Genomic DNA, 421,890 nt, shown 5'->3' with positions numbered 1-421,890 from the left:
AATGAATTTTGTTCTCTTTCGGTTATGCTAAAGATTTCCGCCAATTTTCCTTGGTTTCCAGTATCGCAGCTGGCCCAACATGCGTATTCATAACTTTGATCAAAATTAGTTGGTTTGATATCAGGTATCAATGTCTGACCAAAAAATTAAGTACATATACAACTGAAACATATTGGCAATTATCTTAAATTTTTAGAATATTAATCGCATGTGTTTATTCAATGTTCTACATATACATAAATTGAAATATCAAATGCTCTTAGGCATCGAACACCTTAACCGAAGCACCGAAGCTTAATACGCCAATCACTATACAACTTTTCATGAGAGGCAATGAAGGGAATGTGATCCTTCGGTCTTTAACTATCTGAATGCATTGAGATAAAAATTTGTAGACAATTTAAAAATAGGATGAGAAAGTTTTTATTATTTTATAAAACTAATAGTCTTAACGTTTTTTACATTAATAATTATTTTTTTATTATTTAATTTTTTTAATATTCATTCTTTAAATTTAGTTTAAACCGATATTAATATATTATATATTATTATATGGGTAAGTCCACGTCAGAAATATCAGAATCTGCAAGTGGTTCTTCGATTTTAATGATACTTGGTAAAATTATAGCTTTATATAAGACCAATGTGTAAGTAAAAGGAATTTTTAAAATATCTAAAATTGTAGGAGTTATATCACTTTTAATTTTGATACTGCATTTTTTTCTTTCCTTTATATCTCGGTCAATTTTCAACCGATTTTGATGAATCAAAAACGATTTTTTTCAGAAAATTAAGTATTTTCAGAAAATTTTAAAATAAAAATAAAATTTTGTTATTTAAACAGAAAAAAGTAAAAAACAAAATTTCTTTTAGATTTTTTTTCAATTTCGACCTCTTTTTTTAATTTTTAATTATTTAATAATATTCTTTTTTATTTTATCTTTAATTTAAAAAAAAATTCATGCTGGAGACTTTTTTAGATCTCGTGATATCGTCCTTTAAATATTATAAGTCTTCATCAATTTGAAAACCGCAGGACTTGGTTCTATCATTACTTTCATTTGTTTGTTGAAATTTTTTATGGTTATGAATTTATTGTTTAGTTAACCTTTTGTAATATTGTATTATCTTATGTGTAATATTAATATTAAAGTTTTTATAAATTTTGTTTGCATTTAGGTGCACAGGTATATAAATATTACAAAAAATAAAAACTTTGCTTCAAATCTAGTAATAAAATATTGATTTGCTTGAATTTTCACTTGTTTTAGTCAAGTAATTTAAAAATAAAAACATTATTACGCGAAAGTTTCTAGTTTGTAACAATAATATTATAAAACAAATGAAAGTAGAAACACAAATCTGGATCCTAGTTTTCTTGAGATGTGGATATTTAAAGAACGATATCACGAGATCTAAAAAAGTCTCCAGGATGAATTTTTTTAAAATTAAAGATAAAATAAAAAGGAATATTATTAAAAAATTAAAAATTAAAATAAAGAGGTCGAAATTGAAAAAAAATCTAAAAGAAATTTTGTTTTTTACTTTTTTCTATTTAAATAACAAAATTTTATTTTTATTTTAAAATTTTCTGAAAATACGTGATTTTCTGAAAAAAATCTTTTTTGATTCATCAACATCGGTTGAAAATTGACCGAGATATAAAGGAAAGAAAAAAATGCAGTATCAAAATCAAAAGTGATATAACTCCTAAAATTTTAGATATTTTAAAAATTCCTTTTACTTACACATTGCTCTTATATAAAGCTATAATTTTCCAAGTATCATTAAAATCGAAGAACCACTTGCAGATTCTGATATTTCTGACGTGGACTTACCCATATTAGAACCTATTGATTCATCTTAATGTTAGGAATACAATTTTACTATATATTAATTTAAATTGTGTGGATAAAAATTTTTTTTAACGAAATATAGAAAAAAATCAATAACATGTTTTTTGATGTATTTCCAAAAATCGTTGTGTCCATTTTCAGATATCAATATAATTAATATATCACTAAATAATTGGGGCGATTTCACATTCCCAGGATTAGACTGTACACTTGAGAATTCTACCTTTTAAGTTGTACATTTTTTACTGTACAATAACATATATCAATGTTAGACTACACATTTAAAATTGAACACTCCTGTATTTTTCTCCTTTTCATTTGTTTAACTTTGTTAAATTGTCATCCACATAATTTTACACAGACTAAAATACATACAAAAAATTGAATAAATAATTTTCGAATCCTACACCATTAAATTAGTAAAAGTCAAATTGTACACAAGATAATATTAAAATTTAATAATTTTAAACTCTACACGAACAATTCTAAACATTTTTCTTAATATCATATTGTTAAGTTGTACATAAATCAATTCTACAAAAACGAGACTACATAAAAAAAATGAATAAAAAAATTGAACATTCTACACTGTTAAAGTATGTACCATCAAACTCTACATAAAAGAAAAATTAAAGTAATAATTTTAAATTCTACACGAATTAATTATACATTTTTATTTTTTTATTTTTCATTCAATTATACACTGTTTATTTCAATACAATGTAAATAGCGTACCATAATTTTAATACAAAATAATAAAACTTTATACGGTTAAAATGTACACCATTTACTTCCACACAGAGGTAAGGTAAGTGAATAAAAGAAATTACATAAAAAATTAGCAAACTGTACACTATTAAACTATATAATGTTAGATTCTCTTAACAACAATGACCTTAATACTGTCTGTTTTCAAATGTTTTATTGTTATCTATTGTTAATCGACAATGCGTACCTCGGCGTCAAATCTCCTGCTTGACATAACATTGAGCTAAACAGTTAAAAGGAACCTTATGTCCGAAAAAATTGATTGTTTATTGTTTAACCCCTTAAGTACCGATGGCAAAGATTTTGGCCGTTAAATCTTTGCCATGGCAGTTAAGGGATTAATAATTATGTTGGATAAAATTTGTTTCTATCAGATGCACTAAACAAAGAACCAATTTTTTCAGATATAAAGTCCCTTTTAATTGTCCAGTTCATATTACCTTAATTTTCGTGAAATAAGCTGGACTATAGCGATACCCAAAGGGCCACCTACACTACCGTCCGCGAGTATCAGGACGCCCCTTTTTTCATGAGTAAAAAAAAGCTTAAATCGTAGAAAAGAAAGAGGAAAAAAATTTTTATAATTTTTTTCCACATAGCTGATGAAATTATGAAAAGTATGACACCGAATCGAAGAGGTTTAGTTAAGTTTTATGTGAGATATATAAAAAAATGTCGATTTTGCATGCATTTCTAATCTTTTTAATTTATCGGAAAATAATTAACGTTTTTAAACTTTCTTGTACTCATTTTGATCGTTATTTAATGAAAAATTTAAATAACCTACTGGTACCTTGATATTAATTTTTCCAAAAAAAATTTCAAACCGCGAAAATGGCATCTAAAAAATTCGAAAAATTAAAAGGCACTTTTCCAACAAAGAAATAATTTTTAAAATTCAAATAAATGAATAATCAAGAAGTTTTTACTAATTTTAATGTATGTTTTAAATGTACATATTTTATACTGACATTTTGGACACTTTAATACTCACGATAATTTTTTGAAATTTTTTATTATAACTTTCACGGTATCAAAAATTTTTTTGGAAAAATAAATATCAAGGTAATAGTAAGTTATTTAAATTTTGCATTAAATAACGATGAAAATGAATTCAAGAACTTTGAAAAAAATTTCATTAGTTTCAGAGTAATTTAAAAATTAAAAAAAGCATGCAAAATCGACATTTTTTTATATATCTCACATAAAACTTAACGAAACATCTTTGATCAGGTGTCATTCAGTTCATAATTTCATCAGCTTTTACGGAAAAAATATGAAAAATTTTTGTTGTTTCCATTTTCGACGTTTTAAGCTTTCTTTTCCTCATGAAAAAAGAAGCGTCCTGATACTCACGGACGGTACTGTATCTATACGTAGTAACTACGCTCAACGAAGCTTAATTATGGTGATCGCAAGCAACGGTACCTCATAGCCGACGCTTTTTATTATTATTCAAATGTGGAGCGGTTAAAAGGTCATTTTAATGTATAGAATAAGTAAATTAACAAATTCAAATTAATCATAATTAATAATGACAAATCAAATAAATTTTATTGTATTTTACTCAATTTTTTGTATTTTACTTCTCGTAAAATTCTTTTAAATAAAATACTTTAAATAAGTATTTATTTATTATTAAAATAAAATACTTTTACCCCCCCCCACAGCCCCCAACTCTTAGAGCTTACAATTTTTTATCTAGTGAGCTGCAATTTTGCATTCTTATGTATTTTCACAAGCAGATTATTGACAAAATATAGCGAATGAGATTACAGTTGATTTTCAAATTGATTTCTGTGGAAAACTCACAATTTTTATCAATTTTGCCAAAAATATGTGTATCCCCGCCTGGCGCTCACGTTTTTCGCCACAGAGAACTGAAAATTTGCATACTTTTCTGTTTTTAGTTCAGATTTCCGAAAAAATATAGCAAACATGATTGGAGTTGATTTTCATAACACATTCATAGAAATACTCGAAATTTTTGTCAATTTTTCTAAAAATTCGTGTGCCCTACCTCTTGCTTTCGCATTTTTTGACCAAATAAGTTCAATACTTGTACGATACCTTCGGCTTCAGTGTGAATTCATCTCGCACTTGTCCCATTTTTTGTTATAGCCACCTAAATTCAACGGAAATGATTTTCTCTTGATCTTTAAATTAAAAAATGACAAAATTTAAGTACAAAATTTGAGATTTATTTTGGAATAACTTCGAATATTCAGGCCAATTATATAATGTTTGTTCTCTTGTCTAGTGTTTAACGCTATGTTAGGGAATGTAACGTAACCGGCGGTTGCGAAATCTGTTATACTATATAAAGATAAGTTTATGTTCATTTATTTTTTTATAAATTAAAATTTTTCAGTCAGTTTTTATTGGGCATTAAGCAATATGTTGTCAAATACATAACTACATAGCAAAGATTTTAAAAAAATTTAATAAGATTTTTCGGACTAATATTTTTAAAATAATTACCAATTTTTGACCGGATACAAGTTTTTAATTCTAAAATTCTCAAATCAGAATTTTGTTGAAATAAAGTTTCTCTGTTTAATTTTATCAAATAAAATTTTCATAATGTAACACTATACTTACTGTTTTCCATAATATTCTTATTCTTGAAAATTATTCCTAATATTTGTTTTCGTAGTTTTCGTAAGAAAATATATTGGAAAGAAATTTTTATTTACAAAATTGATCATAAATTTACTATTATGCGGCAAAAGTCTTAATTTTTTTACAAACAAGAGCATTTTTGTTACGTAGTTTAATTTTTTAAATATCTTTAATAGCTTCAGTTTTTAATCTTTTTACATCATTCCATTATAGCTGAATTAATTGATCAACAATTTGTTTAACTAAATTATTTTTAATAATCTTTAATTTTTGAATAAACGTATTATTGTCCACTCTAAATTAAAAATTAACAATTTTCGCTATTACAGTGAAACATATTGCTATTCTATAGTGAAACCTATCGCTGTTATAGGTAAAATATCTTTCTTTGTAGATAAATAAAAACTGGAATGCTTGAAATTATTTATTTAAAGAAAATAATTATTTATTTGAAGTTATAAACGAAACATTTTAATTTATAATTAAGACAAGAAGCGTTAAATGAACATTTTTGAAAATTATAAAAAAATCATCTTCAATAGAAAACATGGATAATATCCCGTATATCGGCCCTGCACACGGGGCAAACATCCGAATTAAATAGTGGTCGGCAAGTATTACAGATACACAAATGTGCACATGGTAAAATCAAAAAGGATGGACCCGCATCTATGCAGATGCAACATCTACCTTGCTCCATATTTCTTACTACTTCCAGAGCATCTGAAAATGTTGTCAATTTTAAAAATAATATTAATAAATATATCCCACGTGAAAAAGTTCCACGGAAAGTGCCCCTGGAGATTCCGGTAGAAATTCCTTACAGAAATATTCTATGGAAATTCCTTATAGAATTTCCGTAAAATTTTGTATTAACTTTTCCGTAAAAAACACAATATTTCAAAGTAATTAAATAAAAATTATTGTTTGTAATAAACAAATTCACTTTCATTTTGATGTTATGTCATGTTCGACGACATAAAAAAATCGCGCTAAATTAAAAACTCGTCAAATCAATTAAAATAGTTTTTAATTTGTATTATTTTATAAGAATTTAAATGACACAAATGTAGTGAAAAAATATTTTTTTTAATTTATTCATATCATTTGTAATTTATATTTTATTATAATAATTTAAATGATACAAATAAATTTTAAAATATAATTTTTACACTACATTTGTGGCATTTTAATTATTATAAAATAATGCAAATTTAAAAACTATTTTATTTAATTTGAAGAATTTTAAATTTGACGCCATTTTTTATATGGCTGGCCATCATGCTTGTCAATTCAAATCAGATTTTCAGACGATCCTAACCAAAAAGTTTTGTTGTCTTCCGGGCACTGTGTTTATGTTTATTACAAACAATAATTTTTATTTAATTATACTGAATTAAAAGTAAAGTATTTACTCGGAAATGCCAATTCTGGGGCTTCATAGGGTTGAACCCTATTTCGCCCTGCACGTCTTTGTGGACCTATTTCTCGATTAAGCATACGAGCATCCACTAGGTCCCTTGGTCGTCCTCTACCTCTCGGTCGTCCTCTACCTCTCGGTTGTCCTCTACCTCTCGGTCGTCCACGATTAGGAGGTAATGGATCATCATGTGCTACGGGTTCAACTGGTGCTGCTGGTTCAACTGATGCTGCCTGTTCATCTTCACGAACTGCTTGTCGATTCATTCTTGCCTCAAGTGCATCCAAATCTGTTAAGTTAAAATGGATTTTTTATTTAAATTTTACAAAAAATTTTCATTATATTTTAGTTAATAAATTTAAGTATTTTAAGACTTTGGAGCCGCTGACTATAATAAACGTATTGTATGGTATAAATATAATTTATTTTATTAACTATGTTCTATATGTTTTCTTTTCAGAAATTTAAATAAAAATGTACAATGAAATTACCTGCAACATTTTCGTTCCGTTGTAGGATGTTCGGATCCACCAATTCTGGATCATCATTTATTAACAACTGTTCATGTCGAACTACAGGTGAGAAAAAAAACAACTATTATTGTTTTTATTATTATTTAAAAAATTTTATAAATCACTGAGAAAAGTTAGTTTGATAAAAACTATCAATTAAGTGATCAAATAAATTTTTTCATTAGTAAATAAATATAATTTCTACTTTCTTTGATGTGAGGTCTGACTTATAATAATGTAAAATGGATTATTTGCGTATCTATTTCGATTTAAGTCAATGCAATTGCACTGATTCATCAGTGTTTTTCACTTATTGTAATATTTAATTAAATATACAATCAAATGACTCCATAATTAGTTAGTTTCTTATATCTTTTAAGGACTCTATTTAAAACTTTTATTAAAGTTTTAAAATTAAATTATTTATTAAATTTTAAAAAATGAAAAATATTTTGGTATTTTTCATAAAAACATACTCTGGAAAATTTGTTGTTCATACTCCTGTCTTCGTTTAAAGGTTATGGCCGATCTTAAAAATTCTTCAATTGTTATTCTGTCGACATATTAATAGATTATTTATTCAAACTCAGTAAAACATATTATATAAGTAATTAATATATCTATATTAAAAAATCAAACTTTTGTCTGTACATTGCTTAGAATTTGGAAATTTATGCAAAATTCAATTTATCTTCATATCACATTTTTCAAAGTAAATTAAAAGTACCATCCTAAGGTATTACATATATGTACCTTTCCAGTTGCAGACTGTCTTGCAATTGTTGAATGTGCAAGTCGTCAAGAAGTGCACGAGATCGCCTGCGTCGTCGAACATTCAAATTCCCATGAAGATGTTCATAATCTAAATCTTGTTTGCTTGAAAATTCCTTCAATTTATCTAAAAATATAAAATCATTTATTTTTTACGATATTACAATATTATAAATTGAATAATAAATAATATTCAGATGTTCAGAAACTTTTTAAAAAAATTCAAGGACCATTCAAGATTTTTAAAGTTCAAAATAAATTTTTTAATAGTTTCCCTTTAACTTAGTAATTTCCAACCTATTTATACTAATACTTTATACATTAATTTTTAGCAACATTAAAGATAGTAGTTTTCAATTAATTATGCAATATTTATTTGTTACTTATCAACAGTTTTTGAAAAGTATGGCTCCCAACCCTAAAAAATACTCTGATTCATTATAAAATGATAAACGTTACACAAAAGAAATGCTTGCAATATATATTTTACAAAGAACTATATATTTGCAGGTTTTCAAGAAGTAAATTACTAGATGTGTACAAAAAAATTGAAAAGTCAAGCTGAGACATTTTTTCAAGCCAAGCTGAGTTCAAGCTTAATTAATGTATCTAGTACTCGATATTTTCTAGTACTCAAAATATTCCAGTAATTAAATAAATTTTAGTTTTTGATTGATTTCTAAGATTTAAATTTTTCGATATTAAGGATATCCCTGGGGCGTCTTATGGATATCGACCGACTTCCTGTGGTTGATATCCATCGCTGACAGTCCGTGGATATCCCTAGTATAGGACGTCCCAGAGATATCCTCAATATTCCAGTGATATGAGGGCATAATTTCACAGTAAAATTTTCAACTATTTTTCCACGTCTATATGAATTATTAATATTTTATTTAAAATTTTTTAAAAATTCAATTATTTTGTAAAATTTTTCTGAAATTATTTACGAAATTCAATATTTTAAATATAATATTATAATATTTTAATTATTTATAAACACTGTAATTAAATTTCTTCTAAGATTAAATTATTTTAAAAAATTGAATAAACTTTTCTTAAAAATATATTCTTTTTATAAATTAAGAAATAAATTTTTTTCTAAATTTTTAAAATTTATAATATTAAATGTTTTTTAAATTAACTAACGTTTGAAATTTTTATAAGTCTTCCAAAATTTAATTATATCTAAAACTTAAAAAAGAACTATTTGTATATTTAATTATTTTCGGTTTTTTTAACGTTTTCAATTGTAGCTAGAATACTCTGATTATTCTTGCATTTTTAGAGTAAAAATATGAAAATGTTCTAAATTATTATTATATTTGAAATGAGATCTCTCATTTAATTGTTACCAAGCAGCATGAAACCATTTCGGGTTGATCCTGCAAATCGTTGCTTTAAATTCATATTCAATGCCTCAATGTCATCGTTTTTTCTAATTGAGCAATTATAGGCACAGATAATTCCAGCACGAGGCGACCATTGTTGCCTCACGTGAAGAAGAAATTCCAGCACCCTTGGATGTTCGTTAGCTACAATATCAGCAACTGCTTCAATGAGTGCAAGTCCTTCGGCGAAACTGTTTGCTGGAATCAATGCAAGGCTCATGGACATCCACAAAATGTCCCGTGGAACTTCAATTAATTCCAGGCGTATCCATTTTCTGAGAATTAATTGAATGTACTGGAACCAGCTTCCTCTTTGAACAATACCCGGGATTAATTCATTCAGAGCAGATGGTGCCCCTGCTTCATAACCTCCAAGTACAGTGATTTGATTATTCAACATTTGTGGAGCTAGCTCCAAAATTCTACGCCATACAGCAATGTAAAGAGCTCTGGATTTGGAGTTAGAAAATACATAAACTGCTGGAAGTACCTACAGAAGCAATAAATAAATTAAATGTATGTAGAAATATCAACAAATTAATTCAATATTTTTTTTATTTATAATAATCTATTATTTCGATTTCGATATTATTTTATTTTACTTTTATTATTTTTATTTATTATGAAAATTATGTTTGATCTTACTATATTTCTATATAACACGTGTACACTGTAAAAGTGAGTGATCCTCGGATTTGAAACAGAAATCTACAACAGATGTTATTTTATATTATTTCACTATAATAATTTAATATTATAATGAAGTGCTTAATGGTTTTAATCTCAATCTCTGTTATTCCTAACTTTTTAATATATAAAAATTTTTAATTTAGAAAATCAATTTTTATTTTGCTGAAAATATTAAAATCTATAAAAAAGAAAAAAAATAAGCTCATAAATTCTTCAAGAATTTCATAGTAATTTTTTGAATATTTAATTATAACACAAATAATGTTTGTATAAAAGTAAGCTAAACTATTTTATTTTAATATAATTTAAATTTAATTATATTTAACTTTATTTTGATGACAAATTTTTTGCAAAAGAGCGATAAGTACTATATTCTAAAAAATAATTATTATTTTTACAATACACATGCAAACATTCCTACGAAATTACTCCTAGAAATTTCAAAATTTTCAATAGGAATTCTAATTTAAAATTCTTATTGCAATTATGATTTAAAATTCTAATAAGAATTATGATAACTTTTTTTATGCTTTTATATTTAATATAATAATAATTTTTCAAATTAAAATTTCCAATCTGAATTTTTAATCGAAATTCCTACTATAGAAATTAAGGATCAATTTTCTAAGATTATTTACATGTTAGAAATATGTCAAATTTCAATCTTTCTCTTTGTCAATTTTGAATTAAAATTTATTATGTATTTAGATACTATATTTACTTCAAAAGCACTGTCCATCGAAAATGTAGTTCCATTTTGAATAGCTGTCAGCATTGTATCGGATGCAAAAATTAATGCTGTTGAGCCATCTGTTCCAAAAACAGTTCCTCTAAATAATCCTTCAACAGATTCTAAATTTAAGTTCACGATTCTTTCTCCAAAAGTTTCGATGTCTTCTGGTACTGGTCCACGATGTAATGTCATTTGCTGAAACATCATCACCCGGACTGACTCAAAGCTAATTTGACGTGTGACTTCATCAGGAAAGCTAACCATATTATGAATTAATTTTTTAAATTAATTTATTTTAATTTTATGATATTGATTGAAATTAAAGAAAATATGTATTAATAATAAAATATTATTATTTATTATTAATTTATTTTTCATAACAATATAATAATTATATTATCAAATAAAAAAATTAATTTAAAAAAACTTACAAAAAATATTTGGTTCATATAATTTAAACAGCAATATTAATATCAATTTATTTATTTATTTATTTACCGTGCACATGCTTCATTGAAAACTCGTCTCAGGTCATTTGAACTTCTGGCATTCGCTGCTGTCTGTTTCAAAATAATTCTCAATCGTGCCAAATGAAACGCAAAAAAATTTGCCTCATGTAAATTATGAGCTTGACGAATCTCGAGATTCGCAGTAATTAAATTTTTTCGAATAAATCCTAAGCAATTTCTTCGAATGCAGCGATATTCCTGGTACTGTAGATTATGGGCACGATTGTGCCTATAATAAAAAAAGCCTTGATTGTAAAATTTCCAAGATCCATTTCTTTCTCCTTCAATGCGCATTATACTATTAACATCCTGTAGAGCTAATATTTCTTCAACCTCCATTCTGCAAATAATTTCAATTATGCATTTCTTGAAAAGATTACAAATAATTAAATATATTAATTTATGATAATTTAAAATTAATAATAATACGAAATTTTTTCATTTACTTTGCAATATTTATAAGTCAATGAGGTTTAATAGTCAAATTTACGACTAACTTTTCGAAAGAAAATCCAATTATTTTTTTAACAAATAGCTGAAAATTATTTTAGTGTTTAAACATTACTTTCTCAGTTTCGAAGTCAAATTGACATTTGTCTAATCTCTAGATATTTTGTTTATATAAACAATTGAAAATCACTAATTGATTTTTAAAAATTTGTTATTTCTTCATTTGAAAATTGAAGGTTTGTTTTTTATTCTTCAAATGCTGTATTGAGAAATTGTTTTTATTTTACAAATTATTAATTAAATAAATAATTGATATTTCTTATCACACATGAATTATCGAGAAATAAAAGAAAATCATTGTGTATTATTTGTTTAAATAATTTTTTTTCAAAAGTTGGACCAGAAAATTGACGAATAACCAAACGAATTTTTACATGTATTAAAGTAAACGAACAAAAAATTTCAATATTAAAAAGTTTAAATTATTTTTGAAATAACATATTTTAATTATTTAAACTTATCTAAAAAATGTTGAAATTAAACTTTTTTCCAGAATGGAGGCTGGAATTGCATTGCGAGAAGAAGAAAACAATATAACTCCTATAAGAGGAGTAAAAAATGATTCATTTAAATTCTACAATCAAGGTTTCTTTTATTATAAAGACACTTGCCCCCAAATGTATCCGTTTCAATATTATCGATGTATCCTGAAACGAACACGAAAGTGTACAGGATTAATTAGGCAAAACCTAATTACCGGAAATATAGATATTCGTAATGCTCACAATGCACATGCGGCCGATATTTTTGCATTTTCTTTGGCAGAATTAAAGCTTAGCTTGAAGATTCAAGCTTTGAATGCCAGAGGTACAAAATCTTTAAGACGAATATTTGATGAAACATGCATGAGGTATAAATAAATTATATTAATTATATTAATACTTTGATATATATATGTTATAATAATTTTCTAACTGCTACATAAATTTGAATCTTGATGTGAATAGTTTTCCTGATGCAGTCACATGTTGTATTAATTACGAATCAATGAGATTAATAATGTACAGGCAAATGATACTAAACCGTGGTCCAGTACCAGAAGACCTTCGAAGTTTCGGTGAAAGACTTGTTAATTTAAATTTGGAGTCTACTCAAGGGATATTCAAAGGAACTGTGGTTGGAACTGATGGTTCAGTCGCGTTAGTGTTCGCTACTGATAAGATGGTAAGGGCGTTTCAAGGTGCAACATCATTTTCAGTGGATGGAACCTTTGAAGTAAGTTTTCTCAATGAAAATTTTTATGCAGCTACGAGATGAGCTAAATTGGTAAAATTAAGCTATTTGATTTTCAATTGACATATTCGTTTTTAAATTCTCGAAAGCATAATAATAATAATTAATGTTAAACAAATACAATAAATAAAAATAATAAAAAGGTTAATATTTTACACAATATAAAGACAGATTTTATTCATTTGGATTCAAATTATTATTCACAGCATGCATGAATGTTTATAGCAATTCAATCAGAATAATAAAATTCTTTAAATATTATTATATTGCAGATTTCCCCATTAAGACCCAGAATTTCACAACTTTTTACAGTGCACATGCGTCATGCCGACGTAGTAAGATTTAAAATCAATTTTCTAATAAATAAAAATATTTTTTCCAGATATCATATTAGCTTGCGACAACCTTGCAGCAAACTTTTGCTGTAAGCTGTCAATGAAAGTTTTCTTGAAAGGTTTTCACTTGCTGATGTGTTTGGGTTAAATATCCATATTCTGATATTGAATATTTTCTTGTATTTATAGATATTTCCAGTATTTTGGGTTTTAACTACCTCAAAAACTACGGCTATGTATATTGCAATATGGCGAAAAATTTTGGAATTAGCTCCACAAATTTTAGAACATCAAATATCAGTACTTCTTGATTTTGAAGCAGCCATTCAATCCGCTATACGTGAATTATTTCCGAATGCCATTCTGAGAGGATGCTGGTTCCACTTCATGCAAGCGCTTCTGAGAAGATGGATGAGCCTGCTTTTAGCTCGAGCTCCACGGCACATTTTGTGGATGGCAATGAGCCTCGCATTGCTTCCAGCGGAAAGTTTTGCAGCAGGTCTTGAAGCAATTCAAGCAGCTGCCATTCTCATAGCCATCGAATATCCAAGGATACTTGAATTTGTGGCATACTTGAGACACCAATGGCTACCTAGAGCTTACATCGTCAGTGCGTACAGATGTCCAGTAAGAACGAACAATGAGGTGGAAGCTTTTAATAGACAGCTTGTAGAAAGATTTGGAGGATCGAAACGAAATGCTTTTACGTTCCTTGGTAAGTATGAAAATATAAAAATATGGATTTACACTATATCTAGACTTACATAATATGAAATAATCTCATTTCCTGATTAATATAATTGCATTCATTACTATTTATTCAAATCAAATAAACTGTACTTTAAAACAATAAGAAAAATCTTTATTTTAAAACATAGGCACTACTTGACCGAGTTAAAATATAATTGAGGGGCTTGTTAATAAAGAAATAATTTTAAATACAAAAGAAAATATTTCTTAAATTATGCTCATCCAAAAAATCACCTAACGTGACAAATGAAATAAAAATTTATTTAAAAATTTATAGAATTTCTGTTAATGGGTTACATACTTTTTTTTAGAAAAATATAATGAATTTTCAAAAAGTCTTTTAGATTATTTAATTTTTTAAAAATCAAATTTATTTTTATTATATTTATCAAGTAGTACATGTTTAGATGTAATTGAAAGTAATTTACCCTTAAAAAATATTGGCAATTGTAAAAACTGTGGACCTTACACCAAAAATTTTTTTTTCGATAAATCAGATAAAGTTTAATGAATATTAAAGAACAATAAAAATTTTATTAGTTAGTTACTTCGTCCTTAACCAAAGAAATTTTTTTAAAAAAATTTCGGTAAAAGGAAACTATTATTTCCCAGAAGATTATTTTTTGATACGAAGTAGATTAAATTTTTGTATACTGTGATTCACTTTGGATAAAAAAATGTCATCCCACGAAATACTGTTTCTCAAAAAACAGAATTTTGAGCCTCTAAAAAAACGATTTGTCGGCATTTGTAGTACATATGTTTTAGTTTAATATATATGTTTAACAGTAATATATAATTGAATTTTTAATTCATTTCATTCTGTTTTTGTAAAAAAATCTTAAAAATGTTTTTTTTCGGTTTTTACAGTGGTCTAACTCCTTAATCAGCTTAAAATATTGTTTATCATATAAATTTTGATGACAAAATTAAAATACTTTCTGTAATTATAAATAGATTAAAGGAATACTTAAGTGGGCAAGATTTAGATTACGATCGCATGAACTCTGGTCACGATATTCGACGTGTTAGAAAATCTTATTCCATACTTGACGACTTACAGATTCAGAAATTGCAAGATAGTCTAGACCTCGGAAGGTATATTTGCAAGACAATTTCAAACTTCTTAATGTTATTTTTATATAAACGTGCATATTTAATTCATTAATATATTGATTTATTGAATATAAATGAGCAATCTATATTAATAAAATCAGACTTTTGTCTGTACATTGCTCCAAATTAATTTTTTCTTGCACAGTTTATCATTTTAAGTAGTAAAGATAACAAATATGCCATAAATAAAAATTCTGTCTGTCTGTCTATCTGTCTGTCTGTCGTCAATATTTTGTACCGGCACAACTTTAAAACGGCTCAACCGATTGAGGTGAAACTTGGCAGTGTATTCAGTCTTAACGTAACTTAAAATCTCAGCCATATTTGATTAAAAAATATTAACATGAACGAAAGTTATAACATTTTTTCAAAAAATTTTAAAAAATCAAAAAAATGCAAATTTTTTATTTTTTGTCAGATTGATTTGAAACTATTTGTACCTAATTTTTTCACATAAATACAATCAATTTTTTTATTAAATTAAGTAAATAGTCTGAATTTAAAAGTCTAAATCAAATTTTTGAATTTCCAATTTTTTTAATAACATTGTAATATAAGAATTCGTTATGTTCAACTTTTTATAAGTAAAACAATAATGTTTTTAGTCTGTTGGGTATTAAACGCAATCTTAGCTGCACACCAATGAAAAATATTAATTTAAACAAAAATATGACACTTTCAAAAAATTTTTAAAATTTAACATTTTTTATTTTTTGATAATTCTTTACTAAACGTTCTTTTTTTAAAATTTTGTGACCAATTAAGTATGCTTTTAACAAGAAATTTTAAGAATTTTAATTTAAGAATTTTATCAGAATTTTAAAATTAATAATTGCAAATCTGAATATGAAATCAGATATTGTAAAAATAAAAAATCGAAAATTACTTTTTTACTCTTTGAAATTAACAATTATTATATTTAAATTATTATTATTATTATTGAATATTATTATTATTATTATTATTATAGATACAAATTATTTTTTTAAATATAATAAAACTAAATAAACTAAATAAACTTAAATATAATATAATAAATATAATAAAATTAAATTATTTTCATAATTACATCCAACTATACGTGTTCTCCTGTATTAAAATATCTTTTTATAAATTTTTAATTATTATTTATTCAATTCAATTTAATTTTTTCACTGCTTTTAATAAAATTAAAATAATTTAAAATTGTATTTAATTTTATAGTATTGAAAATAAAAATTATTTTAATCAATACAATTTAAATTAAAATTTTAAAAAACTTTAAAAATTATTTGAAGAATAAATTTTTAAAAGAAATTTTTCTATTAAAAATTTATTCTTCAAATAATTTTTAAAGTTTTTTAAAATTTTAATTTAAATTGTATTGATTAAAATAATTTTTATTTTCAATACTATAAAATTAAATACAATTTTAAATTATTTTAATTTTATTAAAAGCAGTGAAAAAATTAAATTGAATTGAATAAATAATAATTAAAAATTTATAAAAAGATATTTTAATACAGGAGAACACGTATAGTTGGATGTAATTATAAATTTCAAAATTTATTAAATCTAAATATTATAACCGTCGAAGACGGGTGCGACAGCTAGTTATTAATATATTGACAGGATAACGATAGCGGAATTTTTAAGATCAGCCTTAAGTTTCCAGCGAAGGCAACGATATGAGCAACACATGATCCGACGTATGTTTTTATGGAAAATATGAGATTATTTTCCTCCCTTTCAAAATCTGTAAAGTTACATAAAACTCTAAAAAGAGTAATAAAAAGAATGGTTAGAATATTAAACGAAATAACTTCTTTATAAAGTAAATTTACTTAATTTAAAATAAAATAATAAAGAGATGGGTTCATACATAGTCTACTTCACTATAAAAGTTTTTTTTATAGTGAAGTAGACTATATATGAACTCATCCTTATTAATTTCACTTTTTCTGATGAATTCATAACTAGATGCGCAATTTTATCCAATTTAAATTATTATAAAAATCAGACCTCACTTTGAAAATACAAGTTATACAATTATGAGGGAATATTTATTTGCTAATAAACTATTATTTCAAGCAATTACATTTTTATTAGCGTCTTGGATAATTTTACATTAATAAAAATTAATGATAATTACCTTTTGTTACCTATAGTTCAAGAAGACGAGGTTATAATTGATGATCCAGTGTTGGTAAATCCTAATGCTCTAGAACGGAACGAGAACGTACCAGGTAATATATTATGGTACATTTTCACATATTAAATTTCTAAGAAGAAAACCTATAGATAGAAAAGAGTTAAATAAGAAATTAAATTATTATATTTATACTGCACCATTGGTTGAATTTGTCTGAAATCAAAAATTAATGAATAGTAAAAAAAATTTAGTATAATATAATAATAAATAAAAAATTCATTTTACCGTAACAGATTTGAATGCACTTGAGGCAAGAATGAGACAGGTAGCACCAGCAGAACCCATAGCAAATGCGGAACCACGACCTCCCGGTCGTGGACGTCCGAGAGGTAGAGGACGACCGCAAGGTCGAGGGCGACCAAGAGGCCCGGCAGAACACCCAGAAAGAGGTCGAGGAAGGAGACATAGGCGACAAGAACTATATTAAGGCCGAGAACTTTCTTTGTCACTATAGAAGTATACTTTTCTATATATATATATATGCATATATTTGTATTTAACGGTGACTTAAAAAATGACATCCTCTCACCTCAGAAAAATTTTAAACAGTGAATATATAGATATACCTATAATGTCTATACTGTTCACTGTAAACATCTAGATATTAAAGCTGAACATATTTATCATTTAATATATAAATATAAATAAAGAAAATATAAATATAATATGAATATATATAAATATTAATATATATGAAGGCATGTGGATATTAATCCGTATATAAAGCACTAATATCTGGCTTCCAATTTTTAATATCAAGATATTAAAATTAGAGACCTAAATATAGTAAGCGCTAATATATATATATAGGTATATTTTTAAATATTCAGTTTTCTCTGTCTCTCTAGGTTGAAATAGCTATGATTGATGGAAGGGCATGATTACAAGAGGACTGTTATACAAGGCCTGTGTTTAGGGCTGTTCTAGAAAATATAATTTTTTTATTAAAGATGTTTTCTATTTTTCAATCATTTCTGTTTTAAATGCTCCGTTTACAGCTTTAAATAAAATAATTTATTTTAAAAAAATATTCTCAAGCATCTTATTTATATAATAATTTATTTACTATCCCATTTTCTATTAGAATATGTTTTTGTAATGTTTATTTGTCATAGGAAAGAAATGTAGTGTCTCAAACCAAGAAAAATCAGAGATTTTGAAGAATAAAAATTATAGACCCTCTGAATTATGCGTATTAACGGATAAAACCACTATATTATTTTAAAAAATCATTTTTTCTTTTATTTGCTTATACGATGTTTTGCCCTTATTACAATAAAGTAATTTGGTATTTGGTAAAAGTAAAAAAATATTTGGAACAATATCTCTAGCACCATTTTTTTGAAATATAATCAATGATAAATATTTTTACTTAACTTTACAATGTGAGTATAATATATGATTAAAATCTTTCACTTTTTTCTACACAAATATACCACTAAAAAGGTCACTTAAAATATGCTAATAAAAATTTGTACATATTATTCTCAAAAACATTTTTTGAACTAACTGCTAACTTATTTTTCGCACAATTATTGATTGATGCACTTAAAAATTGATGTACAGCTCTAACATTGTAAAAAATCAGACAAGTGCAAGGTGGACGCGCACTAAAACTAAGGGTTCCGCGTATTATACACATAATGATCTCATTTGGTAAAAAATTATGAGGGCTACGAATAGAGTACACGACAAAATTATTTATTATTATATTTTGACAAAGTTATCCAAAATTTTAATTTTTCGAGGAAAACGCTGTAATGATCAACTTCAATCATTTTTGCTATATTTTTCCTGAAATCTAAATAAGAAAATTCATAAATATGTATATTTCCAGCTCTCTAGGGCTAAAATTGTGAGCGCTAGATTGCGTAGTTACACGATTTTTTTGACAAAATTGTCAAAAGCTTTGAGTTTTTCGCAAAAGTCGCTATGAAGATGAACTTTAATCATTTTCACTATATTTTTTCTGTAATCTATACGGAAAAACACACAAGTATGCACATTTTCTTTTGTTTAGATAAAAAATGGTGAGTGTGAGAGTGTTACACAATTTTGACAAAATAGTGAAATATTGTCAAAAATTTATAGTTTCTCGTAAAAAACTCTTTTTTCCAGTAATCTACGTGTGAAAAGACACAAAAATTAAAATTTTCAGCTTTCTAGATACAAAAGTGTAAGTACCAGAAGGCGTTACACGATATTTTGACAAACTTGGCGAAAACTTCAAGTTTTTTGTGAAAAACGCTATGAAGATCAACTCCAATCATGTTCGCTATATTTTTTTTGTAATCTAATTGTGAAAATACATAAGTATGTAAAATTTTAACCTCAAGAAGTAAAAAATTATAAGCGCCAGGGGGGTACATGATTTTGCTGCCCAAACCATTTTAATAGGGTTCCTATCGCGTAAGGAACTTTAAAAAGGTTGTAAAATCGATAAATGTTTCGAAATTTTCAGTGCTTATTTTAAAGCAAGTGTTTTAGCAGTAAAGATAAAATTCTCTGTGGAAGTGCGCAGAGGTTATTTTATTGGTCATATTTTGTTAATTGATTTTTATATCGTACCGAACAGAAAAAATTAATATTTTTTACCGACCGTACCAAATCTGCTTATATATGCATCAACCTTTAACAATGTTCTTATTCTTTAAAGAAAACATTTTTTGCAACAACATGAGAAGTAAAATACAAAAGTTTAAGTAAAGATATCATAGAATTTATTTAGTTTTATATCTTAAATTTTTATTTAATTTAAAATTTATTAACTTATTAATTTTAAGAATTAAATTTGTTATTCAACCACTCCACATTTTAATACTAATAAAGTAAAGATATAGAAACAATAGATAACAATAAAACATTTGAAAACAGACAGTATTAAGGTCATTGTTGTTAAGAGAATCTAACATTATATAGTTTAATAGTGTACAGTTTGCTAATTTTTTATGTAATTTCTATTATTCACGTACCTTACCTCTGTGTGGAAGTAAATGGTGTACATTTTAACCGTATAAAGTTTTAGTATTTTGTATTAAAATTATGGTACGCTATTTACATTGTATTGAAATAAACAGTGTATAATTGAATGAAAAATAAAAAAATAAAAATGTATAATTAATTCGTGTAGAATTTAAAATTATTATTTTAAATTTTATTTCGTTTAGAGTTTGATAGTACCAACTTTAACAGTGTAGAATGTGCAATTTTTTATTTAAATCTTTGTATGTAACTTAGTTCAGAATTGATTGATGTACAACTTAACAATATAATATTAATCAAAATGTTTAGAATTGTTCGTGTAGAGTTTAAAATTATTAAATTTTAATATTATCTTGTGTACAATTTGACTTTTACTAATTTAATGGTGTAGGATTCGAAAATTATTTATTCAATTTTTTGTATGTATTTTAGTCTGTGTAAAATTATGTGGATGACAATTTAACAAAGTTAAACAAATGAAAAGGAGAAAAATACAGGAGTGTTCAATTTTAAATGTGTAGTCTAACATTGATATATGTTATTGTACAGTAAAAAATATACAACTTAAAAGGTAGAATTCTCAAGTGTACAGTCTAATCCTGGGAATGTGAAATCGCCCCAAATAATTATATTAATAAAAAATTTATTTAGAGTTATTAATATTCATTAATTCGTTAAAATGTTTCAATGTTTTCGTGTTCACAAGAAAATGACTGTATGCTGTCTGTCAATCTAACAGACTGTCACAGATCATGCTACAAAAATTCATTTTCTAATATAAAATATTGTTTAGAATAAAAATTGCATAATTATTAGCTGTTACTATTATTATCATTATCTTTATTATTATTATTATTATTATTATTGTTATTATTATTTTAGTTTACTAACATTCTGAATTTTAATGGAATTTCAGAATCACAAGAATTATGGATAACAATTTTGAGGAATTTAATGATAGTGAGGATGAAGATAATCGTGTAGATGATGATGATGAAGATGATAATCAAGATCTTGATGATGATGATGATGATTATGAAGATGATGATGAAGTTTTAGGTGACGATGAAGAAGAAAGAAGTGATGATGACGGTGAAGCTGATGGTGATGCTGGCGAAGTAAATGTCAGAGAAAATGAAGATAATCGAGTCAACAATGGAAATGAAGAAGTTGCTGACGTTGAAGTTGATGACAATGAAAATGAAGATATTAATGAAGAACCGGAAAGAGAAGGCCCACAACAAACACTATTTAGGGGTATAAACACCGAGGGGATGCGTGTTGAATTAGAAGCTAACCCAGAGCTAAGAGCTATTGACCATCTTTTAGTTCTACTAAGCCGAGCAGTACGTCACTCCAACACCTATGAACAGGTAATAGATGAGTTAACGTGGTTAAAAAAGTCTTACAGATTCATCAATTTACCAACAACAAAATCAGCCTTGTGGGAGGTCCTCGGTCGTAGTGATGAAAACCTAGAATACCAGTTATTTTGCTCAAAGTGCAAAGATCGAATAGGAACGGGAAATGTAGTTGAACGAGTGTGTCGTTGTGGAGTCTGCGGCCCAGATCTCGATAAATCAAACATTGCGACATTTGTACATATTCGCCTTGCTCCTCAATTACAAGATGTTCTCAATACCCCTAATATTGCTGAATCACTGAGATATCGGGACACTAGAGTAAAAATAAACAATGATGGCATTGAAGATGTTTATGATGGGCAAAGATATAGGGACTTGAGAAATCCTGGAAATTTTTTGTCAAATGAAAATAATTTTTCTTTAACTTTATGGACCGATGGAATTAAACTGACAAAGTCGTCTCCCGCTACATCATATACTGTTATTTTGCAATTAAACGAATTGTCGCCTCATGCAAGAAAGCAAAACATGTTTTTAGCTGGATTGTGGGTATCGAATACGCATCCATCGATGAACGGTATATTGCGCCCTGTATGCAATGAACTACGGGAATTGTTTCATAATGGACTTCGTTGGAGTCCAGATGGAGAAAACGAGGTAATAAGTAGATTCATAACTACCATTTTCGTTGCAGATTCGTTGGCAAGGTCGGATTGTCTAAGAATGAAAAGATTCAACGGAAGATGTGGGTGCACTTATTGCCTCGCCGAAGGTGAAATGGCTGATAACACTTGGGTGTACAGAGTAGGTAATCATCAATTACGTACAAATGAATCAATACGTCGAGATGGACTGGAAGCAATTCAGGAAGGACATACTGTTAATGGCGTAAAAGGTATTTCAGCTTTAACAAGACTGCCACAATTCGATCTTCGAGAGGGGGTACCAGTAGATGGGGCACACAATTGCTATCTCGGAGTTGCAAAACGGTTAGTGGTACGATGGCTCACTGATGCAAATGAAGGATGGTACATTGGAAATCCAAACTCCATAGCAGCTATAGATGCCAAGCTGTTGACCATCAAGACGCCGACAAGAATTTCTCGAACACCAAGAAGTATAACCATGTACAAATTGTGGAAAGCTACGGAATGGAGAAATTGGCTTTTGTATTACGCCCTTCCATGTCTTGACAGAATTTTGCCACAGAGATATATGATTCACCTCGAAAAGCTCGTCAAGGCGGTTTACATTCTCAATTCCGATTCTATAACCGAAGCTCAATTAGACATCGCGGAGAATTTGCTCACAGTTTTTGTCAGAGACTATCAGACAAATTATTTGTTAAGAAATATGGTATACAATGTACATCTTTTAACTCACCTTGTTGATTGTGTACGAAATTGGGGTCCCTTGTGGGTATTTTCTTCATTACCATTTGAATCAATGAATCGAAGAATTACTGATTGTATAAAAAGTCCATACCGTAGAGCAGACCAAGTTATCGGTAGATTTTTCATGAGAAAATTTGTCATTGTAGCGTCAAGGCAAATACAAGTTGCGGATGTAACAAGAGCAGAAACAAGTCGTCTATTGAAGCTTTCAAATGTTCACGTAGAAGGGATGCCAGAAGGACACTACTTTCTCGGCTTGGGAAAAACAATTGTTCGTCTTCCTGAAGCGGAGGAAATTAATTTGTTAACAGCTGCTGGACACTTTGTAAATCCCGAAAGACATATACAAATCTTTAAGAAAGCCCGCATTCATGGTACCGAGTACAAAATTTTTGAGAATAAACGTCGAAAGTTTTGTGACCATATTGTCGTCAGTAGAGATTCAAGATTCTTTATAATAGAAAAGATATTGTCTTTATACCTATCACGGTGTGGTAATTGCTGGTGTCATTGGACAAACGTTACGCCTGATTGGAAATGCATACAGAGTGCCTTATATGCAGCGTCTTGAGCGAATACAAGAGAAACGTTTCATCCCTTACACTGAAGTAAGAAGTCCTGGTTTTCTAATTCCAATCACAGAAAATCTTGCTGCCGTACCTCTCAGCAATGTCTGGGAGACCGATTAAAAATTGGACCTTGTTATACTATCGCATTCTACAAATAAATCAAAATATATTTTCTTTTCAAAGTTTCTTCGAGGAAAACAATTGTTATTCATTGGAATGAAATTTAATAGTCTAAATTTACAAAATTTTACTGAATCATGAAAAGTCGAGTTAATTTATTTTAATAACTTTCTCTGCTTTATTAAGTACGAATAAGTAAGACTTTATTTAATTGAAAAGGAATTCAGCATCTTCCGAAAATTATCTTCAAGCTTTCTTATTACAAAGTGAAGAATACACCTATAGTAATTATTGTTCAAGAAGAAAAGAAACTGCCTTATTGTCATGGAATTTATTTGTCTCATAAAATTTTACTTCATTATCTTGGTCACGAAACAGCAAGTTCATGTTCTGCAATCACTTGATCCATTTTGTCGTCTAAAGAAAAAGAATATTAACTAATTGAAATGGAACATATCAACTTCAAAAATTTGCTTTCAATAATTTGTATTGCGAAGCGACGAATATATCTACTACAAATATTGGAGGTATTTACAAATTTCTTTAATTTTTGTAATATTAATGTTAAAAACTTATCAGCAGAAAAATATAAAAACATAGATAACAATTTATTTCAATGAATCTCGTATAATGACATAAAATTAAAATATTACTAAAGCACTTTATAGATTAAAAGATAATTATTTTCAGATTGGGCCTATACATAGCGTTCATCGAGTTGATGCGATAAATATATCATTGTTCAATGAATGATAGAATTGTCAAAATGCAGAATTGTGGATAATTAAATGCAAATTTGTAAATGGTGCATTTTCATACAGACATTGTACGTAATGGAGCTCATATGTAAGAAATACTTTGTTTTCATTTAATTTCAATTAGAAACAATTTTAAACGCGCGCACACATAGGTATAACATAGGCAATATTAAAACAACGAATTCGTTGAAGAAAACATTTTTTAACATTTAAAATGAGTTTAAATGATGAAATATATTCAGTTCTATTTTAGAAGTTTATTTCAGGATTTATTACTTAAAAAATTAAATATAATTGAATGAAACACTTTTATAACTTTTTATTTTTTGTAAAAAATTGTGGGAAGGAATTTTATTATTAATTTATTATTTTTCATTTTATTTTTTACTATTTTTCAGAGCTGATAAAAATCATGATTTTTAAAATTTAAATTTTTAAACTTTTTAAATGATTCGTTTTTTTAACATTAGAAATGATAAAATAAGCAATTGAAGCATCAAGCAATATTTCTATTTTTATTAAAAAAAGTATTAAATTGGAGCTCAACCCGCTTTTAATAAAATAGTCATTATAGAATGACAGTAAGAATGAGGAACCATTTTTTTAACAGCTGATAAATCAATATTTTGTCATTTCGAGAAACTTAAACATAAATGAGATTTCTCAAACAACCACTAACGTTAACTATAATGTAAAAATTTGTAATACATTATTAATATTTGAATTCTTTTTGTATTTAAGATTTTTTGTTTGTAATTAAAGCCTATGACAAGAAAGGTATTTAAAGGTTCTGGTAATTTTTTCTAATAAAAAATAAAAGATATAAATTATCTATATTAGGCCCAAATGTTCTTGAAATTAAAAATTCTGTGATAGTAAATTTTTTGTCTTAAATTCAGCAGTGATAAATCAATTCGTAAAGTACCTAATTTTTTTTTTTTTTTTTTTGAAAAATGTATTTATCACTTTTTGAAAAATTGCTTCTCAAATTAATTTTAATTTTTTAATGTTTAATATCGTTTTTACTTTAAAAGAAAATTAATACATAAAATTTTAAGTTACAATAAGAATTTCTGTTTTAAAAAGTAGAGGAAAGTGTTACAGGATACTGATATTTACACAGTAAAAAGAGAATTTTATTTTAAGGCAGGAAATGTGTTTTGTTTTAAGATGTAACATTTTTAAGGCAGTTTTTGTTAAATCTCTGAACTTATCGTTTAATAGCTAATTATCAGCGCTTTACACGTCCTAAATTTAAGACAATTTGTTGGTAAAACCAGCAACACCTGCTGAATCTCAGACTCAGCTTTTATAAATTAAGGCTCAAGAGGGTTTAAATTTCACGTACTCCGTAAATTCAGATATATCAAAATCGTATTTTTACATTTATAATGAGATATTTTGAAACATTTAATCGAAGAAATTTTTTGATTTAAATCATGACTTAAACTGCAAGTTGATTTGAATCATTGCAGTCCTGTTATTTTTTATAAGAAAAATCAAACTGATTACCGTACTAGAATAAAATTACAAAATGGCGACCTTGTAAATAATAAATTCAAAAAATTTGACTTTTTTTATTGATGAAAAGTTAATAATAAAAAAAATGTTACGATTGAAATTAAGGAATTCTAGTTCTGGACAAAGTCATGATTGTGTAGAATAAACTGTACAAAAATTGTAGCAAATCACTTGCGCTACTTAAACAATGTAATTTTCAGAAAAATTAGTTTAAAATTAAGGCCAGGGACCAATGGAATTTCACCCAATCTAAGTGTTTGTTGTTTGTAAGTGTTCAATTTTTTCAGACAAATTTGAATAGCTTAAAATTATAATATACCATACAAAATTTAAGAAAAAAACAATTAATTAATTATGGTCATTTATGGTGATTCAAAACAAGGGCTAAATACAAGCATAAGATGTTGGAGGTCAATTTACAGAATGAAAATTAAGTACGATATAAATATTTCAACCTTATATCACCTACAAGGGATTCAGAGTATTGACATTTTTTTCGCAAAGTAATAATTCATGTTACCTTTCAATGCATGAAATCAAAAGTTTTTAAACATTTCGTCTTGCATTTGAAAAAAGGAACAAAAAAGCGTTCAGTTTCTATTATTTGTTATTGCTCCTGTAACAAAAATTAACTTATATGTTTGCTTTTTGGTAATTTTAATCACAAGTTGTTTTCAATTAACCAAAGAATTTGATAGTTGGGATAATTATAAACGGCATAATTAGGCTATGCATTATATATCAGAACAAAATATAATTTGTCCATATTTGATCTGAGTTGTTGCTTGAAAATTGCTAATTGTTGACCTAACCTAACTTGTGGTAACTTTTTATCAAAGACACCTCCCAGTATGCAAAAAACCTTAATTGTTCTAAAAACGTTCCAAAAACGTTTTATAAACATGGAACATTCTTGGAATGTTATTTGGCAGACATGAAACGTTCTAGAAATGTTTTTGGAACGTTCTTAAAACATTAATGGTTTTTGCCCGCTGGGCTATTTCTTTATACCTCATGAATCTGTTCTGGAAAACTCAAGTAAGAAGTTACTGCAAAAGACAACTAAAAATATTTCCCTAAAATGTAAAAAACAATTTGAATGACCCTAATAATTGTTTAAATAAGACTTACATTTACATTTAAATTTAAATTCCTTTAAAAAGTGTTATTATTTTTTACTGACGATTTTTCATGCTTTTTGATAATTCTGAACAATAAATCGTATATATTTTTAAAAATTTCTTTATTTTTCGAAAAATTAAATATTTTTACAAATGAAACAAAATTGTAAAATACTTGAAATCACTTATTCCAATTTTTTTTAGTGGAATGTTATCTTAGATTCTTAACAAATTTTTTTTAATCCGTTACCTCTAAACAATTTAAATTTGGTAAATTTAAATTTAACTGTGGATTATTTTAAAATTGAACTTTAAAAAATTTTTTAAATCTCCTTTTTAATCCCAAACACAATAAAACCGCTTAAATTACAATGCTGGGATATTGAGGATGACCCTACGATGCTTTAGGCTATCCATTGATATTTTTCACTTTGGATATCTCTAGCACATTACAAGAAAATCTATCGATATCCTAGACATATCTCAGGGATATATATAAACCGTTCTAAATCAATGGATTTACGTTACAAGGATATTCCTTAGTATCCATTATTGTAAGGCATTGAAAAATATTATTTATTAAAAATTATTATAATTTATTTTATTTTTTATTTATTATTAATTATTATTTCATTTTTTAAATTAATCTAATTTTTCATATATATGTATTTTTGTATTTTTAAGGATTGGTAGAAAGATATTAAACATTTTTAAAAATATTCAAAATAAATCTTCATAAGAAACGCATTTCAAGAAATAGAACATTGTTGAAACTCTGTACTCGATTTTTAATCGAAAATATTTCTTCTTACTTTGGACATGGGACACAAAACAAATATATTAAATTGAATAAATATTAAATATAAATAAAATACATATATTTTATAACGAGTTATAACTGTTTCAGTTTTTTTGCACAAAAAAAAAACTAATAATATTGCTTTTAAAAAAATTCTTTTCGCTTAAAAGTGTATATATTATACTTCTAAATGAATTTAGATAAATAAATAATAAACAATTCATCTTTATGCAATCACTTGCATTAACATTTTATTATTATTATTATTTATTATCATATTCAGTTAAAATTTAATATTATTGTTTACGTAAATCACAAAGCATGTGTCGTTGCTCTCACTGGAACTGCTCTAAAAATTAATAAATTTGTAAATATACAAATTTTGAATTTCATAATTTAACTGTAAAATTAATTTAAAAATTGTGAAAAAATTTTTATAAATTTGGATTATATTTTTTGTAGTGTGAACAAGTCAGCGTGATGAATTGTGGACTTTCATAATAAGGTAAACTGAAAAAAGCAGCAATGCAGTTTACACTCGGAGACGCAACGATTATTTTTGAAGAATGATATAAACAGAAGATTGTCTGTGTTTGAAAAACGGACCTTCTTTCATTTTAGCGACAGACAATTTGGAATTGAAGAAACTACGAGCCTCCAGAAGCAATGCAGAGCCATTGAAAAAATTGTAGACAATATAGAAGAAAATCACGTTGCATTATATAACCATAATCTATAAAATTTGTGATGCTTTATCAACGAGAATCTCGTATCAATTGTCTAATGACTGTAGAATTAGCCTACCAAATCCTACATCGATTACATTGTAACATTGTTTTTTACATGAACCATTTCCTCGACGAAGTCCAATCAATTTTTGTACAATTTTTTAAAAAGATTTTTAAGAAAGGTAAAATTAAAGAAAGAAAGAAGAAAGGTGAAAGAAATTAAAGTAATGCAATGTAGTTAAAAATGTAATTATTTTACTTTAAATTACTCATAAAAATAAATTGTCATTGTCGTTGTATCGAGAAACTTCAAACTATTTAGGGAATAGTAAAGTTTTTAAATTGTTTAAGCTTAATTTAAAGGTAATTTACTGATTAACTCATATACGATACAAGTATTCAAGTGTAATTGTCTTATTGATAAATTTAAACTGTAAAAATGTCGAAGAATCAAAAATTATTTTTTAACGAAAAAGAATTTTCAAAATTCAAGACAATTTATTTTTTGTGAAATATTCTTTGAAAAATCTAAATAGCAAGTTTTATATAATTCACGGAACTTCTTTGCAATTAAAAAATAAATTATATTTTTTCAAATTCAGTTGATAATAATTGAACAGTTTACAATTTTTCCGGAAAAATTATGCTTACGAGTCATATTGACTCTAAGAATTAGCATAAGAATAATCGAAACAATATTATAAGGAGCGTTTTTAACAGTATTTCAATTTTTTCTATGTAACATTGAAATTGATATTTTGACAATGTTTTGTAAATAAAATGTTAGCAAAATTTATGCTAAAAAATAATGTACATAATTAAACTCTGATTTCACAAAATCTTCTGTATATATTTACAAATTAGTCATAATATACGTTATTCTATTAGAAAGTATAAACAATATTAAAAAGCTGTACTGTATTCAATATTACGTATCACACGGCAAGTTCTAAAATTTATTTTCATTGATTTCTATTACAGTTTTAGGGTAACGGCACCAGTGAAGGAACTGACACCAGTGAAAGAACAAATTTCATGTTTTGCATTCTAATTAGTGTAATAAGCAATTTGGTATTATAAATTATATATTTTTATGTTCCTTATTTAATTTACGTCTTTAGTATCTAAGATACCTAGAGAGTTAACACGTAAATTTTATAAAAAAAAATTTTTTAAAATGTTGTGTTGCAAATTTATCTTCAACAATAAGAACTCTTCTCTGATACGTTATTTCTTTTTTCACATTTAACTAATTTAAACTGCCTTAAATCGTCGGTCTTCTTTAAACTAAATTTATCTTGTGTATTAGAAATACTTCTTTTCATTTAAAAGCTAATAAAATATTAATTTGCCATAAGAAAAGCAAATTCCGTCATTGGGGTTTTTTTTTATTTACTAGTGAAAGAACAGAAATGTTTTTTCACTGGTTCCAATGCAATCCAATGAAGGAACACCTTCAACGAATAGTCTGAAGTCAAACAAAAAAATGACAAAATCAAATAGGTTAACACTGTTAGGTTACAATAATATTGTCAAAATAAATTGCAAGTAGATGATTGATTGTAGGTTATAAATGCATTTTCAATTAAAAATAAGATTCTGCAAACTTAGTTAAAAAATATTCATAATTATCATTAATTTACCTTTATTTTAGTATATTACAAACATTTTATTACTTTATCTTTGTTTTAATATATTTTTTAAATATATTTTAAATATATATTTCACATCGTTCTTTCACTGGATGCAGAAAATTCTTTCATTAGACAATTTGTTCTTTCACTGGTGAAATAGGTATGTTTTACTTATTAATTAAAATTTTAATTAACATCTTATATTTATGAAAATTAAATTCTACACTTAATTAGCTATCGAAAAAAAATTGGTAAAAAAATTTTTAATAACTGCATTCAAAAATAATAAATGATAAAAGTATGCATTTCCTTAAATGTTCTTTCACTGGTGCCGTTACCCTATAAATATAATTTTTTTAACTCATTCTGTAAATGAAGATATAAAATGAATTCTTCCCTTAATTATCCCTTTTAAAATTTATTTATTTTTTCTTCCAAACAAAAACAATTAACATTATTTAAATTAATTAAAAATAAAATTATATTGTAAAATTAAACTTACAAATTATAAATTAATTTTAACTCTTTAAAAATAAATTTCTTCTTACATTGATTATAGGTAAATCAATTTTTTAAATACAAATTTTTAACATAGATATTTAAATCTATTCACATTAATTGAAATTTTATTTATAAATTAAATAATTGATTATGAAACATTAATTAAATAAGCAGAATTTTTTTTTTATTTAATTATAATTATTACTTATTAAAACACGTCGCTTAAGACTTTAAAGTTCATTAAAAATTAAAGTTTTCAATCGATTATAATTTAATTTTTAAGCAAAAAATGTTAAATTATTTTATTTTATTAAAGTTGTAGTTTAATTTTCTTTCCTACGGTTCTTAATTATTACAAAATAATTACTGCACATTCATTTAATTTTTCCTTATAATTAAAAATATTTCCTAATTTTTCATGCACATAAAATCACACGCGATCTTAATATACTGCTTTCAATCCACACTAGACGCGTTCAGTAACGAAATCGCAAGGTCCAGATGAAATTATGGCTAACTCAAAATTTTAGTCTCTCAAGTTGACTTTACTGCCATCTGTACGCACAGAGGCTCAACGCTAATGTAGTGCGCTGGCAAGACGTCGGTAAAATCGCACACTGTAATCTACACACAATCTGACACTATAAAAATTCATTTAAATTAATAGTTATTAGGCACTAATTACTGTTACGCCAATATTTATTTGGCGACATAAATAAAATTAAAGCATTAAATTTTTATAATAAAATTATTAATTAAATATATCAGAATTATTTTATTTTTAAATTATTTTTCTTTATTCTTAGACTTGCTTCAAGTTAGATTGTAGCAACTCTAATATCGTATTACCGTCAGGAATTTCGGGACGTCAGCGAAACAATATAAAGAAATAACGCGACTTTATTATGCAACTCGCATCTTGGAAAAATAATAATTTTATTTTTTTTAAAAAAATTTTAATTTATATGAAGCAAGCTCTTGGAGCCAACACGAAATTTTAAGAATATATCAATTAATGAAGAGTAATAATTTTATAATCTTCATTGATTGATTGTTCCTTTTATTTTAAATAAAAATCCTTGTAACTTCGTCAATAACGTTGTTGCAAGACTCGCGTCTATTGTAGTACACTAATAACCTTGCAGCAACGTTGCAGACGAAACTCGCAAATAACTAGCGAACCGCAATTTTGCGAAGGTTGTAGAATAAAGATTCATGACTCTGACATCCTTAAGAAGCAAATGGATCTTGTCGCAATGTTACCAACTTGTAACTTCCGTAGTTAGCGAACCGCAATTTTGCGAATGTTGCGGCTTCGATAATCAACATTGTCACAACCTCCTGAAGCTATTAAACCGTGCTAAAATCTTATTGAATGGTAAACAGCCGAGATATCGTCCGAAAACCTTTCAGCAACATTGCGAGTCGCTATTGAATAGATATATACATTTAATAATCAGATGTTACGCAACAAGTGCGAATTTCGTTCAAAATCATTAATTATTTATTCGTGAAAATGTATTATTATATTACCCTAAATATATCGCAAAATGTTTATATTATTACCCTAAAGAATTGTTAAATTTTAAATTATTAAAAATTAAATTTAAAATAGAAATTAAAATAATAAGATTCGAAATTAAAATAATATTTCTGCAGCCATGGGTGGGGACTCCTCACTGAACGCGTTGAGTGAAGGCTCCCCGCGCGTCCCTCGACATTGCGCGAGAGAGAAAGAAGACTGTATGTAACGGCGAAGCGTTCTCTCTCAGACACACTGTTCTCGCGGAGTACTGCGTTCTCTCTCTGTCGCATGGTTTTCTCCCTCGCTCCAATGACTAGTACGCGTCACTCTTACTCTTACGCTGTCGAATGCATAGTGGATGCTTGCTCTCTCGCACTCGTTAGGTATTACGACCATAATACACATTAGTATGGCTGGAGACGTCTATGCTGTACGCTATGGCACCAATACATCTATGTTTCCTTGCTCACAGCCTATCCTACCTTGCCCTTCTGTATCTTTCAAGCCTACAAGCTATGCCTGCCATTGCTCTACTATAATGTGCTTTTAGATCTATATGCAACTGATCAATTTCAGATCAATATTGAGACAATTGATCTCAAAACTGGAATTGCAACAACATTCAAAATACTACAAAATAGAATGGAGTTTCTTTCTGCTTGGAAATGTCCATTATCTTAAAGTATATTAACCTTTTATATGAGAGGGTAAATTCTAAAATTTCAAAGATTAAATAAAATATAAAATTATTTAAAAGAATAATTGGAAATAATTTTGTTTCGAAATAACTTTATTATTTCAACACTATTTCACTAAACCGATTTTATTGCAAATTCAGCAAAACTGGCATGGCAACAGGCCCCACCTTCCCTTTCCACCTACAATTGCGAAATTCAAAATCAGCAAAATTTCCCACCAGGTGCCCTAAGCCGACCTGTAGAGGCATCTCCAGCCCCTAAATTTTGGTTCAGTACGGTTTCCGCGAGCATCGAAGTTCCAACTCTGTTTGGAACTGCCCGGATTAAAAAGCCTAAGCGCTCCCGTCCGGTACCAAGGACCCGTTTTGATTCGTGTGCTTACACGAATAATTTCGGTCGGACGTAAAGTAAAACGCCAACTTACTCCGAAGTCCACGGAGGCCGGTTAAGAGTCAATTCAAGTGAAGAGTTTTTAAATCTAATTAATTTTCTTTTTCTAAATTTTTGTCGAAAGACCAGCCGGGTGCGGAGTGCCCGCGTCTGCTCTTGCAATTGACGGCTTAGCGAATTAGAGTAAGAGAGAGTGGATTTGTCTGTCCCTGTTAAAAAGATTGTTCGCGCAATAAAAGAACATACGGCAAACCGCGAATGCGCCACTCGAGTGATTGTGTATGGACGATTTTTCAAAATTTATGTTTTTGCCCGTCGAGAAGAAATTGTCGACGGTAGAATAAGGAAGCGGAACGGTAAGTACTCAGTATCGTTCCGGGGTAATTTTGTAATTACATCCTTCTTCCCTCCCTCCTTTCTTGTAAGAGAGAGTGGAATATATTTGTCAGCATTATTTTTGAATGATAAAATAAAATTAATAATTCTTTTAATTCTTTCTTCTCTTTATTTTCTGTTCCCTGTATTCTAATAGTAACAAGTTACAAAAGGAAGTCGTGGTATATTTTCCTATTTTATCCTAGAAAATATCAGCAATTAGAACGAAACGAACCCATAAATAAAAACAAGGCCCTTCAGGCTTTGGCAGTTTGGACCTCCGAGAACCTCTGAAATTTGGGCCATCTCAAAAGCCCGATGTATTGTTCTAATTATTTTTAATAATAATTATTTCAAAACAAATAATTTCTTCGGTTCGTAACAATTACATTAACAATTTGCAGAATTAAGCACTTTGATTAATAATTAAACAAGAATACACGAGTTTTTATTGAATTTATAATATTTTCATAAACAAAATTAATGAGAAAACACGCACTTGAACTCACAGGTTAGCATTCACTTTTCACATTAATTATTATTTAATTAAACCATATTTTCACTCAATTATTTCACGAATCAACTAAAATATCAATAAACTTTCATTAGCAATGGTTTATTTCATCATATTTCATTGTCTAGCAGCAAAATTATGCTTCTGATCAAACCTAATCAAATCTTGATCAAATCCGGTCAAAAAGCGATTTTCTTAAACCGCCAGGGAAGATCAACAAGTGAGAACAATTCGGGAAGACTTGGCGTCTCGAATTAAAATCTGGATCAAAGAAACCTCAAAGAAAAAAGATGAAAAAGAGGAACTATTATCTCTCACGCCCGAAATCGATCAATTAAAATTAAAAGCTCCAGCATTAAACGACGAAATCTCTGTAGATCTCCATCCGAAAGCAGGTTCTCGCGACGATTATTTTAAGGAATACCAAAATTTCACTTGAGCGGCCCTTTCAGCTGCAGCGGTATTATTCAGCGACATCTTGAATGACCAAGCGGTTCCACTCGTGAGAGAGGACATTCTCAAAAATTTATCAAGCATCACCAAAATTTTGGCAAACCTATTGGGGAACTTGACTCTAGCGAGAAAAACCTTCATAATTGGGCGCTACGATGAAAAACTGCAGAAAATTCTCAAGAAAACAGAACCGACCGAGTGGCTATTTGGAGACAACATGAAAGGGTTGATCGAAACATCAAAGGCAATGGAAAAGGTCTCAAAAGACCTCAAGTCAAAATCGAAATTCCCTCTAAGACCTAACATCAACGCTTTAAACTGGAGGAGCTCCACGATCAGGAAGGAAGTGGGTCGGGGAGGCTACAACTCCAGCAATCAGCGAACCAACACTTCCAGACAACCGAATCAACAATTCAGACAACGACAACCTGCGAAGAAACATTACAACCAAACGCAGCCGCAAAGGAACAGGAACTAAACGAAATTCTGGTAAGCAATACAGCAGCTAGATTAAAAAATTTTGTACGAAATTGGGAAAAAATTACCCAAGATAAGTTCGTTTTACAAGCCATTCAAGGCTATAAATTAAATTTTGAAGAAATACCGATTCAAATCAGGGAACCCCTAACCTCAAAACCAAGCATAGAATTGGACGGGGCAATCAACAGATTGTTAGAAATTTGAGCAATTGAAATTTGCCGATTTTCAAAAAACCAATTTCTCTCCCCATATTTCTTGCGCGAAAAATCTGACGGATCATTACGATTCATCTTAAATTTAAAAAATTTGAACAAGTTTATTTTTAAAGAACACTTTAAAATCGAAGACATCAGAACGGCAATGAACTTACTAGACACAGACGATTACATGTGCAGACTAGACCTACAAGACGCGTACCTTATGGTCCCAATTGATATAGAAGATAAAAAATATCTCAGATTCGAATACGATAATAAAATTTACCAATTTAATGCATTACCATTCGGATTAACATCGGCCCCCTTCGTATTTACTAAAATCGGCAAACAACTGGTAAATTGGTTAAGAAAAAAGGGAGTCAAGGTGGTAATATACCTTGATGACTTCCTAATATTCGGTGAACTACACACAATCTGACACTATAAAAATTCATTTAAATTAATAGTTATTAGGCACTAATTACATTAACAATTTGCAGAATTAAGCACTTTGATTAATAATTAAACAAGAATACACGAGTTTTTATTGAATTTATAATATTTTCATACACAAAATTAATGAGAAAACACGCACTTGAACTCACAGGTTAGCATTCACTTTTCACATTAATTATTATTTAATTAAACCATATTTTCACTCAATTATTTCACAAATCAACTAAAATATCAATAAACTTTCATTAGCAATGGTTTATTTCATCATATTTCATTGTCTAGCAGCAAAATTATGCTTCTGATCAAACCTAATCAAATCTTGATCAAATCCGGTCAAAAAGCGATTTTCTTAAACCGCCAGGGTTGTAGTGGATTGGAACCCAAGTACAGTGACGCTTCATCCAATAGATTGTCGCCATTTTGTTCCTCTGTTTCAGCGATTTCGCCGTCTTTTTCCAGTTCGGGTTCTATCATTTTTATTTCCTCGTTTTCTTTTTCCCAATCTTCAATATCTATGGGAAAAAAGAAATTTTTATGAGGTTTTGCCTTGATTTTATAATCAGGGCGATTTTTTATAGTTCTTGTCTTCAATTCGAGAGAGAAGATCTGAACTTTGCTTGGCGTTACGTTCCCACTTCTAGATTGGGAATCCGCCTTTTTTGTGTGATTGAGAAAGGCATTTTTTGCTTTTTTTGTTCACTAGACTTACCTTGTATTTCAAGATCATCCTCTAATTTTTCTAATTCCTCCATTTCAGCGAAGTCGAGATTTTGTTCCTCCTCTAGTTGCTGCAGCCTTTCTTTCAAGAATAATTCTTTTTGTGCTTTGCTCATTTTCGTGTGTGATCGTCACCGACGCCAAGAAACGAATGAAGCACGAAAGGAAGGAAGCCTGAGAGCAGGAAGGAAAGAGGGAGCTCTTTCAAATAAAAAAAAAAGAATCTGAAATGTGGCGTCACCATCGACAAGTCGCGGTACTATCTACCTAGTAAAATATATCTTCGAACAAGTTCGATGAAATATAATCTTATTTGGGGTCACATATAACAAAAAAAGGACGCTCATTAATTTTTCCAAAGAAATATTAATAAATTATTAGTAAACAACAATATTTTTAATTGATATGTTATAAATTTTATATTTTTCGTCCAATTTTGATAAACTTAGGCTTTTATATTATCTAAAATCAATCATCTTCAATCAGCAATAATTAAAATATTTAAAAAGGATTTACTATATAACTTAATAGAACGAACATGTGTGAATAGAACATGTGTGAAATTCAAAAAATCTTTAAAAAATTAAATATTTTTCAAATTCTAAAGTAAAATAACGTAAAAAACATTTCTAAAAAATGAAACGAAAACTAATCTTTTTTTATCTCATTTTTTGAAAATGCTTCTTTAAAAAAAATAAAATAAAACTGACCGTGACCACAAAATAGGCTATATAGCAATTTTTTAACAAACTATACATTTTTCGTGTAAATTAGATTTAAAACCTGCTTACCAATAACGTTATTTTAACTTCTTTAATTAAATTTCACAATTTAAAAAATGTTGTCAAAATTTTTTTCATGTAAATGAATATTGTGTATAGTAAATATTCAATTAATTAGATAATTAATATTAAAATTTTAAAAATTCAAGTTTGTTTATCAATTAAAATTTTCTTCAAAACTCATGCATTTTACGACACGCCCAAAGTAAAATAATCATGTTAAACCATGTGACAACCTGGACATGAGATTTAGAAAAAGTAGAGGTAAATATACATTTAATTAGTTGACGTGAGTCCAAATCGTATTGGGAGCACAATATGACGAAGTTTCCACAGATTGGGTTGCGTGTATTGGCGAAAAGGTCCACTAGCCTGCGATGAGCCATGCCTCACAGAGACGATAAAGCGAGCGAATCGAGAGGAAAATCAATGGACTTACCAGTAGTTAAGTACTCTCAGAATGGACCTCTCTGATGAACCTTGGAGCAATAATTATTGTTATCCTGTTAATTATGGACATGGTATACTTTCTGTAAATAAATTGTTAAAACTTTTTTCTATCAGAATAACCAATCAATATAAAATTAATTTTTTTATACGTAAGCCCCCTTTTCACTGTCCAGGTCACATATATTTCAAAAAGTTAACGAAAATATTATAGTTAAATACATAAAATAAATAAAAAATTTGAGGAGTTAATGGCAACCGAAATTTGAGGGTAAAATTTTGCGATTTAAAAATGAACTGCAAAATTGATTTAATAAACACGTTTTTTTCAATTTATCACTTGTATTTGTCACCGGTTAAGAAATAAAGTTTAGAATGACGGACAAAAATGATTTAATTATATAAAATTGTAAAGAAAATTTTTACTCAATTGATTAGGAATTACTTAAACTATATAATAATTAATTGATATTGCTGACAAAAAATATTATAATAATATAAAATTTTTATTAATTTTAAAGAGTTTAAAAAAAGAAAAAATTTATTTCACCAAATCATATTTCTTCTTTTTTAATGAAATAATTCATCATCCATAAACAACATAATCAATAATTGGTCATTTAATTTTTATGATTTAACATTTGTCATCTAGGTTAAGTGTGTAGCGGTAGCGCAATATTTTTATTGAAAAATTATGTTTTATAAATTTGGTTTTATATTTAATTTTCCCATATAACATTACACACTACACACTTATTGTTAGTCATTTGAAAATCATATTTTAATTTTTATTTTACAATCTATTTGCTTAGGGTAGAATTCAATACCTTCGTATTTCACAAATGTAGTCTAGTAGACTAGACTACTTAATAGGTTTTTAATGGTGTCCCTTAGTGTCACATTCAATCTGCTCTAATATTATGAAATGAATGAGATGCTTTAATTCTCATTTATGTTAATGTGATTTTAATAGGTTTTTAGACTATAAGAAGGGTGTACCTTATGTACAGGACACTCAGTTCAAATTTGTCCGTCACGTATTGCCGATCGTCATTTTTGTATAGTTTTACCAGAACACACTTTCAACAAATATTCCAAATTTTATTTCACTAATGTCTGGCATAATAAAATTTTATATCATAGTGTTAAATATATTGTGTAACTTGTTAAATTTCAGTTTTGGATTTCAATTCCTTTACCTATCCCACAAATTGGTGACCCCGACGTGATCGCGAAATATATCGTGGGAAGTTTAAAAAAAAAGTGAACCGCAATATATAGTGACAGTTGTGTTTAAAAAATTTAGTGACGATATACAGTGCCAAAACACACCGGCAGTACACATTACCAATACAGTAAAAATTAGTGACAGTGTTCAGTGTCAATACACATTGACATAAGAGACAATAGTTTTTTTTTTCTTCTTTTTCACCCAAGTGTCATATATATACATATACATATATATATACGTGTGTATGTCATATGTTTAGATATATACATATTGTGCGTGTATATACATGAACGTACGTGTGTGTATATAATTTTTTTTTTCTCTCAAGACAATTCTTCAGTGACAATTCTTATTCGTTAGTGTGATTTTTGTATGTGCATTTAATAAGTGTCACTCACGTTGATAAGATTTTTCATATATATATAAATATAAAATGACGGGAAATTCAGTAAGTAATGAATCTGTAGATAAAATCGCGCTTAAAATACCACCTTTCATGCCCGCGGATCCTGAATTTTGGTTTTTGCTGCTCGATACCAGCTTCGATTCTGCGGGAATTACGCAAGACTCAACGAAGTTCGGTCACGCGCTAAGTGCATTAGACCCACGCTACACGGTGGAAATTCGCGATGTGCTCTTGAAACCAAAGGCTGAGAGGACGTTTGAGCTTCTCAAAACGGAACTCATTAAATGTTTGGGCGCTTCGAAAGAACACAATACACGTCGCCTCCTAGAGAATGAACCGCTCGGCGACAGGAAGCCAACACAATTCCTGCGACATCTCCGCAACCTGGCAGGAGATAACTTCCCAGAAGAGATCCTACAGACGCTTTGGCTAGGCCGCTTGCCTAAGCATATGCAAGCCATGCTTGCAGCACATAAGGATCTTCCCCTGGACAAGCGTGCTGACATCGCAGACTCGGTCGCGGACGCGTATGGAAGTTTGTGCCATGTCGCGGAATCGTATACGCCAAGTGCAACAGCGACAAATTCCACTGCTGGAACGTCAAGTGATGCCCGGATTGCCAGTCTTGAACAAACTCTTGCGTTAGTGCTTCAAAAATTTGCGTCCCTGGAAGTTAGTCAAGTGTCACGTGGACGAGATCGCTCTAAGTCAAAGTCGCGATTTAAATCTCGTTCGCGTTCCAGAGGTCGCCGTCAGCAATCCAGTGAAATATGTTGGTACCACTGGAAGTTCGGCAACGACGCGCGAAAATGTGAAAAGCCGTGCAAGTTCACTAGTGCGGAAAACGATTCGGGAAGTCGTTAATGTCGGCCGACGACATCTCTCCCGGAAAATCGCGCCGACTCTTTGTAACCGACGAATCTTCGAAAACAAGGTTCCTTATTGATACAGGTGCGGATCTGTGTGTGTTTCCGCGAATTGGCGATTCAAACAGCTACACTAGCGCCACAGTTGAACTAAATTAGGCGTGACTCGCTCTGTAGCACTCCATGTGTTTTAAATTATTTTTTTTTATTTAACGCTTAAAAATTATTTTACAAACGCAATAAAAATATCAGAATAATTAAATAATTTGAAATAAACTGTCACAACAGAGACTGCTTTAGAGCGAGTCACGCCTAAGTTAGTTCAACTGTGGCGCTAGTGTAGCTGTTTGAATCGCCAATAGAACTTCCTCAACCACGGGCAAAAACAACATATGAACTTTTCGCGGCCAACGGAACTGTCATACCCACTTACGGAACACAAATTCTAAATCTAAGTTTAGGTTTGCGCCGTCAGTTCACCTGGAGATTTGTCATCGCTGACGCGGAAAAGCCGATCATCGGTGCTGACTTCCTGGCACACTATGGACTCCTAGTGGATTTGCAGAAACAACGACTCCTGGACCAAGCAACTCATCTTACCTCCCAGGGCGAGGTGATTGAGTGCGAGGTTCTCAGCATCAAAACTGTCACAGGGACATCACGCTTCCACGAGCTTCTCCAACGTTATCCGGAGATAACACGTCCAGATGGCGCCACCAGGTCAATCCAGCACTCGACCAAACACCACATCCTGACAACACCAGGACCACCTGTCGCGCAGAAACCACGACGACTCGCTCCCGACAAACTGAAAATTGCCAAGGCTGATTTTTGTACTCTGGTCAAGCTGGGAATTGCTCAACCTTCCAAGGCTTCCTAGTCCTCACCACTGCATATGGTCCCGAAAAAGGGGGACGAATGGAGACCATGTGGTGACTATCGTGCTGTCAACGCGAGGACCTTACCTGATAGGTATCCGATGAGGCACATCCAGGATTTTTCACACTCTCTTCAAGGTAAAGCAATATTCTCAACGATAGATCTGGTTCGTGCCTTTAACCAGATTCCAGTCGCCGAGGAGGACATCCCGAAGACTGCCATCACCACGCCGTTCGGACTCTTCGAGTTCAAGTTCATGACCTTCGGGTTGAGAAATGCGGCGCAGACCTTTCAACGTTTCATGGACGAGGTGCTCCAGGGTTTAGACTTCTGCTATGTATACATTGACGACATCCTCATAGCTTCTGCAACACCGGACGAACATCAGCGCCACCTGGAGGTTGTCTTCAACAGATTGAAGAAGTATGGTGTCGTTGTCAACCCAACGAAATGTGTGTTTGGACAACCCGAGGTCAAATTCCTCGGGTATCTTGTTTCAGCTGCAGGAACCAGGCCATTGCCGGACAAGGTGGAAACTATTCGTGCCTTTCCACGCCCTGAAACAGTCAAGCAGCTGCGCCAGTTCCTGGGGATGCTCAACTTTTACAGGCGTTTCCTACCTAGTGCCGCCAAGGTCCAGGCACCGCTCAACAACATGCTCCAAGGCAACGCCAAAGGAATAGCTCCGGTACATTGGACCTCCGACTCCATCAAGGCCTTTGAAGTAAGCAAGGAAAGCCTCGCTGAGGCTACTCTGCTTGCTCATCCCGATCCTGACGCACCTTTGGCTATCTTCTGCGACGCCTCCGACTTTGCCGTTGGAGCCTCCCTGCAACAACTCGTTAGTGGCAACTGGCAGCCGCTAAATTTCTTCTCTAAGAAGTTGAGTCCTGCTGAATGTAAATATGGGGCTTACGACCGTGAGCTTCTCGTGATTTACTTGGCCATCAAGCAGTTCAGGCACATGGTGGAAGGAAGATCCTTCACGATATACACTGATCACAAACCGATCACCTATGCCTTCCAGAAGAAGAATGATCAGTGTTCTCCACGACAGTTCCGCCATCTGGAATTCATCAGTCAGTTCACAACTGACATCCGCCACATCTCTGGAGAGGACAACGTCGTAGCAGATGCTCTCTCACGCATCTCTGAAGTCGAAGCCGCTCTGAATTATAAGGCGCTGGCAGCCGCTCAGCGCGATGACGAGGAGTTGAAGATCATCCTGGAGAACAGAGAATCTTCCCTGCAACTAAAGCTGATCCGGATTCCAGATGCAGATGTGTCAGTTTTCTGTGACATTTCTACGAGGTCAGCACGACCCTTTGTTACAGAACAGTTCCGGAAAGCAGCCTTCAACGCCATTCACCATCTCTCACATCCTGGAGTTAAATCAACGGTCAAGCTCGTAATCCAGCGTTACGTATGGCCGTCGATTAAGTCTGACTGCAGGAATTGGGCCCGTAGCTGCATCGAGTGCCAGAAATCAAAAGTTTCACGCCATGTCTCTTCACCTGTCGGCAGCTTCGCACCACCGTCAACCAGATTCGAGCATGTCCACCTCAACATTGTTATCATGCCTTCTTCAGAAGGTAAACGTTACTGTCTCACCATGGTTGACCGATTCACTAGGTGGCCAGAAGCTGTTCCGATGGAAAACCAAGAAGCCGATACTGTCGCTCGAGCCTTCTACAACACCTGGGTTGCTCGATTTGGAACTCCACTGAGGATCACGACCGATCAAGGACGTCAGTTCGAGTCGCACCTATTTAAACAACTTAATCGTTTATTAGGTACTACTCATCTTCGGACAACACCTTACCACCCATCTGCCAATGGAATGGTGGAACGTCTTCATCGGCAGCTGAAAGCTGCAATCATGTGCCATCAATCCAACCGATGGACTGAAGTGCTGCCAACTGTCCTGCTTGGAATTCGAGCAGCATGGAAAGATGACATCCATGCAACATCAGCTGACTTAGTGTATGGTCAGACCCTTCGCCTCCCTGGCGAATTTCTTGGTGTCAGCAGCAGCAGCGATGACAATATTCACAATCCAACAGATTTTGTCGTCGTGCTTCGTCAACAGCTGCGAGATGTCAAGCCGTGTGCAGGATCCCGTCATGGAGCAAGGAAAACATTTGTCTTCAAAGATCTTGCCACAACTGAGCAAGTTCTAGTAAGACAAGATTCTCCTAAACAACTGTTACAACAACCATATGATGGCCCCTTCAAGGTCGTCAAAAGGTTTGAAAAGACCTTTCTTATCAACATCAACGGCCGGGACGTCAATATTTCCATAGATCGCCTCAAACCAGCTTTTGTGATGGCTGACAATCATGAAGCTATTGTCGATCCACCTCCACATACGAGCATCCAGGAGGATGCACCTTCGAGGCAGATACCAGCACCAGAACGAGAGGAGAATTCGCTACCACACTCTACAAGATCTGGCAGACGCGTACGGTTCCCTGATCGTCTGCAGGGTGGTTTTTCGTAATCGTTAACCACTAGCAGGGGGGTACTGTAGCGGTAGCGCAATATTTTTATTGAAAAATTATGTTTTATAAATTTGGTTTTATATTTAATTTTCCCATATAACATTACACACTACACACTTATTGTTAGTCATTTGAAAATCATATTTTAATTTTTATTTTACAATCTATTTGCTTAGGGTAGAATTCAATACCTTCGTATTTCACAAATGTAGTCTAGTAGACTAGACTACTTAATAGGTTTTTAATGGTGTCCCTTAGTGTCACATTCAATCTGCTCTAATATTATGAAATGAATGAGATGCTTTAATTCTCATTTATGTTAATGTGATTTTAATAGGTTTTTAGACTATAAGAAGGGTGTACCTTATGTACAGGACACTCAGTTCAAATTTGTCCGTCACGTATTGCCGATCGTCATTTTTGTATAGTTTTACCAGAACACACTTTCAACAAATATTCCAAATTTTATTTCACTAATTTCTGGCATAATAAAATTTTATATCATAGTGTTAAATATATTGTGTAACTTGTTAAATTTCAGTTTTGGATTTCAATTCCTTTACCTATCCCACAAGTGCATCAATTACGGTGCGTGAGTCAATTGTGGCGCGCTTTAAAAAATAACTATTATTTAATATTATAATTAATATAACTGTTTCAAAACGATTGAAAATATTATGTAAACGTGCCGTACGTAATAAAAAATTTAAGTATTAATTTTAATTTCTTATGTTTATTTAAATAATCGGTTTTTTTAAAAAAAACTTTTTTATTATCTAAATAAATAAGCTATTGGTTTAATAAGGCGGAAATTGATTTTTTTAATATAAACGTGGAATTTCCAATTTCAAAAGTGTCTTAACTATAATCGTGTCGTAATCAGTGCATTTGCCTTATACATTGTAAAATTATATATCATATTATATGTAGATAATTAATAAAATTGTTTTCTAACGGTAAATGTTAATCTTACAGGCTATATTTTGGTCCTTACGAATTTAAAGTCATTTGTATTTTTTTTAAATGGGAAAAAAATTTGCATACAAATAATGGACGAAATAAAAAAGTATATATATATACATATACATGCTTTATACAATATATTGTTTAAAGATTAAATAAATATGAAATTTATTTTTTCCGAATATATAAAAATAACAATACAATAATCTGATTTGATTCTAAATAAAAATAAATAGGTATTCTAACTAATTTATTTTATGGAATAATAAATCATGCACCTCAAATTTTGATGTATATGTGTTTTAAAAATACATAACCATATACTGTCTTTATAATTATCATAATAATAACCAAGTAAAATTAAAAATTCTTCATTTCTTTTTTTAGATTACGAAACCAGTATTTTAATTTTGAAGGCTACATATACATTTGTAATAAAAATGTTAACGATTTAAAGTAAGTAATAATTTTATTGCAGTTGTATAATAATAACTTTGTTTTAACAATATAATTTTTTCCTGTAATAATTCAATGTACAGATACCTGAAGTGTAGAAATAAAAAAAATTGAAATGCCCAGGGTCTGGTAAAGTCCTAAGAAATGGTGTATTTCAAATAACAACTGCACATAATCATCTAGTTGACCCAAGAAAAGAGGAAATAATTTCAGTCAAAGAGAAACTATTAATAGCGGTACCAAGCAACCCGATAATGTAAAAGAGTTTTTCAGCATTAAAATTAATCTGTAAGTTTATTGAATTTAAATTTATTCAACTTTTAAATTAATTAAAAAAAATTTTAAGCCTGCACATTTTGTTCTAAAAAATTATGCTTAATATGTAATTCAATTTTAATTCACCAAAATGTCTCCATAGACAAATTTAAAATTAATGAAAACTGTACATATTTTATTGCATGTTTTAAAAAAACACTAAAATTTAAAAATCATTCTCAAATATATATTAAATATGAATTGAACATTGTTAATGTAGCAAAAATATTTTGGACCACGCACAAAATGCATTGAAAGAAGATCCCAGTCGATTTTTTTGAAAATTGGCAAAAATGTAGATTTTTGTATTTTGAACAAAAAAGTTATGTGGTAAAATCCAAAAAAATGTACAGTTTTCGAGCTACATTGGCTCAAACATGGCAAATACTAAACTTACGTATTACATTGATATTAATGTTTAGTTGAAATAAATCGGTCATAATATACATAAACATATAATATATATATATATATTACTTTTTATTAATATACATAAACATATAAATATATAATATACATATACATAAACAGATAAATGGATGGATAGAAGTATAGATGGATAGATTGGTAAATGGCTAAATACATGGAGTACAGACTAAACAGATAGGTGCATACATTTCCAGAAGGATTAAAGATATATAGATGGATGGATGGATTGATACTGAAGTAATTAATCTTTGGTTACTATCTATCCATCCATAATATTAAACCTTATAAATAACTAAAAGTTGATTAGCGCTGGCAAGGACTCTACGATTTCGCCTGTATTTGGAACCGGTGAGGCATGGGTTCTCGCGAAACTCATAAGAGTAAATCAACGGGTTTTGTGCGCAGCATCCCCCCGCCATGGCACACCACGGAGCTCGGATTTCCTGGCGAAAACGTTTTGGCCTCATCACTTCTTATTGAAACGTTAACCGAGACTGACGTTTGATTTACAAGCTTTTGTAAAAGGCTGAATAAAAAAATACTAGTTAGTTTTTCGTTTGTTTTGAACATTTGCCAAACCATAGGCTATTTGATTTTCTTTACTTCTCATTTTACTTTTACGTTTTCGTTGTTTTTGGTTAGGTTAAGCATTATTGTAGGCAGCCAATAAGGTAATAAGGTAAGTAGTTGAGTAATTCGCGTTAATTATTATTTATTTTGAATTATAATACAGAATTTTGCAAAATGATTTCAATTTTTAATAATATTACTCTTATTACATAAGCGTATAACGCCTCTGTATATTTTTTACTAGCAGTTGCACCTCAACATTTCTAAAAAGTTGAATATTATTTTTTGTATATCGGATTCTTCTTTTAGATTTTATTCGTTGGAATATTGTTTTCTTTTCGTTTCAGTTTCTATATTTTTTAAACAGAATCAAAAAAGCTTTCTTTTGACTAAAACTTTTTTTGATTTTATACTTTAAATACATATTATTTTGTTAATAGTCTATCGCAATGGCATTTAGTAACGTTTTACAATGTTACGTTTACGACAGACAATTCATACCTCGTCTTATGACTAGGATCGACGGAGATGATAATGCTGCAAAATGAGAAATTGCCATTTTTAGAAGAGATGGTTTTCAAAGACCGGCATTAGCAGTGACTTAATTAACAAAAATATGCACAAACTGTAATCAATCGATTAATAACGAAATTGTTGCCATGGAGCAAGATCCTAGCTGCCTGAGACTGAACGTCTTAACACAAACACGAAATAGCACTTGCCTTGTATGCAATGCAGTGGACCATTTAATAAGTTTATCAATGGAGTGCAAAGTAAATGTTTTTATTTCACATAATATTTTTATTCTAGAAAATGTCAAGTCCTGTCAGCATCATTTAAGTGATGAAGGTTTGATTCTAGAGCCACTTAAAGAAAGTTTACGTTTCATTAATAGACCCTACGTAATCAGAGGTCAGTACCTTTTAGCTTTTTTACAAGGACTTCGTAACGAGGCTTTAAACTTAACAAGAATCATCGATGAGAATAGTTTTTCGGATCGTGAATTTGAATGTTTATGTCCAATGAACAAAGAACAGTTTCGAGAACTCTTCACGTTTTGTAAAAGAGTACCTTGCACTAATGGTTACAAATACTTGGATAAAAAAGATCTTTTGATGTTTTTATGTAAACTACGGCAAGGTTTATCTGATGAATTCCTAACAGTTATGTTTAAATATTCCAGTAGGCAGGCAACCAGTATAGTTGTCGCTACTGTTCGACAATCTTTAATGCTCCGTTTTGTCCCACAGAATATAGGGTTCGACGCTATAACAAGAGAAGATTATATGAACAATCATGTTACAGAATTGTCTAATGTGTTATATAACCCAGAACCGCAAACTCCTCGTGTGACTGCGTGCATTGATGGTACGTACATTTACATTCAAAAGAGTAGTAACTTTAGGGCCATTCGACAGTCTTACTGCTTGCATAAAGGTCAGTACTTAGTAAAACCAGTAATGATAGTTGCACCTGATGGATATTTACTAGATATCCAAGGACCGTACTTCTCTGATTATTATAATAATGATGCTGCGTTACTACGGAATGAATTCCTTGTAGATTTTGAAAGGATGATAAGGTGGTTCCCGCACGATGATATTCTTATTGTTGATAGGGGTTATAGGGATGTTACAGGACTTTTGACGCAATTGGGTATAGAATGGAAACTGCCAGCACTTGTTCCACCTCGTGAACAGCAACCCAGCACAGAGGATGCTAATGAATCTCGTCTTGTGAACAAGCAAAGGTGGGTAGTTGAAGCTCGTAACGGTCATTTGAAGTTGATCTTCAAATTCTTAGAACACAAGGTGCAAATGCATCACGTTCCCCACCTTAGCGATTTTTGTAATATAGCTGGTGCTATAATAAATCGATACCATCCCCCTATTCACATGGAAGGAGCTACTGTCGAAAGAGCAAACGAAATGATTCAAAAATCAAAAGAGCCAAATCTTTTACAAGCTCTAGTTGAAAATGATAATCTGGACAGGAGAAATGCTCAACGATGGATACTCATCAATGAGGTAGAGTTAATAGATTTCCCAATTTTAGACGTTGATTACCTAAAAAAACTTAACTGTTGGGATTTATCAGATAAAACTAGCTGCCTCATACATTCAGGATACATTCGAACGAGACAACGATGAAGAATTGCATATTGAGATGCTACATGATCAAAACCTGCTGCCACAGCAGCGTCTTATGATACCTAGGTTATGCGAGATATCAGGAGAACATTCAGTATCCCTCAACAAGACTTCTTGAATCTGTGCAAGACGCAGCAAACCGACTACTGCCAAAAAAATGATCTAAGATGAGATGAAAAGCTCATTAATCGCACAGATCGAATTATGAATAAGAGCAAATAGATCTATCACTAAAAAACTGTGCAATCAATTGATCATAATGATCTTGCTATAACTGTCTGGATCATTAAGTGATCTTGCCTTTATTGAATATTACATTACATTACGTGACCTCGCCTTCATTGGCCGAATCATTTTTCGATCCTTTATAATTAACTATCAAATAATCTTGCCCCCCTGCGCGCTTCGCGCGCCAACCCCCCTATCTTTCATTTATTTAATTAATTGTACATTACCTTTATGATTGTTCTTACTTACTTCTATACGTTCCTTTCTTATATTTTTCAAAAGAATTTCTAGAATTTAAAGTGATGAGGCTGAGTGATTTAAAGGCTGAGAAAGAAGGAAAAGTGATTTTCGCTTTATAATTTAAAGGAGATGAGAAAAAAAAAATTTTTTTTGGTTCACTTGGGAAGGTCAAAATCATTGACCTAAGAATGTTATTTTACTCCCTGTTATGTTCGCCTCTGGACTTTATTTTTTATGTTATGTTCGTATCATGAATTATGATATTTGACTTAATTTATGTTATGTTGTTTAATTTATTAAATGACTTAATTTAGGTTGACTTAATTTAAGTTACGTTCGCCTTTTAACCTGACATATTTGACCTCATTTTAACCTCATTTTAAGGTTATGTTTGCCTCTTGACCAGTGACCTAATTTTTTAAGTTATGTTCGACTCTCGAACATCATATTTTGAGGTTATGTTTGCCTCTTGACATGTGACCTAATTTTTGAAGTTATGTTCGCCTCCTCACCTGTGATATTTGGCCTGATTTTGAGGTTATGTTCGACTCTCGACCTCCCGAACATCATATTTTGAGGTTATGTTTGCCTCTTGACCTATGGCCACTGACTTGCGGGAGAGGGGGGTGGGGGAGCATCATAATTTGAGGTTATGTTTGCCTCTTGACCTCTGACCTCTATGGGTCGTAGGTCTTGTAGGGGAGGGGGGAGCTTCATATTTTATCTAATTTTGAGGTTATGTTCTAACCTGATCTAAACTAACCTAACCTTACCTGAAGGTCAAGAATTCTTGAAACAGCGGCGGCGATATCTTTTTGTAATATAGGAAGAAAACATGTTATAACTATTTTATTAAAAAAATTTCATTTAAAAATTTCCTATTTTTATTGCAGACATGATGATAATGAAGATGAAGAAGAATTAATAAGTTATATAAGAATAAGGGGCACTTTGTATAGGTGGCGAAAAAATATAACACTACCGAGTCGGTATCAAAACTACACAAGAATTTTCATAAAAAAGTTATATTGTACAAAATAAAAAAATTGTTATTTTTTACATTATATTTTTTTAATGTTGTTTTTATTTTTTGTAAATTTTAACTTTTTTGTAAATGAAAAAATTTTTTTTTAATTTGTTATTTTGTACATTGAATTTTTTTTTGTTTTTTCTTAACGTTATTTTTTACATAATTTTTTTAGTTATTTTTACATAATTTTTTTTGTTATTTTTTACAAATAGAAAAAAAAATTTTCGTTATTTTTTTGGTGCGGTTTGAGGTGCCCACAAACTGAATGCATACATTGAAACTGTATATAAGCTGCATTTACAAGTACAAATGAATTTTAACATTAATTCGTATGCAGTTTAAAGTTTGGGTCAGTGGGGGTAAATGGGGACAAAATCCCTATTTTTCACAAATTACGTAAGTTTCTTCCTTTAAAAGGTAATATTTGCTGGTTTATATTTTTTTAAGTTGTTATTTACATTCCCAGGATTAATTTTATGCAGCAGAAATAAATTTAGATAAGCTTTAAATGCATGAAACTGACTGTCCTTATTTACAGTAAGATTTAAAAAAAAATTTTTAAATTGGGGTAAATGGGGACAGCATTTTGTTCCCATTTACCCCAACTGACCCAAACTTTAAACTGCATACGAATTAATGTTAAAATTCATTTGTATTTGTAAATGCAGCTTATATACAGTTTTAATGTATGCATTTAGTTTGTGGGCACCACAAACCGCCCCAAAAAATTACTAAAAAAATTATGTAAAAAATAACGTTAAGAAAAAACAAAAAAAAATTCAATGTACAAAATAACAAATGGATGAATTTCAAAATGTAATAAATAATGAAAATTGGAATTTTTTATGTAGCCATAAAAATGGCACATTTCATTATTCATCAGTTACTGCTGAAAACGACTCAGCAATATTAATTATTGGTGAAAATTTCGCAAGCCCACATTTACGAAAGGGACATTTCTTTTTGCGCGTTACTGATAAATTTGTTCCTCCGAATAGATGGTGCGATCAATTATTTTCCCCATTAGCAATTTTCGAGGAACACGTATGTATACAAAATCATTATATTAAATTTGCAAATGTTTTATAACATTAAAGTTTCACTATTATTACATCACGCGGATCCTAAAATACCACTAAACATTCTATTTAACAATTAGTCAAGACATTTAAATTTATTAAATAATTATTTTAACAATTAAAGGAAAAATAAGTGGTGATAATAGTTATAATCTTTTAAAATAACTTATTCAATAATAAATTAATTTTTATTTATTATAATTAAAATTTCAAATTTTTAATAGGTAATTCCTTGCGCATGGGCCCTAATGAAAGGAAGATCAGAATTATGTTATCGAAAAATATTATTAAAAATAAAAGAAGTTGTTCCGGCATTTAGAGTATTTTCAATAATAACTGACAGTAATAGAAATATACATACAGCGGTAACGAATGTGTTTCCAAAAGTTAAGACATCAATAAGTCTGTATTGCTACCAAAAAGTAAAAAAATATAATTATTATAATTTATTATTTATTATTTTCAATGTGTTTAAAATATATACATTCAATTATTAATATTTTAATTAATTTACATTATTAGGACGTTTATGAAATGTTTGTTGATTTTAATTTGGAATTAATTTTGAAAGAACAACCAAACTCGGAGGTAACAAAATTGCCATTTTCTTTAATGGCTTTGCCGCTTTTGCCAGGTGAGACGGGACCATATCTTTATGATAATTGGAAAAATAATCTCTCAAACCATATATGATTAATTATAAATATTTTTAATAAAAACAATTTTTAATTAATTATAAAAAAATAACTATTACAATAAATTTAATATAATTAGGGTAACGGCACCAGTGAAAGAACATTTAAGGAAATGCATACTTTTATCATTTATTATTTTTGAATGCAGTTATTAAAAATTTTTTTACCAATTTTTTTTCGATAGCTAATTAAGTGTAGAATGCGAAGGTCATATTTAATTTTCATAAATATAAGATGTTAATTAAAATTTTAATTAATAAGTAAACTATACCTATTTCACCAGTGAAAGAACAAATTGTCTAATGAAAGAATTTTCTGCATCCAGTGAAAGAACGATGTGAAATATATATTTAAAATATATTTAAAAAATATATTAAAACAAAGATAAAGTAATAAAATGTTTGTAATATACTAAAATAAAGGTAAATTAATGATAATTATGAATATTTTTTAACTAAGTTTGCAGAATCTTATTTTTAATTGAAAATGCATTTATAACCTACAATCAATCATATACTTGCAATTTATTTTGACAATATTATTGTAACCTAACAGTGTTAACCTATTTGATTTTGTCATTTTTTTGTTTGACTTCAGACTATTCGTTGAAGGTGTTCCTTCATTGGATTGCATTGGAACCAGTGAAAAAACATTTCTGTTCTTTCACTAGTAAATAAAAAAAAAAAACCCCAATGACGGAATTTGCTTTTCTTATGGCAAATTAATATTTTATTAGCTTTTAAATGAAAAGAAGTATTTCTAATACACAAGATAAATTTAGTTTAAAGAAGACCGACGATTTAAGGCAGTTTAAATTAGTTAAATGTGAAAAAAGAAATAACGTGTCAGAGAAGAGTTCTTATTGTTGAAGATAAATTTGCAACACAACATTTTAAAAAATTTTTTTTTATAAAATTTACGTGTTAACTCTCTAGGTATCTTAGATACTAAAGACGTAAATTAAATAAGGAACATAAAAATATATAATTTATAATACCAAATTGCTTATTACACTAATTAGAATGCAAAACATGAAATTTGTTCTTTCACTGGTGTCAGTTCCTTCACTGGTGCCGTTACCCTAAATAAATATAATTTTTTTATGTTTTGATAAAATCAAAATTTAGTTCTTCTAAATATAGATGATAATATTGGAGTATTGCAAATGGGAGAAGTTAATGTTATAAACAATAACAATAAGGAGGAAAAAAATATACAAGGTAAAACTATTTCATAAAATACTTGTTTATGTTTAAAATTAATATTTTTTAAAGTTTGTAAAATACATATTTAGATCTTGCTGATCCCCTCGCAATAAATGTTAATGAAGAAGAGGAAGAAGGAGCGTTTGCACCCAACATAAATGTAGAAATTCAAGACAAGAACAATGATACGGACGATGATGACGGTAATATATTTTGTTATATTAACATCAAAATTCAAAATGTCAAAATGTCCATTGTTTAGGGGGCCATACACAAATGTTTAAAAAGCATTAAAAAAAATTTTATTTTTGACTTCTATAGTAAATAAAAAAAACGTGTAAAATTTAATAATATTTTAATTTTAATCTACTAAAATAAATAATTTTTTCCAAAAAGTTAATTGACTTTTTTCTCAAGGTGAATGAAAATTAAAAATTAGTAAATAAAATTATTTATTAATACGAATAACCCGGCTGAAAAACCTTGTAGAAGAAAATGTACAAGTTCTTGTACATGTTCATTAATGAACTTGTACATTTTCTTTTACATGTTCATGTAATGTTCTTGAACAAGTTCAGCATCTGGAATTGAGACATGTTCTTGTACCAGAACTTGTACAAGATCCTGAACAAGAAAATATACTTGTACAAGAAAATGTACATGTTCTTGTAATAATTTTTTGTGCAGGTTTCATGTAAATTTTCTTGTACCAGATGTGGAACATGTTCTTGTACATGTTCATTTATCTCTTTTAAATTAAAAATTAAAAACTTTAAAGGCTGCGCAGTAGTTTTCTTAAGCTTTTACAGCTGCGCAATAATTTTTAGCATGCATAAGTGAAGAGTCTTAATAATTATAACTTATTAAAATTTCAAATTTTTTTCAAAAACATTTTTAAACAAATGTTCTTGTACAAGAACATAAACGTGTTCATGTAAAAGTAGATGTACATGAAACCTGCACAAAAAATATGTACAAGAACATGTACATTTTCTTGTACAAGTATATTTTCATATCCAGGATCTTGTACAAGTTCTGGTACAAGAACATGTCTCAATTCCAGATGCTGAACTTGTTCAAGAACATTACTTGAACATGTACAAGAAAATGTACAAGTTCATTAATGAACATGTACAAGAACTTGTACATTTTCCTCCACAAGGTTTTTCAGCCGGGAATGTAATTATTATGATGCATTACTTTCATAAAACAAAAATATTTTGAACAAATAAAGAATTAATATAACGGCAAATCTCCAGAACCAAACGATTTCATATTGCTTATTATTATAAAAATCATTTTCATAAAAGATAAACTTATATCCCAGATAACAATAATGCGCGCATTTAAGATCGTACTTAGTGATTCACCTATGGTACATGCAAAAGCAGTATGTTGATGCGACGCATTCGCTTACAGTCGCATTCATGCTAGCAAGAAGTTCTCTTTATGCCTACACGTATGCGATCTCCTACAATGCATTTGAAATGCGCCTTCAATGAACTCACACAGTATGCGAATTAGAATAAAAATTATTTAATTTAAATAGCTTAAATCATGCGTAATATTATGTTAAGACGAAAATTCTCTCTTAACAACATAACTAATAAAAGTTAATAAGAAAGTAATTATTACTCTCTAAATCTGAATTAGTGAAATACTACTAACAAATAGTAAAATTTGACTAATATTAGTGGAAGACTTTTCCTCTTTTTATTAGTTAAATATAACTAATTTTTTAGTATTATTTCACTAATTACTAGTCATCTGACTGACTAAATGAATTAGTCAAACTGTTTTATTGACTGTTAATAAGGCGGAATGACTAATTCTTTAGTCAAATTCTACTAACAATTAGTAAAATTTCACTAAATGTTAGTTCAATTGTTACTAAATCATTTAGTCTTTTTATTAGTAAAAAACTACTAATTTAGATTTAGAGAATAAATTAAAGTTAATAATAAAGTTTGTTGATTAGATTTATATGAAATGGACTTTTAAAAATATGAGAATTTTATAACAAACTTATGAATTTATATATTTTTATTTACATTCATGTGACGAAATCCGTCAAAAAATTTTGTATTCTATGAATATATAAAATTCCAGTAGCAATCATTTTGAGTGGTATCAGAAATCAATTTCGGCCTATGTCGATTTCATCAATTAAGTAATTAATGCCTCCTTTCCAATTAGATATTTTTAATTCATCGAATAGATTAAAATTCCCGCGTCTGATTCACGTTACCGAATGTATGCGACTCCTTATGTTTGCACTATTTAAGCATTTTGTTATCTGAGATTTAACAAAACAGAAAACTATAAATTTTTTTTCTTAATTTAGTGCATACAGCAGTATATCAATTTTCATTTATTAATGAAAATATGTGAACAATTTTTTATTAATATTATTATTTTGAAATGCTAAACAGATATTTGTTCTATTTGAAAAATAAAAAAATAATTATTTTTTTAAATTTCATCATTAGAAAAATTTAAATAAACTATCTTATTCAGATAACAAACGTGCTATGCACATTAGTTACACGATGGGCGTCGGACTGCATATCTCACACATTGCTTACCTTCTGGTGTCCGAATTAAGACTATAAGAGCGCGAGCAGTATACCCGATTATTGTATACACGCTAGGCGCTGACAATGCTTGACAATATGCAGCTTGTCAATATACTCGAAATATTAACATTTTTTTATTTTATCATAGAAGAATTATTAAATTTTAAGAGATTTATTAGAAATTTGGCTTATTTGAAAAAAATAAAACAATTTCAGTTTTTTGGAACTGCTGAATATTTTATTTCTTTCACAAAAATGTAGTTAGAAAATAAAAAAAGTTATAGTGTGAGTTTGTTATGTATATGTCTCATATATTGTTAAATTAAATATGTTACCTATTTTTTATATTATTTTTATTATATCGGTCAGAATTACTGAAACAGATCACCTAAAATTTTGAAAAAGTAATTGTTTCTCAATGTATAAATCTTTTTTTACTCCTAATGTGATTTGAGGTGTAATATACAAAAATAAGTTTTTATTTTACATGATTTTCTAAAATGTAAATTTATAAATGCTAGTAAAAAATTTTGTTCTTCGTGAATAATATCAAATTTAAAAATTCTTTTAAATAACACGTATATTTCTGAATACAAAACAGTTGTGATAAAAAATAACACTCAGATAGAAAAACATATTATTTTATATTATATAAAAATTATGAATTTATAAAATTTTTGAATAATATAAATAATAATTACGTGTTTAAAAAGACTATGAAATTGAGCGCTAATCGCACATCGTTTTCCATAAAGGATTTTAATTATTGATGATAATTAAAATTTTTATAAGACATTATAACCGATATTTTTTCAAATTTAATTATTAATTTTATTGTCAATTTTAATTATTATTCAATTATTATGTAATGAAATTTCTTTTTTGTCTATAAATTTTGATCAAGTTAAACAATTCTTACTTTCATATTTAATTTTTAATATGATAAATATTCAAATAATGCTATTTATTAGTATTTCATATTATAATTATTAATTTATAAAATTTATTTTATTAAAAAATTATAAAATAAATATATGTAATTGAAGCATTTTGAAATTTTAATTATCAATAATAGATTAAAAATATTAATTAATAATATTAATAAACTTCAATTGAGGGGCCGGAAACAATAACACCCAGTACGCTCGGCCGGTCGCTTTGAAGCCAGTCAACACGTCGAAAAGGTTAAAAAATTGAAACTCAAAATTCGGATTTTTCAGAAGCACTACTTTATAGAAGATAAAAAAACATATCTTTTTTCTCTTAGAAACTTTTTTTTAAATCCAATATTTTTTATAATAAAAGCAAAAAGCCCAAAAAAAAATTTTCTCAAATTTAATTAAATTTTGAAATATAAACGATCATTTCTTTCACAAATAGTAATAAATTTGTTTACAACTTGGTATACATACTAAATTAGGTCTAATAAAGCCATTAAAACATTAGAAAAGGCAAAAAAAATTATTGTTTTATTATTTTTAATTAAAAATTGAAAGAGGTCGATATTCACATTTTCTAACTTTTGACGATAAAATGTCTGCAGGGAATTTCAAAACTGTAAGAACTTCTCTTATAATATTTATTCACTACTATTTCAGGAAGTTTTCTGCAAAATTCCAAATCAATTCCTGTTATAGTTTTTAAAAAAATTAATTTTCAAGAAAAAGCGGATGGCCCATCGCGTTCACTTAACCCGCTGGAGACTCTTTCTTGAAGTATGACCGGTTGTTATATTTTGATTTTTTAAAATAATTTTATTTGAAATTTTATTTTCAGAATTAATTGTTCTGTGATATATTGAATTATTGCGTATTAAAATAAGTTGTTAGTGAGTAACTGGTTTGTTTGCAAGCATAGTTAGCGATTGTAAACAATATGAAATTATTTCTGATCGAATAATAAGTAATTAGTGAAATAAGATGGAAGTTAGATTTATTATTATTTCAATCAGTATCTTATGTTCATTAGTACAAGGCAAATGTGATCAATTTTTGAAGACAGGTGCTTAATTTATTAAAAAATGAGTGATAATATTTGTGGGCGAAAGAGAACGAGAAATTATGATTCATGGAATAGCAATGTATCAAAAAAGTTTAGAAATGAAGTGAGTAACAATGTTTTTATTAAAATGATACAATTTATCTTAAATATTAAAGTTTTGTTTAAGTAGATAAAATAAAATTAAACTTTTTAATATCGTATTTTATAATATACACTTGAAATGACCCATATATATATAGTCTCGATTAAAAATATTATTTTAGTAAATATTTACAAATTAAATTTTATTACTTTGAAAGAACGTTTATACATTTTTTTCAACTTATCTTTTAAGTTATTTGAAATTAAGTCCATTGTATTGACGAATAATATTTTTTAAAACTTTATAGTATAAATTTTTTAAAAAAGAATAAATTTTTCTTAAGATAGTGTAATCAATTTCAAAGGAAATAAATTATATTTTTAGAAACTAAAACACAATAATATTTATGAAATCCATCAATTAATTTTTATTTTTATTTAATTGTGCAGGGAAAAGAATATGTTTCATTGCATACCGGGGAAACAGTTTGCGGAAAAAGATTTAAAGGTCCTACTTCCTGCTGCAAAAAAAAATGTTTCGCAACTATTGACAGCCGAAATCAGGAAAATTTATTTAACACATTTTGGGAACTCGGGGAGTATACTTCGCAAAATATTTTACTAAGTTCTCTTGTAAAAATAACAAAAACTTATCCTGCTAATATGCGAAAAAGTTGCAAGTGGATTTATCTTTTCCCTTATCAATGTAAAACTAGCAAGGAAACTATTGTTTGCGAAAATTTTTTATTAAACGTAATTGGCATTAAGAGAGGTAGACTGCGATTAATAAAAAACAAATTAAAAAACAATGTAAGTTTAAAAGATGCCCGTGGGAAAGGATGTCATTTAAAGAAATTAACAGAGAAAGTGAAAGATTTAATTATTGAACACTGTAAAAGTCTTCCACATTCGAAATCGCACTATACTAATTCGAACTTAAATTATTTTCAAGATAGTAGATTAACTTTAAAAACTTTATATGAAAAATTCATTGAATATTATAAACTGCAAACCGGAGTTACAAATTCACCGTTCTCGGAATCGACATACTATAAGTACTTTAATCACAGTGTTAATTTTACTTTCGATGTACCACGTACTGATTGTTGCAATGTGTGTTATGAGAGTGACAAGTTGAGGAAAGAAGGCGATTCGGAAATCCAAAATCATAAACGAAATGTCACGGAATATATAGATTTAAAAAAACTTATGTTGTCCAACTATAAACAAAAATTATGTTTGGAATTTGATTTTGGACAAAACCTTGCTTTACCTAAACTTCCGGTATCAGCGCAGTTTTATTTAAGACTAATTTGGCTGCATATATTTAATGTTCATGTACATCGCGGTAAAGAAATTTCACCAAGCTACATGTTCTTCTTCATGGAAGGTTTCCTTAAAAAAGGGGGGAATACTGTATTTAATTTTGTGCTGCATGTAATCTTAGAAGAATTTAAAAAAAACTATTATAATGAAATATTTTTATTTTCGGACTCATGCAGCGGACAAAATAAAAACTATAACATGATGGTTTTTTTATCGATACTTTCTGAAAAATTGCAGGTTCCGATCAAACATTTATACCCAGTTCGCGGACATTCTTTTTGTCAATGCGATCGAAATTTCGGTATTTATGGACGAAAGAAAAAAATGGCAGAAAGTTTCGAAACCGAAAATGATTACATTGATTTAATAAAAAATGCGAGAAACCCTCCTTTTATCACTCTACGACAAAATGATTATATTGTTAAAGATTTCGAGAAAAAAATTCAGAACAAATACAAAATACCAAATGAGATTCTGATCAGTAAAGCCGTAAAGATAGAGTATTTTCCAAATGGTAATGTAAACATTTATGAGAACTATACATGTCAGCCAGTTACTCACTTCATTGAAAAATCGGTAAATTTCGATGATTTGCAACGCAGCAGTCTTGCTAAAAGAATAGGTATAACGAAAGAAAAAAAAGCTGATTTACAATCATTATTAGGCTATGTATCTCTTGAGTCTCAACAGTATTACAAAAAATATTTAAAGCAAGTAAGAGTCAAATCCAGAAAATGTGAGGATTGACTATAAATGAATTCGTTTTCAGCGAAAACTCAAAAGTTTTAAATTAACTTTTAAAAGCTTTAACTCATACATTATTGTATATTTTTATTTTTATAGCTGTGATGTTTTTAAAAGACTGTAAATGTGCGATTTAAAATTTTTTTAAAAATATGAAAAAGGAATCTGGACTGTTATAGATATTAAAAATATTAGTAACAAAACAAATTATTTAAAAGACTGAGAAAATATGCGTATTTTAAATATTTAAAAAATATCAAGTATAAATTATAAATGTTAATAATGTTAATATTGTTAACAATTCTAATACTAATGTACATACATATAAGATACTGATCACAAAAAATAAACATAACTTTCTTCTTATTTCACTAATTTCTTATTATTCGAGCCGAAATAATTTCACATACTTCAAGAAAGAGTCTCCAGCGGGTTAAGTGAACGCGATGGGCCATCCGCTTTTTCTTGAAAATTAATTTTTTTAAAAACTATAACAGGAATTGATTTGGAATTTTGCAGAAAACTTCCTGAAATAGTAGTGAATAAATATTATAAGAGAAGTTCTTACAGTTTTGAAATTCCCTGCAGACATTTTATCGTCAAAAGTTAGAAAATGTGAATATCGACCTCTTTCAATTTTTAATTAAAAATAATAAAACAATAATTTTTTTTGCCTTTTCTAATGTTTTAATGGCTTTATTAGACCTAATTTAGTATGTATACCAAGTTGTAAACAAATTTATTACTATTTGTGAAAGAAATGATCGTTTATATTTCAAAATTTAATTAAATTTGAGAAAATTTTTTTTTGGGCTTTTTGCTTTTATTATAAAAAATATTGGATTTAAAAAAAAGTTTCTAAGAGAAAAAATATACGGTTTTTTATCTTCTATAAAGTAGTGCTTCTGAAAAATCCGAATTTTGAGTTTCAATTTTGAGGTGTTGATTGGCTTCAAAGCGACCGGCCGAGCGTACTGGTTGTTATTGTTTCCAGCCCCTCAATTAATGAAATTAATAATAATAATAGAAGTAAAATTTTATTATTTTATTATAACACACTTAGATTAATTATATTTGACATAGTTTATTTTCCATTTGATTTGAAATTTGACGCGCTATAATCGTTTCTCCTCAATTGTTGCTCTTCCACAATGCGCAAACTCGATTCTGTCTCCCATGTTATATATGTCCATGTCCAGTGATCACGTTTTTTTGTATTGTTTCGTGAATTTAATTTATTTGTATTAATCTTATTTTATCAAAATAAAAGTGCCTTATTGTGAAAATTTAGTGCATTAAATAAATATTTTTTCACAAAGATCATATAACTTTCATGATTGGTAAGTGTACACTCAAACTTAACCTCAAAATCTGCATACTTGAAATATTTGCATGGCATTTTTAAATTTATTCTTTACTTGTAAATATTATGTTTATTACTATTTTTAGTTTTAAAAATTTTTAAATTTATTATTTATTTGCAAATCTTATGTTATGTGCTACGTTTTTATCTAAGCATTTTTATAACTGCAATATAATTTTTTTCACCACATTGAAATCTTTCTACAATTTCTTTCGCTTCTCTAAATTAAAATTAAAAGCCTGTTCGTGTAATAACTGTCGCTTTCGGTTATGAAATTTGTGAACCATGGTTTTTCAAATTTTATATTATATTTTTCTTTTCTATACTTATATATAATAGTAATAGGGCTTATAATTTATGGTTTTTGTTTTTCCTTTTTTTATTTACTGGGACATTTTCATTTATTATTCTTGTAAATAAGTGCGACTTTTGTAATGCTTGTGGTATATAATGGGAATTTGAGTTTTCCGACTTTTTTAAATTTAGTGTGTTTTTCCTCCGACTTATTCTGATAAAATAAGAATTTTTTTTACTTTTGTAGTATAAAATATAAATTATTTTAATTTTTATGGTGTAAATTGTAACTAATCAATTTATTTATTAAATTTGTCCCTACTATTACAAAAAATTTAGTTTTAAATAATTTTGGTAAATTATCAATGATCATCAATCGGAGAATAATCTTTGACATTCTATTAAAAAAATGTTTAATTGAAAATATCATGATGAAGATTTTTTGAAAATCCTATTACGCTTTTTCAATACATGACAGATTTAATCTAATTTAACACTGCTGTAAAAGAAAAATATTTCTTATTTCATTTCAAATATATCTAAGCTATTCTAAATAGAATGGAAATATCTAAATTAACATAAATCTTATAGATTATATTATAATTAAGGATCAGATGCAATTTTTTAAGAACAAAAGTAAAATTTTACAACTAATTTCTAAAGAATTCTTGTTACGTTTATAAAATTGAGAAGTTCATTTAAAATTGCTGATAATAAAAGTAATTCGGGTTTAATAAATAGAGAAATACTTTTAATTAATGTTTCTCATTATAGATTGTTTTCGAGGTTTAAAAAAATAGAAAATCTATTAATCATTTTTGAAGAAAATAAAGAAGTCTCATTTGATTAAGAGAGTTGTATAGAGGTTATTTGAAATAAAATATATTTTGTATAATATAATAGTCATATATAATATATATAATGTAATATAATAATAATAAAATTCTCTTGATTCACAAGAAATTTTAAAAATTAATATAAATAAAAAAATGAAAAGTAAAATCCCAATTTTTACCCAATATTAGACGAAAAAATCACTGTGATCCCCATACTAGTTATTAGTAAATTGTTTTAAAAATATTATATTTAAGATAAAATTCTTGTTAGTGAAAAACGCATGAGTTTGAGGGATTTTTTTATGTAAGATAATTAAAGTACTTTTTGTAACTGGTTTTTTCTCTTAATTATTTTATAAATATATGAAAATTTTGCACATTTTTAATAAAAATTATTTTAAAACAGATTAATGATTTCGTTTGAAAACATTATCATTGGAAACCATAATGGACAAGGAAAAAAATAAAAGATTTCTCGACCTGAGTTTCAGCCAAAAAAATAAACGATTACGTATTGCGCGTTCTCAGAACAATCAAAATGATAATTCTTCAGAAAATTTGAGTGATGACGGTTCTGCAATAGATGAAGAGTTTTTTTGTTGAAAATAATGAACGTGAAACTTTGCAATCGGAGGAAACTGGAAACCACAATGAAAATAACGAATTGAATCTGAACGATGTGCATGATGCACACAATGACGAAGAACGTTTAAGTTCTGATACGGAAATTAGTGATGAAGAAATTGAAAATTCTGATTCTGAAAATAATGACGAAGAAATTCCTGCTGACTTATCTGAGGATAATTTTGACGAAAACAATGATAGAGAGATATTTTCAGACGACAACGATAGTGAAGAAGAAAATATTAATCTTCCTATAAAGGACCCCGCACGTTTTGCATGGAAAATGGCTTTCAGCCAATTTTTCTGAAACTTTGTAGTTTTGTAGTTTAAGGCCTCCTCAACAAAAAATCTTAATGGCAAAACTTAAAATAATGGACAGTTTTTTTGCTACAATGGCTCAAAGTTAAAAAACAATAGCATTATGGGCATAGACTTTTGTGAATTTAAAACTTTTAAAACATAATTAAATCTGCTTAAAACTCGTTACTCGGGGGTTTTTGGGGTCGCTGATTACGAAACCGAGTTTTGTTTTTTAAAATTCAAAATGGCGGATTGGTGTCTATCTTGCGAATAGGGCCTTGGGTTCTAACTTTGACTGTAGAAGGGATGCATCGTCCTTCGAGATCCGCACTTTTAGTTCACCTGAGATTGGGTATCATAAGACATGGAAGCAAGGACATCGGACAATGCAATAACGTCTGAGTATCTAACGAAGGGAATCCTGGGTCCAAGCTGGCGAGGTGGTAATACCCAATTATTTCCTAATTACCCTTGACACGGATTAAGACAATGAGATGAACGGTGTTAAAAATTCTAAGAAATACTTGCAGGGTAATAAAACGAATAAGCGCTTAGCGAGGGGGCGGTAACCGGTGACACTGAAATGTAGGGAAAGTAAAACTGTGAATCTTCCACAGATCATAGTGACAGCAAAAGAGGCAGTACGTCAAGCCTTCTCAATGTAAACAGCGAAAAAAGCGCTTAAAGCCTGATTCCGTCTGATTTGGACAACAAGATCATTAACGAAAACAGCGTTAAATGCGTTATATTTCGGAAAAAGGAAGCTAAGTTTCTTCTGAAAATCAAAAAGGAAGTTGCCAAGATGGTAAAATCTTGTGACATTCAAAACAACATTAATCGCACGATCAAGTACAGATTAAAGGTTCTTCATTTGGCAAAGTACCTAAGTATGGAGTCATTGGCTTTTAAATCAGGCGAATTCAAGCGATTTTCCAAAAAGTCGTCGACCTTTTTTGATCAGTCATTTTGAGCTTTGAAGAACAGCCCCCACGTTCATAATAAGCGACTCCGAAAACCCCCGAATAACCATTTTCAAGAGAATGCAATGATTATTTTTTAAAATCATCGACCTTTTTTGATCCGTCATTTTGAGTTTTGAAAACCAGCCCTCAGATTCGTAATCAGCGACCCCGAAAACCCTCGAGTGATGAGTTTCATGCGAATTCAATCAGATTTTAGGAAAGTCGTCCGCCATATTGGATCCGCCATTTTGAATTTTAAAAAACAAACCTCGGATTCGTAATCAGCGTCCCCGAAAACCCCCGAGTGATGAGTTTCATGCGAATTCAATCAGATTCTAGGAAAGTCGTCCGCCATATTGGATCCGCCATTTTGAATTTTAAAAAACAAACCTCGGATTCGTAATCAGCGTCCCCGAAAACCCCCGAGTGATGAGTTTCATGCGAATTCAATCAGATTCTAGGAAAGTCGTCCGCCATATTGGATCCGCCATTTTGAATTTTAAAAAACAAACCTCGGATTCGTAATCAGCGTCCCCGAAAACCCTCGAGTGATGAGTTTCATGCGAATTCAATCAGATTTTAGGAAAGTCGTCCGCCATATTGGATCCGCCATTTTGAATTTTAAAAAACAAACCTCGGATTCGTAATCAGCGTCCCCGAAAACCCCCAAATGATGAGTTTCATGCGAATTCAATCAGATTCTAGGAAAGTCGTCCGCCATATTGGATCCGCCATTTTGAATTTTAAAAAACAAACCTCGGATTCGTAATCAGCGTCCCCGAAAACCCCCGAGTGATGAGTTTCATGCGAATTCAATCAGATTCTAGGAAAGTCGTCCGCCATATTGGATCCGCCATTTTGAATTTTAAAAAACAAACCTCGGATTCGTAATCAGCGTCCCCGAAAACCCCCGAGTGATGAGTTTCATGCGAATTCAATCAGATTCTAGGAAAGTCGTCCGCCATATTGGATCCGCCATTTTGAATTTTAAAAAACAAACCTCGGATTCGTAATCAGCGTCCCCGAAAACCCCCGAGTGATGAGTTTCATGCGAATTCAATCAGATTCTAGGAAAGTCGTCCGCCATATTGGATCCGCCATTTTGAATTTTAAAAAACAAAACTCGGTTTCGTAATCAGCGACCCCAAAAACCCCCGAGTAACGAGTTTTAAGCAGATTTAATTAAGTTTTAAAAGTTTTAAATTCACAAAAGTCTATGCCCATAATGCTATTGTTTTTTAACTTTGAGCCATTGTAGCAAAAAAACTGTCCATTATTTTAAGTTTTGCCATTAAGATTTTTTGTTGAGGAGGCCTTAAACTACAAAACTACAAAGTTTCAGAAAAATTGGCTGAAAGCCATTTTCCATGCAAAACGTGCGGGGTCCTTTAACTGATGCCCAAAAAGGGCGTTAAAAAATTTATTTTTGACTGCTAATTAAAAGCATACGCAGTGTAATATTCTATTAAATACTTTGAGATCATATCCGTTTAATTTAAATTTTTTGCCCAAGGATGCAAGGACAATTTTGCAAGCCCCTACTAATGTTGCAACTCAATGAATTCGCCAAATAGCAGGTGGCGAATATCTTCACATTGGCTTCCAGTCGACTTTTAAAAGAAAATTAAAATCTGTTCCTCCAAATATATTGCCGGAGACTGTAGTGATTGGTTTTAGTACTGATGGTGCGAGATTAAATAAAGGTTCTAAACAGTTTTGGCCGATTCAATACCGAATTTTAAATATTCAAGATAATAGACCTATAATTGCTGGTGTTTTTATGGGAACTACAAAACCAACAAATCCTTTTGATTTTTTTGAGCAATTTGTTCACGAAGTTCGTCAAATGCAAATCCAAGGAATTAATATTCGCAATAGAAGAATTTTTTTAAGAGTTCACGCCTTTATTGCAGATGCCCTTGGAAGGGCTTTAATTCTAAACCATTATGGTCATAATTCAACGCGACCTTGTTCGAAATGTACAATCGAAGCTGAGTGGTATAGAAGAATGACTTTTGAAGGAGCAAGGGATCGTTTGCGAACAGATGAAGAGTATCGGAATTTAACAGATGAAGAACATCATCAAGGAAGAAGTCCTATAAGCGAATTGTTGGGTTTAGTTACTCAAGTGCCATTTGAAGGTTTGCATGCTCTTTGGCTCGGAAATGTTAAAAAAGTTCTCGTAGCAAATATTGACGGAAAGTACAATGTAGGAAGGATGTTTTTCAAGAGGATTGTTATCAACATTTTTTAATACTACATGCTTCATTGCAAACGCCCCTTGAAATGCGAGAATTTTGTCAAATTGCATTGGAAGAATATGTTACATTGGCCAGAGTAATATATGGATTGCAATTTTTATCATACAACGTTCACTGTCTGCGTCACATAGTACAAGATCTGGAACTTGGAGAGCATGAATCTTACAGTGCCTTTGCTTACGAAAATAATATGCCGGAATTTCGGAAATTTATACGAAAGCCAAGTCTTCCTCTTCAACAATACTATAAAAGGTGTGAAGAATTAAATGCTTTAAGTTTTGAACCACTTGACAATACCGTTCGAATACGCCCATCATTACAACATATGCACGAAAGAATTGTTTTTTCTCTATTTATTTTTTTTCATATATGGGGGGAGATGTTCCTGAAGTGATCCAATAGCTAAAATATGAATATTGAATTTTTTGAAAATTCATAACTATTGTATAAAAAGATAAAAAATGTTGACTCATATAATTTCAAAAAGTTTTATCTACTGCTCTTTCGAATGGTACAAAAAATTCAAAATTAAACCCTTTCCTTGAATATCAAAAATATTTTCCACTTTTTTTTAATAAAGGACCATTTTTATTTATTTTTTTACCTGTTAACATGAATTTTAAAATATATGCTTTTAATAAAAAATTAAACAAAATGTTGTTTTTTTTGTTTTCGAGATATGAATTAATTAATTAATGTTAATAAAAAAAGAAATATTTCACAAACAAATAAAGTTATCGTGATTGTTAATAACTTAACTTTATTTGCTTGAAAGACATTTCATTTTTAATTAACTTTTACTCCCAGATAACAAAACGCTTGAATAGTGCAAACATAAGGAGTCGCATACGTGCCAATTAATTCGCACTCAGTGATCTCATAATTGCATGCTGATGCGTCATCCATGGACGATCCTATGCGTCTCTTACATGAGTTCGCATTCAAGCGAGTTAAATGCGATCCTTGTGCTAGTACATTTGGGGTTAGAAACATCAATTGATCATTTAATACTTGTTATATAATACAATAAATATTATATTTCTGTTATCATTTTTTACTACTCTAGTTATTTATTAAAGTGAAGAGACATATTTATATTTTTCTTCTTCTAAGCCAAACTCAAAAAATAACCTAAAATTATACATGCACATGACCACCACTGATATCGAGGCCACGATTGGATCACTAATCTTATCAATAAATGTTGATTAATCGAACTTACCTCTATAGATCACAACACAAAGATATAAACACATTAAATTATAAATACGCACGATTTAAATAAAAATATGATATTATTCTTACCGCTTCTTATCTTATGAATTAGTTGACATAGACATTTTCCGGCTGTCAGCTGACTCAAGTGCATTACGCGCCACCTACATTCGGTAACGTGAATCAGACGCGGGAATTTTAATCTATTCGATGAATTAAAAATATCTAATTGGAAAGGAGGCATTAATTACTTAATTGATGAAATCGACATAGGCCGAAATTGATTTCTGATACCACTCAAAATGATTGCTACTGGAATTTTATATATTCATAGAATACAAAATTTTTTGACGGATTTCGTCACATGAATTTAAATAAAAATATATAAATTCATAAGTTTGTTATAAAATTCTCATATTTTTAAAAGTCCATTTCATATAAATCTAATCAACAAACTTTATTATTAACTTTAATTTATTCTCTAAATCTAAATTAGTAGCTTTTTACTAATAAAAAGACTAAATGATTTAGTAACAATTGAACTAACATTTAGTGAAATTTTACTAATTGTTAGTAGAATTTGACTAAAGAATTAGTCATTCCGCCTTATTAACAGTCAATAAAACAGTTTGACTAATTCATTTAGTCAGTCAGATGACTAGTAATTAGTGAAATAATACTAAAAAATCAGTTATATTTAACTAATAAAAAGAGGAAAAGTCTTCCACTAATATTAGTCAAATTTTACTACTTGTTAGTAGTATTTCACTAATTCAGATTTAGAGAGTAATAATTACTTTCTTATTAACTTTTATTAGTTATGTTGTTAAGAGAGAATTTTCGTCTTAACATAATATTACGCATGATTTAAGCTATTTAAATTAAATAATTTTTATTCTAATTCGCATACTGTGTGAGTTTATTGAAGGCGCATTTCAAATGCATTGTAGGAGATCGCATACGTGAAGGCATAAAGAGAACTTCTTGCTAGCATGAATGCGACTGTAAGCGCATGCGTCTCATCACCATACTGCTTTTGCATGCACCATAGGAGAATCACTAAGTGCGATCTGAAATGCGCGCATTATTGTTATCTGGGCTCATCCATTCATTCATATTTAAAAAACAAAATAAACGACATTTCGTTTAATTTGTTTATTAAAAGCATACATTTTTAACCTAATTTTAAGGGATATAAAAAAATAAAAATGATGCTTTATTAAAAAAAAGTCAAAAATAGTTTTTATATTAAAACAGGTGTAAACTTTTAATTTTTGAAACAAATTTTTATGAACCATTTAAAAGAACAAAAAAACCTTTTGAAATCATGTAAGTCAAAATTTTTTTATCCTATTATACAATAGTTAGGTGATTTTTCAAAAAATGCAAATACACAGCCACACAAAAAAAAAAAGTACCCGGGCCGGGGAATGAGACCACCATTTCTTGATGTATTTTGATGCGCTGAACACGAATCTGAAGTCCGTTTAGCTCCATCACGTCAGGATTTTGACATAACCTCAAAAAAAAATAACTGATTTTAAATGACAGGAGAAATTTTTTAAATAATGGCAGATTTGCTTGAATCTTGTTAGTCGGGGGTTTTTGGGGTCGCTGATTACAAATTTAACGTCAGATTTATAAAATTCAAAATGGCGGATCCAATATGGCGGACGAATTTTTAAAAAGTAGTTGGATTTTTACGAAAATTGGTATCATGGGGTTTTTTTGGAGTCGCTGATTACGAATTTAACGTCAGATTATTCAAATGTAAAATGGCAGATATAGTACGGTGGTCAAATATCTTTATGTTTCTACATGTTTTTGCATCGAGGGCATCTCCACGTGGTGACGGTGGGCAACGGAGTTTGTCCGCTATCCGGCTAAGTCCCTGGATAATGGCTTTGATGCCGTCATGGCAGACACACGTAGGAAACGTATTACGATGCAGGGACTCGGAACCCCAGTATCGGCGGTTGAGAGTGAGAAAGCAGACTCTCAGGCGTCGTCATCCAGCAACTGCAGCTCTTCATTGATGGGAAACTTGGCTAATGTAGAGTATAATACGACAAGAAAACAACCTGATATAGACTTAAACTCTCATATTTTTAGCAAAAAACGAGACCTTTTTTGTTATATTTGCAGTAAATTCGAGGTAAAGTCTTTGCGGAACAGGATTGACGAAGAAGTACGTAAACTGTATAATGAAATCTTCGGTTTTGACATTGATCTATCTTCTAATTGGGTTCCGAACATCATTTGTAATTGTTGCAGAAAGATGATCTTTGGTTGGAAATCTGTTAAAAATAAGGAGCTTATCAAATACTCTTATCCAACAGTTTGGACAAAACCTACATGTGAAGAAGATTTCTACTTTTGTATGAATGAAATAAAAGGTTTCAGTGTTAAAAATAAAAATATAATTTCGTATGTCACCGTTACATCAGTGACATCTGATCAATCTCAAAACCGAAGATTTCATTATACAGTTTACGTACTTCTTCGTCAATCCTGTTCCGCAAAGACTTTACCTCGAATTTACTGCAAATATAACAAAAAAGGTCTCGATTTTTGCTACAAGTATGAGAGTTTAAGTCTATATCAGGTTGTTTTCTTGTCGTATTATACTCTACATTAGCCAAGTTTCCCATCAATGAAGAGCTGCAGTTGCTGGATGACGACGCCTAAGAGCCTGCTTTCTCACTCTCAACCGCCGATACTGGGGTTCCGAGTCCCTGCATCGTAATACGTTTCCTACGTGTGTCTGCCATGACGGCATCAAAGCCATTATCCAGGGACTTAGCCGGATAGCGGACAAACTCCGTTGCCCACCGTCACCACGTGGAGGTGCCCTCGATGCAGACACATGTAGAAACATAAAGATATTTGACCACCGTACTATATCTGCCATTTTACATTTGAATAATCTGACGATAAATTTGTAATCAGCGACTCCCAAAACCCCTAGATACCAATTTTCGTAAAAATCCAACTACTTTTTAAAAATTCGTCCGCCATATTGGATCCGCCATTTTGAATTTTATAAATCTGACGTTAAATTCGTAATCAGCGACCCCAAAAACCCCCGAGTAACAAGATTCAAGCAAATCTGCCATTATTTAAAAAATTTCTCCTGTCAGTTAAAATCAGCTATGTTTTTTGAGGTTATGTCAAAATCGTGACGTGATGGAGCTAAACGGACTTCAGATTCGTGTTCAGCGCATCAAAATACATCAAGAAATGGTGGTCTCATTCCCCGGCCCGGGTACTTTTTTTTTGTGTGGCTGTGATATTCATATTTGACTAAAATATTAATCTTTTTCTTTCTCTACTGTTTTTGATAAAACTTAATATAATAATTTATGGGCGAAGTACTTACTCGTAGTAATAAATGTTATTGAAATCACATCTTATTATGAAATATAAAATGATTGCTTCAGTTAAACAAAAAAAAAGTTATAAATATATATATATATATATATATATTTAAAATAATAATAATTTTAATAATTTAAAAATTCAATATAAATATTTAATTAAACATAAATTTTCTAAAAAAGTTTAAAGTTTTGTAAAATGTTTGTTTTTTATTATTTCAGTACTTTCAAAACAATTAAAAATATGAATAAACATATAAAATAAATTTACTTTATTCAGTATTGCATTTAGTTATCTTTAATACTCAATATATATATATATATATATTACGGTGTTTATATTTTAATTAAATTTTAAAATCAATTAATTGTCTATTTTATAATAATAATATTATTATAAATCTTATAAAATATTTATACAAGTCTCTTATATTTACTATTATGTAATGTAAATCATTTTACCTCTATAAAGATTAAAGTCATGCTAAAAACTATTCTTTTCTTGTTAATTTCAATATAGTCCTCCTGACTCAACCTATTGGAAAAACTTTGAACCTTATACACAATTAGAACCAATGATAATTCTAAGCTATAGTCAAGTACAACATAGAGTGTAAACTCTTGTGTAAAAAAAGTTTCGATCTTTTGAGAATTCGATAAAATAAACATTCGAACTTTTGATATTTCTAGCTTTTGAGCATTCTAACTTTTGGATATTCGATGAAATGAACATTCGAACTTTTGATCTTTGAGAATTCTTAGTTTTGAAAATTCGATAATATAAACATTCGAACTTTTGATATTTCTATCTTTTGAAAATTCGATAAAATAAATAATCGAACTTTTGACATTTATATCTTTCGATAATTCTAACTTTTAGATATTCGATAAAATAAATATTCGGACTTTTTACAATTCCATCTTTTGATAATTCGATAAAATAAATAACTTTATTATTTAAAATTTTTTATTTCATATGTTTTTAATTATTAGGTAATTAAATTATTAATTTATTAATTGATATTAAGACTTGATTATAATTATTTGTAATTTATTTATTTATCATTTATTTGTCTCAATATACTTTTTGCTTCCTCGTGGAGGAAGCTTTGTAGTCCTTTCGCTTATAAAACTTTTCAAAGTGTCGGAAACAAATTTTTTTCTTTATAGAAACATGCTATATGAGATCCTGATCAATTGTCCGGATGTATGTATGTGTGTGTGGATCCCTTTTTTGTTTAGAAGATAACTTTAACAGGTTTTAATGGATTTAGACAAAATTTGGTATGCTTATTTATCAAATTAATATCCCAAATCTGACCAAAGGATTTTAAAAAATACCCCAAAAAAAATTTTATCGTCTTTTTTCCAAAAATTTTTTTTTAATCGAAAAAATTTTTAAATAGAAAAATTTAAGGTTATATATAATAAAATCGTATTCCTTACGTCAAGACGAATCGATCGATATATATAGTATACATTTGAGATAAATTTAAAGAATTAATGAAAGTTAAATAAAAAATCATAAATTCACATTTTGGCTAAAAAATTTTGTGATTTTTTAAATTGAAGTTTATATATGAAATAATTGTATTCCTTACGTCAAGACGAATCGATCGATATATATAAAGTATACATTTGAGGTAAATTTAAAGAATTAATGAAAGTTAAAAAATCAAAAATTCACATTTTGGCAATAAAATTTTGCTTTCTCCACGAGGAAGCAAATTTTTTTGCTGATCGTAAAGAGGAAGCAAAATGTTCATGTAATGAACATCTGAATTTACAACTTGATTATTTCATTATTCTATTTATTTCACATTATTTTATATTTACAATATATCCATTAAATATTAAACATTTACAGAAAAATGTTATTAATCAATGTTGTGGACAGTACTATAGAAATAGTATTACTTAGATTGGAATTTACCAGTTTTATTGAAAGTTACTTTTTTATTTGTGTTTCTCCTTTTGAATTACGCGCAACGGCGCAAGCGTACTAACCCGCCACTCAACGCACTTCCACCAATGCCTCACCCTTTACCGAAGATCAGTTTTACCCCCCTCGTCTCAAATAAGACTTTGAGCTGGGTCCATTTAATTCTTACGTCCATGATAGTTACTAATAATTTATTATAATGACTTTATAAAATTATTAAATTGATCATTGACTAACATTAGAATTGTATTTAAAATGATAATTAAATTACTTTAAATGAATTTCTCCTTACTGATAAATTTTCTCCAACAATTGTTTTAGAAAGGCGATTTTTGATAATTATTTATTCCAGTCAAAAGAGAACACCAAATTTGACTCTAGTAACAAAAATAAAAAAATGGATTAATAGTTATTTTTGTTTTTCATTATAATAGAATAAAATTTAACATAAAATTTAGCATGAAGCTCCAACACGATTAAGAAACACGGTTAAAATCCACAGAAATTTTTGTTCTTTTGTTTTTAATCGATTTTTTCTAGAAGGGTTCTTTCTTCCTGGTTAAAAAAACTTCTACACGATCTTGTGCATGATCGTGCACTGATCTTGCACATGTTCATTCACCAGATCATAGACAAGAGCAGCAAGTGAACATGTAAAAAGAATTGGAACAACGATCTTGTACAAGAACATGCGTATATGTTTATTCATGGTAACTAAAGAAATCTAACTCACGAGTCCATGATTGTTTACTTGTATAAGATCTTTCATGTACATGATCTTGTGTTAATTTTTTTATTTTTGCAAAATTTGTGAAAGTTTTTAACATTGGTCATAAAGACTCTTTTTTCAGGCATGCGAAAAACAACTGCGCAGTTATATAAGTCATAGAAAATTACTGTGTAGCCATTAAAGATTTTGATTTTAAACTGTAAAAGGAAAATTCAGAATCTTGTACATGATCTTGTTCTAGTACACGAGCACGGACTCGTGAACTTGATTTCTTTAGTTACCATGAATAAACATATGCATGTTTGTGTACATGTTCTTGTACAAGATCTTTTTTCCAATTCTTTTTACATAATTACTTGCTGCTCTTGTACATGACCTGGTGAATAAACATGTGCAATATGGGTGCACGATCATGCACAAGATCGAGAACACGATCCTGTACAAGTTTTTTCAACCGAGTTATGGTAAAATTTGTATTTTCTAAACTTAAAAAGTTGATGTCCAATTTTAATTGACCCCCTCCCTATTTTGACCTAACGTAATTAACAGACATCCTCCTTTGATATAATTAATTAAAACTATTATTTTCTTTTTGCAACAACAAAAAGAAGGTCTTATTTAATTAAAGTCAATAAGTTTATTTATAACATTTTAAATTTATTGAGATTTAGACGCACAGGCGTTTCGTTCAATATCTGTGTTTGAGTTCAAATGTAGATAGTGACTCCACTGCTGAAAATCCCTCTACAAGAAAATGTACAGAGATTATGAGCAGAGTCTATATCTTCCTGATTCAGATTTTGCGATCACAATTATAAAATTTACTTATTCAAGATTATTACTAAAAGCTGTTAAAATGTTGGGAAAATAAATAATTATGAAATATTGCTTTTAAGCATAACATAAAATAATTTTGAAGTGGAGAAATAGATTTTGACATAAGATTATTAAAATACCTAAATAGTATTATTATTGTTAGAATTTAAAAATATTGTGAAGTATTCTACAGACAAAGCAGTCTACTTAGTTAAAAACTAATCAAAGGCGTTATATATAATATTTTATTTTTTTCTTTAACGTTATAGCATAATATTATTTGGATGAAAAACAAGAAAGCTAATTTTATATGATGATACTCGCTTGTGACATTAACTTAAAATGGAACAAACAATCTTTTCAAGATAGTGATAGATTATTTCGCAATCTGTAAAAATACTTTTCACTATACTTTCTTAGGAAAGTTATTCAGAAAATTTTATTATTTGTTTTAAATATTAAAAGCCGTTCACAAGACAATATAGATTATTTGAGCATCTGGTTAAAAAAACTAAAACTCCTTGTCGTTCGAAGTCCTGTGTTTCAGTTAGTCTTCTTTAAAAGATATATTTTTTGTTAAATAAAAGTTGCAACTAGTATTTATGTCTGCCTGTATATACTGCAAATAATTTTTATGTAATGTAAAATTTGAATAAAAAAATTATACAGAACTGCAATTAGCAGTTACTAAATACGATGGACCTGATTTTTGTAAGGATTTTCACGTCTCCTTTTTTAAGGGGAGTCACAACCTTTATAGTTGACCCCATTAAATTTAAATTATCAGAGGAGGTTATATTTTTTTTCTTCCATCATTTTCGACTTAAAAACACATAGGGTGGTCAAAAATTTCAAGTTTTGATGAGTTTAGAATTTTTATTTGTTCACCAGTTCTATATTTTTTTAAATCCATGCGAGAGGTTATTTCAAATTACAAAATATGCTTGGAAAAAAATTAGCGTCGAAAAATATAAAAAATGTAAGAGAAGAAGCATTTTTAATATTCAAATTTCTCAATTTTGATGAAATATCGATAGCTATTAACTTTTATTTTCTTTTAAACCACATATTTTTACGTAGTTTGAGGTGTTTATTACAAATAACATAGTGAAAATTTGAGGTTACCTTATTGTTGTGGTAAAACCCATGAAAAATATGGTTTTTTGCATTTATCTCAATAAATTCATGATATATAAAAAAATCTTGAAATAAAAATTGTAGATCTGATTAAAATACGTATTTTTTGTATTATGCATTTTTTAACAAAAATAATTACTATTTGAGAAAAATTCAAAAAACCCCTAACTGCCATTAAAAAACCAATACCTTTATATTACTAAAATATGACAGTCGCACAATCTAATATTCACATTGTTCATGTAATTTGATGAGGTAATACACGATTGTAACCGCATATCCGATAACAAATGAATATCGTTAAATAAATTTGTCAATTTGACTTTTACCTTTTTGACTGTGATTAGTTTCTCCTTGTAATAAAGCGCATAATCCTTTCTTTAAAAAAACAGTGATGAACTGAACTCGAAAAATATCGAAATAAGGACTCGAAAAATATCGAAATAAGGAATGAGCATTGAGAATGTGAAATCATTATAGAAAGGCGACACGTATATCAAGATTAGAAATGTATGTAGGTGGTGCTGCAGTCGCTTCTTTCATAATTGAAAAATGAGCGCTATTATTTAAATTTATTAGGTTATTTATTTCTGAACACGTAAAAATTATTTAGATTATTTTATAGTTTCAAATTAACATATTGAAATGAAAAATTACTCATTTCAATATAAGTTAATATATTGCGTTTTTGTTTACTTTTTATTAAAAAGAAAATATCAAAATTATTACTACTCTTCCTATTATTACTGACAAATGAGTTACAAAATAACTCTAATATAATTTAAATTTTTAATTTTTCATAATAGTAATTTCATTAATTAAATTTTTAAAAATATAAATAAATTTAAATATAATTTTTTGTTAATTTTGCGTGCAAAGAATTATGAATATTAATCATTAAGTTTGATTTAACAATTGAATAAGTAACTTAAAAATTTTTTAAATGAATTATTTGTAAAAAACAATGAAACCCAGTTCATTTTTCCATTAAAAAAAGAAAAAATTGATTGCACACAAATCGATTGAATCAATATTTTTTGAAAATAAATAATTTTAAAATTTATTTTAATTACGAAATTTTAAATTTAATTATATATATAATTATTAATATCGTTATTTAATTTTTTTTCAATTTTAGTTTAAAAATTTTTTTTGAATGAAAATAAAAGAATAATATTATAAGAATAATAAAACAATACAGAGGGGACTAAAAAAAATTGAAATTTTTCTGTCTGAAAATTTTACTTTTTATTTATAAAATTTTTTATACATATAAATCGGTCGAATCAACAATTACAATATTCATATATTTTTTTCATGAAATATATATACTTTTTTTTATAAAAATAATGTTAAACTGAGTCTTTCTTAAATACTTATCTATCTGATAAAATACTTGAAGAATTTTGTTAACAATTTTTTAAACATAATTTTTAATGACAAAAATTATTTTTAGTAATATATAATATTTATGCATGGAATATTATATTTTATAACAAATAATATTCATTAAAATCATGTTTAATAAAACAAAAAAATTCGGACATGGAGGTCCTAATACTGTTTATACATAAAATACGCAATATAATGATAATGACTATAAGAATAAGTTAAACTATAAGTTGACGTCGACGCTCAGCGTCGCAAATTGATTTTCATGAGTCCAAAAATAGCAAACTTTTTTCAAAAAATATTTTTGTTCCAAATTGTTTTTTAAAAATTAGTTTTTAAGAAATTATTTGCACTAAATATTTTTCAAAAAAATAATTGAACATGGGAAAATCAATTTTCGACGCTGAGCGTTGATGCCAACTTCATCGAGGTAAATTAACTGTATATAAGATTAAATTAAAAGATCATCGAGATTTAAGTCATCTTCTTTTTCATTATTCGTATCACTGTATGTATTCGTTTTCATTTTTTTTACTCAACCGACTCTTGTCCTATTGAAAGGGATTTTCTACGATTTTCAGGCACTTTCTTTTCTTTTGGAATAAGTGCAAAAACCCCTTTTCTCATTTCATTTACAGTTTTAATTTCGTCGTTCGCCTTACTAACATCATTAATGGAATCCACTTGTAGAATAATTGTTTCGAAGTTGTTCATTCTTAATTGTCAACGATGTCTGAAGACATAGCTCAAAAAAAGCTTATATTCATATAAACACATTACTCATTGCTGAAAATTTCTTGCATGTTTCATTTCATGTCTTGCATGTTTTCCATCAATGCTACAAATAACGGAAACAGAAGATGACATTGAAAGGGAAATATTAATTGCACAACATGAAACAATTGGTACTGAACAATACCAAAAGCTTAATGAACATCAAACAGAAATTGTCGATATTGTTTTAGAAACAATAAATGAAGGACAAACAAATAATAGTAATAAACGATGCTTCTTTATTAATGGAATTGGAGGATCTGGAAAAACATTTGTTTACACAACTTTGATTCACTTATTACAAAGTAAAAACAAAAATGTTTGTACTATGGCTTTCACTGGTATTGCAGCTACATTATTGCCTCATGGTAAAACTGTTCATAGGACCTTTAAATTGCCAATTACAATTTACAGTGATTCATCTCCAACCATTAAAGCACAATCTAAAGAAGCAAACTATTTAAAAAGTATTGACGTATTTTTTTGGGATGAAGCACCAATGGCTCCAAGGCATGCATTATAATTAGTAGATCGCACTTTGCGAGACATAATGAACATTGATGAACCATTTGGAGGCAAAATGATGATACTTGGAGGCGATTTTCGACAACTGCTTCCAGTTAAACGAAATGCTATTCGCAGTGAATTAGTAACTCTGTATTATGTATGGCAATGAGAGGTCAGCTTTTTTCCAATTTTCCCTTACAGAAAATATGCGCGCATTACCTCATGAAAAAGAATTTTTATTATTTTTATTACAAGTTGGAAATGGAACAGCTAATCACAATGGAAATGATTTACAATTACCAGAACATTGTATCGCTCCTTTAGGGACAGATATTGCTAAAGATATCTATGAAAATGTTATTAGAAATAAAGAATTTAATCAATTAACTACAATGGCAATATTATCAGCTCGAAATGTTGACGTGGATGATATTAATAGAACAGTTGTTGAATTATTAGAAGTCTCAACGGAAAAAATTTATACAAGTATTAATACTGTAAAAAATTGTGATAACTGTGAGATGGGTGAAGCACTTTTACCAGAATATCTAGAGACGTTGAATCCTCCAAATTTACCACCACATGAATTAAGATTAAGAGTTAATACAGTGGTCATGTTAATAAGAAATCTTTCTATAAATGAAGGGCTGTGCAATGGAACACGACTGCAAGTTTTAGAATTAAAAAATCATTTATTGAAATGTAAGATTTTAACTGGAGACAAATGTGCTCAAATTGTGTTCATCAACAGAATAACTGTATACAGTGATGAGCAATATCCTTTTCAATTCGCACGTAGACAATTTCCAATTAAAATAGCGTTTGCAATGACTATCAACAAATCTCAAGGACAAACATTTGATAAAATAGGAATAGATCTCAGACGAGACGATTTTAATCATGGTCAACTTTATGTTGCATTATCACGTGTTCGTTCTTGGGATTCGCTTAAAATATATATAGGAGATCAAAGGGAATCTAATGTAGTAAAAAATATAGTATTAAAGAAATTTTTGAATGAAAGAATGCAATTTTAAAAATCATCAAGATTTTTCCTTTTCCTTTCTTAAAAAAAATTGCGATAAAAGGTCGAATAGAAACTTAATCGAACCCTAAAAACTGTCGAAATAAGAAATATAATAAGAAAAATAGAAGGGGACAACATATTTCAAGATTATAAGTACAGGTGGAGCTGCAGTTGATTTCGGCAAAAATGAACGCTAATATTTAAATTATATATAAATCTTATTTGTCAAAGTACACAAACATTGAAAAAGTTCAACTGTATTATGCAAAAAAAATTAATCACTACAACACTACTACACAAAGTGGAAATTAATTCCAGATGTGCTTTAAGTTTTTTATCATGGTTTTAGATTAGAACAGGTGTTACATGGAGAGAAAAAAAGAACAACTTATTCAGATAAAGCCACTTGATTGGTCGAAATAATTAGCGCACAATAATTTTAAAATATGTAATTTAACTTCATAACACTTAAATATTATAATATATTATTTTCATATGCTATGAATAAATAATTTATAAAAAAGAAAAATAAACATAATTATAACTACAGGTAGTGAAAAATATTGTTTTTAAAGAAATTTTTTTTGAATTTATGATTTACAGAATGTAATTTTTTAAATTAACCATTTCTGTGACTACTTTATGAGACTGAAAAATTTCTTTTCTCTATATTTACATTATACTTTACAATTTATCAGAAATTTAAATTATTTATCCAAAAAGTTTATAAAATAGAACCCTTAAATAAAATCCATTAATAAAGTATTTAATCAACAGACTATAAACAATTATAAGTAAATTAGTACGGAGTAGCATAAAGATGAGTATAATTTAAAATAAATAAAAAAAGCAGAAAATGATTAGTGCAAGAGAGATTAGAGCGTAAATCAATCTCTCTTATTAAACATTCATAATTTTTTTTACATTTTGAATCGATATGAAATAAAAAACACAAGAAATCATTTTTTAAAATGAAATGAATAAAATGGAAATTGAAAAAGGAACAGAAGCAACGAAGATGGCCGCTTGCGGCGCTAGTTTTTCTATAAAAATTATTAAAATGCCTCGTCGGAAGAGGTATCAATTCTTTCAAGAGCTAGCCCAAAAGCGATGGAAAAATACTGATTTAGATGAGATAAATTACTCTTTGGAAATAAGCGACACCTTGGAAACAAATCATGTTTGCGCTGAAAATGATCCAAATGAGCTTCCTAAACAGAATGCTCGAATTCAGGCAAAATTTGAAGAAGTAAGTAAAGAAGAAAACGACGAGAATAGTGATTTTCAATACGTACTTTTAGATGTTGCACAGTTGAATTCTTTCTTAGAAAAAGTAAAATGTGTAGATTGTAATGAAACATCATTGGGGTTTGAGGTAAATCGAAAACAATCATATGGGATCGCTAGCAAAATTGCTTTATTATGTGAAAACTGTAAGGTCAACGGCTTTGAAGAAATAAAATCAGAAACGTATTCTTCAAAACGTTCAAATAACGAAGATACATCTCGTGTTCCGTTTGACATAAATTTGCGAATGTCTATACAACATTTCTATTTATGGGTAAAGGATATACTGCAATTCAACAGTTTTCTACAATTACACAGGTTTACAATGAAATTGTCACTCGAACAAAACATTTTTTTTTGGTTAATATGTGTTTTTTGAGTAAGAAAATCATATTTAAAATTTTTTTCCCTCGTGCAATTTTTTTGGAACAGCAAATTATGCATTTTCGAGGTGTGACGTCACATAAAGTCACCGGTAGAGAAAGCAGTTAATCCAAATGTATAAAATAAATCACCATTTGAAAGATAATTAAATTACCTCTCAAACCATTGGTCAACCAATAAAATCCATTCAAAATTGTCAGAGTTACAGTCGATCAAAGTTCAAATTTCAAGCAAATTTTAATGATTTTTTGACATTCGTCTAACTTTTGCTAATTTTTTCAAAGTCAATAAACAAAAAAATGCAGGTTTTAAATTTTTTATTAATAGTATATTTAATTACGAAACTTTTAAGCCTTTATAGACCTCGATCGGATAAAAAATGACAATTCTACACTAGATTTATTGAACAAAGTACTTTTTTACTTTTAGTATATTTTCAAGTGATTTCGATCTATATCAGTTTTGTATAAAACTAAGTTAAGCGAAGCTAACCAAAATGAGTTTACTCAGGGGTTTTTGAGGTCGCTGATTACGAATTCGAGGTCAGTTTTTGAAAATTCAAAATGGCGGATCCAATATGGCGGACAAAGTTTTAATAATTAGAGCTAAGTACACCAAAATGAGTACTCGGGGATTTTCGTGGTCGCTGATTACGAATCTGAGGTCAGCTTTTCAAAATTCATAATGGCGGATCCCGTATATTATAATTTTATTTACGTTATCGCGTAGTGACAATATCTATAGTCTGGTTTGATTTTATTTCAAATAGTACTATATTTTATATAATTGGAAAATCCCCCACGAAAACTCTCGAGTACTCATGATGGAGTACTTAGCTCTAATTATTAAAACTTTGTCCGCCATATTGGATCCGCCATTTTGAATTTTCAAAAACTGACCTCGAATTCGTTATCAGCGACCTCGAAAACCCCTGAGTAAACTCATTTTGGTTAGGTTCGCTTAACTTAGTTTTATACAAAACTGATATAGATCGAAATCACTTGAAAATATACTAAAAGTGAAAAAGTACTTTGTTTAATAAATATAGTGTAGAATTGTCATTTTTTATCCGATCGAGGTCTATAAAGGCTTAAAAGTTTCGTAATTAAATATACTATTAATAAAAAATTTAAAACCTGCATTTTTTTGGTTTATTGACTTTGAAAAAATTAGCGAAATTTAGACGAATGTCTAAAAATCATTCAAATTTGCTTGAAATTTGAACTTTGATCGACTGTAACTGTAACAATTTTGAATAGATTTTATTGGTTGACCAATGGTTTGAGAGGTAATTCAATTATCTTTCAAATGGTGATTTATTTTATACATTTGGATTAACTGCATTCTCTACCGGTGACTTTATGTGACGTCACACCTCAAAAATGCATAATTTGCTGTTCTAAAAAAATTGCACGAGGGAAAAATATTTTAAATATGATTATCTTACCCTAAAAACACATATTAATCGAAAAAAAAATGTTTTGTTCAAGTGACAAAAAAAAATTTGAAATTTGTAAACCTGTGTTATGAGCTTACATTCTTTTTCACAGACGACCTTTGATAAATACTTAAAAAGAATAGATTTTTGTATTGATGAGGTCACGCAAAAACTTTTAGATGAATGTCGGTCTCAAGTAAGAAAGATCTATAAAAATAAAGATTTGAAAAAAATAAACGAGGATATAGATCGCATGGAAGAAGAAGCAGAAGTAGAAGGTGGAGAAGAGGGAAAAGAAGAAGAGGAGGAGGAAGAAGAAGCAGAAGAAGAGTCGCAAACAGAAATTGAGGAATCAAATGAAGAAATTGTAGACGCTGAAGTTAGTTACGATGGTTCATCGCATACCCGTGGTTACAAATCTAAACACGGTGTCGGCTGCGTTATTGACATCGAATCAGGATTCGCCATTGATTTTGACAGAATGACAAAATATTGTCATACTTGTGCAATTGCTGCTGCTGAGATAGAAGAAGACTCTCCAGAATTTGATGCTTGGTTTGAAGGCCATGCGGAATCTTGTCAAAGAAATCACAAGGGATCTTCTGGCGCCATGGAAGTTGCCGTTGCTGAGAAGATTTGGAAGCGATCAGTAAAATATGGTTTTCGTTTTATACAAATCCTCTCTGAATGAGACGCAAAGACGTATAATCATTTGACAAATCTGAATATCTATGGAACCGAACATCCAATCACCAAAGAGGAATGCATCAACCATGTCGGAAAGAGGTAAGTAGAATGTTTTTAGATCTAAAGACATTCTACTACATTCCATATGTAAAAATATTCCCGGGAAATTCTTGGGAGTTCCCGAGAATTCCATTAGAAAATTTTCTAGGGATCCACTCCCAGAAATCAACTGCCGAAAGTTTCTCAGGAATATTTTTACGTCTTTTGTCACGTCAATATAAATATCTTCATATTTTTATTGTAAATAATCTCGATGTTATTTATAATAAAAATACAGCAATATAAAAATCAATAAGATCGGAAGTAAATGTTTTTTATTTGCTCTTTCAGATTATACAGTAGTCTATGTAAGCTTGTTCAGGAGGAAAAAGCTCGCAAAGTGACACTTTCTGGAAGAGGTCATGGGCAACTAAAGAAAACAACAATCCAAAAACTGTCAGAGTATTATAAGAAGGTCATTTATAGAAACAAAAATAATATCAATGTAAATATGCATCTTATTGAATATATACATATATATATAAATATAAATATATATATATATATATATATATATATGTGTGTGTGTGTAAGTATATACGTGAACCTGTGGAGTATGCTTTGTAATTTTTAATGTTTGTATGAATGTACGATTCTAACGATTGTGTTAAATTTTCATAATTATTAATAAAAAAAATTTCCAGATGATGTAAATTTTTCTTAGTGTATAAACTATAACCATTATATTTATGGTCATTTTTTAGCCATGATAAATATATCTGGCGGCAATATTTGCTCTTATTTTCGTATTTACTTCAACAAATTACGTGAACAACGTGAATATTAGATTGTGCGACTGTCATATTTTATAATATAGATGGTCTTTTTTATGGTAGTTAGGGGTTTTTTGAATTTTTCTCAAATAGTAATTATTTTTGTTAAAAAATGCATAATACAAAAAATACGTATTTTAATCAGATCTACAATTTTTATTTCAAGATTTTTTTATATATCATGAATTTATTGAGATAAATGCAAAAAACCATATTTTTCATGGGTTTTACCACAACAATAAGGTAACCTCAAATCACTATGTTATTTGTAATAAACACCTCAAACTACGTAAAAATATGTGGTTTAAAAGAAAATAAAAGTTAATAGCTATCGATATTTCATCAAAATTGAGAAATTTGAATATTAAAAATGCTTCTTCTCTTACATTTTTTATATTTTTCGACGCTAATTTTTTTCCAAGCATATTTTGTAATTTGAAATAACCTCTCGCATGGATTTAAAAAAATATAGAACTGGTGAACAAATAAAAATTCTAAACTCATCAAAACTTGAAATTTTTAATTTTTGACCACCCTATGTGTTTTTAAGTCGAAAATGATGGAAGAAAAAAAATATAACCTCCTCTGATAATTTAAATTTAATGGGGTCAACTATAAAGGTTGTGACTCCCCTTAACTGTAAAAAATCAGAAGTTTGTAGGTTTTTTGCTATTTGAACTATTACCTGTTGATAAATAGTAAGTTGTTTTTAAGTTTCCCTTTCTTCTAAAAAAAATTACATTTTTATTTTTATATTTTTTTTTTGGTAGAGAGCGGATTGCCTAGATGTTAGTTTTGTGGAAGATATCGAACACTGTGAAGGAAAAGTACTTATTATCATCGAATTCATACTTATTTTTATATCATTTATTTGACTTAAAAGATTGCAATTAAAATTTAACAAATTTTTAAGTATTTTACAAATCCAGTTAAAACTCAAATTCCTTGAATTTAAATTAAAAACATATACAGTGGATGTAGAAATTAATGACACCATATTTTTTAAACAATCTGTAGTTATTGCAGGTTTTGCATCATTGTCACTATTTTTTTTGGTCGTTATGTTTATTCTATATAATTTAAAATATTTCCTAAATTTTGAAATACGAAAAAGAGTTGGAGAGCCTATTTTTGTTATCATGAGTGATGAATTAGTAGGAATATTAACTAGGAAAGAACTATGGGATAGTAGGGTAAAATATTTTACCTCGCTTTTTCTTGGCCAGCAAGAATTCGGCGAGGTGTCAATGTACCCTCAGCTTGGGAATTTAGAATAAAATGCGCATGTCAGATCATAATTTTTAAATTGACAATATTGTACATCTTTACGCAACCAATCCTTATTATTCTGTATGTAATCTAACTGTTTCAGCTCCTGAGGACAATTAGCAGATACTGATTCCTTATTGGCAAAAATTGTAACCATGAACTTCCCTGGTTTGAACGTATTCAAAACTCGATTAATTATTTCCTTGTAAGAAACTTCAGAAACATCGCTTTCAAAAGATACATACGAAAATTCTGGTTCAGGTGTTATATGTATCGTCATGTAGCTACCCTGAAATAGAAATAAAAATGACATTATGTTTTTAATGATTATTATACTGTTTCTATAGAAGTAATAATTTCCAATTTCTTTAAATATTTAAATCTATTGACTCGGGTAAAATTTATTGACATTTGAAAATTATGTCGCAAAAGAATTGAGCCCCTAATATTATGGGAACCACGCATTACACCGACCTAAAAACATATCCTATATTCTGGTTTTTATGTATACTTTAACATATTTTCATTGACAACAAAATTTTGTCTTAGCCTATAAAGAAAAAGAATTAAAACATTAAAACTTAACCTGAAGAAATAAAATAAAAATGTATAATTTTATCCTAAAGCATCCTGAAGAAAAAGAACAGAAACATTTAAAATCTTATTACACTGAAAAAGGTTTGGCGGAACAGTTAAGACAACAACTTTAGGCAAATAGTCGCATCACGCAAAGTTGATTCGTTCACTCAGAAAGGCAAAATATTCACCCAAAAGTAACAGTGAACGACTTGCTTTTATTTAACGCGACAGTTCTATGCTGTGAGCAACTCTGTCCACCAATGTTTTTTCAGTGTTGTTTTATTCAGAATTTGCCTCACAGTTGCAACTTTGACAAGTGAAATAACATCCTTTGTATGTGTTGATTAAAAATAAATATTTTTCTATAGGCAATTTTTTTACAATGCTCGTCTTAATCTACATACCTCGCTGTTATTTTTTTGATGATATGCAATTGTTTATAGATGATAATGTATGTTATGTTACGATGTCAAAATTACTAGTGACATTTCTTTATTCTATGTGCGACTGAAACCGAAAAGTAAACCTCGTACTTCTTCACTTATTATATTCTTATTTAAGATTCTGTCGTTTGTTAAATTTTATTTTGTTTAAGTTCTTTGGATGCAGCCAAACACTAGCGCAATTTAAGAATACCAATAGAATCTGAGTAAGAAGAATCTGAAATACAACTTAAAATTACTATTAAACCTACTGGAGCAACAAAAACCAACAGCCTCTTATTAATAGTTGTTTGAAAATATTTTATATTATTTTATTATTCAACACTCCAAAGCTCAACTTTGCATGGCCAATACAAAATTAGTTGTATTTTAAAACATAGTTAATTGCATATCGGCAAGTGCGCATGTATTGTAAAATACAGTAGGACCAGAGATGTGAGTTGCAGATTGAATTTTTATTATTTCCGGTATTCCCTCACAAAATGTGCTAATTTCTATAGGTTTTTCCGTTACTAAGATATACTGGTTTTCGGCGTATAAAGGCATGAAGATAAGTTCTTGTACTTGAAAAATTGAGACATGGCAAATTTTATCATCCAAAAGTTTTACACTTGACCTAAGAACTTCGCTTTCGCAGGAATGAATTTCGCTTAAAAAGTAACTTGGTTGAGTCCTTTTACAAAATTTAACATCTCCTGCTTGTTTGCAGTTTTCAATTAGTTGTTTATCGCTAGGAACATAAAAGGTGTTTTCTTGATTAATTAATATAAACTCGTGAGAAGGAATTGCTTCTAAGAAAGCTTATCCGTGAGGTACTGGTATGGGAATGAGATGCAAACAATGAAGGATTTCGGGTTCAGGTACGGGGATTAACAAGGTATATGTCAATTTTCTGTCTATTATTATTACTGAGAGTTCAGATATGTCGATTATGTATTGGTAATTGTAGTCGTTTAGACTGATGGGGTATTTAATGTTTTGTTCCTCTTCCAAGTTTTTTTAATTTAAACATCAATAGCTTTGGTGTCAGAAGTTGTGGGTGGATAATTCCACGTTTACCGTCGTTAATTGCATTTATTAAAAGGTTGATGTCTTCGTTCGTTAATTTCTTCTAAACAAATTGAAAAACCGAGTAACTGGTTAGTAAGGTGGAGATTTTGTTGGTTTCTATTAGTGGTATTTATTAGATCGTTTATACTGACCATTACTTCGTTGTTGATTCTGTTAATGTTATGAGAGCTAGGATTAAGAAAACTGCGTATAATTATGGTTCTGTTCCCTACACTTTGAGAAAGCTTTGCGTTCTCTTCGTATAGATTGTCCATGTTGTCGTTTATTAAAGTCAAGTCACTTTCTGTTAATGTTCCAAAAAGTGTCTTGGCTATTGAACCTATACCATTGATTAAACCTCTTCTTTGTCGTGGACGTACCAAGATGTGATCGAGATGTCCATAAAGTTTCTTCAATCTATGGAATCGACCTGAGAAAAACTCTATTTGTTTCTTCTCATAACATTTACTTTTACATTGTTGTTGTAAAAGCTCTCTATATATATTAGAGTATATATTTGTGTTATTCGATTATATATATCTTGATTATCCACGATATTTATAATTTTCCAATTTTTATGGTATAATTGGGCCTGTCCCAGGTTTTTTAGCGAACATTGTTAGGCCGTTCAGTGGCTTTAGTGATATCTTCGCATCAGAGATGGAAATTAAGAGTAGTACAAAAGTGAGTTGCATCTGTAACAATTAGAATTGTTCTTTAATGCGATTGGCATGGATTACCGTGCGTTGATTATTGAAAAGTATTTCGTAATTATTATGAGGCAAGATTTTAACTATTGTGGCTGGTCCTTTCATTCTGAACTAAGCTTATGTTCTTTAGTATTTAGTACTTTTACTAAATCTCCGCATCCGGGTATAAATAATTTTTGGGGGAGAGCAATACGTCTTGTAACCTTTTGTGTCGTTCCTTGTTTCTTTCTATTATAGCCTTGGCACAATTCATATAACGTTCATGTCTCTATTGCCACATTCGTATTAGTTCCGGATATTTCAGACTAGGCGTAGTGGCTAGAGCCGATGGGATATTATTCCGAATGTAATTTGAAAGGGACTAAACCCTGTTCTTTCGTGAACCATGGTATTATAAGCCATACAAAGAAATTTAAGAGTGTCATCCCATTGTACATTTAGATCGGATATGGCAGTTTTAATAAGATCTTTTACTGTGGCATGGGTTCTTCTAAACTTCCATTGGACTGAGGATGAAAGGCAATAGTTTTGATGTGTTTTATCCTAAAAAAATCGGCATTGAAGGTACGTTCATTTGTTCTAAATTTGGTTCTGATGTTGAAAGGTCTCGTGAAGATGATGGTACTGAAATCGGTGTAAAAGCTGTGTGTGTGTTTGTTCCATGTTGGGTTCTGGTGTTGAGAGATTTCGTTCCTCTTTGTTTTCAACTGTTTCTAACTCCGGTAATTCGGCTTCAAGGTTCATAGCTAATTTATTTAACTCTTCTGATGATAATTCTTGGATGGAGAAAACATGAGATAGTGTATCCGCAGCTTGGTTCTCTGAACCTTTTTTATATTCGATTTCATAATCAAATTCCTCTAATCTCAGTCTCCATCATCACTTGAGTTTGGAAGAAGGATCTTTAACAGTAAACAACCATTTCAATGCTTGGTGGTCGGTTAGAATTTTGAACCTTTTTCACAATAAGTATTGCCTGAGTCTTTTTACAGCCCATACTATAGCAAGAAGCTCTTTTTCTTTAGTGGTGTAATTTAATTCTGGTCTATCGAGAGTTCGCGAAATGTAACAACAAGGGTGGCCATCTTGAGATAATATGGTTCCGACTCCTACATTGGAAACATAAATGGTGAGTTTAAACTCTTTCGAAAAATCTGGGTATTTTAGAACGGGTGAAGTGCATAGTAAATGCTTTAACCTTTCTAATGCTTCATGTCAATTATTATCCCACACAAATTGGATTCCCTTTTTTGTTAATTCGGTTAGAGGTTTAGCGATGGTGCTATAGTTGAGGATAAATTTTCTATAATAGACCTGATAGTCCAAGAAAACTTTTTATATAAGTAACAGTTTTTGGTAACTTAAATTCACGTACTTTTTGAATTTTGTTGGTATTAGGTTTCACTCCCTCAGAGGTTATCACAAATAGTGTTCAATAGTGTTCTGGAACATTATTTGAACATCCACGTTCTTAAAATGTTCTAAAATATTATTGGGCGAATCGACAATAGTGAAATCTCGGGTTAAAACAGCAGATTGGAATCTCAGATTAACTTTTCCAATACTTTATCTACGTTTAATTGTACTCACATCACAAATTTGGATTTGCTTAATGAACTCTTAATTCATTATCAAAATGTTAGAGGATTAAATACAAAGCTAAGTATTTTATCTTCTTCCTTGGACGTTTCAGACTATGATATTTTAATTTTTACTGAAACTTGGCTTAAGGATTCCACCCGTGACTCTGAAATTTTCGACCTTGACATTTTTAATATTTACAGAGATGATAGACTAAACAGAGTTGGGGGTGCCGTTCTTATCGCGATTAAATCTAGATTTATCTCAAGCTACGTTAATATAACAAATGTACTTTTCTCATCGCCGTATATTAATGTTGTCGCGTGTAAATTGTTTTGTGAATCGAATCCAATTATCATAGTTACAATCTATATAACACCAAATATTCCTTTAAATGAATTTGATAACTTTTTTGAATCCTTATCAAATGTATGCGCTTCTTGGTCATGTAATTATATAATTATCGGTGATTTTAATATTCCAAATCTAAAACAATATGTTACTACTGGAATACATGACATTAAATCTACTATATTGCACAGCTTTTTAGATATACATAATCTCTATCAATACAATGATATTCACAACATTAATGATAGATTTTTGGACTTGGTTATAGCGTCATTTCCCTGTGAAGTTTTAAGTAATGAGATTCCACTATTACCTGTCGACGATTATCACCCCCCACTTATTATTCAATTTGAAACAGTGATGTCTCCTCATAGAAGAGATACTCGATTTTTAAGAATGTTAACGATAAGAAGTTCAGATTCAAAAATTGCGATTTTACCACCTTCAAGCTTAGTCTTTCGAATACTGATTGGGGATTTCTTAAAGATATTTATAATGTCAACGAACTAATTGATTTGTTTTATAATAAAATTTACGAATTGCTCGAGAAACATATAGGGATCGTTACATATAACCATAAAGATAACAAATATCCAACTTGGTATAATTTTAAAATTATAAATAGTATAAAAATTAAAGAAAAGCTAAGGAGACTTTATAAAAGTTCAGGAAGTAAACATTACTTGATCGAATACCAGCGCTTGCGTTAGGAAATAAAATCAGAAATTCGTAAAGCTTATTCGTTTTATCTTACTCATGTTGAAGAAGAAATTATCAATAATCCATCTACCATTTGGACTTATTTCAATAAAATTAATAAATCTTCAAGAATTCCTAGGATAATGTCTTATAATGACACTGAATTAAATAATCCACAAGACATTGTCGATGCCTTTGCCGACCTCTTCTCTATAGTTTATAAACCTTGTTCAATACCTTTGAGGTTTTATCCCACAAGGTACAATAAGTTATTTGGAGATGGATTGTTGATCTCTATAGAACATGTCCTTTCCAAGCTGCGTAAATTAAGTAATAAATATACTGCTGGCTGCGATAAGATACCTAGTATCGTTGTCAAAGAATGTTGCTATGAACTCCTTGACCCATTGATAATTATTCTTAACCGCTCTTTAAATACTTCTACATTTCCAGATCTATGGAAATTATCAAAAATATGTCCGATTTTTAAAAAAGGGGATAAATCATGTGTTAAAAACTATCGTCCAATATCGATATTATGTAATTTTTCCAAGGTATTTGAAATGATTATTTGTGATTTTATTTGGCCCTATTTTTCTCCGGAATTATCTTCAGCTCAACACGGATTTGTACCGCAAAGATCAACAATTACAAATTTGACGTCATTTATCCAAATAATCGAATCTTCGTTAGTGACTCATAATCAGGTGGATGTCATTTTCACAGATATTTCTAAGGCCTTTGATTGCATCGACCATGCAAAAATTATTACTGATTTACAAAATCTGGGGATACCAGATACGCTTTTAAATTTACTATTATCTTTTTTAACAAACAGGAGAATGTCGGTACAATATTCAGGTTTCTCGTCTTTTCAATTTACACCAACTTCAGGAGTTCCTCAAGGATCTAATTATATACTCTTATATGCCGACGATGCAAAATTATTTAAACCTATTAACTGCTTTAATGATTGCACTGATTTACAAAATGATCTTAATACTTTTTCCGATTGGTGTAACGATAACTCTCTGGATATTAATCCAGCTAAGTGTGCTGTTATGACATTCTCAAGAAAGACCAATTTAATTTTTTATGAATACAGTGTTAATGACATTCCTCTTGATAGAGTTACTATGATTAAAGATCTTGGTATATATTTAAGTAGTAATTTAAAATTCAACACACATGTTGACACAGTTGTAAGAGAGGCGAACAGATGTTTAGGATTCGTTATGCGAATTTGCCGTAAAATTAACAGTGAATCTGCGATCATCTCTCTCTTCTGTTCGTTAGTCAGAACAAAAATAGAATATGGATCTGTCATTTGGTTTAGAATTAATCAATATCTAACTCAATTGCTGGAAAAATGCCAAAAAAGGCTTTTAAAGTTTCTTTATTATAAAAAACTTAAGAAGTTTCCTTTACCCGGTTCAGACTATAATGAACTATGTACAATGTTTAATGCGCAAACACTTGAAAAGCGTAGAGTGATCGCTTTTTCGACTTATCTTTTTAAGATCATACGCTCAATAGTGAACTGTCCATTTTTATTATCATTAGTACCTATTCTTGTTCCTCAATGTGATTTACGAAACGTTACACCATTCTACACCGGGTGTAAAACACTACAGGGTACGCTGATTAATGAAATGTGTGAAGTTGTAAATGAAATTCACAACAGGTGCGATCTAGATGTATTTGGTGACTCATTGAGCACGTTTCCTAGATTAGTTAAGGAATTTGCGATTTAGTCTAAGACTGGCTATCACATTTATATTTTTTTGCGCGAATTTAAATTTGATTACTGTTAAAATCTTTATTTTTGTTAATTATTATTGTTAAATTTAATAATTTTAGTTATATTTTTTGTTTTACTATATATTATCTTCGCGCGATTCCTCAATTTTATATCATACCATTATTTTTGTTATCTATTATGTATAATTTGTATAATCCTATTATTGGTCTTCGGACTGTTGGATTAATTTCAATAAATAAAATAAAAATAAAATAAAACATGATTTTTTGCCCACTGGGCGAGGTATTCGAGTTCTGGTCTTATGTATTCGCATTTATCTGGTTGTAGTTTAAGACCAGTTTTACGGAGTCTTTCAAAAACTGTCACAAGATTGGTATTATGTTCCTGTAAGATGGATCCAAAGACTATAATATCGTCAAGATACGCTAAGCAAATTTTTCCAATCAATCCGTGTAAGGCCTTATCAATCATGCGTTGAAACGTGGCTGGTGCATTTTTTAATCCGAAAGGTATGCTTTTATACTCAAAATGTCCGTCTGGTGTTGAAAAAGCAGTGTATTTTTTACTTTCCGGATCCATGGGAATTTGGTGGAAACCTGAACTAAGATCAAAAACCGAAAAAAAATTTGCATGGCCTAGATTCGAGATAATTTCGTCAATGACTGGCAATAGATAAGCGTCTTGATCCGTGTATAGGTTAAGATTACGAAAATCTATTACTATTATCCATTTTTTCTTTCCTGAAGCGTCCATTTTTTTGGGTACCACCCATCTAGGCGAATTGAATGGTGAATCCGAGTCAACTATTATATATCTTGTAATATGTTCCTTGATTTCGGGTTCTAAATGGTCTAATCGAGAGGTCTTCCGTCGTTTCTTGATTTTCTCCAATCATATTGTAAATTAGAGTGTTCTTGTCCTCCTGTTCTAGAATCGCGTGTACTCTTTGAGGTGGTCGTTTTCCGAATTGTCCTATCGTAAAGTCCTGAGAAATTTTAGGATTAGGGCATTGGCTTTGTACATGACCAATTTGTTTGCAATTAAAACAAGTCATTTGTGTCCTTTGTTGTAAAGGCATACTATGGTTAGGCACTCTATTATTACCTAATGGCCTTTGAGTATGAGATGCGGGATTAATAGTGGTTTGGCTTGGCCCAAATTTATGTCCTTGAGATGAAAAACCTGTGTTATATCTTGGTATTGCATTAATGGGTTTGGAAGAAAATTTGTTCATAGCTGATGTTCTATTTCTGATTCTTTCTCTATGCCAAGCTTCCACTTCTAAAGCAAGTTGCTGGGCTTCGGGAAAACATGTGGGCCTTAATGTTTGTACTTGTGTACTTATTTCGTCCCGTAATTTCATTATATACCTTTTAATTGCTACACGTTCTTCTAATTTTATAGCTATATTCATTTCTCTCCGTTGAGTATACCCCCTTGAATAGCGTAATTTAATTCATTGAGTAGTTGTCTGTATTTTAAATTATACGATTGAACTATGTCATTACCGGCTTCGACACAACTCGATGGAACACGTGGGGGATAAATTTGGTTTTAACGGTGTATAAAGATAAGTTTCTATGTTAGCGTACCTTATTGACCTTTTTGCGTGATCGGTTATTTTTTCAACAACTATAAATCTCAATAGTAAACAAGGCTCGGAGCAATGTCGACGGACTCTTTTTACACTTCTAATAAAATTTTGCACTCCCATATCGTCGCGTCCATTGAGAACTTCTATAGTTTTAATAAGGTCTTTGGCAGGAGAGAGATACGTCGCGTGACTTTGTCGATGGTTCGAAAGGGCGTGAACGCCACGTTGAAGTGGTGGGGTAGTATTAGAATCCGAGGGGCCTGCTTGTGGAATAGAAGCTAACGCGCCTGGATTTCCAGTTCTATGAGGGATTTATTTGACTTGTGACATTTCTCTACTATCCCGATTGCTTTCGTCTTCTTCCTCTGACTCTGACGTCACTACATATTTGTCTACCCCGGATGTCCCTTCGTCCTCAGTTAAAAGATGACCGCCTTGCCGAGCTAATACTTTTATCTCGTCAGCCCTTTTGGTATTTTCGTTATTTAACATTTTTATATTTTGTTCCACTGCGTCTATCTTCCCAAGATTTGTTGTAAAGCATCACTATATTCCTCGTTTGTTGACGCCATTTCTCTAGTCGGTTCAATAAATTCGTCTGTTAAAGATTCTGTCTTTGTATCGTCAGTATAAGGGGATGAGGATCGACGGAGGTAACGGGTATATGCTTTGAATGCCAGCTTAAATTCGAAATTTTCAATACAATAGATTTGGCATCCAATTTTTTTGTTTTTTTTATATAAATAATAATTAGCAAAATTATATATGGATAGAGAATATACAATATTTCGCTTTTGATTGTTTTTACCCACTTTACAATAATAATTTGTAGAGAAAAGATGTTTTTAGATAATAATTATTGGTAGAATTGAGATAAGTTTGACACTTGAAATGATTAAAATTTCATGAACATTCGTAAATGGAACAAATTTGCTTAAATATATGTTGTGAATGTAGTAATATATACCTTCGTTGTTTGAAATTGACACTTAAGTTTGCTCGATATGTTCCTATCTGCTCGCCGCGAAGAATATAGATACAAGTGTGTCTGCAGCGCAGTTGGTGGTCCTATAGTCGAAGTGTTGGTGTACCACGTTGATTGAATAGACGTGGAATGCTGGGTTCCTCTTACGTGGCGTTCCACTTGAAATTTTCTTTTTCTTATGAAAATTCAATGTTCAAATTTCACTGTTATATATTTCGATTTTCACAGTTCTATATTTTCTTTCTTTTTTTCACAATTAGAATGCGCACATTCCTTTGTAAAACAAAAACATTTAATAATGTTTTTCGTATAAACATAATCATACAAATAAGTTCTTAATTTAAATTTATTTTCAGAACATATTTAATCCAACACAAATCAATCCATGGATATATGTCGTGTGACGCATTCTTTAAGAGACAATAATAGTAAGTCTATTATAAATTTTGTATACAGAAATTTGTATCAACCTTTTTTTAAGCAATGTATAAATGTTTGTTAATACAAATTTAAAAATATAATAAATAAAAAATTTTAATTCAAGTTCAAATTTAGTTCAAATTTATATCTGAAAAAATTTGTAATATAGAAAAATTATACATTTTTTAAATAAAAAAATTGTTTACTTATATTTATGTTAATATTTTAAATTTAATTTCACAAAAATCTAAGCCTTTTAAGAATACTTATTAAAAAATTTAGTTTTACATATTTCTTTATTTACTTATTATTTATATTATAAATATGTACTTTAATCTTTAAAAAAATTAATGATATATAATTTTACATTACAAATACTGATTCCATTCTTAAATAAAAATTTTAATAATTATTAATATTTAACATTTTATTAAATTTTTAGATTAGCAACTAAATAAAAGTTGATCACAACAGCGAGTAAGGAGAAACTTGTTTACTCCAGAAAGAAGACCATTATATTACAATGATAATAATAATTTGGAGCATGAAAGATACGTTCAAAATCAACAAAATCTTAGAAATATTCACAGACCTTACAATAATAACATTCAAGGTACCTTAAATACAAATAATGCAGAAGAAGATGTATGTCGGATTTCTATATATTTATTAATATAATTGTGATAAAACCATTCCAAGCCTATGATTGCTCAACTTTTTCAATTTTTATGGATTTTTTTTAATAAATGCAACTAATTTTGACTTATTTTAATAAAATGTAATTTTTCTGACATATTTTAAAATATTTTTTAGCAATCCGAGATTTTTTAGAAAATTTTATTACGTTCTTAAGTTTGTAAAAAATCTTCATAAACTCAAATTTATTGAAATTGGAATTGCATGTTTTCAAAAATTTCTATTATTTCTGAAATTTATATCTGAAATGGTTAATTTACAGAAACCAGCAAAATTTGTTAATACATTTCAATGTTTAAAAAAATGTTTCCTCATGTTTTGAAAAAAAATATAAAATCCGTGTTATTGAAAAAATTTCATTAAGACATTAATATAATTTATTTAATTTTTAATAATAATTGTTAATAATAATAAAATACCGTAAAATTGGGTAAAGACAGTCAGCACTTAAAATCACTCTTACTTTCATTTTTATCTTACTTCACGGTCATTTCACTTTAATCTTACTTCCCTTTTAAGCTAAGTGTCAGTCTCATTTTCACTTCTCTCTGATTTTATATTCACTCTTATTCTCACTTTTTGTTCACTTCAACTCTGACTTAACTCCAGTCTTGCTTGATGTAAGTAAAGTGAAAGTGATATACAAGTGTAAATATTATTATTTAGTTACTAATTAAGTAAATATAAATTATTAAATTACTAAGTTAAAATTTGTCACATGTAGATTAAATGTCTTCCATTTTACATATAAACGATACTCTTTTGTTTTACAAATCACCTGATCTGCTCAGATTGTTATAATGAAAATATATTTTTATGCTTTAATCATTTGATTCTGAACTAGCGATGTATTCCTCGCTCGCTAACGCTCGCTCGGTTAAAATTGTACTTATTGTTGTTTACTTATTGTAGTTTATGTATATTATATATATAATTTATGTTTTAAATTGACATCTTATTAATATTGTATAAAATTTATCTTAAAATTGAAAAAAGATGTTACATAAAAATAGTTTGTAAGATTTTCTAAAAGCATGTATGCAAAGTATTTTGATTTATTTAAAAATAATTGAAAATAGATTTTTCAAGGACGGTGTCGAGGTCACGGGGTCGGTGTCGTTGTTCGAAATTTGTTAACTTAATATAATAGAAAATGTTTCGTTTTAAATTAAGAAATGTTAAAATTATTAAGTTAAAAACATTTGATTTTAATGACACTTAAAATTCGACCCAATATTATAGATTACTAACTAAAAATTGAAAAAACAACAATAAATAATAAAAAATAATAATAAAAAATTGAAAAAATCAAAAAATTCTTAAAAAATTGCAAAATAACCCTTTTTCGGGATAAAATTGCAAAATAACCCTTTTTCGGGTTAAAATTGAAAAAAGATGTTACATAAAAATATTTTGTAAGATTTTCTAAAAGCATATATGCAAAGTATTTTGATTTATTTGAAAATAATAAAAAATAGATTTTTCAAGGACGGTGTCGAGGTCACGGGGTCGGTGTCGTTGTTCGAAATTTGTTAACTTAATATAATAGAAAATGTTTCGTTTTAAATTAAGAAATGTTAAAATTATTAAGTTAAAAACATTTGATTTTAATGACACTTAAAATTCGACCCAATATTATAGATTACTAACTAAAAATTGAAAAAACAACAATAAATAATAAAAAATAATAATAAAAAATTGAAAAAATCAAAAAATTCTTAAAAAATTGCAAAATAACCCTTTTACGGGATAAAATTGCAAAATTACCCTTTTTCGGGTTAAAATTGAAAAAAGATGTTACATAAAAATAGTTTGTAAGATTTTCTAAAAGCATATATGCAAAGTATTTTGATTGATTTTGAAAATAGATTTTTCAAGGACGGTGTCGAGGTCACGGGGTCGGTGTCGTTTTCCGAAATTTGTTAACTTAATATAATAGAAGATGTTTCGTTTTAAATTAAGAAATGTTAAAATTAGTAAGTTAAAAACATTTGATTTTAATGACACTTAAAATTAGACAAAATATTATAGGTTACTAACTGAAAATTGAAAAAACAACAATAAATAATAAAAATAATAATAAAAAATTGAAAAAATCAAAAAATTCTTAAAAAATTGCAAAATAACCCTTTTTCGGGATAAAATTGCAAAATAACCCTTTTTCGGGTTAAAATTGAAAAATAACCCTTTTTCGGGTTAAAATTGAAAAATAACCCTTTTTCCGGTTAAAATTGAAAAATAACCCTTTTTCGGGTTAAAATTGAAAAAAGATGTTACATAAAAATAGTTTGTAAGATTTTCTAAAAGCATATATGCAAAGTATTTTGATTGATTTTGAAAATAGATTTTTCAAGGACGGTGTCGAGGTCACGGGGTCGGTGTCGTTTTCCGAAATTTGTTAACTTAATATAATAGAAGATGTTTCGTTTTAAATTAAGAAATGTTAAAATTAGTAAGTTAAAAACATTTGATTTTAATGACACTTAAAATTAGACAAAATATTATAGGTTACTAACTGAAAATTGAAAAAACAACAATAAATAATAAAAATAATAATAAAAAATTGAAAAAATCAAAAAATTCTTAAAAAATTGCAAAATAACCCTTTTTCGGGATAAAATTGCAAAATAACCCTTTTTCGGGTTAAAATTGAAAAATAACCCTTTTTCGGGTTAAAATTGAAAAATAACCCTTTTTCCGGTTAAAATTGAAAAATAACCCTTTTTCGGGTTAAAATTGAAAAAAGATGTTACATAAAAATAGTTTGTAAGATTTTCTAAAAGCATATATGCAAAGTATTTTGATTTATTTGAAAATAATAAAAAATAGATTTTTCAAGGACGGTGTCGAGGTCACGGGGTCGGTGTCGTTTTTCGAAATTTGTTAAATTAATATAATGGAAGATGTTTCGTTTTAAATTAAGAAATGTTAAAATTATTAAGTTAAAAACATTTGATTTTAATGACACTTAAAATTAGACAAAATATTATAGGTTACTAACTAAAAATTGAAAAAACAACAATAAATAATAAAAATAATAATAAAAAATTGAAAAAATTAAAAAATTCTTAAAAAATTGCAAAATAACTCTTTTTCGGGATAAAATTGCAAAATAACCCTTTTTCGGGTTAAAATTGAAAAAAGATGTCACATAAAAATATTTTGTAAGATTTTCTAAAAGCATATATGCAAAGTATTTTGATTTATTTGAAAATAATAAAAAATAGATTTTTCAAGGACGGTGTCGAGGTTACGGGGTCGGTGTCGTTTTTCGAAATTTGTTAAATTAATATAATGGAAGATGTTTCGTTTTAAATTAAGAAATGTTAAAATTATTAAGTTAAAAACATTTGATTTTAATGACACTTAAAATTAGACAAAATATTATAGGTTACTAACTAAAAATTGAAAAAACAACAATAAATAATAAAAATAATAATAAAAAATTGAAAAAATTAAAAAATTCTTAAAAAATTGCAAAATAACTCTTTTTCGGGAAAAAATTGCAAAATAACCCTTTTTCGGGTTAAAATTGAAAAAAGATGTCACATAAAAATATTTTGTAAGATTTTCTAAAAGCATATATGCAAAGTATTTTGATTTATTTGAAAATAATAAAAAACAGATTTTTCAAGGACGGTGTCGAGGTCACGGGGTCGGTGTCTTTTTTCGAAATTTGTTAAATTAATATAATGGAAGATGTTTCGTTTTAAATTAAGAAATGTTAAAATTATTAAGTTAAAAACATTTGATTTTAATGACACTTAAAATTAGACAAAATATTATAGGTTACTAACTAAAAATTGAAAAAACAACAATAAATAATAAAAATAATAATAAAAAATTGAAAAAATTAAAAAATTCTTAAAAAATTGCAAAATAACTCTTTTTCGGGAAAAAATTGCAAAATAACCCTTTTTCGGGTTAAAATTGAAAAAAGATGTTACATAAAAATATTTTGTAAGATTTTCTAAAAGCATATATGCAAAGTATTTTGATTTATTTGAAAATAATAAAAAACAGATTTTTCAAGGACGGTGTCGAGGTCACGGGGTCGGTGTCTTTTTTCGAAATTTGTTAACTTATTATAATGGAAGATGTTTCGTTTTAAATTAAAGGTGCTTATATACCTCAAATTTCGATCAGATGAACATTATTTCTGGACCGTGAAAATGCGTGAAAAGTCATTTTCACGGCGGGTATTTTTGAATTGTTTTAAACAAAAAATGTTTTTTTTAAGAAATATAATATTAAATAATTGTTTTAATATGTAAGAACACTTTAAAATAGTGATAAAAAGATGATTTGATTGAAAAATTCAGCAAATTTTGCTTTAAAACGTTTCTGCTACAAGAAAGTGTAAAATGACGATGTTTGTGAAATGGTTTGTACAGTGTACATGTGTACATGTTTCTTTCAGTTATTCGAAACAATTAGTTGAATTTAAATTTATTTGATAAACATTTCAACTTATCGATTTATTTTCAGCACTCATTATTTATTACAAGTTAAAAAGAACCGACATAACATAAACAAAACTCTGAGAGACACTAACAAGGAAGAAGCACTGTACAAACCATTTCACAAACATCGTCATTTTACACTTTCTTGTAGCAGAAATCGTTTTAAAGCAAAATTTGCTAAACTTTTTAATCAAATCATCTCTCCTTCACTATTTTAAAGTGTTCTTACATATTAAAACAATTATTTAATATTATATTTCTTAAAAAAACATTTTTTGTATAAAACAATTCAAAAATACCCGCCGTGAAAATGACTTTTCACGCATTTTCACGGTCCAGAAATAATGTTCATCTGATCGAAATTTGAGGTATATAAGCACCTTAAGAAATGTTAAAATTAGTAAGTGAAAAACATTTGATTATAATGACACTTAAAATTAGACACAATATTATAGGTTACTAACTGAAAATTGAAAAAACAACAATAAATAATAAAAATAATAATAAAAAATTGAAAAAATTAAAAAATTCTTAAAAAATTGCAAAATAACTCTTTTTTGGGATAAAATTGCAAAATAACCCTTTTTCGGGTTAAAATTGAAAAAAGATGTTACATAAAAATATTTTGTAAGATTTTCTAAAAGCATATATGCAAAGTATTTTGATTGATTTGAAAATAATAAAAAATAGATTTTTCAAGGACGGTGTCGAGGTCACGGGGTCGGTGTAGTTTTTCGAAATTTGTTAAATTAATATAATGGAAGATGTTTCGTTTTAAATTAAGAAATGTTAAAATTATTAAGTTAAAAACATTTGATTTTAATGACACTTAAAATTCGACCCAATATTATAGATTACTAACTAAAAATTGAAAAAACAACAATAAATAATAAAAAATAATAATAAAAAATTGAAAAAATAAAAAAATTCTTAAAAAATTGCAAAATAACCCTTTTTCGGGATAAAATTGCAAAATAACCCTTTTTCGGGATAAAATTTCAAAATAACCCTTTTTCGGGTTAAAATTGAAAAATAACCCTTTTTCGGGTTAAAATTGAAAAATAACCCTTTTTCCGGTTAAAATTGAAAAATAACCCTTTTTCGGGTTAAAATTGAAAAAAGATGTTACATAAAAATAGTTTGTAAGATTTTCTAAAAGCATATATGCAAAGTATTTTGATTTATTTGAAAATAATAAAAAATAGATTTTTCAAGGACGGTGTCGAGGTCCGGGGTCGGTGTCGTTTTTCGAAATTTGTTAAATTAATATAATGGAAGATGTTTCGTTTTAAATTAAGAAATGTTAAAATTATTAAGTTAAAAACATTTGATTTTAATGACACTTAAAATTAGACAAAATATTATAGGTTACTAACTAAAAATTGAAAAAACAACAATAAATAATAAAAATAATAATAAAAAATTGAAAAAATTAAAAAATTCTTAAAAAATTGCAAAATAACTCTTTTTCGGGAAAAAATTGAAAAATAACCCTTTTTCGGGTTAAAATTGAAAAAAGATGTTACATAAAAATAGTTTGTAAGATTTTCTAAAAGCATATATGCAAAGTATTTTGATTTATTTGAAAATAATAAAAAATAGATTTTTCAAGGACGGTGTCGAGGTCCGGGGTCGGTGTCGTTTTTCGAAATTTGTTAAATTAATATAATGGAAGATGTTTCGTTTTAAATTAAGAAATGTTAAAATTATTAAGTTAAAAACATTTGATTTTAATGACACTTAAAATTAGACAAAATATTATAGGTTACTAACTAAAAATTGAAAAAACAACAATAAATAATAAAAATAATAATAAAAAATTGAAAAAATTAAAAAATTCTTAAAAAATTGCAAAATAACTCTTTTTCGGGAAAAAATTGAAAAATAACCCTTTTTCGGGTTAAAATTGAAAAAAGATGTTACATAAAAATATTTTGTAAGATTTTCTAAAAGCATATATGCAAAGTATTTTGATTTATTTGAAAATAATAAAAAATAGATTTTTTAAGGACGGTGTCGAGGTCACGGGGTCGGTGTCTTTTTTCGAAATTTGTTAACTTATTATAATGGAAGATGTTTCGTTTTAAATTAAGAAATGTTAAAATTAGTAAGTGAAAAACATTTGATTATACTGACACTTAAAATTAGACACAATATTATAGGTTACTAACTGAAAATTGAAAAAACAACAATAAATAATAAAAATAATAATAAAAAATTTGAAAAAATTAAAAAATTCTTAAAAAATTGCAAAATAACTCTTTTTGGGATAAAATTGCAAAATAACCCTTTTTCGGGTTAAAATTGAAAGAAGATGTTACATAAAAATATTTTGTAAGATTTTCTAAAAGCATATATGCAAAGTATTTTGATTTATTTGAAAATAATAAAAAATAGATTTTTCAAGGACGGTGTCGAGGTCACGGGGTCGGTGTCGTTTTTCGAAATTTGTTAACTTATTATAATGGAAGATGTTTCGTTTTAAATTAAGAAATGTTAAAATTAGTAAGTTAAAAACATTTGATTTTAATGACACTTAAAATTAGACACAATATTATAGGTTACTAACTGAAAATTGAAAAAACAACAATAAACAATAAAAATAATAATAAAAAATTGAAAAAATCAAAAAATTCTTAAAAAATTGCAAAATAACCCTTTTTCGGGATAAAATTGCAAAATAACTCTTTTTTGGGATAAAATTGCAAAATAACCCTTTTTCGGGTTAAAATTGAAAAAAGATGTTACATAAAAATAGTTTGTAAGATTTTCTAAAAGCATATATTATCTAGCAAATATATATTATCTAAAAGCATAATTGCGCGTGCGCGAAACTTTGAAACATCGTGGTATAACGTTCTCTGCTTTGTGTTTTCTATTTGAATGTTTTATTAGCGTTTATTGGCAGTGTTTGGTTTTCTGTGTAATTTACAATTTTTTTTTATTCATTAATATATTAAAATCGTTTCTTTACAACTAATTTTTGTGATTTTGCGGAACAAATAATCTTGACTGTAATTCTAACCTAAAATCATCATGTCTCTAACTGTGAATTTGAATGACAAAATGTGCCGAGGCTGTAATATGGACATTCAAAGAGAAATTTTGCGGTGTGATAAGTGTACTCTCCCATATCACCCCAGTTGCTATAAAAAGCGAAAATGCTGTTCTTCAAGGCCATCTTCGCCAAATCCTGTTGCAATGGCTTTCTCGAAAGATGATTTGACTAAATTAATGGAAGAGCAATTAAAGCAAATTTCGCTACAAATTGAACCACTCAAAATTACTTTGAATGAAGTTTCTGATCGCGTTGGAAAGATTGAATCGGTTATTACTCGTATGGACGCTGTTGAAACAGAAGTTGAAGGTATTAAAGACCATATAACATCTTTAAATAATAAATTTGATAATTATTCAAATCAGATTATGTCTGACTGTTTACGTGAAATGAGTGATCGCAATAGTCGTCGATCAAATTTAATTATTTTCAATATTCCTGAATTGCCAATAACAGAATCTAATACCTCGTCAACATTTTCTGATAGTGAATTAATTTCTAAATTTTTAAACATTTTGTCTCTTAATACTACTCCTAACTTTCATTCATTGATTCGTCTTGGCAAACGTCAACAGATGTCTCCACGGCCCCGACCGCTGAGAATTACGTTCACGGACGAGGCACATGTCAGGATTGTCATTGCGGCATACAGGAATCTCAAACAGACAAACACTGCCTTACCGGAGTTCCTGCCCAAGAATGTATCTCTCTCCTGGGACAAAACACCCATGCAAGTTTCACAATTCAAAAAAACTCAGCAACTGATGTCAGAGAGAGTGAAGGATGGAGGGAGCGGCTTGCGAATTCTGTATCGTCATGGGGAACCCACAATTGTTCCAACGCCAAAACAAATCAAACAGTGAATGTGTGTTTGAACTATGGTTCGTCTGTCAGTGGTTCTAACAGGCACTCGCCTAGTGCTAGTGTTAGTGATGTCTCGATGAGTGTGGCCCCTCCCACTAGTCATTTTGCTCCTTCTACAGACAGTGACCTGCCTGTTGCTAGTGGTAGTAACACACGCTCAACTGTGTCCCCTCCCACTGATCAACTTGGCCCTCCTATTACTCATCCTTCTTACACTGTGCGTTCTTTTGATATTTCTATCTATTATCAAAACGTAAGAGGATTGAGAACAAAACTATTTTCCTTACGTCAGACTTTTAAATTATTCTTTTATAAAACAATTATTTTTACTGAGACTTGGCTTACTCCTGCCATTAATTCCTCTGAATTGGGATTATCAAATTTTGATGTTTTTCGTTTTGACAGGAGTAGTAACACTAGTGATTCATTGCGTGGTGGTGGTGTACTAATCGCGTGTGATCCTTTATTACATGCTGCTCCCATTTCAACTGATGTTCTTACAGTTGAACATGTTATAGTTAAATTATTAAAAAACTCTATTTTATACATATTAGTAGCTTTTTATGTTCCACCAAATTCAAATCTTGCCACTTACTCTACGGTTTGTTCCATTCTTGAGGACACATATAATTCATATCCTAGTGCTACATTTTGTATTTTTGGTGATTTCAATTTACCTAATGTTATATGGAATGCTGAACTCCACGAGGGACCATCCTGTACATCAGCTGCAGACTCTTCTAGACTTCGTAAAGACATTTCTAGTCGCCTGTCTGATTGTCTCGATTATTTGAACTTGGTGCAAGTTAACACTTTTGTAAATTCTCACGGGTCTATTCTTGATTTAATATTATATAATTCATTAAACTATTCGTTGATTGACTCAAGTGACCCAATTTTACCTGTGGATAGTTATCATCCTCCTCTAATATTTACTATTCATAATCTTATTAAACATGTAGACAATCTATTACCAACTTCTTGTTATCTTAAATATAATTTTGACAAGGCTAATATTGGTGGTATCTATACTTATCTTAACAATCTTGATTGGAATTCTTTGCTCGATACGACAAATTTAGATGAAGCAGTTAATATTTTTTACAATCAAGTCAACTTAGCTTTTGATCATTTTGTACCACTTAAAAGAGTCAGACATGATAGCTATCCAACATGGTTCACATATGAGTTAAAACGCTTAATTTGTTTGAAAAAAATTGCACACCGTAATTATAAATGCACAAAAAGCCATATAGATTACCAGGAATTTTCTAGATTGCGTGAAACTTGTAAAGCATTGTCTAAATTAACTTTTGATAATTTTATATCCAGAACTGAAAACTCGTTAATTTCAAACCCTAAACAGTTCTGGAATTATGTTAACTCGTTTCGACGTGAATCACGTATTCCAAGAGAGGTACAATATGATGATGTGTGCGCGAATACTAATTCAGATATTGCTAATTGTTTTCGTCGTCACTTTAGTTCTGTTTACAATCTGCCATCTGATAGACTGCCTACGTCTGATTTCAATCACAATAATAACTTAATTATTAATACTTTTACAATTTCAAAGGAAATGATATTATTAAAATTAAAAAATTTAAATATTAAAAAAGGCGCAGGTCCTGATCACATTCCTCCAACGATTATAAAGTCATGCAGTTCTGTTTTTGTCCATCCGCTATATATCTTATTTAATAAATCTTTAACATCGGGAGTATTTCCACATGAATGGAAAAGGGGTTTTATCGTACCAGTTCACAAGGACGGGGATATGAAGAATGTGAAAAATTATCGTCCTATAACGTTACTTAGTGCAATACCTAAAGTCTTTGAGAGTATTGTTTTTGATATGATTTATCAGCAGGTGGAACACTTGATAATTGATGAACAGCATGGCTTTATGAGAAGAAGATCAGTAATGACAAACTTAACACTGTTTACTAACTTTGTAGCATCTCAAATTGGAAAAAGTCTTCAAGTGGATGTGATTTATACTGATTTTGCGAAAGCTTTTGATAAGGTTGATCATGCGATTCTGGTGTCGAAGCTAGAGGCTTTAGGATTTTCAGTGGATTTAATTACCTGGATTAAGAGTTATCTTGCTGATAGATATTCATCAGTACGTGTTGAACATGAGTTTTCAGATGTTTTTTTAGCGACCTCTGGTGTACCCCAGGGATCGAATCTTGGACCACTTTTTTTCTTGCTGTTTATTAATGAAATCAAAACTATATTTAAACATAGTTTATGCCTTTTGTTTGCCGATGACCTTAAATTATTTAAAACAATAACTTGTGCGCAGGATGCTATTGATCTTCAATCAGATCTTGATCAGCTTTATAATTGGTCATCAAACAACAAATTGTTTCTTAATATAAAAAAATGTAATATAGTCTCATTTAGCAGACTGAGAGAATTTGAACAGTATCAATATGTTATTGATGGTGAAATTCTTTCAAGAGTGTCCATGATCCGAGACCTTGGAGTTACGCTAGACTCAAAGTTGGATTTTAGATCACATATCTTAAATGTTGTTAATAACGCGACTAGAGTCTTGGGCTTTGTCACCAGAAACGCTTCGCGGTTCAAAAATATCTTGGCGTTAAAGGTATTATACTTTTCATTGGTTAGACCAATTATTGAATTTGCTTCGCTAATTTGGTCACCTTATCAGGAATATCTAATGATTGCTCTTGAACGAGTTCAAAATAAATTTATGCGATTTGTTGCTAGAAGAACGGGGATACCATATGATAGATATAGTCATGATTACACTGAATTAAGACGTATATTGGGCATTCCTCTATTGAGGGACAGATTTCTATTTACTGATTTGTTATTCATGTTCAAAATTATCAATGGTATTATAAATTGTCCTCCGCTTTTATCACTACTTAACTTTGCTGTCCCTTATAAACCATCTAGATATTCAATTTTATTCAGGCAGTCAGTGCAAAGATTAAATTATATAGATAACTCTGTTGTGATCAGAATTACAAGAGAAGCCAACGAACATAATAGCGTAGATTTTTATGGTATTTCTTTAAGTAGATTTATAAGCAACTTGCGTACTGAGATATTTGGTACTAATTGAAAATTGATATTTCATTGTTTCGCCGAGTCATGGCACCTTATATTTTTTATAATTAAGTACATTTGTACGAAAGGGCACTGCCCGTGTAAAAATTAAATAAATAAATAAATATATGCAAAGTATTTTGATTTATTTGAAAATAATTGAAAATAGATTTTACAAGGACGGTGTCGAGGTCACGGGGTCGGTGTCGTTTTTCGAAATTTGTTAACTTAATATAATAGAAGATGTTTCGTTTTAAATTAAGAAATGTTAAAATTATTAAGTTAAAAACATTTGATTTTAATGACACTTAAAATTAGACACAATATTATACGTTACTAACTAAAAATTGAAAAAACAACAATAAATAATAAAAAATAATAATAAAAAATTGAAAAATTCAAAAAATTCTTAAAAAATTGCAAAATAACCCTTTTTCGGTTTAAAATTGAAAAATAACCCTTTTTCGGATTAAAATTGAAAAAAGATGTTACATAAAAATAGTTTGTAAGATTTTCTAACAGCATATATGCAAAGTATTTTGATTTATTTGAAATTAATTAAAAATAGATTTTTCAAGGACGGTGTCGAGGTCACGGGGTCGGTGTCGTTTTTCGAAATTTGTTAACTTAATATAATAGAAGATGATTCGTTTTAAATTAAGAAATGTTAAAATTATTAAGTTAAAAACATTTGATTTTAATGACACTTAAAATTAGACACAATATTATAGGTTACTAACTAAAAATTGAAAAAACAACAATAAATAATAAAAAATAATAATAAAAAATTGAAAAAATCAAAAAGTTCTTAAAAAATTGCAAAATAACCCTTTTTCGGGTTTAAATGGAAAAATAACCCTTATTCGGGTTAAAACTGAAAAAAGATGTTACATAAAAATAGTTTGTAAGATTTTCTAACAGCATATATGCAAAGTATTTTGATTTATTTGAAAATAATTGAAAGTAGATTTTTCAAGGACGGTGTCGAGGTCACGGGATCGGTGTCGTTTTTCGAAATTTGTTAACTTAATATAATAGAAGATGTTTCGTTTTAAATTAAGAAATGTTAAAATTATTAAGTTAAAAACATTTGATTTTAATGACACTTAAAATTAGACACAATATTATACGTTACTAACTAAAAATTGAAAAAACAACAATAAATAATAAAAAATCGGACAAGTGCGAGTTACACTCGCACTGAAATCGAGGGTTCCGTACTCGAAGCGAACTTATTTGGTATAAAAACAAATGTTTAAAAAATATGTGTTGTATGACAACTAATATAAGTGATACAAAAAGGAACAATTTTGTAAAATTCAAGAAAATTGTTCCTCTTCGTATCACTTATATTAGTTGTCATACAACACATATTTTTTAAACATTTGTTTTTATACCAAATAAGTTCGCTTCGAGTACGGAACCCTCGATTTCAGTGCGAGTGTAACTCGCACTTGTCCGATTTTATTTTTTAAAAAATATTTTACTAAAAAAATATAAGAAACATAATTTTATTTCAACTCGCAATATTTTTATTGTATTTACATTTTAAAAATATATTGAATATTAAATTTTATCTTTCTAAGTCAAAAAGAGATAAAACTTAAGATATTGATATAAGGCTAGTAGCTGCTTGTCAAGGAAAAATCGAAAGTTATCTAAAAAATAAAATTTGTTTATTAATTCCAGAAAAATCAACTCCAATCATCCTCGCTATATTTTTTTTGTAATCTACACGTAAAAATACGTCAAAATATATAAATTTGAATCACTGTAGAAAAACTTTTTTCGTTTTTTGCGGAAAAATACATTTTTTTCTGAAATTTATCATTTTTCTTCAAAAATTTGATAAAAATTGATCATCAACTCCAATCGCGCTTACATTTTTTCCCTGTATTTTTCACGCAAAAATTGAGTTTTACAGCAAGTATGAACAGTCTGGATTGAATATTGTGTGCGCTGGGAAGAATAAATCATTTTTTTCGAAATTTTTGATTTTTCCTTGACAACGCTATGTAAATTAATCCGAATCAAGTTCGCTATAATTTTCCTGTAATTTTCACGTAAAAATACGTAAGTGTGTCAAATTTGAGCTCTTTATGTCAAAAGATGTGGCCGCTAGGGGGGGGGTACATACTCATTTTTAGGTATTTTTCGTAAAAATTCATGGTTTTTCCTTGACAACGCTATGATAATCAACTCCAATCATGCTCGCTATATTTTTTTTGTAATCTACACGCAAAAATACGTTAAAATATATAAATTTAATTTCCTTTAAATAAAATTTTGTTCGTTTTTGGTGGAAAAATACATTTTTTTCCTAAAATTGTCATTTTTTCTTGAAAAACTTGATAAAAAGTTAATCATCAACTCTAATCGTGACCGCTTTTTTTCCCCTGTATTTTTCCCGTAAAAATACATTTGTATACTAAATATGATCTGTCTGGGTTGAATATTGTGTGCGCTAGGGAGAATAAATTATTTTTTTCGAAATTTTTGATTTTTCCTTGACAACGCTATGTAAATTGATCCGAATCAAGTTCGCTATAATTTTCCTGTAATTTTCACGTAAAAATACGTAAGTGTGTCAAATTTGAGCTCTTTATGTCAAAAGATGTGGCCGCTAGGGGGGGGGTACATACTCATTTTTAGGTATTTTTCGTAAAAATTCATGGTTTTTCCTTGACAACGCTATGATAATCAACTCCAATCATGCTCGCTATATTTTTTTTGTAATCTACACGCGAAAATACATATGTGTACTAATTTTCAGCCCTCCAGATAAATTTATGTGGCCGCTAGGGGGGGGGTACACGATTTCAAAAAAACCGATATTAATAGGGTTCCGAACCGAGTACGGAACCCTAAAAATAATAATAAAAAATTGAAAAATTCAAAAAATGCTTAAAAAATTGCAAAATAACCCTTTTTCGGGTTAAAATTGAAATATAACCCTTTTTCGGATTAAAATTGAAAAAAGATGTTACATAAAAATATTTTGTAAGATTTTCTAAAAGCATATATGCAAAGTATTTTGATTTATTTGAAAATAATAAAAAATAGATTTTTCAAGGACGGTGTCGAGGTCACGGGGTCGGTGTCTTTTTTCCAAATTTGTTAACTTATTATAATGGAAGATGTTTCGTTTTAAATTAAGAAATGTTAAAATTAGTAAGTGAAAAACATTTGATTTTAATGACACTTAAAATTAGACACAATATTATAGGTTACTAACTGAAAATTGAAAAAACAACAATAAATAATAAAAAATAATAATAAAAAATTGAAAAAATCAAAAAATTCTTAAAAAATTGCAAAATAACCCTTTTTCGGGATAAAATTGCAAAAAAACCTTTTTCGGGATAAAATTGCAAAATAACCCTTTTTCGGGTTAAAATTGCAAAATAACCCTTTTTCGGGTTAAAATTGAAAAATAACCCTTTTTCCGGTTAAAATTGAAAAATAACCCTTTTTCGGGTTAAAATTGAAATAAGATGTTACATAAAAATAGTTTGTAAGATTTTCTAAAAGCATATATGCAAAGTATTTTGATTTATTTGAAAATAATAAAAAATAGATTTTTCAAGGACGGTGTCGAGGTCACGGGGTCGGTGTCGTTTTTCAAAATTTGTTAAATTAATATAATGGAAGATGTTTCGTTTTAAATTAAGAAATGTTAAAATTATTAAGTTAAAAACATTTGATTTTAATGACACTTAAAATTAGACACAATATTATAGGTTACTAACTGAAAATTGAAAAAACAACAATAAATAATAAAAAATAATAATAAAAAATTGAAAAAATCAAAAAATTCTTAAAAAATTGCAAAATAACCCTTTTTCGGGATAAAATTGCAAAAAAACCTTTTTCGGGATAAAATTGCAAAATAACCCTTTTTCGGGTTAAAATTGCAAAATAACCCTTTTTCGGGTTAAAATTGAAAAATAACCCTTTTTCCGGTTAAAATTGAAAAATAACCCTTTTTCGGGTTAAAATTGAAATAAGATGTTACATAAAAATAGTTTGTAAGATTTTCTAGAAGCATATATGCAAAGTATTTTGATTTATTTGAAAATAATAAAAAATAGATTTTTCAAGGACGGTGTCGAGGTCACGGGGTCGGTGTCGTTTTTCAAAATTTGTTAAATTAATATAATGGAAGATGTTTCGTTTTAAATTAAGAAATGTTAAAATTATTACGTTAAAAACATTTGATTTTAATGACACTTAAAATTAGACAAAATATTATAGGTTACTAACTAAAAATTGAAAAAACAACAATAAATAATAAAAATAATAATGAAAAATTGAAAAAATTAAAAAATTCTTAAAAAATTGCAAAATAACTCTTTTTCGGGATAAAATTGCAAAATAACCCTTTTTCGGGTTAAAATTGAAAAAAGATGTTACATAAAAATATTTTGTAAGATTTTCTAAAAGCATATATGCAAAGTATTTTGATTTATTTGAAAATAATAAAAAATAGATTTTTCAAGGACGGTGTGGAGGTCACGGGGTCGGTGTCGTTTTTCGAAATTTGTTAACTTATTATAATGGAAGATGTTTCGTTTCAAATTAAGAAATGTTAAAATTAGTAAGTTAAAAACATTTGATTTTAATGACACTTAAAATTAGACACAATATTATAGGTTACTAACTGAAAATTGAAAAAACAACAATAAATAATAAAAATAATAATAAAAAATTGAAAAAATCAAAAAATTCTTAAAAAATTGCAAAATAACCCTTTTACGGGATAAAATTGCAAAATTACCCTTTTTCGGGTTAAAATTGAAAAATAACCCTTTTTCGGGTTAAAATTGAAAAAAGATGTTACATAAAAATAGTTTGTAAGATTTTCTAAAAGCATATATGCAAAGTATTTTGATTTATTTGAAAATAATAAAAAATAGATTTTTCAAGGATGGTGTCAAGGTCACGGGGTCGGTGTCGTTTTTCGAAATTTGTTAAATTAATATAATGGAAGATGTTTCGTTTTAAATTAAGAAATGTTAAAATTATTAAGTTAAAAACATTTGATTTTAATGACACTTAAAATTAGACAAAATATTATAGGTTACTAACTAAAAATTGAAAAAACAACAATAAATAATAAAAATAATAATAAAAAATTGAAAAAATTAAAAAATTCTTAAAAAATTGCAAAATAACTCTTTTTCGGGATAAAATTGCAAAATAACCCTTTTTCGGGTTAAAATTGAAAAAAGATTTTACATAAAAATATTTTGTAAGATTTTCTAAAAGCATATATGCAAAGTATTTTGATTTATTTGAAAATAATAAAAAATAGATTTTTCAAGGACGGTGTCGAGGTCACGGGGTCGGTGTCGTTGTTCGAAATTTTGTTAACTTAATATAATAGAAAATGTTTCGTTTTAAATTAAGAAATGTTAAAATTATTAAGTTAAAAACATTTGATTTTAATGACACTTAAAATTCGACCCAATATTATAGATTACTAACTAAAAATTGAAAAAACAACAATAAATAATAAAAAATAATAATAAAAAATTGCAAAAATAAAAAAATTCTTAAAAAATTGCAAAATAACCCTTTTTTGGAATAAAATTGCAAAATAACCCTTTTTCGGGATAAAATTGCAAAATAACCCTTTTTCGGGTTAAAATTGAAAAATAACCCTTTTTCGGGTTAAAATTGAAAAAAGATGTTACATAAAAATAGTTTGTAAGATTTTCTAAAAGCATATATGCAAAGTATTTTGATTGATTTGAAAATAGATTTTTCAAGGACGGTGTCTAGGTCACGGGGTCGGTGTCGTTTTCTGAAATTTGTTAACTTAATATAATAGAAAATGTTTCGTTTTAAATTAAGAAATGTTAAAATTATTAAGTTAAAAACATTTGATTTTAATGACACTTAAAATTCGATTCAATATTATAGGTTACTAACTGAAAATTGAAAAAACAACAATAGATAATAAAAATAATAATAAAAAATTGAAAAAATCAAAAAATTCTTAAAAAATTGCAAAATAACCCTTTTTCGGGATAAAATTGCAAAATTACCCTTTTTCGGGTTAAAATTGAAAAATAACCCTTTTTCGGGTTAAAATTGAAAAAAGATGTTACATAAAAATAGTTTGTAAGATTTTCTAAAAGCATATATGCAAAGTATTTTGATTGATTTGAAAATAGATTTTTCGAGGACGTTGTCGAGGTCACGGGGTCGGTGTCGTTTTCCGAAATTTGTTAACTTAATATAATAGAAGATGTTTCGTTTTAAATTAAGAAATGTTAAAATTATTAGGTTAAAAACATTTGATTTTAATGACACTTAAAATTAGACACAATATTATAGGTTACTAACTAAAAATTGAAAAAACAACAATAAATAATAAAAAATAATAATAAAAATATCAAAAAATTCTTAAAAAATTGCAAAATAACTCTTTTTCGGGATAAAATTGCAAAATAACCCTTTTTCGGGTTAAAATTGAAAAAAGATGTTACATAAAAATATTTTGTAAGATTTTCTAAAAGCATATATGCAAAGTATTTTGATTTATTTGAAAATAATAAAAAATAGATTTTTCAAGGACGGTGTCGAGGTCACGGGGTCGGTGTCGTTTTCCGAAATTTGTTAACTTAATATAATAGAAAATGTTTCGTTTTAAATTAAGAAATGTTAAAATTATTAAGTTAAAAACATTTGATTTTAATGACACTTAAAATTCGATTCAATATTATAGGTTACTAACTGAAAATTGAAAAAACAACAATAAATAATAAAAATAATAATAAAAAATTGAAAAAATCAAAAAATTCTTAAAAAATTGCAAAATAACCCTTTTTCGGGATAAAATTGTAAAATTACCCTTTTTCGGGTTAAAATTGAAAAAAAACCCTTTTTCGGGTTAAAATTGAAAAAAGATGTTACATAAAAATTGTTTGTAAGATTTTCTAAAAGCATATATGCAAAGTATTTTGATTGATTTGAAAATAGATTTTTCGAGGACGTTGTCGAGGTCACGGGGTCGGTGTCGTTTTCCGAAATTTGTTAACTTAATATAATAGAAGATGTTTCGTTTTAAATTAAGAAATGTTAAAATTATTAGGTTAAAAACATTTGATTTTAATGACACTTAAAATTAGACACAATATTATAGGTTACTAACTAAAAATTGAAAAAACAACAATAAATAATAAAAAATAATAATAAAAATATCAAAAAATTCTTAAAAAATTGCAAAATAACTCTTTTTCGGGATAAAATTGCAAAATAACCCTTTTTCGGGTTAAAATTGAAAAAAGATGTTACATAAAAATATTTTGTAAGATTTTCTAAAAGCATATATGCAAAGTATTTTGATTTATTTGAAAATAATAAAAAATAGATTTTTCAAGGACGGTGTCGAGGTCACGGGGTCGGTGTCGTTTTTCGAAATTTGTTAACTTATTATAATGGAAGATGTTTCGTTTTAAATTAAGAAATGTTAAAATTAGTAAGTTAAAAACATTTGATTTTAATGACACTTAAAATTAGACACAATATTATAGGTTACTAACTGAAAATTGAAAAAACAACAATAAATAATAAAAATAATAATAAAAAATTGAAAAAATCAAAAAATTCTTTAAAAATTGCAAAATAACTCTTTTTCGGGATAAAATTGCAAAATTACCCTTTTTCGGGTTAAAATTGAAAAATAACCCTTTTTCGGGTTAAAATTGAAAAAAGATGTTACATAAAAATAGTTTGTAAGATTTTCTAAAAGCATATATGCAAAGTATTTTGATTTATTTGAAAATAATAAAAAATAGATTTTTCAAGGACGGTGTCGAGGTCACGGGGTCGGTGTCGTTTTTCGAAATTTGTTAAATTAATATAATAGAAAATGTTTCGTTTTAAATTAAGAAATGTTAAAATTATTAAGTTAAAAACATTTGATTTTAATGACACTTAAAATTCGACCCAATATTATAGATTACTAACTAAAAATTGAAAAAACAACAATAAATAATAAAAAATAATAATAAAAAATTGCAAAAATAAAAAAATTCTTAAAAAATTGCAAAATAACCCTTTTTCGGAATAAAATTGCAAAATAACCCTTTTTCGGGATAAAATTGCAAAATAACCCTTTTTCGGGTTAAAATTGAAAAATAACCCTTTTTCGGGTTAAAATTGAAAAAAGATGTTACATAAAAATAGTTTGTAAGATTTTCTAAAAGCATATATGCAAAGTATTTTGATTTATTTGAAAATAATTGAAAATAGGTTTTTCAAGGACGGTATCGAGGTCACGGGGTCGGTGTCGTTTTTCGAAATTTGTTAACTTAATATAATGGAAGATGTTTCGTTTTAAATTAAGAAATGTTAAAATTATTAAGTTAAAAACATTTGATTTTAATGACACTTAAAATTAGACAAAATATTATAGGTTACTAACTAAAAATTGAAAAAACAACAATAAAAAATAAAAATAAAAAATTGAAAAAATCAAAAAATTCTTAAAAAAATTGCAAAATAACCCTTTTTCGGGATAAAATTGCAAACTAAACCTTTTTCGGGTTAAAATTGAAAAATAACCGTTTATCGGGTTAAAATTGAAAAAAGATGTTACCCTCACAACACAAGGATATTCAGGATATCCCTAGGACGTCCTGGGGATATCCATTTGCTTTTGGCGATTCGGATATCCCTAAGATATCCTCTGGATATCCATGGACATCTCTAAGATATCCCAGGGATATCCAAACCGCCGAAAACAAATCGATATCCCCAGGACGTCCCAAGGATATCCTGAATATCCTTTTGTTGTGAGGGTACATAAAAATAGTTTGTAAGATTTTCTAAAAGCATATATGCAAAGTATTTTGATTGATTTGAAAATAGATTTTTCAAGGACGGTGTCTAGGTCACGGGGTCGGTGTCGTTTTCCGAAATTTGTTAACTTAATATAATAGAAAATGTTTCGTTTTAAATTAAGAAATGTTAAAATTATTAAGTTAAAAACATTTGATTTTAATGACACTTAAAATTAGACACAATATTATAGGTTACTAACTGAAAATTGAAAAAACAACAATAGATAATAAAAATAATAATAAAAAATTGAAAAAATCAAAAAATTCTTAAAAAATTGCAAAATAACCCTTTTTCGGGATAAAATTGCAAAATTACCCTTTTTCGGGTTAAAATTGAAAAATAACCCTTTTTCGGGTTAAAATTGAAAAAAGATGTTACATAAAAATAGTTTGTAAGATTTTCTAAAAGCATATATGCAAAGTATTTTGATTGATTTGAAAATAGATTTTTCGAGGACGTTGTCGAGGTCACGGGGTCGGTGTCGTTTTCCGAAATTTGTTAACTTAATATAATAGAAGATGTTTCGTTTTAAATTAAGAAATGTTAAAATTATTAGGTTAAAAACATTTGATTTTAATGACACTTAAAATTAGACACAATATTATAGGTTACTAACTAAAAATTGAAAAAACAACAATAAATAATAAAAAATAATAATAAAAATATCAAAAAATTCTTAAAAAATTGCAAAATAACTCTTTTTCGGGATAAAATTGCAAAATAACCCTTTTTCGGGTTAAAATTGAAAAAAGATGTTACATAAAAATATTTTGTAAGATTTTCTAAAAGCATATATGCAAAGTATTTTGATTTATTTGAAAATAATAAAAAATAGATTTTTCAAGGACGGTGTCGAGGTCACGGGGTCGGTGTCGTTTTCCGAAATTTGTTAACTTAATATAATAGAAAATGTTTCGTTTTAAATTAAGAAATGTTAAAATTATTAAGTTAAAAACATTTGATTTTAATGACACTTAAAATTCGATTCAATATTATAGGTTACTAACTGAAAATTGAAAAAACAACAATAAATAATAAAAATAATAATAAAAAATTGAAAAAATCAAAAAATTCTTAAAAAATTGCAAAATAACCCTTTTTCGGGATAAAATTGCAAAATTACCCTTTTTCGGGTTAAAATTGAAAAATAACCCTTTTTCGTGTTAAAATTGAAAAAAGATGTTACATAAAAATTGTTTGTAAGATTTTCTAAAAGCATATATGCAAAGTATTTTGATTGATTTGAAAATAGATTTTTCGAGGACGTTGTCGAGGTCACGGGGTCGGTGTCGTTTTCCGAAATTTGTTAACTTAATATAATAGAAGATGTTTCGTTTTAAATTAAGAAATGTTAAAATTATTAGGTTAAAAACATTTGATTTTAATGACACTTAAAATTAGACACAATATTATAGGTTACTAACTAAAAATTGAAAAAACAACAATAAATAATAAAAAATAATAATAAAAATATCAAAAAATTCTTAAAAAATTGCAAAATAACTCTTTTTCGGGATAAAATTGCAAAATAACCCTTTTTCGGGTTAAAATTGATAAAAGATGTTACATAAAAATATTTTGTAAGATTTTCTAAAAGCATATATGCAAAGTATTTTGATTTATTTGAAAATAATAAAAAATAGATTTTTCAAGGACGGTGTCGAGGTCACGGGGTCGGTGTCGTTTTTCGAAATTTGTTAACTTATTATAATGGAAGATGTTTCGTTTTAAATTAAGAAATGTTAAAATTAGTAAGTTAAAAACATTTGATTTTAATGACACTTAAAATTAGACACAATATTATAGGTTACTAACTGAAAATTGAAAAAACAACAATAAATAATAAAAATAATAATAAAAAATTGAAAAAATCAAAAAATTCTTTAAAAATTGCAAAATAACCCTTTTTCGGGATAAAATTGCAAAATTACCCTTTTTCGGGTTAAAATTGAAAAATAACCCTTTTTCGGGTTAAAATTGAAAAAAGATGTTACATAAAAATAGTTTGTAAGATTTTCTAAAAGCATATATGCAAAGTATTTTGATTTATTTGAAAATAATAAAAAATAGATTTTTCAAGGACGGTGTCGAGGTCACGGGGTCGGTGTCGTTTTTCGAAATTTGTTAAATTAATATAATGGAAGATGTTTCGTTTTAAATTAAGAAATGTTAAAATTATTAAGTTAAAAACATTTGATTTTAATGACACTTAAAATTAGACAAAATATTATAGGTTACTAACTAAAAATTGAAAAAACAACAATAAATAATAAAAATAATAATAAAAAATTGAAAAAATTAAAAAATTCTTAAAAAATTGCAAAATAACTCTTTTTCGGGTTAAAATTGAAAAATAACCCTTTTTCGGGTTAAAATTGAAAAAAGATGTTACATAAAAATAGTTTGTAAGATTTTCTAAAAGCATATATGCAAAGTATTTTGATTGATTTGAAAATAGATTTTTCAAGGACGGTGTCGAGGTCACGGGGTCGGTGTCGTTTTCCGAAATTTGTTAACTTAATATAATAGAAGATGTTTCGTTTTAAATTAAGAAATGTTAAAATTATTAGGTTAAATACATTTGATTTTAATGACACTTAAAATTAGACACAATATTATAGGTTACTAACTAAAAATTGAAAAAACAACAATAAATAATAAAAAATAATAATAAAAATATCAAAAAATACTTAAAAAATTGCAAAATAACCCTTTTTCGGGATAAAATTGCCAAATAACCCTTTTTCGGGTTAAAATTGAAAAAAGATGTTACATAAAAATAGTTTGTAAGATTTTCTAAAAGCATATATGTAAAGTATTTTGATTTATTTGAAAATAATTGAAATTAGATTTTTCATGGACGGTGTCGAGGTCACGGGGTCGGTGTCGTTTTTTGAAATTTGTTAACTTAATATAATAGAAGATGTAAATAATTATTCATTTATACTCGTGCAAAGAATTTTACCGGGCCCTGGTCGGGCCCTGACTAGGCACGACCAGGGCCATGGTAATTTTCCCGCTTTTACAGTAATTGTAATTTTCAATAAATTATAATTATTTATTTATAATTGATAAATAAAACAATAAAATTTATCAATATTATTTTATTTTATGAATTTAAAAAAACACCTTATAAATTAAAATGAAATAAAAGTTGAAAAAAATTATTTTAATAATTGTTTCGTTTACTCTCTAAATCTGAATTAGTAAAAATGTTAACTAATTTAAATTAGTGACTTACTTTTTACTTATGAATTAGTAAAATTTTACTAATTATAAGTAAATTTTACTAACAATTAGAACATTTAAGAGAGACTGACTTTTTGCTTCAGAATTAGTTAAATTTTACTAATTGTTAGTAAAAGTTACTAATAATTAGTAAGAAAATTCTAATTCATAAGCAAAAAGCGAGTCACTAATTCAAAATAGTAAACATTTTTACTAATTCAGATTTAGAGAGTAGAAAATGTCATAAAATGCTATAAATTTACTTTCACTAGTTTTTTAAAAATTTTAAATATGGCAACCAGGCCTGGCCCTGGTCGGGCCCATAGAAATTTACTAACCTGGATCCAGAACAGACAGTCAGATCGGGGCCAGGTCGGTAATCGGGATGAAAAGTGTCAATTTCTGCACGGGTAGTGGTATGTAACGAATTTTAACTTAATAATTTAATAATTAATATTTACTTAATTAGTAATTAAATAATAATATTAACAATTTAATTTATTTTTTAAATTATTTTATAACAAATTATAAAAATAATTTTCTGTAATAATAAATAATATATTTTTTTAATTAAAAGTAAAAATTTGCATTGTACAATGTGAATTTTAAATTATCCCAACCTTATAAAAATCGTAAAAGCGCGAAATGTGTGCGATCTCACCTATCAGTGTGACGCGCCACAGTTTACAGTGACGCGCGGCACGGAACAAAATCTCTTGCCATTTCCTCGAAATTGTGGATTACTGAAATTTTTTTTCATACTTTTTCTGGATGGTTAGAAGATTGATAATATAAAAAAGAAGATTTATTTTTCGATTTGGAACACTAAAATATCTCTATTTGTTTATAAAAAAGTACCCAATTTTTCATTAAAAAATAAAATTTTTTACATTAACATTACTTCTATAAAAGTCCATATATTTAGTAATAAAATCCCGGTCATAAAATATTTTTTCAATGTAAACTTAAAAAACTGTAAATTTTTTTAAAAATGTCGCCCATAAAACTTAAATTGTTTATAACTTTTATAATTTAAATAATTTTTTTAAACCCTTTTAGGATATCATTTAATACTATTAATACTACAAGAAAATACATTTACTTTTAATTTTTATGAAAGTTGGAAAAACAGGTGGCCACCTCAAATAGCCTGACACTATTAGAATGCACTTGAATCGTCACTTTTACTTTATATTCATTTCATTCTTACTTTCACTTCACTTCAATGTTAAGGCTGTATAGTAGCAAAATTGAAATGAATGTAAAGTCAGAAAGACATGAAGATAGAGATTAGTACTTTTGATGGTAGTGAGTAATGAATTAATTATGAGCAGTCGGATCTACACGTTTTCAAATATTTGTTTTTGTAAAGTAAGAACATTTTTTATTTTTTAGTAAAAGTAAATGTCAAGCAATATTTATAATAAAGATTTAAAATGCTGACTGACTTTATCCCACTATATTTATGAACTAATTACATTTTATTAAAAATCAAAAATATTTTATTATTGTTTTGCTTTATTATTAAATAAATAAATAATATTTTACATAGGAATTATATCTAGGAGAAAATGTATAATTGAATTGTGATATATGGGAATGTCTTTTGATGAAAAACGACTCAAAATTCATTAGGGATACAATGGATGTTATTTGGGTAAGAGAAAAACTAAAAAAAATGTTTACAAACAAATAGGGCAAACCTTCTTCGGTCACCTGGATCAAAACTAGAACCTCTAACCCAAGAAAATATGAATGGTTGAAAGGTATTTTATTTCATTATTTAAAAAAACGAAAATTAAAAAATAATAATTTGGATTAAAAAATATTTTTGGTAAAAATGATAATGATAATAAGTGGAACTTATAAAATATAACTAAGTGTGTTCATGGAAATTTAAAATAAATATGCATTTCCTTGTATTCATAATTATAAATAATTTTTCTTATTTTTTAATGTAGATTGTCTGTATAAAAAAATTACTGACGCAAACATCAAGGGAAAAGTCAGGGCAACAAGGATGCAGCTAATATGGAGATATGTTTCGTATAAATTGTACGACATTAGAAGAAATTAATTTATATATTGTTTAAATCATTTATATTACACGTTTTGCCTGAAATTAATTTTATTCAAACTTTCAGTAACTCTAAATGTTTTTCCTGATTCTGAATTTATATTTTTTTAGCATTATTTTAAGACAAAAAAGAAACAAATCGGCGCAGGGCTTTTTGAGAAAAACAATTCTTTATCAATATACTAAAAACTGAGTTGTAGTTTCGTCCTCGGTAGACGATCATGCACAAGATCGTGCTCACGATCCTGTACAAGTTTTTTCAACCGTGTATATTGCACAATGTATTGTAGTATATGTATTACTTATAAACTTTGAGTACAGTTGTAACATTTCTCAGAGATAAGCACTTCATTTTAGCTTTTTTTTGATAAAAATTCTCATATATTTTAGAAAAACTCGATTTTGTTTGTATAATTGTTTATTTATTAACTGAAGATCAAGAAAAATAAAAATTCTGAAATCACTGTTCCCTGAGAAATTTTGTACTGAGAAATTTAAATTTAATAAAAATTTGTAAATCGGTTAAGAACTGTATAGTCTTTATTTGATTATGAGCAGTAAATTCCTCTTTTATACCACTGTTCGATGATCATTTAGCTGCTGCTAAATACAGTTTAACGAAAATGAGAGTTTCGTTTGCAGTTCAAGTATGATTTTACTTTTTTTTATAATTTATGAATATAATAATTAAAATTAAAAAATTATTTTATATATGATACAGATTTCTTTCAGCCCAACTTCAAATAAGTAAATATAGCAACACTAAAAAGAATTAAAAAATGCAAATTATTTATACAATTAGCACATTACTTATTATTGGAGACCTTTTTGCAAAATTTCGACGTATATTTAAAAAAGTATTAACTAATTGTTTTTAATTTTGAATACTCAATATTGTCAAATAAAATATTGATACCTTTTAAATACGTATTGATTTTAAAATTCTTTTTTCTCGAAACGCGGTCACTTTTTACAAAATCAGCCAAAATCCTTATCTTATAAGTTTCTTAAATCCAAAAGACTGTACGAATCCATAGAAAAACGCGATTGAAAAATGAAAAGTAGAAAAGTAATCTAATAACAGCTGCGACTTTTTGCTCCCGCATGCTTCTTAGATCTGACGGCGGCAAGAGGTAATGAACCTGTCATTATATTACTTTCTTACTTTTCGTTTTTTAATCGCGTTGTTATATGGAATCGCACAATTTTTCAGATTTAGGAAATTCATGAAATAAGGATCATTGGCTGTTTTTGTAAAAAGTATCCGTCTTTCGAGAAAAAAGATTTTAAAATCAATGTTTCTCATTTTCAGGTTCAGTTCAGAGATCATTCGACTCTCTTAAATAAATTTTGTTCCTCTTAAAATCTTAGGTACTTTTAACATTAAAACTTAATCTTTTGAATTCAGACACAAACACTACAGCAATATAATTATTTATATGTAAAACTGAACATAATTAATTATTTTATCATTTATTACAGTATGGATTAAATAAATTCTGATTCCCCATGAAACACTGTTTTTATGTAAAACCATGCTGAAAAAACTTGTACAAGTTCTTGTACATGTTGATTAATGAACTTGTCCATTTTCTAGTACATGTTCACGTAATGTTTCATGTACAAGTACTTTTACATGAACATGTTTATGTTCTTGTACAAGAACATTTGTTTAAAAATGTTTTTTAAAAAAATTTGAAATATTAATAAGTTATAATTATTAAGACTCTTCACTTATGCATGATAAAAATTATTGCGCAGCTGTAAATAAGGCTCAAGGAAACTACTGGGCAGCCTTTAAATTTTTAATTTAAAAAACATAAATGAACACATACAAGAACATGGTTTACATCTGGTACAAGAAAATGTACATGAAACCTGCACAAAAAAATGAACATTTTCATGTACAAGTATATTTTCTTGTCCAGGATCTTGTACAAGTTTTGATACAAGAACATGTATGCAATTCCGGATGGTGAACTTGTTCAAGAAGATTACTTGAACATGTACAAGAAAATGTACAAGTTCATTAATGAACATCTACAAGAACTTGTACATTTTCTTGTACAAGTTTTTTCAGCCGCGAAACGCAATATTTTTTTAAATCGGGCCTATTTTAATATATTGTAGTTGATTGTCAACATTTGTCGATAAAATAAATAGAGCCACGCTTTTTAGCAGGTAGATTATTTTCTTATTCTTATTTTCTTCTTTCTTATTTTCTTTTCTTTAAATTTTTTCTATATTTTTTTTATCAAAAGCAAAATTATTTGTTCAACGGAAATGTTAGTAAAAAAATGTATTATTTTATTTAAAAAAATTAATATTTTAATAAAAAAATATTACCCTGGCGGATTTGATTTACCTAAATTCGACCCAGCTGGGGCGAATCTAAGTCGAATTTAGGTAATTATCAAAAAAAAGCTTTAAATTGATGAAAATTTATAAAAATTAGTATTGTGAGGTTAAATGAACATTTATAGAGTTAATTTTTGTAAGAATTTTAATTATTAACGTGATAAATAATAAATAATCACTTGATATGTGCAAGTCGTAACTGTAGATTTTAACTCGTCAGTTTTCATAATATTTTCAAGAAATTAGTGTAAAATGTGTGAAAAAATAATTTATATTTAATAGAAATTGCAAATTTTATTAAATTATTTTATTATTTATCGAGCACAGTTTAAAATAATTGCAATTTAATTTAAAAAAAAGTTTTCTTAAAAGTGATAAGAACTCTACTATACCGACAGCAAGAAGATATTTTCAGGTAAGTAAAGTTATCAGACAGGAACATAGAATCTCATATGAGATTCGATGCACTGAACTATATATATCTGGAATGCTGTCTGCCATTGAAAGTCGCGAACCGAGAGAGAGGTCTGATTTTTGTATCCCCCTCTTTGTTGGTATAGGTCCGTTAGAAAATATTTAACAGTATACGTGAACATGACATAACACAGTTAACAGTAAACTTTTGGAACGTATTTTACTACACCTATGCAGTTTAGCAAGAGAAGGAGAGGGATACAAGAATCAGACCTCTCTCTCGGTTCGCGACTTTCAATGGCAGACATTCCAGATATATAGAGTTGTCACGTCCTGGGTTTGATGTGAAGGTGGTTTTTCGATATTCGATACATATATCGAATCGACTTAGTTGATTCTTTGTACCTTAATTACCGTTTGAAAACGGACACTGATTTGAATTTTTGTCCAATTCACTTTGAATTAAGGAATTTATTTGTTATTTGTAGGTTTATTAAATAAATAAACGTTCTTTTTAACTTAGTTATTTATAAATAGAAATCATTTTATTTAAGATGTATGGAAAATAATTAATTATTAATTAATTTTTTATTTATAATTATCGTGTGGTTATTTTTTAAAAGTTTAAACATTAAAATTTTTATATTTAAATTTACAAGTTCCAACAGAAATTTCTCTTTCAGTAATATTATGTATAGTTCAGGTTTGTCACGTCGGTGTGTTTTAAACAATTTGAAGTATGCATATAAAATATTTTTAATATTGTTATTTAGTGTTATAAATAAAACAATTCTTCTATTAGAAAGGTATAAAAATATTTATATATTATTATTATTATTATTTTAAACTGGATTTACAATTTGTTTAATAAAATTTATAAAAATAAAATTGCAGTATTATTTTTTTTGTTAAAAAAAAATTAAAATGTACATATCTTTTTTTTATTGTAATCCTGTGTTTCAGACTTAAGAGTTTTTTTTATATATATTATAAACACTAAGACAATTTCTCTTTTATTATTTTTTTTTTTTTTGTTAATAAAATTTATAAAAACATCATATTTGTTCAGTCTTTTGCCTCTACTGAATTATAAGGGAAGTGTTCCGGTTGTGGGCACCCTTTTGTTTTTGGCTCATAACTTTTGACCAAATGCATATTTTGGGTCATGGCTGCATCAGTGGTATTCTAAAGGCCTTAGATAACTGTCAAAACAAGAATTAAATTTATTTCTTTAACTAGAAAGATTTTATTTAAAATTTAGTGAAGTGACCATTTTTGGTCCAAAAAAAAGTTGTACCCGGTTGTGGGCACCCTAGGTAAATTCGCAAAAAATGAATAAAAATTAAGTAAAAATACCACAATTAAAAAGAAAATGAAAATATTCCTGGAACATGAATGGAATATTCCAAAAAAATATTTCGAATGTTGCAATGGAATATTCCACGAATGTGAATGGAATATTCCGTGATATTTAGGTTTCTTTATTTAAAAAACCTTTTTTGTCAGAAAGACCAGCAAAATTAATTATTAAATTATAAAAATTAACAACAATTATAACAAGTTTTTACTTTACTCGTCGATCTTTTTATCTTCAGAATCAAAAACGCAATGCTTACAGACAAAGCAGTTTTTTTTAACGAAAATGACAGTATAAGTGTTTTCAAGGTAAATTTTGACAGCTGTCAATTCAACTGTCAAATCTAAATTTCATGACATTTGTAGGAAATTTATCCCACAATCACATTTTATTGCTATTTGGTAAAAAAAATTAAGTACAAGCTTATACAATAGAAATTAAAATCAAGTTAACCTAAAAAACGAGCAAATTGACACCAAATTTTTTTTGCAGTGAGCATGAAAACAATTGAAAGATTTCATGCAACATAACCATTTCAATTGCTTAATCATATTGGGATCAGAAATCACGCGAAACTGACCCACCCCTGAGCCTTCTTGTGACAACCATCTTGGTTTTTTATCTCTTTCTTTTGTATATGTTAGAGAAACACGGAATGAAAACATGGCCACCACAACGAGGCTCTCACCAGATGGCGTATCGCAGTATTTCAGATCCCAATACAGGGTAGCAAGAAAAATGTTAATCATTTATAAGATATTAATTATTATAAGTACAATAAAATAGAGGATTAAATAATAAATAATTAAATGAAAACGTAAAAGAATCAAAATGAAATAATTATTCAATTAAATATATTAAACCATAATAAAAATAAATTATAAATAATGAAATGTTTCTCGAAAATATTATGATTATTTATTAAATAAAAATAATTATATTAATACTATCATATTAACAATATTTATGAAATGAAATGTTTAAAGTCTTTTTTTTTAATTAATATGAAATCAAATGTTTCTATTCTTATCAATTAATATAGTTTTCAAGTGTGTATTTTTCTGTAAATAATTCATAGGTTAACCTAAATCTGTCAAATGATTAGAATTTTATCGAACACCCGGTAGCAATATTTTTTTCCTGCGTGAATATAACTGACATTGCCAACTAGCAGTTTGCTAACTTAGCAGTATTGCTTGTCGTAATCCCGGCCCAGATTTTATTCTAATATTAACTTAGTTATTTATAAATAGAAATCATTTTATTTAAGATGGATGGAAAATAATTAATTATTAATTAATTTTTTATTTATAATTATCGTGTGGTTATTTTTTAAAAGTTTAAACATTAAAATTTTTATATTTAAATTTACAAGTTCCAACAGAAATTTCTCTTTTAGTAATATTATGTATAGTTCAGGTTTGTCACGTCGGTATGTTACTAGAATCAAGATGCCAGACGTCACAAGAGTTCAGTGATTCGATGTTCCTGTCTGATCACTATAGAAACTAAAGCGACATCTTTTAGTCACAACAAAACTACACGCTACAATAACTTTACTTACCTGAAAATATCCTCTTGCTGTCGGTATAGTAGAGTTCTTATCACTTTTAAGAAAACTTTTTTTTAAATTAAATTGCAATTATTTTAAACTGTGCTCGATAAATAATAAAATAATTTAATAAAATTTGCAATTTCTATTAAATATAAATTATTTTTTCACACATTTTACACTAATTTCTTGAAAATATTATGAAAACTGACGAGTTAAAATCTACAGTTACGACTTGCACATATCAAGTGATTATTTATTATTTATCACGTTAATAATTAAAATTCTTACAAAAATTAACTCTATAAATGTTCATTTAACCTCACAATACTAATTTTTATAAATTTTCATCAATTTAAAGCTTTTTTTGATAATTACCTAAATTCGACTTAAATTCGACTTAGATTCGCCCCAGCTGGGTCGAATTTAGGTAAATCAAATCCGCAAGGGTATTGGTAAAAAAATTTAAAAAAATTAATTTTAAACGTAAATAATGGTGAAAAAATGTATTATTTTATGAAAAAAATTGATTTATCCCGTGTGGAAAAAGCCACGATCTTGCCCTCAAGAGTTCGGGGCCCCCGGCGGGGGCCCATGAGGGCTGATCCATATGGCGAATCCATGAGGGGCAACGTAGGGGCCCCGCATGGATCGCCCTCATGATCGATTAGCAAAATTTTCTAAGTCCAAAATTCAAATATTTTTTCGTCAACAAAAAATGAATGTTTCCAATGATTCAAAACAACGAAAAACGCGTTTTTAATAAAAATATATTTACACTTTTTTTGAAAATTCACCTGAGATGATTCATGATAATAATCATAAAGCATATAATTAATTATATTTTATAAATTGCATTTGATTGGAAAATATAATTTAATATCTTAACTTTAACTAAATAATGTTAAGCACTTTTCTTTGTTAGGTATTTTTTAAGTTTGAATATCATCAAGAAGTTAGCATTCGTTTTGAAGTAGCGATTCCCCCCATGCGTTAGATTTATTTATTTCTCAGGTTTGCGTTTAATCATTAATTCTATGTATGAATTAATTGAAAAATGAAAATATCCGTTAATAGTATGCATAAATTACATATTTTTTAATTTTTTAATTAATTAATTTATTATTACTTTTAATTACATCCGACAGTTAATTAATTAGAACGTTAATTAATAAATTCAATTTGAGTAAGAATTTAATTTAAAATTGAATAATTACACAGGCACACAAAAAATAAAAAGTTGTTTGGCCGAGACACTACACTAGTCTATTTTCATGTATTTTTTCACGCTGAATCCGAATCCGAAGTCAGAATTATCAGATTGGCTCTTATTTTTGAGATAAACTCAAAAAACTGCTCAGAAAGAAAAATAAAATCAAAAAGTTAAAAAATTTTTGAATGTCACTGCGATAGTGTAATTCCATGTATTTTTTGTCGCTGAATCCGAATCCAAATTCAGAATTGTTAGATTCGCTCAAATTTTTGAGATAATTGAAAAAAAACACAAGTAACAAAAAACTCAAAATACTCAAAATCAGTTTTTTGGAATTATCTTCCAAATTTGAGCCAATCTGTCAATTCTGACTTCGAATTCGGATTCAGCGTGAAAAACTACATGAAAATGCACTATCGTAGTGTTTCGGCAAAGAAAATTTCTTTGAGCTAAAATCGCCAAAAACTGATAAAAATTCTGAAATAGGGGCACAGATAATTTTTTTTGCCGAAACACTACGATAGTGCATTTTCATGTAGTTTTTCACGCTGAATCCGAATTCGAAGTCAGAATTGACAGATTGGCTCAAATTTGGAAGATAATTCCAAAAAACTGATTTTGAGTATTTTGAGTTTTTTGTTACTTGTGTTTTTTTTCAATTATCTCAAAAATTTGAGCGAATCTAACAATTCTGACTTTGGATTCGGATTCAGCGACAAAACATACATGGAATTACACTATCGCAGTGACATTCAAAAATTTTTTAACTTTTTGATTTTATTTTTCTTTCTGAGCAGTTTTTTGAGTTTATCTCAAAAATAAGAGCCAATCTGATAATTCTGACTTCGGATTCGGATTCAGCGTGAAAAAATACATGAAAATAGACTAGTGTAGTGTCTCGGCCAAACAACTTTTTATTTTTTGTGTGCCTGTGTTATTAAATAAATATGTTATTTATTCATAACTTAAGCTTATTTATTATTAATTAACTTTTATTATTAATATTATTGATTAAAAAACATTATGGCAAACTTGAGGGCAAACATGAAGGCCCATAAGGGCGCCCGTAGGGGCACCCTCATGGATCTCCCATGCGGGCGCCCTCATCGATGAGCATGTCGTTTCCATGAGGGGCCCCTATGGATCATCCATATGTGCCTCTCATGGCATGAGGGCGATCCATAAGGGCCCCCACTGGGGGCCCACATCACTTTTCCACACGGGATTAATGAAAAAAATTGGTAAAAAATACATTTTTTTATCAAAAAAATTGATGAAAATTTATACTTTTTATGTAAAATATTGATCATAAAAATTAATTTGTTTTATGAAAAATATTGTTGAAAAAATGTATTCTATTTTTGATATCCTCTCATATTTTCTTTAAAAAATAATTTTTTTTCAGGAATATTTTCTTTAAAAAATAATGTTTTTTCAGACAAATTTTGGAAAAAATAATTTATTTTTTCCAACAATATTTCTGATAAAAAAATTATTTTCTCACCAATATGTTTGTTTAAATAATACATTTTTTTACCAATATTTCCGTTTAAAATTGATATCTTATTTCACCATTTTTTTTATAAACAAATTAATTTCTTTCACCAATATTTTTGATTAAATAATACATTTTTCACCAATAATTCCGTTTAAAATTAATTTTTTTCAATTTTTTTTTTGATAAAAAAAATTAATTTTTTCAACAATATTTTTGATAAAATAATTCATTTTTTAAACAATATTTTTGATAAAAAAAATTAAATTTTTTACCAATATTTCCTTTAAAAAAGATTTTTCTTCACCAATATTATTAATAAAAAAATTGGTTTTTCATCAATATTTTTGATAAAAAAATGTATTTTTTATCAATATTTTTGATTAATACATCAATTTTTTTGATGAAATGAAACATTTTTTCACTATTATTTACGTTTAAAATTAATTTTCTTTAAATTTTTTTTACCAATAATAGGGTAACTGCACCAGTGGTGGATCATGCACCAGTGGTGGATCAACTGCGAGAAAAATGGTCATTTGTGTTTACACGTTTGTAAGTAAATGAACCGCAAGTGTCGGTAATTGTTAAGAAAGTTATATAGATCAATATTACAATTTAAAAATTTTTTTAAATTTATCGCGAAGAAAGCAGGACAACAATATTACTAAAGTGGTGACAGAAAACAAGAGTTTTCCTTAGCATGTAAGTTAAGAGTATATTTTGGAATAGAAAGCTTTGGAGCCATTTTAGGACAATTTTTAATTCTTTTCACAATAGGAGGCATTTCGTTTCATTCCCATAGAGCCCTGAGAACAATATTTACGTCTGTAAGTAGCGCGTGTCCATTGTTTTGGGGTGATCCACGACTGGAATCAAAAAAGTAACAAAATCTAGTGGTGGATCAGTCCTACTATTCGCCTGTTGACGCATTGTTTTATTGAAAATTTTATGAGTTAAATTTTAGTTAACACTAATTCAAATGTTTATTAATTGTTAACACCTGATTTCAAATTGTTAAATTTTTGTTGAATTAAAATACCCAGAATTAATAAATGTTATTTATTATTGAAACTGAAGCTTTAAGAGTTTCTATTTATTTATTACCAAAAATTCTAATAAAAAGATGATTAATTAACATTTAGTCACATTATACCTATAGAAATGAAAGAGGAGGGGATATGGTTAGGAAAGTGAATTTGAAAATCTGTCCGTAAAGCCTTATAAAAGTTGCAAAACGTCTCAGTCTCGTAATTTTGAAATACAATGTTTTTTAGTATGATTTTTTAAGTGATCCACCACTGGAGCAATCTATAACCATGACTGGTGCAAACAGTGATCCAGAATAGGATCATTGACAAATTATCTTTGATGGAGCATTAAAGTAAACGTAGGTGTCAAAATCAAGTCTAACCTTGAAGGAAATGTCTATTGGAACTATCTGGTCCATAATACTATAAAGAATAACCTCGAATTTGTCTAAAAGCAACCTATACAGAACTTCAAAGTCAAAATAACAAAGTTAAGGGGCTTAACTGATCCACCACTGGTGCAGTTACCCTACTTTTTTATGAAAATAGTTTTTTTAAATAAAATATTTTTTTTGATAAACAATAAATGTTTGTCACCAATATTTTAGATAAAAAAAAATAAATTTTCACCAATTTTTTTTATTACTAAATCCATTTTTTGATGAAATAATACATTTTTTCACCATTATTTACGTTTAAAATTAATTTTTTTCAAATTTTTTTACCAATAATATTTTTTTATTAAAATATTAATTTCTTTACTAATATTTCCGTTGAACAAATAATTTTGCTTTTGATAAAAAAAATATAGAAAAAATTTAAAGAAAAGATGTGGGGGATTCGTTACCGTTTCCTCTCCCCTCAGATATGTAAAAATGTACGCATGTGCGAATGACTATTAGCGCGGTTTTGCTTTCTGGTTAGACCAGTCGCAGTTAGCGAGTTAATTAATTGTGATTGATCACATGTCAATCTAGCCAAATATAAATTGTAATAATTATCCTGAACCTTTTTAATATTTAATAAATTGTTATATTTGTTGTTAAATTGGAGTTGTGTTTGTTTGAACATGGGACTTGTGGATACCCTTGGTTTTTATTTAAATTAATTACTTTTATCTAACCAAAAACCCACAATTGGTGACCCCGACGTGATAGCGTGGTTATCACATAAAGATGTTTTGTACATCATTCAGCTCCAAATACTCAACATAAATTATCCAACATCAATCTGGTGAACAGCTGATGTGTCAAGGTTCGTGGAATTAAATTGCAACTCGCAAAATTTTTGCTGCATTCAATACTCACCACGTGGCAAATGGCTGCCGTTCCGAAGCTTATACGGAAACACGATGCCTAATCATCTAGCAATATATTTGAACTTCGATCCTGTTCCATCTTCGATCGAAGCTAAATTGACAAGGGGCTGCTGACTTTGGACCTGGAAAGTTCGTTTCCAATTTGAGAGCATGCAGTTGTCGAGTTCGACCGCTGGAAATTTTCCTGAAATTCCTGAGACTAGTGCAAAGGGTTTTCCTGTCAACGCAGTCACGACCATATTGTCTTCATGGTGACGTAGTCACCGTTCCAAGCTCGGCAACAGGTGTATTGCTATTTCTGCTGCGACTCTTCTTTACGTCAACATCGATGACATCAGAATACAGCGACCATCGAATTCAAGTTCTCTACGGTATTTATGTATATCTTTTCAGCATTCATTTTTGTGGTGAATTAACTTTAAATTCATTCAATAATTTATTAATTGTGTAAAATTTTTTTTCTTTATAAATTCACATTTTTTTCTTTATTGTAAATTCAAATAATAATTTTCATTTTTCTTTTCCAAATGATTTTTTTTAAATTCATTTTATAATGTATTATTTTTAAAAAATGTTCTAAATTGTTTAAAATTTTTTAACTGTCATCGGAATATTTAGCGAAAATTCAGCAACGATATAGATGTATTTTTGTTTGGTGTGTTACTTCGAAATATCTAATCCCCATATTTCGAAGGAAATAGTATTGATCAAGTTCGTCAAACTCAATATAGTCAAAGTTATGTATATATTATGTCACTTTACTGATATTGCACTGCTTAGTCGACAGTTTTCGCGCGATTATTTTTGATACAGTTAATAATTTGCTTCTCATATTTTTCAATCGTGTAATGATCTGAATTTATTAAACCAAAGGATTTGCTCGCCGGATGAGTCCGGGTCTTACATTTTAGAAACTCTTGAGTTCATTGCTCTCTTATAAAAAATTATAAATGGTGTATCGTGATAAACAGGTAGGTGAAGTCAATAATGAGGCGATGATATAAACCTTCGAAAGCAGTTTTTATTTAAACAAATGTAAAAAAGAAATAATAAACAATATAAAAGAAATAACAATAAAATAAATGACTAAAATTAAACTGCTCGATAACTCTCAAAAAATATATATAAAAAATACAAAAATAAAGAAATCCTAAACTAACTAAATTAACAATAGTAAAATAAATGTGAAACTAACTAACTAACTTAAGTGTAAAAGAAAGAAGTGGAAAAGAATAAAGAATTTTCAAAAGAAGTAAGAGGATAGAAGAATTTAGAAGAATAAAAGAATAGAGAATAAAGAAGTGAGAAAGGAAAGAAACAAGACGGTACGCCGCTGTGGTGCTGCACTAGTGCTGCATTGGATCCGCCGCAATACTGTAAGAAGAGAATATTTAGTTCTCGCCATTTGCATTTTTCCCCAGGTGGAATGCTCAATAATAATTTCCGCGAGGGAGATTCTAGAATACGCCCCTAGCTACGAGACGAGCGAAAACTAGGTTTCGTGCACGACTAGTGATTCTATTTTAATCAAATTTTCTAGATGCCGTTTCCATACGAGATTCATGCTCTACGCGAAGCTAGTGCGGAAAGAGAGAGAGAGGAAAGTTACAGGTTACTCTTCCCTCCAGATGTACCTCGAGTCGAAGAATAATACCTGGTGCATCAACTCGGTGAAGAGCGAGATGTACCTCGTCTTCACAGGGTCGGTTCTCCAGGAAATGGCGGGTCAGGATTGCGTCAGCCTTCCACGGATGTACCCCTGGTCAGACCTTGCGCGGCAGGTAAGAAAAGATGGAGTGCGAAGGGAGTTACTACTGCACCAAGGTGCCTGAGTACTACTCCTTCTGTAGGAATGCATCCACCAGGTCGGCCCCAGATGTACCTGAGATACCGTCCTCGAGGATGAGGTAGGCAGGGCTAGCAGCACAGATGTACCTGTGGTCCGCCTGCCCTGGGGAGGATGATCTCATTCCTCGGGAGAGACGTACCTCACCCTCGGTGATAGATTAGAAAAGGAAGAGAATAGGAGGAAAGGAGAGAGCTGCTGTCGTCCAGCCTCGAGATGTGCCTCGAGTCCGGTCGACGGCGAACTGAGGAAATTGTACGTGCAAGCAAGTATATACCGCTTGACGTTTCTACTGGGAGCTATGGCGCGAGTGAGAGAGACCACACACCTGTCTTGAATGGAAAAAAAGTTCGTCCCCGATGCCGAAAAAAAATGATAGTATATTATGAATCTTTGGACCTCAAATAAACAGAAAATCAATGACAGAAAATCGTATCCGATCCTCCTGCCCTATTTTTCATGGGTTGAATGTTTATTTAATGCATTATAATAAAAAAATTATTTTAATGAGTCAAATTTTTTTTTCAAATGTTAAAATGGGCAAAGGAATAATAATTTACAACATATACGTTCATAAACACAATTTAATGTTCAACAACAAATTTAGTCTACAATAATGTACATATGTATCCCAATTCAAATTAAACATGTTTTGACGAAAAATCAACAACAGCTTTCTTCAATCGTTCGATATACGACTTATCTTCAATATTTTTTATTTCATACCTTGACCAGTAAATTTTGAACTCCCTGTGTACTGACTCGCCTGCTTGCTCAGACCACAAGCCTAGTCCATCATTGTTCTCCAAGAAGTTGAGCGCTTGTTCGATGTGGCTTACTGCAACGTGTACTTTCAATGTTTCCGAAACATTGTCCAAGGCTCTTAAGGCTTTCTTTAGATCAATAATTAAATCTTCTAGATTTGAGCCAACTATTTTAGTTGAGAAACAACACTTCACAATCTTATCGATGACCTTGAATGCAGAAATAAAAGGGGCGACGATTACTGGACCTCCAACATGGTTGCAAATTTCTTGTTTTTCCAACAAATCAGCATGTTGCAAGAGTTTTCTGCAAGCATTACCTTCGAAGATCTTACCGTGGTAATTTTTTGCTACACAGTTAATAGACATGGGCCACAACAAAGCTTTTTCCTCGCCCAAAATGGGAACCAAGCCTTGCCAAAATAAATGGTTCACCAAACCTTGCAATATGTGCAATTCCGGTACGACACACTTCTCTGCCACACAGACATCGTCATTTTCTTCGAAAAGAGGTTTATTAACTGTGCTGTTGCATAATTTCGCCTTTTTTTTGTTGGAACCTAATGATTTGAATTTCAAAAAGTCTCTTTTTAAATCCCCATAAGTTTTCAGCGCAAAGTTTTTCTCGGAATTTATCAAATCTTCTTTATCTTTTAGATTGTCCAAGGTAATGAAACAATAAGGACACGGGTAAGTTGCCGTAGCAGTTTGCTGTCCATTCACAATCAATAAAACTTTGAAATCGGAAACGAATTTGAATGAAATGTTATTGATTTGGATTAAATTAAATAAAATTTCAAAATTTTCGTATGTTTCTTTAACGTCTGGAACAATACATAATAATACCAATTTACGGACGCTAGTCATTTTAATTTCTCCACCAAGAGAACCTCCTTCAGCGTAAGTTTTTCGTTTTTTGGTTGAATTTAGAATTTCGTCATCGTTATCAGAATCAATATCCATCGAAGAGCTCTCGAAAATGGACATACAAATTTTTAGAAACTTTTGACCGCCATCAGCCATAAGTTTGATAACGTGATTATTACCGATTAATTTTCTTTCCTCTATTATTTTTGTAACTAATGTCTCGGCATCGGCATAAACAACTGGCCTTCGTATTTTTCCCTTTGATTTTTCATGTGCTTCTCCAACATCAAACAACAGCTCTTCGGTTTGATAGTAGTCACTCAAGGATGAAGTCTTTTTTGCTAGATGATTGGAAAAACCTTTAGGCAAGGATTTTCGGCCAGCTTTTGTCCGTATAAAATTTCCGACATTCTTCATTGCTTTATTAGAAATACCTGTCTGATTTTGAAAATTATCTAAACACTGTGCATCAAAAAAAATGTTTTTTTCATTATTCTCCACAAATAATTTTTTTTTACGTCCAGCGGTGCAAACTTCGAAACTTTTTGATAAAGTAGATGCTGCGGAGTCAAAATCGTCTTTAAGTATTGAAGAAGCAACTCGTTTTTGATTATTAGGAAGACTTTGTATTCTTTGTTCCATATTCTTGCGTTTCAATACATCTAAACGTGCAGTGCGCGAGCTACAAGAATGCTGTATTCCTTTACCAATTTTCGTCTCGCATTTCGAGCAAATTTTTTCCGTCTCCAATGAAGATTTTTTTTGGGTTGTTTTAGGGTCTTTGGGATTGTTGGAAGTGAAAGATAAATTAAGGGTTTCACCTACTTTTAAAGATTTTTTGGTATTCACGGGAGAGTTATTTTTTGATTTCGCAGTTTGACAAATGATGCACTTACACAAAAGATCACCAATTGTATTCCTTTTCGCGCTTCGAAGTTCTTTTTCCAATTGAACATCTCCCTCGAAATTCGGCATATTTTTAAATGGTCGCTTCGAATTACCGTTATTATGTTCGTATAATATTTTTCGACAATTCACACACATACTTGATGGAAATTTTAAATTATTTAAAGAAAAACTTTTATTTACAAAACATTGGATCAGATTTTCTTGATTTTCTGAGATAAAAAAACTCTTTAAATTACCGCCTTTAAAAACAATTTTTCTACCACATAAGGCACAAACTTTTTTTCTATTTTTATCATGACTACACGCGTGATTTAACTTGTGGTAATGAGTCATTTTTTAATAGATTTCAAAATTAGTTAACTAAATTTAAAAACAAACTGATTTTATTAAACTCGTGAACATCTACGTTCCGATCCAACACGTTATGAGCTTTACTGAAATAAGCAGCAATAACGATTAATGAAACGTATATTAGTAAGAATTCCAATTCAAGGAAAATTCGTATAATCTGCATCTGATGTTTACATCTGCGATGTTTTGATCAAAATATATGTCTATCTTATTTTAAAAGGCAGTACGGACAATACAAACCGAAAATTAAATTATAGATAATTCTGTTTCGAACTCTAATAAGTTATACATATATTTATATTGTTAATATTAGTATTGTATATTATATTTCTATTTAATAGTTGTATAGAAAAATGCGCTAATAATTTGAACTGGCTTGCATATCGTAATAAAGCATTTTTTCATTATAATGCATTAAATAAACATTCAACCCATGAAAAATAGGGCAGGAGGATCGGATACGATTTTCTGTCATTGATTTTCTGTTTATTTGAGGTCCAAAGATTCATAATATACTATCATTTTTTTCGGCATCGGGGACGAACTTTTTTTCCATTCAAGACAGGTGTGACCACGTGCTGCGCGGCAAAGTGTGCGCGCTCGGTACTCTCCTCCTGGCTATCGAGCTGAAAGCTCAACCGTATAGATATATATATTCATGCATTGAAATAATTTGAAATAATATGCTGATAAAATACTTTCGTTTCAAATTAATATTTTAAATAAAATACTTTCGTTACAATCGATTATTTTATAATATTTTTTTTCTAAAAAAGAATTTAAATAGATTAATAATTTTTTTTTTGAGTTAATAACTTCTAGAGTTTTGATTTTGATTATTAACAATTTGATGTTATTGTGTATAGTGTTTATTATTGTGATTTTCGTCGAATAATCAATTAAATCTGCTCACTGCTGCCCACGGGGAACTCAACGTTTACCACATTCATTAAAAATTTTTTTTTTCTTTGAGTGATAGCTTTATACATATATAATATATTGTTCCTTTTTCTCTTTTATTTGGCGGTGGTGAGACGGCTTTTCTATTTCTGTCGATTTTTTTAATCATATTGTATAATAATTGACAATAGGATTTTTTTTTTTTTGGTAATGCCAATTTTATGATTTTGATTTCGATTTTTTTATCGGTAATTTTCATTTATTGGTTTTTGAATACAGTCATAAAGATGGCTGATGATGAAGAAAATCCTGGTGAAGCTCAAAATGTGGCACCTGTTAATTACAGAACACCTAAGCTTCCAAAATTTTTCCGCAATGACCCGGAACTTTGGTTTGCTCAGGCCGAGGCCATGTTCCTATACGCGCGTTTGACATCCGAACGAGCCCGGACTGGCGCTTTCATTTCGGTTCTGGATTTCGACGTCATCCAATCAGTACGAGATCTAGTGACCTCCAACCAACCTATCCTTTATACGGAACTTAAAGAACGTTTAATTTCTAATTTTGCTACTTCTCCTGAAAATAACTTGCGACAACTGCTAAAGGGCGAGATTTTAAACGAAGGAAAACCGTCATTGGTATTAAGTAGAATTAGGAATTTAAGTGGGGGCCAATGCAGCGATGAAGTTATCCGTGCAATTTTCATTGAACAATTGCCATCTGATTATCGCGTAGCGCTAGCATTATCAGAGACAACGGATCTTCAAAGACTCGGTAAATTAGCGGATATTATCCATGACACAGCCGGGGCCAGTGGACTCCAAACCGCCGCGGTTCAACGCGAAAAATCTGAATCTGATGATTTGGAAAAAAAGATCGATTCATTGACAAAAAGATTTGACGAATTTCTCACTAAATCAGGTAATAATGCGGGCAATTCTGTCCGTCGTTTCGATAATAACTCGCGATATAGAAATCGTTCAAGGTCTTCCGGTCGCGGTAAGTCGGACTCGGATAAAAACAAAAAAAATGAACTCGGTATTCAGTTATGTTACCTTCATAGAAAATTCGGTTCCAAAGCAAATAAATGCACGAAACCGTGCGAATGGCCTGATCCGGAAAACAAATAACGCCGTACCGTTGCGAGACCGTCGGTTCGGTTTTAAACTCAAAACGTTTGTTTGTTAGAGAACGACGTTCTGGTCTCAGTTTTTTAGTTGACACGGGTTCCGATGTTTCTTTGATTCCTGTTTCTGATACCAATCGTCAAACTAAATCAAATCACTGTCTTTTTGCTGCTAATAATTCTAATATAGAAACCTTTGGTTTAAAAAGCATTGTTTTGGATATGGGCTTTAAAACTAATTTCACGTGGAATTTCTACGTAGCCGCGGTACCGTACCCTATTTTAGGTGCGGATTTTTTATCTCATTTTGGGTTTACCGTAAATGTCCGTCAACGAAAACTAGCGTATAGAGGTAGCGAATCGACAGTTCAAGGCCGGGTAGAAAGCGCTTCTTTGTCTGGTGTCGGTGTAATAGATAAATCAACCCCTTGGTCAAGGATTGTTTCAGAATTTCCTGAAATTACGTCAGACACGAAATCTAACATTCAGGTTAAAAATGTTGCGCATTATATCACTACCACCGGTCCCCCGGTATCAGAACGCTCGCGAAGATTAGCCCCAGATAAATTACAGATTGCAAAAAGAAAATTCGAGGAGATGATTTAAAAAAAGATGGTGATTGGCGTTGTTGCGGAGATTATCGCAGATTAAATTCGGTGACTATTCCTAGTAAATTTCCGGTACCATATTTGCATGATTTTTCTGCAAATCTATACGGTAAAACAATCTTTACCAAACTTGATTTAAAGATGGCCTACCACCAGATACCAGTTGCGCCAGAAGATAGACCAAAAACTGCTGTGATTACACCATTTGGGTTATTCCAATTTAACGTGATGACTTTCGGTCTCCGTAATGCAAGTCAGACCTTCCAACGGTACATTAACCGTGCTCTTGGAAAATTCGATTTTACCTTCACTTATATAGATGACATTCTTATTGCATCTTCCTCAGTCGAAGATCATAAAAAGCATCTACGTGAAGTATTACAACGACTCAAAGAGTTCGGCTTAAAATTGAATTTACCAAAATGCCTATTTGGCCAAAGAGAGCTAGAATTTTTAGGTCATTGGATATCTTCTGAAGGTATTAAACCAACCACTGAGAAGGTGGAAGCCATAGTCAATTTTCCAAAACCCAAGACAATCAACGAATTGCGTCGCTTCTTGGGGCTTGTGAATTTTTATAGGAGAAATATTAGGAATGCCGCGGAAACTCAAGCCCCGCTCACTGAGTTTATGAAAGATTCGCGAAAAAATGATAAGCGCATAGTTCCGTGGAATACTGTGGCTGAAGAGGCATTTGATAAAATGAAAGAAAATTTGGCTAATGCGACGTTATTGTCACATCCGTCACACACAGCTCCTATGAGATTGGTAACGGACGCCTCTGATTTTGCCATGGGCGCAACCGTGGAACAGTGGCAAGATTCGTCGTGGAAGCCACTGGCGTTTTTTTCTAGAAAATTTAAATCGGCACAAAGGCGATATAGTGCTTACGATCGCGAGCTCACGGCTGTTTACGAAGCCATTGTATATTTTAAATACCTACTCGAATTTAGAAAATTTACTATCTTTACCGATCATAAGCCCTTAATATATGCTTTTAAACAGCGCAGTGATAAGGCGTCAATAAGACAACAAGACCAGTTATCTTTCATCTCACAATATTCAACCACCATCGAATATTTACCCGGAAATGAAAATGTGGTTGCTGATTCACTATCGAGGGTAGATGCGCTCAGGTTAGCTTCCGATACTAGTCTAAAGGACATTGCCGATGCTCAAGATACCGATGAAGAGCTCGTAAAAATTCGCGAAGATCCAGCTTGCTCACTTAAATTACGGAAGGTTCTCTGGGGTCCTGATCACACCTCAGTTTTCTGTGACGTTACCGGTGAGTCACTTCGTCCTTATATTCCGGCAAATCTTAGAGAACGAATCTTTAACCTTTTTCAGCTCTCCGCGCATCCGAGTGCAAAGGTGACCGACCGAATCATAAGAAAACGTTACGTTTGGCCTAACCTTCACAAAGATATTGCTCGATTTTGTAAATCATGTCTAGACTGCCAGGCGTCAAAAGTATCGCGTCATACTATTTTGAAACCAGCCCATTTTATCGCTCCGGAAAATCGTTTCCAACATATCCACATAGATATTGTAGGCCCTTTACCCGTTTCGGAGGGTTATCGTTATTGTTTAACGATCATTGATCGATTCTCAAGATGGCCAGAGGCCATACCGCTTTGCGATATTGAGGCAATAACGATTTGTCGAGCTTTTTCGGATAATTGGGTACCGCGATTTGGTTCGCCAGAAACAATAACTACCGACCAAGGTAGTCAGTTTGAGTCGAGACTTTTTGCATCGTTAATGAAGCTAATCGGAGCAAACAAAATACATACTACGGCATATCACCCCGCCGCGAATGGGTTGGTCGAACGATGGCACAGGACGATGAAGGCCGCTATAATGTGTCATGCGACGAGAGATTGGTCCCGAGTTTTACCTACAGTCATGTTAGGCTTGCGAAACAATGTTCTTGACAGCGGTTCATCTCCGGCGGAATACGTTTACGGCACTGCTCTGCGGATCCCGGGCGAGTTTATTCTTCCTGAAGAATTTATCCCTAATCGCCAGGATTTTCTTGAGGAATTCCGCGAGCATATGAGAGCAGTAAAACCTGTTCTAGTGCAACATAGACATAAACGAAAAATTTTTATGCATAAAGATCTAGCCACTTGTACTCATGTTTTTAGAAAGATTGGCATTGCCAAGAAGTCCTTGGAAAGACCTTACTCTGGTCCTCATAAAATTTTATCGCGAATTTCTGATAGAGTCTATGAAGTCGACATTAATGGCATCGCTAGTCGAATTTCCGTCGAGAATTTGAAACCTGCATTTTTTGTCAGGGATGATTTAGACAATATTTCGTGTCCAGATCAACCCCCCGTGGGCAGCAGTTTGCAGAAAGAAAAATCTGACGTTGGCATTCAGCCCGAAATAGCATTTCAAAGTCTACCTCAACGGCGAACTTACTCACGAAAGAAAAAAGTTAGTTTTTGCGAAAAAAGAAATAATTGTACCTTCGCAAAATCAGTATTATTTTTATTCAAATTACATTAATGTTAATATTAAATTGACTATTAGTCATTTGAAAGACTGATTTTTTGTTTAAATAAAGAATTAAATTATATTTTAAAATAAATCTCGAGATTTTGAATTGTTGCAACAATTATGTATAAATGTAAATTTCTAATCATATAACGATTTTTGGATAATTTTTTTTATATAAAATATTAAATGAAAACTCGTTTAGCTTATTTAGTAATCGAATTTTTCGAAACACGATTTATTGTATTTTTGTTAACGTAAAATTCTAATTAAAATCGCTAACACTGGGGGGGAGTGTGTGGGGGATTCGTTACCGTTTCCTCTCCCCTCAGATATGTAAAAATGTACGCATGTGCGAATGACTATTAGCGCGGTTTTGCTTTCTGGTTTGACCAGTCGCAGTTAGCGAGTTAATTAATTGTGATTGATCACATGTCAATCTAGCCAAATATAAATTGTAATAATTATCCTGAACCTTTTTAATATTTAATAAATTGTTATATTTGTTGTTAAATTGGAGTTGTGTTTGTTTGAACATGGGACTTGTGGATACCCTTGGTTTTTATTTAAATTAATTACTTTTATCTAACCAAAAACCCACAAAGAAAATAAGAGTGCTGCCACCTACCTGCTAAAAAGCGCGGCTCTATTGATTTTATCGACAAATGTTGACAATCAACTACAATATATTGAAATTAATAAAAATTTGTTGATTGATTTTAATAATTAAATTAGCAATTTCATCATTTTTTTATACATTTTCGATAAAATTTCAATTTCGATCTCGTGCTCCACGAATGCTCCGTCAATTTCGTGGAGCATTCGCATCATACAATCCGCCAGGGGGCATGTAAACTGTTTTTAAAACCTATTGAGAAATGTTTTTTATTTATCTAAGAACCAAAATCAAAAAGAATTTTTAAGTGCCAACTCATATTTATTTAAACCTCCTTCTGGCGCACCGTGAAATGGCATTTGAATATAACAATATTTTGTCATGAACCGAATTCTCTAAAGAAGGTATTCAAATGATTTCTAGACAAACGGGTTTTTTTGTTCCAATAAGCAATTGTAATTATACTATCATTTTCTGGCCTTTGATTTAGGTTAAGGTGAAAAATATTCAGATATAAATTTCATCCTAAAAAGTGGATTACTTTAATCCTTTTTGCTATTATTTTAATCTGCATCGTTTTTTAATACCTCTTAGTTTACAGTGAGGGGGTGAGTTTTTGTTAAGAAGTACAAATCTTCATAACAGTAAGAATTTGACTTCTACTGCATGAAAAATCTGAAACAATTTCCTGCTCAAAAATAACTTTTAACCCACTTCCCAAAACCATTCTGAAATTCTAAATTCTTCCATTAAATTTATTGTCAACTAAAAAAATGGAATCCTTGTTTTCAAATTCTGAGCAATCATAAATCAATCCAAAACAATTCTCTGCTCAAAAATAACTTTTTACCCACCCCCAAAAACAACCATTAATTTCATAATTTTTCTATACAATTTTATTTTTTACATGATTTAAAAAAGTGCATAAATAGTAACTTATACAAATTATGTTATTTTCAGCAGGGAGTTGTTTTAGATAGTTGCTCAGTATTTGAAAACAAAGTTTCTTATTCGTTTAGTTGACAATAAATTTAATGGAAGAATTGCGAATTCAACGGAGTGGGCACCAAGATATCTTTAGGATGACTTTAGAATGTTCCAAAGTGTCCTAAAACATTGCGTCAATGTTCCAAAGACACAAAAAAGACGACTTAAAGACGCCCAAAAGTATATTCTATGTCTACCCCAGAACAGTCTTAAGAATGTTTTGAATTTGTCCCCAAAATGTCTTAATTACGTCTTCAGAAAGTCCCCAGAATGTCTTTATTTAATTATTTTTGACATCTATAGAATGCCTTTTTAAGGACATTTTTGGGATGTCCCAAGGATATCTTTAGAACGACTTTTTAACAATGTCCCAAGAACGTTCCGAAAAGGATGTCCTTGCACGGAAAAAATTAATTCAGTAGATTTTAGAAAACTATCACGGAGTAGCGTATTGAGTGTTGTAAAATGTCTCGAAATATTCACATGTTTCAAAACTCAGTTTTGTAAAGAGCTGTATCCACTACTCCGTCACAGTTTTGTGGATTTAGTGGATGAATTTTGAATTTAAGGGATGTTTTGCGGGTGGGTTAAAAGTTAATTTTGAGCAGGGAATTATTTCAGATTGTTTTATGGTGGGCCAGTATTTGAGAATAAGGGTTCGATTTTTTTTAGTTGCCAATTTTAATGGAAGAATTTTTTATTTAAGGGTTGTTTTTGGGAGTTGTGAGTGAGGGAATTTTTGTTAGCATTAGGTTAGTGTACAATTTATATTCTATTTTGATAATCATTTTTTTCCACTAGTAGTCAAGTAGTTACTGTTTTGAAGTTGTTGCACTTCTGGAGAAAAACTCACCCTTTGCTTTAAGGGTTGAAGAAAATGAGTCGCCTAAAGGCTAGTTTGAAAAATAACGATTCTATCTTTAGTTTTTGATAAAAGAGAAGTGTTTATTACGTCAGGCTTTTTACCCACGATTTTTCAAAAAGTGCCAAAAACGCTGTTTTCAGGGGGCCGTTTATAAACAACGTTACCTATTTTAGGGGGGAGGGGGTCAAGAAGTCTAAAAAAATGCATTTAACGCAATGGTAACGAGGGGGGAGGGGGTCCAAAAAGAATTAAAAATTGGTATCGTAGTTTATAGACGGAAAGAAAAAAAGGGTTAAAACCCCTCATTAGGGGTTTCAACCCTTTTTTTCTTAAACATTTGACATAATGGAGCATTTTGGACACCGGATTCTTGTTCAGCACAAAAATTCCCTTCGGAAGTAACTAGTCGCATTCATTTTCCCGAACTGATGATATTAATGATATTCTAACATATTCTAAAATACTTCTAACAAATGTAAGAAATAACACTCTGAGTGTACGCTCACTATGAAATGACGAACATAGAGTAATATAAAAATATATGAAAAATAATTATATTATAATATATATTATATTATAAATTTTTTTTATAAAAAATTATATATTTGGTAAAGTACTTCATGAACCCCAATAGGGTTTGTTAAATAAAATTTACTGCGCGGCTGTATGTGCCATAGAAAACTACTGCGCATAAATAGTAATAAAATTTATTTATTAATATCACTCTATGTTTACAGTAACCTTACAGTAACCTTACAGTAACCTCACAGTAACCTCACAGTAACCTTACAGTAACCTTACAGTAACCTTACAGTAACCTTACAGTAACCTCACAGTAACCTCACAGTAACCTTACAGTAACCTTACAGTAACCTTACAGTAACCTTACGGGAAGCTGACAACTGACAATACCTTTGACAAAAAGCTTCCTGGTTCCTTCCTCGGTGATAACTTACGGAGGCACATTACTCAGAAAGTAATTTTTCAATGTCAGGAAAATAATATCATTTTCATCGTCTTTCATTCATCTTTTACAATCTGCAGTTGAACAAGTCATCGACAAAATGATGATGAACATCAAGTCTGGATTTAAAGCCTGCGATAGGATGATATCGCAGGCCTTAAATCCATGATGATTTATGACACTTGCTAGGGAATCTATTTTAAAAAAGTTACTAAATGAAGACAAAAATTTTACCGTTGTACCCAATACATTCATCTCTTATCTGGAAAAAAATTTGAAATTTCATTAGATAAACCTTCATGTCGTAGCAAAACTAAACTCAAAATTAAGCCTGGAAAAGCGTGAGTATCGAGTATGTGGATTCTTTAAACAAAAATGAGCTGGAAAAGGGAAAGAAAAACAAACGTGGGAGACCAAAGAAAGTTCTCGTTGAAAATAAGAATGAGGAATCTTTAAATGGAGTGAAAGAAAAAAGACGACCTGATAGATCTAGATAAGTGAGAAAAATCGACAAATCTGATGACAATGATTGTGAAGAGGGCCTCAATGCTATCGATGTATTAGTAAAATCAACATACGGAGAAGAAGTTAAGAAAAAATTACCTGCGACAAATAGTAACCGATACCGATAAAAATGTTTTTGAGATCGAATTTCTTGAAAGGAAAGAAAAAAGGAATATTCATTTTATTTTCCCACATGTACCTAATGTATAAAATATAGAAAGAAAATAAATCATTTCTAAACTAGAATTAAAATGTAATACCAAAGAAAGATATTATTTTTCTAATTCATAAATCGTTTATGACTAAAGTTGTTTTTAAATAAATTCTAATAAATTTTTGAATTATAAAATACTTATAAAATATCAATAAATATTATTTTTATTGACTTTAAATGTCATTTATGTTTTATTTCTTTTCCAATGATTATATAAAATGATTACATTTCATTAATTACAATATTGTATCTTTTAATTGAAGTTGAGTAAAATAACCCCACAATTGAGGGGTAAATTCGCTCACTGCATAAAGGAAGGGGAGATGTATGCAGGTTGAGACGGGTTTTGTTTTTTGGGAAAATTTTTAAACAAAAAACATTTAACAAAAAATTTTATATGCCGTTCAAAAAGTACTATCCAGAGCTACAATGTTGCCTAAAAAATAGTAATTTTTTCAAAAATAAAAAATTTACGTCTGATTTTTTGAATAAAGTAGTTTTCTCCAAAAACTAATTTGACATGCAGGTTGAGACACACCTAGTAATTGTGAATTGATTAAATGAAAATTAATAACCACGTCATTTTTTGAAAGTTTCTTATTTATTTATTTTCCCAATAAGCATGGACATCCACTGGATGTCCCAAGGACATCCATTTCGGAACGTTCTTGCGACATTGTTTAAAAGTCATTCTAAAGATATCCTTAGGACATCCTAAAAATATCCCTTAAAAGGCATCCTGTAGATGTAAAACAGAATGAAATAAAGACAACCTAGACAAGTTTTATGTCTGGAATAGAGCAGTTTCAAAAATATCCTTAAGAAACCTTATGGATATTTTTGAAAATTATGGAAAAAATTTGGTTTTTTCAGTACAATTTTTAGACATGTTGAGGATATTACAAAGAAGTTTGTTGAACATTTTTAGGTCATCTTAAGTACATTCTCAAAACATAATCCTTTTTCGGCGAATTAGTCTATATGGATCAATATATATGACCAGTAATCGCGAAATACTTTTTTGGTCTATTTGGATCTTCAAGGGCACTTCGATGTTGTTGGTCATTCGGCGTTTAAGAGGGGTTTCTCATGAAAAAATCGATTTTTTTGCAAAAAATTATTCCTTAATATGTCAAAAATGTCCTCTTAAAATTTTAAGTCGATCCAAGTGATAGTTTTCGAAATAGATCAGTTATAGTGGGTGGCGCAACAACTGTAACGTATAGCGCTATCGTGGCTTTAAACGTGTTTTTCTCAAAATCCTGTTTTTTACGGTAGACACGCTTCAGAAAAAACGAAAAAAGATATTGCCTTAAATCTTTTTGCATATTGTTTGGCACACACTTCTGCAGTTACTGAACTAGGATGAACTGAATCGGTAACCCCCTTTTCTCCCCCCGCTTGATTTAAATACAAAAAAACATCGTTTTTCGAATTTTTGATTCAAAAGCCCGCCATTTTTTTATTTTTTGGTTTTTTAATAAAACCCCTAGTTTAGAAAGTCACCACATATGTATAGTTTAAGAATCTTTTTGATTTTTTAATTTCCAGTGATTCAAAATGGCGGAATTGTGTCTACCGCAAAACGCTTCTTTTGGAGTCAACTTCAGCACACTATAACAAATGTTTATTTCAATAATTTGAATGTAAACAAATTTTTTTGGTTTAAAAATACTTTAATTTTAATATGTAAAAAGATTTAGATACATATTTGGGACATTTTTAGGATACTCTGAGAACATTTTAGGAACATTTTTTGACATTTCGGGGATATTTTTAGGACATTCTGGGGACTTTTTGAAGACGTAATTAAGATATTTTGGGGACAATTTCAGAACATTTTTAAGACTGTTCTGGGGCAGACATAGAATATACATTGTGTGTCTTTAAGTCGTCTTTTTTATGTCTTTGGAACATTGACGCAATGCCCTAGGAAACTTTGGAACGTTTTGAACTCATCCTAAAGATATTTTGGTTTTTTTTTGGGGGGGGGGATTTTATCGGGTCTTATATAGTATATTACATAGGGTTTTTAATAGAGAAGCATGAGACGCTCTTACATTACCCTTACGCCCGTACATCACCTCTCCCAAAAACTTTTCTATTTAGACACCTCAAAAAATAAAAAATTCGGTACTTATAAACTTTCCGTTAACATAACTTTTGTTCAACTTATATAAAATAACTTATTATAAGGGTTTAAAATTTTTTCCTTTAAAATGGAATTCTGTTTCAAGAAGAAATATAATAAATTAATAGTCAATTTTACAATTGATATTGGTCTCCTCATGGATCATAATAATGATTCAAATATATACTAAACTTACAGATTTTGTTATTCCATTCATGGAGTATCCACATGGTTCAAACAAAAAGTCATCAAAAATCATATGTGGTATTAACTGGCTAATTCCAGATTTTTCAGTTGCTAAAGATGCAGATGAACATGCAGAACGTTTAAATATTGCCATCACTTCTGCATCGAGATGTGTCATAAGTATTTCCAACGTCTGGTCGGGCTCTTCATCAATTATCGTTGACTTTTCTCTGCTAAGTGTATATAAATACCAACAATCTGCATCATTGGATCCCAAGCAATAAGCTTCTCCATCTTGAATAATTAATTTTATTATTATTGAGGACAAATATGAAAATTTTGATTAATTTTAAATAAAACAAGAGTAATTTTTTTACAGCACAGTATATTACATCGAGTTTACAGAAAGCTGACATGTAAGAATTGTAGGGTAACATCGTAAACTTCTGTAAATAAAATTGCATACCTGGGGTAAAATACCTGTAGCGAACTAAGTGAAAAAAAAGTTGATTGGATCGGGCTGTAACTTGCACATAGTTTAGCCCTAGGAGTGAGTAATTTAACCACGAAGTATTGTTAGGTTTTTGGGTTAGTGGATTGTTAATTTTGTGTGTGATTAATACTGTGTTATATATTGTAAACGTGTATATTATGTCTGTATGAATATACATATGGGCATATCTCTAGAACTTTTAAACATTCAGATATTAAAAAAATAAATTCTTTTCTGAAAGCACATTCTTGAAATAAATTTTATTTTCTTCAGTATTGATCAAATAATAGAAAAAAAATTTCGTAACTCATTTTTACACAGTCTTATAGACACAGTGGTCCAGATTGCAAAAAACCTGGCCAAAACCCCTAGATGTCTTTAAAACTGGCTGATATTTCTCACCCTGAGGTTTTTGGGGCCACTGACTACGAATTTGAACTTATTGTTAATTTTTCAAAATTCAAAATAGCGGATCCAATATGGCGGACGAAGAAGATGCAATGACTTAGGAGCATTTAGAAGAAAAATTGAACATGTACTTCTCAAATATGTGGTTTTTTGATATGACTTACGTTTTAAAATTTAATGTACGCATCTTCAAGATGCATGCACGGCGCGAATTTCGATGCCAAATCATTATAAATATTTAAAATAATACCTTTTTCAATTAACTATACTGTGAGAAGTTTAACGCAACATCTTCATTTTTTGAGGGACAGATACCCAGTGGGCAAAAACCATATTCGTTTTAAAAACGTTTTAAGAACGTTTTTAGAACATTTCATGCCTGCCAAATAATGTTCTGGAACATTATTTGAACATCCATGTTCTTAAAATGTTCCAAAACATTATTTGGCGGACATTGTTTTTTGCCCACTGGGTATTGTACCTCAATTATGTGCAGACCCAATACTAAAATCGAACAGCAGCAGCGCCAATTGAGTACAGATTCTGACCTAACTTGTGGGACAAACGATTTAGTATAGTATCTTTCCACCAAAAAGCGCAGCTGCAATAAAATTTATAACCGATGTTGCTCGGAAGGTTAGGTACACTATCTGAACGTGTGTTTAGTACGAAATCTGTGTTTAACTTTTCTCAGTTTAATAAAATGACAATAGTAATACAACAATAATAAAAATTTGAAAATTAAAAACATGTTTTTAAACATTATAACTGAAATGGTCTAAAGTTTTATAATATATAAATTTCGTAATGAAATAATTTGAGAAAATTAAAAATTTTAATGGAAATTTATAAATTTAAATTTTTATAACAAATATTTTAATTTTCTCATAACTCATTTTCAACAAAATATTTAAGACAACAATTTTATATAAAATAGTCTTTTACGTAAAATATTTGACAAATATTAACTAAGATTATATGTACTGATTATAATACTTTTTGACTTAAGAATTTTCAATCTAATAAAGAATTAAAAGTAAGATATATTTAAACGTTATAAACATAATGTTTTTCTATTACTATTAGTTATTAAAAATTTTTTCCTAAGGGGTTATACCTAGTCATAATTTTCAAGAAATCGAATTTTTTTTTGCAGTTTCTTAAAGTATATATGTATATAGTGAGGATGGTAATTTTTTTTTTGAATTTTGATATTGTAGTTAAGATGGTAAATAGGTGTCTCCTATTAAGTATTTCATTAACCTAATCATATCTGATAAGGTAGTAATTTAATTGACCAACAGTCAAATTTTTATGTACGAAACTCGTACAAATATTTTTCGTACATGGTTTCTGAAAAAAGTGGGTCGTTTCTCGCTGCTAGGGTGTATGATCCCAGAACCTTCTTATTTCCGGTAAGATGCTCTACCAATTGAGCTACAGAAAGACCCGATTCCACTCAATTCAGAAACCATTCACACGACTTTTCAACGTCAGTATTAAGAACTTTAGAAAATATCTAGTGAGTATGGTAATTTGTTTTTGAATTGTGAAAAAATGTTTTATTAAGATTCGAGGAATATTTTCGAAGTTATGCTTAGTTAAGTTACATAATTAGCAAGGAGGCAACATTTCCTCATAAACTAACAGAATCTATTTTACTTTTCTGAGTTCAGATGACTCTTTCAGAAGTTATGCTGGTCGCCGCGAGACACATTTTTTTAAGGATCCTTGGGAGATCGCATGCAAAGAGCAGAAAAATTAATATTTTTATAAAAAAAATGTTTTTTTAAATACACTAAAAGATGTATAATAATATAGAAAAACTTTCATTTTATTAAAAATAAATATTCCTTTTAAAAAAAATTCCAAAAACTGCATTTTTCCGACCGCCTGACTAGGTATAATCCCTTAATCAATAATATAACGTTTCTGATTTGTAGACAACAGAATCAAAAAAATTGATTTGCGAACTTAATTAACCTACAGCAGCTTATAAGATTGAAGATTTAAGTCAATAATTTCCATGCAATCTACTCTCATTGGAAAATTATTGTACAATTAAAAGATATTGTACATTAAGTATTGTACATGGTACAAGAGTCGTAATTATTGTATAAAAACATAATTATTGTACTGTCTGGCCACCCTGCAGTTTAAGCATCTGGTCACCCTGCACTCACTATCAAAAAAATACACGTGTAGGTTTGGCCATATGTAATTACACGTGTAATTCGTCCTTTAAATTTGAAAGTGTAATTCATAATTTCAAACTTTTTTGAAATTTCAACAATTTGTTACACGTGGAACAATATATCAACCCTTAAACTGCAAGGCCTTTGAAAGCTACTAAAACAGAATAAAATGATTTTGCTAGACCAATAATTACTATTGTCTAATACTCAATGTTGTTTGCAACTGTCATTAATTCATCAACCCCAAGTCACAATAAAAAACCACCCCTATATCAACCCCTACAAAAAAGGCTTCTGAAAGCTACGAAACAAAAATATATTGTTAGAGCAATAATTACTATTTATATAATCAACTCTGAATCACAATAAAAAACCGTTCCTATATCAACTTTTCTACAGAAATGCCTCTGACAACTACTAAATCATATTTATTTAGAAAAATTTAAATCGATCTTCAAAAACAGTCAATGTATATTTTTTAGGAAGCTGCTTAAAAATTGATCTGAAAAGTATTTTTATTTATTTTTTAGTGTATAATATTGATTTTATCAGTTTAATCGATATTTATCTGTTATTGCAATGTTAATCGAATTTTTTTTTAATCTGATTGGTTTGCATGTATAATTTGCATTGAAGAACACTATTGTTCATTTCTTCTGTATTTTATAGTGAGTTTTCTAACTTCCATTCATTTATATTTACTATTGAGATTTTCAACGAGTTTCATTTGTTTTCTATCCAATGGTTTTTGTACAAGAGTATACTGAAAAATACGTATTCGCATTTGTTTAGTGCATAGTAGTAATTTTTATCATTTGAAACGATAATTATCTGATATTGCAAGGATCATCGAATTTCATTTGTTTTTAGGCTATTGGTTTGCACTTACAATGTGCATTAAGCAGTACTGATGTTCATTTGTTTTGTGTTTTATGGTGACTTATGACTTATGGTGACTTTTATTCACCTGTCTACTATTAAGGTTTTTTGATTTATGTCACTTCGATTTATCATTATCTGGTATTTCAACGAATTTCATTTCTTTTCTGTCTATTGGCTTTTTCATAAGAGTGTATTAAACATTACTTATGCTTAACTCTTTAGTATATTATTGTGTTTCGTGTCCTTTCATTTCATAATTATCTGCTATTAGCATTTCTAACGAATTTCCTTTTTTGAGTGGTTAATTAACATTTACAGACTATTAAGTCTTGTTGTTTTTTGTGTTTGTTGTATTTCTACACTATATGTCAAAGTAACGTTTTTTGGTCATATTCTTTGAATTCTGTGTTTGTCTTCAGTGTTTGATTTACTGTAAGTATATTTTAATTACTTTTCAATAAAGTATTCTTTGGTTTATTTAGACATGTCAAATCAATGTTCTGAGTGTAATATATCTTTAGATAAAAAACCTCGATCCTCTTATACTAAAGAATCATCAGGCATTATTTACTGTAAACGATGTTATAAGTGGCTTTCAAAAAAGCCTAAAGTAACTGACGTAAGATCTACAGTAAATGATGATGCCGATTCATCGTCAGCATGCAATAACGAGGTTTCCATTTCGGTTCCCATTAGTCGAGCTAGTGATTCTCATGTAACATGTATTTTCGATCTTAAAACTTCGGAATCACTCAGACTATTAAGCTGGGAAGAATGTATGCATATTTACTTTAAAACTAATATTTTTGTCAAGTACGGAGCGCGTGTGTGCAAATCACATGTCGAAAATAATTCCTTGCAAATTGCCATGAGTTTCAAACCTTACAGCGATGATGTCGTGATGACTTCAAGTGAGATTCATGACCTCTTAGGAACTTTTAAAAAAATGTACATTAAAGATACAACTTTTAAACCAGTTATTTATTTTCTTAATATGAAAGACGATCTTTTTTTTGAGACCGGCCTGAATACGACGCAATATAGTGAAGTAATGTCACTTATTGGGACCTCAGAGATTTCAGAAAATAAGAAGGAATTAGCTTTAAGGGTTTATTTGTCTCGATTACGTCGTGGATACACATGTGAAGAAATGTCAATTAAATGAAAAATTGACAGAAATACTGCTAGTAAATATTGCAAGTTTATGAGAACTAATCTTGAGCAAACGCTAGTTGTAAAATATTTAAGTTTACCTCTGTTACGTTCCGAACTAGTCGTGGTTTTTAAATAAAATAAATTTTATTTACTTGAAGGTAATAAAGCTGATTAATTAGGTTGGTAAAGCCTGATATTTATTTTTATGCAAGATCGTGGTCACTTGCAAAACTACGGGTTTCGCGGTACAATAACAAATCAAATATTCCCTTTTACGACATTTATTGATTAAACAATAATTATATAGTAATAATTATACAATAATGATACAAGTTTACAATTCTTTTACTTTCTTTTACCAATGAAGTCGGATAAATCGATGATTATAGCTTAGTCGTTATAAATTGGTTTTGATTTGATTTGAAATAGTTTGTTTTGTTGCACTTGTGTAACTGTAACGACTTTTATTGTTTTATAACTATTTAAAGAATTACAATATTCTTTATTGTTATTTCTCGTCACTCGAACTTTTGACAGGAATGAATTTAATTGCAGGTGTAAGAGAAGCAACATGTACTCAATAGATAAATGTAGAAAAGAGATAATGCAAGATTTCTTTAGTATTTATAGTTATAAATACGACAGTTATTTCTATTAAATTATTGATCCTTGCACCTATTGGTTATCAGAAAATAATACAATAATTATGGCGAAAGTGAACTGAAGAGTCGCTCTACGATGTTAGAGATTGCACAGGAACTTTGACAACTTTTATGGAAAAAGCTCTTGTTTATGTACTAGTTGATTATGCTAATTAGTGGGAGAAGTGTCACATTATTGAGGAGGAGGTAATCTATAAATAGAATCACTTTCCTTATATTGTAATGATCTACATCGCATATGACAATGAATATCCTTCTTTCTGAATTCTCTCTCTTATATGCTGACAATGGGCTTTTAAAGATCGTATTACACTTAGATCTTCACATTCTTCACGCGCATAAACAAACAAGCTTGAACTTGTTTCCCATTTTGCTTACATGTACCTTATTGCTTCCTCGTGGAGGAAGCTATGTAGTCCTTTCGTTTATAAAATTTTTAAAAATGGTGAAAACAAATTTTCCTCTATATAGAAACATGTTATATGAGATCCTGATCAATTGTCCGGATGTATGTATGTGTGTGTGTATGTGTGTGTGTGTGTGTGTATGTGTGTGTGGATAGTTTTTGTGAACACGATATCTTTAACAGGTTTTAATGGATTTGGGTAAAATTTGGTAGGCTTATTTAACACATTAATCTCTCAAAAATGACGAGAGGATAATTAAAAATACCCCAAAAAAAAAATTTTATCGTCTTTTTTCCAAAAATTTTTTTTTAATTGAAAAAATTTTTGAATCGAAAAATTTAAGGTAATATATAATATAATCGTCTTCTTTATGTCAAGATGAATCGATTGATATATATAAAATATAGATTTGATTGAAATTTAAAGAATTAATGAAAGTTAAAAAATCAAAAATTCTCATTTTAGCTAAAAAATGATGTGTTTATTTAGCTTTCTAATCTCTGAACTTTTATGGTGAAAATGAATATCATATCTCTTTTAAGATCGATTTCGTTTCCACGCTCTATCCTATCAATATATACAAATATAAACACATTAAAATAAAACATATAGTTAAAATATAGTAAAATTATCATAGGATTATGTGAAATGTCTTATTTTAATGATAATATTAAAGGAAAATTGTTACCAGGATGTAACAGTCTCCCCCCTTTAGATTTTTCATTGTCCCGATGAAATTATTTCCAGTTGTCGTAGATACATATGATTAAAAAACTGGAATTTTTATATCGAGACTATTTTTTGATAGTCTTTATGCTTACTGACCTACATTCCTTATTATCATGAAATTGATATCCCTTAAATCTATCTCTAATAGCTACTATACTGTTTGTTGTGTGCGTGCATTATAATTGTTTAGGTCAGCATTTTTCATCCCTTTATGATGCAGGAGGCTTGGAGTTCTCGTCAGTTTATTCGCGATTACAATTCGCGTCGTTTTTCTTTAACTTTTTCAATTAGAGAAGTTTTAATTACTTCGTTGGTATTACTGCTCATATTGATCTAAATATAGTTATAACTATATTTATGTTACATTTAGATCAATATGAGCAGTAATACCAACGAAGTAATTAAAACTTCTCTAATTGAAAAAGTTAAAGAAAAACGACGCTTTTTCAAATATTCTCTTGATCAGAAGAAGGCAGCTCTTCAAAGTATTCGTGAAGGGAAAATGAATGTATATCAGGCCAGTAAAAATTTTAGTATTCCACAAACAACTTTGAGAGATGTCATTGCTGGACGAACGTCGGAAAAAAACAAATATGGGACCCGAAACAGTTTTAAATGAGGTAGAAGAAAACGCTATAAAGAACTGGATTATTCAATTATCAAAATGTGGTTTTCTCTTAAAAATGGAGGATCTAAAAAATACTGTTGCCAAAATTGTTCTGAATGATAAAAGAAAAACTCCTTTCACAGACGGTCGACCAGGAAGAAAATGGTGCTTTTTGTTTTTGAAGAGACATCGAAATATTGTTTCCAGAACGGCAGAAGGAATTTCAAAAGGTAGAACTGTGATAACCGAAGAAGGTTTAAGAAAATGGTTTAGTGAGTTGTCCGACTTCATTAACGAATTTAATCTAAATGGAATTTTTCTCGATCCACGAAGAGTATTCAATGAAGACGAAACTGGATTTAGTTTATGTCCAAAAACGGGTGAAGTTCTAGGTCCTAAAGGATGAAAGAATATTTATACCATACAACAAGGTAATGAAAAGGAGACTATAACTGCTTTAATGACTTTTGCGGCTGATGGAGAAATTGCTTCACAGATGGTAATTTTTCCATATGTTCGTCCACCGAAAGAGCTCATAAATAGTATCCCTGAAGATTGGATTCTTGGAAGGTCTGAGTCTGGATGGATGACATCTGAAGCTATTTCGAATATATATGCAATGAATAAGAAAATGCTTATAAGAACAGAAATTCCAAAACCTGTTATTCTTTTTCTGGATGGTCACAAATCGCACTTATCAATGCATTTGAGTGATTTTTGTGACAAAAATAAGATTATTATATATTGCTTGCCTCCAAATGCAACTCATATCATCCAACCAGCCGATGTCAGCGTCTTCAACCCTCTTAAACGTTATTGTAAAGAGACAATTCGTGATTGGCAAATGGAACCCCAGAATATTAATAATTGCTTCACCAAAATAACTTTTACACCGCTACTAAAAAAAAACATTGGATAAAAATTCTTTTATTGAAAGCATTAAAAATGCATTCAGAGTGTGTGGTCTTTTTCCATTGAATCCAGATGCACTGGATTACACGAAATATGTAAAAAAAACAACTTGGAAAAAGCAACAAACTGCTTACACTCTTTTACTGATGGTCCAATAACTCAAGAATCTCTTCAATTTGCCGAAAATTTAATAAAAGATTTGGAACCCCGATTTGAAGAAAAATGAATTAATGTTCAATCAATTATTATTAATATCCTTAGAGATATGAAGGGAGAAAACGCAAGGATGTCAGTATCGGTTGATGATTTGCATGCATCCCTAATGGAAAATAATTTACTTTAGAATGCGGAATGTAAAAGCAAAACTCTTCTCACTTTAATAACAAAATTTAATTAAATTAATTTATCGAATTTAAGAAATTCTCATATTCATTTTATTCAACTTATTCCAAGGTTCCAACTCCAATAGTAATCGAAATTTTAGACAATTTTTTGGTTCAATCAGAGCACAATTTGAATGGAAATATTTTATACGATTCCTCAAACGTTATGGAAAGTGCTAACTTAGAGGTTAATGTATCAATAGAACCCATACTAAATAATATTATTCAGGAGAAGTATGTTTCTGAAATTGGTAAATTTCGTATTACTTTTTTCGATATTTTTGTTTTTAAGTACAACATTTTTCTTTATTTTAATTTAATTAAGATTTATAATTTATTTCATTTTTAATTTACAGTCACTGAATTTTTTGGATCAAAATCCACTCTTCCCTCTTTCCCACTTATATCAAGTTCTGTAATTGAAAAGTCAATGAATGAAAACGCAACGTTAAATCGAGCTTTCTTCGATCACTTATTTTATCCAAAAATACCAGATAAATCTGCCAAATCGAAGGAAAAACCCAGGGAGTCGATTATGTAATTTGATTTGACTTTGACGTCATAGTCAAATTTATTTTTTGATTGCAATACGTCAAATTGCTATCAAAAAATAAATTTCAATGCTACGTTAAATTGAAATAAAAAATTAAATTTTAATTTAACGTCTAAGTTAAATAAAACAATGAATTTGTTGAATTAAATTTGACATTGACGTTAAAATGAATTTGATTTTGACGTCAAATCAAATTACATAATCGACACCCAGTGCTATTTCTAGTCAACGCTGTCGAGAATACATGCAAAAAAAAAGAATCCATTAAAGCTTAATTAAAAAGTGAAAAGGCAATAAGAAAAGAAACCAGATTAAAAAGAAAGTCAGAATTAGAAAATTTGAAACAAAACGCAAAAAGTACAGAGAAGAAAAAAACTGAAGTCTCCAAACAGGTAACAGATCTGCCTTCCAAAGTAAAAAAGTATATAATTAACAATAAAAACATTGTTGTTTACGGATTTTTTACATTGGACGGCAGAGATGATAAACCAAAAAAAAGAGGTCGACCTCGAAAAAATAATTAAAAATGTACAAAATTTTGTACTACGTTTTTTATTAATATTATATGCATGTACTGTTCGTAATAAATGTTTATTTCCTATATTTATAAATTTAATATGACTTAAATTTTTTTTAATTAAGGTCTAATGCAAATATTTGATTTCATTTAGTTAACAATATTTGAAAAGTTTAAAAAAATTATTAAATAATTTTCTATTTACTATTATCTATTATAAAAAATGTATTAGATCAATATTATGAACTATAAATTTATAGATTAAATAAGTATGATTGTTCTATGGCAATGTTCTATAATATTTTGTTCTGAAAAATAAATATTTATTAGATTTTGTAAATACTGGTAAAGGTTAATTCATTAATTGTTAGGTCATATGTTAAAAAAATGTCATACCATTGATAATTGGAACCGAACCTCGAGAAACTGGTACACGACCATCGACAAATGGTGATTTTGCTCAATTGACATTTAAAAATAATTTTTATCTCATACTATGATTTATTTTAGAAAAATAAATAGGAATATTAAACATTATTAAATTCTTCTTCCAACCGCACAAAATTCAAATTTTTAAGTACATTTACTCCCGAGAAAAATAATCAAAGTCACATGTTGTCTAAAATCATCGACAATTGGTACACTTACCCTATAATAACTTAAAATAGTTATTTATTATTATTAATTTTCTTGCTATTAATGTTGAAAGTTTTAATAACAATTCATTATTAATTATCTTAATTTTTACTGTCACTTTCTTTTAAATCATCATATTTATTATTATTTTATTAATTACAATATGATATTTTAATTACGTAATATTAAGTCAACATAATAAACAATAAAATTAACAACTATTATTTGTTTATTTGGTTATATTTTCATGCAAACATGCATATATAAACACATATAATAAATAATATATATGTGTATACATAAATGCCTTGTTTAATTGTTTATTTATTAATTAATACATGGCAATTGTTGATATAATAAAGCATGTTATATATAAAATTTGTTAATGATTAATAATTTAAAATTTATTATTTTATATAGATAATATGTAATGTATTCTTCATCATTTAATAGCAGTGCTTGAATTTTAAATTTAAATTATTTTTCCGCTTTTCAATGATAAGTGTTATATAGTCGTATGTGAATAGAAAGTTGGAGGTATTGGCAGTGGTACGGTGTTAAATGTTTGCATGCATCCAGTAGGCGGCCATCGCTGTGCAACATGCGCACTTGGAGAATGGCTTCACTCTCCGGTCGATGTATGTGATCGATGCATAAGCTTTAAAGCTGTTTTGCGTTGCCGCTGCTGTGTTGTTTTACACTTATAAAGGATGCTTCATATTGTTCTCTGTTTTTATTTATTTTGTCAATTGTTGGCTTAAATTTTTCAAAATTTTTCTGATTTTGATAACTGTCTTCCCTCCTTAGATTTCACGTAGTCCTTAATGTGTGTTCAGGCCAAAATTGTTTGATATTTATTGGTCTTTTTATACGTTTGGTTAGTTATCTCTCCTTCTTCTTCTCATTGCTATAACTTTATAGCAAAAGTATAGGTTTTTCATTACTATTATTAATATAATGAATATTAATAGTTTGTATCCTACTGATATGTATATTGTAGCGTCGTTTATTATTCCTAGGAATGGAATCTCCATCTGTAAAATAATTTTTTTTAGTTATTTTCTTTTATTACAAGTAATTTTTAAAATAAAGAGGAAGGAAGAAGGCGACCGCCAAATCCCCTTCCTTCTTTTTCCTTCGTCTTTCTTTTAATTATTATTTTTATTATTTATTTGATTTTATGTACCGTAAAATGGGGTAAAGTCGGCGTTTGCGGGTAAAGTCGGCCGGCCCTTTAAACACTTAAATATTGTATTTCATTTATTAATTTACATTAATTCTAACTACATTTTTAATAAAACTCGGATTTCTTCTGGAAAAAAGTAATAGTTAAAGTTTAAAATGATTTAAAGCGCCGGCCGACTTTACCCCCAAACGCCGACTTTACCCCATTTTACGGTACAATTAACTATTTATTTTCAAAATATTTTATTAATTCTATGATTATATATATATTTTTTATACTAGATATAGCTTTGTAATTTATTTTATATAAATAATTGATCAATTTTTTATATAATTGAATATATATTAATGTTATTGTGATTATATAGTTATTTAGTGATATAATTATTAAAACATTAATGAGTAATTAATATAATATTAAGATAGCATACATGTTTAATATTGATAGTGTAAATAGATATAAGATTATTATATAATAAGGATAATTAAATAATATGACTATTATTGAGCGATTACATTTACAATAATGGAAGTGATTATTGTCTAATTGTCATATTATTTAATGCTTTTTTGTAAGGGATGGCAATTCCCAAAAACCGTCAATTTCGTCATAGTAGTTTTCGTCTGGTTTTTGTGTATTATTTAGAAAGCGTTTGTTTCGTATTACACTGTGACTTGTTGAACTTCAAATATTTTTGATAATTTAGACATTAATTTTCCTATGAATGAGGTACCTTTGTCAGTTAATCATAATCATCATGGTCATCATTACTTTTGGTGCTCCATATACTGAAAATAATTCTTTTGCAACAGCATGAGCGATAGTTATTGAAGAAATATCAGGTATTGCGACAGCTATGCAGTATTTGGATAAATGATATGGAAAGTAAGGATATGACAATTTCCATCTGGGGTTGTTGGTAATTTACCGACAGTGTCAAGAGAAACTTTATCAAAAACGTCTAAAGAAGTATCAGTAATAAGCATTGGTTCTCGGGTTTTAATTCGTACAAGTTTTTGAAATTGGCATGTTAGACATTTTCTTACAAATTCCGTTATGTCATCTTTCATTCGTAGCTGATAAAACCTTTCTCTTATTCTTCTATAAGTTTTTGTTATGCCTTTATGTCCTGCTATTTTGCTTTTGTGGTATTCGCTGATAATATCGTTTCTAATTTCTTCTTTAGGTACTACAACTTGTTCATGACAAAGAGTGACTTTAATGTTACTATTTTCAAAAATAAAATCGATTATTTGTATTAACTCTCCCCTAGGTAATTCATAGGTAAAGTCTCCATGCCTAGATATTCTTATTTCTTCTGTTTTTTCGTATTAAAGAAGACTTTTTAAATTACGCATTCCTGCGATGATATCTTCTCTTATTAAAGGAGCAAAATGTTTTGCTTTTATTATTAAGGAGTAAATTTTATATTTTTCTCGTGGCGTTATGAATATTTGTCCTTTAATAGGATTTTTGGATTTCATTTCTTCGGGATCTATTATTCCTATATCTATTAAAAGTCTATTTATAGGTGAAATGAATTCGCAATCCGCGGACAAATAATAAGAGTACTTTGAGAAATATTAATAAAGATTAACTATTAGGGTCAGTTGCGGTAAATGGGGACAGGAGGTAAATGAGGACAAGAGGTTTTGGAGCTGAATTTACAGTCCTTCTTATTATATTAAGTTCTAAAACGACCGACACCGACCGACACCAAAAACAAATTTTTCGTTTTCTTTTTGAAGTTACTTACAGTTTTCCTTCAAAATTTGAAATCACATGCCTTACATACATGTCTATTCAAAAAAAAATGCCAAATTTTTTTTTGCGCAATTTTTTGCAAAAAACATTTTTTGCAATTTTTTGCAATTTTTTATTTTTTTACGATAATAACACATAAAATACGTCACTATTTTAAATCTCAGCTAAAAAAAATTTTTTTTCACAAAGTTATGGCGATATTCAATTTCCCTCATATCCTTCTTATTATATTAAGTTCTAAAACGACCGACACCGACCGACACCAAAAACAAATTTTTCGTTTTCTTTTTGAAGTTACTTACAGTTTTCCTTCAAAATTTGAAATCACATGCCTTACATACATGTCTATTCAAAAAAAAATGCCAAATTTTTTTTTGCGCAATTTTTTCAAAAAACATTTTTTGCAATTTTTTGCAATTTTTTATTTTTTTACGATAATAACACATAAAATACGTCACTATTTTAAATCTCAGCTAAAAAAAAATTTTTTTCACAAAGTTATGGCGATATTCAATTTCCCTCATATCCTTCTTATTATATTAAGTTCTAAAACGACCGACACCGACCGACACCAAAAACAAATTTTTCGTTTTCTTTTTGAAGTTACTTACAGTTTTCCTTCAAAATTTGAAATCACATGCCTTACATACATGTCTATTCAAAAAAAAATGCCAAATTTTTTTTTGCGCAATTTTTTGCAAAAAACATTTTTTGCAATTTTTTGCAATTTTTTATTTTTTTACGATAATAACACATAAAATACGTCACTATTTTAAATCTCAGCTAAAAAAAATTTTTTTTCACAAAGTTATGGCGATATTCAATTTCCCTCATATCCTTCTTATTATATTAAGTTCTAAAACGACCGACACCGACCGACACCAAAAACAAATTTTTCGTTTTCTTTTTGAAGTTACTTACAGTTTTCCTTCAAAATTTGAAATCACATGCCTTACATACATGTCTATTCAAAAAAAAATGCCAAATTTTTTTTTGCGCAATTTTTTGCAAAAAACATTTTTTGCAATTTTTTGCAATTTTTTATTTTTTTACGATAATAACACATAAAATACGTCACTATTTTAAATCTCAGCTAAAAAAAATTTTTTTTCACAAAGTTATGGCGATATTCAATTTCCCTCATATCCTTCTTATTATATTAAGTTCTAAAACGACCGACACCGACCGACACCAAAAACAAATTTTTCGTTTTCTTTTTGAAGTTACTTACAGTTTTCCTTCAAAATTTGAAATCACATGCCTTACATACATGTCTATTCAAAAAAAAATGCCAAATTTTTTTTTGCGCAATTTTTTCAAAAAACATTTTTTGCAATTTTTTGCAATTTTTTATTTTTTTACGATAATAACACATAAAATACGTCACTATTTTAAATCTCAGCTAAAAAAAAATTTTTTTCACAAAGTTATGGCGATATTCAATTTCCCTCATATCCTTCTTATTATATTAAGTTCTAAAACGACCGACACCGACCGACACCAAAAACAAATTTTTCGTTTTCTTTTTGAAGTTACTTACAGTTTTCCTTCAAAATTTGAAATCACATGCCTTACATACATGTCTATTCAAAAAAAAATGCCAAATTTTTTTTTGCGCAATTTTTTGCAAAAAACATTTTTTGCAATTTTTTGCAATTTTTTATTTTTTTACGATAATAACACATAAAATACGTCACTATTTTAAATCTCAGCTAAAAAAAAATTTTTTTCACAAAGTTATGGCGATATTCAATTTCCCTCATATCCTTCTTATTATATTAAGTTCTAAAACGACCGACACCGACCGACACCAAAAACAAATTTTTCGTTTTCTTTTTGAAGTTACTTACAGTTTTCCTTCAGAATTTGAAATCACATGCCTTACATACATGTCTATTCAAAAAAAAATGCCAAATTTTTTTTTGCGCAATTTTTTGCAAAAAACATTTTTTGCAATTTTTTGCAATTTTTTATTTTTTTACGATAATAACACATAAAATACGTCACTATTTTAAATCTCAGCTAAAAAAAATTTTTTTTCACAAAGTTATGGCGATATTCAATTTCCCTCATATCCTTCTTATTATATTAAGTTCTAAAACGACCGACACCGACCGACACCAAAAACAAATTTTTCGTTTTCTTTTTGAAGTTACTTACAGTTTTCCTTCAAAATTTGAAATCACATGCCTTACATACATGTCTATTCAAAAAAAAAAATGCCAAATTTTTTTTTGCGCAATTTTTTCAAAAAACATTTTTTGCAATTTTTTGCAATTTTTTATTTTTTTACGATAATAACACATAAAATACGTCACTATTTTAAATCTCAGCTAAAAAAAAATTTTTTTCACAAAGTTATGGCGATATTCAATTTCCCTCATATCCTTCTTATTATATTAAGTTCTAAAACGACCGACACCGACCGACACCAAAAACAAATTTTTCGTTTTCTTTTTGAAGTTACTTACAGTTTTCCTTCAGAATTTGAAATCACATGCCTTACATACATGTCTATTCAAAAAAAAATGCCAAATTTTTTTTTGCGCAATTTTTTGCAAAAAACATTTTTTGCAATTTTTTGCATTTTTTTATTTTTTTACGATAATAACACATAAAATACGTCACTATTTTAAATCTCAGCTAAAAAAAAATTTTTTTCACAAAGTTATGGCGATATTCAATTTCCCTCATATCCTTCTTATTATATTAAGTTCTAAAACGACCGACACCGACCGACACCAAAAACAAATTTTTCGTTTTCTTTTTGAAGTTACTTACAGTTTTCCTTCAAAATTTGAAATCACATGCCTTACATACATGTCTATTCAAAAAAAAAAATGCCAAATTTTTTTTTGCGCAATTTTTTCAAAAAACATTTTTTGCAATTTTTTGCAATTTTTTATTTTTTTACGATAATAACACATAAAATACGTCACTATTTTAAATCTCAGCTAAAAAAAAATTTTTTTCACAAAGTTATGGCGATATTCAATTTCCCTCATATCCTTCTTATTATATTAAGTTCTAAAACGACCGACACCGACCGACACCAAAAACAAATTTTTCGTTTTCTTTTTGAAGTTACTTACAGTTTTCCTTCAAAATTTGAAATCACATGCCTTACATACATGTCTATTCAAAAAAAAATGCCAAATTTTTTTTTGCGCAATTTTTTGCAAAAAACATTTTTTGCAATTTTTTGCAATTTTTTATTTTTTTTTTTTAAGTTATTTGCATGAATTTTGCAAAAATTTCTATTATGAAACTTGTATTTAATATTACATCATTTTCTGTCTTTTTTGTCTTCGGATTGAAAAGGTAGAAAATAAATACTATTTATGAAATTCATTTAAATATTGTGGTTTTATTATTAAAAAAAAACAATAAATGTATGAACAGTAATTAATGAAGTAAAAGTAATAATTATTAATTTCATTTAGAAACTGTCTTTTTATTAGTATAAAAAATTTACATAATGGTATTATGAAAAGTAATTAATTAACTAAAAGTAACATGCCCAGAAAAATTAATATTTAAGTGTTTTTTACGACATTGATTTTAGGCGCAGCTGCGATTTTCGAGCGCAGCCATTTTATATGTATATTTGTTTGTAAAGCGCAGCCGATGTTTCTGAGCGCAACCATTTATTTTTTATTAAAATTTTTAAAAGGTGCAGCCGCTCTTGTTCAGCGTAGCTTTGTATTTTTTTAACTTTTGAAAGGCGCAGCCGATAATTTCTAGCGCAGCCTTTTATTATTGAAATCTGTATTATCATTAAATTGTTTAGAATAATTTTTAGTGCACTTGTTTGTATTTATGTTCAAACAAGGAGAAGTTAAGTTCTGTTTTCCACATGGTCCATGAATCATAAATTGCTTTACTAAATTAAATAAACGTGGATTAGTTATTTCATCAGGTATTTCTGCTGAAATAAATTTGTCGACATCGTATGTTGTTCTTATTTTGTCATCTATATGTAAATATAGTAATAAGTAAATATGCGGTAATCCTCTCTTCTGAAATTCTATTACATATGTGTAAGCAATACAAGTACCAAATATTTCTTTCACAGTAATTTTATGAAGCTATTCTTTTACTTTCTGTTTAAATACTCTTGCAACTATATCTGGCCTATTTATTACATCTTCATTTTTTTTAGTATTATCAGTAATTTCTTTCCATTTAGGATTACATGTCATAGTTATAAACAAATCAGGTTTACCATATTTTTGAACTAAACAAATTGCATCACTAAAAGTTTGTTGTAATGCTCTAGATCTTCCAACAAAACTAGATGGCAATATAAACATTTTACGAATTTGAACAATTTTCTTCTCTTCTTTTCTCTTATGTAAATAATCCATTAATCCAGAGTATAATTTAGTTCTCAAGATATGTTGTTGTTTCTTTATAAAATATAATCTTGCACCTTCAATTTTTACAAAAGCATCGACAATAAATTGTTGGCTTAATTTACCTAAATTAAGAAATGGACTAAACTCATCTCTAACACTAATTTTAAATGAGTAAAACTGTAAAGCTGTTATATTGTTTCTTTGATCTTTTGATAATAATTTCGGCATCCAACCACTACCTCCTGCAGGATATATTAAAGGATATGTCATTGGATCTACATATCTACTTATTGCAGGGATGCTAATTGGTTTATCAAATTTAGAATATACACAAAAATCGCGTTTTATTGGAGGTTCATCATTTTCATCAACAAATACAACAGCAACTTCATTTGTAACAGGAGAGTTATATCGGTTTTTATCTAAATTAATATCTCTTTTCATAATCATTTTAATTTCTCGAGGTAGATTATTATTATTAGTAACAAATTCTTGTTCTTCTTTTTCTACTTCGTACATCATTTTGTACGCTTTAGCATAAGGGTTAATTTTTCTGATCAACTTATCTAAATTAGATAAAATATCATTTCTGCAGATATTATTAATATCTTTACGACTTTGTGTAGCTAATTCATTGTCAATTATATACAGTTGACCATACTTTCTGAATTCATTTTCTTTGGGATGTAATGAATATGTGTTATGGTAAATTTGACCACACATTTTAAAGACTTGAGGACCTTTATTTTGTAGAGAAGCATATGTTGCACCAAATCTTGCAAACGCTATTGTATTGTTGTAGCTTCTTATACATTTTTTATAATGATTACTAATTGCAGTTTGACCACAAACTATTTCCTTTAATTCTACCGGGGGTAATGGATATTCAGTTAACAAAACTTTGCCTTTATGACAACATGTACTAAACTTTTTATCCTCTGGCATTTCTGAAAGAAAATGCTTAGCTGGACAAAATTAACAAATAACATCCAAATTACTATATTATTTGCTAACTTCAAACATTTTAAATTAATATTATTATTGGCTTCTAATTTTCTTTTTCTACAATTTTCTCGATATTCTTTACATTTTTCAATATTTTGTAATTTTATTTCTTCATTCTTAATTTTTTTTTCATTTTTCGATATCTTTTACATTTCTCCTTATTTTTTAATTGAATTTTTTAAATAACTTTTTGTCAGAATATAATTGCTGGCATTATTTTTCACAAAAAATGAAAATTTTTAATTTTTTAAAACTAATAGTATAAGTTCTGTTAATCAAGATGAAGAAGCTAAATATTTTCATTAAATGAACCACTTTATTAATGTGTTGAAATCATGGAATTGTGTTATAAATTGTTATTTAAATAATCAGGAAGATTAAAAAAAATTTAATTTAATATAACCGTGGAATATTTCATCCATATCACTGGAATATTCCCTCAATATTGCTTGGATATATATATATATTTTTTGGTTTTCTTAGAAAATCATTGGAATATTCCACGGTGATATTCAAGGGATGTTGAGGGGATACACCGTGCTGCTTGGGTTCCTTTATTATATAATATTAAAAAATGGAAATGGAAAATGAAAAAATGTTAATAATTTCATGCATGACTGTAATTATGGCGTCGCAAATGACTTTGACACAAATAAGATTTCTTATGATTTAAGAATTTAATTATTATTTAACAATAATAATTTAAAATTTGATATATGTTTATTTTTTTTGATATAATGAATCAATAAATCTTGTTTTTTGAATTGATGTTTCATGTTTATATTCATTACATTGTATTATAATTTTTCATTAACAGCAACACCATAAAATTTTTTTAAAAATATTTATAAAATTTGAATTTTAAATTATAAATTCTTGACAATTTTTCTAAAAAACAAAGAATAAAGCATCTCATGTCACTCCCAATTTTACACAAATGCACTCAATCAATGCACACTTCCGAAGATATAACCCTTTTAGATTTTTAAATAATTGATTACGGAGATAGCTAAAACGATTTAACATGCGTTTTGGCTTTGATAAATACGAAGATCAGTTCGATTATATATTTAATTAAATAATCAATTAATAGTACTAATTAATTATATTGAATTAAAAATATATTTTTAGATTTACAAATTTGAATACTATATAATATTAAAAAGTAGGGTATTCGTTAGGAAAAGTGGTAAGGCCCTTACCAGTTTTCCTTACATAGCATTTAGTAGCAATTGAAAAAAAGAGAAACAATTTACAATCAATATTGTAGAATAAAATCAGAATTTAAGTCAACAGACATATAAAATTTGTTTTATTACATTAAATTAAATTTTTTTTAAAAAGTAATTTGAAAATTAAAAAAATTGAATTATTATAATTTATAATGAAATAATAATTTAAAACAAAAAATAAATATACATATGAATAAACTACAATACGTAAAGAAAAAAAAGTAAAACTTCAACCGAGCGAGCGTTAGCGAGCGAGGAATATATCGCTAGTTAAAAAATTAAGTTCAACGTCAATATTTTAACCTCAGATTACCTGCAAGAGGTTTTGAGTAATACCAAGTTTTTATCTTGACAATTGGCAGCAAGATAAAAAAAGTTATCGCTCAATGCAGAAAAACTTGAAAATCAAAGTCAAACTGTTTCAGTATTTTGTCTCGCATTTCAAAGAAAACAGACTTAAAAATCATAACAAATTTTATGAAATTTTCTAAATTTTGGGGTAAATGGGGACAGTCAGTTTCATGCGTTTAAAGCTTATCTAAATTTTTTTCTGCTGCATAAAATTAGTCCTGGGAACGTAAAGAATAACTTAAAAAAAATAAACTCGCAAATATTACCTTTTAAAGGAAGAAACTTACGTAATTTGTGAAAAATAGCAATTTTTTCCCCATTTACCCCAACTGACCCTATTTATTTTCATAAAAATTTTTAAAAAAGGTTTTTTTGCCTATAACTTTAAAAAAATGTTAGGACACCTATAAATATTTTTCTTTAATTTTGTAGAGTTTTTTAAGACGCATCTTTTGAGATGTTAGCGAACATTCTACCCATTCTACCCAAAGTTATTGGATTTTTATTAATTAAAGAAAAACGTTTTTTGCACATAATTAAAAAAAATGTTTTGACACCAATAGATCTCTAGTTTTGTAGAGTTTTTCAAGACGTATCTTTTGACCTATTAGCGAATATCCTACTGTTTTTTTGTCCAGAATTATTAACATTTTGAAATTGAAAAATTTTGAAAAACCTGTTTTTTTTGCCTTATTTATTAGAAAATATTTATGCATCTTTAAAAATATTATTAACAACTTAGAGAATATTTAAAAACAAATCAATTGACCAATTATTGAACCTTTTATTGTGAAATATTACGAAGTTATTGATGTTAAAATTCTATCTCTGCAAATACCCAAAATACAACTTAACACCTTCTTAAAATTATTATAATACCAAATAAGTTACTATAATTTGATCACAAAAAATCTCCATGGGGAAGCAATGTGTTTATTTTATGAACACAAAAAGTTTATACTTCAACTTAGCAGCGGTTTTTTACTTATCTGAAAGCTTTTGACGAACACAGTTTTGTTCATGATAAAACGATGCAATTGCAGGCTGCAAATAAGTAGCAGCATTATTCTAAAATAAATAGGCTTATCAAATTGACAATATGTAATTAAGTATTTTTCAGGTAAAAATGTAATTAAATTTAATTCACCTCTGATGAGTCCCCACTCGCTATTTGTCATCATTCTCGACAACTACCGCATCTTGCTCTAGTGATAATTTAGTGACTTTATTGTTATAATTAAAAGGTAGATACTATAAAGATACTAAATGTTCACTAGAGCATCTGTCTGTTGTCCATGTGAAAGGTTTATCGTAATCAGGATATTGTAAAATGGGTGCCTTACACAATACTGCTCTTAATTCTGTAAAGCTATTATCTTGATCTTCGTTCCATTCGAATTTTACATCCTTTTTTAATAAATTAGAAAGAGGTTTTGCTTTTCCTGAAAAGTCTTTTATGAATCTCCTGTAGTATCCTGCTAATCCTAAAAATTGTTTCACATTTCTTGGTGTTTTTGGCGTTGGAAAATTTGCTACAACTTCAATTGTTTTTGGATTGGGTTTTACTCCTTCATTACTAATTATGTGTCCTAAATAAGCAACTTCTTTAAATAAAAACTCACATTTTTCTGGTTGTAAAGACAAATTTGCATCCTTTAGTTTTTGTAATAATCTTCGAATCTTTTTACCATGTTCTTCCAAGTCTTTAGCAAAAATCACAACATCATCTAATTGTAAGTAAACAAATAGTTCTACACCTTGTAAACCTAGTAATACTTGGTCCATTAATCTCTGGAATGTTGCTGGTGAGTTCTTTAGTCCAATGGGCATTCTGATATATTCATAATGTCCATGCGTTGTGGAAAATGCCGTTTTTGACATATCTTTTGGATCTAATTTAATTTGATGAAATCCGCTAGCTAAATCAAAAACTAAAAAGTATTGGGTATTGCCCAAATTTTCAACTATTGAAATAAAGCTTGGTAGCGGATAAAAGTCGCCCACAGTCTTCTCATTTAAAGCTCTGAAATCTATTACTATCCGCCATTTTTTATTTCCAGTTCCATCTATATTCTTCGGTATTATTAGCAATGGTGAGTTATATGGAGAGTTCGAAGGTCCTATAGCACCTTCTGTTGTTATTCTATCGATTACTTTATCAATTTCTTCTTTCTGTGATAGTGAAAATCTATATTATTTAATATGTATTGGTATTTCATCAATGGTGTGTATTTTGTGTTGTACTAAATGTGTAAGTGTTAGTTGTTCACCATGTAGATGGAAACTTTCTGGAAACTCATTTATGATTTCTATTACGTATTGTTTTTCTTCGTCATTAAAGTGTTCTAGCCTTAAATTTTCAATTACAGCTGAAGCTCTATCCTCAAGGGCTATAAACTCTTCATCTGTTTCATATTCATCTAAACCTTCGCCTGATAATTTGTAAAATTCAAAGGGTATTAATTCTTGTGGAGGTATTTCGACTTCTATATCTTTAGATGTGGTGTGACATGTTCCATCGTTATTTGTTACTACTGCTTCACCTATTAATAATCCATCTGTAGTTTCTACCAATGGCAAATATCCTTGCTTTAATTTAGTATGTAGAACCTTAACCTATTTAGTTCTGGATTTGATTAATAAAGGGGTTTTTATGATTTTATTATTAATTATCGGTAAACAATATTGGTTTTACAGGATAAGAAACTGTTACGAGTGTTTTGTGCCATAAGGATATTTCTACTTTTTCTTGTCGTAAATATTCCCTACCTAATATACCATCTGATTCTATAGGAAAATCGGAATGTACCACTTGAAAAGTAACCAATTTTGAATCTATTTCTACTTTTACAGTTCCTAAAGTAGATGTTTTTATATGCGTTATTCCGGTTATTTGTATTGCTTCATCTTGTTTCACATTAGAATCTGGTTGTAGTACACAAAATTTATTTAAATTTACATCTGCTCCAGTATGTACTAGTAATAGTGCTGTTGTTTCCAAGAAACTAGGGCAATTTATGGTGATTACTGGGGATTCTCGATTATTTTTGGCGTGCAAAATAAATAATAATAATAATTTTTAAAATTCTCACGCTTGAATGACGCTCCTTTTGTCCCACACTCTTCGTCGCGTCCGTTCATCGAGGGATGTTGGAGTTTAAATGATCCTTTTCCGAAGGTTTAGGAGATTGTGCACCAGGGGGCTATTATCTATTCCCTTCGTATGTTTTATCGTTGTGAATTTGTGGTGAGAAAGAATGAGGAAAATAAGGGTAAGGATTATAAGGAACATATGTGACGCTATTTGAAGAAAGGGACCTTACAAGCAAAAAATTATGGGTTACGTTTTGAAATTTTAAAGTGAAAATATACAAAGACGTTTAATTCGTAATGCAAACTAATGATATTTAGGTCTTCATTACATCCAAAATATTCAATAAAAACTGATTTTAGTTTTACAAAAACAAAAATAAACTTTTAGTTCAAGTTAAACTGTCGTAAACATAACCAATAATTCATTTGCTTCTAAGATCCCTTTCTTCAGATCGCGTCACATATGCATTTAGATGATAATGATTTAGGTGTTGAAAGTATGGTTGTTGATGAGTGGTAGATGGTTGGTATGGTTGATATGGATTTTTCAATCAAGAGTAATATTTTGTCGTAAAATTCACTAACGCTATCATTTCGGCCCATACGAATTGTGGATATTTCTTGTTGATACCAAGTATATGACTTGCGATGAGCAAACCTTTGTTTTAAATGTTGAATTAATTCGTCTATGGTATTAAAATTCTTATCTTGTGTACTATCTCTAGATATCCCCTTTAATCTGGCAAGAATTGCCTTTAAATATTGCTTTTCACAATTTATAGGAATATTAGACATTTATTATATCTTCTATAAAATCTCTTACAGGAATATTTTTACCATCATAAAAAGGAATATTCATTATGCCTTGTTGCAACACAAAACACTCAGCATCATGAACGATGCCATGATTATAAGTTTACTAAAAACGGAAGGAATAATTAAAATATTTCGTTAATTATATCAAATGAAAATGGTAACCCTAAAATTCCAGCAATATTAGAATTACTCTCCCTATTAATAGTTTGGAATTCTAAAACTGTATAATTGCTGCAAACTTTTGCTTCTCCGAAAGTGTTGACTGTACTATCTCTTAGGGAATATTTAATTATGCGATTTATTCCTAAAAAGGTAATTAATTCACTTTCTTTGATTAAATTGATAGGTAAGGATGGATCAAGTATGAATAAACACTCGTGATCCTTAAAGAAATATGATTCCAAAAGGATTTTTGGATATAATTGATTATATTTTTCAATAAAATGAAAGCTTGAGTTCATAGGGGAATACGGATAATGACGGCTTGGAACCGTATAGCCGTATTGCTACTAGGGAGTTTAGTGTTCTCGCACTATTGTCTGTCTGACACAACTCGTCTTGTACTACTTACGGACCAACGCACTTGGCGTTAGAAAGTAGTGCGAGTGCATAAAATCAAACTTTCGCGCCTGTTTGCAACTGCAACCTCTTATGCTAGTATATTCTCCTGATATCTTTTCTCAAGGGGGCTTTATTTAAACTTAAATTTCTCCTAAATTTTGGGGAATCTAAAATTTTAGTTTTTGTTCTATCGGTTAGTTATATTAAAAAGAAGGATTTTATGAAATTTGAATTTTGTTATGATCAATGTCGAAAATTATATTGATTAATTGTATATTGCCAAAATATTCTCGTTAATCTGGTTAATATCTAAATACGGATTAACTATAAAGAGTCCTCTATTTTCTTTTAAATTTTGGGAAGATATGTGGATATTTAGGTAAATTACTAAATTAAATGAAATTTCATTGTTGTATTTATTCATTCTGAATCATATTTAGTACTGGGATTCTTCGGAAAGAGAAGTTTCGGATAAAAGTGATAATACGGCGTCTGATTTGGCCTTGGATAGAAATTTCACGTCTCCAAATTGCTCTTTCATAAAAGATTGCTATTCTATTGAAATAATTTGTTTCATAAATTTAATCGAGAAATGGTGCACCAAAAATTCCTATACTCTCTGTTTCAATTTGATAATCGATAGTTTCAAATCTTAGAGAGAAATCACTAAATTCTATTAATACACTACCACTTGTGCAAATTGCACCTTGCCTTGCTGTTATTATGACGTTTTTATCGACAGATACAAACGATGATATTGCTGATATTTACCAAATTTATTGTTAATGTGTGATCAATAAGAAAATTACCTTTATGTGATTTGAAATAACCTGAGATTAGTTCAACGTACGGATTATTATGTTGATCATATTCAAGAATTGAGAAGTAATTGTTCATTTGTGGTTACTAATCGAATTTTTAATGATAATCTGGCCACCAAACTATAGCGAAAAACATTACATATACAAGGAATGTAATAAAATAAATAAAATACATTAAGATTTTGATCATAAACTCTTTTATTTTAAATATTGTTTAAGGATATTAACTGTTCTGTTTGATGTAATAGTAAATCGAAGAATGTAGAAAAATCTTGTTGATTTTGAAGAATTGTTATGTTAAGATTATCGGTTTTATCAAATCGCCTTTTAGCGTTTCTTCCTCCTCTATTTCTGGGTTTTCTATCAATATTTGGCTTATCTGGCATAATCTAATCTGACTGAAAAGAACATTGTTATTTTAGAAAATTGACATTACAAATAAATCAAAAGATTGATTTTCCTTTTCAATTGTTTGTGTAAATTAATGGCTTAGACAGAATTCGCCGAACGGCGTAAAACGTCGAGTATAAAGTCAAAATTCGCCGGACGCGACGGCGTAAAATTGACCCTGCTAAGACCTCAAAATTCCAAAACAATGATATTATCAAAATTTCTTGATATGAAAACCCCGCCGGACGGCGTAGATCAATTATATTTTGAATGAATGTATGAATTTATTAAACAATTGATTTTAAACACCCTAATTCTCAAGTTCGCCGGACGGCGTAAAATAAAAATATAATATTCTGTAATACGCCGGACGGCGTAAGAACAAAACTGCTAAAGAATTTATGTAACTGTTCACAAATGTTTATAATGAAGTATATGAATAAACATTAAATGAAATATTATGTGCTTATAAGGGTGATTTAGTTAATTTTGAATAAATTTGAACCCTTAAAAATGTTGAAATTTGGTCTAAATAAAGTTGCCGAATTTTTTGAAAATTTTCATAAAATTGTTTTTGCAACAAAAGTGACAATCCCACCGCTGCCACCAAATCAGCTATTACGTTTCAAACTAGGCGTGGTTTTAAATAAAATGATTTTTATTTACTTGAAGGTAATAAGGCTGATTAATCAGGTTGGTAAAGCCTGATATTTATTTTTATGTAGGATCGTGGTAACTTGTCAAAACTACGGGTTTTGCGTTACAATAACAAGTCAAATATTCCCTTTTATAACATTTATTGATTAAATAATAATTATATAGTAATGATTATACAATAATGATACAAGTTTACAATTCTTTTACTTACTTTTAGCAATGAAGTCGGATAAATCGATGATTATAGCTTAGTCGTTATAAATTGGTTTTGATTTGATTTAAAATAGTTTGTTTTGTTGCACTTGTGTAACTGTAACGACTTTTATTGTTTTATAACTATTTAAAGAATTACAATATTCTTTATTGTTATTTCTCGTCACTCGAACTTTTGACAGGAATGAATTTAATTGCAGGTGTAAGAGAAGCAACATGTACTAAATTGATAAACTTAGAAAAGAGATAATGCAAGATTTCTTTAGTATTTATAGTTATATATACGACAGTTATTTCTATTAAATTATTGATCCTAAGTGTTAATTTGCTTCTCTTGCACCTAATGGCTATCAGGAAAGAACTATGTTCTAAGTGAAAAGTCAAATTAACTTGCACCTATTGGCTATCAGGAAAGAATACAATAATTATGGCGAAAGTAAACAGAAGGGTCGCTCTACGATGTTAGAGATTGCACCGGAACTTTGACAAGCTTTTTGACACCAAGTTTAACTAGAGATTTTTTATCATCCTGTCCATCTTACCTTCATTGGTCGGATTCATTATTCAAAATTATAATTTATTAAAGACTTTATACACATCTTACCTTCAATGGTCGGTCACACAATACCTTAATTTAATTGATTAATCATCTTACTTATCTTACATTTTACGGTCGGATTTAATATTTCTAATCTTTATTGATTGGACCTTGATTGATCTTACCTTTAATGGTCGGATTTACTATTCCTGATCTTCACTAATTAGACCATCTTATGGTCGGGTTTAATATATCTGATTTTCATTGATTGGATCATCAACAGATCTTACCTTCAATAGTCGGATTTGCTGTTCCTGATCTTCAATAATTAGACCGTCTTACCTTTTATGGTCCGACTTAATATTTCTGATCTTCATTGATTGGATCAAAAACATATCTTACCTTAAATGGTCGGATTTGCTATTCCAAATCATTCCATTACTGTCTCGTAGCTTTCATAAGCCTTTTTGTTAGGGGTTAATATAGGGGTGGTTATTTATTGTGATTTAGGGTTGATGAATTAATGACAGTTGCAAACAACAATTATTATTAGACAATAGTAATTATTGGTCTAGCAAAATCATTTTATTCTAGTTTTGTAGCTTTCAGAGACCTTTTTTGTAGAGGTTGATATAAGGGTGGTTTTTTATTGTAATTTAGAGGTGATAAATTAATAACAGTCGCAACAAACATTGCTGATTTGTAAATGATAATTATTATTACTTTAGTAAAAATCATTGGATAAATATTTAATGACGTTCTGAATTTTTTTATGCTTAGGTTGATTTATAGGTAGTTTTTTAGCATACTTAGGGGTTGCTGAATTTCTGACAACTTCAGTCAATAATATTTGTTTCTAAAGACTAATTCGTCGCTTGAGGGGAAGAACATACCTTTTCAACGATACAAAAATTTTTCTCCATTTTAGGTTGGCAATACTGTAACCAGAAGTTGGCCACTAAAGATATTTTGAAAAAGATTATTATAAAGAAAGACGAATAAAAGATTTCAAAATAATTAATGTTTAAAATTAATGCGTTGTGTAATCGTTTTAAGAATTTATCATTGAAAAAATTGAATTTGTCTATTACTGTTTAAAAAATGCAAACTTCAATGTGATAAGCAATATCTTATTTCCTACAATAATTTTAACGTGTGGATTTTATTTTTTAGACGAATGTCTAATTTTCCGATTCATAACATATTCTGATACCTAGACAATTTTTCACGCAATTTTATATTTATGTTCCATTTTTTTCTAAAAATTCAATCTTAACAATTTTGTTAATATCTATTTGTAAAGATTCGAAAATAACAAAAAACTGCATTTCTTTTTATGTTTTGTTTTATTGACAAGACGTCAATAAAAAAGTTTTTTCGTTGAACTTTTTGGAGATAAATAAGAAGAAAAAATGGATCGTAAGTTAATATTTTCTTCATTAATACATAAAAGAAATTAAATTTGTGAATTATTTTATCACTAGTTCCTGATTTTTTGTATAATGGAATACAAGTGCAACCAATTTTTAAAAAAGATTTACTGTCACCATCGGGGGAAAATTTAATTTACGTGGATATATCTAGAAACTACTTTAATGTCAGTGATGAGTTCGAAGCAAATGAAGAAAATGAAATTATTTACGATATTAAATCATTTTACACAATACAGTATATTAATTATTAACTTTATCAGTTGAATTTGTAAAAAGTTTAAATTCATCCATTTTGAGAAAAAATAATTGTTTTTAACTCTATTAAAAGGCCCTAATACTTTATCTTCTGGGCCACAAGTGCAACAATGTACTGATAATAATTTTCTTACATCAGCATCATTGTCAGGTAAAAATTAAAAAATAATTTAAATATAATAATTGGTTTTATTTGACATTAAAAATAAAATAAAATGAATGATAAAATAATTCTTTAAAATATTAGCAGTAGATCCTGAAATAGAAATGCAGCATAATATTGAGGAATCTTTAACATTACAAGAAAATTTTCAAACATGCGAAGAAAATGGAAGTTTTAATGGTATAAAATCATAATTATTTATTATAAAATAAAAAATATAAATCTATATACAAAAATAATAATATAATTCAATAAATAATAATGATATATAATAATAATAAACATGAATACAATATAAAATATTAAGAGATGTGAAAAATCACTTAAACATATTAAATTTTATTTAATTATAAAAAAATGAAATTTTAAAAAATTGCTTTCTTTATAGAATCGGAACCTAATACAGTATCAAATGAAAAATCAAATATTATATTACTAAATAACAAAACATACGTCATGAAATTAAACATCGTTTTTGAAATTTTCAAAATTATGTAGCTTAAGGCCGAAATCGGTAAGACTTGAGATTTTATATAAAATAGCGCCCCCGACGGCTTTTGGCCGTCTCCGTTGCTTCTATTCTTTGTCCATTCAATTTAATTTTTAATTTATGTTTCATAATTTATTACAATTATTTTATTGAATATGGGATGTTCCACGTCAAGCGGACCAAAGCTTTGCCCAAAATTATGCGCAATATAAATAAAGTTATAATATATGAAAATGTTCGTACACATGTAAAATTTCAAAAAATGACTGGCAAATTAAAAAATTTATAATAATGCTTTTGTTATAACAATTATTATAAACCATCATAAATGAAAATGCGTAAGTAAAAAAATTTCTCATTTAAAGACAAAAATTTTAAATTCTAAAGTCATAGTTGTTTTTAATGTTTTCGGGGTCGCTGATTACGAATCTGATGTCAGAATTGAAAAATTCAAAATGGCGGATCCAATATGGCGGCCGAATTTGAAAAAATCGTCCATTTCGTTTGAAACTTGTTACTCGGGGGTTTTCGGGGTCGCTGATTACGAATCTGATGTCAGACTTGAAAAATTCAAAATGGCGGATCCAATATGGCGGCCGAATTTGAAAAAAATCGCCCATTTCGTTTGAAACTTGTTACTCGGGGGTTTTCGGGGTCGCTGATTACGAATCTGATGTCAGACTTGAAAAATTCAAAATGGCGGATCCAATATGGCGGCCGAATTTGAAAAAAATCGTCCAATTCGTTTGAAACTTGTTACTCGGGGGGTTTTCGGAGTCGCTGATTACGAATCTGATGTCAGAATTGAAAAATTCAAAATGTCGGATCCAATATAGCGGACAAAATTTAAAAAAATATTCCAATTCGCTTGAAACTTGTTACACGGGGGTTTTCAGGGTCGCTGATTACGAATCTGATGTCAGAAATAAGAAATTTAAAATGGCGGACTAAAAAAAACTATTAGAAATATTTTAAACTTGTTACTCTGAGCTTTTTAAGTTGCCGATCACGAATTTGTCACGAGAGATTAAAGAAAAAAAAATTTATAAAAAAATCATTTGTATGGTTCTTGTAAATTATAGTTTTTCGTATTCAAAATATTTTTTGCAGTTACTCATTACTACTCTAGTATTGGATAACTGCGAGTGGTGTGGTTGCATTTGAGTATCTAAATACTACTAGCTTCTTGTCTGAAGTAACTATGAATGAGTGTGCGGATTGGATTTTTGTAACAGAAGGAGCTTTGGAAAATCTTTTATTATATGAACGCTTAATTTTTTCATGGTCTTGTTTTGTATAATAGATAAATCGTGTTGTTTTAATGTGCTCTCTATCCCAGATTTTAAGTTGCTCTTTCACATGCAAAAGTCAGAAATTGTTTATGTCAATTACTTTTGACACTATAACGTTCTAAAGACGGGATTGTCAAGCGTGTTCCTTGTTTCTGCTTCTACTTCAATCGCTTGCCCTGTGAAATTTACTTTTGGGAGCTAAGCCTTGTTTTGTCGTGGATGGTCACATTTAAAGAATTAATGAATGTTAAAAAATCAAAATTTCACATTTTAGCTAAAAATTTTTGTGTTTTTTTAAATTCCAGTTAATAAATAAAATAATTGAATTCCTTGCATTAAAACGAATCGATTCGTATATACAGGGTGATTTTTATGTTCCGGACCCCCAAAATATCTTGAAAGGAAATAGTTTTTGAGAAAAATGTTGTATACAAAAGTTGTCAGGTTGAAAAAAATCTATTAAATTGTATAATTAAAAAACGGGCCCAGGGCCTTATGTGGGCCCTACAGACAAAAAAGTAAATTTTTTAAATGGAACCAAGTATTTTCAAACTCAGATTCTTGTAGCCAGTGATTTCCTCTTTTCAGACATGTGGTAACTTGTGGGCCCAAAGTTAAATTTGGGCCCAAAATTCGATTTTTTGTGGTTTTAAAGGTGATTTTAGTGTAACTTAGTTCCAAGGGGTTTTCGGGGTCCCTGATTACGAATATGAAGTCAGTTTTTAAAAATTTTCAATAACGGACCCAAAATGACAAATTAAAAATGAAAAAAATTAAGGAAAATTATGAAACTTCTTATTTTAGACTTATTTAGCCTTCTAATTGTTAATTCAATGTTACTTTTATTGCTGTTAATTTAGTATCATAAAACTTGAGGTAAAATAATTAATAGATTTTTTCAAATTTTAATATTTAGGGGCTTATAAGGCCCAAAATTAGATTTTCTTAGGTTTTAAAAGTGATTTTAGTGTGACTTAGTTTCGAAGGGCTTTTCGTGGTCCCTGATTGCGAATCTGAAATCAGTTTTTAAAAATTTTCAATAGCGGACCCAAAATGTCTAATTAAAAATGAAAAAAATTAAGGGAAATTATGAAACTTCTTATTTTAGACTTATTTAGCCTTTCTAATTGTTAATTCAATGTTACTTTTATTGCTTTTAAATTAGTATCATAAACCTTGGGGTAAAAAATTAGATTTTTACAAATTTTAACTTAATGTTACTTTTACACAGCTCTAAATTTACTATCCTTTGGGGGCAAAAAGGAAGATTGGTTTATTTTTCAAATTTAAATTTTGGGGGCTTATGGGTTCCAAAAGTGGATCTTCTGTGGTTTTAAGAGTTATTTTAGTTTCAGGGAACATTCTAATCTAATTTTTGGCCTTATAAGCACCTAAATTTAAAATTTGTAAAAATCTAATTTTTTACCACAAGGTTTATGATACTAAATTAAAAGCAATAAAAGTAACATTGAATTAACAATTAGAAGGCTAAATAAGTTGAAAATAAGAAGTTTCATAATTTCCCTTAATTTTTTAAATTTTTAATCAGTATTTTTGGGTCCGCTTTTTTGAATTTTAAAAAACTGATTTCAGATTCGTAATTATGGACCACGAAAACCCCTTGGAACTAATTCACACTAAAATCCCCTTTAAAACCAAAAAAATCGATTTTTGGGCCTTATAAGCCCCTAAATTTAAAATTTGTAAAAATCTAATTTTTTACCCCAAGGTTTATGATACTAATTTAAAAGCAATAAAAGTAACATTGAATTAACAATTAGAAAGGCTAAATAAGTCTAAAATAAGAAGTTTCATAATTTCCCTTAATTTTTTTCATTTTTAATTAGACATTTTGGGTCCGCTATTGAAAATTTTTAAAAACTGATTTCAGATTCGTAATCAGGGACCACGAAAAGCCCTTCGAAACTAAGTCACACTAAAATCACTTTTAAAACCTAAGAAAATCTAATTTTGGGCCTTATAAGCCCCTAAATATTAAAATTTGAAAAAATCTATTAATTATTTTACCTCAAGTTTTATGATACTAAATTAACAGCAATAAAAGTAACATTGAATTAACAATTAGAAGGCTAAATAAGTCTAAAATAAGAAGTTTCATAATTTTTCTTAATTTTTTTCATTTTTAATTTGTCATTTTGGGTCCGTTATTGAAAATTTTTAAAAACTGACTTCATATTCGTAATCAGGGACCCCGAAAACCCCTTGGAACTAAGTTACACTAAAATCACCTTTAAAACCACAAAAAATCGAATTTTGGGCCCAAATTTAACTTTGGGCCCACAAGTTACCACATGTCTGAAAAGAGGAAATCACTGGCTACAAGAATCTGAGTTTGAAAATACTTGGTTCCATTTAAAAAATTTACTTTTTTGTCTGTAGGGCCCACATAAGGCCCTGGGCCCGTTTTTTAATTATACAATTTAATAGATTTTTTTCAACCTGACAACTTTTGTATACAACATTTTTCTCAAAAACTATTTCCTTTCAAGATATTTTGGGGGTCCGGAACATAAAAATCACCCTGTATAATATAAAGTATATGTTACACCCAAAATATATTGAAATTTTCTTAATTAAGTCGCCGGAAAGTAAAACCAAACATTAAATTCTGACTCCCATTGAATTAACATGGTCATCAGAATTTTATGTGTGGACATCAGATTTGTAATCAGCGACCCCGAAAACCCCCGAGTAACAAGTTTCAAGCGAATTGGACGATTTGTTTTTAATTCGGCCGCCATATTGGATCCGCCATTTTGAATTTTTCAAGTCTGACATCAGATGCGTAATCAGCGACCCCGAAAACCCCCGAGTAACAAGTTTTAAACGAAATGGACGATTTTTTAAATTTCGGCCGCCATATTGGATCCGCCATTTTGAATTTTTCAATTCTGACATCAGATTCGTAATCAGCGACCCCGAAAACCCCCGAGTAACAAGTTTCAAACGAAATAGACGATTTTTTAAAATTCGTGATTTTCATAAAATGAATATTGATTTAGATGCTGTGGAAAGCAAAGTTCATTTTTTCTTACATTCGATTTTTGTGACCATCGAGATATTCCGATACATTTTCATATGCTTTGCATGCACTGTCTTTTTTAAGAAAAGATAAAATCTCAAGTGTTACCGAGATTTTTTATTTATAAGATTCATTTGAAATGCATCAAAACACAGGTCTATATTCAGCCAAAAAGAATGGTGTGACTTGATGAGAAGTGCAAAAGTTCAAGATCCAATTTATGTTGTTAATGAAATGAATACTGAAGATTTTATTGATTTTGCGAGTCTTAGTGATAAAAAATTTTGGAAAAAAATAAAAGTTTATTATATAAAAGAAATTAAAATTTTTTCTAACAAAAAATTGCACATTAAGTACGAATATGAAGCTAATGCAAAAGAAATTGATATTAATTTTGATGAAGAAAAACAATTAAGTAACTGTTACACGGGAAAATTACAAGTGGACACTGCAAAAAAGGCAGATTTATGCAAATTAATGACTGATGAATTAATCCCTGAAAAATACCACGCCTTTTACAAAGAAATATTAGATTTAGATTAAATAGAGTACAGAGGTCTAAGTTGACAAAAGTTATAACTGTTTCTTTGTTTGTGATAAGTAGGCACTCAAGTTGATATTTACTTTTTGAGTTTATTTAAAGGTATGTTTCTCACCGCTTGCACGAAAAGGCATAATTTTCACGAGTTTCGTGAAACGGCATGTTTTTTATTTTTTTCTGAAAGGGCATCTTTTTCAACTTTAAGCTGAATCGGCATGTTCTTCCCCTCAAGCGACGAATTATTATTTCAGCAGGTATCATTTGAAAAATGTTGATAAAAGTGTATTTAGAGGGGTGTTGTTTATATTTTTAGGGGTTATTATTATTCTATTATTAAATTAGATTGTAAACATGTGCTATTTACAGTTGTTTTTTACGTTTAACTATTTTTTCATAATAGGGTTAGAATTCCTGAAGTGTAACAGCAAATTTTTAATTTTACTGTTTTTAATTGGCAATATGAAAAATGTAAACTTCATTATGAGTTTATTAAACGGTTAAAAGGATTTTTTGAAAAATTTAAATTTCTCTTAGTTATAAACAATTGAAGTTTTTTACACTGTTTAGTTAAAAAATTCATATCTTGGAATAGAATAGACGGATTTTAATGAACGACATATTTTTGAAAACCTGAAATACTGGAGTTTTAATTGAAAAAATAAAAAAAAATTTTGTTGCAAATTACTAATTGTTATTGTAAAATTAATTGTTTAACTGCAAAAGTAACCATATTCTCAACGTTTCAGAAAGAAAGAATAATACATTCCTTTAAAAATAAATTTAATGATTTTTACCTGATACTTCTTCCATTCTTTCTTGCAAATTTTCATTTTCGGAAATATTAGGAAAAGATTTTTTAATTTTAAATTTATCAGAGCCAATTCTGCATCTACATGAAGTGCATATGTATTGGCCTATGAGAGAACTGAATTCAGACTTCCACTCCTTCGTAACAAGCTTAATATTTTTGTAAATTGAATTATGGTTTTTTTCAATAACGGATTACAGCACTTATTTACAGGTACCATTTTTAATGTAAAACTGGATTAATAGTCAACATTAAAAAACATTTCACTTATTAAGAAAACAGACTTGTTGACACAATAATAAACACTCGAGAGAAGTTGATAGAAAATATCAATAAAAAATGAACAAAATATATTTAATTAAATGCTAAATTTATAATATTTAAATATTAAATGTTAAAAAAACAGTAAAATTGAAAATTTGCTGTTACACTTTAGGAATTCTTACCCAATATCTGTCATAAGAGTTATTTCTGACATAAGGGTAGTTTTTCAACCCTATCCCCAATATTTGGAACTTTTTAAGCGTGATTTTCGGATTCAGCAGGTCAAAATCAAACTTTGAGGCTGTGTCTACAACGGGAAAAAAATGTGTAGCGATCGTGTAGTGTAGGCCTGTCGCTATAGGCAAATACACAGGCCTACACTACACGATCGCTACACATTTTTTTCCCGTTGTAGACGCAGCCTGAAACTTTTTTGAAATTTCAAGAATTTGTTACACGTGTAACTGATACTTTGATATTTTTCGAATATTTTATAAACTTTAACAAGTGTAATTACACATGTAATTCTTACCTTAAAGATTTTTTTAAATTTCTTGTATTTTGGTACACATGTAATAGATACTTTTATACTTCCCGAATATTTTTTAAACTTTTTACACATGTGATTCATGCTGTGAAACTTTTTTGAAATTTCAAGAATTTGTTTACGTGTATAAGATACTTTGATATTTATTAAAGGGGCGGTACGAATTCAACACAAATAAACTCTACACAAGAAAATACTGCACCGCTAACTGTACACGAGTCAATTCTCAACAAAATTAAATAAAAATATATTCTTAACAATTAAATACTACATCGAAAAACCCTACACAATAAACTATTTACTAGAAAATTATCTTCATAAACTCTACACAAATAAACTCAACACATTAAGATTTAGAATTAGAAAAATGAAAACATTTTTTTATAATTGTACACAAATAAATACTACATCAGTAAATTCTACACAGCTATAAAAAATAAAAAATTGAATTCGACTCAATTAAATTTTACACATGAAAATAATATTATCTTTATTTCCGATAACCTATTTGTAAAATTCTACACAACTAAACTCAACATTTATAAATTCTACTCATCAAATAAAAATATTTTAATCCTACACAAATAAACTGTACACATTCAAAATTCAACACATTAAATGAAAATAATTAAATTCAAAAAGAGAAAACTCTACACAAGAAAATACTCCACCGCTAACTGTACACGAGTAAATTCTCAATAAAATAAAAATATATTCTACACAATTAAATACTACATTGAAAAACCCTATACAATAAACTATTAACTAGAAAATTATCTCCATAAACTCTACACAAATAAACTCAACACATTAAGATTTAGAATTAGAAAAATAAAAATATTTTTTTATAATTCTACACAAATAAATATTACATTCCCGTGTGAAAAAGGAATCTGGGCGCTAGCCGTGCCATGTTCAGGGAGCCCGACTTAAAGTTGAGAGCTAGTCATGCTATGGGAAGGGAGCCCAGACGTAACTTGGGCACTGTTTGGGCTTTTGGCTAGCTCCCGACCAGAAACGACACCCCAACTTATTCGGTGGCTATTTGGGCGAAATATCGAAGCGACCTACTAGGGCCCGACTAATATTATAAGGGCTTTTTGAAAATAATTTTTTAAATCAAATTCGTACTTAAGCTTGAATTTTATACGAGATTTCATATTCAGAAAAAAATGGAATGTCAAATTGACATCATGAAAAAATAATTGTTTGCACTAGGTCGTTAAAGAGCACCCTCTTCGAGGAAGACGTGCTCAAATTTCAATTTGATTTTTAAAAGTAAATTTAAGCTATAAAATACCTAAAAAATGATTTGAAAATTGTTTATGTCTTTGATTTTCTGTAAAAAAGGTTACGATAATAACGTGAAATTGGAAAATGTCATGAAATCGTTCATATATTTTTTTGCGTGAATGTCATTTTTGAGGGTTAAAAAACTTGGTCATCGCTTTCATAATCATGAATGGACAGGAGAAGAATCGACTTAAAAGCAGGAAAAGAAGAGCAATATCATTGGCAAGAAAGTGGATATCGGAAGAATTTTCGAACAAGAAAATATGTCTAGGTAAAAAAATATATTTATACACAAACTTTGTACAAGTTTTTGTAACCTTGAATTCTATTGAACCTTCTACATAATTGAATTTTACTTTGTTAAACTTGACGCGCATTTCTTTTCATTTTTATATAAAATAAATGTTGATAAACACAATAAGTATTAATTTTATATATTTTATTATAAATAGACTGTGTAGTTTGACGGAAAAGAATTTAATTTTGTAAGGTTTAAAAATTTTACTTTTTTATATTTTATACATTTTCTATATTTAAATGTTTTTTTTATATTTTTAATATTTTTTGTGCTCTAACTATGATGTTTGATTGAAACTAATCAAAATTTTTAAGATTAAAAAATTAGTTTTTCTACTATACAAAGAAATCAAATAATTTCTCGAAAAATTTTTAAGTATAAATTTTTTATTACCAAAAAATAATATTGAAGGGTTTATAACAATTTTTAATTATTATATTTTTTAGATATGGACATGTCCAATTCATCATCTGAAGAGGAAAGTAATTCAGACAAAATCGAAAAAAGAACGATTAGCAGCGAACTTGATGAAGGGGACGGAGAAGAAAAAGAAGAATCAGAAGAAGAAAGTGATGAAGGTGGCGGAGAGGAAAACGAAGAATCAGAAGAAGAAAGTGATGATGAAGATGTTGTGGATGAAATAGATGAAATTTTGAAGTTAAAAAATTGGGCCATAGAATGTCAAATTCATCAGAATGATTTAGATAAACTTTTAGAAATTTTGAGATTCAAGCTTTTGCCTAGTTTACCGAAATCGTCGAAAACATTTTTAAGAACAACAGATGCAGAATACAAGATAGAAGAAATGGAAGACTCAGAAGGAGGAATTGGTTCATTCGTTTATATGGGCTTGGAAAATGGGCTTAAAAATTGCGTTAATGAAAAATTGCACAAAGACAATGTCATAGAATTACAAATTCATGCCGATGGCATGCCGGTGTCGAAATCTGGAACTGATAGTTTTTGGGTGTTATCAGCGAAGGTACACTATGAGCCAGATGTATATGAACCTTTTGTAATTGGTATCTTTCAAGGGCAAAATAAACCAAAGACGCCTCAAGTATTTTTGGATCGGTTCGTTTATGAGTTTAACAGCTTGTATAAAAATGGATTGCATATGTCTGGCAAAACTTTTGAGGTTCGCATAAAATGTATAATTGGTGACACTCCAGCTAGAGCTTATTTAAAGAATACAGTTGGGCATAAAGCTAAATTCGCTTGTGAGAGATGTACTGTTGAAGGAAAGTCAATTAAAGGTACAACGGTTTTTCCCGATGCTGATAAATGTGAACGATCTGATGAATCTTTTCGTAAATTCGAGCAACCAGAGCACCATCATGGCCCGTCTCCTTTTTTGAGAATAGTCATGTTAATAAATATCATTTCTGTTTTCGTCCTAGATTTCATGCATTTATGCTGTCAAGGTGTCATGAAAAAATTACTTGAATATTGGATGTCTACTAACCGCAAATATAGACTGACTCTTGACCAAAGGAAACGGTTGTCAAAAAGACTTGAAGACATTAAATCAGAAATTCCTTGTGAATTTCAAAGAAAAACAAGAGGACTCAAGGGATATTTGAAGTTTAAAGCTACCGAGTTTAGATTTCTATTGCTTTATTCGGGTCCTGTAATTTTAAAGGGTTTACTGAAGGACGAACTATATAAACACTTTCTTTTGTTTCACAGTGCTTGCAGAATCTTAAGCTCAGCAAGAGTATGTTTAAAATATGCAAACGATGCAAAGAAATACTTGCGAACATTTTTTATTCAAATGGTACAATTATATGGCGCGAGATCATAGGTTTTGAACGTGCATCATCTATTACATCTTGCAGATGACGTTATATTTATGAAATGCAGTTTGAGTTCCGTGACAGCTTTTGCTTTCGAAAATCTATTAGGAAAATTGCAAAAATACCTTCGAACCCCATATCGACCATTGGCTCAGTTATGTCGTCGACTTTTCGAAGAGAAAGCATTAAAAAGAAATAAACCGGATGTACCTGCCTTGATTGAGATAAAGAAAACTTTAAGAAATGGAACCATAAAAGAAATTAAATACAAAGGAATGACATTAACCACATCTGCTCCGAACAATATTATAGTTTCAAATCATCAAACAATTATTCAAATTGAAAAAATTTTGGGAAATAGCCCTGAATCATTGAAAATACAGGGTAACGTTTGGAAAAAAGACAAATCGATTTATGATTATCCTTGTGATTCAGCCAATCTACAAATGTGGAAATTGCAAAACAATCCAACTAATACAGTCGTTATTCGTCCAATCAATGCCATTAATAATAAAATTGTAAAATTATCCGTCGCTTCGGAAAATAACCCTAAAAAAGTATACGCTATAGGAATGCTTCATTAGAAAATTTCATTAGAAAAAATCAGCTGATGCTTCAGTATTATTTTTTCAATTATTTTATTATTACAATGCACACTTTTGTACTGTCATTTATTTATCATTTATTCATGTAATTAAGAAAGAATCTTGATACATTTTTATGAATTGTTAAATAAATAGTTTTAAAATATTAAATGTGTAAATTTTCAATTTCTGGAATAAATATTTAGTTACACCATACAATTAATTATTATTAAACAAATTATAGATTTTACTGCTTGTCTAATATTATTTTAAAATATTCTAAACAATTTTTTTGTACAAATTTATTTTTAAATTACTTTAAAAATAATTTCATTTTTTTTTATTTTAAGAAAAATAAACAAATAAAAAATAAATTTAATAATTATAAATAATAATATTTACTATAAATAAATTTTAATGATATATTTATTTACATATAAATATATAAATAAATTTTTATTAAATATTTATGCGGACCATTTTTAAAGTTTCAAATGTTTATGTTCATAACTTCATAGATATAAGCATTCAAATGTTTCGTTGAATTCCGTCAGTACGTCAATGTCGTCAAAAGTGCTCAAAATAAATCAATCAAGAAAACGCGATAAATAATTTCTGAAAATGTCTGAATACATTTACGAACTAATACAGTTCGTACTTCGCGGTCCTCAGACAAAAAAGAAAATTGACATAGTTCCAAGAAAATGGCTGGATTCGAAAAAAGACAAGAAGAAAATTGTCACAAAATTCATGCCACCACCTTACACGGATGAAAAATATTCTCTTTTGAAAGATTTGGTGCAAAATTTGTGTGATCCGCCAGAAGATTGGCCAGAATATACCGTCAAAGTGAGAGGAGGAGCTAGTAAGTACAATTATTTATTTTTATAATTTTTTTATTTGTGAAATTTTATTATTTAACTCACTAATTTTTTTTAAAAAATAATTAAATTAATAAACAAATTAAAAATTAATTAAAAATTTTTAAATTAATTTAAAAATATTAAAATTCATTTTTGACATGTCAAAAATTTTAACATGTTATTTCTGTTAACTTTTTATATAAATTTATTATTGTAGGTTATAATTTTTATTTATTAAATTTGTAAAAATTTTCATCTAAGGGTCGTACGATGAAGCTGAACAACGTTTGCTTGAATTGGAAGTAAATGAATCCGCCTTCTCACTAGAAAGTGATAATCACACTCCCAAGGAAAAGGCATTAGAAGAGGAAAGAAAAATCAGGCAAAAAGAGTTGCTACTTAGTGCCGAGGAAGATAGATTGTTACATGCAGATTTTGACAAACATGCAGCCGAGGAAAGAGTATCAAACACCGGAGGAAAAATTAACAAAAATAAGTTGCAACTTAGTAAGAAAAAGAAATTGCTGAAAAAAACTGCTGATTCTTCTGACCGATCTTTGAAAACTGTAAATTCTGGAGACTTTTCAAAGCCTAGCACTTCGAAACTTGGTAAATTAAAACCCAAAGGTAAATATATAAATATATTCAATTAAATTGAATAAAATATATTATATACATATAGATGAAAAATAGTTGAAATAGTTGAATATTTTTCAATTAAAACGTTATATTTAAACAATTAAAAACGACAAATTTTTCTTACAATATAATTATGTAACATTAAATTACTAATTCGCATTATTGTTTTAATCGGTTTTAATTTTTGCTTAGTCAAAAACGGGCAGTCTTTACCTTCTAATAATGATGCACAAATTAAAGCTGATAAACTGAAAACTTTTCAAAAACAACAAGTTGATTTGGAACAAAAAGTAGAACAATTAGTTCAAAAATCAAATTTCAGTGAGCCCCTTTTTTTATATATATATATACACATTATAGTTTATGCGTGCAAATTTGAGTCTTATTGTCAATTTTAATCTTTAATTTAAGTAAAATTACTTTCATAAGTGTATTAATGCAAGTGTGGTGTAAATTTTACACATATTTATTCATATTATTCATATTTTTTAGAGCGGAAAGGCTCGCAGGAAAAATCAACTGATCCACCAAAGAAGGCCAAAAGATCTATTTCTGAAACGGGTAATTCATCTACCCATTTGAAGCAACATTCAATAGATAAAATTCTTAAGAATGGAAAAAAGTCAACTCCACCGACTGGTAATTTATTTATTCATAAAAAATAAATAATTAAATATAAAATTAAAAAATAAAATAAAAAAAGTTACTTTGAATAAATTGTTATATTCTAATATTTCAATAATACAAATATAACAATATGATAAATAAATATATACATTTATATAAAATTTACATATATTTTAGAAATTCGTCGCTCACGGGAAAAACCAGCTCAAAGTCAGAAGGATTTAAAGGGGCACAATTCTGCGTCTGGTAATTTATATGCACGTCAATATGAAAGTAATTTTATTACAATTATTATAATTTCATTTTATCTCTTAAAATCATCTTGCCTAAAATTTAAAAAATTCAAGTAAATTTTTTTTTGTATTATTTTTAAAAAATTTTAACTACTGGAAATTTATTTATTTTTTTTATTCATAAAAAATAATAATTGAATATAAAATTGAAAAATAAAATAAAAAAGTTATTTTAAATAAATTGTTATGTTCTAATATTGCAATAACATAAACATAACAATATGATAAATAAATATATACCTACATATATATAAAATTTACATGTTTTAGAAATTCGTGGCCCTATTGAAAATCCCCACATGGGAAACCACATGGGATCCTATGTCAAAAACTATGTAAAACCCCATTCCCCATATGGGAAACCACATGGGATCCCATATAAAAACTCATGGGAAATTGGGACAGGAATTGGCATAGGAAAATATCAAAACGAGGTTCATCCATGTCATTTCCTATGTCAAATCCCATGTCAAATATCATGTTAAATACCATGTTAAATACTAATTGAGATCCTTTATCACTTTTTTGAAAAATTTTCCCATGTCAAACCCCATGTCATTTCCCAAGTAAAAACCTTTATCATTTTTTTGAAAAATTTTCCAATGTCATTTCCCATGTGAAATCTTTTATCATTTTTTTGAAAAATTTTCCCATGTCAAATCCTCTTTCGCCTTATCGAAAATACCCACATAGGAAAGCATATGGGAATCCACATGGGACACCATATTGGAATCCACATGGGAAATGGAATACGATTTCATATGCATTCTTCCAAATGATAAAACAAATAGATTTAAGCATAGGAAATCATATAAGATTTCATATAGATTCTGAAATTTCAATCTAAGATTTCACATGGATTTACATATAGGAAACGATATAGGATTTTATTCGGGAATTTTTTAGTTGGCTGCTTTATGCAGGCGGCAGTTTACAAAAAAAAATTAATTATTTGATTAAATATCAAATAATAATACTTCAACTCATCTGAAAATAAAAAAAAGTTTACTTTACTTCTGCCTTAGACTCTCAGCTTTTATAGTATTCCAGACTGATCTCAACTGTGAGAGAAAATATTTTCACCATCTGGTCGTGAAACAATGAAACTATAATGACGATCAACATCTATATTGAAATTTTCTATGTCATTTCCCATGTCATTTCCCATGTGAAATCCTCTTTCATTTATTCGAAAAATTTTCCCATGTCATTTCCCATGTGAAATCTTATCATTTTTTCGAAAAATTTTCCCATGTCATTTCCCATGTGAAATCCTTCATCATTTTTTTGACAAATTTTCCAATGACAAATCCTCTTTCGCCCTATCGAAAATACCCACATGGGAAAGCATATAGGAATCCACAGAGGAAATGGAATACGATAAAGGATTTCACATGGCAAATGACATGAGGTTTGACGTGGGAATTGATATGGGAAAATTTTTCCAAAAAATAATAAAAGATTTCACATGGGAAATGACATGGGAAAATTTTTTGAAAAAAATGATAAAGGAATTCACATGGGAAATGACATGGGAAAATTTTTCGAAAAAATGATAAGATTTCACATGGGAAATGACATAGGAAATTTCAATATAGATGTTGATCGTCATTATAGTTTCATTGTTTCACGACCAGATGGTGAAAATATTTTCTCTCACAGTTGAGATCAGTCTGGAATACTATAAAAGCTGAGAGTCTAAGGCAGAAGTAAAGTAAACTTTTTTTTATTTTCAGATGAGTTGAAGTATTATTATTTGATATTTAATCAAATAATTAATTTTTTTTGTAAACTGCCGCCTGCATAAAGCAGCCAACTAAAAAATTCCCGAATAAAATCCTATATCGTTTCCTATATGTAAATCCATGTGAAATCTTAGGTTGAAATTTCAGAATCTATATGAAATCTTATATGATTTCCTATGCTTAAATCTATTTGTTTTATCATTTGGAAGAATGCACATGAAATCGTATTCCATTTCCCATGTGGATTCCCATATGGTGTCCCATGTGGATTCCCATATGCTTTCCTATGTGGGTATTTTCGATAAGGCGAAAGAGGATTTGACATGGGAAAATTTTTCAAAAAAATGATAAAAGATTTCACATGGGAAATGACATGGGAAAATTTTTCAAAAAAATGATAAAGGTTTTTACTTGGGAAATGACATGGGGTTTGACATGGGAAAATTTTTCAAAAAAGTGATAAAGGATCTCAATTAGTATTTAACATGGTATTTAACATGATATTTGACATGGGATTTGACATAGGAAATGACATGGAGGAACCTCGTTTTGATATTTTCCTATGCCAATTCCTGTCCCAATTTCCCATGAGTTTTTATATGGGATCCCATGTGGTTTCCCATATGGGGAATGGGGTTTTACATAGTTTTTGACATAGGATCCCATGTGGTTTCCCATGTGGTTTCCCATGTGGGGATTTTCAATAGGGGGCCCACGGGAAAAATCTGCTCAATCTCAGAAGAATTTAAAGAGGCACTACAATTCTACGACTGGTAATTTATATGCATATTATTATTAATATGAAAGTAATTTTATTAGAATTATTATAAATTCATTTTATAACTTAAAATCATCTTGCCTAAAATTTAAAAAAATTCAAGTAAATTTTACTGTATACTATTTTAAAAAATTTATAGATACTAAATTATTAGAAAAAATGTATCTTGATTTACAAACAATCAAAGTTGATGTGCAAGAATTAAAAGCAAATCAAGTCTTAGAACAACAGAGAAGACAAAAAACTGATATTGAAAGAGGCATCAAAGATGATTTTTTAATAAAATACGGTATCGATTTGCCGTTTAAAGATAAAAATGAATATGATGAATTCGGTCACACTCTGCTTCAAGACGACAATTATCGACTTGAATTCGTAATTATATTGGATATATTCTTTCATTGAATTCAAAAAATTTATCTGTACCATTTATTTACCAATCGGATCATTTATCTCTGGACTTAACCTTTAATTTATTTAAAAATTTAATTATCTGTTTATTTTTCTATAAAAATTTTATCCATTTACTTATATATATATATATATATATATTTAAATATTTACGTTTTTTTGGAAATTAAATTTACTCTAGTAAAGTTAAAGTATTTGTGTGATAAAAATAAAACAAATGCACAGCTACGTAGGCATTGTTGAAAGTATTGTTAGATACTTTATTCTGATATCCTTATAAATAAATAATTAGAAATAATGATTTTATTTTAAAAAATTTTTAATTATTTTTTCAGATGACATCGTTAAGCAAGTTCTTTGACAGATGTAATACTGCCACTCGGACAATCGCCAACATTTTAAAAAAATATTTAGGAGGAGGACTAGCCATTCAGTTTACGGCAATAAAACAAATGCCTAACAAATATATAATGAAGGACACGCCATTTTATGATTGTTTGTTAGGTAAAACACATGTTTTTAAAAATTAATTCTCTATAAGCTTTGAAACCAAAATACTTAGAAGTTTTATTTTTTATATTATATAAATTATATTTATAAATTTTTTTTATTTCTATTGACATCGTAATTTTAGTAACAAAGCTTTTCAGTAAATTTTATTGATTAAAAACTATATAATAGATTAGTTAAAATAAAATTAAAATATAAAATTTTAATTGAAATAAATTTAGAGAATATACAATGTTATTTGGAAAATTGAAAGGGGCTTTATGTCCGAAAGAAATTGATTTTTTTATTATTTAGTGATTCTGATAGAAGAAACTTTTTACATTCTCATCACATGAGAAAGTATTATAGTTTCTATCAGAATCACTAAACAATAAGAAATCATTTTTTAGGAGATAATAGGTAATAAATAATATGTCCAGGTTACAGATTTAATTTGTTGCTGAACTAATCCATTTTCCTAATTTGATAATTTTTTTATATACAAAATCTAAGATAAAATTATTTGAAAAATATGTACTTATTTATATTTAAAAGATGTACTTTTTTATAGGAGCGATTGTTGAAACCCACAAGGACAAAAGTGGGAACAAAATTACCCATGCCATGTTCGGAACATTTGTCGGAAATGTTTTGACAAACGCGAAAGATTGGTCAGGAAATAGAAAGAAAAGAATCACGAAGACTGTTATAGAAATCACAGATGAAGAAGACGAGTTAAATGAGGAAGACGAGAGAAATGAGGAAGATGGGGAAAATGAGGAAAATGGAGAAAGTGAAGAAGATGGGGAAAATGAGGAAAATGGAGAAAGTGAAGAAGATGGGGAAAATGAGGAAAATGGAGAAACTGAAGATGAGAATAATGGGGATATATAGAATTTAGTTCTTGAGTTATCGTTTATTTATGTTAAAATTTTTTTTATAATTTGAAATTAATTTAATAAAATATAATTTAAAATATTTATATACTCATCTTATTTAAAAAATCATTTCTTAGTAAACCTGTTCTTTTTTTTAACAATACAATATTAATAAAGTTTTTGTGCCAAAAATGTGCGGCTTTAAAATAGCGATTCAAATATATAAGTGTAATTGTAAAAAAAATGATGAAAATGTTCAATTTAGATTTTTTGGAGTAAACTGGCTGCTCAAAAACATTGATTAAAAAAAAATTATAATAAAAATTTAGTGACTTTGAAAACACAAAATGGTCATTTTGATCCAAATTTACATTAATTTCAATTTTTTCGATAAATTGAAGCCGCCATTTTGTTGAAATTTTTAAATTATGTTAAAAAAAATGTTCGGGTAAGTATTTGTAAACTGAGTATTTAACTTACAAATTTTGGTCGCCATTTGTAAGCCACTAATTTCAAATTTTCTTAAAAATTCGAATTCAGCATCCTCCATAAATCTATGAGTAAGTAATTTCAACCATTTCAATAATTTTGTACGCTATTTTGAAGCCAAAATAAAAGGAAATGCTAATTTCAATTAAAGATTCAAATTCTTCGATACTCAAAAATTTTATCAATATGAAGAAATAAATTACACAGCCACACAAAAAAAAAAAGTACCCGGGCCGGGGAATGAGACCACCATTTCTTGATGTATTTTGATGCGCTGAACACGAATCTGAAGTCCGTTTAGCTCCATCACGTCAGGATTTTGACATAACCTCAAAAAACATAGCTGATTTTAAATGACAGGAGAAATTTTTTAAATAATGGCAGATTTGCTTGAATCTTGTTACTCGGGGGTTTTTGGGGTCGCTGATTACGAATTTAACGTCAGATTTATAAAATTCAAAATGGCGGATCCAATATGGCGGAAGAATTTTTAAAAAGTAGTTGGATTTTTACGAAAATTGGTATCTAGGGGTTTTGGGAGTCGCTGATTACAAATTTATCGTCAGATTATTCAAATTCAAAATGGCGGATCCAATATGGCGGACAAATTTTTAAAAAGTAGTTGGATTTTTACAAAAATTGGTATCATGGGGTTTTTTTGGAGTCGCTGATTACGAATTTAACGTCAGATTATTCAAATGTAAAATGGCAGATATAGTACGGTGGTCAAATATCTTTATGTTTCTACATGTTTCTGCATCGAGGGCACCTCCACGTGGTGACGGTGGGCAACGGAGTTTGTCCGCTATCCGGCTAAGTCCCTGGATAATGGCTTTGATGCCGTCATGGCAGACACACGTAGGAAACGTATTACGATGCAGGGACTCGGAACCCCAGTATCGGCGGTTGAGAGTGAGAAAGCAGACTCTCAGGCGTCGTCATCCAGCAACTGCAGCTCTTCATTGATGGGAAACTTGGCTAATGTAGAGTATAATACGACAAGAAAACAACCTGATATAGACTTAAACTCTCATATTTTTAGCAAAAAACGAGACCTTTTTTGTTATATTTGCAGTAAATTCGAGGTAAAGTCTTTGCGAAACAGGATTGACGAAGAAGTACGTAAACTGTATAATGAAATCTTCGGTTTTGAGATTGATCAGATGTCACTGCTGTAACGGTGACATACGAAATTTTATTTTTATTTTTAACACTGAAACCTTTTATTTCATTCATACAAAAGTTGAAATCTTCTTCACATGTAGGTTTTGTCCAAATTGTTGGATAAGAGTATTTGATAAACTCCTTATTTTTAACAGATTTCCAACCAAAGATCATCTTTCTGCAACAATTACAAATGATGTTCGGAACCCAATTAGAAGATAGATCAATCTCAAAACCGAAGATTTCATTATACAGTTTACGTACTTCTTCGTCAATCCTGTTCCGCAAAGACTTTACCTCGAATTTACAGCAAATATAACAAAAAAGGTCTCGTTTTTTGCTAAAAATATGAGAGTTTAAGTCTATATCAGGTTGTTTTCTTGTCGTATTATACTCTACATTAGCCAAGTTTCCCATCAATGAAGAGCTGCAGTTGCTGGATGACGACGCCTGAGAGTCTGCTTTCTCACTCTCAACCGCCGATACTGGGGTTCCGAGTCCCTGCATCGTAATACGTTTCCTACGTGTGTCTGCCATGACGGCATCAAAGCCATTATCCAGGCACTTAGCCGGATAGCGGACAAACTCCGTTGCCCACCGTCACCACGTGGAGGTGCCCTCGATGCAGAAACATGTAGAAACATAAAGATATTTGACCACCGTACTATATCTGCCATTTTACATTTGAATAATCTGACGTTAAATTCGTAATCAGCGACTCCAAAAAAACCCCATGATACCAATTTTTGTAAAAATCCAACTACTTTTTAAAAATTTGTCCGCCATATTGGATCCGCCATTTTGAATTTGAATAATCTGACGATAAATTTGTAATCAGCGACTCCCAAAACCCCTAGATACCAATTTTCGTAAAAATCCAACTACTTTTTAAAAATTCTTCCGCCATATTGGATCCGCCATTTTGAATTTTATAAATCTGACGTTAAATTCGTAATCAGCGACCCCAAAAACCCCCGAGTAACAAGATTCAAGCAAATCTGCCATTATTTAAAAAATTTCTCCTGTCATTTAAAATCAGCTATGTTTTTTGAGGTTATGTCAAAATCCTGACGTGATGGAGCTAAACGGACTTCAGATTCGTGTTCAGCGCATCAAAATACATCAAGAAATGGTGGTCTCATTCCCCGGCCCGGGTACTTTTTTTTTTTTGTGTGGCTGTGTTATGGATTAAGAAAGATTACTTTTATGTCAAAATCATAATTTTAACTTTTAATATCAGACATTTAACTGTCCAGAATTGAAGTATTTCCTAGTTGGGCTTTCAAAAACTGAGCCCGACCTGTCCCCTACTAGAACTGATAGTGCTATTAAGTAAAAAATGAGCCCTTCTAGCCCCTGCCCAGGGACCGACTTCTATTCGGGCTCACTCGGGCTTTTTCCACACGGGAGTAAATTCTTCACAGCTATAAAATATAATTAATTAAATTCGACACAAAAGGAAAGATTATTTTCATGTGTTGAATTTAATTGTGTCGAATGTAATTTATTATTTTTATAGCTGTGTAGAATTTACTAATGTAATATTTATTTGTGTAGAATAATGAAAAAAATATTTTTATTTTTCTAATTCTAAATCTTAATGTGTTGAGTTTATTTGTGTAGAGTTTATGGAGATAATTTTCTAGTTAATAGTTTATTGTGTAGGGTTATTCGATGTAGTATTTAATTGTGTAGAATATATTTTTCTTTTATTTTATTGAGAATTTACTCGTGTACAGTTAGCGGTGGAGTATTTTCTTGTGTAGAGTTTTCTCTTTTTGAATTTAATTATTTTCATTTAATGTGTTGAATTTTGAATGTGTACAGTTTATTTGTGTAGGATTAAAATATTTTTATTTGATGAGTAGAATTTATAAATGTTGAGTTTAGTTGTGTAGAATTTTACAAATAGGTTATCGGAAATAAAGAAAATATTATTTTCATGTGTAAAATTTAATTGAGTCGAATTCAATTTTTTATTTTTTATAGCTGTGTAGAATTTACTGATGTAGTATTTATTTGTGTACAATTATAAAAAAATTTTTTCATTTTTCTAATTCTAAATCTTAAAGTGTTGAGTTTATTTGTGTAGAGTTTATGAAGATAATTTTCTAGTAAATAGTTTATTGTGTAGGGTTTTTCGATGTAGTATTTAATTGTTAAGAATATATTTTTATTTAATTTTGTTGAGAATTGACTCGTGTACAGTTAGCGGTGCAGTATTTTCTTGTGTAGAGTTTATTTGTGTTGATTTCGTACCGCCCCTTTTTCAAATATTTTATTACTTTTCACACGTGTAATAGATACTTTGAAACTTTTTTGAAATTTTAAGAATTGTTATGCACGTAATTACAGTGAATAAAGATGTAAAAAGTCTTATTTGACTACCAAGTAAAAAAAATTGGGAGTAAACGAAAAGAATTGTTGGTAACATAAGCTGAATTCGGTTTGGCATGAAAACCGAATTGGAACGTTACGCTGAATTATTTTTTTCTCACCGTGAATTCTTTTCTCTTAAATATTTGAATTGACGTTTGTTTATTCAAATTTGCATTATAAATGAATAAAATAAATGTTTTGAAGTGTAAAAAAGTCGATTTGGAATAAGAATTATATAATTTTTTAAAAAGAAATAAAAGAGATTTACCGACAATTTTACCATGAGAGTGGTACTCATATGGTAAATTTATCATATGAACACTACACACTTGATAAAATTGTCGTTGAATCTGTCACATTTCTCTTTTATTTCTTTTTAAAAAATTATATAATTCTTATTCCAAATCGACTTTTTTACACTTAGAAACTTTTATTCTATTCATTTATAATGCAAACTCGGATAAACAAACGTCAATTCAAATGTTTAAGAGAAAAGAATTCACGATAAGAAAAAAATAATTCAGCGTAACGTTCCAATTCGGTTTTTCTGCCAAACCGAATTCAGCTTATGTTACCAACAATTCTTTTCGCTTACTCCCAATTTTTTTTACTTGGTAGTCAAATAAGACTTTTTACATCTTTATTCACTGTAATTACGTGCATAACAATTCTTAAAATTTCAAAAAAGTTCCAAAGTATCTATTACACGTGTAAAAATTTATAAAATATTCGAGAAACATCAAAGTATAAATTACACGTGTATCAAAATGCACGAAATTTCAAAAAACTTTCAAAGTATAAATAACAGGTGTAATTACAAGTTATTACAGTATAAATAACAGGTGTAATTACACGTGTACCAAAAATCATGAAATTTCAAAAAATAAGTTTTAAAGTATAAATTACACGTGTAATTACACGTGTAAAAGTTTTAAGAATATTTGAGAAATGTCAAAGTATAAATTACAAGTGTAATTACACGTGGAATTTTCTGAAAAATAACTTTAAATTAAAGTACAAATTACACGTGTAATTACATGTGGACAAATCTACACGTGTAATTTTTTTCTAGGGTTAAACGGTCTAACCGTAATCTTGCTCATCGATTTGCTCTGCAGAGAAACGAGACCAACTTTAGTGGCCTCTATAGTCAACAAATTTAAATTTTTTTTAAGTATAAATATATTTTCGTAAACAAATAAAGTACTCAAAATAAAATTTCGTTTACTTTATTCCTGTGACTTAACAAAATTCATGAGAAACAGGTTCAAAAGAGACCACAAAGGTGTCACTCCCCCTTAAAAGTTTTTAATTCTAATACGCACTCTCTATTTTTATTTTGCATTATTTATGAATTATTATAATCTTTAATGCAATTTAAATATTGTTCTTTAGTGAAATGAGACTTTTTACATCTTTATTTGCTGTAATTGCATGCGTAACACGTGTAAATGCACGTTTTTTCAAGAATTAAAAAAAACTGGTAAAGTTTATTGAATTAAAGTAAAGCATATCTTAAAGTACACAATAAAAGCTTTATAAAAAATTTTTATTTATTAAAAAATATTACAAAATGGCGGCGTTACAGGCGTTCGAAGTTGCATCTTTGATTTTGCGCCGTGCAGCCTACACGGAAAAAATAAGTATGTGAATCATTAATATACTAGTATGTCACTTTGAGACGGGACACTTTTTCTGTCAATGATTGCTTAACTTTTGTTAATGATTGAAAAACTCTAATAAAAAATTAAAAAACGAGTCATTCAATTTTTAGAATTCAGTATATGACGAGCTGTCTATGATTGATGCTGAACTATTAGCAATAGTTGTTTGAAAGTTTTTTAATATTTATTAAAAGTCATTTAAAGGTTTAAATATTTTTAATTGAATTCTTAAAAAACATAGAATTTGCGAAAGACTATACGAGTATACGAAACATTAGTTAACGTCTACGAATCATTAGTGAAAGTTTGTGAAACGTTAGTTGACTCGTACTTCAATCGGTACTTTTCTTTAAACTTATTGCGCATAGGTTTAAGCGCATCATTGCTCAGTGCTCCTTCTGCTTGCAGTAGATGAGTGAAAAATGTTTGTTAATGCAAAATAGAACATGATTTATCGCAAGTTTTAAGAAGTCTGCAGTTTTAACAAAACGTGTAAGTACAGACTTTCATGAAGTAATATGTATAAATAAGACATTTTAAATGAGTGTAATTTCAGAAACAGTCTTCCCAGTTATAGTGTATTATAGGTTATGTGGAATATGGCTTTACTGAATTTTATTAATTTATTATTATTATCATTCAGAATTTAAGATTTTAGATTAAATTATTTATTTTTAATAAATTCTAATATACAATTTAATTTTTAAAACTTTCATGCAAATATTTCAATAAATTTACACACTAAAAGTCACGTGTCAAATTTATGTATTGTTAATATTAATTATTTAAATTCACGTTGATTTTCATGTTATAGAAATTTTAGTTAAAACAATTATAAGAATTTGATAAAATTTCATTTTTCTGGAAGGAAATGAAGCATTAAAACATTAATTAGCAAAAAAATTATTTGACAGGGTAACATAACCTATAATAACAATCAAACACACAATTACTTTTTTAAATTTATAATTGTTTTTCAATCGTTTAAATTGAAACAATAAATGAATGGAACATTATAAAACAGAAACATTGTAATTGAAGTATAAATATCAACTATAAGTATTTTACAGGTAAACAATGGAGAGTAGGCAAGATAAGGTGAGATTTTGTGTACAAAAATGGATGAAGTTATTTACAGTTTTATTTAAAGCAAACTCGATAAAATTAAAAAATTTATTTAATTTTAAATCTAGTTAAATCGTGATCTGGATATTTTTTAGAGTCTGGAAGAGAGCACATTCGAAGAGGGTGCCATACTTGTAGAATTCGAAGACGAGATTGTCAGAGCAGAATTTAATAAAACCGTTCCAACGGTCGAAACGCAAGTTTCTCAAACAATTGATCAGTCGGAGGCAAATTCAGATTTTAAAGTTTGTATATTATTTTTTTATACATATTTTCTTATGTTTATAAATGCTAACAAAATATATACTTGGCAATTTTATAGAAATTGAAGCAACTCCTGGGTAATGAAGCAAATGCGAAAATATTGATAAATTCATATCAACATCACGACAAATTTCTAACCAAAAATGCAAGAAAATTGCTTGTCCATACTTTTATAAGTAAGAAGAAATATGAATTATTGAAAAATTATACTCCCGGCAAACCAGTAAATGACTGAATGTATGTATTTAATAATTAATATTATTATTCATATTTATTGCTTTAATATATTGAAATTTATTTCAGTACAGAACATTTTTTAATCGATATTTTAAAAATTAATTTATAGCATTGAAAGAGACGAATTTTTGAACTGTGCAAAGTCAATCGTCAAGATATTTCCAACTGAATTAACTGACACCTACTACACTCCATTTCGAGTCGAGAATGTCGAAAGAATACAAACAGCAGGGAAATTAATCAGTCACTTTTCTTATGTTAAAGGATGTATAAGAGAAGACGGGAGTTCTACAACCAAAGCATACAAAGGCTAAAGAAAAAATTTCCAGCAACTCTCTTGAAAAACAAACTCTCGAACGTAGGCAATTTTCGAAATTTAAAAGTTTTGTTGTTTTTAAATATTTATTTTTATTATTAACGTACCATAAAATTTTCGTTTTTGAATTTTCTATGCTTCATTTAAAACAATATTTATTTTCAGTAACTGACACACTTAAGTTGAAATACCTAGAGAATCATTCCGATGATGCAGAGAATGTTAAAAAGTATTGGTCTGACCCTCACAAATGTCGAAAAAATATTTTGCATGTAGAGAAAAAAACAGTTCACGATTATATAAAACAATTTAAAGCTTTACGGGAGCAATTAGGAAAAGACTTGGTAAGTTCTTTCAATTTCTTTATTAAACTATTGTTGTAACATTTAGTAGTTAGTCAGGGAAGTCAGGGAAATACCAGGAAAACAATTTTTTTGTCAGAGAAATTTTTGAAACTGAATGAAATAAAAAATAAAAAAATATTAAGTTTTTAGAAATGCACAGAAAATTATATTTTTTAAACATTTTTAATTAAAATTTTTAATTTTGAAAATTGTTGTTTTATTTTTTATTATGAAAAGTTTTGATTTAGGCCAGAGAAAAATTCAAAATTCTGTTAACCCTGTTAATATTGCCTCAGTAATTTTTTTATGTTGTGTTGCAGATTCGACTCTATTTTGAATTGGAATATGGTTTAAAGTCGCAGTACCTGTTTCAAAGATGGGATATCGTAAAAGATTATTTTATTAAATTGATAAAAGAAAGTCAACTTTCCAAAGCGGATAAAGCTTATGTTGATGTTTTACCAACTTTATCCTCTGGTATGACAATATTGTTTCATATTAAATATAAAGTTATTCTTTCTGTTTAGAAAAAAGATTTTAAATACTTTGTTTCAGATCATCAAAGTGCAGTTGTTGCATATTTACTGCAAAATATCATTCCTGCCGGTCAAGTTGCTCGAGATAAAAGAAAACGGAGTGGCGAGGAAATCGCCTGTGGGAAAGATGAAAACGCAAAGGAAAATAAAAAGGATTCCTTTATATTAGTAATTCCGGTAAATTATTAAATGTTATATATTATAAATAATTTTTGTGGTCGTGTACTTTTGAAGAATAATTTATTTTTGTGTGATGTTTCAGAATGCGAATGAAGCACAGCCAGGTATTGAACATTTGAAGTCAGTGTTACTAGCCAAAAAGTTAACTCTGCAACCACTCACTGTCATTATTGGAAGCATCGTCAAAATTTCCCAAACTTTTGCCGTCGTCGATGACAATTGGTATGAAACTACAACTACTTTTTTGCTTTGGACTGCCAATTTCCAATAGCCTCGAGTAATATTTACTACTTACTTCAAAGTGCGATTTATGACATTCCTTTGCCGTCAAGAGGTGTTGAGCTGAAAGTAAAATCGACAGCAAAGCAGATTTCCGAAGTATTAAACAGACACGAAGAAAATAGTTAAATATCAAAGTAAAACTCGATGAAAATTTTCTTTATTTTATTGTTGTTTGACGTTATTTTAAATATTAAAAATGTTTAATTGCTTTGCTTCTTCGTCATCGTTTTACGAAAACTGTGATTTAATACGCCATGTTGAATTAACACATTTGATGTCGAACTTTTTTACATGTATGGAAGAAAATTGTCTTAAAAGCTACACTCTATTCAAATCCTACAAAAAACATCGTCTTAACAATCATCTTCCGCCAATTTTTGTAAAGAACGAATCTCCAATTTCATCCAATGAAAATGTAATTTGCATTGTCGAAGAAAATTTCGAAGATGAACCTATTTTGTTTGTCGACGCAATTGATTCTAAAAGCGTGTTAAGGGCAGAAACTGACGATTCAAAAAGTTCGTCTAATGAATACGAAGATGAATTTTACGATGCTTTAGACGAATTTTCCGAAACATCAAGTGTGAATAATACAAAACCGTTTGAAAAAAATGTAATTTTATTTTCCGCAAAAATGTACAAATACACTGATGTTTCTAGAAAAAGGGCCAATGGTATTCTAAACGACGTATCTAATTTGTTTGATAATCATATGCAGTTAATGAAGAAAGAATTTAATAATACTGTTGAACGTTCAAGTAAAAAAACTGTAACTTCTGCCGAAATTAACGAGGTTTTAGAGAAATTTTCATTGCCTTTTAAAAATATGACTAGCGAAGCGAAGCGTTTGAATTATTTCAAAAGATTGGAGACATTTGTCCCTCCAGAAAGCGTTAAGATAGGGGAAGTGAAACAAATTGTTGAGAAGAATGAAAAAAAATTGTTAAAAAATAAGGATATAGTATTGCAGTTTATTTCTCTTCGGTTAATTTTAAAACTATTTTTTGAATTGCCAGGAATTTTCGATACACAGATGTTACACAGATAATTATGAATGTAATAACCCACTCGGTACTCATAAAAAAAAAAGTGCGGAGGTTTTTATGTTAATATTCCTGTTTTACCACCTGATCTTCGAGCAAAAGTTGAAAATATTTTCATGTTCATGCTTTTCAATACTAACCATCGATTAAAATTTTCGAATAAAATCATCTTTACAAAAGCCATAGAGGAATTACTGTTCCTTAAACATACTGGAATAACTATATTAGTAGATAATGTCAAATATCAACTTTACTTCGATTTGATTTTACTTCAAGGTGATAACTTGGGAATAAATTCCATTCTGGGACTAACTGAAAGTTTTTCAGCAAATTTCTTCTGCCGATTTTGTCTAACGAAACATAAACATATGTATAAATACAGTTTTTAATGAACGTGATTGCGTCCTTCGAAATGAAATAAATTATTCTACTCTCCTCGCAAAGCAAAATATTTCGATTTCTGGGATAAAAGAAGATTGTGCATTCAACCAGGTAGATGATTTTCACGTCGTAAAAAATTTTGTTGTGGATATTTAGCACGAAATTCTTGAAGGCATTTTACGCTACGATTTAGCTCTTTTGTTAAATTATTTCATATATATAACGAAATTCTTCTCGCTCGATGAATTAAATCTCAGACTTTCTGGCTATCAGTACGGAGCAGATGATAACGTGAACAAACCTCAACCAATTTCAGAAAAGCATATTAAGAATGGCTGCATTATTATTTCATCTGCTGAAATGCTGAATCTTTTTAGAAGTCTATTTCTCATCTTAGGGCCCTTGGTACCGGAAGAAAACTCTCATTGGAAGTTGCTCCTAAAATTCAAAACTGTATTTGAAATAATTTTCAGTAAAACTGTTTACAAAACGACGCACAATTTACTTGATACTGTAATCTCGGAATACTTGTCAATACTTTCGACAATGTATCCAAATCATATGAAGCCGAAGCATCACTTCCTAATTCACTACTCTCGAATTATGAAAGCGATTGGACCTCTTCCTCAAGTAAGTTCGATCCGCAACGAAAGTAAGCACAAGGAGGGCAAAGAAACTTCACGAGTGTCAATCTGTAGAAAAGATATATGCAAAATTATTGCCACCAAACATCAGCTCATTTTAAATTACAGATTTTTAGTTAAAAACGAAGATTCAAGTATATTTGAATCTGGACCGAAAAAAATAAAAACTATGCCGACTTGCCCAATGAACGCGAATTCAATCATCTGTTACCATATTTTGCTGGAACGAATATACGAACGACGAAATGAATTAAATACCTCGGAAACAAAATTAAATGTAACAACATTTTAACTGTCTTCTCTGAAAATGGTCCACAATTTTATCAAGTGCTTTTGATTCTCATTTCTGATTCCGAGGACCAATTTGAAATCGTTTGTAAATTATTACATGATTGTTTTTTCAGGGAACATTTACAGGCTTACAAAATTTACAACGAGACAAATTATTCCTTCGCCGTTTTAAAATCAGATGAAATCACGTACAATACACCTGTCAGTGTTAAAAATCAATTGAAAGACGGTTTTAATTATATTGCCAAACACTGGATGTAAATGGATTTTTTGTAATAAAAAAAGTATGTTTTCGAAGTGCTAATTCTCATGTTGCGTATTCCTAAAAATATATGTAATATTACAATGTATTTTTATAATGATTCTTTGTAAAAAATCATTCTGTGATTTATGTATTATTAACACAATTCTCCTTAAAATATACGATTATTTGAATAGTATTTTCTGTGCAATTTTATTTATAAAAATTTATTATTTCAATACAAAAAAATGTTGATTTGATCCTAAAAAATATTTCCACATTTTTTCAAATCAATTTTAACTAAAATTCAGAAAAACTTATAACTAAGTAATTAAAAAACCGTTAATTTTTAACTTAATATTAAAAGTAAATGCAACTTCAAATTTTTAATTATTTTAGTAAAAAAATCATAAATTTTATCTTACATTAATGCTGCCTAAAGTAAACATTAAAAACACATTTTTTTTGTTACAAACAATTGTAATTAAAAAATTATTCACATTACGATAAATTATTATATTTAATATTATTTTTTATATATTAATTTAAAAATTATTTTAATTTCAAATATAGCAAAATATTTACAATTTTTAGTACTCAAATTTAAAAATTTAAATACCAAAGAACAGTTCGCTTTATAACTCGCAGTGTTATAAGCGTGCGTTTATATGTGTATAGTTATTAAGTATGTGAATAAATATGTAAGTTAGGTTTAGGTTATATGCGTTAAACTCCGTAAATGTGTAGTTCCTAAGTATAAGAACCATCGAACTGTGCAATGAAAAGTGTGTTCCCTCTCTCCCAATCAGTGTATGAAATTACCAATAGTTATAAAGAAAATTTTTTTTTGGATTTATATCCATCTGACCATCTTTTGAAAGTCATAGAAAATTTAGCAGACTGTTTTCTAAATTTTAGTAAACAGTTTTTATATTTTGGTTCACAGTTTATTAATGTTTGCTTAACTATTTTTGAAACTTTCAAAACAGTGTTTGGGAGAGTTTCAATTCCTTGTACTTAATATTCGGTAAAGATTAGTGAATGTTTTCTAAATTTTAGAAAACAACCCGTGAATGATTGTAAACCAAAGATTTTTATTCGTTAACAGATTTTATGTCCCGTCTCAAAGTGACAGACTAGTATACTAATGATTCACATACTTTTTTTCCATGTACAGGTCACAAATCTCACCTAAAACTAAAAATCAAAATTTTTACCATTAAAATACGTAAATACGCTTTGCAAGACGAAGAAAAAACTAAAAAAAATTTTTTTTTTTAATTTGGAACCATTTTGAAAAAAATCACTTTTTTATAAACAATGTTTAAAAACAGTTGTTAAAATTTTTTTAAAGGAGCTCGTCATGCTATAGCCAGTAAGATAAAGCAGATTTGTGGTAATTTTGATTAAACTCGGTTAAAAATTGGCTGAGTTACATTGCATGGCGCGAAAAAACACGTTTCGACAAAAACGCGTATAAAGTTTACGATACATAAAAGTAGTATATTAATTCTTGCTTTTAAGACGTTATGTATTCAAAAATAACTATTGCACTAAAACAAAGATTTACTATCACATTATTTTTTAAATTATTAAAAATTTTAAGTCCCTGTAAAATATCAACATGATATTACGGTGATATGACTGTGATATCACCTTGATGTCACTGTGTGATATCACCGTAAGGCGGACATTTTGACATTTTCCTGATGTCACGGTGACATTCCCCGGTGATATCACCGTGACCTCTGGTTGATATATCCTGCTACTTGGGTTATGACAGATATTATGAAAAAATAGTTAAACGTAAAAAAAAATTGTAAATAGCACATGATTACACTGTAATATACATAAATACATAATACATAAATACATAAATACATAAATACATAAATACATAAATACATAAATACATAAATACATAAATACATATAAATAAAAAAGTTACATTCTATAAACTAAAAATACCAGTCAATGTCACGCACAAGAAATTTTTACGTAACCCATTATACATTTGAAAAGTCGTATAAAATTTGTCAAATTATGGTATTGCAAAAATTATTTTAAAAAATTAAAGATATCATAATGAGCGATAACATAAAGTTAAAAGTTCTAGATATACCCATATGTACTAAAATGTATCAAAAGGAAAAGTTAATATTTTTTTATATTTCATTGGTCGATTTAATTTAAAGAAAAATATATTTTGGTTATCTATTACATCTGTCACTGACATTTTACGTTATGTTTGAATGTCGAATAAATGTATGAATGAAATTTCATTTACCTATTCTGAAAGTTTTTTTCACTCACGTTCATCAAAATTAATGCATCTATGCATGAATTTTCAGTAACACGTAAATATCTTTTCAATGCATGTGACTTAAAATTAATACATCATAAATTAATTATCAATTACATGTTCTTTAAATTTTATGTATATGAATGGAAAAAACTTCCAGCATATGTGCATTAAAATTCAGTCAGATTTTTCTAACAATGTATACTTACAGTAAAGGGGACATTTTAAGTTAACAGTAAGTCTACTGACAGTTTACCATGTTACCTTGAAATTCTTACATGTAAGCTTTCTGTAAACTCGATGTAATATACTGTGCTGTGTGGAAAACAGTAAAAAATAGACTAAAAGAGGATTGTAAAAGCAGAATAGATTTTCACATATTTTGACAAAAAGAAACGCTTCTCTTAAAATTAAAACTTTCACACTAACGGTGTTCTTGAACGAGTCGAAAGTTCCTACAAATTGTCAACCAAATTCGACCATGGGATCTTGTTCGCCATGGCATTAGAACTGATAACACAGGCCGACAAAATTTTGTCAACTTCATGTTGACTAAAATGTTACAGCCGATTCTTATAGGATTTTTGCCGTAGAATCCGAATCTGACCTTGAAAATATCCAATTGACCCTAGTTTTCGAGCAACAAGAGTTTTAAAGTGCAAAAAAACGCGTTTTTGGCCTTTTTTGTACAGCTGTAAAACAAAAACGTGAGGGAATTAAATGCTCTACATAGGATGAAATGAAAGCTTAAACATTGCTTTTTAATATCAAAAATCAAACAACTTCGTTTTGAACAATTAAAACAACTTAGAACAGGTTTTTGACTTACAGTGTGAGTGAAATATGACAATAAAGTATAAAAAATTTATCATTATGTCGAGCTACCTAAAGTAACCAAAAAGCTTGCGAAGCAAACTTTCAGAAGTTTACCACTGCAAGCTTGTATCTTAAAAAAAATTTTTTTCTTTTGTAAACGCACATTGAGCACAATATCTGTGAGATAAAACTGTAAACTGCGCAGCCTTAAGTGCAATACAATTCTACTGCGCAATGTACAAAGCTTTTCGTGCAAATTTACTATAGTGGTAACATTTTTCTAATTGTATAAAAAGTTTGTAGGTGAATTAGTACGGTTAAAGCCCATAAAAACACTGTACAAAACTCGTGCGCGCGCAGTCACAAAAACTGTTCTCAGTTGTTTAAATCATCTGATATAAAATTTTCTGATATTGGATCTTAAAAAGCAATGTTTGAGCTTTCATTTCATCCTATGTAGAACATTTTATTCTCTCACATTTTTATTTTACAGCTGTGCAAAAAATGCCAAAAACGCGCTTTTTGGCACTTTAAAACTCTTGTTGCTCGAAAACTAGAGCCAATTGGATATTTTCAAGGTCAGATTCGGATTCTACGGCAAAAATCCTATAAGAATCGGCTGTAACATTTTAGTCAACAAAATTTTGTCGGCCTGTGTAATCAATGTGAATTAAAATCGTATCTGCTTAGTTGCTCGAGGAATTTGAAACAACGTAAAAAATTCTTTTCTGATATTTTTATTATTTTTTTTGTACTTTTATCAAAAAATAGTTTTGAAAATTTACGAAGCTGAAGTACGCAACGTTTATGATAAATATTTTTAAAGAAATAATTTTTTAAATAGAAAAATTCTATAATTTTTTGCCTAGAAAATATTTTTTATAATTTGTTGATTAATGAAAACTACAAGAAATATTTTTTAGATAAAAAATTATTTCTTTAAAAATCGTTTATCATAAACGTTACGTAATTCAGCTTCGTGAAAATTTATTATTTGCTTAATTTAAGTGAAAACCCATTTATTTGTATCATACTAAAAAATATCTGTTTGATAATCATTTTCGCACCTTCTCAAGAAGTGGGAAACCTTATCAGCTTCACAAGCCCAAAATACCTCAAATGATCCATGTCAAAGACATTCAACTTATAATTAGTTTGAAGTAAAATAATTCGCTGCAGTTTTATTTTATCTTCCTTTAATTTCGATTTCGTATAAATAAAAGAATGTTACAGTTTACAATTTTCTAAGTCAATAATTTTTTTGCGTGCTTCATTCTTCTGTTCACATGGTTATGTACACGAGGTGCTATTGATTTAACAGAAATCGAACTTAGTTTTTGTTCACCAAAAGTTATTTTGCAACCGCAGACAACACAAATTTTTTTCTATTTTTTTAACGACTTAAATATTTCGATATATTAATCCCTCTACGGTCAGACCTGAGATATCATGGGGTAAATGAACTGTGCCAAAACGGTTAACCCCGAGATAACTCGGGATAACTAAATACTTAATATATTGTAAACAAAACTCGGAGGTTTTCAGGGCCGCTGATCACGAATCTGATGTCAGTATTTAAAAGTTTAAAATGGCAAATCCAATATGGCAGATATTTTTGAAATTTTTAAAAATATTTCTGCCATATTGTGTACGCCATTTTGAATTTTCATAAACGAACTTCAGATTGGTAATCAGCTACCAAAAAAACTATTATCTAATGTTGAAATATAAAATTTTCTATGTAGGATTAAATCGACCGGTTTGATAACGATTTCTGCAATTTAATTAAACCGTAGGAGAGTCAAAGATCTTAATTAAAATTTTACATTAATTATAATCTAAAGGAGTTACATTTTGCACAGAACGAAGCACACAAAATACTTATTAAATTATAAAATTGTAAGCTGTAACGTTCTTTTATTTATACGAAATCGAAATTAAAGGAAGATGAAATAAATTAAAACTTCAGCGAATTATTTTACTTCAAACTAAATCTATGTTTAATGTCTTTGTCATGGATCATTCGAGGGATTTCGGGTTTGTGATAAGGCTTCCCACTTCTCCAGAAGGTGGGAAAATGATTATCAAACAGGTATTATTTAGTTTGATACAAATAAATGGTTTACATAAAAAATAACGCTATTAATAAATTAAAACTATTTTTTATACAGGTACAAAAAAGTTAATAAAAATATCAGAAATTTTTTTTTATTTTAAGCTATATCACGGCAAGGTTCCCAGACATTTCTCCAAAAACAATTTTCCGAATTACAATTTCCGAATACAGTACGGTCGCGTTAATCTGACAGTTGCTTTGCACGTAAATGTCGGATAAGCGAATTTTCCGGATTGCCGAGTACTTACAGGAACTCCTGTAGTTCGGACAAAAGTTTCAACAAGTACTCGGTAATCCGAAATTAAAAAATGTGTTAAATGATTTCCCGCGTGGAAATGAAACTATGGGTAAAATCATAAAAACCATGGGCGAAATCGATTGCCAAGGTAAATACGATTAGACCCATGGTTTAAAGCTTGGCAAAAATCTCAAAAACCATTGCTTATGTCCGTTTCCCATGGTACAATTTCCCATAGAATTTTTTTTTTTAATTTTACGGATTTTTAACCATTGCTAAAATCTTTCAAACCATGGGAAATTTTTTTTTTAAATTTACTAACTTTGGGCCATTGCCAAAATCTTGGAAACCATGGGAAAATTTTTTTTTTAAATTTACTAACTTTGGGCCATTGCCAAAATCTTGGAAACCATGGAAAAATTTTTTTTTTAAATTTACTAACTTTGGGCCATTGCCAAAATCTTGGAAACCATGGGAAATTTTTTTTTTATTTTACGGATTTTGAACCATGGCTAAAAACTTGCAAACCATGGGAAAATTTTTTTTAATTTTACGGATTTTGGACCATGGATAAAAACTAGCGAACCATGGGAAAATTATTTTTCTTAATTAACGGATTTTTGACCATTGCTAAAATCTTTCGAACCATGGGAAATTTTTTTTTTTAAATTTACTAATATTGGTCCATTGCTAAAATCTTGGAAACCATGGGAAATTTTTCTTTTTTACGGATTTTGGACCATGGCTAAAAACTTGCAAACCATGGGAAAAATTTTTTTAATTTTACGGATTTTGGACCATAGCTAAAAACTAGCGAACCATGGGAAAATTATTTTTCTTAATTAACGGATTTTTGACCATTGCTAAAATCTTTCGAACCATGGGAAATTTTTTTTTTTAAATTTACTAATATTGGTCCATTGCTAAAATCTTGGAAACCATGGGAAATTTTTTTTTTTTTACGGATTTTGGACCATGGCTAAAAACTTGCAAACCATTGGAAAAATTTTTTAATTTTACGGATTTTGGACCATTGCTAAAATCTTTCGAACCATGGGAAATTTTTTTTTTTAAATTTACTAATATTGGTCCATTGCTAAAATCTTGGAAACCATGGGAAATTTTTTTTTTTTACGGAGTTTAGACAATGGCTAAAAACTTGCGAACCATGGAAAAATTATTTTGTTTAATTTACGGATTTTTGACAGTTGCAAAAATCGAAAATCATGTTCGCAAGTTTTTAACCATGCTCCAAAATCTGTAAAATAGAAAAAAAAATTTCCCATGGTTTGCAAGATTTTAGCAATGGTTTAAAATAAAAAAAATTAAAAAACTTTTTCCCATGGTTTTCAAGATTTTAGCAATGGTTTAAAACCGTAAATTTAAAAAAAAAATTTTCCACGGATCGTAAGATTTTAGCAATGGTCAAAAATCCGTAAATTAAGAAAAAAAATTTTCCTATGGTTTGAAAGATTTTAGCAATGCTCAAAAATCCGTAAATTAAGAAAAATAATTTTCCCATGGTTCGCAAGATTTTAGCAATGGTTTAAAATCAAAAAAATTAAAAAAATTTTTCCCATGGTTCGCAAGTTTTTAGCCATGGTTTAAAATCAAAAAAATTAAAAAACTTTTTCCATAGTTTTCAAGATTTTATCAATGGTTTAAAAACCGTAAATTTAAAAAAAAAATTTTCCTATGGTTCAAAAGATTTTAGCAATCGTCAAAAATCCGTTAATTAAGAAAAATACTTTTCCCATGGTTCGCAAGATTTTAGCAATGGTTTAAAATAAAAAAAATTAAAAAACTTTTTCCCATGGTTTTCAAGATTTTAGCAATGGTTTAAAACCGTAAATTTAAAAAAAAAATTTTCCATGGATCGAAAGATTTTAGCAATGGTCAAAAATCCGTAAATTAAGAAAAATAATTTTCCCATGGTTCGCAAGATTTTAGCAATGGTTTAAAATCAAAAAAATTTAAAAATTTTTTCCCATGGTTCGCAAGTTTTTAGTCATGGTCCAAAATCCGTAAATTTAAAAAATTTTTTCCTATGGTTTGCTAGTTTTTAGCCATGGTCCAAAATCCTTAAAATAAAAAAAAATTTTCCCATGGTTCCAAGATTTTGGCAATGGCCCAAAGTTAGTAAATTTAAAAAAAAAAATTTCCCATGGTTTGAAAGATTTTAGCAATGGTTAAAAATCCGTAATATTAAAAAAAAATTTCCTATGGGAAATTGTACCATGGGAAACGGACATAAGCAATGGTTTTTGAGATTTTTGCCATGGTTTAAACTATGGGTCTAATCGTATTTACCTTGGCAATCGATTTCGCCCATGGTTTTTATGATTTTACCCATTGTTCTATTTCCACGCGGGTTGAATAAAGAAACTTTATGTTTACACTTGTAATTTAACATTTTAAAAAAAATTCAATTGAATTTCTCAATAATATTTTACATTTGTTTATTCGAAAATTATATATTAAACAATATATACAGAACTACATATTAAATCTTGTTAAATTTTTGCATGATTTTTGTCAAAGTGTTTATTTCTTAAGGATTGGTATATTTGTCGATTTTTGTTTGCTTTAATGTATTATATCGTGCTTTCAGAGCTTTATCTCTGAGTCTCCTTAACAACATGAGCTCATTTGAAGAAACTCCATTTTCCTCTGCCCAATCTAAGCAAGTGTCGAAACTGTCAACAGCCAGTCTATGAGGTATTTTTTCCCGAGGTTTTTAGTGAAAGTGTACGATGCTTTCTTTTACCGTTTAATTGCGACATGTTTTCTGAAAATTAAAGTAATCAGAACAGAAATGTACACGAAAATTTTCTGACTGAATCAAAACAGAACCTTTGATTTAAGTGTCAACAAATACTAACAAGTTTAACGCCTTTAATTAATCAAAGTTTTTCCTTTTACCCCTCTCCTTCTAGCTAGGACGTTGTCGGATTACAAGGAGTGCCGGATTAGTGGTAATCCGGATAAACGCGACCGTGCTGCATGTTTATTATCCAAAAGACTTTTTCCAAAAGTCGTTTTCCGAATGGTTTTTTCCGAAAATGATTTTTTACGAATTCATTATTCCAAAGAGTTATATTTTCCGAATGCATTGTTTTATATAAAAGAAAAACAGTTAAATGTAGTATATCTGACAACCTGAAAATTAAACGTTTAAAAATTTTTCTTGTTCATATCTTTTTCTTCTAAATTTTTAATTTACATTAAATTTCGTTATGAATTCGGTTCCAAAAATTGTGGGCAATCGACTTATTTTAGACGGATATATTTATTATAAAAATAAAGTTAACCATCTCTTTCGATTGGTAGTCGGCAAACATCATCCCGATTTGTATTCAGCTTTGGAAGAGTTTTTGAAAGAGCAAGACGATTCTGAGACAATTTTATATTAATGAAGTAGCTTTGGGATGAACTGTTAAGGCAGGACCAAAAAAGAAGTAGCTTGCAGTTCAACGACGAATAAGGCTCATCGCTCTTGAATTCGACAAATACAATGACGAAAATCGTGTTCTTAAGTATTTAAGAAATCTAGCTCACAATATTGTCATTTAATGTAAGTTTTTTTAATTAAGATTTTTTTAATTCGGAAAGAATAACATTTGGAAAAATATATTCGGAAATTTAAGATCGGAAATCTGTATTTCGGAAGGAAGTTCCTTCGGAAAATTGAATTCGGAGAAATGACAGGGAATCTCACGGCAAACGAAAACTTTTCATAAAAAGTCCAAAGTAAATATCAATAAAGATTATTATTAATCCAGATCAACAATCAAGTGTACATCAAGTGTAAAAAAAAGTACCCAGTAAAAAATAAAAGATACGAGAACGGCGGATTCCGGTTAGAAGCTCAATAGCTGGTAAACGAATCCATGAGAATCTCGGATAAAGCACTTTTCGATATCCGAAATGCTCATATAAGCTTGTAAACTCACTGAAACGGACAACTTTTGTAGGTCTTTTAATCAAGAAAAAGCAATTAAATAGATGCAGAAACGATGGGAAATTAAATTAGAAGCAAAAATAAATGATCCCTAGCGGATGGGTCCAACGCGTTTTGAACGGAATAGCGTTGAAACACCGTTGGGAACACAACGGTCACTAAAAATGTAATTTAAACAATAAAATATGATAAAGTATTTATTGGTATTTGTAGAAAAAGTGTTCATGAGTAATTTAAGACCTTATTTGTATCAATTTAATACGAAATAAGTGAAATAAAAGATAAAATATGGACCACTGTTATATTAGGGTATTCTGTCAAATTTTCATATAATTCAATGAAAAGTGTTTTGATATGATTTTTTAATAATAGAAAAACAGTGAAAAAGTATTAACTTATTATTTTAAAGCATTTGAAAGGGTAATAAATAGTGAAAATTAATGTGTTTATTGTGTACTTTTTGTGGGAATTGGACAACGATTATCGACAGCAAGTTACAGGTTACACCGGTGAACGCAGCACAGTAAACAATTAATAAGACTTTGACAAGAAAAATATTTAACCCACTGAATGTCGATGATGCATCTAGACACAAATTTAAAAAAAAAATGCTAAAGACTTATTGAATATTAATAAAAAATGTTACTATGGGGTTTTCGGGGTCGCTAATTACAAATTTGATACCAGATTTCGAAAAATCAAAATGGCGAATCAAAAAAATTTAACATTAATCGAATTCTCTGGAAGCTCGTTATTAGGGAGTTTTTGAGGTCGTTGATTACGAATATAATAACAGATTTTCAAAATTCAAAATGGTGGATCAAAACAATAAAACATTAATCGAATTCTCTCAAAGCTCGTTACTTGGGGGGTTTTTGGGGTCGCTGATTACGAATCTGATATTTGATTCTCAAAATTCAAAATGGCGGATCTAATATGGCGGATCAAAGAAATTAAATATTAATCGAATTCTCTGGAAGCTCGTTATTAGGGGGTTCTTGACAATTTTACGACATAATCTTTATGCTCTTAGCTTTAATTTGCAATTTTGAAACTTAAGAAATTTTTTGTGGTTCCTGAAATATGTTAAAAAAGGTCCAAGCATATTTTCCTACAACTCAGCAGTCAATCGTCACTTTTCGCCGACTCGCTGCTGGGTTGTAGAAAAGATTCTCGAACATTTTTTAACATATTTCAGGAACTACAAAACATTTTTTACTTTTTTAAATTTTAACACAATCTTTAAGTTTTTAGCATTAAATTGCTTTTTTGATACTTCAAAAATGTTTTATAGTTCCTGAAATATGTTAAAAAATTTTCGGGAATGTTTTTTACAACTCAGCAGCGAGGCAGCGAAAAGTGATGATTAAACGGCTGAGTTGTAGGAAAACATGCTCAAACCTTTTTTAACATATTTCAAAAACCACAAAACATTTTTTAATTTTAAAAAATGCAAATTAAAGCTAAAAGCCTAAAGATTATGTTGTAAAATTGACAAATTTTACCATGCATTATTCTGGATTATGCCGGGAGTCAAAAAACTTTAGTAGGAAAGTAGAAAATTGCATAATTTTTTCTTGAAATCTTTTCGGTGTATAAATACCAAAAAAAAGTAAAAAAATTTCTTGATATACATTGAGAAGCAGAATTTTATCAGCTTTCCAACCATTTAAGTAAAAAGTCTCTATCTTTTTTCTAACTTAAAATATCTTGCTTTAAAGTCAGCACCTTTCTACTTCTTGCACGTTAGCCGTACTGACAATTTCCGACGGTAGTGTAGTTTAAATTAAAGTTTTGTTGTTTATTCAATAACCTTTCGTTCACTGTTTATTAACAAAATGTATTTTAAATGTTTAGTTATCATAACGAAATAAAAATAAACAAAAAACCCTAAATACTCAAAACAACCTTTAAGCTTTTATTTAATTTGCTAAATATAGAAAAATTAATACAATTTTCTTGATCCGCCATTTAGAATTTTGAGAATCTAATATCAGATTCGTAATCAGTGACCAAAAATCTACCCAAGTAACGAGCTTTCAAAGCATTCGATTAGTGTTTAATTTTTTTGATCTGACATTTTGAATTTTGAAAATCTATTATCAGATTCGTAATAAGCGACCTCAAAAACCCCCAAGTAACCAGCTTTGAGAGAATTCGATTAATGATTAATTGTTTTCATCCGCTATATTGGATTCTCCATTTTGAATTTTCAAAATCTTATTATATTCGTAATTAGCGAACCCAAAAATCCCCGAGTAACAAGCTGGTGGAGAATTTGATTATGTTTTAATTTTTTTCTATTCGTTATATTTTATTTCGTATTTTGATTTTTGGAAATCTGGTATCAAATTTGTAATTAGCGACCCCGAAAACCCCATAGTAACATTTTTTATGAATATTCAATAAGTCTTTAGCATCATCGACGTTCAGTGGGTTAAATATTTTTCTTGTCAAAGTCTTATTAATTGTGGGGATCGTAGTATGATAACGTAGAGTTCTATGACGTTTCTCTCTCTGGTGTAAAGTGAGAGGAGACGACAGCGACTTTTGTCTCACACAAAGAGTGAGAGAAGAGATTGCGCAAGAATAACCGCGCCGTTTCAAATGTACAATCGGTCTGGAACCACGCTTTATATCGTACTCATTATATACGCGTCTAATCAAATAAATGAGTAATTAAAATATTAAGTGTAGTTATTTATTTATTTAACAAATATAGTGAACACGTTATTGTGAGGATTCCCTTCTGATTAAACATTTAATTTTGACTATTGTATTTCTCAAATATTTAACAAAATCCCACATAATTGTTTATTGTGTGTTCCCAACGGTGTTTCAACGCTATTCCGTTCAAAACGCGTTTTCACAATGTTTTTAATGCAGAGGTTAGAATTAGTAAGAATAATTGTTTTTTTGTTTAAATGTACGTTTCTTTAATAAATAATTATTTATTTTTGCTTCTAATTTAATTAACCATCGTTTCTGCATCCATTTAATTGCTTTTTCTTGATTAAAAGACCTATAAAAGTCGTCCGTTTCAGTGCGTTTACAAGCTTATGATCATTTCGGATACCGAAAACTATCATGGAATTAAAGTACCAGAAATAATCTGCGCATGCTCGGTGGTATTTATAACATCCTCCACAAAAAAACGCGTTTTTTGTTAGGTTTTCCATGCATTAACAGTGAGAATTTTTATGCAAGTATTATATAAACAACTTTTAAATCGGTGTTTTGACTCAAGGTATTATAGAAAACGAATAGATGATTACTTACCAGGAAAAAATGTATCCAACAATGCCACTTCTTCTTCAAAAGCTTGATGTGGTGAAGTTTGAAGTTCTGGCCTTTTGTAATTTTTATGTGAGTAAAATATGTTCTGAAAATAAAAATTTTTTAAGTTCTTAAAATAATCTTATTGTCTAATAAATGTTATCTAAATTGATATAAATTAAATTTATTGTTTAATAAATAGCAGAAAAAATATATTATGGTACTCTAAAAATGTATTGGAAAAAAATTAAATATTTTGCGGCTTCCGTTTCCGATACTGATTCAATATAGTTGCGTATGGAATTTCTCATAGATTTATTGGCTGAAATAAAGTCTATATTAAAAGGGTGGATATTGTGGAATGTATAAAAGATAAAGTGTATGGTGATTTGTGTGATATTAGTGTTCTGTGTGATTGTTTAAAAGGCGAGAAAGTAAAAGAAATTTTTGTGGTTTAGGTTGAAAGTGTGTTGAGTGAGTGCGATAGACGGAGACGGAGAAAGTGGGAAATGTTAAGAACATCGAGGAAAATCGGGAGAGCGCAGGAGATGGCCGATGATGAACAAGCCAGGAATGAAGTGAGGAGTCATTGACAGATGAAGTCGTTGCTGGGGATTTTTAGCTAAACTCGAAAGTAGGACCGGGAAGGCCGTCTAATTATAAAAGGTTACAAAAATTGAAAAATGAGGGATCAACAGAAATAATGGGATGAGATGATTATGGCATGAGGAGGCGAAAAAATATACCAGAGTGACAAAACAAAAAGAGGTGGGTTGCGAAGGTAAAAAAATGTTGGAGCTGTTAGAAGAGGAAAGATGGTCAATATGTAATGGATATATGAGTAGAGATGAGGGAAGAAATTTTACTTTTAATGGTAAAGGAGATAAAATCATAGATTATGTGTTAAAAGAGGAGAAAGAAAGGAATAATATAAGAAAGATGAAAGTAGGAAGAGAGATAGGATCAGACCATTTTCCACTGGTAGTAGCACGCTTATACGGAGGTTTTGGTTGGTTAACCCTTTCCGTGTTAGCGATCCAACGTTGGGTCGTAAAAAAGTATGTGTCTTCCGTGTCAGCGCCCCAACGTTGGGTCGTGAACATCTTATCACATAATATATGCAATTTGATATATAAATTGCAAAATTATATTTTTTTACATCATCTTTGGCACACTACAGATATCATTGACTCTAGTTTTTACAATAATTAAGTAATTATTTATTAACTAATATTAATCATAACAATTGGAAAACATGTAAAAATCACTAAAAAAATTTATTTTCTGATTTAACCCACATTTAGGGCATAAGGGTTTTCGAGGTCGCTGAATTCGAATATGATGTTAGATTTTTAAAATTCAATATGGCGGATCCAATATGGCAGACGACTTCTTTAAAATTCAATCCAAATGGCTTGAAATTTGTTAGTCGGGGGTTTTTGGGATCGCTAATTACGAATCTGAGCTTATTTTTTTCAAAATTAAATGATTGATCCAATAAGGCGGACGACTTTTTTAAAAATTGAATCCAAATGGCTTGAAACTTGTTACTCGGGGGTTTTTGGATTTTAAATTTTGCTTTCAGATTTGAATTCAGCGACCCTAAAAACCCCCGAGTAACAAATTTAAAGCAAAATCCGGTTGGTTTTTAAAATTTTTTTTGTCCGCCATCTTAGAGCCGCTATTTTGAATTTTTTTTTAATGTCAGATTTGAATTCAGCGACCCATAAACCCTTATATACTAAGTTTCATAAAAATCTGTCGGTCAGAATTCGCTTGAATATTTTTGGACCATATCATGGATTTTTTCTCAAACACGGAAAGGGTTAAAGACTAATGCAAGAGTGTCCTCTGATTCCTACAATATTTAGTCTGCTAATGGCAGACCTAGAGCAAAAATTAAAAAGAAGAGGAAAAGGGGAGTAATATTAGGGAGGGGAAGAATATACTAATTCGCTTATGCAGATGATGAAGTGTTGAAAACGGAAAATGAGGTAGGAATGAGATTGTTGATTATGGAATTGGAAGAGTATGTAAGGGAAAAAGATGTGTGGAGATATGTGGAGAAAATAAAGGTTATGGGATTTGTGAAAAAAAGATGAATGTTTGGAAAGTAAATGGAAGAGTGGTTAAAGAAGTGTATGAGTTTTGTTACTTGGGTTTTTGGTTTAATTATAATGGAGGACATGAGTTGAATGTAAATAGAAGAGTGGAAAGTGCGAGTAAAATTATTAGGCAAGTGTTGGGGGATTAGGAAGAGAAGATTCAAGAATGATTTGAAAAGTAGAGTATGTTTGTATGATATGTTAGTGTGGTCTGTGTTGAGTTACGGAGTGAAAGTATGGGAATGTATGGAAAAAGTTGGGTTCTAGGTGTGAGCAGTAATTGTCCAGGATATATGGGCAAATCCATGAAACCGTGGAATTCCGAATTTTTATGTTGATACGTGTTTCGGAAAATTCCGAAATTGTAACAAAATTTTCGTAACACGTAACAGCATAAAACTTCAGTTGCTATTTACAAAAAATTCCGACAGAAATTTCTAACAGTGCTCATTTAAACAATTTTAAAAAAATTATATCATTTTTTTAGTTTCAATGTCCTTTGGAATACATGCCTAACAGAAAAATCAAATAAAATCATAATTTTTATGGTAGGGGAGGATGGGGCAAGCTTAGTTAGTTGCTGTTATGCTTAGACGGCTTGCACAAAAATCGCGTCATTCATGGTATATTTGCGTCTTAATACCAATAGATGATAGTAAAAATTGGAAGTCAATCTGACACTATTTTCGAAGTCAGGAGTTTATTTTTTGTAAAAAGTCTGTTTTGCTAAAATGTCAACGTAGTCTTTATCATATTGTTTTCTATATTAGTGCTTCCGAATATTTATTTACGTAAGTGTTTTCCGGAGTGGAATTTACTGATGAACACAAATATCGTAACAATTTTCAAATTAATTCACTTCGTTCCTTAAAATTTAGAAAAAAACTGAAATATGGGCTCATGGGGAAAGGATAGTTAGATCTATTACGGTTCGATACAATCCTGCTAATGCGATTGCAAATTATAATTATATACGGAAAACGAAGCTTATTGACCAAGAAATTGGTGATCATCTAAAGAAAATTGGTTAAGCCTCAGATTCTAATTTTAGACGAATTTTAATGCAATAATTGATATTTAGAAAATGTTCAAAACACGTTGTTAATACTTAATATATCAATATTGAATAGTCTAAAGGCGCTTGTATACCTCACCGATCCCGAGTATTCTATCGTCGTGCAGCATTGGAGTAAAAGAGACAAAAGATAATTGTGTCTCTTTTACTCCAATGCTGCACGACGATAGAATACTCGGGATCGGTGAGGTATAGGGTAACGGCACCAGTGAAAGAACATTTAAGGAAATGCATACTTTTATCATTTATTATTTTTGAATGCAGTTATTGAAAATTTTTTTACCAATTTTTTTTCGATAGCTAATTAAGTGTAGAATGCGAAGGTCATATTTAATTTTCATAAATATAAGATGTTAATTAAAATTTTAATTAATAAGTAAAACATACCTATTTCACCAGTGAAAGAACAAATTGTCTAATGAAAGAATTTTCTGCATCCAGTGAAAGAACGATGTGAAATATATATTTAAAATATATTTAAAAAATATATTAAAACAAAGATAAAGTAATAAAATGTTTGTAATATACTAAAATAAAGGTAAATTAATGATAATTATGAATATTTTTTAACTAAGTTTGCAGAATCTTATTTTTAATTGGCGATTCAAACAGCTACACTAGCGCCACAGTTGAACTAATTTAGGCGTGACTCGCTCTAAAGCAGTCTCTGTTTTGACAGTTTATTTCAAATTATTTAATTATTCTGATATTTTTATTGCGTTTGTAAAATTATTTTTAAGCGTTAAATAAAAAAAAATAATTTAAAACACATGGAGTGCTACAGAGCGAGTCACGCCTAAATTAGTTCAACTGTGGCGCTAGTGTAGCTGTTTGAATCGCCAATTGAAAATGCATTTATAACCTACAATCAATCATCTAGTTGCAATTTATTTTGACAATATTATTGTAACCTAACAGTGTTGACCTATTTGATTTTGTCATTTTTTTGTTTGACTTCAGACTATTCGTTGAAGGTGTTCCTTCATTGGATTGCATTGGAACCAGTGAAAAAACATTTCTGTTCTTTCACTAGTAAATAAAAAAAAAACCCCAATGACGGAATTTGCTTTTCTTATGGCAAATTAATATTTTATTAGCTTTTAAATGAAAAGAAGTATTTCTAATACACAAGATAAATTTAGTTTAAAGAAGACCGACGATTTAAGGCAGTTTAAATTAGTTAAATGTGAAAAAAGAAATAACGTGTCAGAGAAGAGTTCTTATTGTTGAAGATAAATTTGCAACACAACATTTTAAAAAATTTTTTTTTATAAAATTTACGTGTTAACTCTCTAGGTATCTTAGATACTAAAGACGTAAATTAAATAAGGAACATAAAAACATATAATTTATAATACCAAATTGCTTATTACACTAATTAGAATGCAAAACATGAAATTTGTTCTTTCACTGGTGTCAGTTCCTTCACTGGTGCCGTTACCCTACAAGCGCCTTAAATTCAATAAAATAAAGAAAACGAAAATTTACTGATTTTCTATGACATTTTTAGCATTTGGATTCTTTTAAATAAGGATAGTTAAAAAAAAAATTTTAATTTTGCTTCCTCGTGGAGCAAGCTGTGTAGTCCTTTCGTTTATAAAACTTTGCAAAGTGGCGGAAACAAATTTTTTTCTTTATAGAAACATGTTATATGAGATCCTGATCAATTGTCCGGATGTATGAATGTATGTGTGTGTGGATCCCTTTTTTTAGAAGATAACTTTAATAGGTTTTAATGGATTTAGATAAAATTTGGTAGGCTTATTTATCATATTAATATCTCAAAACTGACCAAAGGATTTTAAAAAATTAAAAAATAGTAAATAAACATGATTGAAATTCATGAATTAGCATAACTTAAAAAAAAACAATAAAATAATTTATTTAACCTCATTTTTACAATTTCTGCCTCACACATCTCTTTATCTGGCGCATGTGAATGTCCCGCCTCCTTCAGAATAACAACACTTTCCCCCGGCAGACAATATACGGTTATCGCACGAGCTTCGCACTCGCCTTTGTGAAGTCGAATGCAATCCCAGTACGCTTTACCTTAGGTAACTCTTGAGCGTTGATATAAATAACCGTTATTTATTAATTTAGTTCCCAAATTTATTGGAGCTTCTTCCATATTTGTAGTAATTTTTATATAATTATACACGAAATTTAAAATGAAAATAAGCACAACGTCAAATTACAAGAAATTTAAAATCAAAATAAACACAACGACAAAGTATGTTTGACACTTTTGATTGGTTTCCGTGACAACGGTAGACACTTATTGCCAGTCAGCTGAATTATTTAAACCAACAATATATGTCAACATTTTAGGTAAAAAAGTTATTCGGGAAATTGGTATTCAGGAAATTGATATTCGGGAAATTTGCATTCGGGTTTGTAGATATTCGGGATATTGGTTTCGGGAAATTGACCAGGCATCGAGGCTAATAGTTCAAACCAGTATCTCGGATGTGAATGCGAATTACACTCTCTATTTTTATTTCGCATTATTTATGAATAATTAGAATGTTTTATGCAATTTAAATTTTTTTTTTAGTGAAATGAGACTTACATCTGTATTCACTGTAAATGAAATTAATAACCTAGTTTAATTCAATTATTTTTAAAATAATTTAATTTTATGTAAGTTATCTTACTTTTTCACATTTCATAATCTAAATAAAGAATATTCAAAAAAATATGTCTTTTTCTTCAATTTTCAACGGTGGAGCACAACTTTCCACTGTTTTGCTTCCTCGTGGAGGAAGCTATGTAGTCCTTTCGTTTATAAAATTTTTAAAAATGGTGAAAACAAATTTTCCTCTATATAGAAACATGTTATATGAGATCCTGATCAATTGTCCGGATGTATGTATGTGTGTGTGTGTGTGTGTGTGTGTATGTGTGTGTGGATAGTTTTTGTGAACACGATATCTTTAACAGGTTTTAATGGATTTGGGTAAAATTTGGTAGGCTTATTTAACACATTAATCTCTCAAAAATGACGAGAGGATTTTTAAAAATACCCCAAAAAAAAAATTTTATCGTCTTTTTTCCAAAAATTTTTTTTTAATTGAAAAAATTTTTAAATCGAAAAATTTAAGATAATATATAATATAATCGTCTTCTTTATGTCAAGATGAATCGATTGATATATATAAAGTATAGATTTGATTGAAATTTAAAGAATTAATGAAAGTTAAAAAATCAAAAATTCTCATTTTAGCTAAAAAATGATGTGTTTATTTAAATTCATGTTTATATATGAAATAATTTTATTCCCTGCATTAAAACGAATCGATTCGTATATATAAAGTTTATGTTACACTCAAAATTAATTAAAATTTTCTTTATTTTTCAAAAAATTTAATTAATTTAAAACATTTTTAACTCGAAATTTTTTAAATCAATCAATTGAATTGTACAAATTCATTGCTTCCTTCACGAGGAAGCGAATTTTTTGCTTCAAACAATGAGGAAGCATAATGTTTATGAAATAAACATAAAGGACCCCCTCCTTGTTTGAAATATCATAAAAGCAGTATTTTCGGAAAAAAGCAAAATTTCTATTTCCTTTTTGAATTTAAATTAATCAATCATGCAAAAAGTTGTGTTTGATCAAAAAACAAAATCTGGAGCACAACTCCCCATTCTCCTCTATCTAAATCAAAACAGGCGAGAAAATTAAAATTAACAAAAACAGGAAAATGATATGAACAAGACAACATATGAAAACCTTGTAGGTCTTGAATATAAGGGAGGGCTTCCGGCGAACACCAAACATGATCATTCACACTCATTCCAATTGGGGACATAAAAGTACAATTTTCCAGAGAGTCACTGTTAATGAGACCATTGAGCAAATCAAATTCGTTCGCCTCCAAATTACTAATTAAAATTTTACCCTTAGAATTCACAACTTTATCCACAGAGTATCTTTTAGATAATAAAAATTCATTAGCATAAAAAAAATCAACGTTTAATTGATTTCAATCACCTACCCTGTAATTAAAATCCCCGCCTAAAATAATCAGAAGATCTTTATTTAAATTTAAAAGAAATGAGTTTAAATTATCTATAAAAAATATCAAGTTCTGCCGTGGGAGAAACCTATAGTAAACTTTGGAGTTTCCAGAATTAAAAACTTTTTCAATGAAGTATATTACTGTTTGCAGTCGATGAATGTTTTTAGGGCGTCCTCTGGATTTGATTAATTTCTATAGTAGAGGAAAATTATCAGGAGGTTTCGATGGATGGAAAGGTGATATGTCAGAATTTTCCTCTTGAACTGTAGGGTCGAGAACAGGAGAGAATTAAGATGAATGCATGTTAGTAGTAAAAGAATTATTTGTAATAATTTAATTTCATTTTAAAGCAGCTTTGATTCCTGCGTCCTGAAGACTTCTGAATTCCGCCAATTTTGAGAAAAGCATTTTCACCCATCTGATTGCGAAAAATCTGATGATAATCAATCGGTTGCCTTCGACTCTTCCTAATTGGAAGACATTCGCAATCGCCAGCTCAGGTATACGTAAACCAATGGATGTAAACAATTCATTAATTGATTGAAATAAATTAATATTCTTTTCCTGCGAGTCTTCAAATTTGAAAAGAATAAAAAAGAGTTCGCTCTCTGTGAGTCATTTAAATTAATAAAATTTCTTTCAAGTAAATGTATTCTATTGTCTTGCTTTTTGATTTTGCTCTTGAATCCTTCTAAAATTTTATTAGTGGCTATGGCCTTCTTATTTAAGTCTAAGTCAGATGAAGTAAAAGCATTAGTAGATAAGAACAATTTGTCCCACTTTTCATTGCCACTCAAAGGCATTATAACGTATTGACACTGTAACCAAACACACACTAGAACACCAAAAACTGGGAAGTTCCAATATGCACATTTAACTGATCACCAGAAAAATGGAAACAAGTTGTGAACGCTCACTTAAGCACAATATAAACTGTATATGTTTAAATATTTCATATACATTAGTACAAACAAAAGTTTCGGAGGAAGCATTATAATACCGAAATTTTTCGAACTTGATTTTTTTATGTATCTATGTTTTTCGTTCTCAGGAATCCAAAAATCACATTTTTAAAAAATGTCGTTGCGTGTTCGTGGGTTTGTATACACTAAATTTTCATAAATATCTCTGTTAAAGACGGAAGTTAATTAACAAAAATAAAATAAATAATTTAAAGAGAAAATAATAAAGTTTAGAAATAATACTACTTTTTACTATTAACAATTCCGCTCATAGATAAAGCGTAAATTGCTCTTCGCTAACCAAGTTAGAAAAAGGTAGTGGACTGTCCCTTAGTATATTATCAATTTAATAAACCCGGATATACGGTTTTTTAGATAAAATGATCAAAAAGAGAGATATAATAAAGACATCAAAAAGGTGACTAAATAAATGAAAACGTAATTAGCACAACAAAAGAAATCCGTTTATTCATTCAACCCCCAAAAGTATACATTCAGTTCCCCAATTGATCTTTAATAAAATGATTACAATTTAAACAACTTTTACGTTAAGCTACTTGATTGAAAATCAAGTCTCAGAAGAATAATTTATTGCAAGCAAAACAAAGAGATCAAATAAAAGAAATTTTCAATAATAAGAAAACAATTTGTGTGTGATAATGTTTGTATTTCTTTTTAAGATTGATATACTTGATATACGATTCTCAAATATGCGGAATAATTACCTTCCTTTATTCTTTATATTTTCTTTCAATAAACTTGTCTTAAATATTGCATTTAAACAATTATTTCAATATTTCAAAATCTGTCTTTTAAAAATTCAGAATATTGGGTTCACCAAACCTGAATTTTCAAAACAGTTAATTTGAGATATAAATAATTGTGATATTAAACAAAACACTTTTAAATTTCAACGGGATCTTGCACTTTAGCATTTATGACTCTTTATACTTGTATAATTAATTTTCTTCATTTAACGAACTTTTATAACTCAATAGATTTCACTAATCGTGGAATATTCACTTGTATTTACAGGTAAACTCAATAATTTCAACCCTTACTGCGGGGAATAAACAATAAACTCAACCACTCCCAGTGGGAGTAAAACTTAATAATCATCCGCCTTTTTGCAGGAAACACATCCGCTCTGCGGGAAAAACAAATTAAGACTCCTTGAAGAAGATTGTAGGACACTTTTCCCAAAACAAATTTTCCAAAGATTTTTTTTCCCAACGACTTTTTTCCCAAAATCTTTTCGACGTAATTATTGATGTTCGAATATATGAAATTCGAATTTTACTTCTCAACAAATTCGCATTTGTTTTTGCAACTACATTCATTTACGTGTCAGTTGTGCAGTCGAAATTTTGGTTAACTTTTAGTTTTTCGATTACATTTCTAAATTTGTAGTAAATTCTAAATTTCTTGTAAAAATGGGCTCGCATTATAACAGCACCTGTAATAGATACGCAGGAAATTATAATTTATAAAGGCATCAAAAAGTCTCCTCACAGTCATGCACCTAATCGTGAAGAGGTGGAAGCTGTGCGATTAGTGGCTGGAATGAAACGAGTTGCTGAAGAGCACCCCGAAATGCCCCGCGTTCGAATTCTACGCCGAGAACTGCGAAATATTCCGTCAGGTAAATTATAAACATTTGTTTGTTTTGACTTTTAAATAAATAAATGCGCGTTACCGTTTCAGAAATTCTAGCAGAAATGCCAGAGCGCCCAAACCTTAGTAAACAGATCTCTCGCGTTCGTCTCGTGAATTTACCTCCCAACCCCATGCATATGAAAGACTTAGGAGAAATACCGGATCAATATAGATCAACATTGGGCAATTCCAAATTTCTGCTGTACGATTCGTTTGAAGATCAAGACGAAGACGAAGAGAATGAATCCGGAAGAATAATAATATTTAGTACCCCTGACAATTTAGTACAACGTTTCAAATGCGAAACATGGTTCGTGGATGGAACCTTCAAGACAGCGCCTTCCCTATTTTTCCAAATCTTCTCCATACTCGGGGCTGTAAATCAAGTTGGGGTCAATCGCAAGCCACAAACCGTTGGATTACCGCTTGTACACGCTCTCTTAGAAAATAAGCGACAATCCACTTATGCTAAAGTTTTTGATACGGTACTACGGGAAGGACAAAAACTTGGACTACGCGCGAATCCTCGCCTTGTAATGAGCGACTTCGAGATGGGAATTATAAATGCTGTGAACGAAATATATGGTGAAGGAATAGTGAAATGTTGCTTTTTCCATTTATGTCAAGCCGTTTATCGTCACGTCATAAGTGAAGGTCTTCAAACGCTGTACAACAGTAATGATCGCAGTATTAAAAAGGCAGTTCACATGCTGTGCGCCTTAGCCTTTGTTCCTGAAGATAAAGTCGTTCAGCATTTTTTAGAAATTCGTGGTTAATTGCCTGCTGCATTGGAACCTGTTATCGATTACTTCGAGGTTAATTACATCCGTCGATTGAGCGTTAGAAGACGAAGTGGAGGCGTTAGATTGAGAAGCCGTCCAGCATGATATGCTAGACATTTATGGAACCAATATGATTCTGTTTTGGATGGTACTGCGCGGACTAACAATTTGTCAGAAGGCTGGCATAACAGGTTCCAAATAGTTGTCGGAAAACATCATCCGAGCTTGTATGTTTTCTTGAAAGAATTGCAAAAGGAACAAGCGGACACAGAAATTATGATGCGTCAATTGCAGCTGGGTCAATGTGTAAGAAAAGGGATTGATCGAAAACGAAGAGAATATGAGGAACACCTTGCAGCTGTTGTGGAAAATTATACAGAATATATTGAGGACAGGGATGTTGTATCCTACTTATCCACAGTTGGATACCTCATAAAATTCTAAAGTAAATTAAAAATTACAAACATTTTTTGGGAAAATAGTCTTTGGGAAAAAAATCTTTGGGAAAAAAGTCTTTGGGAAAAAAAATCGTTGGGAAATTTGTTTTGGGAAAAGTGTCCCCCTACCTTGAAGAATAATTCGGTGGCAACGATCACACCCTGTTTGTATGTAATTTTAAGTAGTGGGAGGATTGATTTTGCAATCAACACCTCGTTGTTTCCATGCAAGTTTTACGAACTTGCATTTTGGCGTGATCGGTTCAACCACCTGAATTTCCTTTGTAATTTTTATATGTTTCCTAATTTTCCAAACTAATGTGGCAACTTCTGTACATTGTAAGTTCCACAATTAGCAAAATCGATTTGTAATTTAGTTCATGTTATTTTGCAATATGAAGTTCAATAATCTCAATTCATTTGCGAAATAACCATTGATTTCAAAAATTAAAAATAAATAAAAAATAAAATTATAAATAGTTATTAAATTAATTTGAAATATTAATTGAATATTTAACATTAGAAAATTTATGTGTGTGTGTGTTGTGTATGTTGTTGGTGTATAATTGACAACATATTTGTAATATTAATTAACAAATATTATCTTTAACAAATAATATTTAACAAAAAAAATTAAAAATTTACGGAATTCCGTCCGTAACAATCTCAAATGCTATAAAAGCTAAAGGGATAAATTTTTTTTTAAATTGTAGGCCTCACTAGCGGACAAATAATGAGAGTACTTTGAACCATATTAATTGAGATTAACATTCTTAATTATTTTTTTGCATTTAAAAATTTTTGAAAAATCTTTTTTGCACATAACTTTAAAAACATGTTAGGATACCTAGAAATATTTTTCTTTAATTTTGTAAAGTACCGTCAGAGAGGGTAACTTCGGACACGAGGCCAACTTCGGACACTCGTATATTTTTGAAAATAATTTGTATTTATTAGCATTTATTTTATTTTATTGAACATCCAAGAAGTATAATGTGTTTCCTTATGAAAACTCTTAGAAAGAAGGAAAATACAAAATATTTTCAATAATGTACGAGTGTCTGGAGTTAGCCTCCTTATCCAAAGTTACCCGCTTTGACGGTATTTAAAAATGCATCTATTGAGCTATTAACGAACATTCTACTGATATTTTATCCAAAGTTATTGGGATCAGAAATCACGCGAAACTGACCCACCCCTGAGCCTTCTTGTGACAACCATCTTGGTTTTTTATCTCTTTCTTTTGTATATGTTAGAGAAACACGGAATGAAAACATGGCCACCACAACGAGGCTCTCACCAGATGGCGTATCGCAGTATTTCAGATCCCAATTGAATTCTTAAAAACGAGAAAAAAACTTTTTTTGTCCAGAACTTAAAAAATATGTATTGACAATATAGATTAGATCTCTTGTTTTGTAGAGTTTTTTTGCCTCTTAGCAAATATCCTACTGTTATTTTATCCAGCACGATAAGTTTTTATTTTTTTTTCGCCATATTGAATCCGCCATTTTAAATTTTGGAAAACTAACACCCGATTTGTAATCAGCGACCCAAAAAACACTCTGTAATGAGTTTCAAGCCATTCGAGTGTAAAGGAGTATCCCCGGTTGTACAGCAGGTTTTGTTTTTTATCCATAACTTTTAATTGTATTATCCAATTTTGATTGTTAAGGTTTCATTTTAATGCTAGTGTAAATCCTTACTTTTGCTTAAGAAACTAGATTTTTTTATTATAATGCAGAAGAATTACGAAAGAATTTCAGAAGGTAGTGTTTTCGGACCAAATAAAATTTGACCCATGTTTCACTGCAAAAAATGATACCTTATGAATGTCTCAAATCAAGACAATAACACATTTAGAAATGTCTTTTGTCAGTAAACTGTCTTGGTTTAGGTGTCTCATATACCTAATGTCTTAAAGTCTAAGACGTGATTGACGTCTACTGAAAACAAACAAGACGTTTTTGCTGTCTTCTAATTTAAGACAAAAAATGAAGGCGGAATAAGTGTCTCATTTTCAGATATTTAGTTTAATTTTAGAAATTTACGTAAAAGACACAGATAAATTCAAGACATATAGAAATATGAGACACTTGAGTACCTAACCTCTTTGCGGTCGCAGTCGGTGATTTGATATAACAATCAATTTTCAACCACGGTTCAATATTGTCACAATATTATGCAACTTCACGCATCGGCACTCGACATAACCTAAACTTTTATAAACTCTCGCGGCTCACGTGCAACCATGTTGGAAGAAATAAAAACAGTTTATTGCTATATTAAAGAAAGATGTAAAAAAAGTAAAATTTATAAAAAAAGATAATGAGTCAGATTTAGTGTCTTTAGATGAAGCTATAAACAACGTTATAAAAAATGACAGTTTGTGGCAAAAAATTACTTCGAACAAGTTCTTGCTTCTGCAGAAGAAAGATAGAAATAGACTTTGCGAAATCGAAATCGACGAAGAAATTCATGAAAATTCGGATATTCACGTCATTCTCTTGGATATACAAGATTTTTCTGATTAAGGTGAATCTATCCTAAAGTGTCCTTCAGTGAGCGAAGAAGCATGCGAAATGGTAAGTAAAGACGAGGTAAGTACAAATACCTAGATGAATTATGTAGATTTTGTACTTGTTCTTGAAATTGTGATGCCGTATTTGATGTTTGTGACATACGTTTTTTGCATATGTAATAAAAAAGAAAACGACGTGATAGTGACGGTTGGAACAATAAATGTAGTGTTGATCAGGCTACTTACAATTTTGCAATTATGATACGTCCTGACATCATAAATTCAGTTTTCGATGTAGCGATGTGTCAAAAACGTCATTTACCAGTGGGAAAAAAAGATTTACGTTTTAGAAACGTTCCTAAAACGATTTATAACGTCTTATTTCGAGTCTACTGCAATAACGCATTATTAACGTTTTGTGTTCTGAAAACGTTTTGGGGGCTTTCATTAATTTAAATGAGATTTTTTTAAAATTTGTATCCCCTCCGCTTTTGTGAGATTTTCGGGACCCCCCCTCTACCCCTCACTGGAGACGCTTTTAATACTTTATTTTAACATAAATGAACCCACATAGCACAACTTCTTGCTGTAAGGTTACTATAAGGATATCTGTAGGGTTTGTAAGGTTACCGTGTAAGCCTACAGTAAACTTGAGGTTAACTTAAAATTTCCGCCTTACAGTAAGCTTACACAGTAAGGTCGTGGTAAGCTTACATGGTAAGGTCGTGGTAAACTTACACGGTAAGCTTGTTGTAAGTTTCCCGTAAGGTTAATGTAAGCTTGCTGTAAGGTTGCTATAAAGTTACTGTGAACATAGAATGTTATTAATAAATATATTTTAATAATATTTATGCGCAGTAGTTTTTTATGGCACATACGGCTGCGCAGTAAATTTTATTTAACAAACCCTATTGGGGTTCATGATGTACTTTACCAAATATATAATTTTCTATAAAAAAATGTATGATATAATATATATTATAATATAATTATTTGTAATATATTTTCATATTACTTTATGTTTACAGTAACTTTACAGCAAGATTACAGTAACCTTACGGGAAGCTCACAACAACCTTACCGTGTAAGCTTACCACGACCATACCATGTAAGCTTACCACAACCTGACTGTGTAAGCTTACCTTAGCGGGAATTTTGAATTGCTTGACGTAGTACATGCATAAACTTTATTGCGCGAAAAATACTATTTTAACAAATGCTAGTTCCCATAGACGGTGGCGCCCTCCTTTAAAATTTGTTGCAGGCAAATATTATACAGATTTAGGGATAACTTTTACACTTTTGGTCCAATCATTTTCTGTTGTTCACAGAAAATATTCCACTTTAAAAGATCTTTCCAACCGTATGTGAGAAAATCCGAAATTTGGTTTAGTACGGAAGTTATGGCCAGAAGTCAAAACGTGGCCCATCCGTACTGACTCTCCCCTATTACTGTTAAAAAATATCACCCTACTGCTTTCACTAAATTTAATTTATTTTAACGTTATTCCCATTTTAATGTTATGTTTCAATGCAGATTAGTAATACTGACACATTAAAAAGTTGCAACTATGCGAGTACATCGACAATTTCCAGCAGTACGAAAAATGTCAAGGAATCATCAAAAATTAATCAAACAAGGATTAATAAATCTAGTGTTCGTTATACAGCAAAACTCCCCAAACTGACCGAAGAACTTTTGAATTACAAAAGAATTTAATATGCGTTATACTGAACAGCAACAAAACAAAGAAAAAAGCAATTTAGTGGATTCTAGTTTGGAAATTTCGATGGAATTAGAAGTAGATCAACATAAGTATGTTTTACAATCTATAACAAAATATATTTAAATCTTGCTCTATGATGGATGCATGAATATTCTATGTAAATGAATAGTATAATATTTCTTTAGATCGATTGTTATAAGGCTGAACTCTTATAGTCAGATCTTTCTTACTGTAAAAATTTTATTTCGGTAAAGAAATAATACCAGTCAGGCAGCAGTGACAAGCCCTGAGCCGTTCACTGCTACGTTAGCGGTATTATTCCTTCCAAACAGCACGCTCGTCTCCTTATTCTGTGGAGCCCCTCAATTACCCAATTTGTATTTTTAATATCTATTTTGAGTAGAAACATTTAATTCTTATCAACTAAATTGAATATTAAAATAATTATATTATTAATATTCGTGATATGCGAATTTATTATTTTTAAATTCTACTTTATGAATTTTTTTATGGAAGTTTAATTTATTAATTATAAAAAACTGGAACTTTAAAGTTCTTATTTTTTGTTAATTTTTGTCACGGAATATAAACGATTTTAAAGTTGAAAAATGATGTAGTTATAATCTCCAGGATCTAGTTTTTAGTATCACAAAGTTATAAACATGTTTTTAAATAATCTACTTACACTGCATGGTTTAAAAAACCTCAAATTATTTTTTTTGTTAATGCCTCTTATTATGGTTTTAGATCAACAGCTGAAACAATTGAAGCTTGAATCAGAAATTTCAAAGGTTAATATAATCGAGAAGTTTCACAACGAAATAACGTCGAAAAAGCTTCTCAAAGTAAACGAAAAATTATATACTATTAAAGAGGTGAACTATATTATGCAATATTTTTGAAAAATATAATAACAAAACACTTCGATTTCTATTTAACCGAATCTAATAAAATATTTATAAGGTTATATTTAACCTAATTTTCATTTCGAAGAATTTATGTTTCTCTTAATTAACATGAAACATTATTTAATATATGCAATTTTAATCAGAACTCTTATTTAATCGAATTTCATCGAACACATTTTTTATTTAAAGAACTATTATTTTGCTAGATGATCTTATAGAATATTTAAATAACAATTTTTGAAAAACAGAAATTTTTGTAAATATAAATATAAAGTTAAATGAAAATGATGTTTATTGAATATTCGGATAAGTAGAAATACAATTAAAGAATCATTTAATTAAAATAAAATTCGGTTTTTATGTATTTTAATGTAGTTGTCATTATTTTAGGGCGGAAAATCCTCTAAAGAGTTGCCATCCGCAGAAAATGCTGCATCTAGAGCTGTACTATACACATTTGAAGGTATGATTGCTTCTTGTTACGTATGAATTTCGTAACGTATTATTAATAAATTATTAACATTATTAATAATTCATTAAAACAATACTTAAAAAAGAGGACACATTATGCAACACAGAAAACAAATAACACTTTATAAACATTATAAGAAATGCCTTTAGAATTTCTTAGAGCTGTTCAAATAATTATATATTAAATATTAACTTTCAATTAATAACCTAAATTTTAAGGAAGACCTATTTAACTTTCATGAGAAAATTGAGAAACTAAGTGATTTAATTTAATACAAGAAACAAAGGATGATGCAATAAAGATTGCTGCATCCGAGGTATGTCCATTCAAACTGAACTGGAACACTACCCCAATATTGCAAAGGTTGCAATAAAAACATTGACAACAATAAATTTGTTAAATAAAATATACTTTTCCCCATCAAAAGTCAACTTAATAAAATCAGTTGACACACGAAGATCGGAACGTCCAAGTGTGGTCTCCGAGTGAGACAGGTGGAACAGCCCCTTAGACCAGGGTTGTTTAGTGTGAGTTGTTGTTTGGGAGAGAAGAGAGAGCTCAGTGTGGAGCTTGGAGTTTTTGAGAGTTTCGAGTTTGAGTCTCTGAGTTGAGAGACTCTTTGAAACACACCTCTAGTTTTGAGGTTGTTTCCATTTGGATTATTATTCTGAGTTTTATCTGAGTTGTGATTTTTGAGTTGAGATTATTTAAAGTATGTATTTTTTGAGTTGAGATTTTTTGACAAGAAGAGTATTTAGTATTGAATTGTGATTTGATTTAAGAGTATTGAGTTTTACAAAGAATTGATAATTGAAGTTTTTGAATAAAGAGAATCTGATTTTTGAGTTTGATTTAAAGAGTATGTAAATGAGTTTTTTTGAGATCACTTAGTTCTGAATTAAGATTGAAAATACCCACACAGCACATAAAATTTCCTGAATTTGTTCTGAATATTTCATTGAAAGATTCGAAATATTTCAATGAAAGGTCCATGAAATTTTGATGCAACAATGAAATGTCCGCCTATAAGAAATATTGCAGTTCCGATTGTACGAAAAATTTCAGCGAAATGTTGAGGAAATGTGAGGATGAAAAATTACTGACATATTATTTTTTAATATTTGCAAAATAAAAAAATGAAATATGTTACAAATTTTTAAGTGAAATATTTTGAAAAGATTATTCATTAAAATTCTAGAAATATCGAAATGAAATATTTCTAAATTGTTAAAAATACATATTTAGGCAATATCATCCGGATATATTTGTGAAAAATAAAAAAAATGAATTTCAGAAATAAATTGCGGTAGTGATTGTGAAAATATGTGACAAAATTTGTGTATTTAGTGAAATAGTGACAATTTATTTATTATAAAGAAATTATTACACATAAGATGCAACAAGCGAAACATGATTAATATATATGAACAGTAAGTATAATAATAGAATACTTAAAATAAATAAGATCCGCTCAGGTACGCAAGGATATACTATAAAAGTCAATTTGTTACAAATTTTACTTGACTGGACTTTCAATATTCGTAAGTTTTTAATTGAATTCTTAATTTACTGCATAATTATAATTGAACAAAAAAATTTTTTCGCAGAATTGTCATTTGATAACATTTCTATTTTTCAGAGTATTCACATGTTTAAAATTTAATTTGTCTAAAATTACGTCGATTTAAGACATTTTGAGATATGTTAAATTTATGATTCACTTGTAAGTTATAATTTAAGGCATTATTATCGAAAAATTTTTTCTTTTACAAAGGTTTACTATCGGTCAACTAATTTTGTCACATATTTTCACAATCACTACCGCAATTTATTTCTGAAATTCATTTTTTTTATTTTTCACAAATATATCCGGATGATATTGCCTAAATATGTATTTTTAATAATTTAGAAATATTTCATTTCGATATTTCTAGAATTTTAATGAATAATATTTTCAAAATATTTCACTTAAAAATTTGTAACATATTTCATTTTTTTATTTTGCAAATATTAAAAAATAATATATCAGTAATTTTTCATCCTCACATTTCGTCAACATTTCGCTGACATTTTTCGTACAATCGGAACTGCAATATTTCTTATAGGCGGACATTTCATTGTTGCATCAAAATTTCATGGACCTTTCATTGAAATATTTCGAATCTTTCAATGAAATATTCAGGACAAATTCAGGAAATTTTATGTGCTGTGTGGGTAAATAGTAATTGAGTTTATGTTTTCTATTGAGTTTCAGATTTGTTTGTCATAATTGATTGAGATAAAGCGAATATTAAAAAACTATAATAAATTGGAGAATTGAAATAACGTTTGAATTGAGTTACGTCGAGTATATTGGAAGATACAATTCTGAGGAATTCCAAAGGTAAATATACGAAAGAGTCAAGAGACTCTTAACAAATTACACACACAACATCCTTACACTTTCATTACATTCATACGTAAAATTGTATTGAATACAGAATACTGTACTATTGTAATATTTGGGTTTTTACACAATATATATTTATATACAACTATTTAAATATTTGTTTAATCCTTTCTTTCAAATATTCCTAAACCAATTGTTCTATTAGTATGGAATCTCAACCAACTCTCCGAATAATAGTGAGGTAAGGAAGGGATCCACTACCTATACAATATAATTTGTCCGAAGGGCAACGTATGTTAAAGTACCAAGATCTTTTAGAGTTTTTGAAAATATCAATCTTTGATTGATATTGATAAAAACTAATTTTCTAATTTTCAAAATTCATCTTTAACACTTCTGAATACATCGTGGCTGATAGTTCAATCAAAGTTAAAATTGATGAACTCACTGTAACAAAAGTGGTAGCCTGTTTAGTAGCATATAAAAATACACTCGAATATTTTGATTACAAATTATTTGATATGAAAATGGAAAAAATACTTCTGTTGAGAAATTTGATCGTAATTTAAACTTTAAATTACAAAAAATATCTAAAAAATAAAAAAAGTATCATTTGAAAACTAAACTTTTTCTATTCCTAAGAACTGCTGTGAAACGTTTCGAAATTTTTATTAATTTTTGAACTAGTAAATTTAAGTTTATCATTATCTGGGACTCAGTATTTAATACGAAGTATAAAATATAAGCAATTAGAATAAGAATAAGAGTTTAGTAATATTATTCAAGTTTATTAACACTTCAGTATTCAAACACAGTTTTATTGAATTCTGAATAAGATAATGTATCTCACATTTTGTAGACGATGATAATGTTTTCACTTACAATGAATATTTCGATAATCACTCCAAAAACTGGTAGAAGTTTGTCGTTACTTTCGATAAGTATTATATCCTTATTTTTATAATTTGTTTCGAAAACATGAATTTTGGGTGTTCGCATAATTTCTAAATTATGTAATTCATTTTCAGGTATATAGTTATATAGCAAATGTGCATTTGGTATATTGTCCAATAAAAGAATTGAACCAACAGACCCATCGTGACGTTAATAAAGAAAATTTTTTGACTGTTCATCTGACGCTAATGCAGGCCTTGAACACAATCGAGCTTGATTTTTGTACGCTAACGTATAGGGCATGTTTTTAAAGCTGCGGACTACAGAAACTAAGGATTTAAAATAATCATGTGCTCCTTCAAATATTAAGCACCATTGTTGATATTTTCTCGTATTTGACGATTGTTTAATAAATTTTTTAAACTTTGAAGGAAAGGAAATAGCACAGCACAATCATCAACGTCAACTATGTCCATAAAGGGAGCTGTTTTTGTCCGCACCCACCGATGTGATCCCACTCTAATTTTCTGGGGCAATACCATGCCGAATTTTTCTATTATACATTTGTCCAATAAATACTTTGTCTTTATTTCAGAAAAAACTTCAGTTGGTTCCAGTTCGTCAAATATTTGAGATATAAGACGGAAATTTATAAGACCTGTATTGATGTTAACTTGTTCTCTGATTCCATTCTGTAAAACATAAATTACTCGTAAAAGTATTTCTTAATGTTTAAATTTCCCGTATCAATAATTAGATACACTTTACCGTATTTTCAATATCATAAACAAACACTTAAAAGTATTTTAAGTAACGAAAAGAAGTGTATTCTTACCAAAATTGTTTTCTTTTTACAGGCATGATGGGGGGGGGGGTGATTTTTGAGAAATTGATTTCTATGGGAATTTACTCAATTTCTATATCTAAAACTGAATTTTTGCTTCTTCTGAATGTTGATTTGGATTCAGTGACTTTAATAACATAAAAATTGAATATATAAAAAAAATTAAAAATGGCGGATTCAAAATGGCGGATCTAAAATGATGGATTTTTTCAAAAAATTGCTTGGATTTCTTTGAAACTTGCTACTCGGGGGTTTTTGGGGTCGTTGATTACAAATATGATGTTAATTTATAAAAATTCAAAATGGCAGCCAAAATAATTTTGAAATGAATGAAATCGATTGAAACTTGTTACTCGGTAGGGGTTTTTAAGGTCGCTGAAATCGAATCTGATGTTAGATTTAAAAAATTCAAAATGGTGTATCCAATACGGCTTACGATGAAATTGTTTTCAGATTTTTTTGGTTCTTGTTACGTAGGTGTTTCCTGGAGGCGCTAATTTAAGTGATTCAAAATGAACGCCAGGTGAGAATTTCGACACTACGTGGGAACTCGCTGTACTCGCGTACGTAAATTTGGTCGAAGTCATAGATAAATAAACTGACATAACCTCAAAATTAGGGTCATAGGTTAGAAGGACGTCATCCGTGGTGCAGTTTAGAAACAAATTCTTTAAAATGAAATAATAAACTTAATAAATTAGTTTTTCGATTTTTTGGACGACGGAAGGTAAAAGAAAAAACAACCTTTACCTTTTTTTTAAATTGAAGACAACTTTTCGGTGAAGATTAAATTCTTTATATTGACGTTATTTTAATAATTTGATTAATTCAAGTCTGAATCCAGTGAATGCATGTATACATAAGCTAACATGCATTTAAAATTACTTAAATATAAAAATAAAGTCGATATTTGATCATAAAACTACAAAAAAAATATTTTTTGGGTTGCTAAATAACCGGAGAAAAATAGTGCTACATAACCGGGTCTGGGATAATTTTGCAAATGACCTCATAATTTTTTTCGATTCAATTATTTTACAAAAATTTCTTTTACATCATAAAGTAGAGGATTAAAGTTGAGATGATACATGTTGTAAATATTTTTCAAGCTCGTTAGTTTTTCTTGATAAACAAGTAAAAAAATCAGTTTGTTACAAAACGGGAAAAATCATTGCAGCGTTTTTTTACATAGAGCTCCAAAAAATTATCTTATATTTGTATTCATTCCGCACCCGAGCTATAACCATGTGGTTATATTCGAGACTCAAAATCAAGAAGAAAACCTTTAAATATTAACATTTATATTTGGAACAACATATGCTCGTAATCGTGAAATTCTGAAAAATATGTCAAAATAAATTAAAAAATTGAAAGAAAATTACAAGAAAATTATTTTATTTAAACATATATAAATATTTAAATAATCGTGAACGGAACCCTAGGTAAGCGAGTGTAACTCGCACTTGACAAATTTTTTTGGAATTTTTCTTTAGTGATTCGATTGAAAATTGTTAAAACTTAACGTATGGCTTACAGAATTTTTAATAATTTCAATCAATTTTATTATTTTTGAACAGATTACCGTAAAAGCATCATTAGTCCTTTTTAAGAGAATCACTAAAATAAATTTTTTAAAGCGGGAAACTGAAATGGAAGATTTGTTTTGAAAAGTGACTTTACCAGGAGTTTGAAATTTGAAGAAGGTTACCATGTCGAACATAAAAGAGTATTTTATTTTAAGTAATAAAGATTTTAAAATTATTGAATATGTAAATGAATTTTTAAATTATATGCATATGTATAAATTTTAAAAATGATTGAGAAAAGATACAAATTATTTTTTCATTATGCAAAGTACTTTGTATTTACAAAGGCTTCATTTAATTTTTTCAATTAAAGAAGATGTTAAACATATTAAAATAGTTTTTAGTGGTAATACGAGTTTGGTTATTGGATTTGTGTCTATTACGATGGAAAAAACTTTATATTTTTGAAAGTCTTAATGCAGGGTGTTTGAATGTTCTTCCAAGTAGAATATTTAATAAGATTGTTCCCTTTTCAACCAACAGTAGTTTTTGAAGCTCTTGATAAACAACCGATTGGTACAGTTAAGTGTGAAGTATATGAAATAGCATTTGCAACATCTGTATTGGTTAACAGTGTAAATTAAAAGATTAATTTATGAAACTGATAATAATATAATGAGCAAGCATTTGATATCATTTTTTAAAAATAATTAATTAAATCATTTTCCGGCAGTCAGAATGTCTAATATTAGGATTTCGATTTGTAGAGAATGATTGGAATTGTCTTTTCATAAATCGAGCAAAAGAACTTCAAAATGGTGGTCTAAACCTTTCATATTTTTGTAAGACTTTTGTCAATAAAAATGAAAACAGAGTTCTTTCTACTGAAACTGAGAATGAAAAGAAAATACCCAAAGAAAAAAATTTGTCATGTAAGCTAAAAAAATTATTTACAGAAATTAAGGAGAGATTTACATGTTGATGTAAATTCAGTACGCACAACAGAAAATAATGAGAAAATAATTTCGAGTCTTATTGTTAGTGAAAATTTTGATCCCATGACATATCCTACAATGTTTCCTTATGGTGATCCTGTATAGACTGTTAACCTTAAGCATACTCAAGGTACTTGTAATTTTATTCATTTACAATTTTATATGTATCGTCTTTCATAGAGAAGAAAAAAGCGGGGATTGCCACATGTGCGTTTAATTATATTTTTACGTGCACAAATTTGAGATTCAGAAACTTTAAATAAAATGATATGTGCTGAAATCTCAGACGAAATAAAGAATCCAGAACTTTTTAACATTCTCTCTAAATCTGAATTAGTAAAAGAGTTTACTAATTTGAATTAGTGACTCACTTTTTGTTTCTGAATTAGTTAAATTTTACTAATTGTTAGTAAAAATTACTAATAATTAGTAAAATTTTACTAATTCAGAAGCAAAAACTGAGTCACTAATTCAAATTAGTAAACATTTTTACTAATTCAGATTTAGAGAGTTGTAAAGCGATTTTAAGTTCATGGGCCTTGTGGTAAACAAAATAGGAATTCACCCTGCATGGATCCTGAGATGGGTGAATTAAATATATTGCTAACAATTCAAGTTTAAATATAAAATAATTGTGTTTCTTGCATTGATACGAATCGATATAATTGTAAATAATTATAAATTATATATTATTTTTTATTAATTTTTAGAAATTTCAGCTAAAATGTGATTTTTTGAATATGTACAAGAACATGCATATAAGGCAAAATTTCTGAAATGTCCGAACAAAAAATTAAAAGTTATTAAATTTAATCCATACTTTTCTAAAATGTTGTCATTGTTGGTGAATGTCTAAAAATCAATTATTATTGAATTTGATAAAATAGTTTTTGAAGCTTTTTCGAGATATTAATTAATTAATAAAAATTAATAAAAATTGAAATATTTTATCGCAATCAGCATCCTACGAGCCCCATGAACCCCATTTCAGATGAACGGACTGTAAATTAATAATTAATAATAATTATTATTTAAATAATAAATAACATCTAAAGAATTAAAGATAAACAGTTAATTCTTTTTTTATTTGAAAGATCATTTAATTATGTGTCAAACAAGACCTATGCAAGACAAATGCAAATAGCATTTTTAACAATCTAAAGTATTAACAAATGGTTATTGAAAATCTGTCCCAGCACCCATCACGACACAACTTGTCAAAGAGTTCTTACTTACTCTGCATGGTATTTCTCAGTCTTTCTATGAATAATATTTTGTAATTAATTTTCGATTCTTAGTAATACTGAATCCTTTTTTTGACTATTAATTAATAGGGCTCGTTGGATGCGTATTGCGATAAGCTTTGGAATGGTATTTTAAATTATTCTAATTTTATTTCTTCGTAAATATTTCATTTTTTATTAATTAATTAATATCTCGGAAACAAAAAAATTAGTTATTCGACAAATTTGACACATGTCTTTGGCTCATATTAAGGAATGTTCATGAATTTTTTCAGCTTAAACGAAGCCCGATAACAAGTTTAAAAATTAAAAATAAATTTTACTTTTTAAATAAATAATTTAAAAAACTTTTATTTTTCAAAATTAATTTTTTTTCTTAAACTTCAATATTTTCTGAGCAAAAAACGTTTAAGAAATTTTTTTCCAGAACTAAAAGTGAAAAATTTATGAGTAATTGAAAAAAAAGTTGGACTACCCAGGCGCGAAGTGACGATGGGTTGAGTCTTTATAAAGATTGGCTGAGCATTGGCAGCGGCGTAGCTAGGACCAGCGTCACCCGGGGCGATTCAGCATAGTGTCACCCCCCCCCAAAAAAAAAGAAACCAAAATTATATTAAAGTGATCAAAAAACTACTATTTGGAACTATAAACTGAAAGAATTAAATTCTTTTATTTTAAAAAGTACATTAATTAAAGCTTCAATTTTATATAAAACATTATATATTCACAAACAGATACTTTATTTTAAATCATCATAAATATATTTTTTTAATTAAACTGAACTCTTCTAGCTTTAACAGCTGCAAAATCATTAATTATTTCATCAAAGTCTATGTTTTCAGATGCTTCTTTTTCAATAGATAATATGGCTAGATCGTTTAGCCGAGTCTGAGACATCGTAGATCGCAAGTAATCTTTTATTAGTTTTAGTTTAGAAAAACTTCTTTTACAACCTGCATTCGATACGCAAATTGTTAACAATCATTTTAATGACAGAGTTAAATTAGGCAATGATTCAACAAAATCCCATTTTACAATAAAGTTTAAAAAATCTAAAGCGTTCCAATGGTTTGCTTCCAATAAATCCACTTTAGCTGCTTTCAAATGTCTGCGAAACTTATAGGAATTTCCAACAACAGCTCAGCTTCTACTACTTCGTCGTAAAAATCAGTGAGTTTCCTTACTGTGTCTTTAAATTGTTCTTCGCTTGCATACAAAAGATTTTCTGTTTGAATAGCTTCAAACTTCGATACTATATCTTGAATAGATTTTGATCTCGTTGCGATTTCTGAATGAAATCGATCTAAGCATTCAATCATGGATCTTCTAATTTCTGCTTGCAATGTGAGGCCAGCATCATTTGCTTGCTCTCTAGCCATTCTCTTCCTGAAGCGAATTCTTCTTTCTGTTTTAAGGCCATACTCCTCTGTTGTAAGCAGAGCACGATCAATGGATTTGTCAACAAGACTGTTTCGTTCTTCATGGACAAAAAGTCGAAGCGATTCCAATTTTGCTGATACTTTATCGAGACTTGAAGCTTTTGTTTGCAAGTATACATGCGTGCAATCAATTTCTTTTAAAATCTCCTTCCAAAAATATAAAAAGCAAAGAAAAGTGAAATTACAGAAAGCAGATAAAAGGCTTTATGCAGAACCTCTGGTATCTACATTTTCTTGAGGATCACACAGTTCTTTGATTGCTGCAATAACTTTATCAAAATTTTCTTCGACGGCTTTTACAGCAGCATAGTGAGCACTCCAACGGGTTGTTGATAATCTTTTGACGGAACAGTCGCAATGATTTTGTAATACATCCCATCGATGGGTAGATGCAGAGAAAAATGCGAAAATTTGCTCTAAAGTTGCAAAAAATAAAACACATAATGCATTTTCAGCAAAAGAATGTACCCCACATAAGTTGACTAAATGATTCACACAACCGTTAAAAAGAGCTTTTTCATTTTTTGATTTTATGATGGCTTAAACTCCGCCATGTACTCCACTCATAACAGCAGCGTGATCGTAACCATGACAACGATACATCATTATATCTAGACCATCACTTTCAAGATTGCCGAAAATTTCTGAACTTAAATCTGAAGCCTTTTTTCCTTTCAACGGGAATAACCTTAAAAAAACTTCTTTGATTTCCACTCTTCCGATATCAATTTTGACATACCGAATTACTTCTGACATTTGATCAACATATGAAATATCAGGAGTGCTGTCAAACATCATACTATAATAACCAGCGGATTTGATTTCTTGAATAAGTACGTTTCTAACATGGCTATTTAGTTCTTTTTTACTATTAGTCGACGATACATGACTGTCGAAAGTGTTTTCAGCATCAGGCGTCGTAATTTGAACGTCATGATGATTTTCTTCAACTTTTACATACTTCAGAAGGGATCCAGAAATACTTTTTATTTCATTCAGTTTTTCCTTTTTATCTTTTCTTTGCTGACAACCGCTTTTTCTTTTAAATGTATGTATTCCTTGAGGCATGATCAACTTAATGCTGGCACTATACCAATAAAAAATTAAAATTTTACTATGACCCTCATTTGTTAATATGGAACGTATAGATATGTGTAAAAATAATAATATTAAGTAGTATCACTTATCAGGATTTTCACATTTGCAAATAAACTTACTTATAAATAATTGCTTTAAATAATTTATATTGCTGTGGTTATGGAAAGAAAACGAAAACAAATAGGTTATACATATTTTCATGAACATCTGTTTATAAAATGCACAGATGTAAAACGCTGTTTTCTTCTGAACATTCCTGACCATAGAATCTTTGATTTTAAATAGATGCATCCAGCAGTATGAAACCATTTAAAGGCGCATCCTCAGTTTGAACAATATTGCAGGAAATTCTTATTGATAGAATGATACGCAGACGCATAGTGTTATTTCATCAACATGGAAAAAATCTCAATTCGAAAACAAACTCAATTCCTCAAGGTGCAATTTTCATAAGATTGAAAAGGATAGGCTATTTGAAATATAAATAACTCATTAAATAATCTGATTTAATACAATTTCATGCCAAAAGAGTGCAATTGGCCAATGAAAATTTGCAAAATGTTAAAAACTAATCAAAACTTTTTTCACCGATAGATGGTGAGAGGGTGACGCAATTTTCTTTCTAAAAAAATTTATTTTAATTCAAAAAAATTTTTTTTTTAATTCAAAAAAAATTTTTTTATTGACTGAGTGTCACCCGGGGCGGACCGCCCCCTCCGCCCCCTTAGCTACGCCGCTGTGTCAGCATTGGTCAATATTGATTGAACCTTGGTGAGACAGTGGAAGTAAGGCTGCTCCAGTCTAGAATGTAACACCTAACTAAGCTTGACGCTTGAGGCTGGGTCCAAGACTGAATCAATCTTGCCAAAGTCTGATCCAGGCTTGGTCAAGACTGCTCCCACTATACTTACTATTCCCGCGTTCAATAATTTTCAATAATAATAATCTTCTATTATATTATGTTAACAAATTTCGAAAAACGACACCGACCCAGTGACCTCGACACCGTCCTTGAAAAATCTATTTTCAATTATTTTCAAATAAATCAAAATACTTTGCTTATATGCTTTTAGAAAATCTTAAAAACTATTTTTATGTGACATCTTTTTTGAATTTTAACCCGATAAACGGTTATTTTTCAATTTTAACCAGAAAAAGGTTTAGTTTGCAATTTTATCCCAAAAAAGGGTTATTTTGCAATTTTTTAAGAATTTTTTGATTTTTTCAATTTTTTATTATTTATTGTTGTTTTTTCAATTTTTAGTTAGTAACCTATAATATTGTGTCTAATTTAAAGTGTCATTAAAATCAAATGTTTTTAACTTAATAATTTTAACATTTCTTAATTTAAAAGGAAACATCTTCTATTATATTAAGGTAACAAATTTCGAAAAACGACACCGACCCAGTAACCTCGACACCGTCCTTGAAAAATCTATTTTCAATTATTTTCAAATAAATCAAAATACTTTGCTTATATGCTTTTAGAAAATCTTACAAACTATTTTTATGCAACATCTTTTTTCAATTTTAACCCAAAAAAGGGTTATTTTGCAATTTTTTAAGAATTTTTTGATTTTTTCAATTTTTAATTATTAATTATTGTTTTTTCAATTTTTTGTTAGTAACCTATAATATTGTGTCTAATTTTAAGTGTCATTAAAATCAAATGTTTTTAACTTAATAATTTTAACATTTCTTAATTTAAAACGAAACATCTTCTATTATATTAAGTTAACAAATTTCGAAAAACGACACCGACCCAGTGACCTCGACACCGTCCTTGAAAAATCTATTTTCAAATATTTTCAAATAAATCAAAATACTTTGCTTATATGCTTTTAGAAAATCTTACAAACTATTTTTATGTAACATCTTTTTTCAATTTTAACCCGAAAAAGGGTTATTTTTCAATTTTATCCCGAAAAAGGGTTATTTTGCAATTTTTTAAGAAATTTTTAATTATTTTAATTTTTTATTATTATTTTTTATTATTTATTGTTGTTTTTTCAATTTTTAGTTAGTAACCTATAATATTGTGTCTAATTTAAAGTGTCATTAAAATCAAATGTTTTTAACTTAATAATTTTAACATTTCTTAATTTAAAACGAAACATCTTCTATTATATTATGTTAACAAATTTCGAAAAACGACACCGACCCAGTGACCTCGACACCGTCCTTGAAAAATCTATTTTCAATTATTTTCAAATAAATCAAAATACTTTGCTTATATGCTTTTAGAAAATCTTAAAAACTATTTTTATGTGACATCTTTTTTGAATTTTAACCCGATAAACGGTTATTTTTCAATTTTAACCCGAAAAAGGTTTAGTTTGCAATTTTATCCCGAAAAAGGGTTATTTTGCAATTTTTTAAGAATTTTTTGATTTTTTCAATTTTTTATTTTTATTTTTTATTGTTGTTTTTTCAATTTTTAGTTAGTAACCTATAATATTGTGTCTTATTTTAAGTGTCATTAAAATCAAATGTTTTTAACTTAATAATTTTAACATTTCTTAATTTAAAACGAAACATCTTCTATTATATTAAGTTAACAAATTTCGAAAAACGACAGCGACCCCGTGACCTCGACACCGTCCTTGATAAATCTATTTTCAATTATTTTCAAATAAATCAAAATACTTTGCATATATGCTTTTAGAAAATCTTACAAACTATTTTTATGTAACATCTTTTTTCAATTTTAAGATAAATTTTATACAATATTAATAAGATATTAATTTAAAACATAAATTATATATATAATATACATAAACTACAATAAGTAAACAACAATAAGTTTAATTTTAACCGAGCGAGCGAGGAATACATCGCTAGTAATCCTATTAATATTACGTATTATTATAATTATAGATAAAATTATAACAACATTAGTATTCATTAATAATATAAATTTAATTTATTAATAATAAGGAGATAAGTTGTATTGGAATCTTAAGTCAATACAGCTTATCTCCTTTAATTATTATTAGTAATTTCTAAAAAAAATTATTATTATTTCATTAATTTAATCCGAAGTTTTTTTTCTTATTTTTGTTACATCACTTAAGATTAATTAACAACACCTGTTGAAATAACACCTAATCTAATTTAAAAAATCTCACTCGCACTGGGACACCGAACCCACGACCTAACGCACAAGAAATACTGGTGCAAAGTATTTCCGTGCGGGTGCGCAACACCTAAATTTTAGAAGCATGCACGGCAAAATCCCGTGCCTAGCACTTTCTTTCTCGATGATCTACAGTTTGTTTTAACCTGTCACTTCGTACACCGAGATTATAGGTGCAACCTTCTTTCCGTGTACGCTCACCACGGGGCCACGCTGGCTACTTGGCGACAACCTGCTAATACCGGTGATGTTTATGGCGCGCCTTTATGCGAAATTTAAAATGTTTTTATCGTTAAATTACTTATACACTGGAACGCCGGTTATTAGGACAGCTCGGGTGTGTGTCCGAATAATCTGGACAGGTCACCTTGACGAAAAAGCATAAACTTACAGGGCTGTAAGAAGTTTTTTTTGCCTTCGATTAAAATACATAACCAAAGTTTGACAGTTGAACAACAATTTTGAGGTTAGGTGCATGAGATGTGAGAAAAAAAAATATTAATTACGTGAGAAATATTAATTGTTTTTTAGAAATAAAACAAATTTTACTTAGCAAAATTGTTACACAGCTTATTAATTTTTATCATATTCATATAACACCAATAAATAATTGGAAAATAATACATTAAATCAAGGCGGGGAACGGACTCTTTAATAGATGCGCTACTGCGTGCAGAGATACTTCCCTATTCTCCTCACCCCGTTTTAGCGCCTAAGATTTCCAAAATAATCCAGTGTCCTAATAACCTGCGTTCCAGTGTATATATTTTTAATAAAATTATTTTAATTTATATATTGCTTTAATTTAAATAAATTATATTAAATTTTTTTTTTATTAATGGAATAAAAAAACTTTGTTACGAATTTATAAACTTTTATTTTTATTAAATTAATAACTTATATATTTATAAACACAATAAAAATATAAAATAAAAGCATAATATATTCAACATATATTTGAAAATATAATTATAGTAAATATTGTTTTTTACGTGATATTAAAGATTTATCATCTTTATAATGTATTAAATAATAATTCTTAAATTATTACAATATTATAGGTACATATATTATAATATATAATAATACATAATAAAGATAATAAATTATTATAATATAATCTAAAAAAAACAAAATTTATTAAAAGAAATTATTTTCAAAAATGTGTTGAATATAATTATTCTGATTTTTATTGTGTTTACAAATAACAGGGTGTCTACTAAAAATCTGAATTAAAATTCCAGGACTTTCCAGGACAAATTTCTTATTTTTCCAGAACATTAAAGTGGATGATCTTAAGAAATAAAATAATTTTTAGTTTAACTATTGTTGTCAGAAATTTAATTAAAAAAAATTTTTAATAAATATTACAGTAACATTCATAAGAATTACATTACGTAACTTAAGTAAATTTTCATTTTACTTATTTAAATAATTTTTTTAACTTGATTGACAAAATTATAAATTTTTGAAAATTTAAGAGCAAAATATAAAAAAGTTCAAGGACAAAAATTAAAATACCAGGACTTTCCAGGACATTTTTTCAAATTTCAGGACATTTCCAGGACTTCCAGGACTGGTAGACACCCTAAAATATAATATTAAAAATATAATATAAAAATAAATAAATATAATAAGTTGGTAAATTTGTGACAAAGTTTTTTCTTCATTTGAAAAAATAAATTTCAAAAATTTATAAAAAAAACAAAGAATACTTTCATTGAAATAAATAGCAATATATTAATTTAAATAATATTAATTAATAATTATAAAGTATATTAAGTTGTAATAAGCGAAAATTGTAAAAAATATATTATTTAATTTGTATTGAACGTATATAAATAATTACTCAATAATATTGTATTTTATACAACATAATAATTAATATTATTTAACCTGGTAATTTTTTTTATTTTCAGATGAGTTGCATAATATTATGTAATATTTAATCAAATAATTACTATTTTTGTAAACTGCCGCCTGCATAGAGCAGCCAACTAAAAATTCCCGAATGAAATACTATATCATTTCCTATATGTAAATTCATGTGAAATCTTAGGTTACAATTTCAGAATCTACATGGAATCTTATATGATTTCCTATGCTTAAATCCATTTGTTTTTTCATGTGTAAGAATGCACATGAAATCATGTTCTATTTCACATGTGGATTCCCATATACTTTCACATGTGGATTCCCATGTGGTTTTCCATATAGTTTCTCATGTGGTTCCCCATATAGTTTCTCATGTGGTTCCCCATATAGTTTCCCATGTGGTTTCCCATATAGTTTCCCATGTGGGGACTTTCAATAGGGCGAAAGAGGATTTGACATGGGAAAATTTTTCAAAAAAATGATAAAGGATTTTACATGGGAAATGACATGGGAAAACGTTTTGAATTTTTTCCTATGTCAAATCCTCCCTGTGGGCCAAAAACCATGTTTCATGTCCACCAAATAATGTTCTAGAACATTATTTGAACATCCATGTTCTTAAAATGTTCCAGAACATTATTTGGCGGACATGAAACGTTCTAAGAACGTCCTTAAAACGTTTTTAGAACGAACATGGTTTTTTGCCCACAGGGCTGTTTCAATTTTCCATGGGGATTTATATGGGAAACCATATGGGAGTAGGGTTTTACATAGTTTTTGACATAGGAATCCTATGTCAAAACAGACGTTTTGGATATCGTTTCCGAGATACTCCGAGAACTCGATCGTTTTTGTGTTAGTTTTCGGGACGAGACGATTTGATAAAAATAAATAAAAACTCGAGTTGTTATTTAAAAAATGACAGTTAAAAACGAGAAATTTCGCGCGAGATAATCGATCTTCTCGTATCGTTGTGCATCACTAGTTTGAATGTTGTTTCCTATTGTTGTTATTTGCGTAGAATCGCTACAACCCTAGAAAATTTATTAGAAAAATAAAAAAAGAATGTAATTACAAAAAATAATATACTCCTGATTTAAAGGTTTTTAAGTATTAACAGAGATTAATGAATAAACAAGTTGATACATTTCAGAAAACTTTACCCTATTGCAATATTTTAAATATTTTTTTTCAAAGTATAATGTTCACTGTTTAATTAGCAATAAAAATTAATAGCGAAAGTGTTTCTGTTTTATTTTTACGGACATTTAAAAAATGTATAGCCATCTATACCATCTAGACTTACCCTAATTGCTTTTTTTAACGTAAATCCACTTTTTATTTTTAAATTCATTAAAACGTCAGGCCTATTCAAATTTGAATACTGAATTAAATTAATTTTATACAGCAAAAATATATAAAAGTTAAAATAAAAAATAACTAACCTAAATTATTTTTAAAATAGAAATTTAAAAACATAGATTCAAAATATTTAAGGAAAATTATAATAAATTTCAAAAATAGAAATAACAAACATAACGTTAACGGGCAATGTTTTAATGATTTTAAAAATAAAATGTGTATTTATATTAAAAAAAACAATTACCATCTTTACTTAAAAAATTTAGTTAATTCATTAATTTCATTGATAGAATTTAAAATCTGGAACTTCCATTTATTTAAATTAAATGCATAGTTTTTGTTAATATTTATTATATACTGTAATTTGTAATTATTGTTATTAGTTTTAATTTAGTGAGTTTTTAATTGATGCTTAAAATTTTTTAAAAATAGATATTCACTTTATTGTTGTATAGTAATTACAGTCAAGTTAAAGTATAATTAGAAAAACTATATTTTAATATTTTTGTAGTACCTGTACATTTTCAAGCAGATCTGATTGAATAGGAATAAAATTTTAGGATTTAATAGGATTAAAATTTGGCTTCAGACTGATGCGTAAATAGTTTTTGCTCTGAAAAAATGTCGGAATACCTCGGAATAATACTTGTCAAAATTGATCGAACAACAATCCAAAATTTATGTCAAAATATTCTATCATATCAAGTGTATAAGAATTGATATTTATATTCTTGAAGCCTGTTGAGAGCAGAGAAAGTAGATACAGTTTATTAATGCAAATTAATTAATTTCTTTTACAAAATTATAATTTATATAAATATAGTATGTATATAAAAATAGCAATACAAATACAACAATTATAAAAAATTATATAAGACATCAATAAATATCACCGCTTTGTGCGCTCAAGGCCTAATTAATGTTTAATTAAATGTACAATTATACTGGACTAGTAATTGACTAGGACTGTATATCCCATCAAATGACTTTTGATTGAGTATGGTCTTCATTATTTTTTAGTATCACATTAAGGTTGTAAAAGGGAAATCGGTGCGATGCGACGGTGACTAGGCAACATATTTGCTAAAGGATCTATTTCCTACTAAATAGTGCATACATCTATCTTAATCCGGAAACAAGATTCATCATTTGAATTATTACACAGCCCCACAAAAAAAAAAAAGTGTCATGTACTTTTGACCGGAATACCCTAACCCTATGTATTTTGACGCGCTGAACACGAATCCGAAGTCCGTTTTGCTCCATCACGTCAGGATTTTTTTCTAACCTCAAAAAACAGTCGGATTTTGAGAAGTAGGCGATTTTTTTAAAAATTGATGTATTAACTTCAAACTTGGTATCTGGGGGTTTTTTGTGTCGCTGATTACGAATCTGAAGTTAGATTTTCAAAATTCAAAATGGCGGATCCAATATGGCGGACGAATTTTGAAAAAATTTTAAGATTTACTTCAAACTTGGTATCTGGGGGTTTTTTGGGTCGCTGATTACGAATCTGATGTCAGATTTCTGAAATTCGACATGTCTGATTCAATATTAAGGAATTGTTTTTAAAAAATTGTCAGATTATTATGAAATTTGGTATCTACAGGTTTTCTAAGTTGCTGACAAGTAACACTAGGGAAGTGCCATACGACGATTTTTCTGAAACTTGGCAGTTTTGTAGTTTTTTAAAAACAATTTGACACGTATGTTTTGTTTTTCCGCAAAATATTCGTAATCAGCGACCCAAAAAACCCCCAGATACAGATAATGGCGTATCTAATATGTCCGATAGAAGTCCATGTTGGATATGCCATTTTGAATTTTTCAAATCTGACATCATATTCGTAATCAGCGACCCAAAAAACCCCCAGATACCAAGTTTGAAGTAAATCTTAAAATTTTTTCAAAATTCGTCCGCCATATTGGATCCGCCATTTTGAATTTTGAAAATCTAACTTCAGATTCGTAATCAGCGACACAAAAAACCCCCAGATACCAAGTTTGAAGTTAATACATCAATTTTTAAAAAAATCGCCTACTTCTCAAAATCCGACTGTTTTTTGAGGTTAGAAAAAAATCCTGACGTGATGGAGCAAAACGGACTTCGGATTCGTGTTCAGCGCGTCAAAATACATAGGGTTAGGGTATTCCGGTCAAAAGTACATGACACTTTTTTTTTTTGTGGGGCTGTGTTATTAACGCGAAACTTGTGAATTATATAAGTCTTTATAATAAGCATGTATTAAATTAATTTTATTACAAATAAATTATTATTGTTAATCATAATTAGTTAATTAATTGCAAATTTGCAAAGACATGAGACAAATAAATAATTATATATAATAAAACTAAAAATTAAAATTTTCACGTTATATAAATCTTCAAAATATACTATACATATAACATGAAAACTTTAAAGTTTATGTTTAAATATTTTAGGTTTTTGAAAGACGTCATAATATTTAAAAATCTACCTAGTAGAATTAAGTTATGTACAAATGTGAGGACATTTAATTTGTGGATCGATCTGGAACAATTAGTTTAGTGAGGTTCAAACCTCTCCATTATGGGTCGTTGATAACTTTCTTCTTTGATCTCTGCATAAAATAACCCTTATTAAGTCTTCGTATTTGTTTTCATTTAGGATTTTATCCTGACTCAAATTAAAGAGAAAATCTTCTTTCAGCTGTTTGTGCCTCTGGATTAAAAGAGCAGGCTCATTTATTCAGTCACCCATCACTTAATGCATGAGCCTGTAAAAAGAACATAAAATTATATTATATTATTTTTGTTTATTTATATTTTATCCAGTATTCTTTTTAGTATAAAGACGAAGTAAGGTATTCATGAAACTCGGTGTGAATAGTTAATTAAATATTCGTCCTTCCATTAGAACATACAAATATAATTATTATTGTCAATCAATCATTGATTTATATTTTATGTCACTTTCCGGCTATTGCGGCAGTTAGACATCAATACAGGGAACAAGCGTTTGTGAAACCAGAATGGATTCATAACCTCTCAGTTGGAGAGATTCTAGCCTTCTGGAAGAGAAGAGATCTCTAAGTACATTATTTTGCATCGAGTTTGCTAGAGGGATAGGTACTATAGGTTTTGACTTAGGTGCTGATTCTCGTAACAGGGATACTTAGGTTGAACTCGTTTTAGATTAGATGTCCTACAGAATGGAAAGAATTCTTTCTATCCAATACCGTCGACTGGGGACGATGAGAAGCATCGTATCAACTGAGATTAATGCTAATCATAGTTGAACAGTAATATTAATATTTGATAAAAACTTTTAATAAATAATCTTTTATTATTTTATTAATTTATAAATTCAAACAATCTACCAATTTAATGATTCGTCTATTTTTTGATTTACACAGAAACCAGTTTTACATAAATTTAATTTTTATTACAATCTTGCATCATAATAATAAAACTATTTATTTGATTAAAAAACCTGCAAACTTTTATCTTTATTTCCAATATCTAAATTCAAAGTATCCACATCTTTTGACAAATACTAGTGTATTTACTCGAATAGACTTTTCATAAGAGAGTACTTATTAAACAAACCATTAATCTTTAAAACTCGTGACTATAAGTGCCCTACTTCATAATAGAGGCTTATATTACATAGGTTAAATGTTGAGGTCCGTAGCCAACAACTTAATACACTCGTACTGAACTTCGTACAGGTTGCACTAATAGTTCTAATTAATTTTCACATCTTTATTTGCTGTGATAGTTACGAACTTTTCTGGCACTTTTGAGGTTAACCCACTTCTGATTTATCTATTGTCGAAGCACAATTCAAGATTTGATATTAAGCTAAATCTTGCATTGTAAAGTGGGTTTTATGCATGTAACGGGGTTACAACAATTACGGGCCTAACGGTGATTTGACGATTGTCACTGGAACTGACACAGAGGTTCCGACAGGTCAATCGACAAATCCCCAAATCGACACTTGTTCTCTAACCCCCACCTGTCGTGATTGCTTTTGATGCCGTAAGATTTTTGTATAGACGTTACGTGAGTTATTCTCACCTCGTGGAATAATTTTACACTGACTTGAGTGAATACAACATTTGTAAAATCTTTATTTACAAATTGAATTATCTGGAGCATTGGCATTATTGTCATATACTATAAGTTTTATAATAAATATTCTATTTTATTTCAAATTATTCATTTCTATTTTCTTTCCCTACATTCTTGAAATCCCCATTATTTCTATATTTTCTGGGCGGTTGATTACAGGCATCATCATTTCACAACTCCGAAAAAGAGGTGTGGTTGGAAGTCGTGTGGTAATTATTATAGGTTCACCGCTCAAATTATTCCTATAACTTATTTAATACCTAATTTTCAGGGTTTATAACGAATTTCATCCACAAAATATGTTTTCTAAATTCTTCTTAAAGAGGAGATCGCATATAATTTTTCTTATATCAATGGTATTCTTAATGTATTCTTCAGCTTAGAAGAGCAAGAGAAACATTTTTACTTCGTTTTTGATTAACTTCTATTACTTGAATTCAGGAAAATTCTCTTCTGGAATTTCGGCAATCTTTTTTCTGAAACAACACTAAATTGATCGAAATCGTTTACGTCTCGTCGAAATAAGAGCTGTAAGAGGGATTCCAAAATACAAATTTGGTTGCATCAGCTCACTGATTTGTCTTAAATATTTTTAGTGGTTTCTACTTCTTAAAATACTCAACCAACCAAAATTTCAAATCTCTAGTAAAGAACTCTCACATTTGTTAATTTAGTAAAAAATCAATTTCTGATCTAAAAAATTAGTCAAGTGTGAGTTACACTCGCTCACCTACGGTTCCATTTATAACAAATTAATTTTAATTCTTATCTCCCTTGCTTCAAATTTGCGTAATCTGAAAAAGTTGGAGAGTTAGAACCAGCCAACCAGATGTTCTCCATAAGAAACTAAACAGTTAAAATAAGTGCGGCTTTTCGTATCGGATTCGTCCTTGTTAAAATAAATGAAGCTCCGGTGTAAAAACACTTGTTCTCTAACCTCCAGCTCACGTGTTTGCTGATTATTATTTCTATCTTTTCCGCTGGTTACAAATTGCAGTCTAATGATAAAAAATACACTTTACCTTCTTCGTTAAGAAAAACCACAAACAACGTTCTTTCCTAACCTCAAAATTCCCGTATTTGATTTTTCATCATAAATATACAATTTAATTCTTCTATTTATGCATGGTACTTGTTGTAAAATATTTTTATTATGTGACAAATTTTGACAGGACAAAAAGCAACAAAAACAAAAATTTATTGAAAATTGACAAATTAGGAAAATGTTCGAAAAATCAGTGTGCGTCATTATTAAAAAGTGCGAGATAATCTGCGAAAAAATTTGATAAAAAGAATTCAATTTAAAATAAAACAGGAAATTAGCGAAAAATTAGTTATGAATAAATAAACTACTTAAGAAATCGTGATAGTTGTTAAAGTAATGGAAAATTTTTGAAATTGTATTATTTATTGTCGTTTTATAGTAAAACGCTGGTGCCATGTACTTTTTGTGCGCAAGGTCGTTGTGATAAACTATAAACACGCGAAATAAATGAAATAAGTCGAAATTAATTTTTAGTTAAAATTTTGAAAATAATTTTTTATTAGTATAAAATTAAGTAATCCAGATATTCAACAACAAATAGTAATACAGTCAATTCCCGCAACCTGCATAACTTGCAAATTGAATATCCCCGCTACTTGACCGATTCAGACCATCGCAACCTGACTAATAAAAGAGTCACTTTTCGTACGCAACAGTGCTGTATGTATACACAGTGTCCAGTTTTCAAATTTTAGTAGTGTCAATATTCTATTTATTAAAACGAAAATATTTTTAAAAATTAAGTATTTTGTCAACGAAAGTAATTATTTTTAAATAATTAAAAATATTTTATAATATTTTAAATTTTAATGTAAATATAAAAGTTTTAATTAATAATTATAATTTTAATAAAAATAAATTATTAAATGATTATTTATTTAGTTATTGATGTTTAACAGTCAAAAAATAATTAATTGTTTTTTTACTGATATAAAATTATTTATAATAATATTAAGAATTCAAATATAAATTGAATTCATTTTGTTTTAATTTTTTATCAAGCTGATATAAAAATATTCATTAACATTCTTATTATTAATTATAAAGGAATTACAATATAACTGATATATTACAACGCAACGATATAAAATATCATATTCATATTAATGTTGTAGAGACAGGGCCAGATTTACACCCACGGAGGCCCTGAGCACTAGACAGGAGTTACCGAAAAAGGGGCCTTAATCACTCAGCCCTTTTGAAATTTAAGATAAAAAATTAGACAACTCAAATAAATTTTAACATATATGATGTACTCCACGCCAAAGTGAAAGTCCATCTGCAATTGCATTTCCGATTTTTTTTCTTTTATTACTAATTGAGACTAGCTTCCATGAATTTTTTCAAATTTTTTTAGCAAGCTGTTTTCGAGTTATGAAATTTTGAAAATTGGAGAATTTTCATGACTTTTAATTTTTGAATGCTCATAACTTCCTTAAAAATGCATCAATTTTAAAAGTTAAGTTAAGAGTAATCCGCTCATCAAAATTCATAAAAGTACGTAGTATAAAAAAACCAAAACCATTTTTTAAAAATTTAACTCAAAATTTATTGAAAAATTCCGAAAATATAAAAATTGTTTATCCATTATCGGGAAAAATAATTTGAAAAAAATCGATCAGAACGGCAAATGAGAAAAATGACTTTTTATCATTAAAACTTAAAAATTTGATAATAATATCGGTTAAAAAAAATTTCGATTTTTTTTGAAAAGTACGTTTAAAAATCACATTTTGGAAAAAAACTTTTAAAATTGATGCATTTTTAAGGAAGTTATGAGCATTCAAAAATTAAAAGTCATGAAAATTCTCCAATTTTCAAAATTTCATAACTCGAAAACAGCTTGCTAAAAAAATTTGAAAAAATTCATGGAAGTTAGTCTCAATTAGTACTAATAAAAAAAATTTGTAGATGCAGTTGCAGATGGACTTTCACTTTTGCGTGGAATACATCATATATGTATTTTAATTTCGTTAGAATTATAATTTGTTTATAAAAATTCATTAATTTTTATTTAAAAAAACATTTATTTGAAAAAAAATTTAGCGTTTAAAAAAATAAGCAACTGCTTATTTTGCTTACATATAAATCCGGCCCTGTGTAGAAAATATTGTTCCTTATGAACTATAGGCAAAATATTAAAAATTACGTATACAGCCCTGAAATCACTGGTTTTTAGTGGGCGAGAAAGCTGGTCAGATTTGAGAACGAGTTGAGAATGCGAGTTTGAGAACGGGGAAAAATGCTGGAAAATATTACGGTTGTGGGGATTCCCAGTACTACCTTATTTATTGAAATAAATCCAATAGTCACTTGGACCAATTACAGGATTATCACATATCAATTAATATTAAAAGGCACAAAGTAGCGATTAATAATTACAAATCGGATTTTCCTTAATAGAACTAAGAACAGTATAATCAGATTCCGGGGCAAAAAGTTACCACGCTTTTTAAAATGCAAAAATTTTAAGAATCGCTTTTAACATTCATCAATAAGCATCAGATAAATAATCAGGTATATTACATTATGTTAAATTTAAGTCATTGATGTAAGTATGTATGTAAGTCATATCTTACTTATAAATTTGTTTACATTATGTTTGATTAGTTAATAACTATTACGACTAGAAAAAACTGATTCCTCGGAAAATAAAATGTCTTTTTGTTTATGGTGGAATCGCTTAATCTTCAAAATCTGAACTCACATTCGTAATCAGTGACACCAAAAACCATTGTATGACAAGTTTCAATTATATCCCATTAAGCTTTGAAACATTGTTATGAGAAGAAAAGCAAATTGATAAAAATTGAAATAACGTCTCATCATTTGTGTTACAAGTAAATGTCCTCCATTTTTAAAAAATCAGAAAGAATCACTAGGTTTAAAAATCTGCGAAGAAAGAAAGTGGAGATGGATACGGTACTGTCAGAAAACAAAAAAAGGACTGAAACAGCGAAAAAGCGCTGAACATGAATTTGTCAATAAAAACTCTTCATTACATCAAATTTCTAAGAAAAGTTTGGTTGAAAATCTCAAAAATTACGTTTTTGTCAATTTTTAAATTAATGAAACAAGCTAACGATTTATCAAAAGTGATCAAATTATAGTTCAGACTTTGTAAATTATCAACAAGTTGGGATATATACAACACTGAGCCAGATTAGACAGCAATCATACTTGTATAACAAACCCTATTGAAAATCCCCACATGGGAAATCACATAGGAACCTATCAGGAACCAATGTCAAAAACCATGTAAACCCCACTTCCATAAAGGAAACCATATGGTTTCCTGTGTAAATCCATATGAGGAACTGAAACAGGATTTAAGGTAGGAAAAGACATGAGAAATTTGAAACGTTCTCCTATGTAGAAAACCATATAAATTCCTCAGTGAAATTCTTCAAGTTTTCCTCTGTCAATTCCTCTTGATTATTTTTTGGAAAAATTTTCCCATATCAAATTCTATATCAAATCCCATGTCAAATGCTTTTTCAATTTTTTAGTATAATTTCCTCAAATCAATCCCCAAGTGAAATTCTTTTTCATTTTTTTTTTAAATTTTCCGATATCAAATCCCGTGTCAAATCTTCTTTTGCCCTATTGAAAATTCCTGCATGGGAATCCATATAGGAATCTACATGGGAATTTACATGAGAATCCGCATGGGAAATGAAATTCCATTTCATATGATTACACATGGATTTGAACATAGGAAATCACATGGGATTTCATGTAGATTTTGAAATTACGACCTAAGATTTCACATGGATTTACATATATGAAAAAAATATAGGATTTTATGTGGGAATTTTCAGTTGGCTGCTTTATGCAGGCGGCAGTTTACAAAAATAGGAATTATTTAATTAAATATCAAATAAAATTACTGAAATTCATCTGAAAATAAAAAATTTTTTGCTTTACTTCTGAGTTAGAGTCTCAGCTCTTATAATATTCCAGACTGATCTCAACTGTGAGAGAAAGAATTTTCATCATCTGGTGGCGTAAGTGTGGAACTATGATCTACATCTGTATTGAAATTTCCCATGTAATTTCCTACATAAAATCCTACATATTTTTCTATATGGGTTCCTACATGTAATTTCATGTCAAATCCTTTTCCAATTTTTTAGTAAAATTTCCCCAAATGAAATCCTTTCTTATTTTTTGGAAAAATTTTAAATATCAAATCCTATATCAAACCCCATGTCAAATACTTTTTCAATTTTTTAGTATAATTTCCCCAAATCAATCCTCCAGTAAAAAATGACAGCTTCCCTCGAGTTTAAACCTAAGATTCGTTAGCTTACAGCGTAAACTTCAGGTGAGGTTAAGGTAAGCTGCAAATGTCCTCTCTCCCGTAAGCTACAGTGTAAGATTGTAGTCAGCTTACAGTTAAGCTTACAATAACCTTACTGTAAGCTTCCCGTAAACTCACTGTAAGCTTCGTGTGTAGTCTTAATGTAAGCTTCCATGTAAGATTATTGTAAACCTCATGTAAACTTCATTTAAGCTTACAGTACTGTTAAGTAATATTAATAAATAATATTTATTAATATTTAACTTTTTTCACATCAGATGATATATATTCTGTTGTAGGATATACAACACTAACGGAAATAGTTGATTAAAATCTACTGCGCAGCCGTAAGAGCTATAATATACTACTGCGCATAAATAATTGTTTAATTTATTTAATAACATTTATTAATAATAATGTAAGCTTATACGAAGTTCCCAGAAAGTTTACGCAAAGTTTACAGGAAGGTTATAGTAAGCTTAACTGTAAGCTAACTACAATCTTACACTGCAGCTTACGGTAGAGAGGACATTTGCAGCTTACCTTAACCTCACCTGAAGTTTACGCTGAAAGCTAACGAATCTTAGGTTTAAACTCAAGGGAAGCTCACAGCAAGATATTGTGTTGTGTGGGCAAATAAAAGGAAAATTTTTTTGGCCCAGACACTACACTAATGTATTCCCATGTATTTTTTCCCGCTGAATTCGAATTGGAAGTCAAAATTGTCAAATTAGCTCGAAATTTTAAGCAAAACTAAAAAAATATTAAAAAATTCAAATGTAAAAGAGAATTTTTTGGTCAATACTTTATTCTATTACAATTATATTATTTCCCTATTTAGTTCGAATCTAGATTTTAAATTTACCTCCTTTAAAAAAAACTGGTATCAAAATGAGTATAAAATTCATATTTAATTTCATACGCATCAAAAATGAGCTAAACAAATTCTATGTCATCTAACATGGATTTTTCAAAGTCATCGAAATAAGATAGATGTCCAACGAAATGAATTCCACTTAATTCTAAAATCCGTTTTGCATTACGTAAAAGTCGGTAAGTGTGTTTTCTATTATAATGACAATTGGTCTTACTTTTGTGCATCGAAAATAAATAAATAAAACAACTCGAATGTCACATGACTAATTTAGGAAGGGTTTTGACGAAAATGTGTATTGTGAGTGCCCGTACTTTAGTATCTCTAAGAAAGCCATATCAATATGTATATAAATTCAAGTAGCTTTAAATAAATTCTAAATCAGTTGAAATTGCCTAAAGTTTATTTTTCACACGAATCGCTTAACGCACACTTTTGGTCCTTCGAGCCGGATGTTTTATCAATGGAATAAGTATGATAAATTGAAACTAAAAAGGAAATTACATAGCAAAACAAATAAGGAAACGATAAGGGAAACGAGACGCCATTAACCACGAGGCAAATCAAACAAGGCTTAGAGATATCTCAACAATTTTACAATTACTGACGACTTTAAAAGGATTTTTACATTCTCATCATAAATGAGAAAGTATTCGTTTTGGTTGATTTTGACCAACTTCTAATTCATGTAAATCTCCACGTTTTGAGACCTCCTGATGCCAAAAAAATAGGTTTTGAAAACCTGTCTGTCGTCTGTAGTCTGTCTGTAGACACTTTTTTGTCCCCACGATAACTTTAACAAATCTTAACGAATCGCTTTGAAATTTGGTATACTCTTTCAACATGTAAAAATGAAGCCTGAGTTCGTCGGACAGACTTATCCGCCCAAAAATTCAAAAATTATTCAAATTTTGAATTTTCAAAAAATTTAATTTTTCTCAAATTTAAAAAAAAAATTTTTTTCTTAATTTTCCATAAAAAAACTACCAAAAATAAACATTTTTTTCCTTCAACACTTTTCGATAGAGATTAAAACAAAAAAGTTATTCAAATTTTGAATTTTGAAAAAATTCAAATTTTTCAATTTTTCTTTTTTTAAATTTTCTACTATTTTTCCCTAAAAATACTCCTAAAAAGACACATTCTGTCAGTTCCGTAAAAAACGAGATTAAAGTGTCAAAAAATCCCTTTTTTAGCACTTTTTGAAGCACTGTAAATTGGAAACTTTATATAATAAAAATCTCTACGCGGGCTTGAATGAAAGCTTAAATCTTTATCTTTAATTTTTATTACTGAATGATAATTGCGCGGAAACTTATTTTTCATGTAATCGCTATTTCAAACAGTCAAAATAGCTAGGATAGAGAGCACTTGGTAAAAATCGATTTCTGTAACCGGATATATTTGGATTTTGTCACTTGGAAGTTCATTACGTTTTTATTGACGTATCGAAAGTTGGATTTAAAAAAAATCAAAATGGTGTTCTAAATATTCGAAATTAGATTGAATTTTTTTGCTTCTTGTCCTCAGGAGTTTTCGGTAACACTAGAATTTTTCAGATACGTCAATAGATACGTTATGAACTTCCAAGTGTCAAGTTCCAAATAAATCCAGTTACGGAAATCGGTTTGTACCAAGTGCTCTCTATCCCAGCTATTTTGACTATTTGAGATAGCGAATACATGATAAACAAGTTTCCGCGCGATTATCATTTCGTTTTCAGTTTTGGATCTTAAAGTTAAATGTTTAAGCTTTCATTTAAGCCCTCGTGAAGATTTTTATCATGTTGCGATTCCATTTTACAGTTCTTCAAAATATGCTAAAAAAGATATTTTTTGACACTTTAATCTCGTTTTTTACGGAACTGACCGAATGAAATTTTTTTTTTCGTATATTCTTGTTCAGTGACACCTTAACTTTCAATAAGCACAAAAAATTTAAATAAACGCGACTTGACCATTTTTTGTAACCCAGTGTTATCCATGCAACATTTTTTCTACTATAAAGAAATCATTGCGAAGTGAAACAAAAATGGTTATAATAATAGACATGATGATGATTATAAATGTTTCAGGCAAAATTATAAACAATTATAAATTAACAAAGTATAAAATTTGATATTTTTTTGGAGAAAATTCATTTTTGAACAAACTTTTTAGCAAATGAATATTTCTACATTTTGGGTTTTTAAAATTCTTATTACTATTCTTAAGTCAGTTATTAAAAATTCAAAATGGCGGATTTAATAGGGCAGATGAGTTTTTTAAAAATTCATCGGAAACACTTGAAACTCGTTACTCGGCGGTTTTTGAGACATTATATATATTTAGACATTATATTTACATTGTTAAGTTATACCATACGAGGCCAAATTAAAAACGCCTTTAAGACGTCCAAAAGACGTCTTTAATCAAAGTCTACCCACACAGCACAGTATATTGCTGTAAGCTTACCTCAAGCTTACATGTAATTTTTGTAAGCTAACCCTGTAAGCTTCAGGTAAGGTCGAGGTAGTATAAAAATGTCCGCCATACAGAAAGCTTACACAGTAAGACCATAGTAAACTTACATGGCAAAGTCACTGTAAGGTTACAGTAAGCTTACACGGCAAGTTTTCAAAGGTATCAATAAATAATTTTTTAAAAATATTTATGCGCAGTAGCTTTCTATGGCACTTATGAATGCGCAGTAAATTTTTTTAAGCAAACCCTACCGGCGTTTTTTATATAAATGACAAAATAAATATAATTGTGCAAAACAATTTATTGTTTACTGTAAGTTGATAAATTAATACTTTGTTATTTATTAGCAATTAATATAAGCTTACCGTGTAAGCTTACTGTAACCTTACAGTGATCTTACCGTGTAAGCTTACCATGACTTTACCATGTAAGTTTACCATGGCATTACTGTGTAAGCTTACTGTATGGCGGACATTTTTATATTACCTCGACCTCACCTGAAGCTTACAGGGTTAGCTTACAAAAATTACATGTAAGCTTGAGGTAAGCTTACAGCAATATATTGTGCTGTGTGGGTAAAAGACATCCTTAAAAAGACATCTTCAAGACGTCTTTGGAACAAGTGTGCCCACTGAGAGGTGATCCAATTTATGATAAATTGTATAAAATACAACCTTTTCTAAATCTACTAAATGAAAAATTTAAGAAATACTGGAAACAAAGCAAGTTCCAAAGCATAGACGAATCTATGATTAAATTTAAAGATCGTAGTAGCATAAAGCAATACATGCCAGTAAAACCTATAAAATGCGAGTATAAATGCTGGTATCATAGTTCCACTCTTACGCCGCCAGATGGTGATAATTTTTTTTCTCACAGTTGAGATCAGTCTTGAATACTATAAAAGCTGAGACTCTAATTCAGAAGGTGTATTGCAAAGCACATTTTTTTTTCTTTTTTGATGAATTGCAGTAATATTATTTGATTTTTAATTTTTATAAACTGCCGTCTGCCAACTGAAAATTCCTATATGAAATCTTATATTGTTTCCTTTATATAATTCTATATAAAATCTTAAATATAGATATTTCAGAATCTACATGAATATGATTTCTTACGTTCAAATCAGTCATATATATGATCCCACGTGAGGATTTTTAATATGATTTCATGTCAGATTTTTTGTAATAATTATTCATTCAAAAATCAAAAAAAGGTTTGATGTATGGTTTGATATAGGAAAATTTCTGGTTAAGGATTGAGCAATAAATTTTGGTATGTTTTTCAATGAGAAAACACGAAGGAAATTGACATAGGAAATTGAAGGAAAAAATAGGACCAGAAAAAATTGTAGGATTTCACATAGGAATTTACATAATTTATTACCTAAGAATACGTTTATAAGATTTTACAATGAATCCCACTTCAAATTATGTCTCAAGTTCCTATATGATTTTTCATAATATCCTATATTGTTTCTTACATGACACATAGGATTTTATGTCGATTTTAATATATGAATTTATGTGAGATCCAATATAAGATCCTACATGAGAATTTTCAGTAGGGTAGTCCAATCATATATTCCAACCAATCGCTTGACAAAGAAGATGTGCTCATTGCAGCACAAAACAAAATAAAAAACAAAGTTCTTGGGCCTATGAGCCAAAGCAGAATATATTCTTGAACGGGAACGCAATCGTGAATGGAAACGTAAGAATGGGTGAGAGAAGAATAAATATATTTGCTATCCTTCTCTTACTCATTCTTACGTTTCCGTTTACGATTGCGTTCCCGTTCAAGAATCTATTCTGCTTAGGCCTTATACCATTTGCTCAGTACTGTTATACCTATTACCTAACCAAAATTACTTCGTCTTATATCATGCATAAAAGATATTTAAAATTCCGCAAATTGACTAATTAATTTATATAACATTATATGTATATTATAGTTACTAAAATTAATAAATTTTAAAAATTAAAAAAAAGGAAAACGAACTAGTAAACGATTTTATGATTGTTATTATGACAACGTGGTTTTGATTTTCATAATTTGAATCATAGATTTGTAATCCGTGATCTTAAAAACCCATAGATACCAAGTTTTAAAATATTCGAGCACTTTTTAAAAAATGTTCCCGCCATATTAGATCTGCCAATATGAAATTTTGAAAACTTACTGATTGTATTCTTTTACTATTTCTGAATCCGCCTTTTTTATTTTTTTAAATACAACTTTAGATTCGTCAATAGAAAAGTTTAAAAGTTAGAAGTTTGAAATAAATCCAGTTATAAAAATCGATTTTTACTAAGTGCTTTCTATCCTATTTTAAATTTTTGAAATAGCGATTACATGATACATAATATCATTCACATTTCAATTTAGAAACAAAAAGTTGAAGAACTTTATTCCAGGTAAGTTGGTTCAAATTCTTAATTTTTTAATTTTAATAACACAAAAAAAAGCCGAACTGAAGGTAAAAGAACCTACTTTTTAAAAAGATAATAATTATAAAGATTTTAAAATGATGTCCTTAAAACTTTATGAGAATGTTATCATTTAATTAAATTTAAAAAAATGAGAAATTCACTTTACCAGAATTTATTTTCCAAAAGCTTCACTTATTTTTGTTCACAGAAAATTAAAAGGCATTAAAATAAGCAAAATTGGATTAAAATAATAAGCATTGCAACTTATTTTAATGCCTTTTAATTTTCTGTGTTATATATGGTTTCCTTGATATTCTTTTATAAAAAAAATAATTTATGTAATACTTGCATAAAAAAGCCTAACTTTTGACGCATGGAAAATCTGAGAAAAAATGCGTTTTTTAGTAGAGGATGTTATAAATACCACCGAGCATGTAAATATCACTTCTGGTACTTTTATTCCACGATGTTACGTTTTGTCAAACTTTTTTAACACACTAGTTTTTTTACATTCTCATCATAAATGATAAGGTTGAATTTACATGTTAATGTAAATGCAGAATGCAAAACCGAAAATAATGAGAGTGAAAAGGACAAGGATATATCACTATCCTTTTCACTCTCATTCTTTTCGGTTTTGCATTCTGCATTTACATGTAACTCCACCCTAAAGTTTTTACATTCTCATCATAATGAGAAAGTATTACATTTGCCCGATTTTGACCAACCTCTAATTCATGTAAATCTCCACGTTTCAAGCCTTTCTGATGCCAAAAAATAGGTTTTAAAAAAATGTCTTTCTTTATGTATGTATGTATGTATGTCTGTCTGTCTGTCTGTCTGTCTGTCTGTCTGTCTGTCTGTCTGTAGACAAAAAAGTTTGCTCGACGATAACTTGAGCAAATTTTAATTAATCGACCTCAAATTTGGTATACACTTTAAGTTCACCAAAATTTCGCCTGAGTTCGTTGGGCAGACAATTTCGTCAAAAAACAACAAAATTATTCAAATTTTTAATTTTCAAAAATTTTTATTTTTCAAAAAAAAATTTTTTTCAATTTTTTTTTGAAAAATATGAGTAAAATGAAACACTTTTTTCCTGTATCATTTTTTGATTGGAGTGAAAACAAGAAAGTTACTCATTTTTTTATAATTATAATTTTTATAATTTATATTGAGTCCGCCATTTTCTATATTTTTTTAATTTTTAATATTTTTACATTCTCATCATAATGAGAAAGTATTACATTTGCCCGATTTTGACCAACATCTAATGCACGCCTCCTTTTCCTATTGTATCTTTCTAATTTTCGAGCGTAAAACGCGAGTGCCGTGATGAGAATGTTATCCTTAAAGTCAAAGTACTTTAAGAAGATGAAATTTAATTTATAAAAACCAAAAATTTCACTTATATAAATTGTACAAAAAAATTTTTATGAATATGAATAAAAACATGAGAGCGAAACCTCATATAATAAATTTGTTGCTTTAAAAAATGTATTTACTTTAAAGTTCTTTTTTTAGTGTTTTTAAATTTTCAATTAATTTTTTCTTTTACTCAATTGAAATTAGCTCAAAGCGGAATATCTTATTTTAGTATAAATAATTTGGTTTGTCGATTTTCGTTAACTACAAAGACCTGGCCAATCCACGGCGCAATATTAAGGAACTAAGTTTGAACAGCTACAGTGCCGTCATTCTCTTTTTTTTGCCCGATAAAAAATTTATTCTAATACCTTTAAACCTTACCTATTTCTATAATTTAATTTAACGTATTTTAATAAAGACTATGAGTTGTTTCTAATAAATTTTTCAAAACAAGTCGATTATATGAAGATCCCCTTTTAAAATAACTACTTTTTTACTTATTTTAACTCTGTGTGTAATTAATTTTACTCTTTTTAATAAAATTAATAAATATAATTTCTTTCTTCTTGACATTTTACTTCAAAATTAATTAAATCAACCACAAAGTCTGAAACAACTACAAAATCTCATTCTACCAAATAGATTCTTGGGTCATTCAACTACTTTCTGGTAGTATAATTAATACAATTTTTAAATTTAATAGGAAAATTGTTGTATTACAGAGTGTAGTTAAAAAGTAATTAATGCTAATAGGTTTTGAATTGTAATAAACAAACAAAGCGCGCGAAGCGCGTAATAATATCGGACCGCGAAGCGGGACGATCATCCTTCGCGCGCCGCGGGGCGCGCTCAAACTAGCGAGCGAAGCGAGCCCCTACGCGCGAAGCGCGTGATGAGAATGTGGCCGCCCCCGCAGGGGGCTGCCAGATTTTTTTATCAATAACAAAGGAAAATCAATTGGCTGGAGATCTTTTCAACTGCAAGGGACAAAACTGGGAACTGGTTGCATCATATAAGGAGCAATTCATCATCGAGTTCAACGACGCTCTGTTTCAACCATTTTTGGACATCGTCAATGTATCGGTAATCATCGTGCTAAGATTTTAATAAAGCTGAATAATTTGGTAAGCTTATTTTATAAAATTTTAATTGTATTTTTAAAGTGTATTATTTGAACTCTTTTCTTTAACAAGAGAATTATATAATAAAAAATGTCGGAGTTAACGGATTTGAAAAAAACGTACATCATTAAAAAGTAAAGCAACTCGTTTTAAAAATTACATAGACAATTATAAACCTTCAGACGAAACGATATTTGAACTAGAGACGAGAATAGAAATACTAGTTTTATTATGGGCAGAATATGAGCAATTCGAAAACGCTTTCTTCCAAACACAAAATATAGCGAAAAGGAAAAGAGCGCGTTATTATGAGGAAAAGCGAAGCAATGTCCCGAATTCAGTTTCAGCCATGACAGTTCAAAATAACAGTGGGGACCTCTCACATGCGCGATTACCGATCATCACTCTCCCGAATTTTGACGAGAGCTACGAAAAGTGGCAAGGGTTTTATGATTAATTCATGGCTATGGTAGATAGAAACGCGAGTCTTGATATTATAACGAAATTTCATTATCTGCAATCTGCATTGACAGGCGGAGCCAAGGAATACATTAGTATGCGTTATGTGTAACGATAAACATCGAATTTATTCTAGTTCAGCGTTTCTTAGTTTGTCAGTCGAGGAAAGGCGGAATAAAGTCAGAGAGTTGAGTTTTTGTTTCAATTGCTTAGGTATTAAACATTCGGCAAGGGATTGTAAATCAAGCGGAGTTTGTAAATATTGTAATTCGTCACATCATTAATTATTACATCATGGAAATAAAATGGCACTTAAAACAAACAATTTTCATCAATTAGGGCGAATTAGTGATAAACAAATCGAATCAAATACTAAGTCAGGTACAGCATCGTCGATGTCAGTTAATATGTTCGCGTGCAAAGGATCGAATGAGAAAATATTGTCTACTGTTATAATTTATGTTACAAACAATTTGGGTGAATTAATAAAAGCAAGGGCATAATTAGACAATGGGTCTATGGCAAATTTCATATCAAGAGAACTGTGTAATAAACTAAGATTGAAAGAAAAAAGGGTTTCACATGTTGTAACAGGGATTAATTTAACAGTAACGAGTATAATGTCATGCGCTTCGACAACTCGACGCCTCCCGTTGATAAGATGCCCGTTCATTTGTCAGAATAATAAAATGCCAACTCGAGCTCAGTTCAATATGAAGCTAGTTCAATTGTCAAAATAATAAAAGGCTAACTCAGTTTCCGTATAATATAATCATATCTCGCATTAAATTCGAAATCAAGTTTTCGTAAATTAAAAAAGAAGTTTAAGTCGATCAGAATATTAATTCATACTTTTTAATGATTAATTAGTGATTAATAATTATTAATAAAATAAGAAATAGAATAAAAAACAAATAATAAAATAAATAAAAATAAAAAATATTATTAAAAAAGAAAAAAATTAATTTAGCCTTGAATTATTTATTACTAATATTATTTTTTTTATTATAATTTTTTTATTAATTTTTTTATTTTGTTAATCATTAATTAATCATTAATTAATCATTACAAAATAATGGAAATATATACGGAAACTGAGTTAGCCTTTTATTATTTTGACAATTGAACTAGCTTCATATTGAACTGAGCTCGAGTTGGCATTTTATTATTCTGACAAATGAACGGGCATCTTATCAACGGGAGGCGTCGAACTATTCTTTCGACTTAAAATAATTATAAAATTAATGCTGAATTTTTTGTTACTAATAATATTTCACACTGCATACCGATTCAAAGTATTGATGTTTCTAGATTGTCCATTCTTGATCACGTGCAATTGGCAGATCCTGACTTCCATAGCCCTAAACCTGTTGATCTCCTCCTGGGAACTTCTTTTTTTTGGGACGCTTTAGAACCAGAACAAATAAGACCTAGTCAAGGGCATCCAGTGTTGCAATTTACTAAATTTGGTTGGGTGTTGGGCGGTTGTTTGACATTTCCGGAATCAAAGAAGCAAAGGGAATCAACAACTCTGTTCTGCGGATTATCTATAGAAACTACGTTAAACGATCAACTGGAAAAATTCTGGAGGATAATGAAGGTTCAACAACTCAACCTAAGTCCATCGAGGAAGCAAAATGCGAGAAAATCTTTATCGAAACACATAAACGAGCAGCAGACGGAAAATTCGAAGTGGATTTACCAACGAAAATGGACAGCAGCATGTTGGGCGAATCACGAACAAACGCAACAAAGAGAATGTTATCCACAGAAAGACGTTTCAAAAGGAATCAAGATTTAAAGGAAAGGTACTGTAAAGTTTTAAATGAATATCTTGAACTAGGTCACATGACTGAGATTCCAGATGATCCTACGCAGCCGAAAAATTATTTACCGCATCACGCAGTTCTCAAAGAGGATAGCACGACAACTAGTTTGAGAGTGGTGTGGGATGGTTCTTTTAAAACAGAATCTGGAATTTCATTAAATGATTGCGTGATGACAGGACCAGTCAACAGGAATTATTCGAGATCATCATACGGTTCCGACAGCATCGTTTTGTTGTTACAGGTGACATTGTAAAAATTTACCGACAGATATGGGTCAATCCCGAACACAGAAAATTGCAGTGCATCTTATGGCGAGAGGATTCAAGTCAACCGATGAAAATTATCGTTGCTTGGTATAGCTCGCAGAGAATTTCAAGGATTCACATCCATCTGCGTCACGAGTAATTAAGGAGGATTTCTACGTTGATGACATGTTGACAAAAGGAAAAACGGAAGAGGAAATCCATATGATCAGCAGATATGTCAAGATGATCTTGGAATCAGCTGGTTTTGAACTACAAAAAGTGTATTCAAATGCATCAGAAGAACAATGAACAAGAGAACAAGGAGCACAATATCACCGAAGTGAAAACTCTTGGTCTTAGATAGAAACCTGATACGGATCATTTGAGATATCAGTCGGCATATGAATCAGTCAGGGAGGTGTTGATTAAAAGGATCATTCTAGGAGCTACAGCGCAGATTTTTGATCCTTTGGGCTTAATCGGGCCATTTGTTGTTCGATCTAAGCTACTTTTACAACATTTGTGGAAATTAAAGATTGGTTGGGATGAACCCATTCCATCAGATGTTTCATCGAAGTGAATCTCTCTCTGTGATCAGTTAAGGAATATTGAAAACCTTAACATCCCAAGTCATGTTCTTCTGGAATCACCTGTCGAAATTGAAGTTCATGGATTCTGCGATGCATCACAATCAGCTTATGGAGCCTGTATCTATTTAAGATCAGTAACCGCAAGTGAATCAATTCTGGTACGTCTTCTGGCTGCAAGGTCACGTGTGGCGCCAATCAGGACAGTGAGCTTACCCAGGCTCGTATTGTGCGGAGCAGTTGTTTTGATCAATCTCTATGAAAAAATCAAAGAAAGTTTAACAGTGAATATCACGAGATCTTGTTTTTGGAGCGATTCTATGGTGGCGCTGGCGTGGATCAAAGGTGATGCATCTAGGTGGCATATCTTTGTTACAAACAGGGTGGCAGAAGTTCAGCAAGCAACGTCAATAGAGGATTGGAAACACGTTGGAACAGATCAAAATTCTGCTGATCTCATCTCAAGGGGCACCAGCTTAGATGAATTGACTAATTCAGCTTTTTGGTGGAACGGTCCAGAGTGGCTGAGTAACAATTCAGAGGAATGGCTACACGAAGACATTGTCATCAGGGAAATTCCAGAAGAGAAAAAACTTACGTTAACATTCTCATTGATTGAGAAGGATTTTTCCATTCTTCGTTGGTTTTCTTCTTGGGGAAAGTTATGTCGGGTTGTTGCTTATTGCTAAAGATTTTTTGTCAATGCCCAAAGAAAGAAAAAGGGATTGACACTCTTCACGGAATGCTTATCGGCGGAGGATTTGCAGAAGGCGCGAACATCAAGAGGAGGAATTTACAGAGGAGTTGCGAGATCTTCGTAGAAAAAAAAGAATAAAATCGGATAGCAGAATTTTGTGTCTCAATCCTTTCTTGGACAACAATGGTGTCATCAGGGTGGGGGATAGATTATCAAATGCTCCCATTTCCTACGCACAGCGATTTCCTATAATCTTATCTCCGAAACACGTGATCACGGAGTTGATAATCCGGGATTATCATTACAGGAATTTACACGCAGGTTCAAGATGTTTAAAAGGTATGTTAAGAGAAATTTTTTGGATTTTGTCTGCCGATAGGGCAATTAGACGCGTGTTGTGTAGATGTTTGCTGTGTTTTAGATTGAAGCCAAAGATTTCGAACCAATTAATGGGAAATTTGCCTGTAGAACGAGTCACAGTGTCAAGAGCATTTGCTCATACAGGTCTTAATTATGCCGGGCCTTTCAGAATTAAAATCTCGAGAAATGTATGGGGAAAAGCATATTTATGTTTGTTTGTTTGTTTAGCAGTAAAGTCCGTACATCTGGAGTTAGTTTCGGATCTGTCTACAAATGCCTTTTTGAACGCTTTAAAGAGGTTTATTGCTCGTCGCGGTAATTGTTTGACATTGCACTCAGATAACGGTTTGAATTTTGTGGGGGCAAATAACGAATTAAAGGCTATTGTTTCGAATTTATTAACTGGATCCGAAAGTAAATCCAAGATTTCGAAGTTTGTCGCAGAAAATTCTATTGAATGGAAGTTTATACCGCCATATTCACCTCATATGGGTGGTTTGTGGGAGGCTGCGATCAAATCGGCGAAATCACACTTAAAGACGATACTCAATGACACTCTTTTGTCCTTTGAGGAATTTTATACAATTATTACGCAAGTTGAAACCATTTTAAATTCACGACCGTAGTGTCAATTGTCCTCTGATCCTAGGTGTCAATTATGTAATTTGATTTGACGTCAAAATCAAATTCATTTTAATGTCAATGTCAAATTTAATTCAACAAATTCATTGTTTTATTTAACTTAGACGTTAAATAAAAATTTAATGTTTTATTTCAATTGAACGTCGCATTCAAATTTATTTTTGGATAGCAATTTGACGTATTTCAATCAAAAAATAAATTTGACTTTGACGTCAAAGTCAAATCAAATTACATAATCGACTCCCTGCTAATCTTTATGCGCTGACACCGGGCCATTTCTTGATTGGCACGTCTTTTAATTCTGTTTTGGAAGGCGATCATCTTCATCTTCCTTTAAATCGCTTATCTCGTTTCCAGTTGCTTTGTCAAATGCATCAATCGTTTTGGAAGAAATGGTCATTTCAGTATCTGACTCAGTTGCAATCTCGCTCGAAGTGGACGAATGAAATTGATAATATAAAAATTGACCAGATGATTGTAATTAAAGAGGAAAATGTACCGCCATTACGATGGCAATTGGGTCGAGTTATAGAGTTGCATTCGGGTGTAGATGGTAAAGTAAGAGTGGTGAGTGTGAGAACTGCGTCAGAAATTGTTAAAAGGTCATTGCCGAAAATTTGTGTCTTGCCGATTGAATGTGAAGGAAAAATCGAAAGTTCATAATTGTTATGTTGAAATGCTGTGTAATTATTGTTATTTACGTGAGCATTTCCAAGTGGGCGGAATGTTGGATGTTGAGAGTGTAAATTTGAGACGATGAGCAATTCTAGAAAAATTTAAATATGCGTGTCGAGCAAATCGAATGTCACATGACTAATTTAGGAAGGGTTTTGACGAAAACGTGTATTGTGAGTGACCGTACTTTAGTATCTCTAAGAAAGCCATATCAATATGTATATAAATTCAAGTAGCTTTAAATAAATTCGAAATCAGTTGAAATTAACTAAAGTTTATTTTTCACACGAATCGCTTAACGCACACATGTAATAGATCAAAATACTCGTAAACTTTAAAAAAAACGTGGCAAAATTGAAAATGGCGTCATTATGGAACCGCTTTAAACATTATGTATTCGTGAATAAGTGAGTATACATATTAATTTCTTTCTAATGTTTTTTGGGTTGCTGATTACGAATCAAAAGTCCGATTATTAAAATTCAAAATGGCGAATGTAATATGGCGGACGTATTTTTAAAAAATTTCCGATTTTTAAAATTCAAAATGTCCTTTTTCAAGGCCACCCAATAGTTGCACATAGCAAAACTATATCAATCTGCCTTTTTCAAGGCCATATTATGTCCGACATTTGAATACTGAAAATCTGACTTAAGATTCGTAATTAGTGATCCCAAAAATTCCAGAATAAAAAGTTTCAATCGAATTCAATATATCTTTTTAAATTTATCCGAAATATAGGATCCGCTATTTTGAATTTTGAAAATCGGACAGTAGATTCGTAATCAGCGACCCCGAAAACCCCCGAGTAACAAGTAGTAAGCAAATTGAACGATTTTTTTAAAATTCGTCCACCATATCCCCCACAGCACCGAAAATTTCCTGAAAATTTCCTAAAGATTTATTTGCAAACTTCGGAAACTTTAATTGCAAAGTTTAGAGAAAATTGTATAAAGATTTAAATGTCCAAAATGAGTAAATGTTTGGCGTAAAACTTGACGGAAGATTTAAATTAAATTTTCCAGAAATTTTCGACGCGAAAATTGAGTGAAGATTTAAATTAAAGTTTCGTGAAATGTTTGCCGTAAAAGTTGACTAAAAATTTAAATTAAATATTTATTAAAAATTTATACCGAAAGTTGAGTGAAAATGTAATTTAAATATTCAGTCAATTTTTGTGACGAACATTTCCTAAAAATTAAAATTAAATTTTTAGAAAAGGTTGGACGAAAATATTTGTAAAAAATACAAAAATAATATTTAAGAAGTATTTATATTATTATTAATATTAATAATAATAATAGATAGATAGATCTTTATTATTATTATTATTATTATCAATAAAAAAAATTTACTATCTGGGATTAAAAATAAAATAAATAATATACAAACATTGTTGCTCTGCTTTGATTCACATTGAATCAAGCACTGCATGCTTGTTGAGCAACAACTTTTGAAAACAAATTATGGGGTGCTGGGGATTGAACCTACATTCGCCGCGCGCTAGCTAAAGACCCTTACCACTACACTGCAGATATCTGGCTGAAAAAAAAATCTTCCACACACTCTACAACTTTATATTATCGACTTTTGAGTTGATAAGTAGGATCACTTGTCTATCAGTAAGTTGTAGAGTGTGTGGAAGATTTTTTTTTCAGCCAGATATCTGTAGTGTAGTGGTTAGGGTCTTTAGCTAGCGCGCGGCGAATGTAGGTTCAATCCCCAGCACCCCATAATTTGTTTTCAAAAGTTCTTGCTCAACAAGCATGCAGTGTTTGATTCAATGTGAATCAAAGCAGAGCAACAATGTTTGTATATTATTTATTTTATTTTTAATCCCAGATAGTAAATTTTTTTTATTGATAATAATAATAATAATAAAGATCTATCTATCTATCTATCTATCTATCTATTATTATTAATATTAATAATAATATTAATACTTCTTAAATATTATTTTTGTATTTTTTACAAATATTTTCGTCCAACCTTTTCTAAAAATTTAATTTTAATTTTTAGGAAATGTTCGTCACAAAAATTGACTGAATATTTAAATTACATTTTCACTCAACTTTCGGTATAAATTTTTAATAAATATTTAATTTAAATTTTTAGTCATCTTTTACGGCAAACATTTCACGAAACTTTAATTTAAATCTTCACTCAATTTTCGCGTCGAAAATTTCTGGAAAATTTAATTTAAATCTTCCGTCAAGTTTTACGCCAAACATTTACTCATTTTGGACATTTAAATCTTTATACAATTTTCTCTAAACTTTGCAATTAAAGTTTCCGAAGTTTGCAAATAAATCTTTAGGACATTTTCAGGAAATTTTCGGTGCTGTGGGGGATTGGTCTTGCCATTTTTAATTTTGAAAATCGGACTTCAGAATCGTAATCAGTGACCCCAAAAACCTCCGAGTAACAATTTCAAGCGAACTTAATAAATTTTTAAAAATTCGGTCACCATATTCGATCCACCATTTTAAATTTTGAAAATTTTGAAAATCTGACTTCGGATTCGTAATCAGCGACCCAAAAACTTTAGAATATGTCATGGCCCAACATTTATGCATCATTTTTAGAAAAAAACTAATGTGCATACTCACTTATTCACGAATAAAAAATCTTTAAAGCAGTACCATAATGACGACATTTTGAGTTTACAATTCTGCCACGTTTCCTTTGATAGGGTATTAGTTTATAAGTATTTTCATCTATTGCATGCTTATATTTATTAATTAGAATTTTAGGCAGAGCTCTGGGCCGGTTGACGTGAATCGTCCCGTATATTCTATTTATGTTTTATTTCATACACACAAAAAATAGCATTGGTAAAAATGATTAAATATGTGTAGTTAAAAAAAAGCAGTTAAAAGTACCATATTCAGAACCATTTTAACTAAACTTAGGCAGTTGGTGGTACTAAATTTATGTAGTCAATGCACCTCGTTAAAATTACTAATATTTGTATAGTTGAAATAACTTTCATGTGATTTTAAATGGCTTTACAACATTTTAATAGTTATTAACTACTGTTAAAAATAGTTATTTTTATAATTTGTGTAGTTGAAAGAACCAATTTTTCATAGAAAAAGTCTATAAGTTTTTTTATAGACTTACTGTTTTTATGTAGTTAAAATAAGTGTTGAAAATAGTTGTTTTTATGTTTTTTATATTTGAAAGAACCATTTCTTCCTAAATACAGAAAAACAATTTCAACTACTGTTTGTTCATAGGCGCCTCCTGGAACTAGGAGAAATAGTTAAAATTTAGTCAAATTTACCATGAATTTTTTTGAGTCTATTGTACGCTTTTTGAAAACGGAATTAAAAGGGATTCAAGTTTGCTGCTGTCTATTCCTTACACAGACTTACGAAATAACAAAAAAATCAGATATTAAATGGAATTAATTATTTTTAATTCTTTCTAATTCCAGCCTTCTTGCCGGGCTTGTCACAAATTTACTTCCGATACAATCGACAAACAATTTAAATAAGTCAACACATTAGCGTACTGTCATTGCACACAAATTTTCCGCTTTTTATTTTAATTCGTTACACTAGTGTAACAGAAAAAAATTGACTTTTTTGACTTTATTCTTTTTTTGATCAGTTTTTTGAGTTTATCTCAAAATTTTGAGGTATTTCATCATTAAAAATCAAGCAAAAATTGTCAGTATACAACCTCCTTTGATTTCATATTACAGTAAAGGCTGTAATACGGAAAAGTCAAGATTCCGTATACCAGCTTAGGAGTTGGTATACGCTTCTGCTATACAACTTTTTTTACTGGGAAGCGATTCCAATTAATTTTATAAAAAATCATCCGCCATATTGGATCCGACATTTTGAATTTCTAAAAACTAACATCTGATTCGTAATCAGCGACCCCAAAAACCTCTTAATACTAACCCAGAAAACACGTTCTATAATTGTTCTATTAAAATTAAAGAACATTGTTCTAGAACAATTGTGCCATCAATAACATGTAGCAGTTATAGAGCCAAATGGTAACAGTGTTCTAGAACAATGTTCCTAATATGTTACATAACTGTTCTATTTTTTTGTTCCAGAACTGTTCTTAGATAACCGTGTGGAAAAATTTTGTGGAAGTCTAGCGTCTAGAAATAGTCTTACCAGTCATAGGCAAGTCCGTCTAAACTAGTCAGTCTTGCTATTCGCTAAGAAGCGTTTCAATAGACGTAGTCGAGTTTGTCATATCTAAACCGTTTTTCAAGATTCAGGCCAGCGACTTTACAGCGCTACTTGACAAACGTGTAGGTTATGATCGTTTGCGGTTGGCAGCGTACTTATATAGTTGTTGCACTTTTTGAAATTCTTTTTTTTGTAAAATACTTTTGTAAAATACTTTTGTAAAATACTTTTGTGAAATACTTTCGTGAAATACTTTTGCGAATTACTTTTGTAATTGTGTACAAATATTTTCAAATAATATATTTTTTACAATTTTTACTAATTACAATTTTATATATTTTATAATTAGTAATTAATGTTATTTAAATTAATATATATTGCTGTTAATTAAAATAAAAATATTCTTTGTTCTTTTCATAGATTTTTGAAATTTATTTTTTTAATCAAAGAAACCCTAGCGGATGGGTTCAATGCGATTTGAACGGAATAGCGTTGAAACACCGTTGGGAACACAACGGTCACTAAAAATGTTATTTAAAAAATAAAATATGATAAAGTATTTATTGGTATGTGTAGAAAAAGTGTTCATGAGTAATTTAAGACCTTATTTGTATCAATTTAATACAAAATAAGTGAAATAAAAGATAAAATATGGAACACTGTTATATCAGGGTTTTCTGTCAAATTTTTATATAATTCAATGAAAAGTGTTTTAGATATGATTTTTTAATAATAAAAAATAGTGAAAAAGTATTAATTTATTATTTTAAAGTATTTGAAAGGGTAATAAATAGTGAAAATTAATGTGTTTATTGTGTACTATTTGTGTGTATTGGACAACGTTTATCGACTGCAAGTTACAGGTTACATCGGTGAACGCTAGATGGCAGCACAGTAAACAATTAATAAGACTTTGACAAGAAAAATATTTAACCCAGTGAACGTCGATGATGCATCTAGACACAAATAAAAAAAAATGCTAGAGGCTTATTGAATATTCTTAAAAATGTTACTAGGGGGTTTTCGAGGTCGCTAATTACAAATTTGATAACATATTTCCAAAATTCAAAATACCAAATAAAATATAACAAAATAGAAAAAAACTAAAACATAATCAAATTCCCCATCAGCTTGCTCCTCGGGGGTTTTTGGGTTCGCTGATTACGAATATAATAACAGATTTCCAAAAATCAAAACGGCGGATCCAATATGGCGGATCAAAACAATTAAACAATAATCGAATTTGTTATTATATTCGTAATCAGCGAACCCAAAATATATTTATTTTATATATTTATATATATATATATTTTATTTGGTATTTTGAATTTTGGAAATCTGATATCAAATTTGAAAACCCCCTAGTAACTATTTTTAAGAATATTCAATAAGCCTCTAGCATTTTTTTTTATTTGTGTCTAGATGCATCATCGACGTTCACTGGGTTAAATATTTTTCTTGTCAAAGTCTTATTAATTGTTTACTGTGCTGCCATCTAGCGTTCACCGATGTAACCTGTAACTTGCAGTCGATAAACGTTGTCCAATACACACAAATAGTACACAATAAACACATTAATTTTCACTATTTATTACCCTTTCAAATACTTTAAAATAATAAATTAATACTTTTTCACTATTTTTTATTATTAAAAAATCATATCTAAAACACTTTTCATTGAATTATATAAAAATTTGACAGAAAACCCTGATATAACAGTGTTCCATATTTTATCTTTTATTTCACTTATTTTGTATTAAATTGATACAAATAAGGTCTTAAATTACTCATGAACACTTTTTCTACACATACCAATAAATACTTTATTATATTTTATTGTTTAAATAACATTTTTAGTGACCGTTGTGTTCCCAACGGTGTTTCAACGCTATTCCGTTCAAATCGCGTTGAACCCATCCGCTAGGATAAAAACTTTGTCACGAATTTATCAACTTATTTAATTTATTTATTTTTATATTATATCCATTAACATAACCTCAAACTAAAAAGTAGTTTTTAACAAAACTAAACCACGAGAAGGGGGGAGGGGTTTCACTTCGGGACACGTGGCTTTGAGATTTTACATCTCTTTTCGAATTTACGCGGACTAATCGCGCTCATGCGTGTTACGCAAGTACGTAACATATTTTTTTTAAAAAATTTTTTAGTCCTAAAATGAAATTCAAAATTAATTAATTCCATTCATTTTATTTTTATAATATTTATAATTACAAAGGCACCAAAAACTGCTGTAAAATGAGTACGTCAGCAGCTGATTATCGCGCGAAAATGAACTCGGGCCTCGACAGTAAATTATTTTTTTTCTGCCTGAAAATATAATTCCAGCAACCTAAAATTATTTTATTATGATTTCAATGATTTTCAGGAAATGCTCAACATATATTTTAATTATAATTTATATCATTTTCTCCTCTCTCAATTGTATGTATGTATTATTATTATTATTGCTGCTATCTGTGTGTAGATAAATATATTCTGCTAGTATAATTATTGTTATACAGAAGTACCTAATTAAAAAAAAATTATTGAGAGAATTAAAAAAAAAAAATTAAAGTATTCGAAATTAAAATAATGTCTTCGCATCGACGGGTGGGGGCCACCGCTGAACGCGTTCAGTGAAAGCTCCCCGCGCATCCCTCGGCATTGCGCGAGAGAGAAAGAAGATATGCTATACATAGGAATCTTTCTCTCTCTGATACATTATTGATGCGTTCTCTCTCAACCGCATAGTGTTCTCGCTTGGATTCCCTATAGAGCGTGCGTCTCTTTCCACCTAGCAGCCGTACTAAGAGAAAAGGAGATACATTGTACCAACGAATCTTTCTCTCTTAGACACGTTCTCCAGATAAAAATATGGAAGCTAATAATTACAAATAACGACAATAAGTGTTTTACTCATGTACGGTTCGCTATTATTGCTTGCGGGTCTTAAATGAGTATAGATAGGCGTAGAAACCACATTAGAAATTGGATTTCTCACGAATTATGGGAAATGATAGTTAAAACAAATCTACGCGATGAGCTTTTTCCTTGAACGTAATTCTTCAGTTTCCGATCCTTTCTTACTTCACCCCTTTTTATTACGTATTCTGGGCCTAACAATCTTACATGCCCACGACAACACAACATCAAAGTTGTAATTGTCGCAAATGAAAAAGGGGTAAAAATACCCAAAATCAAAATATTTTCCAACAAGGAAAATTCATAAAATAAATCCAAAAAAATAAAAGAAAAACAACAAGTCTTTCAATAATAATTTATGCTTGATTTTTATTAAGTGCATATTATTATATTTGGCTATATCTGTTAACAGAAAACGAAAACTCAGCATTATTGGCATAGTAACAGGCCCAGAGCTCACGCCTTATTCACGTGTTAAAAACCCTTAGTCCACAAAATTTTCCCACCTGAAGTCTCTAAACGTTTATATAAAAGAGCATCGCGGAAATCAATTAATTGCTGTACAACTCTCATTCGCGAGTCAGCTCTGAAATTTTTCAGAGGCATAAAAACGATTTCGAGACGCCGGGACTAAGCCCGTCCGTGAGTCGGATTTCCAATTTTTACAATCCACTACATAGATAGTGATTAAAATTGGACGGACGTAAAGTTAAAATGAATACTTCACGCCGACGAAGTCCAACGGAAGTCGTCTTTAATAAAAATCCAATAATTTGAATAAAATCAAATTATTGAATGTTTGTCTTTTTGACCGGCCAGTCCGCACGTGTGGTGCCTGCGCTGTTTAAATTCGGTGGACCCGTAAGTGCATTCTTGTGCGCTACCAAATGACATTTTCGCGCTTTGATAAGTGTGTGTATTTTTCGCACGTCGGAAAGCAGCTCGACGCCTCGCCCTCGTTAGCTTGCGACGGTATAATAAGCAGTAGAGTAAGTTTTTAAACATGTATCGTTCCATCTTCTTATCTTATTGTATTATTTCAACATTTTAAAGTCGAGATTTCTTTTATAAAATAAATGTATAAAAGGGTCTTAATTGTTTTATTGTGTTTTATCCCTTAAATTCATTTTCGAATAACGTAACTTGGCAGTTTCTTTTAAAATAGGATACACGATCCCATAAAAATAAACGGAATTTTTTTTTAATTTCGGCAGCTTGGTGCCTCCAGGAGAGGGATTGCGAGTAGCAGTGTTGCTAAGATAGCAATCTTTTGCTATTGAGCAACTAAAAATTAGCAAATTTTTATTACATTTCTTGGAAATTTGACCAGCAATCTTACTTTAATGCCACTTTGTTGAAAAAATTAGGTGCAACCATGTACGGTGGAAAACAAATTTGACTTAACCCAACTGATGAGAAATTTGACAACAATTTCATGTCAATTTTCTCGTCAGTTGGGTTAAGTCGAATTTGTTTTCCACCATACAAGCTTGCACCTAATTTTTTCAACAAAGTGACATTAAAATAAGACTGCTGTCAAATTTCCAACAAATTTCATAAAAATTTGCTAATTTTTAGTTACTCAATAGCAAAGATTGCTATCTTAGCAACACTGGTACTCGTAATCCCTTTCCAGGACATAAGAAATAATAATTTTTATAATTAATATTTTTTCGGTTCGTAACAATGCGCGATTTATATATGATATAAATATAAAATTATAAAAACAGTCTTTTAAGCTTTATGAAATCTAATTTTTAGTATCCTTCTTTTTCACTATAGTAAGGGAATAGTTCCGATTGTGGGCACCCTTTTGTTTATGGCTCATAAGTTTTAACCAAATGCATATTATCCCTAATAACACAAGATATCTTGGGATATATTGATAATATCCCGCAGATATCCTAGGGATGTCCTATGGATATCAAAAGTATCTCTTAAGGATATCCAAAAATCGGCGGTTTGGATATCCTTTGGATATCCCATTGATATCTAAGGATATCCACAGGATATTTTCTGGATCTCTCTATAGACTTTTATAAATGTCCTCTAGATATCCCATAGATATCGTCAGGATATCCCATAGATATTTTCAGGATATTCTCAGTATATCTTCTGGATGTCGAGAAGATATTCTCAGGATACTGTTTTTAAAGTCATTATGAGACTACGAGTGAGAATATTCTGTGAATTAAATTTTATATAAATAAAATAAAATGCAACTTGTTTTTCGAGAAAGTTGTTTAATTTGAAAAATTATTAACTAATTTTTTTCTCATTCGTGATTCATTCCTTTATTCATATGCTTAATATTGTCAGAAAATAAATTGGCTTTAAACAATATAAATTCTTCCCCGCAAATAACGAATAACTATTAATATTAATTATACATTAAGTGCATGAGTTTATTTAAAAACTTTGAAAAATGCGTTTCAAATCTTCATTTAAAATAAATTAGAAGCTCATAAGATTTTTGTTTTTATTATATTATTATTCATTATATTAGCTTAACAATTTTAACCTTTAAAAATATATCGACCAGGATATCCTTTTGTCATGAGGGATGAGACTTGTATCTATCAGTGGCAATCTAGAGGCCTTAGGTAACTGTAAAAAAAAACTAAATTGATTCCTTCAATTGGAAAGATTTTATTAAGAATTTAGTGAACTGATCACTTTTAGTGAAAAAAAGTAGTACCCTGTTGTGGGCACCCTAGGAGAATCCGAAAAAAATGAAAAAAATAAAGAAAAACCATCATAATTGAAATGAAAATGATAATTGCTGAATAACACGGGATATTTCAATCACATTCCTGGAATATTTCTTTGGAATATTGTGGGAATATTCCATTGGAATATTTTGGAAATATTTAAATAAAAAATTATAAAAATATTATAATATGAATAATGCATCAATATTATTGAAAAAAATAAAAATTACATCATATTTTTCGAACTTACAAGAATATTCAAACATTAGAACATGAAATATAAATGACAATAATAATGATAAATAATTGTCAATTTGACATCATATTCGTAATTAGCGACCCGAAAAACCCTGTTATTGCCATTTTCGTTAAAAACAAGGAGGGGGTCCTTTATGTTTGTTTCATAAACATTTTGCTTCCTCATTGTGTGAAGCAAAAAATTTGCTTCCTCGTGGAGGAAGCTATGAATTTCTCCAATTCGATTGATTGATTTAAAAAATTTCGAGTTGAAAACTGTTTTAAATTAATTAAATTTTTTTAAAAATTAAGAAAATTTTAATTAATTTTGGGTCTAACATATACTTTATATATACATATCGATTCGTTTCAATGGAAGGAATACAATTATTATATTTATTAACTTGAATTTTAAAAAAACACAAATTTTTTTATCTACAATATGAACTTTCGATTTTTCAATTTTTATTAATTCTCAAATTTTAAATCAAATCTATTCTTTATATATACCAACCAATTCGTTTCAATGCAGGGAATAAAATTATTTCATATATAAACATGAATTTAAATAAACACAACATTTTTTAGTATAATGTGAATTTTTGATTTTTTAACTTTCATTAATTCTTTAAATTTCGCTCAAATCTATACTTTATATATATCAATCGATTAATGTGCCCACAACCGGAACATGCACCTTTTTTTGAAAAGACCAACAATTTATGTAGTTTTGATTTTTTGGTAAAATTCAAATTAAACCACAAAATATAATGTAAACAGTAAACAAAAAAAATTGCATTCACCTTGTTTTTAATAATTTACACCTATTTAACACACTTGGAAAAAAAGTAGAAAATCACTTTTTCCTTCATTTTTTCAAGATATTTTCATTATGTTCACTGTTTCTAAAAAAATGCGCGTAATGCTTCGGTATTAATACAAAAACAATGTACTCTCAACATACAAGTTTGACCCTATTCAGATCAGCAATATCTATTTGCGGTCAAAAATTAAGTAGGGGTGCCCACAACCGGCACTCTTCCCTTACAATAAAAAAAAATTAAATACTGATATTCGTATATGTACAGTGCCTCGACGCGATAAAATAAAATTAAACGTTTAGGCCACGTGTCACAATATGGAGAAGAGGGGGGGGGTTAGTGTAAAACCACTCTTGGACACGTAGGGGGTGGGAGGGGTCAAAAAGTTGCAAAAAGGGGACTACGTGGTTTACGGTACAATTTTAGAAAAAAATTATTTTGAGTTAAAATTTGTTGTTATCTATAATAATGCAAAGAATAAATTTATTTAAATTATCAACAATATATATAAATAAAAATAATTTTATAATTATATTAAAAATATATAAGTAATTTAAGAATAAAAACATTTTGAATTTAGCATAAAGGCGCGCCAGAAACATCACCGGTATTAACAGATTGACGGCAACTAGCCAGCGTGGCCCTGTGGTGAGCATCCTAAACGTACAAGTAGTTAGTCTTTTGCCAAACCCGAGTAAAATTTTTGAAGTCTTTTTAAATATACAAATAAATAAGTTTTGTCGCGAAAACGATACTATCCTACATGAGCAATTTGGTTTTAAACACAAAGTGTCTACAGTCCACACTATAACTAAACTTACATCTGATGCAAAAAACGCTATTTCGAAGGGCAAAGTAGTGGCTGCTTGTCTTATCGATCTCGAAAAAGCTTTTGATACAGTATGGATGAATGGTCTGTTTTTTAAATTAATAAGAAAAAAATTTCCCCTGCATTTAGTTCGCATTCTTTGGAACACATTAAAGGGAAGAAAGTTGTTTGCTCAAAACGGCGACGTTGCCTCAGATTTGCTATTCGAGCTTAATGAGGGATTACAACAGGGGGCTGTGAATTCACCTGTATTATTTAATATTTTCATAAGTGATTTATTGCACCAATATGGTTTTAATGAAGACGAGGATGTAAAAGCAATTGGGTTTGCTGACGATCTTATAATCTATGTCGACAGTAATCTAGTGACTGATGCAAAAGAAAAATTATAAAGGCTATTTATTAGTATAACTAACTTTTTCGAAACTTGGAGATTGAAATTTAATTTTAATAAATGCGAAACAATTTTATTTAAATCAGATAGTTGACACTAAAAATAAAAAAAATTTTAAAGTATGGCGAAATTTTAATATTAATGATAACCAACCAATACCCCAAAACTTAAAGCATTGTAAAGTTTTTAAATATTTAGGGGTTTTTATTGACGAAAGATTTAAATATAGAGATCATGTAATCACAGTCATTGAAAAAGCCAAAAGAGCATTCTTCGCACTCAAGAGCCTATTTTATTCGAGACAAGTAGATGTCAAGGTTAAACTGTTGTGTTATATTTTGCTAGTACGACCGATTCTGGTTTATGCGTGCCAAATTTGGTACGGTGTCTCTCCGCGCACGATGGAAAAGCTTACGGCTTTTGAGAGAATGTCTCTCAGGGCATGCCTCAACATGCATCGTGACCCAATAACAAATTACCCAACGATGTATTCTAATCAGAAAATTTATAATGAATCTAATATATCAAGGATCGATATTTTTATTATTAAACTCATACGTAACCATATCGCAAAAGCTTATAAAAACATTGAAAATCCGCTTATCACAGAACATTTTTTAACAGATGAAAATATAATAAAAAATATGATATCGAAAGGCCACTTGGCTGTTGAGGCATTCCCTATGCTTGATAGGGACGGATTCATTCAAGATGATCTTAATGTCCCAATAATATACCACATAGCAAGACACGCGTATAGTGGAAAAATAAAATATAATAAACACGATGTGGGTAGAATTGAATCAGCTAAATTGATCCTATCTATGGCAATATCAAATCGAGATACAATGGACAGATCGGCAAAGAATGCCGCAAGATGGTTACAGGAGAATGAGTGAGAATGTATATTTATACACCATATCCTTTTCTCCTTTATTAATATCTCTGTTCATCAATCATCAATCAATAGCTTAGTTAGTAGTACATTTTTTTATGCCATACAAATCTGGGGCTTACGCTCCCTTAATGAAATTGAAAGAACGCAAATGACCTTCTATAAAAAACTCCTATTGCTCCCTAAAAATACTCCAAATTATGCAATTAGGCTTGAAATCGGTGCCTCAAGGCTGTCATCCAGAATATTTAAATTAACACTTAACTTAATCGAAAAAATATTGAAAATGGAAAACGACAGATATCCTAAAATATGTCTATTGAGGTTAATTAATATAAAAAATCGAACAATTCAACAAGTAAATATAACTGGTGTAACCAAGTTGAAATTTTTTTGAAAGTATGGGAGAAAGTAGTAGATGGAATTATGAATTTATTCAAAAAAAGGAAAAGAGACTAAACAATACTTACAAAAACTTTTTGCGAGCTGAAGATGTTAACTCCCTTTCAAATTCGAGGTCTCTTCAGCTACTTCGACATCTCATTTTGAGAGAAGGAATACAAAACTATTTAAGGTTGAAAATACCGCTAACATTTATTAAAAAAGAGAATTATATCATGTTTTAATAGACTGTCAACGTTATAAAAATATTAGAAAGCAATATTTATGCTCCAGTGAAGATATTTCTGTAATTAGGAATTTTTGTATTGACCTTCTAAACTTCCCAGATGTAGAAAAAGTTAAATCGATAAATTTTTTTATAAAAGCTATATGTAAAAACAAAATAGATTAAAATATCAACAAAATGTAATTACTGAATAAGACTCATCGAAACCTCTTTGTATGAACCAGTGGTTCAAAGCGAATAAACTTACATATATATATATACTGACGTAAAAGGACCTAATATAATGTTAGTAACAAAAAGACTGATCAATTGTTACTTGTTGCATATTATGTACATGATTTTGTTAAATAAAGTAACTTAAAAAAAACGGCGAAGGGAATTATTTTCGTTTGATCATTTTTGGTATCTAGAATGCTTAAGGGAATGATTACTTCAAACAGTTTCCGGGTACTCCTGTTTTTTTCGGCACTGTTCAAGACCACCGTGCCTTATTATTAATAAATTAAAATCTTATTATTAATGAATACTAATGCTGTTTAAATTTTATCTATAAATATAATAATACGTAATATTAATAGGATTATTATTATTAAGAATTATTGCACGCGAGAATCAAGACCTGACCAGCTTGTCTAACTCTAGACCGTAGCATGGAACTTTCGTTCCACTTCTGATCAGGGGCTCGACAAGACCGTCTGGCCTGGGTCTATAGAGACGTTAGTCAGTCTGTCCAGCGTTCTACCAACGCCCCGAAATTTTTCCACACGGGTATAAGTTCCATAAGTATTATAGAACATTTAAGTCACAAATGTTCTAGAAATTTTGTACTTTTTTTGTTCTAGAATTGTGATATAACAATATTATGTCACCTTTCTAGAACAATATTCTTTTTTTTGTTATAGAATAAATCCGGAAATTTGTTCTTAAATTATTCTGTAACAAATGTTCTATAAGAGTTCTAAAACATAGATGTCACAAATGTTCTAGAAATTTTGTCCCGCTTCTGCTCTAGAACTGTGCTGAAAGATTATTACATGACATTTCTAGAACAGAATGCTTGTCTTATTCTAAAAATTATTAATGACTATCTGTTCTAGAATTATAACATTATGTCAAATCTATAAATGTTCTGTAATACTTCAGTCACAAATGTAATTAAATGTTTGATCCTTTTTGTTGTAAGTTTCCTATTTGAATTTTTTTTTCTTTAATAATGCCTTGCAATGAAATTCTGTCAATTTTTATGTCATCATCAATTTTTTTAATATTTGAATATTATATAACATAGAATTTCAATAATATTGGATATTGAAACTTGACCGAAACAGAATTATTTGATTTTCAACAAAGAATTAATATACAGTTTGCTCAAATCTATATAGTACTTAAAATTAGTCGAATTGCAAAATTTAGTCATTTTTGGTAAGTTAAAACTATTCTTATATATAATAATATTCTTGTAAGATAAACTTAAATATAATTAAATTTTTATTTGGTTATATTATATTGAATTTTTTATAAGAATATTATTATACATATATATAAATTGCTAATATTAAATAATAATATGTGTACGTCCGCATGAAAAGGGACCACTTTAGTTTCTTTTTATAAGGGCGATATTTGCATTAATGTACCTGCAAAAATAATCCTTATTGTAATCGACAAAGTAGTCCCTTTTCATGCAGATGTACACATATTTATCACTATTATGAGTGATATAAATTATATCAGTTAATTAAAAAAATTATACTGTATCAACATTGTTACTTAATTACTTTTTTGGAGAAAATTGAAATTTATATGTACTGTCCACTTGACTAAAGCAAAGATTTATTTCCTTTCAAATTAAAAAGTAAAAGGTAATAAATTCTAAAATACAATAATTAAAAGATTTAACAATTTTTACATTTATTTTAATTAACATATTTAAAAATTAACAAATAAAAATTATTTATATTGTTAAATATTATTAATATTTTAGAAATTATATGGGCATATCTCTAGAACCTTTAACTTTAATGTCCCTCGCATATATTTTGGTAATATTAATAAATTTTTCGTTGGTTTTTGTTGGAAATATTAATGCTTGATACAATCAATCATTTCCAAAAGATTCCACTTTAATTTATTAAATACATAAATAATTATTTCAATTTTAATACGCGATTTTTAACAATGTCTACTTGTCCTTAACCATACTTTCTGATGCTTTAAACGATATAGTTTTAGATTTAATAAAAATTACTAATTCTGAAATATGGTTTTTCAATGTTAATTAATCGGTGAACACATTTCCGCAGGGAAATTAATATTTTATTAATTGTGAAAAAATTTATAAGCTTTTAAAAGTTGTCCCTCACTTTTAACCTTTTCGACCGTAATCATCGTATAATTGATTTTTCTTTTATAAGACAAGCGGCACGTTAAAATAACATATGGGAAATCAAAGATCAAGTTACTATAATTATTTTGAGACATAATAAATTGATGTGCTTCATGTCTTCAAAAAACTATTATAAGTTAAGTAAACGAAAACACGCGTGGACAAAATTTGAAAACAACCGTAATACAAGTGATACTTCATGAAAATCATATAAAAGTATTCGAAAAGTACTTGTATATATTTTCACATGTGCCATTTAACATCCCGTGAATGTGCTTCGAGAAAAAATACTTTATTGCAAAGATAATGCAAAAATATTCATCAATTACGGTCGACCGTAATCGACCGAAATTTTTTAGAAAGAAATTGTTATGTACGAAGTTGCCGATTATAATTTTTTTTATAGAAACTGTCATTAATTATTAAAACCTGAAGGTTAAGTTTTAATGTTTATTTCGAGACACAAAAATGGATCAAAAAAATTCATTCTGAAAAAAGATAAGATGCGAGAGAAAAGAAAAATAGAAAAGGAAAAAAGAGAAAAGAAATTGGAAAGTTTACGAATATTAAATTTAAATAGAAAAAAGTCTATGAAAATCGTATGGTAAATTTTAAAAATTACAATTTTACATTTTTAAAACAATTCACTATAATAAAAATCTATTTTAAAATGTAATGTAAATATTCAAATAAAAAATTTATATATCTAGTTAATTTTTGACACATGCTTTTATACCCAGTGCATTATTTCAGTATTTTATTATTCATATAAATATTGAAAATATTAAACGAATTTTATTGCTTTTTAAAATTATAACCCCTTAGAAAATTCCCTTCAACTGTTTTTTATCCTAAAAAGCAAACACCTGTTGAATATTTTTTTGTTACAGGTTAAAAATAATTCTCAATTTTAAATATTTATAACTTTTTGAAGACAACTTGTTTTATCTGTCCACTTGTATAATTGGAAAGCTTAGTTCTTGAAGTTTATGTAGACAGAGTTTCAATACTGTGCTCAAAAAAAAAAAAAAATTTTTTTTCTTATTGAAAAGTTAAAGGTTTCAAAGATATGCCCATATGCCAATATACTCATTGTAATAAATAATAAACAACTGAAAAATTGTTTGATCGGTTTACAAAATAATAAACCTATATGGGCAAATCTCACGAGCTGGGTTCTTTTTATTTAAAAAAAATTATTTTCAATTTAGTGGCACATTTTTTTCTACCACAAATTATTATTTTTCGACCAAATATAAGTAAATTTTTACCCGCGTAATTCATATTTCTTAATAGCTACTCGATTTAAACCATATTTTTCATTTTTGTGGTTATTTTTAAGACTGATTAAACTTACGAGTAATCTTTATAGAAGATTTTATTTTTACTGTGATGATATTCTTATTGATATCAATCGTTTTATACTCAGAAAAGTTACTCCAAGAAAGAAATCATCTCAGTGGCGAAAGAAGGACGAAAATCGTAATTGGAATTTTCTAAATAGGGGTAGATATAACCCCATCGGTGACTTTGTAGATAATTCATTTTTAAATAATACTTTCTTAAGACCAAACATATACATATATATATACACATGTACACATGTATACACATGTATACACATGTACATGTACATATATATATATATATATATATATATATATATAAAAGCAACAAATTTTCCATTTTTTTTTATATTTTAGGGCAATTTTACTTATCTCTTTAATTTTCGAAAATTTACAATATTTTACAACCCTTTAAAAATCACCCCCTTACATTTTCCTAAACCTACATTCATCAAATTTCCACCCGGGATCGTTGAAATATATTTTTTTCTTCAATGGCACTTTAAACAGACTAATGAACCAATTTTCTCGTGAAAAATTGTTCAATATCAACCCTTAATGTTAATTTTAGGGGTGAGCATTTTTCACACATATTTATTTATACTAAAACAACAAATTACAAAAGGATATGTTCATTTTTTTACGTATAATTTGTTGTGCTCGTCGAAAAACTATTTTTTGGGAACGAGTTACGCACTCGTTGCGCGTTTTCCCAGAACGATTACAAAGAAATGTTAAGTGGCACAATGTTCTACCACCCAGATTTCTTTTCTGAAAATAAATGTAAATTTTATATGGGCAAATGTTAAATAATGATTGCTTAAAAAGTATTATATGAAAAATGATGATTTTCAGAAATCAGCAAAAATGTAGTTACACTTATGAATAGCTCATTATCTCGCATATCACAAGTGGCACACTTGTCTAATACACATTTTTTAATCCTTCAGAACCCATAAATGAATGTCAAAAAACCCCAAGCATTAAAAACGATTGCTCAAAAAGTTACCATTTGTCACGTCACCGTAACTTTAATATTCATATTATAAGAATTTTTAAATCTATACCGAGTTGCGTTTTTCTTGCGACAAACACCCGTGTTTTTGTTACGCATCTAAATACTTTTCACCCCCACGAAACAAAATGCTCTCTCTCTAATTTTCCCTATGTGTTAAAATTAGACGATGCAATAAATGCTCTCTTTCTAATTTTCCTATGTGACGAACCCCTGTGGTATCACCACATTAGAAGAACACAAACACTCTTCTACAGCTGCGAATAACCGTAGTCGAACTCTTTCTATCCTGTATTAGAATGGTTCACACCCCTCCTTTTAACGTTCAACTGAGAGAGAAGGACTCAACTTTGGCTTCCAAAATTAGGGTGAAAAATATATAGTACGACAATAAAATTTCATCTATTCTCTTACGAAAATTCAGTATAAAAGGACTACATTTTCACGGAGAGACGAGTTCTGAAATCCTCTTCATACGTATAACATCAAGCTCATTTTTGGTACCAGTCGACGTCTTCTAGTGCAAGTGCATAATTTTCTTATAAGAAAGTTAAAATCAAGTGTCAAAACCCTCTACATTAACTCGCGAGGATCTTTACTTCTCATTATATTGGACAATTATCCATTCTTCCTTTTTTTGGAAAAGACTCATTATTGGGAGTTTCATCACGCCTAATAGAACTCCGGACCTGCGGTTATACCTGGGCCCGTCAACCTACCTGACGTCATAAACTCACGCTGGTACCAGCTCTTTTCCTGTGACAACAAAGGGCACAGTAGTGGTCCTTTTTCTTTCAACACACCTACTACTGAATTTTAAGGTAAGTGTTTTATACTCTCACTCCTAACTTTTCTAAACTTGTCGTTTATTTGTAGTAACTCTTGCATTCCTTATTTCAGTTGAATGCTGAACTCTATTTCCTGGATTGCTTGGTTCGAAATTCCCTCTCTCTCATAAGAACGAATTGTTGTAACTAAAAATACTTGTCTAAATAAATTGTAACCTAATTATAAGATTAATCACTATTCTCTTTCTTTCCTGTACCCTTAGTTCAGAGCCTTCTGCTCTGTAAATGAAACAGGAATTCACTGAATCACCGAGCGGCCATAAATAAAATATTATTTCGTTAGTTATTTCTCCATTTGGGACGTAACACATTAATTGAAAATTAGATTTAATACGAGTTACATCAGGATTTTCTCTATTTCTTCGATTTCAGTAAAGAAATATGTTGTTTAAATATCTAATTTTGCCTAATAAGACCATTTTTTTCACACTCGTGAGTAGTATTAACAAATGTAAATTAAATGTGAATTAACAATTTGGAGGTTTTTTGCGGCACCGATATCGCAGTACGTAAGTCTTAACCAGCTCGTGAGATTTCCCCATATATTTCATGTCTTTGTTACAAGGAACATTTCCAAAGTAACCTTTATAGTCTCTCTTGGTAGAGCTCGTCTAGGCGCAGTTACCAATACAGTTGAGCCCTGCAGTGTATAGGTACACTAGTGGTGGTCGAGAGCTTGAATCTCGGGAGTAAACGGGTTAAAAAATTTCGAGAATGTGTTAGGATTGCTATTTTTTCATTTTATTAACATTATCAACATCGAATTAAGACAAAATATGACACTCTCTTAATTTATAATATTAATTTTAACTGTATTTTTTTGTAAAAAAGTTCTATATTTGTTACATATGTGTTATATAAGATGTTGTTACTGGATTTAAAAAATTTGTAATTGATTTATATAATCGTTAAATATCTGTTATAAATCACTAGTAACAGTGTTATGTATTTGTTACAGAGATCAGAGCTGACATTAATGGTAACCTACTTGTAACATGATTGTAACATGATACAAGCTTGTGACAGAACGTGTTACATCATGTTATGTAACAAGTATATAACCATTACGTATTCGTGTTTACTGAGAAGTGTCATGAAAATTTATTAACGGGAAAGTCTTATACACTTTGGAACCATTTTGTTATATTTAAGCTACACACCGAAGGGGGTTAAGAATGTCCTGAAAGTGTCACCAAAATCTTTTAAATACATCTTCAGAAGGTCCCCAAAATCTTCTAAAAATATCCCCGAAATGTCAAAAAATGTTCCTACCAATTCCTGCGAATCTTCAAAATGTAACACTGTTACATAATAACGTTACTTTCTCGTTATATAATGGTTCTATAACATTTTTGTAACATTGTAATATCACAATGTTATCTATTTGTTAAGTATCATTTACAAAACGTAATAATAGAGTAGATATCGATCACCCCGAGCCAGGATTAAAAAATAATAAGAATTATTCTTATTTTACGTTTCAGCAGCACTGTGATGGACTCTCTATTATTATTTAAAATACGACCAAGTGATAAATTCTTAATTCTTATTTACAAAATTGTTCTGTAACTTTGCACATTGGTTATTAGCAAGACAGCAATTTAATATTGCACGAGAGAAAATAAATAAAATAAAACTTAACAAATAACCCAGATAGCACGTGCAATTTGGATGGCCGCTCAATATTGCCAACCTTGCACGGCAAACTTGCCGCAAGCTTCAAATGTCCCACCCAACCCAAGCTTGCATGGTAAGCTCACCGAAAGATTTTAGTGTAAGGTTGCTGCAAGATTGCACAATAAGATTATCGCAAGATTGCTCAGTAAGCTTACATGGTAAGCTAGTAGCAAGATTGGTAAAAGGTTGACAAATAACCTTACTTTGAACCTAAAAGATTTTTTTAAAAAAATGTTTCGTCTAATTTATATAATTTTATAATATAAAAAAAATTTTTACGTTCAATGCAAGGTTACTTGGCAACCTTTCACCAACCTTCCTACACTCTTATCATGCAAGCTTACTGAGCAATCTTGCGATAATCTTTTTGTTCAATTTTGCAGCAACCTTACAGTGCAATCTTTCGGTAAGCTTACCATGTAAGCTTGGGTTAGGTGGGACATTTGAAGCTTGCTGCAAGCTTACATGCTATCTGAGATGGTGGAGTATTGAAAAATAAGATGTTATGTAAAATAATCTATAAAATATTTTAGTGACGGGATTGACACTTGCGCGCACAGTGCAGTGATATTTAAAAATTATCAATACATTTTTCAATTGTACTTGAACAGAAATCACTTTTAGATACATAAAAAAATTAAACAGACTGTTTTAGCTATGATGATGCTACATCAATCTTAAAGTATATTAACTGTTAAGATAAGACAATTATATAAAGTGATTTCTACTTTAGTAAAATTTTTCCGTATGGTTGTACGAATCCCACACAGCACATAATATTTCCTAAATATTTTTTAAATATTTTTTATGTCCGCCTTTGAGGAAGTATTGCTATGTAATGTTCCGAAATATAAATACCTTAGGATTCTAGAAAATTGAAGACTACTGCGCAGCTGTAAAGGCCATAGAAACTGAGATTGACCAGTGCGCATCACTTAAATTGAAAATTTTCCATAATATTTCAATGAAATATTTCCTTAACTATAGCATCAATATTTCAAAAATATTTAGGAAATATTATGTGCTGTGTGGAAATGTAAAATTAACAGTAATCTCTTAAACATGACTACATTAATCCCCTTTCGTAATATTTTAGTTTAATTAGTTTTTAGGCTTATAATAAAAAAAATTATAAAATGTTTTTATTCTATTTCTTAAATTAAATTGATTTAAAAATTATTATAATTAGACATGCTCTAATGATAATTCTGAACAACACGTTTCAGCTTTCACAGGCAATATAACGTAATTCATAAAATGATTAATTTACCTCTACTTCATCAAAACCAGCAACGCTCTGGGCAAGATTTAATAAAGGCTCCAAGCATTGTAATGGTGTAGTTGTACCGCACGTTTTCAGAATGATTCGACGTTTCGAAATAAACATGCTGCTTTCGCTGTAATAAAAAAAGCTAATTAACTTTATACTTTAAATTGACAATCCTGTTATAAATTTCAAATAAAATAAGAGTAATAAGGAGCCATCCATAAACCACGTGGCCTCCCTGGCGGATTGTATGATGCGAATGCTCCACGAAATTCGTAGAACATTCGTGGAACTCGAGGTTGTGGTTGAAATTTTGTCTAAAATGTACAAAAAATTATGAAATTGATAATTTAATTACTAAAATCAATAAATTTTATGCACTTTAGATGATTATTGTTAAATAGTTATAAAAATTTAATGTTTTTATTCATTTCAATATATTACAGTTTATTATCAACATTTGTCGATAAAATCAATACAGCCGCGCCTTTTAACAGGTAGGTGGCACACAGTGAGGAAAAATGTAAATTTTTGTGTCAAAATCGTAGAACTTGGGACAGAGTTGATACAATTTAATAAAAAAAATTGGAGATGAAAGCTGTGACTCTAGAGATTAGAGGAAAAATACGGAGAAACCTGTAAAAAAATTGTTAACCTATAAAAAAAATATGCAAAGTTGGTCGAATATGACAGCAGAAATACAAAATTCAAAATGGCGGATCCAATATGGACGACTAAAATTTTTAAAATGCTTCTGTTTTAATCAAAACTTATGTTTCTTATGTTTTTGGGGTCGCTGATAACGAATATGACCTCCGAAATTCAAAATTCAAAATGGCGGATCCAATATGGCCGACTAAAATTTTTTAAATGCTTCTGTTCTAATCAAAACTTATGTTTCTTATGTATCTTATTCTTATCTCTGTAGTTAGCCATATTAGATCCGCCATTTTGAATATTGAATTTTCGAGGTCATATTCGTTAGCAGCGACTTCAAAAACATAAGAAACATAAGTTTTGATTAGAACAGAAGCATTTTAAAAATTTTAGTCGGCCATATTGGATCCGCCATTTTGAATATTGAATTTTCGAGGTCATATTCGTTAGCAGCGACTTCAAAAACATAAGAAACATAAGTTTTGATTAGAACAGAAGCATTTTAAAAATTTTAGTCGTCCATATTGGATCCGCCATTTTGAATTTTGAATTTCTGAGGTCATATTCGTTATCAGCGACCCCAAAAACACTTAAAAAGTGAGTTTCGTTTCAATCTAAATAATTTGGACTTTTTATGAAAAAAACATGGTCGATTTCTATTCCTCGATTTTTTTTCACTAATTCTGGCATCGGATTCGTATTCAGCATGAAAAAGTACGTAAGTATAGTCGACATAGACAAAGATTTCATCGTTTTTATGCTCGCAGTACATTGAAAACCAATTTTCTACCATAAAATTCCAACTTTGCATATTTTTTTTATAGGTTAACAATTTTTTTACAGGTTTCTCCGTATTTTTCCTCTAATCTCTAGAGTCACAGCTTTCATCTCCAATTTTTTTTATTAAATTGTATCAACTCTGTCCCAAGTTCTACGATTTTGACACAAAAATTTACAGTTTTCCTCACTGTGTGGCAGCACTCTTTTTTTCTTTTCTTTAAATTTTTTCTTTAAAAGTAATCTTTTTTCAGACATTTTTTTGAAAAAATAATTCATTTTCCTTCCTCGTGGAGGAAGCTTTGTGGAGGAAGCCTCTCGCTTATAAAAATTTTCAAAGTGTCGGAAACAAATTTTTCTCTATATAGAAACATGTTATATGAGATCCTGATCGATTGTCCGGATGAATGTATGTGTGTGTGAACCCTTTTTTGTTTAGAAGATAACTTTAAGAGGTTTTAATGGATTTAGATAAAATTTGGTAGGCTCATTTATCCCCTACACTGAGAAAAAAATGCTATTGAATTTATAGCATGTATATTCATATGCGTTCAAAGGCAGATGCTATTAACTTGATGCGATATGTAGTTCATTTTACAGCACTGCTATTGAATCAGAAACTGTATTCTTTGGTTCAGTAGCAGTGCTATAATATGAACTTGGGATATATTGATAATATCCCGCAGATATCCTAGGGATGTCCTATGGATATCAAAAGGATCTCTTAAGGATATCCAAAAATTCGGCGGTTTTGATATCCTTTGGATATCTTCTGGATATCTCTATAGACTTTCATAAATGTCCTCCAGATATCCCATAGATATCGTCAGGATATCCCACAGATATCATCAGGATATCCTATAGATATTTTCAGGATATTCTCAGTATATCTTCTGGATGTCAAGAAGATATTCTCAGGATACTGTTTTTAAAGTCATTATGAGACTACGAGTGATAATATTCTGTGAATTAAATTTTATATAAATAAAATGCAACTTGTTTTTCGAGAAAGTTGTTTAATTTGAAACATTATTAACTAATTTTTTTCTCATTCGTGATTCATTCCTTTATTCATATGCTTAATATTGTCAGAAAATAAATTGGCTTTAAACAATATAAATTCTTCCCCGCAAATAACGAATAACTATTAATATTAATTATACATTAAGTGCATGAGTTTATTTAAAAACTTTGAAAAATGCGTTTCAAATCTTCATTTAAAATAAATTAGAAGCTCATAAGATTTTTGTTTTTATTATATTATTATTCATTATATTAGCTTAACAATTTTAACCTTTAAAAATATATGTTGAGATATTAAATATCCCGTGAATATCCTAAGAATATACCACGGACATCCTGAGGATATCCTGCGATATAATATCCAATAGATATTTTGTGGATGTCTTAGGGATATCCTATGTATGTCCTGTTGATGTCCCACAGACCAGCGGTTTGGATATCCTAGTGTTCAATTCTGAGTGAATTGAATATTGTGAAATTTGGTGTTGTGCGCGATAATTTGAATTTACGCATCAAGTTAACACGTGAGGGCGCTAACATGTTACGGCGTCGTCGTTCCGCGCATCTCTTTAAATTTTAGTACTCACCAGATATCTCTAGAGGTTAGATCTCATCTATCTCAAGGCATTAATCTGTTCATTTTCTAAGTTAATAATCACTTAACTTTAGTTTATTTATCAAGCTCAATTTTATAACAAGGTATTTTATCACTCGGGTTGTCTCTCACACAATTATCGGTCGCGAAATCAAAGGTTAATCTCACGTGCGTCGAAAACGTGCTCAGACCGGCATTGCCGCCAGCTGAGAAACACAAGACAATTCTAGAAACTCTAAGGAAATTCTCACCTTCTTAAGTGTAAATATTGTGTGTTCGCTGATCAGCAATAAAGTGTTGTTTTTTTTTGTGTAAACTTTCCGAGATTTTATTTCACTGTGAATTTTTGATAACAGACCTATTTCCTCACCACAAGGTTTTGCTCCCTCTCAAACACTTTTTGGTCCTTCGAGCCGGATGGCCTGTGAAAAAAGTGCATAGTGAAATTTCGAAGTGTTTGCCACAACGACATTTTCAAGGAAAGTGCTCAGTGAACAATCAACGAAGGAATCATTCTCGTGGCGTCTCAGCGTTGCACGCCTCAAGGATTCTCTCAGTTAAGGGGGGAACACCAGTTGTAACTCAAAAAATAATGCTTTTTTCAAGAATATTTTCCAAAAGAACAATGAATCTTTTTAAAGAATACTATTTATTAGTTAAAAGTACATGTAAAAAGCTGTAATTTAAAAGAAAAAAAAAATTTTTTTAACAAAAACTTTTGGAGATATGAGCCATTGAAGTGGCGTCTTAAGAAAAAAGGCGAATTGCGGTGACCAGCATTCTGCAAGTATACTTCGTCTGAAATACAAAAATGAAATTGATTTACATTTATTATAAGATTATCTAGTTCGTGATCGAAGGATTTAAAAAAAAAAAAAAATTTGACAAAATGGCGACCTGTCAAAGTCAAAAGTATGATTTTCGTTAAAAAAATACGGTCGATTTTCAGCTATATAAAAAAAAGTTTTGATTAAAAAAAAAAATCCTTCGATCACGAACTAGACTTATATGTGTAAATGAAGCACACTAAATTTTAAATAAATCGGTTTAATGGTATTCGAGTAATCGTGGTCACCGACTTGGAAAATGTCATTTTGAGAAAAACGCATTAAAAGTTTCAACTTACTTTTTTTTGTTCAGAAGAAATTTTGTTTCTAAGTTACAAAGAGTCATCGATTCCTGGACCATATAATAACTCTTCCGCAGTGGTTGCCGTTTCTAAATCATAGGAAAAGGCCATCTGTCGTTAGGGTCAGGTATGGCTGGCCACCTTGTATGAAGCCACGGGACGCGCCGCTGCAGTGTTCTGTATATCTCATTTATTTTTCACCGGATCAACTTTGAAATTTACAGACACATTTCTAAATATGTATACTTTAAGAAAATGCACCAAAAAAAAAATCGATATTTCGAAAGTTACAACTGGTGTTCCCCCCTTAACGCCATCTTTTCTACGGTTTCTTCCCCTCGCCTCACCGCAAGTGGAAACGAGCTCTCTCCCGTGTGCGCGCTCCCACTCTCACGGTTCCCCTCCTCTCGCAACGTCACAGTGCCGCGCTACAAGGATCCGCTCACCAATCTTCAGTGAGCGCCATATTGCTTCTCTCCCCCCTGCTCGGCGACTACAGCTGACGACCGGTGCACGTTACCGCTGTGCTCACGCATCGAGGCTTCACGCACCCTTTCTCTCTCGCTCTCGTTGCGCGTCGCACTATTGCTTACACACCACTCAACTCCATTTGGTCTCGTTTTCCCTCGTTCTTTCAAATCTCTAAATCATGTCAAATAACGGGAAAAATTCAATTGAGGAATTCTATGATGGCATGGAAAACCCCGACAAGGAAAAAACCGACAAGGATAATCTCACCAAGGACGAATCAAAAAAGGAAAAGTCATCTGAATCAATCTCCAAGGTGCATCTTGAACCTAAGATCCTTCTCAAGGTCCCTTCTGATCACGCGTCACGTGTCAGCTCAAAGGTAACAGATGACGACGATCAATCAAAAATCGATTCTGCTCGCAAATCATCATCCAAGGTAGAACTCAAGGTATCAACTCAGTTCACAAGGCTCAAAATCATGGAAAATACGTTCGCAGATTTACAACGAGGACTTTTTGTGGACAATGCGGATTTTTTGGAACTAAGGGTTCAGATTCTCGAGAAGAATTATGAGGATTTCAGCGAGATTCATGATGAACTCATCACCAGTAGTTCGGCCAAATTCCTTAAACACCCTTATGTACAGGAGGATGTTTTCGGACAATTTGTTGAAGCTTACACCAAGGCAAGGGACGCGATGCTGTACCACGTGTGCAAGCTTCGAAAATTGGAACCTCCCGCTCTCACCCACTCACCCTCATCATCGGAAGTGCGATCTTCAGGGAAGCTCCCCAAAATTCCTCTTCCAACTTTTTCGGGCGATTACTCAGCTTGGAATAGCTACAAGGATCTCTTCTCGTCTTTGGTCATAAATGACCCAAAGATATCAACTGTGGAGAAGATGCAATACCTTAAGGTTAGTCTCACTGGTGAAGCGGCCAAACTCATCTCGAATCTCTCAGTTTCCAATGACAGTTTCGAATCTGCCTGGAACATTGTCGTTTCTCGGTACGACAACAAAAGGTTACTCATCACTCGACACATGGAACAGCTCTTCTCAACCACTATCATCCCCCCAAAGTCCGCGCAAGGTTTAAACACTCTCTTGTCCTCAACCACGGAAGCGTTAAACGCCCTCTCAACTCTCGGTTTGCCAGTGGACCAATGGGACCAAGTTTTGGTGCATCACATCTCAAAACGGCTCGACACTCACACTCGAGAAGGTTGGGAGATCAAACTCGGATCAAGGCTGGATCCCCCCACCTACACTCAACTCAAGGATTTCCTCACTGGTCGAGCTCGTGCTCTTGAGAGTATCTCTAGCTATTCTCAACCAACAAAGAACCAAGCATCAACATCAGGCAAATCTCAAGGTAACTCATCATCTCAAAGGGCATTCGCTGGATCCACTCAATCCCCAAGACAACAAGGTTCATCATCATCATGCTCAATGTGCGGTAAATCTCATTTCGTGGTCAAATGTGAGAAATTCCGAGATCTGATGCCTACCGAAAGAAGGCAATTTGTCATCAAGGAACGCCTTTGTTTCAACTGCTTGGGACCCCACAGTGCTAGTGCGTGTAGGAGTGAAAAAAGGTGTCAAGAGTGTGAGGGTAAACATCACACCATGATCCATCAATCCACTGCACCCAAGATCAACAAGGATACTAATCAACCATCAAAGGACAAGGATCAAGATCTAGGATCAAGTACATCAAACAGCTCCAAGGTCAATTGACGTGGGACGCAGCTCGACGGCGAAGGATTTCACTCAAGGTCAGTGGTTCTCCTCGCCACTGCACGTGCTCTTCTCATCACTCAACAAGGTACTCCTCATCCAGTTCGTATGCTTATTGATTCCGGATCTGAACTCTCTTTCATTTCGGAATCAACGGTATCTCATCTCAATCTAACAAGGCATCACTCAAACATCTCAATCATCGGCATTGGAGCAACAAATTCAGGTAACACTCGAGGAGTTGTTTCAATCACTCTCAAATCAATCCATTCCTCAAAATCAATTTCTCTCCACGCATACGTTCTTTCAAAATTGTCGTCAACGCTTCCTACCACCACTCTTCCATCTCTCAAATGGTCTCATCTTCAAAACATCCCTCTTGCCGATCCCGATTACACCATTCCAATGAAAGTTGATCTCATCATTGGAGCGGACGTGTATGCTCAAATCATTCAACCGGACATCATCAAGGGACCTTCCTCAACACCCATGGCTCAACTTACCATCTTTGGTTGGGTAATTCTGGGACCAACCGATGGCAATTCAATCAAGGAACATTTATCTCATCATCTGATTGTGGATCAGCAACTGGATGATCTTCAAGATCTTCTCACTAAATTCTGGACTCAAGAAGAAGTACCTACCAAGGAAAAGGATCAACTCACAACTCAAGAATTGGAATGCGAGGAGCATTTCAAGGCCACTTACTCAAGGGACTCCAAGGGCAAATACATCATTCGACTTCCAATCTCATCATCACCGAGTCAACTTGGCGACTCATTCTTCAAGGCTCAACGGTGTCTTCATCGGCTCTTCAAACGATTTTCAACTCAAGGACTTCTCAAGGATCGCTACTTCGCATTTCTTACGGAATATGAAGCTGATGGACACATGGTCAAGGCTCCTCCAAGGGATAGTAGCCTTACAACCTATTATCTACCTCATCATGGAATCCTCAGGGAGCAAAGTACCACAACAAAATTAAGGGTTGTTTTCAATGGATCAAGCCCTTCCACATCCGGTGCCTCTCTCAACTCAATACTTCACACTGGTGCAAAACTTCAAAAGGACATCTCCGACATTTTACTCTGGGTAAGAAGATTTCGATACATCTTTTCTACGGACATCACCAAGATGTTCAGACAAATCAAGGTACATCCGGACGATTGGGATCTACAACGAATCATCTGGGTGGATTCAAACAACAAGGAAATCTCTTACCAACTCACCACGGTCACCTACGGAACAAAATCTGCACCATTCTTGGCGGTAAGGGTACTTTTACAACTCATTCAAGACGAAGGTTACAGGTTTCCTCTGGCTGTGCCCTTACTTCTCAATGGTCGATACATGGACGACATCTACGGTGGTTCTGATGAGGTGTCAGAACTCAAGGACATAGCCAAGGATCTCATCGATCTTCTCAACTCTGGCGGATTCCCTCTAGCAAAATGGCAAAGCAATCACCCCGATTTCTTCGACGCTGTAACAAGGAAAGGCGACTTGAATTCCCACTTAATCGATCACACTCAAACCAAGGTTCTCGGTCTCTCATGGTTTCCAAGGTCAGATGAATTCAAGTTCTCATTTGAGCCAACATCTCTCCCAGGTCAAGGAATATCCAAAAGGTCTATCTTATCCGAGGTATCTCAATTGTTTGATCCCCTAGGATTTCTTTCTCCCGTCATCATCCGAGCCAAAATGTTGCTGCAGGAACTGTGGCTTGAGAAATTGGGTTGGGACGACCCTTTATCTGAGAAACTATCTTCAAGGTGGATCAAATTCAAGGAAGAGCTAGCTCAACTCCCCGAGATCTCAATCCCTCGATGGCTCAATCTCACATCAACCTCAACAACGGAAATTCATGGATTCTCGGACGCATCACAACTCGCAATGGCAGCTGTTGTTTTTCTCAAAACCTCGGAACCAAACCAAGAATCAAAAGTTACATTTGTTTGTGCCAAAACCAAGGTTGCTCCCCTCAAACGTCTAACCATTCCAAGGTTGGAACTCTCGGCTGCTCAACTCTTGGCACGACTTGTGAACTACGTTCAACAGACCCTGGAATTATGTCAAGTTCCAGTATTCCTGTGGACAGACTCATCGGTAGCCCTCACTTGGATCAACAGCCACCCCTCTCGTTGGAAGGAATTTGTACACAACAGGGTATCTTCGATCCATGACCTCGTCCCTCAAGGTCAATGGAGATTCATCAAAGGAAAAGAAAACCCTGCTGACTGTGCATCAAGGGGCCTATCAATTCAACAACTCTCTCAACATCACCTCTGGTGGAATGGTCCACCATGGCTCAAGGACATCAAGGAAAACTGGCCCTCATCAACCTCAAGTTCGGATTCATCAGCTCAAGTCGAAGAAAGACCAGGATTAACATTTACTGTTACCACCTCTCACCCCCAATTGTGGGATCTGATTCATCAATACTCAGATCTGCACTCATTGTTAAAAATCACCTCAATTTGCCTCAGATCTCTCGCTATTCTAAAAAGGATTCCCAACTCTTCTCTGGCCAACCCAATCGGACTCAAGGATCTCGATCTTGCAAGGACATTCTGGATCAAGAATATTCAAGTGGCCTATTTCTCAGCAGACATCAAGGATCTCAATCGAGGCACAAAATTCTCAAGGTCTCATCCGCTTTCCAAACTCAATCCATTCATCGATCATCAAGGTATTCTCAGAGTCGGAGGTCGACTCAAACACTCAAGTTTGGATTATGAAAGCAAACATCCTGCTATTCTACCCAAGGATTCCCCCCTCACTCGACTTCTGATAGCGGATGCTCATTCAAGGATTCTTCACGGAGGAACTCAACTCACCTTGGCTCATCTAAGGAATTCCTACTGGATCATCGGTGGAAGACAACCAGTAAGGTCATTCATTCTCAAGTGCATTCCTTGTGCTCGACAAAGAGGAATTCGTGCTCAACAACTCATGGGTCAACTACCTTTGGAAAGAATCACCCCTTCAAGGCCATTTCTCACTTCTGGGGTTGACTACGCCGGTCCAATCACCCTCAAATCCTGGACAGGTCGTGGAGCTAAAACGAAAAAGGGATGGATTTGTCTCTTTGTGTGCTTCTCATCATCGGCTCTGCATCTCGAGGTAGTGACGGATTATTCCACCAACGGATTTCTCGCAGCCTACCGCCGATTTGTCTCAAGGAGAGGTATTTGTCAAACACTCTACAGTGATTGTGGTACCAACTTCATCGGCGCGGACACTACTCTCAAGCAACTCTTCAAGGACGGATCTCAAGAAGCCAAGGAACTCTCTCAACTACTGATCAAGGACGGCACCTCCTGGAAATTCAACCCTCCAGCAGCTCCACACATGGGTGGAAAATGGGAAGCTGCCGTGAAATCAATCAAGTATCATCTCAGAAGGACGATCGGCGAGACGATTTTGACGTACGAGGAATTTACGACTCTTCTTACGCAAATCGAAGCGGTTCTCAACTCCCGACCATTGGAACCTCTTACAGAGGACCCTGACGACTTGTCAGTTCTCACACCAGGACATTTTCTCATCGGGGAACCACTCACCTCAATACCGGAACCATCCCTCTTGGACCTGAAAACTTCAAGGTTAACAAGGTGGAAATTGATTCAACAACAAGCTCAATTTTTCTGGGCGAAGTGGTCCACCTGTTATCTTCAACAACAACTCGCTATCTCCAAGTGGCATCATCCAACACATCAAATCAAGGTTGGTTCTCTAGTTCTCCTCACTGACGAAAGGTTCCCTCCCTCAAAATGGCCTTTAGCTAGGGTCACTGCATTACACCCTGGCAAGGACGGTCTCACCAGAGTCGTTTCAATTAAAACTGCAACGACACATCTCAAACGACCAATCACCAAGTTGGCTGTGCTCCCCATCTCGACGGAAGAAGCTCTCAAGGACAACAACTCAACCTAAATGGATCGTCAACTCCGTTGCCGATGGGGGGGAGTATGTTCAATTCTGAGTGAATTGAATATTGTGAAATTTGGTGTTGTGCGTGATAATTTGAATTTACGCATCAAGTTAACACGTGAGGGCGCTAACATGTTACGGCGTCGTCGTTCCGCGCATCTCTTTAAATTTTAGTACTCACCAGATATCTCTAGAGGTTAGATCTCATCTATCTCAAGGCATTAATCTGTTCATTTTCTAAGTTAATAATCACTTAACTTTAGTTTATTTATCAAGCTCAATTTTATAACAAGGTATTTTATCACTCGGGTTGTCTCTCACACAATTATCGGTCGCGAAATCAAAGGTTAATCTCACGTGCGTCGAAAACGTGCTCAGACCGGCATTGCCGCCAGCTGAGAAACACAAGACAATTCTAGAAACTCTAAGGAAATTCTCACCTTCTTAAGTGTAAATATTGTGTGTTCGCTGATCAGCAATAAAGTGTTGTTTTTTTTTGTGTAAACTTTCCGAGATTTTATTTCACTGTGAATTTTTGATAACAGACCTATTTCCTCACCACAAGGTTTTGCTCACTCTCAAACACCTAGGGATATCCAATGGATATCCCAAGATATCCTGGGAACCATTCTAGGATATCGACCATTGATATGGATATCCTAGGGATATCCTTTTGTTATGAGGGTTAAATCTTTCATTTTTTTCACTGAAACTTCACGTGGAATTACACGTGTAATTACATGTGGCCAAATCTACATGTGTAATTACGCGTGTAATCACATATATGTGATTATTATGAAACGAATAAATATGCAAATTAGGTAGAGAAAGACATTCTTATGTTATATTCCTTGGTGTGAGAAGGAAAGATATGCGTTACCTCAAGCATTATCTGAAGCGTTACAAAAAAGTGTTACCTAAAGCGATGCCTCTCCAGTTTTAGACTTTCTCTATAGCTCTTTTCGAATTCTCTACAGGGAAAAACATTTTATTACGGTTCGCTAAGAGTTATTCATAATGTTATTGGAATATTTGAAATTACGATATGGATACTTACTTAGTGAAAGAAAATGACATTTAATATAGTATATTAGAAAAATTAATTTTTGTTGATGTTAAATTTGAGACAAGTAATTTTTAATAGGGTACATAATGAAGAAATGTAACTGAAAATAACAAGAATTAAAATAATAAATAGGGAATTTTAACATAGTAAATATGAAAAGATCTTAAAACCATAACCGCAGGTATATCGATGTGAAAAATTAAAATTTTTACTTTAGAAGTTTAATATCGACCACTATTGATTCTTTGCGCGCCCTGGCTTCGTAGATGATCGATAATTGCCGAATTCACCCGAATGAAGAATGAGCGTGCCCCGCATATTTTACTAAAATAAAACATGGAAGTTTTTATGATTGACTCTCTCAAAAAGGGCAAATAAAAACGTGCACGATTTTAGACGGTGTTTTTGTTCAAAAATAATAAAATCAATTTCAATTAATAAAAATCTGCCACCCTCACGATAAGATTTAACAATTTTCAATCGGATCACTAATGAAAATTTCAAAAAAAGGTCAAATAACTGAATTATTTAATGAAAAGTAGTGTTAAAACTCCTCTCCATAACTCCCCTTTGTAACATCAGATTTTATTCAATATTTTAGTTTTTTAGCCTTGTTTTGAATTTTTCTTTTGTGATCCGATTGAAAATTGTTAAATCTTAACGTATGGCTAACAGAATTTTTAATAATTTCAATCAATTTTATTATTTTTGAACAAATTACCGTGCAAGCGAAATTTGTCTGTTTTGAGAGAATCACACTTACATAAATAAAACTTGAATTTAAATAATGGCATTACACTTCTTTCCTTTCTTGTAATGTATTTAATTTCTTGTTTTTTTAATTTAATTTAATTTTCATTATTATTTAAATTATTATTTTAAATATAACTTTTCATACTAAAATTGATCATTGCAAAAATACAACTAATTAATTATAGTTCATTACATATTATTTTAAAATATAATTGTTTTAGTGAGACAATTATATAATCATCGTTTCTCACAAGCGCAGAAAAATTCTGCCTTCACCTCTCAGCGTAGTTGCGAGCGAGCATTTATGTGTATTATGCGTATTTAGGTGTATAAGTATAGTTTTAAGTTAGGCTGTTAGGTAGGGATGAATGTATAAATGTGTGTCTCAATGTATTCGAGATCTCCATCTCACTCAAAACCTCAAAGAAATCTGTCGTTCTTTCCTTCTTCATTTCCCCATTTCTTTTCTTTTATGCATTACTCAACAATTTTTAACAGTGCCGATATTAAAATTTACTTTTTCGAACTAAGTGTTAAATATTACTAAACTTCTTTGATTACCCAAAAAGCATGTAATATAACCTCAATATCAAGGTAATATTACATGTAAGATTCGTAATATAACGTTGTAATATTACAGTAATCTTACAGTGATCTTAAAATGTCCGCCTCAAGGTAATATTACCGGTAATGTTACTGTAATATTACGCGCTAATATTACAGTAATATTGCAGTAATATTATACCGTAATATTAAGGTAATATTACAAGAGAATATTACAGTAATATTATGGGAACATTTCTTTACGAAAAAAATCTACCCATCCAGGGAATCGAACCCCGAACTCAAAGCACACGAGTCCAGAGTTTTACCAACAAGCCAAATTGACTTATAATATATTTACGTTTTTTATGCTTTATGAATAACTCAAATCAGTCTGTAATATTACTGTAATATTACCGTTAATATTACAGTAATATTCCCGGTAATATTACCTTGAGGCGGACATTTTAAGATCACTGTAAGATTACTGTAATATTACAGCGTTATATTACGAATCTCACGTGTAATATTACCTTGATATTGAGGATATATTACGTGCTTCTTGGGTATGAATACTGTATATGTGAATTTTAAAAAATATTGAGAATTGATTTACAGAATTAACAGTGACCATAGTGATTTACAATATTGTCCATGAATAGCCGCACTTTACTATTGTACAAATTTAAATTTTGCTTCCAGTTTTATTAATTGTCAATTTGATGGATGATGATAAAGATAAAGATGATGAGAATGAAGATAAAAAACATGAACCACGAGTGCGTTAATCTATGCGAAAACCCTTTCAGCTCCTTTAAACGTCTCCACAAGAACGTAAAGAAGATACTCAGATAACAAAATGTAAGGCTAATGCCTAGCCCTGCTCTAGCCCGGGGTCCGATTGATAGGACCGGGGTGTAGGCCAAAACGCAGCGTTTTGTGCGCGCCATTGTCAGCCATATGGCTCGCCCCGTGTGACAGGCACCCGCGTGCCGGCAGGCTGCACACCCTTGATGTCGACATTATTCGAACGTATTAAAATATAATTCTTTTAAATGAAAATAGGTAAAATGAGAAAAAAACAATATTTATCATCCGTAATCAAAAGAATTTATTTCTTTTTCAAAGAAAGTTTCAAAGAAAACACTGATCAGTCGTAAATTCGTTATTCATGAATGGAAATAATAATCTCAATAGAAATATTTTGAAAAATACGAAAATAATTTTTTTCAAAAATTAAAAAAGCAGAAAATTATGTTCATTTCATGAACATTTTTTACTTCATGCAAGAAATACAATTCTGACAACATTATATTAAAAATTTTATACAGAAAAAGTTATTCCAAAAAATAAGAAAAACGATTTTTTTAAAAAATTAAAGTAGCAAATAATTTCATAAATTCTGATAAAATACATACTTTATACACGGAGAGAAATATCATACTATATTCACATGAGCCACTGTTGCTTTTTTCACATAACACTATTTCATGTAAAAATCGTTTATCACGCAAGATATTTTTTCATGAAATCTTGTGTTTATTGCATGAATAAATGTTGTGTGAAATTAGAAAGACATGTATACTAATTCTGATTGATCTGTAAACTATAAACGCTTAAGAAACATGATAAAATTGCCTTCCTTCTCTCTATATAAAATTTGCTTGAAATCCATGCGCTTTTCGGATGGATTTCTTACAACGGAGATAGAAATGCTAGTGCGCATGCGTGACTCCCGTTCACGTGTCTAGTCATATATATATAGTCACGCATGCGCACTATCATTTCTATCTCCGTTGCAAGAAATCCATCCGTAAAGCGCATGGATTTCAAGCAAATTTCGCATTGAGTGGAGGGGAGTATTTACGACATGGACTTGAAGCAAATATAGTACATGTTCCAAACTTTTCTTGCATAGAAATCTACGACCCAATAAACACATGAATTTTGTGTAAAAAAAATACGTCACAGGTGATGTGAATAATGAGTGACACAACCCATGTGAATATAGTATGATTTTTCTCTCCGTGTATACATGAATCGATTCGTTTTCACAAAAATTTCTCAAAATTTTAATCGAGAAAGAAGTTATTTTTAAAAATATGAAAAATGATTTTTTTCAAAAATTAAAAAAAATTATTTATTAAAAATAAAATATGGACTTTTTATAAGTTAATCAATTCGTTTCAATGCAAGGAATACGTTTTTCAGTAAAAAAAATTGATTGCACAAAAGAAAAAAAATTTTTTCAAAAAAAATTATTTTTCGATTTTTGAAAAAAAGGCATAAAAAGAAATTGCATAGATATTTTTGGAAATCCTTGTGTGATTTTAGATATTGATGAGTGCAATAACCCTACAAAATTTCAGGCTGATCCCTCAAAACGTGTTTGAGATATTTTGATAACAAGGAATTGGTGACATACACACACACACACATATCCACACACATATTTATCACCTTTACTCCACCACGAGGCCAAAAATATTCATTGCAAGCAATGGATACAATCAATTATATTGGTCAATGGTCGCGTTTCACCTGATCGAGCTTCCTAAGGTTAACGCACAATACATTCGGAAAACTGAGAACGATTACCAATTTAATTTTTATAAAATGTTCATGTTTATATTAGCAACGTACATTTTCATGCATTCGTTTTCCTTTTTTTCTTTTATTTCTGTGCGAGTGCTCATACTTTCGAGTTATGAATTTTCAAAAATTCCATTTAAAAACAGACTTATTTTCAGTTATCTGTAGGACGTTTTCGGGAGTTCCTGACAATCACTGACATTATAATGCTATGATTGGCCGATCCATCAGCATGATTTCAATTTTTATTTTTCTTGAATCAAAATTTCTCAAATATGGATATAACCTAAAAAAATACTTTAATTTTCAACGTCAAATCTTTTTTTAATCCTATTGCGATTAGAATAAATTTTTGAAATTTTTGAACCAAAAATTTTTTTTTATTAAAGTTATTATAACAATTTAAATTTTTTAGCAGTCGTAAATAAAAAAAATTTCAAAACCCAGTTGATCAATTTGAAAATAAAAAAAAATTTCTTGGTCTTAATACGTACTTTACAAAAATAATATTTGTTTTAACATTTTTTTATTTCTAATAATTTTTGAAATTATATTCATAAAATGTTACTAAAAAAATTTGTTTTTTATGTCCAATCAAAAATTTAAAAAATGTTTTATATTTCACATACATTTCTAAGTATAAAACCGTTGAGAAAAAAAATTCCATTGAATAAGAAAGAAATTTAATAGCAATATTAATTATTTAATTATATACAATAACATTTGAATATAAAATAATAATTAATTTTATTTTTTTAAATTGTGCATAATTATAGCGTTTAACCTTAAACCTCTAATTTGCGTACTTATTAATATTAATAATAATTATAAAATTTTAGAGATAAATAATTTTTGTTAATAATAATCTATTTCTTATTCATTGAGATTTTTTCTTGGTGTTTTATACTTAAAAATGTACGTGAAATATAAAACAAATTTTTAATTTTTGATGGTACATAAGGAATATAATTTTATATTAACATTTTATAAATAATCAATTTGAAAAATTATTAAAAGCAAAAAATTTTTTAAACAATAATTATTTTTGTATAGTGTGTTTCATAACGAAAAAAATTCTTCTATAATAAAAATTCTAGAACAAATACAAAACATTTCTTTGACTAACGCATTTTTATGTGAACATTGAAATTTTATTATTTTAACTTTATTTCCTATTATATATTTATTTTATTTGTAAGTACATATAATTTAATTAATAAATTGGGATTAATAAAATCTAGCCATTTGCTGGCTCTCAGCGAGCTCACGGTCTAGATAATGTGTAAGCGAATTCTCTAGCCCATTGCTAGCCCGCTTGATCTACAACAAGTGCGCCAGCAAGTGCTAGTTAAATCGCAGCGTCACAGCTTACACTCGGTGTCTCGGCCGCAGCGTGCCGGGCGGGCCGGAGACCTTTGTTATCTGGGTACATTATGCTCTTTTAGTAATGCGAGCAGTGCTATAATTTCCATTGAATCAGAAACCTCTTTCAACAGTCCTAATTTATCCTTGTATGAGGCATCAGCGGAGAGGTTATGAGAAAAGTATAGGCAAAGTGTACGAAAACCTTTTCGACGGCTTGTCCCAGAAGAAAAGCATGAAACCTCAGAATATATTTCTGATAGAACGGAAGATTATAGATTGACTCATTGGATAACTGGTTTAACAGAATGTGTCCATTCTTCAGTTGACAATGATGAAACTTCGCATGTTTCAACAAGACTTGAAGACAGCAGAAACTGCGAATGTGATCCATCGACTTCATCTGGCCGTGTTGTAAATATTCCCATTGATGATCCTGATGAAAAGCTTATTCAAATTCAGAGAATTCAAGATGAATCGAATCTTTGGGATATGAATTCTGACGAGTCACGGGATAAGAAAAAAAAGAAGAAATTTTTTTTCATCATTATTTACGTTTAAAATCAAATTTTTTCAAATTTTTTTTACGTATAATATTTTTTTATTAAAATATTAATTTTTTTAAAAAAAATAATACATTTTTTTACTAATGTTTCCGTTGAACAAATAATTTTGCTTTTGATAAAAAAAATATAGAAAAAATTTAAAGAAAAGAAAATAAGAGTGCTCCCACCTACCTGCTAAAAAGCGCGGCTCTATAATTGATTTTATCGACAAATATTGACAATCAACTGCAATATATTGAAATTAATAAAAACATAAAAATTTCATAATTATTCAACAATAATCATCTTAAAATGCATAAAACTTATTGATTTTAATAATTATATTATCAATTTCATCATTTTTATACATTTTAGATAAAATTTCAATTTTGATCTCGTGCTCCACGAATGCTCCGCCAATTTCGTAGAGCATTCGCATCATACAATCCGCCAGGGAGTGACTCAGTTTTTGCTTATGAATTAATAAAATTTAACTAATTCTAAAGCGAAAAGTAAGTCTCTCTTAAATTTTACTAATTCATAAACAAAAGGTGAGTCACTAATTTAAATTAGTAAACATTTTTACTAATTCAAATTTAGAGAGTAAACGAAACAATTATTCAAATAATTTTTTTCAACTTTTATTTCATTTTCATTTTATAAGGTGTTTTTTTAAATGCAGATTTATAAAATAAAATAATATTGATTAATTTTTTTGTTTTATTTATCAATTAAAGATAAATAATTATAATTTATTGAAAATTACAATTACTATATCCGCAAGACCCAGTCGAACTTATCGTGAGCTCAACCGCGACTGCTAACAAATTTCTACTCATGAAGTATATCATATTCATAAATCCCAGTCGAACTTATCCTATGCTCAACCGTGACTGCCTGCCGACTTCTATCACAACCAAACGGTCTCGCTATATTCTTCCTATAATCTACGCGTGAAAATGGGTATGTGTACTAAATTGCAGTTCTTCATATTGGGATCTGAAATCGTGACGTATCGTGACGTCACAGTCATAGTGACGTTTCAATATGGCTTCCATTAGCAGGTAGTATAATTGTAAACATTGCGGTGCGTAATTTTGAAATAATGAGAAATTATATTAAAACGTCAAATTGAAAAAAAATCGCTATGATATTAAATATAAGTGACGTGTGTGCCTATTAAACGGCAAAATAAATTTGATGAAATGGTCGTGTACCGCTGGCCAAAGCCAAAAGTGTAAACATGTGGTAGCAACTTTGTTGTTGTTGACAATGTAAGTATATATATAATATTAATATTTATTATAATGATAAAGTATAATAATTAACATTCTTATCGAATTAAAACTTTAATAACAGTATAGCAAGTTTATACAAATTTTTTTACCATATTAAAATTATTTTTTAATTTTAAGGTTATGTTATTGCATTTTCACATATACCGTGGATGTACCAGTTACCGTCCATGTCCCAGTTTCCGTCCATTTTACAAATATCTCGTATAGTAATTTAAATTATTTTTTAACAATAATTTATTCCTTTTGGCACGCAATCGACTTATTAGTTTAAGTAAACAAATAAAAGAAAATAATTTTTTTATAAATGTTATTTTGAAAATTAAACTGGACGGAAACTAGGTCTTAGGTGGACGGTAACTGGGACATCCACGGTATTTCTTCGAATCACCGGTTTTTTTTAAATTGTATAATTAATAAAAATTTATGAACTTATTTCAGTAAGGATACTGATCAGCTGGACTCTGTTTCCTGTACCGACAAAAAATGCTTGTGGGACAATCCTCGAACGGCCTGCTTGGAACAATACGAACCAGCACCACTAGAAACCCACGATTGCTGTGCTGACAAATTTAAAAAGGAATATTCATTTTCAGTTTCCGATGAAACAAAAAAAAATTGAAGAGTTATTATTTACTTGTAATCCGGATTCGGCATTAACAAAACATAAGTACGGATAAATAATTTTACCCTAACAATAATCAATTTGACATAAATATTTACAATTTGCTCGAAGAATATTATTTCTTCTGAAATTAATTTTTATTATTTTATATTGTCAAATCTTCGATTTTTTATCATGGTTTTGTCTTTGTACAAATAATTTCTACTATACTGCGTATATTATATGAACTACGAATTTTTGTTTATTACTTTTATTTTTTACAAATAATTTTTACTATACACACCATTTATCAATTATATGATAAACATGAACTTTTGTTCATATTTTTCTTTTTTACAAATAATTTTTACTTCATACAGAATTTATTATGTGATATACGAATTTTCGTTTATTATTAATCAAATTTTATAATCTGCTTGTGTATTATTACAATTATTTACTCTGACCGACATATTTGTACACATATACATAACACGTCTTTCTAAGTTTACGTTCTGGCTGCCAAATTTTACCTGTTAACGAAGCTTTATTAATTTGTCACTAGGCGGGGCATCGCAGTGCTGCGAATCCCAATACAAAAATGTAGAAATTAAGGGAGGCAGGATCATTTTTTGCAATTTAAAAAAAAAACCATTTCTTTCCTTTCTAGCTCGTAGCCATCAAATCCAATCTGTCTCGCTATTTTTTCCTGTAATCTACACGTGAAAATACGGATGTGTGCTAAATTGCAGTTCCATATACCAAAATGCAGAAGCGAAAGGAGGGGACAGGGTCATTTTTTGCAATTTTTTCGAAGAAACCGATTTCTTTTCTTTCTAGCTCTTAGCCATCAAATACAATCTGTCTCGCTATATTTTTCCTGTAATCTACGCTTGAAAATACGTATATGTACTAAATTGCAGTTCTTCATATAGAAAAATGTGGAAGTTAAGGGGGGGACACAAAGCTGGGACAGACGCAAGAGTCTTTCCATAAGAGTTCCGTCGGTAGACCGAAGGTGTACGGAACGCTAAAAAGCGAGAAAGGAGAATAATGAGGAAAATAGAAATAAAAAACGTGCACCAAGGCTAGACCAGAAGGAGAAAAATATGCTGCTAAAGCAAAATTAAAAAAGCTCCTTAAAAGTAATATTTGTGATAATCCAAATTTAATTCGAATTAAAAATGCTGTTGATCTAGATTTCCGCCACAAATTCATAAACTTTTTCTTTGAACTGCAAAAATTTTTTTTTAAAGAAGAATATCAAGAACTTTATTCTAAGTCCAGTATTAAAGGTGGGCCTTAAACACATGCCTCTCAGCACAACGGGACTGTGACAGTTTGAAATGGGAATCATTTCACGTAAAAATGAAAATGCTAGAAAACAGTGGTTCAAAGTACGGATGCAAAAAAAACTGTGACCAAACCAATAAAGTGACGGGGGAAGAATTATGAAACAGAAATTTTAACCTTCAAATGTTGCCGAAATTAACAAAAACAGGAACATTTAACTTTTCCATAACAACTAATGGCATCGAAGTCTCCATTCACTTTGCTCGTGACAAGCCCATAGAGCCAATCACCATTACAACATTAGACAGGTCACTCGATATCGACTGGAGGCTTCTCGTGATTTGCAAGACGTTTTTTGTGAGCCACGAGTTGCTAGAATGAAATGTGACTCATATATCATGCGTCAGCGTGAAGTAGACTTTTCAGCCAATTTCATAATAGACAATGCCAGTGAAAAGATGCCTCATTTAATAGTGTTTGGCACAGTGGAATTTCCATCTTATTTTAGGGGACGCATAAGAGTTCCCATGCGTGGTGTTGTGAAACGGGTGATAGAGAGATCACGAGTTTTTGGCGAAAATACACTGAAAGTAATTTTCGTAGATGTGCATTGCACTACACGAATGTGTAGCAACTGTAATGTCAAGTGCGGCAAAGACCAGAAACACCGGACCGTATAGTGCAACGTCTGTAAAGTCACATGGAACCGTGATGTGAATGGGGGCAGAAATATCCTAAACAACGGATTAATTATACGCGGTGTCATTAACAAGAGGGACATTCCGGACAGCACTAAATTTCGTGCCCTAACAAATGTTCCTGATGCCAAAATTTTGCCAAGGTTTGTAACTTTCATTTCTAAATTCATATTTATTTAATAAATTGTGTACAGAGAAAAATTTTAAAATTAAGGATAAGTTTAAAGTATTTTATTTAATTAAAAATGTGTTTAAAAATTGAATGTTTAAATAGAAAAAATTAAATAAATTAACAAAATATATATTTAAATTAAAAATTTAATTTTAAATTAAAGTTAAATATGTTTAACTGTATGGCAAAGATATTCCAAGTTTGATTTTTCAAAGAAATTGTTTTTTCAGTGTAGTTAAATAAAAAATTATTAAATTAATTAATTATTTATGTTAACAGATCAAGACTCACAACAGCTCGCAAACCGTAGAATAGACCACCATCCACCGTAGATTCAATATGATCGAAATACAAAACTTATGTTTTGACTGCGTAGCTTTTTATGATTGCTGCGCATACTTTAAAAATGTACACTTCCATAATTGAAAAAAATGGTTCCATAATCCACTCCGGTCTTTCTGTAGATTATGTGTAATTAAATTGACATTTAATTATTACCATTAACGTTTCTTTATGCCTCGTTGAATTTCGCCAATCTCCAGAGACCAGAGTGATATGTAGATTTCATTCTTTCAGTGCTCCTGTTTACAACTCTACACAATTAATATTGAAATTATTTACAATCAATATCCAAAAGTGTGAATGCTTGCAATTCATTTGGTCCATTACGAACTTTAAATCAATGAATTGCAAGCACTCACACTTTTAAAGATTGAAATTACATATTACGTGTGCAACTAAGTTCTCGATGTTTTTTTAAAATGAAATTTCAACTATATTTACAGAGAAGGTTACAAATAAATCATTCAAAGTATTGTCCATCGGCAGTTACGATTTTCTTTCATCTTTCTGGCAGAGCTCGAATACCGCGTCGGAAAAACTCTTCGTCTTTTGAGGCTATCCACGAATCAAGCCATTTTTCGATGTCTTCGCATGAGTGAAATTGCTGAGCAGCCAGACCATGTTCCATGGAACGGAACAGGTGATAATCGGAAGGCGCAATATCTGGGGAATACGGCGGGTGTGGTAGGACTTTCCATTTAAGCGTTTCCAAGTAGGTCTTGACACATTTGGCAACGTGAGGCCTAGCGTTGTCATGCTGTAGAATCGTAAGGGACCCAAGTCCCTTGTTTTTGAATCATTCCTAACGCATGCAATCGCTTGGAAATGGCTTGACGAGTAACATTTAATGCAACAGCAAGCTTTTCTTGCGTTTGGCACGAATCCTCGTCGAGTAATGTTTTCAATTCAGCATCTTCGAAGGTTTTTGGTCTTCCTTCACGAGGACGGTCCTCAACATCGAAATCACCGTCTTTAAAGCGGCGGAACCAATCGCGGCATGTTCTTTCACTTAGAGCAGCATCTCCATAAACTTTTTTGAGCTCTCGGTATGTTTCAGCTGCCGTTATTTTCGAATGAAAAAAGAAGATTAACACTTCCCGCAAATGACGATTATTTGGCACAAAATTTGACATTTTCGCACAACCAAAAGTATATAACGCCAAAACAAAATCACTAATATATCACCACAGTTTCTTTAGCATATGTCTAAGGTTTATTTATGGCGTTTTGGATATATCAAAATCGATCAACACTGTTATCTATTGACAAACAGCGGGAACATAGTTGCACACCTAATAATTTCCATCTTTATGGTGTAAAGTTGTAGTCCGATTTCTAACAGTGTAGTGATGCATAAAAAAAGCTACGTTCCATTAGGTAAGGGGAGTGGGTCTGTAATATGCTACTTTAAGATACGTGGGGGAGGGGAGAAGTCGAAAAGTGCCAAAATTGGAGCTAAGTGGGTTATTGCGATCGCAAGTGGAAGTTGTTTCTTTTGATTTGTTAACTCCGCGAATTAGAAGAGCAAGAGGGTTATTCTATCAAAATTGCATCCGACTCATAGAGCCTTGGAAGAATGCTTAATAAACAAAGTGACAACTTTTTTTAGGGGGGTGGGGGTCTTGTTTATAAGCACGATTTGTAACGCGAGGGAGGATGGGGGTTTCGACAAAGTAATGTTACAAGTGAAATGTACTCTATGTCAAAAAAATTATTGTTTAAATTATTGTATACGTGAAGACGTAAGCGCAAGATGAAAAAATTTCAAAATTTTGAAAAAAAATTATGTTCAAGTCACCTAAAAAGATTATTTGGGTCATTATCTATATTTTTCATAATTAAAAATTTTTTTTATTAAGTACATATGGGTCTTAAAATGTACGTTTAAAACTTTAATTTAAGCCTATATAGAAGTCTCTAACACGTCAGATTAAGGAGAAAAAATTCTGAAAACCCTCAAACACACATTTTTTGGGGATCTTTACCCCAATTATTTTGTAGACCTGTGTAACTATATTTCAGATTTTTAAAATGTTTACTTACCATAGTATTAGAAGATATGAAAAATTTTTTTTTTAATAAAGATAAATAAATTTTATAAAATGTTAAGTTAATTTGTGTAACACCTACAAGAAATGCGTTTCTTTACTTTAATGTTAATACAGCAGAAAGTTGTTCATTTCTGCTTACAACAAGCAACAATATTGAAAACGAGTCATAGAATTTTTAGAATTCAGTATGTTAGCAGTTATTTTTGATTTAATGTTAAACTATTAGGATTAGATGCTTGAAAGGTACTTAATATTTATTAAATGTCATTTAAACTTTCAAATATTTTTAACTGAATTCTTTAAACAGGCTACAGCCTATATGTTTCTGCTACATATATACTACATAGAGTATATACGTAAAATGTAAATATGAAATTCAAAAAATAATTTGCAGTCAATTTCTGACTAAAAATTGACCTCGATAAAAATGTATTTTCTTTTACATTTCTGACTAATTGAAAAGTGATGTTCAGTGCAAAATTTTTTCTCGAAAGTGGTGAAAAATCTCGTCAGGTAGTATATAAGAACAGTGACTTTCAGTGTTATAAGGGTGCGTTTGTATGTGTAGTTTTGAAGAATACGAATATATGTAAGTTAGGTTTAGGTTATGTGCGTCAGAATTTGTAAATGTGTGTAGGTTTAAAGTGTAAAAAACATCGAACTGTGGAACAAGAAAGTGTATTATCATTCTGTGCTAATCAGGGTTTGAAATTACCAATAATTGTGAAGAAAAATAAATTTTTTTTTGTTATTTATCAGCCTAACCATTTTTTGACAGTCATAGAAAATTTAACATTTAATTGAATAACCATGGCACTCGGATAACTCAATCTCAAGTTAAAAGAAATATTTACAATTCTATCGAAAAGAAAAATACTAACGAAGAAACAAGATCGCAATGTAATTCGCCGTCAAAGGAGGAGGGCCCCTAAGGCCTATATTTCGCCCCCTTGGGATTTTAATTTAAATGGTTGAAAACTTTTTCTTATAGTAGAAAAAGTAATTTTTCATTGATTTTAGGTGAAACGGGGGTGTTTTTGTCAAATTAACCCTTAGATTTTGGAGGTTTTTTTCCAAAAGAGTGTCAAAAAAACATGCAAAAAACATTTTTCAAATGTTGAGCAATTGGCTTGAAAATCGTTGCTCGGGGGTTTTCGGGGTCGCTGATTACAAATCCGACGTTAATTTTTCAAAATTCAAAATGTCGGAACAAAAATGGCTGACACATTTTCAAAAAATTCATTGGATTTGCCTGAAACAAGTTACTCGGGGGTTTTCGTGGTCGCTGATTAAGAATCCGATGTTAGTTTTTCAAAATTCAAAACGGTGGATCCAATATGGCCGAATTTTTTTTAAAAAATCGTTTGGATTTGCTTGAATTTATCCTCCGGGGTTTTTGGGGTCGCTGATTACGAATCCGACGATAGTTTTTCAAAATTCAAAATGGTGGATCCAATATGGCGGACGACTTTTGAAAAAACTTAATATATTTGTCTGAAAATAATTACTCGGGGGTTTTCGGGGTCGCTGATTACGAATCAGAGGTCAGTTTTTCAAAATTCAAAATGGCGGATGCAACATGGCGGACAACTTTTGAAAAAACTTAATATATTCGTCTGAAGTAAGTTGTTTTAAGTGATTTTAAATATTTGTCGGCCATGTTGCATCCGCCATTTTGAATTTTGAAAAACTGACTCCAGATTCATTTTCAGCGACCCCAAAAACCCCCGAGTAGAGAGTTTCAAGCAAATCCGAACGATTTTCTTAATAGTTGTCCGCCATATTGGATCTGCTATTTTGAATTTTGAAAAACTGACCTCTGATTCGTAATCAGCAACCCCAAAAACCCCGGAGGATAGTTTCAAGCAAATCCAAACGATTTTTAAAAAAACATTCGGACATATTGAATCCACCATTTTGAATTTTGAAAAACTAACATCGGATTCGTAATCAGCGACCACGAAAACCCCCCGAGTAACTTGTTTCAGGCAAATCCAATGAATTTTTTGAAAATGTGTCAGCCATTTTGGATCCGCCATTTTGAATTTTGAAAAACTAACGTCGGATTCGTAATCAGCGATCCCGAAAACCCCCGAGCAACGATTTTCAAGCCAATTGCTCAACATTTGAAAAATGTTTTTTGCATGTTTTTTTGACACTCTTTTGGGCCTGATAGACCCTGAGTGTACTTTGTGTTTGAAAAAATAGGCGTGTGCTTTAATTAATTTTTTCAAGATGTTTAATAAACAGTTTATTGAGAAATAAAATTACATACCTCAAAACATATGCATCAATTTGATCATTGCGGCAGAAACTAATAATCTCGCATCGCACGGTTTTCAACAGTGATTCCCATTTATGCCTAGAATATAAAAAAACTTTGTTATAAAAACATTAATATTAATGAAAAAATTGTTTCATTTAGCCAAAAATAATTTAAATTTTAGAAAAAAAATTAGTTTTTGGACAGAATATTTTAGAAAAATGTAATCAAAGAATCTAGTTTTACCCTGTGTAGAAAAATATCGTGACGCTAGGATGGCACCATCCTAGCTTTCCGTGACACTGTAATGGCGCTAGGCCCATTTGTCACAATTTTGTATTCTAGCCACTAGCTAGTATTGCGAGAATAGTGATGTTTAAAAAATACGATAAAATTTTTTAAAAATAATTTACATTACAACATATATTTCTATTAAATTTTTTTAAATTACCACATAAAATTATATATATTACCCTATAAATTTCCAAAATTAGTTTTAAAAATTTTCTTTTATATATTATAAATTACCTTAAAAATTTCATAAATTACCATAAATTACCCTATAAATTTCCAAAATTAGTTTTTAAATTTTTCTTTTATATATTATAAATTACCGCATAAATTTCATAAATTACCTTAGCCTTTGATAAGATAAGTGTTAAGAATTATGTAGGAAGATCAGACTGCTTCCTGGCGCTTTTCTAACTGTTCCCTCTGTTTCGTTTATCACATCCGTTCCACATATTCAGAATGAAATCTTGACATGTCCCGAGATTTCAACACATGCTACTCTTTTGGACTTCAGTAATGTCAAAACATCGGTCGACGAAAAGAAAACAATTCGACCTACTATCAAAGAACGTTAAGATGTTCTCCACGGCTTACAAAGTTTTAGTTCTACAGAATGGAAAGATGTAAGATATTCAGGTGCTCTAAAAGCTTTTTCTGCATCTCCTGTATTTACGGTTCTTAAAATTAATGAGGAGCTTTACCATCTCGACAAAAGAAAGGATACATCTCTACCGACAGAAATAGTCTTAGCCGGATTGTCAAACGCAATTTTATAACAGAAGGACTTTTTAAAAGATAATCTACAAGGCATCGTTAATTGGGCTCATTCGGTGTAGGATCTAAAGTTCAGCTCAATTTCGACCAAACTATGCAGGTGATCTGCGGAAAAAGAGCAGAATGTATAGAGGTTCGAAGAGAACGTCTTTTAACTGAAATACGGAACAAAAATGTACAGGCAGCCATACGTAAGGTTCCGCCGAGTCAAGAATACCTTTTTGACAAAACACAACTACATCCTTCTATTCAATCTCTAGGAGAATCCCAGACATGGTTGAACTTCTAAAAGAGCTTTTCAGAGGAAGAGAACGACTACTCCCACACCATCGACAAGCAAGTATTCATACAATAAAGCCTCAACTTCATCAGGTAAATCTTTTCAATCCTCTAGATATAAATCTAATTCTTATTGAAATAATGTCCCCCATAAGGGCAATTTCAAGAAAGGAAGTTTCAATTCTAAGTCAGTTGATTCCTTTCGCAAGAAACAAAATGTCAAGTGGCAGTCAATTAATCCAATCTTTTTCGGGGGGTCAACTTTCCCTCTTTTTGGACAGGTGGAAATCAGTCGGAGCTCCAGCAAATGTCCTGAAACTCATTTCAGGCTTACTGATGTAAAAGACTTTCTACAGGGAGGAGATTGGATGACACGCATCGATTTGACTCAAGCATTCTGTCATGTTCACAGCAGAATCTCACCGTTGTCTCCTTCGCCTCGTCTACGGCAAGGAACTTCTTCAGATGACGAGCTTGCCCTTCGGCTTTTCATCTGCTCCTTATTCTTTTGCAACAATAACGAATTGAGTTGCGGATTTCCTTCGTGCGAATGGTATGAGGATAGTCGTCTACCTAGACGACTTTCTGCTTGTCTCTCAGGACAAGAACAAGCTCAACAAACAGATTACCTAGGCCATACAGTTCCTACAATCCCTTGGTTGGAAAATCAATTTCAAGAAGTGTGTTCTAGTTCCCTGCCAAGAACTACAATTTCTGGGCATCCTTTGAAACACGAAGGAAAATTGCATGTCACTTCTAATCAAAAAGATTCACAAAATAACAGAATCAGCGAGAAAGATAGCTCTAAAGGGATCCTCAACACTAAAACAGATTCAATGCCTACTAGGCCAGCTCAACTTTGCAAATTTCGTCATCCCGAGAGGTTGTCTTCATTCTCGACACCTGCAGAGATTTTCCTGCCAATTCAACCAACTCAGACCTCGACACCGATTACTAATAACTTCTCGAATAAAACAAGAATTGACCTGGTGGCAGAGATCCGTAAGCTTGTCATCCCAGTTGCACAACGGACTAATTGCGAACTTTTTGACAACAGATGCAGCCGACTCAGGATGGGGTGCTATTGTGACTCTTGTGTATATAAAGTGAACTTCGCAGTGAATACAAAGTGAACTTCGTGAATATATTAAGTAAGTAATATAATAAGTACTGTTACATTCTTAATCTGATTCTTTACCTCATTTTGTAAATTAATCATTTGAACAAATTACTATTGAAAAAAATCGAATTGATTGATATTTATATTGGGAAATAAATTGGAAATTGGTTATATTTGATAATAGCTAAAATTTGTTATATTTGATAAAAGACAAAATTGGTTATATTGGATAAAAGGCAAAATTGGTTATGTTGGAGAGAGTTAGAGAGAGGGTTAAAGATATTTAGATTTTCTTGAATCAAAAAGAAAATTAAACATCTATATTTTTTAACGTAATGCCAAACAGAGTAAATTATGAAACTGATAATAACAGAATGAAAAACCATTTAAAGTCAATGTTTGAAAATAATCGCTTAAATTATTTTCCGGCAGTAAGAACGTCTCATAATAGGAATTCGATAGTAGTGAATGATTGGAACCGTGTTTTCATAAATTGAGCTCAGGAACTTAAAAATAATATTTTAAACCTTTGTTCTGTTTTTAATACTTTTCCCAGTAATAATATTAACAGAGTTCTATTAACATAAGATTTAGAAATTAAACATTCTTTAAATGACACTAGTGAAAAGAAAATAATTCATACCACTAATAATAATGTAAACAAAATTTCACCACATGAATATTTAAAAATGAAGAATTTTCTGAGTAAAGAAAATGATAAAAAGATAATTCGAGCAATTAAAGAGAAGGGAAGAAAAAGGAAGGCAAGGCGCGAAGTTACAAATGAGCAGAAAATAATAAGACAGGAGAATGAGAGATTGAGAAAACGTAATCGTAATGAAACAGAAAGAGAAATACAAAAGAAAGAGAGCAAAAAAAATTTGATATGCAAAAAAAAGAAATTATCTATAGAAACTGAAGATGAAAAAAAATACGCAAGGTTAAAAATTTGGCACGTAGGAAAAGAAAAATATCAATGGAAACTCAAGATGTAAAGAAACTGCGTCAAGAAAATAATTTGTCATGTAAGAAGAACAAATTTTTACTGAAACGGAAGCTGAAAAGAAAGTGCGTCAAGAAAAGAATTTGGTATATAAAAACGATAATCGGAATGTAAAAAGAAGTGTAGGAGTTGCAATAATGTCTTTTAAAGATTTCGATGAAAGTAAAGTTCCACAGAATTATTTAGGTTTGATGAATGCAGAATGTAAATTTTGTAATGCGCTACATTTTCTATGTGAAAGACCGTCAGATGGATTATTTAGTAGTTGCTGTCATAAAGGAAAAGTAAAGTTACAAGATTTAAATCCCTATCCGAATTATTTAATAAATTTGTTATTATTTTTTACATTAATTATTAATTTTTCATCAATCATTATTAATTATTAACATATACTTTTTTAATATTGTTAGTAAATATTTGTACATATTTGTTATCCACAAATGCTTAATAATTGTTAAATTTTTGGTGAAATTAAAAAAAATCGGATAAGTGCGAGTTATACTCGCATTGAAATCGAGGGTTGCGTACACGATGCGAAATTATTTGGTATAAAAACAAATGTTTAAAAAATATGTGTTGTATGTCAAATAATATAAGTGATACAAAAAGGAACAATTTAAAAAAAAATTAAGAAAATTGTTCCTTTTCTTACCACATATATTATTTGATATACATCACATATTTTTAAAACATTTGTTTTTATGCCAAATAAGTTCGCTTCGTGTACGGAACCCACAATTTCGGTGCGAGTGTAACTAGCACGTATCCGATTTTTTTATTTTAGAGTTATAACGACTGAAGAAATAAACTTAAGAAAAAGGCCTACTTTTTCACTTCTTATCATGTTTATTAAATTATTTCTATAATCTACACATAAAAATACGTAAAAATGTATAAATTTGAAGCCCTTTAGATAAAATTTTCTTCTTTATTGGAAGAGAAAATTCATGATTTTTTCTAAAATAAACAGTTTTTTCTTGATAGCACCAGAAAAATAAATTCCAATCGTCCTTGCTATATTTTGTGCGCTAGGGAGATTAAACCATTTTTTTCGAAAATTTTGATTTTTCCTTGACAACGCTATGTAAATTGATCCAAACCAAGTTCGCTATACTTTTCCTTAATTTTTACGTAAAAATACGTAAGTGTGCCAAATTTAAGCTCTTTATGTCAAAAGATGTGACCGCGGGGGGGGGTACATAGTCATTTTTAGTAAAAATTCATGGTTTTTTCTTGTCAACGCTATTATAATCAATTCCAATCAGGTTTGCTATATTTTTCCTGTAATCTAGACGCGAAAATATATATGTGACCGGGTCTGAGAAAACGGTGTTATCGACCAAAAAACCAATTTTTTTATGATGGTTTCTTATTGTTTAAGGTGCTTTCTCACCTCCGTTGGAAGAAAAAAAATTTACCGATTTTGTCGGAATTGCGTTCACAGCCAAATTTTCACACTTGAGAAAATGGTTTTCTCTGGCGGGAAGTTTGAAATGTAGAATTTTTTAAATCAAATAAATAATGTGTAAATCTAAAAAATGACAAATTGTTATTAGATAAATATTATCTTTACAACAAATTTGAATATAAAAGTTATGTTTTTTCATTAAACACAAATTAAATTAATATTAAGTTGTTGTAATCTGAACTGAACGAAATTCATAGCAGACAACGAGTGCGACTATACTCTTTGCTCGTATATAGTGATGGATATTTTTTTCCAAGCATTGTTTTATTTTTAAACAAAATCATTGTGGTAAGTAATAATGATAATTCTTTTTATTATAATATAAAATGTATTTAGTATATTTTATTTTTAAAAACTGACACAAAATATCTATACTATATATTTGTCAGGAGAACGCTATAAGCTATATACATAAACATAACCTATATTTCCTCTTATATACATATTTATTTATTCCTTGTGTTAATTTCAATTTAATTGCAATCTGTATGTTTTAAATTTATAGTTGAAGCGCAAATCTGGCTAATTTTGATACAAAGGGACTTTGCTAGCAATTATGGACTACAATTATAATGGTGTATGTATAATGATCATTCTGTTTACTGATTTATATTATAAAATGTTATACAATTCTTTTAATTCGCAAAATTAAATTAAAGTTGAAAAATAATTTTTGCTTACATCCATATTAATAAAATCAGACTTCTGTCGTTACACTGCTTACAGCTTCAAAATTTTTACATAATTCGTCTATTTGAACATCAAGAATTCCAAAAATTCCAACAAAAAATTCCATGTATGCATGTATGTATGTACGTCACAAAACTTTGTACTCCAATCACTCATAAACGGCTCAACCGATTTGAGTGAAACTTGGCAGTGTGTTATGTATTGGCCCAAGTTAGGTTTATAAATTTTCAGATTTGAAAAATATTAATTAGAACGGGAGATATACCATTTTTTTGAAAATTTCAAAAAATCTGAAATTTTCAAATTATTTATTTTTTGCTAGATTGTTACTCAACTTTCTGGAATTGAATATTAAATGTTTTTTTAGTCACATCTTAGTATATTTTCAATAAATTAGGTCATAAAAACTTGATAGAAAATTAAATTTTTTTAAATTAATTAATTAATTAATAGTAATTAATTAGATATCAATCTAATATTATTAACACACAAAATTAATTATTTCACTGTTAATGACATAAAGCAAATAATAATTAATTAAATTTATAGCCATACCCCGTCAAAAAATATTGATTTTAATGAAAGGTTATGGCACTTTTATAAAAATTCCAAAAAATCAAAAATTTTCAAATTATTCATTTTTTGATAGATTTTTTCTCAACTTTCTTTAATAGGATATTGAATGTTATTTAGTAATATTTTAACATAATTTTGCAAAAATTACCAACTAGATCTGAGATGTAAATATAAAATTGTTATTTGGGATAAAAAAATCGAAAATCAATAATTGCAGAGAATTGCTCTTAAACTTAATTTTCTGGTATTTTTTGGGTTTATTTATTAGAATTTGTCGTGAGAAGAGTAAAATTATTAATTACAAAAGAGAAATGTGTAATTGAAATATTTTCGGATCAAAAAACTATAAATTAAACAATTGTAATCAAGTGCACTTAGTATTGTTAAGGGTGTTGTTTTAGGGTCTCCTGTTGAAGATTTTATCGTTAAAACAATAACATTTCGAATTGTAAATTGAAAATAACGGAATAGAATATCTGAGGGTTCAAAAATTGAAAATTCAAAATTGTGCTACAACTTGATGCAGGATTGTTTTTTAGTCCCTTGATTAAGATTCTATCATCATTAGAATAGTATAGTTGAAAAATTTTAATTTTAAATTCAAAATAGTGATTTAAAATCTTTTAAAGTTAAAGAATTATAAAATCAATTATTATTATTATTAATTTTATTCAAACTTGGTATTGGTATTGATGTTTCGATAGAAAAATAAAATTTACAAATTACAAATGTTGGCTTCCATAAATTTGTGCCAAACTATAAAAAAATTTATCACTAATAATATATGCAATAATTGTGACAGGCGACGGGTGGGTCTATAGTTTCCCGAAACACCTATGACATTTATTTAAGTTATTTTTTTATACATCTAGCTTCGTAACAAACATGTAATTAAATATAATTTAAATTAAATGATAGTTTTAAGCAATGTAAAGACAAAATTTTAAATTGCTTTGTAGATTACAAAAAACCGTCGAAGACGGGTATTACAGCTAGTTTAATATATTATTAAATATTATTAAGATTTTAAAGTGATGTTATCTATAAAAAGCTGGAATATAATGTATGTTATAATTGTTTCATAGGTTTTAAACACTGTTTACTGTGCCATTTGTAAAGGTAAAATGCTGTACAAAGATGGATGGAAACATAAATGTTTTCAAAATCTTGATTTTGAAAATCTACTTTGCTTGGGCAATGTAATTGTCAACGAAACAACTGACGGGAATGTTGAATATTTAGAATCAGATTTAGAACTTGATGAAGAGGTTATTATACTTTCTAATACATAATTTATAACTTCTTTATTATATTATTCCTATTTATTATGTTTAAAAAATTTCCAATATATTTAATAATTTGAAGATAAAGTTTGTCATTTTTTTTGTCAGCATAATATATATATATATATATATAGTATACAAATTGAAGGATAAATTACTGCAAACTTACCGTACAATCTAATCTATTTTACGCAGTAAACTTACCTTAATTAATTAAATAAATGTTTCACCCATGTTGAGATTTATGACAATAACATTTATTTTGTTTTCAGATTTTACAGCCAACAAAAGAAAATATCAACAGTGCCACAAAATATAATGGCAGCAACTCTATAAAAGTTACAAGCATTGAAAAAGGATCTTTTATTTCTTGGAAGAAACATAGTGATACTTCTAAACGTCTGAAAATGTTGACCCCAAGATTGTCTGCTTCAGATGATGCTTCAACCTCCTCACCAGCAACTCACACAGCTTCAACATCTTCAACATCTTCACCATCAACTAACACGGTTTTAAAATCTTCGACATCGATTCACACGGGTTCAAAGGATATTGAATTTGACGAAAATGGGAATGCAACAGATAGTGTTAAAAATCTAATAACGCTATTAGAACTAGTTAAAGAAAATGAATGCATATGGAATTATACTTTACATATTAGTAAGCGGAATAAGATTTCTGTTGGTGATGCCTGGTACAATATTGCTAACGAATTTAATGGTAATTATAATAGTTTATAAATTATATTTTTCAAAAATTTTAATTACTTTTTGAAATAGGATTATTATTAAATTATTTGTAAAATTTTGAAGGTTGGATTCCAAGAATAGCGAAGGATCATTTTCAAAAATTAAAAGAAACTTTCTTACGTCGCAATATGAAACCAAAGAGCGGATCGGCGGGCAGAAATAAAAAACCTTGGCCTTTCGATAAACACTTTGAATTCCTTAAAGACATCATCATTCCTGGAAGGTAAGTATTGTAAATATTTTATATTTAAATTTAAGGTATTGATTTTTCCTTTATTATTTGTCATCGTAAAAACATTATTTCTGTATTGCAACTATTCTTTAAAAATAAAATTTGTAGTTAAAACTCGATCAATTTCATATATTTAAATATTATCTACAAGCTTTTTAAGGATGAATAAAATTATGTTTTAAATGAAATAATATTATTTCTTTTATAACTTATTACAATGCTATTTGCAGTACGACGTCAAACATGCCTTCTGAAGAAACACATGAGCCAACTGAGAATGAAACTGTTAGTGAATTAGGCTTCGAGAACAACAATGCAACATCTCCTGTACCAAGTGAGTTTATTTATGTAACAAAAAATGTATTTATTACTTCCTTGTAACGCAGATTATTCAAAATAATTATTTTCTTAACACATTAATTTTAATTTAAAAAATTTTTAAGCATATATAATAATAAATAATAATGTGATAGAAATTTTATGAATTTTTATGAATTATAATAATTCTTTGTTTTAAAATAATACATATATTTGAAATATGTTTCTTGTTGTAGGTAAAAAAAGAAAAGCATTGGACCCTTTGGAGGTAGCCTTGATTGACAGTATTAACAGCAGAATGACTCAACGTGAATCGCGAAAAAATTTAAACGAATGTCATCAGTGGGGACAATGGCTTGCTCAGGAATTACAGAATTTTTCTAATGTAGATAGGCTTCAAATTCAAGCATACATTACTCAATATCTTTATGAAAAAAAATGAACGTGGAACTTGAGAACTAATTTTAGTCTTATTAGATTTTATTTTGTTTGTTTGCATCGTAAATATTCCAAAAAATAATTTCATCTTCTTTATTTCTTTATACATTTTATGAAATTTTCATATTTCATTGTTTATCTTGTTATTCACGTTTTATTATGTCTTGCAATAATAATTGCAATAAGTACGGAGAATATGTTGATCCGATAAGTAATGTGAGTAATTTTAAAGATAATTATTTTTTAAAATTATTTTTTATTTGTGTTTTCTTTCAGTTATAAGGTAATTTCTATTTCATACAAAGACTGATTTATGTATAAATAGCAAATACCTATTTTTATGCAGATAAAGGATTTACTTATGCTTCAGCTCAGCATACCTGATGCGTTAGATTGCTTCAGTTCTAAACTTTAAACTATAATTAACCTTATAAGTTAGTAAAGCCTCATTCTTATAAATCATTTGTTTAATTTAATATACTTAGTTTTCATTATTATTATTTTACATGCCAAAGAAAGGTTGTATTTTGTATAAGTATGTTGTAAGCAAGTACCCACAATAATGAATGTTCGTTATATTTTTTATATTTGCAAGTGAACATTTTTTGAATTTTATAAGTTTGAATATTTGAACAGATAAAAATCAAAGAATATTCTTTGGGATGTTCCAAGGAGTATTAGCAAAATTTAGATAAAAATAAATAATTAATATAAAATATTAAAATATTCATTCCGCAAATATTGTATATTAGCTTAAAATTTTCAAAGCTATTACTTGTGTTTAATATTATAAAACTACTAGATATTACACTTCAACAAATTGTGATATTGTTTATGTATTCAATAAACGAAGTTATATGTTTATTACATTATCAAGCAATATTTATTTCATAAAATTTTATTCAAATCGTTTTAATTTAATTTTTTTCATTCACTCATTCATCGGAAGTGATTTTAACAAATTTTAAAAGTGAATTAATTTGTTAAATAAATGCGATTAATTTAAAAACATTATATTTTCATGATTATAATTACATAATTATTTTTGAGGATACAATATTATGTAAAAATATTAAAATTAAAATACACAAATAATAAAAATAAATTAACTCCATCATGAAATTAATTTTTCAATTCGATATATGTATAAAAAAAATGGTATGATGTGATACAAATTATCGAAATATATGAAAAAATTTTAGTATGAACCTTCGTCAACTCTACTCTGTTCCATGGAACACTTCCTTCATTTATAAAGTAATTTTTAAATTCGTCTCTGACATATAAGGCAGCAAGTTTTGCAGCACGATTGCTTGAAAATGATGTGAACGCATCCATTCTAACATCACGACGCCATTCTCCATTAACATCTCTTTCATTTTCAACTCGGTCTACTAAAGTAGGCGGACAATAAAAACGCTCGTCCTCACTTAAATCAGTTTCTTCGATTCTTAGAAAGTTGTGTAAACAAACCGCTGCCAAGATAATGAGATTGACTAATTCCATATTCCCATTAATGGAATTTCTAAATATTCTCCACTGGGAAACCATAATTCCGAATGTATTCTCAATTATACGACGAGCTCGACTAAGCCGATAATTGAAAATCCGCTCATCGTTCGGTAATTTTCCACTACTTCTTCCAGGATATGGACACATTATGTTTGTAGTCAGTGAAAAAGCCTCATCTGCTACACACACCTGTGGTAGAAGAGGTCCTTCTGTAGTTAATCTTGAAGGAACGGGAAGATGAAGAGCATTATTTTTTAATTTTTTCCCAAACGTGCTATTTTGCAACACACCACCGTCGCTTTGTCTGCCGTGAGCACCAACGTCAACTATTGTAAATTTGTAATCAGCATCACATAGTGCTAACAAATGGAGACTGTAATGGCGCTTATAATCATAGTTTTTGGAACCACTCTCCGGCTGGGCCTTAAATAATACAAGAATTAAAATACTTAGAAAAACTAATATTAAAAATATAACAAGTTTAAGATAAAATTTTTTTGAAATAATAAGTAATAAAAATGTTATGAAGTTTAAATACATTATTTTAATTTAAACAAATAGTTACCTGCATTACTACGTGCTTTCCGTCCAATGCACCCCAGCAATTGGGAAATTGCCATTCTTCTTTGAAACCCTTAATAATTTTATTCCAATCTTCTTCAGAACTCGGTGGTTTCAAAACACGTTTTTGAAGAGTTTGCCAAATACATTTAAGAACTTTATGGATAATATTGCAAATTGTAGACAGTCCTACTCGAAATTGTACTTGAAGTGATTTAAAACTCTCTCCAGTTGCCAAAAACCTTAACAATTGAACAAACATTTAAATATGTATATTTTAAATTATGTATATAGTACATTTTTAACAACACAAAAAGTTCATCACAAGTAAAATAATCTAAAGATTAATAATACCTTAAAGTAATCATCAATTTTTGAGATGGACTAATGATATCATCTCTTGTGGGAGCACTAATTAACTCTTTTCCAATTTCTTGTAGAAGTTTTTCATACTGCGTAACAGTAACTCGCATATAATCTCTAAACATTAACGGGTCGCAAAAAGCCATTTCACAAAAAATAGAATCATGAGCTCCTAAAAAGTTAATTAAATTTAAATGTAATTTCATTACGAATGGTTTCAACATAAATTATATTCTTTTTGGATATGATGAATAATAATTATAGCAACTGTTTCCATAAGAATGAAAAGTTTAATTTTACCTTTTTCATTTCGTCGTTCCCAAAATGGATGAACTCTGAATCTTTTCTCAGTCCGGCGCCGTTTACGTCTCCGTAAAAGAAGTAACAGTATTAAATCTTCTTCTACACTGTCACTGGATGAAGAGTCATCTTCATTCACATAATTTGTAACCTAATAATAAAAACCATTATATTGTACCATATTATAATCAATTATAATATCTAGTCAAAATTTAAAAAAACAAAATTTACAGAAGGTTATGTAAATAAAATGTAAAATATTCTTTCAATATTATAAAGTAATAATATCTTTAATTAAGCTTTATAAATTAGAAATCTGCAATACGAAGCAATAATAAAAAGAATGATCATTATACATACGTCCATAATTGCTAGCAAAGTCCCTTTGTATCAAAATTAGCCAGATTTGCGCTTCAACTATAAATTTAAAACATACAGATTGCAATTAAATTGAAATTAACACAAGGAATAAATAAATATGTATATAAGAGGAAATATAGGTTATGTTTATGTATATAGCTTATAGCGTTCTCCTGACAAATATATAGTATAGATATTTTGTGTCAGTTTTTAAAAATAAAATATACTAAATACATTTTATATTATAATAAAAAGAATTATCATTATTACTTACCACAATGATTTTGTTTAAAAATAAAACAATGCTTGGAAAAAAATATCCATCACTATATACGAGCAAAGAGTATAGTCGCACTCGTTGTCTGCTATGAATTTCGTTCAGTTCAGATTACAACAACTTAATATTAATTTAATTTGTGTTTAATGAAAAAACATAACTTTTATATTCAAATTTGTTGTAAAGATAATATTTATCTAATAACAATTTGTCATTTTTTAGATTTACACATTATTTATTTGATTTAAAAAATTCTACATTTCAAACTTCCCGCCAGAGAAAACCATTTTCTCAAGTGTGAAAATTTGGCTGTGAACGCAATTCCGACAAAATCGGTAAATTTTTTTTCTTCCAACGGAGGTGAGAAAGCACCTTTAAGGTCCTAAAAATACAATGCAACTAGCCTTGAATATTAAAAAAAAATTTTTATTTGTTTAAACAGAAATATAATAAGTATTTATTAAATATTGTATATAAACTTATGTCGATGGGAAAAGTGAAATAATATCTGTATAGTAAAATGTTTATTTATTTATTAATAGTCCAAAAAAATAAGTTTTATTTAAAAATATAATTATACAACGTTTGGTATATATTTTCATCTTGTGATCGAGTTTAATAAAACAGGAAAAATATTTTGTTTCCAGAAATCCACAGATTTTTCTACTATTTCGCTTGTGAAATTTTGATCATAATTAACCCAAGCAATTTGGAATTTTTTATTGTTTTCGAAATTTAGATCTGCAACACAAAAAAGTCCTTTCTTCTTATCAGTAGCCATCATTTGTAAATTAATTTGAGCTTTGCACTTTTGACTAAGTTGACCGTTTTTTAAATAATTTTCTATAGTTTTTTCAGAGCTTGAACACTTAACTTCTAACACAAAGTCTAAACTTATTCCGTCTGGTGAAGCACCTATCATAGGTAATGATGCAATTAAAAACATACCACAGTTATTTATTGACAGTTTTAATTTATTCTTAATCTCACTTATAACTTGTTCTTCTAAATTTTTGCCCCATTTCATATCAATACTGTTATAGACATTTGCTGCTCCTATGATTCGATTTACTAAACTACCTACCCAGGTGAAACGATTCTACGGAAACTACTACACGGAAATTCCACACGGAATTCCGTAAAAATTATATACGGAATTCCGTAAAAATTATATACGGAATTCCGCAAAAACTTCCGCAAAATTTTTGAAAGAAGTTCTTTTGTAATTTTGCGAATTTTTTATAAGAATTACACACATAATCTCTATACAGAATTGCACAAAATTTTTGTTAGAATTTCACAACTGTACACTGAAAAAAATTTAGCCGAAATCCTCAACTACCTTTAGTTAACTGACTTGAAAGTAGTAAAAGTAACTACTTTTTTGGTTATTTTAACTATGTGCGTGTAGTCAATTTAACTATTTTTTATGGAGTTAAGAATTAGTAGTTAATTAGTTGACTGAAAAATAGTAAATTTCTTTTGGAAAACGTTTTATTAACCTCTCAAATAAGTTCGACTAGATATTAATTAATCTATCATAAATTCTATATTATATCCACCAGGAACATCATCGTCGACTAGTTTTCGTTATAGTAGCAGCAGTTATTTTAAAATCACAAAAAAATCAGCAAAAAATAAATTTGTGGAATTTTATTGAAAATTTTGGGCAATTCTGTATGGAATTCTTCCAAAAAAATTCGCAAAATTACGAAAGGAATACTTTCAAAATTTTGCGGAATTCCATATAGAATTTTTGCGGAATTCCGTATGGAATTTCCGTGGAGTGATTTCCGTAGAATCGTTTCACCTGGGGACAAATCCTGCCTTTCAATGTACAAATTGACCCTTCACGTTTTACACAAACATAACCTATCGCAGAGTCTTCGTAATTCTCTCTTGAAGATCTACAATAATATAAACATAAACAGTAATTAATTATTATATATAAATTTAGACAGTTGTTCATTATTAATTAATTAATTTTATTAGTAAAAAGATTCATATTTACTTACAATGTTGCTTTGACTCCACGAACCTCTGGTGTATTGTATCGCTCGTTGCTTGCAATATATTCATACACCATAGACACATTTAATTTTGGCAAATTAGTGGTATCAGCTTTATCAAAACTGGGATCTAATTTATTTACCATTTTTAATCAAAATGAACTATTCAATAATTATTACGTGCTGATTACAAAAACATCACATATGAATATACACAGCAATACATAGCAGACAGTGCTGCATTTATGCGCGTGACGTCACAAACCTGAGAGCCATTTAAAATCGTTTGCTCTCAGTTGAAAAAATTTCAAATAATGGTATTTTTTTAAAATTCAACTTGCGCCTTCTTGCGAATTGCAACTGCCCACATAGCACGACTTCTTGCTGTGAGGTTACTGTAAGAATATCTGTAGGGTTTGTAAGGTTACCGTGTAAGCCTGCAGTAAACTTGAGGTCATCTTAAAACTTCCGCCTTACAGTAAGCTTACACAGTAAAGCTAAGGTAAGCTTACACAGTAAGGTCGTGGTAAGTTTACACAGTAAGGTCGTGGTAAGTTTACATGGTAAGATTGTGGTAAGCTTACACGGTAAGGTAGTTGTAAGCTTCCTTTAAGGTTACTATAAGGTTGATGTAAGGTTACTGTAAACATAGAATTTTGTTAATAAATAAAATTTATTAATATTTATGAGCAGTAGTTTTCTATGGCACATACGGCTGCGCAGTAACTTTTATTTGACAAACCCTATTGGGGTTCATAAAGTACTTTACCAAATATATAATTTTTTATGCAAAAAAATTTATAGTATAATATATATTATAATATAATTATTTTTAATATATTTTCATATTACTTTATATTAACAGTAGCCTTACAGTAACCTTACGGGAAGTTTACAACAACCTTACCGTGTAAGCTTACCACATCCTTACCATGTAAACTTACCACGACCTTAATGTGTAAGCTTACCTTAATTTACTGTGTAAGCTTACTGTAAGGCGGAAGCTTTAAGATGACCTCAAGTTTACTGCAGGCTTACACGGTAACCTTACAAACCCTACAGATATCCTTACAGTAACCTCACAGCAAGAAGTCGTGCTATGTGGGTGGATGATTTACGATGAAACTCAATAGAAATTATTTTATAATTCGTATTTGACCATTTAGTTTCAGTATCTAAGAATTGAAACTATTTAAAATGAAATAGATTTATTTGAGACGAAAGTAAAAGAAAGAACAATTTTTGAATTTTTCTTTGACGTCTGGCTCACGTTGAAAAAAATATCTTGTGAATTAAAGACTTTACTGATGAAATTTAAGTTTAATGTTATCTTAAATTTTTAAAAACAGCGATATGTTGGCGATTATATTTTGAGTCTCCTATACTGAAAACTTACTAAAAAAGTGTGTCGTGGAAATATATGTTTTTTTTCCAAAAACCTGTCTCATTATTAAAATATTTTCTACCATGTGTTCAACCACAATTAATTTAATGGATTATATATGTATGCTAGCCAACTAAAAAATTTGTATTTGGTAAAAATGCAATTTTAAATTTTATCATCCATATACATGTATATTAGGGTGGTTTTTTTCAAAATTTTAGAATTTTTATCATTCCCGGACAAAATTTTGTTCTAAAAGGAAGAAAATCGATACACGTATTTTTTTATTTTGATTATAATAAATATTTAATTGTGTTTCAAAGCCCTTGACATTTTCCATGTATTTTAAGAGGTTAGTTCCACATCTCAGTGACTTTTCTTAAATATTTTTTTTTATTACAAAATTTATTTTATTTACTTCAAAGTTTCATACCTACCATGGCGGATTGTATGATGGGAATGCTCCAGGAAATTGGCGGAGCATTCGTGGAGCACGAAATTGAAATCTTGTCTATAATGTAATAAATATTTAATATAAAAAACAATTGCGCGTGCGCGAAACTTTAAACAGCGTGGTCATAACTGTCTCCACTTTTTTATTGTTCTTTATATGTTTTAACATTTATTATTGTGTTTGGTATTATACGTTATATAATAAATTCTCCTATCTATTTAAACATTTTAATCGGTAGTGAACAAGTTTTTTACTGATTTATTTTGTGATTTTCTGGTTCAATATAACATAACCTAAAACCATGTCTTCTCCTACTTTATTGTTGAATGACAAAATGTGCCGGGGATGCAATATTGATGTTCAAAGGGAAATCTTGAGGTGTGACAAATGTTATCTACCGTATCATCCTAGTTGTTATAAAAAGAGAAAATGCTGCTCATCAAGACCATCTTCTCCAAATCCAGTTTCAGTTACATTCACGAAGGATGATTTGAAAAGTTTAATGAAGGATCAACTGGAGCAGATAACTCAGCAAATTGACCCCCTTAAAACTACATTGAACCAAGTCTCTGAACGTGTGGAGAAGATTGAATCTGTTATATCTCGAATGGACTCTATTGAAGCTGAAGTAGAGGGTATAAAAGACGATATCATATCTCTTAATAGAAAGTTTGACAATTGTTCTGGTCAGATGATGTCGGATTGTATACGCGAAATTAGTGATCGCAATTTCCGTCGATCTAACATAATTTTTTTTAATATACCTGAGTTGCCAATCAATAATCCGAATTCCTCGACTACATTTTCTGACTCAGAATTAATTAACAAATTTTTCCACATTCTGTCCCTTGAAAATATTCCACAAATACATTCGTTGCTTCGTCTTGGTAAACGTCAACAGATGTCTCCACGGCCCCGACCGCTGAGAGTTACACTCACGGACGAAACACATGTCAAAAAAGTGTTATCAGCATTCAGGAGTTTGAAGCAAACCAACACTGCTTTACCGGAATTCCTACCGATGAATCTCATCCTATTGTGGGACAAAACACCTATGCAAGTCTCGCAGTACAAAAATGCAGTACAATTGATGACGAAACGTGTGAAGGAAGGGGAGAGCGGTCTACGTATAAAATATCTGCACGGAGAACCTGTGATAATATCAACACCGACATAACTCATAGTCAGGTTGCTAGTGGTAGTGGTGTATCGTTGGGTATCCCCTCTCCTGCTGGTCAAGTTGCTCCTTCTACATCTCATTCACATTTTAATTGTGAATTGCCGAAGACTAGTGGAAGTGGTAGTGGTGTGTTCTCGGTTGTGCCCCCTCCCGCCGGCAATCTTGTCTCTTCTGTTTCTCATTCTTCTCACACCGCACGTTCGTTTGACTTATCTATCTATTACCAGAATGTGAGAGGGCTGAGAACAAAACTATTTTTATTACGACAGACTTTTAATTTATTTTCTTTTAAAATAATTATTTTTACTGAGACCTGGCTTACTCCCGCATTTAATTCTGCGGAATTAGGTTTAACAAACTTTGATATTTTTCGTTTTGACAGGAGTAAAAACACCAGTGACTCTCTACGTGGTGGTGGTGTATTAATTGCAAGTGATTCTTCCTTACATGCATCGCATATACCCACAAATGTTTTTTCTATTGAACATGTATTTATAAAATTAGTAAGAAACTCCACAATCTATATATTGGGATCATTCTACATTCCTCCTAATTCTAATTTAGCAGTTTATTCTATGGTTTGCACTATACTTGAAGATTTATATAATGTATACCCAAATGCTATTTTTTGTATCATCGGTGACTTTAATTTACCTAACGTTACATGGATTGCTGAACATCACGATGGACTATCATGTACTCCTAATGCAGACTCTTCCAGACTTTGTAAAAGTATCGCTAGTCGATTGTCTGATTGTTTTGATTATTTAAATTTGATTCAGGTGAACGATATTGTTAACGCTCATGGTTCGATACTTGATTTGGTTCTATATAGTTCTATAAACTACTCATTGAATAGTACTAGTGATTCAATTTTACCTGTGGATGGTTATCATCCCCCCCTGATATTTACTATTCATAATGTAATTAACAATAGTGAAAATTCTTTGCCTAATTTATGCTACATTAAATATAATTTTGAAAAAGCAAATGTGGGTGGTATTCTTATATATCTTAATAATCTTGATTGGGATAATTTACTTGATACAACTAATTTGGATGAAGCTGTCAATATTTTTTACAAACAAGTTTATTTAGCATTCGATCTCTTTGTGCCACTAATAAGAATCAGGAGTGATAACTATCCACCATGGTTTACATATGAACTTAAACGTTTAGTCTATTTAAAAAAAATTACACATCGTAATTACAAATGTACAAAGGATCCTTTGAATTATCTTAAATTTTCTGATCTGCGTGAAACTTGTAAATCATTGTCTAAATTAACTTTCAATAATTTTATAACAAAAACAGAAAATTCTATTATTACTAACCCTAAGCAATTTTGGAGTTATGTCAATTCTTTCCGTCGGGAATCACGTATTCCTAAAGAAGTTCAATATGGTAATGTATGTGCAAATACTAGTGGTGATATTGCTAATTGTTTTCGTTCACATTTTAGCTCAGTTTACAATCCGCCCTCTACTGGTATCCCCATGACTAATTCAAGTTATTCAAATAATTCTAATATTAACACTCACGAAATCTCAAAAGAAATGATATTATTAAAACTAAAAAATTTAAAAATCAATAAAGGGGCTGGACCTGATCACATTCCTCCCAATATTTTAGTCATGTAGCTCTGTTTTTGTTTATCCGCTATACATATTATTTAACAGATCTTTAAAGTTGGGTGCATTTCCATTCGAATGGAAGAGAGGAATAATTGTACCGGTTTATAAAGATGGAGATAAAAAAAATGTTACTAACTACCGTCCAATTACTTTACTAAGTGCTGTATCTAAAGTCTTTGAGAGTATTATTTTTGATATGATCTATGAGCAAGTTGAACATTTGATAATTGATGAACAGCATGGATTCATGCGGCGTAGATCAGTTTTAACAAACTTAGTTTTATTTAGTAATTTTATATCATCGAATCTTGAAAAGGGAATACAAGTTGATACTGTTTACACTGACTTTTCTAAAGCCTTCGATAAGGTTGATCATGCTATTCTAGTGGGAAAGCTTGTATCTTTGGGTTTTTCTTGTAATTTAATTAGTTGGATAAAAAGCTGTCTTACTGACAGATATTCGTCAGTGCGTATTGAACATGAATTTTCAATTGTTTTCCTAGCAACTTCTGGTGTTCCCCAGGGATCGAATCTTGGGCCTTTATTTTTTCTGCTTTTTATAAACGACACAAACACTATATTTAAACATAGTTTATTCCTCTTGTTTGCTGATGACCTTAAATTATACAAAGCAATAACATGTGATCAAGATGCTCTTGATCTCCAATCAGATCTGAATGAATTAACAAAATGGTCAATAAATAATAAACTTTTTCTCAACATTAAAAAATGCAGTATAATTTCTTTCAGTAAACTTCAGCTAATTAGAGAGTATCAATACAATATTGGTATTGATGTTCTCTCTAGAGCATCAGTGGTGCGTGACCTGGGAGTTACACTAGACTCAGAATTGGATTTTGGAAAACATATTTTAAATGTTGTCAATAACGCGACTAGAGTGTTGGGCTTTGTCACTAGAAATGCATCGCGGTTTAAGAATATAATAGCGTTAAAGGTCTTATATTTTTCATTAGTTCGACCAATACTTGAATTTGCTTCATTGATTTGGTCACCTTACCAAGAATACTTATTGATGGCACTGGAACGGGTGCAAAATAAATTTATGCGTTTTGTTGCTAGGCAAACGGGGATACCATTTGATAGATTTAGTCATGACTATACTGAACTGAGAAGGATTCTGGGTATTCCTCTATTAAGAAACAGATTCTTATTTACTGATTTACTATTTATGTTTAAAATTATTAACGGCATTATTAACTGCCCTCCACTCTTATCTTTGCTAAATTTTGCTGTTCCTTTTAGACCAACCAGAAATCCAACTTTGTTCAGACAGTCTTTCCAAAGAACAAACTATGTAATAAATTCTGTTATAAATAGGATAACAAGAGAAGCTAATGAGTACCATAACAACCTTGATTTTTATGGTATTTCTCTAAGTAAATTTGTATGTAAGCTACGCTCTGAAATTTTCGATACTGCTTGAGAAATAACAAAACATTGTTTTGCACTGTCATTTTTCTTATATTCTTTTTTTTATACTTTAGTACTCTTGTACGAAAGGGCATTGCCCGTATATATATGTAAATAAATAAATAAATAAATAAAACTGATGAAATTGATAGTATAATTATTAAAATCAATAAGTTTTATGCATTTTAAGATGATTATTGTTGAATAATTATAAAAATTTAATGTATTTATTAATTTCAATCTATTACAGTTTATTATCAACATTTGTCGATAAAACTAATAAAGCCGCGCTTTTTAGCAGTTAGGTGGCAGCACTCTTATTTTCTATTCTTTGAATTTATTCTGTATTCTTTTTTTATCAAAAGCAAAAATATTTGTTCAACAAAAATTAAAAAAAAAATTTATTATTTTATTTAAAAAAATTAATATTTCAATAAAAAATATTATTGGTGAAAAAAATAAATTTTTTTTATCAAAAAAAAAGTTGAAAAATATTCATTTTCAACAGAAATAATGGTCAAAAGTTTATTATTTCATTAAAAAAATTGGTAAAATCAATTTTTTTATCTAAAATATTGATGAAAAAACAATTTATGTATTTAATAATATTGGTAAAAAAAATTATTTTTTAAAGGAAATATTAGTGAAAAAAAATTATTTTATCAAAAAAATTAATTTTTTTTTCTAAAATAATAGGTACATTTTTTCAACAATATTTTTCATAAAAAAATAAATTTTTGTCACCAATATTATAGATAAAAGTATAAATTTTCATCAATTTTTTTGATTAAATAATAAATTTTTTTCACCAATATTTTCGTTGAACAAATATTCTTGCTTTTGATAAAAAAAGAATACAGAATAAATTCAAAGAATAGAAAATAAGAGTGCTGCCACAGTGCTGCCTAACTGCTAAAAAGCGCGGCTTTATTGGTTTTATTGATAAAAGTTGATAATAAACTGTAATAGATTGAAATTAATAAAAACATTAAATTTTTATAATTATTCAACAATAATCATCTTAAAATGCATAAAACTTATTGATTTTAATAATTAATACTATCAATTTCATCAGTTTTATACATTTTAGACAAAATTTCAATTTCAATCTCGTGCTCCACGAATGCTGCGTCAATTTCGTGGATCATTCGCATCATACTATCCGCCAGGAATAACAGAAGGGGTTTTAAACTATTAAAAAAATATATATTCCTTATTTATTATGGATTATCTTACTGTCATGGCAGCAGTACAGTACCCGAAAATTTGATTTTTATGGTGAAAACCGTAAAAAAGTTCCAAAATTTATGGTTTTTTTCGTTTCATGGGTAAAATATGCAACATTTAAAAAAAAATTTTCAAACAAAAGTTATAGATCTTATTACAATACATTTATTATATCTGATTAATTTTTTTAAATTTTGTATATTTTACCCAATAAAGGAAAAAAACCATAAATTTTTGAATTTTTTATGGTTTTCACCATAAAAATCAAAATTTTGGGTATTGTCACTATGATTTTCGTAATCTGCTCATCAAAATACATAAAAGTACGTAGTATAAAAAAAACCAAAACCATTTTTGAAAAATTCAAAACTCAAAAACTTTTGAAAAATTCCGAAACTATTATAAAAATTGTTTGCCTATTATCGGGAAAAATAATTTTAAAAAAATCGATCAGTACGTCAAATGAGAAAAATAAATTTTCATCATTAAAACTCAAAAATTTGATAGTAATATCGTTTAAAAAAAATTTCGATTTTTTTTTGAAAAGTATGTTTGAAACATACATTTTGAAAAAAAGCTTTAAAATTGATGCATTTTTAAGGAAGTTATGAGCATTCAAAAATTAAAAGTCATGAAAATTCTCCAATTTTCAGAATTCTATAATGTAATTATAGGATGAGGACAGCTTGTTATTATTAACCAAATTGACAAAAATAAAAAATTCAAGTGAATTTCTGTTATGAAAATCATAAGGAATAAGAAAAATTTTTGTATGATTTTTAAGTCTATTTTCTTTGAAATGCAAGACAAAATAATGAAATTAAATAAATAAAAGACATAAACCTAGCAAATTTAATCAATTTATTAGAAAATTTTTAAGTTCGTCCGCCATATTACAAATTTTTTTCAAGTTTTTTCATCCCTTAATATAGTAATATACTTAAGGAAACTTTTTTCATAAATCTTTCTTAGAAACTATGCTGTCCCCATTTAGTCCAAATATTAGGAAATTTTCTACCCTATTGAAAATCCCCACATGGGAAACCACATGGGGTCCTATGTCAAAAACTATGTAAAACCCCAATCCTATATAGGAAACCATATGGTTAGGTACGTTAACCTGGCTTGTCCACATTGTCTGATCTGGATAAAACCTATTTGAAAATTAAGGGCTAATTTAATGCCCTAATGACGAATTTAATGCTCGGCATTTTCTTTGAAAAACTTGTGGACAAGCTAGCTTAACATTAAGGTGGCTTGTCCATACAATAAAGGAGCACTCTTAGAAAGGTCTACTATTGGTCAAAATTTAGGGCTTTTTAAAGGCTCCGCAATGCTTTATTGTCGAATTTAATGCCGGCATAATTTCGTCAAATATTTGCAAAAATTCAAGTTTTACATTACAACAGTTTGTCCAAAAAACGAAGGAATACTCGTAGGAAGGTCTACTATAGGTCAAAATTTTATGGCTTTTTTAAGACTCTTCAATGCTTTATTGCCAAATTTAGTGCCGGCATAATTTCGCGAAATAATTGCAAAAATTCAAATTTAACGCTATCTTAGTTTGTCCACACAATGAAGGAGTACTCGTAGGAAGATTTACTCGTGTATAAAACTCTTTTCGAACGTCTATAGTTGCTTGCCCATTTCTGCTGCTACTCAGCCACTAGTCAGACCCTAAATAACGTCACTCGTCTGAAAAGTCTAGCCAAAAAGGTCGTTAATCCTAGAAGACTTCCACTTCCACGAAAAAAGTTTTTATATATGCTAACATTTAGGGCTCAATTAGGGCTAATTTAGTACCACATGCAAAAATTTAGGGCCCTTTACTTATTTAAAGTAACCCTTCGTACTGCCAGCTTGACGTCAAGCTGAAAGTACGTCAAGCTATAGTATCTAAATATTTTCCAAAATTTCTTCTTTAGGAATTTAGGGCTCGTTTACTCTCTAAATCTGAATTAGTAGTTTTCTACTAATGAAAGAGTGCGTATTCCTTTACTAATTGAATTAGTATCAGTTTTAACTAATTTGTAGTAAAAAAACTACTAATTGCTAGTAGAAAACTATTAATTTATGGAGTAAGTCGTATTTTTTACTATTTCAAATTAGTAAGCCGAATTACTCCATGAATTAGTAGTTTTCTTCTAGCAATTAGTAGTTTTTTACTACAAATTAGTGAAAACTGTTACAAATTCAATTGGTAAGGGAGAGTCGGTAGTGGCGAGACACGTTTTGTTTTTTTGTTATAGCACTCACATTTTCAAGAACATCAAGTCTGTATATATATCCATGGACAGGTGTGAGTCTATACTGCAAATTTAACTTATACAGTTACAGAACAGATATTGGAAAAAAAAGTTATTGCCGATTTACGATAATGTCTCGCGACTACCGACATAAAAAATCGCCCGTAATGGCGAGACACTATCTTAAAATCAAAGTCTTCATCGTTCAAACGTAACAAAAACAAAGGAATCAAAGAGAAAGAGTATAATAATTGATGCCTTTAAATCATAATATTGTTTCATTCAATCATAAAAATACAGGCAAATATTTTTCTGATTGTGAGCCGCTAATCCATGTCACAGTTATTAAAAACAAATAAGCTTTTCTTCCTCTTCATCTTTTTCAATTTAAACTATAGTTATGAAAAATATTGTCGACAAAACGTACAAAAATTATATCAAATTCATTAGGACATGTACAATGTTGTTAGATATAAAAAAGCCACTGCCGACAACAAGTGTCTCGCCAATGCGGAAACAGCTTTTTTCGGTAATGACGATGTACAATCCTATGCATCGAACAATAATTCATAGTGCTCTGGAAATTTTGAAGGAAACTTAAATACTAAAGACTCAAAACATTTAACCCTTCAGAAAATTCCGAAAATTTTTATATATTATCACTTATACCGATGGGAAATAAAACTTTTAAAATGTCTTGAAACTGTTATTAACAGTATAGCGATATTTCGTACATCAAAAACGTATGTATCATATTGAAAAGTTAAGGCACAATAAAACTTGACTTTCAGACCAGAAGTGCCAGCACAGTCAGTTCAGCTGTCTGAAATATCCTAATGTCTCGCCACACCGGCTGTCTCGCTACTGCGGACAACGCCTTAAACGAATAAGCACTCTTTCATTAGTAGAAAACTACTAATTCAGATTTAGAGAGTAGGGCTCTCAACTAAAACTATTTAAATTTTTCAAAAACCACCCCTAAGTTCGAAAAAACATCCCCAATTATTAAAACTTGATTTAACCAAACAATAATCATATAGGAATTAGGGGCTAAATTAGTGTTCTTCAATAGCTCTAAATTGACTTTTTAAAAATGCACTCCTAAGCACCCCAACCAAGTAACTGATAGAAAACCAAACACAAAAACTACCCTCAAATAATTCAAACTTAATATTTTCAAAGAACAAACACATACACATTTAGAGTTCTGAAAAAGCACTTAATTAGATGTTCAAAAATGATCCACCAATTTCAAAAACTACCCCTGAGTAGTTCAAACTCAATTTTATCAAAAAAAATTACTAAAGAATTTGGGGCTCATAAATAGCACTAAATTGGATGTTCAAAATTGATCCACCAATTTTAAAAGCTACCCATAATTAGTTCAAACAAAATGTTTTCCAAAAACAAGTACTTATGAATTTAGGGCTAATTTAAGGCTCTTAAATAGAACTAAATTAAATGTTCGAAAATGATCCACTAACTTCAAAAACTACCCCTGAGTAGTTCTAACTCATTTTTTTCCAAAAACAAGTACTTATGAATTTAGGGCTAATTTAAGGCTCTTAAATAGAACTAAATTAAATGTTCGAAAATGATCCACTAACTTCAAAAACTACCCCTGAGTAGTTCTAACTCATTTTTTTCAAAAAACAAGTACTTAGAAATTAGGGCTAATTTAAGGCTCTTAAATAGAACTAAATTGCATTTTCAAAAACGATCCACCAACTTCAAAAACTTCGCCTCAGTAGTTCAAAAATTTCTTTTACATTTTTATATCGAAAATATCGATTTTTAATAAACAAATTAATTTTTTTAAACTTTGGAACCTATTATATTTACATTTTTTTATTTTTACATACCTGAAAATAGTAAGAATATTTTGCAAAAAAAAATTTGGAGTAGTCATCCAAAAAGGGTAATCAGGTTATCAGTAAAACATTTTGCAAGGTATTTTAGTCGTATTTCCATGTATGTAAATATAAAAAAAATAAGCCCTAAATTTTGACACCTTTAAGACCTTCCTGAGAGTATTCCTTCAATGTGTGGACAAACTAAGAAAGCATTAAACTTGAATTTTTGCAATTATTTCGCGAAATTATGCTAGCATTAAATTCGGCAATAGAGCATTGCGGAGCCTTAAAAAAGCCCCAAATTTTGACCTATAGTAGAACTTCCAACGAGTGCTCCTTCATTGTGCGGACAAACTAAGATAGCGTTAAATTTGAATTTTTGCAATTATTTCGCGAAATTATGCCGGCATTAAATTTGGCAATAAAGCATTGATGAGCCTTAAAAAAGCCCTAAATTTTGACCTATAGTAGACCTTCCTACGAGTACTCCTTCGCTTTTTAGACAAACTAAGATAGCGTTAAATTTGAATTTTTGCAATTATTTCGCGAAATTATGCCGGCATTAAATTTGGCAATAAAGCATTGATGAGCCTTAAATAGCCCTAAATTTTGACCTATAGTAGACCTTCCTACGAGTACTCCTTCGCTTTTTAGACAAACTAAGATAGCGTTAAATTTGAATTTTTGCAAATATTTCGCGTAATTATGCCGGTATTAAATTCGGCAATAGGGCATTGCGGAGCCTTAAAAAAGCCCTAAATTTTGACCAATAGTAGACCTTCCTAAGAGTGCATTGTATGGACAAGCCACCTTAATGTTAAGCTAGCTTGTCCACAAGTTATTTTCAAAGAAAATGCCGAGCATTAAATTCGTCACTAGGGCATTAAATTTGCATTAAATTAGTCCTTAATTTTCAAATAGGTTTTATCCAGATCGGATGATGTGGACAAGCCAGGTTAACGGACCTATACAGTTTCCCGTATAAATCCCCATGGGAAATTCAGACAGGATTTGACATAGGAAAAAAATCAAAACGAGGTTCCTCGTTTGCCATGTCAAATACCATGTTAAATACCATGTTAAATACCAAGTGAAATCCTTTATCATTATTTTAAAAAAAATTTCCATGTCAATTTCCATGTCAAACCACATGTGAAATCCTTTATCATTTTTTTTTAAATTTTCCCATGTCAAACCCCATGTCATTCGCCATGTGAAATCCTTTATCATATTTTGAAAAATTGTCCCATGTCATTCCCCAAGTGAAATCCTTTATCATTTTTTTAAAAAATTTTGAAATGTCAAATCCTCTTTCGCCCTATTGAAAATCTCCACATGAGAAACTATATGGGAAACCACATGGAAATCCACATGGGAAACCATATAGGAAATGGAACACGATTTCATGTGCATTCTTACACATTCTGAAATTTCAAACCTTTCACATGAATTTAAATATAGGAAACGATATAGGATTTCATTTTGGAATTTTCAGTTGGCTGCTTTATGCAGGCGGCAGTTTACAAAAAATAGTAATTATTTGATTAAATATCAAATAATATTACTGCAACTCATCTGAAAATAAAAAAAAGTTTGCTTTACTTCTGACTTAGACTCAGCTTTTATAGTATTCCAGACTGATCTCAACTGTAAGAGAAAATATTTTCGCCATCTGGTGGCGTAATTGTGGAAAAATAATGATGATCTACTTCTATATTAAAATTTCCCATGTCAAACCCCATGTCAATCCCCATGTGAAATCCTTTATCATTTTTTTGAAAATATGATAAGGGATTTAACATGGGGTTTGACATGGGAATTGACATGGGAAAATGTTTTAATAAAATGATAAACGATTTCACATAGGAAATGACATGGGAAAATTTATCAAAAAAAATTATAAACGATTTCACATGAAGAAACATGGGAATTGACATAACCCTAATAACACAAGATCTCTTGGGATATATTGATAATATCCTGCAGATATCTAAGGGATGTCCTATGGATATCAAAAAGATCTCTTAAGGATATCCAAAAAAGCGGCGGTTTGGATATCCTTTGGATATCCCATGGATATTTTCTGGATATCTCTATAGACTTTCATAAATGTCCTCCAGATATCCCATAGATATCGTCAGGATACCCCACAGATATCATCAGGATATCCCATAGATATCGTCAGGATATCCCACAGATATTTTCAGGATATTCTCAGTATATCTTCTGGATGTCAAGAAGATATTCTCAGGATACTGTTTTTAAAGTCATTATGAGACTACGAGTGAGAATATTCTGTGAATTAAATTTTATATAAATAAAATAAAATGCAACTTGTTTTTCTCATTCGTGATTCATTCCTTTATTCATATGCTTAATATTGTCAGAAAATAAATTGGCTTTAAACAATATAAATTCTTCCCCGCAAATAACGAATAACTTTTAATAATATTAATCAGTTAACTTCACTCGTATAAAAACACATAGCAAATATTAAGTATGAAGTTACTTGAATATAGAAATTTTTCATTTGGGGCAGCTGCTGCACCAAAATTTTTTCAGTGTATAAATATATAAATAAATAAATAGTTGATTAAAATCTACTGCGCAGCCGTAAAAGCTATAATAAACTACTGCGCATAAATAATTGTTTACTTTATTTCTTACATTTATAAATAATACTGTAAGCTTACACGAAGTTTACAGAAAGTTTACAATCTTACACTGCAGATTACGGTAAAGAGGACATTTGCAGCTCACCTTAATTTCACCTGATGTTTACTCTGTAAGCTAAAGAATCTTAGGTTTAAACTCAAGGGAAGCTTACAGCAGGATATTGTACTGTGTGGGATATGTTTTTGGAAGGTTTCTTTCTGTTGTTTCGAATGGTGCAAAATTTTTTTTAAAAATTCAAAATTTGACCCTTTTTTTTAAAATACAAAATTTTTTTTACTTTTTTTGGAAAGTATGGTCATTTTTAATTATTTTTTTTGATAGTTAAGAGCATTTGAACCTTCGTGACGTCACAAATCATGGCGCATGACACGCAAACTTCTCAGGTATGTGAAAAGCACAATTTTGAATATTTTTTAAAAAAACCTTTTGGAAAATGTTCAGAATAACATAGACTCTGTCTGTTATGTGCGGAAAATTCAAAATTTTGCGTTTAAAACGTTTTTTAAACAATGTTAAGGTCACAAATCATGGCGCATGACACGCAAACTTCTCAGGTAAGTGAAAAACACAATTTTGAATATTTTTTAAAAAAACCTTTTGGAAAATGTTCAGAGAAACATAGACTATGTCTGTTATGTGCGAAAAATTCAAAATTTTGCGTATAAAACGTTTTTTAAACAATGTTTAAGTTGGTTGTCACAAGTAAGGAAAAATACACGAATTGCTTATATGTAGGCATTGTTTAAAAAACGTTTTAAACGCAAAATTTTGAATTTTTCGCACATAACAGACAGAATCTATGTTATTCTGAACATTTTCCAAAAGGTTTTTTTAAAAAATATTCAAAATTATGCTTTTCACATACCTGAGAAGTTTGCGTGTCATGCGCCATAATTTGTGACCTTAACATTGTTTAAAAAACGTTTTAAACGCAAAATTTTGAATTTTCCGCACATAACAGACAGAGTCTATGTTATTCTGAACATTTTCCAAAAGGTTTTTTTAAAAAATATTCAAAATTGTGCTTTCCACATACCTGAGAAGTTTGCGTGTCATGCGCCATGATTTGTGACGTCACGAAGGTTCAAATGCTCTTAAAAATGTGTACTTTCACCACAAAAAATATTGAGATGTCCTTTTTTGTTATTTTCGAGATATTAATTAATTAATTAATGTTAAAAAAATGAAATATTTTGCAAATAAATAAAGTTATTGCAATTCTAAAGTTACGAACTGAAAGCTGACGTAATTCCGCATCCAACCTGCCGTATATTAACTATTTTGGATTGAAGGGATTTTTTATAAACAATTTCAATGTTAGCCAATTATTTGTTAACAATCCACTAATCAAAAGTACTTCATATAGGGCTCGTTGGATGCGGAATTATGTCAACTTTCATTTACTAACGTCAGAATTACGATAACTTTATTTGTTTATAAAATATATTTGTCACTTTTTATTAACCCTAATAATAATTAATTAATTATAACTAAAAATAGTAAATATTATATAAGTAGATGAAAAAAATTTTGACATATGAGGCAAAATTCCTGAAATGTCCAAACAAAAAATTAAAAGTTCTCGAATTTAATCCATACTTTTCTAAAATGTTGTTATTGTTGGTGAAAGTCTAAAAATCAATTATTATTGAATTTAATAAAATAGTTTTTGAATTACAACGTTTTTAATTTTCAACTTTTGAAAAAAAAAAATTTTTTCAATATACAATATTTGTAAGTAGAATGCATAAAAGTTAACATATATATAATGATTTTTAAAGCTTTTTTGACGGGCTACAGGCTGTTAAAAAATTTTTTTTTTTTTTTTTAATAACATTTGACCTTGAACTTCAAGGTCAAAATGTTAATTTACGTTTATCTCAAAATCGGATTTTTTAAAATTATTTTTAACTATCTCAATGGAAAGCTTGACTAATTTCCTACAAAACATGTAATTTTCAGAGTGGGATCTTTTAAAGTTTTTGAGATATTAATTAATTAATTAATTAATTAATTAATTAATTAATGTTTATAACAAATGAAATATTTTACAAACAAATAAAGTTACCGTAATTCTGAAGTTAGCAATTGAAATTTAACGTAATTCCGCATCCAACGAGTCATGTATAAAGTATTTTGGATAAGTAGATTGTTAATAAACAATTAGTTAACATTGCAATTGTTTATTACAAATATACTTATCCAAAATACTTCATATAGGGCTCGTTGTATGCGGAATTAGCTTAAATTTCAATTGGTAAGTTTAGAATTACCATAACTTTATTTGTTTGTAAAATATTTTATTTTTTACTAACAACAAGCATCCAAAAGCCCTATATGAAGTATTTTTGTTCAATTTTAGTTAAATAACAATAAAAAATGAAATATCTTACAAACAAATAAAGTTATCGTAGATCTAAATTAACCAATTGAAAGTTAAGCTAATTCCGCATCCAACGAGCCCTGTATAAAGTATTTTGGATAAGTATATTGGTAATAAACAATTGCAATGTTAACTAATTGTTTATTAACAATCTACTTATCCAAAATACTTCATACAGGGCTCGTTGGATGCGGAATTACGTTAAGTTTCAATTGCTAACTTCAGAATTACGGTAACTTTATTTGTTTGTAAAATATTTCATTTGTTATAAACATTAATTAATTAATTAATTAATTAATATCTCAAAAACCTTAAAAGATCCCACTCTGAAAATTACATGTTTTGTAGGAAATTAGTCAAGCTTTCCATTGAGATAGTTAAAAATAATTTTAAAAAATCCGATTTTGAGATAAACGTAAATTAACATTTTGACCTTGAATTTCAAGGTCAAATGTTATTTAAAAAAAAAATTTTATTAACAGCGTGTAGCCCGTCAAAAAAGCTTTAAAAATCATTATATATATGTTAACTTTTATGCATTCTACTTATAAATATTGTACATTGAAAAAAATTTTTTTTTTCAAAAGTTGAAAATTAAAAACGTTGTAATTCAAAAACTATTTTATTAAATTCAATAATAATTGATTTTTAGACTTTCACCAACAATAACAACATTTTAGAAAAGTATGGATTAAATTCGAGAACTTTTAATTTTTTGTTCGGACATTTCAGGAATTTTGCCTCATATATGTTTTCCAAAGGTTTCTTTCTGCTCTTTCGATTAGTGAAAAAAATTTTTAAAAATTCAAAATTTAACTTATTTTTTAAAAATTAAAAATTTTTTGACTTTTTTTTTAAATTGGTCTTTTTTTATTTTTCAAATTGTTTTTAGAAAAAAATATGGAACTGTCCTTTTTCTTTGTCTTCGAAATATTAATTAATTAATTTATTAGAGTTAATAAAAAATGATATATTTTATAAACAAATAAAGTTATCGTAATTCTGACGTTACTAAAAGAAAGTTGACATAATTCGGCATCCAACGAGCCCTATATGAAGTATTTTTTATTATTGGAATGTTAATAAACAATTGGCTAACATTGCAATATTTTTTTGTGGTGAAAGTACACATTTTTAACTTTCCAATAAAAAAATAAAATAAAAAAAGACCAAACTTTACAAAAAAGTAAAAAAAAAGTTTGATTTTCAAAAAAAGGGTCAAATTTTGAATATGTATTTTTAAAAAAATTTTCCACCATTCGAAAGAGCAGGAAAAAACCTACCAAAACAAACAGGGGTCAAATTTTTTTTCATCTTTTTGTTCAATAGTTATAAGTCTTTAAAAATTCACTGTTTAAATTGTTCAAAAAATTTCAACCCCCTCCCTCTTCTATAGTTTTTGAAAAAACCTAACAATACTTCGTAGCTAAAGTACTAACTCCTAGGGCTAAACAATGTGCAAGTTACAGCAATTTATCGTAAAATATCATTGGAAATATAAAAAACAATTTTATTTATAACTTTATTTTATTTAGCAATGTAAACGGGGTTACAAAATTTTAAAATGCCTATTCGTACTAAATAGTACCATTTAAATTAATTATACGAAAAAAGATAATAGAAAAGTAAATAACAAAATCGTAAATTAGACTTTGTTGTTATTCGGGTTTAGGATGAGTCGACGCGCGTTAATTTGAACGTTATCGATTTTCTATGCCAAGAGAATAAAATTACTAAATGAACAATTCAAATAATACTATAGAATTACATACATAGTTATTATATCAATATACGTATTAAATAAATTGTGAAACCTTATTTTTTAATTTTTTATTTTATGTTTATGCATTATTGTAAAATCACACGAATCACAAACATTGCATATAAGTATACGTCTATAATATTGTCGATAATTTAAGGTTATTTAAAGGTAACATATACAGAATAATATACAGTACTGTTAAGAATTATGCGAACTCTTCTTTATCGATGACTATAAAATGGCTGAAATCTTAAAAAATATTAAAACTGAAAGTTTTTCCAGTGAAATGAAAAAGTAGTAAAAACACTGAAAATTAATTTTTAATGAGATGTCTACCCTCACAACAAAAGGATATCCTGAGGATATCCTAATCTAATGTAGGATATCCTGAAAACGTCCATATGATATCCTAGGATATCCTGAGGATATCCTCAGAACATCCAAACCGCCGTTACGTACGATAATTTTGGGATATACTGGGAATATACTGAGGATATTCTGGGATATTCTGGTATATCCTGAGGATATTTTAGGGATATCCCTGGGATATTACAGGGATATCCTAGTGATATCTTGGGGATATTCCTAGGATAAACTTGGTATATCGTTAAAATATTCTAGAAATATCGCTAAGATCTCCCTAGGATATCATTATGATTGAAATTTTGACTATTTGAGATAGCGATTTTTTGATGCAAATACGTTTCCCGTGATTGTCAATCATCTTTCAAATCTAGGCCTTAAAGTTGATAATTAGAGCATATATTTAAGCCAAAAATGCGATTTTCGACACTTTAAATTCGTTTTTTATGGGACTGACCGAATGAAAATTTTTTGTCCTAACACACGCACCGAAAGTACACCATTTCTTACCTGTGTAGCGGGAGAAAAGTTTGTCTTTTCCGACGAGCGGGAGGGAAAGTTACATTCCCTCCCGGTGACGTCACTGAGCGGGAGGGAGTACAGTTGAGCAAATGTTTTATAGTTAGCTCTTGAGTTGGTTTCAAGAGATTTTTTAAAGAAAAAGTAGAAAAAAGAATTCTTGTACACTGAGAGAAGTTTAACACAACATCTGCATTTTTTGAGGGACAGATATTGTACCACAATTATGTGCAGACGCAGTACTAAAATCGAACAGCAGCAGCGCCAATTGAGTACTGATTCTGACCTAACTTGTGGGACAAACGATTTAGTACAGTATCTGTCCACCAAAAAGCGCAGCTGCGATACAATTTAGAACCGATGTTGCTCGAAAGGTTAGGTACACTATCTGAACGTGTGTTTAGTACGAAATCTGTGTTTAACTTCTCTCAGTGTAGACAAGGTAAATCATTTTAGCTATCTTGGAAATACATTATAAATACATCCAAAAAATGTTTTCCATTTTTATTTAATTAATTTGTATATTAGGGTTGTTTTATGGATACCTTAGGGACATTTTTAGAACGACTCAAGGATATTCTAACCCATAAGATAATATAGACATACTGTGGATATCCTTAGGACGTCCTAAAGACATCCCTAATTATTCCAGGAATATCCTTGGGATATCCTAATAATATCCGGGGAAATGATTAGGATATCCCTGGGACGTCCTAGGGATATCCTTAGATATCCCTGGGATATCCCTAGGATATCCTAACCGCCGCTACTTTGGATATCCTTAAAGTATCCTTAGGATATCCCTGGGGTATCCCTAGGATATCCAAGGGATGTTTTTGGAATATCCTAGGATATCTGGTGCTGTGAGGGTAATTAAAAAATTATCTTCAACACAATACTTTTTTTAAATTTTCAAAAATTAAAATTTGAATGCGGGCGCCAGCTGAACCCCACCTGGGTTTCTCAGTTTTTGAATATTTTGAAATTCTATATAAGATTATATTTTTTTATATATAGACAAATCAAATAATAATATCTAAATCGGTTCATCGTTAAAACCCCAATTTAAAATCTTAGATTAAATCATACGCCAAGGGTTCGAGCCCAGTAGGGTTAAAATTTTAATTTAAATCTTCGAGTTTAATTTAAAACTTATAGGCTGTTCGTTCGTTTCAATATACAGAAACTTGACATATTTTAAATAGGTTGAATCAATGATATTTTCCAAAAAACTTTAGTTATACAAAAACTAATTAAATTAACCCTCATAACAAAAGGATATCCATATCAATGGTCGATATCCTAGAATAGTCCCCAGGATATCTTGGGATATCCCTAGGATATCCAAACCGCCGGTCTGTGGGACATCAACAGGATATTCACAGGATATGCCTAAGACATCCACAAAATATCTATTGGATATTATATCGCAGAATATCCATGGGATATCCTCAGGATATATTCTTAGGATATTCACGGGATATTGCTTCCTCATGGAGGAAGTATTGTTTTCGCGAAATTTTTCGAACTCATTTTTTTGACATATCTTTATGTTTTTTGACCTCAGGAATCCAAAAATGACATTTTTAGAAAATGTCATTCCGTATGTGTGTGTGTGTGTATATACATTACATTTTCATAAATATCTCAAATTCTATAAGAGCTTTAGGGCTGAATTTTTTTTTAAATTGTAGATCTCACTTGGGGACATAAAATGAGAAAACTTTGGGACAAATTAATACATATTAACTATATTTTTTTTGACTTTTAAAATTTTTGAAAAATCGTTTTTTGCCCATAACTTGAAACACATGTTTTGAAAGTTAGGATGTTTTTACTTAATTTTGTAGAGTTTTTTAAGACGCATTTTTTGAGCTATTGACGAACAATCTGCTATCATTTTATCCAAAGTTATTGACATTTTAAAAATCATAAAAAATCGTTTTTTGCTTATAACTTTAAAAAAATGTTATGACACCTACAGTTTTTTTAGTTTCATTTTGTAGAGATTTTCAAGACGCATCTTTTGACCTATTAACGAACATTTTACGATTACTTTATCCAAAGTTATTGACATTTTAAAAATAAATAATATTGATAAAAACCTGTTTGCATTTTTTGCTCAAAAATCTTTATGTATATGTAAAATCATTATAATTAGATTAGAAAGCTTTTTCTTGGTGATAAACTTTTTTTAATTTTTATGCAAAAATAAATATTTTGCGATCGTAAACTGATCGCAAAATATCTCCATGAGGAAGCAAAGTGTTCATGGAATGAACACAAAAATACATACTTCAACTTGGCAGCGGTTTTTAATATCTCAACATATATTTTTAAAGGTTAAAATTGTTAAGCTAATATAATGAATAATAATATAATAAAAACAAAAATCTTATGAGCTTCTAATTTATTTTAAATGAAGATTTTAAACGCATTTTTCAAAGTTTTTAAATAAACTCATGCACTTAATGTATAATTAATATTAAAAGTTATTCGTTATTTGCGGGGAAGAATTTATATTGTTTAAAGCCAATTTATTTTCTGACAATATTAAGCATATGAATAAAGGAATGAATCACGAATGAGAAAAAAATTAGTTAATAATTTTTCAAATTAAACAACTTTCTCGAAAAACAAGTTGCATTTTATTTTATTTATAAAAAAATTTAATTCACAGAATATTATCACTCGTAGTCTCATAATGACTTTAAAAACAGTATCCTGAGAATATCTTCTTGACATCCAGAAGATATACTGAGAATATCCTGAAAATATCTGTGGGATATCCTGACGATATCTATGAGATATCCTGATGATATCTGTGGGATATCCTGACGATATCTATGGAATATCTGGAGGACATTTATGAAAGTATATAGAGATGTCCAGAAGATATCTTGTGGATATCCTCAGATATCCATGGGATATCCAAATTGCCGATTTTTTGGATATCCTTAAGAGATCCTTTTGATATCCATAGGACATCCCTAGGATATCTGCGGGATATTATCAATATATCCCAAGATATCTTGTGTTATTAGGGAATGAGCAAATTAAACAAACACTTATTAATATAGATCTTTTGACACTTTTAAACAAAAAAGTAACAGAATTATATGACAAAGTTACTTTATAATTATATAATGGTTACATTACAATAACATCACAATGTGACATAAGAATATAACCTATTGCTTTATGTAAATATGACATAATGTGTTTGGTGGGTAGTTAAACCAACTAATAAAATAGTTATGCCAATCAATAAAAATAGTAATCACACGGAAAAAAATTTTACGACGAGAACGAGCTATTTGGGATTATAATTAATATGAAGAACGACACATCCAACGCAGTGAATAAGTTTGACCGTAATAGCCGAATGTTTAGCCAATTTCGCTAAATTGAATTTAGATTTAATCTTTCTGTTCAGTCATTTTGGGAATTTTATATCGCTCTTTCATTTTTGACTAAATGTTTAACTATCATGGCGAAAAAATTCTCAGATTGTACTTTTTTCCGTGCACAACTAATAAATTAGCAAGAGAATAGTTTATTAACTAAAAATGGTCTTATCAAAAATGGTAACCCTAACCAATTTTTTCTCTCAGTGTATTATTATTATTATTAATTTGATGCAAATAAAAAATGTCTACCCATTTGCAAGTTTATAGTAAAAATCTTATACTTAAAATCTGCTAAGTAAAATTTCTGAAAAATTTCAGAAACGCTATTTTCTTTTAACTATATCTATTTACTATTTTCTTAACCAATAGAGAGGGGAGATTTACTTAGGTATTACTCTTCTTGTAATAATAGTGTAATATTTTGTAATAATTCGTTATTACGTTGGCTTAATGCCCTCTAATACCTCTGCAATAGCCTGTAATATCTCTAATAAACAGTAATATTTAGTAATAAATGTAATAATAGCATAATAATATTTGATAATAAGTGTAATATTAGAGTAATAAGGTAATCAAGTGTACACTTTTTTATAAGCAGTAAATTCCTCATCGACATTTTTTTTTTATTCATTAATAATTCAATACTGTTTATTAAAATATACTGATTTTACTCAAATTTGATAACGAATTAAACAAATTTTAATGAAATGGATTTTCTACAATATATAAAAAAATTTCTACGTTTTTTTTTATCTAATAATTTGACCGAAATGCCCTTGTATAAATATTTCTACACACGTGCAAGAATTATTCGGCGTTTTAGTAGAATAAATTTTTTTTTCATTGAGAAAAACGAAATAAAAGTTAAATAATTGTTTTTAATAGTTTACTTTACTTTTTATATTTAATTAACTCAATATTAAAAAGTTTTTATAATCTTCTTTAGCAAATATTATTTAAAATAATTCAAATTAAATTTCCAATAAATAGTAAAGAAATCATTTTTCTATTTAATACTTCTGAATGAATTAGAATTATTAATTAATTAATTAATTAGATTAATAAATTATACTATATGTAAGAAAACAATACTTTTCTTACTTTCAGTTTCTAGATATTTAGAAGAACATGTTGAAGTAATTTAAATATCGCGGGAATTTCGTTCCAACCTTAAACTTATTTATAATTTCAAACAGAATGTAACAAAAAAATATGCAATAATCAATAAGTAATCTGCAAACCTTTACTCACCGGGGAATATGTCGAAGATCTCGGTTATTTTTAATATCACTACTTATGAACCAAATCTCTAAAAGCTTCTCGGCACCTTCAAAAAACTGCACATTTTCAATGTTATTATCTTTATTTGTAGCCGCCATCATTTGACAAAATAAAATACACGCGATAAGCGTTGAGCTTTAATAAATGTAATTTAAATTTAAATATGAAATAAAATTAACTATATTCTAAGTGTTGTATATGTGCTTTTTATTTTAACTAGTTAGATATGAATTGTTAAATGATAAATGTATGTCAGAAATTTGAAAAAAAACTGAAGGCAAAATCGACACTTGACTGCTAGAAGTTAGAAGTACAATCGTTTTTCCACAAACATGTTGTCACACACGATATACTGGTAAAATTTCAACCACGTCTACTCAACGATAGCTGTAATAACGCAAATGACTAGCGCGTGGCGCATCAGTACAGCGTCTCCATCACACAATCAGAGATATAATGCTACACATGCGCAACTCTTGAGCAAAACTCAGACGTCTTCGATAACATTTTATATACCTTCCTATATATATATATATATATATATCTACAAATAATAATTTCGTATTCATACATTCTTTTCGTTTTCTTTCTTTCATTTTGTCCTTCCGCAAATTGTTGTTAGATAAGCCAAAAATTGTAGAGTGTGTGAAATTGAAGATTTCTGTTCAAATTTCATTTCATAAATGCATACCAAAAATTATGTATATAGGCAATTAGTTTTTTAAAAAATATATTTTCGCGGTTTTTTTCTGGAATAGAATCCGTATTTAAAAACATTTTCCTTTATTTCAAATTTTAGATTTAATAATTTGTAAAATAACATATATACATTTAAAATTCAGAATATATCCATGCAGTTATTACAACCCTAATAACACAAGATATCTTGGGATATATTGATAATAAAAAATCGGCGGTTTGGTTATCACATGGATATCTGAGGATATCCACAAGATATCTTCTGGATATCTCTATAGACTTTCATAAATGTCCTCCAGATATTCCATAGATATCGTCAGGATATCCCACAGATATCATCAGGATATCTCATATATACCGTCAGGATATCCCACAGATATTTTCAGGATATTCTCAGTATATCTTCTGGATGTCAAGAAGATATTCTCAGGATACTGTTTTTAAAGTCATTATGAGACTACGAGTGATAATATTCTGTGAATTAAATTTTTTTATAAATAAAATAAAATGCAACTTGTTTTTCGAGAAAGTTGTTTAATTTGAAAAATTATTAACTAATTTTTTTCTCATTCGTGATTCATTCCTTTATTCATATGCTTAATATTGTCAGAAAATAAATTGGCTTTAAACAATATAAATTCTTCCCCGCAAATAACGAATAACTTTTAATATTAATTATACATTAAGTGCATGAGTTTATTTAAAAACTTTGAAAAATGCGTTTCAAATCTTCATTTAAAATAAATTAGAAGCTCATAAGATTTTTGTTTTTATTATATTATTATTCATTATATTAGCTTAACAATTTTAACCTTTAAAAATATATGTTGAGATATTAAATATCCCGTGAATATCCTAAGAATATCCCACGGACATCCTGAGGATATAATATCCTATAGATATTTTGTGGATGTCTTAGGGAAATCCTGTGGATATCCTAAGGATGTCCTGTTGATGTCCCACAGACCGGCGGTTTGGATATCCTAGGGATATCCTGGGGACCATTCTAGGATATCGACCATTGATATGGATATTCTATGGATATCCTTTTGTTAGAGGGTACATTTAAAGTTCAGAATATATCCATGCAGTTATTACAATTAATTATTAATTGCTTAAAACAAAGAACTTATTTAAAAATGATCAGAATTTAAATGATATATTTTAAAGTCAAATATTCGATACATAATGTTCTCTGCACTCCACTTCACGTGGATGGTTACTCATTTGTTTTGACTAAGAGTTTGTCGGCATACTAATCTAAAGTATGTCCCATTATAAACCCAAGCAACCAAGACTCTTCTTAACTAAATCTGAAATATACTTCTTCAATTTTGAAATTGTTTTTTGAATTCTAGATTTTTTCTTAATTTTTTATGTTTTTGTTCCTTTGTCATGTTAAAAAGCAAGAGTCAAAGATTTAATATTTTCGGAACCAATGTTTATTTCTATTTTCTTTCTATTTTTTTAAAAAAAAACTTTGAAATTTTTTCATGGTACACAAGAATTTTAAACTTAAATTTTTTAAAAAATCGAAAATTTTTTTTCGTGTATTTATATGTGGATTGCTAACTTTAAGGGGACTTTCTGGTTTAAAATTGACAAAAAAGACACTTAAAATTTTCATTGTAAGAAAATTATTAAAGAAATTGCAAAAATTCTTTTTAGATATTGTTGCACATTACGTAGAGAAAATTTAAAAAAAAATGTTTGAGTGTATTTAGTTCAATTTCTTAGCTGTAGGTGGCGTCCAGAAGGTTCCAAAAAGGTACCTTTTTTATGCACTTGATTCCGGACAACCAGTAATATATAAATTCTTACGGGAATCTCTTCGTAAAGGTTTATTCTGGACAATAAACCTAAACAAGTTGTAAATTCAGATGTTCATTACATTTTGCTTCCTCTTTACGATTAGCAAAAAAATTTGCTTCCTCGTGAAGAAAGCATTAACATTGAAATAAACATACATAAATAATATAATAATATAAACATTTGAGAAGACAACATTTTTCAGCTAAAATGTGAATTTTTTAACTTTTATTAATTCTTTAAATTTAAATCAAATATAAACTTTATATATACCAATCGATTTGTTTTAATGCAAGAAATAAAATTATTTCATATATACACTTGAATTTTAAAAAACACCAAATTTTATAACTAAAATGTGAATTTTTTATTTTTTAACTTTCATTAATTCTTTAAATTTAAATCAAATCTATACTTTATATATACCAATCGATTCGTCTTGATGTAAGAAATACGATTTTATTATATATCACCTTAAATTTTGCTATTTAAAAATTTTTTCGATTAAAAAAAAATTTTTGGAAAAGAGACGATAAAATTTTTTTTTTGGGATATTTTTAAAATTCTTTCGTCCATTTTGAGATATTAATGTGATAAATAAACCTACCAAATTTTACCTAAATCCATTAAAACCTGTTAAAGTTATAGTGTTCACAAAAAGGGGTCCAGACATACATACACGGAAAAACTTTGTGCATCACTTTCTGTCAAACTTGCCAAGAGATTTTAGTAAACTCGCGACCAAACTCGGAAAAAATGGAAAACTATCATTTTATATAAATGTTTTCTTTTTTATCAAAATTTAGTAGTCACGCTAAGAAATATTCGTTAACGCTGTAAGAAAAATTAAGATTAAGAAAAAATGAATGTCAAAAGTATATTCTTTATATTTGTAAGAACGACATTTTCATTGCGTCGTGTTTACAATTTAGTAGTCTCACGATGAAAACAGCACGCATACAAACAAGCGAAGCTTGTCCGTGTAGCGTCAGCAGTTGAATAGTTCCGGCATACATAGAAAAATGTCTACACAACGAACACTTTTAATAATCCTGTTTGCATAAAAAATTAATTCTGACATTTCCTAAAATTGACCTTATTAATAATATTAAATAATTTATTTTTTTGAAATTTTTTTATTGCACTTGAAATAAGTTTAAACATAATAAAAATTTTCTCGTAAGTGGAAACCCGGTAAGAAGCGAAGAATCGAAAAAAATTCAGAATCTGAATTCCTTTGAATGGGTGATTTTACGTTTTTATTCAATTCCTCGATGAAGCAAAAAAAAGTAGAAAAATCTATTCTTCTTAATTGACTTGGCCAAAATTTATACTCTAAATTATACATGTAACCTGACGCAGTCAATTGCAAGGCATAAAGATACCTCATTTAATCTACAAATTTTCTATTCCTCTAAATACGCTCCTGATGTCATGACACAGTCAATTAAAAGGAATAGACATATCCACTTCACTCTCCAAATTTCTTATTCCTTTCAATGCGCTTCAGAAATTTTGATACTGTCGATTGAAAGGAATAGATATTTAAAATTTACTCTCCAAACATTTAATTTTTCTCTATTCACTACCAAAAATTTGAAAATATTAAACTTTGCGCATTAAGAAGAATAAGAAGTCTGAATTCTTTTCTATTGACTTAATATGTACTGGGAATAGAAAAAAATAGAAAAAATGATTATTCATCTCTCAATCTTGGATTTTCCGACGAGTTGACTCTGAGACTCGAACCCTCGACCATCATATCTCTCAACCGCACTGGGAGCGCCTTAACGCGCTCGACCAGGGGAGGTTATAAAATTTTTTGAGAAAATGTCTTATAATGAACACATTAAACAGATACATATATTATTTTGTTAAGTCATCAAACAGCTTTTCAGATGTTCATTATTACAAAGAGTATATTATCGTATATATATTTTTATGAACATTAATGATATTAATTAATAATTTTGTCAATTTAAATAGTTTTAAATGATTAATTGTGTTAATAAATAAAAATTATATATTTTTTTTTTCTTAAGCTTAAGCTTATGGAAATATTTCCATATAATATAAATAAATAGTTCAGGTCTCATATATTGACTAATATTATTAAAATTCTATTTTACAGAATATTCAAGTATAAAAATAATTTCCCGGTAAGAGGCGAATAATTGAAAAGAACTCAGAGTTCCAATTCTTTTGAATGGGAGCATTTACGTTTTTATTCAATTCCTCGATGAAGCAAAAAAAAGTAGAAAAATCTATTCTTCTTAATTGACTTGGCCAAAATTTATACTCTAAATTATATACATATTATTCTTAACAACCTGACGCTGTCAATTGTAAAACATAGAAATGCCTCATTTATTCTCCACATTTTCTATTCTTCTGAATGCGGTCCAAAATGCGACATTTAAAATTTACTCTCCAAACATTAAATTTTTTTCTATTCGCTTCCAAAAGTTTGAAAATAAGAAACTTCGCGCATTAAGAAAAATAAGAAGCCTGAATTCTTTTCTATTGAGTTATCTCTACTGTGAATAGAAAAGAATTTATTTTTTATATATTTTGATGTTGAATGAGGAATTGAGTAAAAACGTAAATTCACCCATTCAGAAGAATTGAAAATGATCAACTAGTTAAATTAGTTAGTAATTAATTATTACTTATATTCTTTTAAAATCTTAAAATTTATATTCATTTTCTTTCGCTTCTTATAATATTTAAAAAAAATTGAAATGATTAGGAATTATTAATATACTCGCCAGTTTTTTCATTCCTTTCAATACACTTTTAGAAATCTGACGCAGTCGATTGCAAGAAATAGAAATATTTAATTCATATTACAAAATTCCCATTCCTCTGAATACGGTCCTAAAAACTTGACTCAGGCGATTGCGAGGCATAGAAATACTGAATTTATACCCTAAATTTCCTATTCCTCTGAATATGCTCTTAAAAACCTGACGCAGTCAATTGCAAGGCATAAAGATACCTCATTTAATCTAAAATTTTCTATTCCTCTAAATACGCTCCTGATTCCTCTAAATTCCTCCTTGACACAATCAATTAAAATGAATAGACATATCCACTTCACTCTCCAAATTTCTTATTCCTTTCAATGCGCTTCAGAAATTTTGATACTGTCGATTGAAAGGAATAGATATTTAAAATTTACTCTCCAAACATTTAATTTTTCTCTATTCGCTACCAAAAATTTGAAAATATGAAACTTTGCGCATTAAGAAGAATAAGAAGTCTGAATTCTTTTCTATTGACTTACCTCTACTGGGAATAGAGAAGAATTCATTTTTCTGATATTTTGATGTTCAGTGAGGAATTGGGTAAAAACGTAAAATCGCCTATTCAGAAAAATTAAAAATTCTTAACTTCTGCTCTATGTCTGCAAACTTTCAATTTTTCTCTATTCCTCGCTTCTTACCGGGAATGAAATGGTGAGATTAGTATATAAGAAAAATAAACTGTCCTCTTGATATCATTGATATGAATTGTATTTGCGTTGCGTCGGTTAAAGCGAGCGTTTACCCTATCTGTATTTTAGACGATATCAGGTTAAGATGTGATCTCTCGTTCATAGGTAAATTGGATTTCTACATTACTTATCAATTGTCGATATATATACGTATATATGGAGTTTCAGATGGCAACTTTAGTAGTCACGCTATTAAAAGCTATGTATATGTTTTTTTAGTGAAACTTCAGATTTTATTTTTTGATCGACTGACTATTAAATTTTAAAATTCTCAACAATCAATTATTGTACATCAGTAACTTTTTTCTGATTTTAATAGTCAGACTACGAATTATTAATATCTTTGCTTTTTTTCCGAGTTTGGTAAAAAGTTTACTAAAATCTCGTGGCGAGTTTAACACAAAGTGATGCACAAAGTCTTTCCGTGTACACACACATTCATACATCCGGACAATTGATCAGGATTTCATATAACATGTTTCTATATAAGAAAAATTTGTTTTCGCTATTTGGAAAAAAACTGAGTTCAAAATGAGTCGGTGGACCGACTCATTTTGAACTGCAACAAGAATGAACCTCGAGAAACTCATTTTGAACTTCAGGCAAAAAGCATCAAAATGAGCTAGATCCGATTCATTTTGAGTTCAAGTTAAAATGACAATTATATAGTCAATTAAGAAGCACTTTATCATAAAACCATTAATCAAAATCATTGTTTTCAATGAACAAACAGATTACACTTGAAAAAACTTTGTTTCTTAAATCCGATTCATTGAATTTATAGAAAACAAAATAAATTATTTTTAGGTTAGAAACTTCTGAATTGACAGAAATAAATACCAACCATGCAACACAAAACATGAAATTTAACGGCGCCACTGTCTAAAAACCAAAGACAATGGCGCCAAATTTAAACTTGAAACTATAACCAAAAATAAAGTGTTATTCATTATAATAATGTAATGATTGTTATAACATTCTTCAGTTTAAATATTTTTAATTTTAAAAATAATCAAATAATATAAAAGTATTAATATTTATTAATATTATTAATATTAAATAAATATTAATATAATTAATGTAATATATATATATATATATATATATATATAAATTTTTATTTAAACTTATTTTAATAAATTTATCCCATACCATTTTTTTAATTGTAATTCTTGTATATTTTACAATTATTATATATTATCTATTATTATATTTATATTATACTATTTTAAAATATAATACATATAATAGTTTGTAAATGAATATTATAAATATAATATATGATAATAACTTATATTATACATTAACTATAATTATTCAAATTTATTGTTACATTAAAGTAAAAAATATTTCTACTATTTCAATTTGAATATTGCGCCAGTGTGGCGCTGCATACATAAGTTGCAGTTGTTGCCAACATAATAATCTTAAAATCTTGAATTTCAACAGAAACTAACATAACCTGACATTTGATCCGGGTCCGGTTCATTTTGAGTAACTTGAAGTTAGTTGTTGTTCATTATGATACCGAATTCAGAATGAACTGCAACAAAAATGAACTCAGTTTTTTTCTGTGATATGATTTTCGTAATCAGCGCATCAAAATACATAAAAGTAAGTAATATAAACAAATCGGACAAGTACGAGTTACACTCGCATTAAAACCGAGGGTTTCGTACCCTTAAACCTAAAATTTGAGAGGGTAAAAGTGTGAAGGCAGGTGGAAAAATTCCAATTTTTCTTAATTTTTCTTGTAATATGGGCATAAAAACACATAGATAGACACATAGTCACATAGATTGAAAATTATCAGTTTTTCCTTGAAAACGCTATGATAATCAACTCCAATCGTTCTCGCTATACATTTTTTTGTAATCTACACGTAAAAGCACGTAAAAATGTATAAATTTAAAGCCCTTTAGATAAAATTTTCTTCGTTTTTTGAAGAAAATTCATGATTTTTATCGAAAATTATCAGTTTTTCCTTGAAAACGCTATGATAATCAACTCCAATCCTTCTCGCTATTTTTTTTGTAATCTACACGAAAACACGTAAAAATTTATAAATTTTTGAAGCCCTTTAGATAAAATTTTCTTCGTTTTTTAATGAAAATTCATGATTTTTTCTAAAAATATGAGTTTTCCTAGGATATTCCAAAAACATCCCTTGGATATTCTAGGGATACCCCAGGGATATCCTAAGGATACTTTCAGGATATCCAAAGTAGCGGCGGTTAGGATATCCTAGGGATATCCTAATTATTTCCCCGGATATTATTAGGTTATCCTCAGGACGTCCTAAGAATATCCCTGGAATAATTAGGGATGTCCTTAGGACGTCCTAAGGATATCCACAGTATGTCTATATTATCTTAAGGATTAGAATATCCTTGAGTCGTTTTAAAAATGTCCCTAAGGTATCCATAAAACGACCCTAACATACAAATTAATTAAATAAAAATGGAAAACATATTTTTTGGATGTATTTATAATGTATTTCCAAGATATCTAAAATGATTTACCTTGTCTACAAGAATTCTTTTTTCTACTTTTTCTTTAATAAATCTCTTGAAACCAGCTCAATCGCTAACTATGAAACACTTGCTCAACTGTACATACTTTATGTTATTTGGCACAATCTAGCCCACTGCTCCATGTGGGCAAACAGCCGAGTTGTTGTTCCTGTGGTGTACCAGACGTTTGAGACTCACTATTGTTCATAGTTTGATAGTAACCCTCTCGCTCGTCGGAAAAGACATACTTTTCTCCCGCTACACAAGTAAGAAATGGTGTACTTTCGGTGCGTGTGTTAGAACAAAAATTTTTCATTCGGTCAGTCCCATAAAAAATGAATTTAAAGTGTCGAAAATCGCATTTTTGGCTTAAATATATGCTCTAATTATCAACTTTAAGGCACAGATTTGAAAAATGATTGACAATCACGGGAAACCTATTTATATCAAAAAATCGCTATCTCAAATAGTCAAAATTTGAATCATAATGATATCCTAGGGAGATCTTAACGATATTTCTAGAATATTTTAACGATATACCAAGTTTATCCTAAGAATATCCCCAAGATATCACTAGGATATCCCTGGAATATCCCAGGGATATCCCTAGAATATCCTCAGGATAACCCTAAAATATCCTAAGGATATCCCAGAATATCTTCAGTATATCCCCAGGATATCCCAAAAATATCCCACGTAAAGGCGTTTTGGATTTTCTGAGGATATCCTAGGATATCCTATGGACGTTTTCAGGATATCCTACATTAGTTTAGGATATCCTGAGGAAATCCTCAGGATATCCTTTTGTTGTGAGGGGATCATCAACTCCAATCGCAATATGAACAATATGAACTGTCTTGGTCAAATAGTGTGTGTGCTAGGAAGATTCAACGCTTTTTTTTAAATTTTTGATTTTTCCTTGACAACGCTATGTAAGTCGATTCGAATCATGTTCGTTATATTTTTCCTGTAATTTTCACGTAAAAATTCATAAGAGTACCAAATTTGAGCTCTCTACAACCAGAGAAAAAATTTATTAGTTTTGAATAAAAACGTATATTTAAATCATTTTTATTTATTTCAAATAAATATTTTATTTAAATTAAATAAATAAATGTTTGTTTGAAATTGTCGTATATGTTTCTTACAAATAAACAATTTTATTAGTACTTTTTAAAAAGGTACTTACATTTGTGGCATATAAATAATATATTTAATTCAAATAAAAGTTTATTCGAGTTCAACGCAAGCATGCGCAGAATACTGTATACGATATAACTTTAAAGATGTCGGACGTAGTGAAAACGAGGTGACAGATTAACGCGACCAAGCAGTTGTTTGTATACAAGGATTGATTATTATTTGATTAAGACAAATACTAATTTCAGGATAATTAAAGAAATGTTTTTATTCGCGAGTGTTTATTAATTAAATCACACTTTCCTTTTATTTTGAGTGCCTTTCTCCCTGTTGTGTCTCAAATGTGAAGCAGAATTCAAATCAACTTATCATTGACACAGAGAAATGGAAATTGTTATGTTTCAACAATATCCACGGAACATACAAAAAAAAATCTGCCCGCTCCCCCTTCGGGGTAGCGGACACATTCTCATCCGCGCTTCGCGCGGGGGGGCTCGCTGCGCTCGCGGGTTTGCACGCGCCTTGGGGCGCGAAGAGCACTCCGTCGCGCTACGCGCTCCAAATGTTATGCTAACTCTACATTTAATATTATATTATAATATTTTAATATAAAAATTATATCCAATAATTTTATTATTATTATATAGGATTAATTTTCTTAAAGTTCTTCGACTTTAAGGAGAACATTCTCATCATGGCACTCGCGTTTCACGCTCGAATGTATGATGCGGAATTAGAAGTGTTTTTGAGTATTTGGATTTTTCATTATTTAACCCTTTGCGTCACAGTGGGTCGCTCAGTGACCCACCTTTGGTTTTTCACTATATTACAATTATATTTCATATGAATTCGCTTGAAAATCGTTACTCGGGGGTTTTCGGGGTCGCTGATTACGAATCTGACTTTAGTTTTTAAAAATTCAAAATGGCCGATCCAATATGGCGGACATAAAAGTTAAAAATTAACTGAATTCTCTTGAAAATTGATACTCGGGGGTTTTCGGGGTCGCTGATTACGAATCTGATGTCAGTTTTTAAAAATTCAAAATAGCGGATCCAATATGGCGGACATAAAGTTGAAAATTGACTGCATTCGCTTGAAAATCGTTACTCGGGGGTTTTCGGGGTCGCTAAATACGAATCCGATGTCAGTTTTTTAAATTTCAAAATGGCAGATCCAATATGGCGGACGAAAAAATAAAAAGTCAACGCATTCGCTTAAAACTCGTTACTCGGGGGCTTTCGGGGTCGCTGATTACGAATCTGACTTTAGTTTTTAAAAATTCAAAATGGCCGATCCAATATGGTGGACATGAAGTTGAAAATTTACTGAATTCGCTTGAAAATCGGTACCGGGGGTTTTTCAGGGTCGCTGAATACGAATCTGATGTCAGTTTTAAAAAATTCAAAATGGCGGATTCAATATGGTGGACATGAAGTTAAAAATTGACTGAATTTGCTTGAAAATCGTTACTCGAGGGTTTTCAGGGTCGCTGAATAAAAAAATAAAAATAGAATTTCAGAATTTTAAATGTTTAAATAGAAATAATAGATGCTTATCTTTAAATCATGTACCTGACAACACTTGGATTAGTAACCTGTAAAAATAAACGTTTTTTACACTCAGCAGTATTGTTATTTACAAAATTGTTAGCATTTATGTTTTTGTAACTGAATCCAATGTATACCTTTTTTTACTATCATAAAGATTGTTGACGATCGTCATTTGTTTTACTGACTTTTTTTTGCGACGATCGTTATTTGTTTTATTTATAAAAATAAAAAAAAAAAAATAAATAAATAAAAAAAACAAGGTGGAACCAAAATCTTGCCACGTCCACGTCGTTGGTTCTGGGTAACGCTGAGAGCAGGATAGATAAAAAAAATGAAATTATTATTTTCGAAAAGTGACATGAGATTCGTATTCAGCGTCCTCGAAAACCCCCGAGTAACAATTTTCAAGCGAATCTAATCAATTTTCAACTTCAAGTCTGCCATATTGGAACCGCCATTTTAAATTTTGAAAAACTGACATCAGATTCGTATTCAGCAACCCTGAAAACCCCCGAGTGTCAATTTTCAAAGAAATTCAGCCAATTTTTAATTTTTATGTCCGCCATATTGAATTTTTCAAAACTGACATCAGATTCGTATTCAGCGACCCCAAAAACCCCCGAGTATCGATTTTCAAAAAAATTCAGTCAATTTTTAGTTTTCATGTCCGCCATATTGGATCCGCTATTTTGAATTTTTGAAAACTGACATCAGATTCGTATTCAGCGACCCCGAAAACCCCCGAGTAACAATTTTCAAGCGAATTCAGTTAATTTTCCACTCCAAGTCCGCCATATTGGATCCGCCATTTTGAATTTTTAAAAACTGACTTCAGATTCGTAATCAACGACCCCGAAAACCCCCGAGTATCGATTTTCAAGGGAATTCAGGTAATTTTTAATTTTTATGTCCGACATATTGGATCCGCCATTTTGAATTTTTGAAAACTGACATCAGACTCGTATTCAGCGACCCCGAAAGCCCCCGAGTAACAATTTTCAAGCGAATTCAGTTAATTTTTAACTCCAAGTCCGCCATATTGCATCCGCCATTTTGAATTTTTAAAAACTAATGTCAGATTCGTAATCAGCGGCCCCGAAAACCCCCGAGTAACAATTGTCAAGCCAATTTAGTAAAAAGAAAAATGTGTGACTTAAAGGGTTAAATATATGAAACATTTGAGCAAACGAATACATTTAAGGGGTTAGTATCTCATCTCCATTATTTTTTTCAAATAGTTTTTTTAATTAAACAATTTATTTTATTTACTTCAAGCTTGTTATACATAAAAGTAAGGGTTATATATACTATTCCCAGTTGAAAAATCTTGTACAATATCATGTACATTTTTTTGTTCAAGTTCAAGTACTTGCACATTCGCGTGATCTTGTACAAGAGCAGAAAACGAACCTGTAAAAAGAATTGGAACAAAGTACATGAACCTGTACAGGTACATTCAAGTGTATTTGTTTGCGACTTTGTGACTGTTGTGTGTGTAAAATTGCAAATCTATTTGTTTCGATTTATAAAAGTTATTTTGTCAACAACATTTTATGTCTATATACGTACGTACAAACATACATACATACATACACACAGACAGACGTAAAGATTTCATGGAAATAGTAAAAGTCAATTTTCGACCAATTATAATACCTTCTTATGTGATGAGAATGTAAAAAAAAATGCTTTTTTCATTAAAATCTTAAAAACGTAAAGAGATAGAGAATAATGTTTAATGGCAAAGTTGTAGCTGATAAAATTTTGAAGAAAAAAGTCTCTGGGGTCATTATGCCAAGATGAATACATTACAAGATAATTAAGTCAGAAATTCTGATTTTTGTGTAAAAAAATATAAATAATATGTACATAGAGTGGTTTTTTTCTAAATTGATATTTTTTTCACTTGTATCATATTTTCTGAGTCTATTATGATGAGAATGTGTCTATTTTATGGACTGATTTTTTTCACCTCATTAATAAAATTTAATTTTTCATAAAAAATGTCTTTTTTGGCGTTTTTTAGGTGTTTTTCGACAATTAAACCACTGTAACTTTTACAATTTTAATTTAATCAAAAAATTTTATTTAAAAAAAATGTTTTCTTTTTCCTGGACTGTAATGCTGTGTAGTGAAAAAAAATTTTTTTAAAAAAAAATTAAATTTCAAAATTTTGAAAATCCCGCACTTTTTGCATTTTTTGATGAAAATGGCTGGCTAACGAACTTAACCCGTATTTTGATACTAACTTTGTGTATGCAAAATTGCAAAACGATTTGTTTCGATTTACAAAAGTTATTGTGTCAACAACATTTTGTGTCTACATACGTACATACATACATACATACATACATACATACAGACAGACACTTTCGCCGGACCATGTTTTTTCGACTCAGGGCACCTCAAAACGTAAAGATTTCATGGAAATAGTAAAAGTCAATTTTCGACCAATTATAATACCTTCTCATGTGATGAGAATGTAAAAATAAATGCTTTTTTCATTAAAATCTTAAAAACGTAAAGAGATAGAGAATAATGTTTAATGGGAAAGTTGTAGCTGATAAAATTTTGAAGAAAAAAGTCTCTGGGGTCATTATGCCAAGATGAATACATTACAAGATAATTGAGTCAGAATTTCTGATTTTTGTGTAAAAAAATATAAATAATATGTATATAGAGTGGTTTTTTTCTAAATTGATATTTTTTTCACTTGTATCATATTTTCTGAGTCTATTATGATGAGAATGTGTCTATTTTATGGACTGATTTTTTTCACCCCATTAATAAAATTAAATTTTTCATAAAAAATGTCTTTTTTGGCGTTTTTAGGTGTTTTTCGACAATGAAACCACTGTAACTTTTACAATTTTATTTAAAAAAAATGTTTTCTTTTTCCTGGACTGTAATGCTGTGTAGAGAAAAAAAATTTTTTTTTTAAAAAATTAAATTTCAAAATTTTGAAAATCCCGCAGTTTTTGCATTTTTTGATGAAAATGGCTGGCTAACGAACTTAACCTGTATTTTGATACTAACTTTGTGTATGCAAAATTGCAAAACGATTTGTTTCGATTTACAAAAGTTATTGTGTCAACAACATTTTGTGTCTACATACGTACATACATACATACATACATACATACAGACACACAGACAGACACTTTCGCCGGACCATGTTTTTTCGACTCAGGGCACCTCAAAACAAATATCCATTTTTATTTAAGTCAAATATATTTTATTTAATTCAAATAAAACATTTCTCTGAGTGTATGTGAAAAACTGTGGCCACTAGGGGGGGGGTTACATAGTCATTTTTAGGGATTTTTCGTAAAAATTCATGGTTTTTCCTTGATAACGCAATGATAATTGAGATTCGCTATATTTTTCCTGTAATCTACACGCCAAAATACAAATGTGTACCAAATTTCAGCCCTATAGATAAATTCGTGTGGCAGCTAGGGGGGTGGGTACATGGCTTGCTTTACTAGTCTCATTAATAGGGTTCCCCCTTCGGGTACGGAACCCTAAAAAATCAAAAATATTTTTAGAAAATTCAAAACTCAAAAATTTTATGAAAAATTTCGAAAATATTATAAAAATCGTTTGCCTGATATCGGGCTAGGCTTAAAAGTTTCGTAAAAAGAAGTAGTTATTAAAAAAAAAATTTGAAAAAAATCGATCAGAACGTCAAATGAGAAAAATGACTTTTTATTATTAAAACTAAAAAATTTGATAGTAATATCGCTTAAAAAAAATTCGATTTTTTTTGAAAAGTAAGTTTAAAAACACACATTTTAAAAAAAGACTTTTAAAATTGATGCATTTTTAAGGAAGTTATGAGCATTCAAAAATTAAAAGTCATGAAAATTCTCCAATTTTCAAAATTTCATAACTCGAAAACGGCTTGCTAAAAAAATTTGAAAAAATTCATGGAAGCTAGTCTCAATTAGTACTAAAAGAAAAAAAATCGAAAATGCAATTACAGATGGACTTTCACTTTTAAAATTTAGTTAAGATGTTAGTTGTTTTTTGTAAAAATCCACATTTTATTTTTAAAATTCTTAATTAAATGAGCTTTCGCCCGTCAACGTCGGGCCTCATCAGATTTAAATACTGAAATTAAATTTACATTTTTTGATTTTGTTATAAAAATAAAATTTAATTAAATTGATAAACATATCCTCAAACTCACCAATATGGATTTCCACTCTCATTTAACAATTTTAAACAAAAACAAGTTGTAAATTCAGATGTTCATTACATGAACATTTTGCTTCCTCTTTACGATCAGCAAAAAAATTTGCTTCCTCGTGGAGAAAGCAAAATTTTATTGCCAAAATGTGATTTTGATTTTTTAACTTTCATTAATTGTTTAAATTTACCTCAAATGTATACTTTATATATATCGATCGATTCGTCATGACGTAAGGAATACAATTATTTCATATGGGCATATCTCTAGAACTTTTAAACTTTGAGATATTAGAAAAATTAATTTTTTTTTCAGGGCACATTCGTGTAACAAATTTTATTGTCTTCAATATTGATCAAATACTAAAGAAAAATTTGTTACGCAACACAGTGGACCTTATTGCAAAAAACCTGCCCAAAATCTCTAGATGTGTTTAAAACTGACTGAAATTTGTTACACGCGGATTTTTTTGGTTGCTGATTACAAATCCGACGTTATTTTTCCAAAATTCAAAATGGCGGATCCAATATGGCGGACGACTTTTAAAAAAATTTATCGAATTTGTCTGAAATTTGTTACTCGGGGGTTTTTTGGGTCGCTGATTACGATACTGAACTTATTTTAAAACCCAAATATATTATTATAATATAAACTAAAATTTTAAAAATCAAAATGTGTAATTTAATATTAAAATATTTAATCCTACAGTTTCGAAAATTTTATGTCCTATGGCTTATTAAGTCATAAGTAAATGTAGTTTATAACAATTTTTGAATTTTTTAAAATTTAATTTTTTAAAAAATTTTGTTTGCAATTTTGGATCCACCATTTTGAATTTTGAAAAATTAAGTTCAGATTCTTAATCAGCGAGCCCATAAACCCCCGAGTAACAAATTTTAGGCCAATGGCATCAATTTTGTCAAAAGTCATCCGCCATTATGAATTTTGTAAAACTAAGTTCAGATTCGTAGTCAGCGACGCAAAAAACCCCCGAGTAACGAATTTCAGGCCAATTGGATCAATTTTTTTAAAAGTCATCCGCCATTTTGGATCCGCCATTTTGAATTTTGAAAACCAAAGTTCAGATTCATAATCAGCGACCCCAAAAACCACCGAGTATCAAATTTGAGGCCAATGGGATCACTTTTTTAAAAAGTCGTCCGCCATATTGGATTCGCCATTTTGAATTTTGGAAAATTTAAAATTCAGATTAGTAGTCGCAGCGACCCCAAAAACCTGCGAGTGAGAAATATCAGCCAGATTTAAACACATCTATTAGTTAATACTTACTTTTCTTCACAAACTATGCGTCGGACAGTTTAGGTTTATATTTATTATTAATTATACAGTTTTAATGAAGTGTGCAAAGGTTAACGATTTTTCTGTATACTTTTATAATGCATGAGAAGAGATTACAATGAGTTGGGAGCATTTAGAAGCAAAATCCAACATGTGCTTTTCAAATATTTGACTTTTTGATGTGAGTTACGTTTTAAAATTTAATGTTTAAAGTCATTGCATTCTTTGTGTAAAGGAGGCACACATTCCTGTATGGGTTCAAATTACTTCTTATTAGGTAGATAATATAATCCCGTTGTGCCGTTACTCAAAAACCTTCGTTAAAAAAGTTATATCAGTTTAACTGCTAACTTGTAGAAATTTTGAAAAAGTTGTCTCGCAAGTTTATATTTATATATAAACTTCAATTTAAAAAATCACAAAATTTTATAGCCAAAATGTGAATTTTTGATTTTTCAACTTTCATTAATTCTTTAAATTTACCTCAAATGTATACTTTATATATATATCGATCGATTCGTCTTGACGTAAGAAAAACGATTTTATTATATATAACCTTAAATTTTTCTATTTAAAAATTTTTTCGATTAAAAAAAAAATTTTTGGAAAAAAGACGATAACATTTTTTTTTGGGGGTATTTTTCAAAATCCTTTGGTCAGATTTGAGATATTAATATGATAAATGAGCCTACCAAATTTTATCTAAATCCATTAAAACCTGTTAAAGTTATCTTCTAAGCAAAAAAGGGATCCACACACACACACACACACATACACACGCACATACATACATCCGGACAATTGATCAGGATCTCATATAACATGTTTCTATAAAGAAAAAAATTTGTTTCCGCCACTTTGAAAAGTTTTATAAACGAAAGGACTACAAAGCTTCCTCCACGAGGAAGCAAAATAATAAACAATTAAGTTGTAAATTCAGATATTCATTACATGAACATTTTGCTTCCTCTTTACGATCAGCAAAAAAATTTGCTTCCTCGTGGAGAAAGCAAAATTTTATTGACAAAATGCGATTTTGATTTTTTAACTTTCATTAATTCTTTAAATTTACCTCAAATGTATACTTTATATATATATCGATCGAGTCGTCTTGACGTAAGGAATACAATTATTTCATATATAAACTTCAATTTAAAAAATCACAAAATTTTATAGCCAAAATGTGAATTTTTGATTTTTTAACTTTCATTAATTCTTTAAATTTATCTCAAATGTATACTTTATATATATCGATCGATTCGTCTTGACGTAAGGAATACGATTTTATTATATTTAACCTTAAATTTTTCTATTTAAAAATTTTTTCGATTAAAAAAAAATTTTTGGAAAAAAGACGATAAAATTTTTTTTTGGGGTATTTTTTAAAATCCTTTGGTCAGATTTGAGATATTAATATGATAAATAAGCCTACCAAATTTTATCTAAATTCATTAAAACCTGTTAAAGTTATCTTCTAAACAAAAAAGGGATCCACACACACACACATACATACATCCGGACAATTGATCAGGATCTCATACAACATGTTTTTATAAAAAAAAAAATTTGTTTCCGCCACTTTGAAAAGTTTTATAAACGAAAGGACTACAAAGCTTCCTCCACGAGGAAGCAAAAATTATTACTTATTATTATTATTTATTATTAATTATGTGCACAGAATTGAATCACAAAAAAAGATTATTTAAAGAGATGTTTCACATTTTAAGAAATAGGAATTCAATTAATAAAAAAACTGACTTAACATCTTTAAATCAAATATACCACTCTCTTATTGTAAATACTAATTAATATTGGCTATGATATAATAATATCCCTCACAGAACCAGATATCCTAGGATATTCCAAAACCATCCCTTGGATATCCTAGGGATACCCCAGGGATATCCTAAGGATACTTTAAGGATATCCAAAGTAGCGGCGATTAGGATATCGGATATCCCAAAGATATCTAAGGATGTCCCTAGGACGTCCCAGGGATATCCTAATCATTTCCCCGGATATTATTAGGATATCCTTGGAATACCCTTAGAACATCCCAAGGATATCCCTGGAGTAATTAGGGATGTCCTTAGGACGTCCTAAGGATATCCACAGTATGTCTATATTATCTTATGGGTTAGAATATCCTTGAGTCGTTCTAAAAATGTCCCTAAGGTATCAATAAAACAACCCTAATATACAAATTAATTAAATAAAAATGGAAAACATTTTTTGGATGTATTTATAATGTATTTCCAAGATATCTAAAATGTACTTTTGGTGCGTGTGTTAGAACAAAAAATTTTCATTCGGTCAGTCCCATAAAAAACGAATTTAAAGTGTCAAAAATCGCATTTTTGGCTTAAATATATGCTCTAATTATCAACTTTAAGGCCCAGATTTGAAAGATGATTGACATATATTTACTCAACATATATGTTATCAACTCATATGAACATTATAGATTTTACATCATTAATCATACCCATAAATAATAAAGTAGATTTTTAATTTCTTAACAAATTTAATTTCTTTTAAACTTATATTCGTATCCGTTGAAACACGTTTCTGGTAGAACACATATCGACACATAAACATCATACCACATAATTTGAATTATGTTTGGTTTCACGAATGCATTCCCTTTTTGGGAAAATTATTTTTCTAATACAATTTATTATTTTTTTGTTTAAAATTATTAAATGAGAGTGGAAATCCATATCGGTGAGTTTCAGGTTATGTTTATCAATTTAATTAAATTTTATTTTTATAAGAAACTCAAAAATTGTAAATTTAATTTCAGTATTTAAATCTGATGAGGCCCGACGTTGACGGGCGAAAGCTCATTTAATTAAGAATTTTTAAAATAAAATGTGGATTTTTACAAAAAACAACTAACATCTTGACTAAATTATATAAATCCAACAAAATTATCATCTATACCTATATTAAAATTTATTTGAGTTTTCTAATTTTTTATCTCAAATTTCAAAAGGGCTCAGTTCTTAAGCGTAATATCATGTATTACCTTGTAATAACGAGTGATGACGCGTAATATTATGTAATAATGTGTAATAATTATAATTTTTTAAAATAAAAAAAATATCAACATAGCTAAAAATTTAACTTAATAATTTCGTGTTTAAAAAAACACTCAAAGTGACATTCAACCAATATTCCGTGCAACTTGGGAAGTACATAATTCTGATATTTCCGATAGTAATAAAAACAAAGTGACTAATTTTGAAGGTTTGATTTCATGAGTAGGCTTTTTTAATCCTACCTAAAATATTAATAATAATAGTTAATTAATAATAAATAAGCTTAAATTATGAATAAATAACATATTTAGGTATTTACTAATTCTTCCATTTTTAAACTAAATTCTTACTCAAATTGAATTTATTAATTAACGTTCTAATTAATTAACTCTAATATACATACAATAAATAAATAAATTAAAAAATATATAATTTCTGCATACTATTAACGGATATTTTCATTTTTCAACTAATTCATACATAGATAATGATTAAACGCAAACCTGAGAAATAAATAAATCTAACACATGGGGGGAATCGAACCTACCTAGGTGAATTTTCAAAAAAAGTGAAAATATATATTTTTATTAAAAACGCGTTTCTCATTGTTCTGAATCATTGTAAACATTAATTTTTTGGTGAAAAAAAATGTTTTTTTTATTTTGAAAAATTTTTGAGTAAGGCAACCGTGAGGGCAAAGAGCGGGGACCCTCATGAATCTTCCACGTGTGCCCCTGTCGGGGGCCCTGAAGTCTCAGGGCATGAATGTGTCCAGACAAAATATTAAAAATTACAAAAGTTATGGTTGTATATAAACAATTTATCCAGGAAATTAAGATCGTGTATAGAAAATTCACATTAACACAAAAAATAATGGATGGATTTATACAAAATTTATTATTCAGAGGTTTTCAGGGTCGCTGATTACGAATCCGAGGTCAGTTTTTCAAAATTCAAAATGGCGCATCCAATATGGCGAACTTTTTTTAAAAAATCGTTCGGATTTGCTTGAAACTCTCTACTCGGGGGTTTTCGGGGTCGCTGAAAATGAATCCGATGTTAGTTTTTTAAAATTCAAAATGGCGGATCCAATATGGCGGACTTTTTTTTAAAATCGTTCGGATTTGCTTGAAACTCTCTACTCTGGGGTTTTCGGGCTCGCTAAAAATGAATCCGATGTCAGTTTTTCAAAATTCAAAATAGCGGATTTATTTTAAATCCAGGATTTTTTGAATTATTGATAACTAATCTAAAGTCCAATTTTTAAAATTTCACAATTTTTAAGATATTTCTTTAAAATAGTTAAATTTTGAAAATCTGGCGTGAAACTCGTAGTCTGGTAATTCTAAAAAGAAAAGTAAGGAATGAAACATTTTTTGCACGTATAATTTTGATAAACAGGTTAATTTAAATTAATAAGTTTTTTCAAAATTCGTTCGCCATATTGGAATTTAAAATTATGAAAAACGGACTTCGGATTCGTAATCAGCGACCCCAAAAACCCCCGAGTAATTATTTTCAGACAAATATATTAAGTTTTTCAAAAGTCGTCCGCCATATTGGATCCGCCATTTTGAATTTTGAAAAACTGACGTTGGATTTGTAATCAGCGACCCCGAAAATCTCCCGAGTAACGAATTTTACAAGGATCAATAAAAGGTATCGCTTTAATTAGTAATTTGTTTATATAATTTGTTTATAACAAATTACGTGTGTTCTACTAGAACATAATTTTACAAACCAAAAATTGTAAGAGTACTTTAAGTGTCTAATAATAAAAAATATTTCGATTTTATTGTGATATTCATACGATTCACAGAAAACAAGTACTTTTTATTTGTATATTTATATTAATATACTTATAATACAAAATGAAAATTAAATATTGGGGTTTAGCAATATCTTAAAAATTTAGTGAGGATTATTTTAAGATAAGAAAATCAAAAATTGTTAAAAAATTATTAGTTTTACGCTGTTTTTAGTGCTTAATGTATATCCTGTCTCAAAAGTGCCAGACGAATGAGAACCAGACGTATGAGAATTTGGCAGTTTTTTTAAAAAAAGAGGTAGAAACAACATTAAATAAAAAAATAAGCAATTCTATCCGATAGAGAATTCAAATTTGCAATACATAAGCCTATAAAAGGACCTAAAAGTAATATTTTATTCAAAAAAATGGATGCCAGACGAATGTGAATTTAGCACTTTGATGTGTGTTTTTTGCAAGAAATATTTATACAATATTCTTTACGCATATCGACAAACTTCACTGAAAGCGTATATCTTCCTTGTCTTCTATACTAACTACAGGATTTTTTTATCACTTGTGAGAAAGCAGTTTACTTATAATAATTTAATTAAAAAATAGTTTACTGAATCATGATCGATTTTATTATATGTATAATTGAATAAACTAACTCGAGTTCATTTTCCTCAAAATTAAAAACAAAAATAAAATGAAAATAATGAAATAAATAATTTAAAAAATTAAATTAATTAAAATAAATTATTTTTAAAAAATTTATCAATTAGAAAATCACTGTATTTTAAATCATCAATTTTACGTCGTTTTCATATAGGTGTCGATTTATCAGAATATAATTATAATATTATCATCGTATAATAATTATTATTAATATAATTGCAATATAATAATTTTTATAATTTATCCCAGATAACAATCGTGCGACGCACGTTACGCACTTGACGTGCGAGTCAGTCAATGCGTGTTATAATGGACGCATATCGCATTCACGAAGTGATGGTTGCACTAGTGCATGTACAGTGATTAACATTTAGGTTTCACTCATTGGGTTCTCGCACGTGTAAGGGTATCATGTGGCTACGTAAAATAGCACATAGACATTTCTTAAAATTGTTTTATACAAGTTGGTTATTATACACAGTATAGGCGGTTTAGAAATTTCACACAAGTGCGAAAGAATTTGATAAATGTTGTTTATTCAAATGGGTTCACAATAAGACGTCTTTTTGTGAAAAATATGTTATAAAATTAATTATCAAAACAAAATAATATTCGTCATATTAGTCTTTTAGTATAAACATTCTCATTTTCTGTTTAATGTCAAAACATAACCTCAAAATTTCATCATTAAAAGCTTTATTTACTTTTTATAAAATCATTAAATTTCACTAAGATTACTAATTAAAAGTATCGCAAGATAACAAAAAAAATCAACTTAGAAAATATTAAATCTGTCATTTTTACAACTTTTTTAATTTAAGATTTTTGTTGTTATAAATAAATAAATTGCTAATATGACAGATTGACTTTAACCAAATTAAAATGGAAGTTTGTGTTTTTTTCAAAACAAGTTATTTGTAGAATTCGCGTATATGGCACCGAAACTATTGTAAAATGCGCAGAAAATTCTTTACATGTAGGTAACATTAATCTTATACAAATTCTTGTATAGGTCACTAGGGTCAAAACGCGTCTTTTTTATTTAGAAATCTGTAACTCTTTTATAATTGACAGTTTAAAGTTTACACTACAAGTAATTAATTTGTCTAATAGTCGAGTTTAACGACAATTTCTACATTTCAGCATCACGTAATATATTATATTCGTTTTAACTTAAATTAGTAATAGAATATGATATAGACTTCTTTTACCATCATGCATGCGACCCTCACGCGTGCGACTCACATGCGTCGCATATGAGGACGCATCTGTTTGGTCCAGTGAGAGCACGTGAGCGGGTTAAACGGCACTTGTGCGAGCTACATGTCTGACACTGTGAGCGCATTTAGCTCTTTGGGTAATTACAAAAACAATTTTTTTCAACAAAGTTATAATTATAAAGTAATTGAAATCACACTACCGCACAGTGGGAAAAAATGACCCTCTGTGGACAAAAATCTACCGACAACACAAATCTTAACCGATTTTAATATTTATTTTTTCTAAATACTCGGAGACGTTTTTCCTGTAACGCACAACTGCGATAAATTTGATTTATTTCAAACTAACCTTAAAAATGATACCTATATATGAAATTACGTTATTAGGATGGTTTAAAAAATGGAAAAATGATTAATTTTGATACAGCAGAGAGTATTGTGAACCCTTTTTGATCACTGAATGCGAATTTGACATTAAAATTGCAAAATTTTAAAATTCAAAATGGCGGGTGCAATATGGCAGGCAATGTTTTATAAAAGTCACCAAATTCACTCGAAAGTTGTTATTCAGGGGTTTTTAAGGTCGCTGGTTACGAATCTGAAGTCAAATTTCAAAAATTCAAAATGGCGGATCCAATATGGCGGATAAGAAAATCAAAAACTAATTGGATTTGCTTGAAAGTTGTTACACGGGGGTTTTTTGGGTCGCTGATTACGAATCCGATGTCACATTTCTAAAATTCAAAATGGTGGATCCAATATGGCGACCAAAAAAATTTGAAATTCACTAGATTTGCTTAAAACTTGTTACTCGGGGGTTTTCGGGGTCGCTGATGACGAATCTGATGTTAAATTGTCAAAATTCAAAATAGCGGATATAAAATAAAAAATAGGAAAAGAACTAAGCGCAATGGCGCCTACATCTAGGGTTTCGTGACGCTTTAAATTTTAATTAAAAAAAAATCAAAAATAAATAATTTAAAAATAAATAATAAAATTTATTTTATAAATTTACCTAAAACATTAGGTAAAATGTCCATTCGATAATGTCCACTATTAAGACATGTCAACTCTTGGACATGTCAACTATAGAGACATGTCAACTATAGGGACATATCAACTACTGGGACATGTCAACTATAGGGACATGTCAACTATATGGACATGTCAACTATTGGGACATGTCAATTACTGAGACAGGTCAACTACTGGGACATGTCAATTGTAGGGACATGTTAACTAATGGGACATGTAATGTCCATTCATGTAATGTCCATTCGGGAAAATGTCCATTCAGTAAATGGAGATTTGGGATCTGTGGGGTCCCAAAATTTGAATTTGGGAGCTATGGTGCCCCAAATTTTGAATTTTGTCAACTATAGAGACATGTCAACTATAGGGACATGTCAACTACTGGGACATGTCAACTATAGGGACATGTCAACTATTGGGACATGTCAATTACTGAGACAGGTCAACAACTGGGACATGTCAATTGTAGGGGCATGTTAACTAATGGGACATGTAATGTCCATTCATGTAATGTCCATTCAGGAAATGGAGATTTGGGATCTGTAGGGCCCCAAAATTTGAATTTGGGACCTGTGGTGCCCCAAAATTCGAATTTGGAAGCTATGTTTGCCCAAAATTCGAATGTGGGATCTGTGGAGCCCCAAAAGTTTAATTTGGGATCTGTGGGGCCCCAAAATTTTAATTTGCGATCTGTGCCCTAAAATTTTATTTTGGGAGCTGTGGTGCCCCAAAATATACTACGGACAGACGGACGCCAAAGTGAAACTATAAGGCTTTCGGCCATGGGCCACGAAACCCTAAAAATTAATAACTTTTTAAAAATTTGATCGCCATATTGGATCCGCCATTTTGAATTTTTGAAATTTGACTTCAGATTCGTAATCAGCGACCCTAAAAACCTCCAAGTAACAACTTTCATGCAAATTCAATGAGTTTTTAATTTTTTAATCCGCCATATTGAATCCGCAATTTTGAATTTTTGAAATCAGACTTCAGATTCGTAACCAGCGACCTTACAAACCCCTGAATAACAACTTTCGAGTGAATTTGGTGACTTTTATAAAACATTGCCTGCCATATTGCACCCGCCATTTTGAATTTTAAAATTTTGCAATTTTAATGTCAAATTCGCATTCAGTGATCAAAAAGGGTTCACAATACTCTCTGCTATATCAAAATTAATCATTTTTTTATTTTTTAAACCATCCTAATAACGTAATTTTATATATAGGTATCATTTTTAAGGTTAGTTTGAAATAAATCAAATTTATCGCAGTTGTGCGTTACAGGAAAAACCTCTCCGAGTATTTAAAAAAAAAAATATTAAAATCGGTTAAGATTTGTGTTGTCGGTAGATTTTTGTCCACAGAGGGTCATTTTTTTCCCACTGTGTACCGTCGGAAATTGTCGGTACGATTATCTTTCGAGGAGTGGAAATTCGGCGCTGACTTTAAAGCAAGATATTTCAAGTTAGAAAAAAGTTAGAGACTTCTAACTTAGATGGTTGGAAAACTGATAAAATTCTGCTTCTGAATGTATATGTATATTTTAAACGAAAATATTGGTAAAAAAATAATATTTAAACAAACATATTGGTGAGAAATTTATTTTTTATCAAAAATATCGTTAAAAAATAAATTATTTTTTCATAAATATGGCTAAAGAAAGATTAATTTTTATTTATTTAATACAATAGTGAATTTTTACAGAAAATATTCATGAAAAAAATAATTAATAATAATAATAATAAAAAAAATTAATATTTTTGATAACAAAAATATTAATTTTTTTGATAAAATAATACAGTTTTTCACAATTATTTCCGTTTAAGAAGGTTCTATGGATAATCGAATAAACAAATAGATTTTGATAATACTTGGTGTACTACTAAATAATGCTTCTAAAATTATGTAGTTAAATTTTTGAAACCTGTAGGTTCTTGAGAAAAAAAGTTATATTCGTTTTATTTTTTCACTGTTTAACATTGATTTTTATGGGAATTCATTACTTTTTCACATATATTTTTGTACTACAAATTATTAAACAAAGAGATATTGATGAAATTTTGTATAGTTAAACACAGATATGTGTTAACCGATATTGTATTTAAAAAAGGACAATAGGTACCTGTGAGAGTTCAAATTAATTAATTTATAAATTTTTTTTTATTTTTTGTGATACAGCGAGCAAAACATTCAACGTCTGGCAACACGGTATTCCGCGCGTCAATGTTTTGAGGTTAGAATATACTCAATATACTTACTAGTTCAGTCAAGCAATAGAAATTCCTTAAAATTAATGTTCTTCAACTTTTTTTTTTATTAAAAATAAATAAAATAAATTTTTGTCACCAATATTTTTAATAAAAAAAAATTTTCATCAATATTTTTGATTAAATAATAAAATTTTTGTTACTAATATTTCAGTTTAAAATTAATTTTTTTCAGTTTTTTTAATAAAAAAAATTGTTTTTTTACCAATGTTTTTTATAAATATATTAATTTTTTTGATAAAATAATACAAAATAATTAACAAATAAGAGTTTTGCATTTAATAAAAAAATACAGAAAAAATTTAAAGAAATGAAAAAAAGTGCTGCTATCTACCTGCTAAAAAGCGCGGCTGTATTAATTATCGACAAATGTTGATAATAATAGATTAAAATTAATAAAAACATTAAATTTTTATAATTATTTAACAATAATCAACTTAAAATGCAGAAAACTTATTGATTTTAATAATTCTGCCATCAATTTCATATTTTTTTATACATTTTAGATAGAATTTCAATCTCATAGCAACTTTGGTTATGTTGCTCTAAGAGCGCCCTTACTCAGAGCAAGAGCAATTGGCAACTTTGCCACAGAGTCCTTTGCTTTAGAACGAAGCAATGTGTGACGTCATTAGCAGTGATCTATTAATGATTTGCTCCATGGCAGAAAGGCAAATGACGTCATAAAATAAATTCTTTTCAGAGCATTCTGCCTGAGAGCGACTGGAGTACTCCGAAGCAGATTTTTCAATTTATCGCGAAGTAAATTTTTTTTTAAATTTTATTTTTTGAAAAAATTGTTAGGAACTAAATGAATCGTGAATTTCGAAAAGGGCTCAACTCTGAAAACCGTAAGTGTCATTTTCGCTATCATTTGTTATGCGAAAATGACACTTACGTTTTTTCGAGTTGAGCCCTTTTCGAAATTCACGATTCAAATGAAAAAAGCGTATTTAAAAAATTGTCAATGAAAAATAATTATTATTATTATTATGAAAGAGGTAATAATTTTGACTTTTCGAGAATTTCCAGTTTTATTAAAAAAATTATTAACTATTTAATAATAATGAAAATTTTTTATTAATTTAATTTAACTTTATTTAAAATTAATACATAATAATAATGAATTAATTAGTTACTAATAATACTAATATTAGTAATTAATAAAAAGTAATAACCTATTTATATTTAGCTTATATTCCAAAATGTTTCCTTTTTGACAGTAACGGTAGATTCCACAAACAAACATTGCAAACCCTGTTAAATAATTGTATTAAATATTTTAAATTTTACGTCATAAATAAATAATAAATTTTTAATGAAAAATGATGATGACAATAAAAGTAAACAGAAATAATAATTATAATCATAGCAATAATCATACTAAACAGTACTTCAAAACAAATATATTTAAGTATGCATATCAATATTTGAATATTTTAATTTTACCTTGATTGGAGCGAAAGCTGTAAACTCGGACAGTAATAATCATACGGTAACTTTTGAAATTCTTTGGTTACCGGTTAAAGTTTGAGAGCTAGCTGGAGAAGCAGAGGAGATATCCATAACTCCAGATATCAGACAAAACACGACCTGCATTTTCGAAATTACGTTTCTCTAATTCTTCGTCTATTGTCTGATTTTGTGAGTTGAGATGCGACCCAAAATGTGCGTGATCTAGAATCAGACCAGTGAGCTCCTTGCTTAGAGGTGCCATGCATCGCTCTACTCGATTATAAGCACTACGTCCGGGGGCATTAGTCGCGAGATAATAAGCATCTAAATCATATTTTTGAAAATGCTTAACAGCTTCAGCTATTACTCGAGCGTAACGCGGGTTTTCGTCTGGGCCCCCTTTAGAAGTTGAAATAAGACCAAGTCATATTTAGTTTTAACAAACGACTGAAAAGTTGGATGATCAATTAGTCTCTGCAAGTCGACAGCATGCGATTCGGCAGTGGACGAACAGTGTTTGCCACTGCGAATTGCAATGTAGGTGGGTCCTGAATAAGAGACAGCTGTTGATTGACCTTTTCCATTTTTAGCAATGTCAATGCAGGCGTATACAGAAGGAATCAGTTTATGCCGCTCAGCAACAACAAAATCATGGTCTGGTAAATGAATTTGGTAATCGAGATGCATTAAAATAGGAGCCTGCTTATTGGCAGCGGTAATTCCCAACGGTACCCTGGCTTTGTCGTCTTGAGACAAGAAAAAAACCTGATCTGGACAGAGTTGCTCGTATAGCTTGGTTGGTTAGGTATTGCGTTTGCGTTCGTCGAACCCGTGTTCGATCCTCGGTCCCCAAATTTATTTTCAAAATTAATTTCGTTATTTAAAGTCTCTAAAAAATTGCTTAATCAAGTATGAGTCCCTAAATTTAAGAAATTATTTTTTTTTCATTTTTGAAAACTAAAATTTCTTAAATCAATTTATTCATTAAACTGATTCAAATTAAAGATATAACGAACCTTTAACGAATATTTAATTTTTATGTTTCACTCAAGGTTTGAAGTAAACATTTGCTGAAGTGCAGACATTTAAATATTTACAGAAGCTTTACTTAACCTTTATTCTAAATACTGCGAACATTGAAAATAAATATTTAATAAATATTTATTAAATCTTCGATGCTATGTGGGTAGTTAGTAGGTTAGTTTATATTAGATATTATGAACTGTAATTATTCGAAGGCATTTGCAGAATCGACTTTGACATTCAATGTAAAAGCAACGATCAAAACACTTGTCGATTTGTGTGATATTTCCCAAAGCACGCCTGACAAAGTGGTACGTTATTGCACTTTGTACATTGTATGGTAGTATCCTTCCTTTTGTTTTTTGATTTAAAAACAATACATCGCTTTCTCATCGTCTTTTCTGATGAATTCGTCATTTTGCTTTAAACATGTGCTTGCATCCTGTTTTGTTCCATTAGAGGAGAAGGCTCAAAGTAAGTTTTGAGGGTACCAGCAGTTTTTTGCTCGCAATGCTTTTCGATAAGTTCTTCAGCTAATGCGAGTCTAAAATCGAGTTGATTTTTTTTCATCTTTTTCTCACAGTGTAAAGTATTGTAAACAACGGAAGCATTGCATATAGCAATATCCAAGAGATGGAAAAATACCTTATGGTACCATTTCACAGTCTTGCGAAGTACTTCGTAGGGATGTAAAACTTGATCTGATAAATCAACTCCGACCATATTCTTGTTATAGTACATAACCACATTTGTTTTTTGCTTATGCTCTCTTGTACGTCGGTTTAACTTATCAGTTGTTATCATAAGAGGTCATTCATAAGTTGTAAGCATGCTTACAACTTTTATGTCTTTCCAAAGAATCAAGCACAACTTGGGTGTATGCAAAACTTTTATATCGCCAACTTTCATCTGCGTTGTATTGACGTTAGGTAAGTACTTTCGATTCATCCTAACAGTACCACAGGCGTTGGTTTTTTCGTCAACTAATTGTTTAAGCAGCAATGGGGAGGTATACCAGTTGTCAATTTATAAGCATCGACTCTGTTTTGCGAGATCACCGAGCATCTCCTTTGCAATTTCCCCAGTTACACCAATTGCATTTTTTGATTTGGACTTACTTCCATCTTTCCCTCTATAAACTGCACAATTGTAGTTGCGATTACATTACTTGAAACTAAATCTACCTTTGATTCGCAATAGCGTTTTGTCAATTGAAATATCTCGCCCAGGTCGGTAAATTTCCTGGAATCGTTCTACCAAATATTCGAGAACGGGTCGAATGTTTCGAATTTTGTCATTTGACTCTTCATCGTCATCGACAAAATACAGAAATTTCAAAATGATTTGAAATCTACAAAGGGACATACATTTGGCAAAAATGGTGTTTCGATCATAGGATTAGTCGACCAATACATGGTATAAGATGGCTTTTTGACAATTCCCATCAGTATGATAAGTGCAATAAATGTATACCATTCATCAGGTGAAAACAGAATCCATTTTAAAATCCTAAATTGAGACTTCAATTTACCTGCTTCTCGTAGAATTTATTTTTATTTTTCATAATATATATTAGTTTCTGCACAAATTGAATCAATCATGTCTTCAGTAAAATATTTTGCAAATACTTCATAAATAGAATTATCTGCGTTGAGGTTGGCAGAAGGCTGTAATCCTGCAGTCAGATCAATGAATGGGTGCGCAGTTGGACTAAAAACTCCACTGTCAGTCTACTTTAGATCGTTTCTGAATTTTTCCAAACGTATTGCTAGAGAAATATCTGATTCATCTTCGGAAGAATAATTGTTTTGATCGTTTACAGTTCCAACAACTTTATCATATTCGGTGTCACGCAACCAATCATCATCATCGCTGTCATTTTCTTCTGAGCTACTATCAATATCAGAAGAAATGCTTTCCTCCGAACAAACATCATCCTTGAACATCTGTCTCTTTTAAGAACTTATTTTGAAGTGAGAAAATTGTGCTCATAATAATGATAATTATAATTTACTGTAATAAATTTATTAGGAAAAAATTTATTATAATTTATTATTTACATAATTATTTATTATATTGTATACTTCCAAAAGTGATAGAATAGCTTTCGATTCATGGCTTATGTATCCTGCACGCAGAGGAATTTCAATTAAAAATTACCGTGCTGTACGAAGTACCTGTGCCGTGCTTCCACCGGAAAGCTCGTGCAAAGTGAATTTTTTAAATCTGCATGGTAAGATTATGAAGGAGCACAGTAAAAACCGTCAGCATGAGTGAGGGTATAAAGAAATAAAAACTATACACTATACATGGGGTTTTCGGGGTCACTGTTCACGAATTTTATGTCAAATTGACAATTTGACAGTTGACAGCTGTCAATTTAGATGGCAACATTTTTAAAACGTGATTAGTTTGAACGAAAATGACAGGGGGTTTTCAGATACGTTTATTACGAATATGATTTCAAATTGACATTCTTACAATTGACAGCTGTCAATTAAAGTGTCAACTTTTCAATAAAGTAATTATTTTTGGTAAAAATAACAGTATAAGGGTTTTCGCGGTCGCTGATTACGAATATGATGTAAAATTTAAAATACAAGAATTGACACCGTTTAGAAAACTTGACAGTTGATTTGACAGATGTCAATTGTCTATTCAACATTAAATTCGTAATTAGAGACCCCGAAAATCCCCATACTGTCATTTTTATTAAAAATAATTTATTTTTCAGAAAGATGATAGTTGAAGTGACAGCGGTCATCTGATTGTCCATTTGACATGATATTCGTAAATAGCCACCCCGAGAACCCCTATACTGTCATTTTTGTTAAAAATAATCATTTTTTATAAAAGTTGACACTTGAATTGACAGCTGTCAACTGTCATATTGGCAATTTGACATTATATTCATAAACAGCTACCCCGAAAACTCATTTACTGTCATTATCGTTAAAGATAATCAATAATTTTCCATCATGTCAAAAAGTGAAAAAATAATTTTTAAAAGTTTTTTCCTTAACGAAAAAAATAAGGAAAGAGTGAAAACTGATAATGAAATTATGTGCAACGTAATAATAGACGGTATGTAATTATATTAAAATTAAAGAAAAACTTCTTATTTATATGAATGAATGATACATGAAAATTTATATGATTATTAATGAATAAAATAATATATATATTTATTTCTGTGTTTTTATGTTAAATTTTTATAGTTGTCAATAGCATTAATAATAATGATAACAATAATACTGATAATAATAATAACAACAACAATAATAATTAGTACTATAATAATTATTATTATTAATACTATTATTACTATTATGAGAAATAAATAAATTATTACTATTATTATTATTGTTGTTGTTGTACTATTATAATAATAACAACAATAATAACAATTATTATTGTGAATAATATTATGTGTGTGTATATAAAACGTGAATTTTTTTGTAAATATTTATTATTATTAATTATTTAAACATTTGTAAATAAAAATTATTATTTACATTATATATCTAAAACTTTTTAGAAAATAAATAAATAGACGAAAACAGTATAATAAATGTTATTTATTTTTTACAATTTTTAGCTGAAATGTAAATAATAATTTTTATTTATAAATATTATAATAAATAAATTAGAATGAATAAATATTTACAGATAGGATTAAATTTAATTGTGACATAGAGTAAACTTATTGCTTTTATAGGACAACATTGCGTTATGAATTTATCTAAACGCATTTTGGAATCTTGTGGGATTTTGACGCAATTACCGCAAGACAATCTTTCACCACAAATATTAGATGAATGTAAAAACGTTGAGGTAAGTACTATTAGTATCAAAATTACATTTTTATAATTGATATTTTATCAAAAAAATTTCGTTTATTAAGTGTTTTATTTTAAACATTATATTTACAGCAGAACAATATCACGGAAAGTAATAGCAGCTCTCAATGTTTAAATGAATGGAGCCAAATAAATACATCTTTTCTTCATGACAAATACGCAGAATATTTGCCAGAAGTTGGTCCGATGGAAAAATTCAAAACTAAAGTTTATCTTTTTAAGCAAGTGGCAGATGAACTAAACGAAAAATTTTCTTTGAAATTTACAGGAATTCAATGCTGTTCCAGAATGAAAACAATTTTAAAGAGAAAAAATTTTGCAAACAAAAGCGACAAAACTTCTGGCAATACCAGAACAAAAATTGAATACCAGGAGGAATTGGCAAAAGTTGCTGCTATTGATGATAGTTACGATCCTGAAATAAAAATTGGCGTTGGGCGTATGGAAGTAACAGAGAAACCATGTCTGAGTAAGTATAAGTATATATATTGTAATTTATTTTTTTGACTCTAAAATTACTCTTAAACTTGATTTCTAAATTTTATTATAACAAACGACAATAACAATTCTAATTATCTAAATTACTAAACTTGGACGAAATTGGATTCAAATTTTAATGTAAAGTGACTCGATTTTGAAACTTAATTTATGTTACTTTAAATCTTAGAAAAATCAAATAACAAAATAAGCAAAACGTTATTGTGCGACTTAACTTGTTATTCTTATGGACGATCCCCAGTATGGAAGGGCGCCAGACAACTTTTGTACCGCCGGTATTGTCAACCGGACTAAACTATAATCCAAATCTCAAACTTATAACTAATAAAATACTAATTAAGATCGACCAATAAGAATTATTAATTAAGTCTTCTCCCTACTGAAAATCCCTGTACAAGATCTTGTACAATTTCCTGTACAGGATCAGCAACTGAACTTGTACAAGTTCTGACCAGTTCCTGTACTGGGAAATGCATACTAATTTGGAGCAAGTTCATGTGTGAGATCTTGTACATGATCTGGTGCAAGATCTTGTACAAGAAAGATACTTGTACAAGAAAATGTACATGATCTTGTACAATTTCATGTATAAGTACTTGTACATGAAATTGTACAATAGATCTTGTACAAGATCTTGCACCAGATCATGTACAAGATCTCACACTTGAACTTGTTTCAAATTCGTATGCATTTTCCTGTACAGGAACTGCTCAGAACTTGTACAAGTTCAGTTGCTGATCCTGTACAGGAAGTTGTACAAGATCTTGTACAGGGATTTTCAGTAGGGCTGCACGTACCGGTGCTAGTCAGTTCTGCAGGTCGTTGAGAGAGGGATAGGTTTTTTAATAATAAGAGAGTTCATGGTAACAATAAATAATTCGTAAACAATAAATTAACAATAAATGAAATATTATATTTTAATTAAATAAACTATTGACATTAATAATTTGCTTTATGACATCTTTAATCTTTCTTTTGAAACTTTATTTATTAACATTATTCTATTAATAATAATGAAAAGATTCTTACAAACAATTATAAAAAATGACTTACATTTATGCTCTGCATTGATGATTGGACCCATGGTGGAAAAACGAGTTACGGTAACTAATTTGAAATAAAATAAACTTATTGTTGATTGAAAAAATTTTTTACGAGGCCTATTAAACGGTCAGTTTCAGGTGGCCCAGTTGGGAAATTTTCAAAAATAAAAATTTGTTGAAACTCAATTACTGGATACAATACTTTTAAAAATGTCTTTATTAATTCAAATTTATAAAATTTTCAATTCAAAATCTTCTGAAATTTAATTAATATTATAAATGAGAACTGCAGCTGCAATTCAATTTTTTAATTCCTGGAAATTAAATTATTTTCCATAAATAAATATATTTTATAATATTTTATAAGCTGTAGAATTTCGCAAAATTTAATAATATATTATATAATAGTATAGTATTATAATTTAAAATAATATAATATGCATAATATAATATAATTATATAACATAAAATTTATTATCAAAATTCATTCATGCTTGTGCATCTTTTTTTTGAATAACTTATCTCCCATAATGTACAGCACTGAAAATTGCTTTGCAACAGTAGCGCTACCGTGCATGTTGGCAGATATTGGAAATAAAACTAGCGTGCACGTCCAAGGAACGTGCACATAGGAATCGTGCACGTTGGCGGCTCTACTGTAGTTTTTTCTCTGTTTTATTTATGGCTTTGACATAAAAGTCTTTTTGTATTATGGGGCTTGTGTTTCAATACATTTTATTTCATATTCCTTGCGGACCATTTTTTTAATTAAATTTTTTACAGATGATTCTGAAAAGTATCTAAAGTACGAAATGAAAAAAATTTATATTAAAATTGCTATTATTTCTCTTAAAATATGTTCTTCAAATATAGGAAGTACAGAAAACTGTCACTGTTTTCGCACTTAGAAAATATATTAAACGTGGAAAAATCGTCATAAATTAAAAAAATAATTAAGATATTAATTCAGAATGATTTAATTCATTGATAAATATTGATAAAAGTAGATAAAAATTTAAAATAATAAGTAAAATATTATTTCGAAGTTTGACTGTAAAATAATCTGAGTTGGTAATTTTTAACAAATATTTTTTGTTATTTTATTTAATACTCTATAGATACTTTCTAGAATCATTTCTAAAAATATTAATTTAAAAAAATTGGTATGAAAATTTCAAATGAAAACTGTATTTGTTGCTCACGAACTTTTGTATATCGTTGAAGGAAGAGAAGTGAAATCTGAACCTGCTACGCCTGATAACGAAAATGAAAGGAAAGCATGAACTAAAAAGGACGTTAAAGCAATACCTGTTCTTTCATCTTCCATCGATTATTCTCAGTTAGAGTATTTAGTGACGTGCTCAACATCGCATGAAATGTGGGCGAAACTTTCGTCCATCCACGAACAAAACAGTGCGTCAAATAAACTAGCGTTAAGGCACTTGTATACCTCACCAATCACGAGAATAGTTATGTCGTATACCAATGGAGTAAAAGAGACAAAAGATATTTCTGTCCCTTTTACTCCAACGGTACACGACGCAAGTATACTCGAGATCGATGAGGTATACAAGCGCCTTTAAACATAAAATTCCACGAATATTTTTTTTTATTTTTGGATTTCCCGCGTACACCTTTTTTGCACAAGGCTTTTACGCATTCTATCCCCCATCTTAACCCCACTTCTGAAAAACCACAGTCCACAAATTGCGGCCCATAGCCGACTTTTATTAGAAGTATCGATTGCTTAACACGTCGTTAAAGTGTTGAAAATATCACTTATCAATTAAAGACTCTCCACGAACCAGTTTCGATGTGGTGATAATGGCAAAGATCCTGAGTACACGGAGAGAAAAATCTTGCTTTCATAGCATAAGTGTTTATACGTTTAAAGCAAAAAACTTTTCCCTGCGATTACAGCACAATATTTCTAGTATTATTAGTGAAAGTTTTTACCTTTTTACCATAATGTTTTCTGTGCTAAAGAAGTATAATATGTTTGCTTTCTTTGTAAAAATATTATGCTTCAATCGCAACAACGCTCCGCGAACGTAGTATGAAAGCCATCGTACTACAGTTGTAGGAGATTCCTGCTTTTTCGGTATTAGGCTCTTGCAACTGACGATTAGGCCACGTCCTCTTTCACTTCACGTGAAGCTTGTGATTCGTGTGTGTGTGTGTCTTGTCAGTAAAGTTTGTTCACGTGTTTTTAAGTTTTTGAGGACTACTTTTATTTAATGTAAGTAATGTTTAATGTTCGTCTTGACTGTCAAATATGAGAGATTCTTTTTCAATCGCCCCAGCCCAAAAAGTCAATGTTCTGGGATTGGCTTCATACTTTTGTAAATTGTTGTCCTATATGATAGTAATAAATCCCTAAAATATAAACTCATTAAAAAAATATTTGTAGAAAGTAGAGAGGGTTGAAGTTTTGACGTTAAAAGTAACATTGTCATTTTCAAATCCGTATAACTATGACAAAAGTTAATGGATTTTAATTTATCTATAATGAATTTTAATTCATTTTTCACGTACTTTTAAAAAAAATGTATACGAAATTTAAGAAAAAAAATTTTCACCCCTTTTTTACAAAATGTAACGATAGGCGTATCGTAAGTATACTCGCCCGGCGAAGAGAGAGAAAGTAGACGGCGTAAGTAGCAGCATCTCTCTCTTTCCCCATCTTGCGCTAACGCCTCTGGCTACCTAACGAGAGTATATACCTGGCGGCTCGCACCTTTTACCTCAGTTCGTCTTCCGACTGGCTTTGAGATGCACCTCTGGATAGATGGAAGCGATCTCACTCTTAGTCCTGGCTACCTGGACTCAATTGAGGCGCTCCTCATTTAATTCAGGTAATGCAAGGTATGGTACACTTGATTATGGGTGCTTCCGTGCCAAGTGAACCTTACTTCTCCTCCTTGTTCCTCATCGACTTGGACTCTCTGTAGGTGCTCCTGCGAGAGACCGAGGAGATACCTTCACGTACCTGGAACGTCATCCTTGCGACTTCTCTGTAGGTGCTCCTGCGAGAGGATGCGAGTATGACGTCATTTCCAAGAACCTAGAGTACCGTCTTCGCGACTTCTCTGTGGGTGCTCCCGCGAGAGGATGTAGAGACAGGTACTTCCTTTCTCGTTCACCGCCCCTGGTGAGTAGAGGGGCAATCTCTATCACCTGGATGTGAAGCTCAGGGCCGTATCTTTAACTCAGGGTGCCCCCTGGTCTAAGATATTTCCCAGAGATGTTCCTTAATGTTCCTAGTTCACGTCAGGCAAGAGTATCAGGTACATACCTGATTCTTCAACCCAATCGTTACCCCTCTAGTTTTCTCTGGAAACGATTACCTCAGAGTGCATGTTCTAGTTTTCGTTTGCCGTGATAGCTTAACTTACATTATGGATAAATTACGGGGTTAACTCCTGGTGAACGCGATCGCGAATATTAAAGGTACCTTTGTTTAATTTCAGACAAGTAACTGGACAGAACAATCACATAGAGGGCGGTGCCGTCGAGCAACTCGAAAGATCAGGTTGACTCACTCAACCACAAGTCATTTTGCATTGTATCGAGTCATTGTTTTATCTACTCATTGTTTTTAGATTATCTTATATTTGTATTCAGTATCTAACTTCTATATCTTTATTTTTAATATATCTTTCTTTCGAAGGTTTAAACTAAGACTCGTTATTGACTATACCTCTCCTCTAGATCATAGTACGCAATAGTTCCATATAGACAAATTGATGGCGCTTCACGCCACAAGAAAGAATTAAGTGAACACAAGGACTCGGTCCCCATCTGGCGAGCGAATCCTTTGGTAATTAAAATATGGATCATTACAAAGAAAATATAATTGCTTACTATGTTAACACTCGCAACCAATTAGCTGACATTCTGACGAAAGCATTAAGCTACGAACAATTCGATGTATTACATAAAAAATTGAATGTCACAGAGTGCATACCGAAAACACTCAAGTAGGGACCGTGTTGAATAATTAATTAAACTTTTTAAATCATATTTCGCGCATTTACGGTGCCGCCGCCTGACGACAGGGTCGTCAGTTAATGTATACTTTTCTTTCGTTCTCTTTTCTTGTCTTATGTGAGCCCTGTCGGCCATTACCACGTTTTCTCCTTTATTGAATAAACTCTTTTTATTTTGATATCGCTTTTGGAATTCTACGCCCAAAAGTTTTCATCTTTTCAAATGCAAACATTTTTCTAATGTTACAATTATTGTATCTTATGTTTACAAAATGAATATATTTAGTTAGGCTTTTAAGTTTTTATAAAAAATTAATTTTTAAATGACTGGTACCCAATTTTACGTGTTGTCCAATTACCGGACTAAAAAAAATTATCAAATAATTTTAAATGACATTTTTTAAAATTAATTGCATTTTCAAACATTTACAGTTTAGATTTTTAAATTAATTTAACTTAAAATTTTACCTAATTTTAATTTAAAATTATTTATAATTGAAATATTTTATAATTGAAATTATTAAATTTAAATAAAAATGTAGATGGAAAATATTAGAAATATTTAAATTTTTGAAGCTTTTAAATAGTACATTTTTGAAAATAATTAAACTTAAAAGGATTCTGTTAAATTTGAAACAACAATTATAATCAGAGAAATTTATATTGATTTTTGTTGGTGAAGAATGTATATTACAAATCACGTACAAAAAAAATTCCAAAAGTTTGTACGGTCAGTTGAGGTAAATGAGGACAAAATCACAATTTTTCACAAATTACGTAAGTTTCTTCCTTTAAAAGGTAATATTTGAGGGTTTATTCTTTTTAAGTTGTTATTTACATTTCCAGGATTAATTTTATGCAGCAGAAAAAAATTTAGATGAGCTTTAAACGCATGAAACTGACTGTCTCCATTTACCCCAAAATTTAGAAAATTTCATAAAATTTTGGGTGAATGGGGACAGCACAGTTTCTAAGAACGGTTTAGGGAAAAAGTTTCCTTAAGTATATTACTGTATTAAAGGATGAAAAAAATTGAAAAAATTTGTAGTAGATATATAATAGTTGAACCAACTGAAATTTTTTTATTATTTTTATTTCAGTATTTTATCTTGCATTTGAAAAAAACAGACTTAAAATCATAAAAAAAATTTCTTATTCCTTATGACTCCCATAACAGAAATTCACTTGAATTTTTAATTTTTTTCAATTTCACGGAGAGAAATAGATGTTAAGAACTTATGATCTTAAGATGTCAAAAGTAGATGTTATCCGGTACAATCATTATGCTACTCGGTACTATCAAAGATGTTACAAAAAGTATGGTTATGTTACCCACTACAATCTAGATAGTAACAAATAAAATCTAGGTAGCTGTCCGTATATGTAAAATCAAATATGGTACCTGGTACTATCTAGATAGTACCCCGTACCACCTATTTCTCTCTGTGTTGGGTAATAATAACAAGCTGTCTCAATTTACCCCAAAAATTTGAAAACTCAGGGTAAATGGGGACAGCTTGTTATTATTAACAAAATTAACAAAAATCAAAAATTCAAGTGAATTTCTGTTATAGGAGTCATAAGAAATAAGAAAAAAATTTGGTATGATTTTTAAGTCGGTTTTTTTTCAAATGCGAGACAAAATACTGAAATTGTTTGACTTTGATTTTCAAGTTTTTATGCTGTAATGATCTATATTTTAATTGCCAAAGGATTCGCTCGCCAGATCTGCCGTGTTTTCTAAAAACTTAGGTAACTGCAAAAAAATCGAAAAATGAGTTTTTTATATCGTTGGAATCGTGGAAAAAAGATACACCTGTTAATGCAAATTATTTTTAAAAATTGTTAATATTATTAATAATAATTTTTGCATAAATAATTGAAAATACCGGTAACTACAAAAATTGATGAGTGATAATTTGAGAAACTTAGGTAACTGCTATAAAAACTTGGGTGTCTTTGGGTGTTGTGACGTATTTTGTAGGTCGTGATTTGAAGAACTTAGGTAACTGCACCAGTGCCTAAGTTTCTCAAAACACGGACCTCATTTTTCGAGCCCTCGTCGCATGGAAAACTTAGGTAACTACAGAGTGCTATCAGAGCACTGTAGTTACCTAAGTTTTCTATGCGACGAGGCCTCGAAAAAGGAGGTCCGTGTTTTGAAGGACCAAGTAACTGCAAAATCTTATACATTTCTTTAAAATTACAATGTTTTTTGTGCAATTAATAATTTATAATGACAATAAATAATGAAATAAAAAACTCCAATACTATATATATATATTTATATATATATAGATAATTATACCTAAATAATAATTTATCAATTATTGAAAAATTAAGTATTAATTTTAATAAATAACATAAAAGAATTAATAAATTAAGAAAATGAAGTTCAGTAATATGTTTATTTCATGATTAATATATAATTAATTTAGTTCAATTATTTAAAAAATTAAAATCGTTTTTAATTATTTAAATAAACGTTAATAAAGCAGCGAACTACATTACCTACAATAATTTGACTTTAATATTGTATAATTAAAATAAATTCAATCATATAGTTTAATATTTGTAAAAAACAATAATTATAATGATAACTTTCGCATCTTATTAAATAATTACACTTTATTATTTATTATTTTTTTTATTTATTTTTATTTTATTTCATATAATTATTTAATATATTTTTACTATTTTTTAATTTAATTTAATTTATTTTTTTAATTTTATTTATGTATTTTATTTTATTTTATATTATTATTTAATATATTCTGAGTTAATACAATATTTGACTCTAATATTGTATAATTAAAATAAATTTAACCATAAAATTAAATATTTGTAAAAAACAATAATTATAGTGACAACTTTCGCAGCTTATTAAATAATTATGGTTTATTATTTAATATATTTTTACTATTTTTTGCCCAGAAAGATGAAAATTCTTATATATTCCCTGCAGTTACCTAAGTTTTCTGTGCGACGAGAGGCCTAATACGGGCGCTCGTAGCACGAGGGACCAAGTAACTACCAGTTACCTAAGTTTCTCGTGCGACGACCCTCGAATCAGCATACCGGTAACTACATTTTTAATAATTTATTGAATGTTTAAACAAATACAACATTTATTTTTACATAATTAAAAAGAATAAATTTAGACGAATCGAAGGAACAAAACGGCATTTAAAAATTTTAATTAGGCTTTGCGGTACATATCAATGAAGTTTAAACAGTTTTTCGCGTTTTTCTCGAAATCTTTCATTCTGCAGTTACCTAAGTTTTTAGAAAACACGGCAGAGATGGGGACCGAGTCCTTCTGTTCACTTAATTCTTTCTTGTGGCGTGAAGCGCCAACTATTTGTCTTATGGAACTATTGCGTACTATGATCTAGAGGAGAGGTATTGTCAATAACGAGTCTTAGTTTAAACCTTCGAAAGAAAGATATATTAAAAATAAAGATATAGAAGTTTAATAATGAATACAAAATAGAAGATAATATAAAACAATGACTCGATACAATGCAAATAACTTGTGGTTGAGTGAGTCAACCTGATCTTTCGAGTTGCTCGACGGCACCGCCCTCTATGTGATTGTTCTGGACAGTTTCTTGTCTGAAATTAAACAAAGGTACCTTTAATATTCGCGATGGCGTTCACCAGAAGTTAATCCCGTAATTTATCCATAATGTAAGTTAAGCTATCACGGCAAACGAAAACTAGAACGTGCACTCTGAGGTAATCGTCTCCAGAAATAACTAGAAGGGAAACGATTGGGTTGAAGAATCAGGTATGTACCTGATACTTTTGCCTGACGTGAACTAGGAACATTAAGGAACATCTCTGGGAAATATCTTAGACCAGGAGGAACCCTGAGTTAAAGATACGGCCCTGAGCTTCGCATCCAGGTGATAGAGATTGTCCCTCTACTCACCTGGGGCGGTGAACGAGAAAGGAAGTACCTGTCTCTACAGAAGTCGCGAAGACGGTACTCTAGGTTCTTGGAAGTGACGTCATACTCACATCCTCTAGCAGGAGTACCTACAGAGAAGTCGCAAGGATGACGTTCCAGGTACGTGAAGCTATCTTCTCGGTCTCTCGCAGGAGCACCTACAGAGAGTCCAAGTCAATAAGGAACAAGGAGGTGAAGTAAGGGTTAACTTGACACGGAAGCACCCATAGTCAAGTGTACCATACCTCGCATTACCTGAATGAAATGAGGAGCGCCTCAATTTAGTCCAGGTAGCCAGGAACTAGGAGTGAGATCGCTTCCATCTAGCCAGAGGTGCACCTCAAAGCCAGTCGGAAGTCGAACTGAGGTAAAAGTTCGAGCCGCCAGGTATATATACTCTCGCTAGGTAGCCAGAGGCGTTAGCGCGAGGTGGGGGAAGAGAGAGACGCTGCTACTTACGCCGTCTACTTTCTCTCTCTTCGCCGGGCGAGTATACTTACGATACGCCTATCGTTACAATGCTTTGAGCGATAATTTGAATTATCTTGCTGAAAATTGTCAAGATAAAAACTTGGCAATACCTAAAACTTCGTGCAGGTGATCTGAGGTTAAAATATTGACGTTGAACTTAATTTTAAAACTTTAACTTAAGCTCCAACACCTTTTGTCCCCATTTACAGTAACTAATCCTAATTGAAAAATAATATTATTTAATTTTTTTAGAAAATTGTAAACAATTATTAAATTTCATAAAAATTTTAATTGAAAAATAGTCTACGATGATTGCTTTTATTAAGAATTTCATTAAAGTTATTTAAAAAAACTTAATTTAGTGAAGAATTTTAGTCAAAAATTTGTTGAATAATTGAAATAAAAAATATATGAACAAGACATTTATTGTATAATTAAAAAAAATGTTAAAAAAATTTAAAATCGCATTGTATTAAGATAATTAGAATTTTAATAATTAATAAAATTTTCTTTACCTCAAGAGCATCTTGATTTAATCGACTGGTCGTATATTAATATATTAAATATTGAATTTTTCTTTTAAAGAAGCGATAATTTTCAGAGTTGCCTGCAATGTTATCATTAGCCCAACCCATGTACTCCTAAAGTCATACTTTAAATATTATGCTGTATGCATATATCATCCCACTCTTTCAAATATTCTATAAAACTTAAAATGTTCTATAACCGAAAAAATGTATATTAATTTACAAATAAATGTTATACGTATAACAAAATATTTTTTAAAAAATTAATTGAAATTATCACTCGTAAATCCACTTTGTATCGTAGCGTCGACCTCTAGGTCCTTTCACTTTGGCGGCATCAAAGCACACTTTTATGGTTTGTTGTTGCTCTGGGGGAAGTTCACTTATTTTTTGGTCAAGAACTTCGTCTTTTACAGAGGAACACTTATTTTTTAAATGATTTATTTCTTCTCTTAATTTAGTGACCTAATAAAAATTTAAACATTAATTTTATAGTCGTTCATTTCATATATATATATTGTAAATAAATATTGCGGTTACTTTTTCTTTTAATCAAATAATTTTTTTGTTTAAATTTCGATCATGAATGAATTTGCAAATAACCTTCACATTCCTCGAATCTGCAATATTAATTGAATAAAAAAAATTAGAGACAAATAAACTTATTAATTATTATTTTTTTTCTATTTACCAACCTCAGTGAACCTTCTATTCTAACACATAACTTTATACCCTCAAGGACGAGGGGGAATTTACTAGTAAAAATTGTGTACACTTGACTACAACTACACATATATTACCATTATTACCTTAGTATTACAATTTTTACAAGTATTATATACTACTACCAAAATATTACTGTATTACAAAGTATTACACATATATTACTAAGTATTACCATTTATTACAAAAAATATTACACGTTAAATAGCATTTTCATATACGTAGAACTTTCAATAAAATTACTTAAAATTATTATTTAAGAGCAAAACTATAAAATAAGAAATAGAGAAATAAATAATTAAATATTTTTTAATATTAAAGTAAGTGCATCAATTACGGCGCGTTCATAAAAAATAACTATTATTACTATTATATTTAATATAACTGTTGCAAAATGATTTAAAAAAATTATTTTAATCTTTTTATATCCTAAGGATATTTTAAGGATATTCAAAGTAGCGGCGGTTAGGATATCCTAGAGATATCCCAGGGATATCTAAGGATATCTCTAGGACGTCCCAGAGATATCCTAATCATTTCCACGGATATTATTAGGATATCCTGTGGATATCCTCAGGACGTCCTAAGGATATCCCAAGAATATCCCTGGAATAATTAGGGATGTCCTTAGGACGTCATAAGGATATTCACAGTATGTCTATATTATCTTAAGGGTTAGAATATCCTTGAGTCGTTCTAAAAATGTCCCTAAGGTATCCATAAAACGACCCTAACATACAAATTAATTAAATAAAAATGGAAAACATATTTTTTGGACGTATTTATAAAGTATTTCCAAGATATCTAAAATGATTTACCTTGTCTACAAAAATTCTTTTTTATACTTTTTCTTTAAAAAATCTCTTGAAACCAACTCAAGCGCTAACTATGAAACACTTGCTCAACTGTACATATTTTATGTTACTTGGCACAATCTAGCCCACTGCTCCATCTGGGCAAACAGCTGAGTTGTTCCTCCTGTCCCTAATCTTCGCTGTCCCAGCTTCGCTGCACAGTGGCCAGAATCTTTAATTTACTGTTCAAAAAAGTCACTGAACAAGATCATGCCAGAATAGTATATTGTGCATCTAGGGCGGTAGTTTGCAGTTCGAGGCGTAGCGAGCGCACGAGCCGCAGGCGAAGGTTTGTGAGTGAAGACGAGAACTGTAAAAGTTTTACAGTTCTCGTCTGCTTTGACAAAATCTGGTGGTATATCTACACAATTAAATAAATTTTAAATGAATAATTTTTTTAAAAAATTCTACACAAATGCCCGGTTGAAAAAACTTGTATGATCGTGCACCGAACTTGCACATGTTCATTCACTAGGTCATGTACAAAAGCAGCAAGTGAACATGTAAAAAGAATTAAAACAACGATCTTGTACAAGAACATGTACATGAATATTTACAGTAAAACACGAGATCAACTTTAAGGCCCAGATTACTAATAAAGAACCATTTTCTGATTTCATTCTGTAAACATTAAATAGCAAAGTTGCTATACTCATGAAGTATATCATATTCACAAGCTCCAGTCGAACTTATCGTAAGCTCAACCGTGACTGCCTGCCTAGTACCTATTCACGAATTATCGCATATCCGCAAAGCCCAGTCGAACTTATCGTGAGCTCAACCGTGACTGCTGACAAATTTCTACTCATGAAGTATATTGTTACATCTGGCTATATTTACATATAATTTTTTTCTCATAAACAAGAAAATATGTTTTCAAAAGTAATAATCTTTTGTAAACATTATATGGAGAGTTAAATGTTGATTTTGAAAATTCTTCTAAAATTATATCTTGATAACACTCAATTTATCTAAAGTACAAAAATCAACATAGAAACCCTCAATATAGTGTTTACTACATTCCGCTATTGTTTGGGCCGGGTGACCGAAAGTCCAAAAAGATAAGATCTATAGTTATCATCTTATTGTGCTGTGCCTCAAAATTTATAAGTATAAATATACATATATATATATAAGTTTATAATACACAATTTATGGAATAATATATTTTTCCTAAATTGTAACATTTGTAAATTTTTTCAATATTATATACGTATATACTTATAAATTATATGAATGGTAAGGTATGTATGTATATATATATGTAGGTATATGCATGTATATATGGCTATATAGTTGAAAGAATGAATGAATTATAAAAATATAAATAACATTTTAAATTAATAATTTTTTTAAATAAAATTAATGAATCAATTGTTAATTAAATAATTTGGTAAATAATAAATAAGAATTTTAATATTTTTATATAATAGATAAATTTCAAAAATTATAATTAAATAACGTTTAATTCACTAATATTATTAAAAGTTATAATAAAAAAATAGTGACTAATAAAAATTAATAATTAATTAAATTTTAGGTTATGTTATTACATAAATCAATAAAAATTAATAATAATTACAAAAATTATAAATAAATTAATCTGAAAATTTGTAACTTCGCTAATAATTATCCTATTTTGATAAATCAAAACCTATATTGTAAAATAAGTGAAATAATAATTTTTACAACAAATTAAAATAAAAATTTATCATTGTTTATAACAAAAATTAGTTATATTGTAAAAAGATGTAAAATTGTGAATATTTCTCCTTCCTCAAGTATAAACCCCTCTTATTTCAAAAACCCCTCTTCTTTCAAGATAATTCTTCAACCTACCTAAGTAGGTTGGGTCAGTAAGGGTACGGTCACACGACTTTTGGAAAAACCATTCTTGTCTTTCTCTCTCCTATTACAGACGCATAAGTTTGTCTCACTCTGCATTTTCCGTCTTTGGGAAATGTAAGAAAATGCAGAGTGAGACAATCTTATGCCTCTGTCTTAGGAGAGAGAAAGACATGAATGGTTTTTCCAAAAGTCGTGTGACCGTACCTTAAGGCCCAATAGAAATAAACTCTTAAGGTGCTTTTATACCTCAAATTTCGATCAGATGAACATTATTTCTGGACCGTGAAAATTCATTTTCACGGTGGGTATTTTTGAATTGTTTTATACAAAAAATGTTTTTTTAAGAAATATAATATTAAATAATTGTTTTAATATGTAAGAACACTTTAAAATAGTGATAGAGAGATGATTTGATTAAAAAATTTAGCAAATTTTGCTTTAAAACGTTTTCTGCTACAAGAAAGTGTAAAATGACGATGTTTGTGAAATGGTTTGTACAGTGCTTCTTCCTTGTTAGTGTCTCTCAGAGTTTTGTTTATGTTATGTCGGTTCTTTTTAACTTGTAATAAATAATGAGTGCTGAAAATAAATCGGTAAGTTGAAATGTTTATCAAATAAATTTAAATTCAACTAATTGTTTCGAATAACTGAAAGAAACATGTACACATGTACACTGTACAAACCATTTCACAAACATCGTCATTTTACACTTTCTTGTAGCAGAAACGTTTTAAAGCAAAATTTGCTAAATTTTTCAATCAAATCATCTTTTTATCACTATTTTAAAGTGTTCTTACATATTAAAACAATTATTTAATATTATATTTCTTAAAAAAAACATTTTTTGTTTAAAACAATTCAAAAATACCCGCCGTGAAAATGACTTTTCACGCATTTTCACGGTCCAGAAATAATGTTCATCTGATCGAAATTTGAGGTATATAAGCACCTTTAATGAGTTTTCACCATTTTCTTTCTGAATTTCTCCATTTTTCTTTTAAAAGGGCCCAATGGCAAATTTTCTCAACTCCTTTTTTTCACGCCTATGACAAATTTTTCTTCTTCCAAGATTTTTCTCCGCCTTCGAGAAATTTCCCCTTTTTCGCTATTTTCCCCCAACATTACAAACTCAAAAATTGTAGTGGGGACAAACCCTTAAAAACCTATGTTTCTGTACAATAGTCAGTGATTAAAGCCCTAAGCACAACTGAGTCGGTTGCGCTAGTCGGGTGCGGTATATGGGGCTCCTAACCTCAAAATGTATGCAAAAGTTACATTTCCCGCAATTAACTACCGCAACCGACTCAGTTGTGCTTAGGGCTTTAAACATTCAAAATCTCTACAAGTCTTTCTACACGGAGAGAAAAATCTGCCTTTTATAGTATGAAATAGATTGCTGCTATTTTTCTTTAAACTTTTCATACTAATAGAGCAAAGATTTGAGAATTTTTAGGATAGTATTTGTCCGTACTAAAAAAGCATAGTATATATGCTTCTATAGTACAAAACATGTAGTTTAATAGCAACAACGCCATGCGAAGATCGCACATAACATCATCCTACTATGTTTGCATAAGTTCTATGCTTTTTCGGGGATAGACTCTTGCAACTGGCGATTAGGCCACGCCCACCTTTACTGAATTGGAACTGCCCTAATCGCCAGTTGCAAGAGTCTATCCCCGAAAAAGCATAGAACTTATGCAAACATAGTAGGATGATGTTATGTGCGATCTTCGCATGGCGCCGTTGGATTAAAAGTATAATAAGTATGTAATAAGAGGCTATATGACAAACTTTATTAGCATAGACAAGTTTCATGCTAAAAAGACATACGATTGTACTATAATTACTCAAATTTCATGTCTATATAGCATAGAAAATTTCTGTGCATTAAATGTAAACCTTTCTATACTATAAAAGGCAGATTTTTCTCTCCGTGTACAAGTTCTAAAATTATTTTACAATTCCAAATTTTTACAAGTTCTAAATTCCAAATTATTCTACAATTTAAATATTCTAAGGAATTATTCTACAAATTCCAAATTTCTACAAAAATTTCAACTAATTCTACAATTCAAATATTTGAAGAAAGGAAGAATATAATTCACAAATTTTACTTCTTCCGAAAAATTATTTACCAAATAAATAAAAAAGTAAGTGTTAAAACATTATTCACAAGTTATCTTTATTTCTTTTTGAAAACTTTCTTTTAATCTATTAAAATCTTTCATAATTCCCAATTCCGAAGAATACTGCCGTTTAAAGCTGGCGGTTATTTTTCAATTGTATATTATTTTCTTTTCTATGTAATTCCAATTAATTACTACCTATGATTCCTAAATTTGTTAATGTCACTTTATAAGGTTGTGACTAACAAATTTTATTCCTTAAAACTGTGTATTCCCTAATTTTTCATATTTCTCTTATAATTTAATAGAATTAAATACCAAATTAATCCCGAGCTATTGGATGAGAATCCAGGCTCAAAATTTATTAATTGAATTTTAAGTAATGGTAATAATAATGAAAATTTTTAAATAATTTTTAATTATTTATTATTTATCAACATGTTTTAAAATAATTATTTTTACAGAAACCTGGCTTAATTCTTCATTTGCATCGTCTGAACTTGGTTTTATAAGTCATAATATTTTTCGTTTTGATAGAAACAGCTGTTCAAGTGAGTATCTGCGTGGTGGTGGTGTATTGGTCGCGTGTGACACTTCATTACATGCCTCATTAGTAACTACCAATGAACCCACAATTGAGCATATTATTATAAAATTTTTATATAAATCAATACAATATATAGTAGGAACTTTTTATATTCCTCCTAACTCTACTTTGTCAACTTATTCGAAAGTATGTGAAATTATTGAAAGTGTTCATAATTCTTTTCCATCAGCTTCGTTTATTATTGTCGGTGATTTTAATCTGCCTTTTTTATCATGGTGTTTATCATTTGAAGACGGTCCATCATGTACCCCTAAAGTGAGTTCTTCTCGTCTTCATGGTTTAAGAGCATTTGAACCTTCGTGACGTCACAAATCATGGCGCATGACACGCAAACTTCTCAGGTATGTGAAAAGCACAATTTTGAATATTTTTTAAAAAAACCTTTTGGAAAATGTTCAGAGAAACATAGACTATGTCTGTTATGTGCGAAAAATTCAAAATTTTGCGTATAAAACGTTTTTTAAACAATGTTTAAGTTGGTTGTCACAAGTAAGGAAAAATACACGAATTGCTTATATGTAGGCATTGTTTAAAAAACGTTTTAAACGCAACATTTTGAATTTTTCGCACATAACAGACAGAGTCTGTGTTATTCTGAATATTTTCCAAAAGGTTTTTTTAAAAAATATTCAAAATTGTGCTTTTCACATACCTGAGAAGTTTGCGTGTCATGCGCCATGATTTGTGACGTCACGAAGGTTCAAATGCTCTTAATTGCTAATCGTTTATCGGAAACATTTGACTTTTTAAATTTCAAGTATATGGTATATGGTATATGGTAACACTGTAAGTGAATCTAGTATTGATGCGGCAAATTTATTTAAATCATATTTTAGCTCTGTTTATACTTGTCCCTCTTTAAACATTTCAACAAATAATTTTAAGCAATATCATAATAATATTAACAAATTTTTTATTTCTAAAGAATCTATTTTAAAAAAATTGAAATTACTCGACGTAAACAAGGGATCACTTTCAGATGGCACATTTCCAACATTATGGAAGAGAGGATTTGTTGTACCGGTTTATAAAGACGGTGACAAAAAAAAATGTCACTAATTATCGTCCTATAATTATTCTGAGTACAATATCAAAAATTTTTGAAAGCATTATTCATGATGACCTTTATAAACAATTGGAATCCTTGGTAATAGAGGAGCAGCACGGTTTTATGAGGGGAAGATCGGTCTTGACTAACTTGAGTATTTTTTCTAATTTTGTGCTGAAAAATTTAAAACATAAACAAATTGATACTATATACACAGATTTCAGTAAAGCTTTTGTCAAAGTAGACCATGAAATTCTTTTGGCGAAGCTTGAAGTTCTGGGTTTTTCTAATGTACTGTTAAAGTGGATAACCCAGTTGAAAATTCCGACATCGTTTACGACGTCGTATTCTAAGTAGTTTGCGACGTAGTAAACGACGTAGTAAACGACGTAGTAAACGACGTAGTAAACGACGTAGTAAACGACGTAGTAAACGACGTAGTAAACGACGTAGTAAACGACGTAGTAAACGACGTAGTAAACGACGTAGAAAACGACATAGTAAATGAAAGCGGAATTCGGGATAGCAAACTACGTCGTTTACGATGTCGTTTACGATGTTGCAAAAATTATTTTAATATTATTTATTTAGTAATTTAGTAAGTCCAATATCCAATATTAAAAATTTTAATAATAATTTAAAAAATCAATAATTTAAAAAAAAATTTATTTTTATTATTTTTTAATAGTTATTATTATTATTTTATTTTTAATATTTAAATTAAAATAAAAAAATGGTCATCAAAATATTAGTGAAACCATTTCTTCCAAAAAAGAATTTGTCTCAAATCCAATAAAGGAGAGACATCGGGCAGAAAAAAATTTCGACAAAAAAAAAATTTTCGATCACTGCTTATATACCAATCTTAACGCACCTCAACTGCGAGAAACAGTTATGATGTTCGCCCTCCCTGTGGCGTTGAGCGAACTTAAGTCCAGAGCTGAGCCATCAGCGCAGCGCGGAAACATTTGAAAAATTTGATTTTATTAGATATTTTATTTTATTTTAAATATGACAAATAATTAACTTAATAAATAATTAATGTCATAAATAATTATTAATAACATAATGTCATACTTAATAATTCGTTAATTAATTATTTTTAACGAAAATTTGACAAAAAAAAAATTTGTTGGACAAAAAAAATATTACCATTAAAAAATAATTTTTTTGTTAAATTTTCGTAGTAAAAAAAATTTTTTCAAGACAATTATTTGTGACCTAAAAAAATATCACGATGAGAATATAATTAACAAAAAAAATTACTCGTAGCACAGAAAAAATTTCACCATGAGAAAATAATTTTTTTTAAATTTTATTTGTAAAAAATTTATTGGTAGCTCAAAAAAAATATCACGATGATAAAATAATTTTTTGTCAAATTTTCTCTGTAAATAAATTAATTAACTAAATAACGTACCGTAAAACGGGGTTATTTCGCTCATTGCGGGTAAATTCGCTCACCCACTTTTATGCTTTATTTCAGCTTTAAAATAAAGTTTAATAGATTTATTACCAGGTTAAATTTTCGTAGTAAAAAAATTAATTAACTAATTATTAAGCTAACTAGCAAAATTAAACGCGCGCAAGCGCGCCAAATTGAGAATTTAATTGTTTGTTATAAAGAAATTAAAGATTAATATTAATAATAATAATTTAATTTATTAGAATATTATAACATATTAAATGATAATAATGAAAATTGTATGTTTACAGGCCTCGGATTATACGACTTTTTCCGACTTTTTTCAAAAATACGACTTTTATCGACTTATTTTAATAAAATGCGACATTTTTTTTTCATTTGAAAAAAATGTAAATAAAATACATTTTTTTTTGTATAAAATGTAGATCTTCTTCAATTCAATTATTTAACAAATGAACTAAAATGATTCTTCACTTAATTAATTATTTTTAATAACTGTAATTAAATACATCACAAATTCAATTATATCAACATTATTTTTCAATTAAAATTTTTATGAAATTTAACAATTGTTTATAATTTTAAAAAAAATATCACAATAAAATTGAATTATTTTTTAAAAATTTCAATTCAAAATAAACTAAAATTCAATTATTACCCGAAATTTTAATTCAAAATCAATTAAAATTCAATAATTATCCAAAATTTTCAATTTAAAATTTAATTATTTACCAAGTTTTCAATTTAAAATGAAATAAAATTCAATTATTTTCTAAAATTTCTATTCAAAATTAATTATCCAAATTTTCAATCAAAAATGAACTTAAATTAAATTATTATCCAAAATTTCAATTAAAATTCAATTATTTCCCAAAATTTTCAATTCAAAATGAACTGAAATTCAATTATTTTCCAAATTTAAAATCAAATAAAATTTCATTATTCTCAAAAATTTGAATTCAAAATTAATTGAATTTTCAATAATTTGAATTTAAAAGCATCTAAAATTTCTAAAATTTTCCATCGAAATTTTTTTTTTTGAAATTTAATAATTTCAATTATAACTCTAAGGAAATTCAATTATTTTTAACTATTTTAATAATATTCTTTGAAAATTCAACTATGTGAAACCATTTTTCAATTAAAAATGATTTTCATATTATTGTATTTTGTCCGCATTTTCTAATAAATTTTTAGTGAAATCATCTAAAATTTTAATTACAAAACACTTAAAGTTTCAATTAATTTCAAAAATCTCAATTTTAAATCTTTGAAAATTCAATTAAATTTAAAAAATGTTTTCCAAAAATTGTTTGATAAATTATTTTTAGTTCTGTAAAATTTAATAATTGTTTGAAAATTAACAATATCTTTTGAAATTTAATTATTTCTAAAAATTTCAACTTTAACCCTTCGAAAAGGATTATTATTAAAAAAAAAATTTTTATTTAAAAATCTGTAAAATATTTTTGTTAAAATGAAAAACAAATCCACTTTTTTTTGGAATATAAATCGACTAAAACGACTGTTTTGTGTCTTTAAGTTGATTCGAGGCCTGTGTTTTTATAATTAATATTTAATAGGTAATCGTTGGCCCCTGGTACCTTAAAAATAAATTTTTTTCAAATTACTATCTTGTACGAAATTTCCTGGCGCATCTTTTTTCTCATCATAAATTTTTTGTATTTGTATACAATTTTTGAATCAATATACAATTTTTAAATTAATATACACCTTTAAAAAAAATTTCGTTGGTAAACGTTGTGTACTTCAGCTTCGTGAATTGAATTTTCGAATTTGGAATTTTAAAGAAACTTATTTTATTTATTTATTTATTTATTTAAAGTTATACACGGGCATGAGAAGCCCTTTACATAAAAATGCAAAAATATAAATGTATATACATAATTGGACCAAAGGCGTCCAAAATCAAAAACAAAAGAAAAACTTTTAAGCAATGAACGACCTGGTATTATTAGAACGATTTTTAAAAAGAGTTGTGCGCAAGGATGTAATAAATCCTCTCAAACTAACGCCAAAGAGATCAAGATTCTCGCTATACAGATTGGCTTCGCGACATAGTCGATTAATGACAGAGTTTTTACCATAATTAGTTCTATGATGTTGAATATAAAATAAGGAGGAATTTCTTAATTGTCTAGTTGGCGAACAGAAATTTATCATTGACAGTATCGCCGGACAATTTGTGACACCATTGATAATTTTAAACAAAAAAAGTAAGTCGTTATAACAAAATCTGGTCTCAATTTTAGGAATATTAAATCGCGAACGTAATTCATCATAATTATGAGAGAAAAAATCATAACCAACACCGAGTTGTCTGGCCAAGAAGCGCAAGAAACGATTCTGTACCCTTTCCAATCTAATGATGTGAACAAAGTAGTGGGGAAACCAAATAACGGAGGCAAATTCAAGGATAGATTTTACAAATGAAAAGTAAAGTATTTTTAAGGAAATTAAACTTTTAAAATCAGAAGCACTCCGCATAATAAAACCCAAAGACCTTAGAGCCTTATTCACTGTAAAAGATACATGTTCAGAGAAAGATAAATTGTCACTCAAGATGACCCCCAGATCCCGCACCTGGGTTACACGGTTTAAAGAAGAATCTCCTAATTTATAATTATGATTAAAAACAATTTTTTTTCTCGAGAAGGAGATAGTTAAGCATTTCTTTATATTCAGGAAGAATTTGTTACGATGACACCATTCTTGCAGTCGATCTAAGTCAGATTGAAAATTATTAAAATCAGAGTTAGAATTAATAGTCATGTATAGCTTAAGATCGTCTGCAAAGAGCAAAAAAGAACAAAATTTAAAAATAAATTTAATGTCGTTAATAAATAGTAAGAATAAAAGGGGACCCAAGTGCGAACCCTGGGGGACACCGGAAGTAGAAGTAAATGTTCGCGAATATTTACCATCTACACGGACATATTGACCTCTATTAGTTAGATAACTTTTTATCCATGATAATGCACAAATGCCGAAACCCATTAATTTTAATTTATCAAGAAGGATTGAATGACTAATTTTATCAAAAGCTTTAGAAAAATCCGTGTAGATGGCATCAACCTGGCGACCACCCTCAACATTTGAGAACAAATCTTCAAGAAAAATACAAAGATTAGTAGAAGTTGATCTACCCTTGACGAAGCCGTGCTGCTCATCAATAATCTGGTTAGAAACTGCATGATAAATTTCATCATAAACGATACTTTCGAAAATTTTTGAAATACAACTAAGAATAGTTATAGGCCTATAATTTCTGACATCATTTCTCAAATTGTCCTTGAAGATGGGAACGATAATCCCCATTTTCCAACAATTAGGAAAGATACCTTTAACTATTGACCTATTAAATAATATGTATAAAGGTTCAATTAGGGTAGAGCAGCATGACTTCAGTAAAGCAGGTGGAATACCATCAGGACCTGCACTACCATTCACATCAATGTTTTTAATCTTTAATGCTAAATTTAATTTATCGATTTTAAAAGAATTTAAATCAATAGTGTCACAAATGTCGTGAAAATTAAAATTAACATTATTGTCAGTAGGTTCATAAACAGACTCAAAATAGCTGGCAAAAAGTTCAGATATTTGTTCACGTTCAAAAGCAGTGGAATCGTCCAAAGACATGCAATTTGGAATTCGTTGATCACTCTGATTAGATTTAACATATTTCCAAAAGTTTTTCGGGTTATTTATGATCGATTTCTCCGCATTACGAATGTAATCATTGTAACACGTCCTAGCTAATGTTTTGCACTGAGAGCGAAGAGTGGAGAATTTAAGATAATTTGCCAAAGTTTTTGATTTCTTATAATTAAAATGAGCAGATTTTTTAGCAAGAGTTAAATTTTTAAGTTCACTATTAAACCAAGGCTGAAAATTCGAAGAATAAATAACTTTCACCGGAACAAAAAATTCAAAAGCAGAAAAAATGTAATTGTAAAAAATATCCACAGCGCTCTCAATGTTAACATCAGCTAACAAATTTGTCCAGTTAACATTACCAAGATAAGCATTTATCATATCAATGTTAGCATTCTCAAAATCATATTTTATACTGAAATCACGCGAATTTCGAGGTTTAATAACATTAACATCAAATTCAATTAATAAGGGAGGATGATAATCATCCACCGGAAGTAGATCGTCATTCGCCAAATTAATACAAAAATTCCCTGAAATTTCGAAATTTATTATTTTATTTTAAAGAAATTTGGAAACACAATTATACAACTTTGGCGAAAATGAGAAAAAGAATTGTCAAAATTTGACACGTCATAAGATTACTATTCAAAAAAACACGTGAAATCAGAAAAGGCCAACTTCAAGTTAGGACAGAAAGACAGACCAAACATTTTATTATTATATAATTATTTAATTAATTTTTTTTACAGAGAAATTTTGACAAAAAAAATTATTTTCTCATCGTGATATTTTATTTGGGCCACAAATAATTTTTTTACTGAGAAAATTTTAAAATAAGTAAATTTCTCATCGTAATATTTTTTTGTGATACGTACAATTTTTTTGTTAAATTTTTTTACAGAGAAATTTTTACAACAAAATTATTTTTCATCGTGATTTTTTTTAAAAACACGAATTTTTTTTTGAAAGAAAATTTGAAAAAAAATTATTATTTTATCATTGTGATATTCTTTTGTGCTACGAATAAATTTTTGGTAAATTTTCGTAGTAAAAAAAACAACGATTTATTACGGTATTTAGTGAATTAATTGTTTTGGAGAGAAAATTTGACAAAAAAGTTATTTTCTTATCGTGATAATTTTTTTAGGCCACAAAATATTTTTTTTACAGAGAAAATTTAAAGATAATTAAAATTCTCATCTTGATATTATTTTTGTGCTACAAATATTTTTTTGTTACATTTTCGTAGTAAAAAATTAAGTAACTAATAATTACCGTAAAACAGGGTTATTTCCCTCAGTGCGGGTAAAGTCGCTCACCCATTTTTTTGCTTTAAATTTGATTAAAAACTAAAATTTAGTATTTCTATTAACAAATTTAACATTTTTACCTGGTAATAAATGTATTAAACTTTATTTTAAAGCTGAAATAAAGCATAAAAGTGGGTGAGCGAATTTACCCGCAATGAGCGAAATAACCCCGTTTTACGGTACGTTATTTAGTTAATTAATTTATTTACAGAGAAAATTTGACAAAAAATTATTTTATCATCGTGATATTTTTTTTGAGCTACCAATAAATTTTTTACAAATAAAATTTAAAAAAAATTATTTTCTCATGGTGAAATTTTTTCTGTGCTACGAGTAATTTTTTTTGTTAATTATATTCTCATCGTGATATTTTTTTAGGTCACAAATAATTGTCTTGAAAAAATTTTTTTTACTACGAAAATTTAACAAAAAATTATTTTTTAATGGTAATATTTTTTTTGTCCAACAAATTTTTTTTTTGTCAAATTTTCGTTAAAAATAATTAATTAACGAATTATTAAGTATGAAATTATGTTATTAATAATTATTTATGACATTAATTATTTATTAAGTTAATTATTTGTCATATTTAAAATAAAATAAAATATCTAATAAAATCAAATTTTTCAAATGTTTCCGCGCTGCGCTGATGGCTCAGCTCTGGACTTAAGTTCGCTCAACGCCACAGGGAGGGCGAACATCATAACTGTTTCTCGCAGTTGAGGTGCGTTAAGATTGGTATATAAGCAGTGATCGAAAATTTTTTTTTGTCGAAATTTTTTTCTGCCTGATGTCTCTCCTTTATTGGATTTGAGACAAATTCTTTTTTGGAAGAAATGGTTTCACTAATATTTTGATGACCATTTTTTTATTTTAATTTAAATATTAAAAATAAAATAATAATAATAACTATTAAAAAATAATAAAAATAAATTTTTTTTTAAATTATTGATTTTTTAAATTATTATTAAAATTTTTAATATTGGATATTGGACTTACTAAATTACTAAATAAATAATATTAAAATAATTTTTGCAACATCGTAAACGACATCGTAAACGACGTAGTTTGCTATCCCGAATTCCGCTTTCATTTACGACGTCGTTTACTATGTCGTTTTCTACGTCGTTTACTACGTCGTTTACTACGTCGTTTACTACGTCGCAAACTACTTAGAATACGACGTCGTAAACGATGTCGGAATTTTCAACTGGGTAAAAAGTTACTTGACAGATAGAACCTTATCGGTACGTATTGGAAATGAATTTTCCGATATTTTTATTGCATTTTCTGGAGTTCCTCAGGGTTC

General features: G+C 29.5%; 6 protein-coding genes and 4 long non-coding RNA genes across 10 annotated transcripts; 6 read left to right on the top strand and 4 right to left on the bottom strand.

Annotated features, from left to right (window-relative positions):
• Positions 1-5,781: 5,781 nt before the first annotated feature.
• On the bottom strand, positions 5,782-11,611 carry LOC127289474 (uncharacterized). Its single transcript, XM_051317429.1, has 10 exons — positions 11,375-11,611; positions 11,262-11,323; positions 10,752-11,019; positions 9,986-10,048; positions 9,305-9,830; positions 7,932-8,076; positions 7,655-7,731; positions 7,158-7,238; positions 6,662-6,955; positions 5,782-5,969 (listed from the first exon to the last, which is right to left on the bottom strand). The coding sequence occupies exons 1-10, from the start codon at positions 11,609-11,611 to the stop codon at positions 5,782-5,784; spliced, it is 1,941 nt and encodes a 646-aa protein (XP_051173386.1).
• Positions 11,612-24,241: 12,630 nt separating this feature from the next.
• Positions 24,242-29,125, top strand: LOC127289460 (uncharacterized). The gene is made up of 3 exons (XR_007844165.1): positions 24,242-24,363; positions 24,527-24,682; positions 28,498-29,125. It is a non-coding gene; the product is annotated as an uncharacterized LOC127289460 (long non-coding RNA).
• A 10,471-nt stretch (positions 29,126-39,596) lies between these two features.
• On the top strand, positions 39,597-40,433 carry LOC127289473 (uncharacterized). Its single transcript, XM_051317428.1, has one exon. The coding sequence runs from the start codon at positions 39,597-39,599 to the stop codon at positions 40,431-40,433; it is 837 nt and encodes a 278-aa protein (XP_051173385.1).
• LOC127289472 (uncharacterized) lies at positions 40,433-41,315 on the top strand. The gene is made up of 2 exons (XM_051317427.1): positions 40,433-40,520; positions 40,798-41,315. Exons 1-2 carry the CDS (start codon positions 40,433-40,435, stop codon positions 41,313-41,315), a joined length of 606 nt encoding a protein of 201 aa, XP_051173384.1.
• A 22,369-nt stretch (positions 41,316-63,684) lies between these two features.
• Positions 63,685-66,536, top strand: LOC127289471 (uncharacterized). Its single transcript, XM_051317426.1, has 2 exons — positions 63,685-63,763; positions 65,860-66,536. Exons 1-2 carry the CDS (start codon positions 63,685-63,687, stop codon positions 66,534-66,536), a joined length of 756 nt encoding a protein of 251 aa, XP_051173383.1.
• Positions 66,537-85,006: 18,470 nt separating this feature from the next.
• On the bottom strand, positions 85,007-363,879 carry LOC127289495 (S-adenosylmethionine decarboxylase proenzyme). Its single transcript, XM_051317461.1, has 6 exons — positions 363,417-363,879; positions 325,053-325,139; positions 299,142-299,268; positions 220,322-220,424; positions 148,986-149,269; positions 85,007-85,686 (listed from the first exon to the last, which is right to left on the bottom strand). Exons 1-6 carry the CDS (start codon positions 363,545-363,547, stop codon positions 85,384-85,386), a joined length of 1,035 nt encoding a protein of 344 aa, XP_051173418.1. The 5' UTR covers positions 363,548-363,879; the 3' UTR covers positions 85,007-85,383.
• On the top strand, positions 186,772-189,127 carry LOC127289494 (uncharacterized). The gene is made up of 2 exons (XM_051317460.1): positions 186,772-186,899; positions 187,373-189,127. Exons 1-2 carry the CDS (start codon positions 186,794-186,796, stop codon positions 188,728-188,730), a joined length of 1,464 nt encoding a protein of 487 aa, XP_051173417.1. The 5' UTR covers positions 186,772-186,793; the 3' UTR covers positions 188,731-189,127.
• LOC127289498 (uncharacterized) lies at positions 190,631-191,708 on the top strand. Its single transcript, XR_007844171.1, has 3 exons — positions 190,631-190,796; positions 191,301-191,447; positions 191,613-191,708. It is a non-coding gene; the product is annotated as an uncharacterized LOC127289498 (long non-coding RNA).
• Positions 248,583-250,120, bottom strand: LOC127289496 (uncharacterized). The gene is made up of 3 exons (XR_007844169.1): positions 250,097-250,120; positions 249,047-249,674; positions 248,583-248,689 (listed from the first exon to the last, which is right to left on the bottom strand). It is a non-coding gene; the product is annotated as an uncharacterized LOC127289496 (long non-coding RNA).
• Positions 302,823-303,623, bottom strand: LOC127289497 (uncharacterized). The gene is made up of 2 exons (XR_007844170.1): positions 303,317-303,623; positions 302,823-302,988 (listed from the first exon to the last, which is right to left on the bottom strand). It is a non-coding gene; the product is annotated as an uncharacterized LOC127289497 (long non-coding RNA).
• Positions 363,880-421,890: the final 58,011 nt, after the last annotated feature.

Source organism: Leptopilina boulardi, unplaced genomic scaffold (genome assembly GCF_019393585.1).
Source record: "Leptopilina boulardi isolate dan_hultmark-lab unplaced genomic scaffold, ZJU_Lbou_2.1 LbouV2_41, whole genome shotgun sequence".
Classification (NCBI taxonomy): Eukaryota; Metazoa; Arthropoda; class Insecta; order Hymenoptera; family Figitidae; genus Leptopilina; species Leptopilina boulardi.
This window is presented reverse-complemented; position numbering and strand designations above follow the sequence as displayed.

Bases quoted from the DNA above. Each gene is read 5' to 3' on its own strand.
- LOC127289474 (XM_051317429.1), bottom strand. From the start codon at position 11,611: ATGGAGGTTGAAGAAATATTAGCTCTACAGGATGTTAATAGTATAATG. The intron at 10,049-10,751 runs GTAAATATAGTA...CATCTGTTGTAG, and splicing joins CGATGGACAGTGCTTTTGAA to ATTTCTGTTTCAAATCCGAG. The intron at 8,077-9,304 runs GTAACAATTAAA...TTATATTTTTAG, and splicing joins AAATGGTTTCATGCTGCTTG to ATAAATTGAAGGAATTTTCA.
- LOC127289472 (XM_051317427.1), top strand. From the start codon at position 40,433: ATGTCGGCCGACGACATCTCTCCCGGAAAATCGCGCCGACTCTTTGTA. The intron at 40,521-40,797 runs GTGCGGATCTGT...AATCGCCAATAG, and splicing joins AAGGTTCCTTATTGATACAG to AACTTCCTCAACCACGGGCA.
- LOC127289471 (XM_051317426.1), top strand. From the start codon at position 63,685: ATGGAAGCAAGGACATCGGACAATGCAATAACGTCTGAGTATCTAACG. The intron at 63,764-65,859 runs GTAATACCCAAT...GCCAAATAGCAG, and splicing joins GGGTCCAAGCTGGCGAGGTG to GTGGCGAATATCTTCACATT.
- LOC127289494 (XM_051317460.1), top strand. From the start codon at position 186,794: ATGAATGGACAGGAGAAGAATCGACTTAAAAGCAGGAAAAGAAGAGCA. The intron at 186,900-187,372 runs GTAAAAAAATAT...TATATTTTTTAG, and splicing joins GAACAAGAAAATATGTCTAG to ATATGGACATGTCCAATTCA.
- LOC127289495 (XM_051317461.1), bottom strand. From the start codon at position 363,547: ATGATGGCGGCTACAAATAAAGATAATAACATTGAAAATGTGCAGTTT. The intron at 325,140-363,416 runs GTGAGTAAAGGT...TTTATATTCTAG, and splicing joins GATCTTCGACATATTCCCCG to GCATAAATGGGAATCACTGT. The intron at 220,425-299,141 runs GTAAATTAATCA...TTTTATTTTCAG, and splicing joins CTGGTTTTGATGAAGTAGAG to AACATATTTTACTCACATAA.
- LOC127289473 (XM_051317428.1), top strand. From the start codon at position 39,597: ATGACGGGAAATTCAGTAAGTAATGAATCTGTAGATAAAATCGCGCTT.